The 576716-nt window shown below is 45.8% G+C and overlaps 1 protein-coding gene across 1 annotated transcript; it reads left to right on the top strand.

Moving 5' to 3' along the window:
* Positions 1 to 129970: 129970 nt before the first annotated feature.
* KIAA1614 (KIAA1614 ortholog) lies at positions 129971 to 506996 on the top strand. The gene is made up of 10 exons (XM_078643502.1): positions 129971 to 130344; positions 280902 to 283975; positions 387428 to 387491; positions 396549 to 396713; positions 415319 to 417672; positions 419120 to 419282; positions 448959 to 449238; positions 481405 to 481529; positions 482751 to 482935; positions 506071 to 506996. Exons 1-10 carry the CDS (start codon positions 130268 to 130270, stop codon positions 506262 to 506264), a joined length of 6681 nt encoding a protein of 2226 aa, XP_078499628.1. The 5' UTR covers positions 129971 to 130267; the 3' UTR covers positions 506265 to 506996.
* Positions 506997 to 576716: the final 69720 nt, after the last annotated feature.

Genomic DNA, 576716 nt, shown 5'->3' with positions numbered 1-576716 from the left:
GAATGTGTGGAATGTGGAGTGTGTGTGGAATGTGGTGTGTGGAATGTGGTGTGTGGAATGTGGTGTGTGGAATGTGGTGTGGAATGTGTGTGCAATGTGTGTGGAATGTGGTGTGTAGAATGTGTGTGGAATGTGTGTGGAATGTGTGTGGAATGTGGTGTGTGGTATGTGTGTGGAATTTGGAATGTGTGGAATGTGGAGTGTGTGTGTGGAATGTGGAGTGTGTGTGTGTGTGTGTGGAATGTGGAATGTGTGTGGAATGTGGTGTGTGGAATGTGGTGTGTGGAATGTGGTGTGTGGAATGTGTGGAATGTGTGTGGAATGTGTAAGGAATGTGTGTGGAATGTGTGTGGAATGTGTGTAGAATGTGTGTGGAATGTGCGTGGAATGTGAGTGGAATGTGCGTGGAATGTGTGTGGAATGTGGTGCATGGAATGTGGTGTGTGGAATGTGGTGTGTGGAATGTGGGATGTGAGTGGGATGTGTGTGGGATGTGGCGTGTGTGGAATGTGGTATGTGGAATGTGTGTGGAATGTGGTGTGTGGAATGTGTGTGGAATGTGGTGTGTGGAATATGTGTGGAATGTGTGTGGAATGTGGTGTGTGTGGAATGTGGTGTGTGGAATGTGGTGTGTGGAATGTGGTGTGTGGAATGTGGTGTGTGTGGAATGTGGTGTGTGGAATGTGGTGTGTGGAATGTGGTGTGTGGAATGTGTGTGGAATGTGGTGTGTGGAATGTGTGTGGAATATGTGTGGAATGTGCTGTGTGTGGAGTGTGGTGTGTGGAATGTGTGTGGAATGTTGTGTGTGGAATGTGCGAAATAAGGTGTGTGTGGAATGTGGTGTGTGTGGAATGTGGTGTGTGGAATGTGTGTGGAATGTGGTGTGTGGAATGTGTGTGGAATGTGGTGTGCGGAATGTGGTGTGCGGAATGGGGTGTGTGGAATGGGGTGTTTGGAATGGGGTGTGTAGAATGTGTGTGGAATGTGTGTGGAATGTGGTATGTGGAATGGGGTGTGTGGAATGTGTGTGGAATTTGGAATGTGTGGAATGTGGAGTGTGTGTGTGAAATGTGGAGTGTGTGTGTGTGTGGAATGTTGAATGTGTGTGGAATGTGGTGTGTGGAATGTGTGTGCAATGTGGTGTGTGGAATGTGGTATGGAATGTGCATGGAATGGGGTGTGTGGAATGGGGGGTGTGGAATGGGGTGTGTGGAATGGGGTGTGTGGAATGTGTGTGGAATGTGGTGTGTGGAATGTGTGTGGAATGTGCGTGGAATGTGCATGGAATGTGCGTGGAATGTGCGTGGAATATGTGTGGAATGTGCGTGGAATGTGCGTGAAATGTGTGTGGAATGTATAAGGAATGTGTGTGGAATGTGTGTGGAATGTGCATGGAATGTACATGCAATGTGTGTGGAATGTGCGTGGAATGTGTATGGAATGTGCGTGGAATGTGCGTGGAATGTGTATGGAATGTGTGTGGAATGTGGAATGTGGAATGTGGAGTGTGTGTGGAATGTGGAATGTGTGTGGAATGTGGTGTGTGGAATGTGGTGTGGAATGTGTGTGGAATGGGGTGTGTGGAATGGGGTGTTTGGAATGGGGTGTGTAGAATGTGTGTGGAATGTGTATGGAATGTGTGTGGAATGTGGTGTGTGGAATGGGGTGTGTGGAATGTGTGTGGAATTTGAAATGTGTGGAATGTGGAGTGTGTGTGTGGAATGTGGAGTGTGTGTGTGTATGTGTGGAATGTGTGTGGAATGTGGTGTGGAATGTATGTGGAATGTGGTGTGTGGAATGTGGTGTGGAATGTGTGTGGAATGGGGTGTGTGGAATGTGTGTGGAATGTGGTGTGTGGAATGTGGTGTGTGGAATGTGTGTGGAGTGTGGTATGTGGAATGTGTGTGGAATGTGTGTGGAATGTGCTTGGAATGTGCATGGAATGTGCTTGAAATGTGTGTGGAATGTGCATGGAATATGAGTGGAATGTGCATGGAATGTGCGTGAAATGTGTGTGGAATGTGTAAGGAATGTGTGTGGAATTTGTGTGGAATGTGCGTGGAATGTGCGTGGAATGTGTGTGGAATGAGCGTGGAATGTGCGTGGAATGTGTGTGGAATGTGGTGTGTGTGGAATGCAGTGTGTGGAATGTGTGTGGGATGTGTGTGGGATGTGTGTGGAATGTGGTGTGTGTGGAATGTGGTGTGTGGAATGTGGTGTGTGGAATGTGTGTGGAATGTGGTGTGGAATGTGGTGTGTGTGTGGAATGTTTGTGGAATGTGGTGTGTGGAATGTGTGTAGAATGTGGTGTGTGGAGTTTGGTATGTGCATGGAATGTGCATGGAATGTGCGTGGAATGTGTGTGGAATGTGCGTGGAATGTGCATGGAATGTGCGTGAAATGTGTGTGGAATGTGTGTGGTGTAGAATGTGGTGTGTGGAGAGTGGTATGTGCATGGAATGTGCGTGGAATGTGCATGGAATGTGCGTGAAATGTGTGTGGAATGTGTGTGGAATGTGGTGTGTGGAATGTGTGTGGGATGTGTGTGGGATGTGTGTGGAATGTGGTGTGTGTGGAATGTGGTGTGTGGAATGTGGTGTGTGGAATGTGTATGGAATGTGTGTGGAATGTGGTGTGTGTGGAATGTGGTGTGTGGAATGTGGTGTGTGGAATGTGGTGTGTGTGTGGAATGTTTGTGGAATGTGGTGTGTGGAATGTGTATAGAATGTGGTGTGTGGAGTGTGGTATGTGCATGGAATGTGCATGGAATGTGTGTGGAATGTGCATGGAATGTGCATGGAATGTGCGTGAAATGTGTGTGGAATGTGTGTGGTGTAGAATGTGGTGTGTGGAGTGTGGTATGTGCATGGAATGTGCATGGAATGTGCGTGGAATGTGTGTGGAATGTGCGTGGAATGTGCATGGAATGTGCATGAAATGTGTGTGGAATGTGTGTGGAATGTGTAAGGAATGTGTGTGGAATGTGTGTGGAATGTGTGTGGAATGTGTGTGGAATGTGCGTGGAATGTGTGTAGAATGTGCATGTAATGTGTGTGGAATGTGTGTTTAATGTGCGTGGAATGTGTGTTGAATGTGTGTGGAATGTGGTGTGTGGGATGTGTGTGGGATGTGTGTGGAATGTGGTGTGTGTGGAATGTGGTGTGTGTGGAATGTGGTGTGTGGAATGTGGTGTGTGGAATGTGTGTGGAATGTGTGTGGAATGTGGTGTGTGTGGAATGTGGTGTGTGGAATGTGGTGTGTGTGGAATGTTTGTGGAATGTGGTGTGTGGAATGTGTGTAGAATGTGGTGTGTGGAGTGTGGTATGTGCATGGAATGTGCATGGAATGTGCGTGGAATGTGTGTGGAATGTGCGTGGAATGTGCATGGAATGTGCGTGAAATGTGTGTGGAATGTGTGTGGTGTAGAATGTGGTGTGTGGAGTGTGGTATGTGCATGGAATGTGCGTGGAATGTGTGTGGAATGTGCGTGGAATGTGCATGGAATGTGCGTGAAATGTGTCTGGAATGTGTGTGGAATGTGTGTGGAATGTGGTGTGTGGAATGTGTGTGGGATGTGTGTGGGATGTGTGTGGGATGTGTGTGGAATGTGGTGTGTGTGGAATGTGGTGTGTGGAATGTGGTGTGTGGAATGTGGTGTGTGGAATGTGTGTGGAATGTGGTGTGTGTGGAATGTGGTGTGTGGAATGTGGTATGTGGAATGTGGTGTGTGTGTGGAATGTTTGTGGAATGTGGTGTGTGGAATGTGTATAGAATGTGGTGTGTGGAGTGTGGTATGTGCATGGAATGTGCATGGAATGTGCGTGGAATGTGTGTGGAATGTGCGTGGAATGTGCATGGAATGTGCGTGAAATGTGTGTGGAATGTGTGTGGTGTAGAATGTGGTGTGTGGAGTGTGGTATGTGCATGGAATGTGCATGGAATGTGTGTGGAATGTGTGTGGAATGTGTGTGGAATGTGCATGGAATGTGCGTGAAATGTGTGTGGAATGTGTAAGGAATGTGTGTGGAATGTGTGTGGAATGTGTGTGGAATGTGTGTGGAATGTGCGTGGAATGTGTGTAGAATGTGCATGTAATGTGTGTGGAATGTGCGTTTAATGTGCGTGGAATGTGTGTGGAATGTGGTGTGTGGAATGTGTGTGGGATGTGTGTGGAATGTGGTGTGTGTGGAATGTGGTGTTTGTGGAATGTGGTGTGTGGAATGTGTGTGAAATGTGTGTGGAATGTGTGTGGAATGTGGTGTGTGGAATGTGTGTGGAATGTGTGTGGAATGTGGTGTGTGTGGAATGTGGTGTGTGGAATGTGGTGTGTGGAATGTGGTGTGTGTGTGTGGAATGTTTGTGGAATGTGGTGTGTGTAATGTGTGTAGAATGTGGTGTGTGGAATGTGGTGGGTGGAATGTGGTGTGGAATGTGGTGTGTGGAATGTGTGTAGAATGTGGTGTGTGGAATGTGTGTGGAATGTGGTGTGTGGAATGTGTGTGGAATGTGTGTGGAATGTGGTGTGTGTGGAATGTTTGTGGAATGTGGTATGTGTAATGTGTGTAGAATGTGGTGTGTGGAATGTGGTGGGTGGAATGTGGTGTGGAATGTGGTGTGTGGAATGTGTGTGGAATGTGGTGGGTGGAATGTGGTGTGGAATGTGGTGTGTGGAATGTGTGTGGAATGTGGTGTGTGGAATGTGTGTGGAATGTGGTGTGTGGAATGTGTGTGGAATGTGTGTGGAATGTGGTGTGTGTGGAATGTTTGTGGAATGTGGTATGTGTAATGTGTGTAGAATGTGGTGTGTGGAATGTGGTGTGTGGAATGTGGTGTGGAATGTGGTGTGTGGAATGTGTGTGGAATGTGGTGTGTGGAATGTGTGTGGAATGTGGTGTGTGGAATGTGTGTGGAATGTGTGTGGAATGTGTGGAATGTGGTGTGTGGAATGTGTGTGGAATGTTGTGTGTGGAATGTGGTGTGTGGAATGTGGTATGTGTGGTGTGTGTGGAATGTGTGTAGAATGTGGTGTGTGGAATGTGTGTGGAGTGTGGTGTGTGGAATGGGCTGTGTGGAATGGGGTGTGTGGAATGGGGTATGTGGAATGGGTGTGGAATGTGGAATGTGTGGAATGTGGAGTGTGTGTGGAATGTGGAGTGTGTGTGTGTGTGTGGAATGTGTGTGGAATGTGGTGTGTGGAATGTGGTGTGTGGAATGTGGTGTGGAATGTGTGTGGAATGTGTGTGGAATGTGATGTGTGGAATGGGGTGTTTGGAATGGGGTGTGTGGAATGTGTGTGGAATGTGTGTGGAATGTGGTGTGTGGAATGGGGTGTGTGGAATGTGTGTGGAATTTAGAATGTGTGGAATGTGGAGTGTGTGTGTGGAATGTGGAGTGTGTGGAATGTGGAATGTGTATGGAATGTGGTGTGTGGAATGTGTGTGGAATGTGGTGTGTTGAATGTGGTGTGGAATGTGTGTGGAATGGGGTGTGTGGAATGGGGTGTGTGGAATGTATGTGGAATGTGTGTGGAATGTGGTGTGTGGAATGTGGTGTGTGGAATGTGGTGTGTGGAATGTGTGTTGAATGTGTGTGGAATGTGCGTGGAATGTGCGTGGAATGTGTGTGGAATGTGCATGGAATGTGTATGGAATGTGCGTGAAATGTGTGTGGAATGTGGTGTGTGGAATGTGTGTGGAATGTGTGTGGAATGTGTGTGGAATGTGGTGTTTGTGTGTGGAATGTGGTGTGTGGAATGTGGTGTGTGTGTGTGGAATGTGTGTGGAATGTGGTGTGTGGAATGTGTGTAGAATGTGGTGTGTGGAATGTGGAATGTGTGTGGAATGTGGTGTGTGGAATGTGGTGTGTGGAATGTGGTGTGGAATGTGGTGTGTGGAATGTGTGTGGAATGTGGTGTGTGTGGAATGTGGTGTGTGGAATGTGTGTGGAATGTGGTGTGTGGAATGTGGAATGTGTGTGGAATGTGGTGTGTGGAATGTGGTGTGTGGAATGTGGTGTGTGGAATGTGTGTGGAATGTGGTGTGTGTGGAATGTGGTGTGTGGAATGTGGTGTGTGGAATGTGGTGTGTGGTGTGTGGAATGTGGTGTGTGGAATGTGGTGTATGTGGTGTGTGTGGAATGTGTGTGGAATGTTGTGTGTGGAATGTGTGTGGAATGTGGTGTGTGGAATGTGTGTGGAATGTGTGTGGAATGTGGTGTGTGGATTGTGGTGTGTGGAATGTGTGTGGAATGTGTGTGGAATGTGTGTGGAATGTGGTGTGTGGAATGTGTGTGGAATGTGGTGTGTGGTGTGTAGAATGTGTGTGGAATGTGGAATGTGGTGTGTGTGGTGTGTGGTGTGTGTGGAATGTGGTGTGTGGAATGTGGTGTGTGTGGAATGTGTGTGGAATGTGGTGTGTGGAATGTGTGTAGAATGTGGTGTGTGGAATGTGTGTGGATTGTGGAATGTGTGTGGAATGTGTGTGGAATGTGGTGTGTGGAATGTGTGTGGAATGTGGTGTGTGGAATGTGGTGTGTGGAATGTGGTGTGTGGAATGTGGTGTGTGGAATGTGATATGTGGAATGTGGAGTGTGTGTGTGTGGAATGTGTTTGGAATGTGTGTGGAATGTGGTGTGTGGAATGTGTGTGGAATGTGGTGTGAGTGGAATGTGTGTGGAATGTGGTGTGTGGAATGTGGTGTGTGTGTGGAATGTGTGTGGAATGTTGTGTGTGGAATGTTGTGTGTGGAATGTGGTGTGTGGAATGTGTGTGGAATGTGTGTGGAATGTGGTGTGTGGAATGTGTGTGTGGAATGTGTATGTGGAATGTGTGTGGAATGTGTGTGGAATGTGGTGTGTGGAATGTGTGTGGAATGTGGTGTGTGGAATGTGTGTGGAATGTGGTGTGTGGAATGTGGAATGTGGTGTGTGTGGTGTGTGTGGAATGTGGTGTGTGGAATGTGGTGTGTGTGGAATGTGTATGGAATGTGGTGTGTGGAATGTGTGTAGAATGTGGTGTGTGGAATGTGTGTGGAATGTGTGTGGAATGTGGTGTGTGGAATGTGTGTGGAATTTGTGTGGAATGTGTTGTGTTGAATGTGGTGTGTGGAATGTGGAATGTGTTGTGTGGAATGTGGTGTGTGGAATGTGTGTGGAATGTGTGTGGAATGTGGTGTGTGGAATGTGTGTGGAATGTGATATGTGGAATGTGGAGTGTGTGTGTGTGTGTGTGGAATGTGTGTGGAATGTGTGTGTAATGTGGTATGTGGAATGTGCAATGTGGTCTGTGGAATGTGGCATGTGTGTGGAATGTGGAGTGTGGAATATGTGTAGAATGTGCTGTGTGGAATGTGGTGTGTGGAATGTGGTGTGTGGAATGTGGTGTGTGAAATTTGGTGTGTGGAATGTGGTGTGGGGAATGTGGAATGTGGTGTGTGGAATGTGGAATGTGGTGTGTGGAATGTGGAATGTGGTATGTGGAATGTGGGTGGAATGTGGAATGTGTGTGGAATGTGGCATGTGGTGTGTGGAATGTGTGTGGAATGTGGAATGTGGTGTGTGGAATGTGGTGTGTGGAACTTGGTGTGTGGAATGTGGTGTGTGGAATGTGGTGTGAGTGTGGAATGTGGTGTGGGTGTGTGTGTGTAAGTGTGTGTGTGTAAGTGTGTGTGTGTAAGTGTCTGTGTATGTAAGTGTGTGTGTGTGTGTGTGTGTGTGTGTGTGTGTGTGGCTCTGTGTGTGTGTGGCTCTGTGTGTGTGTGGCTCTGTGTGTGTGTATGTGTGTGGCTCTGTGTGTGTGTGTGTGGCTCTGTGTGTGTGTGTGGCTCAGTGTGTGTGTGTGGCTCTGTGTGTGTGTGTGGCTCAGTGTGTGTGTGTGGCTCTGTGTGTGTGTGTGGCTCTGTGTGTGTGTGTGGCTCTGTGTGTGTGTGTGGCTCAGTGTGTGTGCCTCAGTGTGTGTGGCTCTGTGTGTGTGGCTCTGTGTGTATGTGGCTCTGTGTGTGTGTGGCTCTGTGTGTGTGTGTGTGTGGCTCTGTGTGTGTGTGTGGCTCTGTGTGTGTGTGTGGCTCTGTGTGTGTGTGCGTGGCTCTGTGTGTGTGTGTGGCTCTGTGTGTGTGTGGCTCAGTGTATGTGGCTCAGTGTGTGTGTGTGTGGCTCTGTGTGTGTGTGTGGCTCTGTGTGTGTGTGGCTCTGTGTGTGGCTCTGTGTGTGTGTGTGTGTGTGGCTGTGTGTGTGTAGCTCTGTGTGTGTGTGTGTGGCTCTGTGTGTGTGGCTCTGTGTGGCTCTGTGTGTGTGTGTGTGGCTCTGTGTGTGTGTGTGGCTCTGTGTGTGTGTGTGTGTGTGGCTATGTGTGTGTGTGTGTGTGGCTCTGTGTGTGTAGCTCTGTGTGTGTGTGTGGCTCTGTGTGTGTGTGCATGTGTGGCTGGCTCTGTGTGTGTGTGTGTGGCTCTGTGTGTGTGTGTGTGGCTCTGTGTGGGTGTGTGTGTGTGTGTGTGGGTGTGGCTCTCTGTGTGTGGCTCTCTGTGTGTGGCTCTGTGTGTGTGTGTGGCTCTGTGTGTGTGTGTGTGGCCCTGTCTGTGTGTGTGTGTGGCCCTGTCTATGTGTGTGTGTGGCCCTGTCTGTGTGTGTGTGTGTGTGTGTGGCTCTGTGTGTGTGTGTGTGTGTGGCTCTGTGTGTGTAGGTGGGTGCGTGTGGCTCTGTGTGTGTGTGGGTGCGTGTGGCTCTGTGTGTGGCTCTGTGTGTGTGTGTGGGTGCAAATGCAACAGGTCTCGCATTTGCGAGAGATTAAGCTATTGGCATTGTAAATAACAATGCCATTTATTTATATGTTTTAAAAACAAAAATAATGTCATGAGCAATACCAATAGCTCTAACTTTAACAAAGACGAGACCATTGCATTGTAAATGCTTGTTTGCTTCCTTCTACCTCCCTTGTGTTTCATTGCTCAGCGAACTAATACATGTACGCACTGCAGGAATCTGTGTTAGACCCCATAGTCACAGGGTCAAATACGTGCGGGTCCGCTCAGTTCATCAGCCTCCCAATGTCCATAAATCCTCTGTAATTCATCAGACACTGCACTTAACTATCCCCACTGCCAAACATACATATATATCACTGTACTCAAATCCCATGTCTTCCTATAAGCCGATGTATTGAAGAAACGTTTGCTCTCTGTCTCAAGTCAGTACTGCTGCCCTATTCCTCCTCCCAAAGCTACTGCCCCGTTCCTTTCTCGCACATTCTGGCCCATTCCTTCCCCTCAGTCATTCTGTCCTATTCACTCCTCCCGGTACTACTGTCCCATTCCTTCCTCCCAAAGCTCCCAGTCATTCTGCCCTATATCCTCCTCCCAGTACTACATTATCTTCCTTCATCCCAGTCATTTTGCCACATTTCCTCTTCCCAGTACTACTGCCCAAGTCATTCCTCCCAGAGCTGCTTCCCATTTCCTCCTCTCACTCCTTATATCCCATCTTCCCAGTCATTCTCCCCTATTCCCTCCTCCCGGTACTACTGCGCCATTCCTTCCTTCCAGTCATTCTCAGGGCCGGACTGGCCGTAGCGGGCACCGGGCAATCCGCCGGTGCGCCGCACAGGTGGGGGGCCTGTTTGGGGCCCGTGGGGGCCGTTTTTTTTACAGGACTGTTTTTGCAGCATAGCTCAAAATGGGCCCTGTAACAAAATCGGCACAAAACCGGCCCTGGCAAAGAGCTCGGCGGCACCCACAACCCCCAGGGGGAGGAGGAGGGCCGCCCGAGCACTTTGCCAGGGCCGGTTTTGGTTCCCAGTCCGGCCCTGGTCATTCTGCCCTATTCCCGCCTCCTGGTACTACTGCCCCGTTTGTTTCTCCCACATTCTGCCCTATTCCTTCCTCCCAGTGCTAATGTCTCATTCCTTCCTCCCAGTCATTCTGCCCTATTCCCTCCTCCTGGCGCTACTGCCCCATTCCTTCCTCGTAGTCATTCTACCCCATTCCCTCCTCCTGGGGCTACTGCCCCATTCCTTCCTTGAAGTCATTCTGCCCAATTCCCTCCTCTCAATACTGCATCTCATTTCATTCTTCTCTGTACTGCTTTACCATTCCCTCCTCCCAGTACTGCTGCCCCCTTCTCTCCTTCAGTTTTACCTCTATAATCCTTTCTCTTAGCCTTCCTCCCTCATGCCACCCAAGCCTTGGCTGCTCACCAGGGACCTGGCATATTCTATGTGCTCTCTCAATGGGAGAGCGGTGCATGCATAGTCTGTGTAGTGCTCTCTGTTAGTGGGAGAGTGCATGCACAGTGGTGCAATCACTCTGGTCACTGCTCTTAGTGGAGAGTGGTGCATTCAGTCTATGCACTGATCTGTTAGCGGAGAGTGGTGCAGGCACATTGCTCTCTCTTAGTGGGAGAGTCGTACATGCTCAGATTGCACTGTCTGCTGTAAGAGCCATACTCTCTGTTTGTAGTGCATACACAGTCTGTGCACTATTTGCTATGAAAGCTATGCTCTGTTAGTGGGGGTGTAGTACATGCAAAGTCTGTGCACTGTGTGCTGTAGGAGTTCTGCTCTTGGTGTGAGAGCGGGACATGCACAGTCTGTGTACTTCTCTCTTAGTGGGAGAGTTGGGCATCCACAGTCTGTGCACCTCTGGTAGTGGAGAGTGGTGCATTCAGTCTGTGCACTGTCTGCTGAAAAGACCTGTGCTGTCTGTTAGTGGTGCCCGTACAGTCCATACACTGCCTTGTTAGTGGAGTGGTGCATGTACAGTCTGTGCACTGTCTGCTATAAGAGCTGTGCTTAGGTAATGGGTTAGGGGTGCATGCAAAGGCTGTGCACTGCTTTCTGTTAACGAAGAGTGGTGCTCGCGGAGTCTGTGCACTGCTCTGTTAGTGTGAGTGGTGCATGCACAGTCTGTGCACGGGTCTCTGGTAGTGGGAGACTGGTGCATGACCAGTCTGTGCATTGCTCTGTGTTAGTGTGTTCCAGTCGGTGGGCTGGCGGGGGCGCACAGAGTCGCCGCGCCGCGCCCGCTTTGCCTCCTTTGGTGGGGGCTTATTTCGAGACGCCAAGTTTAGCCATCCTCGCGGCCCCTCCCCAACTTCTCGTTTTATTTCCCTCCCCCACCTCCATATTCTTCCTTCCCCATTGGCGAACTCAATGTTAATTTTCCATGCTCGCACTTAAAACAAAAAAAGTTTGTTAAAAAAAAAAATCTTTTCTTTATTAATCCAACTTGTTAATGTTGAAAGACCTTTCGTCTCCAATCTACGGCCTCAAACGGCCAGTCCCGGGGCTTTTGTTTGGAATTTGAAGCACCGCAGCCTCTGTTTGCTCTCTGCTTGGGGCAAGGCTTCAAAGCGGGAATGTAGAGTCTTGGAAGGATAAGCTTGAAGGGGTTCAAGACCCGACTGGCCGTGCAGGCTCGGATGACTGCTTCAGCAGAGATCCTGTGCAATAAATGTGCCAAGATCCGTCACACATGGTCGGGAATCTAGAAATATTTATCTATGTGACCTTTGTACACTTTATATATATCTTTGGTGCACTTGTCACTTCTTACACTATTCACCCGCACTGAGCTTTCACTAGAAAGTGTGTCAATTCATGCTTACTGTGTCCATAATATAGGATTATTCGATTATTAAATTGTATTGTTCATTTATTGATTTGAGGGGTTCATAGTATCTCTTTTTGAGTCTTCCCGAGGTAGTATTGCTCTTGAAATAAATCTGAAGGAGCACATTTCCTGTTGACATATACATTATCTGAGTTCCTAAGGGTGCTGGGTTTGCTCCCTGGTTTGGGTAACTGGGCATAATATCGACTTCAAAATATCGAAAGGACTAAATATCGAGTCAAAAATATTGTTTGTATAGAAATATCGAAAGAAAATATATCGATGTTAAAAATATCGTTATAATTTTCAGTAATGAAATATCGAAGTTAAAAATATCGAATCAAAAATATTGTGTACTGTTAATATCGAATGTAAATAATATCGGAAAAAATATATAGTTTAGCAAATATTTCGAAAAAAATATATAATGTTAATAAAAATTTTTTTTTTAAATAGTTAATATTGTAGAATGTGTCAATTTTTTCTAATATTTTAAATTTAATTATTAATTTAGTTGTGTATTTTATGTTTATTTTTAGGAGCGGGATGTTGGGTCAATAGGGGATAAGGGTGGGGAGTGTTTTAAAATAATAATGTAAAATTGATTAAAAAAAACCAATAAATTTGAACAAAAAAGTAATTTATTTCTAATTTAAAAAATATTTTACAAATATATTTTTTTAAATTTTAGTAGCGGGATGTTGGGTTAATAGGGGATAAGGGTGGGGAGTGTGTTAAAATAATAATGTAAAAATTATAAAATATTTAAAAAATTGAAAATGTAATAATTTATTTCAAATATTTAATAAAATTAAAAAAAAATTATACATTTTTGGAGCGGGATGTTGGGTTACTAGGGGATAAGGGTGGGGAGTGTTTCAAAATAATAATAATAAAAATAAAAAAAATGTTTTTTAAAAATAAAGAAATGACATAAAAAATAAGTTATTAAAAATTTTGAAAATGTTAAGAGTGGGATGTTGGGTTGTTAGGGGATAAGGGTGGGGAGTGTTATTAAATTTGTTTTAAAAATGTATACATTTTTTTTTTTAATTTATGTTATTTTAGGAGCAAGATGTTGGTTTATTAGGGGATAAGTTTTGGGATTGTGTAAAATATTTATAACATTTTTAAAATATTATGTAAAAAAAAAATGTGTATGCAAATTAAAAAAATTAAATTTACATTTATTAAAAATTAAATTAAAAAAAATAATAATTAAGGGGATAATTGTGTTCAATGGTGATTATTGACCTTCAGAAAAATGTTTTTATAGACACATTTTTAATTGTTTTTAAATTTTGAAAAATTTATAAAATTTATTTAAAAAAATGTATTGTGCTAAAAATAAACAATTTTAAAAAATTAATAAGTTAACATTTAAAATAATAAATGTACATTTACAAATTTATTAAAAATATTAATTAATAATATTTATAAAAATTTATTTTTAATTTAAATATAGATTATTTTTATAATATAGAAAATGTATTTGGAAATTTAAATAATTAAATAAAAGTTATAAATACAATAATACAATATATCCATGAGAGGTTTGTTTATTATGCGTTATTAGATATAAATTGAGATGTAAAAAGTTTTTTTTAAAAATACAATTATGGTATTAGGATTAGTAACGTTTATATCATTATGGTTATTCACATTCTCAACATTTATTTTGAGTGGAGTGGGGATAGTAATTTATAATGTGTTTGTGTTCAGCACTTTATTTAATTTTATATTATTGGAGTGTGAATATTACATAAAATAGGGTTAGTGTACAGCAACTTTCCTGATATTTATCATACCGGAGTTTGAATAGTAAATTATATATGGTCAGTGTCCAGCACCTTCCCTGTTTTTCACCTGACTGGAGTTTGAATAGTAAATAGTATATGGTTAGTGTCCAGCACCTTTCCTGCTTTTCACCGGACTGGAGTTGGAATAGTAAATTGTATATGGTTAGTGTCCAGCACCTTCCCTGTTTTTCACTTGACTGGAGTTGGAATAGTAAATTATATATGGTCAGTGTCCAGCACCTTCCCTGTTTTATACCTGAATGGAGTTGGAATAGTAAATTATATATGGTCAGTGTCCAGCATTTTCCCTGTTTTTCACCTGACTGGAGTTGGAATAGTAAATTATATTTGGTCAGTGTCCAGCGCCTTCCCTGTTTTTCAATTTACTTGAGTTGGAATAGTAAAATGTATATGGTTAGTGTCCAGCACCTTCTCTGTATTTTTCCAAACTGGAGTTGGAATAGTTAATTCTATTGGGTCACTGTCCAGCACCTTCCCTGAGTTTCACCTGACTGGAGTTGGAATAGTAAATTGTATATGGTCAGTGTCCACCAACTTCCCTGTTTTTCACCTGACTGGAGTTGGAATAGTAAATTGTATATGGTTAGTGTCCAGCACCTTCCCTGTATTTCTCCAAACAGGAGTTGGAATAGTTAATTATATTGGGTCACTGTCCAGCACCTTCCCTGAGTTTCACCTGACTAGAGTTGGAATAGTAAATTATATTGGGTCACTGTCCAGCACATTCCCTGATTTTCACCCGACTGGAGTTGGAATAGTAAATTATATATGGTGAGCGTCTAGCATCTTCCCTGTTTTTCACCTGACTGGAGTTGGAATAGTAAATTACATTTGGTCAGTGTCCAGCACCTTCCCTGTTTTTAACTGTATTGGAGTTGGAATAGTAAATTGTATATGGTTAGTGTCCAGCACCTTTCCTGTTTTTCACTTGACGGGAGTTGGAATAGTAAATTGTATTGGGTCACTGTCCAGCACCTTCCCTGAGTTTCACCTGACTGGAGTTGGAATAGTAAATTATATATGGTGAGTGTCCAGCACCTTCCCTTTTATCACCTGACTGGAGTTGGAATAGTAAATTGAATTTGGTCAGTGTCCAGCAACTTCCCTGTTTTTAAGTTTACTGGAGTTGGAATAGTAAATAGTATATGGTTAGTGTCCAGCACCTTCCCTGTATTTCACCTGACTGGAGTTGGAATAGTAAATTATATTTGGTCAGTGTCCAGCACCTTCCCTGTTTTTCACCTGACTGGAGTTGGAATAGTAAATTATATTGGGTCACTGTCCAGCACATTCCCTGAGTTTCATGTGACTGGAGTTGGAATAGTAAATTATATTGGGTCACTGTCCACCACCTTCCCTAAGTTTCATTTGAATGGAGTTGGAATACTAAATTATATATGGTGAGTGTCCAGCACCTTCCCTGTTTTTCACCTGACAGGAGTTGGAATAATAAATTAAATGTGGTCAGTGTTCAGCAACTTCTCTGTTTTTCACCTGACTGGAGTTGGAATAGTAAATTATATTTGGTCAGTGTCCAGCACCTTCCCTGTTTTTCACCTGACTGGAGTTGGAATAGTAAATTATATTTGGTCAGTGTCCAGCACCTTCCCTGTTTTTCACTTGACTGGAGTTGGAATAGTAAATTATATTGGGTCACTGTCCAGCACATTCCCTGAGTTTCACCTGACTGGAGTTGGAATAGTAAATTATACATGGTGAGTGTCCAGCATCCTCCCTGTTTTTCACCTGACTGGAGTTGGAATAGTAAATTACATTTGGTCAGTGTCCAGCACCTTCCCTGTTTTTAACTGTATTGGAGTTGGAATAGTAAATTGTATATGGTTAGTGTCCAGCACCTTTCCTGTTTTTCACTTCTCAGGAGTTGGAATAGTAAATTATATTGGGTCACTGTCCAGCACCGTCCCTGAGTGTCACCTGACTGGAGTTGGAATAATAAATTATATTGGGTCACTGTCCGGCACATTCCCTGAGTTTCACCTGACTGGATTTGGAATAGTAAATTGTATATGGTCAGTGTCCACCACCTTCCCTGTTTTTCACCTGATTGGAGTTTGAATATTAAATTATATCGGGTTAGTGTACAGCAGATTACATAACTGTTATTTGAATGGAGTGGGAAGATTAAGTTATATATGTTTTAAAGATTTTTCTCAAAAGTAATGTAAATAACATATGAGGTAGTATTATAATTGTAGAAAAAATATTTGTAATGGAAAAAGGTAGGTATAAATATAAAAATATCATTACAATAATTTAAAATTAAAATTTTATTTTCATAATTAAAATAAGTAGATATTCAGTTTTTGAAACATTTTATTGACAGATTATATTTATAATATGTACAGTATAGTATACAAAATATGTAATGTTTTTTATAAACAGTTAGATACATGGAATGTATTACATTACATTTATTTTTTGTCATAAATGTTTTACATTTCAAAAACATTCTTTTTAACAGTATTTTTCAAACAATATATACAGTCTTGTTTCAGAACTTTTATAAGCTTTGTCAAAATTTATTAACATTTTATTCTTTTGTTGTGAACTTTTTTGATAAATGTCTATTAAATATTTAATTAATGTTAATATTTAATATATTCATTTTATTAATTAAATATTAATAATATTTACATGAGCAAAAAATAATAAACAGGTAGGTATATATTTGCTACATTTATATGCTAAATATATTTTGAAAGTTATTCATACATATTAAATACAATGTTCTTAATAATAATTAATATTTGTAATTAATTATTAAGTATATACTCAGATTTTCTAAATAAAAAAATCTTAATACAATATAAAATAGTAAATAATGTATACAGTTGCATACAATGTTTGGTATGTATTTTTCAATTATTTACATACATACATCCTATTATTAATAATATTAATTAAAATATTAGATTAATTATTATTATTAATTTACAAATGTAAATTAATTATTACATATTTAAAAAAATTACATAAACATATTTTGGAAATGATCACTTGTGTAAATTCGGTTTAGTATTTATTTACAATATATATACATAAATAGGATTAATAATAATAATAATAATAAATAATATTTATTATTTATTAATATTATTAATTTACAAATGTAACATATTTGTATAGTACATTTAAAAATAAAACATAAGTTAAAAAAATATATAAACTCAAGTATTATTTGTTATATGTATTTATTACAATGGTAATATATTAAATTCAGTATTAATAATAATTATTAATACGTTATTATTATTTATTATTCATTTGCAAAGGAGATTAAATGTAAAATTTATTTTATAAGTGTTAGAAAAAAATGTATAACATTTTAAGTGTAGTAGTATATTTTATTTTTAATTAGAACATTGTATTTAATATGTTTAAGTTTCTATTATTGTTGAAATGGGACTACTTTTTTAACCGCGTAAGATTATTTTGCTTCATTCAGGACTGGAGAAGCTCGCGGTTGGATGTTGCGTCGCGTTGCGAAAGGTAAGGTGAATTTTCATATTATATTTTATAGAGTAGTAGTGTTTGAGTGTATTTTGGAGCAGTGTAGTGTTACTATGTGTGTTTAGTTGTGGCTTTGGTATGTTTTAGGTGTTACTTGGCTTTTACGGAAGTGTCGTGGGTTTTTGAGGCTTAGGGGGTCATTATGATGACGGGCGGACTTTGTCCGCCCGTCACCATAGTGGGAAACGGGACCGCCCGCCATAAGGGCGGGGGTCCCGTGGGGGGCATTAGGATGTGCCCGCCACAGTGGCGGGCACATCCTGTAGTTTTAGCATTGTGGCGGGCGGTGCACTCTGCACCGCCCGCCACGATGCTAAAAATGCTTTTTTGCATTTGCATATGCAAAGCGGCAGGCACCGCGCGGTGCCTGCCGCTTTGCATGTGCAAATGTGGGGGGGTACCATAGGTACCCCCCATGTGCCCCCTGACAGTGGTGTGAACCTGGGGGCCCTGCAGGGGGCCCCCGCAGCAATCCCCACCTGCCTTTCCGTGGCGGCATTGCCGCCGCGGAAGCGCAGCTGCAGACAGGCACCCTAATATGGATGGCGGTGTCTGATAGACACCGCCACCATATGGTTCCATTACCGCCCCGGCCACAATGCGACCGGGGCGGAAAAGCGGCGGACGGTGTTTTCGTCCGCCGCGGTCCCCCCCGCCATCCTAATATGGCGGGGGGAATTAGAATGCGGATGTCGGGCGGATTGCCCCCGCCAGGGTGGCGGTGGCCACCGCCACCCTGGCGGGGGCAAATCGCCCGACATCCTAATGGACCCCCTAGTGTTTTTTCAGAGTTTGATCTTAAAATATGTGTCTTTTAATGTTGTATACTAATGTTTATGTATATTTGGAAATGTTTGGGGGCTTTGTGTGGGTGGTTTTGTTTTCGATATTTTTTACAGGTTTCATTTCGGAGAAGGATGCAGTTTTTTTTGGGAGAAGAGATTGCATTACTTTATTAAAGTATTTTTTTATACTCTCTCTCCTTTTCTCGTGGGTTCATGGAGCGATTTTTACTCTTTTTTACTAATTTTCGGGTTTTTAAGGGTATCGATTTGAATTGGGAGAAGAACATGCGTTTTTTTTTTAAAGAAAAGTGTGTGTATGGTATTTTTATGAATACACTTAACACACTTTGCTTTTTCGGGATTTACTGGAGCAATTTTAAAATTGTTATACTAATTTTGTGGATTACATCGATTTGGATGTGGAAAAGATCATGCTTTTTATTTTTTATAAAAGTGTGTGTATGTAACTTAAATTAATAAAGTTACCATACTTTATTTTTTCGGGATTTCCTGGAGCGGTTTTTCTTTTTTTACTTGTTTTCGGGTTTTTGAGGGTTTCACAAATTGGATTTGTAATGGATTACCAGTGGAGTACACAAATTACAAGTGGTTGGATTATGTATTCTTCTGCAACATGAATTGTAAGTTTTTAAATTTTGTAATATTTGGGTGGGAAATGTGATTGTTATTATTATTGTTATATTTTATATTATATTAAATATTGCTTAATTGTCTACAATACTTTTTTTGGTACATAAATATGTTAGACTAATAAGGAATATTTATTATGATATAACATTTTTATGCTACTTATCACAATTTTAGTATATAAATGAGACTATTGTTATTTGTCTGTAGATAATTTATAGTAGGCTTTTAGCTATTAAGGATAGATGGTCTAGGCCTTGTAGAAGGATATAGGGTGACTTGGCTTTGGAGTCGTCTAAACATTTGTTTTTGTTTGTTTAGTTAGTTTTGGTCCTATTTGGGTTACTGATTGTTGTATACGTAGCTCTTGGTAGCTCTGTTCTTTTTGTAAAGCTTCTATTAGTTTTTGGACAGTGGGTTTTCCTCTGCTAGTGGTAGCTTGAAATGCATTGTGCCAATCTTCGACACTGTTGTTAGTTTTAGCTTCTTGATTCAGTGTACTTAAATATACATTCCACCAAGCTATGTGAAATTTAGGTTGGCGTCTGTGTCCCGATCTATGTAGCCTTCCCACCCATGTATCTTCGAAATAGTCTAGGAGTGGTGCTAGTTTTTCCTCATATTTTTTGTAATATGGGCTATCGATTAGGATGTTATAATGTTCTGCTACGTCTGTAACAGGGACATATGATAGGGCAATTATTTTTTTGATTTGGTATGCAAAGGTGCTGTCTGTAGCATATTGTATGCTTAACCCCTTCAGTGCTAATGACAAGGGTAACTCGTCATGGAGTTTCCATTGATTTCAATGGAAAGTCAATGGAAGAGCATCATGTGCCTTAGCAGCCAAGTGGTTAATGTAGATTTTTGGAGATGTCTCCAAATGCTTTGATTAAAATGATAATAGCAACCTTCTATTGCTGTGTGAGGAAAAGTTTTTAATATACTGTTGATCATAGCTAGTTCGAAATCAATAATTATTTTTTGTGGAAAATAATTATTTGTTTCCTGTTTTATTGTGTTTAGGACTTCTGTGTAAGTGTTTTGTTGTTTGTTGGGCAACAAGCAGTAAATAAATGGGATGTTAGAATGATAGTATAATCCATGTATGCTCTAGAGTTGGTAAAATGGTTTAGGACATGTTTTAACACCTTCAACGCTATGGGGATTTTTCTCCTGTGCTGGCACTTCATAAACACCATTATTCATGACGAGCTGGGCTCGTCATCAGCGTAGCAGGAGGCTACTGCATGACGAGCCCAGCTCGTCATGAGCGTGGAAGGGGTTAAAAGTCCCATCCATCATCCAATGTTGGCATTCTTGTAATGCTTTTACATTGTTAGCAGTACCAAACATTATAATTCGGTTGGTAGGGCATTTGTTGTCAAATAGTAAAAATGGTTCCTTATTATGTATAGTTCTGGTGGAATAACAACTTCTTCTAACGTTTTGGGGTTAGGTTGTGTAGTTGTTGTGACTCTTTTTTGTCTAGCAATTGTGCGTTTTAGGGAGTCAATTGAGGGGAGTTGGCCAGAAGCATGTTGAGGAACTTTTAAGAGTTCCTCTTTTAATATTTGGGTTGTTGGTTTGTCAATACCTGTACTTGCTTCTTTTATACTTTCAAGGGCATCCCTGATCTCAATTTCAGTTATATTAGGGGGTGATTGTGTTCCTTGGTAGATAGTACATTAGCTTCTTCTGTTGTAGCCCTACCATAACATTTATTAGAGTAGTATTTACTACATTTCCCAAAAACTTTGCGTCCTGACTGTTTTTCATGGGTATAAACATACCCCATATAACATAGTAAAAGCTTGTTTTTTTGTGACATAACAAACACTGCATCTTCAGTCATATTTCTATTTGTAGTGCTAGGAAAGGTTAGAAAGAAATATATATTAAGTTGAAATACTGCTATACATGTTTTTAATGCATTCATGTTTTAATGATTATACTTACATTTGTTGTTTGTTCTAATTGTAAATGTTGAGAAGGTGTTTTCAAGCTTTTTCTTGTATTTCTTTGTTATTTTTCTGTTGGTAGAAAAATAAAATAATTAGATAATCTATCATTTAATTACTTTTTTTAGCGGTTTCTAGGGGGAAGCTGTCTTGTAGTTAGCATTTTAGGGTTTTTAAATAATGCACAAAATATACTTACGTTATTAATTTGTGTAGTCTTCAGCTTTAATGGAGTAATGCTTTGGATATCTTGCAAATGTCTGTTAAGAAGGCAGAATAAAGATAAAATGTATATTAGAAAATTGAGTTTTATAAATGCAGTTGGTGTGTTACAGAACAGTTACAAATACTTACAATAAGTATTTTGTAGTAAGTAATCAGTTCAAATTTTATAGTTGTGATTTGGAGATGTCTGTAGAAGAAATGTAAAAGGTAAAAATAAAATGTTATTTAAAATGTTTAGAGAGATTGTAACACTTTTAGCCTAGTACATTTGTTTGATGTTAAAATTAGTTTAACTTACTTTAATTATTTCTGTAGGAGTCTTGTCTGGAAAAGTAGTCTGCTCAGGAAACAGTTGGTCAGAGTGTCACCTTCTTCTTTCTTTAGAGTTAGAAGCTGGAAATAACAGTAGCAAAATAATCCTTTTATAGTGTGTATTTGATTAGTTACTGAATTTGATTGGTTTATTTAAGAATGGGGCCTTTTCATTGGTTGGTTTGAATTTTTTTTATTTAATTGCTATGTTTGGTGCTGTGGTAATGCAATTTAATTAATACTTTTGCAGTAAACCAGGTTTGTTTTATTTATTTAAAATGTATGTAATAATATTTAGCACAATTATGTTAAAAGTATACTATTTATTTATACATTCACTGAAATGTTTCTATGATATATGTTACAAAGTGTAATTTATATTGTATGTTTTTAAAAAAATGTTTATTCTTTGTATTATATATATTGTGGACTGTATTATAGATTTAAAATATATAGTTGTATTGCATTTAAAACGTTGTAGGTATTTTTTATTGAGTCGATATTCCTTTATTTTCGATATTAGTGTCATCGATATATTTAATTTTGATATTTTTGTTGTGTACTGTATACATTTTTAATAGACGATATTTGTTTGATCGATAATTTGTTTTTCGATATTAGTGATGTCGATAATTATTTTATTCAATAATTAGTAGTCGATTTTTAGTAGTTTCTTAAGTAAGTATTGGATGTCGATATAATGGTAGTCGATATTTTGTCGCCGATATTTTAGAAACTCGATATTGTGGTCGTCGATATTATGTCAGTGATCCCTGGTTTGGGTTTAGTCCTACTAGGACATAGCAAAAGTAACTTTTGTTACCCTCTACTGCCATGTCCTAGCAATGGATAACCGTATTTCAAACCTTGTTATTCACGCTACATAACAAACAAACATATCATAACCACTAAGTTATCCCTCTTGTACATTTGCCTTCCAAGATTATCAATTGCAAGTATCCAAGGCATACTTTTAACTTGTTGAGTGTTCTATTACTTATGTCACAGGATAAATATCCTGTTGCCTGATAATTTTCTTTTGTTTTTTTGTCAAGCAAGACTCTATATGTAACTTTGTTAAACACATCATTGAGTTTCATATGTTTTAGGCAGTGTTCTTAGGTTATAGTTAGAGGTTTCTTAGATATACATTTTAGGCCACACCCACCCAGACCAACCTTTTTAATACCAACAAAAAATTGTGTATGGGGAAGGGTGTGTGCAAGTCACACAAAGTAACACTTACTCTGGGGCACAACAAAAGCTTTCATTGTGACAGCTATATTGTGGGGAAAAGTTTCCTGCAACTTTTGGGAAGTTGCTGCTATTTGTGAAGAAGGAAAATTAAGGACTAAAGCCCTCTTTCAGACAAACCTAGTAATTTCCAATTGTCCCCAGACCTGCTTTTACATCCAATTTGAGATTGCAAAATGTGCGATCTCTGCCCACGCAAAACTGATTTTGCATCAAATTTCAGTTTACAGAATGTGTGATCTCTGTCCACTCCCAACATTTTTCACTGTGTAGATTAGAATTTTTCATGAAGTTTTCACAGGGAAAAGAGGTCTGAAACAGGAAAACCAGTAGTAATTTGGTGTGAAAGCAGAGTACCCTAGGTTATTACTCATTCGGTTACCACAAAAAGAGAGAGAGGTGTTACACTACTGTATGTCATCCGCACTATAAATGGCACATGCAAATTGATACATTGAGGTTGATTTCTTTAAACGTCCATGTGCTTTGTCTAGGCAATATTATTAATATTGGAAGGAAAAGCCTCACCCACATTGTGTGGCATGATTTCTCATAGCTAATCTATCACGCTCTGATAAGATAATATTGTCAGGGCAGCTTCAAACCAATGGAGTTCAAGATAAGTGATGCTGGATAAATGTAGGGCTTATAGTAATGTTAAAGCTACCTAAATGGAAATACCTTTAATAAGATGGTGCATAAGGAAGGATTAAAATAATGTTGGATAAGGTGTGAGAAATGAATTCGCAATCATCCTAGAACTATCTTTGTGCCAACATGTTTTAGCCCCTAATTTACACCACACGTAGTTTAGGGCATTCACAAGGGCAAATCCCTATTGTATACTACGTCTCGGTACGTTCCTGAGGCAACACCCTACTCAGTAGAGCCTCGTTGTGAAGGCATCTACTAGCCGGGTTTACCCCAATTCCTTTCCCACAACCCATCACCCCCTCAGAGATAGAAGATTGTAGGCATTTGTAAAGAGGATGTTTTCATTCGATAGTGATGCCTTAAGATTAGCTGTTTGCTGGTAGACCTATGCATTATGGGACATGGTCACAGAGATCTTGCCAGCAGTTCCAGTCTACCGAAGGGTTGAGGGCCCATTCAACTAGGGCCAAGGCTGATATCACTGTATTGGTACATGAGGTGCTTTTCCTGGATGTACATCAGTACAATGCGATCATTTTGATCGCGGTACTTTACAACGCGGTTTTCACAACGCAAGTCGTTACAACGACTTGCGTTGGAGGGCGCTGGATTGAGGATTAATTTAATTTTCTGTTCCAACTCCAGCCCACGTAACAGTAGGGAAGGTGTTGGAATAGAAAATCAAACTATTCCTTAAGCAAGAGTGCCATCCAGCACAAGTCGTAGTAATGACTTGCATTGTAATGGCTGCGTCGTAAAGGTCGCTCGGTGTAAACACCAAGTTGTAAAGGATGTTTCCCGCTTTTCCTGGATATTTGTCAGGCTACAGCGTGGCATCAGTACACATTCATGAAACACTATCGCCTTGACAGCCAGGTCCCATGGGAGGAGAATTTTGGCTGATCAATCAATCAATCTGGGGTTTGTAAAGTGTGACTACTCCCCCCTAAGGGTCTCAAAGTGCTGGGGGATGCTGCTGGTCCTTCTGGGTGTGGAGTATCATTCGAAGAGCTAGGTCTTGAGGTCCTTCTTGAACTGGGTCAGCAACGCGGATTGCCTGAGGTGGAGGGGCAGGGTGTTCCAGGTCTTGACGATGATTTCGGAAAAGGAACTTCCTCTTCGGTCATGCAGGACTCTTTGGTTTGTCATTCTACAGACCCACCAGCGAGGAAGGTAATGTTTTGGCATCTGTTCTAAAGGGGGTGAATCTGTGGTTAGAAATATCCATCAGAAGGACACGTTTTTACCTTCAGTAATGCTCATTCTGGTGAATATTTTGTCTAACTGCAGATTCCTCTGTGTCCTTCCGCCTCTCCACTGTGTGGAGTTAACTCAATTCCACCTAAAAGGGTCCCAAAATAGTTTTTCACACTGGCATGAACAATTCTCTTTTGGGCTTTGCGTTTAAGGTTGTGGATGGTGTCCAGAAAGCTTGGGTGGTTCTTATATGTGGCTCCAATCATCACTTTTGGTACAGGGCACAATCAACAGAACCTCACAAGACCACCTACAGGCCTGCATGAGCTATGCCGAAAAATCTTCTGGACCCAGCCTGGTGCTTGGGCATGTTATAAAGGGGAGGAATCTGTGGTTAGATAGAGTATCCACTAAAAAGTGCATTGCAGAAGGTAAGCAGCGTATTCATTTCTGCCAACTATATTGAACTTTCATCTTAACTAGGAAGCCACCCTTTCTAATTTCTTCCACATTCCCTGTTGGTTGGATACTGAGAGACCCGGCATAACATTTGTCATAAATGTGTGCAAGTCCTCTCTGGAAAGTTGAAGCCTTTAGGTTACAAACAGAGAAGTTGTCCTTTAAAGCAGTGCCCACCCAGGTAAGCAGATCTCTGAAGCTTCCCCAGCTGTATTTATATTTCCTTTGTATTGCATAGACTCCCTCCACCCAGCTTCAAATCATGCTCACAAAGGACAGGCCATCATCAGTGGATTTTTACAAAAAATACTCTATAGGGGAATTGTAAGGCAACCAAGTGACTATACCCCTAAACATTTTGAAAAACCACAACTTTAGACATCAACTTCAGAGTTGAACTTTAATTTTCGTAGGACATGCTAAATGCCATTTTTGGTTATACCTTTGAGGTGTATTTATCTAAGCATATGAGACATTTTTAGGTCTGATATGCTTGGACATCTTTTCACATGTCTATAGTAAGGAAGCTGGAACGTGCTAATAAGCACTAGTTACTAAACTCTCCCTGTACCACAAACGCTTCAGTCTAGAGTATGACAGCTTATCTTCAAAATATTAAAATGGTTACTGCCCCCGGTACCTGGTTACTCTTCTCACCTTTTTGGTGTTGCATGGAAGTATATTAACCCATGAACTGTATCATGAAGGTGAGTATTCATGCAGGGTACAGGTGCTCATCTGTTTTTCTGCAATAACATGTTCTCAAACGCATATCTATCCAAACTAGTGCATGGGCAGTAGACCGCACAGCTTGAAAACAGTGATAGATTTGTTGCTTTCAATATTTTGTCAAATTTTATGGCTTATTTTTTAGCCTAAAAACGTCTGTGGTGGTGAACTGCTGGAAATCACCACGCCCATTTAGTTTCGGTACCAGTTCTGCCTATTTAGCGGATGTTTGCCTTCCTCTGTAGCTTGTTTTTATGTAAGGCTTTTCAGAAAAACATCTGTGAGCTCCCCTGTCCTTTTGAAAGGGTTGCAGCCCTTAGTGTCACTAGTGTGACACTAGGAGGAGACCCAGATGATGAAGCATGTCACCATTGGTGGGTGATGGGAATCCGTCCTTTTTAGAAGGACTTTTAAAGAATGTTTTCTTTTTCTTTTATAGCCTGTTAGAGTTAGAGAGGTTAGTGATCACGCTTTTTCAGGTCTCTTGTATTTCAATTTGATTGCTTAGACCCGTGGGTAGAAGTGTTGTGTATCAGTCTTTCATGGGGGAGTATATCCAGGCCAGGTCTTTAAATATTCCCCTAGACCCTGCTTAAATTGAAGTGTTTGTTGTTCACTTACCTTACTAGCCTTAGCTCCCCTTTCTATTGGGACTGATAGGCTGTACCAACCTGAGACCATTCAGAGGTTCTAACAGCCACCTTCGTTGAGGCTTGTATTTTCCTATGGAATTGACTCTCAGGACTTCCATGCTTGTCTCAGGGTTACTGGGGCTTCGCCAACCATAGTTCTGCCTGCTGAAAATTCTTACAAACTGATGGCTTCCTGCAAGAGCTGTAAGGCTACCCTTCTCTTGGTCACTTACCCTCGTTCCTGCCCGACCACGTGGCTCTGCGGGTCAGTTGGGACGACAGCCCCCACACCGAGTGTGGTGACCAGCTTGCTTACTACTTCTTTAAATGCCCACACTATATTTCCCGGTGACACTCCTGCCCCTTTCCATCCAGCCTATAGGCAAAATTGGCTCCTAAGCATGCATGCCAGGTGGAGAGTGGTGAGCCTTCCATATAGCAGGCCACTTACTCCTTTTCTCAGGGTGGGAGAAAGGGTGATCTGAAGACAGCTTGTCATGTCTGGTATCTGGTTTTTGAAGTGCCACTGCTTTGAGGTTTTTGCTTCAGCCTGTCCCCAGCATCTTCCTCAAGAGGAGGTACTCATATGATTGTGCTGCTTGCTCGCTATTGATGAGACGCTGGCACAAATATAGGGGTCTATTATGATTGCGGTTTTTCCGCATCCTCCGGGCCGGCGGAAGCCACCGCCGGCCCGGAGGATGCGGAAAAACTGCAGCGGACCCACCAAAGACCCACCGCCACATTAGGATGGCTGGTGGGTCCTGGTTTACGTCCGCAGACTTTCCGCCGCGGATGGCTTACAACCGCGGCGGAAAAGCTCTAATATGGTGGCGGTGTCTCTCAGACACCGTCCGCCATATTAGGAAGGGCTTTAAAAAATGCTTTTCCGCGGCGGGTTTTCCGCCGTGGAAAAGCATGTGTAACTTCACTGCGGGGGCCCGTTGCGGGTCCCTAGGTGAAAGGGGGGTGGGGGGTGCACATGGGGGGTACCTATGGTACCCCCCTGCATTTGTATGCAGAAATCGGCAGGCACCGCAGGGTGCCTGCCGCTTTCTGCATACAAATGCAATGTGTGCATTTTTACCATTGCGGCGGATGCAGCTTGAAGCCGCACCCGCCGCAATGGTAAAAATAGAGGATGTGACCGCCAGGGTGGCGGTCACATCCTAATTGCACAGGAGGGAACTCCGCAGGCAATGCGGAGGTTCCCTCCTGCTCTATGGTGGCGGACGGACTCAGGTCCGTCCGCCATCATAATCGGCCCCTAAGTGTGGGGCAAGTCTCAAGAAAAAAAATGCAGCCATCTTGCTTCTCAACCAGCCTCACTGTAGTAGCCTCTATGTCCCCATCCCTTGTACGTTTGAGCTGGTGTCTGCAGTGCTGGTGAATTATGTAATAGACTGTTGACTAACTCCAGATGCCTGTGTGAAGCCCATGCCCTCTAACTTCAATATTCACCTACTTATGACTACTTTATTTAAGGAAAAGATACATGTGATTTTTGCATATTAGAACATTTTGCTGATTGATATGTGAACAGAAGGATCAGGTTACTATAAGAGGCAGTTGACCAAGACAGTTAAAGTTAGTCAGGCACAGACCAGAGATCGAGATATTGCTCTTATAAGACTTACTCCCCTTAGCGCCTATGCACCTTAATGGAAGATCAGTAGTAGTGACCGATGCGCAGCAGTCTATATGTTGAAAGAGTGGGCCGTGGTCTTGGTGTGTTACCCAATGATGTTTGACTGGTGGTCTTGCGGAGGGGGTGATCCTCAAGTTTGCAAATTAGTTAGTGGTCAGCCAGCTTTGTGGGGCGACTACCCACTTGCAAATCTGACTGGTAGTAACCTGCAGTAATCCAACGCCTGAGGATAGCATGTGACAAAATGTGTTGTTCTTGCATCCAAAGTACCAGACCCCAGTTGGCTACATGAAGATTTTTACAGAACCCTTGTCACACTTGGTTCCTACATTGATGAAGCTGTTTCCACTGATGGTAGACAAAGAGCTTGCAGTGTCTATGTTAGATGCTGGCATTGTAATTCTTCTCAAGAAGTGTAGGAATCCCAAACTGTGTTTCTCATATGACCTATTTCTTTACTGAGCGTGGACAACAACATTTACTTGAAAATAATGATGAACAAAACTTCTATTCCTGCCTTATCTCATAAAGTAGGACTATTCTGGATTCATTAAGAACAGACAGTCTTTTGAGAACTTTACAAGAACAGCTCGCCTTCATGAGAAGGCTTTCAAGGAGAAGAAACAGATCGTTCTGTTTGGCACTTTACATCAAAAGGCTTTCACATGGTGAGCTGGTCATTTGTAGGGAATGTGATGGAGAAGTGTTACAAGGTGATGTTTGCATTTAAAAGTTCATGGCAACACACACGAATCCAAGAGCTAAGCTATTTGTCAATGGAGCAGTCTCGAAAGACTTCTTCATACAAAGAGACATGAGACAAAGTTACACAATATAATGGCTATCAAACCCTCAGCTGCAGTGATAAGGCAGGTAAACCAAAGCAAAGGAAAAGCATTTTGAGGCTGGGAACATAAAATCTCATTGTTTGTAGATGACATGCTTATTTATTTAACACGTAACAACATTCATCCCATCAATCATTTTTTAGACTGTTAAAGGATTTTGTAGAAGCTTTGGGGTATAAAATTTTTCCTGTAGGCTTAAATAGAAGTAATAGGTACTCACTCAAAATTGAGATGCCCTTCAGAATAGCTGATCGTTCCTTGAGGGTTCACATAGTATTATAAATTCACAAATTACTACCAATATACCCCCACTAGTTAAAAATGACTTACAAAGATGGAGCCAAACTTTCCTGTTTAACTGGAATAGTGGAAATTAAAATGTAGATGGTACCTAAAGTCTTGTATATTTTAGAGGATATAGCTATTAGGATTATTAAGATTAAAGGCTAGGTATGGGGGTTTTAGTGAAATCAGGAAGAATGGCGCTCGGACTAATGCGCTTGTTGTCTTCTACGGACCTGTGTCGATACGGTGCTGCCAGTTCGGGGGGATTTACCCGATAACCCCCAGAATTGTGTGAATCACAGAATCCACACTGGAAAGTGAGCACAGTTCTGGCCACACCTGGTGGGGATATCACAATGTTACTACAAGTCTTATGAGTTATATAAATGCAGTGGTCGACACCAGCGTAAGTTTGAAAAGTTTTTTTATCACAAAGCAATAACTGTGTTGAACCAAATAACCAGCCGACACGTGTTTCGTCACTAGGAGTAGTCCTGTGACTCTTCAGGGCTGTTTCATGTTTGGACTAGAGCTGGCCCCAAAAAACCGGTGCGCGTTGAAATCGAAATGATGGAGAGGTAGGCACTAGAGGCGCGCCTCCTTGAGTTTGGAATACGAATGGTCGGTTTATGGCCGCAGCCTAAAGTAGTACCGTACGTATGTAGGATCAAGAAGAATGGCGGGGCGGGTGCGCCGGGGCGGCAGATGGACAAGTAATGCATAATGGTTGCAGAAAAAGTCGATCCAGTGTCTGGCAGAGAGGCGAGGTCGAAACGCCGGGTTACCAAGACGGCTCCAGTGTATTTCAGCCCCGTCCTCTATTGATCACAGTCGTACCCGCCTCTCAATAGGCATTTACCTCGTGGATCGTTACGTCATTTCACGCTCCTGGGCTCTACACTGTCCACCGCCACCCTGTGTTTAGACCTGGTGTCGACCACTGTATTTATATAACGCATAAGACTTGTAGTAACATTGTGATATCCCCACCACGTGTGCCCAGGACTGTGCTAGCTATCAGGATTGACTGCTCCACATTTTACTCACTCAAAATGTAATTTTAGAACTTTGTCAACCAGCGCAAACGGCAAGAATATATCTGAAACTGTTGACAGCACTGAGGCACAAAGGAAGATTAGGGTTTATCAACATAAAGATCTATTAGGGCATCCTAACTCTGGATTGTTGGGGAGTGGTCATTTAGATATTCATTAAGAGACTTGCCAAACGTGGACCAAGTGTTCGCTGGAAGAATAGTGTGGGACATTATTTGTGTTCCAAAAAAAGCTAGAACTCCATGGCTGTATTGCAGGCATTTGATGTCTCTGTCACCATAGCCCTCGCCAAGACATTGATATCATTTACGTTGCCACCGACCCCCATGTATTAGTAGAGAAACTTCATATTTGCAGGCAAAGCAGGTGATTTTAGGGGCTGTGGAAGAAGAGGGATGCAGGGTCTTGGCAAATTTGTTTGCAAGGAGTTAAAGTCCAGTCGTTCTGTTTTGTAGTCCCTATAAATCTATGTAGGATCTGCGCGTTTAGACAATATACATTGTAGGATTGGTGTCCAGACTGATTCTAGACACCCCTACCCAGTATATTAGCCTGAATACCAGCTAATTCACAGTGCCACTAACCCCTCTTACCAAGGAGAGAATAGTTCTTGGCAACTATCGAACATGACAACCCCGATCCTTCAGGATCGTGGAAACACTGTGATACTTTTCACTCAGTGACTCGTGCTCACTTCGTCTCAGAGAGATACACAGAATAAACGGTGGGGTAGTTTTTCAATAAGCATTTATAGAACCAGCGTCATTCTAGTGTAAAATAAGTGTGCTGAAACAACCACTAGACAGTAACAGATATAAATGATTATAAGCACTAACAGAGTAAAAGGATGGTAGATTTCTACCATAGTGCTAAAACAATGAATACAGGCAATTATATAAAATACATGACAGTAATAAATGCGTATTCCTACGATGCAACCCTAACTAGATGTACCTAAGCGTACCTAGCTTGTATAAGGGTGTAAAGCCAAGAAACACTCTAGAATAAAGTCAACCCAATTACCTGAATTGAGAGACTGTGGGACCCCGTCTTGGTCTCGAGATGGACCCCCCACAAGGGATGTCAGACCACTGCGAGCTCGAGTGTCTGCATGCAGGAGCCTCAGTGTCTCGTGTCAGTGTGTCGGCAGGGAAGTCCTTTTCTCCTCTGACTACCTCAGCAAGATATGGTGTTTATATACCCAAAGTGGTATCCTCAGGGGTTCTACCTTGGTGTGTCATTTCGGACCTAGGATGACGGAAGGAATGACCCCTGTACATAGTTATTATGCAGGAGATTGTAGTCTTACTGAGTTTCCAAGAATCCTCATGCATAATGGATGAGGCTAGTTTTCAGGGAAAAACCTACGTCCTGTAAGCAGTATTGTAACTGGGTAAAAGGTCAGTCCCAAGAACCGTTATGTACTGTAACAGTAGGGGAGGATAGTTGAAAGGTTAAGTCAGTACATGAGCCTGTATTGGGGTACCTTTATGGAACATAACAGTTTGAGTACTGCAAACACCTGTTCACAGTAGGGTAATGTTGGAACTTGCACTTTCTGGTTGGCTGAGGCAGTACCCCAGGCAGGCAAAACCTACCACTCCCATCAGAGGCGGGTGATTACACACACACTGTGTAATCTGCGCTCACCCTTGGGTAGCTTGGCACTGAGCACTCAGGCTTACCACAGAGGCAAAGTGTAAAGCATTGGCACACCACTCACTCATGATAAACACATTGAGTGCCACAAAAGAAATTTCACACATAATGTATGTAAATAATGTTTGTATTCAACACACATGATAATCAACACAGCGTGAACATCCTGTATTTCTGGGCATAAAGCCCATTCGGAATTATTACTAGCAGTATTAGGCCCATCCGTGTACAAATGGCATCACTAATCTGCACACTTGGGAAAGATCCGAATCTACATCCACCCAGCACCCTTATGGGGTACAACACGTTGTCCAACCCAGGCCAACCTTTTTTTTTTTTTTATTGAAGCTTGATAGACACAAAACATATAATGGCAACATAGTAATCATGGCAAAAAAAAGAAACATTTCTGAAGCAAATATGGAAAGGAGCTTATATAAAATCAAATATAAATATACGTAAAGAAACATAGCTAGAGGGCGCATTAAATCCAGATATGACCATAAACAAATAGCAAGACCCAGATGGCCTCTATTCACTAAGCCACTTCACCACTGGAGCCCAGATCTTCTGGCCCCATTCCCGCCTCTTTCGTCCCCATCTCCACCAAACTGCTGACTCCAGATTGTAAAGAGCCATGATCCTCACCCTTCAGTTAATAAAGGTTGGCGCATGTGGGCTGATCCATTCTGATGTAATACAGAGGCGGACTAAAGACATTGCAATAAGCAGGAGGGCAAATGCATGTCGGGATCTCCCTGGCGGACCATTGTTTTCAAACCCACAACTATCTCTGGTGAAAGAATAACTGATATCATAAGCCTGGAATTAATGAACTGCTCTACTTCCAAAAGAAAGGACCCCAATTTAGGACAATCAAAAAACATATGTATGTCATTTGCGGCTAAGAGTCCAAATCTCGGGCATGAGTGTCCCCCCACTGCCCCCCCCCCATTTAGAAATCTTGGCCGGGGTATAATATAAATCAAATAAGGCCATACAGCATTGAGAGTGTAAGCTTCCAGAAATTAAAACCTTACTGGAGAGTTCAAGTGCCTGAGTAATATCCAAACCTGGCACCCCTGGCTTAGCCTCCAATTTAACATTCTAGAGCGGGATATCGTCCGGGAGGCCAGATAATAGTTGTTGATAGACGGCACCAATTTTAGACCTCCTTAAAACTAATTCAAACAAAATAATCCTATCAAATATAGTGGTTGTTTGGGCCTTCGTTCTATCAACAAAATTTTGAATCTGCAAATATTTGAAAAAGTCATGTATATTAAGATTAAACTTATCCTTTAAAAAAGAAAAAGGGGCCATATTCCCATCCAGAGCCAAGTCCCCTAGAGCTGCGAGGCCAAGGGACGCCCATCTAAAAGTGGTCTGATCTTGAAAAATTAAGGGTAGGAGTCTAGCAGCTGTGAAGGTTGTATAGAAATTGATATTTGGAATAGACCATTTACGTCAGATCTTGCTCCAAACAGAAAACATTGTCCCGATGACCTTGAACCTGGTCTTCTTATTGTAGCTGGGCTCAAGAATTCACAACAAAATCCCCTTGGCTTCCTCTCCTAGTCCTATTTCATAAATTGAGGGTCTACAAGACAGTGGAACCACCCCCCTATCCCCAAACAGTGGCATGCCAAAATGTTGGATCAGTGAAGCCCAGAAATAAAGCAGCAGATTGGGTACTGACCAGCCACCTCGATCTCTCGGAAGGCACATCCACTTTTCTGCCCTGCGAGGGCGATAATATCCCCAGGGAAATCTGTTACAGGTCCTCTCTGCCCTAGCCATACTAGATTGGGAAAACTCGACGGGAATAGTTCTGAAGAGGTATAAAAACTTTGGTAGAGCCAGCATCTTTAAAACGTTGCACCTACCATACAGAGAGAGGTGTAAATTCTTCAATCTTACCAAAGTAAAGTTAACTGATTCAATCACTGGTACGATGTTCAAATCTGAATGTCACTTACTAGAGCAGTAATTTTAACACCTAGGTATGTTGCAGATTGGAACACAGGAGCTTGAGACGGGTCCATAGCGGAAGATTAAATAACTTGGGTCTGTAGGGTCTGTAGAGCTGGGAAGGCCGATGCAACATCATTGGTCAGTACAACGATGTCGTCCTCATAGGCTAGGGCTTTATAATCTGTAGAATTTACCCTTAACGGCACGATATCTAATGAGTGTTCTATTTTGTTTCAAAAGGGATCAATATATAGGGCAAATAGCAGAGGCGAGCAGGGACACCCCTGCCGAGTACCCCTGCTAATACTGAATGGATTTGATACTAGCCCAGATATAGATAAGGTAGCTACTGGAGCATTATACAGTGATTGAATCGCACAGATAAATTCAGAGCTAAAACCCTTCCATCGAAGAACTGCCCATAAAAATCCACAAGCGACCCTGTCGAACGCCTTCTCGGCGTCCAACAGGATCAGACCGATGGGAGAGCGAGTGACCTGTGCCCAGTAATGCAATAACTCGGCGGATATGATCGGCCGTCTCCCTACCTGGGATGAACCCGTGCTGGCGCAATGATACCAAAGGAGTGATGACCAAAGCTAATCTAGTGGATAGGATTTAAGCATAAATTTTGCTCTCGGTATTTATAAGGTATATGGGACGGTATGAGGAAGGGTCAAGCTTCTGCTTATTTTTTTTCTTAAAAAGAATGATATTAGTCTGGCTCCAGGAGTCCAGGATAAAGCAGTGCTGCGCATCTCTAAGAACCAACAGAAAATCCTGCTGAACCTCTGCACAAAACAATTTATAAAATTCCAGAGGAATTGCGTCTGGACCGGCAGCCTTTCCATTAGCTAAAGAGTTAATCGCAAGCTCTGCCTCTTCCCACTCTATGGGAGCAGAAATAATTTTATTCTGTTGGGATGTAAGATGGAGGGTATTAATATCCCGAAAAAAGGTCCCTGCTTCCGCCTCTATATCTAAGCCAACATTGTCCTCAGTGTATAATGCATGATAAAACTTGCGAAAAACTCCCATAACCCCCTCTGGTGTATCCTGAACCCGACCTAAATGATCCGGTATCTTGGTAATGCGATTAACCAAATTCCTCTGCTGGAGCCGTTTGGTCAGAACCCTGCCGGATCTTTCACCCAGCTCAAACATCTCAGTATGAAACTGCAAAAATTTGGCAGCGAGGTCCTGACCAAAGAACTCCAGCACACTTGCCTTAGTCTTGGCAACCAATGCCTGGCTTTCAGCTATATCTGGTCCATCCTTAATAGCATCTATTAACTGGACTTCTGCGACTCTGAACTCTTCCATGCGACTAGCGATTTGTTCTCGAATCATCTTGTGCCGAAAAGCAGAAAAGCTCTTTGTCTCTCCGCGAACAGCAGCCTTAAGTGTGTCCCAAACCGTGGTGCCAGAAGCTCTCCCACTATTAATATTTAAAAATTCAGATATCCAAATCCTCATATGATTTAAATAGGACTGCTCCATTAAAAGCTTCCTTTCAAATGTCCAAATCCTTGGAGCGCCAAGGATTTGGGCAAACGGGCATTCAACATTCAGAGGATTATGGTCTGATAAAATTCTTGGAGGGGCTGAGATGGAGGAATACTCAGCTAACTGATCCGTCATAAAAAAATAATCCAGCCGGACCATTTTGTTATGGGGGGCGAGTAGTATGTGAAGCCATCTTGATTCTTGTTATGGTAAGACCAAAGGTCAATCAAGCAATGCTCTTGAATCAGGGCTTGAAGTGCACTAAAAACCCTGGGCTTCTTACCCCCATATCTTAGATCACACAATATATTAAAGTCCGCGGGCAGATTAATATTCATGTCACCACACAGGCAAATCGGATGAGGGTATGATGCCAACTCTACATTCAAGTGATGGAAAACTTCGGGGTCATCTAAGTTTGAGCCATACGCTGTGCATACTGTTAAGGGTCTGCCATTAATGATAAGCTCCGTAATAACCCACCTCCCGAAATTATCTTGGCAGGCTTTTCTGCATACACCAATCCCCCTTCTCATTGCAACCCCTCTAATCTTAGATGTCTGACGGGAGCACCCAACTAAATCAAACCCTGGAATTCTGAGATGGTCCCGGTCATTCCAAGGGACATGAGTCTCTTGCAGACAGAGTATGTCGATTTGCAGAGCCGGGACAATTTTTGAGAGCAATGCCCTTTTTTGCCATCATTGAGCCCACAAATATTCCAAGAAGCTAAGCGGATCTTACCCTGTGCCATCTACTTCGCATATAGAATCAAACCTGCCAGGTACATACAAAATAAATTTAAGCTAGCCTTAAGCATGCCATATTAATGCAAATATCTACAGAAATGCCACGATTGTAGTATACATTCAAGCATTTTTTTAATTTAAGAACTAACCCCCCACCCCCCTGCCCCTCACCCCCGTTCCCAAGCCACCCTCCCTGATCCCACACACCTGAGGCCCCCCAACCCACCAGCCCCTGCGTGAGGCAACAGGACCAAGGTCCTTGTGATGGAGGAGCTGAATTGAACACAAAATCCCCCGATCTCCTCACCAGACTACTAATAACTATAAGGGGTACAGTGCTGGGGGGAGAAGAGGAGAAGAAAAAGAAGAAGAACCACAAAAAAGGGAAAACAACATTCATACTCCTCTCTACCCAAGAACAGCGCCCACCTGCACATTACATACTAAGGATCCTGAAAGAAAAAGGACAGAGCAATAAAGCAATATTACCCTCCTAAAGTGAGTTCAATAAGGCTTGAGCCTGGATATCAGAGACAAAGAATCTGGTTTGGCCCCGATAGATAATTTTCAGTTTAGACGAAAGCGCAAGAAAGCTTGAGCACCCCTAGACTGAAACGGTGCTATTAGCTGGAGGAGCTGCCACCTCCGCTCAACTGTAGCCGGACACGGATCAGGTCTAACGAAAAATTCACACCCCTTGCCCCCCGCTTCCCATCAGGCCAGGCCAGGTCATGTTATGTTATGTTATGTTAATTAATTTGTAGAGCGCGTCTGTTACCCGGAGGTGTCCTGGCGCTATCTGTTGTCCCTAGGGAGAAGAGATTCTAGAATAACCAGGTCTTAAGCATTTTTCTAAAGGGGAGTAAATCGGTGCAGCACCTCAAATGTGCGGGGAGCTGGTTCCAAAGTTTTGCTGCACCCGCCACAAATCTCTTACCACCCCAACGGGCCTTTTTCACTGGTGGTACTCTTACTAATTTTTGCGCTGATGAGCGCAAGGATCTAGATGGTGAGTACCATTGCAGTTGGTCCTGAAGATAGAGAGGGCCCTGCTTCTGAAGAGATCTGAAAACAAGGCACAAAGATTTAAACTGTATCCGTTGTCTTACCGGTAACCAGTGAAGTTTGCGAATTTCACTAGAGATGGGGGAGAATTTAGGTATGCCGGAAATTAGCCTGGCAGCTGTGTTCTGCAACAACTGTAACCTCTACAACAGCCTCTCTTGGATGTTTAAATAGAGGCTGTTGCAGTAATCAAGTTTTGACATAACAAGTGCCGTGACCACTGTCTGCCGACTCTCCTTGGGCAAGAAAGGGAGAATTTTCTTAGTGGTTCTAATAGTGAACATCGTAGAAGAAACCACCGCGTATATTTGTTTCCTCATGTCCAATCTGTCATCCAGGTAAACTCCCAGGTTCTTCACCTGTGTAGAGGGAACGGGTAGAGGACCCAGGGAGTTTGGCCAGCATTTTGGGGTCCAAATACTGATGTCATTACCAATGTCATATATCTTCTCCCTGGCCAAAAAATTATTTAAACAAGTGAGAATGGCACGAGGCTCGTCCTCTATTTGGCCTGTCCATTTCTTTTGCTTAAAAGAAAAGCAGTGAGCCCGCTGAATTTCAGTTTGCCAGTCCCATTGCTTGACCTCGGGGAATGCTTCACTAAACAGTTCGACCACAAACTGCCTCATGTCCGACCCTTTAATCCCTTCCTGGACTCCCAAAATTCTTAGATTATTCCTCCAAGCTCTGTTTTCAAGGTCCATGAGCTTCCAAACAATATCTTCTCTTTGGTTCTTTATAAGGTCTGTAATTCCTTTCTGGGTGGCCATGTCGTCTTCAAGAGTAGAAATCCTTGCTTCCGCTTCCCCGATTCTAGAGGCAATATCGGAGCATGTCTTTGCTCTTCTGCAGATAGAATTTTGTACCCTGCGACATGCACCCTGAGTGCGAGCGCTTTCTTGCCGAGTCTCTTCGCGGTGGGCCATAATGGTCTGATAGATAACCGCCAATGTCATCTCGCCAGGTTGTGAATGGGGAAAACTGGCTCCAATCACGTTCCCTACCTCAGTGGTATCACCCTCCATATCAGGCTGCGTGGAGTAGGAATAATCCAAGGCTAATGATCCTGCATCAGGACAGGATGTTGGGGCCCCCCTGTTCTCTGGCTACTCTGCGAACTGTACTAGGCCCAGAAAGTGAGCTTAGTACTTCGCTAGTTCGCCAGTCCCCCAGCTCACTGTCATCATCTGTCCAATCCTTGTCCTCCCCAAAATCTTCCTCAGATGAGCCTGTCTGATAAGATAGAGAATAGAATTTATCACCGCCTTCAGGGTCCCCATTTAAGCTTGAGCCTGCCGCATGCGGAGTTGATTGGAAGCTAGGGTTGGCACCCCAGGCCAACCCTACCAAATATATTTCAATACCACACAGTTATAGGGAGCATTCTGGGTCACAACAATATAAGAAATATATGTACATACAACAAATCATTATAAAAATTAGCAGCACTGCTGGTAAAACCAATGTCAAACATAATGATATTCTGGCAAGGAATCAATGTATTAGGCAAACCGCTATCCAGTGACTTGAATCGTGGGCTGTTTCCCACTGTCATTCCCACACACACTCACTCACTCCGCACCACTACGCAGTGCAACGGATATCAGACAAGTCTCTACGGAAGCGCTCGCACACATACACACTCAGCACCATAATGCTGAGCAGGTCAGTTGGTTATGCACTGCAGACCCCGTGGCCCCAAGCCCCCCTCTGCCCGCCAACTATCCTATACCCACAGATTGGGGACGCCCCGTCCTTCCCCCAGACATTAGGCCGCACGCTGATGAAGTCACTCTTAGTCAGGGTCCCTGGAAGTAGATGGAGGTAGGCGACAAGGGTAATTTGGAGGCAGCCACTCGAGAAGTTCACCCACAGGATGTGGAGCAGAGATGGGCCGAGGGCAATAGACTGTTACATCACATGGGTCTCCAAGGGCCTTCCGGCACCAGCCCGGTTCTGTGAAGCACAGGGGGGTCACGTAGTCTCTTGACCTGCTTTTGATCGTTCTCAAAAGTGTTCCTTCAGCTCAGTTATTCACTCTCACCACCCAGGCCCGAGCCGGACAATACCACCTTGCAATAGGGTGTCCTCATGTAAGTATGGGTGAGGAGAGAGCTGATGGTCCGCTACACTGAGGGCCAATGTAGGAAGCTGGCTCTGTATATACTATGCCAAAGTGCAGTATATTGTGCACATAGTCCAGTGGATCACCAGAGGTATAGCAGCGGCTAAAGTGGATAATACCTCACTCTCTTTTGTGGTAGTGTGGTTGAGCAGTCAAGTTATCAGAGGGTAGTGTTAAGCTTTTGTTGTGCACACTCAGGCAAGAAAAGATGTCACACACTCAAAGACTGAATCCAGAACAATTGTTTGTATAAAAAGTTATTTTAATTCTAGAACCAAGATTTACTTAGTAGCCGGTAAGTTGCAGAGTTCATGTTGCCAATGTTAGTCAATAGGACTAGGGGGCACCTCGGTTGGGGACTGCTCACGGGCAGGCCACTCGGTCTTGGGAGTCAAGCTCCTGGGGTTAAAGGTAAGGGCAAAGGGGGTCCCGACTTGAGGATGAAGATGAAGAGTTGATGGACACCAGGACACTGTTGGTCAGACACCTCAGAACTTAGGAGGTGCAGGGGTGTCCTTTTGTGTCGGGTTCTTCTCACCGGTTCTGGTCACAGTCGGACGGTCCCTTCAGGATGAAGCTGCTGCATTGGGGAGAAGGTCAGTGAGGTCGTCCTACGCTAGAACAAGGTCAGGATTGCCGGGAGGCCCTCGCTGGTGGATTCGGGCCACTAGAAACCGGGCCCTTGGGCGTCAGGTGCAGAGTGGTGAATCTGGAGTACTGGCTTGAGTATGTGATGGACAAATCCGATGTCCATGGAAGATCAGTGTTCTTTAGGAAGGCAGGGCTGGTCCCCAGGGTTCTTTGAGGCTGCTGGCTGCAGGACACGTCTGTTACAGCTTGCAGGGGTTTCAGAGCAGAGGCAGGCCGGTAAGCCTGTGGCCAAAGCAGTTGTCGTCAATGTGCTCTTCTGCAGCACAGCTCTATGGTCCTTCTTCTTCTTGTTATGTCGAATCTGAAGAGGCAAGGTTCAGGGGTGCCCCAAAATACTCCATTTAGGAGCTTTACAGGGATGTGCAGGTTGGGACCAATGTGTCCCTTGCCTGGGGTGTCTTTGCCCCCTGGTATGCCACCCTCCAGTGGGGGGAGGGGCATCGGCCTCTTCCTGATTGGAGGGGTCCCCCAATCTCTAAGATGGTGGGGACTGAGAGCTGGCCTTCACTTTGCCTCCCTCAACTGAGGGGTGGAGTTGGCAAAGGTGGGCACATCTCTTTCCTGGCTAGGTTTTCCCACCGGTGCTTGTGCCCAAACTGGGGATCAGAGCCGGTGGGAGCCAGTTGCTGATAGCAGCAAAAGGCTGGGGGCAGCTAATGAAGGCGGCAGTCCTTTGAAGCTCCCTCTTCCATGACTCTGCCCATCCTGGAGTAGGATGCATGACACCTCTGTCCAGGATGCGCTTGTTTCCAAACCCCGAGAGTGGAGTCTCTCTACCCAGGAGTCCAGAAACCTGTCTGGTGGTGGCAGATGGCTAGGAGCCAGTCAGGAACCACACCAGGGTTGGGGAGTTTTTCAGGGGGCATCTCTAAGATGCCCTCTGATAGCATATTTCATTAAATCCCACACTGACATCAGTGTAGGCTTACTGTGCTGTGAGGTTCAATACCAAACTTCCCAGACTTCCTTAAAGCTAAGTGGAGTTCGGTTTGACATACTCCCAGCCCATACACTCAAAATGGCTTCACTGCAATTACAATGTCTGTGAATGGCACGGACACTGTAGGGGCATATTGCTCCTGCAGCTATGCCCTCACCTAGGTATGGTGCACCCTGCCTTTAGGGCTGTAAGGCCTTCTATAGGGGTAAATTACCCATGCCACAGGCAGTGTTGGTGGGCATGGCACACAGGGATGAGTGCCATGTCAACTCTTCAGTTTGGTCTGCCCCAAAACGGGCAGCCTGCAATTGCAGTGTGGGGGTGTTTTAGTTAGGGGGTCCCTGAGGGTGGCACAATACATGCTGCAGCTCTCAGATGCCTTCTCTTGTCACAAGGCCCTTGGTACTAGAGGTACACATTAATCAGAGTCGCACCCAGGCAATCCGTGTACAATGTCTGGTGCTCGATGATATGGGTCGCACCAGACCATTCCGGTCATGCACAACGAAGAGTTGCAAAATCTGTACCTACTTGGAAATGAGGCACAAGGTCCCGTGCACGTTGATTTTGGCCATACCAGACAGCTCAGGTCACACACACAATGAAGAGCTGCAAATTCCGTATCTCCCTGGAAATGAGGCACAACGTCTGGCACTCACTGATATTAGTCGCACCAGACAGCTCCGGTCACACACACACAGGCGCAAGTTTAGCAGTTCCTCACAAGGTAGAATGAGGCATTACTACAATTAAGCCACCCAAATAAGGGGGGGGAGGCCTTAATCGTCTCCCTTTGTACCACAGATATCGCCCCTAAATATTCATTCCTGCAGTGGAATGCAGATCTTTATCTTTAGATGGTCCATGATCTGGCTCCTGAGGCCAAGTGTCAAATCCTCCTTCCCCAATCTGCCAGCCGGCATGCGAATGGCAGAGGTCTATCGTTCCAGTTGCATACACAGTGTTTTATAGCTGTCACTGGGGAATGCCCAGATGTACTCCCCCCAACCTCCAGTGTGGACTGAAGCCAAGGGCCAAAGCAAACAAAGAGTTTAGACCATTGAAATGCCCACTTTCTAGTAGTGGCATTTCTGCGCAAATTACGACAAAGCAACCTATACCACTGGCAAGGGCTGAAAATCCATTGATAGGAAACATCACAAGTCTGCTCCACTGCAATCCTCTATTGCAGTCTGAAGTGATTGTAATCATTTCCCCATTTTAGCCTATGGGAAGAGCAAACTTCACAAGAAGTGAAAACACTCATGGGTATTCCCTACTACCTGGGCAGGGGACACACATGTGTACCTGCCCTGCCTTTCACCTACCACTTGCTTCACTCCTTAAGACGTACCCTCGGGGTACACCGGTGTAAGTGAAAGGTCCTCTCAGGATGACTAGTGACTTAAACAGGTCAGTCTGAGGCGAGAGAGGAAAAGTTCTACTTTGTTGTGCCCACCTGCCCAGGATGCTCCCCCTAAACCTTCCTCCATTTAAAATCTCAATCAATGATCAAAAGGTCCACCCCATCATCTAACTAATATGCCCATCCCCTCACATCCAGCTTGGCTGGAAAGACTAAGGCCGGCTTCCTCGTGCATCTTCCCTGTTTATGTGGCCCTGTTTCCCCTCACCAACCCTAATCGTCCACTACACCTACTGAACTGATAGGTCCCAGAAGTTAACTATAAAGATCCTTCCATTCAGGGCTCCACATTATTACGTCTAAGTCCATGGGGTTCTCAGCGGGTACTTGCCCCCTGGATTTGAGGTGGGCATCCGGACTGTGGGTCGCAATGCACAGGTTCAAATATTTGGGCATGTTTATGTCCCCTAATGTGACAGTAGCGTGAATGCCCAATTCGGAGTAGGTGCTGGCTCGCCTGAAGGAGGACATTAAGATCGGGTCCTTTCTCCCCTTGTCTTTGTTGGGACGGTCTGCCATTATCAAGATGGTGTCCTTACCTAGATTCCTCTATCAGTTACAGAACTTCCCATATGACATTCCACAGCAATGGTTCCATAAGCTGAATTTCATCCTTACTGTTTTTCTATGGGAGTGTAGGACCCCTCGTATTGCCCTCAGAAAATGCTTTCAGTCTACTTATTGTGGGGGTATAGCTACCACAGATATCAAATCATACTACCTTGCAGCCCACCTCCTGATAATAAAAAACTAGTGGTATGACCTTCAAGATGACCCTACCTATGCATTAGATAAATTGGCGATGGGGGACACTCCTCCTGTTTCAGACGTATACGGTGGGGGTGGTAGCAATGGTCTCCCCCTGGCCATGAGGGTGGTGCTGAATTGGTGGTGCTCTTCTCTCCAATGATTAAAAGGGTGAGACAGGCTGAGGGAGGAGATGCTGCTTCGGCGGGGACGTATACTTTAACAGGTGAGCGGCTAGAGGGCTTCTGGAAATGGGATGTCATTGGCATATCTAGCCTGGGGGATGTTATGCACGGTACAGTTCTCAGGTTTTTCCAGTCCATGCAGGTGGAGTACTAGCTTCACCTCAGCCAGGTTCATTGTTATCTTCAACTCCGCCACACACTGATCCCCTACATTACCACCATATCTGATCTTTCCTAGTTCAATCCATTTGAGGAGAAATTTCTCATGGGTGACCTGGGTGACCACAAAGTTGCTAAAATCTAGCAGACGCTAATTTCCAACCACCCTGATGCATTATGTGCCCTCCACTTGGCCTGGAAATCGAATGTGGGATGTTGGATTGGACGGAAGTCCTGTGGACACCTCACCAGGCTGCCATTGCACCGAGCTCATGCTGATTCAGCTCAAATATGTCCACAGGGTCAACTTTACGTGCCATAGACTTTGGTGGATGGGGGTGATCGCCTCCCCGTCCTGTCTTGAAGGTTGTACGGGGAGGGCACATTTCGTCATACTGTCCCGAGTTGGATAGATTCTGGCATTGGGTGACGGCGTGCCTGTGCCGGGTTTTGTCATGGCAGATTCCGATGGACCCGAGACTCACCCTCCTCTATTTCACGGATGATTTAGGTGGAGATAGGTATAAATTATCCTTGTTGTATTTAGAACTGACGGTAGCAAAACGGGATATAGCAAGGAAGTAGAAGGCCGTGGCCCCCATGTCGTAGGCGGTGTGGAAGAGATGGATGGACCACTGTATGGGTTCGGAAATGGCCGTGTATAAAGCGAGGGATTGCCCTCAGAAACATGCCAAGATCTGGAAGGGATGGGCTGGTTATCAGGGCATAGAGCTAGATCCAGTTCTTCCCATACACCACCTAATTGATGATGAGGTTCAGGAATCTCTGGGAGGAGGACGGTCTGGGCGGGTGTGTGATGACCAGTCTACTATTTTGACTTCATTTGTGTTGTAATGATAGTATGTGGGTGGGTGGTGGAGTGGGTTACAAAGGGCAGGAAGATATGTACCTTTCTTTGCTTTATGTAAAAAAAAAAAATAATTTTGCTGTTGTATGTAGGCCTTACAGGCCGTGTTAAATATTTAAATCTCAAAATAAATAACATTTGTCTAAAAAAAGATCCTTCCCAAGGTACGCATCTCTATCGCCTCATTGAGAATTCTGGTAAGTTTCCGGTAGTTGACGCAAATGGTTAGTGATAAAGTATCACAACCCTACCGATAGCAAAGCTATCTGTCTTCACTCCTATTCAATTTTAAAAGAACTTAACTTTACTCTTTACTCATTTTCTTCATGAAATTTATGTATTTATTCAGTAGATTTCATCTAATCTTTTAGATCTCTATTCATTTCAAATCATATCATAAATCTTGACATTTGATTGTGAATTTTCAACTTTACATTTGATTCTGTGAATTATATTATCATTCAAACAGGTATCATTAACATTTTACGACGATTGTTGCTGAAGTTGACCCGATGCATTTCGGGACAGACGTCCCTTCTTCAGGGGCCTCTGTGGAAAAAATGTTTAGACATGCATAAATAACATATCATGCTAATTGACATTTTCACAATTTAAGCTGCTTTAGCCACTTTTAAGTTTTGAGTACACCACCTTAGTTGTAACTTGCTTCAAATTATATACAATTTAGTGACCTGAGGTCTATCAAATTCATTATGCACATTGCATATATGTTTTCTTTTCTTTCAATATCATTCAAACGTACACATAGTTGTATGCGTGCAATGGTGTCTTATGTCGAACACACTGCCATTTCTTAACGCTTATCTGAATGGGATGCTATGGAGCGACACCTACTTTACTAGGTTTGCTAGAGAGAGCTGCACATGTCCAACATTACCCATGTGCTTAATAATTGATTTACAATGCCTGTTGGCCAGTGTTTATTATCGTAAAACACTTACATGTGGAAATAATTTGCTTCCTTTGTTGTAAGCAGTCAAAACTTTTTGGGATTTTCTGCGATACTGCGAACAGAAGGAAAAAGCTATTAGAGCTTAACTGAACCGAGAAAACGTAGTGTCTAACTGGAGCACAACCGGTAAACATGCAGTGCTGCTTTTTTAGCAAAATACCTTCTGATCATGCAGATAAATCGTAGTCTCAATGGGGTCTGTAACTTCCGCGTGACTAACGACTCTCGCCGTGAGCCGTGGAAACGGTTCAAATAAATGCTCTGTGAACGAAAAAAGAGGCTATTGAAGCCCAACTAACGTGGAAATCCGTTGTGCCTAAACCGGGAAAAGTGAACACGCAGTGCTCAATATCAACCGTACCTTGTAAACCTGAAGCTTGAACGTTTTCTGAAACGAAAAATATGATATAACAGCGGATTACAAAGGGTAATCCCTGTACGCAGTTCAATAAAGTTACATGATCGTGTTTTCACTCTAGCGCTCACCTTAGATGAATCTATGACCTCAGCGTATCATGCCGTGACTGAGTTTTCCGGGTTTCTCCAAAGCAGAAGCCTGTGTTCCCGCGAGTTTTGAGCAGATTACCCGGAGGTAGCCTGCGTGTGGAGAATCCACGTGATTGATTGTCTCGTATGTTGGCCATATTGAAATGGCAATATTTCTAGTTCATAACGCCTAATTGAAATTAACTTTATTAAAATTGCCCTCAAAGGTGAGCGTGAACTCTATCCTAATTGGATTCCTAAACCCCTAAGACTTCTTACATAACGTGAAGAGTTAAGATGCATGAACACTCTGTGTGTGCTGAATAGGACTAACTACGATGTTATACCTATTGCTTATAAAAGTGTCTTAAATCAACCTGGAAGGGCGTCTAAACCACAATTAATGAACTCCATCGCATATGGAGTTAAAAGAACATGAATAAACACTATACATCAGTGATCTAATCTGTGAATGAACTTATTGATCAAAATTCATGACATTTTTAACCTTGTATAAACTGTGTGATAGCAATATATTCTACAGTGATTCTTAATTCACAGACACAAGCATAGTGACAATCATGGACTGCATCTTTTGAATGGTGTTATACCCGATAAACCTGATGTGACATAGATCATATTATTGACTCCAACCATTATAATGGTGCATAGAAAAATCCTGACAATATTTGCTGCTGTTAAAAATGCTTTCTGTTCTGCAATTACAGTATCGAGCTTTATTTGGTTATTCATAGAAAACATCCCAGGTCTAATTTATCATTTAAGCCCAATGGTTCCATTGTTTGAAATTTTTTAATCATCAAAACCTCCCTTTGGGATAAGATTTTACGACTGTTTGTCCCTTCTCTTGATTCAATTTTTTCGATGGCCATGAAGCGTACTTGGGAAATGTTATGTTTATGTGTAATCCAATGTGCAGCCAGATTGGATTTAGTGTTTCGATTCCGAATCATGCTCTTATGTTCCCCTATCCTTATTTTCAGCTTCCTTTCTGTTTTCCCTATGTACATGAGTCCACCGGGACATTTTATGCAGTAAATTACAAAGTTCGAATTGCAGTCAGCTGTGAATCTCAACAAGAGTTTATCTCCACTTCTAGGATGGGTAACAAAGTCTTGTTGCATTACATTGTTACAATGAGTGCAGTTATTACACTTTCTCATTCCTTTGTGCTTGACATTGTGCTTGGCAGTTTTTTGTTTGAGATATTCTTGTAAGTTCTTGCTCCTAGTGTAGGCAAAAATAGGTTTGGATTGAAAAATGTTGTTGAAGTCTTCGTCATTTTCCAATGGTTCCCATCTTTTTAAGATTATTTTCCTGATGTTGATGGCTTTAGTGGAAAATTTAGATACAAATACATTGTGTGTGGTAGCAGTAGATTTCATTTTATTACACCTGTGGACTCATGTTCATAGGGAAAGCAGAAAGGAAGCTGAAAATAAGGATAGGGGAACATAAGAGCATGATTCGGAATCGAAACACTAAATCCAATCTGGCTGCACATTGGATTACACATAAACATAACATTTCCCAAGTACGCTTCATGGCCATCGAAGACATTGAATCAAGAGAAGGGACAAACAGTGGTAAAATCTTATCCCAAAGGGAGGTTTTGAGGATTAAAAAATTTCAAACAATGGAACCATTGGGCTTAAATGATAAATTAGACATGGGATGTTTTCTAAGAATAACCAAATAAAGCTCGATACTGTAATTGCAGAACAGAGAGCATTATTAACTGCAGCAAATATTGTCAGGATTTATGTATGCACCATTATAATGGTTGGAGTCAATAATATGATCTATGACACATCAGGTTTATCGGGTATAACACCATTCAAAATATGCAGTCCATGATGTACATGATTGTCACTATGCTTGTGTCTGTGAATTAAGAATCATGGTATAATGTATTGCTATCACACAGTTTATACAAGGTTAAATATGTCATGAATTTTGATCAATAAGTTCATTCACAGATTAGATCATTGATGTATAGTGTTTATTCATGTTCTTTTAACTCCATATGCGATGGAGTTCATTAATTGTGGTTTAGACGCCTTTCCAGGTTGATTTAAGACACTTTTATAAGCAATAGGTATAACATCGTGGTTAGTCCTATTCAGCACACACAGAGTGTTCATGCATCTTAACTCTTCACGTTATGTAAGAAGTCTTAGGGGTTTAGGAATCCAATTAGGATAGAGTTCACGCTCACCTTTGAGGGCAATTTTAATAAAGTTAATTTCAATTCGGCGTTATGAACTAGAAATATTGCCATTTCAATATGGCCGACATACGATACAATCAATCACGTGGATTCTCCACACGCAGGCTACCTCCGGGTAATCTGCTCAAAACTCGCGGGAACACAGCTCTTGCTTTGCAGAAACCCGGAAAAGAGATACATCTAAGGTGAGCGCTAGAGTGAAAACACGATCATGTAACTTTATTGAACTGCGTACAGGGTTTACCCTTTGTAATCCGCTGTTATATCATATTTTTCGTTTCAGAAAACGTTCAAGCTTCAGTTTACAAGGTACGGTTGATATTGAGCACTGCATGTTCACTTTTCCCGGTTTAGGCACAACGGATTTCCACGTTAGTTGGGCTTCAATAGCCTCTTTTTTCGTTTACAGAGCATTTATTTGAACAGTTTCCACGGCTCGCGGCGAGAGTCGTTAGTCACGCGGAAGTTACACACCCCATTGAGACAACGATTTATCTGCATGATCAGAAGGTATTTTGCTAAAAAAGCAGCACTGCATGTTTACCGGTTGTGGTCCAGTTAGACACTACGTTTTCTCGGTTCAGTTAAGCTCTAATAGCTTTTTCCTTCTGTTCGCAGTATCGCAGAAAATCCCAAAAAGTTTTGACTGCTTACAACAAAGGAAGCAAATTATTTCCACATGTAAGTGTTTTACGATAATAAACACTGGCCAACAGGCATTGTAAATCAATTATTAAGCACATGGGTAATGTTGGACATGTGCAGCTCTCTCTAGCAAACCTAGTAAAGTAGGTGTCGCTCCATAGCATCCCATTCAGATAAGCGTTAAGAAATGGCAGTGTGTTCGACATAAGACACCATTGCACGCATACAACTATGTGTACGTTTGAATGATATTGAAAGGAAAGAAAACATATATGCAATGCGCATAATGAATTTGATAGACCTCAGGTCACTAAATTGTATATAATTTGAAGCAAGTTACAACTAAGGTGGTGTACTCAAAACTTAAAAGTGGCTAATGCAACTTAAATTGTGAAAATGTCAATTAGCATGATATGTTATTTATGCATGTCTAAACATTTTTTTCACAGAGGCCCCTGAAGAAGGGACGTCTGTCCCGAAATGCATCGGGTCAACTTCAGTAACAATCGCCGTAAAATGTTAATGATACCTGTTTGAATGATAATATAATTCACAGAATCAAATGTAAAGTTGAAAATTCACAATGAAATGTCAAGATTTATGATATGATTTGAATTGAATAGAGATCTAAAAGATTAGATGAAATCTACTGAATAAATACATAATTTTAATGAAGAAAATTAGTAAAGAGTAAAGTTAAGTTCTTTTAAAATTGAATAGGAGTGAAGACAGATAGCTGTGCTATCGGTAGGGTTGTGATACTTTATCACTAACCATTTGCGTCAATGACCATTATACCTAGGGACAGGCAGCCCTATGATACCGACCAGCACGCCAAAGGAGGAAAACTTGGATCTAATCCACGTATAGAGAATCAAAAACGAGTATAAGAGAGGAGTGCCAGTGGCCACACTTTGTTGTTTTCACAAGTTTCCGGTAGTTGCCTGCTAACCAGGATTTAGGAAGCTGTATCTCCCACTTGGACACATCACTCTTACCTGAGTTGGCCCTAAAGAACCTATGTACCTAATTAGCCTACAAAGATGTGTCTCCCTGAAGTACCTAAATTATTTGGTGGTATGTAAAGCTGCGGATTGCCATGGATTTTGCCTATGCCTTACCTAGGTGGAGCCCATGGATTCTTAGTTATCATTGGTTTTAGAAAGCTGCTTGATCTAGTGAGTAGCACCTACACCACACTTAAGTGGAGTCTATACAGGCCATATGTCAGAATACAAAGGAAAGAAATATCCTGCAGAAATATTGCACCTAGGCAGACCCCATAATATTGAAACTATATGATGAGTTTAGAAAGCCATGTCATCCAAAAGTTCATACGTTAGCTGGTGGTTTGTGGAAGCTGCATCTTCCAGTGAATTACAGCTAGGCTACCCCTGTGTGCACCTATTAGAATTGTAATTATCTGGTGATTCTGATGAGCTGGATAGTCCAAAGGGTTGAGACCAAGTCATTCTTGGGTGGACTCTATAGAATCATGTTATCCTATGGTTTTGAAATGCTGCGTCTTTCAGTGTGTTATATCCTTGCGGCTTCTTAGTAGACTCTATCAAATCTAATTGATTGATGGCTCTTGAGAAGCACCATCTTCTTAATTTCCTAATGGTTTGGAAAGTGGCACCTTCTGTTGGATTGCACATACTCCTTGATGGATTCCATAACTCTTAATTACATTGATGTATTGGGGAACAGCTACCTAACTGGTAGATTGCGATAGCTCCATTTCCTATAGGTTCTTAAATTTGTAGTGACCTCTTGGGTAGCATTCTCCCTGCTCCTAGGTGGACGCACAGAAGCAAAATCAGGCATGGTTGTGGGAAGTTCCATCTTGCTCCCTGGTGCACCCACAAGGCTAATAAATCAACACATAAAATATTTGGCTGTGACAATCACATCTGGAATAGTGCTCCAGCAGGTGACCCAGCCCAACAGTCCCGAATGCCTGATGAACACTCTGCATAGAATCGCAAAGTTCCCACAGGCGCACTTGTTTCCCAGAGAGATACTTTCTCCACCACCACTCACTTCCCTTTGTTCCTGCTCTTCTCATTTTCTTTCCCTGTTTTTTCATTGCCTCTCTCCACTAGCCAACTTTTGCCAGCCACCCTTCCTGTGTAATCTTTCCATCTCTTCCATAACCATGCCTTCTCAAATCATGCATCCCCTGCTCGCCTCTCCCTTTTAATCTTTCCCTCTCCACCTTACCAAACCCACTTCTTCTCCCTCCGCTTCATAGTTATATTCCGTTTATCAGCCTTGTGCATAACAGCCATCTCCTCCTTTAGAGCTCTCCAATCCCTCATCAACCCACTCTTCCACCCCAGTAACATATAATCCATCCCTCCAACGTTCATCTAAATACACAGGGTCATGCCTGGCTCACCCTATAATCATTATTCTTTTTTCAATCCCCACTTCTTTCCTCCCCTCTCTCTTTCTTGGGGATTTCCTAACATCGCTAGTCACGTCTCCCTTTTAAGGAGCTCGATTCCAATTTCTCGTCTGCTCCCCCTAACCACATCAGGTCCCTACATCACCTCTTGGAGTCTAAATACAGGGCTTGCAACTTTGCCCCCTTTCTCACATGTGAATCTTCTTCCGCTCTCCTACCCAGATCCTTCTTTCCAGAAACAAGCAAGAAAAGACTGGAGTAAAACTAGCTGTTATGAAGAATTACATAAAGGTCTCCCTTTTCCAAGAATCTGCCACTCCTGGATGAAAATCTCTTCTTGACCTCTGCTCACCCTCCTCAATCTTCATATGCTCTTCTATATTCAGGCCTGAACTGAAGGTTCACAGACATCTTTCTAGATGTCATTGTTTACTTCACTATAACAACAACAATGCCAAACTTTGGGAGAACTCAACGCCTGGTTTGACCAACCAAACCTCACCTCAACAAAATCTTCTATTGAACATTAAGGTTGTCAACTTCTCCAATGTAGTCACCAGACTAACACAACCAGCTAGCCACCAGCTGGGTGCAAACGTCTTCCCCCAAAACACATCATAGTAACATGAAATCTACCCATCATCTGGAATGACCACCATCGCCTGTCTTTCAGTCTCCTCCAGTACCGATACTACAACAAAGGCCAACAAGACCACCTACAGACAATAAAACAAACTGCATGCCCTCATGCTCTACTCCCGCCTATTCACCCTCTTGCTACCAAGTCACATTACTGATTGTCCAAAATCTTCAACCGACTGATACCCCTCAAGACCTCATCAGACCCTAACCACCACCCAAATATCCAGTATCTAAAGAAAGATATAGAAACATTGAAGACAGAAAAGAAAACCTTTGAACTTCAAATGATTAACTAAACCTGCAATATCACACAGCAATCTACAAATTGTTGATCAAGAAAGCAAAGTTACTTTCATATTAATATTTATTTACTATTATGATTTATTAAGCTCAGCATTGACCTACTCTTCTGCCTCTGATCTCCACCTTTGGTGATCTGAAGACTTACTTTTGGATAAATATGCCTAATTCTGACGCAGCCCACTGTTTGTCTCTAAAACCTATTTGGTCCAGGAGAGATTGTCATTTATTGAGCCATCCTAAACTGGATATCCTTTTTCTTCTCCAAGTGATCAAGCATCATCTCACTTCCTCTGTACACTACGGCTCCTCGCTGCACTGAATCAGGTATGCTTCAAGTTTCCATCATTTCATTGCTGCTCTTTTGTGCCTACCTCAGTCCACTACTGGACCTCATTACGTCATTCAATTTAACTTGATTCAACTGGGCTGATGGTAACCATATCATCCTCAAGCTGGAGAGCCTGACAGATCTGGAATACTGCCTCCGAGATACTGACTAATGGATGATTATGAGTGAGATCCTCACTTGAAGGAAAGGGAACTACTACTAGTGTACAACCTTCAGGCCCCAGAAAGTCACATCTCCTGTGGTGATGTCAACTAGAGTAAGACTGCTTGGAGTGTTCATGAACTCCAGCTTATCACTCGCCACATCTGTGACACTAATTATGAAAACCATCTCCTTCAATATACAACGATTCCAATGCATCTTCCATCATTTAGGTTTCCTGCAGAAGATCCAGTCCACCATCACCATAGTCCTGTCACATCTTGACCATGCAAACTTTCTTACCAGAGAATAACCACTGTGCCTATTGAAAATGCTAGAGCCACACTACTATTACACCTACTCATGTGTGGCCATACAGCTCCATCCCTCAGGCACGTCACTAGAGAGTCATGGCATGAAGTCCCTGCCACAACTATTCATTGCCTACAGGCCATCTATGTCACGTCGCCGTTCGTCATTCAGATAAAGCATCAAAGATACAAGCAAAATAGAGGCCTGCTCTCCAGGCTACCTCCCAACAGACCATCTTGCCCCTCAATAAATGGAACCTTCTTCTCAGCCCACAGAGCAAACTCTGGAATTCTCTCCCACAAGACAAGTATAAGACACATGCCAGAATTCATGACAGCCTAGCTCTTCCCTGGCAGATGACCCTAGACCGTACCCACCACTAGAATCAGAATCAACAATGTACCAGTGTATGGCAGGTGCCAATGTATTCAAAGCTACCTCAAGATAACACCCCTCTGGTCATCATACATGCACCAACATGTCCCTCTCATAGGCCACATAATAAACCCACACTCTTTCAACCACACACAACAATGCTTATGTATAAGTTAAAGAAACTGTGTATCTCAATCCTCTTCGCTCCAAGCATGCATAACTAGACATGAGATCATAAGATCACCCTTTTGGTTATCTCACACAACATTGAATACTTTCAACATAAGACACACTGTAAATACACACTTTTCCAACCAAGCACGACCTATCGAGTAGTGTACTACCTGTCCACTGAAATGTACTTCGGGTTTTGTCAGGGCCATGAAGTTGTCTACACAAGTTACTATGGTACAGTGCAATATAATGTAAAATGTGGTGGAATCAGGCTGGGCATATTAAAAGTAATGGCAAAGTTTGTGGACATTGAATGTAGTGACTGGCATATGGGCATAAAGGTAATGGCAGCAGTTTTGGTATATTAAAGTCAATGCCAGGAATATGGGTAAATTAAAGATACCAACGGGAGTCTTGGTACATTAAAGGTAATGGCAACACTCTGGGAAATATTAAATGGATGATGGAACTCTGTATGTATTAAATCTCATGGCAGCAGTTAGCGCATGCCAACCAACCAGTCACAGACTGTATCCAAAATGTAAAGGGTAGCAGCTTGTGCTTATTACATTTTAATACACAGAGGTTGAAGTGAATCTGTGATAACAAGAGCTGAATTTCACTACTTCTCTTTTAATGTTAAATAGCTACATTACTTCTAAAAAACATTTTTACAGTTCTGGTCATTTTCATTGTGACGTAGAAGCATACATTTTTCTATCTTACAAGTGTACTTACTGGTATCTGGAGCAAATGTTTCAATTGTTTTCTCTTTCTGTGAGGGGATTTGAAACAAATGGTGATCATGTATCCAAAATGCAATTTGGCTGAGCGTGGAGCTGCAAAGTAGCATAAGTTATGTTATGCTATTTTATGCTTTATTGATTTGTATCGCCCACTAATCACCTGAGAGGGTATCCAGGTGCATTGGGCAGGTATGTAGGTTTGTGGTAATAATAATGCAAAAAAGGGGGGAACCTTCAGTGGACAATATTTAGTGGGGTCCAGTGTACTAGTCCAACAATCTGATAGCAACACAGGGTACAAAGTTCCCCAAGGGAAACGAAAGAGTAATGAAGAGTGTGTTAAGGAGTGGAAGGTGTTTGCGCAGGGAACTGGGGGGTTCCCTTATTGGAACTAGAAAGCCTCACACACCCAGCAAGCTAGATGTCATGCTTCATCACTGGCCTTCTGCCCCTCGTCAGACTGGCGCTGCAATGTCTGACGGGCACCTTATAGGTGCTCTTTGTCGGGGTTCTTCTGTTCCAGCCAGTTGGTGAGTGCGTGTGAGAGGTTCAAAATTCGTGTAGTCGTGCGGGAGTGGTGAATTTAAAACAAGGTGAAACAATCCACAATGACCTTTATTGATGTGGCTGGTTCCCTTAGTTAAAAAGGTGGGAGGGGAGGTAGAGAGACAGGGAGGATAATGACTAGCTATCTCGACCCTCAAGTCAGGTCGACATGTTTCTTGCCTATCGGGCAATTCTTCAGGACCTATAGTGACAGTACTACACAGTGAACAATTATGAGAAAGAAAAAGGAAAAGAAAAATTACAACCTCACTAGGTCGGTAATAGGTAGGCTTATGGTCCTACTCTGGTGTGGTGACCCTAGAGGGATGAAAGTAAAACATGTTCAGGGTAATGTTTACAGATGGCCAGGGTCAACAGATTCCACGGAAAAACACACGCATATCATTACATAATTACAATTGATCAAAGCCGCCACAAAGATAGTGGAAGCGGTCAACAATGGTTACAACCCAAAGTGTCAGACCCTAATAGTAGCCCAAAACTGATTACAATACAATGTTGCACCAGTACGGAAAAGATGGGGGGCAACCCAATTAAAATAACAAAGACATAGCCAAAGTGAATACAATGAGTGGGCTCTTACCCTAGGAAACCCCTATTGGGCCCCGCAGACTGTTCCTGTGGGACCTGCACGGTCTGGTTAGGTACCTAGAGAGAGGAGTAAAATATAGAAGGTACCATGTGCATGAGGGTGTAAAGCGCTAAAGAGGTATTGCGTTTGAGTCAAGACAAGCCGGGTGGACAGAGTCAAAAATCAATGTCCCAACCCATAGAGGATGTTGCCAGGGAAAAGTGGCTGAACCATGTGTCAAGATTCATTTAGAGCAGCGAAAAATACAGTGAAATGGCCCGGATGAAACTGTCACAAGCAGCGTTATTGCAAAAGACCAAGTCGTCCCCCACTCTGCAGAACACCAATAGGGTTGCGTGGTTATGGGCAAAGGCTGTAGTCCAAAGCCGCGCCACTGGACCGCCCATACAAAGCAACCACATATGACTGTTTCTCCGCTAAACCTGTGATTATGACAAGGCTCAGATATTTCCGGCGAGCGATCTTTGAAGGGGTTTAGAGAAATTAATAAGAGACATGATTATCCCGCGTCTGGCTTGCGGGCAAACCATTAGGCCGAGGGTCCACATAAACACAGACATCAATGCTTACCTTGGCGGCGTGCGGTCATCGCCTCTCACACCTACCCCCACAACACACGCAGAATTTGGTGTATGAAACAGCTGGTCCCGGGTGTGCGTAACCCCAGCATTATATGCGTCGCGCGCTCAATCCACCGAAAGGACGTCGTTAGTGGGCGTGGTTGGTGACGTCAACCCGAGCGCATGCGTCTCGGCAGTACAGAAGTGTGCAATGTGAACACTCAACGGGGAGAAGGAAACTAATGCGCTTAGTGGCGGCCATATTGGAATAGCACTTCTGTAACTTGCCACAGGGAATGAGGTCACTCGAATCAGTGACGTTCGGGAATTGTTTCCATGGCTCATGTTTATGTGTAATCAGGCCGGTGAGACCGATGTGGACCCGGGAGCAACCAACATCAGTCAAATGGTAACAGAGGCAACAAAGGTACCCACAGTATAAACATAGTATAAAGTTCGTTTAAAAGGGTGTCAGGGTACCCATGAGACTATAATGTTGAAGGGAGTGGAGCAACGTATGGGAAGGTCGTATACATTATCCTCATTTGATATAGAGTAGGGTCTAGTTAGTATGCACACAACAGCTCTATCTGGATAGGGAGGACCAATGGACAGCATCATTAAGACCAACAATGTCCAGATTTAGACGGTGCGCCCAACGCTGTTCGATCCTGAACAGAGCTTGTTTTGTAATGGCCGGGTGGGATTCTAGTACTAGCCATTTAATGCTGTCTGGTTGGTGGGCATGTGTGGTATAATGCTCATACAGTCTCGTGTGGGTTTTGGAACACCGGATGTTACTTTTGTGTTCCATTATCCTGAGTTTCACCTGTCTCATCGTCATCCCCACATAGTATGTGCCGCAGGGGCAGGTGAGTAGGTAGAGGCACTTGCTAATATTACAGTTGGTGTGTTTGCGGAGGTGCCATGTGAAGGTGTCAGTCAGCCTCACCTCTTTGCACTGTATAGTCTGCGGGCACACGGCGCAGCCGCCGCATTGGTAGTGACCAACCACTGGTGGAAGCCTCCACAGTGTACTTTGGCTGCTAGTATTTTGTTTCTTCGGCCGTGTGTGTATCAGTGTATCTTTAAGGTTAGAGGTCCTCCTGAACGCAAAACGGGGCTTTGGGATGTTAAGGTCCCCCGTGTTCAGTATGTTCCAGTGTTTGTTTAAGGTTTTTTTAATGAAAGCTGAGTTTTTAGTAAAACAGGTGACACAGGTAATGATGTCCTCGGGTTCCTTAGCGTGTGTTTCTAATAAGGCCTCTCTAGGGTTATTCAAGGCCCTTTTGTTGGAATTTTTGATTAACCTGGCTGGATAGCCTTTGTCTAGTAGTTTTTGTTGGAGTTGGCTTGCCTCCTGTTTATAGTCTGACGCTGAATTTTGAACCTCTCACACGCACTCACCAACTGGCTGGAACAGAAGAACCCCGACAAAGAGCACCTATAAGGTGCCCGTCAGACATTGCAGCGCCAGTCTGATGAGGGGCAGAAGGCCAGTGATGAAACATGAGATCCAGCTTGCTGGGTGTGCGAGGCTTTCTAGTTCCAGTTCCCTGCGCAAACACCTTCCACTCCTTAACACACTCTTTATTACTCTTTCGTTTCCCTTGGGGAACTTTGTACCATGTAGGTTTGTGGTACCTAAGGTGCTTTTACGAATAGCCAGGTCTTCAGCTTCTTGCGGAACCCAAGAAGCGAGGTGAGGTTCTGATGTGATGAGGAACATCGCTCTTCGTCTATGCTGCGATGTAGGAGAATGAGCGACCTGCAGTTTTGTTTTTGCAGATGTGGGCGATGTGTGTGAGTGAAATTGAGGCAAAGTTTAGGTGTCTAGTGGGTTGATGAAAGTGTATGCTGCTTTTCAGGTCTTCGGGTCCTATGTTGTTTAGGGCTTTATATGTTTACCTAAGAAGTTTGTATTGACTCCTTTTGTGAATTGGAAGCCAGCGATGTTTCCTGAGGTGCGGTGTGATGTGGGTGTGACATGGGAGGTCAAGTATGAATCTTGCGGCGGTGTTCTGGATGGTCTGGAGTCTGTATAGGAGTTGCTTGGATATTCTGGCATAGAGAGTTTTGCCATAATCCAACCTGCTGGTGATAAGTGCTTGTGTGACAGTCCGTCTGGTGTTGTGAGGCAACCATTTGAAGTTTTTTGGCAGCATGCATAGGATGTGGAAGCAAGAGGTGCACATGGCGTTGACTTGAGCTGTCATGTTGGGCTTGTTGTCTAGGATGATCCCTAGATTCCTTGGGTGGTCTCTGGGTGTTGGTCCTAGCTCTGGTGGCCACCAGGTGGAGTCCCCTGGGGAGGTCTTGTTGTTAAAGACCAGTACTTCCATCTTGTCAGAGTTGAGCTGCAGGCAGTTGGTTCACATCCATTTTGATTGTGCTACCATGGTCATTCAGTTGGTCAAGATGATTCTGCTGGTGGTTGTTTTGTCCGTCAGGGCGAGGATGAGTTGAGTGTCATCGGCATAGAAGGTGACCAAGATGTCTCGAATTATATTGACGAGCGGTGTCATTTATATGTTGAAAAGGGTGGGGCTAAGGATTGAGCCCTGTGAGACTCTGCATATCAATTTCTTGGTCTTTGATGTGCAGGGTGGCAGCCCGACCCTTTGGGTTCTTCCTGTGAGGTAGGAACAGATCCATTTGAAAGCGGAGCTTTGTATGCCAAACTCATGGAGTATTCGGATGAGGGTGTTATGGGTGTTGAAGGCTGCATAGTGCTCAAGCAGGATGAGGGCTGCTGTTTCTCCTCCGTCCAGAATGATTCAAATGTTATCAGTGGCCATGATGAGTGCTGTTTTGGTGCTGTAGATCTTTCTGAATTCTGATTGAGTGTTGAATAGAAGATGGTGAAGTTCGAGGTGGGTTGTGAATTGATTGTTGATGTCCTTCTCAATCACTTTGGCTGGTTAGGGAAGCAGTGAGATGGGTCTGAAGTTGCTCAGTTGATTTGAGTCAGCTGTGGGCTTCTTGAGGAGGGCGTTGATTTCTGCAAGTTTCCAATCAGCTGGTAAAGTGTTGGACATGATGGAAGTGTTGATGCTGTGGGTCAGGGTGGTACTGATTTGTGATGTTCCCACGTTGTAGATGTGGTGAGGGCATGGGTCCATTGGGTCCCCTTAGTGGATGGTCCGCATGATTGCTGCTGTGCCCTTTCTGGTGAGGGTTGTCTAATCAAGCAGGTGTACATCTTCGTTGGCAGTGGGCAGGTTAGCAAGGAGGTTCTCTAGGGTTGGGTTGGTGTGATAAGTTGAAGTAGATGTTGCAATTTTGCGGTGGAAGACGTTGGATAGTTTGTTGCAGAGTTGTTGGAAGGCAGCGATGTTGGTGACAGTGGCTTAGGGCGAAGTGAAATTCTTAACGATCGAGAAGATCTCCTTGCAGCTGCTGAAGCTTCCTTCAATGCGGTCCACTAATGCTGGGAGTTCTATTGGAGTATTTCTTCAGATAAATCTGAAAGCCATTTTTCATTGAATGTTCTTAAGAATTTACTGTTAATTACTAGATATTAAAATGTAGTTAAGCAGAGGACATAGGGAACCATTATTGTAAGTATTTTTGGAATTATTTACAGGTGTATCCAAATATCAAAGTGATGCCAATAAAAGACCATACAATAGTGCGCCGGCATAATGGTCAGTGCAAGCAAACAAAATGGCAATACATATCTGAAAGAACATATATAGAGCGCTGAGCTCCATTTTTTACAAATACATTTTTTGATAAGCAAAACCAATGTTTTGCTTTGCTGGTGTAAAGTCGGTTTGGCACATCTTCACTTGATGTGTCGCCGATGTTTCAATCCTGATGGTCAATGTATCCAAGGACCATCATCAGGACATAGGAATTCAAAAGAACAGGCCTCTGGCTAGTCTTTTTAAACTGGGTAAGGCATTTTACTTTAGGATAGACTATGTCTTTTGTCAGTATCTGGAGCCAATTCAGAAGCTGAGGCGGAGGGAGAAGTCAGTCTACTCTGTTTGAGGTCATCATGCTTCACGGTGACCGCTGGACCCCTGAAACCAGCCGCCCCTTTATCCTCTTGGTCAACTTCATCTCATTGATCTGCACAAACCCTGCTGATTTCGCTGACTTGGTTAGTTGTCTGACCCTCCCAGTCTACCACCCACTTCTGGTTTCCACTTTCATCTTCGCGCCTCCAGTTTCCCTGATCCTGCCAGTGATACACCTCCCACTTTTTTGTTACACTTCTACAGCTATTTATACAACAGATGGTATATTAATTGACGGCGAGCAGGAAACGAATAATACATTTTATGGCAACTGAGTTGCACATTAAATCTGTCTGTAAATATAAAACCAGGCCGCCTCAGGTTCTTACTATTGAATCTGATGATTAACAGCCTGTGAATATAAATTCTAAGTAGTATGTGCATAATATCCCCTATACGAAGCAATCTCCATATTTAATCTGATGGGCAGCAGTCTTTGATTAATTGAGTTGCTTATTAGCAGTCTGTGAATATTATTAATGATGAGCAGCAGCATACATTCTTAATCTGATGGCAGCAGTCTGTGTGTGATTAATCTGATGGCAGCAGCCTGTGCGTGCTCAATGTGATGGCAGCAGTCTGTGTGAGTTTAATCTGATGGCAACAACCTGAGTGCGCTTAATCTGATGGCAGCAGCCTGTGTGAGTTTAATCTGATGGCAGCAACTTTGGTGCGCTTAATCTGATGGCAGCAGCCTGTGTGCGCCTAATCTGAAGGCAGCAGCCTGTGTGCGCTTAATCTGATGGCAACAGCCTGTGTGCGCATAATCTGATGGCAGCAGCGTGTGTGCACTTCATCTGATGGCAGAAGCCTTTGTGTGCTCAATCTGATGGCAGCAGCCTGTGTGCGCATAATCTGATGGCAGCAGCCCGTGTGCACTTAATCTGATGGCAGAAGCTTTTGCGTGCTCAATCTGATGGCAGCAGCCCGTGTGCGCTTAATCTGATATAGCAGCAGCTTGTGTGCGCTTAATATGATGGCAGCAGCCTCTGTGTGCTCAATTTGATAACAGCAGCTTGTGTGTGCTTACTCTAATGGCTGCAGCCTGTGTGTGCTTTGTCTGATGGCAGCAGTCTGTGTGCACTTAATCTGATGGCAGCAACCTGTGTGCGCTTAATCTGATGGCAGCAGCCTGTGTGCGCTTAATCTGATGGCAGCAGCCTGTGTGAGCTTAATCTGATGGCAGCAACCCTGGGGCGCTTAATCTGATGGCAGCGGCCTCCTTGTGTCTAATCTGATGGCAGCAGCCTGTGTGCGCATAATCTGATGACAGCAGCCTGTGTGCACTCAATCTGATGGCAGCAGCCTGTGTGTGCTCAATCTGATGGCAGCAGCTTGGATGTGCTTAATCTGATGGCAGCAGTCCATGTGCGCTTAATCTGATGGCAGCAACCTGTGTGCGCTTAATCTGATGGCAGCAGCCTGCTTGCCCTTAATCTGATGGCAGCAGCCTGTGTGTTTAATCTGATGTCAGAAGCCTGCGCGTGCGTAATCTGTCAGCAGCCTGCATGCGCTTAATCTGATGGCAGCAGCCTGCGTGTGTTTAATCTGATAGCAGCAGGCTGTATGCGCTTAATCTGATGGCAGCAGCCTGTTTGTGCTTAATCTGTTGGCAGCAGTTTGTATGCACATAATCCGATGGCAGCAGCCTGTCTGTACTTAATCTGATGGCAGCAGCCTGTGTGCACTCAATCTGATGGCAGCAGCCTGTGTGCTTTTAATCTGATGACAGCAGCCTGTGTGCTCTTAATCTGATGGCAGGAGCCTGTGTGCGCTTAATCTGATGGCAGCAGCCTTCGTATGATTAATCTGATGGCAGCAGCCTGGTCATGCTTAATCTGATGGCAGTAGCTTGTGTATGCTTAATCTGATGGCAGTAGTTTGCGTGTGCTTAATCTGATGTCAGCAGCCTGTGTGCACTTAATATGATGGCAGCAGCCTGCGTATACTTAATCTGATGGCAGCAATCTGTGTGCGTTTAATCTGATGGCAGCAGCCTGTGTGTGCCTAATCTGATGGCAGGAGACTTTGATTATTAAAGTACATTGAACAAAGTCCTTAAATATTAAAACTGACGGACAACAGACTGCATATTTACTTTGATGGGCAGCAGCCTGTGAATGTGAATCTGATCAGCATTTGCATATTTCATGTGTAGCAGTGTGCATGTTTATTCTGATAGACCCTCCGTATGCGAATGATCCAGCGCCCTATAGAAAATATGTCATAGCTACACTACCCAACTCTACAATACTTACCATTAATCATAAATCACTCACAAGGCCCATAAACTAACAAAGACATATTTGAGCAACTGAATCATATGACTTAATTAATAAATCCTATTCACAACTATATATATATACAATTATATACAACTGCAATATACTGACTTTACCATAGTTTTATAATTCTTCATTTAATTAAGCCACACAGGCGATAAGATCAGCTGATGGTAACCAAGTTCTCTAAATAACAAGGCCAGCTTGTATTTTCAAAAACGTATTTATTAACTATTTATTCAAAGAAAAGTGCATTTTATTAGAGTTTTTTTTATTTTAAGCAGCATGATTTGAGGAATTGCAAATTATTCAAACAGTCATCAAGCAGAATTAAATAGCAATTATAAAGAAGAATAAACAGTTTTCCATCACCTAAACCCTATTTCCCTGTCTAAAACTCACTTTACCTAAAATAAATTGTAAAGTCTTTTAATTCTCTTAATTCTTACGTGCTCCAAAGAAGTCCATCAGCACGACACGCCCATCTGGATTTGGAAAGCGAGAAGCGCCCTCCTTCCAAAGAGGTCAGTTTTTATACCTTTCCTAACTAACTAATCTAAGTAAAAGTATACTTTTCTCATTTGAGCAAAACGCTGATTGGCTGTCAAGCGACAGACCACATTGAATCATCACATTTTCGAAGCCCAGTTCCGACTCTTTCTTAGAGTCTATTGTCCCTTATTCTCGTGTCACGTAGCTTCCTTCAGTTTGCAACAATTGCCATGACTTCCTTAGCTTGTCAGTCTCTCTGCCGGTTCCTGACCTAGGTCAAGCCGACCAAGGCACAAAAAGTTCACTTATTTAATCAAGTTTGTATTTTTCTTTCTTTTTAAACACAGCAGAAACTTTCCACACTGGGCTCTTGCTTTCACTCAGCAGGATTTTGCCAACTGCATAATAAGTTGAACTAGGCCTCAAGCCTCTTTCTTTGCAACTAGTATGTAAACAAACACAAAAGAATAATTAATGCAAGAATTAAAAGTCATTCTGTCACCCACCCACCTTTGCTAATTTATTAACCCATTAATCTATGTTATCTAGCAGAAGCAAATAAAGCAACAAAACAGACTTGTGCAATGTTTAAAACGAAAGACAAAACATGAGCACACAAAATATAAGCACATGCCATTATTTAAACAGCCGCATTTAATTCTGACATCACAATTTGAAAAAAATTAATTTATTATTTCTCACATGCAAGCACTTTGCACATAATGCACATGAATGAGCACACATATTAGTTTCCCACGTGTGTTGATCTGCAAGTTTATTCTAGGTTGGTTAGTATTTTTCACTGCATACATTATTAATATTATTATTGATTATGGAAGTTTAACTTTGCGAGCTGAAATAAATATATTTCTACATCTCGCTCCATCAACTCCCTCATCTGGTGATTTTAAAATCAACAAACCATACCCAAAATTTAACAAAATTTTATCCCATAGATGAACATGTTTGGTTTTCACTGCGTTAGTATTTCTAAAGATTTGTCTCATCAGTTTGTCTGCAATTCTCATATTGAGTTCTACGAAACTCTTCCATTTCTATCTCTTTCTCTTGTTCTTTTCTGATCTTGTATATTCTCTTCTTTTCCCTCAGGTATTTCTTTCTCTTGTGTAACATGCAACTAATCTTCAACAACAATATTACAAAAACTATAACTAATAAAGGTGTCAGTATTTTGCCAAGAATTGAACCACCAATCTCTTGAAACCAGGTTTTGATTGCTTGAAATCTTTTGGACAGACGTTCTGAAAAATCATCCTCTTCTAAGGGAACAATATATGAATGCAACTCAGTGATATTTTTGATATACATCTCAATACCCTGACTCTCATCAGGGATATAAGTACAGCAGTGCTGGACATGTAAAATGCCACAGACTCCTCCTTCTTTTGCTAGCAGAATGTCTAAAGCAAGACGATTCTGCATTACCATAGACCGAATAGCAATGACTTCAGTATCCACTAATTGGAAACCACTAGCCGTGTCTGTTGACAATCTGTCAACAATTGTAGACAATTTTCTGATTCTACCTGCATTCAGGGTTATACCTACTAGAGGCATCACTGCTTCAAAGATGTCTCCCAAAATTTCTGAGAAACTTTCTCTTTTGTATCTGTTCAAATGTTTGCTGATTTCAAATTAACCTTCTGCATTTCTGTCAACATGAAATATTTTTGGAAAAACGAATCCTACAAAACATGTCCCATACCAGTGGTCAGGGAGGTTGTAGTAAGCTTTATCTCCACAAACAAAATAAATCCCAGGAAAGATAGGATCTTTGCCACCTTTGAATCCCCAAACCCCATGATTTGATAAGTGTCCTCACAATGACTTGCGCCCACAAAATAGTTGTTGAATAAAGTATTATCTCTCCTAATGCAAAATTTACCACTAATTGGTTTATCAATATGAATAGCAGCATTTTCAAAAGATTTGCCATTTAGTTTTTCGTCTTCTTTCTGCCAAAACTTGGATTTGGTCTGTTTAAGCATCTCATTCCTTTTATAAATCGCTCTTCTCTCCTCAACTAAATTTAGGAAAGACTTTTCCTCATTTCTCAATTTACATGTCAAATTATTTCTAAAAGCATACTCATAGGTAAGTTCATTCGTCACGATAAAGAATTTCCTCATCTGTTTGGCTTGCTTGTGTTTATTCAAGCTTTTCTCAATTTTTAGGTTTGCAAAAATCTCATCATAGTTAGAATAGTAATATTCTAAACGACCAGTTTGATAAAAACAGACTAGCTATCACACTGCAGGTTATGCCATAAGTAAGAGGAAACATATTATAGGTAACTCCCTCTGAAACAGAAGCAGGCAATTTCACACAAATGTAGCAGTCTTTCACCTCCATCACCTTTACATATTCAGCCAAAAGTCTTGAAAAAGTATTGCTAGAAAAATCACCAATAGATCTATCCTGATGAATCCCAGGATTATGATCAATAACTCTGTTAGTTTTGCCTATTGCACTATGTTTGTCTTGTTTAACAGGAGCTTTGCTTGTCATATTGACTTTGTACAATTCTTTATTTATTCCAAAAGGGAAAATGACAGCTAAAACTAACCATAACAAAATTATTAAGACCACACAAATTAAAGACATCTTACAGCATCTCTTAAGGATGGAGCATCTTGAACTATTATTCACAAAAACGTATGGCATTTTCACTAAATTTGTTAAGAAAACAAAACAAAATTTAAAATTGTCTAATTTTTTCTAAAGTTCTAACACCCCCCTTTTTAAATTCTTTTTTTTTTAATTTAAAACCCTTAATCTTTTAACAGTTTTTCTTCGACCTTGCGTCACAATTGTTTTCCAGCTAACACAATTTCTTCGACCTTGTGTCACCTAACACAATTTCTTCAGCCTTATGCCGAGAACGGAAACCCTAAATTTAAACAGAAAATATTTCAATCATTATCACTATTGTCATCTACTTCTTCCTGACTGCTACTATTAATCTCCACTACAGGTGGAATAATAATATAAGTCCATTCAGGTGACTTATATTTCTGGTTAGGTTTCACAATTCTCTTTGCCCTTCTATTAATGACCTCTATTTTCTTTCCTGGTTCAGTTTTCTTTTCAGGATCTTTTTGACTTGATATCTCGTTGATCTGTTCCTTTGATCTATGTACCAATTTGAATTTCAGGCCTTCATTTTCTTCTGGCCAATTATCACCTTTTCTTGGTAATTTCTTCTTTGGCTCAGTCACATTACACTCTGTTCTCCAAGCTCTTTTTCTAAATTTTCTTATTTGAGAATCGTCATCACTCTCATCAGTTTCCCTGTCAGAAATTTGAATTCTAGATTCAAGTACTTCTTTACTCGGCAGCTTCACTCCGTTAGGAACATCATCCTTATAGCTGGTACTTGGTAATTCGTCTTCTTCTTCTTCTTCGATTACTTCAATTTCCCAGTTTCAGAATTTTTGTTCCTGCTTTCAGAGCTACTTTTCTGCTTTTCAATACTCTCCTGAACTTGATTCACAACTTGATTAGACTCTTCTTCTGCTTCTTTTTCTAACAGATCTTTATCATTTTCTGAGTCTAAAGTCACAATCTCCAAATCTTTTTCATTCAAGACTTGTTTTTCATTCAAACTTTCCAGATGTCGACCTTCTTGTCGATCTTCAGGTTCTGGACTTCTTTCAGGTTCTTCTTCAGAATCTGCATCAGCAGTAGTGTCATTCTCTTCATCAGAATTTTCAGGTGTAGGTACACGAAAGGTGTGACTTGCATGTATCCACCGCTTTAAACCTTTGCACTTCACTGCATTTGTTGTGACAAGAATAACCTGTCTTGCTTTTTGCCACCTGGGTACTAGACAATTTCTTCTTCGATGTACTTTTGTCCTGACCCAGTCACCTGGTAACAGATCATGTGCTTGTTCTTTTTCTCTTGTTTGCACTTCCGTTCCCACCTGATTAGACACAGAAGTCACGACATCAGACAATTTCCTGCAATACTCCAAAATGACGCTATCATTAATAGTCATCAATTTTCCTACAGGAATAAAAGCCTGTCTCATGACTCTGCCCATGACAATGTCATGTGGACTTAAACCTGTCTTTTTATCAGGTGTACTTCTCAGAATCATCACTACAAGTGAAAGGGCATCTGTCCACTTCATACCTGTAGCTAGACACATTTTTCCAATTCTGTTCTTGATAGTACCATTTACTTGCTCAACAACACCTGAAGCTTCTGGTCTAAATGCACAATGGAGCTTTTGTTCTATGTTCAAAGCTTCACAAATCAATTTTAACAATCTGTTTTCAAAATGTCTTCCGCAATCACTTTCCACAGTCACCGGGAAACCGTACCTTGGTATAATCTCCCTTAAAAGCAATTTTGCAACAGTGATTGAATCATTGTGATGTGTGGGAAATGCTTCAACCCATCTCGAAAACAGACAGATTATTACAAGAACATATCGCAATTTATTGTGAGGTGGCATTTCAATGAAATCCATTTGTAGCCTGGTAAAAGGACCACCCTCCCGTCCTATAGTTCCCATGCTCACAACTGTTTTTCTATTGGGGTTCATTTGTTGGCAAACTGAACACCGTTGACAGAGAGACTCTGCAATAATTCTGAACTTTGGATTAAACCAAGTCTCTCGGAAAAGTCTGATCATAGAATCTCTTCCAATATGTGCCTGACCATGATACATCCTAGCCATGTCAGCAATCATGCTATTTGGTAAAACTGTTCTGGCATCTTTGTAAGTCCAAACTCCATCCTCATCTTGCTGCCTACATTCTGCTTTCAACCATGTATTTTTCTCCTCATCACTTGCTTCATCCTGTAAATCTTTAATTCCCTGCCATGTTTCAACTACTGAAGTTAGCATAAGTGAATTCAAAATATGTTCATCATTCTTTTCCCGATTAATTGCAAAATTGTTTCTCGCGCAGTATTTTGCCATCTCATCTGCATAGGCATTTCCTTTTGTAATGAAATCCTCACCTTTCTTGTGTGCTGAACATTTTACGACAGCAATCGTTTCTGGTAATTGAATGCCATCAATTAATCTTTTAATCAAATTTGCATTTCTGATAGGAGTACCTGCAGAAGTTAAATAACCTCTCTGGGACCAAAGCTGTCCATAATCATGCACAACTCCGTATCCATACTGGCTGTCAGTTATCACGGTGGTTCTCAAATTTTTTTGCAATTTCACGAATCAAAGCAATCAATTCCGCTACTTGAGCTGAACGAACTCCTTCGAGACATGATGCTTCAATCACCGTAGCAACTGTACAGACAGAATATGCTGCTCTCAGAAAACCCTCTTCTGTTCTTAGACAAGAACCATCAACAAAGTAGACATAGTCGGATATAGGCAAAGGAACATCCTTAATGTCCTGCCTAAGCTTTGTGCAGTATTCCAAAACATCTAAACACTCATGATCGATGTCATTTTCATTTTTGATTTCAGTTTCTGTACCATCAGGCAATAATGTAGAAAGATTTAAATTTACACACCTTGCTATTGAAACATTATCTGATCCCAGAATAATCTTTTCATATTTGGTAAGTCTGTTACTTGTTAGGTGCTGCGTTTTACTTCTGGTAAGCAGAATTTCAACTGAATGAGGTACATAAACTTTTACAGGAAATCTCATGATGATTCCCTCACTTTGTTCAAGACTCACACTTGTTGCAGCTACTGCTTTTAAGCAGCCTGGTAATGCTTTTGCAACAGGATCAAGTACTGCTGAGAAATATGCAATCGGCTTTCTCAGTTTTCCATGTCTCTGAATTAACACAGACAATGCACATCCTTCTCTTTCACTGCAATACAGTTCAAAATTCTTGTCATAATCTGGCATGCCTAAAGCAGGTGCTTCACATAAGCTTCTTTTTAGCTTCTCAAAAGCTTCCATTTCAATTTCTGTAAGAACAATTGGATCTTTTATATCTGATTTTGTCAGTCTCTGCAGTGGTTTCGCAATTACCGAAAATCCACTAATCCATTGACGATAATAGCCAACCATCCCTAGAAACATTCTGACCTGTCTCTGTGTTTTTGAAGGTTGCATTCCCTGAATCATTTTGATTCTCCCAATTGTTACTTGTCTGATTCCTTTTGCAATTCTATGATCAACATATTTTACCTCTTGTTTGCAAAACTGTAATTTTGCAGGCGACACTTTATGTCCCTTATCTGCCAAATGATTCAAAAGAGTGATCGTATCTGTGACACAATTATCTCGTGTTTTTGCTGCAACCAGTAAATCATCAACATACTGGACCAATGTCGATTTTCCTGGCAAATTTAAATTCTCCAAAGATTTCTTTAATAACTGATTAAAGATTGAAGGACTCTCTGTATACCCTTGGGGAATACGACACCATGCTGGTGTGCGACCTTGGAATCTGAACGCAAAGATTTGCTGGCTGTCTGGATGCAATGGAACAGTAAAGAACGCATTGCAAAGGTCAATGACAGTGTACCATTCTGCATCATGCTGGATTTGGTAAAGAATTACTGCTGGATTTGGAACAACCGGACAACATGGAACAACTATCTGGTTAACTCTTCTCAGATCTTGAACTATTCTGTAAGTTCCGTTTGGCTTTTTGATCCCCATGATTGATGAATTACAAGGACTACTTTCAATTTCTTTTAGAACACCTTGCTTTATAAATTTTTCAATTACAGGAATGACACCTTCAATAGTTTCTGCTTTCATTTTGTACTGAGGAATGTTTGGGAATTCAATTCCTTGTTTCACCGTAATTTTAACAGGATCAACATGTCTCATCAAGCCCATCTCACTTCCTGTCAAATCCCAAATTTCAGTTTTGACTGTCTTTTTCAACTCTTCTGGGAGATTATCTTTTTCAAATACAGGAAACAATTTACTTTCCTCTGCTTCAACCATCAATTTTGTTAATTTGTAAAGCCCATCTTCCTCAAACGTTTGTAGCTCAATACCCTCCAATGAACAATATATTTTACAGTTCATCTTACAAAGGATGTCTCTTCCTAGCAAGTTTACAGGACTACTGTTGCAAACTAAAAACCTGTGTTTGTCTTTAAATTTGTCAATTTCTACCTTCACAGGCTCTGTCAAATCTGTTTTAATTTGCTGATTAGCTACGCCAACTACTTGGATGGTGTCACCAGAGAGAGGCAGGTTTTCAATTTCCACTGATCTAACAGTGGAACGGGTAGCACCAGTGCCCACAAGAAAAGTGATTTCTACATCATTCACTTTACCATTAACAAATGGACCAGACTGGTCAACCTCAAGAGTGGCTCCAAGTACACACTCTTCCTCCTCTCTCAGGCACCGTCATAAGTAATCCTCTGAATCACTTCCTCCATTATCTGTCATCAAAAACTGTCCAGAAACATTTGACACATTCACTCTTTTTGGTCTGATTACCTGATCACCTCCGCTGAATCCTGTTTCCGAATTATACCTTTGACCACCTCCACAGTTAGGAAGAGGAGGCTGTGGAATTTGACTCTGCTGATTTGCTAACTGTCGCTGTTGCTGTTGCTGCAGATTCAACTCATTTAATTGTCGCTGTAGCTGTTGCTGCAGATTTACATCATTCTGCATCTGTGAATTTAATGATGCATTTTTAAAATTTCTGGGCGGATTTTTACACTCACGCTTCCAGTGTCCAATTTTGCCACAATTAAAACAAGGCAATTTCTGTTTCAGCTCTTCATTATTAACATTGAATTTTGGCTTATTATAATTCCCTTTAAACTTTCCTTGACCCTGATTCTGCTTAAAATTTACATTTTTATTCTCTAAATTAGCAATCTGCTGTTCAGCTACCTTCACCTGTGCCCACATTGCCTTTTCCTTTAATTTCTTCTGTCTGGCTTCAATTTCATCACTGCAATATTTTGCTTTTCTCAATATGTCATGAACTGAGTTAGATTGCCAACCAACAATATTATTTCTAATCATCTCACCAATTTCAGGTCTAAGACCATAAACGAATCTGTAAATAAAGTGGCTCATGTCTTTTTCATTTAATTTTTCATAGCCACTGTACTGTTTGAAAACCAACAGTAATCTTTCATAAAATGAATGAACAGATTCTTTTGGCTCCTGATTTGTTCTGTCAATTTTAACCCAATCAACTTCCTTTGGGGGAATCTTTTCTTTTAACCAGTAAATTACTTTGTCATATAATCCCATGACTTCAGATGATGGAGCACCTGTCGCTACATCACGTGCTGGTTCAGATTTTGGCCAACTTACAGCAATGTTTCATTCTGTCCAAAGATCTGATGGGACAACCATGTCAAAGAATCCATCAAGATCAATCCACAGAACTTTTGACACTTTAATGAATCTTTCCACCTGTCGATACCATTCCACGGGCTTTTCTCTCAGCCGAGGGAAATCATTTGTAAACAACAAAATGTCTTGTCTAGACCAGGGAACATGAACATAACCACCACCTGCTATTTCTCTCATTGGGTACTGATTAGCCATCTTTTCTCTTTTTTCTTCTTCCTTCTTGTTGGTCCACTTCTCTCTCCATTTACTCAAATCACCCAATTTTTTAATGTACACAATCAAATCTTTTATATGCATAATTCTTCCCATTGTATTGAAGTTATCAATATCTTTTTCAGTGAATTCCAATCTGTAATGTTTTCCCAAATTCTTTTGCCTACTCAAATCAATTTCTAATTCAGCAGCTAATTTTTCTAATTGATCATATTTTTTTTTCGTTTTCCACTGTACACTTTTACAAATGAACAAAAGTTCATCATCTTGATAATGCTTCAAACTGTCAGGACCAATTGTACCAATAATCAATTCCTGCAAATCTGCTTTTAGTCTAGCAACATCAAGCTTTGAGGATAAATCTGATTTATCAACACTCTTTTCTGGAGATTCAATGTCTGATTCTGTACCCATTGGTGTTCTGCATGATGAATTTGGATTAAAAGTTAAATCAGGCATCTTTGTTTTTTCTCAATGTATTTCAGATAATTCTGAGTAAAATTTTTCAGCCACCTTTTGAATTTCTGCATCTAATGGAATTGTTAAACCTGGCTGTTTAATTTCACCTTGATCAAAGACAGGCTGAACAGGACCAATAGTTACTGGAACTGTTAATGCTTCCATGCCTTTAGTTAACTGTCGAATTAATTCTTCTTTTGATCGTAAATATTCTGAAGTATTTGGAGCTTCCTGATCTATGCCAGCACCCATTAAACTTCTGGATGGAATCTCATTTCTTGAAACTGGAGTTTCAGGAAATATTCGACTTTCACCAAATACAATGGAATTATTTCTCGTCTCTAATCTTACAGGAGTTTTAAAAGAATCCGAATTATTCGGATATAATTTAGGTGTTTCTTCATTTAATGGAGGTGCACTTGGTGTGGTTCCTGTAGAAACCACCGGGGTAGACCATGAACAAGCTGGTTTTAAGGGAGTCTGTTTTTTGTTTGTCATGTATATTTCTTCTAAAACTGGATCTTCTAAATCACTTGCTTCAATATTATTTTTCTTTTGAGTATTCTTTTGACCTGGTATTTCAGTAATCATTTCTCTCACTGGGTACAGACCATCACACATATCTGCCTGTCTCCATCGACGCATTCTATCCTCATGAGTTTCTCGTTTAAAATTTGATGATTTTGGAGGTCTTTTTATACCACTGCTTTCTCGTTGTAATTCAAACATCTCATCCTCCCATTCAACTAAAGCTTCAAATTGAGTAGGTCTAGGTCTCGGCACAAGAGTCATCATCTTTTCTCTCAAATTTTTTAAAATTCTCATATTAAATGAGCCATCTTCCGGCCAAGCTAAAACACTGTCATTTTTAGTATAGTCCATCCATACATCAAACCAAAGGCAAGTATGATAACCATATTCACCTTCCATATAGGCTGCAGGTATTTTATACTTATGAAGTAACTTTCCACCTCGCGTTTCTATTTTCTTATCAGGTGAAAGTATTTTTTTTCAATTTCTGAAGCAATGTAAGCTTATTCTCCTCTTTTTTGTAATAATAACTAATGTTTTAATCAATTTCATTTAATTGGAATGATCGTAAATGTTCCCTGATTGTTCCGCTAACTTAGCCAATCCATGCGCGAAACACACCAACAAGCCAATCAGGTTGAGCTACGTCACCACCCTGCTCAACCAATAGAATTGTTGCTTTTCAGAAGAACCAATCAGTTAACAACTCCTAAGAATCACGTGAGCCAATCAGATTGTTAGCTGTGACGTATGTTAACCAATCACAGCGCGAACCTGTGACGTACACAGCCGCTGCAGTTTCTCGCGTCTCACTCTTAGCGCTCACCCCTCCTTCACAAAAACTTTTCACAGCGCCATTTTAAGAAAACTTTTTCGATGAATTTCAATTAATAACAACAGAAAGAACAAACCATTTGTCTGTTTCGCTAAATAAAGTGACAGTTTTTACAAACATACAAGTATTCTTTTGCGTGGAATAGACGACGCTATTCTCACAGAATATTCGATCGTTGATAAAGTATGACTACTCTACCCTTCAATCAGGTATTAATGAACTCGTTTCCCTCTGAATGCACATAAAGTAGCAATTCAAAGTTTGACTCGAACGAAATTACAAAATCATTCACACACTTTCAAACGGAAAGTTTCCCTAACCACACATACATGAAAACTTGGCAGGACTTTAACCAGCCATAGAAATCCACATTTGCCAGTAAGTCTAGATGACGCTATCTTACCCTTCACTCAAGTTTGGATAAATTCTATTACTCTCTTGACAGTGAGTTTTAAAGCAGGCTCTTAGTCCCTATACTCGAAAGCTACGATTTCATAGACAATCCTCACTATACAATTTACCTAGCACACCTAAAATCCCTAAACTTGTGTTGTACGCCCACAACACTAGTGATATTAATACCACTAATTTTGAAACAGAACAAATGCACTGTGTAACTTCACTTCTCTTTACACTATTCAAAATGCCGCGGCAAGCTAGGAATTTTTCACACTGCTGGAAAAATCCTTTCGACAACATGTAACAGTTTGGACAAACTTAACATATGTTAAACTTTAATCCTATGTAATTACCATGTAGCATAACGGTTACCATAGCAACCATCCTCTGCTACCAGGGAAATTGACCCAGCGCCCTATAGAAAATATGTCATAGCTACACTACCCAACTCTACAATACTTACCATTAATCAAAAATCACTCACAAGGCCCATAAACTAACAAAGACATATTTGAGCAACTGAATCATATGACTTAATTAATAAATCCTATTCACAACTATATATATATATACAATTATATACAACTGCAATATACTGACTTTACCATAGTTTTATAATTCTTCATTTAATTAAGCCACACAGGCGATAAGATCAGCTGATGGTAACCAAGTTCTCTAAATAACAAGGCCAGCTTGTATTTTCAAAAACGTATTTATTAACTATTTATTCAAAGAAAAGTGCATTTTATTAGAGTTTTTTTTATTTTAAGCAGCATGATTTGAGGAATTGCAAATTAGTCAAACAGTCATCAAGTAGAATCAAATAGCAATTATAAAGAAGAATAAACAGTTTTCCATCACCTAAACCCTATTTCCCTGTCTAAAACTCACTTTACCTAAAATAAATTGTAAAGTCTTTTAATTCTCTTAATTCTTACGTGCTCCAAAGAAGTCCATCAGCACGACACGCCCATCTGGATTTGGAAAGCGAGAAACGCCCTCCTTCCAAAGAGGTCAGTTTTTATACCTTTCCTAACTAACTAATCTAAGTAAAGGTATACTTTTCTCATTTGAGCAAAACGCTGATTGGCTGTCAAGCGACAGACCACATTGAATCATCACATTTTCGAAGCCCCGTTCCGACTCTTTCTTAGAGTCTATTGTCCCTTATTCTCGTGTCACGTAGCTTCCTTCAGTTTGCAACAATTGCCATGACTTCCTTAGCTTGTCAGTCTCTCTGCCGGTTCCTGACCTTGGTCAAGCCGACCAAGGCACAAAAAGTTCACTTATTTAATCAAGTTTGTATTTTTCTTCCTTTTTAAACACAGCAGAAACTTTCCACACTGGGCTCTTACTTTCACTGAGCAGGATTTTGCCAACTGCATAATAAGTTGAACTAGGCCTCAAGCCTCTTTCTTTGCAACTAGTATATAAACAAACACAAAATAATAATTAATGCAAGAATTAGAAGTCATTCTGTTACCCACCCACCTTTGCTAATTTATTAACCCATTATTCTATGTTATCTAGCAGAAGCAAATAAAGCAATAAAACAGACTTGTGCAACGTTTAAAACGAAAGACAAAACATGAGCACACAAAATATAAGCACATGCCATTATTTAAACAGCCAAATTTAATTCTGACATCACAATTTGACAAAATGAATGTATTATTTCTCACATGCAAGCACTTTGCACATAATGCACATGAATTGGCACACATATTAGTTTCCCACGTGTGTTGATCTGCAAGTTTATTCTAGGTTGGTTAGTATTTTTCCCTGCATACATTATTAATATTATTATTGATTATGGAAGTTTAACTTTGCGAGCTGAAATAAATGTATTTCTAAATCTCGCTCCATCACGAACATTGAATCTGAGCAGAAGACCACAATATCACTCAGATGCATCAGCCTTTGAAAATGCAGTCTGAAGGGTAGAAGCCTATGGATTGATACATTTGATTGGCAGCATCGTGTGAATATGAATAATGATGGACGGCAGCCTGTGACCATCAAGACTGATGGGCTCAGCCTGACAATATTAATAATCATGGGCACTGATTAGATCTCCCGAGGCTCTGCCGGGAGCTACAACGCTGCTGAGGCGCGGCGCAACTTTGCTTTTAGAAACCACGAGACTCTTTTAAATTTACCTTGCCTTCATCTTGCGGGGGCTGCGCTCTGGACGTCGCGCGCCCCCTGACGCCTCCTGACTCCCCTGCCTGCCGCCGCCAGAGCGCCCCAACTCTGCTCGTTCCCTCACCCTCTGACGGGCAGGTCACGAGGGCGGGGACGGGCGTGCCCACCATCTCGGGCTGCTCTGTGGTTGGCGGGGCTGCTCCTCTGTCCCTCCCCCCCTGGCAATCTACTTCAGCTGGGCGAGTTCAGGCCCTGACACTGATTAGATCTCCCGAGGCTCTGCCGGGAGCTACAACGCTGCTGAGGCGCGGCGCAACTTTGCTTTTAGAAACCACAAGACTCTTTTAAATTTACCTTGCCTTCATCTTGCAGGGGCTGCGCTCTGGACATCGCGCACCCCCTGACGCCTCCTGACTCCCCTGCCTGCCGCCGCCAGAGCGCCCCACGCTGCTCGTTCCCTCACCCTCTGACGGGCAGGTCACGAGGGCGGGGACGGGCGTGCCCACCATCTCGGGCTGCTCTGTGGTTGGCGGGGCTGCTCCTCTGTCCCTCCCCCCCTGGCAATTTACTTCAGCTGGGCGAGTTCAGGCCCTGACACTGATTAGATCTCCCGAGGCTCTGCCGGGAGCTACAACGCTGCTGAGGCGCGGCGCAACTTTGCTTTTAGAAACCACGAGACTCTTTTAAATTTACCTTGCCTTCATCTTGCAGGGGCTGCGCTCTGGACATCGCGCACCCCCTGACGCCTCCTGACTCCCCTGCCTGCCGCCGCCAGAGCGCCCCACACTGCTCGTTCCCTCACCCTCTGACGGGCAGGTCACAAGGGCGGGGACGGGCGTGCCCACCATCTCGGGCTGCTCTGTGGTTGGCGGGGCTGCTCCTCTGTCCCTCCCCCCTGGCAATCTACTTCAGCTGGGCGAGTTCAGGCCCTGACACTGATTAGATCTCCCGAGGCTCTGCCGGGAGCTACAACGCTGCTGAGGCGCGGAGCAACTTTGCTTTTAGAAACCACGAGACTCTTTTAAATTTACCTTGCCTTCATCTTGCAGGGGCTGCGCTCTGGACATCGCGCACCCCCTGACGCCTCCTGACTCCCCTGCCTGCCGCCGCCAGAGCGCCCCACGCTGCTCGTTCCCTCACCCTCTGACGGGCAGGTCACAAGGGCGGGGACGGGCGTGCCCACCATCTCGGGCTGCTCTGTGGTTGGCGGGGCTGCTCCTCTGTCCCTCCACCCCCTGCCACGCCCCCTCTTAGACCCCCTCCCATGTGTCCCTATATTACAACTTCTCCTCATAGACGGCGCAGCGGGCGGGCGCAGCGAGCGCGACGAAGGCGCGCCGAAGTTGCGCCTAAGTTAAGCCCGTCTGCGCCCGTCCGCGGCCGACCGGGGCTAGGGGCGCATTACTCTGCCCGCTTATCACCTATACCCCGGTCCAACTACGCCGCCTCCAGGGACCCTGGCCCATCGCAGCCTCCATTTGTTCTCACATTTCCTCCCTTGGTCTATCCCATGCTGTTCCCCCGCACATCCCCCTTCCTATAGCTGGCCCTTCTCTCTCACCCACATGCACCACTCACCCTACAACCTTCAAACCTTTAACAGCTTTTTACCTTAACACTCGGTCCGCTGTCGCCCATACGCACGAACTTTCGGTCCTGCTGGATCTTCATACCCCAGATCTTCTTTTTTAACGGAGACCTGGTTCGCCGATGACTCCCTCCCCGCCCTACTGGCCACCTTACCGGCTACTTACTACGCCCTCCGGGCAGACCGCCCTTCTGGCAGAGCTGTGGGCGGCGTGGCGGTCATCGCACGCACGGATCTCCCTTTTCAAACTGTGTCCTTGCCTGACATTGCAACCACTGAATACCTGGTTATCCGCACCACCGCCACCTCTCCCCCTCTGACCTGTTTTCTTACCTACCGCCCTCCTCAATCTCCCTTACAGTTTCTTTCTGATTTCTTGGAAGTCTTGGCTACCATTACAGTCAATAATTCCTCTATTTTACTCCTTGGCGACTTCAACTTCTGGCCTTCTGACCCAGCTGAATGCTCGTCCTCAAAGGAATTTTCTGAAACCCTTCAATCCCTTAATTTCACTTCCTTTGTTCACTCCCCCACCCACATCAAAGGTCACATGCTTGACCAGATCTGGTCCCTGAATTGTCCCGTGGAATCTCTTTCTATTTCACCTTGCACATGGTCCGATCACCACTTGATCTCATTTTCTCTGCCCATTCACCCCCCAGCCAAGCCCCCTCGCCCCAAAAACATCTGGGTCCGAGCATGGGGCCGAGCCAACCTGGAAGAACTTTCTTCCCTTCTTACCACCTCCCTCCCTTCCCTGCAGGGCCTTTCCACCCTTTCCCAGGTCGAGGCTATAGATCAGTGGCTCTCCGCTGGTAGTGATTCTGCTGCCCCGCTCAAACGCATTACCTCCAAGCGCGATAAGGATGCCAATCGGTGGTTCAATGCAGAGCTTAAGGCCACCAAACTTACAGTACGCCGCGCGGAGCGGGCTTGGAGGAGAAGTTATTGCCCCATTTTACGACTGGAGTATACCAACATCCTTACCCAGTATAAAAAAGACATCTTGGAGGCCAAAACCACCTACTTCTCCTCTAAAATCCTTGCCGCAGCAAACCAGTCTAAGGAGATATTTATGATTGTTCATAATCTGGCGCTCTCGGACAGAACAACCCTTAAGCCCGCCCCGTCCGAAGAACTCTGCCAATCCCTCAATAACTACTTTATTCACAAAATTGTTACCATCAAAGCCAACATCCCGCCCCCTTCTCCCTCCTTTGTTGATCCTCAACGTCCCCCTCCCAAGGGAAAACTCACTACTTTCCCTCTCATATCTAAGGAAGCTTTTACTTCCATAGTACCCTTGGTCAAATCTGGCTCTCCACTTGACCCCTGTCCTGCTCACATCCTTCGTCATATTTTTGTTACTTGCCCAGATCCCCCCCTTCATCTCCTCAACAGCTCCCTGGCCCAAGGTGTAGTACCCAACCCCTTGAAGTCTGCGGTTATTGTGCCAATTCTTAAAAAACCTGGGGCAGACCCCTCTGTCCCTGCCAATTTCCGCCCCATCTCCCTTTTGCCATTTTTGGCAAAGGTGCTCGAGTGCCATGTCACGTGCGCTCTGAGCTCCTTTGTGGAGATGCACGGAGCTCTTGCTCCCCGCCAGGCCGGTTTTCGCCCCGCACACTCTACGGAGTCCGTTGTCATCTCGGTCTTGGACAACCTCAGGGAGGGTATGGATACCAACCAGTGCCAGGCCCTTGTGCTCCTCGACCTCTCAGCCGCCTTTGACACGGTGGATCATACCATCTTACTTTCCCGTGTCGAGGCGGCGGGGATCGGGGGCACTGCTCTGGTCTGGTTATCCTCCTTCCTGAGTGACCGCACCCAGGCCGTTCGCTTTGGTGACTTTACAGCGGACATCCGGAAAGTTCAGTGCGGGGTTCCCCAGGGTTCCTCCCTTTCCCCCCTCCTGTTTAATCTTTATGTTGCCCCTCTTATTTTTTCTCTTCAACAAATGGAGGTCGCCGTATTTAATTATGCGGATGACCTCCAGCTTGTTTTCAACCTGTCCTCTTCCCCCTCTTCTGTTCTTAACTTCCAAACTATCATGCTTCACATCCGGGACTGGATGAACCACAATCACCTGAAACTCAACCCCGATAAGACCGAGCTGGTGTTGACGGGTGGTTCATCCAGCCCCTGGTCTTCTCTTTTCTGGCCCCCTGTACTGGGCCTCTCTCCTGTACCCACCACCTCTGTTAAAACCCTTGGCATAAAACTTAACTCTCAACTGACCCTTCACTCCCAGGTCAGTTCCGTGGTATCTTCTTCTTTCCTATCATTGCGCACTATTCGCAGGGTGTCCCGTTTCTTTACCTTCTCTGCTCTCAAACTTATCATCTTGGCCATGGTGGTATCCCGCCTGGATTACGGCAACGCCCTATATGCAGGTATTCCTGCATATAGTCTACGGCGTTTGCAGCAGATACAAAACCAGGCGGCCCGCCTGGTCTTCAATCTTCCGAAATTTCACCATTCCTCCCCCCTCTTGAAATCTCTACACTGGCTCCCTGTGCGAGCTCGGGTTCAATTCAAGCTCGCCTCCATCACTTTCTTGGCTCGACTAGGCTTGGCACCCGCATTCATCTCTTCTGAGATCACCCCCTATGTTCCCACCAGGGAACTACGCTCTTCCTCTCGGTCCCTCCTTACCATCCCTCGCTATCGGAGAAAGAAGTGGGGAGGCTCGAAATTTGCTACCCTTGCCCCGATCCTGTGGAATTCCCTCCCCCTTGAACTCCGTTCCTTCACTCTGTACTCGCAATTTCGTAAACACCTCAAGGCTCACCTGTTCACTAAGGCCTTTGACTAAATTCCCAATAGCTTCCCTTGTCTCTTAGCCCCGGATCTTATCAGTTGTATCGCCAAGAAACCGCAGGTGTATGTGCGCTTTACAAGTAATTTTAAACTCAAACTCAAACTCAAACTCATTAACCCATTATTCTATGTTATCTAGCAGAAGCAAATAAAGCAACAAAACAGACTTGTGCAACGTTTAAAACGAAAGACAAAACATGAGCACACAAAATATAAGCACATGCCATTATTTAAACAGCCGAATTTAATTCTGACATCACAATTTGACAAAATTAATTTATTATTTCTCACATGCAAGCACTTTGCACATAATGCACATGAATGAGCACACATATTAGTTTCCCACGTGTGTTGATCTGCAAGTTTATTCTAGGTTGGTTAGTATTTTTCCCTGCATACATTATTAATATTATTATTGATTATGGAAGATTAACTTTGCGAGCTGAAATAAATATATTTCTAAATCTCGCTCCATCACGAACATTGAATCTGAGCAGAAGACCACAATATCACTCAGATGCATCAGCCTTTGAAAATGCAGTCTGAAGGGTAGAAGCCTATGGATTGATACATTTGATTGGCAGCATCGTGTGAATATGAATAATGATGGACGGCAGCCTGTGACCATCAAGACTGATGGGCTCAGCCTGACAATATTAATAATCATGGGCATCAGCCTATGAGTAATAAATAATAATAATAATAATACTGACGGGCCTCGGCCTGTGAATAATAGTACTGGTTGGCCTCAGCCAGTGCATATTAATAGTGATTGTCATCAACCTGTGCATAGCAAGTGTGACGGACCTCAGCCTGTGAATATTAATACGAAATGGTCTACAACTGTTATATTAAGTGATAATTTACAAGATTGTTAAGAACTCCGATACGCACAGAAGATTAAATGAGTTCGTTATTTAGGTAAACCAACACTTGCTCCTACAGGAGTCGGAGTATACACACTCCAGTCAGTTCGGCGATCAGCTGTCAACTGTCATTCTGACAGTTCCAGCTGGTGACCTCACTGCTGGTATGGTGTCCGCGCAGGGACATTGTAACGCAGAACAGTAATGGTGTCCTGATAGGGACACTAGCATTACAATCATAACACATCTCCCCTCTTTAGGGAGAAGGAGGAAAACAGAAGCGAGGAACGGTAAAATTATATGGTTAACTATTCACAAAAGTAGTCTTTTAGTTTTGCAGGTGGTCCCAACAACCTTCCTGCCCTGCTTCTGTTGACGGTTGTACTGCCTCACGCACAGGTATGGGAGGTAACATGCATCTGATTCTCCCTGCTCTGGCCTGATCGGACGCAATGTTCTCAGGCATGGTGATGGTTTGTGAGTTGTTGCCTTCCGTCATATTGGAAGGTGCAGGCCATTCGTAGTCAGATTCGTTGTCTGAGGAGTAGTGTTGTGCCATTTTGCTTCTGGGTACTTCAGGAGGGTCTCTAGTTGACTCCCTGGGTGGAGTGTCTCTTGTGCTATTGATGGGAAGTCTGAAGGCTGAGAGGGCAGAGAAGTGCCAAACCTTTCCGTCGCATAAGCGTGCAGAATTGCAGTACACTTCGCGTACAGTTAGGGGGTTGGTGTATCTCTCTTGACTCTTCCCTATGTAGCCACTCTTCCTTACCTTAACAACATCTCCAACCTTGAGTTCCACGTGTTTGCATCCATTTTTGTTATCATAGATTGTTTTACTCCTTAACTGGGCCTGCATGATCCTTTCTTTGACTAACTGTGATGACCAGTGCCCTCTCCTTGCTGCCTTAACCCAGCCCACATTGTCTTTTGAGAGTGGAGTTCTCCCTCGCATAAGTTCAAATGGACGGTGTCCAGTAGTTTTGCATGGTGTTATCCTATATGCCCACACCGTCTTGAGTATCTCCTTTTTCCAGTTTAACTGGTTGGAATTAGCTAGTTTGATTATTCCTTTAAGGACTCTGTTGAACCTTTCCACCGCCCCATTGCCTGCGGGATGATATATTGATGTTGTTTTATGTTCGATGCTATGCTTTAATAAGTAATCTTTACACATCTCTGATGCTAACTTCACACCATTGTCACTTACTATCTGTTTGGGAAGACCTTCCCGTGCAAAGGTGTCTTCCAGGAATTGGACTACATTCTGTGTGTCTGACCTCTTTACAATTTTTATTTCTGGCCATTTGGTGTAGTGATCCATAATGACCATTACATAATAATGTTCTTGATCATCGGGTACAGGCCCTATTATGTCAATTCCTATCCTTTCCCATGGCATGGATGGGCATTGAATAGGGTGTAATGGTGGCCTGAAAGTCACCTATGTTTTGTCAGAGTCCATTCACAGTTTACAGTCTCTTACCGTTCTCTTCACATCAAGGTTTACTCCTGGTCACCAATACATGTTTTTGACCCTGCTTTTGGTTTTTGCTATGCCTAGGTGTCCTTCATGGCATATTTTAAGTAATTTTTCTCTGATGACCGTCGGTGGTACAAACCTTCCACTTCTCACTAAGAAACCTTCTTCTAGTGATAAATCATTTTTCACTTCCCAGTAGTGCTTTAGCGGTTCAGTCAGCTTGTTTTTGCTAGACCCACCCTCAGTCATCATTTGCATTACTTGACAAATGTTCTTGTCCCTACTTTGCTCTAAAAGCCACTCTTCTTTTGTAATTCCACCGGAATTCGCCAATAAACTCTGTATACAAGATTCATCAATTTCATTTACTACGGCGTTGTTTTTTGACTCTATTGGCATTCTGCTTAAAAAGTCCGCCACTACATTTTTCACACCTGGGACATATTGTACGTTATACATGTAATCAAAAAGGCGCATCGAAAGTCTAGCAAATCGGGGTGATGCCGTATACAACCCTTTTGTCGTGAGAACTTTCGTCAAGGGTTTGTGGTCTGTGCATAGATTTACCCTCCTGCCCCAGACATATTGCCTGAAGTGTTCTAGGGTCCAAACACAAGCTAGCGCTTCGCGCTCTATTACTGAAAACTTTTCTTCCGCTGATGTCAATGATCGTGAGGCAAATGCAAGCGTGTACTCTACTCCCTTGGTGTCCTTCTGAGTGAGTACAGCACCCAAGCCTTTATTGCTTGCGTCTGTTGTCACGAGGTTTTGCAGAGAGGGGTCGAACCCTTGGAGGGGTAGTGTCGTGCACATGTCTCTTTTGAGATCTTGAAAAGTTCTTCCACATTCTAATGTCCATTCAAATTTGTTTTTGAGTTTAAGTTGCTGCCTCAAAGCGTACGTTTTGAGTGAGAAGTTCCTGATAAACTTAGAGTAGTACTCCACCATCCCAAGAAAGGATCTCAGTTCATCCTTGTTGGCAGGTACAGGTGAATCGTTTATGGCCTGAATAAGCTCATTCTTTGGGCTGATTCCTTCACCGGTTATTTGATGACCAAGATAGTTGACCGATGTGCTTGCAAACTTGCATTTGGAATGTTCAGCTGTTAAGCCCTTTTCATTCAAAATCTTCAAAACTTGTTCCACTCGGTTGTCGTGCTCTTCCTTAGTTTTTCCCATCACAAGGATATCATCCTGGAAGAGTAATATTCCTGTGACCCCTTCAAAGATATTGTTCATGAGCCTTTGAAACATTGCGGCCGCAGAGGCCAACCCGAATGGCACCCGAGTAAATCAAAAGCACCCAAATGGTGTCACAAACGTTGTTAGTGACTTGCTGTCACGATGTAGCTGTACCTGGTGGTATGCTGATTTTAGGTTGATAGTTGAGAACCACTTGATGCCTTTAGTGGTAGACAGCATCTCATTAATTTTCGGGAGTGGATATTGTTCCACTATGATGTTCTGGTTTAAATCACGAAGGTCTACGCAGAGCCTCAACTTGCCATTGGGGCGTTTCGCGACGACCAGTGGTGCGACCCAGTCAGATGCCTCTACTTTTTCTATTATTCCTTCGTTTATGAGTTTGTCAAGTTGGATCCTCACTTCTTCCCTTATGGCAAATGGTATGTTTCTTGCCTTGTGTACTGTTGGTGTTGATATTGGTTTTAATTTTATTCTGTGCTGATATCCTTTCAAGACTCCCACAGCTCCACTAAACACCTTTGGGAATTTTTTTTGAGTACGTGATTGGTGTAGTCGCTGTTATCAGACAATCCTAATGCAGGTTCACTTCTGCTTGGATCTAGGATGATACCCAGACTTCCTTGGTCCATCCATCCTAGAACAGATGGTCCTACCTTTGAACCATAAAGCTTGCCCGCAGCTTCTCTTCCTTTGTATATAAAGTTCAGTTTTCTGTAGCCACACACATCAATGGGCTCACCCGTGAAAGATTTAATTTCTATGTCAGGTTTTTCAAACCTCTCACCAATGTTTGGTTTGAATTTGTCCTTCCAGACTCTTTCGTTAACTATAGTATATGGTGATCCCAAATCTGCCACTATGTTTATTTCCACGCCTCCAATTGTCATGCAACACATGGGCTTTTTGGTCTTTGTTTTGTTTTTTTCCTTAATGTCATTGTTTAGATCATCATCGATGTTCAATATGAACATGTTGATGTCTTCATCAGAACCGTCCTGAAACTCATCTTCTTCGTTCTCTATTACTTTTACTCGTTGTGGTCTTCTTTTATTGAATGCTTTGTTGAAATGTCCTTTTACGCCACAGAATGTGCATTTTACTACACGTGCGGGGCATTTAGGGTCATTCGCCATGTGCGCCGTGCTTAGACATCTATAACAGTGACCCCAATTCCGTGTCTCAGTTTTCTTGTGCACAGGTCTGGTGTTCTTTCTGTTCCAACTCTGTTTGATGTAATTCTTTTGGTCAGACACTTTGCTTACTTGTTCTCCTTCTATTTTATCTTTGTTTTCCGTTAGAACTGCTTTTGCACATCGTCCTGTGAGTTCAGCCTTTCTTGCGATATCGATTATGTTTTGCAGTGGGTATTCACCCTTGGACCACAAATTATCCTGAATATTTGCATTTGAACCTTGCATCACTATCTGATCTCTTATGAATTTGTCGTGAAGTGCACCAAAACGACAATTTATTGCTAGATTTTTTAGTGCCGACACGTAATCATCAATTGACTCCTCCTTCCCTTGCTTCCTATGGAAGAACTTATACCTATCTACACCAACGCAAACCGTTGGTTTGTAGTACGTATTTAGATCATCAATGGTGTTAGTGAAGACATCACCTTCATTTTCTGCTCTGATCTTTTTATTTATTGAATTATACACCTTTATACCTCCTGCTCCTAAGCAGTGCATGAGCATTTTATATTTCTTCTCTGCCTTGACCTCCTCATCTTCTTCTAATGTGGAGAAATAATTTAGGAAATATCCCCTCCATTCTTCCCACTTTAGAGCAGGTTCACCACCAGCCCGTTGGAATGTTTCTGGGGGAGAGAGATTCCAGATACGCCATTTTTCTTATTTAAAATGTATTTTGTTATAGGTATGTTCCAGTGAAATTCTTATGCTCTTTTATTTTTTTGGGATATGTAGTTGATTGTATTATTACCCTGCTTGTAGAACTTTCCTTTAAATTTGCGTTGTATTTTTCACTTGTTATATGCTTCACCTTATTTATCTATACAGTCAAGTAAGATTATTTTTCTAAATTTTGTTTATTTTCACATTGCCTGCTTAAACTTTCATTTATATTGTGCCTTACTGGTTTTTTTTCTGTTGTATTCCACTGCGCGCTTCTCCCCAGGGTGTAACTGACGTGTTTTCCAATGTTTCTGGGCTTGCGCTCGGTGCGCGTTTGTTTAGTTCAATTTTCCAACATGGCCTCCACGTTGCGGGCACGTAAACTAGACTGCAGTTCTGGTTTTTATTCACTCCCAAAATGGCCGCTGACGTCGAAGTCGTGTCTGCGTGATGACGCGAGTGACAGCTGAAGTTCTTCACAGCTGGTGCCGTTGACAGTTGAAACTGACGGTTTGTTGTGTCAGTTCGTTTCGGTCAGTTTATATGGGTTCCTTTTAAGAAAAATAATTGTTTCTCTCTTATTTTAAAGTCCTTTACCTTGTTTAATCTTTTTTTGCGCAGAGTGGCACGTAGTTTTCCCTCTCAGGTTCCTACGTCGTTTGTATTCACTATTCGCTTTGCTTTTATCTTGCCGCTTTTCCACTTTCACATCGGCACGGCAACATTCCTCAAGTTTTTTTCTGCTTCATTATTTTCTGCTTTGAAGGTTTACGTTTTTCTTCTTAGATTGCTTCCAAGATGTTTATTTTCCGCCGTCTTTAATATTTCTTCAGACTTTTTTTCCTTACTTTGCAGTTTTCAACATGTAGTTGTTGGAATGTTTGAGTCTTAAATTACTCACGGATATTTCGTCCGACAGCTGGAGTCTATTACATTTTTTCCTTATAATTTCGTGGGTTCTGTGTTGGTTCTCGTTGCCACTTTTGTTAAGAACTCTGATACGCACAGAAGATTAAATGAGTTCTTTATTTAAGTAAGCCAACACTTGCTCCTACCAGAGTCGGAGCGTACACACTCCAGTCAGTTCGGCGATCAGCTGTCAACTGTCATTCTGACAATTCCAGCTGGTGACCTCACTGCTGGTATGTTGTCCGCGCAGGGACACTGCAACGCAGAACAGTAACGGTGTCCTGATAAGGACACTAGCATTACAATCATAACAAAGATCACTGCAGATGTTATGTCAAACAGTATCGGTGATGGGATGAGCATGAATAATATTGTCCTGGGAGCTCGTGCAGATGGAGTTACCCCCTAGGGCCAAGGATGTGGTGATAGTTTTTCGGGGCCCTGAGGCAAAATGGCCAGTTTCTTTTTTTAATACAAAACAACCTCTAAAGTGACGTTGTGTTTGTGATTTGATAAGAGAGGCCTGTTGTGTTCAAGCAGACATACTCCATAATGTAAGTGGCCTGTGGCCACTAACTGGTTTAGCTATTAAAATGTATTCTTTAAAAAAATATTTTACAGTGCTGGTCTGACACCTTGGACGAACTTTGGAGTGCTTGGGGGATATATAAAAGATTAGGGTGCTAGAGCAGTGGTTCTTAACCTTTTGACTTCTGTGGACTCCCACTTAATCATTACTCGAAGCAGGGACCCCGACCTAAGTATTTTCAATGATTTGAACCATAAAACAATGCACACAAAATGTAGCAACAAGCATTCACCAAACAAATGCACAGATGATGAAATATAGTATTTAATTCACAAACACATATAGGAAAAAATCTAATTTCTAATTTTAATGGGAAGGTTAGAGCTTTCCTAAATTCAGTTGAGCTCACTCATCATCCATATTATATTCTGTTCGATGCACATGCACTGCTCCCATGAATCAATCTGAGGATACTAACACACAATTTCGAATATGTGCTAATTTACAGAAAACGCTTTAACATTTTTGCTTTTCAATTTTGCTTCTTTGTTTACATACACTTTACTATTCTGTTATTATTTCATTTTCTAAGCAGCCGCTGAGCTCCAGGGGTGCCCGGTAATTAGAGTAAAAACCACTGTGCTAGAGAAAATCTCTGGGCGAGCTATTTGAACACCTTACGGCTGGCTTGATTAAAAACTATGGTTGATACAGTCCTTTCTGAAACATGTCCAATGTAAACAAGCATTTGCAATGCAATAGGTCTCGCATTAGGAAAGTTTGATCTATTGGTATTGTAAATGACAAATATTTTAATTATGTGTTGGTTTTTAAGATAGTGAAATTAATAGCTTTGTCATTTACAATGCCAATAGTTTTAACTTTCGCAAACGTGACACCTATAGCATTTGTAATGCAATATTTGTTGTATTTACATGACTTAAATGTATTAATATTACAAATAACAACGGCTTTTATTTTTTTTTAATAATTAATACTTAAATAGAAGTTATTGTAACTTATGGCAATAGCTTCAACTTTTGTAAATAACTTTTCTGAAGATTATGTTTAGTGTATTTTATTGTGACGAAAATCCAAGAACAGAAGTGAAGTATTAACATCTTTTTGTGAATTTGTAATAAAGCTTGAAACATTGAGAGAACATATTTGAACAAGTTGTTGTTGAATGGTTGCACAGAGTGATGCTGTGGCGTTCAGTGGTGCTGAGTGATGCTGTGGCCTTCAGTGGTGTTGAGGCGTTTAGTGGTGATGAGTGATGCTGTTGCGTTGAGTGATGCGGTGCATTGAGTGATGCTGTGGCGTTGAGTAATGCTGTGACGTTGAGTGATGCAGTGACGTTGAGTGATGCTGTGACGTTGAGTGATGCTGTGACGTTGAATGATGCTGTGACGTTGAGTGATGCTGTGGCGTTGAGGGATGCTGTGGCATTGAGTGGTGCTGTGGCATTGAGTGGGGCTGTGGCATTGAGTGGTGCTGTGGTGTTGAGGGGTGCTGTGGTGTTGAGGGGTGCTGTGGCATTCAGTGGTGCTGAGTGATGCTGTGGCCTTCATTGGTGCTAAGGCGTTTAGTGGTGCTGAGTGATGCTGTGGTGTTGAGTGTTGTTGTTGTGTTGAGTGGTGCTGTGGTGTTTAGTGGTGCTGTGGTGTTGAGTGGTGCTGTGGCATTGAGTGGTGCTGTGGCGTTAAGTGGTGCTGTGGCATTGAGTGGTGCTGATTGATGCTGTGGCATTGAGTGATGCTGTGGCATTGAATAATGCTATGGCGTAGAGTAATGCTGTGGCGTTGAGTGATGCTGCGGCATTGAGGGATGCTGTGCGCTGAGTGGTGCAGTGGCATTGAGTGGTGCTGTGGCATTGAGTGGCGCTGTGGCGTTGAGGGGTGCTGTGGCATTCAGTGGTGCTGAGTGATTCTGTGGCGCTGAGTGATGCTGTGGCGTTGAGTGATGCTGCGGCATTGAGTGGTGCTGTGGCATTGAGTGGTGCTGTGGCGTTGAGTGGTGCTGTGGCATTGAGTGGTGCTGTGGCGTTGAGTGGTGCTGTGCCGTTGAGTGGTGCTGTGGCGTTGAGTGGGGCTTGAGAGTTATTTCAGTCACGGCGGGAGGTGGGAGGGGAAGTAGGAGAGGGGGGAGTGAAAGCGCTAGCGGCAAATGGTGACCTGCACAAGTCGGAGGGTGGAGGGTGGAGTTGGAGTTGGAGTTGGAGTGTGGAGTTAAAGGGTGGAGTTGGAGGGTGGCGTTGGAGTTGGAGGGTGGAGTTGGAGTTGGAGGGTGGAGTTGGAGTTGGAGGGTGGAGTTGGAGGGTGGAGTCAGAGGGTGGAGTCAGAGGGTGGAGTTGGAGTTGGACGGTGGAGTTGGACGGTGGAGTTAGAGGGTAGAGTTGGAGGGTGGAGTTGGAAGGTGGAGTTGGAGGGTGGAGTTGGAGGGAGGAGTTGGGGCGTGGAGTTGGAGGGTGGATTTGGAGGGTGGATTTGGAGGGTGGATTTGGAGGGTGAAGTTGGAGGGTGGAGTTGGAGGGTGGAGTTGGAGGGTGGAGTAGGAGTTGGAGGGTGGAGTTGGAGTTGGAGTTGGAGGGTGGAGTTGGAGTTGGAGGTTGGAGTTGGAGGGTGGAGTTGGAGGGTGGAGTTGGAGGGTGGAGGGTGGAGTTGGAGGGTAGAGTTGGAGGGTGGAGTTGGAGTTGGATGGTGGAGTTGGAGTTGGAGGGTGGAGTTGGAGTTGGAGGGTGAAGTTGGAGTTGGAGGCTGGAGTTGGAGGGTGGATTTGGAGTTGGAGGGCAGATGGATAGATGGATAGATAGATAGATAGATAGATAGATAGATAGATAGATAGATAGATAGATAGATAGATAGATAGATAGATAGATAGATAGATAGATAGATAGATAGACAGACAGATAGATACCGGAACAAAATATGGTGGTGAGAGCTTCAGGACAAGAATTAGTCTGGAGACGGGATAGAGAAAGTGAAATGTACAGCAGATAGAGAGGGGCCAACAAGCAATACTAGCGGGGAAAAATGTCAGAGGGTGGAGAGGGACAGGAGAAAAGGCACAGTGTGGCAGAGCTAAAAATACCAGAGAGGACAAAACCATAACAGTAAATAAAGAAGAAGAACAGCAAAATACATATTCGAAGGTTTCGATAGACATTGAGGACGACGAAAGAGAGCAGGAGAAAGAGATATACAGAGAGAGCGAATAAGGGAGCACAAGGACGTTGGGGCAGGAAAGATAGAAATAGAGGTAGAGAGAGAGAGAGAGCGCTAAAAACAGAGGAAATATAAAAAACAAATAGGCGAAGGAGAAATAAAACAAAAGGGAGTAAGACAATGATTATAGGGGAGAGAACGGGGAATACCTGGTTTGGGAAAGGGGGAGTAACAGAGTGAGATGGGCTGCAGCAACGTAGGAATGACAGCCAGGGAGAGTAGCTGCGCAGGATGAGACCACGGGGTAGAGTGTGCAAGAAACAAGGGGGGGACATATGTGTACCCCGCAAGACCTGTGTGCATGGTGTACGCGTGGCAGACGCACCCTTGACGAAGGAAGGACCCGGCGGGCTTGATGCACCTCTCCAGGCGGGGGCGGCCGTGGGTACATCGAGTTTCACCGGGTGGGGAAGGGGGTGGAAACTGCAGGTCATTGGGAGAAGGCAGTGATTAGCGTGGCCTCCTGTTAATAAAGCACAACAAAGAGATGGGCGGAGGGGGCGTGTCCGCTGAGGCTGGCGGGAGAGCGCTGCCAGCTCCCACGAGGATGTCTCTGCGCTGCCAGCTCCTGGAGTGGGCAGCACTCTCAGAAGCGGGGCGGGGTCGTGTGCTTTCACGGGGAGAACGCATTGACAAACACATATATACGGTATTTACTTGGATAGTTACGTAGAGTGTCCGTGCTTGTTCTGCCTTTTGATGGGTGAAGGAACTGGTGATCAGTACTGGTGCCTGTAAGGGAAACAAGCAGTGACAACGCCAATATTAGGTCTGACCTTGGCAAGCTCCTGTGAGACCTACTAAAAGTGATATACTGTGTCATTGAAAGAATAGCCGTCCTTCTGAGAAATGCTAGCACTGTCCCATAGCAGGCCTGCTGAGACGAGCAGGACTATTCTGCTCGCAGTAGAAGTATAGTAGCCAAGTGTTAGTACTGCCCTAATTAAAGTGTAACAACTCCGGTGAGATGTCACAGTATTTCAAGGTGAAGGTATAGAAATCCTTCTGCAAAGTGCCAGCGCTCTCTTGTTAAATAAATTCTCAGTAACCTCAACAACAAGCATTAGCGGCAGCATTAGCGGATGCAAAACGAAAATCGGCCGCAAAATTAAAACAAGTCGGATGGGGGTGAGGGGGCGGGGGATTGGGTGTGAGTGAGGCCAAGCGCGCGCCTGGGCTTGAAACGGACTAACTGACTAATGGACATGACGCTCGCTAAACATGAAAGCAGAGTCGCCGACTAGCCGAGCATATGGGCATTGCTGTGGGGGGTGGGTGGGCGGGGGAGCAGCAGCCTTCGATGTATGTATGGTGGTGTGAGAGACAAATGGCCAAGCGCGCGCCTGGCGAAGCGTCACGGTTCATTAGACAACATGCATTGGGAGGAATCCGGCTTGGAATCCTCTTGGTCAAAGAGTTGTTTTCAACCCAATAGGTTCAGAGCAATCAAATTGCTCGACCTAAAAATGGTTAGATGTCTCTGTGCATCCCGGATGTTCATACGATGTTCTTGAATGAAGGGGTCGTTCGCTGTGAAGACAGTGAAGGGACATCTAACGATACAGGAGGACCGGGCTGGCAGGTCACCAGTAGCTAGAGCCCAGCCATACTGCGGTGTCTTACCTTTATCCACCTTTACTCTGTCACTGCACCAAAAGACTCTGTCAAAATCTTTTTGGGATACAATGAGGAACTTATACAAGGCCCTGTGTTGAACCTTGAGAAAGCTAAATGATAACGACATGGTGGGCACAGCAGGGGCGGGTCCTCCTCAATGGCAGAGGAGCGTTGCCCCTCTGGTTCAGAGACAGCAGCTGATAAATAAAACAATATTTTGTCATTGTTTTATTTTTCACCTGCTGGCTCAGCCTGCGTGTGTAGGGAGAGGGGGCCGGGCTATGGGAGGGGGAACGAGGACTGGTTGGTGCACTTTAAAGTGTGCATGTGTGTTTGGCCGGCCGTCTTAGGCTGGCCAAACACACATGCACACTTAGGTTTGTCCAACCCAGCTGTATTGAACAGCCGGGTTGGGGAAACAGCACAGACTCCCTGTGCCTGAGCGGAGAATCAAACCAGCCCGCTCAGGCTTGTCCCCAACCTGTGTATCCTTCATTATTTCGGTGGGCTCCCGACTCACCGGAATACTGAAGGATACACAGTTCATTGTACCGACTCAGGAGTACTCGCATCATTGTTGCGTGACTCACAGCACCTTTCATATATTTCCAAATTGGATTGGTTGCCGCTATTCGTGTAATTAGGTTACTGCGCCTCTCCATACCAGTACTCTCAATTGGGAATTGCCCCAATCCCACCCTACCTCCATTCCTATTCGCCAAGACACTCGAGTGATCTAATGTACCTCCGTGCGACCGCAGTAATCCCTTCCTGGCATTATCGCAATTGTCTCATTGCTTGCCCCCTGCTTTTACGCTTGGCTAAAATTCCCTCGGGCATGTAATTTTTACGTCCTGATGATGATCCCAATATTGTTTCTACTGAATCAAAACGTGGTTGACCTTATATGCACCGTTTATTCAATTGAATTATTTACTGATGTGTAACAATGTTTCTACATATTGTTTGCTTTTTGCATTTCTTTATACAAGTTACAAGCATTTTTTGTCCTGTCTGAGCCTTTTTCTGATTTTGTGAATTTCTGTTCATTTGTGCTTTGTTATATATGTTGCGTTGGACGCAGGGTTGTGTCCCACTTTATTCTTGTGTTTTATGTGATTTAATACATTATTAAATTTTCTGTCCGGCTTGACAGCTTTAATATAGCACTGATTTCAGGCCTATATTCATTGTTTTCTGTGTGAATCTCCCCTGTCAGGGACTATTTTGTAATTGTAACGTACTAATACCCAAGGTCCCTGAACATTACAATTGGGTTCCCTTGTTATTTAAACACAACTAGGTAGTAGTGGGCTGAAGTAAAAAAGGTGTAGGTAATAAAGGTGGAGACATGCTTTTGACTTTTGACATCGATCCCCAGGATTAGGGGAAAGGGGAATAGAACTGGTTAGAAGAAGATTGCAGCAGGAATGATTTTGGGAGCATTGGACCATGGAAACATGATGAACTTCCTTTTGTGGGATTAGGGAATAAGTAGCATGTAACCAGTCAGCAACACATGACAGAGCCGCAATCAGCCACTCGCGCTTGTAGTGTGAAGACTGTACTATCAGAAGATCTTGGTGGGATGGTTTGATGCTTGAAGTAAGTAAGCAAGGTGATCATGGCTCTTAAAAAGGTAGTGCACAGCGAGAAGGGGTGGGTGTGGAACTGGAGGAGTGTGTGACACAATACAAGGATTGATCAATCCACAGAGCCAAAAGAGTACAACACCAGTGATAACCAAGTATGACGTAATTACAAAGATCAACAGTATCAAAGGCATCCAAGAGATCATGGATCGTAAGGATGGAGAAGAAGTGGTTGTGGTTGGCAGAAGCTATGAAGGTGGAGTCGCAAGGTCTGTATCACTGCAGTGCACTAAGTGGATCACCGATTATTAGTGATTTTTAGGTTGAGCTTAGGCAGCGCATGCGCAGCTCTGCGAGCCATGATGTATTGAAGTATGTACTTGAAGCCCCGCCCACTCTCTGCCCATATTTGTCATTGGCTTGTGTCATTGTCCTTCCTGAATGCTAGCTTCTGATTCGTTATTAGGCTTGTTAGTCCCTCCTCAGTACCACCTTGTTTTCATTTGTAACCTTTCATGAGGACTGGATCTTTTACTTATGCTGTTACACGGTGCGTCTTCTTTAGTCTGTAAGCACTAATTTCTTCAATGACTTTCTCTTACTGCAAGGGGATCTCTTGTGCGCAGTTGTGACCACCGGCTTGTTTATTTAACTTGTAGCAAATGGGGAGCTCTTCTGGGGTCATGGGAGACAGAAGGGGGAAACTCAGCAAAGCCTTCAAGCACTTGGAATGCAATAGGTCTCGCATTTGCGAGAGTTCAAGTTATTGGCATTGTAAATGACAATGTCTTTTATTTATGTTTTAAATACCAAAACATAAATAAAAGGCATTGTCATTGACAATGCCATTAGCTCAAACTCTCGTAAATGGGAGACCTATTGCATTGCAGATGCTTGTTGATGGTGAGTTACACAGTGATTCTTTTGAAGACCAGTCGGTCAAAAGTTGTAAAACATAAGGCGGAGGAGAAACACTGGTGGTAGTTTGAGGGTATGGAATGGTCAGCAGTTGGCCTTTCTTTAGTACTGGGTGACAACAGCGGTGTTGAATCAGGGTAGAGTGGCGTGTGGAAGCAGTTGGAAGTGTGAAGGCAGGTGGAGGGGCAGTGTGTGGAGAGAGGAGGGGCATGGCCTGATCTGGTTATTTCCAAAGCCATTTGCGGTAAATGGAGACTAGAACAGATGTGCACATAGACAGCTTGATTACATGACTCCTGAAAGGCAGGCTGACAATCTGCAAAGGGTTAGCTGTTTGGACGTGTGCACATTTAGCTTTGGTGGAGGTAATGTTATTTGGCCTCTTCTTGCCTACCATTGCCTCTCTTTACCTACCCTTGCCTATACTTGCCTGCTCGTGCCTGTCTTTACCTACCCCTGCCTCTCTTTACCTACCCCTGCCTCTCTTTACCTACCCCTGCCTCTCTTTACCTACCCCTGCCTCTCTTTACCTACCCCTGCCTCTCTTTACCTACCCCTGCTTCTCTTTACCTAAGCTTGCCTATACTTGCCTGTCCGTGCCTCTCTTTACATACCCTTGACTCTCTGTAACCACCCTTTCCTCTCCTTGTCTACTCTTGCCTCCGAATAACTACCCTGCTCATACCTCCCTTTACCTACACCTGCCTTTACTTGCCTACTAAAGCCTCTCTTTACCTACCCCTGCCTCTCTTTACCTACCCCTGCCTCTCTTTACCTACCCCTGCTTCTCTTTACCTTAGCCTGCCTATACTTGCCTGTCCGTGCCTCTCTTTACATACCCCTGCCTCTCTTTACCTACCCCTGCCTCTTTACCTAGCCCTGCCTCTCTTTACCTTCTCTTGTCTTTACTTGCCTGCTCATGCCTCTCTTGACTTACCCTTGACTCTCTGTAACCACCCTTTCCTCTCCTTGTCTACTCTTGCCTCCGAATAACTACCCTCATACCTCCCTTTACCTACCCCTGCCTTTACTTGCCTACTCAAGCCTCTCTTTACTTACCCCTGCCTCTCTCTATCTACCTTTGCCTCTCATTGCCTGCTTATGCCATTCTATTCGTATCCTTGCCTGCCCTTTCCTCTCCTTGCTTACCATTAACTACCCTTGACTCTCCTTGCCTGCTCATACCTCCCTTTACCCACCCCTGCCTTTACTTGCCTACTCATGCATGTCCTTACATAACCCTTCCTCTCTTAATCTACTCCTCTCTCTGTTTACCTCCCTTTGCCTCTTCTTGCCTCGCCTTGCATCACAATGCCTATCTTATACATCCCTTCCTCTCTCTACCTACCTTTACCTCCCTTGCCTGCTCTTGCCTCTCTTTAGCCAGTCTTGCTTCTCCCTGCCTACTCTTGCCCCTATTTACCTACTCTTGCTGCCCTCTCCTGCTTTTCTTCTCCAGGCTCACTCCTGCCTCTCCTTGCGTGCCCGGGCCACTTCTTGCCCCTCCTTTACCAGCCATGCCTACTCTTGCCTCCGGCACCTACTCATGCCTTTTCGTGACTGCTCTCACATCTCCGTGCCTACTCTTGCCTCTGCTGCCTACTCTTGCCTGCTCTTCTTGTCTTTTCTTGACTGCTCTCACATCTCCATTCCCACTCTTGCCTCTGCTGCCTACTCTTGCCTGCTCTTCTTGTCATTTCTTGACTGCTCTCACATCTCCATGCCTACTCTTGCCTCTACCTCCTACTCTTGCCTCTCCTTACCTACCTTTCCTACTGCTGGACACCTTACCGTGCACTTTGATAAGACCCTGCAGCCACAGCCAGGCTCTGCAGTCAGCCGTCTTTGCTTTCCCTGTGCAGCCTCGCCCAGGCTCTGCCATGGGCCTCGCAGCGCTACTCTAGTCAGCGAGGCTGTTCGTTAGTGTCTGGATCACACACAGCTTTGGATTCGCCTCTCCCTGAAACACTTCAACGCGTCCACAGCGCGGCGCGCTGCCTGTGGGATCAGTGTCACTGGCCGCTAAATCCCTTCACCTCTTGGCGGTGACAGACAGAATCGAAGCCAAAGTGCTTGTTCGGCACTTGCACACAGCGCCGGTGGAGCCCGGGCGGCTGTCTTTTTTTTGGTGCCCGCCCAATGACCATCTTCTCTCCCTCACTACCAACCCCCAGCAGTGCCCCTCCTCTCCCCATAACCCCTCTCTGACATGCATTTCATATTTTTTTATAGCGCTACTCATAGTTTACTCACACTCCGTTCTGTGATCTGCATGGTTCTCGTTCTTTACAGCAGGCATATTAACCCTCTGTGCCACTTTATAATGCGTAAAATCTTCCGCTAGAAAAAGCTCCATCCTTCTCCAGCAGGAACATTAATCACCAGAGTTACCTGGACAATTTTATTGTTGCCCAAAAACGATTCCACACACAAGGGATTCTGCAACGGGTGCTTTTCAGCTCATGAGTTATGTTTAAATACAGCGCCCCTCCCGGTCAGCGCCCGGTTCGGATGCACCAGTTGAATCGCCCTAACGCTGGCCCTGGTTGCACAGCAGCACCTCTCGTCCGCCTCACTTCCCTTCAGTGCTTTAAATGGGAAAAAATAAGTGCAGGTACTCATTAAAATGCGCAAGAGGTGTAGTGAGTGGGCGGGGCTAGGGGCGGGGCTAAGGGCAGGACATGATACTTAACGACTTCTATAATAGTTGCATCACACAGCAAAACACATGATAAATGTGTTTATATAAACAAAGCAGGTTAACTCATTACACAAAATGAAAGAGAAATGCAATAATATGTTAACATTCCCTTTTTTTTGCAATAGTTACACCTTCTTAATGCCATACTGTCAATTGCTGTTGTTTAGCACAATACTATATATTTTTGAGCAAGTGAGTAGGAAGAAACTGAAAATATCCCCACTTCGAACCAAAGCTCTTATGGCACCAAGCAAATCATCATGACCCTCCCCAGAACATATCTCTTGTCTCTTCCATCCATCTATCCATTCATCCTTTCATCCAACCATTTACCTGCTGATGTTCACCATTTACATTCTGTTGTCTATTCAGTTTTTCATCCATCATTCAGTTGATTTTCACCATTCCGTCTGTCCACCTTTCATATCCAAACCTATCCATCCTTCCCTAAACCTATCCATTAATCTTTTCACTCATCCATCTCTTTATCCACCTTTTCACTCATCCATCAATCCTTTCGCTCATCTATCCATCAACCCTTTCACTCCTTAATACCATCCGCCCTTTCATTCCATCCACCCTTTCAACCAATCCCTCCTTTCACTCATCCATTATCCCCCCTTTCATCCATCCTCTCTACCTTTCATTCATCCATCCAGGGCACGAGTCGGGGTACCACGCGGGTGGACGGTATCCCCCCACTTATTTTCCAGGGTTTTCCAGGGTGGACGCCGTCCACCCTGCTCAATCAAAACGCCGTCCCGATCCAGACTTTCCTTCGTCCCCGGCCTCGCCTGCTGCCTGCCCGCCTCAGCCGGATATGTACGAAAACAGACTCTCCCAATATTGCACCTCACTGCCAGCTTTATTAGCCCATCATCCCCTAATGCTGTGGTTCCCAAAGTGTGCGCCGCGGCACCCCGGTGCGCCGTGATGAGAAGCCAGGGGTGCCGCGGCGCCGAGCAGGATGTGGGGGAGCTTGAAAGAAATGCCACCTTCTGTTGCATCGCACATGCTTCAAAACATTGGCACAGAGCGCCCTCTCTCCACCTGCCCGCCCCCATTCCTGCAATCACAGGCTGCTAGAAGCGCAAGAGCAGCCCCACCCCGCCCATTGTCACTTTGTATGGGGCTGATTGCCACATACAGAATGTCAATGGGCCAGTTTGGGGTGTTACAGCATGTGGTGAGCCGCTTCCTGCGGGTAGCGCCGCCGGCAACATTAACAGCTGGTCAAGGGCATTCCCAAAAATCTCACCAGAAGTATGCTGCTTGCCACAGGGTCAGGAGTCTCTCTCTCTCTTCTTTTGGCATATGTTGAAAGCTAACACGATGTGCAACATTTGAAAATGAACGGAGGGTGTAATGTGTTTCAAATAAAAGTTCGATTATTTTAAGACTGTTTTTTCACACATTTTTGTCTAAAATAAAAAAAAAATCTGAGCAGTGAAGGCTCTTGCAGGGCTGTTAATCGGTGAGTCGAGTTCCCAAGAGGTATGTTAGTCCCTTCTCTCCAGCCTGCTTGCTCAAATCAGAGGCGAACACCCCGCAACTGGCTGTGCATAAAAGGCAAGAACCACCCGCTTAATTACTGGAAAGGTGAGGAAGCATGCACCACTCCACTGTAACTTTTGGGATTCATAGCCCTTGCACAAGAACCCACAGACACCCCGGAAATGTTTCTTTTGTGACTGCTTTTTTAAACATGTTTGTGCACTTCGGTATATTCAACACAATATTCACCATAATATGATGCAATCGTTTTTCAGTGAACAAGTGTAAAAGTGTTGGGTACCCTAATCTCATGCTGCTGTATCAGCCTTCCATCTTCACTAGATCGATAACATTATGATAATTAATTTGTCTAACAATACATATCAGGTATGACACCTGACAAATGTACATTTCTTATTGTCTTACAGGCTGGATGGGTGAAAGGGTAAATGGTTGGATGGATGAGTGAATGGATGGGTGGGTGGAAGAGTGGATGGATGAGTGAAAGGATGCTTGGGTGAAATGGTACACGGTTGGATGGATGAGTGAGTGAATGGATGGATGAAGGGATGGATGACTGAAAGGATGGATGGAAAGATAGACGATGGATAGGTTTTCAAATAGTTGAAAAGGTGTGGATATGGATGGGCACACAGTTGGAAGGACAGAATGAATGGTGAAAGACTGCATGATGGATAAAAGAATTAATAGATGACAATGTACATTTGGAATGGTGGATATCAGGGGTTTGATGGAAGGATGAATGGTTAGATCATTGGACAAGAGAGCTCTTCTGGGGATGGTTGTGATCAGTGGCGTCACAAGGGGGGTGCGGGAGGTGCGGGCCGCACCGGGTGTCACCAGCAGAGGGCTGACACCAAAATGAACTCCTCGCTATTTATTTACTGTTCATGTAACACCGTCCGTATTGTCCCATGCTGTTTATAGTGCAGGGAAATGGACGGATGCCAGAATCTTCCTTTTCCCAGTTCTGCGAGCGCAGCGGCTTTGTCAGGAGGGGCTTGAGTATAAAATGAGCTCCGCCCTTGACCTTCTGCTCGCTATTCTTTTTGCTCGGAGATGCGATCTTGGTCGTGTTCATGTTCCGAGTGCATGTGGGCGTTTGGGGAACACCACATTCAGTGAACACAAAGTCAAGATTGGCCCAATCTCTAATGGTAAGAACTTTCAGAGTTTCGTAAAAAGTCACATTTGCAGTTAATTTTTGGAACCTTTTGAATCATCCGTGTATATATGTTGCGAGGCTTGTCCTGCATTACTGCAGATGTTAATATGAGAAGCACTGAAAAGACCATTTGATTTCTTTGGACAGCGCTATGATGGGCCAAACGCAGGTAGGTCACAGAGTGTGCAGGAGGAACGAAAAAAGGCCTCACCCTGTTTGCCACGCCTGCCCTAGACAATGGATGTTCAGTTGAATCATACAAAAGTATTAAAAAAAGGCTCCGATACTCAGCACATCGAAGCGGGGTAGGAGCGGGGTAGGCGCAAATTTGCGTGCACAAATTCAAAGCGCATTTCATGAGTTTATTTCAGTCACTTTGAGAAGAGCCAAAAACTGTGGGAGAAACCATGGGGGGGGAGAAGGCGACGAGGAAAGGGTTAAAAGAGCAGCAGGCAGGGGAGGGAGGTGCAGGCGGAGGGGGTGGATGGTGCAAGCAGAGAAGGAGATGATGCAGGCTGAGAGGGAGACGGTGCAGCCAGAGGGAGAGATGGTGCAAGGGGATGAGATGGTGCAGGCAGGGGATGAGATGGTGCAGGCAGGGGATGAGATGGTGCAGGTAGGGGGGAGATGGTGCAGGCAGAGGGGAGATGGTGCAGGCAGAGGGGAGATGGTGCAGACAGAGGGAGAGATGGTGCAGACAGAGTGGAAATGGTGCAGGCAGAGTGGAAATGGTGCAGGCAGAGTGCAAATGGTGCAGGCAGAGGGAGAGATGGTGCAGGCAGAGGGAGAGATGGTGCAGGCATGGGATGAGATGGTGCAGGCAGGGGGTGAGACGGAACAGGCAGAGGGGAGACGGAACAGGCAGAGGGCAGATGTTGCAGGCAGAGGGGAGATGGTGCAGGCAGAGGGGAGATGGTGCAGGCAGAGGGGAGATGGTGTGGACAGAGGGAGAGATGGTGCAGACAGAGGGAGAGATGGTGCAGGCAGGGGATGAGATGGTGCAGGCGTAGGGGAGACGGAGCAGGCAGAGGGCAGATGTTGCAGGCAGAGGGGAGATGGTGCAGGCAGAGGGAGAGATGGTGCAGACAGAGGGAGAGATGGTGCAGCCAGAGGGAGAGCTGGTGCAGGCAGAGTGGAAATGGTGCAGGTAGAGTGGAAATGGTGCAGGCAGAGGGAGAGCTGGTGCAGGCAGAGGGAGAGCTGGTGCAGGCAGAGGGAGAGCTGGTGCATGCAGAGGGAGAGCTGGTGCAGGCGGAGTGGGAGGGGGAGATGGTGCAGGCAGAGGGAGAGATTGTGCAGGCAGAGGGAGAGATGGTGCAGGCAGAGGTAGAGATGGTGCAGGCGGAGGGAGAGATGGTGCAGGCGGAGGGAGAGATGGTGCAGGCGGAGGGAGAGATGGGAGCCATCCTATTCAACAGATCTCCCTGCCTTGCATTTGTCCTGCTCACACCTGTCATGATGTCACTTCCTGTCGTGATGTCACTTCCTGTCGTGATGTCACTTCCTGTCGTGATGTCACTTCCTGTCGTGATGTCACTTCCTGTGACCACGCCTAACTTGGAGAGTCCCCCCACTTCTTTTTTTAGGACTTGTGCCCTGCATCCATCCAATATTTAACTTACCCACCCATCATCGGCCCTTATATCCAATCATCCACCCTCTTTCACCCATCCATTCACTCATCCATCCATCCATTCATCTGCACATCCACCCTGGCTCACTCATCCACCCATCCACTCACTCACTCACCAACCCTCCCTACTGTTATTTATGAACCTTTGTCGCCGAGCAGACATGTACACACAAAGGGCCACCCATTTTCTTTAAAATAACTCCTGAGAGTTTCTTGATTCTTTCTCTCTCACTTTTTTTGCTTTAAAAAACAGGCTTACAAATGCAGGCAAACAGACAAACATAAGCAGACACACAAAAGATTTCGGTATGTTAAAAGACATGTTATATATACTCTTCAATATGGCTTTTTTAATTGCCACTGCCAGGGGATTGCCAAAACTGCTAGTTTAGACAAAACGTAGTGCATATTAAGCCCAGACTCTAGTGTGCCCATTTGCAAGGCCCCCTGCCGTGCTGGAGCCCCATAATAATTTTCGTAACAAACATTTTAAATGTCAGCAGCAGGAGAATATTAAATTATCTCTTTACAGCTGTCAGAACGATCGACCGAGGAGCTGCTGGCCTGGCACAGAGTGGACCTCTAGCCTGTCTCTTCTTCAGGGAGTCAGACAGCGAGCCCTGGTGCAGTGTCTGCCTGTGCCCTCTGCTCCCACCATGAGACTCACAATGGCGTGATGAGTCTGGGGCAGAGGTCAGGAGGAGGTGTGCAGGTGCTGAACCCGGACCCTCTGCAGGTTGCAAGTATCCTAGTGTTAGAGTACTCTTCTGCTGATATGGTAAATGCTCTGTGCTGCGTAAAATCCAGAACACAAACACATAACCAAACATGGTTGGAAACTAGTGTAAGCCTTTTGTAACCGTTTCCATTCCAAACCAAAGCCATACAGTGTCCTCCAGGAGACCTTTAGCTTTGCTAATTAACTTATTCACCACATTTACATTTCTTTAGGAAGGAGGCAGTCTTTCGCTGCCAGCTCTTCCTCACACAGTATAAATATAGTGCGAGGAGCACAACGTGCAAGTCGCCATCCACCACCACAACAGGCACCAGCGGGCTCTCAGGAAAGAAAAGCAGTTGTGGTGTTTTAACCAGGGCGTAGCCTTTATTTTGCACATTAAATTCCAACTCCATGCATCAGGGGAATTTCATGGGTGCACTGGGGCCGGCTGGCTGGCAGGAAAGGCAACATCCTGCCACAGCCTGGGCATATAAGAAACAGACCTTGAGGCATTTGGCGTTAGGAAGGTGGGCGCCTCAGTGCAGAAAACAGTTAGATTAGCGCTCCAGGGGCCTCTTCGATCGCATAGACAATGCGATCGAAGAGGCCCCTGGAGCGTCAATCTAACTGTAGGGTTAATGCCCAGACAGGGCATTAACACTCACATCAAGAGAAAGGACGTGTGAAATCCCGCCGCCGTTTAAACTGCACTGACTTTCTTTCACTACCTGAAGTGCTGCGCTTTGAAAAGCACACGCGCGCACACTAGCAGGTAAAATGATTCTCCACCCATCTCTGTCAAGCACAGCATGACGGCGAGCATCGGACATTATTTAAAAGAGCCCTGCTGAATAGCTCAGCTGGGGCTCTGATGGGCGGGAGGGGGCTGCAGAAGCGGCGACTCGGCTGCCAGTGACATGTCCCACTCCGGCCCACAAGCACAGCCACGAGCAGACCTTTTCATGAGTACCGGTACTCTCCTCGGGCAGTAGAGAAGTGCCGGTACTCAAAGTGATACATTTAGGAAGTGCCGGTACTCAGTACCGGTGAGTACCGGCCCATTTAAAGCACTGCTTCCCTTCCTGTTGATGAAACTGTACATGCCCTAAAAAGTGAGGCAGGTCCCTGCTCACTCTTCCACTCAGGACCCTTTCCATGCTTTAGACTCCAGCTGGAAGCACATGTACTCTAAGCGCTGTAGGGGTTATTGAGAGCAGGGTGGGCTGGTCGCCTTACGGATGGGGCTGATGGCCCTGCTGCAGAATGTCCACCATATCTAAAGGTTTCCCCCGTCTGTGGGATTTATTTGCTGCTTTGGTGAAAAAAAGTAGCAGCTGAACTGCCATGCCAAAGCCATATGGGCACCGGCCTAAACTTTCTTCATTTTCTGATGGCAGACCTCCAGGATTTGCAGAATCTCTTTTTAGATGTTTGCATTATTTACCTCGTATACTCTCTCGGGCCACTATGATCATGAGGTTACTTCTGCCTTTGAGCACAGCCTAAACCTCTTGCTAGTACCCTAAATATGCTGTGGCCATTGCTTGATTGATTTGGGTATAGGTAGAGCACAGCTATCACTCTGAAAGGAGCATCCTGGCACTGAGCGGCAATGAGCAGAGGGTAAAAGATAGACACAAGATGTATCTCAGTTTATGCAAGTGAAGAACAGAATGCGTCGGTGGACCCACAGATCCAAGTTTTAAGGGATTTCCTAACTTTACTTTCTGATTCTGATAGCCAAAACTGTGTAGCCATGAGGTTCCATGCTCTAGTTCCCAGGACAGCCAGGGATTTTCCTCCTTTGGTTTTATACTTAAAGGTAGGGGGGTTTTAGTACATTTGCTGAGGAAGATCTAAGTGTCTTCGCAGTGATATACAGGGTGAACCTGGCCGCTAAGTATGTGGGTCCTGAGTCTCTAAAAGCTCTAAAAGTGATTAACAGGAGCTGTTTATGCTTTATGCTTCTTGTCCTTGAGCTGATCAGCACTTCTCGCTAAATCGGTGGTCTGGGGGCAGCTTTTCAGGGGATAGACAGTCTGAGTGATTCTAGTGCTTATCAAAATAACCTAATATAGTATTATTTCGCATGAAAATGATTTTTCTTTCTACAGTTTTCCATTCTCAGACTGCACGCTATCTAAAAAAATCCTCCTTTGTATTCCAACGAAAATTGAACGTGACCTAAAACTTCCAATTGGTGCTTCCCGTTTTTAGGTGGAACCTTCTGAAAGCTTTCCTTGGAATGCATTTTGATCATGGCTTACCATTGGCTTTGTGGTTTGTAACTCACAGTTGCTTGCTTTCTATTTGCTGGCTTGATTTGTTTTAAGCTGTCCAGCTTGAGTTCGCCCCTCCCAGTCAAATGTCAGGCTTTGTCTTATGAGGGAGCTTGGTGTTTACATTTCTCTCTCTGACTTCAAAGTGAAGGAATTTAAGTGACTCTATTGCTGTAAAGTGATGAGCTTTTTCTAGTGCACAACAAAAATTAAATATCTGTAAATAAACAGTGCTGATGCAAATGTAATGGTCAATTGAAAATGTGTTATCTGTAATGACAGTGCGCTACCGCACCATGCATACTCCACACCACACCATTCACTCTACAATACTCTACTCAACTCTGTACTGCATTACAGCCCTCCACTCTAAGCCACACCACTCCATTCTTTGACACTCCACTCTAGAACACGCCACTCCACTCTACGACGCTGCACTTATCTCCACTCCCCTCCACTCTAAGACATTCTATGACTAGCCACTCCACTCTGTGCTATGACATGTCACTCCACTCTATGCCACTCCATACCACTCTACTCCACGACACATCCCTTTACTTATGCCCCTCCACTATTTGTCCTTTACCCCACTCCCAGCTACCCCACTCCACTCTAATCCATCCCAATCTGCCCCACTCCACCCCAACCTATCCAAATCTATCCCACTCCACCCCAAGTTACCTCACTCCACTCCAATCTACCCCACTCCAATCTACCCCAATCTGCCCCACTCCACCCCAATCTATCCCAATCTACCCCACTCCACCCCAAGTTACCTCACTCCACTCCAATCTACCCCACTTGAATCTACACCACTCTAAGCAATCTACAATCTCCACTGCGATCTACCCCATTCTACCCTACTCCACTCTAATCTACCCTATAAACCTAACTCCACCCTAATCTACCTCACTCCAGTCCAAACTACCCCACTCCATTCTACCCCATTTCACTCCAATGTGCCCCACTCCACTCCAGTCTACCCCAATCTGCCCCAATCCACACTGATCTACCCCAATCCACTCCAATCTTCTCCAAGCTACATCACTCCACTCAATATACCCCACTCCTCTCTATCCCAATCTGCCCCACTCCACCCCAATCTACCTCCCTCCACTCTAATATACCCCAATCTACTCCAGTCCATGCCAATCTACTCCATTCCACTCCACTTCAATCTACCCCATTCCATTCCACTTCAATCTACCCATTCCACTTCATACCACGCTACCTCACTCCACTAATCTACCCAACTCCACTCCAATCTACCCCACTGCACCTCAGTGCACCCCACCACAATCTACCCAAGTCCACCCCAATCTACACAACTCCACTCCAATTTAATGTATCCTTCTCCGCTCTACCCACTCCTCTCCAATCTAATCCACTCCACTGCGCCGCATTCCAGTCCACTCCAATATACCCCACACTCCAATCTCCCCCACTCCAATCTCCCCCTTCCAATCTACTCCAATTGACTCCACTTCATTTCAACAGCACCCCATCAACCGCTCTCCACTCCACTGTACTCCAAGTCACCCCACTTGACTCCACTCTACTCCAATCTACCCCAATCTACTCCAATCTACCCCAATGTACCCCGCTCCACTTCAATCTAACCCATTCTACCCCACTCCACCCCAATCTACCACACTCCAATCTACCCTACTCCCACTCCCACCACACCCCAATCCACTCACTGTCACTAGAATGTGCCCCACTCCACTCCAATCTGGCCCACTCCACTCCAAATGACCCCAGTCTACCTGACTCCCCTCCAGTCTACCCCACTTCAATCTATCCCACTCCAAACTACCCCACTCCAAACTACCCCGCTCCAGTCTACCTCAATCTACCCCTCATCAATCTACCACAATCCACCCCACTACACATCAACCTACATCACTCCAATCTAACTCACTCTACGCATCTGCAATCCATAACAATACACCCCACTCCCCTCTACCCAAATCTACCCTGTTCCACTCCACCCCATTCCAATCCAGCCAATCTACCCTACTCCATTCCAATCTACCCCAATCTACCCCACTTCAATCTAACCCACTCCACCCCAATCTACCTCAGTCCACCACAAACCCCCCCAGTTCACCCCAATCCATCCCACCTTCCTCCACCCAACCCAAATCTACCCCACTCCAATTTACCCCACTCAGCTCCACTCCATTCTATCCAATTCTACCACTCTCCACTCCACTCTACCCTACTACACTCTAGCACAATCTACCCCACTCCAATCTACCTCACTCCAATCTACCCCACTTCACTACAGTGTGGAAATAAAATTGACAATTGTGCCCCATCATTTCCCTGTTTCTGCCTGACAGCCATTTCTCATTCAGACAAGCACCCATTTTGTGTGTGACATGCTCTCAGCAACTTGTCTGAAAACTGTCCTTCACATCCCCATTGAATCTTGCACAACCCCCTGCTCCTTGTGGTCGAGCCAATTCCAAGAAGCCTGCCTGTGTGCCTTCCCCCAGTTGTGCCAGAGACTCAGCCACATCCTGTCCATTGTTGGTAACTCAGCCTGTCACACCAACTGCCCTGTGACCACCCCCAACTGAAAGAGGAAGCACAAGGTTGTACACTGTGAACACACACATTTCTGTGGTTCTGCCAATTCTGGGAACCAGCAGCAGATAGTTCCTGTTCTTAACTGTAAGACACCCTGCACCTGGCATCTTAGTTCATTGACCACCCCTTCCTGTGTTTCAGCCAATTCCCAGAACCAGCAGATAGTTCCTGTTTTAAGAAATAGTTACTGCAAGCCAGAGAGCAGATGGTCTCTGTTTTACACAAGATAGTTCCTCTTTTTGACATGAAGCACGAGCACAAACCCCAAATGAGGAAGCCTCCCCCTTCCAACTGTCAGACTATTTCACATCGCAAGTCCCCTCACGAAGCCTAAGACACGCCCCCATTTCTTCACAATCTGCTCCTCTTGCTGATCTTTGTTCCTCTATCTGCCATGACCTGTTTGTTCCTCTATTTTGCCTCATGACCAAGACTGTATAAATGACCTGCTGTTGAAAATAAACACCCCCACTTCAAGAGAGGGACTTGAGAGATTGCTCCTGTGCCCGCTTGGTGCTGGAAGCGCTCCCCTTAACTCGAGTTATTGGTCTCCTCCTCCTTTATTTGAGCACCACGGACTCCTCGCTTTGCATTGACAAGAAATTATGATTTATTAAGCATAGAAATTCAGAAATGAGGTAATAAGTAAATTTAATTTACCACATTAATTGGCGCCCGGAACAGGGACATTCCCTTTCCCCCACGCGCCGGCGATATTGGACCCGGTACTGTCCCCTCCTGACCGTTGACGGACTTCAAAAGTGCACAACGCGGGGAATTCCAGCTAACTCCCTCGAGGCGAAGAGGGGGACCGACTGCGGCCCAGCATCCACACGAGGCGGTGAGGAAATAGTGGAACGTCCTGAACCAAAGCCCAACCTGCGAAGCAGACGAGTCCGAGGTTCTACAAATCCCACCTTGAAACTGCGCGCCGCGTTTTTCCAGAATCTTCAAGAGGCCTTCCAGTTATTTTTCGGTGAGTACTGCTGAAAAGTATAAAGACGAACCCACAGTTTTTGTGGGGGGGGGGGTAAAGATACGCGTTTTGTTGGTTTCTCACCTATCTTTGGCAAGGACTACTAAAACTAGTATAAAAGACGGACTCACTACCTTGTGGGCATGGTAAAGATACATGTTTTTGTGGGTTTCTCACTTATTTTGTGAGGACTACTAAACTAGTATAAAAGACGGACTCACCTCTTTCGTGGGTACGGTAAAGATATTTGTTCTGTTTGTGTTTTTCTCACTTCTAAAATCTTTGAAAGTCTTGCCATCATGCCTATTTTCTCGAAAATACGTAAGATGGCAACCAAAAGGAGTATTCTTGAGAAGGAAATTCCCCTTCCTCCTCGGGATACTCCAGGACACTTCATGTATGCAAAACATGGTGTTGGTGCAATTATTTATTGTGATTTATGGGTGGATTATACTAAAGACCTAGAACACAGATATAGATGGCCTGAAAATGGTACTTTTGACATGGAATGTATTATAAAATTAGAGGAACAGTTATGGAAGAAAAAGAGAGTCCACCAGTCACAGAGTGACTCAGTAGAGTTATGGAGAAAAGAAGCCCATAGGAGGCAACAGAAGGAATTGCATAAAGTTGAAAAGGGTAAGAGAATGTCAGAGCAGGCCAAGAAAGAACAGTTACAAGAAATAGTGAAAGAAGTAGTTAGTGAAAGGAATAAAAGGGAACAATCAGCCATTTTTACTGGTTTTTATCCTGTATTGCCATCTGCACATGAAAACATTAACATTGCATCAGCACAGCCTACAGCCCCACTACCAGATGATACTTTAACCAATTTCCTCTTAGATACTCCACCTCCATATGAGGGTCCAGTAATTCAACACCCTCTGCCTCCGCCACCCCTTTTACAACATAACGCACCACCTCTCATTCCAGAAGGGGGTGCCGTAGGTCCAGACCCAGGTAAAACAATTCCCGACTGCCCCTATGACCCGACTCTGAGCAACACAGGGGAGGCGGGCCGAATAAGTAAAATACTTCATGACTCCTGGGAAGAAATAAGACATCTACCAGCAATTGACACATTTCTTCAAGCGGCCTCTGAGTTTCTTCGTACTGGAGAGAACTCACGAGCCATTAACGCTATGACTACAAGAAGATCACAGCCTGTAAAAATGCACATGTATAGGTTCCTCCTTTGCTGTTTCATAAAACACATACAAGCAGAGGAAAGAAATGTACCAGTTTCACTTTTTGAATTATTAGATTCCGCATCCGACCACACCAGTCTAGAACTTATAAATGATGCACTAGACAGGTTCACCCGTAATGTGACCCGTATTCTGCAAAACTTGCAAACAAATGGAGAGAATAAGAAACTTGAGGAGGAAATTACTGAACCTACTGAAAAAGTCCTACCCGTTCGTTCTTCCGCCCTTAATTCACGAACACCCCCGCCTTCATTCCTCCAAGGTCACCCTGAACGGTCATCTCCAGATGAGTTATTTGAAAATACATCCAATGCATTAGACTACTGGTTAGACCAGGAACCTCCGCTTACACCGGAGGAGGAGGAAATAGCCAGAACTGCGACCCTATGGGTCTCTCAATATAAGATATATGACAATGATCTCATAGCCCAGCTTTTTCTAGCATTACCACGCTCACATCAAAGATTAGCAAGTCTCTACATGGTACAACATCTCATCACACTCAATGACACTCATTTTAAACAAGATCCAAGACTCGAAGATTTTCTGTCTGACTGCGCTGATAACATGTTCCTCCACAATAGTTCAGTTTTTCTCAACACATTTATAGATTTTAGACAGAAATACCAGAAAAAGACTGAATATAAATCTTTCAATAATACGTGTGGATCAACTAATAGACTTCCTCAAACACGCCAGTTCCCCATGAGAGAGGTCCACCCCAGAGCTGACACAAATGGAGCGCTACAACGCGTCTTCATTTATGTACCCTTGATAAAACTTGAGTTACTAAGGATGAAAGAGATGGTTCCCTCCCACTCAAAGGATCCTGCTGGATTCTTTAAGGAATTAGGAGATGTATTAATGATGGGAACATATACTCTTTCTGATATCACAGCAATTCTGAAATTATTGTTGCCATCAGGTATATATGACAAACTAAGAGAAAAAGATTGGGAAGTAGCAGGCGAACACATTAGATGGACTGAACTTCAGAATGATGAAAATACTAGAGTAGCAGGTCAAGGTATAGGAGACAGACTAAAAGCACTTCCTGGCACTATTTTAAAGGTGCTACCACAGTTACTAACAGTGAAAAAGGAGGACTGGGATACCATTTCCTCCTGCAAACAGAAACATGGTGAAGACATAGGAGATTATTACACCAGACTTGAAAAATGTTTTGCGGTAAATAGCGGCCTTACGCCGACAAGTGAAGCTTACCCGCATCTGTTTGTTTCCAAATTAGTAGATAACGCCTTGCCAGCCATTAAGGAAAGAGTACTAAAAGTAGAAAGTACCTGGCAAGCACATACACCTCCACAGGTGTTACAAATGCTACAATATCACCAGAATCGCATTAGGGATGAAGAAGAAAATGATAAGAAACGCATGAAAGACACAAAGATGAAAGCATTAGTAGCCCAAACTGCACCCCAGCGTCAACAGACACCAAGTAGCCAGACAAATATAAAAAGCACTTGTAATTATTGCAAGAAGATGGGACACTTCGTTAAAGATTGCCCAGTCTTAAAGCACAATTTGGCTACTGGTAAGACCCAGCCACGCCCATATCAGCCAAAACAGAATGGTTCCCTAGACAGTTCAACACCTTCAGTTCCACTGACAACACAAATGGCCCAAATGAATATTATAGACAGCGCCTACACTGAATATTACCCAGATTTCTCATGATGTTGCCCAGAGAGAGAAGATGACAAACTGCCCCTAATCCCCATTCCAGTAGATCAGACAGGTCCATTTATAGAGGTCCGACTTCTTGGGGAGGATAGGAAATTTCTACTAGACACTGGGGCCAGTAAAACAACAATAAGCCATCAAGAGGTCCCAGAGGCTCCTCTCTCAGGTTCAAAAAGTATTTCTCTGGGTTTCTCGGGACAACCTGTGACAAACGCCACGTCAAAACCACTGCCCTTGCAGGTTGGTCCCCTCACGACAACTACAGATCTTATATTGACAAAATCATGTCCAGAAAACTTGCTTGGTATAAAAACATTGAAAGAATTAGGAGCTGTCATTGTTTGCTCACCTACAGATGTCAGACTATTTCTGCGAGATTTCAAGGGCCACTACACAAGTAGAGAATTAGATGAGCGTTTGAAAGATTTGCCACACACCCTGTGGGCCACTGATTCCACCACAGTAGGATGTATGGAAATAACACCTCACAAGGTTACACTGAAAGAGGGAGCCCAACTACCACGCATAAGGCAATACAAAATTCCACCTCAGGCTGAACAAGCATTAATGTTGATTATTCAGGACCTAGTACAGTCAGGTGTGATTAAGGAAACAACTTCTAACATTTGCAATTCCCCTGTTTTACCAGTCCATAAAAAAGTGGAACCAGGAACACCACCTGTCTACAGACTAGTGGTGGATTTGAGAGAGCTAAATAAATGTGTCATTCCACAACACCCTGTGGTTCCAGACATCTCCACCCTACTCACAGCCATAGATGCGGAAGCAACGCATTTTTCAGTCATTGACTTGAAAAACGCATTCTTTAGCATACCTTTTCACCCAGACAGTCAATACCTTTTTGGCTTCTCCTTACAAGGACGAAGTTTCCAATTCACAAGAGCTCCTCAAGGTTTCACAGAGAGTCCAAGCGTATATAGCCAAGCATTAAAAAGACAACTAGATACTGTTCAAATGCCCACCGATACAGCCATACTACAATATGTTGATGATATCCTCATTACGGCCAGATCTGACGCAGCATGTGCTGAAGCATCACTACTAGTACTAGAATTCCGAGATGCAAATGGCCATAAAGTTTCCCCTGGTAAGCTCCAATTTTGTTTACAGCAAGTGGCATACTTAGGGCACTTGCTGTTAAAGGAGGGTAGGCAGCTTACACAGGAACGCATCCAGCTCATACTACAAATACCACAACCAACAACACAGAAACAAGTTCGAGCCTTTGTTGGTCTCACCTCATATTGTAGACAGTGGATCCCACAATTTGCACTCATTTCCAAACCGTTAGTGCAGCTGACAACACTCGAAGCTGGCGCTACTCCACAATTACCCTGGACAGATGAACACACGCAAGCCTTTCAGTCTCTTAAAAAAGCTATGTGTCAAGCCCCAGTGCTGGCAACACCTAATTACACCAAAGATTTTACATTATTTGTAACAGAAAACTCAGGTACAGCACTATCAGTTCTGACCCAACTTCAAGCAGACAAACATAAACCATGTGGTTATTTTTCAAGCACATTAGATCCAGTAGCACAAGCATTGCCTACATGTCTAAAATCAGTATCAGCTACTGCACAAGCTATTAGACAAAGCGATTCTCTTGTATTGGGACATAATCTGATAGTTCAGGTCCCACACGCTGTAGAACTTCTGTTAAACAGAACACAAACACAGCATCTGACAATAGCCAGACTCACCAGATATGAGATGACACTTTTTCAGCCACACATTGAGATTAGACGCTGCAACATTTTAAACCCAGCAACACTGTTGCCACTGACCTCTCCTACTGAAGAAATTCACGATTGTATTGACATAATTGATTTGGTGACCAAACCAAGACCAGATTTACAAGATACTCCCCTTGCTAAGGCAGAAATGACACTCTTTGTTGATGGTTCATGTATGAGACTCCCCACAGGAGAATTAGCAGCAGCCTATGCCGTCACAAATGGTACAGACACTTTAGAAGCACACAAGATAGAGATACTGTCGGCACAGGCAGCAGAACTCATAGCCCTAACACGAGCATGTCACTTAGCAAAAGGAAAGTCAGTTAACATCTACACTGATTTACAATATGCCTTTGGAGTTGTACACAACTTCGGTACATTGTGGAGAGAGAGAGGATTTCTCACATCACATGGGTCCAGAATACAGCATGCTACACTCATCACTGCCCTCTTAGAGGCCAGTCAGTTACCAGAGAAAATCGCAGTGCTGAAATGTAAAGCGCACACAAAAGGAACAGATGAAATATCAAAAGGAAATGATTCTGCAGACAGTGCAGCCAAGTTAGCAGCAAACACAGAATTAAGTATACCACACCACCAATATACAATACGAGACCCCTTTTCTGACATCCAGGATGTCCAAAGTCACGCCACACCACAGGAACTGCTAGAATGGAAGGAAAAAGGAGGGGTCCTTACAGATCAAGGCTGGATGACACCTGAAAGAGCAGTATGGTTTCTACCGGATGCCATGGTACAGGTTATGGTAAACACCATACATGGACCAGCGCATCTGGGAGAAAAAGCAATGTTAGACAGCATACAGAATATATGGCACAACAAACATTTGAGAACTGCAGCCAAACAAAAAGTTAAAACGTGCATGATTTGTAATCAGTTCAACCCAGGAAAAGGCACAAAGGTGGAACAGGGAGGATTCCAACCCCCTGACCATCCATTTGAAGTTCTCCAGATGGACTATATCCAGATGGAGAGATGTAGAGGTCACAAGTATGTACTAGTTGTAGTGTGTGCTCTGACCAGATGGACAGAAGCCTATCCCGTCCCAGATTACACTGCAACGACAACTGCTAAACAATTAGTTAGAGAGTTTTTCTCGAGGTATGGGTTACCCCTTGTCATCTACTCAGATAACGGCCAACCTTTTTCCTCTGAACTCATGAAGCAAGTGTCTCTTCTGTTAGGGTACACTTGGAAGTTTCACTGTGTAAGACATCCTCAGGCAGCAGGTCTAGTAGAAAGACACAGCCAAACTTTGAAGACAAAATTGGCCAAGATATGCACTGACAAAGGTGTGGACTGGATGGTAGCCTTACCGGTTGCCCTCTTCTACATGCGTATGGTAGCCCATTCCAGAACTGGCTTATCTCCATATGAAGTGGTCTTTGGCAGACCACCAAATATGTGGGGTACGCCAAGGCCTAAAAGAATAACTGATGTTGACAGTACTATGCTGACTGACTACCTGGCTTCCTTGATGTCTGCACTCCAATCTTGTAGTTCTCAGGTTGCCGCCACCTTCCCTGACAAAACCAACCCGGAAGAACACGCCATCCGACCCGGGGACTGGGTCCTCGTGAGGAACTTCGACCGGACCAGCCCCCTCCAGCCCAGGTGGAAGAAGCCAAGACTCGTACTACTAACAACACGGACAGCAGTGAAGGTCGAGGGCAGGAAGGGCTGGCTCCACGCAAGCCACTGCCGGAAACATTTTGGACAAAAAGACACTGTTGCTGATGGCCCTGCCAATCCCACTGACATTGTGACTGAACAATCTTTATTGCCTTTGGAACTAACCCCACAACAGGATTACAAATCAAAGTTAAGGTCTGCCATTCGGACTCTGGCTAATTAAGTCCATTGGGCGTCGGTCCAGTGGTGAAGCGGTTGGAGCATGGGAATGGATTTTAACACCTTGACTATGTGGGAGAAAGAAAAAATGAACTCTAGAAAAAGACATAATCGTCCTATTATATGTTTGACAGTATTATTTTTCCTCATGGCAGTTATGACGTGTCTTGGTTGGATTCTCCACACTGTTTTCCTCCAACACAACACACCGCTCATACACCCAACAGCACTCAGGAACACACCTATCACGACCTACCCCCTCATGAACAAGCCCATAGACTAGCCTTGCGAAACAATACCTTCATACAGATGCTACACCACACTCAGCAGGTCAGTAATAGCACCAATTGTTGGATATGTGGCCGCATCCCACCTCATCAGAAAAAGGGAGGGATGCCTCTTTTTCCTTTCCCATTCTCTTATAATGGAACTTGTGAAGCCTGGTCCGCCCTAATAACAGCTGACGATACTACCCCACCTCCTGCCCTGACGGAAATAATTCATGCAAGAATGGGTGGCCTTGGGGGGATTTAAACAAGGTACTCAATACTGCCTGTTACCCTAATAAGGAGGGAGATCCTCAGGCGACAGGTACAGTCCTAGAAAGTGAAGAATACAAGCAAGGGAACATGACCATGTCCTACAAGATGTTAAATACCAAACCTAAAAAGAATGCTGGTCCCCCTTCCATCTCGGTCTCACCAGTAAAAGGACACCTGTGCATCCAGAAAAATGGCTCTGTTCCATTAGGACACAGTGACTGTCATACCACTATACGTTTTGAAGACAGAGGAAAGTCCTCATTTCTAGCATCTCGCCATACTTATTTCGTCTGTGGCCAAACGGCCTATGTGCAGCTGCCCTTGAACTGGGGGGAACTTGCTATATAGCATTCCTGTTACCCCCTGTCTTTGTGGCCCCATCCACTTACCACCGAGACCTCCTAGTGCCCCATGTCAGATCGTCCTGTGCAGGTATAATATTCTTGATAATAACTGGATGCTGCCTTTGCATCCAATGTGGTCCTGCCCTGTGCGGTCTATGCGCTGCAAACTGCATTCCTAAACCACTTGTCCAGCAGAGAGAAAGGGAAAGAATTATGCTACAAGAATGTATAGATGATCTCATGCAAATTGAGATATAATGTAGGTACACTCGGGGGCAAGGAGAGAATGTGGAAATAAAATTGACAATTGTGCCCCATTATTTCCCTGTTTCTGCCTGACAGCCATTTCTCATTCAGACAAGCACCCATTTTGTGTGTGACATGCTCTCAGCAACTTGTCTGAAAACTGTCCTTCACATCCCCATTGAATCTTGCACAACCCCCTGCTCCTTGTGGTCGAGCCAATTCCAAGAAGCCTGCCTGTGTGCCTTCCCCCAGTTGCGCCAGAGACTCAGCCACATCCTGTCCATTGTTGGTAACTCAGCCTGTCACACCAACTGCCCTGTGACCACCCCCAACTGAAAGAGGAAGCACAAGGTTGTACACTGTGAACACACACATTTCTGTGGTTCTGCCAATTCTTGGAACCAGCAGCAGATAGTTCCTGTTCTTAACTGTAAGACACCCTGCACCTGGCATCTTAGTTCATTGACCACCCCTTCCTGTGTTTCAGCCAATTCCCAGAGCCAGCAGATAGTTCCTGTTTTAAGAATTAGTTACTGCAAGCCAGAGAGCAGATGGTCTCTGTTTTACACAAGATAGTTCCTCTTTTTGACATGAAGCACGAGCACAAACCCCAAATGAGGAAGCCTCCCCCTTCCAACTGTCAGACTATTTCACATCGCAAGTCCCCTCACGAAGCCTAAGACACGCCCCCATTTCTTCACAATCTGCTCCTCTTGCTGATCTTTGTTCCTCTATCTGCCATGACCTGTTTGTTCCTCTATTTTGCCTCATGACCAAGACTGTATAAATGTCCTGCTGTTGAAAATAAACACCCCCACTTCAAGAGAGGGACTTGAGAGATTGCTCCTGTGCCCGCTTGGTGCTGAAGCGCTCCCCTTAACTCGAGTTATTGGTCTCCTCCTCCTTCATTTGAGCACCACGGACTCCTCGCTTTGCATTGACAAGAAATTATGATTTATTAAGCATAGAAATTCAGAAATGAGGTAATAAGTAAATTTAATTTACCACAACAGTCTACCCCAATTCACTCCACTCTACTCCAATCTACACCATTCCACTTAAGTCTACCCCACTCCACTCCAATCTACCCCAATCTGCCTCACTCCACCCCAATGTACCCCACACCACTCCAATCTTCCCGGCCCACTCCAATCTACCTCACTCCAATCTACCCCACTGTACTTCACTCCAATCTACCCCACTCTACTCTACTACAATCTATCAAATCTATTCCACTCTTCCCAAATATACCTCACTATAATCTTCCCCACTCTACCCCAATGTAGTCAACTCTACTCTACCCTAATCTACCCCTTTTCACTCTACTCCAATCTATCCCACTCCAATTTACATCAATCTATCCCATTCCAATCTACTCCACTCTACCCCCTCCATCCCACTCCGTTTAAGTAATGTTGCACAGCTGCCACACAGGTGTACATCATGGCTAAAACACATTCTCAGAGCCAATAGCTCTCGTATAGGTGAGATTTATTAGCTTTGCCAATGCTTGTTTTCAAATGAACCTCTTCTTTCAATCCATCCTTTGCACACCTCCTGTCTGTCACATGCATGTTTGCCTTAATCCCTATTACTGTATCACTGCAAAGGGCCCACATATAATTAAAAAAAAAGACAACCTCTCCTTTGAAATTCATACCATCAACTTGACAATAGTTAATCTCCTGCAGCACATCTACTAATACCATCAACCATCTGCATGGCCTCCCACTATAGATCACAACTGACACCTATTATTTTATTATACCTATACAGCATGGAGTAAATGCAATAAAAGTTTTCCCTAAGAGCACAAGACTAATCCCAATAACCAACAATAACCACTGAAAAAACACTAACCTTGGATTCCGGAGTAACCTGCTGCCTGGTATAAATCACTTCAATGCCTTCTTAGGGATAGTGAGTGGTATATAAAAGCAATTCTAATACAGTACAATATGTAATCATCCTACCCGACACGTATACCATAACACACAGCGGTTGGGCAATCGATTGTAGTTCATACAGGCTGTATAATAATTCTCTACCACTGCTTGACACACTTACACTCATATAAGACAAAACTGCCATGGGTTTGTCCATCGCCCAGTACTGACCAGTCCAAAGCTATAAACCACCTATCACCATCTGTACAGATATGGTATAACTACAAGGTCTGCCATATACCACTGGCCAACAGAGGACTTTAAATGGGTCCACCACTGCAGGACGCAACAAGCTACATGGGATCACCGATTCTTGACATCTCACAATGACAGCCAGATATGGCAAGATATTAACAAAGCCCATGGCAAATCTCTCAACCACTTTGCCACCAACCTATGTTCGATCAAGACCATAAACTTTAAACAAAATATCTCGGAATGGACAACCCAGTTCAGTAACCAGCCAAGTGGATTAAGATCATGTGCAATATCATAAAGGAATCTGCTGAATTCTCAAATCTGCCAGCTTACTAAAAACAATAAGCGGCATACCGGCTCTCTCATTTCTTCATCCATTACACTACTAAACTGTGTGTTCCATAACAATATAACCGCACCTAGGTGGTCCTTTCAGATGACATAGAAGCACTTCCCACATTTGTTCAACACAAAGACAAAACCCTTCCAACCACCCACTCTACATGATGTAGCATGCTGCCCATGTAGACAACGCTTCAGTGTCCCACATAGGGGTAGTAAGCACAATGTAAATGTTGCAATACAATACAATGCGCCATTGAGTTCGAGTTGTCTAGCAGCTTGTAATGGTATGGCCATGCCCACCAGGAGAAATGCTATAGACATGGCGTCAAAAAATAGGGTGTCCCTTTGCAGGCCATTTTCACTGGTGCTTAGACAAGCAAGAGGCTTTTTCTGATAAGAAGTCAACAGCAGCTCCACTACAGGGAAAATCACTATTCCTCCACAATCAAATGGGCAGGCAATGCGTGAGGTGAGTGGACAGGACAGGGGGCAACCAGGTTGCATTGGTAGTAACTTCTTGGAGCTGTGTCTCCCAGAAGTTTAGTCTATTTTATGTCAATGAAATAGAATTAGTGCATTCTTCAGTATCCAAAGTTCCAAACCCAAAGCTACATTTCAGTTAGCTGTGCGTGGCAAACCAGAAGAGTCTGACAATGGCCCGCCATTGAAAGTTTTTGATTTCCAGGATGATCTTGTTCAGCCTGGCCGAACAGACGCGTTTCGACTTGACGCCTTCTTCAATGTCGGTGTGGCTTTGTCAATAAAGAACTTAAATAAACGTAATCATCAACATAGAAAAAGGAGGCACTTCATTCTATTAGTAAACATAGAAAAAAGGTCATTTTTCAAATTGCAGAAGGGATTTTGCTGTCAGTCATACCATGGTATCTTTTTAATAGATTACAATATACAATATATACATAAAGGGTTGTCAATCTGATTTCTTTCCATGATGCTTCCGTTCTCCTATCTCCTTAATGGGATCATATATATTTCAATATCAAATAATTAAACGGAACAAAAAAATGTCTCTCATGCGTTAATTCACATAATATAATATAAATGTATTTCCCCCTGAATGGGCAAATGCTTCTTAACTCATAATTCATTATTTTTCTGAATATTAGCACATGTTCCATACAAATTCATATCATGGTGTACAATCCTGCCTTGAATAGGCAACCCCTTGGAATTCATTGTTTTTAAGATACAAAGAATGAAAAATAATTGATAGATTTTACACATAGTAGTGATTCATTTTCTTTCTTTGCAACTATTTACACTGTGTCACACTGCTACGGAATGTGTACCCACAACTTCTCTTCATTATTAAGACCCCTAGAAGTTTTTGTCTGTAGTTCAATGTTATATTTCGATTCTAATGCTCTTAACTTTTTCTATTTACCGCCTCCCCTTTCTTCTCTGGGTATCTGGTCTAAGCAAAAGAATTTCAGGAGCTTTGGATTGCTTTTATGTTTATCCTGAAAGTGGCGCGCCACCGGGTATGTTGGGTCATGATTTTTGATCGCCCGCATATGCTCTAGTATTCTTTTTTTAGTGGTGTGAATTGTACTCCCAATATATTGCATTCTGCACGGGCAGGTAAGGCAATAAATGGTATGTTCGGAGTTATAATTCAGTAGTTTGTTGATTCTACATTTTGTCCTTCTGCCTGGAAAATCAAATTCTTTGATTTTCTGGCTATTTTTACACGCCTCACATCTCAGACACTGATTAAACTCAGTGACCATATCTCTCATCCTTTGCCCCTTAATGAAGTGGCTCCTGACGAAAAAGGTCTTTTAATGCAGGACATCTTCTATACATGATGAGTGGTGCTTTAGGGATATGTGGACCCACAATGTTGTCTGCTTTTAGTATTCTCCAGTTCTTACGGAAGATATGCTCGACCTCGAAAGGACTGGTGGTAAATTCAGTGATCATTCTCATCGATCCCTTGTCATCTTGTACTTCCCCTGTGCTATCTTTCTTCTCTTTCTTATCCACTAGGAGATCTTGTCTATGTAGGCAATCTGATTTTCTCACTGCTTCTCTTAGTATCCCCTCGGTATATCCTCTTTCTTTAAATCTATGAAGTGCTGGATCCCTTGATTTCAAAAATTCATTTTTGGAGGAGCAATTTGGTTTGATCTTCAATATCTCCCAATAGGGAACAATGCTGATCACGCTTCGAGGGTGAAAACTACCTGAGCGTTTTTTTTTTTTTGATGATGAGTTTTATATAACGCTGGCTAGTTCCGGAGGTATCGGAGCGCTTTACATGAGGTTCCACAATGTTACAAAATTTCATAAGTTACAAGTTACAACAGTTACTAGTAAAACATTTGAGGGCATAGAAGACAAGATAAATGGAGCGTAGACAGGTAAGGGGGTAGGGTAAAGGGGCAGGAGGGAGATACGACGGAGAGATGAAGGAAAGTCTGCCCAAAATCTGGCTGGGTAGGTGACGGCCGGGGGAGAAGATCACAGCCCAACTCCTCTATAGCTATCAGGTAGCTACAACGGGTATTAGCCAAATAGCTAGGTCTCAACTGAAAAACATTCAAAGAGTATAGAAGACAAGATAGATGGAGCGTAGAAGAGTAAGGGGGTAGGGTAAGGGGTCGGTTGGAGGGACGACGGAGAGACGAAGGAAAGTCCGTCCAAAGTCCGGCTGGGTAGGTGACGGCCGAGGGGAAAGCCCACAACCCATCTCTTCTTTAGCTAACAGGTAGCTCCACCGGGCTTTGGCCAAATAGCTAGGTCTCTACGGTCAGAGGTAATTTCACATATTCTATGTCCTGATGGGTATGCTGGGTGGGGATAGGTTTGAGTTCTGGTCGATGTCCGGCGTTTGTCCCAGAGTAGTAGCAAAACGTGGTAGCGACCACTGTGGCAGCCATCTTGGTGTTATAAGGCCATAACTCTGAATTGAGAGTGCTAAGAATAGAGTCATTGCCACAATTTTGGGGACAGGCACTGCTCTCATAAAGAGTGCTGTGGGAAGAAATCAGACACTCAAACAGCAGTGTCTTGTAGTTGAGTGAGCCATGCGCTGGGATCCACATATGATGTGGGTTGTGTGTCTTCCGCAGGGCGGGTGCCATGTTATGTGTCAGCTGTGCGGGGCCTCCGGATGCAGTTGTTCCCATTTCTTCTGGTTGTCTCTCTTGGCTCATAGCTGTGCTTCTACATCAGATTGAAGCAAACACAAGGAGATGATGGACGGAGTGCTGAACATTGCAAACACTCACCCCCAGTCACAGATCTGGGTTGAATCCATCATCGTTCTTTAGTTCACTTTGCCACCCTAGTTCAGACATCGCTATATGCAAATCAGTCTTGACCCTGTGCCTCATGGGAACAGTCCAGACCGAACTGCCAAGCCATGTAGTCCCTGGACCGGAAACAAGCATCCTGGGACCGGTTTCTGGCTAACAGCCATCATCAGCCAGGCTAGCTTGAAGCCAGTGGCAAAGTGAACAAGGGACCCATGTCTGGGCATACCCTGCCAACTTAGGGCGAACAAAGCAAACACAGGGAGATGATGGATGGAGTGCTGAACGTTGCAAACACTCACCCCCAGTCACAGATCTGGGTTGAATCCATCATCGTTCTTTAGCTCACTTTGCCACCCCAGTTCAGACACAGCTATATGCAAATCAGTCTTGACCCTGTGCCTCATGGGAACAGTCCAGACCAAACTGCCAAGCCATGTCTACCTGGACCGTAAACAAGCATCCTGAGACCGGTTTCTGGCATCAGATTGTGCAGGTGTAAGTGGAGTCTTAAAGTCACACACAGGGTCAGGCAGCTCCCTCCTGGCCCTCCAAAACCTCTGTTGTGCCCCTGTTTCCAGTAGGGACCCTTCGAGCAGTCAGGCTCCTTGATGTGGCAACTAAAGAGGTAACTCTTCTAGCCTGCTGCGGTAGGGGAATATCGTAGTGCCATGGAGGGGGGGGGGATCGGGGAGAGCAGCCGCTTTCTCCCGGGCTTGAGGCAGTCAAATTACTCACGCAAGATTTTCTGCGATGCCCGCTGTCATCTGGGCTCGGTCGCTCGTTCCGCCGGTATGTTCAGGCGATTTGCGCTCTCCACTCCACCGGGGCTGGCACCAACAACTCTGGTACCGCATCCCAGAGGAGGCCGCCATTTTGCTGCAGCCGATGAGCAGTCCATGATATCCGCATGGGCTCCGGCAACGCCTCATCTTGCAGCTACTTTGCCATATGGGGGCTCCCTTGCCCTCAGGGCCCCCTTTTCGGGTTTCAGAGTCTTCTGGGGCCTTGTCTATATTAGGCTCGAGGAGCAGGCGCTGCCATTTTGAGGTCAGGCAGGCCGTCTCTCCCCCGAAGTCTCACTCAGCTGTTTCTTCGCCGGTGTTGTCCTGTCATATCCTGCTTCTCGATTCTGCTATGCAGGGGGTCTTCCGACCCTGTTTTCTCCCGGGTAGATGTCTGATTCCGCCATTATTGTGAGGGAAATTATATTGTCTGGAGCAGGAGTTCCGACACAACGTATCTCGCTGGCCATACTCCCGCCCCCAATGGAACAATGCTATTCCCTGCCATAGGTTTACGATAGAGTTTGGTTTGCAGACTGTAGTCTTCAGTATAGACAAGCAGATCTAGATATGCCACTTGTGTGTAACTGATACACTCAGTGAATTTCAAATTAAGGTCATTGTCGTTTAAGACTGAGATGTAACTGATTGCCTCTTCATATGTCCCGTTCCAAAATATGAAAAGGTCATCGATATAACAAGACCATAACGTTATCTTATCCAGCCATTTCTCATTTGCGCCAGACCATTCCACGTCCCTCTCCCACCAGCCCATGAATACATTTGCGTAACTGGGGGCGAAGCACGTGCCCATGGCCGTCCCCTGTTGTTGGTGGCAGAGTTCCCCTGAAAACAGAAAAATATTATTTTTCAGGCAGAAAGATTTCAACTCCATCAACATCTCATTATGTTCACGATATTTCAAATTTCTTTTGTCAAGTAAAAATTGCATTGCTGACAGTCCTTGATCATGCGAAATGCTAATATAAAGGCTTGTTATATCGAGAGTTATTAATAGCATGTCTGTCTCCCATTGGATATTTGTTACACTGTGCAAGAAATCTTTTGTGTCGTTAACATCAGAACTAAGATCTTTCACAATGGGATTTAAAAAGCAGTCAATATAAATCGATGCATTTTCGAGAAGGCTATTTTTTGAGGACACAATTGGCCTTCCAGGAGGATCAATCAGATCCTTGTGAATTTTTGGAAGGTGATAGAAAGTCGGTAATTCTGGAAATTCGCAAATGTATGAATCTGAAATCCTGTTCTCCCAAGATACCTTTCGTCTTCCATTTGGTCAGAATCTCATCGAAATCTCGTATGCTTTTTTCATAGACGGATCTCGTGACCACCTTGTAACAGTCTTCCATCGACAGTTGTCTCATAGCCTCTTTTTCATACTGGCTTTTGTCCATCAAGACCACTTTCCACCTTTATCCGATGGTTTCAATATTATGCTGTCATCTTTTTTTTAACTCATTACTGCTTTCCACTGAGTCTTAGTTAGATTTCCTTTGGTAAGATTAGGACCTTCAGCTTGTAGCCATTTTAATTCTTCTATCACCACTTGATGAAAAGTGTCCATTGCATCGTGGGCAGTCTATGGGATAAAACGTGATTTGGTTTTCAATTTACTTATTGCCCCTGTTCGCGAGACTCCCATTTCCTCCAGAATTATAGTTATATTTTCATATTCCAATGTCAAATTTCTATATTGGTATCTGCTTCCAATTCTCTCAGTGTCATTAGTGTTCCTAGGTCTGCCCCTATTAGTGGATTCAAGTTCTCTTCACCATCAGATGCTCCAACTTCCACTTTTTTGAGGTGCAATGAATCTGTAGAGATCTATCCTTATGTTGGCATAATCAAATTGCACGGTTGGACAGAAAGTCAGACCCAGTTCTAATATTTTAGTCTCATCCACTGTTAACTGTCTGCTCAACAAATTAACCATTGTTTGTCTTTTTACTGTTTCCATATCCCCCACGCTTGCTTCGTGTGACTCGCTGGTTCGGGTGGGTAGTTTTTTCCTTTCCTTCCCCTTCTTGTCTTTTGTTTTTTCTTTCAGGGGATGGGTCCGTGGTACCGGTCACTGTCTTGCTTGTCTGAGAAGCTGATATTCCTGAATAAAGTAGGTGTTGCTACTTTTTCTTTCAATCTTGCTGTCAATTCGCTCTCAGACAATTCTACTTCTGACTCTGAGGTGTCTCTGGAGGATACTTCACCGGTTTTTCCAATATTTAATTGTCTTCTTGGACCATTAAATTTCTCAGCAAATGTCAGGATGCGCCCATACTCGTTGTCCATATATATATGACGAAGGCAAGTGCTGAAACGCGTCTGTTTCATTCTTTTTTGTGCAATAAACCAAACTAGGTTTAACCTACTGCGAGTGCTGGTTTGTCAATTTATTTTGACTGTGGAGCGAGAATATATATATATATACTTAAAAAACAAATGTTACAGGGTCGTTATAGTTAGGGAATAGAATTTAAAAACCTTGGAAATTCACTGGAAAAAAACAAAGGTTACCGGGATGTTAATGTTAGGCTCAGATTTCACTCGGACAAAACCAGTGACATTCAGCAGTTATAATTGCCTGAGTTAATTATAACGTATGCCCCCACAATCCACTGCTTATGACCTCATATATTACATCACTCATGACATGGTCAGTGACATCACTGATGACATCTCAAATGACATCACTGATGACATCATCCACAAAGCAACTCAAGCACCCACTTTCACCCCATACAACCTCTCATTCTCCCACTCACCCAACCACTCACATACCCATTCACAGACCCATACCAGTACTCATATACCCACTCACTCTCCACAGAGGCACTCACACACCCACCCACCCACCCACTCACTCACTCACTCGTGAAATCTGAGCCTAACTATAACATCCCTGTAACCATTGATTTTTCTGTGAATTTCTGATGTTTTTCAAATTCTATTTTCTAACTGTAACGTCCCTCTAAACTTTGTTGTTTTAAGTGAATTTCTTTGTTTTTTTAACTAGTAGTTGCGTTTCCAGAGTTGTGGAGAAAAGGGCTAGGGCCTTCGACCACATCTCAGAAATCCTGTAATGTCGGACTTACTGGAGGTAACAGAAAGGCTTCTGGGCTGCCAAGAACTCTCAGCATCAAAGCGGACTTCATCCTCCAACAAGCAGTGTGCCAGGAGGCACGTTTACAGAGTGATGGAGAAAGGGGGCATGGCCTCCGAAGACCTCTCAGCAATTCCGCTGTGTGGGACTTACTGGAGGTAACAGGATGGCTTGTCGCCCCCCCCCATGGACCCTCTGGAGCCAAGGGGATTTCATCCCACAACCAGTACTGCACTAGGAGGTGCGTTTGCAGAGTGGTAGAGAAAGGGGGCATGGCCTCTAAAGTCCTCTCAGCAATCATGCTCTGTGGGACTTAATGGAGGTTCCAGGAGTGCTTGTTGGTACCCAGGGACCCTCAGCATCCAAGGGGACTTCATCCCCCCAACCAGCAGGGCGACAGGAGGTGCTTTTGCAGAGTGGTGGAGAAAGGGGGAATGGCTTCGAAGACCTTTCAGCAATGGTAACAGCGAAAACAGCCAAGACTGTTCCCATTAGAGCAGGGGCAAGTCTGATTTGCATATAGCTGGGTCCAAACTGAAGTTGCTTGGTGTACAAAATAACAATGGATTGGGATGCTGCCCTGAGTGATTACCAGTGCCTGAGATTATTTCAAGAATTCTATCAACCTAAGTTTTGTAAACTTATTGTGCCGCAAAAAAAATACGGGTATGCTCAGACGTGGGTCCCATGCACACTGTGTCACTGGAACCATGTTGTACCTGGCTGATGAGCCCATAACTAAGGCCAAAACCGGTCCTGTGTTCATTGTGTTCTGGTTCAGGGAGGACCTCGGCCTGGACTGTTTCTATTGGAGCAGGGGCAAGACTGATTTGCATATCACTGGGTCCAAACTGAGGTGGCCTGTTGTGTAAAATAACGATGGATTAGGATGTGGCCCGAGTGATTACCAGTGGCTAATATTAATTCAAGCTTTCCATCCACCATTGTTTTGTACACTTATTGTGTCACCCTAAGTGGGTCTGGTAATCCCAGACGTGGGTCCAGTTCATACTGTGCAACTGGAACCATGCAGTCCCTAGCTGATGAGCTGATAATTAAGGCGAAACCAGTCCTGAGTTGAATGTATTCTGGTTTAGGGAGGAAGTACCTTGGCAGTTTGGGCTGGACTATTCCGACTACAGCAGAGTCAAGATTGATTTGCATAAAGCTAGGTCCAAGCTGAGGTGCCATGGCATGCTAAATAACGATGGATTGGGATGCGGCCAGAGTAATTACTGGTGTCTGAGATTAAGTCAGTATGCCATCCCCCACTGTATTGTATTCTTATTGACTCAGGACTTTGCCAAGGCTTTTCCATTCCTTACTATATCAGATGTAATGCAGTGTCATTACCCTTATAAAAAAGATCTGGAAATTCACCTCTTTAAACTATATTTCTTTAACTATCGGAAGTCAAAGGCTACCAATCTTTTTTCAACCTTCACATTTTTGCATTATATCCATCTCCAATATTGTTTCATGTAAATGCTCATACATTCTACATTAACCTTGACAAGTTACCTGTAAAGCACTCCGCTACCGTGTGGCCAAGAGGGACAGCGATCAATGACAGCCCAAGGAGACTTCTCTGACAAATTGAATGTTTAGTTTTTAAAAAGCAATAAACCACATCAAACTGACCATCAGTGTGGACTTGAAAAATACCAATAATTGCCTGTGCCCAGCAAGGCAGGGGCTATTATTGGACAGGTCGCATTGCAGCACTGTGTCTCAACAGCATCTGCAAATCGACAAGAAAAATCTTTGTTCTTTGTCAGATGTATCAATCCAGCCCAGGCCAGCGCAAAGGGGTCATCCATAAGCGACTGCCGCAGACTTACCTCATCAGTATTCATGAGGTAGAGTGCATTCTGTAAATACTTGTCAGCCTCAGCAAAGGCAAGGTTGGAGGCCTGCAAGTGACAGCAAGCCTCCAACTCTGCAGTCTCTAATATGGCTCCTCTTCCCTCGGCGGACACAGTTCACAATTTCAAACAAACTTTGGCAAAGCCAGTAGGTCTGGCCTTGGCATGCCGGTGCGTTGGTTACTGGATTTTTTATTACAAACCGATGCCACAAAAATAAAAATAAAATATGCATCTACATAAACATGGCTGCCATAAGCTTGCAGTTTAAGTTTTAGGCTGCTGCTTTACTAGTGATATTTTTTTAACAATTGTAATTGCATTGATATAGCACTTACTACCCCTGATGAGGTGTTGAATCGCTTTTTTGGCTAGTAGCACGCTACTCCGGAACCCAAAAAGGATTAGTGGTGAATTAGTATAGGGCAATATTAAATTAATTTGAGTGGTGGACAAGTTAGTGTTATTTGGATTGAGCAGGGTAGGGGAGGGATAGAAGAGGGAATGGTTTGCATTTATATAGTGGTTGCTACCCCTGATGAGGTATTGAAGCGCTACTCCGGAACCCAAACAGGATTAGTGGGGAGCAAGGAATTATTCACCACCTAGACAAGCTCCCAAAACGCAGGAAGCTAAAATGTCACTTCATAACTACATTTTAAAAATTGAAAATAAATCTCTGTTTAACTGGGCACCTGAAGAGTAGGCAAAATAGCTGATATTTAAAGTTATTATAAATTATAAATTTTAATAAAGCGCGTTTGAAACATCTTCGTCACTGAAGAGAAAGTAACTATATTTAGGTAGCACATGTAAACAGGCGTTATGCAATCCCTCAAAGGAAAGACAACCAATGGGTAAAGTGGCCTTACCCATTGCCCCATGCTGTGGCGGGCAGAAGTAAAATCCAAATGGCAATTTGACAGACCAACGAACGTATGAAGCCTGCTGCATATTGTATCTGTTTATTTTTAGAAAAATCATTATCTGGCTAGACCACTAAAGATGTGTCAAAGGCTAGGCATAAAAAGTGGCACATTGCAAAAGGGCATCAGGTGGGACATGCACCGACACCTAATAATAATAATACTTGGATTTGTATAGCGCAGCAAATCACCAGTGAGGGTCTCTAGGCGCTGTCCCTAGGCACAGAGAGATTAAGCGATTTTCCCAGAATCACAGGATGTTGAGCCGTCGCCGAGACTGGATCCTGGATCCCCAGCTTCGAAGTCTGCAGCTCAGGCCATTAAGCCACACCCTCTCTTGGGCAGCCCTGCACACTGTGAACATGAGCTCTACAGACATTATGAGTGGCAAAGACTTTGCAATTCGCAAGGCCTATTTCATAAATCATTTACAAAGTCAGTGTAACTCTACTGCACTTTGTTTATATTGTGCTGTGGCAGCCTCTTTTGAGCAGCAGGCCTGTCGAGTTTTTCACACTCTCAAAGCCAGCCACTTTGTATGCTTAAAAAGATTCATGCATCGGGCCTAGTCACAGGCGCGCAACAGCCATTGGACTCAAAGGGCTTCAGCCTCCCCTCATCGTGTGTGGCAGCCCGGGATGAGACAGCTTCCCGGGCACACACACAGCCGCACCCGAGCACTTCACAGGTCTTAAAAGGACCATTTGAATATTATGAGGCCTTGCTGTTGTGTCACCCCTTCTAAGAGCCCCTGCAGCTCCACTCTGACTATTGAGTAAAGATTCAGCCCCCCCCACGAAATGTTTTCTTAGCCCCCCGAAATTTGGCTCTAGTTGCGCCTCTAGGCCTAGAACATATCCGGCCACCTAACCTGGATCCACACCCTTGAAGACATCTCAAAGCCATAGATCGGTGGGCTCTTCTCCTTCCCTTGCTGTCAGCCCTCCAATTGGTTGCCCGAGCTCTCTCCCCACAGAGGCACACCGAGGATTCCACCGACAGCAGCCCAGGCTCCCAAGTCCATGGCTGATGTGCTGCTCCAGTTTAGATTTTTCTTTTAAATCTGGGCTTTGTAGTCTTGCTTATTTCATTATTAAACAGGACTACTACAAGTCCCAGAATCCAAAGAAAAAATTCTGACCTCGATCAGCACACCACGAATGGACCTGGGAAACTTGGCAGTAATGCACTCACCAACAGTGATGGGGGCACAGTCACCCAACTACCACCTGCACCCCACAGACTCCCAGCGAGGACTGCCACCTACATGGCAAGTAAAACAATATTGCTGAAGCATCAAAAGCCAGTGTGTTCCCCTTTGAATTAGAACGTAAAAACAGCAAATACACGAAGAAATTACTTCAGATGCATATTACAGCTGTCTAAACTATTCCCAAACAGAGTTAGAACTGCCATGTTACAAATGGCTAGAGGGGATTTTGGACAAAAATATATTGAAGACCCAGGCCTTAGTTCCCTCCAGGGTCTCATTGCATAACAAATGGCTGATATGTTTCAGTGACAAACATCAAGCATATTCTGTTAGTTGTTCTTGCGTGCGGTGAGTGACTGGAGTGTCAGTGTTTGTTATGTTGACTCTGCCGTTTCCGGCGGGATGCATTCTACACCGCCGGCCCCTTTAAGAGAGGCCCATCTCTCATGCACGCACAAGACTGGCCGCGTCAGCAGCACCTCGATTTAATAAAGCCGTCCGGCTGCGGGCTGGGGCAGTGCGGTACTCCTCGCTAGGAGCCACCGCAGCCTCTGCTTGTTATTTCCGATTTGATCACGCTGAGTGCGCTGGCCGACAGCTCGCGCCTCGAGGCGCTATAGGCTGACGCGTGTGTGCCTCGCTGGAGTGGGGGCAGAGGGCTTGGGGCAGTGTCATCACATTCGGAGAAGGACAGTGGGCTACAAACAGTGTGGTTGGGTACTCGGACAGAGGACTGGAGACATTTGTGTGGGGCTATGGGTTGTGAACAGTGATCCTGTTATGTGGGCAGAGATCTGGGATTTTTTTGCAGGTGGCACTAGGGGAGGAGAGCAGGGGGTGGAGGTAGGGACCAGTGGGAATGGATGGAGGCTGTCTGCCGGTCACTGGGTAGAGAGCTCAGGACAGTGCCAGGCGTAGGAACGGACAGTGGAGTGTGGAGCAAAGGCTGGGGACAGTGTGACTATTTATGTATTTATTTGAAAGGTTGTATATAGCGCTGGCTGGACCCGTGGGTATCAGAGCGCCTTACTAGGGCAGAGGGCACATAGTTACATAGTGTGTGCCGTGGGAAAAGGGGCAGAGCCAGGGGGTGAGGCAGTGGAGTGGTGGTCACAATCTGGGGCGGTGTGACTTGGTGAGAGGGCAGAGTGCTGCAGACTCTGTCCCATGGGGAACAGGACAGAACACTGGTTAGTCTCCACTGGGGAGAGTCAGGGGGCTGGAATTTGGGACAGTGGCTGGGGACACTGCCCTTGCTGGATGGAGGGACAGGGGGCTCGGGACAGTATCCCTTGGGGGCTCGGGACCGGGGACAAAGTAGCTGAGTGGGGTGCTAGAGACGGCGTCTGGAGGAGGGGGTCCGAAAGACAGGGTGGGAGGGGGTAGAGACAGGGGGCAGTGTCGCCAGGGAGGGGTAGGAAGGTCTAGCTGGTCACGAGGGGGTGGGCAGCAAAGGCATTGAGACAGAGTGAGCGTGGGTGGGGCAGGGAGCAGGGCGAGTCACCGGGGAGTGGAGGCTGGCCACAGTGTCACGGGGAGGGCAGAGGGATGGAAAGAGTGCCAGCAGGGGAGAGGGCGTGAGACGGTCACTGGGGGAGGGGGCACAGGGCTGGCCGCTGTCTCTGGCGGGAGTCAGTGTCACCGCTGGGGGTGACTGGCGAGGGGGGAGGAGATTGCAGTTTTTCATAATCCCGGCGGTGTGTCTTTGATCGAGGATTATGGAAGCAATCTGAAATATTAAAAGCCTCATTCTAAGCCCGCGGCGGGACAGCAGATGCGGCGGACGGGCTGAGCGGGCCAGACCCAGTGCGCCGGGGACATGGCCGCGTGCTGCCTGGGAGCGGGGCGGTGCTGCTTCACGCCCCCCCAGCCGGATGCAGCGCCGCCGCCACCGAGGTAAGAGATGTCAGCATGTTCATCCGTAGAGGTCACGGCGCCGCCTGCTCTGGTGACCGAGTGCCCCTCTCTGGGTGATGGGCATCGGCCAGGGTGCCCATGATGTAAAGCTCCAGAGGGGGTATTCGTACGATGCCAGGCTCCCTCTGGCTGGCATCAGCGTGGGACCCGTGCAGGGAGCGCCTCTGCCTGGCCACCAACGAGAGAAACTTTCTGCCTGCCTATAGGTGTAGACTTGGCAGAAAACTCCTGCCTTGGTACCGAGGTTGCACTACCCATGGATGGATGCCAGGGATGGACTCGCCCAGCCCTGGCACTAGTGACACAGGGTCCTGTCTTGTGTCAGGGAGGGGTGGTTCTTGTCTGGGCATCTGTGAGGGATGGTTTCTGCCTGAGTGCCAAAGATACATTTCGTCTCTCTAGGCGCTAGCGTCGCAGTACTCCTGCTGGGTACCAGGGCTGGGGTGCCAGGGAGAAAAGCCTGCTTCCTAGGTACAGGTAACGGAAGGCCGGTGTGTGCTTCTATGTAGCGACAGAAGGCTTCTAGGAGAAAACTAGTGAATATAGATCGTTGACGTCTAACAATAACGGTTATAATTATCACTTGTTCTATAGCGCTGCGTTGCTGTTTCCACGTGAAGCAAATAGCAGGTGGTTACTGTCACCACATATAATGGTACTTAATGTATCGACTTTAGCAAGATGAAAGGCAGAGATTCCAACTCGAGACCAGCAGATGTCACCAGTGTGGGGAATAGTCATGGAAGGCCACTGTTTAATACTGTTCTGTACGGGTAAAAGTTCAGGCCGAAACGTTGGTATGGGAGGTTGTGACACTGCATCTTGCCACTCATATTAACGTGTCCAAAGTAGTGTGGTTTGCATTACATTTTTAAATCAGACTTTGTGTGTGCGCGTATATATTGTATTGTATTGTAATTGCATTTGTATAGCGCTTACTACCCCTGACGAGGCGTCGAAGCGCTTTTTCGGCGAGTAGCACGCTACTCCGGGACCAATAGACGATTAGTGTTGAATTTGTATAGTGAAACATGCAAGTTCATTTTAAGTGGATGATATGTTAGACAGTTATTTGGATTGGGAAGGCTGGCATAAGGATAGAAGAGGAAAAAAGGTTCGTATTTATATAGCGCTTCTTACACCTGATGAAGTGTTGAAGCGCTTTTCTGGCGAGTAGCAGTATATATTCTGATTGATATACAATGTATATATATATCTCTGTAGCTGGCCCCCGCACCTTCATCTGTTGCCCAATGCAAAATACACTTTTAGAGGAGCCCTGATTACCAATGACATTCTTCCGGTAAATACCTCTAAAACTAAGAAACAGTTTTTTTTTAAATAAAATGTAAACCCTTTGCATGACTCTCTTACATGTATTATTCGTCATCAAATGGCTCGAAATGTATGATGAAGTAACACATCCGGTTTAGCCTTTATCACACATTCCTGCAACAACACGTGGAGTTATTTCCATATGTATTGGATGTATATGGTGTGTTATAACCTGTATTAAGGCGAGGTGCTCTGACGTCCCCACGGGGCCTTGTTCTCGCGTATATCACACTTTAGAATAAAAGGTGCCCTTTGAAGGATTTCGGACAGGGGCGGTCTGGTCAGTACCAAACCTTGAAACTCGGACTGCCGCGCCTCTCTCTCTTTCTAGTCGCCTGTTCGGAGAATGAGGCGCTGAGAGGAGCGTTGGGTCTTGCATCACATCACGTGGGACCTGTAACCGTGACCTCTTCAACTCTTTAGGACCTGGATCCCCCAGCATGCTCCCCGCTCTCCCTCCTGATAACTTGTCAACCCACATTAAAATCATCGACAGAGATTTTCGTGGGTGTAAAAAAGGCCATGTTTAATATTTGACATTTCATAAACATGACAAGGCATTTCAAATTCATCATTTACAGTTATCAACATAATTTTATTTTTGACTTTCCAGATCTTCTTCAGCAAGATTCTAATCCTCCAGCACTAAGGGGCCTTCCAGCTCGCATCTTCCATGCAGAGCATCCACGCAAGGTGCAACCCACCTGTGCACATGAGGAGTGGGCCCCCAACCTCTGATCCTTGTCCGCCCCCTCCAGGGGCCCACCCTCAGACCACCAGGCTGACCAGGGACCCAGGAGGCTCGTAACCTGTCGCCCTAGCCTCCCCAGCCGGGGCCATATTTTACAGCGGAGAGCTTACCGTCTCCCCCCTCAGTGCTGGCCTAGGGAGAAAGCAAGGCGTCCTCCCGTCCATTCCGTCGGTCAATTTTACTGTTCCAAGGTCTTTCTACCGCAACACGCCCCTCCAACCTACTGAGCTGCAGGGACGGGTGGGTGGGAGTTAAAACATTTTAAATGAGGGACGAGGGAGACGCTTCTGGGAGCCTACAACCGGACTGAGCAGCAGAGGACGAAGAGACTGGGGTTCCAGCCCTAGGAACCTAAATAGGACCCCAGTCCCTGCCCAACCGGAAGTACGTCGTCTCTTGCTGCCCCGGAAGGACTAAGCGGCCGGACGCCCCTTAGGGCTGGCCGGTCGCCCAGAGACTAGGTGAGGTAAGGGGCAGGGGCCGGGGGGCCAGGTCCTAAGTGCGCACTTCACGCGGCTCACGCTTGGCAAAGTCAGAGTGCCCATGCCACACAGCGTGGCTCTTGACAGGTTCTCTGGCCAAGCCTCGGCAGCTGTGAGGTTCACAACTTGTTACAGAGCCAGCAGCCACGTTTTTAGCTATTTCTTGAACCTTACACGATGCTGATCGTGTCCTAGCTCTTCAAAATGGGGTAAGGATCAAGGAGGCTTTTTCTAGTACCCCGTTCTTAGTGGATGTCAGTTCATCATAGAGCCTGGGTAACCAAAGTGACCTTAAAGGACCATACAGAAAAAGGCATGACATCACCTTTGACCTGATGACGGATATGTTACCTGGCTAAGTGGCTATGCTATGGTGATATAAAAGGAAGTGTTGACAGCAAAAACGTGTCTGGTCTGGACGATGTAGTTTCCAACAAGTCAATGACGTTGAAGCGTCCCGCACAGCTGGATGAAGGGCGCCTTTTGTAACACTAAGCAAAATACACTGGGCACCCTCTTTTCTTCCTGGACCTCAGGGGCTTCTGGGAGGTGTAGTCCCCAACAAGGCAATGAAGTACGAGCATCCCACGCAGCAGGACGAAAGGGCGCCTTTGGTAGCACCAAACACACACCGTGGCCACCTCCGCCTAGCCCTGGGCCCCAGGGACTTCTGGGAGATGTAGTCCCCAACATGGAAATTAAGTTCAAGTATCGTACACAGCGGGATGAAGGGACGCCTTGTATAGCACCAAATAAAAACCATTGGCCACCTCTTCCTCTCCTGGGAGATGTAGCCTCAAAAATGAAGTTGAAGTGTCTTTCTTGATGTATCAAATGGACTAAGAAGGTAAAGACAGTCTTTCAGTTGCCCTAGGAGAAAGTAGCTTGTAGTGCATTTTAGAGCACCTTGTCTCAAATATATTAAACCTTTGTGTGGTAGCACACTGTCATTTACAAGCAGCACATTTTCCATTGAAATGGCTGCTAAATTTGCACAAGCATGCAGTATTACTGATAAAACGATATCGGCACAAACATATAATAGGTGGAAATCGGGCTTCAGCAAATATTTAAAATTTGCACATCACCAAAAAAAAGTCTCGATTTGTTTTGATCGTATTAAAATCTCGGTTTTCATCAAAATTCAGAATTACTAAAATAATGCGCCACATGTGTGCTTTCCTAATTGCTGATTGGGTTTGAGATACCTGTACAATTCATTTACTGGTATTTAAATGTTGTACGTTAGAATAAAATTTACATCCTACAGCAGTTCTTATCACATGCTTAGTACTTCAGCAGATTTTCACATAGTTCACTGTACTAAATGATCTCACTTTACAGTCAGACAAAGAAAAGAAAACACTAATTTCCATATTATAAGAATAAGCAGCAATTTGTCAGAAGACGTAGTCTGACATTTGACTCTGTCTTTGAAAGCATAGTAAATGTGACAAGCTAAAAACAAGATTTAAAGGCATCTTTTTTGATCATTCACCCTATTTACTCCAGCTTGATTATCTTCAGGGTGCTACAGCACCCCGCACACCTACTTCCAGTGCCTATGTGCACATTGCACCCTTAGATGAAGCCAGTCTTTCCTAGGCACAATACTACCAGTTTACTGCACTGGAAGGTAGAGATCTTTTATTTCAGCTAGACAGCACATGCACTGTTTTGAGAGGGATGGGGGCATATGCAGAAGGAAATTTGGCAGTGCTGCACTGCAACATTTTCAAAACACAGGGATGTACCATATTTACAACAATACGGTGCAATCCTGTGTTTCCCTAGCACTGGTCCTAAAATTTGCTGCATAGCACAAACGCAGGCACCCACGTACCAGAGTTCAAGGGTGACGGCATTGCAGGGAATGATGGATTATGTGCAGGAAGGTGACCCTTCCTACACATAAACAATCAATAATGGCAATTTGCTTTTTAGGTCTATCCTAGCTATCGCGTGAGCGATCCTCTGCGAGATATTTAGTAAGGGGCTTTTAAAAGTGCTCCCAAAGGCTGCAGGCGGATCTTGTCACCGTCACAGGCAGATGGGATGTAAACCGAAGGAGAATACATTGTGTGTCTGTGTGTGTAGTCTAGGAGTACACGAGCCCACAAACGCACAGGATTGTTTTGGTTTTTTGTAACCCTTACATTGTACCGAGTTAGCTCAACATCATCGTTAAGGAGTGGCACTTTTTGGATTTACTAGGACCAGGAGACGTACAGGGTAGGGGTGGGATTGTTGGGGAGGGAGGGAGGGACCGGGGCTTGGTCCATTCTATTCTCAATGGGATTAGGCTTGTTAATAACATGCTGTAATGTATAATGACGTTTACGCAAATGATACCGTAACATAGCATATCAAAACAAGAATGTGGGATATTAAGCTTTCCTGTTTTTCCTTTAGATATAGTACTTGCCTTGATGTTACTACTAATGACTGACATGTTTTGTTGGGGAGAAAAAGTAAAAATGACTGTACTATGTATTAAGTGAAAGTGACATGCTGTATGGAATATTGTGCAGTCGACAATAAAGATTTTTTAAAAAAAGGCTGCAGGCGGATCGAGTACAGTGCATGTGCGCCGGGCGCGCGCACCATTTGTCAGCCTGCGTGATCACTTTCGCGGCCGCTTTGATGTTCTCAGTGAGCTGCGCGGCCACTGAGAACATCAAAGCAGCCGCGAAAGTGATCACACACACCATGTATTTATTTATAAAGTTTTCTTCTGGCCACTTTCCTCTATCTCACAAACACACCCTTCCCCTCTGGCGCCCCTCTTAACTTCCCTACGTCATTCTATAACGCTCGTACATCTCTTTAAACATCCACCTATCACAGCTACACCAACATGCCCCCTAAACCGCACTCAGTCTCTCTCTCTCTTGAAACACACTTACCGATCCCCCTTATAAGTGCATGTCAAGTCTTGTTACATTAGCTAGAAAATTACAATTAATATGTTTTCCCCTAATGCAAACAGAAGTCCCTATTTTACTGCACTAACACAGCAGCAAAGTAATTAGTATTTATTTGCCCTCCGTGCAGAGCCCATGCTCATGCTCATACTTGCCCGCTGTGCTACAAAGATGCTTTTGCCTGCAACAAGAAGCCCTGCAGTGATCTTTCATGCATGGCTGTGAAATGCAGCGCTGCTGGCAGAGGCGGTGAGGAGCCATGAGAAACTTGCAGAAGAGCGTGGCTTCTTTCCAACAAACAGAGCTTTAGCTGTAACTTTGGTGGCTGCGCCTTTTATCATGCTTTGCTTAACTTTTATTCTTGTCTGTAATTATGGCGGCTGCGCCTTTCATCATGCTTTGCTTAACTTTTATTCTTGTGTCACGCTACTTGTTTTACGTGTGCTTCATTCCCTCCCACCTCACTAAACTTACGGCCATTTGTTCCACCCCATCCCTGGCCTCTCACCCGCCCGTCACTTCTCGCCCTTGTCTACTTGCATTTCACTTTTAAGTGTGTACGTATATCTTAAGTATGGGTTTTGTGCACACTTGTCTCAAATCACACAAAAACCGTGCAGTGATTTACCACCTATTTTCTACATGCAATTTTATTTTCTCTAATGTTAGCGTGCGTGCCTTTGCTTTTTACCATGTATGTGTGCATACGAATGCGTCTCTGTGCGCATCCACAAGCTTTACTTCCCACAACACACACGTGAAATGTGTCTGCGTTTAGTAGGAGCTGCACTATGTATGCACGTGCCTGTGCATTGCGACAATAATGTGAACAGCTTGTTTGATTGGCACTACCTTGCTGGTGAATGCACAGCACTATCCCGTGTTATGCATGTGCACATCACTGACGTTTTGACAGCACAGAGGCGTGTGCACTAATCTGTGGGTGTTGTATAGGGCACCTAATTTGTGTTTGCACCTCTCTGCTAAGTATGTGCCTCATGCAGGACTGCACACTAAAAACTGGCTATGTGAAAGCTTATCTGTAATGGAACCCAATGTTTATTTTATTATTTTTAAAACTGTGTTACCGAGCGAGGTGCCCGCTTCAGGGACACTGCGCTTTGGTTTGTTATTTTTGTGTGTACATTAGTCCAGCTTCGACCCAGGATTGTAATGTCATATTCCAATCCGGAGTCATACAAGGAGCAAATTCGGGCCGCAACTAGCGCTCAGGCACGCCGTGTGTGTTTAATGAGGGACAGACACAGGTGCAGGTTAACTGGCTTCCTCGGCCATGCGTGAACTTCCGTCACATCCGGTCGGATGTCTCTTTCTTAACCTCTACCGTGACGGAACCACTCCGTCACGAGGCACGGAAGCGCTATGCTGGTGACGGAGTTGTTCCGTCACGGCGTGGCCGCCCACGCTGAAGGAATTCCGCGCCTGCGCGAGCGTTCTATTGAGCGGGCGGGCCATGACAGAACCACTCCGTCACAAGCACAGCATGCCCGTGACGGAGTGGTTCCGTCACGAGCATGGCGGCGCCGCGCAGACCCCCCTCCCCCCCGGGGTTAACTTACTCACATGGGCCTTGCGGACCACCCTCCATACTGCTCATGGAGGGGGCGAGCATGTCCACTAAACTTCCCCGGGTATGGGAAACCAAGAGATCAATACAAGTCACCCCTGTTGCGTCACAGAGGCGACATTCTATGGATCAATGGGGCTGAAGGAGCTGTTCTACGCATTCGACTGTTGGAAGGGGGCTGCTGCAGGTTCACCGGCACTGTGCACGAGAAGGCGCCTCTGGTCAGGTAAGGGCCTCTTATAAGTGAGGCTGAAGGACCTTGGCTTACTTGCATCCCTCACATGCACTCACTCCTTTGGTCCGGCACTCCATACCCTGATACACAATCGCTCCTTCACACACTCAACTTCTGCTCACAAAGCCCTCAATGCTTCTTTACTTTGGTTTCATATTTCACACACAGGCCTTGCTCCTCACTGGGTGGTTGTTGCCGGTCACTGTTGTGTGTGGTGGTCTTTCTGCACTGTGTGATTTGGTGTGCCGTGGTGCAAGTTGGATGTTTAGCCCTGAGTTTCTTTGTGCCCTTTAATCCTGTTTGGCTCTTCTTATTCTCAGTGTTCTTTCATGACAGGATTATGGTGCCCACTTGAAAATGCTAACCTGCACCCCAAAATGTCTAAGTACATTAAAACGTATTAGAAACTACATTCTAGATGTGTTGTATATCAAAACAAGCATTTGTAATGTAACAGGTCTCGCATTTGAACTATTGGCATTATAAATACCAATGCCTTTTATTTATGTCATTTTAAAAACCTGCAAGTGGTGTGTAAACACGCATTTTGTACTTACAGTCGTTGCTTACGAGAAGCAACTCTGGCAGTAACTACGCCTCTTTTACTGCCAGCCGTGCTTTTCGTAAGCAAGTACTATAAATAAGAAATGCACGAGTTTATGCGCTGCTTGCAGCTTTCAAAACACATAAATAAAAGGCATTTTCATTTACGATGCCAATAGCTCAAACTCTCGCAAATGCGAGACCTATTGCATTGCAAATGCTTGTTCTCTGTGGCCTGCAAAACATTCCTGTGGTGCAATGCCCTTGTAAATATGCCTCATGTTGTTTTCAATCTGTGGTCTTCAGCCTGCCCATAGACTTACCATTTGCTTGTTTCATCGTCATTCTCATATCCTTTGTCTCCATTTGTCCATTGCATGAATGCGTCATGCCTCTTCTTGTGTTTAGACTTCCCCCAGAGCATGGAACAAGTAATTGTGTCCATCCACTGCTCCCGTTTTAGGAGCTACTTTTTAGGTCTTGCCCTGCGACGCATCGCGAAGCGATGTCGCAGCGAGACCTATAGCTGTCAGCTCAGCTTACAACGAGGCAAGAGGAGACAAGAGATGTGCACGCGCCGCCTGCCGTAATCGGATCAGGTCACGCGCGCGTTCACCATCTCCTGTCTCCTTTAGCCTCCAACACGCACAATGATTCAGAAAAGGGGGTGGTGATGAACAGCCCTGATCTTTGGACTGGGTAAGAGTGGTCTGCTTAATTCAGACACTCTGTTCATCACCACCCCATTTTCTGAATCATCCAACACACACAGGCACACCTCCCCCTGCTTTCGCACACGCACACGCACGCGCACACAGACACACACACAGAGACACACACACACAAGCGCACCTACACGCATGCACACACACGAGCGCACACATACAGAGACACACACCACACCTCCCCCCCGCCGCCGCCCCCACACATACACGAGTGCATACACGCACACATACAGAGCGGCCCACCCCCGCCGCCCCCCCGCACACACACAAGCACACACACACAGAGACACCCCCCTCCGCACAACTAACCCCACTCACCGCATCGGCGCCACTCCGGACTCTGCAGCCTCCCGCGTCACCACTGCTCCTCTCTGGGCCAGCCACTCCGTGGGCACGGGCTTCAGAAGACGGAAGTCCCGCCCCACAACAGGTTTCGGTTTCGCGCACAGCTTTCTTCAATGCTTGTTCTTGCAGGAAAGGATGTCGGTCCAGAACTTTGGAGCAAAGCCATAAAAAGAGCGGACCAACGCGGACTACTTTTCCAGCGAAGATTTTCCAGGCACAGGACTGCTGCTGAGCGCTCGTCCTAGTCCTCCAGAGAGATCGGATTTCACTGCTAGTAAATGTTTGCCTTGTTTCATTGTGTGGTTAAGCACTCCACACAAGTGCTTGCGATTTTACAAGCTCTGTCTCCTCCCATCCTGGCTTTATTTCGAAATATGCATAGAATTTTAAACTGCACTAACTGCAAACCAGCGCAAACTCGACCCGAGGTATCGGAGCACTTTATATGAGCACCAGTTGCATTACAGATGGAAGCATACATTTTTTGGCACGGAGAGAATACGTGATTTGCCCAGAATCCGGCCGAGACTCAAACCTGGTTTCCCAGCTCTAAAGTTGGCTGATCTAGCCATTTGTTTGGTTTGACCCTTTTTGCCGGGCCATTCCAGACCTTTTTGCCTTCCTCCTGTATTTTTTCTAACCTGTTGGTGGTGGTTTTTTGACTCTGGGCACCTTATCACTGTTGATCAGTGCTGACGTGCACGTTCTCTCTTGTAAACTCGGTAAGATTGTTCTACACCTGTGAGCAAAAGAACAATGGATTAAACCCAGATCCTTGTGACTTGGGGTGAATGTTTGCATTGCCCAGCATTCCGTCCATCAATTGTTTCTTTTGATATGTTGCCCTAAGTTGGAAGGGTATGCCCTGACGTGGGTACCGTGCTCACTACACCACTGGATTCAAGCTAGCCTGGCTGATGAAGGGTGATGCCCTAAAATCGGTCCCAGGATGCTTGTTTTTGGTCCAGGGAGGACCTGGTTTGACAGTTCGGACTGGACTGTTCCCACAAGGAATAGGTTCAGGACTGATTTGCGTATGGCTGGCTCCAAACTGGGGTGGTGTGGTGAGCAAAAGAACAATGGACTAAACCCAGATCCTTGTGACTGGGGGTGAATGTTTGCATTTCCCAACATTCCGCCCATCAATTGTTTCTTTTGCATATATTACCCTAAGTGGGAAGGGTATGCCCTGACGTGGGTCCCATGCTCACCACACCACTGCATTCAAGCTAGCCTGGCTGATGAAGGGTGATGCCCTGAAACCGGTCCCAGAATGCTTGTGTTCGGTCCAGGGAGGACCTGGCTTGGCAGTTCGGGCTGGACTGTTCCCACAAGGAACAGGGTCAAGACTGATTTGCATATGGCTGGGTCCAAAATGGGGTGGTGTGGTGAGCAAAAGAATGGTGGATTAAACCCAGATTCCTGTGACTGGGGGTGAATGTTTGCATTGCCCAGCATTCCGTCCATCAATTGGGGTTCTGTACCTGAACCTTCGCATCAGAAGAAAAGGTTTGCTTGGATGGCCTGTCCTTTCCTTGACTAAGGGAATGGATTGGGATGGCCAGAAATATCCCTGTCCATCTACCATGAGGTTGTCAAGCATTGATTGACTAGTCCGTTGCATTTGTTTCCTCTGGCAAGATAACTTGTGGCCACTGAGACTATAATCTCAAACTACCTCCTGTCACTTGCTGCACTGGCAGGCAGTGAGTTTTACAAAAAAAAAATATATATATTTCCTGATAGCCATGACCTACAGAACCTATGCACCTCAGAACTGTACATTGATATCCATTCCCTACATACTCTATGCACTTTATAACTGTAGAGTGATAGCCATGACAAGATGGTACTCACCTATCCATTCTTCCAGGGTGTTGAATGAACACTTTTTGGAAAGGGAGATATATCTCCAGGACCTCTTCCTTAAACACACACCTGCACAGCACTGAGGTGAGTCTCACTGTGAACTTCTATCTGGACGGATCAGGGATCTATTTCCCTTCTAGTGACCAGCTCTTCTTCATATATGGTTGAAAGAATACAGCAAAGGACACTTTCAAAATCACCTTTGTCAGATGGATTTTCTCCAACATGTATTACTCTTTTTTTTAAATACATTTTTTTATTTAGAAACATATGGCATTGCACAATTATTCAGTTAGTAAAGTAATATAGCACACTAACACACATCATTAACAGTTGTCGTCACTGTTGGTATGAAGACAGTACATGCACCGGATACTCTCCATTCATATCACTATACATGCAGAGGTCATCAGTCTGATTACAATTCTGGGTCAACAGACACGAACATTTATCACTCTTGATGCTGCCTCACAATATGCAGAATATGTCCAAAAGGGCCTACACACCCAAAAAGGCAGTGTAGGTCCAGAGCGCCCTGTTCATGCTCAATGTTTGTGATATTTACTAACCATATAAATGACCTGTACTTAGAATATTCGTATAACTGTTCAGCTAACAAAGATACCCTGCTAATCTAAGATATATCAGACCTATGTTCAACATCCCTGTTTGACGTTCTGGGTCTCCAGTGCAATATCACCTCCTACCTTTGCTCTGTTATCTTTTTGTAGAGTCTGCCCTCGGGTTGAAGAGAGAGACGTGCTACAGGTTTAAGAAAATAATGATCTTTGAGGAGCCTCCTTTTCACCAAATGCATAGGCCACTTCCAATCGTTAGGAGCCTCTTGCCAGTAGGTGACACCTTTACTTTAAGTTGGATATAAGAGAGAGTTAATGGACGTGTTGAAACTAAGGGGCATATTTGCAAGAAAATGTCAGAGCGCGAAGCTGTGTCACATTTGGCAGCGCTGCGCTCCGATATTTTCAAAATGCAAGGATGTGCTGTATTCAGAAGAATAAGACGAATCCCTGTATTTCCTCTAGCGCTGATGCAAAAAAAGCTGCCTAGCGCCATCGTAGGCACTCTGCCGCCATGTTGCAAGGGGTGTGCAGTCATAATATCGAGTTTTTTATTTCGACTGGACAGAATATCGAGTAAAAAATATAGAATGAACATAATATCGACTAGACATAATATAGACAACAAAAATATCAACTAGAAAACATTAATATCGAATACAATGGACATAATATCGAATCAAAAATATAGAATGTACATAATATCGACTAGACATAATGTACACAACAAAAATATCGAATTTAAGGTAAGTTAATATTATTTTTTATTTTTTGTGTAATATAATTCTGTAGCGGGTTGTGGGTTTATAGGGGAATAGGGTGGGAAGTAATGTAATTATAATTAATTAAATATGTTAATTTATTTATTGATATTTATTTAGAATTAATTGATAATTAATTATTAATTGGTAATTAATTAAAATATAATTGGCAATTAATTATAATTGATTAATTGATAAATATGTTAATTTTATTAAATTATTTTCTGTAGCGGGTTGTGGGTTTATAGGGGAATAGGGTGGGAAGTAATATAATTATAATTAATTAAATATGTTAATTTATTTATTGTTAATTATTTTGATTTAATTTTTAATTAAATAATAATTGGTAATTAATTAACATATAATTGGTAAATAATTTTAATTGATAAATATGTTAATTTCATTAAATTATTTTCTGTAGCGGGTTGTGGGTTTATAGGGGAATAGGGTGGTAAGTAATTTAATTATAATTAATTAAATATGTCATTTAATTTATTGGTATTTAGAATTAATTGTTAATTAATTTTTAATAGGACATTAATTAAAATATAATTGGTAATTAAAATTAATTGATGAATTTTTAAATTGTAAATTAATTTATTGTTAATAGGTAATTAATTAGTATTAGTAGGTAATTTTTATAATTAAATAATTTTAATTTGTATTTATAAATAATTATTTAATATATTGTATACAATTGTAAAATATTTTAATTATTTTGTAATTGGTATTACTATTTATGTTATTTATATTTATATATGAAGTATTTACGTTCCCTACTATTGCACTCACTGGAGTTGGAATAGTAATTTTTACCCCTACACTATCCAACACTTTCCCTACTGTTGCACTCTCTGGAGTTGGAATAGTAATTTTAACCCCTACGCTATCCAACTCTTTCCCTACTGTTGCACTCTCTGGAGTGGGAATAGTAATTTTTACCCCTACGCTATCCAACGCTTTCCCTACTATTGCACTCTCTGGAGTGGGAATAGTAATTTTTACCCCTACGCTATCCAACGCTTTCCCTACTGTTGCACTCGCTGGAGTGGGAATAGTAATTTTTACCCCTACGCTATCCAACTCTTTCCCTACTGTTGCACTCTCTGGAGTGGGAATAGTAACTTTAACCTCTACGCTATCCAACTCTTTCCCTACTGTTGCACTCTCTGGAGTGGGAATAGTAACTTTAACCTCTACGCTATCCAACACTTTCCCTACTGTTGCACTCTCTGGAGTGGGAATAGTAATTTTTACCCCTACGCTATCCAACGCTTTGAATACTCTTGCACTCTCTGGAGATGGAATAGTAATTTTAACCCTTACGCTATCCAACGGTTTCCCTACTGCTGCACTCTCTGGAGTGAGAATAGTAATTTTTACCCCTACGCTATCCTACGCTTTCCCTACTCTTGCACTCTCTGGAGTGGGAATAGTAATTTTTACCCCTACGCTATCCAACGTTTTCCCTACTGTTGCACTCGCTGGAGTGGGAATAGTAACTTTAACCCCTACGCTATCCAACGCTTTCCCTACTGTTGCACTCTCTGGAGTGGGAATAGTAATTTTTACCTCTACGCTATCCAACTCTTTCCCTACTGTTGCACTCTCTGGAGTGGGAATAGTAACTTTAACCCCTACGCTATCCAACGCTTTCCCTACTGTTGCACTCTCTGGAGTGGGAATAGTAATTTTTACCCCTACGCTATCCAACTCTTTCCCTACTGTTGCACTCTCTGGAGTTGGAATAGTAATTTTAACCCCTACGCTACCCAACGCTTTCCCTACTGTTGCACTCTCTGGAGTGGGAATAGTAATTTTTACCTCTACGCTATCCTACGCTTTCCCTACTGTTGCACTCTCTGGAGTGGGAATAGTAATTTTTACCCCTACGCTATCCAACGTTTTCCCTACTGTTGCACTCTCTGACGTGGGAATAATAATTTTTACCCCTACGCTATCCAACGCTTTCCATACTGTTGCACTCTCTGGAGTGGGAATAGTTATTTTTACCCCTATGCTATCCAATGCTTTCCCTACTGTTGCACTCGCTGGAGTGTGAATAGTAATTGTTACCCCTACGCTATCCAACGCTTTCCCTACTGTTACACTCTCTGGAGTGGAAATAGTAATTTTTACCCCTACGCTATCCAACGCTTTCCCTACTGTTTCACTCTCTGGAGTGGGAATAGTAAATTTTACCCCTACGCTATCCAACGCTTTCCCTTCTGTTGCACTCACTCGAATCGTTACAGTAAATGTAAACATCTTGCTATCCTACGGCAAAAATATTGTATATGTTTCGTTAATAATATGTATATATATATATATATATATGTATTAAAAATAAATTGTTTTTTTAAAAGTTATATTAATTATTTTTTAATTTTACGTTTATTTAAGTATTTTAAATAAGTTAAAAATAATTTTATTTATTATTATATTACTTTTAAATTACTTTTAAGACATTTAAAAAATTCGATATTTTGACAGTCTATATTTTTTACACTCGATATTTTGGAGTCGATATTTTTGTACTTACCTGTTTGAAGATAGGAAGTCGATATTTTGTAGTCGATATTTTGACCTCGATATTTTGTCATCTCGATATTGTGACTGTCGATATTCTGTCAGTGATCCGTTGCAAGGGTGCCTGGGCTGCAAGGATCATTGTTTATGGTGTCTATTCCTGCACATAAACAATCAATAATGGCGATTTACACCTTCTATGTGTCCTGCAGAAGGCAGCATACATGGAAAGAGCAAAAAACAAGGAGAAATTATTAATTTCTCCTCTTTGTGCCATTCTAACGCCTGGTATTCCATGGCATTTGTTTTTGGCGCTGCCTCAGCCTAATAAATCTAGGGCAGGGTCAAAAAGCAATGGGTGTTGCAGTGGTATGCCCACAGCAACACTCATTGCACTCACCTTTGCCGCAGAGGACTGCAGCGGAAAGGGGCATATTTACAAGGTAGTATTAAATCATGCAAAGTGGCTTAGCGCCACCTTGTAAATATGGAAAATGGCGCTGTGCAACAGAGCGTCAAAAAAAGTGATGCTCCGGTGGCTGTGAAGGCTTGTAAATATGCCCCTAAATCACAATGCCTTTCTATTGAGCTTCTAATTTTCCCTTCTTCCTAATGCTTTTCTCTGCCTCCATTCTCTCTTCTACTATATACCTTTCCTGTCTCTCCTGTCTTTCCCACCTTTCTTTCTCTGACAGTCTCAGCTTGAGGTCCTTCTTTAAATCGGCCAGCCCCTTCTCCGCCGTCAGGTTCTGCTTGGACTCGTCAGCCACTTAATGCCTCACCGATGCAGTGTTGAACCTGATGAGGCCCCCTGCAGCAAGCCCACTCCAAATCTTGAAAATATTTAGCCTTTGTTTATCAATTGTGAGCTGACAACTGGGGAAATTTGTTTCATTCATTTCTTCCTCCATGGGGCACGTTTAAATTGGCTTTGGCCACTTTTAAGTGGACTTTAAGTACTCTCCTATATCTGATTTAGATATTGTTTGTGAAGTGGAGCAGGGGGAGAGACAATTCAAGGCATGGGCAAAGTTAGCAATTACCCAGGGACCCCACATTCCAAGAGGCCCACTGGGAAAGTGAACTTCTCTATTTGTCCTCTCTGTCTACCTCTACCCCTAACTCTGTCTCTCTACCCTGTGTCATCTCAAGGATTTTTGGGTCCCGGTTAAAACACATTTCAACAGTTTTTCTGTGACCCTGTTAAAGTTTAAAACATGATTTAGCATTGTTTGGCATCAGTCAGGCTTGAGTTAGCAGGAATTGGCTAATACAATTCAAAAACGTTCCCATATAGGGGTCACAAAACTAAGTATTGCCTTGGTCCCCCAAATCCTTAAGATGATACTGACAGGAGAAACCCACACACAGATGTCTTCGATCAACCAGCCCACCTTGATCATTAGTCCTTTCACTCCTGTCAGCCATCTTGGAATCAAATTCATGCAATGCAGAGTGACCCCTGCTGTATTTCGACTCAGTAATTTAATACAAATGTATACGTATGCAATCTAATCGGGACCAAATCTCTCACAAGTGGGGTAGGCACAACCACATGTGCCGCTCAGTAGCATAGCAAGGATACCATGTGCCCTGGTGCAAGCAAGGGAAATGGACATTATGATTACTCTGGGGTGGTAAAATACAGCAATTACCAGGGTTCAATGAGCCCCGGTTCCACTGCAGGTCCCGCACCAATGGTTGCCACGCCCTTGCAGCTATCTCCTACTCTTCAATACCTAAGTCCCCAGCTGTACACCTACAGCAACACAGAATGAAAAGCCTCCACCATCAAGGCACAACACAAAAACACTTCCCACAGCGTGCTGCTCTTCTGCAAATGCTCTTCAGCACCAAGTCAGGGGTATGAAGTGCAATAATACAATAATAGCATCTGCACCCTGTTTATCTGCCTGCTGCGTCTTTGCGTTTTACTCTTTTCCTCTGTTTTTCCCTCACGCTCCATCTTTCTTGTTTATATCCCTCCAAGGTTTCTATTGTTTAGTCTCCTTTTTCCTTTCTTCTTCTACTGACAGTGCCGACTCCCCATCCTCACTCTTCTCTTGCCCGGCTCCCATCTACTCCCACCTGCCAGGCTGCCTGTACAACCAGCTCTCACTCAGAGCGCTTGTCAGGAGTGGAATGATGAAGTGAGTGGCCATTTCATGGCCCTGGCACAACCACCTGCTCTGATAGTCCATGGGTCTGGCAGGAACAAGGCAGTACTCAGAAACCGGTCCTTCATACCTCTTAAACGACCCGTATGTAGTGCCCTGACGTATACTCATGTTTTTATTAGGCAAGGTGAAAAGTTCTATAACGTCGGCAGAATTTCGTTAGTTCCTGGCTGTTGATGTTGCTTTTTACACGAATGCCACAAAATTATGCCACATTCATAATTAGGGCTCCCGGTTTTATGGTATTTTTTGTGTTGTCATTTCCGTCTGTATTTAGCCACATTTATTTTTTGTCAACTTTATTTGTATTTACCCATATTTATTATGGGTTTTGTGAAAAAAGTAAAGCTCACACTGGTATATTTCCACATTTATTTTACCAATAACTATGCAGTCATGCTTGAATGCCTGCCAGGCTACAGTGATATGAGCACCTGCAGAGGATAAATCAATAGACTTCTATGAAAATATGCACATTTCAGTTTCGGCCTTCTGCATATCTACTGCTGTTTGAAAAAAAACATCTTTACTACAATTGCTTTATTTTAACACCCTGAACTATCAATCCACATTGTTATTGGCCTGGCAGTCATGGCAAAGTGTATTTAGAATCAGTCAAAAAGCTCCCAATTTCCGTTTTTATCCACATTTAAAAATAAATACAGACAAGAAAATAAATGGTTTTCTGTCTGTATTTATTTGTAAAAATCTGTAAAAACGGAAAACAGGGAGCCTTATTCATAATCGAGGGGTTGCTGGGGTAAAACATTCTGTTGCGGAAGAATTTGAACAAAACGGTCGGATAGAACATGAGTGTCTAAAGTCTGCAGCACTTGCGTTTTTTGTGCCATCATGTTAGTACCAAGTGTGTCCAAACCTGATGAGAAGATGCTCTTAACACTAATAAAATAGCTCAGAATATCAGATTTGGATTTCGAGTAATTTTATGGATATTAAAAGCAAATGAAACGAACTTCGTACACCCCTAGCTTTATTATTATTATTATTATTATTTTTTTTAAAGAGAACACTTAATTACTGAATATTCATCTAGCAAGGCCAATGCTTTTCAACAAAAATGTGAAGTTGAACTTGCGCAACATAGACTGGTTGAGAACTAAGGTTATTTATTTATTTATTTATTTATTTCATTTATAAAGCGCTCTATCACCTAACGGCATCCTGGCGCTGAGAAGCACAGAGGGGTACATAGCAAGAAAAAAAGACAGGAAAGGCACTGGCAGCTGGTACAGAACGGCAACAGTTACACCCTGGGAAAGAGCCAGGTTTTTAACCTTCTTCTAAAAGGTAGGAGTTGGCTGATCTGTCTTAGTTCCAGAGGGAGTCCGTTCCAAAGTCTGGCCGCAGCAACCGTAAAAGTTCTGCCGCCAGTTCTAACTTTCCTAAAGCTGGCCACCTTAACCAATCTGGCTGAGGCGAAACGGAGGTCCCTAACTGGGGCGTACCACACAAATTTCCTCTGTAGCACAGCCGGGCCCATCCCATGCAGAGCTTTAAACACGAGACAAAGGGACTTGAACTTTACTCTCTGTCCCACCGGAAGCCAGTGTAGCTCTGCAAGGGCCCTAGAGGATGAGGATCATCTCGGCCAGCCCAAAGCAAGCTTAGCTGCGACAGACTGGAATCTCAAAAGTCTGTCTAGCAGGGCCTTGGGGGATTCAAGCAAAAGGGCGTTACAGTAGTCCAGTCTACTCAAGACTGAACTCTGTACGACTAGTGCCCGTGCTTGAGAAGGTAGTAAGGGGAGAATTTTGCATAGAGACCTATTGATCACCACGCAACTTCCCACCATTTTGGTGACTTGGGCCTCCATAGTCAGTTTGTTATTAAACATGATGCCTAAATTACGAACCTTCTCCACTGGTCTCACTGCAGTTGACATATCACTAGGCCAGAAATTGCTTGGCAGCGCTGAAGGAATCCTGTCCACAGGACAGAAGAGGATCTCCGTCTTACCGGCATTAAATTGTAGTGAATTGTCTTTCAACCATTGAGCCGTGTCACGCAAGCAGCAATGAAACTCCTCAATAGATACAGAATGTTCACCCTCCAGAGAGAAAATGAGCTGCGTGTCGTCGGCATAGTTAGTAATGTTAATACCATGCTCTGTGACAACCGCAATCAAGGGTTTCATATAAATATTGAAGAGTATCGGGTTGATAGGCGAGCCCTGAGGTACCCCATGAGAGATGTTAATCTGTTCGGAACGATATGGAGGAAGGGACACCGTCTGAGTTCGACCCATAAGAAAGGAATGAACCAATTGCAGGGCACAGCCCTTCACTCCCACCTTCTCCAGCCTGCTCATCAGAGTTCCATGGTTAACCGTGTCGAACGCGACAGACAGGTCAAGCAGGATAAGAACCGCTGCCTGATTCCTGCCTGCACGCGACCGAAGTTCGTCCAACACGGCCACCAGGGCCGACTCTGTGCCATGGGCAGGACGAAAGCCGAATTGCACCTCATCTAGCAGTTTATGCTGCTACAGGTAGTTAGAGAGGGTTGCACTGACCACTTTCTCCGTGATCTTAGCCGGAAAGGGTAGGAGAGAAATCGGCCTGTAGTTGTTGGGGCATTCTGGGTCCAGGGTGGCCTTTGTCAGCAAAGGAGTTACCAAAGCTTGTTTCCACTGCAGCGGAACTACCCCGCTATTAATAGACTGATTACAAATACGCCTAAGCGTGGGAAACAGCTCTGTCTCAAAGGTCTTCCAAATGTTATGAGGAACGGGGTCAAGAGGAGAACCGGATGAAATGCCCTTGGCTATTTTACAAAATTCCTCCATAGACAGCGGTCCAAACCTGGTTAGATCATTTTCGCTTTTACTGTCTAGATGGTCAGCCACAGTGTTCTCTGCCTCGTTTTCCATATAACTTCTACCCACCAAGTCAGAGGTGCCCGACATCAAAAGATCGTTCTTCTCCCCTAACTCGTCGATAATAGCTTTGATAATAAAGTTATATTATATATCTAGCAGGGCTTTAAGTGGGCCGGGTCCCAGTTCTTAAAAGAAGGTGCTGAGATGGGTCCCTAGCAGGCTCTCCATTTTTGCCCTCACCCTCAGAGTGAAAAAAAAAATCTCAAGTCAGCAGCAGTACCACTGCTGAAAGCCTTTGTTGTAACTTCAAAGGGACTCGTTTTAGTTCTTTCACCGTCTCATCATTTCAGAACTGAAGCATTTTTAATATTTTATACAACAAAGCCATGGGTGTTGCGTATTTATTTAATACCACTACCAACCACTGACAAAGCCAAAAGTCCTGCTTGTTGTAGTTATAATGTTACATGTTGTATCATATGTCTGGATGCAATGACAGAAACAGCAAAATACCAGGCAGCCGGCATGCTATGCTAAGCACAGATTTTTAGCTTTAATGTTTTCAAGCCACGCCCTTAATAATATCGGCCACGCCCCTTTGAGATCCCCCCGCTCCCAGTTTTTTCATCCCACTTAAACCCCTAATTTCCAGTATTTCTGAAGTGCTTATTTGCCACTGGTATGGCCTCTGAGGTCTTGTTGTGCGGGTCGTCTTAGAGTTCATGGCCGCACTTGTTCTTCTTGGCTTTAAAAATGTGTGTTTCCGGTGAAACAGAGAGTGCGTGGCATGGTTAACATATGCCACCTGAACGTGTATAACACACTGTCAGGTGTACATTCATTATGTAGAACATCTTCTCATAAGTAGATGCTTTTTTGCTAGGTAACAACACACCTACAGGAGTGAGGTATATAAATGCTCACAATTACCCTGATGTTGTCTGGGCTGTGAGGTATCTCTCTGACTTGAAACCTATCGCATCGAAAGCATCTCTAGCATAGCAACAAAAAAAATTCACACAGACAAAAACATGTATTATTAGCTCTGTGTTTTCAAACATCATCCCAGAAGGCAACAAGCATTGCCAATACATTTGGCCTTCGCAAGTAGGTGTGAGGTTAATTTTTAGGTATCGCCTAGGCAGTGCTTGCGCTGTCTCTTCGGGAAATGTTGTATTCAGGATATGGGCATAAAGTTCCGCCCACTTTCTGCTTGGCTCCTGTCCCAGTCCATTGTAAATGATGGCTTTTCATTGATCAATAGCCTTAGTAGTCCCTCCTCAGTACCGCCTTGTCTCTTCTTGTAACCACCATGAGGACACTCCCTGTAGCATGTGTTGTTACTCCCTAGGTTTTAATTACAGCCTCAGAGCACTATTTTCTTAAAGGGCTTTAGGCAGGACTCACCCTTGGTCCTAGGCAAGCCTGGCATTTGTAACTTTACTCACTAGCACATCTCGCATTTATATGAGACCTTCTATAAAGTTCCCTTCGTCAGCTCCACACAGAGTACAACCTAATCGGGAATTAATATAATAATTATTTTGTCACATTTCAAAGGTACTAATTGTATATTTGGACATAGCTATTTGAATGTACTCGTGGTACTGTCTTGCATGCAATACATTATGGGTAGGGTGGATTTACCATATCTTCTGCGGGGTGTAGTACCATATGTGACCAAAAGAGGTCCCACGGGTCCTCTTTTGGCCACATATGACTGCATCTTGCAACATGGCCAGGTAAAAAACATTGGCATTTATAATGCCAAAAACTCCAACTTTGCCGGGAACAGTACTATATGTGGCCAAAAGAGGTCCCATGCCAATAACTCCAACTCCAACAAACGCGAGACCGATTGCATTTCCAATGCAATAGGTCTCAAATCTGTTAAAGTTAGAGCTGTTAGCGTTGAAAATGACAATGTTTTCTACTTTTACATACCATTGGCAATAGTTCTATGCAAATATAACAACTCCACTGCAAATAAAAAAACAAAAGTAAAAAGCACTCATTGATGACTAAAAATCAAATAGAATAAAGAATGGGAAAAAAGCATTGCCAAAAGAAAGTTTGAAACCCCCGCCGCCCCCACACCCTTAGTGCAGAAGTGCACTTCTTTTACATTGAGGTGCACATGAGATTGGGCAAAATGTTATTACTCGCAGTGGGCTGACACAGTGTTGCATGCCGTTTGCTGTGGTTGGTGGAAGCTAAATTTCAATGATAGATGAGCAGACCATGTATTGCAATGGCTGACCCAAAGCCCCTATTGTATCTAAAGTGATATGTATTTTTTATTTATGATTTTTTATTACAAAAGGCTGGAGAAACATTGCTGCAAATCAGGGTTTATGGCTACTAGAGGTAATTGATTATAACGTGGCTTGCCATAATTAGTCTAACCAAGGGAAATCTATCAGCAGTTAGTTGCAGCATGGGCACAGATAGTTAGAACCTAAGAAGGATGTCAAAGCATATGTGTGCGAGAGTGAGAAATCATACAAGTACAGCAAAACAGTCATCAAGATACTGTGGTCCCAACAAGACACCACTGTCTCAGCTACCTAATACACATACCTCACATACCAATCCACGCAACACCCCCATTGATAAAGATCTCTGGATACACATACTATACAACACCCAAACATATAAAGAAATGTACAGCATCCACACTACTGAGGATCCTACTCAAACTAAAAACAAATTCCGGTCTGTCACAATCCCAAACAAGCATTGGCATAGCCAATAGGTCTCGCTTTTGGGACCTTATAAGTATTTAGTTATGCAGCTCAATACCCTTGGTGTAACATTAACTGTTGCATGGTTAAACACTTATAAGGTTCCACTCTCCACGAAAAGGACAGCAACCTACAGCATGTCAAAATCCTATTGTGGAAGGGGCTGATCCAGCAATTAAAAGTAGGAAGGATATGGGCTAACTCCAGAGCAGCTCTGACTCTGTAGCCATTCAGCTCGCTTCCAGATACACAGGGCATTCACTGTACGAACATCATCACCCCATGCAATGATGATAAACAGTCAGAAAGGTGGTTTGCCGCTGTGCCAACACCCTTCAGATTGCGGTTTCCCAAAAATTAAGGTCATGCAAACAGGCATAGAGCACAGGCCCAAATGTAGCCAACAGCTCACATAAAGATGTTTAATAGTAGCAGTTACCATAGATGCAAGTAGGCTGTGTAGACTCACTGCGCATATGCTGACTGTGCAATCTTTGTAAGCAGTGAAATGGAATTCAGACGTTTACTGAAACACGCAGTGCAAATTAGTGAATGTAGCTTTTTCCTCGTTCTAGGACAAGAGTGCCGGTCACAGAGAAGTGCCTTGCACTACAGCAGCCAGGGGACAAACCGGATGCTGCCCTATGGGATAGTTGGCGTCCTTCTGAGTACCACAGAGCTCAGAACCACAGTGCTTATTCCTGTAATAATATCCTGAACATAAAGATCAGTGTAACAAAGAAAGAAAAAAAAGTTGTTATTGAGACAACTGAGCAATCATCAAGTCAACAAAGTAAACAGCACAGTAAAAATAGAGAAAAGTAAAGTCAAGAGATCAGACTACCTCCCATTGCATAATCATCATTGAACCCTTTACAGGACGCTTTGGGCCCCATGGGTGCCATTCCACAACACGACACAAGAACTGTCAGAGTTTTCCAAAGGCCATCGAAGTCCAAGTTGACTGACTGTACGCCACCTGTTAGGAAATCAGGTAAACTGTACTCCTCATCAGCTATATGCGCTTTGATAGCAGAAACAGGAGCAAAACATGGATATCATGTTTGCCAAGACTACATGGGGTTCATCTTGAGCTTGTGCTGTGATTGATAAAGAATAACCTCTGCTATCACCAAAAGCCACCCTTTCCTTTCCTGACTCTTGTAATGAACTACGGGAGCTTAACCGAATGGAGGGCGTCAGTCCAATGGGGGTGGAGGATGGCTCTGGTACTCAGTATCTGAAGGCACATTTGATGTTTCCCTACAAACAAAGTAAACTTCAGTCACGGAGGGCAGTCATATGGCATCATTAAAAGACAACTGCACCAAAACATGCTTGTGAAGAAGGGTACATTACTCCACCCAGGACGGCACCACTACAAATACTACAAAACAAGAGTTAAAATGTAGAATGACAAATAACTATAGGATACAATCAAGTCACCCCTGAGGTGCAGGACTCCATTTCAGAGAAGGCAACTATTCAGAATAAATTATGTCAACTGTATAGATAATTGCGATCGATGAAAACAACGCAATTCAATGCCACACAAATCAATCTTCAACCTACTGCCCTAAACCAAATGTAATCTAATCCACAAAAGTTCCTTCTTAGTGGGGGCACCTGAGAAACAACCCACCGATGAAACAGTTGTGGTGGGGGGTGGGAGCCAACAGCAAAAGAAATTAGGTACCCCCTCGACACATGCAAAAAAAAGCATGGAGAAAAGCATTTAACAAAAGGACAACCCAGAGTATCATACGAATGCTATAGGTCTTGCATTTGTTTAAGCTATGGGCATTGTCATTTACAATGCCAGTAGCTCAAACTTTCCAGACGCAAAGGCAACATGAGCAGCGCTCAGAGGTAGGAGCAGACTACAAACACACTCAAAGTGAACGAGAGGGTACGGTGAAGCACGAAACCTCGTAAGACCACTGAATGTTAAAGACATAAAATAGTACGCCAAACAAACAGTTTCTAAAGCCAAAAGTAAGGCAACATGTAAAGGGACCAGCTGCCAGGAAAGTTAAAACACACCCACAGGCGGAAAAAGAGAAGCGTTTCACCTACAAATTGAAAGCATTTTTTAATAGCACACAAAACAAATTGAAAGCAGTGGGTGCGGTCTAACCCCACAGCAAAAAATGCGTACTAGCAATACTACTCGCACCAGTAAGAGTTATTTGCTGTAAAGTATATTACATCATATACAGCATACAGAAGGATTACATCGTGCCTCGCAGCGCATGCACGCTGCCTCTAAGCTCAACCTAAAAATGGTATGTAGATAAAAGGAAAAAAAACTTCCATGCAGACGCAAAAATGGAAATGCAGAGCAAAAGAGCTAGACCAGCTGGGAAACTGACGTGCTAAAAAAGAGAAAAGTGTCAAACAGAGAGGAAAAGCAGAGCAGGGACTGCAGTTCAAAACTATACTGTTCCTCTTTCTCGATATTTTATGATTGTATAGTAATGAAGAGATCTCAAGAATAGTTTATTCCTTAGCGTTCTCAAGTAAATTCCAAACCCAACGTAAGAAGGTTATCACATAGCACGTATGGAAAAAAAAACATTCCTCCAATCAGTGCACAATGTGTGCCAGAGACGCTGTGAAGTAAATAAATGCAGTATTGCGGACCATGCAATGCCTTTCAGCATGCATAAAAAGTAACTTATGAATTAATCGGCAAGCATGGGAAGTACTAAGTATGATAAAAAAAGACTTACAACGAACACAATAATCAATTGTAATATTTTCTTTCTTACTGAAAGCGGCTTGTGCACATCCCAAACAAGACACGCCACCGCGAGACGCGCTCTGTGGTGGGAAAGAGGCGGGCGCTTGGGAGAGCAAGCGAGAGAAAAGTCAGATGGCGCATTCATGAAAAGTAACTTATGAATTCATCGGCAAGCATGGGTTAACTAATAAGTATGATAAAAAAGAAGCCTTACTACGATCACAATAATCGATTGTAATATTTTCTTTCTCACTGAAAGGGGCTTGTGCACATCTCAAACAAGGCGCGTGGCAGCGAGACGCGCTCTGTGGTGGGGAGGGGTGGAGCGAGGCGCTTGGGAGATAAGCGAGAGGAAAGCCAGATGGCGCCTGATCGCGTGCTGTAAGGGTGCCCGCGAGCGATGCGAGGAAAGCAAGATGGTGCGCGCGTACCCACACAAAAAGCTGTGGTCGGCTTTTTGAAACGCACTAACTAAAAGTCTCGCCAGAGCAGCGTATGCACTGGCTCAGGCGAGACCTAAAAACCGGGGCTAGAGGGCAACCAAACTAAACAGGTCTACGATGACGTACCAAATGCAATAGATCACTATATAAATCTCTGCTGACATAATATATTGTATAGTCACAATGGGGTAACCCTGTGTCCCTCAGAACCTGGGTATCAGTGTAAAAGCTACAATGGGTTCTGTCGGGTAGTGACAATTGCTTAGAATTTCAAGCAATTCATCAAAAAACATACATTTTAGTTTATAGTCAAAAATGCTTTTAGTGATTAGGTTGGAACACAAAAGACTGACAATTATGCATTGCGTCAAACTTCTATACTTGGAGCATTATTATGCATTTTATGAAAAGGCTGTCAATAATTCAATTGAAGGAAAAAGTGACATTAAATATAATGAGAGAACGACGGTGCTCTGTGACATGAGTGAAGTGAGTGTCATATATACATCGGTGAAACAATTATATGTACAAATTATACAAAGGAAGAAGGAGCTTAAAAAATAGTCAGTATGGGAGAGGATCAGTGTCTCTGGTAGAATTACTTGGTAATTAAAAACCAGATGACCCGAATAAATTGAACCAAACATAAAGTCGACGTTTCGACCCAGGTGTTAGCTTTATTTAAGAATGTGTCATGGCGTGTCTTCTTCAGGACAAGGATGTAAGGGGAAGGCAGCACATTCGAAAGGGAATCCTCCTAATGATGCCTTATCACTGGTAATCTGAAGAAATCAGGAAGACTCCAAAGGGGATTCTCAAATGATTGAAAAGATTAGGCGTGTTGATCCATGTGCCATAAATGTATTCTACCCTGGTCAAGAGGCTACTGTGGAAATCAGTGCGCCCAGCGGGGGAATACAATTTGTTGTCCTCTGTTCCCGATATTTAGTCCGGGTTCGGGCTGGAGTCGAAGTGCTCCTGTGTCGAATCCAGCAGACTATTGTCCTTTAAAATTAAGGATGTGAGCTCTCATAACAGTATTGCTTCTGTTATGAACAATGATAGCCTGCAGGTTTCTAGAGAAGTGAATATTGTAGAGAACTTTCATACATTACATCAAGCACTCTATATCGAAGAAAGCACCGGAATTGGGATGGACAACGATAACTACTGAAGGATATCCAGCTTGATGGCTTGGCCACAGAGGGATCTTTATTGTTGGATTCTTCATGATGCAATCCAGAACTCGGCATGTCCTTAGAAAGCTTTCAGTGTTTTAAAGTTAGTAGTTGTAGTTCTTTCTCGGTGTAGGGATAGCACAATCTTGAAATGGAACCAACATTGCCACATTTCTCAAAAAAGGAAAGCTGGGTAACGAATGTGGTCCCATCAGACTATTTCGTTAATTAACACTGGTGCTAAGATAGAAGCTGCAATACTGGTAACACATTTAGAAGGATCATATTTAAAATTGTTTTACCTTGGCAGCATGTACTTGTTCCCAACAGACGCAACCACACATATAAACATGATTTTTGATACTCGTTGATGTCACAACTTTCATTCAAAGAAGGCTCAATATGATCCTATTGGATGCAGAGAAAGCTTTTGGTAGGGTCTCCTGGGGGTGCCTCTGGTCTGCTGTTGCTTGTTTTCATTTTAACACACAATTCCTAGGGCCTATGCAAGCACTTTATGTGGCTACTACTTCCTGTACGGCCATAATGGTAACCATATAAACAGGTGTACTCAACTCCCCTTCTCCAGATGATGTGGTGACATAGACAATACGGCCATATATGCAGAGGATCTTGGTTCCCCTATTCCCGTTATTGAAAGAGATGCTGGCTTTTTCAGTGCTATCGCTGGATATCATTTTAATACCCCTACAGTGAAGATCATCAGTAACAAGGATGTAGTGATTGGTGATCACAGGTAGCGGAGGATGTTGTCAGTCATGGGGTGCGCATGATGCATGTTAGGAGTATTGTCAGCGTCAGTTATGAGTTGTTGCTAAAGCAGTGCATTACATGATGAGAAACTGGAACTGCTTTCCTATCAGCCACCTGGGGTGAAGTAACATCATAAAAGTGATAATATTTCCTGGGTTTTTATATATTTATTTCAGTCCCATTGCAGGTCCCGTATGTGATTTTTGGAGATTAGATTCCGATACTAGCATCTTTTCCTGGGTTACAGGGAATGGCAAAAGGACACCCATTTTTTTTACATTACCCATGGCAGGAGAACGCAGGATCTCCCAATCTGTGTTTTTGAGCAGCATTGGGCATAATACTGGTTACTCTAATTATGGCTAAGACACCTGGTGTTTTCAGTATTTGGTAAGATTTATAGAACCGAGATATTTTACATTTTACAAGAGGGTAGAGTATAAGACACTGGGGTCTATTTATAGTTTATGGCAAGCATGGCATCACTTTTGCAAAATTGCTAAATATACTTCATGCACACAGTTATGTGCAAGAACTCCCAAATGAAAGGTGTGAACAAAGTATAATTAGACATTTTTGAGATTGTGGCAGCATTAATACACCTCTCAAATTGGGCAAGTCTGCCATTTTATGTGCATTTTTACAAACTCTGTTTGATTATCCAAATCCCAAGGCTGACTTTTTAAGAATCTTTAAATCTGAGATTTTTTTGGATGAAAAGCCAATTTACATCTTGCAGTGGTCTCGTTAAATTAATTGCTTTAGGTCAAGCAAAGGAATTCAACAATTAATGCATTTTATAGTTGTTTCTCTATAGTACAAAGAGAAGATTTAGCCTACTAGTCACAGCTTTAGTTATTGAAAAAGAAATGTGAAGTCTCTGAAACAGTTCTAATTGACAATCTCACCATAGGGCACAGCGCACTCAAGACAAGTGTGCCAATCTTAAAATGGAATATTTGGGGATCGCTAACATGTTATATCATAAATGTTCTATCTTATTGGAATAATTCCTAATCCTTAAAATGCAGAAAGGTGATTTGACTCACATGTTTATGGAGCAAGAGCGTAGGGATAAAAATAAAACATCCCACTCTTTGAATCATGTCCCAAATGGCTGAGTGAGTAGATGAGGCAAACTAACCTAGCAACTGTTCAGGCGATTGCTCAGAAATTTGTAAACTAACTTCCTTCCTTCCTTCCTCTTTCATCTAGTGGCAGGCGGAACTCCGCGGAGTTATATAAAAACTCCTCGAGATTCTGTGGTGTTCCGGGAGTGGGTGCAATTCGGCATGTTCTGCAGCTCACGCTGAATTTTAGGACCGGATGCTTGTTCCGTGCTGTAAAATCATCACAAAAAGCACCAGACGGCTCTGCTTCTTTCTGCCGATTGAGTAGGTTTTCTACTCGAGTGACAACTTTCTCAATGTGAACGTTCATGAACTGCAGTGACCACCCGCTTTGAGAAATTTTGGCAAGAGGCATTCTAGTGCCCGAAAATCTTGCTAGGGGATGCAAATTCTTGCTCACGCTCGCCAACGTAATGTTGGCGAGCCGCACGAGAGAAAAATCTCTGCCATGTGGCAGTTGATGAAGCTTTGCCGGAACGGGACATAACTCCGCGAACTCCACAGATGGAGCAGAATTTTTCATCCACCCCTGCTTTCATCTATCCTCTCTCCATCCTACTCGCCATCCATGCTTTTCTCCGTTCACCCATCATCTCTCCATCCTCCCCTCTTCCACTGTAAGAGATCCTATTTATGAGCATCATGAACACCAGAATCTGTGATCAAAGTCAAAGGAGCCATAAACAAAAATGTAAATGTTTCATGTTACACAGAACTGCCAGTGATTTTCCCCAGCTCCCACTGATGCTGCTAAATTAGGCGGCACATGTCGCCCCTGCTGCGGAGCTACAGACTTTGCACAAAGGGTCCTAAAAGATGTAGACTCAAGCCATTACTTTTGCACTGACGATGTATTTCCCTAGATATTGGTTGGATATTTCTTTTCTGGTATTTGTCACGACAGGACTCTGCACTGGCTGCCCTCGTGGGGCAGCACATGCTGCACCCTTTGAAGATAAGGTCACAGGCAGGAAAGAAAAATGTCAGCACATTCTTGGTCATTTCATAGTTTCTCCATGTAGGAAAGTACCCTTTTTGGATGGTCACCCCCCCGCCCCCTACATTTTGCTCCAATGCTGATGTTTATGACTCTGATACACTGGAACCTGCTGCCCTGGCGGCAGTGCCCCTGATCTCTCCCTAAAATGTTTATGTGTAAATTGCCACCCCCAATCGACAAGGATTTTACCTCACTTATTAGTCCCTAGTATGTGGTACCAATGGTACCCAGGGCATGGGTAGTAAAGGGGTCCACAGGGCTTGCAGCACTGTTTGTGCCATCCAGAATGACCCAAATAAACTACTGACAGCAGGCCTACCAGTGTAACCTGCTCGCTTTCCCCACACAATGTGAGGCAGAGCCCTTACACTGCCTTCAATATATGTCAGTCGCCTCTAAGGAAGGCCCCATAAAGATCATTTATTAAAGATGTGGACATGTAAGTGCAAGCTTATATGTTCCTTTAGTGTCCTTTTCCGTTAAAGTACACTATAAGTGATAGGAGGTCCATAGGATAACACAGTCTTGCACCCAGGCAGACCTGGGATTGCTAGCTTCATTATGCTACTGCCTAAACCTGTTGAATTTGGTATCAAACAATGTGCTTTCTCGCCCCTGCCATGAATTTGGAGTCAAGAACGAGCTGGTATTCACCCAGGTGGCTACCTTAGAGGTTGCCTACTTGGTTGCCCCAGTTCCTCCGTGCTCTGGCTGGCAAGCCTGCATTTACTGCCGCCAAGACAGGGTTATGACCTTGTGCCAGGCAGTGTGATCACTCCTAGGAGTCAGGAACAAATGCTTGGGCAGGAAGAGGTCACACCTCCCTCTTCCCAAGCAGGCTAGTGAAGTGGCACAGCAAGGTGATGAGCTTCAAAGGCTATACTGCCTCTGATATGCAGTAGGGCTGACTCCCAGTGGAGGAAACAGCCCTCCCTCCTCCCCAGGCACATTTGCACCTGGGCAGACAGGAAATTAGATAGTTGTGGCCTTGCAGAGAAACTCAAGGGAACAGATAGAGGCGTGAGACTCGGTTGTATTGCTTTCAACACCAGTTTCTTTCTTATAGTGCTTCTATAATAAGGGAGAGCAAATTCCGCTTCTTTCTTCTCAGGGGAACTGCAAAGTTTCCGCCTGTCTGGACTTCTTTGTCTCCACTCCAGTGTGGCGGGTGCAGGAATGGCCAAAAAAGAAAGGAGATAGGTGCTCTACTATATACAGTACAGGGGAAAGGGAGTGGGGAAACACACGGTGCTCAATGGAAGGACTCTCGGGTGTCGAAAGTGCTCAGGGGAGAGAGTGTTGGGAACGAGAGACGGATGATTTAAGGTGGGTCTGGCCCCTTCCTTCCTGCCCACGCCCCGATGCGAGCCTGTACCTGACTAAGCCACACTTCCCTTGAAGTGTGGCTCGGAGATTCGCCTTGTCGTTGGCCTCCTGGCTTTGAAGCTCTCTCTGTAATCCGCTTTTGCTCTTCTCCTCGGTTTTCTCCTCGAACCGCCTCATTCATCGCCTTCTCTCTCGATACTCCGTCGCCTCCAGGTGTAGAACACACCGGTTCCTCGTTGGTTTCTTCTTTTCCGTCTTCCTGGCGATTCACGTCATCAGAGGGGGCGGAGACTGGCCCGAAGTCAGCCCAGTTAAAAAAACAGTGTTCGCTTTCCTCAGTGGGTCCGAACACAGTCGAGTTCTCTTTGATCCACGCCCCACCTTGCTGCACAGAGAGAGAGGAGAGATCTATATTCAGGCTCTCCTCGGAGTCCGACTGCTTCACCCCGTCACACACCACCCCCCCTGGATTCTCCCGATTGGGGAGAGGGAAGCGGGATAGGAAGTCTGCACTAGCATTGTCGGTCCCTTTACGATGACATACTGTAAATGAGAATGGTTGTAGGGAAAAGAACCACCTCATTACTCTAGGATTCTGTGAAGCATCGCGGCTCATCCACTGGAGGGGAGCAGGGTCCGTGTAGAGAGTGAATGGGTAACCCTCGAGGTAATACCTAAGTTCATCTAGAGCCCACTTAATAGCGAGACACTCTTTTTCTATTGTGGGATACTTTACTTCCCTGGTAAACAGTTTTCTGCTGACATGTAGTATGGGGTGCTCTATACCATCAGTGGACTCTTGTGACAACACCGCTCCCACCCCATAGTCGGAGGCATCTGTGTGGACGATAAAAGGTTTGGAGAAATCGGGGGAGGACAGCACGGGACTGGTGGTGATGACTCTTTTCAGTTTATTGAAAGCGTTCCACATCTCTAAGGTGGGGCTTTTGTAGGAAAGGGGTTTGAAGTTCTGTTTCAAAGTTTCTGTGAGAGGGGCTGCTATCTCGGAAAATGCTGGTATAAATCGTCGATAGTATCCAATCAGCCCAAGAAAAGCCCTCATCTCTTTCTTGCTAGTCGGAAACGGGGTGTCTGCGATTGCCCTCACTTTTTCTATTTGGGGTTCGATCATTCCATGTCCGAGGACATAGCCTGGATATTTTACTTTTTGGAATCCCATCCGGGACTTTTTTGAATTTACATGTAAACCTGCTTTTTGTAGGTCGGCTAGAATAATTTGTATATGTTGCAGGTGTTCCTCCCACGACGAGCTGAATATAATGATGTCGTCCAGGTAAGCAGAACTAAAGCCAGATGGTCTCTCAATATCTCATTCATAAGGCGTTGGAACGTAGCAGGAGCTCCATGAAGTCCGAAGGGAAGAACTGTAAACTCATAAAGCCCATCTGGGGTTGAAAAGGCAGTTTTCTTCCGGTCCTCTTCTCTTTTTTTATTTTTTTAAATACTTTATTTGTCATTTTCACCAGCATCGCACAAAAACCATCAGCAGTGTAAAGAGCACACACCATTGTATACTGAAGTACACAAAGTCCGTCACTCCATAGCACAGCAGTAAATATTAAAAAAGGGAGGGGGTAGCCATTGCAGTGGTTCACAGATACAAAATAGCCGCAAGCTCAATAACATCCCCATATATCACATGCATTTGGTACATTATTAACATTGTAAAGAGTTCGGTAATACCGTGGGTTAACCCACCCCTTCTGGGTACAGTTGGTTGTCCAATTGTGCTTGACGTTCCGCCGTAAGTTTGGCAATATAAGTGCGGTATGGTCCCATATGTCAAAGGGTCGAGATGGAGTGGGAATGGTGGAAGAGTATTCGACACAGTTAACATTGCTTCCGGTCCTCTTCTCTTAGTGGTACTTGCCAATATCCTTTGGTCAAGTCCAAGGTGCTTATGTACTGGGCTTCTCCTAGCTTCTCTATTAATTTGTCAACCCGAAGGATTGGGTAGGCGTCGAAAGAGGAAACGGAGTTCAGGGCGCGAAAATCCATACAAAACCGGGTACTGCCGTCCGGCTTCGGCACCATCAAGATTGGCGAGGACCATTCACTCCAGGAGGGTCTGATAACTCCCAAGCGTAACATTTCTCTGACTTCTTTCTGCACTGCTGTCCTTTTTGCTGCTGGAATCCTGTAGGGCCGTTGTTTAACTATGGAACCAGGTTTTGTTTCAATCCGGTGTTCTATCATATTAGTCTTTCCTGGTAAATCCGAAAAGATAGGTGAAAACGGTTCCAACACCTCGTGCAAGCCTTCTTGTTGTGTTTTTCGGAGGTCTTCATTAATCACCAGGTCGTTTATTGTTGAGGACAAAGAGGACATCGTGGGTAAAGCGAGGTTGACGTCTTTTGGGGGTGGGCCTATCCATTTTTTAAGTAGGTTGATGTGATAGCTTTGTGTCTTTCTAGCCGATACCTGCACCGTATAGCTGGTCTTTCCCACAGTATCAACTACTTTATAGGGTCCCATCCATTCAGACTGGAATCTTTTTGTGAAGGAGGGTAATAAAACAAGAGTCCAGTCCCCTATCTCTAGACGTCTCCATTTCTTCCCCTTATCATAGTACGTCTTTTGTTTGGACTGGCTCTTCTCCAGATTGGAATATGCCAATGCTCTGATCTTGCCCAAGTTGTTCTTAAGGGTACGACTGTAGTCCAGTATGCTTCGATCTTCCCCCTGTTTTTCCGCCTCCCACGCTTCTCTGGTCATCTCTAGTAACGATCTTAGTTGGCGTCCATACAACATTTCAAAGGAGGAACACCCCATACTGCTTTGTCTCTGTCCTCTTATCACGTATAACACTAATGGGAGGACCAGGTCCCAATCTTGTCCGTTTACTGAAAGCATTTTCTTGAGCGTACCTTTAAGAGTCCCGTTATAGCGTTCCACCAGTCCGTCTGTCTGGGGGTGGTACACTGACGTCTTGATTTGCCAGAGATCTAATATTTTGCAAACTTCTCGCATCAAGCGGGACACAAATGGGGTGCCTTGATCCGTAAGGATCTCCTTTGGGAAGCCCACTCAGGAAAAGAGTTCGATGAACTTCTCTGCTATCTCCTTGGAGGAAGGGGACTTTAGAGGAAAAGCTTCGGGAAAACGGGTGGCATAATCCACTATAACCAGTGCATACAGGTTTCCCCTTCTGCTCTTCGGTAGGGGTCCAATCAAATCCATCCCCACCCTTTCAAACGGAGTCCCGATTATGGGGAGAGGTTGTAGAGGCACAGCTGTCGGTTTATAGGAGCTTTTCTTCTGACATACTTCACATGCCTGACAATGCACTTTTATGTCTTGGTAAATCCCTGGCCAATAGAAATACAGTAACATGTTTTGTGTGGTTTTTTCACTCCCTACGTGTCCTGCTAGTAGATGGGTATGTGAGTAGAACATTATCTGTTCTTTGAAAGAGGACGGGACCAACAGCTGTAGAGGGTCCACTGGTTTTCCTTGGCGATACAGGAGTCTTTCCTTAATCAGGAAGCGTGGATAAGTGGGTTCTGTTCTGTCTTGTGAATAATGGGCCTGTTCTCAAGCGTTAAACAACGTGGCATCGTTTGCTTGGGCGAACTTGAAGCTCCTATCTGAGGCCCATGTGTGTGCTGACACAAACGCAGGGACACTAGTCCTGACTTGGGCAGTAGGGAGTTTGAGGGACCTAGTGAACAGGTCAAGGAACTGGGGGTTGTCTGTCCCTATACTGATTTCTTCAGAGAGTGTCTCTAAAACCCCTACTCTGACCTCCTGGGTCTTCCCGTCTGTTAATTCAAGGGGTATTTTTGCTAGCGGGTATGCCTTATATCGCCATGAACACACTTAATGTATACTAAGGTTTCTGGTATCACTTGACTGGATTGCACAAAATCCCCTTGTATTACAGACTGTTTACAGCCAGAGTCTAGTAAGGCCTTGATAGGCTTCCCATTCACCCGTACACTTACATGATACGCTCCTCCTAGCTCAGCACATTAGAGAACCGTCTTTGGGAGATATCCTACTTCCATAGGCTCTTCAGGGTTTTTCTTTTTAGGACAAAGCCGAGGGATGTGTCCCCAGGCCCCACACTCAAAGCATTGAGGTCCCCTAAAACTGGGTATTTCAGGTTTAGGAGGGCGGAGCAAAAATGTCTCTAGATGAGGTCTTGGCTTCTTCTCCAATTTAGCAGGTGGTTTATTGGGTTTTTCTGGCTCCCACAGGAATAACCGTGGTTGTGCCCTTGCGAAGGTGGACGCCATCTCGATCGCTTGAGCAGTTGTAAGGTTGGAATGTTGTCGCAACCATTTCTGGGTTGCATAAGGAAGTGATTCCAGGTATTGTTCTAAGTATATTGTATCCATTATTTCTTCTTTTGAACTGACAGCAGGAGTTAGCCATTTATGAGCGGCAGCCTTTAACCGGAAGAATAATGTTTTAGCGTTTCTCTTTCTAGTCCCTTGCTCACTTTGCCACTGGATTCAAGCAAGCCAGGCTGAAGACGGCTGGAATGCCAGAAACCGGTCCTCAGAAGCTTGTTTCCGGTCCAGGGAAGGCATGGCTTGGCAGTTCGGGCTGGACTGTTCCCATGAGGCACAGGGTCAGACTGATTTGCATATAGCCATGTCTGAACTGGGGTGAAGGAGTGGGCTAAAGAACGGTGATGGATCAAACCCAGATCTTTTGACTGGGTGTGAGTGTTTGATTAGTTCAGATGCTCCGTCCATCACCACCCCCTTTTGTACCGCTTTGGCCGCCATAAGTGTGGCAGGGTATGCTCAGACGCGAGTCCCTTGCTCACTTTGCCACTGGATTCAAGCAAGCCGGGCTGAAGACGGCTGGAATGCCAGAAACTGGTCCTCGGAAGTTTGTTTCCAGTCCAGGGAAGGCATGGCTTGGCAGTTCGGGCTGGACTGTTCCCATGAGGCACAGGGTCAGACTGATTTGCATATAGCCATGTCTGAACTGGGGTGGCAGAGTGGGCTAAAGAACGGTGATGGATCAAACCCAGATCTTTTGACTGGGTGTGAGTGTTTGATTGGTTCAGATGCTCCATCCATCACCACCCCCTTTTGTACCCCTAATAGCCTTATAGCTCCCCGTAGTTGGGCTATACCAGCATTAAAATCCAGCCCCCTTGTCTTCGGCTCAGGCCTTTAACTCTAGAGCGGGCCTGTCATGGCCAGTATAGCCTGTTACAGCAGGTTATATGGCTATAATAAAATTATCTCTTTTAGAATTATAGAATGAATTATACATTCATGTACCATATAGGATGATGAAACTCACCTACCTAGCATAGTATGGTTCATCAGTGGGTTACAAAACAGAACTGTAAGAGCATTACTGTTCACTAGTGGTACACTCTCCTAGTTATGGGTTCCCTAGTTTTGGTAAGGTTATGTCACTTATTTCAACATTTATGTTTCCCTTTGTTAAACTCTCAGACCTTTATTAAAATTAGGTGTGAATGAGCTAAACATGTTTTACTGGTGTCTGCCTGCCACAAGATCAAAAATAGAGGGTAGAGCAACAGACTGTGCTTCTCTGTTCTCTAAACATGATTTGGCACTCAATGATTGCCCATTTGGAGATAGGAACTTACTCAGGACTACAGGCGCCTTGCATCAAATATTGTGGAATAGTCTCTGTTCATTGGGCATGCCATAAGCAGTGGAGACACTTTCATTCAGCCGTGGAAACACCCCTTCCTCATAGAAGAGAAACACCTTGGGCAGAAATTGTACAGGCTTTTCTCCTGCAGAGGACAATATAGGTAGGGCTGCAGCAATGCAAGTTTTCCCCCATCACAGGACACATACAATTAAGGGAGCAGCAGTGCAAGTTTTGCTTCCTCACTGAATTGGCACAGGATGGCAGTAGCAAAGCAGGTTTTCTACTCTGGCAGAACATAGCATGTGTAATCTTCAATTCCCCACAGATCAGATTCAGCAGCACAGACTAGTACAAGCTTTCATCACTTACATAACATGTAAGGCATGAGTGACCTGTATGTAGCCACCTTTGGATCGAGTGCTTAACTCACTGAGGGAAATCTCTAGGTGGAAGAGTGACTGAATTGTGAGTTCTTATACACCCTTGGCATTTTGATGATATTCCACGGCCACATCCTGAAAGTCCAAAGTTTTCCAAATATTGAGAGGTAACCAATAAATCGTGGGTGGTTGTTATTTGGAGAAACACAGCTGTAGCCTACGTAACTATGCTCTAAAAAAGCATACAGGTGACAACCTCTTCAAAATAGTTTTGACTGAGCACACCAGGTGCTTTGTGGTCCAAGCCTCGATGCTGCACCTCTTAAAATCTTGAGGGCCACCACCTGGACTCCGCATCAGGGAAATAATAGATTAACCAATATCCCCCAAGTTTCTGCAGAGGTGAGACAGTTTTCATGACAGGCATGAACTTGTATCTGTGATTTTTCAAACAAAGCATGGGAACCTCAGTATCACATAGAATATCATTTGCTTCTTTGGTAGTCTGTGGTTTTATTGTGGCCTTGCAAGGTGTATTTGTTATTTTATTGAACATCCTAATCAGTTATGATCAGTGGGGGCCAGCATGGCTAGCGGGTGGCGGGGCAGGTGTGGATGCGTGGGGAGGTGTGCGAGGGGAGGAACGGTGAGCAAGGTAAAAAAACAAAACACACGTACCTTGCTGCACTGGGTCCCGCGTCTCTGCTCCTGTAGGACTCAATGCACAGGAAGCACAGCCATGCTCCCCTGACCAATCAGAATGCTGGAATGCAGCGTTGTGTTTGGTCTGAGCGTCTTGGTTACACGCTCAGCCAGGGAACAGGGGCCTGGGCATGTTCTCCACGCAGGCTGTCATGCATCCTGCATGGAGAACAAGGAAAGTGTGCATGATTGTTTTGGGCGGCCCAATAGGGCAGGCCAAAAGGTCATGTGCACTTAGGAATGGGAAAACGTCTCCTCCTCTGCCCTGCTCCAAGAGCAGAGCAGCCCCGCTCACCCGCAAAGCAGCAGGAAACATAAAATGATAATAACTTTGAGTTATCATTTTATGTTTCCTTTTTTCATTTTATTATTTTTTTTATTATTTATGCATTTTTATATAGCGCGGACTTTACCCGAAGGTGTCAGAGCGCTTCACAATAGGAACAGAACTGATACATGAGAACATTACAAGTGAGCAAAATACAAAGGCAAACGTTATATTAAATGAAGCAAAATTACAATTGTGCGCCAACAAAGTATAAGAGGTAGTAAACGGTGCATTACAAAAGTGACAATCGTGAGTCAACAAAATACAAGAGGTATTTACTTTGTTCTGCTTAAAAGCAATGGGGTGTCGCTCCTCATCCGCCAGAGCGGAGGAACCGCCTCTATTAATTCAACCGTTGATGTCTTTCTGCTTCCAGTTTTTAATACCAAACTTGTCACTGTCGAAACTTGTCATATTTTGGACGAACTGGAAATCGGCATGGGACACTAGATCATATCAGCAACGTTACACTAAAAGGAAAGGTTGACGGTCCTCTGCTGCCCTCTTGTGGCACTTTAGGGGAAGTGACGCACCAATTCAGTGCTGCTACAGTTTTTCGAGTAAAGGGGAGACGATAGGAGGCGCCTTTTTGTCTGCAGGTGACTTATGGGTGCAAAAGATTACAGGTATGCTGTGATATTTTACAGCAGATGCCCTGTCGTCAGCTTTGTTCCGACATAAGAGCAAGGGTGATAGGAAACCTTAGTTAGCTCTCGAGTAACTCGAACTCACCTTGCATTTCTCCTCGCAGGTAGCAGTAGTGGATAGTGTTAAAGCACATAAGAAAACTGCAGAAGCAAATGCACTTTCCAGTAACAATACATTTTTCAGTAATTAACGCTGTGCAAAAACATTTGAGTTCCAGGTCGAGGGACTCTCAAACAGGTTCTACTCGTACACCAGACCTGGCAGACAGAATCAGAAATGTACTCCTATATTTATAATCTTGCAATTGGAGTCAAAGTCCGAAAGGGATAAGACCTAAAAAGAAACTAAAGCAACAACACCCAAATCGTATAATACAGGAAAGAAAGAAGGAAACGCGTAGACACACACGAAATATACAATACCTAAATTAAATTATACAAACATCTGAAAAGGTGTAAGAACCTAACGTAAATAATACTTAAATCACATAAAAGAGAAAGTGAAATGCCGAAAGTGTCTAAGGAGCAACTACATAGCTTAGTACAGATATGAACAGGTCAAAAGGGGTTACACAAAAAATAAAGAAAACCTAAAGAAATTCACCTACATCATATAACATGTAAAGGAAACAGCCAAAATAGGAATACACCTAAAACATATAACTCAGAAATAAATAAAATGTTAATTGCATAACACAAAAAGAGGAGACACCTAAAACAGAGAAAACGTTCAATAACATGTAAATCACATACTACGTACAGAAAGTAATCAAAACGAGTGATATCCTAAACCCATATCAGATAAATCACATAATGCAGAAAGGAAAAGGGCAAAAAGGGGGTAAAAACTTAAACGTAAAACGAATAAATCAATGAATGACTTCTCAATAATATAGTACAGAAAGGAATCGGGCGAAAGTAATATCAAGTAAAGCCCATAAAGTTATAATCAAAACATTAAATCAAATATCACAGAAAGAGAGAAAATGAAAAGTCATAAGGCCAAAAATAAATAACACCTCAAATGCATAACAATGAAAAAACATAAAAAACAGTCAATAACAGAAAGAAAATGCCTGGAAAAAATACATGTTAAGAAATACAGATAGAAACAAAAACGATATTTGGTTGAGTACTGTAAGAGTTGCCATAGGGGCTGTCCGAGACGAGAACTGAGAAGGAAAACTATGAATGGTTTAAATTTAAGAGTTCATTTTTTAAGTGATTTAAACGTGTTTCCTTATTTTTCGTTGTGGGACATTTCTAAAAAAAAAAATGTATTCTTCAGGTATGCTACGTCCCTTAGTCTTGGATACATTTTTCAGGTGTTTTTGCTTTTACATTCATTGGATATTTTCATTTTTTAGCTGGTTTAACATAGATTCTGTATGAAATTTCCATTCCCAAGGTGCCACTCTGAGTCCATCTTCTCTGCCTCTCATTTTCTCTCTCAAATAGTAATTCTTCCCCTGTTGATTGCTGTATTCAGGCACTAGACTAGTGAAAAATGTTTCCCAGATAGTGTTAGTACCCCAAAGGATGGATGTATTCGGATTTGGATATGGTGTTGAGGTGTGCCTTTTCTCTGTTTTTCTGCTTTCTTCCCCTTTCCTTCTTCTCATCTCTCTTCATCTGTTCTTCTCCTGTATCTAATGTTTTCCTTGTCTGTGGTCTTCTTCTCTCTCCTCCTGTCGTTTTTCTGTCTCCTTTTCATGTTTCTTCCTTTCCTTCTCTGCACTCTTCCATCTCATCCCTCCTCTGTTCTCTTCTCTTCTCTGGTTTGTTGCCTCTTTTTACATCCGCTATCCTACTTTGCCCCCTTTCCACATCCCTCCTCCCTTTTCCCCACTCGATTTTCTTCCTTTCTCATCTTTGCTTTCTCTTATTTTCTTACCCCCTGGTATTCTTTTTCCTCTCTCTCTACTTTATTCTCCTCTCTCTTCTCTTTCAACCCCTTTCCTCTCGCCTTTATTCTCCTTCATTCTTTCTTCTCTCTCTTTCTGTTCCTCGTCTCTCTCTCCCTTTCTCACTATGCAAATTTCTTCTCTGTTCCCCTTTTGTGTAATCGTTCCCCTCTTCCTTTCTCTTCTCCACTGTCATTTCTCTTCTTTCCCCTGTTCTCTGTTTTCCTTCTTTCTTTTTGCATTGTACCGTTGCACTTTTCTTTCTCCTCTGTGTCATTGTTCTTTTAACTATCATCTTTTCTATTTCTCACTACTATTGTTTCTTTCCATTCTCACCTCTTTCCCGTATTCCCCTTTCAGCCTGCCATCCACTTCTCTACATTCGGTTATTTCTGTCTTCCTGTTCAATTTCATTCTCTTTTCCATCCTCAGTCATCATTTATTACCGACTAACTCTTTTATTTCAGTTTACTTCCCTTTTCCGCTTTCTACACCAACTCATTTCCCCACTCTCTCTTTACCCATTTTTTTCTCTCAGCTTTCTTTCAACTTTCCTTTTCACCTTTCTTTCCTTTTTGTCTTCTCACTTGCCTACTTTCTTCCCGTTTCCCTGTAGAATTCACCTTTCTTTCTTTCTTTCTTTGCCTTACTCTCTTAACTCTTATTTTGTACTTTTTCACTCCCTCTTGTATTTTTCTCTTGTTGCTTTCTGCCCACTTTCTCCCCACTTTCTCCCCATTTCTCTCTTCTGGGCCACATCGTTTTCCTCTTTTCTCCCCCTTCTCTTTTTGTCACAATCTTTTCTCCTTTTGGTATGCAACCATACATTTCCTCACATTCTTTTTTCACTTTGTGACCTTCTCACCCCCGTTCTCTTCTTTTCATTCCCTCTCTTCCCTCTATTTTCTTACTATTTACTCTCCTTTTATTGATTCCTTTCTACCCCTTCCTCACTTTCTGCTCCTCTTTTTCAATCTCTCCCATTCTCGTTTTATTTCTCTTTTTCTTTCTCTTGCTCTTTTTCTAGCCGACCCTCCTTTCTTCCCTCTCTTTTCCCTTTCTCTCTTTCTTCTTTCTCCCGACTCTCCTTTCTTTCGTCCTTTTCTTCCTTTCATTTACTTTCCCTTTCTCCTCTGCTTCTTAATCCCCAGCTCTGTCCCACACCGCATGGAATTCCAGGAGTGCGGCAGGAATGGGTGGAACGGGATCTCGTTACTCACAGGAATCCGGCGAAGAATGCGCAGACTGTGCTGGGCAGGAGGGGGTGTGCTGCCGCAGGAAGCATGTGTTGTGGGGATCCTGAGCCTAGAGAAGGATTTCTAGGTCCATGGTGGAGCGGGCCAGCTCGATGCCTCCAAGTGCCTTTCCTTAACTACACTGGCGGTTCAAGTTGAAGGAAATGTGCTGTGTTTACCTAGTTACTGATCGGAGGATCTGGAGCCTTGGGGCCTTATTTATGAAGGGGGTTGTGTCGCTTTTGCACCACGCAACCTGAGGCATGCGCGATGCGAACCCTCAAATGCAATTTATCAAGCCGTGCAGGTCCACTTTGAGTGGTCCTGAGTGGTTCCCACGCAACTCCCATGGAATCTGACGCGTTCCCAGATTTAGCATTGCTGATAGACATGGGAATGTCCCAAAATGTTACACCTTCCCGGGTGAGGCATAACGAGGAGAATTATCTACATTTCTACTCATTATTTACTTCCTCTTCTATGTGTGCTGAATTCTGTAGCATACATAGGTAGAGGATTATGCCTCAGGGGGATTGTTTTTGTGCAGGAAGGTGCCCCTCCCTACACAAAAACAATCCTGCATACCACGCAGACACCCATGTACCATGGTGCAAGGGTGCCTGCTTTGGCACTAGGTAACCCATTGTGTCCCAGTGCTGGGGAAAGGACAGGAAGGTACCGTAATGTAATAAATACAGTGTATTCCTGCCCTTACCCTGTAATGCAGTGCAGCAGGGTGATTTACTGGGCGCATTACTTTTTCATAATTATGCCCCATGTTGTCTAATCTCACATCAAGCTGTTGACCTACAGAGTTGCATGATTGATTTATATCATCATGCCTGAAATTGTGAAATGCAGTGATATATTATATTGTAGCATTTATAAAGTGCTCACTCCTTTTAAATGTGGTACAAAAGCGATTTGTAGCCTTCCTAAAGCACTTGCCCCCCCCTCCCCTTAAGTGGGGGACTCATGCGCTTACCCACACGAGTAGAATGCTACATTGTGCATGGTGTGTGGTTGATTATTTTAAGCCTAAGACCCTCATTTTCAGTGGGCTAATCATTTACAATATGTGTGGTAACTCCTCCTTCTGCACAGTTTGGAATTATGAGTTTTGTATTTTTTAAAAGGCACCTGGCACATACTGGGTGCATAAATACACACATATCAGTGTTAAATTACAGCAGCTCAAACCTGATGGAATTTAAAGAGCGCATATCAGGTAATTACCTGAAAATAAGATTTTGGTGCAATAAGCACCAAAATCCATTTCCTATGTCCCATTTTTTATTTATTTTATTTATTTATTTCGTGTTTTCTATAGCGCGAACATGACCCTGTGAGGGGTATCAGAGCGCTTTACAGAGGTGTTTCAACATTAGAACCATTAAGAACCATAAGTTGCAGAATACAAACTCTTTACAACAGTACACTTCAGGGAAGAGTATAACAAATATATCGGAAGCGCATTAAATCACACCACCATGTGTTACAGATATACCCTCTCAGTGTGAGAAGTGAGATGCTGGCGTATGACTGGAAGCAAACATGGAGAGATTATATCCATAGATACTGCTGCCAGGACTCATTGTAGAAATATTTCCGTATAGAACAATTTTGCTTCTTTTTTGAATGCTGCGATGGATGGAATTCTTCTAATGCAAGGGGGGAGAGCGTTCCAAATTCGAGGTGCTGCCTCAGAGAATGCTCGGTCATACGTTTTTTTCTTACAAAAACGAGCAGGTTTCAGAAGAAGATTGTCTTTGCTCCTGGTGTCTCGGTTTCCTCCTGACAGCGTGATTTTCTGTGCAAGGTAAACTGGAGTTTTATGGTGCAATGCATTGAGGTTCATATTGGGCTATAGTTATTGCACTCGATACATTTCAAACACCTCTGTGTAATATTTTATCGATGCGATAATGATTTCAGTGAAATAAACACCAAAATCCATTTTCTATGTCCCATTTTTGTGGGCAAACTCATATTGGGCTATATTTATTGCAATCACTACATTTCGAACACCTCTGTGTCATATTTTATCGATGCAATAATGATTGCATCTGTTTCCATGTCGTGCATGAGGTGCTCGTAACTTGTGTTGGGGCAGCTGCATTAGTGGTGTGATGACTTAGGGTCAAGAGTTGATTTGTTTTTTACTGGCAACTGTAATTACCTGTGCAAGTCCCATTATTATCTTTATCATTTCTTTATGTTCTGAGTATGAATGTATATGCTGACTGTAGCAGAAGGATGCCCGCTCTGAGATCCTATGGATCTCCTAGGGAAACTGTGGCACAGAGAGGAAGGCGGAGAGATGGTGGTCTGCCAGGATAGACTGGATCACAGACATCCTTTATGTGATTGTTGTTGTAGGTTCTCAACTATGAGGTGTCAGAGAAATGTCATAATATATATCTATTTTGGACCTGAGATTGAGAAGTATATGAGATTCTTCCGGTGGCGGCTATGTCTGGCAGATTTCCTGGGTCTGGTGGCTCAGTGGACTAATGCATCCACTGAAGAAGCCTGTGTTCGACCTCATGGTCACAGGTTCAAATCCCGGCGGGCCTTTCATCCATCAGAGGTCGATAAAATGAGTACCCTTTTTTTTTTTTTTTTTTTTTTTTGAGTTCAACACTGCTTTATTGCATCATTTGAAAAGAAGTACACAGCTTTGCGTGCCCACAACCCGGAGGCCGGCAGCATGGCGCACCCATCATAACACAGCCTTGTAACCGGCATCCCGGAGGCCCGGTGGCAGATTATACACCTTCGGTATTGTGGAGCACTTGAAGGAAGAGCAGCAGCAGAACAGTGTTATCGAGATTTACATGTAGTATCTTAACATCGAACAGAACTCCCCAACTTAAAACTCAAGAGGCAATTCATTCTTCTTTGGAAAAGTAAAAGGTGTCTGGTCGGCAAGGCAGCTTAGGTAGGGATAGTCATGCAAGTCGCCGTATTCACAGCCCCGTTTAACCACTAGGGAACCCGCACGTTCACTGACCTCTACATGTGTGGTGCTGTGCATTGTGGCGAGGTAAGGATAAGGTATGTGTATGCGGCAGGTGCGATGGACAGTAGTTAGGTCCATCCAGGTGAGGGAAACAGCAATCTCCGAATGGAGGGACCCCAACAGCAAGCATCGTAAGGAAGAAAGGGTGTAAGGATACTAGCCCTGCGCTTCTGGAACAATATGTCGTGATGGGTGCAGGACACATCTATATGTGGGGATGGGATCAGAACTAATTGCCCTCGTCAGGCTCGTAAGGTAGACCCTTGGAGAGCATCCGGGTCGCCCTCCGACGTGTGCGCATCATCTGTGTGTGCTAGCAGATAGGACACTAGCGGGCCCCATATGTCCCTGGGTCGGCTGGAGATGGGTAACAATTCAGCAAACGTAGTATGTTGGTCCTGACAATAGGTCAAGTCCTCTAACCAGTTCTTGAATTTAGGCGCCCTGCCCCGACCCCATCGACAAGCCACACGTCTCTTAGCCAAGAGGAGCGCAGTGTCTACAAATCTCCGGGAAGAGCTAGGAATCAGTTGAGTGTATCCAAGGAGCGTCACCAAGGGGTCAACGGGCACAGTTGCGTTCGTCATTTCCGCAAGAGCAGCCGTCACCTGTTGCCAATATTGTGCCACTTGGGGGCATTCCCATGCCAAGTGTAAAAAATCAGCATGTTCTGCTCGGCATCGCAGACATCGATCGTCATCTGTTAAGCCAAATCTATGTTTTCGCACCGGTGTATAGTATAGTCGCTGTAGGTATTTGTAATGTATAATTTTCAATCTGCTACTGGCAGATATACGGGAGGTGAGCGCACAACAATAAAGCCATTGGTCATCAGTGATGTCTATTGCAAGTTCAGAGGCCCAGCGTGTCCGAGCATTGGATTCCAGCCTCAGGGCCGTGGTCCTGATTTGACGGTAAAGGCCAGAGACCAGGTGAGTCCCGTCCTGTGAGCACAACAGGAAATGCAGTGGAGGTAGAGTTTCCGGTTCATCGGGGAAGTTAGGAAGAACGTCCCTCATTCCCGCACGTAAACGGATGTAGTAGAAAAGCTCTAGAGGGGTATAGTTGTGCGCCGCAAAGAAAAGTTCCGCCGATTTGAACTTGCCATTGGAGAACAAATCGCCCCAGTTCGAGACATGAACCTTCGCACAGAGGTTGCGGAATCCCTGTTCCCTCAGTAAGGTGAGGTTAGGGTGATAGGCAAGTGGCAGCCTCGGTGAATATGGCAGGAGGCAGGCCAATCTCTTGGCGATACGGCGCCATGCATCCATAGTGCATGATACCGAGGTATTTGGAGTGGTGATGGATGCCTCCGGACAGTGGAGCAGACCATTCAGCGGTAGGGGATGTACAATCCAGTCCTCCACCGCTATATGGGGCATGAATGGCGTGGGAGCCATCCAGTGGTAGGCGAATTGCGCCTGTGCGCATAGATAGTACTCCTCGAAGTCGGGGACATCAAAACCGCCTTTGTCATAGGGGAGGGTGAGCGTAGACCACTTGAGCCTCGGGTTCTTGCCGCCCCAAAATAGTCTGCGTAGCTCCACTTTCAGGGTCCGAAAGAAAAAAGCGCCTGGGAAGTAAGGAATGTTAAGAAAGAAATAAAGAAATTTGGGGAGGATAACCATTTTGATGAGGGATGCTCTCCCAGCCATGGAAAGCGGCAGGGTGAGCCATCTGTCCACAGATGCAGTCAGTTTGGTAATTGCAACCCCATAATTGGATCGTAGAGTCTCCTCTCTATCACGGGAGACGCGAACCCCCAGGTATCGGAGATCCGCCCGGCACCACTCCAACGGATAGTCAAGGGGGAATTCATCCATCGCATCCGTTAAGGGAAAAATTTGCGATTTAGACCAATTAATATGCACTCCCGACTGTCCACCAAACACAAGAAACTCCCTGAGTAAGGGATTGAGGTGTGTCTCGGGGTGTTTAACATATAATGTGATATTGTCCGCATAAAGGGATACGTCTATTTGCCTCTGTAGGCACTGAATCGCCCCGTCGCGGTGTAGCTGACGTATGCGACAGGCGAGAGGCTCCACAGCTATAGCGAACAATAAGGGTGAGAGTGGACAGCCCTGAAGCGTGCCTCTAGTAATATCAATTGGTTGTGAGAGTCGAGAGTTGACCAAGACTCGCGCCGTAGGTCGAGTGTAAAGTAGACGGACCCATGATATATATAGGGGCGGGAATCCCATAGCAGTCAGAACGGCAAATAAGTATGGCCATTCAACGGAATCGAAAGCTTTGGTAGCATCTAGAAAGACGGCCGCGATCGGTACGTCTGGATGAACAGTGCGGAGGAGAGAAAAGAGGGTACGGAGGTTATGCGAAGTGGAACGGCCTGCGACAAATCCCGATTGGTCGGGTAGTACAATGCGAGTCATCAGTAGTGATAGTCTGGTAGCCAGAACCTTAGCCAGTATTTTAACATCGCAGTTGAGGAGAGAAAGTGGTCGGTAAGAATTGCAGGATGTCGGAGCCTTGTCAGGCTTCAGGAGAGACGTGATTACCACCTCTCGCATGGAGCATGGAAGGACGCCATCGCTAAAGGATTCTAAATAAACCTCGCGAAGGACAGGCGCCATTATATCGATGTAAGCCTTGTAAAACTCGGCGGGGATGCCATCGAGGCCCGGTGCTTTACCATTCTGGAGGGACATGATGGCATCTCGGATCTCGTCGAGTTCGAAAGGTGCCCCCAGGAATGCCCTATCCCCTTCACTGAGCCAACACAACGCGACGTCTGCTAAATAGTCAGAATAGGAAGTGTCCAACCCTGCGTTGGTAGTGTAAAGCGAGCGGTAGTGTGTTGTGAATGCACTGAGAACCTCGTCCGCGTTTCTGATTACATCGCCGTTGGTGTCCGCAAGTTCGAAGATGGCATTGCGATCTCGTGGAGTTCGCGTAAGTGTGGCAAGGGCCCTCCCAGGCCGATCTCCCTCACAATATCTACGGGCTATCCAATGTTTCCCACGGAACTTAGATTCCCTGGCAGCCTCCTCTTCATACTTCGACAATGTTTCCCTGAAAGATGCATATAAGTCGGGACTAGTGTCTTCTACCATGCGGACCTCTAGAGCTTTCAGCTCCTGTTCAAGTTTGGTAAGAGTACGGAGGATGTCGCGCAAAACCCCATAGCTTTTGGAGATGCAATAACCCCTGACGGTTACTTTAAAGGCTTCCCAAATGTGTTCCACCGAGTCTACCGAGTCCTTATTTCTGGGGAAAAAGGTGGCTATCTCCTCCCCCAGCTCAGTACGAAACAGAGTGTCCAGCAGTATGTTGGGGCATAATCTCCAATGGGGCCTCTGGCCACTCCACCCAGGGGTGTGAAATCTAAGCAGAATGGGACTGTGATCAGAGTATGTCCTCGGCAGATGTTCCACCCCTTCTAACTCAGTGGCTAACCCCTTGGTGATCAGGAAATAGTCCAGTCGTGCCCACGTTCCCGTGTATGAGGTAAAGTGTGTGCCCTCCCACGCGCTCTGGGTTTATAGGAGCAAACCCCATCTGCCCTGTCCAATGGAGGTAACAATGCCAGGTTGAAATCACCACCCCAAATAATATGACGCGAGCCTACAGCTAGTATCTTGCCCCACAGTGTGGTGAAAAAAGCAGGTGTGTCTACATTCGGTGCGTACCCCACCACAAACGTGTATGTGTCCCGGCCAATTCTGCCCCACAGTAAGGCATATCGCCCCTCCTCATCAACTAGCTCCCCATATCTCTGAAACGGTACAGTGCGGGCTATTAGGATAGCAACCCCCCTCGCATAATTAGAGTATGAGGAAAAAATGCGGTCCCCAGCCCATCTGCTTGCAAAGGTGATCCTATCTCGTGGCGGCAGATGGGTTTCCTGCAGTATGGCAACCTGAACATGATGTATATCAAGGTAGGCAATGACATTACGAAATTTTTGAGCATTATTCAAGCCCCGAATATTCCATGATAGACATGTTAATTTTGCATTTGCATTTAGAGTAGCCATAAACAAATCAGCAAAACAAGCAGCAACGTCAACCCGGGCAGCGAGTCCAAGCCTGACCCATCCCATCCACACAGGTGCACGCACCAGTGTATATTCTGCAAATATAGTCCAAGCGATAACTGCCTCTTCATCCAACATCCCAACCCCCCTCCCACTCTGGCATCCCAATCACGCCAGTAGCCATTGTTCCCCTCCCAACAGCCCTCCTCTCGCCTACCTGCTAACACCCCGAGCAATAACTGCAACAGTATTGGTAGACTTTGCCTCGTCATAGAACAACCCCCCCCCCTCCCACCCCAGCATCCCAATCATGCCAGAAGCCATTGCACCCCACCCAGCATCCCTCCCCCCTCCCCCTCCTTCCCAACTCCCGTAACAACAACAAAAACATCAGCAGTCTTAAGGGGAATGCCCTGTAGGGGTATAACATAGAGTTTGCACAGCCCCTTCTCGGTCCATAGCTCCAGTTCTGTACCGCCCTCGATGGAGACTATGGCCAAGAGAGTGGACCTCGGGTTACTTTACCACAGGAGAGTTGAGTCCGCGCAGGTCCATGACGTGCAGTCAGCCCAGCGTCCGCGCACCAAGTGGCAGTGAGAATTCAAACAATGCAGGAGATGCGTTCTTTGCAGTTGGTGTTAGCAGTCAGTGACCGCTCGGTGCAGGAGAAAGGCGTCCGTCCTCTCGTTCCTCCGCGGCATCGCGATCTTCCCTGCGCGCTCTTCGGGGTGATTTCAAAAAATCCTCAGCTTTCTGTGGATTGGTGAAAAAACGTTGCGTGCTTTGGTGTGTTATCCGCAGTTTCGCCGGGTAGAGGAGTGCATAATCGATTTGGGCGTCCCGCAATTTCTTCTTCACCGGGAGAAATTTACGCCTTTCCTCCTGCACCAGTGGCGTGAAATCCGGGTAAATGGAGAAAGTGACGCCATTGTATTGTAAAGTCCGTTGGGTTCGGGCTGCCCTCAGCGCAGTGTCACGGTCTCGATAGTTCAATAGTTTTGCAATGATCGGCCTTGGTGGCAGCCCGGGCTTGGGTACAGGCGCTAAGGAGCGGTGTGCTCTCTCTACGATGAATTGGGGAGAGAAGGCGTTCTCTCCGATCGAGCCTTTGAGCAGTTTCTCGATATACAGCTCCATCCTACCCGTATCCGTGGACTCTGGCACATTGACGACGCGTATGTTGTTCCGGCGGCTGCGTGCTTCCAAGTCCTCGTTTTTAGCCGCTATTACCCTGAGCAGGTTGTCCATTCTAGCTAGTTGCGTTGTATGAGTCGAGGTGGCGTCTGAGTTGTCAGAAATGCGTTGCTCCGCAGCCGTCAGCCTCTCCTCATGGCGGTCTACCTTATGAACTAGGGCGTCCAATCGAGCAGTGACGCCGTCAACCTTCTCGACAACAGTGGCAAACCCCTGCCGCATCTCTTGAAACAGGCTGTGCATGTCAATGTCCTTAGCAGGGGACCCGATGGCCTTCGGGGCCACGGCACTAGGCCCAGGATCCGTCGGTATCGATTTCGCGCCTTTTTTGGCGCCATCAAAACTGAGCTTCGTTTGGCGATTTTCGGGCCGCACCATGGTGGCAGCGGGTCGCAGCACCAGCGTACCGCGTGTCGTGACAGCACTCTAGGTCCAGAAGTCCAGCAAGCGGGGGCAAAGGCGATGCGTATATGAAGGCTGCACAGGTGAGGCGCAATGTAGCTGTCTTCAGGCAGAGGGGCTCCGCGGCAAGTCTGCAGTTGTCTAGCGGGAGAGGTGCGGGCGCTCAGCCCCGTTCGTGCTCCCCCCAGGTGCTTCGGCGATGAAAGGTGGCAATGCGCAGCCAGCAGTGGCGCTTCAGCGGCCCTCCTTGGGGATGGTAGGGCGTAGGGGCAGCCCCGCAATCCAGCAGCAAGCCGGAGGATCTCGAGTACCGGGCCCAAGAGGGGGGCAAAGTGCAGCACAATTTAGGCCCTCTCGGAGATGCCGACCCCCCAGCACACCCGCAGGGGAAACTCAAGAGCTGGCAGCCTGGGGGACACCACTACGTTCTCAATAGTCCTCAGTATGTCCTTAATGGTAAAAGGTAGAGGGTTACTCAGCACCAGATACAGGACTCAGGTGTCCCAGAGGCATAGCCAGCCGCGCAGAGCGAGCTCTCTCACAGCGGGGGTCCACAGCGCCGCGTTCGCCCTCCGGCCCGGGTGCCTCTCACTGCAGTCTCTCGCCGTCGGGTCTCCCTGGGCGCGCAGGAGGTCGGCCCTCGACTCAGCGCGCCTCCGGGCCCTGGGGCCGGCACACTTGACGTGTGGGTCAACCGTAGCAGGGGGGGACCCAATTACTGCAGGGTACAGCGGCCTCTCACCTCCGTCTCAGGCAGCCGTGCACCGGCCGTTGCACCTCCGGGCGGCCATCCAAGCTTGCGGCCCACCCCCTCGTGGCGATCCCCGGCGTCTCGTACGCCACCGCAGCCGGCCTTCCTCGTCCGCCGTGTCCAGAGCAATCTCCGGCGGGTAGAAAAACGATGATATCTCCGGCTCCAGACTGCGCATCGACTCCAGATTTGGTTCGAGTGCACCTCTCAGGTACCCGCAGCAGATGAAATGAAAATGTCGTGCGTGGGTAGCCTGTGGTAGAGGATCAATGAAGGATAAGCGTCCGAGGAGCGGGAGCTGCTTGTCTAAGCAGCCATTCCGCTTGTGCGCCCTCTAGCGCCCCCTAAAATGAGTACCCTTGAATTGGGTAACGATAAACATCTGTTATTCAGCGCCAAGATGCCTCCAGGTGAATGTGCACTCTACAAATACGCATGTAATGTTATTTCTTAGATATTACATGGCTGTTCAAGCGAATTGCGTGATTGTTTATAGCAGATTGGTTAATTCTGTCCAACTCCTATGGGTGATGGCACCATTGCGTGATGGCTGAAAGGAGGCCTAGGTGCTTTTTGTGCTGGTGGTTTGGGTTGCATGTTTCTGCCATCACAGCATTGGCACCTGACCACTGGCGATGGAGCGTATGCTGGTGATAGGTAGTCGTTGCAGGCTGCCTGCTAGGACTAGTAGTCTGAATGATCTCACCAACAGCCTGGTTTCCACTTCTTGTCTGAATTTCAGGTGCTCTTGTACCAGGGTGACCAGACGTCCCGGATTTGCCCAGACAGTATCCGTTTTTCATCAGCTGTCCCGTCAGATTTCGGTAATTTTGGCTCATGTCCCGTTTTTTTGAGGGGGTCAACTGAAAACATTGAGAGGCACTTTTTGGGGTGTTATAAAGCTGTGCTAGTGAGCAGCTGTTATATGTAAGCACTTTAATGAATATGTATGATGTTGGTTACAGAAATTACATTTTATTTATTTTCCTAATGCCTTTTTTGTGATCTTATGTTGATGAGAATTGTCATTCTGCGACATTCTGTTGATGAAAAATTGTAGTCCTTCTTCTATTTTCCCAAAATGTCCCAGTTTTTGGTTCTCAAGATCTGGTCACCCTATATTGTACACTTCATATTTTGCTCGGTAAGGCGTTCTAGAGTTATGATGCTTGGACCAACAATGAAGAACTTCTTGTGGATTTTTTTTTTTGATAAGGTTGTGCGATGATCCACGGTGCTAATCTCAATCATAGAATCCTGTTTGTGAGTATTGTCCAAACTTCAACTTTAAATATAATGGTCCTTTTCATTGGGAGGCTCATTGGACTATGGCGCGCGCCTTGAACATTGATCACCTCACTACAGGTAGCCAGTGAAGGGCTTCTTAGAGTGGTGTCCTGCGCCTTAGTCTATAGAAATGAAAATATATAAACTTAGCAGTGAACAGTTCCGTCTCACTTTTAAACTCGACAACGGACCAGCATGAGTGCGGGAAATGAGATTCCCTGAAACCTTGGGGAAAGTACTCGCAGATTCCAAAAGTGCTAGAAGGACTTACAAATGGTAGACAGGGACTTACAAATGGTAGATGGGGACGGATGTATGACGGTACGACGCGTACCGTCACAACGCGTGCTTTTACAACGTGTCTTTTACAACGCAAGTCGTAACCACGACTTGCGTTGGGGGCGCGGATAGTAAATAATATAATTTACTATTCCAACACCAGTCCCCGTGGATACTAGGGAAGGTGTTGGAATAGTAAATTTACTGTTCTTTATCCTCTAGCGCCCTCCAGCGCAAGTCGTGGTTATGACTTGCGTTGTAATGGACGCGTTCTAAAAGTACTGCGGTGTAAAATCCGCGTCGAAAAGGATGTTCCCCATGGGGACTTACAAATGGTATACGAGGACTTACAAATGGTAGACGGGGACTTACAAATGGTAGACGAGGACTTACAAATGGTAGACGGGGACTTACAAATGGTATACGAGGACTTACAAATGGTAGACGGGGACTTACAAATCGTAGACGAGGATTTACAAATGGTATACGAGGACTTACAAATGGTATACGAGGACTTACAAATGGTAGACGGGGACTTACAAATCGTAGACGAGGATTTACAAATGGTATACGAGGACTTACAAATGGTATACGAGGACTTACAAATGGTATACGAGGACTTACAAATGGTAGACGGGGACTTACAAATGGTAGACGAGGACTTACAAATGGTAGATGGGGACTTACAGGTGGTAGACCTGTGCCTAAAAAATGCTGGCCACATGTTATAACTGCCAAATGGGTAGCTATGTACTGTCCCTAGGGCCTGCTGCCGCCTCACCGCTCCATCACATCCTCGTTTCTGTGAACAAATAATGTGCTTGGTAAAGCGCCTAGCTCCTTCTTGGGGCTAATGCAGCAATATATCAAAAACCTCCCATGTATTTGTCCTAGTTTTGTCAGTTTCAAGAAAGAGTGGAGTCTGGTACTAATCTGCAAAGACTATTCCATCATTTTATTTTTGTCGGCGTGGACATAATTCTAAGGTGCCTGCCAAAGTGGGGGTCTTTCTTTGGAGACTAAAACGAATTCCCCCATGCCCCCCTCACGGGGAATTTTCGCCCACTCCAGAGCCTGGGGGCATTTTGCAGTATAATCATGTCTGGCACTGACGTGATTGACAAGGTGGTACCGGACAGGAAACAAACCAGCGGAAGTGGCGTCAGAGGGGCCACCATATATATAGCAACCCCGCTAACGCCATTTACTACTCATGATAGTTGTGCACAGTTGATATCAAGTGCCTTTAAACGGTAACATTCTTCTGTTGGTATTTTGAATTGCCACTTAGCATATTAAATCATAACACAGTATGCAAGGTACAATTTAAAACCTATGACGTAGCACCTGAATGTTACTGTTAAAAGATGCACACAGGCTGACAAATGCAATTTTAAAATTAACCTAACAATAAGCAAATGGACTATACCATTTAATGACTGGAACACGATTTCTAGATTATGGAAAAATGAAAGTAATAAAGGCCTAAATAATAATTTGAAAACATGCCACAGCGAGAATTTCCTGAAGTTTCAGAGTTTGCAGAGGAATCGGAGGTGGGTGGGAGGGAGGCTCAGGAGTAACTCCATCTGGGCAGCGTTTTTCTCTGCGCTGGGCACTTGGCCAGGCGGTTTTTAGAATTGTTATGTTTAGGTAGAGTTAATTTGGGATGGAGTCGAGGAGGGAGACGGTAGGCTGGCTTCAGTCTGTGGGCCTGTTAGGGAGATTGGAGGATTCGCTCTGAGGTGAGGAGAGGGAGAGCGAGTGTGATGGGTGAGGGGACACCTGGGCAGGGTGGAGGGCGACAGGTCCCCGAGGAGGAGCTGTGAGATGAAAAGTGGACAGGGGAGGGGGGTTCAAAAGACAGGGTTAAAGAGGCCTCAGGATGTCATAGAAAAAGAAGATCATGGTATGGCGTGGTGGAGGGGCATGTGAGGAGAGAAGCCGTCTGTTAGTTGACAGGATAGTTTTATAAGTTGATGGGACAATGCGAGGCCAATGTGTTCATGTCAGATCTGCACATTAAGAAGCTTTGTCCACGTACACATGTGCTGTAAGCATTGTGTTGTTTCCTCCAAGGAGATGTGTGACTGTGGTTATTGTGTCTCAGTAGATGTGTCTTTGGTTGTTGTGCTGATCCTCTCAGTAATTGTGTCTTTGGTTGTTATGCTGACCCTCTCAGTAGATGTGTCTTTGGTTGTTGTGCTGATCCTCTCAGTAATTGTGTCTTTGGTTGTTATGCTGACCCTCTCAGTAGATGTGTCTTTGGTTGTTGTGCTGATCCTCTCAGTAATTGTGTCTTTGGTTGTTATGCTGACCCTCTCAGTAGATGTGTCTTTGGTTGTTGTGCTGATCCTCTCAGTAATTGTGTCTTTGGTTGTTATGCTGACCCTCTCAGTAGATGTGTCTGGGTTATTGCGTTGAGCCTCCTAGTAGAAATGTGCCTGTGGTTCACTATGTTCGACCTCCAAGACCATGTGTGACTGTGGTGTTGCACTGTCCATCTCAGTAGGCGTGTCTTTAGTTGTTATGTTGTTCCTCTTAGTAGATGTGTCTGTAGTTAAGGTGTTAGGCCTCCTACTATAGATGTGTTGTTTGTTCACTGTGTTTGACCTCCAGTGAAATATGTCACCACAGTTATTGGGATGACCGTCTCAACATAAGTGTCTTTGGTTATTATGGTAGCCCTTTCAGTAGATGTGTCTTGGTTATTATGTTGCTCCTTTTAATAGATGTGTCTGTAGTTATTGTGTTCGGACACCTAGTAGAAATCTGTCTGTGGTTTAGTGTGCTGGGCCTCCAAGGAGAGGTGTGACGGTGGTTATTGTGTTTCTCATCCCTGTAGACATGTCTTACTTTATTGTGTTGCTCCTTCAATGGATGTGACCGTTGTTTTTACGTTGGATCTCCTAGTGGAAATGTGTCAGTGGTTCTGTGTGCTGCGCCTCCAAGGGGATGTGTGATGGTGGCTATTGTGTTTCTCATCCCTGTAGACATGTCTCTCTTTATTGTGTTGCTCCTCCAATGGATGTGCCCGTTGTTTTTATGTTGGGTCTCCTAGTAGAAATGTGTCTGTGGTTCAGCGTGATGGGCCTCCCAAGAGATGTGGGGTGGATGTGTGTCGGTGGTTCTTGTGTTGTTCAACTCTATAGATGACTCTATTATCCGCTCCTCCAATAGATGTGCCTGTAATTTTTACGTTGGATCTCCTAGTGGAAATGTGTCTGTGGTTGAGTGTGCTGCGCCTCGAAGGGGGTGTGTGACGGTGGTTATTGTGTTTGCTCATCTCTGTAGCTGTGTCTTTGGTCATTTAGCTGATCCTCTGAGGGGGTGTGTCTGTGGTTACTGCTCTGGGCCTCCCAGTGGATGTGTGTCTGTGGTTACTGCTCTGGGCCTCCCAGTGGATGTGTGTCTGTGGTCATTGCATTGGGCCTTCGTGTAGATGTCTGTGGGTCATTGGTTGTGCCTCCATGAGGATGTGTCTGTGGTCGATCGCTGGCATAGCTCCCCACTCCCTTGCACTTCTGCCAGCACGCAGGGGGGTACAGTGGGAGGCTGTGATCTTCAGGGGAGGGGCAGGGCCGGTATTGAATGCCCCTCTTCTAACAGAGCCAGCTGTTGTCTGTGGGATTCTCAAGGCCAATGTTTGGGCCCGTGGCCAGTTTTTATGGGCAGCACAGCAGCAGCTGTTAAGAGGCTCCAGGTCAGACATGCCACACAGGACAGCTGCCAGGCCCGAGGGTTCTGCTGCTAGTGGACAAGAAGCCCCCTTTTACAAGATGAGTAGGGCTGCTCTTGCGCTTTACCCTCCGGCTGTACGGTAGTAAACTGTAAACCCTGCTCTCTGTGGAACATGCTGCTAGGTACCAGTTTTTTCCATTTCTCCCACTTTGTCCTCGTCTACATGATTTAACTCCTCCCTGTCCCTTCATCTCTCCCCACTTATTTCTGCCCCTTCCTCCCCATCTCCTCCCATCACTATCTCACTGGCTCTCTCTCTCAATTCCTCTGTTCCCACTTATCGCCACTCACCCTGCCCATTCCCACTCCCCGTTTTCATTTCTCACACCCCATCTCTCCCCCTCCATGTCACCCACTTTCATTGTCCCAATCTATTATTATTCATCTCTCCACGCTCTTTTTAATTTTCTCTCAAGTATCCCTCTCTCTCCATCTTCCACTTTCTTCCTTTACGTTCTTTCTCTCTTCTTCATTACACCTTTCTCGGCATCTCCTCCCTCTCCAGCCTCCTCTCAGTTGTCTCTTCCCCTCTCTATAGCCCTTGCTTCTCTCTTTTGCTTCATTTCTTAGCCTTTCTTTTCCCACCCTGTCTTCGCCTGTCTTCGGTCCCCTGTATCTTCCACACTCTCACTGCACTTCCCATTCAGTTTCTCTCCATTGCATTCTCTCTCTCTCGCTCATCTCTCCCTTTCTCTTGCACTGCTCTCAGTCTATTCTTTCACAGTCCCACCCACAGCCCTTAACAATCTTTCTGACCAATCTTCCAATCTGCTCTATTCTCCCCACCCGCTCTCTCCATCTCAATTCCCCTTCCTTTCTGTCAAATCTCTCTCTTTCATTTCAGTCTTTTCCCCCTTCCCCTTCATCTCTCTAGCTCTACCAAACTGCAAGCTTCACTTTCTGCTTCAACATCTAGGGGTGTAGTTACCATTGGTGCAGCAGGTGCAGCAGCACCAGGGCACAGTGCCCGGGAGGCCTCAAGAGCCCTAATAACTGTTGTACTTTATTACCCTAGCAGCAGTCAAAGGGGCCATTTTCTTTCCTTGTACCAGGGCCCATGGCATCCTTGCTACGCTGTCTCAATCTACCTATTATCTTCCCTATCTGCCCCCATCTTCTTCTTTATCTCACCTCTATCCCTTCCCCCATCTTCTCCCACCTCTCGCCATATTCCCTTACTCCCTTTTATCTCAAGCACTCTCTTTCCAGATCTAAAAACGCCTCATCCTCTTAATAGCTCTGTCTTTTCCTCTATCTTGCTCTGTCTGGCTCTTTCCTCTGTCTTTAATTTGCCCAATTACCCCCTCTCTGTACATGTCAATCCATCTATTGCAGTAACCCCTAACCTGCATCTGCTGTTCCCTCCACTCTGCCCATCTTTCGGTGGCTGTCTCGTTCTCTCTGCAGCACTCTCCCTCCATCTAACTCCTCTGCCCGAGGTTGAAAGTGTTACACGTAAAGATTAAAAACCCAATCGTGTGAATAAAATTGTCCAATTTAATGCATCTTTTGTTTTTGGCTTTTAAAGTGAATGTGGTTTATTAATCTGGTACAATATGAAGTACCGCAAATACACCCCAACCTTTTACAAACCAGCGAAGGAGATTAAAACATGACAACAAATCAACACCTTACACTCACAGCTTAGACTTAACAAGCATTGAAAATGCAATAGGTCTCGCCTTTGATTAAGTTAAAGCCATTTGCTTTGCTAATGGTATTGTATAGCAAAGCAAATGGCTTTAACAATGAAAGGCGAGACCTATTGCATTTTTAAACCCACCTGCTGCCTCACTTCGTCATATCCGCCCCCCTTCATTTACACACAGCACCCTCTTAATTCAATTTTACTTTCGACCTGATTAGTCAATGTCAACCGAGTTTAAATTAAAATATTCATCGAAGGAAAGAGGTCAGTTTCTGCGTTTCCTCTCACTCCTTTCCCAGTGCGGGTGCAATAACTGATGTGTGAGGTCCTAATTGTTGCAAGCCCCAAGGGCTCCCCTATACGTCATGTGTGGGGCATGCATACCAAACATCCATGGTCTGCTCTATAAGACACGTGAGGTCATAATGCTCAAGGTCCCTCTACCCCCCACTTACTGATGGATTTATTTATTTATTGTATTTACTGCCGTTTTATATAGCGCAGACTTTACCCAAAGATGTCAGAGGGGTTAATAGAGCCAAGTAAGTTACATGAGGAGATTTACACACCAACGAGTTCCAAATACAATCAGGATAATAATCATGAAATTAAAAACATGCAAAAATGCAGCGAGGCCTCGTTGTGGCGGCTCCGCGTCACTGTGTGAGGTCATAATGTACAAGGCCCCCCTCTGCCCCCGTATATCACTTTGTGATGTCATAATGCAAGCACAGCTTGTCGCCGCTGTCTGTCACGTTTTATGTCATAATGCACAGGAATATCTACCGCCCTTCTACGTAAAGGGTGTTTCACAATGTGTTGTAATAATTAAGATTTGTTGTGTGACGTCATAATGCACACAAGTCTCCACTGAAGACACAAAGCGTCAATGTGTGATCTTGTCCCTCACACAAGTCAGTCGTCTCCCATGTGAATAACACGTTGCGCTGTGAAAAGTCACCGGGCTCCTATCCCTCACTCACCTACACGTGCTTCATTATGTAAGGTCACCCGTCACGTGGCTCTCTGTCTCCCGGCTGTACAAATCGAGCGGCAGATTTACAAGCCCTTTGTGCCCCTTTTACGCCACCGTTGCGTCACTATTGTGACGCAGTGGGGGCCAAAAGATGCGACATGGTGCTGGGTACTTACAATGTGACACATCTGGGAGATGCGTCACGTTGCAAAGCCCTGCGCTAGAAGGAGGCGTTCCTGCGGGGTGGGGGGTGTTCCGGCGCAGGAACGCCTCCTAAAAGTGGCTGATTGAAATCTACAAGATTTCACTTAGTCACTTTTGGGCCCATGCTGCATCAAAACCCTGTGCCTGCTTGAAGCAGGCATAAGGATTGATGCAGCATTGTGAGAATAGGGCCCCCCAGAGCATTGCTGGAGCTGCGTCGCGCTTGCAACGCAACGCCAGCAATGCGCCACTTTTACGGCACAGATGCGTGACGCATCTGTGCCGTTTTTGCCCATGGTGCGCCGCATTGTAAATGCGGCGCATCAATGGTGGGGAAGGCATGGCACACAATAACTGGCGCATTCCTGCTGATATGCAGGGATGCGCCAGTTATTGTAAATCTGTCCCAAAGTCTTCTGTGCAATGTCTAGGATACTGTGGCTCCTCTGCCCCAAGTACGGTTGACGTGAACTGATGTAGTGTCACAGAGCTAATGTAGCTCCTCTGTTTCTCGCAAGCACGGATAGAAGGTGTGATGGACTCGTCACCTCGTTTATAGCACACTCTGCAAACTAGACCACCTTGTGACGCTTGAGAGAAGTAAAGTGTTTATGTTATGTGTGAAAAGGTGTGCATAGAATTCGCTCAGAGCGGTGTATCTTACTGCGAGTGCCTCCCTCCACGGCCTCCTCGCAGTGCCGACCAGTGCCAGGTGTTTACACCGATCACTTGTGCCAGGACATCAAAGTACCAGGCCCTCATTCTTTCCAACAGTGCCAGCTTGTCACACTACCAGCCCCACCCACTTCCCACCACAGGCAGCTCTCTTATATAAATGTGCAGTGCACTTGGCCAGAAGAGCAGTGCCGAATTTAAATTGCTCTTGAATCACGTTTTCACTGTTTTTAGAGAGGAATACAACTGTGAGTTCAGAATTAAGAGAGCTATTGTTACTCTGAGTCTCCGTTGTGTATCCTATTTTAAATTCACATTTCTCCTCTGTTATCTTGCAGTGCACCATTTATAAAAGAGAGTTTTTCCCTCTTACACTATTCTCCAGGAAAGAACCCTACAAGAGGATACAACTTTTTGGGTTTCGCCTGCCGAAGGCTGCGCTCTGCGCAGCTCTTCAGCGCAGGTGAAATCCTATGTCGTCAATAAGGACTCCTGGAACGTCCCCCGGCTCTCATTGGTTAGCTCCATAAATGGAGGCTAGCCATTGAGTGCCGGATCTGTCCATCAAGGCTGGACCAGATTCGGGGGCGTTCCGGAGATTTTTTCCCAGGGCGGAGTTACGTTTTTTCCCGTTCCCTCCCCTTTCACTGAAAGTGAATTCAGATGCGCTGTCCATTCCCGCCCCCTCCGTGTGCCTTTCCGCCCCCCTTGCTGTCCTGTGCACGTTTCCCGCCGTCCGTGTCCTCTCCCGCCCCCTCCCGCCGTCCGTGTCCTCTCACGCCCCCTCCCGCCGTCCGTGTCCTCTCCCGCCCCCCTCCCGCCGTTCGTGTCCTCTCCCGCCCCCTCCCGCCCCCTCCCGCCGTCCGTGTCCTCTCACTCCCCCAGCGAGTGCCCACCTCGCGATTTCTGCCCGCCTGCCTGCCTAGCGAGGGCCGCCGCGCTGCCCGCGGCGACCCGGAAGTACCTGGCCGGCCGGCCAATCCCTTCGCGGCCGGCCGGAAGTCCCGCACCCGCAGCCCGGGGGAGGGAAAGGGAAGCCTTGGTGTTTGCCGCTTCCCCCTGACTGGGGGAAGCCTTTGCCGGTGTTGCCGGTCTCCCATGCCTGGAGGGAGACCGGAGAGGAGCCTGACGAGGGTGGAGCGGAGGGGGCGCGGGGCACATTGTGGTGCCCGCCCCCACCGCAAATCCGTACCGGCAGCAAGGAGGAGGGCAGCAGCGATCAGGTAAGGATCAGCGGAAGACGTTAGAACCGTGCAGATCTCACCACCCACGGAGCACGGCTCTCCTCGCGGAGGCTCCCTTCCCCCACCGCCTGGGCCTGCCTTTAGTCACGGCGCTTCCTCGAGCACTCCGCTGCCCCTGGCCACGAGCACAGCGTGGAGTTGCTGTTGTGTGTGGGGGGGGGTAGTGATCCTCTTAAAAGTGCACTACCTTTATGCCCCAGCTTTTCAGCAAGTTGCTGGTATTTAATTTTGAAGGGGAAGAGAAGTTTAGCATAACCAGGGTAGGTTCCGATGCCTGTATACCTCGAGTGGGTAAGATTTTGACGGAGAAATTGTCTTGTGACTCCACATGCACCAGTTCCGGAAGACCCTTGATCAATTATAGGATGTTCACTCAATTTGAAGTATCTTGAGTTCCCCTTGGGAGCGAGGCAGGGTCCGGCTTTGTTTCCAGTGAACCCGGGCACTGCTCTGATAACAGGATTACTCATTGCTTTCTTTTCGGGTGTGGGGGGGTGAACGATGCAGTATTTTAAGCCAGGAGTGGCCCCAACCTCCAAGAGGCCCCGAGCTTCAGACCGAGACGCTGTCATGGCGACTTGGATGTAGCTTGTTCCCTTGTGCCTGAAAAATGCGAAAGATAAATAAAAGTGTAGGTTTCGTGATTTTTTTTATTTTAAAGTAACAAACGTTATAGATGGAAATGAAAATTGGGTTCTGTTTTGCCTGAGATGACTCTTGTCGAATACAAACCTACTACAGCCGTGTGCCGCTTCAGCAAGTATCAGTAACACTTTCTAAAAAGTTTGGCTTACAGATTGATCACTTGCAACAGCTCATACAAATGCATGAGCACGCTCAATGCAGCTTCAAGTTTAGTTGCTTGATTCAAGTTAGCAGGACATCAAAACACAAAAACGTGCATGGTCAATGCCTTCTGGCACTTTAAAATCATCTGCTTCCAAGGCTGTGGAATGAAAAAAACAAATATTCATGAAACTCCGCACTTCTAGCCGCACCTTTCCTGCCACCACGTGCGTACATGCTTTTTCACTGTAACTTAAGTCTGGTTTGGGTGTGATTGAAAACTGACTCCTTGCAACACCCTTTCGACAAGAGCAATGTTATGATGAAGGCCAGATTTAATTACATTTTATCAGGCTTGAAGTAGTCGTAATTGCACACTGTTAGGTTTCCACGTCCAGTGCTACCCTGTTTTCCCCTCCTGTGTGGGAAAGGGCACGTTGTAGGTAATGACTTTGATAACTTTTCCTTTAAATCTGAATGTTTTTTGGAGAAAGAGCTGTTGATATTTAATGTCCTAAATGTCAACCTTGTAACTGGCATGACTGGCTTTGCCTAGGTTTGTAGTAGTGTCTGCCAATACCGTTGCAGCTGAATACATACCTGAAGACACAAATCAGCTAATTTAATGTGTGTACCATTAATGGTACACCTAACCCCAAATGCCTTGGAAGCTCTATCCGTTATAGTGTTAGAAAAGTGACACACTGCATTAGAGAGCAAGCGTTTGATTTCTGGAGCAGATCCACTCACTTTATGCTGTGGTTCTAGGCCAATAAGGATCAAACTCTCTGTGTGTGTGTGTATGTGGGGCTCTGTGTGTGTGGGTCTGTGTGTGGGTCTGTGTGTGTGTGGGTGTGTGTGTGGGTCTGTGTGTTTTTGTGTGGCATTTGCCAGAGATTAAACTATTGGCATTGTAAATGACAATGCCATTTATTTATCTGTTTTCAAAACCAACACATAAATACAAATGTTGTCATTTACAATGCCAATAGCTCAAACTTTTCAAAAGGCGAAACCATTGCATTGTAAATGCTTGTTTCTTTTGTCCCCCTCCTGGTTGGAGGTAGGGTGAAGTAAAGTTGTTTGGCATCCCAGATGATGACACTGGGCACGTAATGTGTAATGATGGGACACCAATGATCCTTTACGGATTCTTTCTGTTTCCTTTTAGGTCACCCGAGTGATGGCCTTTCATTCTGCATCTTGACTCTGTCTTCTATATAAACCCTCTCTTTTTGTTTTTGTATTCTAGTTTCTGAGCACTTAAGGCTTGTAGTGTCCACATACTTAGGGACACTTATTTTGTGAATTGACTACGGATTACTTCGTGAAGGATAACACTCACCCATGACTCGGGATCAGCACACCTCTTCTTCATTGAGTACAAGTCGGAAACCAGTGAGCCATTCATGCTCCCCATGTAAGGGGCCTAGAAGTCACAAGGGAGCACCAAAAGGTGGTCAACTATATCAAAATGGCCAGTAAAGGTTAATCAGTAAACGGCAATTTAACTTTCCATTAAGGCCATTCACCGCCTTTGAAACAAATATACTATGGTCATCCTAAGGGACTGTAAAGTAAAATCCCGGGCCATCATACAAACTGAAAAAAGTATTTTTAAAAATTGTAATCTCAAAAAGACAGCAAAAATAAAGACAGTGTATAATCAAGTAGCTAATGTTAATACCGCTAAAAGCATGTCTTCTACGGACGTAGTACACCAACATGTGCTTAAAAGTTCTCACCCAAAATAGACAAAGGGAGTTCACTCTAAATTCATCCAATTAATTGGCATTCTCTAGGCCAGCATATGGCGCGCCTTAGGCTAATGGGATGATTTCACCATCTTTCTCGATTTCTCAGGAAACAAGACCGGGATGCCCGCTCTCCTCCATACTTTTTGTGGTGGCGATTGCGCCTTGGCTGCGCTGCTCAGGCAACACCATGTGCATCGGGGCCTGGCCTTCAACCCCAGAGTGGTGCTGGTCTCTATGCACGCGGATTACATTGCGCTCCTGCGCCGGCTGGCTCCTCGCGGACCAGCAGGCTGGACAGCCCTCCGCCGCCGCTGCCCTCGTAGGCTGAGCCCTGCTCATCGGCCACAGTCATGGACCTCTTCATGGGGGTTCTGGCTGCCGGGCTCTGGGTCAGAGCCGTGGGGGACGGCAGGCCAGAGGTCTCATGCCCACTGGGGTCAGGGTACTTGTTGGTCATGTTGAGGGTCTAGGGGACAGACAGGTCGGAGCACTCAGACATGGCGCGCCGCATGGCCTTGCATTGGTAGGACCCCCGGTTCAAGGTGCATTCGTCCAGCTCGTATCTGAAGCCCTCGTCCTCAAGGTCAGCGGCAGGGGGATGCTGCAGGTCGTCTCAGGCAAGCTCAACGGTGGTGGTTGGGGTCCCTGGCTGGGTGGATTGCAAACTTTGAACATAGTTGGCGTTCACCACTCCTACCATGCAGGAGTCCACAGGTCCCCCCAATATCCCAGAGGCCGGCGTGAGGGCCGGCCCGCTGGACTCATCCGAGGTGGAAGTGGAGTTCCAGACACGGGGTTCAAGGTCCTTGCCCCATTGGACTTGTTGGAGTGGCTCCGTCTCTGACACGGAGACGTTCGGCACTTTCTGGGTCAATTGACCATTAACCTCCAGGCCAACCCTTCCCGCTGCCTTCTGCTGGTCGGTGATGGCCTTGTTCTTGCCCGGCTTCTCGCCTCCCACCTGACCCCCGCTGTACCCACAGACTTTGGGGGTTGGTGCAGATCCTACGGAAGAATGAAAAACATTGGGCATGCCCAGTTGTCCAGGGGCTCAGTTGATGCTTGGAACAGCTTCCCCGAAACTTCGCTTTCTTTCTCATCCTGAGCTATTTTGAGCTCCATGTCCAGCTTGCCTTCGAAGAAGCAGAGCTTACCCTCATCGGTGAAGCCGTTGTTTTTGACGAGACCTTCTTTCAGCTGCCTGCCGGAGTGGACACTTAGACCTATCTCGGGCAGCTTTCCCTCCGCCCTCTGCCATTCAAACTCTGCCTGTCCGAAGTTCTTCGGGCGTCCATGCGGGGGTGTCCTTGCGGGAAGCTCTCGGCCAGCCTGCTCTTGCACAGTGGACTGTACTCGGTGTGTGTGGAGGGCTGCTAGTTGGAGAGCGACATCGCTGAGTGCGGGGCTAATTTTTACTCGAACGATCATATGCGGTTGCAGACGCACTAGTAAATGTTCAGCTGATAATACCATAGGTAACCACTGCACCAGCAAGCCTACACTTCAGACTCGTCCCTACATTTCCCTGCGGACACATTTACATTGGAAGGTGGTTCCAGTTCTAACACAGCCAGTCTTGGGCGCGGATTTGCAAGCGCTAATAATTGCTTTCTGGCGCTGCGCGCCCCCTTGGATGCGGGCAGTGAAATGTGTGTTTGCTGTGTGCCGAAGACGAGCCAGACTCATCCATGCACTATATAAACATTTACCCATGCATGCCATATATCTAAAGGGCAGACAGCGGAACCGGCGCTCCCCATCAGCCACAGAGCTATTAAAGCACGCACATGAAACCAGGAGACCGCGTTACACATATCGATACATTACATGCTGCCCGGGGCACTATGGACCGACCGGTTTTGTTTGAACTTTGGAGCAATATTTTGCAGCTCGAATACAAACAAGTACTGATCAGTCGGAAGGGCAAGTTGGCTGCGCGCTGCTTCGGATTCACTACAGCCGGCGGTATTTTATTTAGCAGTTAAGACTGCTTAGGGTTGTAATGGAAGAAAGAGGCGCGGGATGGCATTGTTTAACAAGTGCTGACACAGGGGTGCATGCTGTCAGCGTCCTCAGTGCCCGTGCTCGCTATGCCCTGGTGGCTTCTAGAACCAGGGCACGCACCACACAGGGGGGAGGGGCATGAGAGAAGACAGCAGTCATGGTTCAGGACAGCAGGCTGCTCTGAGAGGGTGAGGGGTGTACAGAAGCAGAGAGAAGAAAGCAGAGAGAAAAAACAGCAGAGAAAGATGAGAACAAGCGCTTCACCATGACACAGAGTTTTCTCTTTTTGAGCAGTCCCACTGGATGGCCTGGCCAGGTTTGTTATCTTTATGTGTTTCGCCCCATACAGATAACAAAGCTTTTACGCCAGGAGTAGGTCAGGGCAGTCAGTCCAAGTGGGACGGCTCTAAAAGAGAAAAGTGTACGTCAGAGGACGCTCTTTCCCAATGGCCGGCCACCGTTTAGCATGAACGGTGACGCTGGCCAATGGGAAAGAGGGGTCGGGCTTAAAGCCCGCTTGTGAAATCTCTCAATAACGCTAAATCTCCCCAGCGAGACTGTGAATGTACGCAGTCTTACGCTAGGCTTTGACCTACAAACTGACTAATACATAAGAGAGGAAAGAAGGAAGGGAATCCGCACTGCTGGTAATCTCAATCTACAACACACAGTTCCATAAAAAGCCATCACATATTAAATGAAGCTGATCCACTCTCCTATTGCAGCTGTAAAAGAATACCTCCATGGACCCTAGTTTGGATGCATAAGTTCTCTGCTTTTGGAAACGAGTCTGACAATTGACAAATGTATTTGTAACAAGCAACAGTGATCACAGAAAAATCAGCTAGGGTCCCCCAGCATTCCCTGGGGACTGGGAAGTCGAGAGACGATTGTAGTATCCTGCTGGACACGTTCTAGTGTTCAGCCTGGCATCACTAGTCAGGTGACCATGCTAATAAAAGAGGCCGGGCACACATGCCCTGGGCCATAGGGCCCACGACCCTACAACGATGATGAGGAAAAATAAAATAAAAGAAAAAGAAAACCACGTACCTTGCGCTGCCGCATTGCCAAATCGGAAATGCGGCAAGCTAAAGGGTAAGTGGTTTTCTTTTTTTTCTTTTTCCACGTCATTCTTGTAGCATCCTGCTACAATAACCACAGACACTATTAGTTATCAATACTGGAGCTTTATTCTTGTCCATCCAGCCTGTCTCCTGTCCCTACTCTAACTGCCCTCCTCTCACTCCGGCTCCTCCTCTTCCTGTCCTCCCCTGTCTCCACCCACAACCACTAGTCTGCTAACTTCACAACATCTCCCCCTTTTGTAACAAAACAAATGAACACACTGACTTCTTAGTCCATTTCTTCGATAAGTCTTCTGGGTGGACGAGTATCACGATGAGGTCGTGGTGATTTGGTGCTTGGATCAATGTTATTCCGTGTTTCATTGATTAGACCAGTGTTCTCACAACCAACTGACCGTGGTTCTTCCGAACCGGGAGTGTCCATTTCACTCAGTGGGGTTCCAGTGGTGTCTCGTGATAATTTCTTGAAGTGCGAGATGTTTCTCGTGATTCGCCGCTGCTCCGATTCTGCAGTCACCATAGTTCCTTTCCTTTTCGTGATCAATAGCGGTTCATCCTTGAATGGGCAGTCGATCACTGGTATTCAATCCTGTTGTTCCTTCACTTTAAACTGTCCCCATCCTTTACTTGTTATCCTTATCTTATATTTTATCTCTCTTATCTTTGTTCACCCCCAATTATCCTGCTCCTGCTTTCTTCCTGAGCTCGCTACCCGTCCTTCAGATGCTCTCTCCTACGCTACTTCCCAACTCTACCCCCATCTATATTAACTATCAATCCTAAGCCTTCACTATACAATTGTGTTTTTAGTGCGCTCTTTGCCACCCCCCTATTACACCCCCTTCTACCTTGCTCTTATTTGCCTCTTATTTTGTATCTCACTGTTCAGAATGTTGTGATATATATCATTTTTCTATGCATTTCATTGATTAGATGCCTCTTATTTTGTATTTACCCTGTAGTACGCTATTTATGCAGCCTGCACCCTATCTCGTTTGATGTTTACTCTCTTTAGGCATCTCTCTCACTCCTTACCGTATTCACATCTCCCTCACGCTTAATCTTAATCTCTGAATGTTCCTTTTGATGTGTTTTATCATTGCTATGCACTTTGTCTGACTTTCTTGTCCCCCTTTATGATGCTCCCATTATTAGTTTGCCTCACATCTTTCTCATTCTTAATATTAATCCTTGAATGTTCATTTTGATGTGTTCTATTATTGCTGTTTATTTTATATATGTTTTGATATCCTCTGAGGCGGAAGCCGGAGGACTGTGTCCACAAGTGATTTTAAAATTGTATTTCTTTCGTGTGTTTGTTTTTAAAACTATCACGGAGCTCACCTGCACTGAAACGCTGAGTTACTAGCGTTCTCACAGCCATCCTAGCCCTCCCCTGACACAGCGACCCCAGCGCTTTTGCTGGGAAACGCCCACACCGCCAGCGCGGTCAGAACGCAGAAGCCACGCCCACTGCGAGGACTCGCCCCTATCTCCAACTACAAATGTGCCGGCCATACCAGCGCAGCGGACGAGCGCAGCGGGAGCGCCGTTTGCGCGCCGAAGGCGCGCCTAAAGCAAGCCCGTCTGCGCCCGTCTGCGCACGACCGGGCCTAGGGCCACAATCCCTGGCGGATACAGCTGCCCCTAAGGTAAGCTACTCACGTCGGGACCTACTAAGCCTCAGACCCCCCACCTCCCCTTGTGAATACATTCATGACCTAAATGGACCTTTCATCCGCTGTTCCCTCTGCAAGCCAGTCCAGCTCAAACTACCTACAAAACCTCACAAGCCCGCTGCCCTGAAACTGGCATCGTTAAACTGCCGATCGCTCCCTAAACACGCGACGCAGATTAACCACCTCATAGAAGACCAGGAGATTGACATCCTCTTCCTCACGGAAACATGGCTCGCCCCACATTCGGAGTCAGACATGGTGCTAGCTACCCCACCGGGCTTCCTCATTCAGTCCCTACCCCGCCCCTTAGGCCGAGGTGGTGGTGTTGCCATCATTCATCGGGACTACCTTCATTGCAAATCCGGCGATGCGCAGATCCCTGACTCTGAAAGCCTGCAATTTGCAATCAAGCTAGACCCGACCAACTCACTGACAGGAGTCCTTGTTTACCGCCCTCCCGGTCATCCAGGCCCTTTCGCTAGCTCTCTCCTGGACACTGTAGCGACCCAGGCACACTCCTTATCAAATTTCCTGATCATAGGGGATCTAAACATCCATCTGGATGACCCTACCGACCCGGCAGCAGCTGACCTGATCTCCGATCTGGCAGCACTTGACATCCACCTCCTTAATTCTGGAGCCACTCATACTAAGGGTCACCTGCTGGATCCAGTGTTCACTAACACCCCTGCGATGCAAGTGAAGGAGGCCTCTCCCTTACCCTGGACAGACCATTTCTTAGTCTCCTTCCTACTACCAGGATCTTTCAGGACACCTCAAAAACCGCCTACCTACATCAGAGACAGGACCTGGTCCAGACTTCCCACCGAACAATGGGCCAGGAATCTTAAAAACACCATCCCTGTACACGCAGAAGACCCGGTTGTCGCAGACAGTAATTTCAGAGAGTGGATCACCACCTCCCTGGACTCCGTACTCCCACTAAGAACCAGGGAGGATAAAAACGGTAAACCCGGGTCCGCCCCGTGGTACACTTCGGACCTCCGACTACTCCGCAAAAACTGTAAAAGAGCCGAACGGCTCTGGAGGAAAGACTGGCAGCACACCAACAAGGAAGCATACCATAATACAGTCAGACTCTACAAAGATGCCATTAGGCACGCCAAAGCTTCCCATTATGACACGCGGATAACAGAATCCTCCAATTCGGCCAGGGAATCCTTCCTAATTGTTAAGGAGCTGCTTAAAGTACCTAACTCTCCTTCCTCCAGTTCCCCCCCGGTGGACAGAAGTAATGATCTAGCCACCTATTTCGACGACAAAATCGCCCGTATTCTAGCTTCCCTCCCATCTCCTGGTCCCGCCAGCCATTTGGACAATCCTCCACCTCCCAGCCAGACCGAAAATAATCCCCGCCCTCAACTTGCGACATTCAGGCCAGTAACATACGTAGAGGTAGAACGAACCATGACCAAAATGAGAAGCGGATCACCTCTGGATCCGGCTCCCATTAGATTCCTCAAAACCGTGGCCCCTGTCATCGTCCCCACGGTCATGGAGCTTATTAATAGCTCACTTGCCCAGGGATCTGTTCCTGCCAGCTGGAAGAGCGCCGTGGTAAAAGCACTCCTTAAAAAACCCCAGCTCGATCCAGCAGATATGGCAAACTACCGACCAATATCACTCCTTCCGGCAATCAGCAAGGTAGCTGAGAAACTGGTCAACGGACAATTGTCCCAGTTCTTTGAAACAAACAACGTCCTACGGGAATCCCAAACTGGATTTCGCCCGGGTCATGGCACAGATACTGCCCTCCTCGCCGTCATCGAGGAGGCAAGGCGCATACTGGATTCAGGAGGGTCAGTGGCAGTGATCCTCCTGGATCTCAGTGCAGCCTTCGACACAGTTAACCATCGTGTCCTTCTCCACCGACTCGCGGCAGCAGGGATCACCGGGACGGCACTCAGCTGGATAGAATCCTTCCTCACCGGACGCACGTTCCAGGTATGGGACGGCAATTACCACTCATCCACCCTCCCCCTCACAAGCGGGGTCCCTCAGGGATCTTCCCTGAGCCCGACGCTTTTTAATGCATATATGGCCCCTCTTGAAGACGTGGTGACACCATTTGACATAAAAATGGTAAGCTACGCTGATGACACTCAACTGGTCGTCTCCTTATCCCAACTAGTCGACCACCCAGAGAACCTGGCCAACTGTCTCACACAAATCCACAGCTGGATGAGTGATTCATCATTAAAATTAAATGGGTCTAAGACGGAAGTGATGCTCCTGGGAAAACAATGGGCGACCATCCCCCCAACAGTCTGGCCTGACGTGTACGGAGAAATCCCTCCTCCGAAGCGTGAAATCAAAACCCTTGGAGTGTGGCTAGAACCTGAGCTCACCATGAAGACGCAAGCGGCCAAAACTGCGGGGACCTGTTTTGGGCTCATGCGTACTACCCGTAAGATTCTCCCCTTATTACCACCTGCTTCCAGGAAACTCCTTATCCAGGGACTAGTATTGTCCCGTCTGGATTATAGCAACATGGTCTACCTCGGAGCCCCAGAGGCCACATTGACGAGACTGCAGCGGACACAGAACGCTGCGGCACGTCTGCTCATGAACCTTCCCTCGAGAGTGTCAGCAAAACCAGCCCTCAAGGCCCTGCACTGGCTCCCTGTGCACCAAAGGGTGGAATTCAAAGCCATGTGCACGACACACAAACTAATCAACGGATCTGGCCCTGCGATCCTCAGCAGCTTGGTCACCCCCTACAAAGCATCCAGATCCCTCCGTTCGGAGAATGAGCACTTAGCCAACATCCCCAAATCCAAAAGGACACGCACAGGACGACGATTCTCGGTTCAAGCGGCCATGGGATGGAACTCCCTCCCACGCACCCTCAGACTGGAATCCAGTTACCTGGTTTTTCGCAAAAAACTGAAAACGCACCTATTCCCGAAATAAATGTCCCTCCTCCCTTCCCTTCCCTCAATGGATATCAGCCTTTTTACAGCGCGGGGATGCCCTTGGGTCACCAGGCGCTATACAAATCGCTAAATAAATAAATAAATAAATCTTTCTCTGCTGCTCTTGCTTGACAAACACATGGTCTCCTTCATGTAACGAGAGTGACCTTGCTCTTCTCCGTCGATCTGCATATGACTTCATTTTGTCTTTTCGGCGCTTGTCGGTTGCCATCATTTCTTGATGGTCTCGAGCGGGTGAAAATGATGGTCGCAAGGCCCCTTCCCACGTCGGAATACGGTTCCTCATGGGACGTCCCAGCATGAGTGTCGCCGGGCATTGCCCCGTGGTTGCGTGAGGAGTCGTCCGGTAGGCTCGGAGGACTTCATTGAGTGCCACTTGCAAGTCCTTTCCCTCCGCGGTCGCATGTTGAAAAGTCTTTTTAAGTGTGGCCATGAATCTTTCAATTGTTCCATTGGCCTGTGGCCAGAGGGGTGTGATCTTGCGATGGTGGAAATCTAGATGTTTCGCGAATGCTGCAAAGTCTTGTCCATTAAATGGGGGTCCGTTGTCCGTTTTTACTTTTGAGGGAACTCCCCAGGCCGCAAAGACTTCATCAAGTACTTTCAGAGTACTTGCGGCGTTAGTCGATGATACAAAGTATGCAATGGGATATCGAGAATGCTCATCAATGATGGCCAGCACGTATTTGCCCGATGACAGGGGTCCATAGAAATCAATGGCAATCTCTTGCCACACTCCCGGTGGTAGAGGGGTCATGTGCAGTGGTGCTGGAGGATCACTTTTGCTTGTGAGCTGACAGAGGTGACAGTCCTTCAAGGTGGCTTCCACCATTTGGTCGAGATAAGGAAACCACACTCGCACTCTTAATGCACGTTTGGTTGACACAATACCCCGATGCCTTTCATGGGCAAGGGCAACTACTCCTTGTCTCAGTTTAGTGGGAATTACAATTCGCTGGTCTCGCAGTATTATGCCATCAGTGGTGGCGGACAGTTCGCTGCACACATGTTGGAAAGCTTGCATCTCTTGTTTAATGATAGGATCAGTCTCTTCATCCTTAGAATCGTGTCTCCACCTGTTGTGCCGAATCCTGCGCAGGACTTTCTGCAGGACCATATCTTGAGCTGTACTTTCTCGGATGGTGTCCATTGGGATAGCGGGAGGAAGAGCTTGGTCAGTCACAAAGTGTATGTACTCTTCCGCAATGGAGGGATTAGAGACTGACGATGCAAGTGGGTGCCTGGACATGTAGTCAGCCGGGTTTTCTGACTTCCCCGGCTTGTGGATGATAGTAAAGGTGTATTCCTGTAGCCTTAGGCCCCACCTCTCGATTCTTGGGGGCATCTTGGATCGGGGGTTTCCGTAAATGATGACAAGAGCTTGGTGGTCTGTGATTAAAGTAAAATGTTTACCATATATGAAAACATGGAAATGTTCACATGCCCACACTACGGCAAGACTTTCTTTCTCGGGTTGCGAGTACGCCCGCTCCGGGTCAGTCAGGCTACGACTCGCATATGCAATGATTCGACTTGGATCTGAATCGTTGTCATACTGTGCCAGAATGGCTCCAAGCCCGACCGGGCTGGCGTCCACAGTTATCTCCGTCTTTCGTTGTGGGTTAAAATATGACAGGTGGTCTGCAGTTGCCACCGCCTTCTTGATCTCCTTGAATGATTTCTCGCATTGGGGAGTCCATTCAAATGGTTGGCCCTGTTTGGTCAAGATGCGGAGGGGATGGCTGATTGTCGCATAGTCCCGGATGTAACGAGCACAATAACTGGCCATCCCAAGAAATGATCTGAGCTCACTGACGTCCTGGGGACTCTTGGTGTTGTTCAGAGTCCCAATTTTGTCAGGATCAGGTTTCATGCCAGCAGCTGAGAAGATATGACCAAAGAACTTTAATGTGTCTTGGTGAAATTCGCATTTCTCTCTGTTTAGAGTCAGGTTTGCTTCCAGTAGTGCGTGGCAAACACGATTGAGTGCAATGTCATGCTCTCGTAGATCAGAACCATATACTAGGATGTCATCACTATAATTGAGCGTATTGGGAATGTTCTGGATGACCTGTCGAATGGCTTCTTGGAATATTTCGGCTGCTGAAGAAACTCCAAAACTGAGTCTCTTGTATCTGAACAACCCCAGATGGGTTGCGAACGTGGTGATGTATCTTGACTTGGCCGCTAATTCTAGTTGGTGGTATCCTTTGTTGAGGTCCAACTTAGAAAACACCTTCGCCCCGTTGAGAGCTGAGATCATATCGCTCAAGTGTGGTCCCGGATGTCGTTCTCTTTCGATCGCAGTGTTGGGCAGGCGCATGTCCACACAAAGTCTGACTTTGTTGGCCGTGCCCTTTTTGGGGACGATCACTACTGGGGACACCCACGGTGTTGGGCCCTCGGTGCGCTCAATGATGTCAGCGGCCAGCAGGTCCTGGAGTTCTTCTTCCACGGCGGTCTGCAGATGAAACGGTACTCATCGAGGGTGTTGAGCGACGGGTCTGACTTGTTCATTAATATGCAACCGCACTTGACAGTCTTTTAATTAGCCTAGCCCTTGAAATAGTCTTGGAAACTGACGGGTCACATCTTGGTTTCCGCTGACCTTGAAGAGGATTTCCACTAGATGAAGGCGTTCAGCTGTCGGTAGACTCAGCAGACAGTTCGCTTCTGGGCCTTTGATAACGTGGATGACCGCAGAGATGGTTGTGTCCTTATGTTTAAGGGTCGTCGAGAACTTCCCAAGGCAGGGAAGTGGCTTCTTAGCCATCCATGTGAAAACTCTGACTGGTGCAAAGGACAGAGGGGGACGCGGACTCATTCTTTCATATTCGGTGACTGGAATATAGTTCAGGGATGCACCTGAGTCTAGTACAAACTGTGTGTCATGATTGCCAACTTTGATGTCCAGCCGAGGATATGTTTTGAGTTGGTCTGGATCTGCAGCTAAGTTCAGATATTCAATGGTATATGTTGAGTCTCTGGATGACGGCCTGGACTCCTTGGACTGTGATCTCCGGTCCCACCTGGACCGACGTGACTCCCGGCTGGAGTGTGACGACCCAGACGACTGCTCCGTTTGTTCTTGAACCGCTCGTGCATGGTATCTTCGAGTGTTGGACCGGGACATTCTCGAGGTACCTCTTCTTGTCTCGGGCTGAGCTATATTTGTGGCTCCGCTTCGTCTCTCTTTGTGGTATTCCCCACACATTGCTTCAAAATGATTACTTCTACCGCACTTTCGACATCTCTGACCCATGGCAGGGCAATTGTCTGCATGGGGGTAGTCATACCCGCAACGGAAACACTTCCTCACATTCTCAGGTCTTCTCTCTTTCTTCCATGGTTCCCGCCGCTGATACCTTGACTGCTCTTGACGAGATGACGGGCGTGACCTCCATTGTCTGTCTCTCAAGCTCCTTTGATGGTCACTTTTAGCATGTACACGTCGTACTTGTTTGCGGTTTCCTTTATGCCCTGTTTCGATGTCGGCTGCATACTCTTCCGCTTGATCAAAGACTCGTGTCATTTCCTCTATATCGTCTAGGCTGTGTTCTTTCCTTAGTAATCGTCTCCTCAGTTGGTCGGAGTGAAATCCATCAATTATTTGCGACTTTATTGCAGCATCTGTTGAGAAATTATCAAATGCACAGTGCTTGGCTAATCTCCTCAGGCGCATCATGAAGGCGCTCATTGGTTCTTCCTTCCCTTGACGAGCGGAGTGGAATGTATGTCGTTCATAGTCGACGTTCTTTTTGTGAAGAAATCTTTTATTTAATGCGTCTCGCACTTTGTTATAGGTGTCCGCTTCAGTGGCAGGAAGGTCCTTGATTATTTTGACTATCTCTCGCCCTGCCAAATTGCGCAGGGCAATCAACTTCTTTTTGTCCACGATCACTTCTGATCCTTCGATATAATCCTCAAATTCTTCTAACCATTCTTGCCATTTTGGACCCATGGTTCCCCCAGTGGTCACTTTGAGAGGTTCGGGTGCTCGCAGGTGCGACCCCCCTGCAACCTTAGGCTTAACATCAGCCAGTGTCGCGGATTGTCATCAACATCGGACATCTTTGCAGTACTTGTTTGTGTCTTTGTCACACTCACTTGGTCTCACCAATGCTTGTTTCCTTGCCAATGCTTGTTTATTTTCGGGTACCAATGGTTGTTTCTTTGCCAATGCTTGTTTATTTTCGGGTACCAATGCTTATTTCTTTGCCAATGCTTGTTTCTTTGCCAATGCTTGTTTATTTTCGGGTACCAATGCTTGTTTCTTTGCCAATGCTTATTTCTTTCCTCAGAGCCTGACTTCAAGATGGCCGCTATGTAACAGTCAAGGGGTTTGTCTTGAAACGTGCCTGACTTCAAGATGGCCGCCGTCACTGCAGACACACGAGGTTTTTCTCCCCTTTTGCTCACTCGATCACTCGTCCACTCTGGACTCACCGGTTGGCAGTTTTCAGCAACAGCACACTTCAGGATCTTCCTCTCCTCATCTGCTGCTGCGACCAGGTAGGGCCGGGGTGGGCTCCCACCTTGCTTTCAGTTTCCCGCTTTTCTCGGCCGACCGCGTGCCAAAACCCACGCATCAGGCGTGAGGTAGGCACTTCCACCGGCACAGGCTCCGTTTTTTTTGGCGCGCTTGGCCGCACTTGACGGCAGCCTCTCGGGGCAGCGCCCCCTTCCACCAGGGCGCCTCTTCACTCACTGTAGGGCACTGGACAGGGTCGGAGTGAGCTCCCGACTCCTGTTTCTGCACGGCTGCTGGGCGACACCCCCCCGGCGGGACTCGCGCTCAGGGGTTTCTTCGACCGAGCGTTTCAGCGCTCCCAGGTCGGAATTTCGTCGGGGTTCCCCGGCGTCTTCAGGGCCGCGGTCGCTTGCTCTTGACCTTCCTCGTTCGGCCTCAGCTTCTTTCAGCAGCGGAGCTCTTCCCTCGACGCTGCAAGGGACAGGGTGTCTCTATGTTTTCTATGTGATCTTGTGGGCCACAATTAGTGAGATCCCACCCTCGTCGCCAGTTGTAGCATCCTGCTACAATAACCACAGACACTATTAGTTATCAATACTGGAGCTTTATTCTTGTCCATCCAGCCTGTCTCCTGTCCCTACTCTAACTGCCCTCCTCTCACTCCAGCTCCTCCTCTTCCTGTCCTCCCCTGTCTCCACCCACAACCACTAGTCTGCTAACTTCACAACATCGTCTCTCGACAACCCCCCCGCTCTACAGCTCTTACCTGCACTGGCCGCCACTGCAGGGGAGAAGAGCTTTGATTCTCCATACAGTTAGGTGCAAGCATGAGGTTGTATGAAATGGAGTAATTTGGAGCGAGTGGACTTCAAAGGTATCTACACAGGAACGAGATTTCGGCAAACACATGAATTTTGAAAATGTACACTTTAAGTGCGAAGACGCAAACCTTGATTAGCTGTGAAGCAAGAGCTTCCGGTTAACAGTCAAACAAAAAGATGGCTACAACTGGTTGTATATTAAAACACTAGTGTAAGTTTAGTTCGTTTTGACTTTCAATCACAGACGTCATTTAGGGGTCGCCAGGGGTCACAGTTGCGACCCCTGGCATGCCCTTTGTGACCCCTATGTCCTAAAGGCATTGGAAGGAAAAAAGTTAAACAGGGCTCTTATGAACCATGTTTACTTTCGGAAGCTTGCAGTTACCATGGACATCTGACTGTTTAACCAATACATGCGTTCAGGATTAGAACACGGGCTACACTGAAACAAAGGGACATATTTACAAAAATATGTTGGATAGTGGTGGTGCGCCACATTTGCCAACGCTGCGTTCTGACATTTTTTAAATGCAGGGATGCGCTGTATTCACAAGAATATGGCGCACCACTGAGTTTCCCCTAGCGCAGGTGCAAAAAAAGCTGCCTAGGGCCAGCGCAGGCACCCTGCCTACATGTTACAAGGATGACTGCGCTGCAGGGACGATTGTTTATGTGCAGGAAGTGACACCTTCCTGCACATAAACAATCGATAATGGCGATTTGCTCGTTCTATGTGTGCTGCAGAATGCAGCACACATGGAAAGAGCAAAAAAACAAGGAGAAATTAATAATTTAAGGTTTTCTCTGGTGTTAGTTTTTGGCACTGCTCAGCCTTGTAAATCTGGGGCAGTGTTAAAAAGCAATGGGTGTTGCCGTAGATTGCCCACCGCAACACCTATTGCATGCCACTTTGCTGCAGAGAACTGCGGCGGAAAGGGGCATATTTACAAGGTGGTGTTAAGGCATGTTAAGTGGCTTAGTGCCACCTTGTAAATATGGGAAATGGCGCTACTCCACCGGAGCATAAAAAAATGATGCTCCACTGGCGAATGGGGCTTATAAATATGCCCCAAAATGTCAGCAAAAAGGCGTCTCCACTTCTTTGGCTCTCTGTTAGCCTGTGAGGGGGAAAAGGAAAATCAGTGCAGGAGAAGCAAGAGTGAAGAAAGAAGAGAATGAGAGGAGAGAGAGAGAGAGAGAGAGAGAGAGAAAAGTGTAAGTAGAAAGAAGATAGGAAGAAGACACTGAGAGTGGCAATTCAGTGACAGACACAAAAACAGCTGTTTGTATTTTATGTGTGAGAGAGATAATAAGGAGACAGCTGACATGGAGGAGACAAATATAAGAGTGATAGAGCACCACAGGTGTGGGAACGGTTAGGACATGAGCGAAGTGAGAAAGACACAGACTATAACAAAGGATGAGAAACACATAGTAAGAGCGACAGATATCGTTTTAGACAAGTGTGAGAAAAAAAGCGACAAGGAGACGGATGGCTGACAGAAATAGCTGAGAAACAGCAGATAGGTCAGTAAGAAAATTCAGAGAGGGGAGGAGACGTGGGTGAGAGAGGTGATTAAGAGGCAGATTGGTGTGAGAGATAACTCGAATAAAGAAGGGAGAGACTGGTAAAACAGAGGGGCTATAAAGAGACCAATGATAAAGTGGGTAAGAAAGTGGGAAAGTTCTGATAAAGCGACGAAAAAGGAAGAGACAGCGACAGCTGAGAGAGGTGGGGAGGTTATTGGAGAATTAGAGCAGCAATATAGAGACAGATGAGAAACATATGAAGTGGGACATGGGCGGGAGACAGGTGGTAGAGGATATAAAGAGAAAGATGAGAACGGTCATATAATTTCATGTCCTGTGATGTCATCTGAGACAAAGGGCATGTGGTGTGGTGTCACTACCGCTAGCCCTGGCGTTTTGGTGAATTGACGCCATGCTTTCAGTTGGAAAGAATCAAATTTTTCCTACCGACAGATCTCTCAAAATCCATAATCTATTTTCTATGGTGGAGCCTCCGTGAGTCCTCCCCTCTCTTACAATAATTGAATAAAATAATCTTATTCTTTGGTTGCAGGTTTGTTCCTCTACCCATGTTTATCTTGAAGGCGACTACTATCCAAAACTGGGCCACCGTTGAGCAAGTACAAAAAAAAGTGTAGCAAATCTTTCCACCCATTCTGATATTATTGTTTCTCCACCAATTTTTTTGCTGTTTTCCAGTACAGCTGCCATCTCTGCCAAGTGCCTGTTTTTCTTTGTAATAGGCCAAACCTTTATAAATATTAGAGGCTCTGAATAATGGTATGTTTATTTCTTTAGCACGTTTGCTGGGCTTCATTGTGCTGTGTAAAAAGAAATAACTCAATCAATAAAATATCACTCAAAACAGGAAATCAGTGTATAAGCTATACAGAAGGTGCAAGCAGTGGCCGGGAGAATCACTGTTTAAAAAGCCAACATCTAAGCCCTTTTCTAGACCTTCTGAAATTTGTCTCAAGCCACAAGCTAATGTTAACAGTGTTCCAACATTTGATTACTACAAGGGAAAAGTCCATGACACCAAAAGTGACAGATCTGGTTGAGGCAAGTAGGAAGTGAAATGATCAGATGCCAAGAAGTTCTCCCAAGGTCATTCCACTTTTCTGCTCAGAATATAGGAGGGTGGGTATAAACAGCCTTTTCAACCATGCTCATAGCTTTAAACATACCCTGTCCTAAAGGTAGTCTGACAAGCAGGTTGACTGCAACAGTGTTCCAACTCCACTGACAGGAAACCTGAAATGAAGAGGTTGCACAAAGAACTTAAGGAAGTAAGGCGACGATAGGCAGATGAACCAACACCTACCCCATAAATGGGTTGTGCGGCAATTTACAGCGATCCTTAAGAACAGAGTTGAGATTAGTCTCCTCCATGTTAAAAGGTCCTCCTACGAGTTTAGCAATAAGAGAGTCGATTGGCAGGCCAGGTGTATGAGAAAGTTGGGAAAGCATTTAAAGGGATCTAATATTAAGAGGTTACCTGGTTATGGGAGTAATTTAAGAAAATGGGGTAATTCCAGCTGTTACATAAAGTCCTGTATACAGCTGATGAATATGACAAAGGCGAACGGAAGGATTATGTTACACGAGCAAGACATACAAAATTATCCAAAATCCAAATAGAAAGGCTAGAAGCCCCAATAAAGACTGAGGAAGTCGCAAAAAATATGAAATTGATAAATTCTCTTATAACCCCCGGGTCCAAACAGGTAGCCGGGAGGCTTTTAAAAGATATTTACTCCTCAACTGGCCCTTAGTTTAATGAAACTGCATAATCACATAGCAGAGACGGGCGAAATAACTTCAACCATATGTGCAACTAAAATCGCAGGTATTCTCAAACCAGGGAAGGACCCAAAATTCTATACCCCATATAGACAGTAAGTAACTCTCCTCAATATTGATGCAAAACAGTGCTCCACAACATTAGTCACTAAAACAGATCATCTGCTTCCAGAGCCGGTGCACCCCGACCAATCTGGTTTTGTACAAGGCACAAGCTCATTAACACATGAGAAGAGTAATACTTTTAGCTGAAACGGTTAATGGAAAGAACATTCCAGTAAACTGGAGAATGCTCTTGACCGTTGCACTGGTCTTTTCTCAACTAGTATTGGAGGGGATAGGCATAGGGCCAAGATATATTAACATGGTGATGACTACTTATGCAGCACCTCCTGCGTATATTACCCTAATGGGCAACCGTGCAAGACCATTGTCTTCAGAAGCGCAAAACAGGGATGGCCTCTACGCCGCTTTTTGTACCTGGTATGGAACTGTGGATGTGACAATAAAATAAATCAGCATAAAATGTTTGGTGCTGATGAGCACAGGATGAGTTTTTTGGGCGACCATATCCTTATTAGCGTGAGATCCTCGTTGTCCTCCCCATCAATCCTTGAGACAATTCTTCCACCATTCACTTTCGGAGGAGATCCGTAAAGACCTAGGTAAGTAGTCAGCTTTCCTTGTCCCAGTTTAGCAGAATGGAAGATGTGAAAATTAACATCTAAATAGGGTGGCCGGGCCATTGTCAGCTTGAAGGATTATTTGGAACTGCTGTCATGATGGGACGACTGTAGTGCAGGCCAAGATCTAAATCAGACCCTTAATTATTGCACTTTCACCATGAGCTTATTCATCCCCTCTTTTGGTACAAAAGGTGTGATCTTCAGGTTCTACACAACTTTAATGGAAGTGCAGAAATTCTCTGCATGAGAACACATTTCATCTCCCGACTTTGCGATCCCAACCCTGATGTGGCGGAATACCTCTCCCCTCTCCAGATGCCGCAACTTACAGTTGCACAACAGGGTGATCTTGGGGCTTTGCTCGAGCCAGAAGAGCTACGGGAAGCCATATTTAATCTGTCAAACGGTAAATCCCCAGGCCCCGATGGGCTGCCGGCCGAGTTTTACAAGGCTGGCTCAGACATTCTCATCCCGGTACTCCTGAAAATGTACAACACGCTGCAGAAGATTCCGCTCTCCCACCTACGCTAAACGAGGCGAATCTGATCTCCATTCCCAAGCCCGGCAGAGATGCCAAGCGAGTGGGTTCATACCGACCTTTAGCACTCCTAAACACCGACTACAAAATACTGGCCTCTACCCTGGCTCGGAGATTGGCCCCTCTGGTGCCACTCCTGGTACACCACGATCAGAACGGCTTTGTACCGGCGCGCCACACGTCTTACAATATTCGTCGCCTGTTCCGGGTACAGGAATAGGCTGTCCGACACTGGCCACGAGCGGGGTGCCTGGTGCTAGACCTAGAGAAGGCATTCGATTCCGTGGAATGGCCGTATCTAAAGGCGGTAATGGAAAAATACAACGTGGGAGACGGATATGAGACTATGGTCAACCTACTGTACTGCAGACCCACGGTCAGAGTCCGCACCGGGCGATTGATGTCTGACACCATTCATGTGCGGAGAGGCACCAGGCAAGGCTGTCCCCTGTCGCCCTTGCTTTTCTCATTGGCCATGGAACCCCTGGCCACGATCCTCAGAGCCCAAGGTCAGGAATGGGGAGTTCCGATGGCAGATGGGCTACATGTGGTCTCGCTTTATGCTGACGACCTGTTGCTATGTGTCAAAGATCTAACTAATTTCCCGGGTTCACTTATGGATATTTTTCGAACTTTCGAGGATATGTCGGGGTTATGAGTCAATTGATCCAAGTCGGGAGCCTACTCCTTCAGCCCGGATACGCCAGAAACCAACATCCGCATCGGCGGGGAGAGGTTGCAGTGGTACCCCACCACGTTCCGATATTTGGGTATCCATATCTACAGGGCCCCGGCAGACATTCTAGAGGGGAACCTGTTACGGGCGATTGCCTCCATCCGAGCCCAAATTGGCTTTTGGCGAACCCTGCCCCTAAATGTGCCTAGCCGAGTGGCACTGACCAAAATGATAGTCTTGCCAAGACTACTATACTACTTCGCCAACGTCCCGACGTACGTACCCAACAAAGTGTTTCGAGAACTGGAAGTCTTACTTCGCAGCCTTATCTGGAACACGGGTCGGCCCCGAGTAGCGCTGGCTAAATTGTACATGACCACCGAAACGGGGGGTTTGGCGGTTCCCAACATGGAACTATACTACTTAGCAGCGCAGTTGCAATGGGTGTCGGAATGGCTCTGTGGCAAAAACCTGGGAGATACCGCTTCAGACATTACTGTCTGGACCCAAACGCAAATATGCACACTGTTCCACCCTATGACCCGCTCCCCCAGCCCTACACAGTTACACCTGGCGGTGGCACGCAGATGCTTTCTGCGATGCCTACGGCTTACCCGTACCACGAAGCTGTATGCCCCGGTAATCCCTCTCCTGGGCACTCCCGGAACGGCGGGGATACTGTCGGAAGCTCATTTGGTCAGTTGGACACGTGCTGGGATAGAATCCCTAGGCGATCTCTATGCAGATGGCACACTACTTACTTTCGCGGAACTCACCACTAACACAGACCTCCCTGCGGGACAATTTCTATTGCATGCATCCCTTATCCACACGCTGACCACCTCCTGGGGCGACATATCGGAGGAGCTGCCGATGCACTCCTTTATACAGTACCTACATGTCATGGGTAACGGCTCACACATCATACACTGCCTGGCACAGGCCCTACTGATACACACGCAACCTTCCACACTGCCGCTCAGGGAGAAGTGGGCGACCGACACAGGGAGGGATTGGACTGATAAGGAATGGGCAATGATCTTGAAGGGTCTGACTAATATCCCGCGAAACCCCCGCTTCAAACTTATCCAACTCTACATTTTACACCGAGCCTACCTCACGCCTGCCAAGATAAACAAATACTTCTCGGTCACTGACTCAGCATGTCAACGGTGCCTTTTAGTAGAGGCGGATCTTCTGCACATGCTTTGGCACTGCCCTACTATACAGCTGTACTGGGATGAGGTCACAACATTGCTCACGCAATGCACAGACGAACATGTGCTACGGTCGTGGGAAGCCTGTATCTTGGGGCTTTATAAACGCACGAAACTCAACAAAGTGCAAGCGAGGTTCTGGGATATGGGATTAATCACAGCTAAACACTTACTAACTAAGCACTGGAAGGCCAACACCCCCCCCCACACCAAACACTGGCATACATCCTTCATTAATTGGGCACGGGCGGAGGGCACGGTGCTCCTCCGAGAGGAAACTGCAGGGCTCCGGAAATTCCCCATTGCACAGCACTGGGGTAATCTTATTGCGTCCTTCCAAAGAGCCTGTCAGGAACAGGGGATAACCTAAACACATAGGACCCTACACCGCCATGGAGGCGGGGAGCGCTACGGACAGCTGGAGGCGCTGCCACAATGGCCACCGGCGCCTTCGATCCCACCCCCTACATTTACAAGATACCGGACCTACGTACAACCGATCGCTCCTACCCATTTATTGTGTGTGCCCCGTCACAGGTAATGGTTAGACGCGTCCGGCGCGTCAGCTAGCGTCCCCTACCTGACAGACCCCGATCATGTCTCCCGGAGGAAGACCCCTCCAACAACCGCGTACTGAAGCAATTGACCACATGCCCTCATTCGACCCCCCCGTGCTGCCCTCCCTCACCCCGCCCCGGAACCACAGGCCCTTCGTCAAGACTACAACTACCCCTCCATATACCACGCCTATGGACACAATTGATCCCTTACCCCCCCTTCCCTAGTTCCTCTATTCTTGTGTTGGATTTAGTAATGGTTTGTTTAATGGTCACGTTCCCTGACCGAGCCCTTTATGGGCACTGACGACAATCCACCACGCGGTGGCTATGTCATGAAACGACATGCGCCTACAGTTGCGTTACATCCCTGCTGTCATGACATGCCACAACGCAACACATGCACGGGACGTAATTAGTATCTGGGATAATTGCACCGGGACACTGGCGAGACGAGCCCACACGCGGGCCTCCGCTACTGGCAATCATTCACGTGTCACGGACACAGGAGGGTTCAACTCACACTGAGATAACAACCACTTGAGACTCCGCTGTGGTGACCATCGCCTGGCATCGTCGATCATGCATGGCTGACATTTTGCGTTAGTGAGCTATACCACTATACGGTACTCCGCGACATGGTGGCATCACAGGCACAAGAACTTTGATACCTTTCCTCTCAGTCCACACGTTACCTGATAATTGCTGCTGCTGTTAGCTTGTGTAATGGACTTGAATTGCAGTTCCCACAGTGCAGATGCTGGATAGACGATGAGATGTTTAACCCAACAACAAAAAATTACAAAACCAGTAGACCTCATAGTTACAGCACTGTACACTGAACCATGTCTCTGTACCTATCCTACATCACGCCGCCGGACCCCCGGGTTGTCGGCTCATTGGCTGTGTCACACTACCAGTACTACATCCCAGGTGCAATTTGACGCTGACTACGATGGAGCATGGGTTGACCAAACAGGTTCATCCTGGTAAAAGATTTAACTTCTGATTTTAGTCCTTTAAGTCCCAATCAACCACAGGAGTAAACCTCTAAGCCCCACCAGGACCTCAGAGAAGGTATTTAGAGATTCACAGATGTGAGGCGGAGGCTAAACAACAGGGTCCAGTCCAGATCCAATTTATTTATTTATTTGGTGTTTTATATAGCGCGTACATGACCCTGAATAGGGTATCAGAGTGCTTTACATTTACATATCAAGAAACAGTTATGTTACCAAGTCATCAGTAGCTGTACATTGATTTTGAGAAAACCATTAAAGCTTAATATAATATATACACGACCACAAAGAAGTTACTGTTCAATGAGAGGTAGCATGTGTATGATCATGAAGGATCAATGATAATGGAGAGTCTGCTGAGATTATTTGAGATATTTACTCATATAGAAAGATTTGGCTTCATTTTTGAAAGTAGAGATGGACGAAATTATTTTAATGTTAGGGGGGGGAGGTGTTCCAAATTCTTGGGGCTGCACCAGAGAAAGCTTGGTCATAAGTTATTTTTTACGGAAACAGGCCGGTTTAAGTAATAGTTCTCCATGACTCCGGAAGACACGGCATCCTCCTGATAGTGTGATTTTCTGGGGTAGGTACACTGGTGTATTGCAGTGTATCGCTTTGTGAGTGATACATGTCTCTGGTTGGCTGGGTAGTATCAAGAGGAGGACTCTTGTAGCTTGTTGTGTATGTGTAGCTTTAACTTCATTTTTCCTTGCAAAAAGTCGGGAAGTAGGAGTCCCAAGTGTCTTTATAGCTAGGGAAGTACCTCATCAGTTGTTCTTTGCACTTGTGATTTTGGACGTTTCTGTGTACACAGATGTTTTTTAAAACTGCAGATGCAGAGTTTCAAATGGGGATCTATCATAAGGTAATACTCTTTTGATGCTGTGACTGGGGAGATGAAGATGTAAACAGTAAGACTTGCTGGTTAGTTACACTATGCTATTTGTTTCTTTCTGGAATACAAAGCACATTGGGAAGTGTCTTTATTGCCAGTTTAAAACTTCCTGAACCCCACTGTAGTCTGTGAAGTCAGTGGTGTGCACAACCTCTGCACTATCAAGTAAGCATTTGAACTTATTTCTTCTGTTCTTTGATTCTTTCAGGAAAATCCTAATGTTCATTCTATTTAAATGTACCTCCTACCAAATTCTACTTTACCCTTCCAAAAGATATAACTTGTCCTGAATTTCTTTAACGGGTGCTAGGATGACTAGGCCAGCTGCATACAACAGACATTGTATTTCTGTCTGAGCCATTATTTCTCAAACCTTGTGTTTCGACTTCCCCCTGTTTTGCTGTGTCATTAATATAAGTCATTAATGAGGAACATGGGTGGGATGAGAGTGCACCCTTTCTTGACTCTGTGGTTTTCACATCACCTTACAATTGATCAAGGCATACATACACAGATTATATTATGTTACGTTTCCCCAATTTCACCTTGAAGTGATTTAATGTTCAACCATTAGTGTTAGATTGAATCACATGCATTTCAAAAGTCAATAAAACAAGCAACTCTTTCCACAGTGTTTTTAGGTCTTAACTACTAGACAGAACATGCTGTCTGGTGGCAAAAGACCTATTGTGTGCTTACAGTAGTCTACAGCCCGCCCATTGCTTACTATTAGTTGGATTTACTGTCACTCTTGCTTGCTTATTTTATGACTCGCCTGCCCCTTCTTGTGCTGTCCCTCCACTGGATCATAGCTTCTTTACTATCCATTTGATTGGCCAACTTATATCCTTCCATTGCTCACATGTAGGGAACTTTTGTGCTTTTTTATTCAGCACTCCATGGGAGTGCATACGTTTTCTAGCTGCCTCCCTCGTGTGATGCTTCCCCACTGACATACTATGCTGTGTTGCTCCCAATCACCTCTCAGCTTGTCTGTAAAAGTCAGGGCCACTGGAATTATGCGATTGTGTGGCGATTTTTGCATACAGATAGATTTGATGCATTTGCCACATAATCCATCATCTGTGGCATAATCTGCAGATTTTAACAAAAAACTATTTGTTTTTCTAGCTCAAACAGTTCAAAAGTTACTAAAAACTCTGCAACACATGTTGCCACGCAGTGGAAGGCACTTTGCCAACATTCACTGGTTACCTTTCTGTACGTTATTGCTATATTTGGGTGTTAAACTAGTACCTCGGAGGTGGAACTAATGCCTTGACAGTGTTAACAAGTTTAAAAATTACGAAATAATGAAGTAATACCATCACGAAATATGTTTCCTAGTGCCGCATAATTTGCCTTTTCTTGCCGCATAATTTACTCAACCCTGCTGCATAATTTGGGCCTCTTTTGCGGCATAATTTCAGTGGCCCTGGTAAAAGTACAGCAACAGTGATAGTTTTGCTGAAGTATGACTTTAAGGGTTGTTTCTGTTTTATCTCTTGTATTCCATATATTACACAAAAAGCACACGATTTTGCACATAATGGCTTTTATGGTGCTGGGGCAGGCTCATCGGCTGCATCCACTCAGCTGGCATCTGAAGCAGAAGGAGCACTTAGCATGGCACTACTCCTGAAGGCCCATAAATCTGCTCCCTAGGCTACTACTGAGGACTTAACCTTGGTAGTGTTTCCTTTTTCACCCTGACACTTTCTTACCCTTTTAAAATTCTATTCAGATTATCCTGAGTGAAGAGTACTTTTTATTTTATCCATGTTTTTAGGTATCGGCTAGTAACGCGCGAAGCGCGTTCTCGCCAGAGAACTATAGCTGCCGTCTCAGCCGACAATGAGCTGGAATGTGGCTACAAGACCTGGCAGCGCGCGCAGCGTTGTCCCATAGGATAACGTTGGGCGCGTGCGCTTTTGCATTACACAGCATGGCAGACAAAGGCGGATCGTGACGCGCGCCTCGTGGAATGCAGGGGGAGTCTGCAGAGGGGTGCGCGGCGCTGATAAACAGGCTGGCTGCAGTTAGCATAGTGTGCCGCCTGACTTGTATTTTTTTGTTCATTTTGGTAATTGCTTATTCATTTGTGCTTTTCACTTACCCTATCTCCTTTTTATGCGCGTGTTTAATTGAGGCTCATTTAATTAAGGCTCGGCGGGGAAACAGTGCCAGGGACCCTGTAACGTTGCTCAGCCAAGGGTCGCCCTGCATACAAGAGTGTAAGGGAGCCGACACACACCGCTTCTGCAATCCATTGACATGCGCGGCCCGAGGCTTTGGTTCTTTGACACCACGCATGTCACCTTGAAGCCACACCATGTGTGATCTCTGCTTCCTCAATATTGTGGTGTCCGCTACTTGCTTTACTTCCGCATACTGGTTTATGCAGCAGGAACATTGGTTAACCCACTTAGGTATGTATGGAGAAAGGCGCGAGTGAGCGACACGCCTCTTGCCAATGAGTGCGCACCACTGGTCCACACTAGTGATGTTTATTGTCCATATGAGTAACATGACATCATGGTGTAAAAGGTCTTGTTGACAACACTGTTCGAAATGAGTGGCGTCGGCGTCCAGATGAGTGACATCAGCTGAGTAGCTATGATCAAAATGACGGGCTTCCTGAATTCAATGAGTGACATCTGTCCAGAGGAATCTGATATCAGAGGCCTAAATTACGAGATTGCTATTCAGAGAGTTACAGTCCATGTGACAAACTGACGTCATGATACCAGACCAACACAAAGCAAGTAACATTTGAAACGCCGAGGTAGCTGAGTGGGTTTATCTTAGCTTCTCAAAAAGCTGGAACTGTAGCAGGTGTACGTGTATCCAGTCCTGCACGTTCATTTAATGACCCGGTGAATTATGCGAGTTGCAGTCTTATATTACATCAGTGGAAAGGAAAATCCAGGCCTGAGAGCGAAGTGTATGACGCAATGCTGCTAAATATGTTTTCAAAGGCAAATATTGGAAGCAAAAAGGTGGCAGGGCGGTTAGTGAGTTATACACTCGCTGCAGCTGCTGACGTTTGCGCGTGATCTGCCGGTTGCATGCTAAAGTTTAGGCAGGGCCAACAAAACCTTTCATTCTTCTGATGTTGGTTTAATGAATGCCATAAACTTAGCTTGTTTAGATTCTAATAACGAAGAAAAAACACATATAAAATTATATCATTATCTCTATAAACAGTCGTTATCTTGAAGTTTCCAGCAGTCGGGGCATGGTCACGGGCACATACTAATTGGAAGATATTAAGTTGTATTAATTAGTTGGTTGTCAAAGTTCACGAACATAACTTAGCTTAGTTTATCAATCACATTGTGAAATGACAATTTAATTTTCAGCAGGCTCCATGCAGCAGCGCTGCTTTCCACATCGGATTCTTTCAAATAAATTAAAGGGGACGCCTCAATATCAATTACTTAAGGCAGCCGGAAATGTCTGGATGGTTCACTTGGTGGGCGTGTGGCTACTGGGGGTATTTTTTGCCTGCAGCTGGAGTCTGTTGCTGTGTTTGTGAAAGGCTTGCCCTTGCTTGCCTCCTCCTCGCCCACAGCGCGGCTCAGGGGGGGGCTACAAATGACTTACAAAGAGTGCAGCAGCCAGGTAGCCACGGAACCCGCCCTGTAGCCTCGGATACCTCTGTGTCTTCTGGCCATGGGCATCCTGTGCTGGCCACAGCTGCGGAGCCCGGTGGCAGGTAAGAGGGGCGTTTGGGGTCCGGTGGGCGCCAGCTCAAACTGAAATCTCACTATGTCTTAGACATCTGGCTAGTAATTTAGGAATAGGCCAGACATGGGCAAAAATAGCAAATGGAGTATACTTGTTTATTAAAAGTTACAGAAACAATATAAATTGCATTTTCGTTGCTTATCTTGTTTTCCTTTTTTATTCTTTCCACAAAGAAGATGTATGTATTTGTAAAGTCATGGGATTTAGCTCCACATGATGATAAATGAATGACACCCGCTCTTGGTTCTGGTGAGTATTTGCAATGCAATGGGTCTCGCATTTACGCGGGTTTGAGCTATTGGTATTGTAAATGACAATTCCTTATACTTATGTTTTAAAAACCAAAACCAAACCAAAACATAAATAAAAGGCATTGTAATTCACAATGCCAATAGCTCAAACTTGTTTTGTTTATTTATTAGTTTTCACTTTTATATGGCGCAAACTTTACCCGCAGGTATCAGAGTGCTTTAAATCAGCATGCTTATAACAAGCAAGACTAGCACTCTATATGACTGCCAATGTTGCTTAGCATAAGCAACAGCTAACCATTCACAAACAATGTTTATATACCAATTGCAAATTAAAGAAAAAAAATTAATGCAAAGCATTGTCATTTACAATGCTAGTAACTCAAACTTTAATGCTGCGAGACCTATTGCATTGCAAATGCTTGTTGTTATGGTGTGTGTTTTTATAGTGCCTTAACACCCATCTAGGAGCTATGTAGCGAGTGTGTGTGGGCAGCCATGGAGGGCTTACATGAACAGCCAGGTCTTCAGCTTCTTGCGGAAGTCAAGAAGAGAGGATGAGGCTCTAATGTGTTGTGGGCGGCTGTTTCAGGCTTTAGGAGGCAGGTATGAGAAAGCGCTCTGCTTTGTGTATGCGTAGGGTATGTGGTAGCAACAGCCCGGAAGAGCAGAGGTGTCCGGAAGGTTGGTGAAAATTAATGTGGCTATTCAGATGGCAGGGGCCTATGTTGTGAAGCGCTTTGTGAGTGAGGAGTTTGAAGTTTGCAGGCTTATGTATTGGGAGCCAGTGGAGTTCCTGTGTGGTGTGATATGGGCTTGGCGTGGGAGGTTGAGGACTAGTCTTGCTGCTGCGTTTTGGACGGTCTGCAGTCTTCTTGCATGCCGGTTGTTTATCCCTGCATATAGGGTGTATGTTACCAAAGTCTAGTCTGCTGGTGCTGAGGGCTTGAGTGATAATTTTCCTAGTGTTGTTCGATAGCTATTTGAAGATTTCCTTCAGATTACTTAGGGTGTAGAAGCAGAATGAGGCTACTGAGTTGGGATAGGCAGCCATGTCCAGTTTGTTGTCTATGATGATTCTGAGGTTTCTTGCTTGCAAGCTAAGCATGGGGGTGGGTCTGAGGTCTGTGGGCCACCAGGTGGAGTCCCATGGCAAGGTGTTTTTCCTGAAGACCACCACTTCAGACTTGTCTTAGTTGAGTTTGAGCAAGTTCATTTTCATTGAGGTGGCAAGCATGTAGTGAACTTGTGACTGGTGTTGGCAGTGGCCACTGGCATCTACATAGAGGGGGGTGGGCGCGCACACAAAATAAAACAATAAAAGCTCACCTGAACGAGATGTGACGTCCTTTGCTCCGGTCCTCTTCTCACCACCGAAACTGGAAGCAGCAACTCCATTGACCAATCAGGGTGCTGCTCTCATGTAGCATGAGAACAAAAAGCCAGACAGATTTACTTTTAGAACTTTGAATCACACCCAGCCTATCAGTTCTGGGGGATCAACTATTTTATTTTAGTATTTTTATCTATTTTCTAGAAAAACATTCTTTCATTTGATTTTTATAAGTCATCAAAAGAAACAGTCATCAAACAATAAAGAATACATATAAACAAAAAAGTGTGCAATAAATATACAAGTGTTCAAAATGTACACAATCAATACTGTAAATTTTAGAAAAACACCAACAACAATTTAATCAGATGCCTACCAATTGTTTAGAGCTAGGAACCAGTCCTTTGTATTAGGGTACAAGAAGCCAGGCGGACAACACAGTTCATAAGCACTGCCTGCCTGTTTTACTAAGCCAGGGATTAGATAATAAGTTCAAGGGTTGCAGTACTAGGGATGGAAAGTGTGGTAATTTTTTGATGGCCCTAGTAGCACCCTTCTTCTTTATCCCGGGCTTGGGGTCCCCAAGCCCGGGATAAAGAAGAAGGGTGCTACTTGAACTTATTATCTAATGAGTGATAATGTGGTGGTGCTGAGTGATGCTGGGGTAGCGCTGAGTGGTGCTGTGGTGGTGCTGAGTGATGCTGGGTTGGCACTGAGTGATGCTGTGGTGGTGCTGAGTGGTGCTGTGGTGGTGCTGAGTGGTGCTGTGGTGGCACTGAGTGATGCTGGGGTGGCGCTGAGCGATGCTAGGGTGGAACGGAGTGATGCTGGGGTGGCGCAGAGTGATGCTGGGGTGGCGCTGGGTGGTGCTGTGGTGGTGCTGAGTGATAATGTGGGGGTGCTGAGTGATAATGTGGTGGTGCTGAGTGATAATGTGGTGGTGGTGGTGCTGAGTGATAATGTGGTGGTGCTGAGTGATAATGTGGTGGTGCTGAGTGATGCTGGGGTAGCGCTGAGTGATGATGTGGTGATGCAGAGGGCAGAAAGGCACAAAAAACGAGTCTAACAGAGGGCAAAAGGGCAGAAAAACAAGTGAAAAACGAGTCTAACAGAGGGCAGAAGGGCACAAAAAACGAGTCTAACAGAGGGCAGAAAGGCACAAAAACCGAGTCTAACAGAGGGCACAAAGGCACAAAAAACGAGTCTAACAGAGGGCATAAGGGCAGAAAAACAAGGGTATAATGAGTCTAACAGAGGGCAGAAAGGCACTAAAAAACGAGGAGATGTGAAAGAGGATCAAAAATAAAAATAAAAGTAATGGTACAGAACTGGCTGTTCTTTTCGCAGAACGGCAGGTCATACCACTCATAGGGATGGTGGGCACTGCACTGCTTGCACATAGATTGGGTCATCTCTGGCCTCGCCTACTGGGATAGGAAACTGTGGTATACACTCTGAATGTCACTCCACTGAGGAGGAGCTGTAGGGCATCAGGTACTACATATTCAGAGGAAAATCATGGCTATGAAAATAAAGTCACTAGAACTCTGGCTTGAAAAACATGTCACACAAGTACAGCCTCAATCCAGAGAGTGCAGCCTACACAGAACAACAACTATAAACGAGCACTCTTATAACCAGGCACAACCTACATAGTAGTGCGCTTACCCGTCCTCTGAAAGTAGGTTTTGTATTGTCTGTCGTATTTGAAGAGCTATACTTACATAACAATACAAAAGCAGTTGTGGTTTTTAAATATGCAAGCAGGTACTAGGGGTCTGACATACACAGTAGTAAAATAAATACTGCTGGGGCCAAATTGCATGGGTTAGATACACTAGGAAAGGCCGTCATAGAACAACTGGAGGTCCCTGCAGGCATGGAGAGGCCGACAGTAAAAGAGAACACTGGAGGCCAGGCTTTGAACCCGGAAGCGTTGCAACGAGTAAGAGAGATGGGCAATGTAGGGCCCCGTTAAGAACACTGGAGGCCAGGCTTTGAACCCGGAAGTGTTGCAACGAGTAAGAGAGACGGGCAATGTAGGGCCCCGTTACAAGTGCCCTGGAGAAAAGGTGTAATTTATTATAACTAATAGATTCTTACATTCTGAACATATCGGGTTTTACAATCTGCTCTTATTCTGTGTTTCTGGGGGAATGACTGCAGCAAAATATCCAAGTCACCGTAAATATTGTAATATTTTCTCCCTTTCAAATTGCAAGAGGTTTAACTAGCTGAAATGTAGCTATGGGCGAGGAGTTTATTGCACCTGGTAATTACCAGGTGCGGTAAACTCAGCACAACTCAAAATTCTGACCCCCTCGCAATTATAGTCTTTTGTGTTATTTCCTCATGAAAGCACCTACCCCCACCTCTCTCCACCCTACTTTAGCGTGCAGAGAAAGCTTGGAACGATATAGGTCTGGACTGGGTCATCCCCAGCTCCATCAGCACGGTCACTTCCGGGTTGGAAAGATATTCGGGAAGGCTGCTTAAACCTGTAGCCGCTGAGCGTCTCTCTCTTTGTGACTGCGCTCTGAGTTACCATGTGTATCATCTAGTTGTTGGCTTGGCCATGGGACTGCAATACAATATGCCACTGGGGAGGGGGGCAGCTTTACGCTGCCATGGAGGTGCCTTTCGGATTCTCTCTCTGCTGCCCCCTTGGCAAGACAGATAAAGACACACAGTGAAAACGTTGCTGCAAACAAGCAGGCACACGGCCGGTCGATGGAGATGGAGGGTCTGGTACTCCCGCAAACAGAAAATGGGTCTCTCAAGTCAAGTCAAGTCAAGATTTATATAGCGCGCTACATACCCATAGGGTCTCAAGGCGCTTGAGAAAGGGTGGGGAATTACTTGTCGAATATCCAAGTTTTGAGTTGCTTTCTGAATGCTAGGTGGTTCTGAGTAAGGCGAAGGTGGGTGGGGAGTGAGTTCCAGGTTTTAGCTGCCAGGTAGGAGAAGGATCTACCACCCATCGTAGTTTTGTTGATGCGAGGTACAATGGCGAGGGCTTGGTTGGAGGATCGTAGCTGACGGGAGGGAGTGTAGAAGGACAGTCGTGTGTTGAGGCATTCGGGTCCAAGTTCGTAAAGCGCTTTGTGTGCGTGGGTTAGGAGGCGGAAGGTGATCCTCTTATTTACGGGAAGCCAGTGGAGGTTTTTCAGGTGACCAGAGATGTGTTCTTTACGCGGGATGTCTAGTATGAGTCTGGCTGATGCGTTCTGGATGCGTTGGAGTTTTTTCTGGAGTTTTGCGGTGGTACCGGCGTATAGGGTGTTTCCGTAGTCAAGGCGGCTTGTGACCAGTGCGTGGGTGACCGTTTTTCTAGTTTCGGTGGGGATCCAGCGAAATGTTTTTTTGAGCATGCGAAGGATGTTGAAGCAAGATGATGAAACGGCGTTGACTTGTCTGGTCATCGAGAGTGAGGAGTCCAGGATGACGCCCAGGTTCCGTGCGTGATCCGTCGGGATGGGTGCTTTTCCAAGGGCCTCTGGCCACCAAGAGTCATCCCAGGCGGAGGGGGAGGTGCCTAAGATGAGGACTTCTGTTTTGTCTGAGTTCAGTTTCAGACGGCTGTGCTTCATCCACTCGGCTACTTCTTTCATTCCTTCGTGTAAATTGGTTTTGGCGGTGTTAGGGTCTTTGGTGAGTGAAAGGATCAGTTGAGTGTCGTCAGCGTAGGAGATGATATTGAGGTTGTGTTGGTGTGCGATGGTCGCGAGGGGACTCATGTATACGTTGAAGAGGGTGGGGCTGAGTGACGATCCTTGTGGCACGCCGCAGATGACTTCAGAGGCCGCTGACTTGAATGGTGGGAGGCGGACTCTCTGGGTTCTTCCGGTAAGGAACGAGGTGATCCATTCCAGTGCTTTTCCTTGGATTCCGACGTTTCTGAGGCGTTGCAGGAGGGTGCTATGACAGACTGTGTCGAAGGCAGCGGAGAGGTCGAGGAGGATGAGGGCGACTGTGTCTCCATTGTCCAGTAGAGTTCGAATGTCGTCTGTTGCTGCGATAAGTGCGGTCTCGGTGCTGTGTTTGGCTCGGAAGCCAGACTGTGAGGAGTCGAGGGATTTGTTGGCTTCGAGGAAGGTGGCGAGCTGGTTGTTGACAGCTTTCTCGATGACTTTGGCCGGGAATGGAAGAAGCGAGATGGGGCGGTAGTTTTTGAGTTTGGTGGGGTCAGCTGTGGGTTTTTTCAGAAGGGCGCTAAGTTCTGCGTGTTTCCAGCTTTCCGGGAAGGTGGCGGAGTTGAGGGAGCAGTTGATGACATCTCGGAGGTGTGGTGCTATGATGGAGTCTGCTTTGTTGAAGATCTCTTGTTACCAGTGCTGCGGATTGGAATCAACCCGCCCACCGCTTACTGGGTAGTGCTTTCTATCAGCAACGTGCTCAATAGCCAGCACATTGCCCATTGCCTTTCCTGCACATGCTAATTCCAATTGTACATTTTTTTTTGTAAAAGAAGCGAGTGAGTCTGGCGCGAATTTCAGAGCACAAGCATGTGTCGGGGGGGGTCGATGAATGGCGCCCTGTGTTCCGTTCACAAACTCTGCAGGTAGGCAAGAGAAAGGCTGTGAATGTGTACTTGCAGCTTCATTGCAAACCATTTCAGAGGACACAACCACTGAGCTATCAGAACAGCCGGTACACAACTGTAGATGTGTGAATCAGAAACACAATGAAATCAAGGTGAGGAAACAGCTCGCACAGCTACGGAGGCCCGGCTGCCATAAACCTGGCCCCGTCCAAGCATAGAAATGTCGCAATGGGAAATTGTACACTGGTAATGTGGGACAGACAGGAAAATGGGGCCGCCTATGAAAAGAGCGGGTCGGGGTCTGGAAGAGGTGGTGCTAGGCAGCAAGTGGGTTTTCGGGGCCATGAAGATATATGAGTAATCGCTGGCAAACACTGACGGTTCGGGGGGGGGGGTTACGAATAGAAACACTAGGGGGTGGGGTATTTGCAACAGGCCAGCATGGCCCGAGCTGTCCCCAGTGAGAGCAGATTAGGATTCACTGGCCCACGGCATCTCAAGGGCTCCTCTTTGCAAACAGTGGGCTGAGCCCATCAGGGCTCATCCAAACAGCGCACAATGGAGCCGTAATATAATTAAAGGCCTGAAAGCACACGCTAGATGGTAGCAGGGGGGTGGGAGCATTGTTAGCCGTTAAACATCTGGAGCGCAATGACACTCCGCATGGGAGGTGGCGGGGGAGGGGAATGCTTGCGAGGCTCGATCAGCGGTCTGGGAAGAGGAAGAGAAAGTTGTTTTGTGGGGAGTTTTGCTATAGAATGGGGACAGATACGGGAGTGGCGAGCTGTAACAAGGAGGGCAGGACCAGGAAGCAGAGTACTAGTTTGGTGGCCAATGGTAGAGCTGCATGGTTAGGGAAGGGTTTAAAAACAAGCTCTTGGCATTGCTGTGGGGAGGGGGGGAGGAGAAATGCGAGACATGGCCTGGCGGCTGTGAAAAGTGTGAAGCAGGGGGCGGGGGACTGGATGCCTTTGAAGTGAAGCTCTCGGAGGCAGGTGGCTACGGGAGCAAATGGTAAAAAGCGCGTGCATGTGCACATGCACTCGACGTAATCCGCGATGGTTTCAGCGCTTGGATGAGCCTCTATACTCTCGTCCTATTATCGCTTGCGCGATTAATAGGACGAGACCTAAAAACATTGACTCCAATGTAGTTTGGAGATATTATTTTTTCCCTCCAGTATTTTGAAATGCTTATTACTTTTACATTTTCAAACCATACTTTACAGACAGACATTGACAGAGCCAACACCTCCCCACTCACATTATAATGCCGAAACCTATTGGCTTTGCCAATGCTTTTTTTTTTGTTCTTTTACATGTTTATTGATAAGAGTCGTTCATATGAAGATCTGGTTTCTGGTTAAGTGTTTCAGTAGGAAACATATCTCCTTATCTGTGGTGAAATGTTACTGTGAGTTAGCACCCTTGATGTCTTTGGCTCTTAATATTGCTGGAAAGAGTGTTTAAACTGATTACCCTGTGACTGAGGTACATGTCGAAAGGAGCGACAAGCCCATAAGACCATGTGTCTGATGAGTGCCCAAACTGTAGTATGGTGTCGAAAGGTTTTACTACTACTCCCTTAATTTGGTTTGAGCTTTGTTTGACTATGGATTTAATAGTTTTTCTGGACCACTGACATTTTGCTTGATTTTTTTAATGCCCTCTTTTAATTCTCTCACTGTTACTAGAAGAAGAAGAAGACTAATTTGTCTGGGGGGTTCTGTTGGTCTTTAAGGATTTTCTCCAGGAGATTATTCAGTGTTATCAAGGCGATTTATTTGGCCTCCGTGAGACTTTCATTAAGGATATCTTCATACAGAATTTCAAACGAGGGCTGTCCAAGCCTGACAATTCTGGATTGCTAGATCAAGGCTCCTTATACACAAGAAGGCTGGTGACGACCGCACCCAGCATGATATGCCAGACCTCCATCCCAGCACTGGCAATGTGCCTGCTTGCTGACCCCTGCTCCTCGAAGGGACCAGGAGCCACAATGGCACAACCATGACACGTTGTGAATGGCACTGCGGGGAGAGCTTGCAGTGATCCATTGTGACTGCTTCCTCCTCCTCTTGATGTCCATGGTATTCACGAGCAACTGTAAGCAGTCATAATTTGACATCTTACCCTTTGCAAATGGTTCTTACATGCCCATGGAAAGTGCCAACCATTCCATGCTTTGCAACTTTCAAAAACCGTTGCAGAGCACTTGTACTTCTGCTGCTGATCACAAGAGGGAGACATCCCTTTGCTGTCCCTTTTTAGGTCGAGCCTGGGCAGCGTATGCGCTACGAGGCATGCTGTATTGAGGTCGGGGCTTGAAGCTCCGCCCACATTTTTAATTGGCTTGTGTCACTGTCCACTGTAAACTGTAGCTGTTCATTGATCAAAAGGCTTAGTAGTCCTTCCTAACTACCGCCTTGTCTCATTTTGCAACCACCCATGGCGAAACCCCCTGTTACGTGTGTTGTTGCTCTGTAGGTTTTAATTACAGCCTCCAAGCACTATTTTCTCTATTAGCGTTGTCCTGTCTGCTCTTGCAAGCAGGACATGCTCTCTCCTAACACTTTTATAATTTTTATAGCAGGCATTTGCAATGCAATAGGTCTCACATTTGCAAGAGTTTAAGCTATTGGCATTGAAAATGGCAATGCCTTTTATTGAGATGTTTTAAAAACAACACATAAATAAAAGGCATTGTCATTTACAATGCCGATAGCTCAAACTCGCATAAATGAGGGACCTATTGCATTGCAAATGCTTGTTCCTAATATTGATGTACAATATGTGCATTGTGATTCGTAATGGTATTAATACATTTTAAAATATCTGTATGGCATGATGGATTCAGACTTTCATTTACAAAGTGGTTTCTAACTTGTTTTTTAGTTTCCACTGTTGTTCCCAGAAGAATGCTCCTTCTATATTCCTGTCTTCATCACACCTCTCGTTTGCCATCTCATTTTCTATTGCTGCCCACAAAGAATCATACACCAGAAATACACACCACAGAGAATGAATCATTCAAAAAGAATATGAGAGCACAGCATGCCAGGAATGCGTCAGTGCTTCTGTAGTTTAACTATATTGTTTCCTCTGTACACAACACCCCCTTTCCGATATTCATAGCACGCCCCCACTATGCCACCACACAAACACAATTTTTCCTATTTCCTAGTACACACAGTAACGCCCTCAACTTCCCAAGCACACAGCACTCTCCAACCCCCTCCTTTTAGACATTACCCTAGCCTTTCCTGTAATTATAGCACTTGCCCACCGCTGCCCCATACAGACAGAACTCAGGCCACTTTCCTCTATATCCACCCAACTCCTCGCTCCCACATGCACAAGGCACTCCACTGAAATTTACACCCACTGTACTCCCCTGCCACTCCCCACTCATACACCATCTCCAAACCCCTATCAACAACATCCCCTATGCACATAGCACTACCTCACCTCCATAAATATAGCCCCCCTTTCAATATACAAAACTCCTGTATCTCAATCATATAGACAGTACTACCCCACATGTAAAAGACCCTATTGTAAGCAGCAGTCTGCTGCCTCCCAAACATACAAGCAGCATTCTCAAGCCGATGCCCTAGACTGGACACCCTACCTCACCTTCGTTACTACAGTTCTCCAACATCTCTTTAAATGTAAATGTAAATGTAAAATACTTGTAAAGCGCACTGTTACTCTACCCGAGTGTCCTGGCGCTGTGGACCGCTGGGGAACCCGTCCTGGTTTTCCCTGTGAGATTGTCCCTTTCTGGGTATCTCCAGGGTGAAACCAGGCATCCCCGGCGTCTGTGGGGGGCCGTTGTAGAGATGAGGCAAGCTTAATGCCCAGAGTTGCCGAGTGTGTTCCCTGGTTCGAGTAGGCACCGAGGCGAGAATTATTGAGTCCATTGACCCTGGTCCAAGACCCTGCCGCGTCGGGGATTGAACCCTGGTCCCGGGCCGTTCTCTGCTTACAGGTCTGCCGCCTCTAACCAGTGAACACAATACTCCTTGCCTCCTCTCCCACAATAACATCATTTCACAGCCTCTTCCGGTGCATGTAACTCTGCCTCCTTATCCCCATACATAAAATACTCCTGTGCCTCTCCCACATACATCCTCCACTCCTCGTATCCTTACAAACCTCCCCACCTCACCTAAATACATGTATCATTATCCCTGCCCCGTACACAGGTGACACACAAATCAATGTGAAGATGTGTGGCCCAGGAGACCTCTACAACTCAAGTCTTGACAACTGCCTTCCCAACAACTCAAATCTTGACAACTGCCTTCCCACCATACATTTATGGGCAAAAGGGTAATCACCTAGAGGTGAAAACTGCAAAGACAAAGATCACGACAATGACAAAAATACCAATCTACCCCCATGTGGCCCAAAGAACTCAAGACCCTCCAACAACATCAAGAGACGTCAGAAACCATGGACTTCAACCTGTCCTTGATACCACCTGTCAATAAGATCCAAAAAAGCGCCCTTTTCACAATGAAAACACGGCAAACATGTATTTACACACCTTGCATACCAACAAACATTTCTAGCAATTCTTATACTCAATCTCCCAACAGGCTATACCTCGGTGCCCCCAATTTCACAATAATGAAATAAAGCTCACCCAAAATGCTGCTGTGAGACTCCTCCGCCTTCATCCCAGGCAAATGACTTCAGTTCTGCAATCTCTTCATCGGATACCTATTGCTAGAAGAGCAATGTTTAAGGTACTCTGTGTTGTCCACAGAGCATCCGAAGGAAAGTGTCACTATATCTGATATGATCATACGAAACACCTTAAAGGGACCTGCAGACCAGCTCTAAACTGCCAGTTTACTGAAAACGATAAACTGTGTACCTGTCTGTCACTTATTCACCCTTCACACTAAAGAGCTCCACCACATGACAGAACCGCCCCTTGTTGGTCCTCCTGCAGGGTGGTACCCTTCCCCCCTGGGATAACATCACAGACAGCACCATTCCAAAAGCACACCCTGCAGCATGCTGCCCATGAAGGCAAGCGCTTCAGCGCCCGACACAGGGGAAGAAAGCGCTATGAAAAATGTTGCAATACAATACATACAGCAAAGCCTCCCCTCCCGCCCTTCTGTCCCACCTCTCCAAAAACGTACAATAGTCCCCCCTCTCCTCCAAACAAACATACCCCAATTCCCATGCCCCCCAACACGTACAACTCCTCCTCCAATGGCAACTCGCCGCTGCCGCTCTCCACTGTACACCGGTACACGCTCCATCAATGAACCCACAGCCTCTTTGAGGCTTCCCTGATACCCACCCGCCCAGTACCTGCCGTCTAGACGGGACCTTTCCTTTCACCACACCACCCTTCGCTTGCTTTTGCTCTCCCCTTTTCCTTCACACCGAGGCGCCTTCCACTCCCTCACACTGAGAGACTGCGTCTTGCCTCCCCCCACCCCTCCTCACTCCCTCCTCTAAACTCCAGCCCTGTCAGAAGTTTCCCAGACTTTCCCTCCCCTCTCCCTCTTTTCCCCGTCTCCCTCCCCTCCCACAGGAAGTCTCCGGGCCGGGTGTTATTTTTTTCGGAGCTTTGCACCATCTGGCAGGACGGGGTGTCGCCTCCTCTTGTTTGCCCCCCTCGCCCCCACCCTTTTGTCACACGCGGGCTGCAGCGGTCGCCATGGGGACCCGTCGCGCGCCGTGCCCCCTCAGTCGCCGTGCCATGTGCTTACCCTTTTATAGTCAGCTGGGCCCGCGGTGAGTGGATGCGCGTTTTTTTTTACATTTTTTGGTTGGGTGCCCTGGTATGCCGTCCAGTCAGCAGAGCACAGCTGCACCGGAGGAGTGAGGGCAGGCCCCGGCCAGGGAGGAGGCCGAGCGGCGCGAGCGCCCCGGGGCGGGCACGGGACCCCAGCCCGGAAGAGCAGCGCGAGGAGCGCCCCGAGGAGCTTCACCATCGCCCGGCGCAGACATGGGGGTGCGTAGCGCTTTTCACTCTGTTCTTCGAAACAAAAGCCGTGATTTGCCATCGCTTTACCAGACCAGGCTGTGGGTCAGGGCAGAGGCACAGCGAATGACGTTACAGGCACCACTCAGCAGGGCTTGAAATGTTTTTATAGGGCAGTAATGGGACTTCTCAATTGTGCTGCTCTACCTTTAATGAATCGACCCCAACATTCTCAGCAGTGCCCGTGTGCGTTATGTGCATCCGTACTGATCCTTTCAGCATGGCCTTAATAATTTTATTGGACAGTACTGCAACTTTGCAGCATGTAATCATTGGACAGTACTGCAGCTGTGCAGCATGACTGTAATGATTATAATGGACAGTACTCTAACTTTGCAGCATGGCTGTAATCATTGGACAGTACTGCAACTTTGCAGCATGGCTGTATTCATTGGACAGTACTGCAGCTGTGCAGCATGGCTGTAATGATTTTTATGGACAGTACTGCAACTTTGCAGCATGGCCTTCATCATTTTAATGGACAGTACTGCAACTTTGCAGCATGCTGTAACTATTTTGACGGGACAGTACTGCAACTTTGTAGCATGGCGGTAAACATTTAAAATTTGCAGTGCTGCAACTTTGTAGCATGGCTGTAATCACTTTGACGGGACAGTACTGCAACTTTGCTGCATGGCCTTACTAATTTTAATAGACAGTACTGCAACTTTGCAGCATGGCTGTAACCATTTTAATAGCCAGTACTGCATCTTTGCTGCATGGCTGTAATATTGTAATAGCCAGTACTGCATCTTTGCTGCATGGCTGTAATAATTTTGATGGGACAGTACTGCAACTTTTCAGCAAGGCTGAAATAATTTAAATGGGACAGTATTGCAGTTTTGCAGCATGACTAATCATTTTATTGGAACAATACTGCAACTTCTCAGCAGAGCTGCGGCACTGTTAGTTCTTTTCAGTTCTTTACTACTTTACAGTTAATGACACTGTTCAGAGGCGTATGTACTATTAGTGGAGCAATACACTCACTTCCCATAGCGACTGCATTCTATTAATTGGACAAGGGCACCACTTCACTGTGGGTTTGCTGTGTATACGGTATATTTCTATTATTGGCATAAGGACTTTAAAGAAGGATTCAACACTTCGATCACATTCACAGCAGTGCTGTGTATACTTGTAATATTTATAGTCACAAAATTAGCAAATAGTAACTAATATATTAGCTGATACGTTTTAAGGCATGAGCAAAGTGGGCCCTGGCCCGGAGCCCCGTGGGCCCTGGCCCAGAGCCCCGTGGGCCCCAGCCTTTCATGGGGCCCTGATAGAGCCAGTTCTGTTCTGCAGATATTTTTGCCCCATGACCGTAAATAATTTTTAAACAGATTGTTTTAATTACTGTTTTACTTTAATTTATTTTTTATATGGGTGATGTGTGATTGTCTATTACAGACATTTTGCAGAAACATGTTGTGTTTATGTTTCATGCAACATCCATTAAAAAAGTTTCTTTTTAATCAAAACAAGACCTCATATGGAAGATGATGATTGAATTGGAATACTATGCATTCACTAACGGGCCAGTAATGTATATACGATATGATGTTTGTCTACGGGTGAAAATGATGCATAAAGAAAAACAAACTGTCATGTTAATATGTCATGTTGCAAATATTATTACAGCAAGCCTTACACCTAATAAAAATGATTTTTTTTAAAAACAAGACCTCATATATGAGAAATGGGAGGGTGTCATAGAGATTATTTGCAGAAATATTGGTGAGTGGCAGCTATGTTACAATATTGAAAACAAACCACAATTCCTGAATTTTTGATGTAAATACATTTAGAATTTGGACCAGTGTGCCTGTGCAGTGTCAGCGACCTGGCCATAGAGGGCATGAAAGAGCTGAAACTGGATCATAAATTAAAAACTGTTCCAAACATGGGCCCCCAAAATATGTTTTGCCCAGGGTCCCCAAAATCATTAATATGTCCCTGTATATTAGGCGCACTGCTCTTTATATCCCTGTCAAATCGCCACTACACCAATATGGCTGCGGTTCATGTTGCTGTTTTCTTCTTCAGATGTGTAAATGGCCAGAGAAACTTAGTGTCCTTCCACTGAAAAGTATAGTCTGTCCTTCACCCAATTTTTTATCATCAAAAATCTCCAACAATAAGCGTTCTGTAATGTCTCTTTGTTTAATGACGTCTGGTTGGAGGCACGCCCTCTTGTGACATACCTCACTGGATGGACTCATTCAAAAAAGTTGGGTGGGAGGAGGTTACACATAAGTATCTCCAGTACGATATTGTTGTACTAGGACAAAATAGGACTTTCTAACTGCCCTCATGCCCCCTTGAGATCCTATAGAGAGGGTGCTGCATTTAGGCATGAAACTGGGTTCCAAATATATATTCAATAGCATGTTTTATAAAAATAATCCATAGCTTTACATCTGGCTCCTAACTACGTTTTTACATTAGTAAGACTGCTTTATTAATACGACCCTGTCACATTTTTTGGGAGATGCTGTATGACAAATGTTTTCATATGTACCTACAATTTTTTTACTACAAATGTCTATGCGTGGTTACCTGCATTCATGCCAGGCCTGCCCGTAGTTAAAAACCCAAGAAGGAGACAAGTCACCCTTCTTGTCTTACAGACATCAACATGTTTCGGTGCTTCCACTAGCCAAGAGGTCAGACTCACTTTTGTACACAACTACTCATAGCTTTCTTCTTAGTTAGTGGGGTAGATAAGGGACACCATCAGCGTCATCATCACTCGTTGACTGGTATTTATGAGGAAGCCATGTGCTGAAGAATATTTTTCCTTGTTCACTGCGACAATATATACATTTTCATAAATACATGGCTTAATGGAGTGTGGCTTTGAGTGCCACCTTCGCCTGACCATTTGACACATAGAAGTGCAGAAACATATCAATATTTGAAAGACATGAAGGGTGAGTCTTCTCTCCACTGGTTTGTAACTATGAGCAGGTTTCGATTAAATGAAGACATTTAGCGAATTTCTACACACCTTTAAACAATTTTTGTTGATACTCCTATGGACATGAGTTTTAGCAGTCGGTCTTGCTTAACATTCACATACAAGCGAGACTGATTGCCAATGCCTTTTCAAAGTAATCTTCAATGTCTGTCAAGATCGACGTTGTATCTTCCAGATCTCTGCTACGGTTATTCTAGCGTAGAGGGCTCCCAACAAGGAGCTCTGGAGCTACTTGTAGCTCGCCAGCACCCTCAAAGTAATTATCAGAGGTGAAGCCAAGCCAGTCTCAGAGAGTCTGTGCATATTAAAGAAGGCAGCACTGTTCATCTCAAGACCCTAGGAGTGACAGCCAGTCAAACCAATGGCAGAGCCTCATGATAACACTCAAACACACCCTGTGTTTGCTTGTTTGCTTATGGGGTCTATATCCACCCTAAATCCCAAAAAGATGATACGCCCTGCTCTGTTAGTCGCACCACACATGTGGACAATGCACCATCTCAGGAGAGTGCCAGCAGTAACCAGTGCTAACTCACCGAAGTGTGGGATTGCAGGAAGCAGAGTGAACATTTCTTAGTTGGGAGCAGGGTCAACCTAAGAGCTGAGGGAAGTAGGACACGGACCCAGAGCAGAGAAAATTAAGAGTCTCATCTGCATTCATTAATGGGGTTGTCTGTTTGGCATTGGATCCCTCCGTCATAAAGTGTTGTTACGTGAAAGCTACGCCTAATGTCAAGGACTGCCAAACGTGTAGGATGGCCCCCATCATAAGGGTTTTATTTCTGGCACAATCGTATCTGTTCATGAAATAATAGTGCTAATAGCTTAATAAAGATTATCCTTGGCTTTTTTGGTCTGGTTGTGCCATAGTGGCAGCCATTACAGGAATATTTAGAGCATGATTAGCCTACGTTCAGCCAGCCCTGACAGAATGGTGATCGCTTCTTGCATAATTATGGCTATGTCTGATACGCGGTGGGCATCCTGGGTATTATGGCATCTAATAAATAAATAAATAAAGGACCCCTCTATTCCAAGAGTCAGGGCGCTGCTAATGGTTAAACAAGGTAACATTTCTCTTGGAAAGCTTATATTCAATTTTTTACTTCCTCACTGCACACACCATAAAGCACTCAAAAATTCCACTCCACCAGTCTTGAAATGGAAAAGAAAAACCATTAAAAATAATCAGATTTTAATCTTGTATTACAACAATTTGCTCATATATGTATCTAAAAGCACAATGACATAATTCAAAACAATTCAAATAATTATTTCACACGATATTAAAAACATCAAAGAGAGAAATAGTGCAAGACTTGTACATTTGTCATTAACAATGGTCAATTTGAAGGAATCAATCAGAGTATTGACATTATTTCATGATTTACATGCAACACCTTCTCAGCTGATGTTGAGCTGGTGATGCACTGATGCTGAGGTGGTGCTGTACTAATGCTGAGATGGTGCTGTACTGATGCTGAGGTGGTGCTCAGGTGATGCTGAGTGATACGGAGTTGGTGCTGAGTGATGCTCTTGGTACTGAGTGATGCTGTTGTGCTGAGTCATGGTGAGGTGGTGGTGCTGCACTGGTGCTCAGGTGGTGCTGAGCTGGTGATGCGTGATGCTGAGTTAGGGCTATTCTAAGGTGGTGCTAAGCTGATGCTCAAGTGGTGCTGCGTTGGTGCTTAATTGCTGCAGTGGTGGGTCTCTGCTGGGGCTTAGGTGGGTCTGCACTGGTGGTGGTGCACTGATATGGAGGCGGTACTGTGCTGATGCTGAGATAGTGCAATACTGATGTTGAGGTGGTGCTGCGCTGGTGCTGAGGTGGTGCTGCTGATAAGGAGGTGATGCTGTGCTAATTCTGAGATTGTGCCAATGCTGAGGTGTTGATGTGGTGGTGCTCAGGTGATGCTGAGGTGGTGCTGAGTCATGCTGAGGTGGTGCTTAGTCATGCTGAGGTGGTGGTGCTGCGCTGGTGCTCAGGTGGTCTTGCGCTGGTGTTTTGGTGGTGCTGAGTGATGATGATTTGGTGCTGTGCTGAGGTGATAGTGCACTGATGCTGATGTCGTGCTGCGTTGGGGCTGATTTGCTGCTAAGGCGGGGTTGCACTGGTGCTGAGGTGGGGCTACGCTGGTGCTCAGGTGGGGCTGTGCTAGTGGTGGAGCACTGATGCTGAGGTGGTGCTGTGCTGATGCTGAGATGGTGCTGTGCTGATGTTGAGGCGTTGCTACGCTGATGCTGAGTTGGTGCTGCACTGGTGGTGGTGGTGCACTGATGAGGAGGTGTTGCTGTGATGATGCTGAGATGGTACTGTGCTGAGGTGGTGCTCAGGTGATACTGTTCTGATTCTGAGGTGGTGCAGAGTGATGCTGTGGTGGTGGTGCTGCACTGGTGCTAGTCTGGTGCTCAGTTGGTGGTGAGTGATGCTGAGTTGGTGCTGTGCTGAGGTGCTGGTACACTGATTTTGAGGTGGTACTGCGTTAGTGCTGAGATGCTGCTGAGATGGGGCTGCACTGGTGTTAATGTGGTGCTGTGCTGATGCTGGGACACTATCACTATCAGACACTCTGTGCTGATGTTGAGGTGGTGTGCTGATGCTGAGGTGGTCCTGCACTGGTGTTGGGGCACTGATGAGGAGGTGGTGCTGTGCTGAGATGGTGTTATCCTGTTGCTGAGGTGGTGCTGAGTGATGCTGAGGTGGTGCTGATGCTGTGGTGGTGCTGAGTGATGCTGAGTTGGAGCTGTGCTGTGGTCATGCTACGCTGATGCTGGTGTTGCAGTGGGGCTGCGCTGGTGGTGCTGCACTGATGTGGAGATGGTGCTGTGCTGATGTTGAGCTGGTGATGCACTGATGCTGAGTTGGTGCTTCACAGGTGGTGGTGTACTAATGATAATGAGGTGTTTTGCTGATGCTGAGCTGGTGCTGTGGTGGTGCTTTGGTGGTGCTGCAATGATGCTGAGGTGGTGGTACTCATGTGGTGCTGAGTGATACTGAGGTGGTGCTGAGTGATGCTTTAGTGCTGCTCAGGAGGTGCTCTGCAGGCACTTAGGTGGTGCTGAGTTGGTGCTGGGCTTGTACTGAGGTGATGCACTGTTGCTGCGCTAATCCTGAAGTTCTGCTGCATAGGTGCTGAGTTGCTGCTCAAGGGGTGCTACGCTGGTGCTGGGGTTGTGCTGCACTGATGCTGTGGAGGGGCTGCACTGGTGCTAAGTTGGTGCTGCTCTGATGACACCATCCGCCTAATGAACTCAATCCACTCTGGCTCCCCAACCGACCCCTGCCCCCACCACATCTTCAACAAAGCTGACTCCATCATCGCACCCCATCTCTGTGATGTCATCAACTGCTCGTTCAACTCTGCCACCTTCCCAGAAAGCTGGAAACATGCCGAACTCAGCGCCCTCTTGAAAAAACCCACAGCAGACCCCTCTGAACTTAAAAACTACCGACCCATATCCATCCTCCCTTTCCCCGCCAAAGTTATTGAGAAAGCCGTCAACAGCCAGCTCGCCGCCTTCCTTGAATCCAACAACTCCCTCGATCCCTCTCAATCCGGATTTCGAGCCAAACACAGCACCGAAACCGCCCTCATTGCAGCGACAGACGACATCCGAACACTACTGGATAACGGAGAAACAGCAGCCCTCATTCTACTCGACCTCTCCGCCGCTTTCGACACAGTCTGCCACAGCACCCTTATACAACGCCTCAGCAACATCGGCATACAAGGAAAAGCCTTGAGCTGGATCATCTCATTCCTCGCTGGGAGAACTCAAAGAGTCCGACTTCCCCCATTCAACTCAGAGGCCACTGAAGTCATCTGTGGAGTACCACAAGGATCATCACTCAGTCCCACCCTCTTCAACGTTTACATGAGCCCACTCGCATCCATCGCGCGCCAACACAACCTCAACATCATCTCTTACGCCGACGACACCCAGTTAATCCTTTCCCTCACCAAAGACCCTAACACCGCCAAAACCAATCTTCACGAAGGCATGAAAGAAGTAGCCGAATGGATGAAACATAGCCGCCTAAAACTCAACTCAGACAAAACGGAGGTGCTCATTCTAGGATCTTCCCCCTCTGTCTGGGACGACTCTTGGTGGCCTTCCGCCCTGGGCACAGCACCCACACCCACAGACCACGCACGTAACCTTGGCTTCATCCTAGACTCCTCTCTCTCGATGTCCAGACAAGTCAACGCAGTCTCATCCTCCTGCTTCAACGTACTTCGCATTCTCAAAAAGATCTTCCGCTGGATCCCCCTCGAGACAAGAAAGACTGTCACCCACGCACTGGTCACAAGTCGACTGGATTATGGTAACACACTATACGCCGGAATCACAGCAAAATTACAGAAAAAACTCCAACACATCCAAAACGCATCAGCGAGACTCATATTGGACATCCCTCGCCAAGACCACATCACCAGACACCTAAAAGACCTCCACTGGCTTCCCGTCAACAAGAGAATTACGTTCCGTCTTCTCACCCACGCACACAAGGCACTCTACAACCTAGGACCCGAATGCCTCAACACTCGACTGTCCTTCTACACACCCACCCGCCAACTTAGATCGTCAAATCAAGCCCTCGCCGCAGTCCCGCGCATCCGAAAATCCACCATGGGTGGCAGATCCTTCTCCTTCCTAGCTGCCAAGACCTGGAACTCACTCCCCACCCACCTCCGCCTTACTCAACACCACATCTCCTTCAGAAAATAACTTAAAACCTGGCTATTCGACAAATAATGAACCCCTTCCCCAAGCGCCTTGAGACCCTACGGGTGAGTAGTGCGCTATACAAATGCCCGAACTTGAACTTGAACTTATGGTGGTGCACAAATCAAAAGGTGATTCTGTGCTGATGCTGAGTTGGTGCTGTGGTGGTGTTGAGTGAAGCTGAGGAGTTGCTGCGCTAGTGATGTTGTTCTGGTGCTGCACTGATGCTGAGGTAGTGCTGTGCTAGTAGTGAGGTGCTGCTGCGCTGGTAGGTAGTGAGGTGCTGCTGGCTGCACTGGTGCTGATGTGATGCTGAGGTGGTGTTCCGCTGGTTCTGAGGTGATGCTGCAGTGGTGCTTCTGAAGTGGTGCTGAGTGATGCTGACTGGTGCTGCGCTGCTGCTGAGGTGGTGCTGAGGTGGTGTTGCACTGTCTACTTGCAGGATATATTGTTAATTAACCTCACATTACATGCTGCGTTTGGAGAGCACAAGGAGGCATCCCTTGATATTGGTTTTATTTCACCAACGATTGAAACCTAAAAGAAAGCCTAAAAAATTGAAAGTGTGCAACTTAAAGCTGCTCCCATTGTCATAAAATAGAGCAATAACAGCATGTTTACCCCTTTAATCATATCCAAATAATCACGCTGTCAAAAGCTCAATTTAAATAGGTTGACCCCTACTGTCAGCTGTCTTCTTAGACTACACTTCCATTAAGTAAGTATATTATTTGAAGTTTGGACATTTGAGCTAATGAAGTCAAAAAAGTTATAGAGTGAAAAACAACATAGCCTCCGGCTGAAAATGCGCTTGTGAGATGAAAGACATGATTGTCGTGATAAGGACATGATTTGCAGCTCTCGGCTGAGTGCGTTCGGAAAGAAAAAGTACTGCGCTTAAACTAACATATATGGCTGATAGTTAAGCGATCCGTGTAACAAGGCCAGTCTCTTGGGCGTGACCAAAACAGCAAAAGGAGGGACAAATGTAAACTATTCACCAATGAAAACAAAGGAATTTCGAAAGGCTCATGAAGGAACGGAATAAAACAGATGTGTGTGCTGAAAGCCCATACAATAGATACAGTATGTCTAGGTGAGACCTAAAAATGACCAAAATGGTCAAAGATTACCTTTATTATGCTATTGTCATTATTATTATTAATATGCTATGAGCAGACACAGTTGTGGCAGCGATGAAACCCTTATGATGGAGACCAGCATACACATTTGGCAGTCCACTAGATGTAGCTTCCAGGAACCAACAATGTTAATTACGGCGACCCAATGTCAGACATGCACATAAATGAATGCAGATGAGACTCTTAATTTTCTCTGCTCTGGTTCCATTCCCTCTTTTCGTCTGCTCTTAGGTTGATCATGCTCTCAACTAAGACATTTTCACTCTGGCTCCTGCAGTACCATATTTTGGTGGGTCAGCACTGGATACTACTGCCACTGTTCTTTGATTGTGCATTGTTCACATACATCGTGAGACTAACAGAGCAGGGCGTATAACATGGCCAGTCTCTTTGGGACTTTGTCTGATTTAGAGTGGATACAGATGTTATGTGGTGGACCCGCCCGTAAGCCAACATTGTGTTTGTTTGAGTGTTAGCGTGAGGCCCTGCCATTGGTTTGGCTGGCTGTCACTCCTGAGGTCTTGAGATGAGCAGTGCTGCCTTCTTTAGTATCCACAGACTCTCTGAAACTGGCTTGGGTTCACCTCTGAGAGCTACTTTGGGGTGCCAGCGAGCTAACAGTAGCATCCAAGCTACTTGTTGGAGAACCCTGCTCTACCTTATCGAATGCTTTCTCCACATCTAAGGAGAAGGCTCCCTTGTCGTCCCTATCATATTGCACTTGCCACAACATGTGGAATAGCATTCATGGATGAGATGCAGAGGAGCAGTGATTCGGGTGGATTCAAGTCAGTAGAGCTTGCCTCAAGTGGCTGGCTAACTTAAGCGAAAATGAAGACGTTTTATTTTTGTCTGGCTTTAGAATAAGCGAAATTTTAGCATTATTAAAATCTGGGAGGGGTTTTGGTTGGTCGTTATACCTGCAAAGATCTTATGAAGAAGTAATACAAGTGTTCTTCGTAGGATTGTAAGAGGAATCCTAATTCTGGAGCCTTACCCTTGGTAATAGTATTAATTTTCTTTTCTGTGTCTTCCAAAGTAATTTAATCTTCTAACGATTGGACTAGTTCTGGGGACAGTGTCTGCATTTGGGGGGGGGGAGAGAACTGGTCCTCCTGTGTGCTGGAGTTACTATCAGATGAATACAATGACAGATAGAAATCCTAATAGGTCATCGAACTATCTATGGGTAGTGTCACTTGCTCCCTGCACCTGTTTTTTGTTGTTGCCATGATTGTGTGGCGTGCTTCCTGTTGACTCAGAATCGAGAGCTAAAAGGCGGGCGATCTCCTCTCCTTCCACGTACTGGAGCTGATTTAGATGGAAGAGTACTTTATCGGCCTGGGTCATTAGCAAGGTGTTCAGCTCATATCTTGCATTGAGTAGGTGCCCCAACATTGCCCTCGAGTGATATGTCGTATATTTACCAGTTAAGCCAGCTCCCTTCTTTTCGAGTAAGGTCTGCTGATGGGTCCACCTTTTGTTTCTCAGGGCTGTCTCTCATAAGTTCTCCTCTTACGCAGGCTTTTCTTGCAGCCCTTACTATCTGAGGTGAAGTTTACTGTACCCTCGTTTTCCCTCAGGTAGTTGTGCAGAAAGGTCAGCAAGCATTTTCTATCTACTTATAGCTTTTAGTGGGTTATATTCAGCTTCAGTATCCCTGGAGGGGCGGGGTCGAAAACCTAGGTCGATGCGAAGATGTATTGTGTCATGCTGCATGGTGTCAGAGAGGTGAGCGTGAACCTGGTCAATAATGCGAAGGTTGATCAGTAGAAGTCTGTTCCAGTGTGGGTCCACCGTGCATAGGATGTGAAAGTGTCATCTCTCTCAGTTTCATGCTCAATATGCCTGGGGTTCGTTAGAGCAAAGTCCTGTATGAAATCTTTAAGTAGATATCATTCTATAGGGTGGCTGGTGCGTTAGGGTTTGGTGGCCTGATTTATCTAAAAGAGGGTCTTGCACAAAGGTCGAATCCAAGCCTATCAGAACTTTTGCATGGGGAAGGCACTATTAGTCTAGTGATACCTCTAAAGAATGAGTCTTTGTTCCCTGTAGGTGGATAAATAGAACCAAATCTCTACCTGTTGGTGTAAATGCATCTTAATAAAAAACATAATGACCGCTGGCATCTATCCAGGTGACTTGCAAGGGGAGATCTTTGCTAATCAGGGTTCCAACTCCTTTCCAATAAGACTTGGAAAAGGTGCTTCGCCTCTTCCCACCAGGGTCATTTACTGGAATGGTAGATCTTTGAGGCCCTTTCCCTTTTCCCTTTCTGGAGCTGATAAGAGCATTTCTTGTATCAGTGCTCTGCCTGGGGCAAGTATTTTCTAGTACCAGAAGACTTTCTTCTGCTTCACATAGTGCGTCAACCTGTTAACATTCATTGAGGCAGACAATGTGTTTCGATGGGGATGCTTTGGAAGCCTTACTGCTCAGGCAGATTATGGTCCACTAACTAGTTTGTTCCCTGAGGTTGTCAGGAGGAGGAACTGGTGGCAAGACCTGGGCTTATGATAGTGGGTCAGCCACTAATGAAATGGAGTTACGTGTCCTATTGCAGGGTTTGTGAACCAGGTTGCTTGCGGGTGTCTTATAAAGAATATGGCGGGACTCTTGATGCGCACTGGAGTGCCCATTCTAATCTTCATGCCTGTTACATAGACTAGAAAGAGCGTCCTGAAGAGTGGAGTATTACGATAAACCCAACATTTCAGTGATTTTGTGAAAACCGCTTATGTGCTAAGTGCAATTTGTGCACCGTTGCCCCACTACCCCTCCACCCTTCCACCCACTCCTCGCCCCCACCCCTCAATGTTTCCAGCCGAGCAAATACTTTGGTCGGGTTTGTTATGATTCTTTTTATTTTTATTTAGCAGAATCACAGATCAATTACATGTAAAAAAAAACCACTCCACACCAATATTATACAAAATTCGATTTGATATTACTGAGATCATGTAAAAATAGAGGAACCATCACATAGTTTAGGACAATTTAGCTATTAAAAGCAGTAATGCTGAGATGTATTGTAGCAAACAATAAAGTGACCCAGTGCCGATTTAGGTCTTCTCCTCCAAAATTGCTTTGTTCATATGACGATGTAAAAAATTGTAGAGTGCAGCTTTACCAGCAGCCATTAATAAAGTGCCATTGTGCCATGTTAAACCACCACCACCTTTAAAAATACTTCACCCCTTCAACAATTGCCACAAAGTGGATATTATAGTTGTACTACCTAAAATCAATACAAAACGCACCTGCTCAGGCCATCTAGATCCTTCATACTGGATGTACGTCATGACAACGCAGGCTTTTAGACCACGCTGCCATTACGACGCATCCATTACAACGCAAGTCGTTACGACTTGCGCTGTAGGCGCTGGATTTTGGAATAGTATGATTTAGTATTCCAACTCCAGCCTACGCAACAGTAGGGAAGGTGTTGGAATAGTAAATCTACTATTTCTTAGTATCTAGCGCCATCCAGCGCAAGTCGTTGTAACGACTTGTGTTGTGATGGCAGCGGCGTAATGGCAGCGCGGTGTTTAGCCCGCGTTGTCATGGCTGTCTCCCATTCATACCCCTTTTGCAAGCAAAAAAGGAATCCTTACCCCTTAGGGTGCAGCTTTAAACTAATAACAAGAAACCAAATAACACACATTACATATGTATGAGAATTGAGAAACCCCAATATCTGCAGGTATCCCTATGGAGCCACCAGTGGTGCTGCTACTGAGTTGGGGTCTAGCTCTTCTAGTTTATCCATAAACTGCCTTGAGGCATGACATCTTTTTAAAACCTCCCCCACATGTCTCGTATATTTCTCCTCAAATTGTTTCGTTCTAAGCATTTTGTTAAATCACTCTTGGTATACTGGAACCATAGATGATTAACAGAAAAATTAAAAAGGCAATTGATATCAACATCTGTCCCCAACTGCCAGAGCATCGATTCTTACTAACAAACCCAAACAGTGCCACACCAGCCTAGGGGTCTATATTCGCCAGGAGGTTAAGACTAAAAGCAGTGAAGACCTTTTCCTAAAACGATTCCAGCATTTGGCAAACATATGTAGCCAACCTCCTATCCCCTGTTGCTGACAGCCAAAGCAACAATCCTCCACCGCTGAATACATTCTAGGGAGGGTCACAGGAGTGTAATAAGCCATCCAGCGAGATAGGAGGGACATCCTCTTAAAATGTGCTGCCCTAGACCCTTCAGATCTAATAACGAAATAGATTGCAAATCCACCTCCGAAAGAGTGCTTTGTGTGGACAGGCTAATTTTCTCAAAAAAACTTTCCACCTGATGCTTTTCCCCCTGGTCATGTAGCAATCTATACCAAATTCTCATTGCCTTAAGTTTTTACCTTAAAAGTGATCGTATGACGGGGTGGGGATTTAAACTAGATTCCAAGCAGTAATTTAAAAAGAGGGCGATCTGCTTGAACTCCAAAAAGAACAACTTGCACCATTTCGAGCCTGCAATTCTTGCCAAATAATACACTTACCCCTCCAACAAGAAGTAGCCCAATTCTTTAAATCCATTACCAATCCAAAATCTTAACTGACTTTGTGATATTATCAAGCCGGCGTATTTAAACTCCTGACATGTAAGATACTCAAAGCCAACTAAAATATGTTTAGATACATAAAGCGATTGAAGTCAGGTACTAATCTCTTGTATCACCTTGTATCTTGTTTTCTTTGGGTGTTTGGCTGTTTTAACAAAAACCGTCAGCTAGGATTCAACTTCCAGGATCATTTTGTCTATAAAAAAAAAGACTGATCTTCTTGTTCCCGTCTATTGATCTTGCTAGCGCATCTAAAAAAGCTGCTACGTAATATGTCTGTACATGAGGTAATGCCAACCCCTCATGACTATTATCGAATAGGAGTACAGCGTTATACCCTAGAAGCCTTCTTGTTTCACACAAAGTGCCTAATAAGTGCTTCCAACTTCGTAAAATAGCGCTTATTGACTTTTATAGGGACGTTTGAAAAATAGATAGCAGCAGAGGTAGAATAGACATTTTGATAAGAGCTACTCTACCTGCTAATGAAAGGGGAAGAAGTGCCCATCTATCTAGCCATCGCTTGATCTTCTTGAGCATTACTACATAGTTCAATTTAAAGAGCTGGGAATGAAATGAGAGTAGTTATTCAAGTTTTCAAGTTTTTATTTATTTATGTTTTGGCTCTCATAGAGGGCCACATAAAAAGACATACAACACATTCAAGAGCAATTACAAATTCAAACATAATATTCCATAAACATATGTTATACAAGTCCATGCATCATCCATTAACAAAAGTACGACAGAAGGCTGACGCAAGTTAAGTTAAATAGCGTATTAATAAATATCTAAAAATCCTTTAAAAAATTTAAAAATGTAGAAGCAGAACATTTCATTTAAGGGCGAGTATAAAGATTGTAAGAAGATATTTACATTGGATATACCCAAACGGATGCAAATTGGTTTTAGCCATTTGAGGCGCAAAATGCGGAGTACCGGGCAAATCAGCAAAACGTGCATACGGTCCTGTATACTTAAATTACAAAAATTGCACATTTTAGATGTTCCATACCATTTAGATAGTAGTACATTTAATGGTAATAGGTCATGTCGAAGGAGGAACCACAACCTTCTAATGCCATGAGGTATATTCCATAAAACATAGGCTTGGGCTTTCTTGGCAACATATGAGTTAAGAAGAAGATCACAACCCCCTTTTCTTTGTATTTCATTCTTATCTAATTGAAAGCATAGTTCCCAAGATGCCTGTTTTAACAGGATTTTTAGTTGCAATTGAGAGTGCCGGAACAAAGTACTTTCATCTAGTTTCAGAAGAGTCACCGCTTTTCTGAAATTCTTTACAAGTTGTGAAAACTCTTTAAAGTTGCCTAATAATTCGCTTTTAAGTAGGGCTCTCATCGTCCCCGGTTCTGCTCTGGCAAGAGAGGCCACCCAACGTACCAGGGCACATAATCCCTGCACCCAACTGCTCCTTAGCCCAAACTCAAGTCTGCACGCTGCCAAAGAGCAATTGGTATTTAATGAAGCCAAGGATCTTAAGAGTTTCCCTTCAGTTTTATGGCAGAAATCCCAGAGTTTTAACTCAACGAGTTCAATACCATAAAGAAGGGTAGCGGGGATCTTAGCCCTATAAACCTCAAGCATACAAGAAAAATGTCTTTTACCGGTCGCTATATATAGTGAGTTTATGCCTTTACCATGTGCGAGGGCTTTTCGAGAACATTGATCAATATGAGGCCTCTCACTCAGGTTGGCCGCAATAATTTTTCCCAAAAAGGTGTAAGTTTTGACTACCTCCAGCTTTTGACCGCCAATGATCCACCCAAAATTTTCCGAACGGCACATCTTTTTCCCCCCTATGCACATAATTTTACTTTTAGATATATTAATCCTCATAGAGTGGGAAACTGCAAAATCATGGAGTGCTTGCAACCTATTCGCTAAACCTTTAGGTGTTAAATCCAAAACAAGAATGTCATCGGCGTACATCAGGCAGGAAATGGAGGCCCCCCCTATCACTGGGGCAATGCCCTCACAAACGGATATAGCTGCAGGTAGGTCCTGCGTGTATAGGGAAAACAGCAGAGGCGCCAGGAGGCAACCCTGTTTCAGGCCGTTCAAAGAAGGGATACGATCAGAAAGACCCCTTTCTCCCCCCTGCAGCACCCTGCACCAGGTTTCCGTATGTAATGTGCGAACAAGTTCTAACAAGTATGGGGGAACTCCAAGAGTTGATAATTTTCTCCACAGCGTTCTACGATCCACTCTATCGAACGCTGTGGAGAAATCAATGAATGCTGCATACACAACTCCCCCTCTCACTTGCGTATACTTGTCCAATATCACATGAAGGGTGGTCAAATTGTCTAGAGTGCCGTGCTCCCTACGGAATCCCGTTTGTTCGAGTGGTAAAATATTATTCTCATCCACCCAGTCCGAAAGTAGATTTAAAAGACACTTCGCAAAGATCTTACCGACTGAGTCGAGGAGAGCAATCAAACGATAATTGCTAGGGATATCCCTTGCGCCCTTCTTAAAGATAGGGACCAAGATACTACCCCTCCAGGATGCTGGTACCTTCTTCGAATCAAAACAGGATTTGAAGAGAGGATAGAGTATTTTACTCCAGAGGGAGGGCTCCTGCTTCAGGACCGTCATGGGGAGTTCGTCCGGCCCCATTGCACCAGATGAACGCATATTCTTTATAGCCGCAGCTATTGTTTCCTCCGATGGATACTTAATTTCTCCTTCGGAAGATAAATCGGGGAGGCTAGTATCCACTGAAGTACCGTACCCCCCATAAAGATCCCAAATATAGGTAGACCAAACATCTTCGGCAATAGGGATTGGGCAAGGAGTTAATCTATTGCCACATCCCATCCCGATTATAGACCAAAATTTGCGGATATTACCATGCGCTACTGCTTCCCTTAGATTGATCCATACTAGATCTTCCTTTTCCTTTTTTAGTTTCGCTTTTAATCTAAATCTCTTTCTTTTTAACCTCAAAAGTTCTTTTTCCCGTTCCCCAGATATACATAAAAATTGGGCTCGGACTAATTTATTTATTTCTTTATTCAGTGTGCATAAGGCACTAGGCATGTATACCCGCTTCGGGGGACATCTAACCTTTTTTACATCCAAGATGATGTTCCGCATAAAGTTTTCAAAACTAACAATTTCCGAACCATACCAAGCATTCAGGTCTACTATGGTTTTACATAGGATAGTATGCACCCCAGAAATTAAAGATGGATTCCAAAAACATCTACCAGAGGATGCATGGAAGGCTGTATCTTTACTATTAATCGCCCATGATGCCGTACTAGAAGGTTTTAGGGAAATAGTCAGAAGAATTATATTATGATCACTCAATGTCGTTGGGATTATCATCAAATCCAGGATACGCGGAAACATGTTATAGTCCGAGATCGCATAATCAATTATAGAGGGCTTACTGTGAGATTTATGCGTAAATTTTGCAGGTACGTCAGAGGGGAATCTCCCATTTAAGATAAGCCCCTCGACTGCCGAAAGTTCCTCCAAAAGAATCTTCCCTCTTTTACTAGTTATTATTTTGTCAGGGAGAAGGGATTGTGGAACAAAGTGCGCTTCTTCTTTGGCTTTATTTCTAAAAAGGTTCATACTGGAGTTAGATATTTTACAATTTAAATCACCCACAAGTATAACTTCTGAAGAAGGTGATATTTTTTTAGTCTGGCCAATATATTGAAAAACCTGCTTCAACACACCATTAAAACACTCTTCCGGAGGGATATAAACATTAATAATTATAACAGACGCCATCTTTGGGAGGGTGGGGAGATTTGCTATAGTTATGGCTTGGAAAAGGTTACTTGGGTCAGTATACTGAGAGAATTTCCAATTCCATTTATTTGATAACAGGCACGCGATACCCCCCTTAGCATGCCCTTTCTTGGAAGCAACCGCCGGGACCTCCAGCACAAAGTAATCCTTTCTAACATCAATTCTATTAATACACCAAGTTTCTTGAATACAAATCACGTTTGCACCCAACGTGAATAGAAACTCGAATTTCTCTGGACTACTGTGTATCCCGGCAGCGTTCCATGAAATGATTTTCAATTGATTGTTAAAGGTGCTGAAACAATTTGGGGTTATCTGTTGATTTAGATGATAAAGCGTTATGCAGCCAATTCCACCGATTAGAGTCCTCTATTTGTGAGGAATTCTGAATCAGTGGAGGTGGTTTAACCTGGGAAACCAGGCGTTTTCCTTTTGCAACCCAGATCTTTATATCTTTAAATGGTGAAGTAGCCCCAATTTGTCTATCATCCTTTTGGGGCATCCTATGGGAAACGTCTTTATATCCAAAATTCACTATCGGTAAGACATCGATACCTGTGCGTTGGAAACTCTCTGCCTGTTGCAAACCCAGATTTACAATTATTTTAGAATAAAATTTGACCCTTATGCTTGAAACACTATTTCCCCCTAGCAGAGTGACTAACTCAATGTCGCTTGTTTGAATGCGGTGTAACTTATCCATTTCACTAAAGCGTTTGAGTAGCCATGTTCTATTTAGTGGTAAGTCAACCTCAAATAGTGGAAGAAAGTCCAACACATAAGTGTCCACATAAGATGTGGCCTCTTTTCGTTCAAGAGTAGGGAGTGACGGTTCCCCTGTCCCAGCTATACAAGTAAAGGGGGAGGCCAGTGGATTAAGTAGCTCAGATTTAACTGGATTAATAGTCCTTAAGTTCGATTCAAGGGAAGATTTTAGGCCCAAGCCGTCCTTTTGTGTTAAAACCTCCCTAATCATGAGTGGAGAGTTTCCAGAAGACTCTGAGGCACGATGGGGAGGACTGGCTTCCAAAAGCACCCTTGCGGTAGGTGAAATAGATTCAGTGGCTTTATCTTCCTTGTCAGTTAGAATTATAGAGTCTTGAAAAATTATCCGCCTCTGTCTCTTCTTCTTATACTTACGCACCAGTTTCCTTTTGTTTCCTTTATATTTTTTATGTTTTCCATTTTTTTCCCTTCCTTCTTGATTGACCTCGGGAATAGCTTTTTTATTTTCCGAGCAGAAGATTGGAAAGAGTTCTTGTGGTACATGACAGTCAGGGCTAGGCATAATTTCTTCCGCTATCCCCAAATCCGCCTTCATGATACAATTGGGTGCAGCAGTTGCAACCCAACCTTTAGCGATGTTATCGTGTCGGGCAGCTGGCACTGGTTCAGGGACCTTTATCTTGGAGTTTTCTGTACACACCTCGGCTTCCCCCTTATTTAGTTTAGTACCATGTGAGAAAAGGGGGGTATTCCTCATTTCTGGTGCTTTTTGCAATAGATTTTGTAAGATTTGTGTAACAGAGTCCAGAATACAGTCCGAGCTGCCAACAAATTTTCCCAGTAGGAACAATATAGAGGCTAACAGATGTTCAAGTGCAATCAGAGATTCTGATAAAGGTTTATCTCCTGCCCCGACAGTAGGACAACTGCCGGATAAGTTAAGAAATGGGCTCCTGGAAGTACTTAATACATCAGACATACATTGGCTATTCACAGAGGGGGTACTGCTATAGAGTAGCAGTCCGGATGGAGTCGCTCCTCCTAAAGGATTATTAGTTTCCGGAGCAGCCGGGCTAATCGGCTTCACATAGCGGCCACAGAGTTCCAGGTCAATAGAGAGCGGCGGTGAGGCTTGACCATCCATGCTGTTCAAGGGAGACTCCAAGAGTGGAATAGAGTTATTGGCTAGCGAATCATTAAGTGAGAGTGCAGGAAGATTATTATCCTTGCCCTCCTCAAAATGCACAATGCAGGGGGTGTCCATGGATGACACTTGTGGTAGCTCAGAGGACACAAGAAGAGCGTTAGTATCTATAATGTGTATATCGTTCTCTTGGATATCTGGGGCTGTATTGTCTTTTTCCACAGCCATTGAGGATTTTTCCACCGGTTTTTCCCAAAGTTCAAAGAGCTGACATTGGCCCTTTAGCAGCTGGTTATTCACAGACTTATTTCGCAGGGGATTAGATTTTGTTTTAGCACAAGTTCTTCCTCCCACCAATCTCCCAGAGCGGAGTTTTTTTGTCATCTTTTACTGCGAGCTTCCCACACTCCGGCTTTGCAAGATGGTGGTGTTACGATATATTAATACGTAAAAGTTACTAAAACACAATAAAAAGAAGTAAAAATGAATCAGTGCAGTCAGCGTTCAGGTACTCTGGGTGACGGGAAGGTGCAGTCCTCAACAGAGGCACTTACGTCAACTGGACCTAATAGGATAACATATGGAAAAACAATTCAAATAGCGGGGCCCAGCCCAGCCTACCTCGGCCACTGAGGGCCACAGAGGGCCCGCCCTTTGCCCGGGCTTCGCCCGGCGTCCCGCGAGACGGGGGTGACACCAAATGTATGCGCCTCCTGGCGCTCGATTGACGCGTGCAGCGTCGCCGGGAATGCTGGGAAATGTAGTTTTTTTGGCAGTCCCCAACACCGCGCTCCGCTCGGCGGTCAGACCCACAGATGGCACAAGGGTCCGGCGGCGGGAGGCGGGTGGGCACAGGCTCAGCGTCTCAAGTATTCCGGCGATACAAACTTTGGCAGCAGTTCACTTTCAGGCAAGAGTAGTTATTCGTTACGAAGACCCCAAGATATCGAATCAGCTTTTGCAAGCTAGCCTGCTGCTGCAAAAAAAGAGGGAGATCACTAGCTATGGAATTAAAAAGAAGCAATTCAGTTTTGTTCTGATTAATTTTATGCCTCCCAAGCCTTTTAAACTGCCCAAACTCGTCTAACACCCCTTGGATGGTCTTTTTCTCTTGCCTGAGATATAGAATAATATCATCCGCAAACATTTTTAATTTAGGCATCCCTATTAATTCCCTCACTCTCCCGAATCCTAGCTGCCAATGGCTCTATCAAAAAAGTAAGTAGAATTGGGGACAGAGGACACCCCTGAGGCATTCCCCTATTTATATTTACTACCACTGCAAGATTAGAATTCATAAAAGCCTTTGCTTGTGCCCCTTGATACAGATTCTGCATCTTTGAAATGAATAGGGCAGTAAGGCCTAACTTCGCCAAGCCATAAAAAAGGGCATCCCAGTCAACCAGGTTGAATGCTTTCTCTGCATCGACCAGTATTACAGCTGCACAAGTCTGGTTAACAGTAAAGTAGTTGAGTGCATGTATTAGAAACCCGTGTTTACAGACATCAGCCGACCCACTACAAACCCTGCCTGATCATTATGTATTAAAACCTGGACTGCTGGGGTAATGCGACTGGCACATATTTTTATTAGAAGTTTATACTTAGTGTTCAATTAGCTAAATGGTCGGTAGGAATTAACATCCCTTGGATTCATATTCTTCATTGAAAAGCTAACAACCGTGGACTACTTAAAAGACGAGGGAACTTCCTCACTTTCTTTCACAAAATTGAAGAACTCCGTCAAAAAGGGTATAAGTTCACTTGCGAATACTCATCCGAAAATCCATCATTGCCACATGCCTTCCCGCTAGGCATTGTAGTTTGAGCTTCGTACCACTGATATATTTAAGGCCATTCTTTCACTCTGGGAAGTAGCCAACCACAGAAGCCTGCGCATCCTCAGCGCCAAGAAACCGCCTCGTAGTCGTGCGCTTAATAAGTATTTTAACTTCAACTTCAAGCCTGATGGACTGAAAATATTCGGATATATTGACCACCGATATCGTATATTTACTTTCATACAGGACCTTATAATGCAGCAGGAAAACTTGGGACATTCCAGCCTTATCACAGACCAGCTCCCCAGTATCTGTCTTCTGTATCTGACTAACAAAAGCAGTATCATACTTAACCCATGTTGACCATGCAAGAAATGTCCCAATAATCTGGCTTTCCTCATATACCTGCTGTTGAAAGGCCTTCGAGCTATTGATTTCTACCATGATCATGAATACCCTCAACAGGCGTAAGAATTCCAATTCTTATGTTCGCCGATAATACCCTCCTAATAGCAAAAACTCATAGCGGCTTACAGCGTGCGCTAATACTTTTTGAGGAATTTTTCCACTTGCAGGGCCTTGAGATACATGTCTCAAAAATAAAATATATGACATTTAATCCGCAAAGATCCTCAGGAGGACTAATGCTATTGAATAAGCGCCCTCTGGAGAAGGTGAAAAACATTTCACATACCTTGGCGTCACTATCCAGGATAACATGAGATGGGACAAGCATCTGGATATGGCCACATTAAAACATCACCAGCTATCAGGTACTATACTAGCTGAATTTAATGCATCCTTTATTAAACCAGTGATTCTTCCACTGACCATTTATAACATGAAAGTTGTCAGTGCAGTCCTATACGGGGCGGAACTCTAGGGCTTTGACAATTTGTCTAAACTGTCTGTAGCGGAAAATAGTTTCCTCCGAAAAATAGCGAACCTTTCCACAAAGTACTCCGGTTAAGCCCCTACTTCATGAAATAGGAAGGAAGGCACTGGTGGACGGTGCTAGACTACGCCCCCTGTTGTACTGGTGGAGAATAAAAAATTAGCTAGCTATCACGCCAAGAATTTTCAATTCTATTAAGGACACGGAGGCGAGGATTATGCTTTCTCTTTCATTTATTGATACACACAGCAGCCAATTAATTTAGTATTGCATATAAAAAAACTACATTTCCCATTATGCACACAACACATCATAGCCCATAAGAGCCAGTCAATACCGGATATCCTCCTCTTTCTTTGCTTCGAACAGTAAGTCCATAAAATAACTTAAGTCCAACAATAACATTCTCCAACGTGGAATGAAACTTCTTCTCAACAGGAAGCATATTTAGTCCATCTTTCTCTCAGAACCTGGAAGAATGAGAAATAGAGCCTTCAAATTCTGCCTAAACAGACCATAAAGTCATGGGCGGGCGAAAGCAGTACAATACATGTAATATAACCGGGTGGGATAATCCTCGCCTCCGTGTCCTTAATAGAATTGAAAATTATTGGCGCGATAGCTAGCTAATTTTTTATTCTATTACAGGACCGGAGGCTTCGTATTATGCTAGTTTAACGCTGATGAAACACTACAGAGGAAATATCACCCACCGGTTTATAATAAAACTGCTTGAAAGTAGATTCCAAGGACCAATCAGCAGAATGCATAATTTCCTGAACAGTAGATCCTAACATAAAACCCTTAGAGGCCATGGCGCCACGAACAGAGTGCGCCCCAAAAACCTGGGTATCAATACCGGCCTCTTGCATAACATATTTCAACCATCTGGATATAGTAGCCGCAGTAACAGGCCCGTAAGGTTTCTGCAAAGCAATCAATAACTGTGCTATACCTGTAGGCCGAATAGACCTTGTACATTCCTCATAAGCCTTAACACATTGCACTACACAAATCTTAGCATTACTTGAAAAAGCATGGTAATCAACACTTCTAGACATTGTCTTGGTCCTGGCAGTAATATTAAAAGAGACTCCTTCAGGAGTATATACTCTACCTGTAATGTCCAAAGCTTTAACATCCAATGACCCTCTACATGCCGCAAGACATAAAAGCATAGCCAACTAGACCGAAAGTTGCTTCCTTGTCAACACGTCATTTTGGGGCCAAAGATTAAACAGGGAAATAACTAGAGAGACATCCCATAAGGAAGAATACTTAGGTTTGGGCGGATTCGCTACTCTAATACCTTTCAAAAGCTTACATACAAGCGGATGCATACCTACAGGTTTACCTTCAATTTGAGAATGACCCACCGAAATAGCGGAACCGAAAATATTAACGGAACGATATGCCAATCCCTGGGAAGCTTTCAGAGAAAGAAAGTTCACAATGCAGGGTAGTCCTGCCCCCATGGGATCCACGTGTTGTTCCACGCACCAACGAACCCAGCCCTTCCAGACTGAAGTGTATCTCTTTCTGGTGGATGGAGCCCAAGCTTGATTGATAAAGTCTGAAACTTGCTCCGAAAACCCTGGCATTTGCCAACGTTGCCGGAATGTCTCCAGGCCATCAGGGACAGCTTCCCCGACATTACCATCGGGTGCATCTCTCCATGAGGGCCCTGGAGCATAATCGGGGATTCCGGAATCTTCCTGGGGAAGTCGCAGCACACCTCCAGAAGACTCGGGAACCAAGGCTGCGACTTCCAGAGGGGAGTAACTAAGATCACTTCCTCCCTCTGTCGCATTATCTGTGTATACACTCGAGGGATCAATATGAACGGGGAAAGGCATAATTCAGAGACTGGGACCAGTCCTGAGTGAAGGCATCTGTTGCCAGAGCTAACGGATCCGGTCTCCAGCTGAAAAACTGAGACATTTGCCGATTCAACCTGAACGCAAAGAGGTCGATCTGGCATGGCCCCCAGATCGCTTGTAACCAATTAACTACCTGAGGTTAGACTTGCCAGTCGCTGTAGTCCTTGAGATGTCGCGAGTGCCAGCCCGCCACCACATTCGACTGGCCCGGAATATATTCGGCTATGACCGATATCTGGTGACTTAGGCAATAGTGCCAGAAATCCTTCGCTATCTCTACTAACATGGAGGATCTTGTGCCTCCCAGTTTGTTGATGTAGCGAACTGCAGATATGTTGTCCATCCTTAGTAGGATGCAAAACGAGACAATCTTGGGAGACAAAGTCCTGATCGCGAATGAGCCGGCGAGCAGCTCTAGGCAATTGATGTGGAGATCTAGTTCTTGAAGGGACCATCGTCCTCCTGTGGAAATATTTCCGCAGCGCGGCCCGCAGCCCCAACGGCTGGCGTCGGATTCTCTGCCAATTTCTGGAAGGGAGACGAAAATGGCCTGACCGTTCCACGCTTCCACGTGGCCTAGCCACCACTGAAGTTCCTGGCGGACCTCCGATGACAGAGGAACCAGGTCCGTGTATGAGAGACCCTTCTGCAGATGTTGAATCTTTAATCTCTGAAGGGCTCGATAATGAAGGGGGCCCTGGAAGATCGCCTGAATAGATGACGCCAGGAGACCCACAATCCTGGCAATGGCTCTCAGTGAGACGGTCTGTGTGGACAACAGAGAGCGTAGTTCCTTCTGTATGTCGCGCAGTTTGGAACCGGGGAGACTCAACTGAGCCGCGTGAGAATTTATGACAAAACCCAGAAAGTCTATTTTCTGTGATGGACACAGTACGGATTTGGCTTCGTTGACCACAAAACCGAGATCTTGCAGCGTAGCAATAGTCATGCACAGGTGTTGTGCAGCCATCTCTGGCGTCTGCGTAATGATCAGTATATCATCTAAATACACTATCATGCAAATTCCCTGCTCTCTGAGGTAGGCTACCACTGGCTTCAACACTTTGGTGAAACGCCATGGTGCCGAGGAAAGTCCGAAAGGAAGGACCAAATATTCGTACCCCCGGTCTCTCCACTGGAATTGCAGAAATCTCTGATGTGGAGAAAAAACCGGAACAGGTAGGTAGGCGTCCTTCAAATCCAGACGGACCATCCAGTCCCCCTGTTTCAGAAGATCCGCCAATAGATGGATACCCTCCATCTTGAAATGTTTGTAGACCATGTAGTGATTGAAATCTTTCAAATTGAGTACCTACCTGTTACCTCCGCCTTTCTTCTGAACCAGAAAAATATTGCTGCAGAAACCGAGAGGGCTGTCCTCGCAATGTGCTATCGCATGTTTCCGCAGCAATTCTTCGATTTCTGAATCTATAAAAGCGCATTCTGTTTGGGAAAAAGACAGCTGCCTGGGCCGTCTGTTCTGGGAGGGGACCTGAAAGAAATCTAGATGAAAATCCTGAACAGTTTCTAAAATCCAAGCATCCGGTGACAAGTGAGCCCAATTGTGAAAGAAGTATCGAATACCACCCCCAAAAGGGAGTGGGGAAGTGTCTGGAGCACTCACCTGAAGATTCTGAGGCCTGGAAGCCACCACAGTAGGCTCCCCTGTTGAAACGTCTCTTGTTGAAACGTTGCCTGGTAGGGTAGAATCCCAATCGCCTCTGCCTTGGCCAAAGTCGCCTCTCTGGGGGCCTTGGAAAGATTGGCGGCCAAACAAGCGTCCCCGGCCTCGCCCGGTCCTGTTAAAAACACTGGCCTGGGGGCGTGGCCAAGATGGCGGCTTAGCTGGACGTGTTCTCCGGAGGCTCCCCGTCCCCGATCCCTGAATCGTCCCTATAAGCGACCCGATCTCCCCGGTACCACCAGCAAAAGTACCTAAAGGCTCCATGGACACCCCTGGGGCAGCTGGAGACCCCGCGACCGCCCGGAAGACGGTGAAGTGACCGCCGAGGCGGTGGAGTGCGCGGCGGCCGAGCAAAGCGCGGAGGTGCTGCGAGTGAGCTCTCACGAAGAGACGGTGAAAGCAGCCCTCCCACACGTCTACGAGCTCTGACTGCGGCACCGAGGGTCCCGCTGACTGGGGTGCGGGCCCGGAAGGATCGATCTCCGCTGTTCGGCCGCGGAGCCCGGAGCAGCGGTCCGCGGACGGAGGCCCCTACGGAGGCGGCCGGAAGCAGTACGCAAGGTCCCGGCTTGGGCCTGTGCGGCGACGACGAGCCAGCCGAGGGCGGCGTCCCGAGGGCGGACACACGACAGCGAGCTACTGCAGTCAAGTGCTGAGCAACCCCACGGGGGACGTCTATCGAGCTCCCCCGTGCCTGGAGACCGGCGTTAGCTGAGGAAGTCACGAGGGCGGTGGCGCCGCTCTGAAGCCGACGGGGGTGGCTTCTTGGCCAGATTGGGGCGCTGAGCCAGCGGTGCCCCCGTGGATTGCGGGAAAGTTCGGGGGCGGCTATCGAGCCCCCGGGGGAGACCCAAGCGACAGGGGCGGCAGCGGACCTGGGAAAACCTGGAGGGCCCATAGCACACGCCTGCGGGGCGGTAGGCGCTTGAGAGGAGCGGCTATTGGGGGTGCGGGTGGCCTCCTCGGACTGCACTGAGAGGGGCTTCACATCACTACGGGAGTGCCGCACAAGCGACACGAGGCCCTTGACCGGAGTGCGCTTACTATTCCTGGGTCGGATTCGCGCCAAGCACCGCGTCAGGCCTCCCCAACGAGGACAGGATGGCGTCCTCCAACCGCAAGGGGAACCGCACCATACCCGATATGATGTCCAAGGGCCCCACTAAGGGCGACAAAAGCCCTGACAAGCCGGCTTAGGCGCCCCCTGCCAGGGGGAAGGATCACGATGAGAAGGACGCACCGGCGACCAAGGCGTTTATGGAGACCCTCTTCGCCTCCCTTAAAGATGATATCCAAACCCTCAGGCAAGAAATGGCGGGGGACTACAAAGAACTACGCCGAGACGTCGCGACCTTGGGGAAAGAGTGGCCTCCACTGAACTCAAGGGGCAAGCCAGAAGTGAAGAGGTGGAACATCTAAGGCAGGAAATTATCCGCCTCAACGAACAACAGACTGAGCTCCAAGCTCACACAGAGGACCTCGAAAACCGTTCGAGGCGGAACAACATCCGGGTCCGCAATGTACCATCCACGGCAGAAGGGGATGATATGACGGGGTATATACAGGCTCTGTTCCGCACTGCACTCGACGAGGACAAAATCTTTGTCATACGCATTGATAGGGCCCACCGGGTAGGACCAGCTCGTCGAGCGCGTGGCCCCACACCGGACATTTTGGCTTTTCTGCCGGATTTCCCCCTCAAAGAATGCATTCTGAAAGCAGCCCGCCAAAAACAACCCCTTCAATTTAAAGGTCACGAGGTGGAACTTTTTCAAGACCTTTCCGCTATCACCCTGCAGAAGCGACGGTCCTTCAAACTGGTCACCGCTTTCCTGCGCAAGGAGGGAGTACAATACTCATGGGGGCACCCCTTTCGGTTGATCTTTAGGTGGAATGGGGCCCTCCACCAACTGCGATCTCTACAGGACACTTGTGCCCTCCTAGGCCTTCCCCTCGAAGAAGCCCAACAAGTCGAGGAGAAGGAGGCACAGACGTCGGGGCCCTATCTAGGTCCCCTCGAGTGACAAACGACGGCTGGCAGCAAGTGCGCAGAAGACGCCCCGCCAAGATCAACCTCAAGCCGAATCCAGAAACAGTGGCACAGGGGAAGGCGGCTGCGATACATGAAGTTGCCAAAGACACTGGTGCGGACTCCTGAACACCTGGAATGAAGGTCATGTTTAGCTAAGTATGGCGATACGATTTGGGGACGGGGCGGGGGGTCTCGAGCCGTCGAGCCGCCATTGCCACACAACCCGTCCACTTTTCTCTGTTTTGCAGGCCTGGACAGACTTTACACGGGCCTGGATTGATGTTACCTTACAGGGAATTTCTGTTCCACAGTTTGTTTTTGTTAATTCTGTGGGGTGTTCACGGGGAGGGGGGGAGGGGTGTTATGCACACGATTTTACCTCTCGCAGAAGGCTCCTTGGGGGACGGGTGGTGGCCTGCGGGGGTGGGGATGGGGCAGCTGCATCTTGATGCTGTGGTACAGGGAGGGGGGAGTTTTGTCGTTGCGGGTGGAGGGGGGCCGACGCGGGAGGGGTGGACTGAAGGGACTATGCCGGGGGACAGCTTGGACCGGGGATTAGCCTCTATAGCGGGAACACCTGGTTCTGCTTTATCATGCCACTGACTATAGGGACCTGGAACGTCAAAGGCCTTAACTCACCACAGAAACGCCAGAAAGACTGGAAGTACATTCTGGACCATCACTTGGATATAGTAGCCCTGCAGGAAACCCATCTGTTGAGAACTGAGGACCACCGCCTTAAACACAAAAAATACCCACTCATTTATAAGGCATCATCTTCCACTAAGCAGAAGGGAGTAGCCCTCGCCTTTAGCTCCAACGCCCAATTCCAACCCACCGCCACACTCGGCGATAAAGAAGGAAGGTGGCTGATGCTTAAGGGCCATCTGAGGGGCAAGCTATGCACTTTTGTAGTAATTTATGCTCCCAATACGGGGCAAAAAGCTTTCTTGACTTCACTGCTGGGAGGGTGACTGACTTTGCGGAGGGACCACTCTTCCTTCTGGGGGACTTTAACTTGGTCTGGCATCCCACGCTAGATAGCACACACACACGTCGTTCCGACATGGGTACCTTCCCTGAGTCCATCCAGACGCACATGGGGGATATGGGTCTCTTGGACACTTGGCGCGCTTTATACCCCCTCACATGCGATTACTCCTTCTATTCACACGTACACAGGTCGTATTCACGACTAGACTACATCTTTTTGAGTCAGTCCCTGCAGGGCGTCCTCCAAGATGCCAAGATGTTGCCCATCTCTGTCTCTGACCACGGAATGTACACAGTCTGTCTCTCGTGGCTGGGTCAGACTCCTCGGCCGGCCCGATGGTACTTCCCTGAGGCCCTGACGAGAGACAGGGACTCGGTTACACAGCTAAGGGACGCTATCAAGGAATTCTTCTCCCTGAATAGCCCTGAAGAGACATCTGAGTACATTATCTGGGACGCCTTCAAGGCGGTGTTGCGAGGCAAATGCATGGCCCTTAACTCAGCGCTAAACAAACAGAGGGCGAAGAAGAGGGAGGGCTTGGAGGAGGCATTGGAGGCCATGGAACGGACCCATAAACTTGCACCCACTAGGCAAACATTCCGCGCTCTGACGGCACTCAGGGGCAAACTGCGAGCCATATATAATAATAGGGCGGAATTCACCCTGCTCAAGCTGCGCAGCCTCTCCTACACTCAGGGCAACAAGGTCGGGAAACATCTAGCCAGGAAACTGAGGGACAAGAGGGAGAGGGAATACATTGGGGGTATTCAGGACAGGATGGGGCAGATACTACACAGGGATGGAGACAAGGCGGGACTCTTTGGAGCTTTCTATGGCGCGCTGTACACAGCGGACGCCCTTTCCTCGACCCAACAACAGGCCTTCCTCAAGGATCTACCGATTCCTCAGGTCTCCCAGGAATGGAATGCAACCCTAGTTGCGCCTATCACTCTGGAGGAGGTGCAATTAGCCATTAAGTCATTGAAACCCCATAAAGCACCTGGTGTAGACGGGTATACTGCGGTCTTCTATAAGACGTTTTCGGCGGAAATTGGTCACCACCTGGTCCGACTCTTTAATAAGATGGCCTTGGAGGGTGACACTCCTGCCTCAATGGCGGAAGCGGTCATTTCGGTAATACCCAAACCAGGTAAGGACGCCACTTGCTGCTCCTCCTATCGGCCCATCGCTCTCCTGAACATCGACGCGAAGCTATACTCTTCCATTCTGGCCAAGCGCCTGGCTGATCTCATGCCGCTCATTATCCATCCGGACCAGTCTGGCTTCATACAAGGGCGCCAAACGCATGATAATACCCGACGCATCATCCATCTGATCGAAAAAGCCAACAGGTTTAATATCCCTGCGGTCCTGGTCGGCCTGGACGCCGAGAAAGCTTTCGACCGGGTGGATTGGAATTTCCTGTGGACCACGCTGGGAGCCTTTGGCTTTTCCCATACATTTATACGAATGCTTCAGGCCAACTACAGACGTCCAACATCTAGAGTCTCCTTAAACGGCGTACAATCTGCCTCTTTTTACCACTCCAGGGGGACCAGACAGGGCTGCCCCCTGTCCCCTCTGTTGTTTGCCCTTAGCATTGAGCCCCTGGCCATAGCAATCCGGGAACATCGGGGGATTGAGGGTCTCCCATTCACCGGGGAGTCGCATAAGATCTCCCTCTTTGCGGACGATGTCCTCCTCTCCTTAGCTAACCCAGCGGTTTCACTTCCGCTCCTGCAGGAAGTACTTCATTCCTTTAAAAAGCAGCGGGCTTTAAGATTAACCTGACTAAATCCCATATACTTAATCTAACCCTCTCCCGCGCGGACTCCGAGCGGCTCCGATCGGTAACGGCCTTTGCGTGGGCGACCTCTTCCATTACATACCTGGGGGTGCAACTGACGCCTTCCCTGGAGAAATTATATGCAGCTAACTTCCCCCCACTGCTTTCCCGCATCCAGGCGGACCTCACGAGATGGAAGCCGCTCTTTCTCTCCTGGCTGGGGCGCATACACGCCGTGAAGATGACGCTGCTCCCCAAGCTGCTATATCTGTTTCAGGCTCTTCCCATTGAGCTGGGGGAAGACTTCTTCAAACGAGCAAAAACTATGATCCTGCGCTTTGTCTGGCAAGGAGGGCGGGCTCGATTCGCTTTTTCCATGCTTCGGCGCCCACAGAGGGAGGGGGGGGAGGGTCTCCCTGACCTTAAGCTCTACTATAAGGCGGCCCAGCTACGCATCTTGATCGAATGGTCTCAGAAGGAGTCGGAGAAGCACTGGCTCCATATGGATCGCAGCATAGCGGGTCGTACGATTTGGGACCTGATATGGCGTGAGAAAGAGGACAGGCCCCTCAACGCATACCTCAGTACCCCGACTCGCACCACTCTTAAAGTATGGGACACGGTAGCAACGCGAGAAGGATGGACGTCCTTCCCATCACCGTTCACCCCCATCCACTTTTCCTCCCTATTCCCTCCGGCGCTCCTAGAAGGGCCCTTTAACGCATGGAGAGAGGGGGGTTGCCTCGCACTGACACACTTATTTCATAATTTTGACCCTCTCACGTTCGAGAACTGCATGAGAGACTATGGTGTGGGAAGCCAGGAGAGATTCCACCACGCACAGCTGTTACACTGGGCCCTCGATCCACGGGTTAGGGAGGGTGCCACCAGGCCGCTCACAGCATTCGAATCACTTTTCATTAAACATAAATCTATGAAAGGGGCTATTTCGGTCATCTACAAGCTCCTACTATCTACAGACATTGCACCGCGCCCACGATACGTGGCTTGGTGGGAGGGGATGGCCCAGCACGATATTTCTGAGACAGACTGGACTCACCTGTGGTCCGATATCTTCAAATTCAACCGCTCCACTGCTCTCAGACTGGTACCTGTACCCATCCAAGCTTGCTAAAATCTTTCCCGGCACTTCTGATCGCTGCTGGAGGGGATGTGGCCTCTTGGGGGACTTCCAACACATCTGGTGGGACTGCCCCTCCATTCGGCCCTTTTGGGAGGAGATCCTGGCGCAGATCAAGACCATCCTGGGATACCCTGTCCCGGTTTCTATGACGGAGGCTCTACTAGGCATTAGGGACCCCTTGCTGGAACATCAGACCAGGGTCGACAAGAGAATTATGTGGCTCTGCCTGGGGGCTGCTAAACTGGCAATTGCGGCAGCTTGGAAGCAGAAAGTGGCACCGGCGATGTCCTTATGGCACTCTCGCCTGTGGCACCTGTTGAGCCTAGAGCGCATGTCTGATATATCCCGGGAGGACTTTAAGAACTTTGCATTCCGATGGGGACCCCTTGTCTCCTTCCTCTCGAAAGGTCTACCCTCTGCGGTCTGCCCACCCACAGTTCGGGCTATGCATCTGTTCCAACTTTGAGGTAATTTAGGTAGTCAAGATCCTACTATGCTGCAGCAACACCACTGGGGAAGGTGGGGAGGGAGGGATGAGGGAGTTGAGGGAGGGGGGGTTGTTTGAGTGTATTTTGTATTTCTTAATTGACTCTTGGTGTACTACATAGCTTTGAGTCTTGGAGCCTCATGGGGGCCCACCTACTGCTGGCATATACTATCCCTTGTTCGGGGGAGTTCGCTGATGAGATACTAGCAGCACAGTGTCATTTGTGAGGGAACGCTGTCTCGGGCGCTCCCTCGCCGCGTTGGACATTGAAACTGCATTCCGGCCACCTCGAAGCTGAACCCCTCGTACTTATGGCCGCAGCTGGGGCATGTTGGGGATTGTTGGTCTCGTACATCTATACATGCCGGTAGTTGTGAGAGGGGAGCTTTGCATAGTGGATACCCCTGTGAGGGCATGATGGCGGATTGTGCCTTTAGTCTGACTTTTTTGACAAAATTGCAATAAAAATTATTTTGACACAAAAAAAAAAAAACACTGGCCTGAAAGACTCTATTGATTCCCGACTGGGCTTTATCGAGAGTCGTGAAGGTGCCCACGTACTTAGCCACGTCCTTCACAAAACGCTCACTGAATAAGTTGCCGTCCGCCAGAGGGCCAGGTTTCGCCGCTACCAGCTCAGTGAGGTTGGAATCCATCCTCATAAGGAGGGACTTACTGCGCTCCATGGATATTGCGCAATTAGCATTACCCAAGAGGCATATCGCCCCCTGGGTCCAACCTGCCAAAACATGCGGGTCTATCGCAGCACCTTATTCCTGTGCCTCCAAGGCCATCTCCAAGATTTTTGCTAGGGGCCCCACAACGTCCAGGAGCCTGACCTGGCACCCCCGCCAGGCACGATCAATGCTCTTCTTAGGGTCTTTGGCGAACCTTTTTTAGAAAAGTCAATATGCTAGAGTTTATGTCAGGGGTTTCTGTGACCTTATCGGAGATGTCAGGTCTAGGGCACTGTGACCGGAGTCTATTCCTCACCTCCTTGTCGAAACTCTTACGGAGGTTGTCTTGCAGATAAGCGGCAACCTCCGTCGCTGGAAGCCAATCTGAGGATCTCAGATGAACAATGTCAGCCGCGTTGAATGTAAAGGTGGTGGACACAGGTTGTGCAGGCTCCACATTCTTGGATTTCTTAGTCTTCTTCCTAGGAGGAGACTCGTCAGGGGTGTCAGTAGACGTAGTGTCTGTATCGGTATCAGTGTCCGGAGCCTTGGACTTACTGGAGTCGGGAGCAGGCAGAGAGGACAAGGTATAGGAATGAGGCCAGGATTCAGTTTGAGAACCAGAGGATGCCCCGTCCTTCATAGGGACTGCCGGCGAAGTGAAACCATGGCGCTTATCAAATTTTTCTAACTGCTTAGTGATAGGTTTTAAAGCAGTTGCCAGCGCTTGTTGTACAGTTCCCGGAACTGTCTTCTCTAGGGCCTTGATGACGGAATCCTGGACTGAGGCATCCAGGGCCTCAACAATATTATCCTCAATGGAAGGATCACGCAGTCCCTCTTCATAAACAACTTCATCCTCCTCATAGGTAACCCAATCCTCCATGGTGGGGCCAAATTTATAAATGGACCTGCTCATGAGGTAATATATTGAGGGGAGTAAATGGGGGGAGCCACCCTACCGCACAAGCAAATCACCAGGTACCTAGCTCCTCAGCCAAAGCTGTAGTCAAAGTTCTTGTAGCCCTCAGGGCGTAAATGGAGCAAAAGAGCAGAATATATATACACAGGTGTCCTCCCTCCAGGTCCAGCATTTTAGCAGCCTGCCAGGCGTAGGGGTTCTGCTCAGGGAAGAATCCTAGCTGGAATGGCAAGAAAACGACTAAAATTCGGGCAGTAGCGATGTGCGTAGCCCAATCCTACCAAAAGCCAGCCCAATTGGGCTACGCACATCGAAACCTAGCGGATCGCTCCCAGCGCTTCCGGCCAATAAGGGGGGCCTCCGCGCTCTAAAATATGCAAATCGAGCCCGCCGTTGGCGGGACGATACCGATGATTAATTTCACTGAATACGGCCCGCAGCGGCCGTTGTACTGAACGGGCCCGCCGAGCGGGTAAAATATGTAAAGAATCCCGCTGACTGCGGAGATAACAGTGCACTTCCCGACTTAGCGGGAGAGACGCGGGACAGTCTAGACCGTCACACGATGCCCGCGCTAATCAAAATACCTCCGTCCCCGCATGTACGCACCGGCAAGGCGCACGCACACCCCCGATGACAGCGGGGTGTCGCGGCTGATCGAGATTGAAATAGAGGCTCGCTGCAAATCAACAAGGGCAAAAGCACAGCAATAACACATTCGATAACGCGTAACCTAAAACGCACAAGCGGCGTGCAAATGGGCAAATAATATTAGCAGATAATCACATTAGCATATAAGACAAGAGGTAAAACACTTAACTGGCTGCGTGAGCAGCAAAGAAAGAGAAGGATATCCGGTATTAACTGGCTCTTATGGGCTATGACAGGATTTGATGTGTTGTTTGCATCATGGGAAATGTAGTTTTTTGATATGCAATACTAAATTTTATTGGCTGCTGTGTGTAGCAATAAATGAAAGAGAAAGCATAATATGAAGCCTCCGGTCCTGTAATAGAATCTGGACAACCCTGGAACTGGCTCATTATGCTGAAGGCTTCATAGATCTAATATGCTGTGATTGTTTAAAAAAGATTTCTTGGTTACAGCAGGTTAAGATCTCTACTGTTGAATATTGGTCTGGTGGCCCTGTGGGAGAATCCTGAGAACTCCTGGTTCCTGTCTAGAGAGCAAATGAAGGAAATCTACTGGGGATGGATGGATGCCAACATCTTTAGAAATAGTGATCCCTCGACACTGACGGGTCAATTCCTTATGGCTAAACCATTGCAAAAACTTGAGCCTTATTGGGACGCTATTACAAAGCAACAGGATAGGAAGCTCCTTTTCCAACTGAGAGTGGGCACCCTTCCCGTTAAACTGCTTTCTGCAAGGTGGGTGGCATCTATGGATACTCTCTGCCCCAGTTGCAATGAAAGTTCAGAGTCTCTGGCCCACCTGTTATTTGTCTGTCCCGCCCCGCCTATACTGCTCTAAGGCGAATATGGCTGGCCCCTATTTGCCAAACCCTGGGCACCAGTAAATATGATGTGGCTCTGAGATGAATCCGCACAGAAACATGGTTACCACTTCTCATTGCCGTAGCCAAATTTCTAGGTTGGGCATGGATTATAAGATCTAAGGCAATTGTGGCATCATGATTAATGTACATTGTGTATATATCCCGAAATCCTACAAAATCATGTATATAGATGAATTTACATATGATTATGGCGCCCAAATGAATTGTATACTTATATTGACATTCAGAGCTGGGTTTATATGAGTGTTTACTGATTTTACTAGTGGTATTTTTTATAACTTTTTTAAAGGCTTGTTTTTATATACAAGAGATAGTACTTATTTTATCTGTTTTTACTGGTTGTTTTTTGCACTGGATTATGCTTTTATGACAAATTGTCGAATTAAGCTTTCTTGATGATGAATACCCTCAACTCAAGCTTTGCTTTACCCAGATGGCCATCTATGTGGGATTATCTTTCCTGAGACCTTTTCTTCTCCTGAAGAGAAGCATTTGCTGCTCATTTAAGGTCAGCTATAAGCTGTGCTGTAATTTCGATTGCTCCGCCTCATAAGCAATAATTTGCCCCTGAACAGTAGCCTTAAAGGCTTCTCAAATCGAGAACAATAATGCTGTACCACTATTCAGAGTAAAAAAATAGTAAATGAACATTCTCATATCTTTCAGCCATTCTTGGTTAGTAAGAAGGTTCCAATCCAGCTGCCACCTGGGCTGTTCCCCTATGGTTGTATCAAACTCAAGTGTGATCATGGCCAGGAAGTGATCAGAAAATGAGTTCACACAACTATCTTAGCTGACCCATTTAAGCGAATGGGAAATTAAAAAATAATCAATTTGTGAAGTTGAATGAAAGCGAATGAGTTTGCCCAAATATGTTAGCTAACCCATTTAAGCGAATGGGAAATAAAAAAAGATTCAATACAGGAAGCTGACTGAGAAGCAAGTATATTGTGACAAACAAGTATCATTACTACGCCAAGGATCAATTCGTTGGAAATCTTGCTTCAAAGCGTCCACCACATTTTTTCATTTGGGGCTTCAATAGTTTTTTTGTTGTTTTAGAAGTATTCCATTCCAGGTCCTGGATATAGTTAAACTCACCCCTGAAATTATCAGAACAGCTCGAATAGCAATATTGTAAATCTGTCTTAATGAATAAAGTTCATCAAAAACTGGGACATAATAGTTGACCAGGTTTCGAGGATTACCAGTCATACTAGCTTTCAACCTTCCATCTTCCCTGAGGCAGTCTAATCACTTTGGAAACCGCCATTCCAGCCCTCTGCCTAAATAAACTGCCACTCCCCTCACTGCCAGGCCAGCCAAAGCAAAATAAACGTTTGAATAATACTTTGAAATAAACAGTTCCGGAAAGTTGCTTTACAAATAGGTCTCCTGTAAACATAATATTTCTGTATGGAGTGAAAAAGGTCAACCATCTAATCAGTTCCCAGTACCTCTGCTCATTTTTGCTATATGAACTCCCCAACACACGGACATCCCACGTGCCCAGAGCCCCCCTGACTCTTTCAAGAGCGGATATCACCTACAATATCCCTCTAGCCGATCCAACACTCACTGGGTGCTATAGTGTTGCACTCAATTACACCCAGCCCTGCCTCCAGCGCCCTTGTCCAAAGAGAACCCTTGGGCCTTGTTAATTCTCATCCTCCTAACAGAGTGTATTTCTTGCCACCATTTTTATCATCAACATCATTAGCCTACCCCAATCCATCAGGATACACAAATATATATATATATATATATATATATATATATATATATATATATATATATATATATATATATATATATATATATATATATATATAGTTCATATTACTAATCAATTCGAGAACTTATGCAGGAGAACCTGAGCCTCTGTTAAATTCGTGAACATATGAAACTGCCCTTTAATCAAGACCTATAACTTGGATTGTTGTGCAATAGTGCTTCCAGATTGGAAAAGCACCGCTTGGTGAATCAATCCAATCAAATGAGAGCAATAAGTGACTCTTTTAATGTCCTTATATATATACGCTGAGTCTTGGTGTATATTTCAATGCTTATTTAATATTCCTTTTTAGACAAAGCCAGCCAACGCGTTTCGTTCTGAAACAGAACTTCTTCAGGGCAAAGAAACTGTGTCAAGCGCGGTCTAATCCAAAAAGAGGGGGGAAATCCTTTATATCCAACACCCCACAACAGACTCCATGTTAAGAGTGGTATGCACATTCCATAGAGTTGTCCATCATCTAAAGCATTGTATGCATGAACAATTGCTTACTCAATATTAATTCCTTCCATTGTGACAGGAATCTTAGATTACGAATCTGTGATATTTCAAGGTATGGATACAGATATTCAAAATCCAAAAGGACGAATATTTCCACGGTAGTAACCTAGTTTGTTGGTCAAAGTAAACCAACACCGCGATGTTCCACAAGTTCGGAAACCCGCCGCCTCTGCTGTTGTGCAATAGTAGCTTGAACCCCCTGTGCCTTAAACAGATGACTTTTTTTTATTTCAATAACTTTTTTTGGTTTTACAAAAGCAAAACAAATAAAGAGACAGGGCAAAGGTAATAAAACTACAGTGGTACATCAAAGGTTAGATTGGATAAAGGCAGTAGGAACAGATAATGTCCTTGGGCACGAGTTTTACAAATGATACAGTGATGATGTAGGAAAATTTTACAAAATCTTTTCGACTATCGCCTCAAAATACACAACAATTAGGTATTTCTGGTGTTGAAAATTGTTTTTTCTCCATGAGCTTTGCTACTATGCGCGCTTTCACATGATAGTCAGTGAAGTTCACCAAGATAGTACTTGGCACTTTCGAATTTGGGAAAGTTTGTGCTGGGACTCAGTGTGCTTGTGTGATAGTAAAGTCCCCTAAATGTTCCGGCAGGGCATGAGTCTTTATGAAAGAATCTACCCATTGAAGGACTGGAGAGCCCTCACAACTCTCTGGGATCAATCAATCAATCAATCAATCAATCAGAGCATTTATATAGCGCACTACTCACCCGGAGGGTCTCAAGGGACCCAACCTATCTGTAAGTTAGAGAGGTGTGAGTAGTTTTCTATCTCTACAATTTTATAATCTAGTGAAGATTTTTGCTTTCTGTACTGACTGACTTATTTCTGCATTGAGGTGACTTCGGGCCATATGTAGGTAATACATGTTTTGCGATTCTCAAATTGCGATTTTTAGGGAATCGCAATTAGAGAATCGCAAAACGCAATGTATATAGGATTAGCAAAATATTTTGAGAATCCCACCTATTCCTTATTTGCGAATCGCAAATTGAGATTTGCAAATAAGGAATACCTTCCCATTCATTCCTATGGGCTAGAAGGCCTATAGGAATGAATGGGAAGACATTCTCAATTTGCGATTCTCAAATAGAGAATCGCAAATTGAGAATGCAATTTCAAGGTTGCAAGGGTGTTAACAGGACACCCTTTTGCACCCCTGAAATTAACATGTGAGCACATGTGGCACACATACATGCGCTTAGGGCATGTATGTGTGCTACATGGCACTTTGAAAAATGCAAAAGTGCATTTTTCACAGAAATCGCAAATTACCACCAACCTGAAGTTGGTGGTAATTTGCGATTCCTTAAGCATAAATTCGCACAACTTGGGTGCTACCTACATTGCATTTAAGGAATCTCAATTTGGGATTCCTTAAATGCATTCGCAAAATAAGGAATCGCAAATTTTGCGATTCCTTATTGTGCGTGTGGGTGTTTGTGTGCTACATAGCACACTGCCCAAATTGCGATCGCAAACGCAGCATCAGCGATCGCAATTGAGCTACCTACATATGGCCCTTGCAGCCAGATTCATCAACCAAAATTGCAATCGCAATAGCTGCGAATTAGCTATTGCGATCGCAAATAAAAGAAAAGCAATTCATGATCAAAAAAAGTCAAAAATTGCAAAATCGCTAAAAATATTTTGCAAATTCGCAAAATAAATCGCAGAATCTAGGTGGAACCCCTTTAGCGAATCGGAAATAGCGAGAATTCAAGGATTCTGCGAAATATTTTGCGAACTCGCTAAATAATCGCAAATGCAATTCATGAGAACTCGCAAATAGCGAAAAATGAGAAAATTGCTATTTGCGACACGCAATTTAAGGAGAACCAAAACCAGGTGGTAACCATGAAGTCAATAAAAAAAAAAAATTAAACTAGCCACAGGTGCAGGCCTGACCAAACACACTTAAGGAGACACAGTTGGAGCATGAGGACTCTCACTATGCCAGGACTATACATGGTGGTCAGGCGCCGAAGGCTCCAGGCTGCAGCAAGGAACAGACGCAGGATCCATGAGCGAATATTCCGCCTGCGAATCACCCTTCTGGGCCAAACTGAGGAGCAAATCTACTCCAAGTACCGCCTGAATGGGGCAATGATCACTAAGCTGATCCGGGACCTAGACCCCCTGATGCAGCACCCAACAAGGAGGACCAATGCCGTGCCCACACATGTCCAGGTCTTGTGCAGCCTGCACCTCCTGGCCTACGGAATCTTCCAGTGGGTAGTTGCCGTTGCAGGGGGGATCTCCCAGAGCACCATGTCCCGCTGCCTAAGGAGTTTCCTGGAGGCAATGCTGACCTGGCTACACGATCACATCACATTCCCGACCACCCAACAGGAATTGAATCAAACCAAGCTTGCTTTTTACAACATTGCGCAATTCCCACATGTAATCGGATGCATTGACTGTACCCACATCCACATCTGCCCACCTGCACAAACCGAATACATGTACCGGAACCGCAAGTCCTACCACTCCCTGAATATTCAGATGGTGTGCAACGCTAAGACAATCATCACGGACATAGTGGCACAATACCCGGGGAGCACACATGACTCCTTCATATTCCGGCACAGCGGCATGCACACACGACTGGCCAGGGGAGACTTTGGCGAAGGACACCGTCTAGGTAAGTACACATGCCACCAAATATTACATTGTGACCATGTAGCTGCGCATAACAGGCACTCACCCTCTGCTCCTTTCATTTAGGTTTCTACACAACAAGGGAAAACCCAAAAGGAATATCGCTAGGGTCCTTGGGCGGTTGCTTATTACACAAAACAGGGGACCCTAGTCATTTAGGATCGCATGAATGATAGACACACACTAAATATTATGTGTGTCCTTTGTCCAGCCGGACAGAACTTTATTTAGCTAGAATGCCATATAGTGATTCAAATAATCAACATTTATACACAAGTGGGCACAACCTGTGACCCACAGAAGACAAGACAAAACAGAAATAAATTATGTAAGGGCGCACAAGGCGGTCTGTACTAGTAATTCAGTTCTACAGACTTGGGTTCATATTTAGCAAACCATTGTTAAGAACGTTTGTGACTTTTAAAACAAACATATGGTGCTTTAGGGTCGACGACGTTTCGATGCAGAAACAAATGCAAGCATCCTCATCAGGACAGAAAACATTGTATCATGTTTGTCTTGTGTAATTGCTGTTTATAATTGTATTGTTCACATGTATCGTATTTCTCAATGTCACTATCCCTCTATCCCCTCCCAAACCCCACTCTAAGATGGCCGCCATAATCACTTCACGACCACCTAGTCCTACCTTGGTTTTCACCTGCATGCTTCTTAATAGTATGCTCCACCCCCGACCCGTTAGCGATCACCGCCAGAACCCCACCGTACTGCCATCGAGCAAGAGCAAATCAAGTAAGTAACCCCCATCCCCAGCCGCTATTTAAATAGCAACCGAGTAGTAGCGCGTTTTCAAACCGCGTGTTAGACGACCACAGTAACTGACCCGGTCTCTTTCCTCCCAGGATTCTACCCACCGGAGATTGCTTCGGCCGGTAAACGAGGACCACCTCTATCCATTACTTGTAAGTTCTGTTCTACCACCGGGGACTAGTTTTACCACGCTCAAACCCTTAGCCCCCTCAACCCTCGCCTCTTTCTCTCCCTCCAGCCCATTATCACGCGACGCGCAACGCGACGAGGACGGCCATTGTAAGTAACGGCTCACTCAGTTTTTTAAGTTTGGTTTAAAAACTATCCCGCTTTGCAGTACCGCAACTCCCTTGTTTTCACCCTGATAGAATCAAGACACCCTGCGATCTTGCAGAAACGGTGCCCCCGCCCTCGTTGTGCGTATCGCGCCCCTCACGAAGGTATATATTCCGTGACCCTTGTTTTTAAATCACTGCGCCGAATTTTGGTTCACTGCGCCGTCTGAAATTTTAAAACCATCACAGTTTTTACCATGCCACGGGTGCAACTTATAGATGATACGTAAGGACGTGAATAATATTATGTCAACCAGTTTGTCCTAATGATGTCACCTTGTTCATTCACACATGGCACTTACTCGTGAATCTGCACTATAAATATGAGTCACCTCACGATCAATATCACCAGTATTTTTATATAAACCTCAAACTATTTAAATAATACCTAGCAAATTCTAAATGTTAAAACTTGCTATCACTAACGTAATATCTCTATATGTTTTTTCCCCCTCTCTTTTTCCACTACTGCTCTACCACTAATTATTATTTTTTGTCATTATGTAAAAATGTCATAGAGGCTCAGCTATTATGCTTTCAAGACAAACATGATACAATGTTTTCTGTCCTGATGATGATGCTTGCATTTGTTTCTGCATCGAAACGTCGTCGACCCTAAAGCTCCATATGTTTGTTTTATAAGTCACAAACGTTCTTAACAATGGTTTGCTAAATATGAACCCAAGTCTGTAGAACTGAATTACTAGTACAGACCGCCTTGTGCGCCCTTACATAATTTATTTCTGTTTTGTCTTGTCTTCTGTGGGTCACAGGTTGTGCCCACTTGTGTATAAATGTTGATTATTTGAATCACTATATGGCATTCTAGCTAAATAAAGTTCTGTCCGGCTGGACAAAGGACACACATAATATTTAGTGTGTGTCTATCATTCATGCGATCCTAAATGACTAGGGTCCCCTGTTTTGTGTAATTAGCCTTTCATTTAGGTGACAGTGCCTACGGTCTCCGTGAGTACCTCCTCACCCCATACCTCAACCCTGCCACACCGCAGCAACGGCGTTACAATGCTGCACACATCCGCACAAGAAATTGCATTGAGAGGACATTTGGGCTTTTGAAGAGCCGATTCCACATACTTCACAAGACTGGTGGGGCCCTCAAATACCAGCCTGAGGTCTGCTGCCGCATCGTGGCCGTGTGTGCAATACTCCACAACATTGCTACCAAGCGCAGGATACCTGTAGAGATCTCTGGCAGTGAGTCGGAAGGGGACAACCGCCCACTTGCACATGTGCGTCATGCATGCGGGGAGAATCCTGCTGAAGGACACAGGCGCCGCAAACAAATCACAATTAACTGTTTCTAGTGCACCCACTCCCCTCACCCAACACTTCACTCATGCATGACAATAGAAATAATGACATGAGTCTGATTAACTGGTACTGAATAAATATTATTGTTTTATTCACAATAATGTGGCATTTTTCTTACAGTTACATGAGAGCTGTATTGACTCATACATCCCCATGTATGTGAGGAGGGCATGCTTGTTTCATCAGCATGGCCCTGCATGGTACACAATAAATTGTCAGTGGCGCCTCCGGGCGGACGCTCCCAGTCGCCTTTCCACCTCTTCCTCAGCATTTGCCCGTGAAGCAGCAGTGGGCCTGGTGCTGCGGCGGGGTACTGTCACCAGTGGCACCGACAGGCTGCTGTGGCTTGAATTGCCCTCACTTGCGTCATCCCCCCCCACCTGCCTGGCCATGGCCAGTCACCTGCAGACTCTGCACTGCAGTGGTGACTTGCTCCAGTGCCCTAGCGACATCCTGGCAGCATTGCACCATTTGAATTTGCATGGCCAACGAGCAACGTGATAGTTGGGAGGTGGCATTCCCAATAATGGGGTTCAAGCGTGTGTACGCAGACAGGTGGGTCAGCAGCTGGCGGTGGCGGCGCCGGTTGACGTCCCGCTGGGTCAACATGGCCTGGGTGTTTTCCTCGACTGCCGCGGTCATCCTCTCCATTCTGTCAGAGAGCTGTCCCACATTCCGTGCAGTCTTGTGCAGCTGCAAGTGGATGGCCGCAAGGTGACGTGCCTGCTTTTGGTGTACGCGGAGCATACGACGCTCAATTGACAGGCCAGGTACCCCCCCTGCCGGCGCGTGGTGTTGTGTCACGCAGCTCCCTCACCAGTCCGCTGGCTTGTGATCTCACAGTGGCTGTGCGCCTTGTTTGATTCCGTACAGCAGCTGTAGTTGCCAGTGCCACTGGCATGGGTGTCCCACGGGGTGGTTGTGGCAGGCCTGTTGTTGCTGGGGTGGCCCTGTCCACAGGGGCAGGTGATGGTACTACTGCTGGTGCTGGCCCTGATGGTCCTGGTTGAGGGGAAGGATGGACGTCTCTCTCGGTGTCCTTGGGATTGTCGTCTATTTGCAGGGCCTCACTATCAGTGCTGGGTTCTTCAGCGCCACCTGTGATGTAAAGTGGACGTTGATTAATGACATGTATCTTACACATGAAAGTTTGCTACATGCATGCAGGCTAGCATTCCCTGACTGGCTGTAGGATTGACTCTCACTGGACAGGTCTGGCTGTATGGGGCTAAATGGAAATTGTGGTCAGACTACATGTCCCACAATGCAATAGGGCTTCTCTGGTGTGCATGAGCTGCATGACTGGGGTTCCTAATGGGTAGCTCTGGGGTCATGGCCATTGTTAGGGGACAGGGTCGCAGTCGCATGGCACTTACCTTGGGATTCTTGGGTGAGTCGGGAGGAGTCCAGCCGGGTTACTCCCACGCATGCCTCGGGATTAAGGGTGTACTCCACGAGGTCCTCCAGTGGGGTGTTGGGTGGTACGGTGGGCTCTCCTCCTCCAGTTGCAACACGCTCCCCTAGCCTCTCTGCAATCCGTTCCTTGGCACGCCCTCTGAGGTCTTACCACCGTCTTCTATGGAGCGCTGGGTAACTCCAACTGCATTTACTTTGGCGTAGATGCGCATCCAAATGTCCCTTTTCTCCGCCTCAGGCACCCTCCTTGAGTCCTTCCCAAAGAGCCGGTCATGGTCTTTGCTCACTCCCTCAATTAAGAATTCCAGTTCTTGCTCAGAGAATTTGATTTTTCGTTTCCTTCCTGTGGAACTGCTCCCTGCTGCTTGCTGGGACATTTTCTGCTGTGGGGTGTCTCCTGAATTTGAGCTGGAGGTGGTCTGGAGTGGAGCTCTGGCCACTGCTGCTTCCACTTCAGGCTCAGTATGCAGAATGAGGGAGGGAACTGCCTGCTTCCTGGTTGTGATGTCATCACTGTGCTCGAAATGCGACTTCCCGTTTTTGTGATCTCGCAATTAGCGAGATCGCAATTTGCGATTTCGGTAATTGTGAGATCGCAATTTGTTCTCAGAAAAAGGCCGATTCTGCGATTTATTTAGCGATTTGAGAAAAATCGCAAACGGCAATTGCGGCCGTTTGCGATTTGCTTTTTTTGGTCGCATTTGTTGATGAATCCCATTCTGCGAATTCTAAATTGCGATTCGGTATTTCTCGCAATTTATAATTCGCAGAATTTGGGTTTGATGAATCTGGGGGTTGATCTTCTAATTGCGATTCCTGCAGCATTTCTAGGACCTGTGTCATAGATTCTTCCATTTTTTTAAAGTCTCTGATGCAAGGCTGCAATTTCAATTGTCTAAGAGGCCTTGAGATTTCGGATTTCTTTCAAAATTATATTTGATATGTGATCCTTGTTATATCACATTGTGCAGTAACCACTGAATCCTTCTGGTCGTTCTGCTGCGGCATCTCCTTTGACAGAGATGCCACTACTGACTGCAAGTGCTGTTCCGTAATTACCTCTGGAGTAAAAACAGAACTGAGAGGCGGAGACCCCTAACTATCAGCATCCTGCAGGTGAGCTGACTCCAGTCAGCCCTGACTGACCCAGGGGTGTTTCTTTCCGTTTTACAAACAAGGAATAGTCTTTCGTTTTAGCCCGATTCTGGGTGCTTTGATTTGCCCTTGCAGCTGCATATGTCATTGGTGCACCACTCTTTGGCTGTAAGCCCTAACGTTGGGGCGCAGTCTAAAGTTCCAACCAAATCGGCTGTCTTGAGGTGCTTTCCCATATTTATTATAGCGTCCTTCTAATAATGCCTTCAGCCGGCCAAGGATAAACCACCATTATCCCCTGGAGCCCTCAGAAGACAGACACGTTTGGCTTTAAATAGGTTGAGGGCCAAGGCTGATGTTTGCGGAGACCAGTCAGTGACCCTCATCCGGGAGAAATGTCAGCTACCCAATTATAGTAACTAAAACACCCCCGATAAGAAACCTAGTGGTACACCCCTGCGGAGCAGTCCACTAGCATCCGTTTGTTCCGCAGTGATGGAGAGGCGCTGCCGAGAGCTGTTGTTTGGCAGGTAGAGCTCCTCTTGGATAGGTAGCGGTCGGCAGGACTCATCTCACCTCACCGCCAAGCACACTGAATCTGCCTCGTCCTGCTTCCTCACATTTGCCGAATTCCCTTGTGTCAGTGCTGATAATTACAACGATTTTTGCTCATTTGTCACTGAAGTGTTGTGGAGCCAACCACTCCTCACTGTGGCGGCCTCTACCAGGCGATCTCAACCCGGAAGCAGATGCACCATGGCAGGAAAGGGAGGGGCTGACCGTGCGTCAGCCACGGAGCACGTGGGATACGTCCCCGGCCCACACCTGTCGTTACGATTCTTTATCGGTGTATATGGGAATGTAAAACTGAACGAGGCTGATACTATTTTATTCCAGTGGGCTGGAGCCATGGGAACCCTCTGGGGCTAGTGAGAGCATTTTAGCCACTGCTGCTTTTGGTTCCCCAGTCCAGCCTCGTAGGCCAAGCAGTTCCTTTTGACATCTGTTTCACTGGCGGTGCACAGTGTTGAATGCCATTACTACTTGTTGGTAAATTAAAAGGTATCAACTTAAATGGAAACCTATTGTCCTAGTCATACACAGTATGTAACCATGCATTATAATTGTCGCCAGGGCTTTAAGTAGGATGAAAAAACTAGGGTGGTTCTCTCAAAGGGGCGTGGCCAAGGTAAATAAGGGCTTGGCATAAAAACATGTAAACTAAAAATCTGTGCTTAGCATAATGTGCCTCCCAACTTGTATTTTGCTGTTTCTGTTATTGCATCCAGATATATAATACAAGTAACACACCTACAACAAGTCAGGACTATTGGCTTTGTCAATGGTTGTTAGTTGCATTAGATAAATAAGCATCAATTATGGCTTGTATATAATATTGACAAAGCTTCCACTTAAAGCCGTATTGACACTACAACAATGTTGCTGCTTCTGAGTTTCAAACAGAGAAGGGAAATCCAGAGAGAAAAGGCTTCTAAAGGATTTCCCTTACCGTACAAAGCTCACAGGGCATTCACATGGCATGACGTCATGCAGTAACCTCTCCACTAGTGAGAAGTGAGCAGTGTGAGCACGTGCTCATGATGTGCCTGCTGTCACTGCAGTCTGGAAAAAAAACAGACCACCTGTGCCAGGGCACAAAATAGAGCTCAATAGAGACCCGTTTCGAGGCCCCCTTTAAAAAACTGCTAGTGCTCAGCACCAGTGAGACCCTGACCACTTAAAGCCCTGATTGTCGCTATACCTTGTCAGTACCTTCTACCAGCAAGCATATGCTCAGCTGTCAAACATCTTGTGCTGAAAGCCGGAGCACCTCCCATGCATTCACAGATTTTTGAATTCAGTGGGGAAAAACATAGGTATGATATTAAACAAGCATTGGCAAAGTTAATAATTCTCACCTTTTATATTGCTGAGCTGTTGGCTTTGTCAATGATTGTATTATAAAATAAAAAAAACATTTCGAAATACTGGAGTAATGCAAGCACATACCTTATGGTTTCTCAGAACTGTACATTTAATTCAATGTTTTCTGTCTTTATACATAGTATAGTTCGTTTTTCAAGTAATTTTCACTGAGGAAACTCAGAACAGAATGAAAAAAAAGGATAAGGAAGTTTCATAATTTTAAGAGAAATGCTTGCCAAAGCCTAACTTAGTGTACACAAGATTCAGCCAATCAATCCTCTGCAGTAGCCTAGGAAGCAAATTTGTGGGCTCCAGGAGAAGTGTAATGCTACGTTCACCTTCTGACTTAGATGTCAGCTGAGTTCAGAAGATAGCTCTTAACCTACCTCCTTAAAAGCCTTTGTGTGTCAAACATGAACTTTAATACTCAGTGACCCTCATTATGGGTTAAGGTAGAAATTCCTATCCCTATGCAAACAGGTGTTTGCACAGAGATTATAATTACGAGTTGTGTGATAACTATCACCCAGTCACAGTTTTCCCCTAATAAATTCCAGCAGGTCAAATGTGCTGAAATGTTTTAGGGGAAAAGGTCTAGAGAAAAAGGCAAATCATGCATAATTCAGTGTGTTAAAAAACGATTATGCATGTTAGGCTCCATTTTCCTTTTAAAAACTCGGAATAGGAGATATTTACCCCATGTAGTAAATACCTCACCCTATTCCAACAAACCTGTTATGAGATTTTATGTGAAATGCAAGAGATAAAATAAAGCAACCATTACAGTCTGCTCTTCAGCCATACCCTAGCAGAAACATCCCTGCTGCTGTTCTTTTACAGACAAGCTGGGGGAGAAGGGAGGTGGTGGTGAGCAACACAATGGGGGAGGGCGAGTACGAGAGGGGAAGCAGCACAAGAGGGAAATAGCTAGAAAGCATGTGCACTCATTGAGTGATGAATACAAAATGTTGGCCCTTAAATGTGAGCAGTGGAAAGATACAAGTATGCCTTTCAAAATTATTGTTAAGAGGCTATGCTGCACTTCAGGGAAGGACAAACACAAGAAGTGGAACACAAGCATTTGAATAAGACACAAACAAACCAGAGGCCTAAAAATCTTGGATGGGCAGCACAATTTTTCAAAGTCCCATGAACAGACCTCTTATATTTGCTCTACAGGACACAAAGAAATGGCAGTAATCTGCATTTATTACTACATGTGCAATACCTGAAAGGAATGATGTAAACATGTCTGGAATGAGATTGAAGGGGCAAACGTTCCAGGGTAAGTTCTGTGGGGCTTATTTCCAAGAAACGGACGCATCACTGCTTTAAAGCAGTGATGGGATAGTTTCATTGCGCCGGCGAGAGAAACCCTTGCACCGCCATGGATACCATGGCGCAAGGATTGACAGATGCGTCAGAAATTCATATGCATTGCTGGAGTTGTGTCGTAAGCCTGACGCAACTCAAGCAATGCATGGGGAGGACTATTCTTATTGCACTGTGTCACTCCTTACGCCTGCTCCAAGCAGGTGTAAGGTTTTGATGCCGTGGCGTCCTAGAATTGGCCCAGTGAAATCTTGTATGAGGCTTTCTGGGGTGGGACGCCCACCCAGCATATATTATACCTGACGCAGGTATAATGTGGCACAGGGGTTTAAAAGGTGACACATCTGCCTAGATGCGTCGCTTCGTAAATAGGTGCTACCTGGCGCATTGTTTACGCCGTTGTTGTGTTACAAAAAGTACCGCAACGGCGGCTTAAAAGTGTGGCAAGGGGCTTGTATATAAGCCCCTATATTCCTTGCAGTGCTCAGTGACAGATACTGACGTCTGGAGATATTCTCTTTCATGCAGTCTACAGTGTGACATGCCGGGTATATGCTGTATTCCATGCAACGTACAATCACATAGATTGAACAGACATTTCTGGAATTCTGTGTGATGAAAGGATATATATGTTTGCAGATTGTCTTTACTCTGTGCAGACAAATGGGAGAAGAAGCAGTGTTAATGCATTCAGCTTTATTATTTTAGTTGTATTTATCTCACTGGTTTTACTCCAGTCACCTTACTGGTGTATGCATTATATTCTAGTTCCCTGTTTTTAATTCTTTTTTTCCTTCTTCCACACAGGGTGCTAGGAGTTGTGTCTTCTGGGCCCACACCGTCAAGGATGGATGAGCCTTTAAAATGGAAGAGGAAAGCATTTAAGGGTAGACAGACTGGCATAAGAAGCCTTTTCTGGACTGCACGCTGCTCAGAAAGTACAGAAACTGTGAGTCCAGATAAACATTGTTCTCTGGATAATTCATCTGTACAGCATTCCCCCGAAGACAATTCAGGACAGCAACCTTTTGTTCCTCAGAATATCCCAGTGGATCCCACAGGGCAGGGCTCTTCTCCACAACAGGATCTCCCAGGGCTGGAAGGGTGCTCTCCATTGGCAAATGATTGTGCACAGAATGAACAGGAATTCTCCTCTACCCGGGCCACTCATGGTACTGAGCTTGAGCAGGATCCCAGCTCATCACAACAATGCTCGGCAATCCCTCTTGGGCCTGAACATATGGTTCCTAAATGTTTTCCAGTAGACTACCTAGAGCTGGAGCCCTCCCCACAGTGCCCCTCTGCAAGTCTCTTAGAGGGTGAGGAATCCTCACTTAAGCCGTTCCCAGTGCACCCACTGGCACTGGAGCCTGCCTCTGTGCCACATCATCCAGGAGCATTGTCAGAGTGGGAGTCCCCCTCTCCAGGTCTGTTGAACAGTAACCAGCCAGAGAGCCAGTGCCTCTTCAGAACCACTGCAAATAATTCCTGCCCTTCACAGCCCTGTTCCAACATCCACTCAGAATTAGAAACCTGCTCTTCACTATCATGTTCCAATGACCAGCCGGGACAGGAAGACTGCTCTTCAGAGCACCTTCTTCATAAACTGGAGTCCTTTGCCACATGTGAGGCCCCTACACAGAGTCTAAAGATAGAGGCAACATCTCTAATATGCTGTTTTGCAGAGCAGCCAGAGCTGAATCCATCCTCTGCACAATCTCATACGGCAGATCATTCAAGACAGGGGACTTACCCTTCACAAGAGGCTGATCGAGATAGGGCTGAACCACCCTTTGAGAGAGACCTTGCAACCAACCAGCCTGAGCCTGAATCTTCTCCAAGGCTTCTTCCAGGAGGCTGTGTCAAGCCTGATTGTTCTGCAGGGCATAATTCAGGACATCACCCTAGGCCCATCTCTGCTGAAAGACACTGCCCCGGTGACCAATCTAGGTCTAACTCTTCTAAACATCACCATAAAAAAGATCTACCTAGGCCTGAATCGTCTTCTCCCAGGCACCACCCAGCTGAACATCGGAGTCTTAAGCCTTCTCCCAGTAGCCATAGTCCGGCAAAACAGCCGAAGCCAGAGGAATGTCCTCTAAGGTGCCTCCCAGTGGACCAACTCAAAGTTGAATCTTCCCTAAGGGACCAACAGAAAACCCTGCCAAGATCTGACCCTTCTTCTGCAAGGCATCTCAAGGCAGACCGCCCTAAGCGAGACTCATTGCTAAGGCACATTTCTACTGACATACCTAGGCCTGATTCCTCTTCTCAAAGGTCTCACCCTGCTGAGCACCCTAAAGCTGACTCCTTTTCTTCTAGAGTGCACCCTGCTGTTCAGCCTACACCTGAATCCTCTTTCCCAAAAGACACATCTAGGTCTGGCCCTTCTTCTCCAAGGAAGCACTCTGCGGACCGACCTAGGACTAAATCATCTTCTTCAAGGCACCACACAGTAGGCCAACAAAGACTGATGACCAATTCTCCAAAGCACCTTTCTGAAGAAAAGCCTGAGAATTCACCTCCAAGGCATATCCCAGCAGATCAACCTAGGCCTGACTCTACTTCTCCAAGGCACCGCACAGCTGGTAAACCTAGGTCTGAGTCCTTGTCTTCAAGTGGCTGCACAACAGACCAGACTGAGCCTTCATCTCCAAAGCATCCCAAAGCAGGTCACCCTAAGCTCGAGGTTTCTCCACTTAAATCCCACTCTGCACATCGATCAAGGATAGTGTCTACTTCTCCAAGTCATTGCATAGCACCCCATCCCTGTCAAAAAACTAATTCTGCAATGCACTACAGAGCAGACTTTGCTAAGACTAAGGCATATTCGCCTCCACCAAAGGGCCCCCCAGACCGTATTGGAGTGGATGCTTCTCCACGTCCAATGCCAGAAAACCAGCCTCGGCCAGAGTCTTCTCCTGGTCATCACTATACATGCCGTCCTAGTCCTGACACTCCTTGTCACCCACCACAGTTCCCTTTAGATCGATCTAAGTGCCACCCTTCTTCTGCACACCCCATTCCTATAGACAAAACTGAGACAAAAATATCCTCTGCAGACCACCAGCTTGCAGGTGGGGAAAGCTCTGTGCTACTGTCCAAAGTGAAAGCTTTGAAGGAAAACAGGACATTGGGAAAACAGACAGCTATTGCCACAATAGAGCAAACCACCCGCCTGAAACCCAAGCTTCGATGTGGGAAAGTGGTACAAACACCAGCAGGTGATGGGGTATCGGGCGAAGATGCTGTGGTAGAGCCAGAATCACAAATACGCACTTATTTGACAGAATCTCTTCTTCTCCCAACAGAAGATGTTGAGACTCAGGAAGGTGAAGCCTTAACCATGCCTACTGCCAACAATTACACTGGCGCCAATCTCCCAGAATATCCTTCTGAGAACCATTTGAGGCCACAAACAGATCTCTCGGAGAATCAAAGTGCAAAATACTCAAAAAATGCCACAGAGATAACTCTGAATCAAGAGCAACAGGGGTGCTCCTCAACTAAACATGCTTCAGGAAATCCAACTCACTTTGGGCAAATAGCAAACAAAGACAATGACCCACTGCCAATCCCCGAAGAAAGCCAATTTAGGGAAATAAAAGGGAGTCTCAGGAACCAGGCGGATCGAAGAAGTGATCCTTTAGGGAGCATTGGCATAGAGGGAAGACTGTGGAGGGCAGATAGTTGGGACAGCATCGGAAGCAATACCAGCAGTGGTAGTAATGCCAGCATGTTGACTCTGGCAGAAAGGGTTGAGAGGAACAGGATGTTGGTAAAGGAGATGCTAAGCCTCACTGAGCAAAGTGGTCCACTTCAGGAAACAGGCAGAGATCCCCACTCTGGAAGCGAAGGACACAATGCTGCCTCAAGCACAGGTAGGTGCAACATTCTGGATGTATGTCGTTACAACGCATGCTTTTTCCTCGCATGCCTTTACAACGCAGGTATTACAACACAAGTCGGTACAACAACTTGCGTTGGGGGGCGCTGGATAGTGGAATAGTTTAATTTACTATTCCAACTCCAGTACCTGTGGATAGTAGGGAAGGTTTTGGATAGTAAATTAAACTATTCCCTATCCTACAGCGCCCTCCAGCGCAAGTCGTTGTAACGACTTGCGTTGTAATACCTGTGTTGTAAAGGTACCGCGTGGTAAAAGTTTTGTTGTAAAGGATGTTTCCCAACATGCTTATATGTGAAGAGTAACAATGGCATGGCTATGCTGGCACTGCAATCGTTGAGTACAAACAACGGATGATGGGCAGAACCGCACAGCTTTTGTCCAAAATTCCCACAGGAACGTCCGTTGCTGCACCTTGGAGCCTCTTGCATGGACTGCTGACCCCCTACATACCACGCCCCTGATGCTATATAGACCAACCTTCTGCCATTCTCTCAGTGTTTGTTTAGTACTTCTATTTCTGCCACAACCTTAACAGCAGGGAGGGCATGGGTTGTAGACCAAGACAAAAGGAAAATAGGGACGGACAAGCATTGTCAAAGCCAATAGGTCTCAACTTTAAGTGGCCTAGCTGTAGGCTTGCACAATGCTTGTTGGCAAAGGCATGTAAATAACATATGCCAAGACGCTTGTGCACGTATGGCCAGTAATCTAGGAAAATGGGTTTCCTATTACAGATAGCCCATTCCAAAATGGCTGCCATGCATCGTGACACATGCATGTGTCTTGATATATGGGTGCACATGCGTCATAACTCTTGCATATTCATGCACATGATCTCCGACAGCCTTTTAATGTACCATTCTAGCAAGCTGGGTGGCCAAGTTAGAATCTGCTGTGAACTGGGTAACCTTTCCCCGTTGCTAAAACAAAAACAAAAATTCTAAGGACCGATTATGATGCCCTGGTAAATTGGGATTTCTGTGCAAAACACTGAAATTGCAATTACAAATGGTGCAGGTAGTCCTCAAGCAAGAACATTTTCATTGTGCTAATCCTTGTTAGGCCCTTTTGGGAGAGGTTATATATTGTTTTCCAAACTGTAATTCTGAGCATATTTGTCATTTTATAACTATATGCATGATGGTTGCTAGCATATGCACCCTGAAGTAGGCCTGGTTGGTTTTTTTGTCATGACAGTGATAAAGGCTATAGGCCTCATTACAAAAAGGGTCAATTAAGCACTATCCTGCAAGCAATGTCAAGAATGACCTTTTAGTCACAAACGTTTTCTATCGCAAAGCAAAACAGTCATAATATATGCATGCTACATTAAAGATATTATCCTTGAGACAAGATGATCAGGCTGAAGTCTTTTTGTATATGATTTTCAATTTATTACCAACCAGAAGAAACAGCCAATATAAAGGCTATAGGCCTCATCGCTTCACAACGAAAAGTTGTGCCAAATTCCTTGGATGTGATCTGTTTATAATGAAAAGTTCTAACAAAGAAAGTAGGCCTCAGGTATTTATTTTGAAAAGCATATGTTAATGTCAATGGTTATTATAAGGTGGATTTTTATTAGTTTGAATTAAACCTACAAGTAGGCATTTTGTTATGTGGAATCTTGCAATTAGAGAAGTAGGCAAGGGTCTTGGTGTTAGTTCTTGCTTTATGGCCCTAAATAGTGTTAATTATATGGTTTTATATCCTTCAAAATCTTCATAAATCAGTTAATTTGGGAACCTAAAGAGTTTCCTAGGATTAAATAATTTCTTATTGCTCAGTGATTGTCAGAGCCGGACATTGAGCCCAAAGCTGCCCTGGCAATCTTGTCGGACCAACCCCCCAGGGGGGCAAGTGTGAAGCACTGCAGCAGCTTTTGTTATTGGGGGTTGATATTGCAGCACCAAGTTAAAATCACCGGTCCCCAGTAACAAAACCGCCTCCACCACTGGAAAAAGGGCCCCCACCCATACAGCCTACCAGGGAAACGCCTGATGCCCGCCACGGCTAGTCCGGCTCTGGTGATTGTGCTTTATTAGTGTTTTTTTAGACCTAGCTTGACGGCGCAGCTAGATGAGCTTATGTGATCAAAAAAGAGCTTTAGGAGTACTGCGGGGAGGGACTGTGGCTGCTAGATATTGGTTCATCTTATTACTGCAACTGATTTACCAAAATCTGTGTTTAGCTGTGTGCTTCCACTAAAAGAGTTCTTGCTCTCCAAACAGATGTGATCATTCGTTCATTCAACTTCTTGAGCGAGACTCTTCATCAAGTAAAGCTACTGTGTTTGACCTTCCAGGGCTCACACATGCTACTGTGATGAATAGAAAATTGCCCTTTAAGGTCACACAAATGCCACAGGGATGCTATTTAACAACTTCACCTAAATAATTAGATAATCATGGTGTTTGTATTCTTCTCTGGTGCCAAGTATGAAAACATTTGCTCAACACAGCAGGGCTTTGTTGGTTATGATGACAGACCAGTGACCAATACGATAATCTAGATTTGTTTATAATGAAAAGTAACCGTAAAGTCAGTGGGCCGAACTTATTTATTGAGAAACAGTTATGTTAAAGTCAATAGGCATTTAAGGACGGATTGTTATTACTCTGTTAAAATCCTCAGTGAGGTAATGTGTTAGATGGAATCTCAGGGTGTACTGTATTAGGCAAGGGTGTTAGTGCTGGCTGCCCCCTCTGACAAAGCAGGGGGACAGAATGTTTGCACTTGTTAAACCCAAGGCCTAGTATTTTGCTTTGCTAACTCTAATGTTATTTTCATTTCTAATGTTATGACTTTATGGTTGATGATTGCGTCATTGGAAATGACTCCCTGTTGGAAATAAAAACTCAAGCACAAGCAAATAAAGGGTTGTCTGGAAATTGCACTCAGAAGCTATCACACGCTCTGGAATGTGCAATGTCAGATCCCTGGCCAACTACCCCTATGAAATATGGGACATGATGGACTCATATGACCCGGATATGTGTTTCTTTACAGAAACATGGTTAGGCCCTGCTAATCAACCTTCAATCACACTGGCCATTCCCGAGAAGTACAAATGTATACATTTGGACAGAGAAACAAAAGCGGGAGGAGGAACTGCCAATGCCTTTATAAATCACCTGGTGGTGAACTGGATCTTGACAGTCAGCAATGACTGTCTGGAATTAGGGATTTTTAGGGCTATCGCATCAGCATCCGAGTGCTGGTACGGTGCTCTAATCTACCGGCCCCCAGGTCCCAAAGCTAGATTCACAGAACTTTTGATGGAACACCTTGCCTTACACGTACTTGCGGCAAAAACATTTATTCTGTTTGGAGACTTCAACTTTCATGGGGAAAATCTGATAGACCCTGAGGTAAACAAACATTTTTCCTCCCTGGAATTGATGGGAGTAGCTCAAAGGGCAGAGGGCGCTACACATATAGCAGGCCATCAACTCGATCTGGTCTTTTCAAACATAGACCAGCTTAGCTGTAATGTTCCCGACCCTCTCTCCTGGACGGATAACTATCTGATTGAGATTAACATGCAGCAATTAGACCAAAAACTGGCTAACCGTCCTGTTATACTAACTCCTAAACAGAGTAGGAAATGGTATAAGCTTACAGCGGAATCCTGTGATGAGCTTTTCTCCTTGGGTCCAGTCATAAATACTGAAGATGTGGGCTCAAAGCTGGAGGCCTTTAATTCCGCCTTGGAAACAGCATTGGACATCATTATACCAAAAAAGACACGTAGCTCCACGCCAAGGTGGGCTTATGCCCCCTGGTATACGGTGGAATTAAAAAAAAGAAAGAGCCAGCTGCAGGTGTCTGGAAAGAAGGTGGCGCTCAAACAAGACCAATGAAAACAAATCACTTTACAGACAGGCTCTAGCAAAATACCATCTTAATTTAAAAGGGCCAGGCATCAGTTTATTATTACCCATATTGAAAACGCCAGTAATTCCTCAAAATCACTGTTTGGGATAGTGCGGGAATTTGTATCCCCGAAAGTGTGCAGTCAAGACCTGGTGAAATCACAGGAATTATGTAATTCGTTAGCACACTTTTTTTATAACAAAATCTGAAAAATCGATGAGAACTCTCCTCCACCAGCCCCATACAACGTAGTTGTATCTAGCACGCTAGAGAAGCAGAATGGAAATGTAGTGTGCTCACTGAGTAGCTTTACAACAATAACGACTGAGGAGGTCATGAAAGGCTTAGCAATGGGCAAATCAGGGTCACCCTCAGATCTCTGCCCGCCGAAGACGATGGCACTCCTAGCAACTTGTTGTGCCCCAATGATTAGAGACATTTTTAATCTGTCAATCCACATGGGTATTATTCCAGCAATACGGAAGGAGGCATTTGTGCGCCCCCATCTTGAAAAAGCCCAGGCGGACCCTTTAATTCTCGGTAATTACCGGCCTATTTCCTTGCTACTATTGTTGAGCAAAATCTTGAAAGGTATTATTAATCGACAACTTAGTACCTAACCGGAAGATAATCATCTCCTGGATCCGTCACAGTCAGGGTTCAGGCCAGGCTTTAGTACTGAGACTACAATCCTGGCAGTGACTGACTTGCTCAGACTAACTATTGATGCGGGGGGGCTCAGCAATCCTGATCCTCCTAGATCTCTCCGCAGCCTTTGATACCACCTCGCATTCTAGGCGGAGAGATTGGTTGCCTCGGGCATCAAGGGGGTGGCACTTAAGTGGCTTAACCACTTCTTGTCTGAGAGAACCCAAATGGTGATGCTGGGACCTTACACTTCCGAAAAAAGACATCTGGACATGGGCATCCCGCAGGGCTCTTGCTTAAGCCCAACTCTTTTCAATTTGTATATGGCTCCATTGGCAAGGATCGTCGAGCAATTGGGTTTCGAGATCATCTCGTATGCAGATGATACATATTTTTACCATCGGTCCAAACCCAACACTCGACAAAGTCCGTTTTGCCACAGGTATGCTTGCCATCTCGGACTGGATGACAGCGAACTATCTCCAGTTGAACCTGGAGAAAACCGAGATGATGCTTTTGGGAAAAGCTATGGATGTATGGTAAGGAAACTGGTGGCCTACTCAGTTGGGACCTGCTCCATCTCCTAAATGGACAGTAAAAAATTTGGGGCTTAAGCTCAATCGAGTCCTGAACATGAAAGATCATGTTTCAGAAACGACAAGTTCATGTTATTATGCCCTTCGACTCCTGAGGAAAATGTTACCTTATATTCCCGTCCCCATCAGAGAACACTAGTAAAAGCAATGGTAACTAGCCGTCTGGATTACGGGAACGCCCTATTGGCGGAAGTTGGAGAGACACTACTGGCCAAACTCCAAGTAGTGCAAAATACAGCAGCTAGAATGATCTTTATTCAACCAGCGGGCTCACCTTCTGTTCCCCTCTTGAAGGAACTGCATTGGCTGGCAGTAAAGAAAAGGTCTTTCTTTAAGATTTACTGTCTAACGCATAAGGCGTTTAATTAAAGAGGCCCTCTGTACTTACGGAAAAAAATTACAGAAATACTCTCCTTGTAGGAATCTTAGATCTAGTGCTCACGATCTTCTACAGATTCCCCGAATTCGGCTGGTCCGTACGAGAGGTAGAGCCTTTTCATTCCTGGCGCCAAGGTATTGGAACAAACTGCCGCAAGAACTACGAAAAATCACAAGTTATAATGTTTTTAGGCAACAGCTGAAAGCATATCTGTTCTAGTAACTTGGCTGGATTATATTCATATGTCTTCTCCAAAGGTGTACTTCTGCCTGGATAGCGCCGCGATGCCCCAGGGTGATTAAGCGCTCTATAAACTTTAACATAACATAACATAACATAACAAAGCACATGCTCAAACAGTAGGTCTGAATTGGTTAATTGGTTATTGCAACATGCCAATAATAAAGGGCACTTGCCTGATTGGTTCACTGATGAAAGTTTTGTCCTAAGACATACGTTTGATCATATTATAATAAAACATTATGACAAAGGTAGTAGGCTTGGCTTATTTATTGTGAAAAGCATTGTTAGACCTTAATGGTGGATTCCTATCACACTGTGTGACAGGGTGAATGTAGAGAGGGATTTTGTTGTGTGAATTTTCACAGATTACCATAGTAGGTAAGGGTGTTGGTGTCCATCATCCCCTGTGACAGATCCTTGAGACAGAAGATTTTCATTGAGATAATCCTTGTTAGGTCTTTTTGAGAAGGGTATATATTAATTTGCTAACGTAATTTTGGACATATTTGTAAAGTATACATGTATGTTTATATATGTACGAATGATGGATGCTACCATATGCGCCCTTAACCCCTTCCGTGCTCCCGTTGGCCGAGCACTCCCTCCCTGATGCTGCGAACGGCCAGCGGCCGTCGCAGCCCCGCCCACCTTTTAGAACGCCCGCACCGCGGCGGAATTCCCGCCGTGGTTAAGGTGTTAAGTAGATGATGTGTGTTGGTTGTAGAGTCAAGCAAACACAAGATGATTAACGGAGTACTGAAACTTTTCAACCACTCACCCCAAGTCACAGATCTGGGTTTAATCCCTTTTTCCTTTGCTTACTGTGCCACCCCTGTTTGAACCCAGCCATATGCAAATCATTCGACTCTGTTCCTCATGGAAACAGTCCAGTCCAAACTGCTAGGCCAAGTCCTCCCTGGACCGGAAATAAGCATCCTGGGACCAGCTTTGGGGTTTCACCCCTCAACAGCCAGGCGAGCTTGAATCCAGTGGCACAGCGAGCAAGGGACCCACGTCTGGGCATACCCTTGGCTACTTAGAGCGAACATAGCAAACACAAGATGATGAATGACGGAGTGCTGAAACTTTTCAACCACTCACCCCCAGTCACAGATCAGGTTGAAGAGTCAAGATAATGGCAAAGGCTATAGGCCTTATTGTTTCATTTGGAAACGATATGTCAGATTCCTTGGATGTGATCTATTTACCATGAAACGGTATGACAAAGAAAGCAGGCCTGAGGTATTAATTGGGAAAGGCATATGTTATTGTCATAAGATATTTAAGGGTGGGTTTTTAGGTCTCAGCCTGCGATGGCTGCGCTTGCGCAGTCTCGCTGGCGAGACGTAATGAGATAGAGAGAACATCACTAGCGAGGGTTATGCCCCGCCCCTCTTCTCCATTGGCTGGCCTCCTAAACTGTGGCCAGCCATTGGAGAAAAGGTCCTAGTGACGTTCTTCTTTCTCTTTAAGCCCCGTCCTTTTCAGATTGGGTTCCTTGACTTACTGATGAAGTAAAAGGTTTCTTATCTTCTTTATGGGTCCAGATGGCCCCATAAAGAAGATAAGGAACATTTTACCCCTGCAGGAAGTCCGGGCGCCCAGTCTGAAAGGGACGGGGCTCAAAGACAAAAGGCTGTGTGCTGTGTCATGGCGAGCGCTTGTTGGAAAAATCCCGTACTTCTCTGCTGGCTAGGAAGTCATTAAAGTTGTTTGTTATTCTTTTACTCCGCTTGCCTTGTCACCAGAAAATCGCGGTTTTAATGTGAAGCCTCTGCCCTCGTTATATCATATATTCTAAAAAAAAACTTTCCTGCTTCAACAGACAGCTGGTGTTTCAAAAACACCCGCAGTGCAGTGCATTTGAATGGAAAGCATACATGTAAATAGACTCCTAATGAAACCTTGACCAGCTCCATTATCTGTCTGTTTCATCTTATTAACGTCGGACGTCAGAGGCGTCAACATTGCACATTGGCTTCTGATGCTCTGCCCATGCCCAACAAAAATGAATTTGTCAGTCTGCAACGCAACTGGTGCTCATGTAAAGCGCCTTGATACCTTTGGTCGAGTTTGCGCTATATAAAGCACCCAAAAAACCACCAATGCCTTTTGCCCACCAGTGACGGAACAAAAAGACCCTCCTTCCTGGTGCATAGCGCCCACCCCCCCCAAGACATCTCCAAGATTCCACAGGTCGAAAAAAATGTTGGCGCTGCCCCTGTCACCAGAGCTTGGAATTAACCGAGTCTTACACGGAGTCCACCTCATAGCGCTCCGAATAGGCTGCAAAGCCCCATGTTTTAGCGCTATACGAAACTCCTTGAATAAATAAGAATGAAACCTAGAAATGGTGACCCTGATGCAAAACACTGAGCCTCTGCAGACGCATCGTGACTGTAACGCTGCTCAACTTAAATGTGTCTGAAACCTTTCAATTTCTCCATATAGAACAGGACACAACTCGGCCGTACGTGACCCCAGAAAAGCACTTTCAGATGAAGTGGTGTTTTGTTGACTTTTTATGGGTGTTAATTCAGACGTTGAGCTTTGTCAGCTCACCTGCTTGTAAACGGCAGGGCTGACCTGTGGTCAGTGTGCCTGCTGCAGAGAGGGGTTTGTGCCCTGCAGTCCCAGGAAACTGGATAGCAAGCACAGTTTGGCTTTAGAGAACGCACTGCACATTCGAAGCTGGTTTGCACCACATTTTGCACTCAGGACCTCGTGGTGTGTCATGTGTGAATATATATATATATATATATATATATATATATATATATATATATATATATATATATATATATATATATATATATATATATACCTACTGGCGGTCGCCAGTAGGTATATATAGTTAGGATTTTTTCTCTATGGGTTTTTTGAAAATTCTATGTCTAATAACTTTGGCGTTTGTGGACGGAATTGGCTGAAATTTTCAGGAAAATGGCACATTTTGTTTCTGAGCAGCCCTTGAAAATTTGGGGGGGGTTCGTCCGGTGGGGGCCGAGAAAAAAGGGGGGTCCCAAAACGTGTTTTTAACATTGAGTTTTCCATAGGGCGGTTGGCCTCACTTTTAGCCCGAACGGCTGAATGGATTTGCACGAAACTTGGCAAAATTGTAGGGACTGGTAGCCCGATGTGCCTTTTGTAGGTCTCAATATATGTGCTCCAGTGGATTTTGAGAAATTAACGTTTAAAAAAAGATATATATCTGTAACAGCGGACCAGTTAGCGCACTGGTTCGCGGACTTTTCGCGCAACGGAGCTTTGTGAAGCGAAGCTGATTGGTTCTCTGGCGTCTGTCAACATTCCAAAAAGTCCGTAGCGGCCGCCATCTTGTCTCTCGGTAGGATCGAGAGACAAGAGGAGGCCAAAGCGAAGGGGCAAATGACCATAAGGGGGAATAGTAGATCCTCGCTGACCCCCTAGGTTTGATGTGGAGGTTTTAAAAGGGCCCCGCGGGGCAAAAAAAAAAAATTATAATAATAATCTTACGGCTGAATGGATTTGCACGAAACTTGGCAAAATTGTAGGGACTGGTAGCCCGATGTGCCTTTGCTAGGTCTCAATATATGTGCTTCAGTGGATTTTGAGAAATTAACGTTCAAAAAAAGATATATATCTGTAACAGCGGACCGCTTCGCGTACTTTTCGCGTTACGGAGCTTTGCGAAGCGAAGCTGATTGGCTCTCCGGTGTCTGTAAACATTCCAAACAGTCCGTAGCGGCCGCCATCTTGTCTCTCGGTAGGATCGAGAGACAAGAGGAGGCCAAAGCGAAGGGGCAAATGACCATAAGGGGGCATAGTAGATCCTCGCTGATCCCCTAGGTTTGATGTGGAGGTTTTAAAAGGGCCCCGCGGGGCAAAAAAAATAAATAATAATAATAATCGAACGGCTGAATGGATTTGCACGAAACTTGGTAAAATATTAGGGACTGGTAGCCCGATGTGCCTTTGCTAGGTCTCAATATATGTGCTTCAGTGCATTTTGAGAAATTAACGTTCAAAAACAAGATATATATCTGTAACAGCGCTCCGCTTCGCGGAGATAAAATTATATCTGTATTACCTAGCTGTTGCTAACACCAGTTAGCGACGGCTAGTAGGAGATAGCGACCATCTTGGGCCCCACTTTGCATGTGAGTGATATTTATCACTAATGACATGCAAAGTGGGCATGCCAAGATGTTAGCGACTGGAAACAGTCGCTAACATCGCTATCTCCTATTATCAACTTTTGGAAATATTCGAGATAAGCGCGAATATCTCCAAAAAGTAACAGCTGCCCTGAGCAGTTCTTAGCCATGTTATCCTATGGGAGGTGGATAACATGGCTAAGAGGATTAGCTCGGTAATGCATGAATATCGCTGAGTTTTCAGCGATATTAATGCATTGCGGTCGGTTTTTATCGTATTTGCGATAAACTTTGATAATAGCAACGTTTATCTGCGATAATTTCTGACGGTAAAAAAATCTTTGCAATGCATCGTTAGGGATAAATATCGCTTAACTTTGGTAATATGCCCCAACGTCTGTTAACGTTCGATTCGAAGGAAATCAGGAAGTGTTGAAAAACATTGTCTGCGCCATCTTGTCTTTTTTCAAATGCCACACTTTTGTCGTGCACGGCAGCCATTTTAGATGCCTTGACCAGACCCACTCTGTGCACGCTGTCGATCCTTAGCATGGCTCCCCACCCTCGCAAGCATCTCCCCCAGGCAGTGGTCACCCCCGCTCTCTGTCTTATGCATGGGTAATAAACCTCCCCCCATCTGCGCTGCTCTTTCCTGAGAATCACACCCTGTGCCCGCCCGACACCTCCCTTTCGCCCTATTCACTACTGCACCCTCTGACACTCCTTTTCCTCTGTGTCCGATTGTCCAGGCTGGTCCTAGGGTATCAGCTAGCCCTGCAGATGTAGTTTATGGCCACAGCTGTAAAGATTCACCCCTCTTCAAAGGAGTTATAGTAGATCAAGGCCCACACTCGATGAGATCCGTCACAGCAGAAGCGTTGCTATTATCTGAAAACCATCCTGTATTGTGATTGGGGAGGGGACCGAGCGTGAAGCGGAAGATTCCAGGGATGACTCTTTGTACATCAAAGTTTTTACAATTATGTGTCACATTAAAAATATATAGCACTCCGACAAAGTAGTAAGATTATAAAACTTTAATAATTTATAAATATATACAAGAAAACAAAAATAGTAATAACATATAAACATTTTTAGGGAAAAACAACGAAGTAGCGGTCGGCTGTGCGAATAGTCCCAACGCAGCACAACGTCCAGATTTCCGGCGTGGGGCGGGTCATCAGTAGCAAACTGTTGTGCGAATAGTTCCAAGGCAGCAGAACGCGCTGAAATCTACATGACACGAAAGTGATGTCTAGTAAGTTGCCACCCAGCAAATAACGGCGTGGGGCGTCGCGGGGGGTGGGTCTTCAGTAGCAAACTGTTGTGCGAATAGTTCCAAGGCAGCAGAACGATGGCACCAAGGTGATGTCCAGTAAGTTGCCGCACTGGTTTTGGTATCCTACAATGCTGCTCCGAATAACGGCGTGGAGCGCCCCGGGGGAGGCGGCGTGAACGGGCCTCTCCAGGTGGAGGGTCATCTGTTGTAGTGGGGCGCCCCTTTACCGTTTCAGTTGCCATTCCGTCCGTTTTTGGTCCACTGTGTCAAAAGCCGCAATTCAGCTGAGTTGCGCCCACTCTTGCGGTGCAGCGATAGTCGGCTGCCACAGGACTCTCAAAATGGCGGCAGGCTCTTTCCTTTTTGGGCCTGGTCCACTGAAATGGCCCTGGGACACCTTGGAAATCGGACGCTTGTCTGCTAGGTCTTGGACCCCATTCTCGAAAGCGTCCCCTCCGCTTTGAGAATTCATCAAAAGTTTTGGGGGCCCCGACTCCTGCAGGCTTCTGGTGGGGAGCGGCTGCCATGATTGCTCGCGGAATGACCACGACGGAGCTACGAGATGGTGGTGCTCTCATGCTGACGCCAGCTTCAGTCTGAAACATCCAGAAACAAGGTGGGGCTTTCATCGTTTGGAAAAAAAAAAAGTTTTCATCCAATGAAAAGTGTTGTTTTTAGGTCATATGATCAAGCCTTCCATCATTAGGAAACCAAAAGTAAAATGAACCAATGAAAAGTTTTATAAACAAGTCACATGACCTGTTATGCGGCATAGGGTATAAAATGCGGAGAAAATACGTTGGCACGTGAGGCGGCGTCAGTAGCGGACCGATGTGCGAATAGGCCGAAGGCAACACAGCGCGCCAAGATCCGGATGGCACCGAGGTGGTGTCCAGCAAGTTGCAGCACTGGTGTGGCCATCCTACAATGTTGAAAGTCGGCGTGGGGCGCCCCGTTGGCCTGTGAGTTTGCGTCAGTAGCGGACCGATGTGCGAATAGGCCGAAGGCAGCACAACGCGCCAAGATCCGGATGGCACCGAGGTGGTGTCTAGTAAGTTGCCGCACTGGTGTGGCCATCCTACAATGCTGAAAGTCGGCGTGGGGCGCCCTGTTGGCCTGTGAGATGGTGTCAGTAGCGGACTGATGTGCGAATGGGGCCAAAGGCAGCGCAACAATATTTTCTGACGAGAAGACACCACAAGGCGCTGAGATGCCAAGATCCGGATGGCACCGAGGTGATGTCTAAGTTGCGGACTGATGTGCGAATGGGGCCAAAGGTAGCGTAACAATATTTTCTGTATGGAAGATACCACTAGGCGTTGAGATGCCAAGATTCGGATGGCACCGAGGTGATGTCTAGCAAGTTGCTGCACTGGTGTGGTCATCCTACAATGCTGAAACTCGGCGTGGGTCGCCCCATTAGCCTGTGAGATGGCGTCAGTAGCGGACCGATGTGCGAATAGGCCGAAGGCAGCACAACGCGCCAAGATCCGGATGTCACAGTGGTGGTTTCATAGTTGAGAGGCACTTCATCTGCAGTGGGGCGCCGAGATCCGGATGGCACCGAGGTGATGTCTAGCAAGTTGCTGTACTGGTGTGGTCATCCTACAATGCTGAAAGTCGGCGTGGGGCGCCCCATTAGCCTGTGAGATGGCGTCAGTAGCGGACTGATGTGCGAATGGGGCCAAAGGCAGCACAACGCGCCAAGATCCGGATGGCACCGAGGTGGTGTCCAGCAACTTGCCGCACTGGTGTGGCCATCCTACAATGCTGCGCCGAAAGTCGGCGTGGGGCGCCCCGTTGGCCTGTGAGTTCGCGTCAGTCAGTGGGGGCTGTTTGAGGATCTGACTGCATTGGAAAGCAATGTGATGCTGTGCGTCGCCCCCAAGATGGAGGTTCCTCGGCTGCAGTGGGGCGCCCCTTGGTGTTTCACTCGCTATGCAGCTGAGTTGCGTGCGCACTTGTGGCGAATAGGCCGAAGGCAGCACAACGCGCCGAGATCTGGATGGCACCGAGGTGGTGTCCAGCAATTTGCCGCACTGGTGTGGCCATCCTACAATGCTGCGCCGAAAGTCGGCGTGGGGTGCCCCGTTGGCCTGTGAGGTGGCGTCAGTAGCGGACCGATGTGTGAATAGGCCGGAACCAGCACAAGGCGCCAAGATCCGGATGGCACCGAGGTGGTGTCATAGTTGAGAGTTCTGAGCAGCGCTTGTAACACTGTCTGAAGCTTATTTGCACCTGCTGCAGCTTCACTATTGCCCTGGTGTGGCCTAAGATCGCCCATGACATAGGCGGCCACCTCCCGGGGTCCGGCGGAACTTTTTTCCTTTTCCTTTCTGCATCTTGTCCCAAATTCGTTTGACCTGAAGACACGACCAGGTCCCTGAATGTGTGCAGGGGGACGCTATTGATTGAATCAAAATGGCGGCTTCACACAAAGCTGACTCAAGCGTTTTCTGGTGGTTTCATAGTTGAGAGGCACTTCATCTGCAGTGGGGCGCCGAGATCCGGATGGCACCGAGGTGATGTCTAGCAAGTTGCTGCACTGGTGTGGTCATCCTACAATGCTGAAACTCGGCGTGGGTCGCCCCATTAGCCTGTGAGATAGCTGTTCTTTGGATTTGGGCCTGGTCCACTAAAATGGCCCTGGGACACCTAAGAACTCGAACGCTCGATTTTTTTTTCCTTTCCTGTACATGCAAAAAAAGGTAAATGCCCGGTATGTTACACGCTTCATCTGCCACGATGAACTCTCCAGAGGAACCGAAAAAATATATAGTTGTGGTAACTATACCATGCATCGTCATATGGAGAGGTGGTACCAATTAATTATAGTGCTGCATAAAAGAGAGATTTGGAGGAGAACCCCTGACCTGCTAGTACATTCATCAAAGAAGTGGCACTGAGAGCTTCAGAGGCAAGGGAAACGGTCCCAAATATTTAGAAGAACTTTGGAAAGATTAAAATGACATGTTTAGATTGTGGTAAATTAATTTCATGTGGGCAGATGAGTGTTACTCTAATAAATACAGCATATGAACATCATCATAGTCGATGGTTGGTAGAGACATTTTGACTATATCCTGGACCTGCCCGTCCTCGCCCAAAATGGCGCCGGAATAAATGGGACTCGTAACTCCTTGTTGTGTACTGGTTGCAGAACCTTGAAATCACGAGATACGTATGCAGTTTTGAAGCACATGGCGGGCGGGGACGAGAATTGATTGAATATTTCGACATCCCTATTGATATTAAGTTCTGATGTGTTATTGATTACTGTACTGTTGAAAGTTCGAATTAACGTCACCCATGGTACTTGCCCGCAAATGTATATCTAGATAATTTTATTGTAACTGGCCCTGTCGTATTTTAATTATAAAATGTACGTCCACCGATTCCGTAACTGTTAGACACCTTAGTTCTTGCAACCTAATGGCCCGCCCGTTACGTTCCTCTACAGTGTAAATGTCTACTCATCACATACGATTACAGTTTGCTCCGTGGCCGGCCCACGTGGTTATAGGCTCGTATTTGTATAATGAAATTTTCACAATAAAGGTTTTTAAAAGAAAACATGGTAGTAGTATATACATTGGTAAAGTTTGTAATAATAGTCACTGTTTTAGAATCATTAAAAGGCAAGTGAAATAAAGCAGACCAATTACATGAAGGGTAAAAGGTATAATACGAAGGAACGCAGTAAAGATAAATGGTCAAGGGCTGTTGTGTTTTCTATTCCTGCAACATAAAGTGATCGATAAGAATCTCATATTCAGGCGTATCGGCGACTAAGACAGCAGGTCGACCCTCTTTTGCTCAACGGCTCCATCATGGGACGAAGAAACGCTCTTTTTCTCGAAAAAAGAATATATTTTACTTGCAGGACAGTTGTAAAATTTCCGGGAAAGTACATTAGCCTGGAACATTATAACATATATTTAAGAAAAAATAATGTTCGGAAGTAATGAAAAGCGTAATTTTTAGGTCATATGAGCAAGCCTTTCATCATTACAATAAGAAAAGTAAAATGAACCAATGAAAAGTTTTATTAACAAGTCACATGACTTGTTATGCTTACGTTACGCGCTGCGCGCCCCGGATGCGCTAACGCGGCGCGTCATATGACGCATTACGCGACAACGCAGGTCCAGAATATAGTCAAAATGTCTCCACCAACCAGCGGTCGGAACACAACCCCTTTCAGCAGGCTAAATAGTTCTGTTAAATGAGAACAGAAGGGACAGGCAACAAGAACCATCAGTGAAAGAGGGGAGGGCTAGTTCTTCTCTACCGGGTTACATTGGGGCGCTACCGGAACTGATCGAATTGGTAGTCTACAGTGTTTCTGGATGTTTCAGACTGAAGCTGGGGTTAGCATGAGAGCAGCATCATTTCGTAGCTCCGTCGTGGCCATTCCGCAACCAATCATGGCAGCCGCTCTTTATCGTTATTTTGGGCGGGGTGGGTGGCGGAGCCGAGCTGTTTTGCAGCCATCATTGTGTGGAGTTCAGTTCATCTCACTAGTTTTGTATTTGTCATGAGGGGTTGTTCCTAATGTTTCTATTTTAGCGAGGTCAAAAAGAGATCCCATTAGTGGCCTACTGATTTTGCTCGATTCCTTTTCTTTTTTTTTACACGATTTTTCGTTATCTGCAAAGACTAAACAGAGTATTGCGACTCTGTGTTTGTTTGTAAATAGAGAATGAACCAAAGAGAACTAATTCTAAAACAGTAAATACTTGGATAACAATCAATCAAATGGAGAGAGAAGCAGGCACGACGGATTACAACGGGGGCAAAGGCCTGCGTTAACTACCTTTCACTATCTGCAAAGAGAGAGTACTCCTAATAGAAATGAGGGGGGGGGGCACCATTCAAAGCAGATCAGTGTGCATAAACACGAAAATGTTTTCACTTACCACGTACTTGACATTCGACAGCTTATGATATTTGCTATTAAAAAACCATTGAAATTCACTGAAAAAACCATAGGTTATAGACCATATATAGTTAGGAATTAGCATTTACAAAACCTTGAAAATTCACTGAAAAAACCATAGGTTATAGACCATATATAGTTAGGAATTAGCATTTAAAAAACCTTATTTTACTCACACAAAACCATTGAAATTCCATATATAGTTAGTTGCACTAACTATATATCGCGCACCTGCAATCCACTGCTGATCATGTCACATATTACATCATTCATGACATGGTCAGTGACATCACTGATGACATCACTGATGACATCTCAAATGACATCACTGATGACATCACTGATGACAACATCCAGTGACTGTATGTTTCTGTAAAGTTAAAATATATCTTACATATTGAAGAATGAGTGGATGTATAAGTGTCTGGATGAAGGATTTAGTAGGTGCGTGACTGACTGTATGAGTGAGTGATTAAATGTGTCTCACTGAATGCATGGGTTAGTGACTAAACTGTCTTAATTTGTGCATCATTATGTCTGTTGTTCTGTAAACTGCTGCATGTGTTGATCATTAGCTATACGAGAGGCTATATGTGTTATTAATTGCTTGCCCAAGTATTTCTATGGGAGATTGAGTTTGTGTGGGGGTGGCTGGAAGGTGTGTGACTCTATGCATAGATGTGTGAACAGTTTATTCACTAGGTGTATGAGTTCAAGAGTGCATGTGGAAACAGCTACATGGGCAGTTGACTGTGTGCATGAGTGTATTGATGAGTGAATGGATATCTCAATGCTACATGTCATAGTAAGTACATATGTAAAACACAGTACATGTGAGAGTTGGCATATATAAATAACTGTGCATGAGAGCCACCGAATGAGTGAGTGGTTGTATCGATCATTGTGAACTTGTATCAGGGATTGTATAAGAGAGTAAATATGTGTTAGTATATGTTTCAATAAGTAAGGTGTGTTTAACTGTATAGTTGAAGAAATGGAGATGAGATTGTTTCTTTGCATGACTGACTGGGTGTGTGAGTAACTCCATGGATGAGTGGAAGTGTGTGTGTCTGTATACACTGAGTGTATCTAAGGTTATATTAGAGTCTGAAGAGGTTTATCGTATTAGCACAAGAATGATGTCAAATGAGATGTCATCAGTGATGTCATCAGTGATGTCATTTGAGATGTCATCAGTGATGTCATCAGTGATGTCACTGACCATGTCATGAATGATGTAATATGTGACATGATCAGCAGTGGATTGCAGGTGCGCGATATATAGTTAGTGCAACTAACTATATATGGAATTTCAATGGTTTTGTGTGAGTAAAATAAGGTTTTTTAAATGCTAATTCCTAACTATATATGGTCTATAACCTATGGTTTTTTCAGTGAATTTTCAAGGTTTTGTAAATGCTAATTCCTAACTATATATGGTCTATAACCTATGGTTTTTTCAGTGAATATATATATATATATATATATATATATATATATATATATATATATATATATATATATATATATATATATATATATATATTGTTCAGTGCCTGAAACTGGGTATTTACCCGGGTTAGCTAGCTGCCTGAAGCACCAGACATACCCATGGGGCTCATTGTCGAGAAATCACTGGTCTGCGCCTTTCCACTGTATTTGAATGGAAAGCATACATGTAAATAGACTCCTAATGAAACCTTGACCAGCTCCATTATCGGTCTGTTTCATCTTATTAACGTCGGACGTCAGAGGCGTCAACATTGCACATTGGCCTCTGATTCTCTGGACAGGTAATCCAAGCGGCAGGCAACAATCGTTGCCCGAATTGTTCTACTTTACCTCTTTGGCAAAGTTATCGAAGTAAACAAAACTGTTTAGCATCATGTACGGCTCAGGAAATTAAACGTGAATCTGCTTTAGAGAGACGCTTGCTTTCTCTTTCGTTCTCGATGCAGCCGCCGTTTTCGCCTATATTAAACAGCTCGGGGTTGAGGGTGGACTCTTTCGGTGATAGGCCTGATAGCTGCCTTGTGGGAAGGTTTAAGCTCAAGACAGTAGGCCAGAGTTGGTTATGGTGACAAGTCAATCATAACAACTGTAGGTGTGATTGGTTCACTAGAAAAAGCTGTCTCAGATGGTCCGGGTCTGGTCTGTTTATTATGAGTTATGAGATACGCATATGCCTGATTCATTTACTATGTTTTGGACACATATGTAAAAGCCAATCAGCATTTAAGGGTGGATCGTTACTGCACCATTTAAAAGTCTACAGTTGTGAATTTTGTAAAATGGAAATCTCACAGATCACCTAGGCAGAGTAGGATTTTGGTGTTGCTTATGCCCTTTGGCAAACCCTAGAAGTAGAAGATCTGCACTGTAATAGACCATGCTAGAACCTCTTCGGAAGGCCTGACAGACTTAGCTGTCTGTCAGGATCATGTAATAAAACAAAAGTTTTAAATAATACATATATCCATATATATATATAAGTATACATTCTTTGGGTCAGCTCTCGTATGCCATTGGTCTTTCTGAGTGTCATTTACAGTCTATTTCCATCTATGACAGTGTATTGCATGGGGTAATGTTTCAGTTCACATCAGTCATTAGCTCTCTTGCTCTTTGAATTATGGCAATTTCTGATCACGTGCATATCTTACCTAAAAATGAGTGTTCTTCAGTGTCAGGGCTGGTTGGCCAATTCTTTAGTTTTCAATGTATTCCTTTTATAGTTCCTGTTGGACCTGGCCCTTTTGGCAGGTTCACCCCTAAACTTTTTGCTTTTTCCTAGCCTGTTTCTGGAACCTGGTGTTGGTGATTTTAGGCCTTTGCGCATTTTTTCACTGTGGTACAGTGTAAAGTGCGTGAGCTCTCTGTGTATGTGTGGTGAGTGACCTGCCCTCCCATAGGAATGAATGGGGAATATGTATGCCCATGGTGTTCCTGATGTGTGGGGAGTGCAAGGTCGAGTTTGATATGTGCGAACTCGTGAGATTGAATGCTGCGAAATGGTGTATGCGGCATGATTGTGTCTAGTCTAGAAGTGCCACTTTGAGAAGTTGGCATATTTGTGTAATTTGTGCCTGGCGTGTGATTGGCTGGTGAGCCTGGCCCAGGAGTGCCTGGGCCTGCTTGTGGATTGACTGTCTGGTTTGGGTGACAGGGGCTGCAGAGCCCCCAGGAGGTTTTTTGAGTCAGCCCGTGGATGAAAGGCAGCATCTGCTGCCAAGGAAGTGGGTGGAGATAGCACCTGAGTGTGAATGAGGCTGTGCCTGCCTGCCACAATGCTGGCTCCACCTCCCCGCTGGGCGACTGTCACCTCTGTCCCTGATACTGACAGGACTTCCCTATAACCAGTTCTAGCTGGTTCTCACACTGCCTGCACAAAGACTTCAAAGACTTTTCTGTGTATAAGAAGGGGCTGTGTCCCCTTCCAAAAAGTTCTTGTTTTTGGACTTGAATCTGCCAGGGGCGTGCTGCTGCTTGGGCTCAGGGGAATCCCTGGGCCCTGCCCAGCCCCTGGACACCTGATGGACTTTCCTGGACTCCTGGGGGACCCCTTGCCCTGCTTGGGCTGATGGGGGGGTCTTGGCTTTGCCCCCCCTGGGAATCCCTGGGACCTTTGCAGCATGGTGAGGCTGCATTTTCCTGTGGAGAGCGCTTGATTTGTGTTTCCAGCGCCTGGAAGCGCTGTGCTTCCCCCTGAGCGCCTGGGAGCGCTCTACCGGTTTTCTAGCGCTTTGGAGCGCTTTGCTTTGCCCAAGCGCTCAGTAGCGCTTTTGTTTTTGTGTTTGATTGAGGCCGGTGCCCACCCGGCGTTTGCCCCGGATTGAGGAGCCCATCGAGTGCCCACCTCGACTTATTGTTGATTCTTGGTTAAGGACGCCGGTGCCCACCCGGCATTTGCTCCCAATTCACCGCCGCTGCCCGGGGCTTGAAATGGCCAAGAAACCGAAGGAGCGGAGCCCTGATTGGCCGGAAGTGTCGAGCCCCCTCAGCAACGCCGCGCTGGGATTGGTTCCCGGGCCGTCGCGTCATCGGGAAAGCCGCGCTGTGAGTGGCTGCAGTCCCGGTGTCCCTGGGGGCTCGCCTGCGGAGCTGGGCAACGATTGAAGGCGGCACGAAGGAAGAAGGCTGATGGTGCTGACGGGGCTCCCGTGAGGAGGAGGGAGCCCTGGGAGGAGAGGAGGAAGCGTGGCCTGATGCTGGGGCTCCCGTGGGCGGAGGGAGCCCCGGCGAGAGAGAGGAGTCCGGCGCGAGGCTCCCCGAATGGAGGGAGAGCCCCGAGTGAGGAGAGCCGCCGATCGTCTGACTGACCGGTGAGTGGGGCAGGAGAAAGGGAGGGGCGCCGGGACACATTGTCGGTGTCCGCCCCTACCCCCCCAGTAGCGCGAGCTCGCGCTCCTTGTCAGTGTGAAGCCACGAGGGCTTCAAGGGCGGCCCCGGTTGGCAGTGGGTCGCCCCAACGTGTGTAGAGCCATGAGAGGCTCAGGGCCCACATCGTTATTTAGAGCCCAGTGAGGCTCTTGAGGGCAGTGGTATTTACGAGCCCAGCGAGGCTCGAGGGGCCATGGTTTGCAGAGCCTGAGGGCTCCATGGGCCATAATTGTTTTTAAGAGTCTGTGAGGCTCTTGGGGGACACAAGTGTTATGCCAGAGCCTGTGTGGCTCCAACGCGTGTAGAGTGTTTCCAGAGCCTGTGTGGCTCCAGCAGTGGGCGCAGTTTGCGCCAAAGGGTCAGTGAGGGCCCTGCCACAGTTTTGCTGATGATTCCCAGCTGCCCAGCAATTAGTGGGCAGCTGCACCGTTTAGGTCTTGGGATTTCACAGGTGCCCAGCAAGTAGTGGGCACCTGCACCGTTTAGGTCCCTGACATTGAGACTCAGGGCGTCCTAGCCCCAACAAGGCCAGTTGGCCTAGGGACTGCCACAGGTGGTGGCTTATGTAGGTTTTGCGCAATTGTGTGGTTTTTCCTTGCACCTCTGAATGTTTTAGGCATCATGTGTCTTTGCGCTATTTGAGTTGTGTTTTTCTTTCCCTGCGCTGCACCTCTGAATGTTTTAGGCGTCATGTGTCTCCTAGCGCTGCACCTCTGAATGTGTTTGTGATGCATCATGTGCCTTGTTCTTAACACCGCTGAATGTGTAGGTTTATGCATCATGTGTTTCCCTTTACTACTCCTCTGAATGTATATTTATGCATCATGGGTAATGTGTTCTTGTTTATACCCCTAAATGCTGTGTGATACTTAGGTGGTTGTTCTTTTTAGTACAGGTGGTCCTAGTAAGGTCCTGGTCCCCTGCGTGACATTCTCCTAAGGTGGTTAGGGTTGCGTAGGTGGTACTTACCTGTTCCCAGTAGTTACTGGATGTGATTTATAATTGTTATTTTGTTTTATATCTTTTATTCTAAGGTCTAAAAGTGCTATTTCTAAAAGTGTTGATTCTGACAGTGGCCCATGTGGCCCTGTCCTGTAAATAATCCCTAATGAATGTTGCCCGTGCCAGTTGACACAATGTACATGTGTGATTTCTATCTGATGTGTTTTGACAATACAAAAGTTATTTTAATATAACCTTGTGTGGAGTTCCTTTTGTGGTGTGCCTAGGATGTTGTTGCTGTTGTGTGCTGGCGCAAATGCTTTACACATTGCCTCAGAGTTTAGCCGTACTGCTCGTGCCACGCTACCAAGGGGGTGAGCAGGGGTTATCTTGGCGTGTGACTCCATTGCCCTGACTAGAATGGTGGTTTCTGCCTGGCTTTGGCGTCAGCCTTAGCCTACCAGAAATAGCCAGTTCTAACAGTTCCCATTTCATTTATTTAATTTTCCTCTTTATCTATCAGTTTTTCTTAAGAAGATATATATATATATTTTGTTCAGTGCCTGAAATTGGGTATTTACCCGGGTTAGCTAGCTGCCTGAATCACCAGACATACCCATGGGGCTCATTGTCGAGAAATCACTGGTCTGCGCCTTTACACTGTATTTGAATGGAAAGCATACATGTAAATAGACTCCTAATGAAACCTTGACCAGCTCCATTATCGGTCTGTTTCATCTTATTAACGTCGGACGTCAGAGGCATCAACATTGCACATTGGCCTCTGATTCTCTGGAGAGGTAATCCAAGTGGCAGGCAACAATCGTTGCCCGAATTGTTCTACTTTACCTCTTTGGCAAAGTTATCGAAGTAAACAAAACTGTTTAGCATCATGTATGGCTCTGGAAATGAAACGTGAATCTGCTTTAGAGAGACGCTTGCTTTCTCTTTCGTTCTCGGTGCAGCCGCCGTTTTCGCCTATATTAAACAGCCCGGGGTTGGGGGTGGACTCTTTCGGTGATAGGCCTGATAGCTGCCTTGTGGGAAGGTTTAAGCTCAAGACAGTAGGCCAGAATTGGTTATGGTGACAAGTCAATCATAACAACTGTAGGTGTGATTGGTTCACTAGAAAAAGCTGTTTCAGATGCTCCGGGTCTGGTCTGTTTATTATGAGTTATGAGATACGCATATGCCTGATTCATTTACTATGTTATGTACACATATGTAAAAGCCAATCAGCTTTTAAGGGTGGATTGTTACTGCACCATTTAAAAGTCTACATTGTGAATTTTATAAAATGGAAATCTCACAGATCACCTAGGCAGAGTAGGATTTTGGTGTTGGTTATGCCCTTTGGCAAACCCTAGAAGTAGAAGATCTGAACTGTAATAGACCATGCTAGAACCTCTTCGGATGGCCTGACAGACTTAGCTGTCTGTCAGGATCATGTAATAAAACAAAAGTTTTAAATAATACATATATCCATATATATAAGTATACATTCTTTGGGTCAGCTCTCGTATGCCATTGGTCTTTCTGAGTGTCATTTACAGTCTATTTCCATCTATGACAGTGTATTGCATGGGGTAATGTTTCAGTTCACATCAGTCATTAGCTCTCTTGCTCTTTGAATTATGGCATTTTCTGATCACGTGCATATCTTACCTAAAAATGAGTGTTGTTCAGTGTCAGAGCTGGTTGGCCAGTTTTCAATGTATTCCTTTTATAGTTCCCATTTAATTTATTTAATTTTCCTCTTTATCTATCAGTTTTTCTTAAGAAGATACTACAGCTCCCCAGGCATTTTTGTTTCAAGTCTGTTTTTATTTTGAAGCAAATCCCTTGACAGGGGCACATAGACACAGCGGTAAGCCTACAACCTCCAATCGAGGCCGGCCGCGTAAAGAAGGGGGCCAATGCAGTCGTAGATCCTACATAGGAAAGCAAATGAACACAGCGCCGTGCCTACAACCCCTGAGGGGCCGGCCGCATGGCTTAGGATCAGCTGCTAGTACTGTTCAGTGCGTAGAAAGCCCAGGCACCAAGTCAGTGGGCATACATTTACAGGCATCTAGTCCAACACGTATGAACGACCCAACAGGGGCCTTAAAGTACTTAAGAGATCTAAAGAGAGAGGGAGGAGAGAGAAAGGTAAAGAAAAGAGAGCAGGGAACAAAAAGTAGGAAGTAGAAAGGGCGGCGTGCAGGCAGGGCGTGTAGGCTGTTCAGTGGGGTAGTAGGGGACTCAGCCAGCCAGGGTCAACTTCAAAAGCTCTCGCGTCCTGTAGGAGGCCTACGGGAGCAGTCTAGTGGGGTCTGCGGGAGTGACAGCGTCATCAAAGAGGTGCAGGGTCCGGAGTCTAGTGGGCATGTGTCTCGCATGTTCTATTGAGCAAAGGTAGTGCACCAAGGGCTTCCAGACTGCCCCATAACGGTTGCCGCGCAGCTGTATTCGCGCTGTGAGGAGCTCCATAGCTAAAACGTGCCAGAGCCGCACAAACCAGGAGGCTATGGGGGGGCGCCTCGGTCTTTTTCCAGTATAAGGCTATAAGTTGCTTGGCCGCTCCCAGCATTTGGAGCGTCAGAACCCAGTCGCTACGGGTGAGGGCCTTGAGATCGAGGGGCCTAACACCTAGCAGGATCGTGCATATGGCTTCAGGCAGGGGGAACCCCAGCACCCCCCTAATGTGACTGAGGACCTCCTTCCAAAAGACAGTCAGGAGCGGGCATGCCCACCATATGTGTATAAAATCTCCTGTTGCAGTTCGACATCTCCAGCACAGTGGGGAAACATTGGGGAACATCTTATGGAGCCGCAAAGGGGTGTAGTACCACTGAGTTAAAAGCTTGTAGGCATTTTCCCTCTGCGGAATACTCCGATATACCTTGGGAATATCCCTCCATACTGCGTCCCATTGCGAAGGCTCAATATCCGCGTCTAGCGCTAGCTGCCATTGGCGCTGGTACGGGTGGGTGGGTACAAGCGGCGGATGTTGCAAGATGTGATAAATCTGGGTGACCAACCGTTTTAACCCCCCAAGGGAGCACGCCAGTTTTTCGAAAGGAGTGAAGGCTCGCGTGGCTGCTTGGTACATGTCCCCAGCCGATACCCAGTGTCGCAATTGAGCATATTGCAGCTGCGCCGTTGACTGTAAGTGGAACTCCTCCCGGCAATGGTCAAATGATTTAAGCGTGCCCCCTTCAAAGAGATCACAGATTACCCTGCAATCTCCTTGCACCCAGTTCTCAAAGGCCCGAGATTGATGGGCCGGCGGGAAGTGCGGGTTCGCCGCTATGGGGGTGTGTGGGGACGGAAACGTAGTAAGCCCCCTGGACACTGCAATGGCGTCCCAAATGTCCAACACCGTTTTCATGGGCACCGCCATGTACGCACTCTTAGAGCGAGCCGCCCGATGGAGCCACGGGAGATCCCAAACGGTACGTCCCGCCACCGACCTGTCCATATGTAGCCAACCTTTTTCACTCTCTCGTACCCCCCACTCTATCACAAAACGGAGGTGTGCCGCCCAATAATAGTGTACTAGGTTGGGACAGGCCAACCCTCCCCTGTCTCGCGGAGCCATAAGGATCTTTTGCGAAAAGCGTGATCGCTTACCGCCCCACACAAAGGACGTGAGATCGCGTTGCAGGCTTCGTATGCAATGAAGTGGGATTGGGGTGGGAAGGCATTGGAACACGTAGAGGATTTTGGGGAGAATCGAAATTTTAACAGCGTTGAGTCGACCTAGCCACGACAACATCAGTGGCTTCCACCGCCGTAGGTCCTCCAGAACCTCTTTTCGACAATTTCGCCAGTTCACAGCTGTCCAGGTATCTAGGGAGGAGGTCAAGGTGACGACCAGGTATCGAATGTGGCGCTCAGCCCACTGATAGGGTACGGCCCTCTTCAAAGAGGGAATTTCCTCCGCCGGGATGGTAAGATTGAGAACCCAGGACTTATCATGGTTCATCTTGAGGCCTGATGCTCTCTCGTACAGGCAAAGCACCCTATGGACGGCCGGTAAGGATTCCCATGGCTGCGAAAGGGTAAGAATCAGATCATCCGCAAACAACGCCACCTTATTGTCCCGACCACCATGAGTTATGCCATGGATGTCCGGCTCGCGCCGTATCAGCTCTACGAGGGGTTCCACTGCGAGGGCGAATAAAAGGGGCGAAAGGGGGCACCCCTGCCTGGTACCCCTATGCATCGGTAGCGGAGGCGTTAAACTGCCGTTGATCCGAATTCTAGCCTGGGGCCTTATGTATGGGGCCATAATGAGGTACTGGGTTTTTAGGAACCGGTACCGAACCGGTAACCCAGCGGTGCCAGGGGATCAACACACCAAAGACCTCGGGTTCTCCTGAGTCAGACCCACAGAAACTTCAGAGTCTTCCAGGTGAAGTCAAAGATTCGTTTATTGGCTGCAACCAAGGTGACAGGGTCCTAGAAGTACGATACAAGTATATTCAGGAGACTGCACACTTTCACAAAGTTAGGCTTCTCTTCTTATACACAATATTTACCCTTTGGCGAAACATTCCTTGGGTGCGTGGTATTTCATTTATGGGTACTGATTACAAAAAGAAAGCAGAGTCATGATGACATGTACATATTTCACGTCGTGCTGCCCATAACAAATCATCCGGCAAGGCCCAACATTTCATCAGATATCGCTGGACCCCTAATAAAAATGGTCACCTCCCCACCATAAAATAAGAGAGAAAAAGGAGTGAACAAAGATGTGAGCGAGATATGGCAGGTGTGCGTGCTGAAATGGCTTTATGGCCGGTTGGGCCTAGATATTATCTTGCTTGGCCACTGGGAGGGAACTGACCTAACGAGCTCGGCCTGGGGCAATGGTTCTAACTTGTACTGGGGTCAGGAAGAAGTCGATTAAGGAGTATGTGTCCTTGTGGAATCAAATTCGACTGGATTAAGGCCTATGTAGAGGGCAACATGCAACTAAGGGTTCAGAAGGTAAATGACGATTTCGAGGTGAAATTGTCACTCGAATATGCCGAAAATACATGTACTTGATGTACTCGTCATTTCCGGTCTTTTGATACCGAATTCGTCCTATTTCGACGAAGTTTTTTATTCTCGAGTCCGGTACTATTACGGATCCATATTTTTCAGAACCACAGACCCTCCTTTTGCCCTTACATAGGCAATTAATCTATCCTCATGTTAATCTGAGTCCAGATCTATATTCCTAAAGTCATTGAGATGTTGCTGCAACATCATTCTAGTGCTGAGTTCGTGTCTTGACACAGGCTTCCTTACACATGATGTAGCACAGAGGCCACATATTGCAGGAGCACACTGTATACATAGACAGAACAGGAAAAGAATGGCTAAGACCATCCCAATGACCATCAGAATTTTCTATCCCCAGGCAGATATCAGCCCCCAGAACCATCCCATTAATGACCAATCTCCTTTGTCCACATGGATAGATTCGGAAATCTTATGTAGTTTGGAGATGGCCCTGTACACTGTTGGAGCATTATCTGGAATAAAAATGCAACAACTGGACTGGATCAATTTGCATACTCCACCCCGGTCCGCAAGTATTACATCCAAAGCGACCCGGTTCTGAAGGGTCATCAGTCGATCCGACTGGAGCTCAGCAGTCAGGTTACTAAGGGCACCGGCAGTTTCAATCACGGTGGATTCAACTACCCTTGTCAATTGCCTTATGTTTCTGCTGTTAACCATGGCTCCCCAGAACGGCAGAATACCCATTGCAAAGTCACCAAATTCTTGACCCGCAGTGTCTTCTTTACTCAAAACACCTCTAACTACCCTTGTCCGATGGTAATCCGCCGCTGCTGTGTAGGTGGGGGGTAACAGGAATGAAACAAAACATGAGCCCGAGAAGTCAGGGGGCAACCATGTATAGGCTCTATCGTGGCAGATGAAATAAGTACCCTTTGCGGCTAAGAAGGCAGGGGAAGTCTGAGATCCAAAAACATACGTTTCTGTGCAGACACTCTTCCCTAGCTGAGCTCTGGTATTCTTACCAATACCTTGCAGACACAGGTGACCTTGATGGGGTACGATCCAGATAGGGGACGATCTCTTGGCTTGCTGTTTCTCACTCAATGTAGCGCCATATCCGGTCACATTCCAACCTACATATGCAAGTATCTCATCATCTGGGGTATCTTCGTAAGAAGTCACTTCCTTGATCATGTCAACTATACCCTTCACTAGGGCGCTAGTCTTGAGGTTGTCTTTTACAGAACGTAGGGGTTGGATTTCTCGTGCATATATGAACATTGTCCTATATGCCCATACTGACCCATTGCGACTAAATGGCAGGACCAAATAGGGGATACCTCTGTCCGTGGTGTGGGGCATGAGACCACACACCCAACAGTTGGTTGTGTTCATTACAAGTTGGTGTTGGTGTAATAGCTGAACGAAGGAGTTATTAATGAACTCTAATCTCCTATTTGATTCGTGGTCAGGCAAAGAGTGGAAAGAATGAGAGGAAACAGTAGGGGGAGGTATGGGCGATGTAGTAGGCGTGAATGTCATATGAGAAGAGAATAAAACATAGCTTATCAAAAACACCATTACGCTAAATAGCATAAAAATACACATTATTATAAACATTTTCTTTCTCATTGCTTTCAAAAGTCTCTGCTTAAAGTTCATTTGTTTGGCAGCTCTCTCCACATCAGGAAACTCCATCCTCTCTAAGGTGCTGCCCGCGGCGGTAGGTTGTTTCTGCTAAAGGATGCTTCCGTCAGTCTAGGGTGGCTCCCTTCGACCAACTGGAACCAGCAACCTATTGTTGTCAGCTGCACCCAAAAGTCTTTAATCAACCGCGACCCTAGCAGCTGAACCCGGATGGCGGTTCGAAAAAAACAAAAATAAGCAAGTTACCTAGATGGGAGAATCTGCATTTTTCAAAATAGCATTTTGGAAGGAAAAACTTATTATTTTATTAGTCCACAGGTTTTTCTCTCGGATCAAAAAAATAAATCACTTTTACTTTAGTCTGTTTTTCTCGGTCGGAAATTATAGCGTCTTTTTCCGGGTGCTGTCTGGTCCGGAAATAGTAGCTCAGGTTCCACAGAGTTCAATTGTTCTGATGGCGGCGTAGTTTCTTGAAAAATGTCCTTACTGTCACAATCACGTTTAACTTCTTTGACACGTTCATCAGTTGTACGCTTTGAGTCAGTGCCTCCTGTCCGGACCCATTGGTCATGTGGCAGAGGGAAAGGTATTCTCTTACAGTGGATCCCGTGGACCCAATTGGCCTTTCCCTCCACTTTAACAGTCGACCTTGTAGACAGGAGGACGAGGTGCGGTCCGGTCCATCTGGGCTGGTCGTTTCTTGTCCTCTGGAAATTCTTGACCAGAACCCAGGAGCCAGGGTCAATGGAGTGACCCGGTGTCTCGGAAACCGGAGGCAAGGTGTTGTGGACCTGTTGATATAAAACACGCAATTTAGCCGTCAATTCATACAGATAGTCGAGCAAAATGGGGTGTTGCAGCTCGCTAAACTTCGTGGGCCTAGGCACTCCCCATATGTTGGCTGGCCGACCAAAGATTATTTCATAGGGGCTGAGTTTCATTCGCGAATGCACAGTCATTCTGGTGGATAGGAGTGCTAAGGGTAGAGCGTCGGGCCATTTAAGACCCGTGCTCGCCTGGATTTTGGCCAATTTAAGTTTAAGCGTGCCATTGTAACATTCCACTAATCCAGCTGATTGGGGGTGATTTGCAGCGTGGAACTTCTGACTAATGCCTAGCCCTTCACACACTCGTTTCATCACACAACCCACAAATTCACTTCCGTTGTCCGACCAGACCATTCTAGGCATTCCGAATCTGGGGAAGAACTCTTTCACAAGGGCTTTCGCTGTGGACAAGGCAGTATTGTCCCTTAGGGGATAGGCTTCTACCCACCTTGAGAAGGCGCAAACAACCACGAGCACATATTTTAAGTTGTTGCACCTCTCCATGTGTATGAAATCTAGCTGCAAAACCTCGAACGGATACGTAGGAGGTGCGAAATGACCAGCTGGAGTTGGGGTTCCCCTACCAGGATTGTGTTTCAGACATACCATGCAATTCTTGACAACATTCTCTGCACACTTGGGAATCCCTGAATTCTTCCACACTGGGGCCAACAACTCGCAAATCCCTTTCGCGCTGATATGGGCCATCCCATGAGCCATTGTAACCACTGCAGGCACATATGCATCGGGTAACATCCATCTTTGTTGCTCTGTAGATTCAATCCAACAACCATTTGCATCCATTCTCCCTGTACTTTCTTTCCACATGCTTTTTTTTTTTTTTTTTTTTTTTTTTTTAAAAACCTTTATTTGAGTAAGCAAGAAAGTACAAGGAAGGGCCTACAACCACACGGGCCGGCCGCTAAAAAGGAGTAGACACATAACAAATATGCCCGCAGAGGTAACAGTCAATCAACAATGCAATACTCCACATTATATACAGGACAAAAACAGGTTTTATGTATATAAAAGAACAAACACACAAAAAAGGCGAAAGTGTATCACTGAAGGTCAGCCCAAGGGACGCAATCTTTCCACATGCTTAACTCTTTCTCCGTGGCCTCAGCTTGGATGGACTTCACACTTTCTATTGTGTCTTCACATATTCCAACATCACCAGTCCATCTTTCTGGGCTCGCAACATACATTCGGCTCATCACATTCTTTGCCGTTTCTTTAGCAGTTTCATCAGCAAATGCATTTCCACGACCAACATCATCGATCACTTTCTTGTGTGCACTACATTTTACAACTGCTACTTTCAGGGGCAACGTCAGTGATTCAAGAAGCTCATTCACCAACTGACCATGCTGAATTTTAGCTCCATGCGAAGTCAGGAACCCACGCTCTCTCCATAATCGACCAAAACTATGAGCCACTCCAAAAGCATACTGACTGTCGGTATAGACAGTCACTTTCATTCCTTTCGATAACACACATGCTCTTGTTAACGCCACGAGTTCGGCGGCTTGAGCCGAACCATGTGGTATTCGCGCAGTTTCAACGATTGTGTGCAGAGTTGTGACAGCATATGCTGTAGTCACGTTACCATTTGGGAGTTTAAAGCATGACCCATCCACCCATAATGTATGTATGTATGTATGTATGTATAGGCATTTATATAGCGCACTACTTACCCGTAGGGTCCCAAGGCGCTTCGACCGCTGCGAAACCCTTCCTGGCTTCCCTGAGAGATGGTCCCTTAATGGGTATCTCCAGGGTGAGACCAGGCATCCCCGGCGGTCTGGTGTGGCCGTTAGTGAAGATGAGGCAAGCTAATGCCCAGAGTTGCCGAGTGTGATCGCTGATCAGAGTGGGCACCGAGGCGAGAGAATTATCGAGTCCGCTGACCCTGGTCCAGAAACCTGCCGCGCCGGGAATCGAACCCTGGTCCCGGGCCGTCCTCTGCTCTCGGGTCTGCCGCCTCTAACCAGTGAGCCACACTACTTCACTGTACCATCACATTCAGCGAGAGGAGTATCGAATAGATCAACTCTCCCTTTGGTTTCCTCCTCCGTTCTGAGGAAACAATCGTGCTGTTCTGAAACATCCGATTCCTCAGCAATTGGTAACAATGTGGCTATGTTCAGAGTACTGCATCTTTTGATGTGCACATGGCTTGCTAGTAGCGTCAATTCATAACTGGACAGTCGAGCACTAGTTAAGTGCTGTGTCTTAGTCCTATTTAACAATGTGTCTACTGCATGCGGAACCATCACGATTAGTGTATTATTCATTACTAGACCTTCAGACTGTCGAATAGAAACAGCTGCTGCTGCTGTGGCCCTTAGACAACTTGGCAATACTCGTGCTACCGGATCCAAAGTTGACGAAAAATAGGCGCATGGCCGTTGTCTATCTCCGTATAACTGAGTCAGCACAGACAATGCACAGCCCTCCTTCTCGTGGACATATAATGTGAAAGGCTTACTGTAGTTGGGGTTACCTAACACAGGGGCCGAACATAATGCTGTGCGTAATTCGAGAAAACTTTTCTGACAGTCATCGGACCAAGGAATGGGATTGGATGTATTTGTACACGTTAATGCCACCAAGGGTTTGGCTAATAACGAAAAATTTGGAATCCACTGTCTACAGTACGATGTAATGCCCAAGAAAGCGCGTACTTCTCTCTGCGTTCTTGGCACATTTAATTTCGCTATTGCCTGAATTCTTTCTGGGGTCAGTTTCCTTCCCTCCTTCGATAAGAGATGACCTAAGTAGGTCACTTCTTGTCGGCAATATTGGAGCTTGGAAAGTGACACCTTGTGATGTAGATCACATAGATGACGCAGTAGTGCCAATGTGGCCATTTTACATATTTTCTCAGTATCCGCGGCTATGAGCAAATCGTCCACGTACTGTACGAGAGTGGCACCTTTGGGCAGAACCATTGCGTCAAGCTGACTTTTCAGAGCTTGACTGTATATTGAGGGGCTCTCACAGTAGCCTTGAGGAGCGCGTTTAAAGCGGAAACTGCGACCACTTAAACTAAAGGAAAAAATATCCCTGCTTTCCTCAGCAATCGGGATACTGAAGAAAGCATTCTTCAGGTCAATCACCGAAAACCAGGATGCGGATGCTGGAATCATAGTCAATAATGTTGTAATGTCGGGGACAACTGGGAATTGTGGCACCACTATCTTATTTACTTCCCTAAGATCAATCACAAATCTATACACAGGTGGCTGAGAAGGGTCAGTTCGTTTTAAAACAGGCAGAACAGGACTATTGCAAACATTGCCTCGTGTTTCTTCAATTACGTCTTTCTCAATTAACTCGTAAACAATCGCTAGCAAAGCTTTTTCGCCCTCATTGGATATTCTGTATTGGGGAATTCGTGGCATTTTGACATTCGGCTTCAATGTTACAACATATGGTGGAATTTCTAAAAGACCTACATCATTTGGACCAGTAGCCCAAAGAATATCCGGAAGAAGTACCAATTCTGTTGGAAGCGTATTTCTCGACAAATACATGGGAGAAACCACTTTCTTTCCCAAAGTCAGTTGTACTCCTGAGGGAGAACAGTACAAAGTCGCATACAATCTTTTTAGCAAATCTAATCCTAGCAAATTTTCACCACAACCTGTTGTCAAAATAAGGGGTGCTTCGAATTCACAAGGACCAACAGAAAGAGATAAAGGGTCAGAAATCGGATTTCTAACCGGGGCGCCAGAAAAACCTACGGAAACGTTCATTTCGCCAGACAAAGGTGCGCCAGGGAGTTTGGAGTGCATAATAGAACTCTTTGTAGCACCAGTATCCAACAGAAAAGGTTCTGACACACCCGATGTAATCACCTCAACGTAAGGTCCACTCTGATCTACTGGAACTGAAACAACTCCCTCTCTTCGTCTAAGGCTGTCCTAGCAATCGTTATTCTCCCACTGCTCATTTTCTGTGTAATACTCATCGACGTAGTATTGAGCTGTCCTGTCAGATACGTTATTTTGCTGGTCAAACCTGTTCATAGAGTTTTGTGGTGGAAGGGGACGTGCGTCCTGAGGGGTGTTTCCACGCCCTCTACCTCTAGGCGCTTGCTGACTACCACGACCTCTTACACCAGAAAATTTGTTTGTTCGTTGTGGCAGGGCAGGACAGTCATATTTGTAATGACCTTCTTGTTTGCAGTATAAACACTGATTGGGACCTACGCGGTTTTGATTGTAATCGAATCTCTGCAAGTTTCTCTGAGGCTGCTGAAAAGTGTTCCGGTAGTGATTCGGACCATTATTATTTTTATTACCACCACCACGTGGAGGATAGGCTTGCTGTAGCAAAATCTTCGTTTTGAGTTCTCTAGTTTTCTTCTCTACTTTATCTTTCTCATCCTTGTCTCTATTCTCGTAGTACTGTGCGGTAGCTAATATCTGGGCTGAAGATGAGACTGCCCAAGAGCTTTCTGAATCTTTCAATTTTCTACACAAGTCTGGAAGCAGATTGTGCACAAATTTATCGACAAACAATCTCTGGCCACCTTCTGTGGTCATATCTTGACCGCTGTGGTCAATGAATGTTTCTTCAAATCTGGTGAAGAAATCTGACACAGTTTCTTCTTTCTTTTGCTTGCATGCAGATAACTTATCCCAATTTACACGTATCGCAGGCATTATTGTCTTCATGTAATCTACTATCCTACCAGGTAGTTCCGCTATCAGGGGCTCAGGCTTGGCACCACCAACTTGTCGTGCGTCTGCAACAGTAATATTAGCCCACGTGTCACCTAATTCCTGGTCATGATCTTCATGACGAATTTTTCCCCATAAAGGCTGTGGAACGACGTTCCCGAATAACATATCGATATCGGCTAAATTCATAATACATGATCCAGCAGTTTGCGACAATTCTTTATAGTAGCCTGCAGGATTTTTACGCGGGTCTGGTAGTGTTTGTTTGAGTGCTAAAACTTCTGCTCGCTTCCATGGAACATGTACCCATACTCGGTGAAAGTGGGGCAGGACAGGTGGGACAGCTGTCGCGTCACCCTCTCTCCATTGTGGGGGAACTTCTCTCATAGGGTATTGTCGTGCCTTTTTCCTACTAGATGCACTAGATTCTGATGGTGACCCAGAACTACTTCCCTTACTTCGATGTGATAATAGCATTTCAATTGCTTCTTCTACATCGGGACCTACAATCATACCCAGACTAAACTTAAACCTTATACGACACATCTCTTGTGGGAGGCAATCCTGATCATTGTCTTCTAAATCCTCGCAAAGAAAAACACACATCTGTTCGAACACATATCTCTGTGTCGCTGTTTCCCATTGATGGAAAACTTCCATGACAGACTGTAAATCATATTTTGCAGTGTCCAAGACCCATTTCCGAGCTAAACTATTCAGGGAATCTCTCTCCTGATAATCGGGCAGTTGACTTCGCAACTGTCTTCTTCCTATGTTAGGGGTCGTAGCAGGCGACCCGAAAAGTGGTAAAAGAAGATTAGTAACAGTACTGGCCATTTTCTGCCGAAAGGAAGGTGAAACGGAAGAACAAACAGATGAAAGAACGGGGTGAGGTAAAGCGGGTGCAGAGATGGCAGAAGAGGTATGAGGAATAATAGATGTGGTACTAGGCAAAATCATAGAAGGGGCATTTGTAGAAAGTACAGTAGGCAAGATCGTAGAAAACACAGGGGCAACAGAAGTGGTCGGTGGGCCTGGAGGAGGCTGCACCGAAGAAGTAGGAGCCAGCTGAAGAACAGCTGGTGGGTGCTGTGGAAGAGCCAGAGGCGCAGCTTGTGCAACTAAAGGTTGCGGGGGTGCTGTAGCATTCTGCGCATATGGCGGTGGTGAAGTTAACAATTGCGACATTAATTGGTCTTTTTCACGCTCTTTTGCTGTCCCTTGCTGAAGAGACGGCAAAACTGGATAGCACTTATCTATTGCCATTTTACGTTGCCTGTGCAATTGTTCATTTATCTGCTCTTCCTCATTATCTTTAAACTGTACGGCAGCTTGCATTACTGAAAGTCCCTCTTCTCTCTTATTTTTCTTAGCTAATTTAATTTCTTTTTGTTTGGCTTCTTTGCGCCATATGCGGAAAGAGTCAAACATCGCCGGCCGGGCTTTCTTTTTGAAGAGTTTAACTTCAAGGTTGTCTAAGATTTCAGAATCAAAGCTACCATATTGGGGCCATTTCAAAACACCGTCTTTCCTAGTGTATTTAATCCATACCTCGTTGTAAACGATGGGGCCTACCCCATGTTTAGCGTACAGCTCGTAAGTCGGAGTTCCAACTGGAGGAACCGGACATGAGTCCTCCAATCGGGAGTCCCTATTATTACTACCAAGACAAAACAAATTTCCGAGTCTAAGACTAGGCATCCTTCTTCTCTAGTCTAGTTCCAAAACTTCAAAGGAGTTATCGATTACGATATTGCTCGTGAAAACACGAGTCCTTCGGTTATGGTGCTTGCAAGAACCAATAAAAACCTTTATGTATCTCTAAGATATCACAAAGTAAGTCCAACTAAGGACTAGGAGACGCTCCACTTATACTTAACTGAAAATTATCGATGGCTTCACCAGAAGACTCGTCTCAGCGTTTCGCTCTACCGAAAATTTCAAGGGTCCAACATCAGGGCGATAGCCAGGGCAGCAGTCCTTGTAGCCGTCGAGAAGCGGGGAACCTCGCAGTAAAGACCTTCGGACCACGTCGACATGCAGGGGTCGATGAGGTGGTGGGCCCTCCTCCGGAATTTTCACACGAAGCTCCTCACGATCTTCAGGCTGATTGGTACCACTGGAATCGCCCCAACGCTGGGCGCCAAATGAGGTACTGGGTTTTTAGGAACCGGTACCGAACCGGTAACCCAGCGGTGCCAGGGGATCAACACACCAAAGACCTCGGGTTCTCCTGAGTCAGACCCACAGAAACTTCAGAGTCTTCCAGGTGAAGTCAAAGATTCGTTTATTGGCTGCAACCAAGGTGACAGGGTCCTAGAAGTACGATACAAGTATATTCAGGAGACTGCACACTTTCACAAAGTTAGGCTTCTCTTCTTATACACAATATTTACCCTTTGGCGAAACATTCCTTGGGTGCGTGGTATTTCATTTATGGTTACTGATTACAAAAAGAAAGCAGAGTCATGATGACATGTACATATTTCACGTCGTGCTGCCCATAACAAATCATCCGGCAAGGCCCAACATTTCATCAGATATCGCTGGACCCCTAATAAAAATGGTCACCTCCCCACCATAAAATAAGAGAGAAAAAGGAGTGAACAAAGATGTGAGCGAGATATGGCAGGTGTGCGTGCTGAAATGGCTTTATGGCCGGTTGGGCCTAGATATTATCTTGCTTGGCCACTGGGAGGGAACTGACCTAACGAGCTTGGCCTGGGGCAATGGTTCTAACTTGTACTGGGGTCAGGAAGAAGTCGATTAAGGAGTATGTGTCCTTGTGGAATCAAATTCGACTGGATTAAGGCCTATGTAGAGGGCAACATGCAACTAAGGGTTCAGAAGGTAAATGACGATTTCGAGGTGAAATTGTCACTCGAATATGCCGAAAATACATGTACTTGATGTACTCGTCATTTCCGGTCTTTTGATACCGAATTCGTCCTATTTCGACGAAGTTTTTTATTCTCGAGTCCGGTACTATTACGGATCCATATTTTTCAGAACCACAATAACCCTCGTGATCATCTTCGGGCCCAATCCAAATTTGTGGAGTACTGCCCTAAGGAAGGTCCAGTCCACCCGGTCAAACGCCTTCTCCGCGTCTAGGGAAAGAAGGCAAGCCGGGGTTTTCCAGTGGTGCACCTTCCCCACGAGGTGCGCGAGTTTACGTAGATTGTCTGCTCCCTGTCAGTCTCGAATAAACCCGGCCTGATCAGGGTCCACGAGCCTCGGCATATGCGGATCTAAGCGTTTGGCGAGGAGCATGGTATATAATTTAAGATCCGTATTCAATAAGGCGATAGGGCGGTAAGACGCACATAGCGCGGGGTCTTTCCCGGGTTTCGGTATCAACGCTATCTCCGCCATGCCCATGTCAGGGGAAGGTCCCATGTCGTCAGTAAAAGAGTTGAACAGTCTAAGGAGATAGGGTCGAAGCTGGGCCTGAAATGTGCGATAGAAAGATAGGGGCAGGCCATCCGGGCCTGGCGTTTTCCCCAGAGGGAGGTCCTTGATTGCCTCTGCTATCTCTTCGTCGGTAATGGATTCTTCCAGCTCCGCCGCGTTCCCCGGGGACAGTGTCGCCCCCTCATAATCGTCCAGGGCAGCCGCGATCGCGTCCGCCGAGTGGGCTCTCTCCTATATAAAGAGGCATAGTAGTCCACAAATGCGGCTTGCTTAGCCGTCTCTGAGACCTGTCTCGACCCATCCGGCAGTTGAACACTAGCTATGTGGGCCTTAGTAGCACGCGCCCGCAGCCTCCCCGCCAGCAGTCGTCCTACCTTGTCACCACCCTCAAAGTACTTTTGTTTCAGGGCCAACAGAGAGCTTTCCGCCTTATTGGTACGTAAAAGCCGAAGCTGTCCCCTGAGATTGGCTAGTCTCCTCCTAGTCACCAATATCGAGCGTACCCGATCCTGCACCTCAGCCTTCTTAATGTCCACTGCCAGATCAGCTTCTAGTTTGCAGGCAGCACGTCTCCGTGCAATCGCCAGAGAGGTGATGTGCCCCGGATCGTGGCCTTAAAGGCGTCACATACCACCGGGAAGGACATCTCCGGGGTATCATTAGAGGCAAAATAGGAGTCAATGGCCTCACGGATGCTATCTACGTCCTCAGCATCCCGAAGGATGCTCGGCGGAAAAAAACCAACGAGCCTCACGAGTAGGGCGCGCAGCCGGATCTTGGAGGAGCATCTCTACATGGGCATGATCCGACAGTGATATATCTGAGATGGAAGCTTCCAATGTATCCCGTAGCAACTCCAGAGACACAAAGAGGAAATGTATACGGGAGTAGGACCTGTGGGCGTGCGAATATAATGAGTAGTCTCCCAGGTCCGGGCTGTGGTAGCGCCACACTTCTATTAACCCTAAATCAGCAATCTGCCTGCGCAGCGTAGAGGACATCGCCCCAGTATCATTGAAAGCGGCCTCGCTACGATCCATGTTCGGGTCCCAAACTAAATTAAAATCCCCTCCTAGTATCATGTGTGAGTCACCACATAGAATCTGTTCCCGTAGGAGTGTCTGGAGATATCGGTCCTGCAACTGATTGGGTGCGTACAGATTACACAGGGTGAGTCGGCGCCGCCCCACGTGTACTGTAACCTTAAGAAAGCGCCCATCTCCACTCTTATAGGGCCTGGTATCTCCCCGCCTGAAGCCAGCTCTGCACAATATGGCTACCCCCGCAGTTTTAGTGTCCGCAGCCACCCAGAACTGAATAGGGTACTTGGGATGCGCCATGCGGTGTGTGTCTCCCTGTAGTAGGTGGGTTTCCTGAAGGAATATAATGTCAGGCTGTTGTTGAAGGAGATAGCGCCAAACCTGCTTGCGCTTATTAGGGGAGTTCAGACCCTTGACGTTGAGTGGCAAGACCTTCAGGGTACTAGGAACAGTCACAGCCATAGCGTGCAGCACTTAGAATCCGCCCACGCTCCCCACTCCCACCAACGCCAGGAGAGATGCACAGGGGGACCCTCTTCCCAACCGTCCCATCCAAAATTCAGCAGCCTCCCCATCTCCAAGACGCCACCCACTGAGTCAGGAGAAAGAGAAAGAGGAAAGGCCCGAAGAGGGAGAAGCAAGAAGGAAGAATAGAAGGAGAGAAAAGAGAACAGGAGAACAATAGGCGGCCAAACAGGTCTCGTAGCCACCAAGGACAACAAAGGCCAACAGGGCCATATCGGACTGCCCCAGTCACCAGGCATCCTCTATCCAAGGGTTTGGACACACTCAGGAATGTCACTCCCTATGAAGCAGTATGGGGGAGAAGAACCCTCAAAAAAGAAAGATGAAAAGAAAAGAAAAACAGGGGACGGAAGGTCCAGTGTCCCTGCTGCCCTGATAGGAGTTGGGGTATATTATAATGACACAAGCTGAGCCACATGACATCCTGCAGCATGGGGCCACCCAGGTTGGCCCCTGGAAGGTGACCAGGACATTCCTCTTCACTCCTCAGGACACCCCTCAGGATCAAAGGGGGCTGAGAGCCCTCATCTGGCGCGTACAATACTGCAACTGTGTACGCGGCGAGGGACGATGATCCACAGAAGGCAAGGGCATCAGAGGCACGTCTTGTGGTAGTGATGCATACTGTATGTCGAGGTGACGTAGGAACAAACAGCTCAGCCAGCAGGCAAGGAAGGTGTCGCATTCAGGTGAGGTGGAAGCACCATTAATCGTTGTCAAAATTGAGGGGTAAAGACGACAGCAACAGCAATGAGTAAAGGATGGTAAGTCGTAGCGGGCACAGAGCAGACACCCAGCAAGGACAACAGAGTCACGTCTTGCAGCAGTGGTGCATACCGGAGGCGAAATGGTTCAAGAACAAACAGCTCATTCATCAGGAAGAGAAAGTGCCTCACTCAAGCGGGACGGTAGCACCACTGATCGGTGACAAAATCGGGGGGCCAAGGGCGACAGCAACAGCGACGAGCCATGAAGACAGCACACTAAGATGGGCGTTAGATCACGGGGTAGACGGGTGCGACCCCGTCCCTTCGCGGTCACCCTCAAGAGAACGGATATGCGCTATGATGTCTTGTTTAGCTTGCGAGGAAGATCTCTCGTCCACCGGAGGGGAGCGGCGCCGGCGCGGGACCATGGTCCTGTCCGGGCGGGCCGGGATCCTTTCCTGGTGTCTTGGTCGGGAAGGGCTAGCTGCCGGCGACTCCGACATTTTAAGCAGCTGTGCCGCCTTCGATAGGACCGGGTGACCCTGCGCTTGCCCTCCCATTGGAAGATGAGGGCGAAGGGGTGGCCCCACTGATAGGAAATGTTAAGGGTTCGCAGCCTCTCCGTCACTGGCCGAAAGGCCCTCCGTCTGCGCAGGGTGTTGGGGGCTAGGTCCTGGAAAATTTTAATCTTATGGCCGTCGTAAGTGAGGTCCGGCCTATCTCTCGCCGCCTTCAGAATGGCCTCCTTCTCAGTGAAGTAGTGCACTCTTGTCAGAATGTCCGGGAGTAGGCCCATTCGTCCCGGGGGGGCCAGAGACCCGGTGGGCACGGTCCAGAGTCGGGGGAGAGGCCTCTTCATCCCCCCAGACCTCGTGGAGGAGCTGTGCCACATAGGTCATGATGTCTTTCCCCTCTGCCTCAAGTGGAACGCCCCGAATACGCAAGTTATTCCGGCGACTTCTGTTTTCAAGGTCCTCCTGCTTGACCTGTAGCTCGATGTTCTGCTCCTCTAGCGCCGCCACCCTCTGCCAAAGCTGCTCCTGGTCGCCCGTGCGCTCGTCGACAATTTTCTCAAGTCCATCAACCCTATCACCCAGTTCAGTGACCTCCTTGCGCAGCTCTTTAACACAGGCGTGCACCTCCGAACGTAGGGAACCGATCTCTGTCTTGAGCTCAGCCATGAAGGAGGACATAAAGTCCTGGGTCACCGGCGGTGAATCCGTAACAGTCTGGGAGGAACTCTCAGTTGGCGCTGTCTCTCCTGCTTTACCCCACATGGCCACCACAGAGGTGGTCTTGGAGGTCGCCGCCGGGTCCGTTTTGCCCCCCTTGGAGCGCGTCATTGCCAGGTCCTCAATCAAGGTCTAACAGCGTATCCGGCCGAGGTCCGTCAGAGCACTCCGCGCAGCACGGGCCGGGTGTGACACAATACGTCCAGATAAGCAGTGGATAGGGGGGGGCGCTGCCCCGGTTCGTGCCTCCCCGGGGTCCCTCACCTCACCCGCGAGACCCTGAGAGCGTAGCTCCAATGTGACAAGCAATAGCGTTGTATAGGCCCCCCAACCTTCTAGGCCCCACCAGACATTCCCAAGTGCCAGCAACACGAGCAACAGGGGCAAGAGGTCTCCGGCCCACCCCGGATCGGCACCCAATGAGCGCTCCGGGGGCCCACAGTTGGAACACAGTCACTAAAGAGAGCACGGGCACTCAGGGTGTGTGTCAGGCTGCTTTGTAGGGGGGCAGAAGGGCAAGGGGCAGAGAGCTAGGAGGCAACAGCATGCGCAGGCCGTGGCCCCAAACCACCAGTCAAAGTGCTATGGACAACACTGCCGCAATGTTCACGCCCCCCCCCCTCAGGGAGCACCCAGCAGCAAGCCTCCACCCGCAACTCGCTGCGCCCCTGACTCCTTAGCTGTCTCTGTCTCTGTCTCTCAGGGCCTCAGCACTCCCACTGCTGCACAGAAGGTCCCCAGATCACCAAGTGAAGCACCGTGGCCGACATTGGAGGCATCTTCCAATCCACCGCAGCTGGGAGCAGGGCAGGCCCCACCTCCACCGCCCAGGGCCCGGGTCCTCGCCGCGTCTCTCCCCCGGAGGTCCACAGCAGTCCACCTCCCCTCGCCGCTCACCTCAGTGCCAGCCTACAGATCTCCTAGCAAGCCCAGCCGCCTTTGCACTCTCGCCTCACCTCGATGCCGGATGGGGCAGGGAGCAGTCCGATCGCCTCAGGCGCCTCCGCTCCAAGAAGGGGCGCGAAATGACGGGCGCAGTCACCCGCCGGGGCTTCAGAGCGCGGGATAGTCCGCTTCACCTTGCCGTCTCCGCCCCCGCAAGCAGGTCACCAGCGGTAAGGCCAGGGGCCCCCAGGAGCCCCGCAGGGGTCCTCCAACGATCTCTGGGGGCCGCAGCACCAGGCCCAGGGGCTCGAAATGGCGGGCTAGGCCACCCGCCGGGTCTCCTGAGCGCGGGACAGCTCACCTCTCCTCACTGTCGCTGCCCCCGCAGGCAGGTCCTCAGCGCAGCGGCCAGGGGTCTCCAAGAGCCCTGCAAGAGCCCCCAGCGATCTCCGGGGGCCTCAACACCAGGCCCGCTCCCCTGACGAGCTCCAAAGCTCCGGCCCTGCGCGCCTCTCCAGGTGTCCCCGGGGGACTCCGAGGCCCGGAACCTCCACCAGTCGTGCTGCACCAGTCCACAGGGGGTCCGCTCCCGACCCCAGCCGCTCAGTCACACTCGCCCCAAGAGAGGTTCCTCACGACCGCTGCTCGGCTCTACCGCAGCACTTGTCACAAGACCGGCACTGCGTCCCAGGCTCCAGAGAAGGACGCAAGATGGCGGCCGCCAACCTGCGCCGCCGGCCCCGGAAGAAAGGGCAGCTCTCAGGCCCCCAGGTCACCACCTCCGCATCATTATCCGGTCAAGCCCCGCAGGGCCCGCCAGGCAGTTCAGGATCGCAACCGCACCACTCAGCGGGGAGAGCCGCGCTCTCACGCCGGGTCCGCACCGGCGAGGGGTGTAAAATGGCGGTCACTGAAGTTCAGCAGGGATGCCAGGGTGCACAAGCGCGGTCCAGCCCGCCAGACAGCTGCGTCCAGGTAAGCCTCCAAAGGTCCGCTCTCACCACCACCCGGGCCGCCGATCGCCAGGCCCGCAGGGGATGTCTAGCCCGGTGTAGGGCGCGGGAGGCCAGCCTCAGTTCGGCGTGTCAAAATGGCGGGCGCAGTCAATGTCAAGGACGCCGTCAGACATCAGTGGTCCTCAGCCGCTCCTCGCGCCGTTTTCGATGATCCGCTGGAACCCCCACCGTCCAGGGATCACCACCACCAAGGGCCGGGACGCCGTTCAGCCCCAGAACTCCGCCAATGCAACGCTATAACAGGCAGCGGGGCACCGGAGCTCCGTAGTGGCACTTCCTAGCACATCGCCGCTTTAGCCACGCCCCCCCCCCCCAGGCATTTTTAATGGACCGTTTGCTTGCCGCTCATTTCATTTTTAGTATGACACTTCCTCTAAACCAGGTGACGAATATGGAACGGTAGATCTAAACATTGGGGCGATGCTGGAACTATAAAACTACAATAAACTATGTACAATCCCATTGCATGATGGACACAAGCTACCATATACTGAGTTTTCTTATTCCAAGTGTATGCCCGCTGTGTTTAATTTTCTTTTTTCTGTTTTTATTATTTTATTGTGCATATGTTGTTGATCTTTTGTGTGTTTTATTGTGGTTGTGTCTGAGGGTGAATGCAAGAATAAGTCAGTGGATAGTTGAAAGGATACATACGTGCCAGAGTGTATGTATAATGATTTATTGAGACCCTTATTCGATCAATGACGCAAAAGGCCCGTTCATTCATAAGCCAGCCCTATTAACATTGCCAATGCTTATTACTGAATTAAATCTAATTATTTCAATAAATATTAGTAGATTGTATCTAGTGTGTCAAATGTCACTGCACTTGGTCTGCGCAGCCATAACCTAAACACAATGGTGAATACAGGTAGATGTGGATAAACAATTTTTGTTTCCCAAATATTTCTTATTTTTTTAAGAGTACTTACTGGACCCTACTGGACATAGGAAGTGTGGATGAATAGTACATTAGAATGGCAAAAGAAAAGAAACAAATGTGCAAACAAACAACGTGAGCGGCCTGGTGGACTTAGCAACTGCCAGTCTTTCATAAAAACATAACTAAATTGAACAAGCATTGGCATAGCCAATAGGTCTTGCCTTTGGGGCGTTATAAGTGTTTAGACATCGCTATTGGCTTTGTTAACGTTTTTAATATGTATTGTAGAGCATTGTGAATGTTGTGCAGCATGTTGAAAATGTATACGTTATAATAAAAAAAGTGTTATAACTATTACTGTCACCTTATATCTAACCAAAAAAAACATTATATACAACTGAAGTATTGTACTAAAAACCAAAATTAATACAAAAAATTTGTTCTAGTTTATTTGTTTATGCAATGCTGTCAATTTCTCCTTGCCTGTTGTAATTCATTGTTGTTATAGTTTTTATTGTCAGGTGTGGGATATAAACAATGGGAGGGTGGATGTTATGAAATAGTATTTTAATTAGATAGGAGTAGTGGAGAGTTGTTTGTGGAGAATTAATAGATGTCACATTTTTATGCCAAACTGAAGTGGTGTGGAGTGATGCTGAGGTGGTTGTGAGTAGTGGCGGAGGTGATGCTCAGGTGATCCGGAATGATATTGAGGTGATGCTGAAGTGGTGGTGCGCTGGTTCCGAGGTGATGCTTATGTGATGCTGAGTGATACATAGGTGGTACTGAGTGATGCTGAGATGGTGCTGAGTGATGTTGTGGTGATGAGTTATGCTGATGTTGTGTAGCTGAACTGGTGCTTATGAACTGTCCCCGTGTGCAGGCCTCCCACGAAAAACTCTTTATTTAACAATATTCCCCAAAACAAAACATCTTTTAATGCTCCGCGTCCTTTATTGTGTATAGTAGGCACCTTGTTGGATGTTTGGAGGGTTTTGGCATATCAATATAATCAGTGTACCTGAAAAATAAAATAACGGTGGCAGCGTGGGCCTGTTAAGGATATTAGCGTTCCTGCAGATTAACATAGCCTAAACACTTACATCTGTTGCACCAATTCCTGGGGATGAGACAGTGGGGGGGAGAGAGGGGAAGAGTGAAGGGGGCAGTTGAGGAGCCAGTAAAGGAAGATAAATTGCAGCGATAAGAAACAATACACAGACTGTTTACTGTAGAGCCGTCTGTTTTGGAAGTGTGGGAGGGGTGGTGGGTCTGCCTCCTGTTACAGAGGTGGTACTGGTGTGCTTCCTGTCTGGGAAGCACAGGGGCACATATGTTGCTGCTGATGATTTAAAAACGAACGAATAGTGTAATAAAGGGCAATAATGTCAATGCCAAAGTTGCTAGGAATAATAAAAGTTAATAATATTATCATACTATCACAGCAGCTTGTGGCGGAGGAGTTTGTCCCTCAGCCAGGGCGGAGAGGAAGCGCCTTGTAAGGAAAGCTGCAAGGTCCAGCGCCTTGGTGCTTCTGTCAGGGCGCTTTATAATTCAGTTTATGGCGGTGGGGTTTGTCCATCGGTGGACGGGACGCGCCTTGTTATAAAAGCTGCGAGGCCAGTGAGTTCACAAATGCTGACATGGGAAACCTGGGCATCTGTGTGTGAAATGTGATTATTAAACAGAAAACAAGAGAACCACGTGGGTGTGATGGAGGGGGCACGTGCAGTGGGGTGAAGGAAACACGCACCACAGCTTTGCAATGTGCAGTGGGGTGAAAGGAAGGATGCACCACAGCTGTGCAATGTGCAATAAGGTGAAAGGAAGCACGCACCACAGCTGTGCACTGAGGTGAAAGGAGGCACACACCACGGATTGGTGTCACTACAACGCATGCTTTTACCACGCATGCCTTTACAACGCGGTTTTTACCATGCAGTCCATTACAACGCATAATGCTTTTAGGCGCTGGATAGTGAATTATTTAATTTACTATTCCAACTCCAGTCCCCGTGGATAGCAGGGAAGGTGTTGGATAGTATATTAAATACATTCCCTATCCTAGAGCGCCCCCCAGCGCATTGCGTTGTAATGGTTTGCGTGGTAAAAGTTGCGATGTAATGGTAGTGCGTTGTAAAAAATTCGTTGTAACCGTGCTACACCCACACCACATATCTGCACTGTGCAGTGTTGTGAAAGGAAGCAGGCGCCACTACTGTGCAGTGGGGTGAAAGGAAGCACTCGCCACGGTGATGAAAAAACGTGAATGGTAAAAGGTGCGATCCATTTTTAAGCTGTGTACTGTGCAATGGGGGGAAAGGAAGCACGCACCACAGCTGTGCACTGTACAGAGATGTCAAAGGTAGCACGCACCACAGCTGCGCAGAAGTGTGAAAGGCAGAACGCACCACTGTGCTGAAAAAACGTGAATGTTAAAAGGTACGGTCAGTTTTTAAGCTGTGTATTGTGCACTGGGGCAAAGGAAGCACGCACCACAGCTGTGCACTGTGTGGAGATGTGAAAGGAGGCACGCACCACAGCTGCGCAGAGGTGTGAAAGGAAGCACGCACCACGGTGCTGAAAATATGTGAATGTTAAAAGGTGTGGTCAATTTTTAAGCTGTGAACTGTGCAATGGGGGTAAAGGAAGCACGCACCACAGCTGTACATTGTGCAAAGATGTGAAAAGTAGCATGCACCACAGCTAAGCAGAGGCATTATTTAGCAGCCGGTGCCAGCAAGCACGCACAAAAAGCAAGTGCTAATAATTAAGTGCCCATGTGCGCACTGGCAGACACCGGCTCAAATTAAGCCCCCAGCAAGGGCCTGCGTTACGCCCCTGGATCGAGCAAGCACCAAAAGCAATGTGGGGAAAGGAAACACGCTCCACAGCTGTGTACAATGCAGAGATGTCAAAGGTAGCACGCACCACAGCTGAAATGAAAATGAAATTAAATGAAATGAGACAGGTCTTATAATGCGCAACTAAGCCCGGAGGCATCAAGGCGCCTAAAGAAAAAGATCAAAATAACCAGATAGCAAGCACTACGGATACGCCTTGGCGAATAGCCACGTTTTAAGGGCCTTCCGAAAGCTCTGGACTGATGGCTGGGTTTTAATTCCAAGCGGCAGGCTATTCCACAGTTTGGGGGCTACTGTTGAAAACGCCCTCCCACCCCATTTGGTTTTGCGAACACGGGGAGTCACCAACAGGCTCATGGCTGAGGATCGGAGAACTCTCTCCGGAGCGTATGGGTGCAGCAGCTTCGGTACGCCCTCGGCCCCCTTACCAGTAAGCGCCCCATAAGTCATACAGAGAGTCTTAAAGGCAATCCTAGACTCAATAGGGAGCCAGTGTAAGGTTTTCCTGGCCGCCGTGGCGGAAGATAGTCTAGGAGCATCCAGAGGTGTGAAAGGAAGCGCGCACCACAGTGATGAAAAAAAACGCTAGTGTTAAAAGGTGCGGTCAATTTTTAAGATGGTACTGAAAAAGAGGCGACTACAGAGGCCAATTTAAAAGTACAGCAAATGTCTTGACAATAACATACTAATACAAAGATAACGGTGCAGGAAGAAAGTGTTGACATGGATGAAATTCGAGTGCTGGAAAAAGAAGCGTGCACTCTTGTGGCGGTGGGGTCTGTCCCTTGGCCGGGGTGGAGGGGACGCACCTTGTTAGTATCTTATTGTCATGAATGCGAGTGCTGGAAAAGAAGCACACACTCTTGTGGCGGTGGGGTCTGTGCCTTGGCTAAACTCTGGGGGAGTAAACATTTTCAGAAAAGGTGGGACATGCACCCGCCTTTGGCCAATTGCGTGCTTTCATTTTTGAAAGCCACACTTAAAGGCCAAAAGCATGTGTGGAAAATAGAACACCATACGCACTAGTTTGCAGAAAGTCTGAAGTGATTCCAATAGGCCTTCTCCTAGAGTAGTGCATGCGCGCTGCGCTAGGCTCGACCTAAAAAACCGAGGTGGAGCTGGGAGCAAAGGGGATGGTGAAAACAAAATGAGGGAATTAGAGTAACAAGCATTTGCAAAGTCAATAGGTATTGCCTTTGGGACCTCTTGACTTTGCCAATTAATTTTTGTGGTTTTGTAGCCACAAGAGAGAGCAACATGGAGCAGGTTGGAAAAAGAAGCACACAAGCAAGAACACTGGAAATCATATGAACTGCTGGAGTAAAAAGAAATGAGAGAGAGCTGCGCGGGTGAGAGAAGAAGGTGGCTGAGAGAGCAACATGGAGCTGGAGGGGGAGAGAGAAGCACACAAAGGACACAGCTGGAAAACAGATGCACTCTTTTGGAGAGCTAAGCCAAAAAGAAAGCGAGCATTGGAAGGACATAAGTAAGGAGGCTATGCTCCAGGGGAGACCCAGATACAAGATGGAGAAAACAAGCCGTCAAATAAGATGCAAGCAAATGAGTGTGACAATAATGCCAACCAGTGGTAAGCAATGGTTGGGCTTTAAGCCCAATGTATGACCTTGGTAAGCTGACAATAGGTATTTTGCAACAAAAGAGCTTGCGCTGTCTGGAAGGCTGCACCTAAAAAATAGGCCTCGATGAAATTTTAGCTACGCCGGCGTAACTCGTTTATTTCGCATTACACTTGTTATTCAAAATTCCTGAATTTCATGCATTACGCATGCTTGTGGTAAAATATTAACACAAACATGCTAATCATGGTAAAAAATGTCCTCAAACGCACATGAACAACATGATACTAGTTTGCATTTCATGCTAAAAGATAGCACTAAATGACAGATTTGCATTACACATAATTACACATAATTTTGATGACATTTTGTGTCATATCCATAAGCAAACCACAGAAATTTTGCACATCCCTACTAAAAAAGAGAACATGGAAACACATTCTCTCCAATAGTGCTTACAAGAAAAAATAGTTCTCTGAGGCATGAAGTGGAAGGTCCAACTCAGCCGCAGTCCGTGCAGGTAACAGCAGTGGGGTGGTGAGGCCGGGTAAGGGGGGATTTCGAGGGACGATGCAGAGGGAAAATTAAATAAAGAATTAATTTTCCCTCTGCGTCGTCCCTCGAAATCCCCCTTAAACCGCCCCACCGCTGTTACCTGCATGGACCGCGGCTAATCCAACTCATCCAGTCAGAAAGCTTGAGACCAAAATGTTCCCCTGCAGAACAAACACAAGAATAGGGTGGAAAGAGATTGAATCAGGAGCAGGAATTTGGGATACACAACAAAGCAATCCAGTCATGAGAAAGGTGCTGAGACAAGGCCGACTCTAAGTATATCTATCATATTTGAAACAACCAGTCTTGCCAACCACCTGAAACCAGAATTTTCAATGCAATAGGTCTCGCATTTGCGAGTGCTATTGGCATTGTAAATGACAATGCCATTTATTTATGTGTTTTTAAAAGCTACACATATATAAAAGGCATTATTATTTCTAATGCCTCTAGCTCTATCTCCTGCAAATGCGAGACCACTTTAATGGTGGCCACGCCCCTTTCTTAAGACACTGCTCCCCGTATTCAGGTTATAGTGGGCAGCGTCTAAGGAAAGGAGTGCAACCAACATTAAAGTGAAAGCGTGTATGGGGTGCTTTCACCCAAATGAATTTTTTTTTTTAAATTAATTAAGAAAGCTTCTATAGCGCGCCTGCTAAAGTGAAAGTGGCTCGTGCTGTTAATTAAATAAATAAATAAGTGCAGCCGTTAAAGTGAAAGAGGACTGCACCGTATATATAAAAGCGTGTGGCGTGCTACGATGTCGTGGGTGGGATAGTGGAAGATGATTAAAGAAAATAGTGCTCACCAAGTACATCAGTACATCAGTGATCTGTATACATCAGTGATCTGTATACTATATAATGTGTAAAGGTGACCCTTCTGCAATTGTTGTTTGTTTTATTGTAATTATTTGATACAGACAACTACAAGCTGCCTGAGCCTTTCTCCCTGTTTGTTTGCTATGTGAGTTCATGGATACAGGCTTTTTTTCTTCCACTGTAATTAATTCACATGTTTGTTTTATTTCATTTATTTGCATATTAAACTGCCCTTATCCGGCTGGATAACAGCTAAAATATAGTATATATTGGGGCTATATTGATTTCATCCTAATTCCTTACTAACTCAGGGACTACTGTCTCTTAAAATAAACCACCAAGTACATAAAGCAGACCGTGTAACAACATAAGTAGACAAGGCTGTACCAAGGAGGGACTACTAAGCCTATTCACAAATGAAAAGCAACGATTTTGCAAGGACAGTAACAGGAGCCAGTCGAAAAGGTGGGAAATGGGTGGAGCTTCTATGCCATACCTAAATACAAGCTTGCCTCGCAGAGCAGCGCATGCGCTGCCCAGGCTCGACCTAAAAAAGGTATGGGCAGAAAAACAGTATGGCAGAGGAGGATGAAAGAAAAAAAAACTGCCCGTGTATGGGGTGAAGTGTGGTGGTAAGGCCATGGTAGTTGGGCAGTAGGAGATTGTAGTGCAGTGCTGGAGTGGAAGTGAAGTGAAGTGCTGCTTGTGATAGTGTACTGCTGGGTGTATGTAATGTGATTCGTAGAAGGAGGTGCAGGCATTGTAGTCACGTTTTTGGTATGGTAACACAGCGGAGAGTTGTGGTGCTGGGCTGTAAGATGGTGGTACTGAGGGGTTGTGTGGTTGTGTGATGCTGTGATTTCGCAAAGAGGTGATATCAATGGTCGTGGTTGGTAAGATAGTGTGCTCTTTTATGTGGTAGTGACGTAATGTTAGCATACATGCATTCAAGGCTTCTTACACCAGTCAGTAAATAAAACCTGACCTCAAAATATGTCCCTTTCAGGCCTTATGTTGGTGTCCCTAGCGTCACAGAAAACAACAGTGGTCGATTTATGAACAATGACTGTAAAAACCGTCATGTCAGGTCTGTAGTTCCTGTGTACATTTAACGTTTTACTTAATCTTACATTCACAGAGTGTTTATTCTAAGCTGTTGTGTTTCTGTAGTCATTTTGTCGTGTAGCATATTCAGTTGCGGCCAGCATGACTCGCGGGTCGGAGGGGAGGGTCACGGGGAGTAAGTCTTAAATTTTTTTTTAAAACTTACCTTTGCCAGCCCGGTCCTGCGTCGCGCAGTCTCTGCTCCGAGACCTCGCTGGGAGCAGTCAGCCTCCCTCCCCTCTCCTAAGCCAATCACTACGCTGCAATGGCAGCGTTGTGATTGGCTGGGACACTGACCACACAGGCGTCTATGGGGAGGCCATTTTCTCCATGTAGGGTGCATGCAGAAAAGGGCAGAGTGCGTATGACTAGTTAGTCGGCCCCGGGGCAAGTGGGCAAGCCACTCCTCCCCTGCCCTGGAGTAGGACCAACCCACCTAAACCCTTCTGCTTTCTTGCAGTGCGAGAAGCAGAAAAATAAAGTGGCATTTATAATAACATTTTATGTTTCTGCTTCTAGCACTGCAAGAAAGCATTGGGGCCACGCTCCTCCGCCCACATGGAAGAACCGCCCATGAGCATATTACTCCTCTGTAGTGAGCAGAGTGAACTGAGACTCCTCTAGGTGTCCGTTTGAGTTTACGTTGTGGGTGGGTGTTTATAACAGGCCACAATAGAGAGCTCTGGAGATGAAGCTAAAAGTAGCGCCAGTGTCTTCCGCTACTGGTCAGTGGGCTATAAAGAATATATGCTCAGCCAATTCTTGGCCTCACTGCAGAGCGCTTTGAGTAATGGTCCGGGTGCCATTTGTAACTGTGATTGGATGCAAAAGTGTGTGAAGGTGGTACACAGCAGTCAAACTACTGACAGGGCGAAAGTAAAAGAGAACGCAGTGCTTACAGGTGAGTGTTTGTGTTGTGTGTGGGGGGGTGAAGTGAGGAGGTGACAGGAATTATGTGCAGGAGAGAAAGAAACAAGGGTGGGTTGCTGAAGAGGAAAGTGATGAGGTGTGAAATAGGCATATGGAGGATTTCAAGAAAATGGGTGAAAAGTGCATGTTTAACAGCGTGGGAGACTGCAGAGGAAAGTTGTGTGAAGGGAAGTACGGAAGTGATTAAGACTTCTGAAGACCACTACCACTTCCAAAGACCTTAATAACCTTGAATTCACTGTCTCTTATTTTCAGAATTGAAACATTTTCAATTGTAATTATTCACAACAAAGTCAATAAATCCATAAGTCTTTATTCCGTTTTGTCAAACCATAAAAGATGACATTACATCAATATATTATGCACAACAATGATCAAAACATGAAAAATGTACGAAGAATAAAATATAACATTCATTCATAAAATCCAATGAAGAACAGAAATACAATTATAATCTAGTCCGTCCTAAAAATATATTATCATTCAAAATACTCTTTTGTCCCTGCTTCATAACCTAAACACACCTCATTGATTGCATTACACAGCCGACCTACATCGTCTAAAGAGATGATTCTTGAGCAGCGGTCTCAAACAGCACAACCTAGGACCCTGGTAAAATAATCTTAGGAACAAAAGATGATGAAGGGCGCCCAGTGTGGAACAAACATCACAGGGACAGGAAGGGAGATATCTAGACCACTCCCCCATCTTGGCACAAGCAACCAGATAATGGATAGTATTTAAGTGTAAACTTGTTAGCAGAAACCTATGTTCAAGGTTCATCCCTGCTTCAAAAACAAGCTTTTGCAATGCAATAGGTCTCGCATTATTAAAGTTTGAGCTATAGGCATTGCTAATAATAATGCAACACCAATAGCTCAAACATTCAGTAATGGAATGGAATAGCTGAAGAGATCGGCCACATGCAACTGGCCAAAGGAGGGTTTTATTTTAGTCCACCACTACAGGTCCCAACTAGTTACATACTATGACCACTTCTTGAGATCTCACAATGACAATCATATGTGGGATGATATTAACTAAGTCCATCCCAGCTGATCTCTCCACCATTTCTCTCTTTATCCTATGCCTGCTCAAGGACGTTAACTTCAAACAAAATATCTCAGAATTGACAACCCAATGCAGTAACCAGCTAAGTGAAAAATAAAGATAAATGTCATTAAGGGTCATGTGGAGCTGCTCAAACTGTTAGTTTTCTGAAAACAATGAACTGTGCACCATTACACTTGAGTCTAAAACTAACGTTAATAAACTATTGTGTAACGATTTCCAAAAGGCATGCTTCACTGTCCCCCGTTGTGTTTCTATGGTACGCTTACGCTTACGGCAAGAGCTCAATGTTTGAAGACAACTAAACACCAAACTAATTTAAAAAAAATCTAAACTAATGCTGAGACCATAGCTCATGTATTACTGGTTTTATAAACAGCTGGTAAAATACTTCGATGAGGAGTATCGTATGCCAGAGGATACAATATTAGCATTTCTGTTTTCGAAACACGAGCTTACCCCAATGTGCAGGCCATACCGTGTATAGAAATCCAAGACCGGGCGACGAATGGAAGGCTGACTACTGGAGCTACACAATTCCACCAGGCAGCCTAAAAAGGCACCAAAGTTCACGTCAAACATCAAATGCCGCATGAAGTACAAGCGGGTAAACAGAAGTCCCCCAGGAGAAAAAATAGAGAGGAACATTTTTACAAATTTATTTCTCAAATATTGATGCTGGTTTATTTACTAAATAGGGCGTTGGGTATAAAAAGTATGACATTTAATAAAGTAAACTTTTAAGAAAAGCTAAAAAAAAACACAATCCTGGCTGCTTCAGGCGTGTTTGCGCGGTTTGTTTCAGGTTGCCCAATTCCGGCGCCACCACACCTACTGGCACGGGACCAAGTGTGTGTATTCCAACACCCGCCAGCAATGAGCCGCCACAATAGTCTGTTCTTCTTATGACCTATGCCCAACTGTTCACGACATACCGTATATTTGATATCATCGGGCCTGCGGAAGATGACTCTTGCCGATAATCAAAGCACAGAGAGGCAGTGTTATACACTTGTGGACGCCATGGAGACAGCTTTCACCTTCCATTTAATGACACTCACCCTCGAGAGACGTCTTCTATGCAGTGTTTCTCCACATGCCTTGTGGCGTTGACATAAACAAACTTACAGCTAATCCAGAAAAACATTCAAATATCTGCTTTTTAAAATTCATTAGTCGATAAGACCTGGCATAACAAGTAAGATAAAATCCAGTCAGTCCCCCATTACAGTGGTCTGTCACACTCACTCCTAGTGTGTTCTGCGATCTGGCTAGCTTGTTCTGTGTAAGGTGACCGAGTATAGTAATAATGGTGTCCTCTGCGACAGCATATTACACTTAGCAATAAATGGTGGGTGCCGTCACTTGCAAATGGCTTCCCTTTTCTTGAAGCGTCACTTTTCGCCGCACCTCAGGAATTCGGATAACAGTTACTCTCGTCTCTGGCAACAATATACATTCAGCCAGGACCTCTACTCAAAAGACTCGCCTAAAGCAGTGTGACCATGTGACTTGAAGAAAGGTTCACAACCTCTCTTTCCTTCTTTCATTTAGTTGCTTCCGTATAAAATGAATCCAAAAAAGAACAATCCCACGAGTGGTGCGCGCGCGCCACAGTGAGACATGTGGTTTCAATGATCGTGCCCGTGTCTGGGCACGATAATTGAAACCACATGACGTCCGGTGCACGTAATAGACACCAATAGGCCATGGGCGGAGCAATGTGCCCGCCTTTGGCCAATAGCGTGCTTTCTTTATTAAAAAGACGCACGCATAAGCCAATAGCATGGGGGAAAACAAAAAGCACATGCACAAGCGTGTGCGATTCCTAGGGTCGTTTTAAAACCCCCTACAAAATGTCTGTCGCTGTGCGAGCAGTGCTGCGCACTGCGACGCTAGGCACGAGACCTAAAAATGCATACCCTCAGAGATTAACATCAGTGTATGGGCAGTGTTAGTAACTTTAGACATTTCACTCAGCACCCTATTTTCCATTTATCTGATATAGTGCTAATAATAATTGGCAAAGCAAATAGGGTGGCTTGTTTTAGGTGTGTGTCTGTTATTGTGACATATTACTGGGTGAAGTTTAGAAAACTCACAGAGAGGTACCAAAATACTGGCTGGTGGCATAATGTGGGAAGCATCAGATTTTATATTATAAGCCTCACCCTTACTTACACTGGCTACGCCTCTTAGAACATTTCCTAGTTACGCTTTTCAAGACATACTGCTATTAGAGACCCCCACCACCACCACTGAGAATTACTAAGTGGGGAAATAGAAGTACCTGCACTGTATCAGGAAACAGACAAAAACACCACCCCTCAGGGAAGAAAAACAACTTACTGTTAGTCATAATTCATCAGTCTCTAGTTTATTTTGGGATTCAGATTACTTGAAGTCAATGCCCAGATTCAATTCCTTTCAGAATAATCCAGGAGCTACACTAGAAATTAATGGACCATTCAGTGTTTTTATAACTATATTGCTTCATTGCAACAGCTTTTGGATTGATCCTAACGGAAAATGTGAACTTTGTGGCAATCATAGTTTGCCATTATCGTTCCCTAGTTTATCCTTCAGTACAGTCTTTTCACCTCCTACCGATATTCACATATGCAACCTTCTGGGGGGTACATTTCACAGATCCCCAAGTGCATTGGTTCAAATGTTGTGATAGGTAGTGAGTAATACAAATCTTGCAAGCCACCCCAGTTTAGTACATAACAACTGGTCCTATAGGCCTTTGAATGCTATAAAGGCACACTATTGATTCGTCTATAAAGGGCTCCATGGGAAGCCCACTGTGTGTAGCCTAATGCCACCAGTGTGAGGGGGCAGATGATGAGGCCTTTGACCTTTCTAGGTCGAGCCTGGGCAGCTCATGCGTTGCTCTGCAAGGCATGCTGTATCAGATAGGGGCTTGAAGCTCCGCCCACATTTTTCATTGGCTTGTTTCATTGTCCACTGCAAACTGTGTCTGCTCATTGGTCAATAAGCTTAATAGTCCCTCCTTAGTACCCCCTTATCTCATTTTGTAACCTCCCATGGCGACACCCCCTGTTACGTGTGTTGTTACTCAGTAGGCATTAATTACAGCCTCCAAGCACTATTTTCTCAAATAGCTTTGACCTGCCTGCTGTTGGCAGGCAGGACACACTCTCTTTTAATGCTTTTTGAACCAAAGTTATCGCACGGGTGCCGAACGTAATTGGCAATGCATTAGTTCTCGCATTTGCGAGAGTTTAAGCTATTGGCATTGTAAATGACAATGCCTTTTATCTATTTTAAAAACAACACATAAATAAAAGGCATTGTCATTTACAATGGAAGAAGCTCAAACTCTCGTAAATGCGAGACCTATTGTAATGCGAATGCTTGTTTGGGAAGAAACCAAGCAGTTGTTTTTTTGGGATCATGCCTCAGGTGGGAGATCCTTGTTTTTTTCTTACTAATTGTGCCAGGTATTTGTGATTAAGATCATCTTACTTTTCATTCTAAGCGCGGCCACCAAAATAATAAGTGATTGCTTCAACTACGTTTGTATCTGTTCACTTAAAAAATAGATTGCCTTCTCCAAGGTGCATAAATGTATGCCTCAAAAATACAGGTTTTATTGCATAAGTACTTAATCCCTTTTATGAAGGACAGTCAGTCAGTTGGTGTTCGGGTATTTCAGTAAACCGAGACAGCATCTTCCCCGATATGGAATTCAGAGCGAATTTCCTGAAAGAATGCAACTTAAGACTGGTTATTTTATTTTTCGGAAATTTCCCAAGGGGGGCGGGAAAGGTCACACAACTATCACATTGAAGATGAACTGTCAATCTGTAAAAGATAGGGCCAGCTTGATTTGATGCAGTCAAAAGACAACATACTAGGATACTAACTGATTTTATTTCAAGAACAAACTTCACTCAGTGGATACTGAAGTTAAATGGATTCACGTAAAAAACCCACAATGTGCACAATAAAGATATTCTTAATTCCTGTGCTCTTTTTATGAGAAGACTTAGGGTCTCATTTAGAAGGGGGAAATAAAGGTGCTTATACTAAAAAAAGTGTGGAAGTCCCATTTGCCTTGTACCTCCTAGTAGGAGGTTGTGTACTTCTGACGGACCTGGTTGGAGAGCCCTAATTGGGTTTGTTGTCATGCATTGTTGCCACCACAGATGGTGGCAGACTGGCCACCCAACTTATGGCAATAGTTTCTCCCCAATTTTTAGCAGTGTCAACACCAAGAAAGATCGCTGACGTGTGCAGACACCTAGGTACGTATGCATGTATGTATATACAATTTCTATATTGCAAATGTAGCCAAAAGGCAGTGGAGCATTGTACATGGTCAACGACAAGCATAAAGCCAGTGAGTAAGAGCAGCGGAAGCTGGATTGTCCATGATTAATGCAATGTGGTGTAGTTATCCTTAAAGAGGGGAGTCTTCAACTATTTTCTAAATTGGAGCAGCGTTGGGCTGTCCTGATGGATACAGGAAGGTTGTTTTAGATGCTGGGCGCATAGATGGAAAAGGCCTCCTATCTTGATTTCCCTTTTTACATTTCTTAGGCTCTCATTACTAGTTGACCGTTCTTTCCGATCCCTGTGCAAACTACTGTTTTTGAAGTTTTGCTGTAGTTACATATGCCTTGCAATTTCTTCCAAATACATTTTCACCTGCTAGATTTTACCAGGGAAAAATGCCTGGTAAATACCGGTACATGTGGATTTTGGTACACAAAGCAACAAATTCTGCATGTAATGCCCCAATTTAACAAGCACAACTTGTAGGAAGTGTCGCACCTTTTAAATACTGATCCACGTGGTATTACATTTTAAAAAGTACGATCACCCTCACAGCTTGGCCACTCATAATGAGTGCCTTCGACTGCAGTCTGATGGTGTCCTGGGGGCGGGTGCGCCAAGATCACCAGAGATGGTGCTCTTGTCAGCAGGATAAGCCGGGGTGATGGTCGTGATAGCTTTGTAAATGATGCAGCTTGCGTTTAAGATGGTGCAGGCCAGCAAGGAGAGCCAACTGAGTTCAATCAGGATGGGGCGGATGTAAACATATTTCCTCATGCTCTGGATGATGGTGAGTATGGTGAGGTTGCTGTCTCAGAGCCTTTCTCCCAAAATGACTCCAACCATTGCCACGGAACACACCCTCAGGGGGAAAACACCCATTATCCTAGCAGCATCGCTACAATACAGGGCAGGACTTCCTCAGCCAGTGAGACAGAGGTGTTTCCTTTTTTTTTTTTTTTTGTTATATTTTTATTATTCATCATCAGAAAAGACAAAGTATAAACAATTAATTACTTTGACATATATATCTAATACAACAGATATAGTTCAATTAAAGCTTAGTCACTTGAAGTAACAACCGAGATGCGAAACATAATTTGAGTACAGTTTCCAAAAAAGAAGAGTTAGAAAATCTGAGCAATTTTAACACCGCCAATTATAATCCTATCAAAAATGAGCATGAGTCTATCCCCTTTTAATACCCGTCTAATTTAAGTTTCCATTTTTCAACTGGGGCCCATATCCGTTTCCCAAGCTATTTTGCATTTACGCCTTTTTTTTCATATAAAGCTTTCTCTAGAGTATAGATAGCTAACAATTTAGATAGCCATTGTTGAAACGAAGGAGGATTAGAGTCTTTCCATAACGTTGCAATACAAAGCCGGCTCAGCGTCATTGCAATAAACAAAAATTCTTGATGGGGTACGTCCTGCCCCTCCTTTGCCACTCCCAGGACCATAATCTCATTAGTTAATTTAATAGAAATCTCCAATTCCTCTTTAAAGAATTCTTCCATAGCGTGTTTAAAGGGATCTAGTTTAGGACAAGACGCAAACATGTGTATCGTGTCTGCCTCCATACTCTGACATCTTGGGCAGAAGATCCCACTCGTTCCCCCCCCAGCGGGCTATTCTATGCGGTGTATAATATAGTTCATATAAAGTCTTGTAGTATTGTGCCTGCAGATTTGCAACCTTTAAGGTAGAGTTTCTTAACCTAAGCGATTTTTCACCCTCATTCCCGACTAGATTTAATTTAGTTCTCCATTTATCAAATACCTTTCCTCTATCATCCTCGTTATACAGGCATAATGCACCATAAAGTTGAGAGATTGAACATCCCTCCTCATCTCGAACAAGTTCCATCAAGTCTACCCTAGTAAACTTACAGTTACCTGCTTGTTTTCTCTGCAGGACTGATCTTATCTGTAAGTATTTAAAGAAATCTCTCCGATCCAAATTGTATAGCTGTTGCGCCCTTTCAAATGTTATTAACCCTAATTGATCTATAATGTCTCCAATTGTTCCGACCCCGAGATTATCCCACCTTCTCATCACTTGATCATGAAATGCATCTGGCAGAAGTTTATTCATATATAAAGGGGTATAGAAGTTCATTCTCCCTAATTTAATTTTCTTCCGGATAATGACCGCACCCAACACCTTGAACTTTGTTCTTTTATAGTAGTTTAGCTCCTTAAAGGTAAGAAGTCCCTTATTAGAATCCAAAACCAACAGGTCATATATATCCGGAATACCAGCATTACCCCTCCATATGTCTTTCATATTCCCACCGAGGAGTCCTTTACAATACTGAAGAACTGATGCAAAATAATATGTCTTAAAGTCAGGTACTGCAAGGCCCCCCCGTTCTTTAGATAAGGCCAGCATCTTTATGGATCTTCGGGTTCTGCCCTTGGCCCATATAAAGCGATTACAAATCCCCTCTATTTCCTTAAACCACTTATTAGTAAATAATAAAGGAATCGTACAGAATAAATATAAAATCTTGGGCAGAAACTGCATCTTTATAACATTACAGCGGCCTATAACTGTTAAATGTAAATTGTCCATTCTATCTAAGTCTAGTTTTGCCTTTTTGATTATTGGGGTCAAATTTTCCTCTACAACCTTAGATAAATCGGATGTTATACTAACGCCCAAATAGACCGCGGACTCTATAACTCTCTCATCATGAATAGTAACAAATTGATTTACGACTATTTGTGTTTTCCCTTGGTTTAATTTATACCCTGACAAAAGGCCATATTTTTTCGCCTCATTCTCGATTTCCCCAATTGCTATTATTGGTGTTGGTGATGTGATTGCTAAATCATCTGCGTATCCCAATATTTTGGTCTCATATCCATTCAATACAATTGGGCCGATATTTTTATTTTTTTCTATATATCTAATAAATGAGTCAATATAGCAAGCAAAGAGTAGAGGGGAGCAGGGGCATCCTTGCCTAGTCCTACGTTCGATTTTTATTGCCTCGCTCAGTTCTCCCCCCACTTTCAGTCTGATGTTCGGATTTTTATATAGGGCCTTTAATGCTCCTATGCAAATTTTTCCAAAATTACATTTGTTCATTGTTGCCCACAGAAAACCCCACGAGACCCTATCGAAAGCCTTTTCAGCATCCAACAATATTAAAGACATAGGGTCTCGTGAGGCATTCGTACCATCCAGCAGCGCAAACACCCTTCTAATATGATCGGCAGTACCCATCCCCGGTATGAACGCGTGCTGCCAGGGTGAGACTATCTTCCCGATTACCAAACTCAGTCTATTTGCCAAAATTTTAGAATAGGCTTTAGTATCACTATTCATTAAGCTGATTGGTCTATATGACCCTGGATCTGTAGAGCTTTTATTCTTTTTTAGAAACACCAACATTGAGGCTTCTCCCCAAGACTCCGGAGGGGCGGCACCATTTTGTATAAGAACCATAAGTTTATAAATGTCTGCTTCTAAAGTCAAAAAGAACTTCTTATAAAACTCTAGCGGTATTGAATCAGGTCCAACTGCTTTCCCTGACGGGAGATCATTAAAAGCTCTTTGTACTTCTTCTAAAGTAAAGTTAATCTCCAGGGAGTTGTTATCCTCCTTTGTTAGCTTATCTAGTGAGGCAGACTCTAAATATTCCTCAATTTCCGCTGTATCTGCTTCCCCGTTATCCTGACTATATAATTTCTTATAAAAATTCTAGAATACATAGCAAATTTCCTTTGGTGTTTTAACTATTGCCCCTGCCTCCGTAGTCATTTCTGTTATCTGCCACTGAGTAGCCGCCTGTCGAGTTCTCATCGCTAGGATTCGTCCTACCTGTTCGCTATATTCATGTTGCTCTTCCCTCCTCGCTAGGTATTTACCAGCTGATTTTACGGCATATACTTCACCCACTGCTGCTTTAGCCATAGCTAGTTTTTGTGTTACTTTTGTCACATCCTCTTTCTCTCTTATATTTCTTATCAGTTCTACCTCTAATTTTGCTACTAGACTTATCTTCTTCCCAAGATCTTCTTTTTCCTGCTTGCTCCGTCTAAGAGAGTAGCTTAGCGTTTCCCCCCTAATACCTGCCTTCATAGCGTCCCATACTATTTGGGGCGACGCTGTGCCTCTATTGTTTTCCAGGAATTCTTTTAACCATATTTCCATATGAGTTACATAATTTGTATCCTGTAACAGAGCTCTCTCGAACGTCCAACTAATTATACTTTTCTGTGAATATGGTATAAAGATCTCCATGGAAAGCGGATTATGATCTGACATCAATCTGGGCATTTTTTTAACTTTCACTATCGGTATCAACGAGGGGGAGATCAAGAAATAATCTAACCGAGCTAGAGTTTTATGGGGGGCAGAATAGTATGTACTACCTCCCCCTCCGTTTATATGTTCCCAAATATCGATCAGCCCATTGTCCTGCATGAGCTGTATCAGCGCTCTGTGGTTTTTTGTCTTTTTACCAGTAAATCTTGCAGGATCGTCTTTCCACAGCCCGTTAAGGCCATTTATATTTAAGTCGCCACAAAGTATAATGGGGAGAGGCCAGTTGGGTAATTGAGAATTTATATGACTTAGGGTTTCCGGGTCATCATCTGTTGGTGCATAAATAGAACATAAAGTAAAATTAAAGCTTTGAATTTGGCATTCCGTTAGGACCCACCGCCCGTGTCTATCTACCTGTTGCTTTTTTAATGTAATCCTATTTCCCCGTGCTAATATTGCAACCCCACGTGTTCTAGTGCCCTGAGTCGTGCAGGTCAATATTTTATACCCCAATTGTTCCAATAGAGTTTTCTGCGAAATCTCTATATGCGTCTCCTGGACACAAATGAAGTCAGCTTGCAGTGTTCTAAAATATTCTTTCAAATCCCTTCTTTTTCTTGCATCGTTTAGTCCACACACATTAATTGTGACTATGCATATCATTTTTTTTTCTTCTTTTTTCCTTTATCCCCCTCTATTCTAATTCCTTTCCTTTTCTGGTGATGATTTTTTTCCCCCATATTTCCTCTCCCGAAGATCCACCCACCCCACCCTCCCCTTGCCCCCCCTTGAGGCATCCTGGGTCCTGCCGGATCCAGGTGTGGGCGCCCGTTGATCAGTATGCCTCAGTGCACCCCCCCCCCAGCCCTGCCTCATTGTAATATTTCCTTACAGAAAAAAGTCTTTGAGATCAAGGTTTTTTTTTGTCCCCCCCCCCTTCCCTTCCTTTTCTTCCCAGAGGTGTTTCCTATTCAATTAACTGGATACAGTACTCTGAACTATGAATTCAATAATCTATGGACCATGCTTTTAATATTCTATGAACTATGTATATAATGTTCTATGAACTATGTATAGAATATTCTTTGAACTATGTATAGACTACTAATATTTTTTGAACTCTGAGTGCAATACATTATTTAAAGTGTAAGTATAATATTCTATGAACCATGACTATAGCGCAGTATGAACTATGAGAATAATACTCCATCAGCGACGAAGAGAATACAGTAATCTCTTACCTGTAATAAAATGTCACTTGGCTCTCAGAAGGTAATCTGAAAATCCCTAGCACAAGATTTTACACTTTCCTGAAGCACATTCCAATGACAGAGCATATGTAGGTTTTTTGTCTGTATTGAGGGTGTCTCGGTTAGCCTATTCATGTTAAATCTTAACCGTCCCTAATCACTCCGAACTCACTGTGTCCACATTATCTCTTGGTTTGCCTCCACATTCCTGCCAATTCCCTCAAAGAGCCTAAATTAACTTTATGTTCCCTGTATTCCATGTAAGATCCTTACCTTCCGGGAAGGTTTCTCAGGCGCTATGTCCTCATCTGAAATATATGTTTTTGATATCCTGTATGATTGCCCTGTGATCTTTTGGAAAATACAGGGGCAAAGTTACTGTATATATGAGGCATTGTCTGTGGAAGACCGCTAGATACTCAGTCACATTTGATGTGTGTTCTTTGTACAGTTCAAACATAACAATGGTGTACAAGCTCTAAAATATTAATTCTCAGTCTGATCAGCTGCTTACCTATCTTTCACTGAAATGTTTATTGACTTGGCCAAATGAATCTTAAAGATTATGATATTTTGTTTAAGGGTGAATACTACGGGACTTTGGCTTGGGTTTTGCTTTTGCCCATTCGTATGCTAAACTAATGAAGTTTTTTAAATCAAAGTTATGCATGGAGCTCCGCACTGAGCACAGTTATAACCATGTCCAACCCTGGATCAGATGCATGGATGATATGTTTATTCTATGGAGTGGACGTGTAGATAACTGTTGCAGATATGTTGATGTTTAGAACCATTAGGCTAAAAGCCCCAGCTCGATCAGTGCTTGAAAAATGCCCCATCCAGAGCCTCCTGTCTCTGGAATGGTAGGGACCCCTGTTGGTGGTGGTGGGCTCTACAGCTGCTCGCAGCATGTGTAAAAGTAGGAAAAATACTTATGCAAAGTTTAATGACATTTTAAATGATATATTGACAGTATCAATTTTAACAGTGAATCATTACTTTTATTAGGGAATGTTATTGAAAGGATGTATGTCAGTGCAACGCGATCTAAAAGATCGCGATACTTGACAACGCGGGCATTACAATGCAAGTCGTTAGAACGACTTGCGTTGGAGCGCGCGGATTTTGGAATATTATAATTGTATATTCCAACACCAGTCCACGTAACAGTAGGGAAGGTGTTGGAATATAAAATTACAACATTCCTTGCCCAACAGCGCCATCCAGCGCAAGTCGTAGTAACGACTTTCGTTGTAATGGCACCGTTGTAAAGGCACTGCGGTGTAAACACCGCGTTGTAAATGTTGTTTACCTATTGAAATGCTTTATTGACAAAGGCAAAGTTAACAGTGAATCATTACATGCATAAATGAAGGTCACTATAATACTTTATTACAACGGGAAAGTTAAAAGTGAATCCATAGATGCCTTAATAAATGTAATTGTACGTTGGTACCATCTTTGGTGTTTTTAATGCTGTTACATTGGTTTATTATGATATATTACTGCTTAAAATAATGTGGTGGCACCCTGACAAAGTTAGCAAACCTACCTTCTGACAACTACACCCGAGTATATGGTGGCTTGTGTATGTGGGGCGGGGATTGTAGTTTTAGGGTTCATAGCTCGATAGGTGTTTAATTCTTAGGAGAGTGTCACCATATGTATTTCCCTCTGCCTTCATGTATATATTTGTGAATTAATATGCTGTATTGAACACAGTGTTAGTGGCATAAATTACTTTTCCTATTTATGAGTAAATGCACTGACTAGGCAATGATTTATTAGGTTTGTTTGTCGCGTCCCTGCGGACTGGAGTACTGGCCCACACACCTCCCCTGAGTATGCCTTCTACCCTGAGTAAGCCTTGGACTACTGTGCCTCGCTATCCTCAGATAGTCAAGTGTAGCAACGGGGTACTTGCTTAATAGTGGATGAAAGATTTCAGAATTATTACACGTGAAACCCACAAACCCACATCCTTCCTAACTAATAACCCACTTTCTTACATTGGTGTTCAGCTCTGGGATCCAGAACTCGTGTTGAGCCGTTGCCACTCAGTTTTAAAAGTCAAAATTTTAAATGCTGTACACATTTGACAGTACAACTAATTTTTAATTCACATAGGTCTTTTATTGGCTCTTTTTTTTTTATTTCGGCTCGGGTGCAGAGCAGTGAAGTGAATATGTATAATGAGCTATATCATTTGGTAATGAAGGAGAACAGGAAGAGGAATTGTTCTTTGGAATTACACTAGCATGTAGTGGATTCCAAGCTGACTGCCCCCTAGAAACTTGGGAGGGCAGCCAATATGTGGGTATGCACTAGGGTGTCCAAGAAATACCAGAGGGATGATCCCAAGAAACAATGTGAGGCCCTGAGCAGCAAAAGGAGGAGAGCAACAAAGCTCAAAAGGCGAACTCCTGAGGCCCCCAAAATTCTGACAAGTCAAAAGAGTCTCAAACCACTTCTTGGAAGCGGGAAAGTGGGAAACCAAGAGGAAAGAGGCCAGTGTGAAGGACAGGTGTTTTGAATGGCTGCAATCTGAGCACCAAAGGGGTGATTCCTAATGCCCCCGAGAAGAAGATATTCACAAGTGAGGTACTCTGCAGGAGGAGTCAATGTAGCCCCGGAGAAACAGGGACACTATGGCATTATTTGGAAGGTGGACCTAGAAGGTAAGCTGGTGATCCCTGAGGGTGGTAGGAGTCACTTCCAGAGGGGCAAGGTGAATGGGGTTCCTGGCACTTGTGCCAGCCAGACCATGATGGTAGAAAGGCTGGTTTCTACAGATCATTATCTACAAGGAGAGGTTTGTAGGGTAATGAATGCCAATTGGGTGGGGCGGTAGTCTCCTCACCCTGTGCCCATGGACTCCTTAGAGTGGAGGGGGTAGTTGCCATGAAAAAGGTAGTGCTATGTCTCGTTTGGTAGCAACTTACCACAGGCAAGTAGAGAATCACCCTCATTGGCCCACCACAGATCTCTGAGGATAGTTTACTAAGGTTATGGTTCAGAGACTTAAAATGTGAATAATGGGTAGGAGGCAGATCCAATCCACAGTGGAAGGACCAGGGTCTCTCTGCTCTGATATGAGAGGATCCAAAGACTGACACTGTTGAGACTACGAGTATTTCATCAAAATGAGGGAAGAGGAATAGGTGTCCTATCTGTTCCCCATAACTAGGTAAGTTTCATCAAAAAGGATAGGACACTTGTAACCACTTACTCCAAGAGATATATTGAAATATGATGAAAAACCCTCATAAACGTTGTGTTTTACGAGAAGCGGTATATGTTGTTCTCCGCCCCACACAAACGTTATGGCAACAGTCATTGGGTTTTTGCATTCAGTATCTTGCCAGCCTCACCCGAGGCGATCTCTGGTTTTATCGTGGCAGTGTCCAGAGAAAGTTTGAGTGACCCCACTGAAGCTGAAAAAGTGAGTAAAATAGTTTCCAGGCGATACTGTATTTTATTCAAATCGCTGGTCCACTAATTAAAATGTAAGGGTATGCTCTGGGGATAATTAGGAATCCTTAGCATAGGTCATTAGGACAAAAAAAAACGTCAACATGTTTCTGCTCTCTTGGCCCGTGGGTCTAAGAGCATTCGTCAGGACAACAATAAACACACACAGTTAAAAGTATATTGTCACTATTTTGTGACAATAGTGGGTCTATACAACATAATAGTCTTACCCATGTAGGTTCTGAATAGTCACCTAGAGGATTAGAAAGGAAAAAGGGGGGGTGACAGGTGGCATTTTAACAGTTTTCTGTTAAAAAACGTGGTCATTAAGAACATGCATTGTGTTTTTTCAAAAGTTATACGCTCATGTTAGAGACATATGCAAGTTTTAGGAAACAAAACAACATAAATGACATCATGGCGAGTTAAATCAAGGAGTGGTGTATCAGCGGTACGTAGTGCACAAAAAGCTAAATCATTTGTGACATTGTATAACTATTTTTAAATCATACCTCTATTTAGGGTGTACACAGAATGAACCTGGATAGGGAAAACGGAAGTATTATGAAAATACTACTCGTACCGAGTGTTTGGTGCTCAATTACCTCATGTGAGGTCTTACCTTTAGGTAATTGTTACCAGGTCCCGTCAGGAGGTACGGACTTTAAGTCCCAGGCTATAAAGATACCAAGAGGGGGGTAATTGTGAGGTTGCTGTCTGCCGGTGGCATTGGGGCAGCGAGCGGTAGGGGAAACACTCACCCGCGTTGGAAGCGTGTTCCGCGTCTTGTGCTGGCTCTGCCTCCTGGACGCTGGGAGCACGCTTCCGATGGCGTTTTCTTCGTTATCGGCCATTACGCTAGAAAGAGGACTGCTTTGCAAATGATCGAGTGACCTGATTAAACTCAAAATTAAGCGGTTTAACTTTCTTCAAGTGCAATAATTTTCATTTTAGCGTTAATAGGGGAAAGTGTTTGTAATTACCATAACGCTAGATGGGAAGCACAAAATTTCAAAAAAATTTTGAAAAAATGTGCAACTAATGTAAAGAAACGTTATCTCGTGTTGGACTTGCACTTAGATGTTGTATTTCAACGTGCAAAGTGGTGCCATGAGATTTCATCATTTAAACCATACTGATTCGTTTTCAGACGGTCAACCCAACGTTGTTCCTTTTCATACAGTACCTTTTCAACATTGGGTGTCCCTTCTGGTGTTTTTTCGATGACAGTCCATCTCAAGTCCTCAATGCTGTGATTTTGCTCAACGAAATGGGAACAGAGTTTAGTGGTGTTCTTTTTTAGGCGAATATTACTTTTATGTTCCCCTATTCGTAATTTCACCTTCCTGCAGGTCATCCCGATGTATTTCTTTTCACATGGACAGGTGACAATATAGATCACATGGGATGAATTGCAGTTGCTATGTTGTCTCTGTGTCCAATTCAATGTGGGGGAAAGTTGTAATGTTTTTGAGCTGGTGGTTGATTTGCAGGCCAAACATGAACTACATGGGTAATGTCCTATTACAGGGACCATGTGGGCATTCCTAATTGGTTTGGTTAGGATGGCTTGTCTGGGGCGAGTATGGACCAACATATCACGTAAGTTCTTGGTTCGTTTATTGGCAAAGCGTGGTTTTGGCCAGTTGTATTGTCCTGTATTTACAATGTGCCAGTTCTTCTGAATGAGTTTGTTTACTTGGTATGATGCTGGACCAAACGTAGTCACACAGGTCATGAGGTCCGCATTTTCTCTTTTTTCAAATGTAGTCAGTAGATTTTCTCTCGGTTGGTTCAGGGCTCTTTTTTGGCACTTTTTTATGGTTGATGTTTTATACTCCCTTTGTTGTAATCTGATGCTGAGATCCTTTGACTGGACAAGATAGTCAGTTTTTTGGCTACAATTTCTTTTGAGACGTAAAAACTGGCTGTATGGTAAATTGTCCCTTAATGGTTGGGGATGGTAACTTTTATAAGACAATAAACTGTTCTTGGCCGTTGGTTTTCTGAATGTTTTTGTCTCAATTTTGTTATCCTTTGAGTATATAGTCAGATCTAAAAAGTCAAGGCGAATATTTTAAAACTTACTTTGCACACTCGTGCTCTTGCCCTCATTCATCCCTTGGCAGGTGATTAAAACACTGCCCGGGACCCGACTTTGGCCGCCATTTTGGGTGAGGAGCCTGGAGTGGAGCAGACGCGAGCGGACTAGCGCTCGGCCCCTCCCGCCCTCAGCCCTTTAAAATGGTCCCCCTCCCTAGGAAGCGCAGCGGACGAGCGCAGCGGGCGCGACGTAGGCGCGCCGGAGTTGCGCCTGAGTTAAGCCCGTCTGCGCCCGTCCGCGACCTGTTGGGACCTGGGGCCACTCCCCTTGCTCCTGGCATCATTTACCCTAGACATACTTACTCTCGCTGTACTCTGCTTGGCTTACGTCCGTCGCCTGGCAAGTACTGCTCTCGCATGTGTTGTCAGGATGCACCTCTATCCTGTCCTGCTTGCGCCTTGGCTATCACGTCCCACCTATCTGAGCTGCGCATTCCCTCACTCCCTTTCTGGGCCGATTCCCCCTTCCCTGTGAAAGCTCATTTGCCGAATCCCTCTCCTGTGTTTAGTTTTATCAGTTTAAATTGTCGCTCTTTACCTAAGCACAAAAGGGACATATTTGACCTTCTCACTTCATATAGTCCGTCGGCCCTGTTTCTTACCGAAACTTGGCTAAAGGACTGCTCTGGTCCAGACATCGCTACTGCCCTCCCTGATAATTACGCCTTCGTGGGTCGTAACAGACCTCTTAAAGATGGAGGAGGCATTGCTATTATTTTTAAAAGGACCTACTCTTGCAAGTGGGATGATCTTGTCATCCCTAACTGCGAAGCTGGCAGTTTTAAACTCCTATTATCACCTAATTTTACTTTGTCCGGTGCCCTTTTATATCGCCCACCTGGCGCTGCCGGCGCTTGGGCTGCCGCTCTTCCGGAATACATTTCTCCCCTTGTGCTGGAATCCAACAATTTTTTGTTATTAGGTGATCTAAATATACATTTTAATGACACCCTATGCCCTACCAGCACCCATCTCACACAGGACCTGGCCGCCCTCAATCTAAATCTCCTAAACTCTGGTCCTACGCATAAAGGCGGTAACTTACTTGATCCAATTTTTGCTAATTTAGATAATGTTACCTGCCTACCCCCAAAACCGATTATTTGGTCGGATCACTTCATTGTAGAGTTTCACATCAAGACAACGGCTGCACCTGGCCCCCCTGGCAGCCCACCTTCCCTTGGAACAAGAAGGAATTGGCATAAACTGAATTTGGAGCAACTTAATTTTTCCTTAAAAGAAACTCTGCCCCTTTCGGCTAATATCACCATGGATGACGTGGGCAAGATCAGTACCTGGCTTACTTCTGCCATTGAGTCCTGCCTTCCAGCACGTAAATGTACACAAAAGTTCCTGCACCCTCCAGCCCCTTGGTTCAATGAAGAACTCAAAGTGGAAAAGTCACGCTGCAAAAGACTGGAGCGCATTTGGAGATCCAACTACCTGTTGGCAGATAAAGAGAACTATAAACTTGCATTACATAAATACCACACTCTATGTAACACTGCCCGGGCTAATCATGTTAACGACACGATACTGAAAGCCCAGAATCGTCCTAAAGCCCTCTTTAAGGCAGTTCAGGAACTATCGGGTATGTCATGTGCCCCCAAAGCCCCCTGCCTAAATAGCAATCAATGCAATTCCCTGGCAGAGTTCTTTACATCTAAAATTGATAACATCTACGCAGGCTTTGGCGTTTCTCCTTCCGTCTCAATTAGGCCACCATTCCAGCCACAGGACCAACTCTTCTCACAGGATGATCCTGAACGACTCTCTTCTCCTCGACTAGATAAATGGGAATGTATCTCCATGCCCGTCTTCCAGAAATTGTTGGCAGAGATTAAATCCGGCTCTCCATTGGATCCCATGCCTCCCCAGATTCTTTGTACTCTGGACACTGCCCCTTTGGATTGCATCTTGGCTTTTCTGAATGCATCCCTCACTGAGGCAGTGGTTCCTAATATCTGGAAGCATGCGATGGTGGTTCCATTGCTGAAAAAAGCCAATGCGGATGTCAGCAATCCTGCCAACTTCCGGCCCATTTCCTTGCTCCCCTGCCTCTCAAAGGTGTTGGAGAAACATATCAACCGTCATCTCACCACCTACATTGAATCAGCAAACGTCCTCCACCCTTCCCAGTCTGGTTTCCGTGCAGGCTTCTCTACGGAGTCCACCCTTTTGGGAGTCTCGGAGACAGTTAGGTGCCAGGTAGACAAAGGGGAGACAGTGGCACTCATCCTTTTGGATTTGAGTGCCGCTTTCGACACCGTCTCCCATAGCATCCTTTTGTCTGCCCTGAAGTCTGTGGGTATCTGCGGCCCCGCCCTTGCCTGGATTTCTGACTTTCTTTCTCATCGCACTTTCCAGGTTTTTTCCCCTTCTTCTGTGTCCACTGTTCACAACTCTCCATATGGTGTTCCCCAAGGTTCTATTCTTAGTCCTTTATTCTTTAACCTTTATGTTAGACCTCTTGCTTTTCTTGCGGAACAGGCGGGACTTTCTATTTTTTCTTATGCTGATGATACCCAGATTATTTTTTCTCTCTCCTCTAATCAACACTCCCCTTCCTCTTCTCTCTGTGCTGGACTCACTGATATCGCCAACTGGATGCTGACTAACAAGCTTAAGCTGAACGGCGATAAAACAGAGCTTCTCCTGTTTGGGCCGGATTCCGCTCTCTGGGGCCCGCAACATTGGCCTCAGCAAATGGGACCTTTACCGGTCCCAGTAACGTCAGCACGCAATCTGGGGGTCCTCTTTGATAATCAGTTATCCATGAGACAACATGTGGTCAAGGTCTCGGCCACCTGTACCACCATCATCAGGTGGCTGAGGAAGATCACATGGATGCTGCCTCCAGATACCCAGAAGTCAGTGGTCCAGGCCCTAGTGACATCGCGGCTGGACTACGGCAACGTACTTCTTCTGGGTGCCTGTAAGGAGGTTACCAGGAAGCTCCAAGTAGTTCAGAACATGGCTGCCCGTCTACTCTGTAATCTCCCGAGAACAACCTCAGTCTCTTCTTCCCTGCGCAGCCTTCACTGGTTGCGCATAGAATCTAGGACCAAATTTAAAGCACTTTGCTTTATGCACCGCATCAAAGCTGGAAAAGCCCCCCACTATCTCTCCACCTTAGTCCAGCTATATTGTCCCTCTCGCACCCTTAGGTCTTCCACTCATTGCAGATTCTCTGTTCCCCGCTTTAAGCGTGCCAGAGTCGGCGGACGTTCGTTCTCCCACCTGGCACCTGCGCTCTGGAACTCACTTCCTATCCCTCTGCGGTCTGAAACATCTTACATCAAATTCCGCAAAGGTGTGAAAACCTGGTTATTTTCTCTGTAACCGATTCCTTATCTTCCGTTGTCCTCTCTTACTTCTGTTCGTTTAGCGCCGGGAAACCTACGGGTAGCTGAGCGCTCTACAAAATCAGATATAATAATAATAATGCTTTCTTATCAGCTATATATGTAAATCGAAGCCAAGGATCGCGTGTGTTCAGCCACTCCACAAATAGTTTCAGGTCGTGGTTATTGTGCCAGATCAAAAGAACGTCATCGATATAACGTTTCCAGTAGAGTATACTGGAAACGTAAGGGTTGGTTTGTGTCAGTACGTGATTAGTTTCAAAGTTGCTCACGTAGAGTCCTGCCACCGAGGGGGCAAAAGCACTCCCCATTGAAGTCCCGTGACTCTGTAAGAACAGCTGTTCTTCAAATTCAAAGTAGTTCTCGGTGAGTGCCATCCGGCAACACTCTAGGACAAAGTGTCTAGGTGTCCTAAAATCCCAAGTTTCCATGAAGAGAACCTCCTCTAACATTTCCAGTGTCTCTTTTTGGGGCAGACTAGTGTAAAGGGATTCAATATCTAATCCCACTAGAAGCATCGTAGTGGGGTCAAAAGGTTGGTCTTTAAGTTGATTTAACAAATCTCTAGTATCTTGTAAATACGTAGGAGTTTTTTTGACCAGAGGCTGGAGGAATTGGTCTGCAAATTTGGAGAGGGGTTCTAGTACTGATCCTATGCCGCTAACTATCGGGCGGCCTGGTGGTGGTGTTCTGTTTTTGTGTGTTTTGGGAAGCGAGTAAAAGTATGGAGTTTTTGGATTGTCTGTCAGTAAGAAATCCGCTTCTTTCTTGCTTACCCAGCCATTTGTTTCGGCTTCATACACCATCATAGCGATAGTCGTTTTCAATCTAGGTGTAGGATCCGTGTCAATTCTAGTATAGAATTTATCATCCGCCAGTAGTTCAAGGCATTGGGTTCTGTAGCCTTCTTTTCCAAGAATAACTACTCCTCCACCCTTATCTGCGGGTTTGATCACAATGTTTGTGTTTGACTGTAGTTCTTCCAAAGCTTCTCTTTCCAACCTGGTTAGGTTTTGAAAGGGTCTTTTAACATTGTTAGCCATATTATCAATGCCTGTAAACAGGGCCTTTTCGAAGGTCAATATCTCTACTGGTACCGTGTTGTTCGGTGGAGTGAAATTCGACTTTTTTCGGAGGGTAGTGTCTCCGAGATTAGTAGAAGGTGTAGAATCAGAAAAATGTGCTTTAAGTTTGAGTGTGCGACAGAATTCTGATAGTTCACATTTGAGTTTAAAGAGGTCGAGGTTAGGAGTAGGGACATAACCGAGCCCTTTGTTAAGGACCTTTTCTTGTTCCTTTGTTAGAGTGACTGAACTCAAGTTCACTATTAATGGCTCGTTTTGCTGGTTCCTGGTTTGGATGATGTCATGCTCCTGGTTTGGACATTCGGCTGTTGGTCTTGCCATGACACAGTTCTTCTTCTTCCTCTTTGGTTCTGGCCCCTCAATAAAAAAGGATCCTGATTTTGATTATTGATCCCCTGTGGTGGTATGCCCATAAAGTTCTGCATTTGCTGTGACCCTTGGTTATCCGGGTCCATCCATCCGGTATACGGTTGCATAAAGGGTTGGAAGAATGGCATGGGTGGGCCCATGAAGTGTTGTCTTGGCCATCTATTGCCTCTTCTCTGTGGTCGAGAACGGAAGTGTCCTCTGCCTCGTCTGTGGTTCGAATCTTCAGATCCTGTGTCTGAGCCTGCAGAAGAGTCCCAACCATCGGAATCGTTATCTGTTTTTGAATCCATTGATTTGTAATCAGTTTTAGTGTAGGGATGCATTTTTTCGTGACTGAACTTTTTTATGTCTTTGCTTAATTTTTTTAGTTTATTTTGCATCAGGAAATCTTCGTTCTCCGAAATTTCTTTGTTTAAATCCTCTAGTCTTTTTTTGTAGACTGCTGGTTGTATGCCTTTTTTCAGTTTGGCTTCACAGGCTTGAATTTCTGTTAATAGGGCTTCTGATAATCTCTTTGCAGTTTTCACTATTAACACCAAATAGTCAAGGGTGCATTTCCAAGAGATTGCGGACCAGTCGCGTCTGAAAGCCAAATCATGGAGAAAAATTCGTGGTGCATTGGCAATCCAAAGACCTCGAGGCGCTATTTTTGCACGTAAGTATTCTGTCATGATTATTCCGTGGATGGCGACCCTTATTTGTTCTTGCTTTTTTGTTGTAAGAGTGTCCCAATCATCAGTCTGAGCTAGTACTTGAACAAAGTCTGTGTTTTGAATTAAGGATTGTGCTGCTAGAATCTCGCTGATGTCGCTCCCCGTAAAACTCAAGCCACTCATATCTTCCATGTTGACTTTCCAGAAGGATGTCTTGATTTTCTTGACGGAAAAGTCAGAGACTATTTTCCCGCAGCTGTACGCTGCTTAATATGAGTATTTCATCAAAATGAGGGAAGAGGAATAGGTGTCCTCTCTGTTCCCCATAACTAGGTAAGTTTCATCAGAAAGGATAGGACACTTGTAACCACTTACTCCAAGAGATATATTGAAATATGATGAAAAACCCTCATAAACGTTGTGTTTTACGAGAAGCGGTATATGTTGTTCTCCGCCCCACACAAACGTTATGGCAACAGTCATTGGGTTTTTGCATTCAGTATCTTGCCAGCCTCACCCGAGGCGATCTCTGGTTTTATCGTGGCAGTGTCCAGAGAAAGTTTGAGTGACCCCACTGAAGCTGAAAAAGTGAGTAAAATAGTTTCCAGGCGATACTGTATTTTATTCAAATCGCTGGTCCACTAATTAAAATGTAAGGGTATGCTCTGGGGATAATTAGGAATCCTTAGCATAGGTCATTAGGACAAAAAAAAACGTCAACATGTTTCTGCTCTCTTGGCCCGTGGGTCTAAGAGCATTCGTCAGGACAACAATAAACACACACAGTTAAAAGTATATTGTCACTATTTTGTGACAATAGTGGGTCTATACAACATAATAGTCTTACCCATGTAGGTTCTGAATAGTCACCTAGAGGATTAGAAAGGAAAAAGGGGGGGTGACAGGTGGCATTTTAACAGTTTTCTGTTAAAAAACGTGGTCATTAAGAACATGCATTGTGTTTTTTCAAAAGTTATACGCTCATGTTAGAGACATATGCAAGTTTTAGGAAACAAAACAACATAAATGACATCATGGCGAGTTAAATCAAGGAGTGGTGTATCAGCGGTACGTAGTGCACAAAAAGCTAAATCATTTGTGACATTGTATAACTATTTTTAAATCATACCTCTATTTAGGGTGTACACAGAATGAACCTGGATAGGGAAAACGGAAGTATTATGAAAATACTACTCGTACCGAGTGTTTGGTGCTCAATTACCTCATGTGGTATCATCAACCTCACAATTACCCCCCTCTTGGTATCTTTATAGCCTGGGACTTAAAGTCCGTACCTCCTGACGGGACCTGGTAACAATTACCTAAAGGTAAGACCTCACATGAGGTAATTGAGCACCAAACACTCGGTACGAGTAGTATTTTCATAATACTTCCGTTTTCCCTATCCAGGTTCATTCTGTGTACACCCTAAATAGAGGTATGATTTAAAAATAGTTATACAATGTCACAAATGATTTAGCTTTTTGTGCACTACGTACCGCTGATACACCACTCCTTGATTTAACTCGCCATGATGTCATTTATGTTGTTTTGTTTCCTAAAACTTGCATATGTCTCTAACATGAGCGTATAACTTTTGAAAAAACACAATGCATGTTCTTAATGACCACGTTTTTTAACAGAAAACTGTTAAAATGCCACCTGTCACCCCCCCTTTTTCCTTTCTAATCCTCTAGGTGACTATTCAGAACCTACATGGGTAAGACTATTATGTTGTATAGACCCACTATTGTCACAAAATAGTGACAATATACTTTTAACTGTGTGTGTTTATTGTTGTCCTGACGAATGCTCTTAGACCCACGGGCCAAGAGAGCAGAAACATGTTGACGTTTTTTTTTGTCCTAATGACCTATGCTAAGGATTCCTAATTATCCCCAGAGCATACCCTTACATTTTAATTAGTGGACCAGCGATTTGAATAAAATACAGTATCGCCTGGAAACTATTTTACTCACTTTTTCAGCTTCAGTGGGGTCACTCAAACTTTCTCTGGACACTGCCACGATAAAACCAGAGATCGCCTCGGGTGAGGCTGGCAAGATACTGAATGCAAAAACCCAATGACTGTTGCCATAACGTTTGTGTGGGGCGGAGAACAACATATACCGCTTCTCGTAAAACACAACGTTTATGAGGGTTTTTCATCATATTTCAATATATCTCTTGGAGTAAGTGGTTACAAGTGTCCTATCCTTTTTGATGAAACTTACTGTTGAGACTACTTCTGTCCTGGAGGTGCTGCCTGTGCTGTCACAGAGACAGGAGATCTGGACAAACAGATCCCTGCCTGACAGAGAGGGTTTATGCTACTGTTGAGGAGGGTGTGTCTACCTTAGATGCCTTAGGCTACCAGGCAAGTGTATAGCCTAAGGTGTCACCCTTGAGGTGGTAGAAGAGTTAAATGGCGGAGAAGGGTGTCTTTTGCATGAGGGTGCAGCCCCCCCACTCTGAGAAAACTCAGAAGCCTGAGAGACTTCAGGATCAAGTGGGTGACTCCTTGCTAATCGACCGTTTGGAAGCAAGGCCATTCCAAGGCACTGGATTGGAGCATCCACCTGTCAGGGGATGGCCAATGGCCTTGTTCCAGACACTGCCATTTGTCCATGGCCTCTGTTGGTTGTGTGCCTTTCAGACAGAGCTAGCCAAAATTTGAGACAGAAGTCTATCTTGGTGGCATGATGGGCCACATCACCTTGTTGGCTGTGGTGGTACTTTTCACCTCTTGGCGTGTATCTGTGGGTAGGCTAGGGATGGTTCTCTCCCTGATTTACAGACAAGAATGGTTCCCCATGGGTAAAGTTAGTGGTTGGAGCTGAGCTTCATAGAGTGGCAGTACTGTCAAAGTCAGACAAAGAGGGAAGGTCCATAACCATTGAGATAGTCCCTTTCCCTACAGGTAGTGGACTTGACAGTATGATGGGAGGTTGGAACCCACCACACCTATGCAGATGGCTTTTCCAGATCTCTTATGCTTAGACAGACTTCTCTAAAGGTGCCCCTTACCTTTTAGCTGGGGGCTGGAGAAGGCATTTGAGATTTTTTTTTTTTAAATGTGACCATTCCAAATTGTTGCTGACTGGTACTGCTGTTTTTCTTTTAATGCTGCACACTGGAATACTGCTGTTCAGCCTCCAGTGTGCATGCTCTGACCCTAAACCATGGTAACATTTGCTAACCCCCATATGACATATTAACTTTCCAGTAAACCATTGTATATGGTGCAGAAGAATCCACTAATGACATGGAAAGTTAAGTGTCCCCTTAGCCAACTGTTGCCTGCTTGGTACCAGCCGGGTGTGTGCATGGGGGGATGCTTGTTGAGGAGTAGGTGACTGCTCATTCCCTAGCCAGCCATGGCTGGGACACTAGCCATCTCCATGGGCAGAAGGATGTAGCAGGGTTGGATTTTACTCAGAATAGTGCATTGTGGGTTAGTCAGTAGTAAGGCAACCATGATGTGCTGTAAAATTGGGAATTCTTTTCTTAATGTTTCGTGAGTGACCAGAAGTGACCCCACCTGCTGACTAGTGAATCTTACATATGCAGTATTTCACCCACAGCTTTTCAGAACACATCTAAGCATTTGGATGAATAGAAGTTGACTGGATCCGTTATCTGTGGCTTTTGTGGAGATCTGAATGGCTGGACCCGCTCCCACTAGTACCGTGAACTCCCAAAGGTCAGTTGCCTGACCTCCTGTGTGGCTAAAGGGACACAGCTAGCTGCAATAGGCCTTTTTAGGTCGAGCCTAGTGCAGCGCGCATGCGCTGCCCTATGGGAGACTTCATGTAATCACTCTATACTTTTGTATGTAGGTCTGACTCCCCCCACGCATTTGGATGGCTGTTGGCTGTGTCAATTTAAAATGGGAGGCTGCAAATGGCTAAAGACGGGTGCATGTCCCACTTCTTTGGCAAATGTTCACTCCCACGGTGTTTTGCTTGCGGGAGTGAGCAGCGGCACGCAGGGTGGCAGCTGCATTCCTTACATTCCTTGCAGCGCGCGCGCACCACTCACGGGCTTGTTTAGGACTTGTGCCCTGCTTGCTACCAATGCAGGCAAGTGCTTCAGCGCCCCCACAGAAGGGCGGTAAGCGTTAAATAAATATTACAATACGATACAAATAAGTCGCGTAGTTTTGGTCATCATTTTTTTAATAAATTGGACCTAATTTATTGTGAATGACCTATTATTCTGCAGAATAAACGTACTTTACTACTATTACTGCCAATGCAAGTGTAGCAGAGCGCGGCATGTAGCAGTTCTGTTTAGCCTTCGGTATAGACTTCTCAAGAGCTAGGACATAAACGCAGAAAGTAGCATATCAGAATGAAGTTTTGCCTGGTGGCCACGCTGCCATGTCCGTGTCGCCGACTGTTGAAGCTAAGGATTAGATTTGTCCTTCTGTTCTCTTATGGGATGGCATGCCTTTTCAGAAGGGCGTGGTCACCCGAGCAGTTTGCGGGATATAAAGGCGGGGCCAAAGAGCACGCGCGTTGTCATAAGTTTTAGTTCTGGCTGCAGTAAGGTCACGCCGGAGCTGGAGGAACACAGCTATTGCCGAACAATACAGTTAATGTGAAATGTGGCATTCAAATGCGATTTATTTTTTTCCCCACGCGGGAGTTTTAAAGTGATTGCAACTGATGAATTTTAAGAAAACCTATAAAGTAATCCCAAAAGCATTCCCTTAAGAACTCTTTCAGCCGACAGTGTACATTTATTGGCTGTTGCCTACTTGTAGGCGTTGTTTAGCTCCATAGGTGAAACAAATGGTTTTGTGGAGTCAAATTAACTTTAACTGCTTCAGCACTTTTGAGAAGGTGCCTGTGATGTGTGTGTTTTTCTCACGATATTTTTTTCAGGCAGGCATTCTGAATGTGACGATTCTAAAACTTGGATCCGAACAGCTGTTTAAGTATTATGTGCTTTCTTGTTCGTATGCGTTGATTTTCTTTCAGAAATGCCGGAAGAGGTCCAAATCATGTGGTGGCATTCTAGTCAGCCACCTGAAAACACTTTCTTTTATGGGGAGTTGATGCTTCCTGCTTGTACGGTTAGGGAAAGTGCGATACCAAAATGAAGCTTTGTTTAACCGAAACTACCCCACACGCAAGTTCTCCATAACAAGCTGCACCCGCTCCCTTCACTGCTTCTGTGCTGGTTTAAAAGAACCGGCATGGCTCGGTTGCCGTTTTGCGTATAACCTGCAATACTTTTGGATTCTGTGTTGAGTTCGATAACTGGGAGTTTGAAATCCAAAGACGGTCTCAAAGTAGTTTGAATTCTGGGTCAATTAAACGGGACTGATATTTGGGTGTTTAAAGAAATACAGTTTCATTAAACGCCATGCCCACCGATTTCAGGCCTAATCTGGTTTCTAATTTGGCTTTTTTTTTAAATCCAAATCATCAATGTTCATGTGGTGCATAGCGTTGCATCCACACAAAAGGGCTGCCGGAGAGCTGTGTAGAGTATACACTACTGAATATTTTTGATAGATAAGCGTATCTGCTGGAGAACTATGTACAAAATACAGTATGGTATACGAGTGTGTGATCATAACAAACAGGAAGTGGCTAAATATGTTTTGTATTGTATCGAGCATGGAAATAAAAAGGGTGGTGTATGGCTTTAATACAGGGTACAGGGGAACGTTCCATGATGCGAGTCGCACTGGAGTCCCTGTGTGACCATGATATTGGTAAACTTTAGTCTGTATGAAACAGGGCACAAGTCCTATAAAAAGAAGTGGGGGGCTGACCAAGTAAGACAATATGCAAATGATCCATGACGTCATGCCGTTTTTAGGGCTCGGGAGGGAGCTCCGAGATCCTATTGTAAAAGAAAAAAAAGTTTCTTTAGGGCTCGGGAAAGACACATTCCTTAGTGCGCGAGTTTTTTTTTATTATCTGAATGGTGATTGGTCCTCGCGGTGATGTATTTTTAGTAGTCGTGATGCGATTGGGCAGATGTAATTGTCGGGCGCCATTTTGGGCATTTTCTCTGCGGTTACGTGCTCGGCAGTGCATTAATTTTAATTAGGAGCTGTCAGGGTGGCCGTGTAATGCATTCCAGATGGTGTGCGCGCGTTCACCATAGAGCAGTGCGTTTGTCGGGCGCGCGTCCTCCTCACGTGCACACAGGCATAGCGAATCAGTGTCTCATTTTATAAGGGTATCCTCGATCTTAGAAAATGTTCGTTTTTGGATGCACCTATGAAATGCGTATGCTGTACCACTTAAAAATGTTCTGACCAGTGACCCTGTGAGGCAACCTGTTTCTGACACCACGGTTTCCAGCTACGCCATGGTGACAGGGGTTGTACCGGGCTGGCTGTGATCGGTTGACAGGTGCGTGACAGTCAGAGCTCTGGCAGCATGTACGGCAAAGGCAAGAGTCCCAGCAGCGGCGTGCCGTCCGACAGCCAGGCCCGCGAAAAGTGAGTGCAGAATGGGAGGGCGGCTTTCTGCGTGCTGGCATTGTTAATACTGTGTCCAGGGGATGCGGGGAATGTGTGGCTAGGAGACCAGTAGCACACTGAGCTTCACCTCCGCACCTTACTGCAACCCCGTCCGCGTACTGCCACTGTCCCAACATTTACCCTGCTGCTCCGCTTCAGCCTGCCCCTGCTTCAACATTTGAACCAAAAACCTTGACCCTGTATCAGCCTTGTCACTACTCCATTACTGTTCTGACCAACCTCCTGAGTCCTGTCAGTGCGCCAGCTCTGAGCCTGACCCTGCTTGAACCCTGGCCATTTCATGACCCTGCTCCGCCTCCAGCCATAACCATTAACCAGCCCAGTTCCGCCCAACCCACTGAGACCTGATACCTGCTTCAGGTAGGCTTTTCTCTCCTGACACACTGCCCCCACCGACATATATCAATAATCCTGCTTATTTTTCGCGCCATGTGTTCTAACTCGTGACTTGAACCTGTAGCTGTAAACGGTATCCCTGACCCAACAGCTTCCGGTCTCTTGTACCACTGCTTGTGCTAGTTTGATACTAATGCCATGTTGATTCTGGTGGTATCCTTGCCGTTCAGCCTGGTCCCTGCTGCTTTTCTCTCACTGCTCTCACGCATCCTGTCCAGGCAGACACATGCTCTTTCTTACTTTAGGGACCTATTCACTCTACTCTGACCCTGCTGACCCGAAGTGTGAGATCTGTGGCACCTACAGACACACTTCCTTCTGTCAGCTCTGCTGCTACTCATCCCGGATGCTGCAGGCACTGTGCACAGGTACAGTCCAGTACTGAAATCTAAAGTTGCCCAATATTTCGGTAATATGTTATTTGTGTCAGTATGTTCTGTCCCTTGTCCTTTTGTAACATTTATTTTTGGTAAAAATGTGTTGTCATTGTAACAAGAATCTGCACTGAAGACACTAAGGGTTAATTCAAGCAATGAACAGGAGGTACATACAGTTTCCAGGTGCGTGAGAGATTACTTCATTCAGTTAAGGTTTAGGCTTTTATTTTACATTCTCTCAGTTGTTGCCCTCTTTATTCCATTACAAAATCTGAATTACAAGTCCCAGAATGCAAAGCGAGAAAAATATGTACTGAATTTGATACTTAGCCATGGACCAGAAAAACTTGAGCTGTCTGTTGCATTCCACCACATTTGCTCAGTAATACTTACTATGTTACCATGTTTTTTTTTCTGGCATACAAATGGGTTATATTTTTTCATTGCTATTTGTTTGAGCAGCTTTCTTAAAAATAGCTGGTCTTGTTAACAATAATGAACGAACTATCGGTACTAAATAGCAGTTGATAGATGTGTCAGTAATTGTTGTTTACTCTGTGTGTGCTCTTGACTGGAACTGGGAAGATGTGACTATGGAGGCTTTTTGAGTCCTTGGGCATGGCACTTCCTTTGAATCTACAAAAACTTCCCCTTCAGTGTACTGACCTTGACAAATGTGTACTTTATAATGATGTGAGTAGTTTTCATATGTGTTATACATTATTAAGTGGGTTACTTTTTAGGGCTCGGGGCGGAGCTCCGAGATCCTATTGTAAAAGAAAAAAAAAAAGTTTCTTTAGGGCTCGGGAAAGACACATTCCTTAGTGCGCGAGTTTTTTTTTATTATCTGAATGGTGATTGGTCCTCGCGGTGATGTATTTTTAGTAGTCGTGATGTGCAGAGTGAGTGTGCAGAGTAGTGAGTAGTGAGTGCAGAGTAGTGAGTGCAGAGTAGTGAGTAGTGAGTGCAGAGTAGTGAGTAGAGTAGTGAGTAGTGAGTGCAGAGTAGTGAGTAGAGTAGTGAGTAGTGAGTAGTGAGTAGAGTAGTGAGTAGTGAGTAGAGTAGTGAGTAGAAAGTAGTGAGTAGAGTAGTGAGTAGTGAATAGAGTGGTGAGTGGAGAGTAGTGAGTGGTGAGTAGTGAGCAGAGTAGTGAGTAGTGAGCAGAGTAGTGAGTAGAGTAATGAGTAGAGTAGTGAGTAGAGTAGTGAGTAGAGTAGTGAGTAGAATAGTGAGTAGTGAATAGAGTAGTGAGTAGTAAGTGCAGAGTAGTGAGTAGAGTAGTGAGTAGTGAGTAGAGTAGTGAGTAGAGTAGTGAGGTGAGTAGAGTGGAGTAGTGAGTAAAGTAGTGAGTGCAGAGTAGTGAGTAGAGAAGTGAGTAGAGTAGTGAGTAGTGAGTAGAGTAGTGAGTAGTGAGTAGAGTAGTGAGTAGAGTAGTGAGTAGAGTAGTGAGTAGGGTAGTGAGTGGAGAGTAGTGAGTAGTGAGTAGAGTAGTGAGTAGTGAGCAGAGTAGTGAGTAGTGAGTGCAGAGTAGTGAGTAGTGAGTAGAGTAGTGAGTAGAGTAGTGAGTAGTGAGTAGAGTAGTGAGTAGAGTAGTGAGTAGTGAGTAGAGTAGTGAGTAGTGAGTAGTGAGTGCAGAGTAGTGAGTAGAGTAGTGAGTAGAGTAGTGAGTAGAGTAGTGAGTAGTGAGTGCAGAGTAGTGAGTAGAGTAGTGAGTAGAGTAGAGTAGTCAGTAGGACATCACAGGCAGCAGCTGTGCAATCTTCTCCCACTCACAAGAACGACATCACAGGCAGCAGCAGTGCAAGCTTCTTACACTCACAAGGAGACCACAGGCAGCCGAGGTGCAAGCTTCTCACACTCACAAGAAGGACATCACAGGCAGTAACGGTGCAATATTCTCACACTCACAAGGAGATCACTGGCAGTACACACCACATGAACACACTCCATAACACATAGCAACAATACATTGGCATTTACAATGGCATTAGCTCAAACTCAAATAAATCCGAGCCCGGTTGCATTTCTAATGCTTGTTCTTTGTGGCACTTTTGTGATCTGTTTTTTTCCCGCTCTCCAATTCGTCATTTTCTTTTTTAAGTGGTTTGTCTTTTCAGCGGAGCTTTCATCAAAAGATGTGGTGGCTTCCAAGACCTCAGATTATATTTTATATATTATTTTTATCAGATGCACTACTACAAAACATTTTCCTTTTGTACAGTTTATTTTAAATGAAAAAAATATTTTTCCTTGTGTTTGTTGACCGGGAGATAGTTCAGAAGGTTCAGCGTTCGTTGTGGAGAACTAATGCTACGTGCATTTTGCACATTGACTTTAAAGCTCGCCCTGCTTTATTTTTCAGTCCTGAGGCTTACTGAATACATACAACTCTGTAGGAGGTGCACTAACACACGGTAAGCAGGCAAGCCTGTGCCCATTGACCAACATGAAGTGGGAGTGCCCGCAATGTGTGACGTATACACTACCACCTCCTACACAATAAAACAGACTCTTAACTGAAGACATTGTAGAGCCCAGGATAATGTGCTGCATGGCTAAACACTTAAAAAATCCCAAAGGCGAGACCTAATGGCTATGCCAATGCTTGTTCTTGAAGTGACCATCTGACCAGTAGCAACTGCACCTGGATTAGATCCTGCTGATGAACTCTACTGGAGTGAGTCCTGGCCCCTAAGTGCAGTCCCTCATGCTCTAGGAACCTTAGCCGGTACCAAGAGACACTGCTTCAGAAAATCTGAAAAGGTTGGAGGTGGAAAATTTTGTAGACTTCCAAGACCTCCAGAGCTTCAGCAGGATCTCGCAGCAAAAGTGTCCTATTTCAAAACGAATTTGTCAGATACTGCTTACAGGCTTGCCCCTTGGAGGATTTTTAACTCCAAAAAACAGACTTAGGGGCCGCATTTGAGTTTGGCAGAGAGGTTTTCGTGACTTCTCCACCAAACTGAAGGTTTGCCCACTTCATTTACAGATGGGCGGACTTTCATTATGTCGAAGGTGGAGACTACTCCATCTCTGACATAACACACCGAAAGCCCAGCAGAGTAAGGGCCATTGGAGGTCTGTCCCTGTGTCTCCCCACCTGATTTAGAGCTGGTGAATACATGGATAGTTTACACTGTCTGTCAACCTCAGGTAAAACCAGTAAGAGTTAGTGAAAATTGCAAAATTCCTCCCTCGTCATGCGAGAAAACTCCCAAGGCAAGGGTGGCGTTGTTTCTTTTAATTTCCAAAACAAAATCCCACTTTTGGTTTTTGTTTTGGAAAATAAAAAAAAAATTTAAGTTTGTTGTGCGGCTCCATAATGTTGACGGAGCCATCCGTCCTACTTTCAATGCATTGGCAGGAACCACTGTGACGGCAGTTCCTCCCAATGCTAGAGATGCACGTTGGGCCAGCAGATATCTCAGAATTGGGTAGGGGGGAACTCTGTCAGTGGGAGTTACTTTAGAACCCAAGGTTACAGGTAAATAGGTAGTAGATTAGTAATATCTGTTTGCTTTTCCATGTAGGATTAGTTGAGTTGTTTGTGCTCTTGTGATCTCATGTACTTACTGTAGTGTTTTGAACAGAGATAGAATAATTGAAGTGGATCAGTAAAAGGAAGCTGTGAGATGTTATTGGAAGGGGCGGATATGTGTTGCTGCTATGGCGCTCTGGACACCAAGAAAGGAGTTCTGCCTCTAGGGAGTGGGCAGAATAGTGCTTCCTGGGATAGCCAAATGACACACTTCCCAGAAAGTGGTCATCAGGAGGACGTTGGGAAGCCCATTGGCTACCAACCGCATCCAAAATCAGGGCATTTTCTGAACATAAATAGGCCACCCCTGGCACCAGATCTCGACTGGACTGGAAGAAGTGCCGAGGAAGAACTGTCCTGCTGCACTTTGAAACCAACAAAGAGAGGCTGCACCGTTGTTGACTGCACCTGGTGCATCTGATGGCTAGAAAAGGAGAGGGACTGTGTCTGCTGTGTCCTGTTCAAGGAGAAGTTATCTCCAGAGCCCAGCCAAAGCCACTCCATGTGCCAGCTGCCTGGTCTCCTGTTCGCAGCACAAGGCCACATCAGCTGAAGAAGCCTGCTGTGGCAGATTGGCAGCCCAAAGTCTACTACTCACCACCAAGCTGCTGCACAGCACCAGGCACTAGGATCCAGTGCAAACAATTGTGTCCAAGTTCACTGAACCCAAGAGTGTCATCAGAGTGCAGCTGGAACCTCCAGAGGGGGAGTTATCGACCCAGGAAGGAATTGCCCTTGACCTTGATACTGGGCGACTGGTAGTTCAGGGGCAACTGGACGCCTGCCGGCACCGAGAAGATTTTAAAGGATGTTGACTCTGTGACCAGGCCACCGTACCCCCTTCGTGGACCGAGGAGTAGTTGCAGCAAGACCCCCGTCTAAACATTGCATCCACAGCATCCTTTGCACATCTTTTGCATCAGGACCACTACCATAGGAAAGCCCTGCAAAGGATAAAAGTGCCTGGAACTAACTGAGGACTGCTCCACATTCTGAGGTAACTGTTTCTGAGAACCTTTCACCCTACTGGCTCTGACAGGCTCCCTACTGGATTTGGTCGCCTAAAGTGACTCCAAGTAATCGCATTACAACTAGCCCAAATATTTTTTTTTAAAGTTTGTCAAATTGATTGATTTTGCCATTACTTGTCTGCAATTGAGTGAAATGCTTTGATTAACTATACCTTGTTAGTTCTAAATCTCTGGAACCCTCGCGGGATCTTTTACCTTGTGGTGTCTTAAAAATATATGAAAATACAGTCTATTTTTATAAATTGCCACCAGATTTCTGTGATGCCTTGTTGGTTTCTTCACTTGTTTTGGTGCTGCTTAAATGCTTTACACGTGTCCTTTTGTGAAAGTTTGCTGCTCAGAGCTACAGCTACCCTGGGTTGAGCTGAAGGTTTGCCAAATAAGGTCCATGGGGAGAGGGTGTGGCCTAATGGCTAGTGCTGTCGACCTCAAAGCTGGGGAACCGGGTCAGAGTCTCGCAGAGACGCTCTACATCCTATGATGCTGGGCAAATCACGTAATTTCCCCACGCCTACCAAAATGAATGTGTCTGTCTGAAACGCAACTTGTTCTCATGTAAAGCTCTCTGATACCTTCGGGTCGAGTTCACGCTATATAAAACTACGCCCCCAAAAAAGTGGTTGGTATGTGTATTACAGGGTGAGGTCGCACAACCACACCATATAATACACTCCTTTCCTCACATATATAGTTTTTTTCATTGAAAAAACAAAGGTTAAAATCAAGTTATACATAAGTAAGGTAGTAAGATTATTACATGTTAAAAAATAACTTAGAAACTCACTGAAAAAACAAAGGTTAAAATGAAGTTTGTCTCTAATAATAAAAAATGTCTTACAACCAAAAAAACACAAATTCATGAGTTATACGTAAATTACCCAAGTATAATTTGCGCTTCCATAGTGATGTATTATGTGAGGTCATAAGCAGTGCATCATGCTGACTGTGTGCTAAAAATAATGGTGTCTCCTGCATCACTAATTACCCCCACCCCCATAAATAGTGGGTCTGATTATCATTTGTTGTGCTGGAAAAATCATTTTTGACTGTGGACACATCCCAATAGTGTAAATGTGTAGGTAGTAGTTTATTGCTTTGTTAGACCTTGTTGGATGCAGAGACCAATTGCCAATACGCCTCCAGGCAAGTAGAATCTACCACAAGGAATTTGTTTCTTAAGATACTGCTAGTTCGTGGTTACTTACACAAGGCAGGTTTCTGTTGCACAAAAGGAGGAAGGAAGAGGGTAAACGCAGACAGGCTAAATCCGTAATGGGGCCTGTGCTGCTGTATTTGCGTGCTTGCCCAATCTATTTTGGATTTTGTAACTTGTGGTTTCTGTGACCATTGACATATGGCTCCCTTGCTGGTAGGGATATCTGTGTATTTTACTATTAGAATTGTCCTACAGCTCCACCTAACATGAAGGAGTTACCCTAAAGAGCTGTATTGGAAGTAAAATACCATGATGTCAAAGAAAGAAAACACCCGCTTACCAGTCTGTGCTGCTTTGTTTGAGCACTGCCACATTCCGTTTTTTTTATGGTTTAAATCTTTTTATTTTAAAGCGAGATCAAGCATAACAAAAGCCGCCACCTACATCCATCGGCCGGTGGGGAACTTTTATTAGAACTGATAGATAAAAAGAATAGAAAGAAAGAAGAAAGTAGGAAAGAAGAGAGAAGGTAGCGGAGGCTATCCCTAAAGCGAGTGTAATGTGAGCTTGTCGAGTAGTCAGTAAGTGAACGAGGTGGAAGGTGCACTGCCATGCTCATATCCGTGGGTGATTGGAGCCAGTGAGGCGGAGCACTCTGAGGTACTTAGGGCATGTGAGTTCCGTAAATTCATTAGACAAGAATTCTATGGTAGACCCCCATGTTTTCTCGAACTTGGGGAGGGAGTGTGTAAGGCCTGCAGTTATCTTTGCCACACCCAGAAGTTCCCACAACTTATATAGCCAATCCAGGTGAGATGGAACCTCTGTCTTGCCCCATTTAGCCAGCACTACCTGATTGGCTGCCCCCAATGCCAACGCTATCGCTCTGCCTCTACCAGATTTCATTGGATATATCAAAGCATTCGGGAGTCCTAGAAGTGTGAACGTGGGGAGTTTTGGTAGGTCTGTTTGATATATTGTGTCAATGTCCCGGAAAATGTCCACCCAAAAATCCTGTATTCTCGGGCAAGCCCATAAGATGTGGGTGAGTGTTCCAGATTGACCACAATTACTCCGGCAAAGCCCTGTACCCCCCCAGTTTCCACTTAAGTAGCCGTTCAGGGGTGTAGTACCAATACTGTGCGATCTTTAAGAACAACTCTTTACCTGCTAATGCCCTGGCTCTGTGTACAATATCACTCCATTCCTTGGGGGCGAACTCGTGTTCCAGTTCAGCCTCTCATCTACGCTGCGTGGGTGATTTGCCGATCTGTCTGGGATGTTTAAAAATGCGTAGATGTCCGACAGCAATCGTTTGGCCGATGTCCTAGTGATGTACCATTTCTCTAATTTTGTGAGCTTGCGACTGGCGTGTGCGCTTATATGCGGTTGGGTGACCCAATAACGAAGGGACAGATACTGCCAGTATGCTTGTTTAGGGATGCCGTAGCACTCTGTAAGGCTGGAGAACTCCATTACCCCATGCACATCATCCAAATCCCCAATACGTTTACAGTTGGCTTATTGCCAAGGGAGAAAGCTTTTACCAGTGTAAGCCGGCGGGAAATCGGGTTTGCCGATAAATGGAGTCAGAGGTGAGATCGGGGTGGATATGCCATGTGGAACCTGTACTCTGTCCCAGACTGCCACATGTAGACTCTGCATGGGCAGTGCTTTCAGGGGAGCCACGGGACCTTCCAGATGTGCATGCCCTCAATCGAACGGTCCGAGATTTACCAATGGGAGTGGCTTACAAGTGGAGCATCTACAAAGGGGAGAGGAGTTGGCATAACGGCTAGGGAGGTCGACCTCGAATCTGGGGAACTAGGTTCGAGTCAATGCAATGACGCTGAACAGCCTGTGCTTCTGGCAAATCACTTAATCTCCTGTGCCTAACCAAAATGAATGTGTTCTCATGTAATGCAACTGGTGCTATGTAAAGCGCTCTGATACCCGATTCGGGTCAAGTTAGGGCTATATAAAACTCTGTAAAAAAACAAAAATGAAGCACCACTGCTTTTCTGACTCTAGCTTGTACCATTCAAGCATGTAGCGGAGCTGGGCAGCCGGGAAGTACCATTCGAGGCATGGGACTCCGAATCCCCCGTCCCCTTGTTTAAGGTATGTCAGCTGATGGGCCATTCTCGGTCTCGTACCCCCCCTAGATAAAAGTGCAGAGGAGATGTTGCATTTGTGTAGCATATTAGGAGGGTTACTAAGCGGGAATGTCTGCATAATATACAGTATCCGTGGGAGCATGGTCATTTTGACGGCAGCCAATTTGCCAAGCCAGGATAGGGAATACCTCTTCCAGTTCGTGAGCTCCAGTTGAATCACGGCTAGTAGGGTAGTTGACTTGCTCCGATTTGGAGACTGTAGGGAACATCTGCAAGCCCAGATAATGGATGCCTTCCGTAGCCCATCTGAAAGGGAATCTCGACGACGGCGCCAGCTGATCAGCCTGCGGGAGGGTCAGGCTCAGTGCCTGTGTTTTATGGAGATTGAACTTAAATCTTGAGGCCAGGCTAAACAGCTCCAGCTTCTCCATCAGGGCGACCAGCGAGAGCTCCGGTTGGGTTAGGAACAGAACCACGTCATCGGCATATAATGAGATTTTGTGGACTCTGTCTCCCATTTTGATCTCGGAGATCCCCGGGTGTTGTCGGACTCTTTCTGCGAAATGTTCCATATCTAATGCAAAAAGGAGGGGTGACAGCGGACACCCCTGCCTCGTTCCCCTCCGAATGCTGAACGGTCGTGAAGTGACCCCATTCACTCTAATCCGTACTTGGGGGTCTGCATATATGCATTCCACCCACTGTAAGAAGTGGTCACCGGCCCCAAATTTGCATAGCGTCTGTTATAAATAGGGCCAGTGCACTCGGTCGAAAGCCTTTTCGGCGTCGACCGAGAGGAGGAGCGTAGGCGTCTGTGTATATTGGGCCTTGTCCAGTAAATGGCACATTCAACGGGTCCCATTGCTGCAGTTGCATTCTGGAATAAAACCCGACTGGTCAGGGTCTTATCAGCCCCCTGCATGTGGGGCGCCAATCTGTGCGCTAAGATGCTTGTCAAAATCTTAAGGTCGACATTGAGCAATGAGATGGGGCAGTAGGAGGCACACTCCATGGGGTCTTTCCCGGGTTTCGGGATGACGACCACTTCCGCCATAGTCATAGTCGTAGTCAGCCTGCCCATGCCACTAAAGGAGTTAAAAAGTCTGGCCAGCACTGGGGCCACGTCTCGGGTGAAAGCCTTATAAAAATTGGTCGAGAACCCATCCTCCCCTGGAGCCTTCCCTGAGGGGAGGCCGGTGATGGCCTTCAAAACTTCATTGATGCCAATGTCCGCATCGAGGCTTGTCCCCTCTGCAGCCGGGAGGGAAGCTACCAGATCATCCTGTATATATATTGCCTGGCGACGTCAGCTTCTAGATCCTCTGCACCGTAGAGCTCGGTGTAGAAGGATTCAAACCGGCCTGCTATGTCAGCGTCAGAGCTGACATAGGTCCCTTAATTGCCCGATCCTGCGAATGGCTCTCTGTGCTCGCAGCAAGGTCGCCAGGAGTTTCCCCGCTTTGTTGCCGGCGGCGTAGTACCACTGTTTGGACCGTAAGAGTGAGTGCTCCACTCTGTCACAATGGAAGGCCTTTAGCTTCTTCCTAGTGGCATTGAGCTGTCTTCTGACTTGGACGGTCCCTGTCCTACGGTGCATCCCCTCTAACTCCTGGACCTGGGCTTCCAGCTTCCCCCACTTCTCCTGTCTGTCTTTATTGACTCCCGCATCTATCGCTATGCACGGTCCTCGAAAGACGGCTTTGAGCGCAACCCAGAGGATGGCAAGCGAGGTATCCCGGTCCTTGTGAATCTCAATGTACTAAGTGATTGTTTCCCGAATGGCCTTGAGAGGCACCTCATACCCCAGTAAATTATGATTAAGTCTCCACTGCTTGCGGCCTTGAGGCCCCCCTCAAACAGCCAGCTCCAGCCGAATTGGAGAGTGATCCAACAGGGTTGCAATCCATATTGAAGCATCAGTAGCATCCCTGGTTACCCTGTGGGATGCCAAAAACCAGTCAATGGTGAGCCGCTGAAAAGCACGTGTATTCCCTAGCTGTCGAGTTAAACTGCCTCCACACGTCTGTCAAGCCTAAATCCGTCAGTCTCTGCCTCATGGAGTCTGAGAGCGCCCCAAAATGGCCCTGTCACTGGGCGGAACGGTTTCGCTGCTCGTCTTGTGTGATGTTGAAATCTCCCTCCAAGACCAAGTCCTCGTCTGGGGAGGCCAGAATAGCGTCTAATGTATCACCGAGGAACTGCTCCTGCCGCTCATTTGGGCCGTATAGGGATGCAATAGTGTATGTGTGGGGGCCTAGGACTACCCTAATGGCTGGCACCCTGCCTGGGACCTCCACCTGGGTGCCGCCCACCTGACCCCAAAAGTGAGTGGCAAGTAAGAGGGTTACCCCTGCCTTCTTATCCCCAGAGGAGGAGAAGAATTGCCTGTCGAACCACCCGGAGTGGAGTCACTTCCAGTCGGCTCGCAATAGGTGAGCACTGCCCGTCTTTTCACCGGGGAGTTGAGGCCTCTAACATTAAGCTCAGAATGGTTACTTGAACTGTTGACATTGGTTCGGGAATAGAGCTTCAGACTAACAGTGGGCGTCCTCCGCCTAAAACACTGCTCCCAGGCCCCCAGCCCCGTCCCACCGCTCCCAAGATCCCGCCCTGGTTCGTGCCTACCCATCCCGCACCCTGCTTCGTACTCTGTTGCTTACCTTCTGGCTAAAAGGATAGGAAAGACAAGAGGGAAAGAAAAGGAAGAAAGAAAGGTAAAGCAAGAACTCAAGGATCGCCAAATAATCAGCAGTATTCGCACAATCGTTGCTTGGGTCCATGTGTCTGATGGTCCGACATCTCGTCAGCGATGTGGAGTCCCCCTCGCCGGAGCCGGTTGCCATCGCCCCTGGTCCGGACGCATGCCTGCGATCTTGGAAGAAGAGCGCAGTGCATGGATTCTACTCTTCAGCTTCTGGAGTGTCCACAGACCCTTCTCTGTGTTGGAGCTGTCGCAGCAGCTCCTCCTTCTCCTTCTGGCTTTCTGTAGCAGTGGGTCTTGAGGATTTGGAGGATCTCGCCCTTCTGTTCCTGGTTTGACCTCCTGTCTTCAGCTTTCCGAGCACAGCAACGTCGCCCTCAGTAGCCCCCGGATCATCATCGTTAGCCAAATCCATGCCCAGCACTTCCTGTGCGTCTTTAAGGGAGCGGACTGAGTGAGTCTCCCGGTCCCAGATGAAGGACAAATGGAAGGGGTGACCCCAACAATATCGAATTGCTTTGTCCCGTAGAAATGCAGTGGCTGGCCTCAGGGGTTTGCGTCTCTGGAGGGTGAGTGGAGACAAGTCCTGATAGATTTCGATCTGGAGGCCTTTGTAGGCTATGGACGCTTTGTCTCTGGTGGCCGCCATTATGATCTCCTTATGCTGGAAGGCATATGAGGATATCCTGGGGTTGTCCCGGGTCATGGGCCGGTCTCCCGGCACGATGGGTGCGATCCAGCACAATTTCTTTCTCCGCTAACAGTGGCGCCACATGTTTGAAGAGCCGGATCACCCAGTCCTCCAGCTCACCCCCATGACCGAGGAGTGGAACCCCCTTAATGCGGATATTGAATCTTCGGGAGTCGTTTTTGAGGTCTTCTAGTCAGAGAGACAGCTTCTCATTGCGGTCTTTGAGCTCCAGTAGCTCCCTGGTTTTTTCAGTGATCTTCTCCTCCCGGTGATCACCATTCTCTTCCAGTAAGTCCACTCGTTCTCCAATGTCCGACAGCTCCTCTCTGACCTGTTTCATATCCGCAGCAACCTCCTTTCTCAGGCCTGCAAAGTCATCACAGAGGGTCCCAAACAGTTGCTCCAGGAAGCCACGGGTGATGAGCTTGTCCGCCTGGCCACCCCCAGGAGCCATGTCTGCGTCTGGGCCCGGAGGGCCTTGCTTGTCAGTCCTTTTGGACCCAGGCTTCTGTAGGAGATCCTTAATCGTTGGATTCTTCTTCCCTCAGTGGCGGTCATCTTCAGGGGTCTCACCGTACCCGCCTGACATGCGACTCTCTCTGGTCAACCCCCTGCTGCTCTTGTATCTCACGCTTCTGCGGCCTAGTATGTATAATCCCCGCTCTGTCTCATGAGTCGTTTTCCTCACGTCGCCGCCCACGTGGTGGTCTCAGTGAATTGCTGGGAGCTGCAGGCTCCGTCTTCCACAACCCGGCCTTCGGGGAAATCTGGGAGTGCTCCAGGTGTGTCCTGCTCAAAGACAGGTCTGCTTCCCAGAGCTATGTGGTAACACTCCTTTCCCGCTAGTTCTCTGCCGTGTTGGGCGTCTCCTGGCAGGGATCCCCCTCTCTCGTGCCCACCACTGGCCTCACACTGTCGGGTACCTGTTTATACGCTGGGGCCGTCCCCCAGAGGTTTTTCAGGGTGTCACCGAGCTTCTCCACTGTAAATTAGCCCGTGTATTTGACACGCAGCCCAACAGGAGTGAACTGCTTACTTCGCCTTGGATCGGACTTTTAACTCGGTCAGAGCCTAGTCTCCGGCGACAAAGTGCAGCCACGTCAGGCTTTTTGCCTCCCCAGGAGACCTCGCTGCTTCTAGTCTCTAGGGGCCGCACTTGCCCAGGCCTCTGAATGCCTTCAGTATCGCCCGCCGAATAAATGGCCTGCCACGCACTCAGAGGCTCTCAATGCCGGGCCGGCCACCACGATCCGCACCCTCCAAGGCGGCGCTCCAGACATTCAACTCGCCATGTGCCGCTCGCTTCACCAGGGGTGTGTCTTCAAACCCGAGAGCCCCACACTCGAGCCCTGCACGTCCTCACTCGGGCATGGCAACGCAAGCTGGGCCCCTGTAGACGCGCAGCCGGTGCAGTTTGGCAGCGTGAATCTTTCTGGATTCACTATGCTGTGCATTATTCCGCAGTCTTGTGGTTGGGTCCGGATTCGTAGTCTTTTCTTTGTATTTTTTTTTTTTCGTAGCCCAGGTGGGCGTCGGCGTCACACCTCCTTGGGTGCATTTCCGGTGACGTCGGCATGCTTCCTGCGGAAGCTCCCACTCTTGGGCGCCATCTTCAGATTCTTTTTTTCCGCGGTCGGGTCTGGATCGTTCCCGTTTGGGCTACAGACATTTGTGGAGAAACAAGAAGAAAACGACAGAAATTGCAAAGAAAAGGCATCTGAAGATTCCAGGAGGCTTCATCGACGAGGAGTCAGCAATGGAGAAGGAGAATTCATCGAGATCTTCGACGAACGTCGACGAACACGCGACCAGGGAGGCCCTGAGCGCTCGATGATGGACAACACGCCGTTCAAGTTCTGCCGTAACTGCCACCACAAGTACGCGCAGAAGGACCAGCACCCGGTATGCAACCTTTGCCTACCGGTAAATCACGAAAGCGAGGACTGCAACGCCTGCTCCGCCTTCACCCCGAAGACCCTTCGTGTGAGAGAGAGACAGAGGGTAGCGCACGCCACCCTGCAGGGGAAGGCCCCGACTCCGTCCCTCTACGATCTGGGGATGTCTTCCGAGGAAGAGGACAACGCTGCCGCCGAAGACGACAGCTACACGGTCGTAGAGACCGATTACACGAAGACTTGTGATAAGGTAGGAGACTCTCCGGCCCCCAAGAACCCGAGAGACTCTGAGTCTCGAAAAAACGAGGGCAAGGCCCCGAAAGCGCCGACGCCAAAACACCTGGCGTCCGCGAGTACCCACAGGCCCAGCGGATCCTCTTAGAAGGAGTCCCCGGCACCGAGAATTGCTGAGCAGCAGAAGTCGTCAAAAATCGTCCCCAAAAAGGATCGATCGACGCCGAGGGAGAAGGACCCTAAACTACCGACGCCGACCAGAGGCCCAAAATCCGGATCGACGTCGACGTCGAAAACTTCAGCACCGAAAAGCACGGCGCCGAGCCAACCGCCGAAAAGAGCGGCCGAACAATCCGACGCAGAACACGCGGCCGAGATGGAAAACATCTTGCAGCGGAAGAAAGATTTCGACGCAAAGATGAAAACCTTCACGATCCCACACAAGACCAAACCACCAGTGGTGGAGGTGGTCGAGGAAGAAGACGAGGTCGCCGAGGAACAAGACCCTGACGTCGAGGTGGTCGACGACCAGGAAGAGGACGAGAATCCCTACGATAGTTACAACTATGGGGATGAAGAGTACAGCAGGACGGACGCAGAGTCGCCCCCCTCTGACTTACAGGAGGTGGATTACCTAGATGTCGACACAACAGCCCGGAGGAGGCGGTCGACACATATCCCTCGAGGCCCTCGCCGCCAGACGACATCGGGGCCTACAACTCGGTGATAAGGTCTGCCGCAGCGGCATTCAAACTCAAGCTTGACGAAGAGAAGCAGAAAGCAGACTTCCTTCTAGAGACATTGCTCCCCACACAAACAAGGAGCCAATACCTGCCAATGCTCGACAGCGTCTTGGTTCAAGGGAAGGAAGCATTCAGGGAGCCCGCAACATGCAAGGCAGTAACTCCCAGAACAGAGAAGAAATACAAACATTCCTCAAAAGACCCACCCTACATTCAGGGGACGGTCTCTGCAGACTCCATTATCACGGCCACAGCAAGGAAGAGGGCTAACGTACCCACTACTTCTGGACCACCACCGGATAAGGAGAGCAAGAGGATGGATCTGGTGGGCAGAAGGATCGAACGGAACGCCGCGACCCACTGGCGCATGGCTAATTCCAACGCCCTGATAAACAGGCACATGTACCAGATCATGGAGGAGCTGGGGCAGTTGGTGAAGGACTTGCCCCAGGATACCAGACAGAAGGCCGAAAAGCTGGTTGAAGAAGGGAAGAACGCGGCAAATTCTTGCCTTAGGACGGCCCTGGATGGAGCAGACACCTCCAGCAGGCTCATGATGATGGGTGTCACTGAAAGAAGACACGCCTGGCTCAGGATTTCAGGTTTCAAACCAGAGGTGCAACACAGCATCCTGAACACACCGTTCAACGGCGACACGCTTTTCGGGACAACAGTTGATGAGAAGCTCAGTCAACTAAAAAAGGATAACGAAACAGCAAGGTCCATGGGAGCATTGCAGTTCAGAGGCAACAAAAGAGGTACTCCGTCACGGAGGCCTGGCGGGAGAGGTGGAAACCAGCCAGGTACATCACACCAGGCTTTCCAAAAAACGCACCAGGCAGACTCGCAGGCTCAGCAGGAGCAGCAGAAGCAGTCCTGGCAATACCAACAAAGAGGCCAGTCCTTTCGAGGGAGAGGAAATGGACGTGGACAGAATAGAAGAGGGGGACAGCAGCCCGCCTCTAAGTGACTTAAAAAAACTCCGTGTGCCCACCCACAGAAAAGATCCCAGGGGGTAGCACGTACAGAGGGGTCAAGACAAGCTACACATCTACGACCACATAACACCAGTGGGAGGAAGATTAAGATTTTACCTCCAAGAATGGAGAGAAATCACATCAGACAAATGGATCCTCAACATCATCCAATTCGGATACTGCATAGAGTTGGAGGGGAGGCCAACAAGCAGAAAACCAAAAAGAAAACCACTAGCAGGCAAGCAGCTACAGTGTCTTCAGGAAGAAGCAAAGGAACTCCTGCGGAAGCAGGCCATAGAACGGGTACCCTTCAAGGAAAGAAACAAAGGAATATACTCAACGTACTTCCTGGTACCAAAAGTAGACGAGACAATGAGACCCATTCTGGACCTAAGGTTCCTGAACAAATTCATAAGAACGCAAAAATTCAAAATGACCTCCCTGCAAGAGGTGCTCCCGCAATTGCAGATCAGCGACTTCATGGTCACGATAGACCTCAAGGACGCCTACCTGCACATCCCAATGAACAGAAAGCACAAGCATATGCTCAGGTTCACCATCGGAGAAAGCCACTACCAGCTCACGACACTAGCCTTCGGGCTAAAATCAGCACCAAGGGTCTTCACAAAGTGCCTCGCAGCAGTCGCAGCGCACCTACGAAGGCAGGGAATACACGTATACCTCTACCTGGACGACTGGCTGGTGAAAGCAAACTCATACCAGAAATGCAAGCAGCACGCACACACAGTGACGAGCACGCTCATAAGCCTGGGGTTCTCCATCCATTGGAAGAAATCATCAATGGAGCCGGAACAAGTGAAGATCTTCCTGGGAGCACAGATCAATACCTTACAGGGCAAGGTGCTCCCCAGCGAGAAGAGGGCGAGGGCGCTGGTGAAGGAAACTCGCCTCTACCGGAAGGGACAAGCTCGGACAGTGAGGACTGCGAGCAAGATCATGGGGATGATGGCATCATGCATCCACCTGGTACCGAATGTACGTCTCCACATGAGACCCATTCAAGAATGACTACAGGAGCAATGGTCACAAGCTACAGGCAGTTGGGAGGATCTAGTGGTTGTAACACACGCAGTGCAGAAGGAGATGAGATGGTGGACCATGGAGAACATAACAAGGGGAAAGCCTCTAACGCCCCCAACGCCAACAGTGACCATCACCACAGACGCATCCCTGAAGGGATGGGGCGCTCACATGGAGGAGCTCAAGGTGAGGGGACTGTGGACGCCAGCAGATGCGACAAAGCACATCAATTACCTAGAATTGAAGACAATCTTCCTTGCACTGAAAGCTTTCCAAACAAGACTGTACAAGCACAAAGTGTTGCTACAAACAGACAACACCACCGCGATGTTCTACATCAACAAGCAGGGGGGCACACAGTCAACCCCGCTTTCAACGCTGGCGCAGGAGATATGGAAATGGGCCATCCCTCTCAAGATAGACCTGCTAGCCATACACCTACCAGGTAAGGACAACATACAAGCAGATTGGCTAAGCAGACAGACATCGGCATCCCACGAGTGGGAGCTCAATGCTCAAGAGACGAGGTGGCTGTTCGACAGATGGGGAACACCATCAGTGGACTTGTTTGCCACACGCCGGAATGCAAAATGCCAAAACTTCGCATCCAGACAGCCCGAGGAGGGGTCACTGGGGAATGCCCTATGGATAGATTGGTCCGGGACATTTGCTTACGCCTTTCCCCCGATACCACTGATGCACAGAGTGCTGAGCAAGTGCAGAGCGAGCAACATGACCCTGAAACTGGTCGCGCCACAGTGGGCCAGACAGACATGGTTCTCGCAGATCATGGAGATGACACAGTGTGCACCCCACAGATTCGGCAGGAGGAAAGACCTACTCTCCATGCAGAACGGAGAGGTGCTACACCCAGAGCCAGAGAGCCTGAGCCTAGTAGCGTGGCTCCTGAGGACATAGAGTTCGCACATTTGAGACTGCCAGAAAGCACCCTGAGGGTCCTTCGGGAGGCACGGAGGCCCAGCACTTGGAAGTGCTACGTTGCGAAATGGAAAGGATTCACAACGTGGTGCAGGAAAGAAAGACTTCACAATAAAATGAAGAAGGACTCCACAGTGCTAAAGTACCTGACACACTTGCTGGAGAAGAACCTTAGCTCATCCTCGTTGAGAGTTCACTTGGCAGCGATAGTCGCCTACACAAGGGGAGAGACGTGCAGGAGTTTCTTCACATCACAGGTGGTGAAGAGATTCCTGGAAGGAGCGAAAAGGATCGCACCACCCAAGCGGGTGCCGCCACCTGCATGGAACTTGAACATAGTCCTAACGGAACTCATGAAAGAGCCCTTTGAACCACTTCACAAGGCCTCCCTAAAGATGCTAACTATGAAAACAGCTTTCCTGGTTGCATTAACGTCCTTACGCAGAGTAAGCGAGCTTCAGGCGCTAACGCTACAAGAACCCTACATACAAATACACAATGATAGGGTTGTGATGAGGACTGACCCACACTTCATGCCGAAGGTGGTATCCAAATTCCACATGAACCAGTCTATCCAGATACCGATTTTTTTTCTAAAAACCAACAACTAGCGCAGAGCGGGCTCTGCACACCCTGGACGCCAGAAGGGCAGTCATGCACCACATTGAGAGGACGAAGGGACACAGGAAAACAAAACAGTTCTTCGTGTCATTCGCCAACAGTTTCATGGGAAAGGCAGTAACCAAAAAGACTATTGCACGATGGATCGCACAGACAATTAAACTCTGCCACAAACATGCAGGACAAGAGCTAGCAGAGGGGACACGTGCCCACTCCACTAGGAAAAAGGGTGCTACAATAGCTTTCCTGGCTAACACACCCATAGAGGACATATGCCTGGCGGCAACATGGGCTTCGGTGCACACGTTCACGAAGCACTACTGTGTGGATATACAGATGAACAAGGAAGCACAAGTCGGACAAAAGGTGCTCCAGCACATATTCAATAACCAACGCTCATCTTCCACCCAGCCGCCACAGAGATGAGAAACCGCTACAAAATCTATGCACAGCATAGTGAATCCAGAAAGATTCACGCTGCAAAACGAATAGTTTTCTTACCTGTCGGTGTAGTTTTGCAGCTTGAAGATCTTTCTGGATTCACTAGCGAACCCACCCACCTCCGCCAGAAAGATGAGGCTGGAGAGAGAAGAGGTGGTTAAAAAAGAAAGGACTTTAAGAGTACAAAGCGGTAAAATATCACCTAAATAGAACATTTCCGTTACTTCGGAAACGAAAGAAACACGGAAAAAAAGAACCCGAAGATGGCGCCCAAGAGTGGGAGCTGCCGCAGGAAGCATGCCGACGCCACCGGAAATGCACCCAAGGAGGTGTGACGCCGACGCCCACCTGGGCTACGAAAACAAAAACAAAAATACAAAGAAAAGACTACGAATCCGGACCCAACCACAAGACCGCGGAATAATGCACAGCATAGTGAATCCAGAAAGATCTTCAAGCTGCAAAACTACACCGACAGGTAAGAAAACTATTCGATTCAGACCGCTACACCAGGCCCAGCTGCCATTTTGAAGAGGTACAGCTCCTTCGCCAGGCCCGTTAGCCACCCAGAGCGTATGCAGGCCCCAGAACGCTTCTGATCGGGATGGCGGGAACGGCTAGACACCGATTTGTACCGCAAGCGCCGTCCACGGTTGGAGGGACCGCCCATAGGCCACCGCCACCTCCCAAGCAGCACGGGACTCGCCCGCAATCCGCACTGGCCTCTCTAAAGGTAATGCAATGCGCAGCTGCGCCGGCACCGGCCGAGGAGCACTCCGATGTAGGCTGGCCACGTCAAAGTGCATCGTCACCAAGGAGACTCCCAGCAGTGGCACCGCCCAGGGCAGCCCAGCGCCCTCGCTCAGCACGAACAGCACCCTGCGTCCCGGCCGCGGTTCGCTGCACTGCGCCCGTTTGGCTTCGGGGAGCGTTTCTGCAAGATCCTCGGGGGATCTCACTGTATGCAGGCGCTCTTCTGCTTAGTAAGCGTACTGGATATAGGCAAAAGCGGGTCCAGATAGCTTGTGGATGCTTTTTCCCCTGGCAACGGCGAACGGAGCTCCGTAGAAGCGCTGCTACTCCGCCGCCATCTTGGCCACACCCCCCGGTTTTTTAAAACTTGTTCTTGACAGGGCAGTGTTCGCTCCCTCGCTTTAAAAGATATTTGGGTATTTTTCCATTTGAATTGTTACACTAAAACGTTGGTTACAAGCTCTCCTCTCTTTGTCATAAATCTTTTCAGTCCTTCCATAACAATAAAGATGAGATCCCATCACTCAGCTACAGCATTCAAACTGAAGCACAGAGGCCGAACTGAAAAGCTGCTGGTCGCGAGCCAAGTACATAGGGCCAAGCCACGACTTGGGACATCTTCCTGCACAAAAACAATCCCCAGAGGTATCTACAGCACACATAGAAAGAGGAAAAAACTAGGAGAAATAAACATATTTCTCCTTGCTACACCTCACCTAGCAAGGCATAGCATTTTGACGCATTCCCTGGTTTACTAGTCTTAGTAAATCTGGGATTGTGCTAAAAACCACTGGTGGATGTGTGGGAACACCCACGCTCAACTCTTGGAATGCCTTCCTTATGCAAAGCAACGCAAAGCAGCAACTTGTCCTGCCTCACGTAGCTTCAGATTTACTATGCCATGCAATGTGGCTTTGCATGGCATAATAAATCTGACTTAAGACAAGGGCAACACAAGCCCTTTATAAATCTGGGCTTCAGTTTATTTCTATTGTGCCATTATTGGAAAGGTTCACATTCATTGTTATCATCTTGATTCATGGCTTTAAAATTAACGTCTAACCTGAAACGAACAGGGATGAATGATTTGATTGAGCAAAAAAGGGAGCTTGTGTTCATACAGAGACACTGTTATACCATCATGAATACGTCGAATCCATAGCCAGTGTTACTAATAATTGGGAGAAGACAGCACTCTGTTTTTCTGCCCCAAAGTGAAATGAGAATAGAAACCACAGACATACGCATGGATATCATGAGCCAAGTTGGGCAGAGAGAAATCTGTAAACACACAAGAACACTGGCTGTAGTGTCCAAATAAGAGTAGGCCATTCAACCCTATCAAATGCCTTGTCATATTGTGTGGGTGGCATGGTAGGTACACATTCCAACCAACATTCATTGCTATCTTGAAGTCTTTTTGAGGGGCACGCTAAGACAGTGGCGGGTACTTGCTTTGGTCTCTTATGCAGCATGAAACCCATTTTGGCATTACTTGACGCACCCACCCAACAGATGATTGTCCAGTCCACCGTGCTGTCCTGGCTAGATTACTATAAGGGGTTACTACTTGGCGTTAATAAAGATGTGACCAAAAGACTTCAACAGGCACAGAATGTGGCCGTCTGCACGCTCTTTCCACTACCTAAGTATTGCCATGCCTCAGACCTTCTTCGCCGGCTCCACTGGATGGCAGTAGAGCAGAGAGTCTACTTTAAGACTCTGTGTACGAGACAAAAGATGCTGTATGGCCAGGGTCCGGAAATTCTGAGTGAGCTGTGCTCGCTGTTTGTCCCGGCTCGAGCCTTGCGCTCCGCAGACCTGCATTTGGCCTGTGTCCTGGGGGGGGGGGGGGGCAGGACTAGAGCAGAGGGGCACTCGTTCAGGGCACGGGCTCCTGCCCTTTGGAATTCTATTCCTCTTGCTGCCCGCAGCACGCAAGACCATTGGGCTTTCTGGAAAATGATCAAGACGTAGCTTTTCTCCAACCTTTAGCTTCCTCACCTGTCTGCTTTCTGTTAGATTTAGCGCTGGGACACCCTGTTGCTGGGGCAGCCATGCGCTGTACAAGTGCATATAACATAATATAAAAAATTTGAATTGGAATCTTGCAAAATGAGAATTAAGTGCCTCGGTACCCCTACAGCCCTTCCAGGAACCTTAAACCAAGTTTTAACTTTGTTGGTAGCATTCCACATGCTGCCTGTAACTGCTTCTGAATGCCTTGCCAACCCTACAGTGCGAATTTGATGTTACTATTTGAAGTATCTGCGTGTCTGTGTGTATATGAGAGAGTGAGCGCATTTGTGTGTGCTTGTGCATGTCTGTGCATGTGATGGTGTTTGCGTGTGCATGTATTTGGGTGATTTTGTATTAGAGCATGGGATTTTATGTGTGCTTGTGTTCTTGGATGTTTCTGTCTATGTGCTTGTCTGTGTGCGTCAGTGCGCATATGAGAGTGTGTGCTCACATTGGTGTGTGCTTGTGCATGTCTGGGCGTGTGATGGTGTGTGCAAGCTGGATTTGTTATTTTCTGGCAGCCGCTGTCCTGGATATTGACTTTAACTGCCTGATGCCTAACCTTAGGATGGCCACCAGTGTACCAGTGTACAGTACAGTCCCCTGCCTGACCCCAAGATGGCTTCCATAGTGGTCCCCTACACGTTGTTTTACTTCCCTGGGACAACAATTGGACATTGACCAGACCTTGCACCTAACCCCTAACCTGCCTACACATCAGGACTTGGAACCTGCGGTACTTACCCCAGACTGTGGAGACCTAGCGATTTGGCTGATGCCAGGTGGAGCTACCATATAGCTAAAGAGGAGATGGGTTGTGGACTCCCCCTCCCTGCCATCACCTACCCAGCCGGACCTTGGGCAGATTTTCCCCTCGTCTCTACGTCCTATCTTCCTCCTACCCCTTTACCCGATCCCCTTAACCTTCCTGCTCCATTCACCTTGTCCCCTATGTTCTTTAAATGCTTTTCTTGATACTTATGTAACTTTTAACTGATATAATTTGCAACATTATTTTCCCTTAAAGCGCTCTGATTCCATCGGGTCTAGCCAGCGCTATATAATAACTCATTAATTACATTTGTTCCCATTTAGTACTCTTTCTCCCTTTGTCTACCTCCCTAGCTCCTAGCTACTATCCACTCTCCCATGAATCTCTCACGTTGCCTGCTAGTCTGCCTAGCCCCCTGTCCTTTGTGCCCTTTGACTAAGCACTCCTTCTCCCCTTGTTGAGGAAAGATCCCATATTTATACTCTGGAGTCTCAGCGAACCCGCTGAGAGAGTCCACTGCGCCAATAGAGCCACTCCCAGCTGAGGTATGGTATGGCACCCCTTGCCAAAGCACTCCCTCTCCCCTTTTTGGGGATGGATCCAGTATGTAGGCCTTGGAGTCTCAGAGACCCCTCTGAGAGAGTCCACTGCGTAAAGGGAGCCTCCCGCAACAGAGATAGGGAAGTGTAACCACTCCCCTGGGATTACAGCTTACTGGACTTTGGAAGTTGCTTTGACTCGTCTACCGGTTTGTGTCCCCGTCGCCCTTCCCCTCCTCTTTCCAAGTGATGTCCTTCACCCTCCCCTCCTCTTTTCCGCCTTCATTACCTGTCTACTTCCCCAGCTCCTTCCCCCCTCCCCTGAATCTTTTCCCTTGCCTGCTTTTCCCCTTACATATTTGTGCTTATTGTTTATCTTGACCTTACAAGTAACTATGTTGCCATGCTCTAATAACTGTGTAACCTTTGTAACTATGTAACCTGTAACTATGATCTGATGCTCATGTAAAGCGCTCTGATACCTCCGGGTCTAGCCAGCGGTATATAAAACCTATAAAATAAATAAAAATAAATAAATAAATATGATGGCCATTATGCAGGTCCCTGGTATCATTTACTCCTTGAGGTACGTTAAAATTATTTGCATCATGTCACATATCGCCCGTATCGGTAAAAAAAGGTTATTAGAGAAAGGTTACCAGTTCCATTTACTGAGTTATCAATGGGTTTGAAATGGGTGAGTTTTTCTAAATATCAAAATGCTGCTAGTGTGTTTCAGGTGACAATCTGAAAGGTTTCTCATGAAACCCAAATTGCCTCCTCCACTTCATGGCAATCGGTCTCAACATGCTGTTTGTCTGATGTGCTTTCCTTCTGGTTTCTAGGGCCACTGATGAATGACGTGCACTGGGATTCTGGGATTTCACTACCAGACTCTGAAGGATGCAGGTATGAGTTTTGAATGTAGTGGGGATAACAGTGCATGTCTTATGTTAGCTACATATGTGTTTTCTAGGCTGTCCGGTTTTCTACAGTTGGTTGCCCTCCTTTTCATCCATATGTCACGTCATTACACGGTTGTCTACCTCTTTATCCTTATGAACTGGACATGTTTGTATCTGCAGGAAGGTTCAATGCGTTCAAGAATACAGCCACTTACAATTTTTGGTAGGGCCTGTGTTCGGTCTTGTCCCTCTGGAACCTTTCAGCTAAACCTACCCTTCAACTATTCACACTTATACCCTATGAGGACCCTTAAAAAAACAACAGAAAATGTAAAACGATTGGGAGGGTAGATTAGGCATTGTGGAGCAGTCAGGGCTAAGACTCGCAGTACGAAATCACCATGATTTCCTCAGTACGCCCATATCCCTTTAATAACAGTTTGTTGGAACCATGCTTTAGATGCCCGTTTGGTATATGCCGTCCGGACTCAGTCACATCCTCTTAACAATCAACAGCTCGCTCTTTCCATGGCCCCCGCACCTTTATTCCAGTGTCCATGTATTCAAGTCAAAATGTTTCCTTGTCTTGGCGTGCTCTTGCCCTGTAGGCGGTGTTCCAGTCTCTTTTCCTTGTTTTTCACTATTTCATTATCTGTGTCTTTCTGTCCCAGTGTCGGTATCTGCCCTTCTTATAGTCCATGTTTTCCTACACCAGTTTCTCTGTGTGCCTGTTTCTCCTGTCCTAGTTTCTACCATTCCCTGTGTTGCTGTACCCCTGTGTTTTTATGTATTAGTGTCTACTTGTCTTTGGTTTACTCTCGTTTCCCATGTTTCCCTTTCACATTGTGTGTATAACTGGCCTGTTGCCTTCATGTCTACTGTCTCTGCAACCAGCCTTATTTGTATCCCTCCGTGTGGCTGTGTTTCGTTATGATATGGACTAAATGTTAACATGTAACTGTCCCCTTGCCCCTGAATTCTTGTCCATGTGTATGCATGTACCAGTGTAGTGTCTTGCAGCCCCTGTGTCATCTTCTCTGTCTATGTCCACTTGTCTAAGTTTCAGGATCTCTTTGCGTCTACAGTATTATATGCTGCAGAAAGCAATGCAACTTGCAGCAGGGATGTGGAATTCCTATAGCATGACGCCCAGTACATATTGTTTGGGGCCAAGGGCAACAAGTTTATATGTGGATTTTGTCCTTGGGGCAAGTAGGCCCAGCCCCTGCAGCACAAACCCTTTGGATGCCAGTGTGCAGTACCACATTATGGATCAGGGAAGGGCACTGTCTGCAGTTAAGGTCATATTTTTGTCAAATGTGAATGCTGCTCGAACTTGTATTTATGATGCATTAATTGAAAGCCTTTATTATTACTGTGAGCGCTCTACGTAAATGTTGTTAGCTCTGACTGCACTACTGACAATGGTTCCAGGATAAAAATGTGTACACACATTTTCAAAGTTTAGCAATATGAGGCTATATCTAATCCCAGAATGCTCTCTGATCTGAATTTGCAGAAGCTTGAAAGCAAGATTGATGATTCTTTGCTTTTAAAATAAAATGTTGACAAAAAATTAAAGCAGGAAAAAAAACATTTAGCTAAACTACTGTAAAATTTCAGGTACCATTTCTTTGCAGCATCATTTAGTAACATGTGTTGGTGCATGCTAGTATTTCGCAAAAATATTCATAATGGTAAATCGGTGTAACGAGTTTAAATAAGATTATGCGAAACAAAAATAAACAAGCATTGGCAAAATCAGTGGGTCTAAAATTGGTGGTAAGCTTTTTAGTTTTGTCAATGTGTGACTTGTTTTGGCATGGTTTTTGTACAATCTTATTGGTGTGGGAGCCGCCGGGCCCTCGCCATTATAACAAACACTGGCAAAAGCAAAAAAAGTTTTTGGTCTCAAAAAGCACACATTGCCACACTAGTTACTGGCACTGAACAAAACTACTTTGTGTGCCGATATGCTCTTTGCTAAAGGTCGGAATGCTGTCACTCACAGTGAAGCCAGCAGATACAGAGAGAGAGACAGAATTTTAATAAACGTAAAAGGTCATGGCCAGACTAAATTAAGGGCCTAATTATAAAGAAAGTCTCAAAAGTGCACCCTTGGTATATGTCCTTGCATTATGTGCAGCTATACGGCTTTTGTAAATTCCCAAGAATGTACAAAAGTAGGACAAAAAATAGTACTCCTAGAAAATATTTGTGAACTGCATTTTAGCATGAGCAGATATGCATGTGTAGATTTGCTCAAGCAAGTGTTTGCAAATTCACTTTCCATCCAACCACTTTTTCCCAAGTCTGGAAGAAGGATTATGTCTGGCTTGGTCAGGGGTACATTTCCAACATGTGTCAGTATGGGAAAAGATTAGAGAAGAGTTGTTGAAAACCCTTAAAAACTGCAAATGAGTAGGTTTGCACAGACTCAAAAGGGCATTCTAACCCTGGAACTATTGCTTACCACTACCTTCAGCCCCAGTAGGTAGATCTGTGGAAACGTGGCAACACAAGGGCATTGCAAGTATGCAAACACTATTATGGTATGAACCCTGGCATAATCCGAGAAACTATATCAGATCTCTTATAAAATGAGAATGCTGACATAATTTATCGCCGCACTACATGGTACCAAAGGGACATGTGGATTTTGTTACAGGACAAGTAGATTTATGAAGCAACCTGCCCCATGGACAAGTAGATATTTTAATAAATTCCACATCCCTGATTGCATATTAAATTGGAATCTAATAATGTAAGTGGTGCTCGGGCGCCAGTGGTAAAGGATAATACAGAGTGATCACTGACTGCCCCAGAGCCATTGTCTGCCCCAGACCCTCAATAAGAGCCTTAGAGCATCACATGGACAAAAGCCCTTTCCTTTATGCACATCATTAAAGATTCCAATCTGGTAGCAAACTGGGGTCACTCCTTCCCCACATCAATAAATGTATCCTTGCAATCCTGCATCACGTTTAAGAGAAAAGAATAAACCTAGATTTCTCACACCATTCATTTTGTAATGTCTGTACACAATATTATTTTTATGGTTTGGCTTGATAGTGCAACTGTAGCGAGACAATTATGTGAGCATCATCAGAAAGGGCTCCCACATGTTGGAAACCAGTAGTACATGTTTTGATTGGGCATAAGTTGTCAGCATCCTAAAAAAGAGTGCTTGCACGCCACACAGCTGTGATCATTCTATTTATTTATCCAGCTTGAACTTTCAGGGTCACACACCTAACAGTGAAATGGTATTAAAGTGTCGTCAATAACTTTATACTTTAAGCTGTTTTTTTTCTCTGGCAGCAGCACAGTCTGGGGAAGGCAGTCATTAACCTATATGGATTTTTAGGTCTGGCTTGACAATGCAACTGTCACCTGACCTTTTAGCCTTTGCTTCCACACAAATTCATATTTATTCCCATGCTATTTACTTGTAATGCATCGCATTACCAACCAACATTCCTTTAAAGCCAGACCTACTGGCGTTGCCAGTGCTTGGTTTTCTTTTATTGAGATTTTAAACAGTGACTTTGACACAGATATAAAAATATGCACTAATATCACCATAGAAAACAATACATTATACAGCTGAGCAAGAGTCCTACTTCAAAACTCCACAGTGATATGTTGTTTGCTAACTGCTTGATTCAACAAAAGGTAGTCTGCTTTCTCCACTAACAGCCCTGCCAAGTATCACGCATCAGGGGTTAGACTAATGCATTTTAGTGCATCTGCATCATCGCACTAAAATGCATTAGTCATGCTTTTATTTGTCTCATTGACTAGACAGTCTAAACAAACAATAAAGCACAGCTGGCTGTGTTCAAGTCACCGCGCACCGCCTTGACCAAGCCGTAGTCCAGCCTCTGAGAGTGTAGCTAGACCACGTGGTCTCTGCTCTCAGAAACATCATGTGGAAAGTGAAACAAAAACAAACAAACAGCCAGACTGCAGCACACGTGGATCCAGTGACGCCTTGCCTTGTCTTCCAGCGAGAATCTGCACCATATCCGTGACTGTGGATTAATGCCGCCAATCATGCCCTGGCCAGCAGAGAACTGGCTAATCATCTTGTTGTTTTCTTAGGGCCAGATCTGCACCTGGGCAGCCAGGCTTCTCTGCCTGCATTCTCGAGTCCTGTAGTCAGGTAATGCCCTTTCTCCTCAGCCTTCCAGGTGCCTTATGCCAGGGACATTGCTGACAGGGTCACGCCTGCCGGCCACCAGGATAATAAGCCCACTTCTCACACTGTTTACGTGTTTGCTGTGGGGCACACTGTGGGCCTCATTTTCAATCTTTTGACATAGGGCAGTGCCGCAAGCCTTCCTACGTCAAGAGGGCAGGAATGTGCCATATCTATCAGATACAGCACATTCCTGTCCTTTCCTCTAGCGCTGGAGCACAACCTGCTATGTGCCAATGCAAGCACCCTTGTGCCATGGTGCAAGAGTGTCTGTGTTTTAGGGAAGATTGGTTTTATGCAGGAAGTGACATCTTCCTGCACAAAAATAAAAAATGGAGGTGATTTCCTCTTTCTATGTGTGCTGCAGAGTGCAGCGCACATAGAAAAGGGGAAAAACGAGGAGACATAATGTTATTTCTCCTTGTTGCACCTCTGCTGCACCACCCCTGGGGAGGCGTGGGCTTTTGACGCATTCCCAGGTTTACCAAATCTTGTAAATCTGGGAATGTGTCAAAAGCCATGGGTGTTGCCGTAACGCCCATGGCACGCCTCTCTATCGCAGAGTGAGTCAACGCAGCGACTTGCGCTGCGTTGCCTCAGTCCATATCTACAAGGCCATGAAAACCACACAGGCCCACGGTGCAGGGCCCGAGTAAACGAGGCCCTGTGTATTTTTCCAGCTTGAAGCCGCTGGCCGGTTGGCTCCTCAGCTCCGCAAGGGAGCAACAGACTCCGGACTCCCGCAGGAGAACAAAAGAATAACTTGGGGCAGGAGAAGAAGCTGCTCACTGAGAGCGGGGAGCAGCACTTTATGGAAGTACTATCAACTTCCACCTGCTAAGCAGATGATGACAGAGGGATGCAGCAGACACATTTGGAAGGATTCTCAGGTTCATGGTAGTGAGTTAGGGTGAGCAGGCGTCCCCGTTTTGCCAGGACGGTCCCTGTTTTTAGCCTGCTGTCCCAGCAAATTTCAAGAAATTTACCTCATGTCCCCGTTTTTGGAGAGGGTCGACTGAAAACGGTGGGAGGTGTTTTTTTATGTTTTACAAAGCAGGGACAGTTAGCAGTTATTTCAAGAAAGCAATTTAATTAACAGGCAGGCTACTGGGCTTAAAAATTGCTTTTTTATGTATATACTTACTGCCTGGTCTGTAATCCTCTGCTGGGGAGGCTCTCATCGCTTGAAGTAAAATTGTAGTCCTTCTTCTATTTTTGTGAAATGTCCTGGTTTTTGGCTTTAAAATTCTGGTCACCCTATAGTGAGTGCGATGAGCTGTTAAAAGGAATCACCCAGATTCGATTCTTTAATGTTATTTAAATACATAAAGGAGCCTCAGCACTTTGGGATCTGATGAACGACAACTTTAGAAATCTGAACCAGCCCAATGTTGGAGCTGGTATTCTAATCAAGGTGCTGCAATACATGGACCATTCCGGGTTTTGGTCCATACACGTTTTCTTCCTAACTACTCTCGATAAAATGCCATTCCTCTAATGTGTCACACGGATAGACATATTGTCACTCATAAGTTCGGTGTAAACAAGAAAATGTCCCTCATCAGTATGCTGAAAACTTGGCAGCTAGGTAACAAACGTATGACAAAATCAAATTGTATCGCCACAAAATACGATGCATCTGAGCCCATTAAAAGCTCTTTTAAAAAACATACCTTTAAGTCTGTTTTTTAAGGAAAAGACAAGCATAGTACGTGATTGACAAGCCGAGTATGACTGAACTATGTTGGACATGAGGGGTGCCACGTGTCTGTCAGAGTTGATGACAGACACATGAGACTTTCTTCTCTTCGATGTGTAGGTTTCTGTTATTTGACATTTCATGACCAGACTTGGATTTTAGCGCGTTTTTCTGGGGAAAGGGCAGGAACCAGCACACAGGGGGGACTGTGTCTCAGGAGGGGGGCCCTGTTAGCTCCCGCCACGCCCCGTACTCTTTTTAAGCCTTTCAGGAAATATTTATTAGCCCTTCCCGCAGTGGCTTTAATGAAAACGCCCTTTGTGCTCCCGAGTGGGTAATAAGCCACCCTTCTGTTGTAGACCATTCCTCAGTTTCCCCATGGATCCCTCCCCCCGCCGAGAGTGGACGGGCCGAGACGACATGGTGGCAGGAGCTGGGACAGAGAGGAGGAAGCCATGCAAAAGGAAAGCGATAGAAATAAAAGAATATGTAGACAAGCATTGGCAAAGCCAACAGGTCTGGGCTGGCTTGAATGTGCCAACGCCTGTAAACACAGGAGTTCATAAATAATATGTACATTCGCTTCATGCATCAAAGCTTTTGTCGCATTACACCCTGTTGGCTTTGCCAATGCTGGGGAAAAACTGTAGCAAGAAGGGTTTTTTTTCTGTTTAGGATGCATACAATGGAGGAAGAATTAAATATAAAAAACTGCGTGACGATCGAGTGTACATTTCAGATGTGAAATAGTCCTTCATGCATTCCAATGGATGCACTCAATGCAAAACAGAATGGTACATCAAATAGCCAATAGCAGGAGGTAAGAGAGTGTTAGTCCTCTGGCTGGAGCCAAACACCACTTTATGTATATTTTACTGAATTTATAACAAAAGGAAGAAATAAAGGAGTAGACAGAAATTAAAATATTCCCCATATTGCACCAAACCAGTAATGTCCCTGAGGAAGCCAAGCAAGTGAGCCCAACTTTCTCTTGAAAAGTTTCCTTCACTATTTTAACCGTCCATGTATGGATCCACCCAGTCAAATTTCCACCCACACATCCAACGTCCATCCATCCACTCTCTCATTTCCATATTCCAACCTTTTCACTATTCCTTTCATCCATTGACCAGTGCATCCATCTGTTCACATGTCTACCTTCCACCCTTTCCACTTTGCATTGGTTGATTTTTTCACCCTTCTATCAGCCATCGTTTAATCCATCCATCCTTTTACTATTCACCAGCCCATTACCACTCTGTCCATCCCTGTCAATGCATCCATCCATCAAGCCTGTCATTTATGTATGCATCCATCATTTTATCCATCCATCTTTTCTTTCGCCCATCCTTTCAGCCTTCTATCCATTCGCTCATTGGTCCTTTTGCCTTCAATTCCTTCTTTCCTTTCTCCCATCCTTCCTTTTACCATTCCTTTTATGTTTCCCTCACCCCTCCCTCCTTTATTTATACCTTCCTTCCATCTCTACTTTTTCCTCTTTCACATTGTCTCTATCCATCTTCTTTCTCCCATGCTTATTTTTATTAGCTTTTTCTTGCTTGTTCTTACTAAGATGGGAGCTTATGGTGCCACTGTAAAGAGGGTGAGAAGAGAAAATAAAAAGTGTGCTGAACATGGCGAGAGGAGAGGAGGAGGGTTGGAGTAGGAAAGAGCAGGTTGATTTAGAGTAAGTGGGCAGATGAGGTAGCAGCGGATGAGAGAGAGAGTGCAAAAGTCTGCTGTAGCATAATCCCTCACCTTTCAGGACTGGCAGGTAGATCTCATGGAAACAATAGCTTTTAAGATGTTTATTCAAAATCCACCTCTTAAAGCAGCTATCCCAGGTGGCTCTAATGATAGGCATCCCTAGACATGGGTGTTGCTTAGCGAAACGCGTGACTTTAGATATAAAACCACTCTCTTGGCCGCAAGCTATCCAGATCAAAAAACATGGCATGCACTTTTCTTTCCATTTCGTAAAAGTCCTTTTGCATATCTAATTCAAATCACTGTTAACACTAAATGTGTTTGGAAATAGAAGGAATTAGAATGTATAACTATTGCATAAAGAATGCAACATATGTATCCATTAACATTGCTCCCTAGAGCATTTGAAACACTTCCAAATATAAAAATGTAAAAAACCTAATAATACCAGATAACAAAGACTTGTATACCAAAAGTCTAACAGGGATGATATACAATGAACTGCAGCAGTGGAGAAGTTGTACCTTATAGTTTTGTTTCATGATTAATTGTGTGGTCTGAGCTGGGAAAGGAAGAGGGGTCAGTGCAGATGAAGGGGTAAGGGAATCACACGAATGACCATCTACATAGAAAAGAGAGAATGAGAGAGCGAAGGGAACTATGGAAACAGAAAAAATAGAGGGGGCAGGAAAGAAGCAAAGAATGCTTTGTAAAAAGCACAGGGAAACTGAGACAAGGGGAAACGGAAACAAGAGAAAACAGATACATCTCAGTGAAGTGAAACTAGGGAAATATATAAGTGATTCCAAAGAGAGAGATGAGCGAGTAACAGGACGTTCCATTGAAAAGAGATGAGAGAAAGAGAAAAGAGAGTTCATGGAAAGAGAAAGGAGGGCAGGGTAAGCCCAAAGAAATAGAAAGAAACAGGTGAGTCATGAGAAAAGAGATCATGAAACAAGAGAGCATAGTTTAGGGGAAAGAGAGAGAACGAGGGCATAAAATAAGAGTCCCTGAAACTAGAGAACGTTGAACAGTGCAAAAGAGAACGATAGAGTCAGACGTATAGGGAAGAGGAAACAACACTCGAGAGAGATCCAGAGAAACGGAGAAGAGAAAATATGTGAGACAAGAAAAAGACAATTGATTAAAAAAATACAGAAGAATACAGAACCGCCTGGGTAAAAATGAGAAGGGGGGAATACGAGAGAGGGTCACTGATTAGCGAGCAAATAACAAGTGTGTGTGAAAAAGGAAGCTTGGTTGAGCCATGGCCTTGGTGTTAATTGTTTTCCTCGTGTATGCCTCGTCTTTGCTCTTCCCCGCAGACTGCCGCCTGGTCCGTGCACGGCGTCCGGTCCCCCTGCTGCGTCACGCGGCAGACAGACAGACACCTGTCGTCATGGCCAAAGCCCCTGTAATCCGCGTGTTTATCTCTTCCCTCCCCCTCCCGGCAGGTCGTCTGAGCCTCCGCCGGAGCTGGCCCTGAGCGCCCGCCATGAACAGGCCAAGCAGCTGCTGCAGAGAGCGCGCATGAAGGCCCGGACCAGCCCGCTGCGTGCCAGCCACCACCTGCTGCCACCCCCGCCGGCCGGGGCCGCCGCCCACGGGACAGCTGCATGGTAAGAGCGCACTCGAACGAGGGGGCGGACGGGGAACCTAGAACCCACCCGGAACCTTTCATCATGGCAGCTCCAACTCACTGCACAAAGCAGGGCCTACGGGCGTCACCCCGACCCTCGAGGGGCAGAGCGAGGTGGGGGGCGCAGGCAGGACTCTTAAGAGAGATGAAAAAATGGGGGGTCTCCAAAGGGGGTGTGGCCTATGTAATAAAGGGCCTGGCTTGAATATGTAAACAACATTACTGAGGCCTGTGGACGGGGTAGTGGTCTTACGTCTCTCAATGACTCCTGTTACGTTCATTCTTTGTTAGACATGTTCGACCCTTTTCTCGCCACATTGCTTCCATATGCATATTTGACACCTTAACTCTTTCCTCTTCCGCAACCACTTTTCCCTCTCACCTGAATGCACTGCCTTGCATCCCCATCACTTCATCACATACAATGCACGCATTCACCTGTAAGCACTGCATTTTCTTTTACTTTCACCTTGTCAATATTTTGACAACTGTGTACCTCCTTCGCATACATCTGCACAAACACCTGGAATTAGTGACCGTTGCTCTGTGAGAGGCCAATGATCGGATGACCGTGTATTCTAAACTCCTTTTTGATCCACGGACAGGCACTGTGAGAAACTCGTACTGCATTCAGACCAAACACCAGAGCTCTCAAGATGGCCCCTTGTTAACACCTGAAGACGACTCGGTTCCAAAAATGCATTATACAAGAGCAATATGTTACACGAAAAAGTACAGAAACACAATGTTCTGGAAATAGTTTACATAATCTTGCATCCCCAAAGAGTGTTAAACATGTGAAATATAAACGGGAACTAAATTGTACACATAGATTGCAGTGAATGTTAAAAAAACGTTATTGCTCAGAAATGGATTAGTGTTATTTGCCTGTTAAGTTAAGGACATGAATATAGGGTCTAATAGGGGCCCTTTTCAATGTCCATTTTAAATAACTTCCTGGTCTGAGACCTGAAATAACCGGCCCACTTAAAGCCTTTGGAGCAGGGGTAGGACTCTGTCTGGACCATGCCGCAGAAACATTTTGAAAAGATGGGACCAAACATTGCATTTTCACGGTACTGATTAACCGCATCGTTGCGGCGCATTTTCCCCTGCTGCGCTGAGTTTTTTAAAAACCCATTATTCATGACGAGCTGGGCTCGTCATGAGCGTGCTGGGAGGCTACCTCATGACGAGCCCAGCTCGTCATGAGCGTCGAAGGGGTTATAGTAGTACAGGCACATTGTGGCAGGCCATCAGGGAGACCCCCACCTCCTCTTCAGTTCTGGCTTACCAAATAGGCAAATTAGGCACCGGCCTATGGGCCCCACGGGTCAAAATATTATGGATTTGATCTTGAAAGAAAATTACAATCAAGCTTTCTTAAATTGTTACCAAAAGATAGAAAAATATGAATCAGCCCAAAGAAACGAAAACTTTACACTAAAGACTCTATAGAGAAAATGCTGTATTGATGTAATGTACCCATTAACAACTTAAAGTACATAAAACAGAGCCATCAGATTCACATAACAGTTTGTCTTTTAAAAGCTCATCTTCTGGAAACTGTCAGTTAGTAAAAAAAATCCGGTACAAACTACGTGTGTGTACTGTCAGTTGTGAGTGTTGGTTAGTAAAATTAACAAGCATTGGAAATGCACTAGGTCTCGCATTAGAAAAGTTGGAGCTATTGGTTTTGTAAATGACAATTTTTTTTATGTGTTGGCCTTGAAAATAGCAAAATTAATAGCTTTGTCATTTACAATGCCAATACTTTTAACTTTTTCAAATGTGACACCTATAGCATTTGTAATGCAACATGTTTTGTATGTACGTGACTTACATGTATTCATATAACAAATACAAATGGCTTTTAATTTTTTTAAATAATTAATACTTAAATAAAAGTTCTTGTAATTTATAATAGCAATAGCTTAAATTATTGTAAATAACGTTTGTGAAGAATATGTTCAGTGTATTTTATTGTGACGAAAATGCAAGAACAGAGGTCAAATATTAATTGATTTTACAAATAACAATGGCTTTTAATTTTTTTCGAATAATTAATACTTAAATGAAAGTTATTGTAATTTATAAAGGCACTAGCTTAAAGTAAATCCACAAAAAACAAGCATTGGGGTTTATTAGTCAAACAAAGATGCAAGCACAGTGTGAGGGGGCAACGCAGGGGGCAGGATTACAAACGCCACGGGAGAGGGGAGCAATTGTAGTGCGGCGGAAGCATCAAAGGGCTGGGAATGCGTGGGTGGAAGGGGCACAACACGGTGACATGGAGCAAGCTGGCACTGCGCGCGTTCAAGCTTGCAGCCAGGGAAAACGGGGGTAGCAGTTTGAAAAGCCCTGTACAAAATGTCGATTGCTGTGGGGAGGGGGGAGGAGAAATGCGACACGGACTCTAAAGCAAGCAAGCAAAGAAGGAAAATGGGGCGTGCGTTCCCCGGCTTGGAAGCAAAAACAGCAATAATTGGGGTGAAAGGAAACCCTCAGAATTCGCTGCATCCGCACTTTGCTGACTACGCCAGTACGCCCCTTACACCTCATGAAATCCTTTTTATATCGGCCCGACGACATAAATACTTGAATGGCATGTAAAAGATGGGCCACTTAAGATATCTAACCACGTAAAAAAAACTTAAATCTGCTATGCCTCCTAAATGTGTTCCACAGAGCTCCCGCGTCGCCGACTCCCGTGCGCCCCATTCTGCTAATATTTCTGCGTCAGACACAACACGCGGTTCTTCCTGAAAGGGTGCCACCGCTCTGAAACAACAAGGAATGAAACAGGGTCCTGGTCTGCTGTTTGAAATGTACAATGAAGCAATTATCTAGGTTCAATACGTCCCCAAGACTACGTTCCCGAGGCACTATGGAGAGCATATCTTGCTACGTCAGTCTGCAAGACAGGTACAATACCGTGAAAGAATATATTTTGTACTTTAAAACAGGTTAGAAGGCCGTGACGGATGGAGTGGTATTGGTATAGTACGTAACTCAACAAATCATGAACTTAAGGCCAAGGAAGATAAGTAGTAAATTAATGTTGATAAAATGTATTTGTACTCGGTGGTAGATAAAGGGTTAAAACTTGAAGGAAGGTGTGAGGGTTTGAAGCGGAAAATAAAGTCGGTGAAGGCTTAGAGAAGAATAAGGATCGGGGTTTATGGATGTTAGTAAATAAGGCGAGTGCAAAAAAGCTCAACATGCACGGGTCAAGATCAAAATCACAAAGGAAAAAAAAAAGGTGAGCGCGGTGAGGTAGAAAAGTGGGAGTGTGAAACTGCATGTACTGACAGGAACAGAACATGCGAAGTTGATGTTTCTTAACATTAAAGAATGCGCTGGAGCAAGAGAGAAAACACAGAACTGCGAAATGCATGCACTCGCACACAGAGCTTTTACAAAGAGATGGAAAATGGGCAGACACTTGTGGAAGGATAAAGGAAACCAGTAAGAGGCATCGTAAACCGACTGTGCTTTAAATGAGCGGCAAACAGGAGATGGGCGAGCTAAAACAAATAAAATAAAACGAGACACGGCCTGCCGGCCGTGAAAGTGAAAGGCCGGCCGGCCGTGAATAATTAGGGGAGGAGCAGCCAGGAGAGAGCAGGAGCGGAGGCGCCAAGCTGGGGAACAGATGGCTGGCGCTTTGATACTGTGCACGCGCATTTTAGGTCAATGCGCTTGCGCATTGACCTAAAAGCGCACGGGCACAGCATCAAATCGCCAGTCTAGTTAAAGTCTGTTTAAGCCCCTATAGTCTCGCTCCGCTCAATGCGCATGCGCATTGACAGGCGAGACCTAAAAATGCATTAAGAGATCATTTGTGAGGGGGTCCCCATAACTTTAGACTGCCTAGGGGCATCCACAGGGTTTAATATGGCACTGCTACTTTGTGCCCTAGTGGAAAAGCTGAATTCACCCGCAGGTGTGTGCCCTCTTGCTTCAAAGCAACTGGGAATACCTTTGCAAATTACAGAGGATGGGCATTCTACTTGCAAATCATGTGACTTTTAACATGGATCATTGGTACATCTAGAGTGAGGGGCCCACTCTACCCTTATTCTAATTTGTCTTATTTAGTTTGACTCCACAGGTTTTTAAAACACAAGGACCTTTACTTCGCCACGTACCAAAAGCAGCAACTGGTCTGTATTTCTTGGCAACCACAAGAAGAAAGAAATGTGCAAAACAGTGTTTAACTGCTCTTAAGTTAGCGTGCTGCTCATGGCACTCAAGAGAGAGATTTATACACTGCTCTGCTGTCCTTGTTTAAGAGCACCACATACTATGCACTGTACTTCTGACACAGGGCACAATCCTCTACCTATTTCTAAACAGACCACACACTGGGCCCAAGTCACAGAAGTACATTTACATATGTAGATTTACTCATGTGTAAATATACTCCTTCACCTAGGAGTAACTGTACACTTTTTTTTGCTATTCTTCGTTTCCAAATGTAAAGTTATTCCTAAGTATAACTTGGATGTCTCCATCCCGGAATTTCCAAGTGTAAAGTTACTACCCTGAACTTTTAACTCGTAGGAGGGGGACTCTGCAATTGGGTCAGAGATCTCCGTCTAGTAAAATATCAGGACATTTAATAAGGTTTAATAAACTTTAAAAACAAATATTAAGTATATACATATATTTGTTCATAAAATATTAATGTGAAATACTTGTATTTATTTTCAATCTAAAACGAATGCTATAAAAAGTACAGCACATGTGTGTTAAATAATTACATTTTTAAAACTTAGTTTAACAATAATATCCCTACAGAATAAGTTCGAAAATCCCAACTACATCAAAACATTTTTTTTATTTAAAAGGTGGGATTATAATTATTTTTAGCTGCAAAAAATTAGTTTACAAATATTTTATATTTTATTATAACTTTAATATTAAAGTACCTGTATTATTACATTTTATAATATAATTGTTGAATAATTAAATTAATATATATATATAATTTTAAAGTAAACAAAATATGTATTTTTTTAAAGTTATAGTTGAAATTGCTTTCTATATTTAAACATTTCCTGTGAGCTGTTATTTTAAGTCCCTGCCATCCTTATGTTGTATGGGAGTGTGCTGCAGTACCTGTACGTAGTCATGTTTGGAGATGACTTTACTAAAAGGCTGGGATGGAGTGCATTTACAACTTTTGGTACGTTCTTGGCTGTAGTAACTTTGTAAATGCAGTCTGTAAATAGCAAGGTGCTTAATGTTGTGTTTGTGTGTGTTTTGTATCTGCATGTCCTCCCCCTAAAACTCTCCTTTACTTTCCCAAGTGTCAGTATTCCCAATTCCAATCACATCCCCATCCCTCTTGAATTTACTACAGAAACATAGGTCTACGTGTGCGGATCTCTGCATAGAATGTATAAGTAAGGCGGCAAACTGTACTTAGGTTTGTGAATTGCATTTTATAGCATGTGAGTGGTGCTACTCTGTTGCTAATAAAAAGAACAGAAAGTGTAGTTTACGAATAGGCCTCCAGTAATTAAATGAATGTTCAACAATAATGTTGTAATGTGCTTCAGACAGGGAAATACAGCACACTACTTAATTCCCGGCAGAACCCAACAGGCTGCACTATTGCCACACTGTAGTCTTTGGGGAGCCACACAACCTGTCAAGAGACCAGAGCAGAGATCTCTCACATGACGCGAGGTAGCACAGATAAATCACTAACCTCAGAAGTGGACAGGGACATACAAACAAGACTGAATAACGCACATTGATTTACTTAAAGCAATGAAATATCCACCAAATAATTACACTTCATCACATTTTAAAAGGCACAGACAATCTAGAACAAATGCATTCCTGACTCATCACTGCATATTTCTTTGACTGTAAGCACTGGTACTCTCCAGGCAATTTATACTCGAAGGTCTCTCTGTGGCCCTTTCACTCCTTCACCACCACCACTAATAGGCCCTTCAGAGATAAGGCAACGCACCTGTATCCTGCCACCTGGGCTCCTTGAACTAGTACCCTCTCACTTAAGCCAATTCCCCTTCACTGCGTGCTGCACAAGACAAACTAATAAACGAAAGCCTCACTGACTAGCAAACTTTCAACAACTACCATCTTGTGCTAAAGTTTTCACACTTGTAGGTACCACCATTTCTCATGAACTACAAAGGCACCAAGCCCATCCCTCTGGCAATAGATTCATCTTAACACAATAGCTACATGTTCCACAGCCACATAGACAGCTGATAAACGTTTTGGCTCTTAAATTCTTACACACTGTACTCATCCCTGCCTGTGGTTAACATCTAAGTACATGGCAACCCTCTGTCATACTATTTTTTCCCTTCTTAAAATATAAAGAGCACAGTGCCATAGACCAACTTAAGACATTATGCCGCTCTTGTGTCACAACTACATCACACTCATTTTACACCCCACACCAGCTATCACTTGCTTATGCTTGTCCATTCTCTCCATAGGTGGAACTAAACAGATCTCAATCTGTTAAAGTAACCATGAAACAACCCTAAACATTCCTCAAGATGCCTGCACCCTCGCAGTATCGGATTGCAAAAAGGATCCCCTGCTACAGATCAGGTTCCTAGGACAGGGCACAACTTTACTTAGAAGCATAATCCCTGGCAACCTGTCTTTTCAAAAAAAGCAATCCACTCTCTCATCTACATATCACTATACAGCTCAGAAGGTTATGTTTTTATTACCATTTTATTCACATTTTCAATGTCATATATTCAGTTTCAAAATTCTTTATCAAGATATTCACATTGATATCATAACTCCAGGTTGTCTATCTTGGATATTTCTCAGTGCAGGTTTACTGAAAAGCACACACATTCAGTCTCTAAATACACTTAATTCTCTAAACATCCATACTTCATAACTAATACTTCCACAAAGCTTTTCATACATCCATATACTCACTCTATCTTTATCGTCATTGGGCTTGAGTGTGTTTCTTATTACATTTTTCATTTTAACAGTCTTGAATTCAATCAGTCAATCAATCAGGATTTGTAGAGCAGGGCTGCTTCACTGGTGAGGGTCTTGAGGCGCTGTGGGATCATGCCCGGTGAAAAGAAATTTAAAAAAAGATAAAAGAACTGATTATCAAGTACTGTAGTCACATATATTCAGGAGATCCATTGTCTCGTCAAGATTAATAAATATAGTAACAAAGATTAATATTAAGTTTGAAAGAAACTTTATTGAAAAGAAAGATTGCCTCAAATAAAAATACAAAATCAGTAATACGGAATGCAAGCAATCAATACAAAAAGGGGCAGAATAATACAATATAGAAAGGGGAAAGAGGAGAGGAGGAAAAGAAGAAGAAAGGAGAAAGAGAAAAAGAAAGAAAGGGAAGGGAAAAGATGGGGGAAAGAAAAAGTAAAGAACAAGTCATATGTGAAAAGCATCAGAGGCATAAAATATTAGAAGCAGGAAACATGGGAGGCTTCTACATAAATCGCTGTAAAATAAGAAGAAGGCAATCTGTTCGTAAAAAGGAAAAAGGCATAATAAGCATATCAAGGGGGTTTAGGAACTTCTTCATGGGAGGAGTATGTAAAGGGCGAGATTGAGCAGATATATCTAAAAAAGTAGTAACTGGTAACCACAGTAAATCACGTTTGATAGCAAGTTGAATGGGGTATACATGAGATCTGTCTAGTCTGTGATTGTAGCAAACAGCATACCACCAAGCCTGAAAAGAGACATTTGAAGTATTTTTCCAGGACTTAGTAATTTGTTGAAAGGCCACCGCTAGGAGAAGATCGATAATGGAGGTAGTGGAAAAGGAAATTTGGGAAGACCAAATGTCAGAGAGGCTACCCAGAAAAATAAGGGTGAGTGAGAATGGTGAGTGAGAATGGAAATTGTGTGGAGAAAATAGAATTAATTTGTTGCCATAGCTTGGTCCAAAAAACTTGAATGAGGGGACAAGTGAAGAGCATATGTTTAAGGTCGGCATGGGCATTGGGACAGGACCAACATGTAGAAGGAATAGAAGGGTTAATAGCATCCAGTTTAGAGGGAGTGACTAAAAGTCGGTTATAGATAAAAGTAATGTCTGGGTGGTATTAGCTGCTCTAGACGATTTCCTTAGTTTATTCCAAATGTTATGCCATACTGGGATAGAAAAAGAGGTGCCAAGATCATTTTCCCAATCTTGTTTTGGATTTGTCACCTAGAAGAGGAACATCCTGTAAGTGCTTATAAATTTGGGAAGCTGAAGGAGAGGACAGGAGAAAGGGAATCGTAAGCGAGGAAGGTGTAGGAGGAGCGGGGGAAGCGGCAAAAGAGGCATACCAAGACTGAACGGCAGCACGTAATAGGTTATATTTGAGGAGGAAGGAAGAAGGGAGAGAAAAGCAAGATTGGATAGATGAAAAGGGAAGACAAAGACCGTCTTGAAAAAGTTGATGGACCCAAAAAAGACCGAAAGAATACCAATCTTTCCAGAAAAATGTTTTATTTTTGATTTTGATAAGAGGGCTGTACCAAATGGAGGATTGCAGAAAGCAGGCTCTGTCATCAAGACCATTAACAAAGAGAGGAATAAAAAGTTTCCTGGAGTTTTTAAGAATAGGGAGGGACAACTTGGGAGGAATATGTGATAAAGAAATACATTCTTTAAAGGAAAAAGGATGGAAAAAGGAGGATTCAAGTGCAAACCACAATGGAAGAGAAGAGACATCTTCGATGGGATCCAGTAATAAAGGAGATGAGTGAGAGAGGAAAAAAGAAGAGTGATACAAAGAGAAATCTGGAAAATTAACACCACCTAAGAATTTAGGACATTTGAGTTTGGCAAAAGACAACCTCGCCTTTTTGTGCTGCCACAGGAATTTGGAAAGGATAGAATAAATGGATTTAAAACAAGACTTTGGAATATTAACAGGAAGATTTGAAAGGAAAAATAAAATTATCAGAACCAACATCATTTTAATGGAGTCTAACCTACCCCACCAGGATAAGAACAAAGGGTGCCATCTAGTAGTGGAGTCAGTTAAAGTTGTGAGCAGAGTCTCAATGTTTAAGGCAACCGTATCTTTAATAGAAGGAGTGAACCAGAGGCCCAAGTATTTTATTTTAGAAGGACTCCAAAGAAAGGAAGAGAGTAAAAAATCAGCATGAAAACAGAACTTATTAAGGGGAAGGATTTCACACTTATCAACGTTGAGTTTATAACCAGAAACAGTGGCACAGGAAGAGACCTCAGACAAGAAAGCCGGAATAGAAGTAAGAGGGTGAGAAATAAATAAAAGAATGTCGTCCGCGTAAGCAGAAAGCTTTAAGTGATTATCTCCATACGGAAAACCGGAAATATCAGGATTTAATCTAATCCGAGATAAAAATGGTTCCAAAGCTAAAATAAATAGAAGAGGAGAAAGGGGACAACCTTGACGGACACCTCTAAAAAGAGGGAAAGAAGAAGAGACAAGACCATTAGCAAAAATAAAAGACCTAGGAAAAGAATATAACAAAGAAATATAAGAAATTAATTTAGAGCCAAAACCAAACCAGGATAAAGTAGAAAGCATAAAAGACCAGTTGACCCTATCGAAAGCTTTCTCAGCATCTAAAGCGATAGCAGCCAAGGAGTGAGAGAAAGTAGGGGACTTTCTGAGAACATTAAAGAAAAGATGAGTATTATCTGAAAGATGGCGGCCTTTGATGAAACCACATTGCTCTCTGCCAATGAGTTGGGGAAGAATTTTATCGAGACGTAATGCTAAAATTTTTGCAAAGATCTTATAATCCAAATTAATCAAAGAGATGGGCCTATAATTTTTACATAAGGTGTGGTCCTTATTATCCTTGGGGAGAAGACAAATTAGGCCTTCCTGAAAAGAACCTTCCGATTTCTGAGAAGTAATAAAAAAGGAAAATAATCGGTGAAGTTTAGGGACAAGAAAAGAGGAAAAATGGGAATAAAATTAAATCGAGAAAGCATCTGGGCCTGGGGCCTTGCCTTTCTTAAGAACACAAATGGCCTCCAAAATGTCTGTGGGAAGAATGTCTTTATCTAGAGATGAAAAGTCAACATCCGATACTGGGGAGGGAGGGATGGAGGAGAGGTAAGTATCGATGTCCGAGGAGGAGGGAGGAGATTCTGGGGTATAGAGAGTCTGGTAAAAATGAGTGAATTCTTCCAAAATATCTTCATCTTTGTGGAGACTGACATTGGAAGAAGAAACAATCAAATCAATTTCCGTCCGCTCTTTTCTGACTTTAAGGTAATTAGCAAGAACATTTCCAGCTTTATTTTGTGAGGAGTAGAACTTAGCACTAGATTTAAGTAAGATCAAATTGGCAGAGTCGGTAGATAATTTATTAAAGGAAAGTTTGGCATTAATAAGCTGAGTAAGGATAGAAGGGGATTTGGAAGAAAAATAAGAATGTTCAAGATGTTTGATTTGAGACGTCAAAGTAGATAAGGATTGACGTGCAAGACGGCGTTTTTTGGCAACATAGGAAATAATCAAATCCCTAGAGGCAGCTTTGAAAGTGTCCCAGATTAATTGAGCAGAAGGGTGAGGAGATTCATTTTCTGTAAAAAAAAAGCGTGGGGCAAAGTCAAGGAAGGCAGATGTAAATTGTGTGTCTAGAAGAAGGGAATTATTAAATCTCCAGCGACAAGTACCTTTAACAGCAGGGAGTAAATCAAGACCTAAGGAAACAGGGGCATGGTCAGAGATAAGAATAGAACCGATGTCTGAGTGAGTGATGTGTTGTGTCAAGGCTTTGGAAATAAAGAGATAGTCAATTCGGGATTGGGAGGAGTGTCCGGGAGAGAAAAAGGTGTATTCTCGTTAAGTAGGGTGGCAAAGTCTCCAGGAATCGACAAGGGAACGTTGTGATATAGGGCCCGATGTAGGTTGGTCGGTAACGGCCGAAAATCGGTATTTTCGGCCGTTACCGACCGGTATTTGAGCTTTGGTATGTAGGGACACATATTTTACAGAATCGGTAAATTTACCGATCGGTAAATTTACCGATTCTGTAAAATACCGAATCGGTATTTCTACCGATTAGGTAAATTTGGTATGTAGGTGGGACTCGTCTGAGTCCCACAAGCCTTACCGATTCGGTATTTTAGCATCAAATTCAATTTGATGTTAAAATACCGATTCAGGTGTGCATGCACATGTGTGCATGCACACCTGTGCCATATGACAGGCAGACCTGCCCTTAGGGCAGGTATGCCTGCCACATGGCCCCCGAACCTTTTTTGGGGGTGCTAGAGGGTGTCAAAGTGACACCCCCTGCACCCTTGTCAAAATCTGTATTTACCGATTCGGTAAATACCGACCGGTAATGCCCCATTCATTCCTATGGGCTTCAAAGCCCATAGGAATGAATGGAGCATTACCGGTCGGTATTTACCGAATCGGTAAATACAGATATTTACCGATTCGGTAAATGGAACATCTGGATGTTCCTACATACCCCCCCTTCTTATTTACCGATTTTTAATTACCGAATCGGTAAAATTCGGTAATTAAAAATCGGTAAATAAGTCCCACCTACATCGGGCCCATGGTGTTTTTAAACTGGGAATGGGCCTGGGATGGGGAAAAACGGGTTGTGGACTTTCTATCTAGAAAAGGATCCATAATCATGTTGCAATCCCCACCGAGAATAAAATAATCATCAGAGTGCTGCATGGAGGAGGAAAGTATTTGAGGCCAAAATAACTTGTCGTGTATAGTGGGGGCATAAACATTGAAAATAGTTAGAGGAATCTTGTTGACCAATAATGAAACAATTACCCATCTTCCTTCAGTATCCGCATCCTGAGCAATAAGTTGAATAGAAAGACGTTTATGACACAGAACTGCAACCCCATTACACTTACCCGAACCAGGGGAGGCAAAGACATGGCCTACCCAATTACGATGTAACTTAGAAACCTCAATTTCCTTAATATGAATTTCTTGAAGTAAAACTATATCTGCTTTCAAATGAGCCAAATGGGAAAGAACACATTGTCTCTTAATAGGAGACCCCAAACCTCTAACATTCCATGAAACTACATTAATTGACATCTAAAATGTTTAGAAAATAGCAAAGAGCATGAGAACAATGCAACAATAACATGAATAGTGGCAAAAATGTAACAAAAACAAGTAGAAACAATACACCAAAATAGGAATAAATGAAGAGAGAAAAAGAGGGAGAGGAGTGGAGGTAGAAGCAGAAGAAAAAGGTAGGAGATAACTGCGAAATAGGAAAGTGAAGAGCAAAAAATGAAAAAAAAAAGGCGGGAAGAGAAAGAAGAAAGAGAAGAAAAAGAGAAAGCGAGGAAGAAAAGCAGGGAGAGAAGAGAACGCAGCTGAGGAAGACAGAAATAGAGTAGTACTCAATAAAATGTAATGTAACCAAAGACATACCACAAGAAAACGAAAAGAACAGGGGTGGTGGAGCCACATGAGGGAAATGGAACGCCGAACAGGAAACTCCAAAAACAGGACCGTGAGGAGAAGAACAACTCTCAGGAGGGAACAAAGAAGGTACGAAATGTTGAGGGACCACAAAACCGCTACCTACGAAGGAAATGGGGAAAAAGAAGAAGTCAGAAAATACAACGTACTAAAAACGCATTAGACACGTATTAAACATCAAATAACATAAACGCCACAAAAATGGTGGGACGAGCTACCACATAATATGAGCAAAGAAATAAAAACAAGAACGAAACACAACAGATTCATCAAGGAAGAAGCAATGGTCCATTAAGGTGGAGGAACGTCCATAGAATTGCCACTGCAACTGTCCAAGAATCGCTGGAGTAAAGCAGGGTCTTCATACGTGGTCGTCTTGTTATTGTAAGTCACTTTGAAGAGGCATGGGTGGAAGAGACCATAGCGGGCATTCAAACTACGCAGAGCAGGCCTCATCTCTAAGAATCTTTTTCGACGATCTGCCATTGCCTTGGCGTAGTTGTGGGCAAAAAAGAGGTTAGAACCATTCCAGTTAAGTTTACCACGTTGTTTAGCTGCATGAAGGACTTTGAGCAGTTCAGTGTACTCCAAAAAATAGAGGATAACACCTCTAGGCTTTGAGGAAGACGAAGCGGAGTGAGAGGGTGGACCAAGATGGTGAGCACATTGAATATTCAGTAGTGGAGTGTCAGGGAGACCCAGAAGAGGTGGTAGGAAAGATTGAAAAAAGGATATCGGATTTGAGCCTTCAAGATTTTCTGCCAGGCCGTAGATACGCAAATTATTGCGTCTATTTCGATTCTCCAATTGCTCAATCTGCTATTTAATATAAGATATCTCTTTAGACATGAGGGAGACTTGATTTGTGAGACCCTGAACTAAGTCCACACGACCTTCCAATTCTCCAATTCTCTGCTCAGTGAGCGACCAGGAAGATTCCAGATTTTGCAAGCGGGTATTAGTTTCTTCCATGTGAGGCTTAAGAGCCCGAATCTCCTCAAGAATGAGCTCCATATAAATTGTGGAAGACGAGTTAGTAGGAGATGGCGGGTTCGCTTTCACTCGTTTGCCAGAAGGGGCTGCTGATGTCGAGGGCACTTTAGCAGTTTGTTTGGAGCTGGAGCGGGAACTAGAAGCTGAAGGAGAGGGTTTAGATGTATTGGAGTCAGTAACATCCCCGTCCATAGGTTCTTGTAAAACACTGAACGGATTGAAGTCATCTAAGCCAGCTTGTTTAGACTGAGGGGAGTTACCACGATTGCTTCGAGACGACGCCATGAAGAGACGTAAAAACGGAAGTCCTTCAGGGAAATTGTGAGGAGTCTCGAAAGAATGAAGTGATAAAGGAGAAATGGAAAGTCAGTCAGCAGAGAGCAATATAAATAAATAAAGTTGAGAGACCAGCGAGTTGAGGAAGGTCACAAATAAACAGCAATTGAGAATGGAGTGAACATTACAAAAAAGGCAGGTGGTCCTGAGACGAATACTCATGTCGCAGAGACAGAGCGATAAGCAGCGGGAACGCCGAAAAACAAAATGGCGGCCGCGAGTTTACGCTGAGGAGCAGCAGCAAAGCGAAGAAAAAACAGTCACAAGGCTCACCATGAGTGCTGTTTTTCGCTGCATTAGAAGCAGCCCTGGTTCCGACGCACAAAAAGGAACAAATTCAGGTCCCGACTAAAGAAATAAGTCCTGGGGCCGATCCAAACCCTCACGTCGCGGCGGAGCTCCCAAGAACCGCGGCCATCTCCAAAGGCATCGAAGCCACGCCCCCAACAAAGATTAATATTAACATATAGAAAATATCTTTGGTGAATAAGGATCTATCAATATTACATAGATAAACAAAATCAAGATTATCATTTATCAAGAAAAGGTCCCCAAATATAATCAAAGTTTTGTAAATTATCGTTCAACTTATAGATCTTTTTTTCAAACTTAGCCACATCAAACATGTCTTCCAGCCAGGAGTGAAACGTCGGGGTGACATCTGTCTTCCTGCAGCGTAATATATTGATTTTTAGGGAGGCTTCCTGGTTCAGCAACAGGGCAGGTCCTGCACCCGAATATCCACAACGTACACCCCCATGCGTAGAGATTGAGCAGCACCAATTCAGTGGATCTGATTTATGCACTGAAGTAGTGGATATTATTCTTGTGGTTAAGCATCCTTCTACCAAGTCTGTTCACGCCAGTCGTTGGTTGAACTTTGTGTGTTGGTGCAGAGATCAACAAGTTGACAATCTGGAAGTCAAACTGTCAGATGTTTTTGCTATTTGTTCTATCTCTGGCCCAACAGGGCTTTGCAATGGCCACTGTTAAAGGTTATTTCTCAGTACTTTTGACGTTTTTTACGTTTGTCTGATCAATCTTTGCTAGTCAAGTCAGCAGTTGTTTTTTGAAGGGTCTCACATATATGGTTACCTCGGTACCCTTCATTATGCTTCAGTGGAGCCCTAATTTTCCCCTGACATTCTTAATAGGTCACCCGTCGAGCCGCTATACAGCTATTCTCGGAGATTATTAATCACCAGGGGCTGTACTACGTAAGGTGCCCCGGGGCGCAACGGGTGTTTGTGCTCGCTTTGCGCGCCTCTGGGGCACTTTGGTGTTATAGTAGGGGGTGCAGAGGCTTGTGCGTCCCCTTCTATAATACCGATAGCGCTGGTGCCCTTAAAGCGCCAGCCTTACCTGCGGAGGGGTTTCCCTCATTTGCATAGGGTCGTGCCCTATGCAAATGCGGGAGTTCCTTTGACTCTGCACCCGTGCCACATTACAGACGCGGGCGCAGAGTCAAAGAAGTCCTCAGGAGGCGCATTTACAATGCGCCATTTAAAAGGTGGTGCACTTTTAGTGCACCCCATGAGAGCAGCCCTCTGCAGGGGGTGTAGGGGGTCCAATGGACCCCCCAGACATCCCTTTGCAGGCGGGTGCAGTCACTGACTGCACCTGCCTACAAGGGGATCTCTAAACCCCTCTGAAAGTGAAGGTGGGTGCTGCCTGCACTGTGAAAACACAGAGCGGCTGCTCCATGTGTTTTAACATGAATGCGCTGCCCCCAGGGCAGCACATTCACCACAATGGGGCGCATTGGCATTGTTTGCGCCTGGCTCACCTTTTCAAAGGTGCGCCGGGAGCAAAAAATGCCAATCCGTAATACGGTCCCAGGACAGCATTTCTCATGCAGTTACCTCTGTGGGCTTTGTTGATGAGCTGCTTGTGCTGTCAGTGCAACCTTCATACACCACCTTTTTCCTGGGTAAATTGGTGCAGCAAATTTGCGCTACCTTTCTGTCATCCTTTTATGATGCACATCCCATCAATCTCCCTCCATTTTCCCAATCCCTCTAAGGAAGAGGAGTTACTTAACCAACTGGATCCTAGAAGAGCTTTTAGGTCGTACATTCAGTTCATGAAAGAGCACTGTGTGGATGACCAGCTTTTTATTGCCTTTGCCAGTGGCAGTCAGAGAAAGGTGGTCCAAAAATAAGCCTTGTCCAGATGGATTGACCTGTGCAAAAAGACATGCTATTCCTTGACCATAAAGGAGCCTGCAGTTCGCCTTCATACCCATTCCTCCAGAGGAAAGCCCCCAACAGATTAGTAGTAGTTTTCATCATAATCCAGGTTAGATGACCCCAAGATAATTCCTCTATCTTCTTTAATGTATAGGAGGTATGGCTTAGTGGCAGTGGGGTAATGTTTCATGGTCACCAGAGATTTACCAAAAATGCGCCTGTTGCATGTGTGGGATGTATAATAATTCGCACTCCTCACTATTTAACTGTTGCCTTGTGCACTTACAAATGTCACGCCACCCTTTCCCTTCAAATATTTTATTTGAAGTAGTCCTTTCACATCATCACAATCTTCTTGCTCACATAGACCCCAAGACATTGAAGTTAGCATATTGGTTCTGTAAGTCGTAAAGTATAGGTAGTTGAATCAATCTCGGCAAAGGCCAGAAAGCGGACAACAAACACATATTACACAAACAACTTGAACAATTTTGCTCATTAGCAGTCACTAAACGTATACTGCAATATTTATGATGCTTGACTGACCTGAGTTGTCAACCTCTGTCTCCATTAGGGTGACATTCGTGAGACATATACAAAATCAGGAGTACGCTTACATTTTTAGAAGTGCTGTCAAGAAAGCTTTACTAGCTCTAACTAGGGTTGCAGCACCAAATTGGATGCTTAAACATAGTGTTCAGTGCGTATGAAAGGTATTTATTTATTCTATTCATTTTCTTCATAGAGTGCACCCGGACGTCATCAATATAAAGTTGTTTGTGTTGAAATAGTTTAAAAACAGAACAGGGATTACATCAAGATCTTGGGGGTGGGGGGCCGGGGGGGGGGGTTAGGTTGCCAAATTACCATTCTATGCATCTATCTGTGAGCATAGTAAGCAGATACAAGAGTCCATGGGAAGTTAGAGAAGTTTCATTAGAAGGGAATCCTGCTGATTCCTGGCAGCTGGAATGAAGTGGGATCAATTTTTGATCAAAAGGGACAAGAATGGTTCATTATCCAACAATTGTAAACTGGTGTAGGAGCATGCATCATTTCTTCTTTGTGTGTAAATTCATTTTTGGAGTTAGTATGATTATTTCCTGAATAGGTGAGCCTTCATTTGTTTCATGAAAATGACGAGTGGGGTAGGAGTTCTGAAATTAGGGGTCAGAGAGCTCCAGCCAAAGAGGTCGCATATGAAAAGGACTCGTCTTGCGCTGTTGTGATTGCGAATTTGGGAGATTCGAGTAGGATGTTTTGTGACTACGATCCATTTAGCTGTTGATGATGGTAAGAAGAGCTGCAAGCCACTATTGTGCTTGAATCTGCGACCCAGAGGCTTCTAATGACTGTTTCCTTCTTAATTGATGCCACAGTGGGTACTTTTCAGATACTTTTCAATAGATGGTCCTTTTCTGGAGGTACATAAGGATAGGGTAGTTCTGTCAAAGCATCCACAGTCTTTGCATACGGTATTTCTCAATGTCATTTTAACTAATATATTAACGGGACAACGTTCTGTAAAGACTCACCGCTGGCATATTAACTGTCAGTGCAAATAAGTACTGTAATGACAGATCCAAACAGTTTAGGAAAAGCAAACAATAATATTTGGCCTTTTTAATGGCATTTCCTTAAAGCATGAGTGCAAAGTGGGTATGTGGTACGTGGCCATTGCTATAAGCAAGCAAAAAAACATTTGACGTTCATGCTTTAACATATTTGGAGGATTTCTGTAGGCTGCTAAATTAAGTTATTCCCACATTTTCACACAACACTATTTTAGGGGTATTGAATCTATATAAGAACTATTTGTGTGACATAGAATATTCACAGATGGGTGTGATATCCCTCCAACCTCATATGTTTATATTTTAGACACTGCTGATAAATCTGTAACGGATTTATGTTGCTAAAGGAAAATATTCCTTATGTCTAAGAGCTGATTTTATGTTTTCTAGTCTGATAAAGGTTCACATGCAACCAAATCTACTTCCCTTTGAGGTCATAGGGCAGCACACTGGATTACACACATCACTTAGCACAGCAACAGACAGGTATCCAGCAAAAAGCACAACAGTCTGAAGATGGTGTTGATGTGAGTACCAATGGCCGCTTCTGAACGATGGCAGGGTGAGATATTCAAGACAAGTCCAAGGTCATCACCCACTGTTAACGTTTGAGAAACACAATAGGCAGTTTCAGACCCAGCCACTTGATGGAGGGATTTTAGTTCTGGACCTAAATAAATTCTAAGCTGCAAAACTACTGTTAAACGTAAGCAGTGTTTTTCTTCAATGGTTTGTAACCTTTCACATGTTTGAATAAGGTAGCAAAAGAAGCAATCATGTGAAGCTATGATAGATTCCAGATAAACTACCTGAACTATGGTTTATGTGGATTCCTTCCTGTTTTTGTAACACAGACCCAGCCTTTACTAGATTTCACTAATTGAATATGAGCTACAGAACAACTGAACCTGGTAAAGCCCTAAGTTCGCTTTGGTATGTCCTTGTCTGATTCCCAAAATTGTACATTTATCGTGCTTCTTTGTACAACTGTCCTTTCACCTGCCTTCTTTTCTCTATTAGGGACCACAGCCTTGACCAGAATAAACAGCAAAGTTGCACACTTACAGCTGGAGCTGCACCCCCTAGTCGCAGCTTCTGCACACTTACCGATGGAGCTGCACACCCTAGTCGCAGCTGCTGCACACTTACAGATGGAGCTGCACACCCTAGCGGTAGCCTGAGTGACTCTTCCAGTGGCGACTCCAGCTCCAGTCAGCATCGGCGGCGTCATCGGGGACCCTCACCCTCCCGCGTTCGCTTCGAGGATGAGTCTGCACGGGATGCTGAGGCCCGTTACCAGGAGAGGCTGCAGCAGCGTCAAAAGCGGGTCCTAGACTCTGTCATCCTCTCTCTTGGACAAAGCCCATTGGTGTCAAAGCCAGACCTTTCAGATTATATCAAGGGTGAAGGACTCCATAGAGGAGACAGACTAAGTAAGGCCTGCAAGCGTCAGAATTGTGTGCAGGCCATGGGACACAGAGGGTGTGTGGTAGTGCAAAAGACGTCATCTGATGCTTCCCCCATCACAGTAACTGCCACAGCGAAGTGCACATCTTGTGGCTCTTCCATCGACAACTCAGTCAATACGTCATCCAGCTCAGGGCTCACCTTAACAGGAAACAAACCCATAGAGAACTGTGCAAAAGAGGAACACTTGGTCTCCAGCACTAATGTGGGGGAACACAAGCCACTCCACCTGGAACCTGCAGCACAACCCTCAAGTTCTTGTGGAGCTCCACTCTGGATACTCCCATCCCGGCAGCGAATACACACCGAGAGGATCCGCGAAACTTACATTGGAGAAGCCTCTTACATTGATGATGCAGACTCTGCCCTGGACACTACTGACACATCTGACAGTGGCCGTACGGATAGTGAAGAGGCTGGTGCAATCAGAAGCCGGCCCATGAGACGGTGGGGCAGGGTGGATGGCCCTACTAATAGGTGTGCATTACTTAGTAGCCCACTTGTTGCCTTAGAGGTAGACAAACAGCCATCTAAGGTTTGTGGTGCCAACAGAGGTCGAGATGGAGAACCTGCTGCAAGCGGTGAGAAGGCAATTGCAGCGGATGTAAAAATTGTTAATAAAGAAAGAACTGGCACCCTCAGTGAGCCTTGTTTAGCAACAAAGTGGGTTGTGGGTATAGTGGGTAGGCGGGAGGTTGAACCCGCTGAGAATGTTTCTTCTCAAGTTCCCACTTCAAGTGACCAAGAACACCAAAGGCTTGAAGAGGGGATCATTTGTACTATGATCTCAGGTGAAGAACCAGCATTATTACCATCAAAGTCCACTGCTGACTCCTGGGACACAAAAGAGCTGATGGAGAACTGCATGCTACCTGGCAAGGTCCACAGCGCCCGAATGAGAACAGTATCTCAGAATATACAGAATCCGTTGAGTCCATATTGCAAAACGAAGGCCCACATACCAGTTCCCCCGACAGGGAAAGTCCCTTCTTCTGTGTCCTCCCGAAAGGCTGTACCTGGAGGCAGCTACAAACTAGAAAACCACAAAAGTGGGCCAACAGACCCTGGCCTGAAGGAATCTGAATTCCCTCTAACTCCGCAGTGTCTCTCTGAGCCGATTTCGAAAGGGAAAAATAGGCGAACAGCCACCAATTTGTTAACGTTAGAAGCGCAGATGAGCTGCCTTCATCCTGCTATGAACAAGATTGAGACTGTGGAGTATGTACATGATGTCTCTACATCGCTGTCTAAAAGGGAAAGTAGCATGCCTAACCCCTGCATTTCTGATTGTCTCAATACTATGCAGAATGTTTCTGGTAATGCATTAGAAGAACAAAAACACAAGCACTTCTCTGCCTCTAAATGTGGAGGGCCACGATTAATTCAACCTGATGTTAAATCACTGAATGAGGAGCAAAAGCATAGACAAACCACTCTGGCATCTGTACGTGAGAGGTCGTCATACCTTCAGCCCAACTGTATTCCAGTATTAAAGGGACAAAGGACTCTGCACCGAATATCTGGAGAAGAAGGTGGTGACCAAAAGAACAATCAACCAGATTATGGGCCAGCAAATCATAAGAAAAATGTTCTGCAGTCTGCATCTACGTCTGAAGGGCAGAGACATGTGAGCAGGAACCCCAGATCCACAAAATCTCAAAAGACCAAGCTTGGAGCCCTTTCCACCAACAACTGCAACAACACTAGGATTGAGCACTACCAGCAGAATGAACCTCAGAAACGGCACAGCAGCCTGGAGCACCAGGTGGTTCAGAGAAATTCAATCACAGAAGCCAAGGTGGGCATAACCAGTGATACCATCTCAGGACAGTACCAGCGAGAGGAGATGGTGCAAGAGAAAGACAACTGGACAGTCAGCATGCCAGTAGAACTCGGTGTTGAAGGAGGTAAGTAATATGATGCTGTGTTTTGTTTTGCAGAGACTTATTCATAAAATGCTGAATACTTTCTATACAGGCTTTCAACATTTACCAGCTGCACATATAAGTTCTCCTAGAGCACATTGTAGCAAGTGACAACACATGCTTATGTATTGTGCAGTTACATGTGACGAGTGACCTGTGTGTTATTGGAACATTATTGCATGATTGGGCACTACATCTATTAGCCTGATGGCTTTGCTTAGGTTGGAGAGGAGGACACAGTGAGGCTCTGGCCCTTGTATTCATTAGACATACCCTCAAATGTTATGTCTCCTAGGGATTGGCCTTAAACCTGCTACTTAAGAACAGTTAACACCAGCTCCTTGTTTACATCTCCTAAGCCTTCAGGCCCAGAACTGCCTTCACAGCACAATAAGCTACCTGGAAAAATAAATTAAAACTATTTGTTCTGCCTAGAGGTTTGTCTTCCAAATTTGGTCTCCACTATGATACATGGTGACATTGGGACCTTTTCCATAATCAAGGTTCCCATCCATAACAATGCCACAGTGGCCCAGAGCAGCTCTGAAAACCCTAGCACTGTCGGTGTACCATTTCAACATATTGATAGCAGGAGCTATTGATCAAAGTTTGCCCTCGTTCCTTAAAGGCCCATCTGCTCTAAATGCCCTGCACTGATGAAACCTATTCGGTGAAGTGGACAGTAGGCAACCCTGGGCAACAAGCTTGCAACATTTACAGAAATTAACACTACTGCCGCCAGTGGAATTTGATCTGCCTCAAGCTCAGTGTACCTACTTTTGATGTTTTAAATATACTCACTTTCTTTGGTTTTTCATTCTTTAAGATATTATAGTTCTGAAATCAAGCCTTCCCTTTCGCCTCAAGCTGCTGATTGACGAGTTTGCTGCTGGTACTAACCACATGCACCCTGAAGAGTACACTGTGACATTTAAGTGTTCGGATTATAAACTCTCTCCCAGTTAATGGAGGCTGTTCACATCTACTATCATGTCACATCTACCTGGGAGGTACTCGAATCCAAACCCTAGGAGACAAAAGTTTGATCTATTACAGTGCATTTCACTAGATCTTTAGGGAACAAGTAAGGTCTGTGGTTGGCCCACCACTTCAGGAGCTCCAATGATACCTTTTCAATGGCTATTAACCTTCCAGAGGCTGATTTTAACTTGAAATCCCCTATACAGCTATATAAGTGCACAGATCTGTTTGAAAACCGTGGCAAGTATTCCACATATGCCAGGAAATGTCTACAATCCCTAAAATGGAAGAAATTCAGAATGGGATGCAATTTTTGGATGATTGCATCTTTTGAAGTTCTCACAAGCTCTTTTCTTCTATATCCTCCCTGAAATCATTGTTCATAGAGTTGGCTGGAAAATGAGTGGGACCCTTTTAAAGTGTGTTCATTTAGGGTTTTTCTTTACAGGGCTTCGTCCTTCCAATGCAGGCACTCTCAACTCTACCAGCATTACTCTCTCGCTGATGACAGGCTCCACAGAATCCAACCACCCTGTGGAATTGATCAGTCCGAGGAGGCCTGAGGATGGAACAGAACAGACTGAAGTAGCTACAGAATGGAACTCTCAATTGTGAGTCTTAACACTTAAGATGTGAGATGCATATTTCTTTATCATGTAGCAGTTCCGTATATGTAAAAGAACAGTTGTGAACCCACTTTGTTTGCCATTTAAAAAAGTATCTTTAGTGCTGTAGAACATCTGACCTACAATTCCACTGCCCAAAAAAAGGAAAGCGTACGAAACATGTATATCCCATTACGCTGCATGCTGTATACAAGTACATTATGCGGATTCATTGATGAGTTGCTGATCTGGTAATAGGCCTGAAAAAAGTGTCTTCTCTTGTCCTTTTCTAAATTGCCCGTAAGAGGGCTTCCTGTATGAAAAGAATTGTTTCCTTGTGGACACACTAGGCTCACTTTAAAGCCCTATTTAGACTGGTCTAGTAATAGAATAGCACTAGGCTATCATACTTGTAGTGGTTCATGAGCCAAAGCAGGACTTGTTGAAGCACGCGTTTCAAATTAAATCAGGGTGATCTTGAGACACCACGTAACTTAAAGCTCCTTGAAGACAAAACATTTCTCAGTCTATTTAACAGACACTGCCACTAGGTCAGATGAAACAAGCAGATACATTTTTCATTGCATAAGCTTACATTTAATTTAAAGCAATCTAATTGTAAATGGTTACTTATGAGCTGCAGTGGGAAACCCACCATTAATTACATTTATCATTCGATTCAAGGTGCACCTTGTACTTTTGAGTGTCTAAAGTTTGCCTCTGGCTTTAAAAAGGCCGGGTGGGGGTGCAGAGAATTTTGCTGAGATACTGTTTCTTGCTAGGAGCCCTGTATATGACATCTTCTTTTTAATTTCTGTAAGCAAGCACTAGCTCTTGTCTAACACCAGAGCATCTTCAGTGTCCTCTGTCCCCTGAAGAGTCCTAGCATTATTCATTCCTTTGAGCCATGAGGCAAGAATACCCCGTTTCTCCAGGGTTAATCACCACCTCTCCCGGGATTGAGAGGTTTGGGTGTGAGACTGACGTAGAACCCTTCCCTGTTTAGTAGCTTGTCACTGCTCAGCCCTAGTTTCTCATCTCATGCTCCAACTTCACTCTGAAGCAGGACATTAGCTTTTTGTGCTCCTCCTTCTTTTCGTGAACGTGACTCGTTCGCCGTCCCACCCTCGTGTTGCCACAACGCTGTCCAGGCTGCTGGCTCCTCACTGCATGCAGTGGCGGGATCACCCAGTGGTCCATGCTTCTGCCTGCCCTACGGAGATCGCAGTTTTCCAGCTCTCGATGTATGGCTGAGTGGACAACACAAAACATGCTTTTATGCCACATCGGTTCCTGTTGGTGAATATTGAAGGCTTTCCATCTCATAGCCCTAGTAGCAGCCTTGGTATCAGCTACGCGATGCCTGCTGTTTTTCCCACAAAGGGTTAAAGGAATGAGGGCTTTATTAGATTATTGCAGTAAATCAATAAGCTTGGCCGCAGCTGATCCTCGCAAGGGGGGCCATATCCCTAGTCCTGCCTTGCCCTTGGGGAGCCGGGGGGACAGGCGGTGTAGGGTTTTTGCCCTCCTCACCCAATTTTTTGTGGACCAGTTCTTAAATCTCTGCGTATGGTATGCCCGTGATGCCTATCAGGCTCTGTTAAGGACAACGCTAACACTAAATGATAACAAGCATTTGCCAGGCAATAGGTCTCCCATTTACAAAACTCTCGTAAATGCAAGAACTATTGCATTGCAAATGCTTGTTTGTAAAAGCGCATATGCCTTGCTTTCACTTTAATGTTGGCCGCGCCCCTTTCCTTAGACGAGCCGTGTCTAAAGAAAGGGGCAAGCCGCCATTAAAGTGAAAGCGCGGTATGGGGTGGTTTAAAAAAAAAAAGCATTTATTTGTCAAGTTGAAAAATAATTTTTTTTTTTTAAAAGTGCCCCATGCCTTGATTTCACTTTAATTGCGGCCGCACCCATTTCCTTAGACACGGCTCGTCTAAGGAAGGGGGCATGGCCGCCATTAAAGTGAAAATGCGGCATGGGGCAGTTTAAAAAAAAAGTTAATAAATAGTAAAAAAAAACACCCAGCCACGTTCGGTGCTGCAAATAAACCAAAGGTACGGCGGCCACTGTATGAGCGTGGAATGCTGTGCTGTGAAAAATGAAAGCATTGCGGGAGAGCGTGTCAAACCATTTAAGCAAATAGTGCTCAAAAGCTTACCGAGTAAAGGCACATGTAACGGGGTGTCCTCATGGGAGGTTACAAAATGAGACAAGGCGGTACAAAGGAGTGACTACTAGGCTTATTGACCAATGAAAAGCCATAGTTTCCAAAGGACAATGACACAAGCCAATAAAAAATATGGGCAGAGAGTGGGCGGAGCTTCAAGTCCATACCTGAATACAGCATGCCTTGCAGCTCCACTTAAAAAGGGTAGGTAAAGATATACAACAGTAAGTGTTAAAAGTCAAGTCAAAGAGACTTAAGGGTGGAGGCGGAGGTAGCACTGGACCATTCCAGCGAATCACGAGGAGGAGGCTGTTTACCTATCTTGCTCTCTGATTGATGTTTGATGATTAGACTCTTTAACTTCCAGTGTTGTTAATTTTTACTAGTACAGGTCAAAGGCCAAATGTGATTGAATTTTTGTATTGTTTAGAGCTGATAAGTCTTCTGGCAGGTGTAAACTATTTTTTAAGGACTTATAGACCTCAGTAAGCTTTGTGACCCTGTGAGTAATCGGTGCAAGTGGGAAAGCTATGCCTGTACAGAGCAAAGGAGCTTACAACTCTAAAGTGCCGTTGAGGAATACCAAACTCGGGCAAGGGCTAAGGGATTGGCCGATGATATTAATGATCTTAATGAAGGACCAGCGTACACTGCTCGGTTTTAACCTTTCCACCTTTCAGGATCTGGTAGAGGATTTGTCCAACTCCTACCGGCTATGTTGCTGGCTAAGTCGATAAAGGACTTTGTCTAGAAATATTTTAAGAACTCAAGGTTACTTGACTAATTGACCCAATTGATGACACATTTAGTGGTAGAGTCTACACCCATGTTAATATCCATGCATGGAAAGTGTGTGGGGCAGGAATTGGAGAGTCCCGATCTACCGGAAAATATTGTGCTTATGGAGCTTCGCCTCTCTTCTTTGCCATGTTTTACGCAAATACGCCTTTTAAGTTTATGTCACCCCGAGGTAGAGATTGGCCCCAGTAGAGGGAGGACTGAAGGAGTAGTTGAGGGTAGTCAGGGTCCGTTCATTCGTTCTCCAATAATTAAGATCCCTCTAGCATAATGGTGGCGAAGGCTGTTTCCTTGAGTGAAGACAACAATTGGGTGTTGGCATGCTCACTAAATTTGTTTTAAGGTTATATGCCTACAAATGCTTTAATCGCGGTGAATGTATATGTGAACCAGGGGGCGCAAGCTAACTTTAACATTCAGTGGGAAGTGTTTATAAACAATTTGATTACTCTAGGGGGCCTATCTGTATCTTCCTCTATAATAATTGTGGGGTATTTAAATCTTCGGTTAGTTCCCTCATGGGTGGACAATATCCATGGTGAAATCGTGGAAGCTGATAACATATCTGAGGCAGCTTTTCCTCCTTGTACTCAAACAAGTTGGCCTCTCCAGCTAACAAAACTTTTAGCAGAATTAGAATTTGTCTGTTTAAATGGCTGATTTGACAATGATACTCCACCAGCCCAAATGTATGTGTATACCAACCAGAAGTGTACTATGGATTGCATATTTTTACAAGCGTGGAACTTTGGGCTGTGTCAATCATTTAGAGGGGTTGAATTTCCTGCAAGTGATCACTGGGGCTTAAAGGTGGTTTTCTGGTCGGAGCCCACCCAAAGCAAACTGTGATCCCTGGAAACCTCTTTTCCGAAAAGCAAATGACTCGTATCAATGATAGGTATATGGCACATATGTGTGATTATCAAGTTAGTAAAGTATTTCCACGAGAGGGAGAAGAGGGAGTAGATGTGGTACAGTGGTATGATGAGCTCATCAGGGAAGTCGTTAACTGTTTCATCCCGCAAATAGTAACATGTAGTATTGCCTGATGAGCAAACATCCCTGGTTTGATAACCAATGCCAAGCTTTAAAAAGAAGGCTTCAGAAAGTGAGCCACACCACGTTGCACCTGTTGGGCTCGTGGGAGAAAACTGAATAGAACATGGCCAAAATGGAGATTGAGTCATTGCTTAAAGCAAAAGAAATCTGACTGAGGATACAAAAACAGTTCAGTTTGAAAACTTGTCCAGACGGGCTGTAAGGTAGTCCAAGAGCCAATAAGGTGTATGGTTCTGGAAGAGGTTTGGTTCTTTCACCTAACTAGTTTATATAGTTCTCCTGATCATCTAAGCAGAGGCCCCTGTGTTCCCCCAGAAGAAGACCTTATTAAATCTGCTAAGTGTAAATTCATTGACTAAAATAATATCCTCCCTTAAGTTGATGAGAGCAGCCAGTCCAGGTAATTTACCAGCATTTGTAATAACATCTGATGTTAACTGGTGGGCCAACTTTTTTTCTAAAGTGTTTATTTCAATAACTAGTTTAGGACTATTCCCAATTAGCTTGAAATGGGCATTAATCAAACCAATCCATTAGAAAAACGAACCAGCATAAGCCAACAGCTTTCGTTTGATATTTGTAAGTGCTATTCAAGCCAAATTATACTGAAGGCTATTTTACAGCACTTGAAGAAATGGATTGTGTGTAGTAACCTGATTCCGATTGGACAAGGTGTTTTAAACCAGGTAACTTTACGATTGACCATTGTTTTAGGTTATGAGCAATGGGTCAGAAGGCTATGGAAACCACTGATGCCTTATATTGTTGCTTTGTGAATTTTCGTTCGTCTTTTGACTTAGTAAATTGAAAAATCTCATGGTCTTATGGAGTGACATGGGAATCCCAACTACTTTTTGAGTATGCTTCAAAAATTTCACAATAATAACTGGGCGCAGGTGGAATTAGATCACTCAGGATTCTTATGAAGGAAAATCACCTTATCGAATTGGTTGAGACAAGGGTGCTTGTTGGCTCCTATACTTTTTTTCCTTATAGCTTACTGACGTGCCAGAGGTCCTAACGGAAGCCAAGGCATTCCTCCTGAAATGGGGGAAGACACATATCGTGCCTTCTATATGCTGATGACCTTGCAATTGTTGACCTAACGCAGGTGGGGCTCCAAAGAAAGCTTGAGTTGTTCAGTAAATATTGACCCTTGACTTTACCAGGTATATAGATAAAGCGAAAACTGTCAAATTTGTCCAGAAATCCATATTTTACAAGTGGGTCCTTGGGAATAAGCCTGTAGAAGTCGCTACCCCATATAAGTACTTAGGGATGACATTTTGCGAGAAATTAAATTAGGTATTGGATCGTGAAATGAGGGGTGCCAAGACTTTAACTAAGACTGGGGGCTATCCAGTTTTAAAAAGGTTTTGATGGTCCCTCTCTCTCCCCAGTGTTTACCGCATACAGGGCAATGGTGTCCCCTCAGTGTTTGTATAGGGCTGAAGTTTTATGCCTGAGCTCTGAGTCAACGTGGAATACGTGTGAAGGCAAATGTCTAAAGAAATTGCTTGGTCTGCCCAGTGGAGTAATGACCCCTTCCGTAAGAATAGAATCTAGTTTGCAATCCTGGAACTTCCATGCATGGAAATAACCATTATGCTTTTGGGGTAAATTTGGCAGGTCAAGATGATCTAAAAGTTTCAACTTTTTGTGCTATGGAAATTAGAAACAGGGAACTGCATTGGACGCAGAAGTTTAAAGGTATACTGATGAAAATTGTGAGAAAGTTAAATATTAAGAATTATAATGTTGTAGAGCCCCCATCCCTTACTATAGCAAAGTGCCCCTTTTGTATGGTCATCACCACACTTTTTACTCCAATGCTGATAGCTTTGACTCTAAAAGTGCACTGAGACCTCCTAAGCAGGCCCCAGTGCCAGTGCTCTCTCCCAAAAATATGATGAATGTGAATTGGTAATACCAATTGGCAAGGATTTTAGCCCTCTTGTAAGTCCCTGGTAAGTGGTACCAAGGGCATGAGAGTTAAAGGACTCACCATGGCCTGTAGCACTGATTGTGCCACCCGAGTAACTCAAGTAAACAGATGACAGCAGGCCTGCCATTTCAGACTGTAGGAGCAGTGCAAACTGCTCAAGCTTGACTTAGTGCTCACCATGCCTTGCAAGGTCACAGCACTATTTTTAATATATGTCAGTCACCCCAAAGGTAGGCCTCCTGATCCCAGGAGGCAGGGTGCATTATATTTAAGGTGTGGGCATTTTGCAAGCTTATATGTCCCTATAATAGTCTCCTTCCAGTAGGGGCTACTATAAGTGTTCAGAGGGCCATAGGATAACATGGGCTGGCACCCCAAGGTTGACAGCTCCATTATAGTCCCACTGAAATGTGTCATGTTTGGTATCAAACAACTTGTCTCATCAAACCCACCCTTTTTCCAAAGTTAGATTTATTGTGACATGAATCCAGTTGGCTTCCTTAGAGGTGTAAACTCTCTCAGGAGTAAGAAACAAAGGCGTGCCTGGGTGGGAGGTGGCACCTCACTCCCTGACAGGATGGCTAGTGAAGTGGCACATCAATGCAGTCAGCTTCAAAGCTCCCACTGCCTCTGATATGCAATCACGCTACCTCCCAGAGGAGGAAAAAGCCAACCCATTTCCCAGGCACATTTGCAACCCGGGCAGGTGGGAAAATTAGGCAGTCAGGAGACATACACCCCCAAAAGGCTAGCCACACCCCTAGGGTGGTCTACCTGCACTGTACATCCAAAGAAGGGTTCTGTCATTTTTAAAAGTGGCAGAATAGATGCTTCTAGGTAGAAAAGGTACCACTCTCGACATGAAGTGGTCACCTCAGGGGCAGATTAGCCGCTAGGGCTAGTGGCCCATTGCCTACTAGCACCCTGTAGGAAGCTGGCTCTGTATATACTATACCAAATTAAGGTATAGTGTGCACTGGGGTCCAGTGGAACCCCAAAGGTAGGCATAGGTATAAGTTGATAGCACCTTACTCTCTATTTGTGGTAGTGTGGGCGAGCAGTAAGGCTTTATCAGAGGGTAGTGTTAAGCATTTGTTGTACACACTTGGGGCTAGATGTAGGTAATTTCTATTTACCGATTCCTAAATACCGAATTTTACCGATTCGGTATTTAAGAATCGGTAAATAGAATGTAGGTAAACAATTGGTAAATGTTACCGATTCGGTAATGTTTGTTCTCCAGTATTAGGGGTGTCTTTCATAGATTCACATGCTTGAATATTCCCCGTCGTCGAAGTGGGAGTCCCACGGTACATAAAAATAGCAATATTGCTAATATAACATAAATGATAATATCATAGAGTAATAAAAATAGAGATAATACACTGTAAAACCTCTAAAAGGTAACTTCCATAGGAAGACATTACAAGAGAAAAAACTCATTTCTAACATATCAGTGTCATTATGTTGGTCCAAACTGCAGCCAATCAGGCTCAAGCACCCTCTAGAACCTTCTCCTCAGAAGCTCAAGCCCTCAGATTTTCTACCGCACGTCGTGTGAAGGGAGTCTCCCTGAGCTCTGCTCAGTTTTTCTTCAGAGTTTGTCTCTTCAACTTATTTTTTCCAGAATGTCAAGTAAGAAGTCTTTGTTTCGAGCTTGCTCTTCATGTGGGAAACTACGGTTGTTTGAGAAGGACCCCCACCAAAAGTGTATTTACTGCCTGTACCCTGACCACAAGGTGGATGAATGTAAATTCTGTAGAGCTCTTCCTTCTAAGACTCTCAGAGACAGGGAAGGTCGTCTTCTTATATGGTTGAAGCGCCTCCAAGATAAAGAAGATGTTCTGTCAGACGCAGTAAGTCTTCAGTCAGGCTGTTCCACTGTCCCTTCCAAGCGTGGGAGTGTTCAAGACTTGCCTTCTCCTTTTCTTCAGAAAAAGAAAAAGCTGGCTTTGCCTGTGGCACAATCTTCAAGTTCTATGCCTTCTGTGTCAACGCCCACGAGACCTGGCTCTCAGGCGTCTTGTCCAGGCTCTATCAGTATTCTGACAGTCTTGACTCCCAGGTCGTCGACGGGCTCGTCGACGACCGTTCCGTCCACAAGATTGGCTTTGATGTCTTCGTCGACGACCTCTGTGACGACGACGTCTGCTTCCTCGTCGTCGACGACGGTGATGTCGACGTCCTCAGCGTCGACGAGAGCTATTACAATCCCGTCGACGATCCCTATTGTCTCGTCGGCGACGAAGTTGCCGTCGACGAAGAAAACCTCTTCGACGTCGAAGGATCCATCGTCGACGAAGGTCCCGTCGACGTCAGCCTCTCCGTCGACCACCTCGTCGACGTCGACATTGTCGACGAAGAAGGCAACGATGGTTTCGACGACGAGAGCCCCGTCGACGTCGAGTGCTCCGTCGACCAGCTCCACGACGACGGCGTCGTCGTCGAAGAAAGCGACGAAGGTACCGTCGACGACGGTGCCGTCGACGACATTATCGTCGACGAAGATACCGTCGACGAAGACACCGTCGACGAGGCTGCCGTCTCCTCAGATCCCAGCAAAGAAGACTCCGTCGACGCACGTTCCGTCAACGACGATACCGTCGACGACGAATCCCTCAGTGGGCCCTACCTCGTCGACGATGGCGATTTCCTCAGCGGCATGTTCAGGATCCTCGTCAGGATTGGGTTCTTTTGCCACCATGCCTCTGGTACCACTGCCTTCCTTGACCTCTGGCAGGGATTCTTCTCTGCAGTTGCCACCTCCTGATCTCCAATTACCCTCACCTTTGATGGCAACTGATCACGAGACTGGATCTATGGGGGACGATGATGACGATGAAGCTCACAGTCCATCGGAGTTAATCATAAAATGTCAAGACTCCAGTTCTGACCAGGAGGAGGTGGAGGAAGTGGTCCAACCGGATGACCAATTGGTCCAGTTTCCTATGGCATCTTTCCCAGTTTTCTTTGTTTTCAAACCTCCAGCATATGCTGGATGACTACAACCGAAGGTTTCCGCCTACCCCTCAGGGTACTCCAAGCCACGCTCCTGCGGAGGACTCCGGCCCTGCCACCCATCCGCAGTCTTTGGAGCAGCCTGCTTTGCCAGAGCTTCCCCGCCCTCACCCCCCTCTTATTCCGCAACCTGGTGCGCACGGGGTGAATGAGTCGGACAGTGAAGAAGGAGAATTACACCAGGATACTGACGATGAGCAAGATCCAGATATGGTGGATTACGACGACTATCGGATACAGACACCTTCTCCGCAACAGCCAGAGGCAGGTGATTCGCCTTCCATTGATACAGCAAGCTTCCATGTGCTGATGAATAAAGCGGCGGACCGCTTTAAATTGCCAAGAGAACAGCGGCAAGAAGATTGCTTTCTCTACGATTTCAAAAACAAACCATACAAACAAATTCACACCATACCAATCATAGAATTTGTATGGAAAGAAGGGATGAGGATTATGAATTCTCCAAACTCCTTGCCGGCACAAGTCCCTCGCCTGGAAAGGAAGTACAAGGCTCCTGCAGGTTCTCCTGCTTGTTTGCTGTCGCATCCCAAACCAGACTCGGTTGTCACACAGGCGGCACAGCGGCGATCCCGCAATCCGGCGACTCCTCTCACTACTCCACCGGATAGAGAGGGTCGACGTTTGGACGCCATTGGGAAGAAATTTTCCACCATGTCCTCTACGTCTGTACGCGCTGGAAATGCATTGGCCATTCTAGGTCGTTTCGACAGGCAAATGTGGTCTGACATTTCCGCATTCGTTTCACTAATTCCAGAAGCGTCCAGAGCGGAAGCCCAGCAAGTTCTCCAGGATGGCATGAGGGCGTCAGAGGAAATGATTGACTGTGCGATTGATGTGGCGAGTACGGGATTTCGCATCCTCGCCAGTGCTGCGGCTCTCCGCCGCCAGGGCTGGCTTAAATCCACTTCTTTCCGACAAGAAGTCCAGTCGAAGATACTCGACATGCCCTATGACGGTGAATCTCTTTTTGGCGCTCACATTGACGAGGCGCTTGAGTCAATTAAAAAGGACACCGATACAGCAAAATCGCTAGTCTCTTTACAATTTAAGAAGCAGCCCTTTCGTGGCGCCCGTGGAAGAGGTTCGTCTTCCACAACTTTTCGAGGAGGACACACTCAGTACCGCCAATTCAACCAAGGCAATCAACGTTACTCCTCCCAGCAGTCTACTCGCCAAAATCAGTCAAGACCCTATAAAGGAAAACCTACTTATAGGGGTGCCAACAACAAACGCCAGTGACTCTCATGTCACACAAGGAGTTGGAGGGAGAATCTCGCAGTTTTATTCCCAATGGTCTCTGATAACATCGGACCAATGGGTATTGGACATTGTTCGCAAGGGTCATGCCTTGGAGTTCACAGAGATTCCTCCTCATTCTCCGCCATCAGGCCCGCCACCTCCCCATTTGCTAGAATTGCAACATCAAGTTCGTCTTCTCATACTAAAAGGTGCAGTCGAAGTGGTTCCTATATCACAACAAGGGACAGGTTTCTACTCACGTTTTTTCCTCATTGCCAAGAAGACGGGAGAGTGGCGGCCTATACTGGATTTGAGGGCGCTCAATTTCTTTCTAAAACAGCAGTCTTTCCGCATGCTCACATTGTCAGAAGTCTTGCGGCTTCTCTGCACCGGAGATTTTCTGTCCACGATAGATCTGCAAGACGCCTACTTTCATGTGCCGATTCTGCAACAACATCGCCAATTCCTGAGGTTCAAGGTGGGCACTGTCCATTACCAATTCAAGGTGCTGCCTTTCGGCCTGCGTTCAGCGCCTCGTGTTTTCACGAAGGTCCTGGCCCCAGTCATGGCTTATCTACGTCTTCAAGGAGTGCAGATTTTTCCTTATCTGGACGATTGCCTCCTGAAATCTCCGTCTCCTCTTCAGCTGGCTCACGACACAAGTCTCTGCCTGCGGACTTTCGAGTCACTGGGGTTGACCATCAACGTGGACAAGTCACACTTAACACCATCACAAAGGAGGAACTTCCTGGGTGCCATTCTCGACACGGAATTATCAAAAGCCTTCGTTTCCCAAGAACGACAGGTGAAAATAGTACGTCTGGTCACCCTCATCCGTTCAAAACAGTCAGTTTCTGTGCGCATGTTGAAGTCCTTTCTGGGGATGGCGTCGTCCTGCATCGCTCTACTCCCGAATTGCAGGCTCCGCACTCGCCCTATTCAGGAGGAACTAGACCTGCAATGGCGCCAAGTGTCAGGATCCTTCAACGATCTAGTGAGGGTCTCGTCTCGCATGAAAGACAGTCTCCTTTGGTGGAGAGAACCATCCAACCTGAACGAAGGAGTTTCCTTTCTGGCCCTTCCTCCGGATCTAACACTGACCACAGATGCATCCATGGAGGGTTGGGGAGCTCATCTCCTAGACCTTTCAATCAAAGGAAAGTGGACTCCGTCACAACGAACATGGCATATCAACAGATTGGAGCTGCTGGCGATCTTCCTTGCTCTCAGATCTTTTCTGCCAGTAGTGCAAGGAGAGTCCGTGCTGGTTCAAACGGACAACACAACCAGCATGCACTACATGAACAAACAGGGCGGCACAAGATCTCAGCCCTTGTCTCGGCTAGCTCAGAAGATCTGGAACTGGGCTCTTCGCCATCGAATCTCCCTGACGGCGGTCCATCTGCCGGGGGTTTCAAACATACTAGCGGATTCGTTGAGCAGGTCCACATCATCGACCCACGAGTGGGAGCTTCATCAAGAGACTCTGGACATGGTGTTCCGGCGATGGGGTCGTCCCCTGATGGACCTTTTTGCCACTCCACTGAATCGGAAGTGCCCCGCCTTTGCGAGCTGGCATCCTCATCCGGGGTCCAGCGGCAACGCCCTTCTCATGGACTGGAGCGGCCTGTTCGCCTATGCATTTCCTCCCATACCATTGGTGCCGAGGACGTTGTGGAAGATGCGCAGGCAACCCTGCCACTTGATACTGATCGCACCTCGTTGGCCCAGACAGGCTTGGTTCTCAGAACTTCTTCTGTTGTCCCAATGCACGCCCATTCGTCTACATCCACGTCCGGACCTTCTGTCCATGGACGAGGGCCAAGTCTGCCATCCAGACCCGACCACTCTTCAGTTATGGGCATGGAACCTGAATACCTCGAATTCGCGAACTTAGAGATGCCCCAAGAATGCAGAGAGATTCTAGCTTCTGCTAGAGCTTCCTCAACTGTTCAAACGTACAAACTAAAGTGGAAACGGTTTTGCCATTGGTGCGCAGAAGCAAATGTCCATCCACTCACTTCTGCCCCGGAACAGCTGTTGCCTTTCTTTCTAAGCCTTGCTCAGTCTGGCCTCTCTCATGCCACCTTGAGGGTCTTTCTGGCAGCTATTTCACGTTTCAGGCATGATGGCTCAACCTCTCTCTGCTCATCCAGAATTATCAGACAATTCTTTAAAGGTCTCTTCAGGAAGTTTCCTCCTATCAGACGCCCGCCTCCGGCATGGCAACTCAATGTGGTATTGTCACAGCTCATGAAGCCTCCTTTTGAGCCAATCCACAGAGCAGACAACAAATTTCTTACCTGGAAGGTCGTTTTGCTTTTGGCCCTAACATCTTCTCGCCGTGTGAGCGATCTTCATGCTTTCACAATCAAGCCTCCTTATTTGCAATTCAAAACCGATGGAGTATCTCTTCGTACCAATCCCTCTTTTTTGCCAAAAGTGCCTACAGATTTCCATCTGAACGAACCTGTCTTCTTGAAGACTTTCTTCCCGAATCCACAGTCACCGGCAGAACAACGCCTTCATTCCTTAGACATCAGTCGTTGTCTAAAGTTTTACATTTCAAGAACTGCCCCTTTCCGCAAATCAGATCAACTTTTTGTAGCATATGGAAGAATGCGAAGGGGACATTCAGTGACAAAACAAACACTTGCAAGATGGCTCTCAGCAGCCATATCCTACTGTCACCAACAAGCTGGCAAGCCTTTACAGTGTCCTGTGAAGGCACATTCGACGAGAGCGATGGCGTCTTCCACCGCCTTGTTTGCCGGAGTGCCTCTACACCAGATTTGCCGGGCGGCAACGTGGTCGAATAGGCACACCTTTACCAGACATTACTGTTTGGATTCCATCAATGAGGCGGATACCGCAGTGGGGCAAGCAGTGCTTCGCCATCTCTTTAAATAAGGTGAGCCTCTGTTCCCTCCTCCTTTTTCTTCTGTGATTGCTATATGCTTTTAAGCTATGTGTTTACTTCTTGTGAAGATGCTTGCAATCCCAGTGCTAAGGAGTTACTGCTATCTATTCTATTCAAGCATGTGAATCTATGAAAGACACCCCTAATACTGGAGAAGAACTATCGTTACTTACCTGTAAACAGGTGGTTCTCCAGTATTGGTGTCTTTCATAGATTCACATGCGACCCACCCTTCCTCCCCTCAGAGGCTCTCTTCTCCTCATACGCTATTATTACTAGTGCTACGAAAATCTGAGGGCTTGAGCTTCTGAGGAGAAGGTTCTAGAGGGTGCTTGAGCCTGATTGGCTGCAGTTTGGACCAACATAATGACACTGATATGTTACAAATGAGTTTTTTCTCTTGTAATGTCTTCCTATGGAAGTTACCTTTTAGAGGTTTTACAGTGTATTATCTCTATTTTTATTACTCTATGATATTATCATTTATGTTATATTAGCAATATTGCTATTTTTATGTACCGTGGGACTCCCACTTCGACGACGGGGAATATTCAAGCATGTGAATCTATGAAAGACACCAATACTGGAGAACCACCTGTTTACAGGTAAGTAACGATAGTTCTTATTACCGATTCGGTATTTACCGAATCGGTAATAAGGAATACCTTCCCATTCATTCCTATGTACCTGGAGGCCCATAGGAATGAATTGGAAGCCATTCACTATTACCGATTCGGTAAATACCGAATCGGTAATAGGGGGAGCATATTCAAGGGTGTCACTTTGACACCCTGTTGCACCCCTGAATCGTGCATGTGTGCACATGTGGCGCACATACATGCTCTAAGGGCATGTATGTCTGCCACATGGCACTTTAAAAAAAGCACAAAATGGCTTTTTAAAAGGTATTCAGTATTTATCACCAACTTGTAGTTGGTGGTAAATAACGAATCCTTAAACCAACAATGCACTCACTTGAGTGCTCCCTACATAGGAGTTAAGGATTCGGTAATTTACCAATTCCTTAAATTAAGGAATCCGTATTTTACCGATTCCTTAAAATAAGGAATCGTAACTTACCGAATCCTTAAATCCAGCCCCCTAAACCTCAAAGGGCTAAATACCGGTCGGTAACGGGAAATTTGCTGATTTTCGGCCGTTACCGACCGGTATTAGCCCACCTACATCTAGCCCTAAGGCATGAAATGATGTCACACACTCAAAGACTGAACACAGACTAATTTGTTTGTATCAAAAATATTATTTAGTTATTTTATTTCTAGAACCAAGTCCAGCCTGCTACTGGTAAGTGAAATAATAGTTTTGCAAAATCTTATGCAGTGATTTACCGTTGAACGCAGGTTTAAATGCAGTTGGTTGAATTACAGGTATGTCAACTGTTCGAAATTACTCTTTAGTTACTTTACAGATCACTGTGCACTTTTGGATTACTTTTCAAGTTACTTTTGCTAATCAGTGTGATAAGCTTAGGTAGCACACCGAGACACTTCCTAGACAAAAGGTAAGTCATTCACTTTTAGTACATTTGCAGTTTTTCAGTGTTTCATACAAACCAACTCCACACTTAGAAGAATTTTCAAGGAAAAGCAGTCATGCAATCCAATGGAAGTAAATGAAGTTAACGGTTTGTAGCTAAGTACCTATTTGTGGGAGTTGGTATTCTGGTGTTAGAACCAGGGTTCTCCCATGGTCGAGGATGCACTCTCAGAACACCCTCAGCGGCACTAGGGCGGCAGGGGCAGAGTGCTGAGGCCCAGTGTTATCCAATGGGGATAGGGGGGCCTCCGGTTGGTGGCTTCTGACGAGCAGGCCACAAGGTTGTGGGAGCAAAGCTCCTGGTGTTAGGCTCAGGGCAAGGGGGGTTCCGAGTTAGCACCAAGGTCCACCCACAGCAGCACTGGGGCGGCCGGGTGCAGGGTGTTGTTTTGCTGTCGGGTGCCCTGTTGTTTTCAACGGGAGTAGCCGGTTTTGGATTTTGGCTGCAGGCTCGGTCCAGGAAGACTTCCGGGAGAAACCATCAGATAGGCAGGTAAGTTGGAGGGTTCAGGGATGTGAGTGCTCCTCTGGTTCTATCTCACAGGGTGCAGGGCGGCTCGATTCAGGGGTGTCTTTTGAGGTCGGATTTTACCTTACCGGGTAACTCGCAGTTGGGGGGTCTCCATGCAGAGGCTGCAGGCAATGTTGGGGAGTCCTGGAGGGGTCAACCCACAGTGGGCTCGGACTCTGGAGAGCTGGAGGACCTCGCTGGGACCGGTGGGCCATCTACATTCGGGCCGTAGGCGTCAGGTTCAGTGGTGGTTCCAGGCGTCAGTTTTCTTTGTCCACAGCAGGCTCAGACTCTGTCTTAGGATTTCTTTTGAACATAGCTGCTTTGTTGTAGGCAGTCAGTCTTCCCAGGGGTTCTGGAGGTAGCTGGCTGCAGGACAAGGCGACTTTTGGTGCAGGGTCTCTGGAAACCTTAGATGGACTGGTAGGGCTGGAGCCAAGTCAGTTCTTCTTGGAAGTCTCCTCTGCTAGGCATGTTCTTTCGTCCTTCTTCTTAGGTTGCAGGAATCTGTCTTCTTGGTTCAGGGCTATCCCCTAAGTACTGTATTTTGGGGGCGTTTGTGAGGTCTCAAGGTCAGTAGCCAATGGGCTACTGACCTTAGGGGTGACTACACCCTTGGAGTGCTCACCCCATGTGGGGGAGTGGGCACAATCCCTAATCCTGATTGGAGAGTGCCTGCCCTCCGCAAGATGGCGGGCACTGAAGAGTGGGCTTCACCCCGCCTCCCCCACCTGAGGGGTGGGGTTGGCAGAGGTGGGCATACCTTCTGGGCTGTGCTAATTGTTCCCGCCTATCTTCCCGCCGAAAAGGAGGGGAGACAGGAAGGGGGCCTGCTCTTGATAGCAGGAGAGGCTGGGGGGCACGTTACAAAGGCGGCAAGGCCTTTGAAGCTTCCCTGCCACAGATGTCTCTTCCTGACCTGGAGGGGGTGTGAACACCTCTGCCCAGTAAAGGCTTTGTTTCTGGGCTCAGGGCGAAGGCTCCAATCTCAGGGTCCAGAAACCTGTCTCGTGGTGGCAGGCTGGTGTTTACCAGTTAGGAAACCCACCAGAATCTGGTCGTTTTTCAGGGGGCATCTCTAAGATGCCCTCTGAGTGCATTGTATAATAAATCCCACACTGTCATCAGTGTGAGTTGTGGTTTTGTTATGCTAAGAAATTTGATACCAGACTTCCCAGAATTCAGTAAAGCCATTATGGTGCTGTGGAGTTCGTAATACCAAACTCCCAGACCATATACTCTTTATTGCTTTACTGCACTTACAATGTCTAAAAATGGACTTAGACACTGTAGGGGTACAGTGCTCATACAACTGTATCTTTACCAGTGGTATAGTGCACCCAGCTAGAGGGGTGTCTTACCTTTATCATAGGCAGTGGTTTGCCGGCATGCCACACAGGTATGTGTGCCATGTCGACTCTTCACTTTTTATCTGCACCAAAACACGCAGCCTCCAATGGCAGTGTGTGTGTGTTAAGGTACAGGACCTCTCAGGGTGGCACAATGTTCGAGGCATGTAGGCTGCTGAATTCATATCTATAGCATAGATCGCCGCCTAGTGTTGGGTCCGGATGATTGCACGTTGTTGTCCTGGAAGAGTCTTCGAAGTATCACGAGATAGGTGGCTCCTCCCTTGGACTACAGTGCGCATGGGCATCGATCCATCCCCAGATTGTTTTTTTCCGCCATTGGGTTCGGATGCATATTTGATCACTCAAGTTCGGAATCAATAGAAACTTTCTTTTTGGCCCAAAGGCCTTTTCCTATATCGTCGGTATTGTCTTCCGATCGGTGCCCAGTTCTGTTCCAGCTCAGGTCCCGAGTCGAACATCCAGAGGAGTCGCATGACTCTTCAGTGCTCGAGGCCCGGTCGACGCTACAGGCCTTCTTCGACAAACCATCATGGAACGGAGCCCGTTCAAAAGGTGCCCCTTGTGCAACTCGAAGTATCCCCACATCGACGTCCACCCGGTGTGCAACAAGTGCCTGTCGCCGGATCACGATGAAGCCAACTGTATGGCTTGTTCTCGTTTCCGCTCCCAGAAGACGATTCGACTTCGGCGCGTGGCGTGCCAGGAGGCCCAGCAGACGGCACCTGACCCGGTGAACATTTTCGATACCGAGGGAGAAGAGGCAGACGAGCAGGAAGATCGAGAGCCGATTTCCAATCCAGCGGCCGAGATCGATTCCAACTACGACGCAGACGTAGAAATGCTCGATGCAGAAGACATCGTCGACGAGGTAGGAGACGACGATGGGGCCTATGGGGCCACGGAAGATAGCTCAAGCGAGGAGCTATGCCCCGTTCAGACAATATCTACGGCTCAGGTCGAGGGATCGCCACATGGCCTTACCCAAGATCTTGCACCAAGTTCCACGGTCGCGCCTCCGGGCCCGGCTACGGACACTTCTAAGGAGCCGCCATTGGTCAACCGAAAGTGCTAGAGGCGCCGTCGAAACCGAAAGCGCGTGTCGCCTTGGTCGGCTCCACGTCTTCCGACCTGTCGGTGCAGACTAAGCCAAAAAAGGTTGTCAAACCGGTGAAGTCGCTCAAGGGCGTCGAGCCGAAGACTGGGACACCGAAAGCACTAGTCAAGGTCGTCGAGCCGAAGACTTTGGCGCCGAGGGCCGTCAACAAAGACAAGGGACTCGGAGCTACAAAAGTTGTCGATCCTGCGCGTCGGCCGGACAAGGCCGAAAGTACTACGCCCCTCGAGTCCGGACATGGTGGTGGCTCTAAGGCACCTGTTGAGTCGACGCAGCCGTCCGCCTCCTTCACGACGCAGGTGTCGGAATCATTGAAACGCATTAAGGACAAAGCTTCCGCTGTCGATCCGAAGGATGCTTCCACGCCGAAGCCTGCCGCCAAACCGCAAAAGTCGACGGCGCCGATCCAGTTTACGCTGCCGCCAAAAGTGGCGCCGAAAGCGTTAGCGCCAAAGAAGGTTGTCGAGGCGTCCATGAAGGTGTCCGCGGGGCCGAAGCCTACCCCTGCAGTTGTGGGCACAACACATCGGCGACCCCTGCTGGAGGAGCAGTCGGAACAATTCATCGACACCGGTAAACTTTCCATTTACAAACGAAAGATCACACCAGCACAGCCTATGGAGTCCTATACAATTCCTTTAAAGAAGAAGAAGGATTCCACGGATTCACCCGTTCTTGTGGAACTAATACCTCCACGTGGCCAGGACACTGCTCCACTCTCGCCCACTTACTCAGATGTGGAGGCTGGGGAAGGTGACTATGATGAGTACAACTACCCTGCCGACACTGATCCTGAAGATCAACATGACACATGGGCAGATGCTGCGGACCCAGGGGATCCACAAACTGCCCCAGACACTCAAGTGTATAATGTCAAAACATCACCTACTGAGGACTCAGCGGCATTTAATGCGCTTATTGAGAGGGCAGCCAAAAATCATGACGTCCAGCTCCATGCTGACCCTATTGAGGTGGACTTTCTGTTTGACACCTTTTCCACCTCGGAGAAGACCGTAAAAACTCTGCCAATGCTGAAGGGTGTCTTAAAATATGCTGCAGACATTTTTAAAGAACCCACACGTGCCAGGGTTATAAACCTTAGAATTGAAAAAAAGTACAAGCCGGCGCCTGGGGACCCTACCTACATCAAGGGCCAGTTGCCGTTGGACTCTCTAGTTGTTTCTAATGCCCGGAAGAGGGCAAACTCACAAATTACTGGTGATGCTCCTCCCCCTGACAAGGAATCTAAAGTGCTAGAAGCATCAGGGAAGAGGGTGGCGGCTCAAGCGGCCAATATCTGGCGCATTTCAAACACTCAGGCACTCTTGGCCAAATATGACAGGGCACAGTACGATACACTTGAAACCCTGTTACAACACTTGCCAGATGAATATAAGGAGGCAGCATAGATGCTCATTCAAGAAGGGAAACTCATCTCAAATGCTTCTATTAAGTGTGCACTAGACGCAGCAGACACCGCGGCCAGGGCCATTAACACCAGTGTAATGTTACGGCGACAGGCCTGGCTCCGGATCTCCGGGTTCAAGCCGGAGATACAGACCACCATCCTAAACCTGCCTGTAAACCCTGATCACTTATTTGGACCTGAGGTGGACACCACCCTGGAAAAAATAAAAAAGGACACTGAGACTGCAAAGTCCATGGGGGCTCTCCAGTCCCAGCAATTCAGGGGTAGTTCTATTCGTCGCTCAGGCAATAGAGGTGTTTCCAGAGGCCAGCTGTCCCAGCAAACACAGTACAATAAAAGTGGCGCGCAAACCACGTACAACAAACAGAGTAGAGGTGGCTATCGTGGAAACAGCGCAAAAGGTAGAGGTCGTGGAAACAACAGCTCCCGATCCTCCGCCACCAACAAACAGTGACGCCTTGTCACTGCCCCCCGACCATACAACACCAGTCGGGGGGTGGCTCCAGCAGTTCCTGCCGGTCTGGCAATCCATCACCACAGACAGGTGGGTCAGAAAGCTTATCCAGTACGGTTATTGTCTGGAGTTAACATCCACTCCACCCAACATACCCCCAAAACACCGTCCTATGTCCACAGAGCATTTGCGCTTATTGCAGCAGGAGGTACTCGTCATGCTGCAAAAAGGGGCAATCCAGCTCGTGCCGGTGGAGGAAAGAGGCACAGGAGTGTACTCCCTGTACTTCTTGATCCAAAAAAGGACGGGTCCCTCAGACCCATACTGGACCTCAGACCCCTAAACCAGTACATTCTATCAGAACACTTTCACATGCTCACACTGCAGCAGGTTCTTCCGTTGCTCAATCAGGGAGATTTCCTCGCCACATTAGATCTAAAGAATGCATATTTTCACATTCCGCTACATCCGTCACACAGAAAATACCTCAGATTCACTATTCAGGATCAGAATTACCAGTTCAAAGTCCTCCCTTTCGGGGTGACTACAGCGCCCAGGGTGTTCACAAAGTGCCTGGCGACAGTGGCTGCACACCTCAGGAGACAAAACGTTCACGTCTATCCTTATCTGGACGACTGGCTTGTCCAAGCAAAGTCGGCCCGGCAGTGCGCCGCCAACATGTCCCACACCATTCACCTTCTTCACGATCTGGGATTCTCACTCAATTACCCAAAATCACACCTTCAGCCCGCCCATGTACGGGAGTATCTGGGCGCAACAATAAACACTCTGGCAGCCACAGCGCAGCCAAACTCGGTGAGAATCAACAGCATTCAATTGCTGATACATAAATTCAGACCACAACACTCGCTTCCGGCACGAGTGTTCATGCAGTTGATAGGCATGATGGCCTCCTGCATCTTCATAGTCCCGCATGCGAGACTACATATGCGTCCGCTTCAGGAGTGCTTAGCACATCAGTGGACTCAGGCTCACGGACAGGTGAAAGACCTAGTGTTGGTGACCGGTCGTGCATACAACTCTCTGCATTGGTGGACTCCACACAACCTTTGCAAGGGACGACCGTTCCAGGAGCCTGTGCCACAAATCATCCTGACAACGGACGCATCTCTCCAGGGATGGGGAGCTCATGTACTCCACTACACAGTGCAGGGACTATGGACAACGCAGCAACAGAAGATGCACATCAACCTCCTAGAGCTGATGGCAATCTTCATGGCGATGAAGGCATTCAAGGTACATCTGTGCAACAAGATCGTGTTGATCCGGACGGACAACATGACATCAATGTACTACATTCAGAAGCAGGGAGGTACACACTCTCCGCCGTTGTCTCATCTGGCTCAGAGCATGTGGAAGTGGGCCATTCAAAGGAACATCTTCATCATGGCGGAACACCTCCCAGGCAAGGACAATCAGATGGCGGATCTGCTCAGCAGGTACAGCCACCAAATGCACGAGTGGGAGCTACATCCATCAGTACTCCACCCGTACTTCCAGCAGTGGGGTCATCCAGAGATAGACCTGTTCGCCACGAGGGAAAACGCCAAATGCCAAAGCTTTGCCGCCAGGTTCCCACACCCACAGTTGCAGGGCAATGCGATATGGATTAACTGGTCAGGCAGATTTAAGTACGCTTTTCCCCCAGCACCTCTAATACCGCTAGTGGCACACAAGCTGAAGCAACACTCAATGACGCTCATCCTGGTTGCTCCAACATGGGCACGCCAACCATGGTACACCACGTTTCTAGACCTTTCCATGGTACCGCATCAACGGCTGCACCTCACACCCAGACTTTTGACGCTGAGCCATGGCGACATGCAGCACCCAGATCCACAACAGCTCAACCTGGCGATCTGGCTCCTGAGGTCTTAGAGTTTGGCTACCTCAACTTGCCTCCAGACTGCATGGATATCATACGGGAGGCAAGAAAGCCCACCACCAGAGCATGCTATGCAGCAAAATGGAAGCGGTTTGTCATTTATTGCGTAGACCACGACATAGACCCGCTTGACGCGTCCACGCACAACATCATTTGTTATCTGTTACATCTTTACAAATGCAATCTAGCGTATGCTTCCATTCGAATTCATTTATCCGCCATAGCGGCTTATCTCCAAAACAGGCAGCATCTCTCCCTTTTCAGAGTGCCTGCCATTAAAGCCTTTCTAGAGGGACTCAAACGAGTCATTCCTCCCAGGACCCCACCTGCTCCTGAATGGAATCTTAATGTGGTCCTCACCGGACTAATGGGCCACCTTTTGAGCCTCTACATTCATGCGAGATTCAGTTCTTAACATGGAAAGTGGCTTTCCTCATAGCCATTACGTCACTGCGACGTGTTAGTGAGCTCCAGGCACTAACTGTACAAGAGCCATTCATACAAATTCACTCCAACCGGGTGGTGCTGCGCACTAACCCTAAATTTCTTCCAAAGGTGGTTTCACAGTTCCATATTGATCAGACTATTGAACTGCCTGTGTTCTTCCAAAATCCTGAAACAGTGGCAGAAAGAATGCTCCACACTCTTGACGTCAAAAGAGCTTTGATGTATTACATTGATAGGACCAAAGAGTTTAGGAAGACAAAACAACTCTTTGTTGCCCTTTCCGCACAACACAAAGGCAACGACATTTCCAAAGCAGGTATAGCCAGGTGGATCGTTAAGTGTATTCAGATTTGCTACCAAAAGGCTAAGCGCACTTTAACAATCCCCCCAAGAGCCCACTCCACCCGCAAGTTGGGGGCCTCCATGGCTTTCCTTGGAAATAGCCCTTTGGAGGACATTTGTAGAGCAGCCACATGGTCTACCCCACACACATTTACAAAACACTACTGTGTAGATGTGCACTCCAAGCAGCAGGCAGCTGTAGGGCAGGCTGTTCTCAAAACACTTTTTCAGACTGCTGCAGCTGGCAGAGGCGGCCGCCGCTAATGGAGGGACTGCTATGTATTCTATGCTATAGATATGAATTCAGCAGCCCACATGCCTCAAACCGAATATGCTACTTACCAGTATGCATCTGTTCTTGGCATGTAGGGCTGCTGATATTCATATCGCCCGCCCTCCTCCCCGGCGCCTGTAGCGGCTGCAGCACTTACACTTACTCTTAGCATGGTCATCGCTCACACTGTTACACTCCATCTTCGCCACAATGGCTAAAAACAATCTGGGGATGGAGTCGATGCCCATGCGCACTGTAGTCCAGGGGAGAAGTCACCTATCTCGTGATACTTCGAAGACTCTTCCAGGACAACAGCGTGCAATCATCCGGACCCAACACTAGGCGGCGATCTATGCTATAGATATGAATGTCAGCAGCTCTACATGCCAAGAACAGATGCATACTGGTAAGTAGCATATTCGACGTGCTGCAGCTCTTAGAGGCCTTCCCTGGTCACCCATGCCCCGCCCTTGATACCCATGGTACCTTTTACAAGGGACTGACATGTGGCCAGAGAGGTGCCAGTTGGGGGTACAAGGTACAGCTTTGGAAAAGAACACAGGTCCTGGGTACCTGATTGGCAGGGACCCAGGGCATATTAAGGCAAAGTGCATCAGAAATCTGGCAAAAAGGGGGGGTCTTACTGCAACAGAAACCCAACTTCCTCCACACCCACACCACGAATGCCCCTAAATCTAAGATTTATGGGGCCCCCTGGCACAAGAACCTCAAACCTGATCGACTTGCAACCAAGTACAAAGCAGAGACCCGAGTCTGCAACCTCAGGACCCGCACAAAGCCAAGGTGCGATAACCTGCACTTGTTGCAACCACCCTGCAAGACACATGCAGAGACCGGTTCCAAAGGAAAGAGGAATCCCTCTGAAAGTCAAATGCAACACCATGACTCCCTTGAACTAGAGGTACTAATCCCCTGCAGCCCGCAGGTAAAGCACTCGCCTGGAACCAAAGAATCACTGGCCATTTGGCTCGCTGAGGCATCACCCTAAAGTAAATGGTCTAGTGCATTGTGGGAAATACAGTCCTGACTGCCAGCAAGTTTCAGGCAGCTACCGTGTCCCCACAGACTACAGGACGTTGAAGTAAACCCAAAGCTGAGCTTGCTGCTGCCAAAACTTGTTGGTCGCCAGTCTGGCCAGGGAACCAGTGTGAGCTCACAAACAAACTTAAGTACTTTACTTTTAAATGCAATCCAGTTTCCTCTAATCAAAACAGGCTGCATTTAATAAAAAAGTTTACTTTCGCAGTTATCCGGCAGGCCTCCATCTCCATCCAATGCAAAAAGAACAATTGATGGACAGAATGCAGAACAATGTCATACATTCACCCCAGTACAAAGATCTTGGCCTAAATCCATTGTTTGTTTGCTCATCATGCCATTCCAGTTTGGACCCAGCCATATGCAAATCAGTCCTGACCCTGCGCCCAATGGGAACAGTCCAGCCCGAACTGCCAGGCCATCTACATCCAGCCATACAGATTAAGACCGATGATATTTTGAAATTTTGTGACCCGACTTATTAGTACGTAGATTGGCTCTCAAAATTCCTTTGCTTTGGCAAAAAGTTGGTGTGCACTCCTACTCACAAATGGAAATTATGTAATCTGGCCCAAAGATCCATAAACTCCTTCATCCCTTTAGCAAAAACATGAGAAGCTACGGATTACAGGGCCTTAATTTCAAAGCAGCCCAGGCTGGCGCAAAGGTCTCTTTGGCACCAGCAACCAACTCTTAGACCCTTGGCCAGTGTTTATCCTTGGGGGAGGTGGGCAGTGACCCTCCCATTCATACATCAATGGTCATTTTGTTATTGGAAATTTCTGTGGGGAGACATTTTCTCTTGTCCTCAATACTGCGTCCCCAAGTAAATAATATGCCTCTGATAGGAAGGTGTGCTGGAGCATATGTCCTGGCTTGATTCCCAGACTGCCTGTATCATTCACAGATTAAGTGCACTTGTAGAGTCCCCGCAGGTCCTGTCTGTCTTAGGTCAACAGTGTAACACAATTACACCCAGCACATAGTTTCAAGTTCCCAGGTTTCCCTTTTCTTCTTGTCTGGGGCAATCTAATAGGAAATAATTATTAGCTACATATGCAAAAAAAACAATTGTTGCAGTTAATTTTTGATCCCAAAAATCAAGCTGGGCAGTACCCTTTTTCAACCCTGTAACACACCCTTCATCCAGCTCCTGCCAGTATTCGAATCCTCAGTTACTATCCCATAAAAGAAAACAAGATTTATGCTGGGGTTAGACTATTGAAGAACGTTGGTACCTTTCATTTTGTTTTTGTTTTCTAGTTATATCCTCATCCTGAAAGAACCCAGGATAGCCTTTCAGTGGTTATCAAGTTCGTGTCAGCCCATATGTTTGAAATTCATGCCCCTTATTTTGGAACAATGCAATGCTCACAATTCGCTCTTTAATATAGCCTTATAGCCCTCCGTAGCGGGCTATACCGGCTATTAAAGGTCCGCTCCCGCTTTAAAGGCCCGAGCCGAAGGCGAGGGACTTTATCAAGGGAGCGGGACTTTAATAGTTGGTATAGCCCTGCTACAAAGGGCTATAAGGCTATTAGAACATTCTGCTTCTAGAGGGCAGAACGTTCTAACAAATAAAACAAAGACTTCTTGAAGCTCGAGGGAAGTTAAAGCCCCTCGAGCTCCGAGAGGCCATTGTAAAAACATTGGAATGTTGCTCTGCGGGCCTTTACCGGCCCGTAGAAGTAGGGAGCCCTCCATTGTCTTCAATGGAGCTCCCAACATTCCAATGTTCTAATACATCATAACAAATGTATTCCTCAGCAGACAGGCCATGACAGGGACCCTTTTTCCTTTCCATTCTAGGTGAAAGGACATTGAATCTTTAGAGACCCACGAGGGTACACACAACTGTGCAAGAAATTCTCCTAATATTATTTTTGAATTTATACAAGTGATGTCAATAAACACAACAGCGTATAGTTCGCAATCTTTACTGTAAAGAAGATGAAGGACAGTATAAATGAGGGAGAGAGAGTGGGGACCAAAATAATAAACATAAGGACATATTCCCAGTGTTAAGTGACTAAACAATGAGTAATATAGGCATTTATTCATGCAAACAAAGATAAGAAATTGGACGAGAAGTAAATATTCTTATCCAAACAGCCTCCTCTTTCTGCAAAAGGTCTGTAATGACTACATTTCAATCATTTCAATCAGCAGCATGAATTCTACTTTTGGTACCTCTGTACCTTTGTAACTTTTGAAAATGTTTTTGCAACTAAAAGAGCAGCATCAAACATTCTCTTTAACCCCAAACTTTCATAACTGAAGAGTATCAATTTATTAGAATTTGTAATACTTGTTTCCAATGTTCACTCTTTCCAGAATATTGTTCCAAAAGCTTAATGAATGCTAAAACCATATGCTAATATGCTAAAACCCTATAATAATCACAAACTCTTACTTCTAATGGCTCCAGCAGAGCTCACCTTATTTCCCCCGCCGTATGCACATGGCCCCTCATGTGGTAGCTTCAGTTGGCTCACCACACATGCAAGCGTTATCCAACTATGTTGTCGTGAGTAGACCGGCATCGTCATCTAAGTTTTCTCAGTTGTGACAAGTAAGATTCTAGCAACAGGCAAAATTGCTCCAAATATGAGGTCTCTAATACACTGCTATCACCAAACAAAGATACCCTGTGAAAACGTTAGTGAGCTTCCTGTGCAATGCAGTGCTCTTCTCTGTCAACAGTAAGTAAAGGCTGATGTATGATGTTCAGATTGGATAAAAAAAAACTCCTTAATTTTCAGTATGGCAGCCGCTACAGTGGTCAGAGCACTTCCTGGTGGTGGTCGGTCTGAGAGAAGAGAGATCTCTTATGCTGTTGGAGGCATTACACCCTTGAGACTGCTCTGATTCTTCCTTTTAAGGTTTCGCCTGTCGAAAGCTGCGCACTGCGCAGCTTTTCGCGCAGGCGAAATCTTATGTCTAGAGTATGTGTGTGTAGTCCCGCCCCTCTGTTCCATTGGCTAGCTCCATAAATGGAGGCTAGCCATTGGAACAGAGATCTGTCCGTCAATGCCGGAGCAGATTCGTGGGCGTTCCCGAGAATTTTAGGCTTTTGCCCACGTCATGCGGCTGTGGGCGTGTTTTTTTTTGTAAGCTTTGTTTTCGCCATTTCGTAAGTGTCCTTTGCAGGGGTGGGTTGCGCGATGTCCCACTGTCCGTTCCCGCCCCCCTCCCGCTGTTCGTGAGCCCGTTCCCGCCCCCCCCTCCCGCTGTCCGTGTGTAAATAATAGTTGGCGTGTTCTGTCACTAGTCAGCACATGATTGATTTTTGTCTGGTATTTCCTCACCCACCGGAAGTGTAGCGCTCTGAAGCCCTGCTGGGGGACGTCAGCGCTTTATCACATAATAAATAAGCCCTGGTCGTGGAATGTGGATTCAGATGACTTAATGTTTTAGGAGAGTACAGAGGGGTTTCTCGGGCAGCATTGGGCTCAAGTCCCTACCCCTTTCTTTATACCTGCTCACTCATTGAAGAACTTGAGACCCCGCCTTTCTCTCTCTGGGACCGGCCAGTCCCTAGTAAGGCCCCCCTATGACTGCTCAGACAGAGACGGGTTCTGTGCCCCGCCCCCTCCAAGGTCCCGCTGTGCTTCGTAGCCTCACAGGGTGCAACAGATCTCAAAGCTGGCAGGCCTGGATGTCCTAATCCGTGGGTGGGCGTTTGTGATTGTTTTTAAGAAGGCCCGGGCTGCTTTTTCTGCGTAAAAAGTGCCCCATCTTCCTCATCTTCATTCATCCCTCTTGACCTCAGTGTGCATTTTGAATGTTGGTAAAACTCGTATGTATCCCCCGTATATTTTAATCTGGGGAACTGATGAGTAGTTTCCTGGCGATAATAGCAGTATGAGCAAAACCCAGTGTTTTATCGGCTGTATTTGCCAGGATTTCAGAGTTATTTGCATGACATACATGCAGTGTAAGTGGGCAGTGCTTCGCAAGAGGTGGGAAGGCGCTATACAAATAGTTCCGAAATGGTGTCTGTCACTGTTCTGATCTTTGGTGACTGGACTTTCGGGAAGGAAGGTTTAGCTTCCCAGAAACGCGTGAGGAGGGTTTGTGGTCTGCTTGCACACACATAAGTGGGAGGTTCTGCCAATCGCATGGGAAGAAAGGACAAGACGCACTAGATGGAGAGTTCGATTTATGTCCGGAGGTGCTTTGGGGGCTGGTGACATTAAACACCGTCTCTGAGGGGGGGGGGGGGACCATTCAGTCTTGATGGCTCTGCTGTGACTGGGGCAGGGCTTGTTCAAAGGGCAAACAATGCATGCATTGCAGACTGGTCACTCGCCTAGGTAAAGCTGGGAGGGCACTTTGTCCCTTACCACAGTCAATTCTAATGCGTCACTTACTCTCGTCAACAATGGCAGGCAACTGGGCGAAAAGTGAGATTAATGGCGCTTTGTATTTACGTTGGGCAGACACATTTATTGCAGAAGTCTCTCTCTCCTGTGGACTTGCAAGTGCGCCCAACTGTTTACCTGCATCAACTGAGTCCGCGCCCTGCCCTTCCGCCTAGATTATGTACATTTTGCAGCTGTTTTTAGAGGCAAATAAATGCATGACAAACAACGGGATTTTAGTATAAAATATGTGAAAAGCAATTCAAATCAACAGCCAAGCGCTTACTATCGCCGACCCCCACATATAATGATAGCAGGGTGGTTGGTGTGTGTGGGGGGGTACGGGTTTCATTTGTTCACCGGGGTGTACTTACTCGTCCAAAAGTGTTTGGGGGTCAAGGTTGCGTTGCTCGAATCACGAAGGGAAACAAGAAAAATAAAACAGTTATATGGGGATTCTCGGTTGTAGATTTCTCATTAACCACGCAAAGCTGCTCTTGATTTGTTTTAGGCACTGTAAAGAACGTCAGCCCGGATTTGTACAGGATCAACAATTCTTTGTAGTTTCAATGCCCCCTCCCTTCTCAGCCGGGACAAGCCCCTGCCCTCAGAGCACACTGTGTTCACGTTGTTGTGCGGCGTCCAAAGGGGCACTGAACCGCTGGTGACTGGCAGTGCTGGGGTGTATTAAACATACAAACCCTTGGTTACAGGACATAAGGATTATTATAGTGTGAGTGCAGAGTGCGCAGAGTGCAGATTGTGAAGTAGTGAGTGTGCAGAGTGTGAGTGCAGAGTGTGAGTGCAGAGTGCAGAGTGAGTGTGCAGAGTGAGTGTGCAGAGTGAGTGTGTAGAGTGAGTATGCAGAGTAGTGAGTGCAGAGTGCAGAGTGAGTGTGTAGAGTGAGTGTGCAGAGTAGTGAGTGCAGAGTAGTGAGTGCAGAGTAGTGAGTGTGCAGAGTAGTGAGTGCACAGTAGTGAGTGTGCAGCGTGTGAGTGCAGAGTGAATGAGCAGAGTAGTGAGTGCAGAGTAGTGAGTGCACAGTAGAAAGTGCAGAGTAGAGAGTGCAGAGTAGAGAGTGCAGAGTAGAGAGTGTAGAGTAGAGAGTGCAGAGTGGTGAGTGCAGAGTGGTGAGTGCAGAGTGGTGAGTGCAGAGTAGTTAGTGCAGAGTAGAGTGTGCAGAGTAGAGTGTGCAGAGTAGAGAGTGCAGAGTAGAGAGTGCAGAGTGGTGAGTGCAGAGTAGTGAGTGCAGAGTGCAGAGTGACTAGGGAGTGCTAGGGAGTGCATAGTGACTAGGGAGTGCTAGGGAGGGCAGAGTGACTAGGGAGTGCAGAGTGCTAGGGAGTGCTAGGGAGTGCAGAGTGACTAGAGAGTGCACAGTGACTAGAGAGTGCTAGGGAGTGCAGAGTGACTAGGGAGTGCAGAGTGCTAGGGAGTGCAGAGTGACTAGGGAGTGCTAGGGAGTGCAGAGTGACTAGGGAGTGCTATGGAGTGCTAGGGACTGCAGAGTGACTGCAGAGATTAAGCTAATGGCAATGTAAATGACAATGCCATTTATTTATCTGTTTTCAAAACCAACACTTTCCAAAGGCGAAACCATTGCATTGTAAATGCTTGTTTCTGGTTTGTAGTCATTCCAGTCTCTTTAACACTTCCACTCTCTCACATTTCAGAAAAACAGAGGTCAGCATTCCAGGGGAAGGAGAACAAATACAACCAGTGGCCAGGAAAAGAAGTGGCTCAGCTACAAGCCTTAAAAAGTTTTTTTCTGCCATTGGCCAAAAAACACAGCAAAAGTTGGGCCGAGGACGCTCTGCAAGCCTGGAGCACATTGCAACCCCAGACGTGGCCAGTGGAGCTGCTCCTGCGAAATTGAAACCTGCAGCCATGCCAAAGCCAGTAGCAGACAGCACCGCACACGACATGAAGAAGACTCCGTCTCTACAGTCCTTGGTGAGTTTGTGATCAAGGTTAACAAAGACCCAGTAAAACAATGACCATAAAATGTTCATTTCTTAAATAATGATTTGAAAAAATGTATAGTTAATTTTGAACTAGCATAATTTTAGCAATTTAATGAAAACAATTTAAAATATATATTTTGTGTCCATTTTAACTTATATAGGCATGGCAAACACATGAACCAAGTTTCTAAATTGTTTACAATGTGACTGAAACTTACTAAGTCACAACCTGGGAAAGCATAGTTGTTCATTGAATGCAATGTTAATCTCTTGTCCACTATGCTGGGTAGGAGGAAGTTATATGTCATAGTGTAATTTTGGGAACAGTGCCCTTGTGGACATGTAATATTAGGAAGAGTCCATCTGTGAAGGGTGCATTGTCAAGAGGTAGTTCCTGCTGCACAACACAAATTGCTCTGCCTTAGTGTTTTCCCGCTCTGCCATGTATTCATGCCTTGACTCTTCCTCTTTCGAACTCTCAGCCGAAAGTAGATACAAATCATTCCATTAAACTCTCTAATAAGTAAATAGTATAAGAAGTTCTGATCACTGCTTCCCTTACAGGAAACGTCAAATAGACTAGACATCATGGCTCTAGTTTAGAGGAAAGGAGATATTGGCTGTAAGATTCCACATCTGCTGCACCAAAGACCATCGTTGACTCTGCCAGACATGAGGGACTAGTTGTCCTACCTAGGATGACTGGTGCTCCACTGTATCAGGCAGAATTAACTTAATAAAAGACCCACCATGGGAAGTTGCGTACTTGAAGGAAAGGTAAGTATGGTGTCACAAAGATCCAAGGACACAACCCCATATTGATAAGGAGACTATTCTAAGGTTCCTGACATTAAACCACAACTTTGTGAGTAATTATCAGGCAGGCAGGATGAAGGGTAGGCCTAGAGCGATCCTCCGCGTTCAAGAAATTGAAAAAAACACAGGTCGTCTGCTTGGCCTAAAGCACTTGCTGTCCTGGTGAATGGGGTTGGAATATGGAAACATGACAGGGTGAGCCATACTTAGGTACTATTGACCTCATGCTTCACCACTACCAATGGTTACATATAACCAAATTCTCACTATACACTGCCCGCCCTGACTCAGGGTTGGGTATCTATTTTGTTCTTGGTCCTCAAGAAACACCACAGATCCCTCCTGGACCAACAAGGTGTAAAACATGCCGACCTCAAGTTTTATACATCACATTTCAGATAGTCACGCTTCATAACCTTGCGTTGACCAACTACACTTAATTGTTTTTAACCCTACCAAAGGGTCCCTTGAATAAACATATCCCTGAGTACCCTCTAGATAGTTTTAGATCACTTCCACATTTCACCACAATTTTCCACGTTGTCCACACACCTGCACGCCTCATCACAGCCATTAAAGAGCCCACTCACAGGGCCGGTGGGGCATTGCAGTGCCAGCCCCATTATGAGCAAAAACCTGTTGAAAATTGGTGGATTGTGTTCCAAAAAATGCCTCTATCAAAATGGCTCCTCTCTTGGAAGATACAATCACTTTGATGGAAAAACCTCTATCTGTATTTTTTATATCCAGAGTAGGGCAGAAGTTTCTCTAACAAAATGCACTATCGCCATTCAGTACTTCCTCATCAAAGACACCTTCATTAAAAATCTATGAGGAGTGCACTGCCTTTCCTTTTTTATTCAGGTTCATTGCGCTATCATCCAACTAACATAACGCAGGGAAATTTCTCACAATGTCTCCAGTTTGGAATCTGGTGCCCATTAGTTATTGTGCTGTATCTGATAAATAATCATGAAATTCCTTCTGCTATGTGTATCAACTCTCACCTTCATTTCATTGGTGTACTAGCATATTTTCATCAGCACCAATGTTATTTCTTTCAGTGGTGCACAAACATTACATAGTTAATGCTGAAGGCTAGAAACACTCTTGAAGTAATCTCAGTCATTACGTTTTGCCTGCGATGGCTGCGCATGCGCAGTCTCGCTTGCGAGATCTTATGATCTTGAGGAGCTTTCACTAGCGGGCTTTAAGCCCCTCCCCTCTTTCCCATTGGCCGGCGTCACCGCTTATGCTAAACGGTGGCCAGCCATTGGGAAAGAGGTCATGGTGACGTATTCTTTTCTCTTTTTCAGACGGCCCACTTGGATGGGCTCGTCTGATTTACATTGGTCGCAAAAGCTTTGTTATCTTTATGGGGCCATGTGTTTGAAACACGTGGCCCCATAAAGATAAGCTCCGGCGCGACCCTGCGACAGGGAAGGGATGTGGGGTTGGTTTTTGGGGCTTCTCCGCTGCCTTTGACGGCATCCAGAGCACCACAGCAGCGAGTACAGCCGAGAGGAGGGCACTGCGATCACTAGTCCCTGCTGCTGCAGAGTGGAGTCAGTTCTTCACTGCACACCTGGGACAGCGGACATTCTACGAAAGTTGTGTGTCTCGTGTAGACTTTGTTATAGTATAGTTTCTCATCCGTGTGCACAGATCTCTTTTAACCACCAGCCGGGCTTGTGATAGGAAGATATGCAGTGTGCACAGACCTCTTATAGCCACCAGCCTGGCTGGTGATAGCAGGACAGGCGGTGTGCACAGACCCCCATCCTGGCCTGTGATAGGAGGACAGGCTGTGTGCACCGACCTCCAGCCTGGCTTGTGATAGCAGGGCGGGCAGCGTGAGCAGTTTGAGGGACTCACCAGACTTCTGCTCGATTCTTGCACATCTCTGCCAGATATTTGTCCGTGCGAATCTCTCGTCTGTGGACCCAGCAGTGAACAGTCCTGTGCCCTTGAGATGGTCTGTGGTTTCACTGTCGGTTCAACTGGCTCAATTTTCGTTCAGTCCCAGGTCGCCCTCCTGCTCTGTCCCCCTCCAAGCCGCACATGGCATCTTTAGCTCTGCCCCCATTTATGTTTCTATTTCAGCTGAAGGTGAATGGTTCCAACCGTGGTGAAAAGGTGCAAGTGTTTCACCACTCTGTGGCGGACTCCATGAGAGATTCACGCTCTTACCTGGGAATCTAACTTTTCCGTTGACTTCTCCCTCTCCATTCCGCAGCATGTTAGCCCCGAAACACCCAGCTTCAAGAATCTCTCTTCCTGGTGTGCCCTGAAGGTGACAGCTACGTGCTGCACTCTTGATATCAATGTTGGCAAACAGCCTGCACTGTGCGTGTCATGCAGGCTGTGGTTGTCCACAAGTGCACTGTTCTTAGCAACATGGATGAAGAAGGGGCTGTGGTCCTTTGGGCTCGCCTGCCATCACGAGCGCTTGTGCACAAAGAAGACGCCATTTTAAAGTATCATTTTTATACCAGCTCAACGCGGAGTAAGAAAGATGAAAACCTGCGTTGGGTGAATGGGCCACTGGGTAGATGGACAGATGCATGGGGGTGGGTGATCAGAAGGATGAATGGATGGGTGAAGTAAAGGATGAATAGATAAATGGACAGATGCATAGATGGGTGGCCAGGAGGATGAAAGGATGGGTGAAGTAAAGGATTGATGGGCAATTTTTGGTTGGGTGGATGGATGGTTTGTTTGGAATGGATGAGTGAATGACTGTCGGTTCGACAGGCCCTATTTTCTATTACACACTCTACTGCACACACTCTACTACTTACACTCTACTACACACACTCTACTACACACTCTACTACACACTCACTACTACACACTCACTACTCTACTATTCTCTACTACACACTCTCTACTACACACTCTCTACTACTACACAGTCTACTACACACTCTACTGCTCTCTACTATTCTCTACTACACACTCTCTACCACACACTCTCTACTACACTCTCTACTACACACTCACTACTCTCTACTACACACTCTCTACTACACACTCTCTACGACTCTACTACCCACTCTTTACTACTCACTCTACTACTCTCTACTACACACTCTACTATTCTCTACTACTCACTCTATATTACACACTCTATACTACACACTCTACTACACACTCACTACTACACACTCACTACTCTACTATTTTCTACTACACACTCTCTACTACACACTCTCTACTACACACTCTCTACTATACTACTCTCTACTAAACACTCTCTACTACTCTACTCACTACTACACACTCTCTACTACACACTCTCTACTACTCACTCTACTACTCTCTACTATTCTCTACTACACACTCTCTACTACACATTCTCTACTACACACTCACTACTCTCTACTACGCACTCTACTACACACTCTCTACTACACACTCTCTACTACTCTCTACTACACACGTTCTACTACACACTCTTCTACTCTACTACTCATTCTCTACTACACACTCTACTACACACTCTACTACTCACTCTACTATCTACTACACACTCTCTACTACACTACTCACTCTACTACTCTCTACTACACACTCTCTACTACTCACTCTCTACTACTCACTCTACTACTCTCTACTATTCTCTACTACTCACTCTATATTACACACTCTACTACACACTCACTACTCTCTACTACACACTCTCTACTACACACTCTACTACTCACTCTCTACTACTCACTCTACTACTCTCTACTACACACTCTACTCCACTCTCTACTACACACTCACTACTATTCTCTACTACACACTCTAGTACATACTCTACTACTCACTCTCTACTACTCTCTACTACACGCTTTACTACTCACTCTCTACTACCCACTCTACTACACACTCTACTACACACACTCTACTACACACTCTACTGCACACACTCTACTACTTACACTCTACTACACACACTCTACTACACACTCTACTACACACTCACTACTACACACTCACTACTCTCTACTATTCTCTACTACTCACTCTCTACTACTCACTCTCTACTATTCTCTGCTACTCACTCTACTACACACTCTCTAATACTCACTCTCTACCTCTCTCTCTACCTCTCTCTCTACTACTCTCTACCTCTCTACCTCTACCTCTCTACCTCTCTCTACGCGCACACATATGCATATATATATATATGTATATATATATGCATATGCATTTATATATATGTATATGTGTATATATATATATACATACATATATAAATATATATATACATCTGCATATCTATATAAATACATGCATACATATGCATGTTATGTACTTGAAAGTTTGAAAAACACTAATAAAAGCAACGCTTAACTTTAATGAGGGCGAGACCTATTGCATTTTCAATGCTTGTTTTATCAACTAGCTATTTATTGTTTATTTATGATAGCTATAAGCTAATAAAACTATAACATGTGCAAAAATTCTCTTAATTAATTGAGTTTCACAATCTTATGCACATACAAATTTGTTTAGTAACCAGGCTCTAGTACGTGTGAGGATATCATTTGCTAACCTCTTAGGCAAATAACTACCACTACTCCCATATTGCATAGTAGTGAGAAAATAATATAGGTTTTACAGGGTGAATCTTTTCTGGATTTACATGCTGTGCATTATTCTGCCAGCTAGTTGTTGGGTCCGGAAAAGTTTCTATGATGTCTCTTTCTTACTATTTTTTTTTCATGGACGTGCGTCGTCAGCTGTTTTAGTTTAAACCCCTCCTTGTGTGACGTCCCCTTTAGATTCTGCCCTAAGTGCCACCACAAATATTCACAGGAAAGACACAAGTTAACCTATGCCTCCCCTAAGGAGCACGGCCCAAAGGACTGTGCGGCGTTCGCAGAGTTCCTGCCCAAAACCATTACGGCAAAGAAGCAGAGGTGGGCACACCACACAATGTCATCGCCACATAGAAAGCGATAGTCCCTAAAAGACCTGGGCCTGTCAAGTGACAACGAAGTCCAAGACAAAAGACACTGATGGAGGCAAAACCTGCTTTAATCACGACAGAGGATCAAAGGCATGGGAGGGAGATGGTGAAAGCCAGTTCAGCGTCATCTGCGAAAGTCAGCTCAACACCGTCCTTTAAAGACAGGAGCCATGATGATGTTGAAGAGCCACTCTGCGCCAATGCCGAAAATCACCAAAGCAGAGGCCCTGTTACTAAAGCAAAAAAGAACCCCATTTCTATCAATGCCCCAAGCATGTTAGACCAGGGGTGAGAGGCATTTAAGGAGCCAGCTGAGACTAAGGCAATAACCCTCAAGGTAGAGAAGGAGTACTCCTTCTCATCAAGAGAACCACCTTAAATCAGGGGACATGTGCCAGTAGATTCCCAAATCGTGGCAACGGAACGGAAAAGAGACTATACACCCACATCTACTGGATCATCTCCTGACAAGGAGAACAAGAGAATAGACATGGTGGGGAGAAAAATTAAAAGGTCAGCCGCAAAACAGCGGTGGATAGCCAACTCAAACCCCCTACTAAATAGGTATGCTCATCAACCGTGGGATAAAATGGAGGAGCTGATGGAACATCTCCCAGAGGAGTTCAAAAAGAGAGCAAACGCAGTGTTGCAGGAGGGCAAGACAGTTCCCAACACATGCCTGAAATCCACCATGGATGCGGCAGATACAGCTGGTAGAAATCTCTACAAGGCCACAACATTGCACAGGCACGATTGGCTGAGAATCTCAGGATTTAAGCAAGAGTTCCAGTCAGCCATCATCAATATGCCTTTCACAGGAGACCGCCTATTTGGAGAGGCGGTGGGCGAAGGGCTTCAATGCATGAAAAAGGACAATGAGAAGGACAGGGCAATGTAGCGCTTCAATGCAAGGGGAACTTTCGTGGAGGCCTGGCCCAGAAAAAGAAAGCAACCCCAGCCAAGGGAACCCTGCAATCACACATCCCACATAGGCTGCAGCAGCCTACGAAGTGAACCCACCACTGCCTCATAATGTCAGTACTGCTCAAGCCAATCCTTTATCATCTATGAAGAGGATGAGGCGGAACCCTGAAAGAGAGAACCACACCACCAAGTGACTGCCCACAAGAAACCCTCCTACTCAAGTCACCAGTAGGAGGAAGAATCTGAGGATTCTTACAAGAATGGAAGAGAATTACCTCCTACAAGTGGGTACTCAATATAAAACCAAGACTAAAGTAGAGAAAGAGAGACTTAACAACAATGATTACTACACGAAGTGGAAGAGTTGTTAAGCAAAAAGGCTATAGAATTAATTCCCAGGAACAACAACTTTCCTGATACCGAACCAAAGAAAACATTAAGACCAATACTAGACCTGAGGGCATTAAACAATTTCATAAAACGCAAATATCCAAGATCACAGCACTACAGGAGGTGAGGTAATTCCCCTGATAGAGAACTGAGACTACATGGCAACCATAGAATGCATTGATGCCTACCTGGGAATACCAGTAAACAAACCTCAGAGACAATTTCTCAGAATTGTAGTGGACAAGACACACTACTAATTCAAAGTATTACCATTGGGAATAATATCGACACCACAAGTTTTTATAAAATGCATAGCTCCAGTAGCACCTAATGCGTCAGGGAATACACATCTACTCATATTTAGACGACTGGCTGGTGGAAGCCAATACAAGCAGTCAATGCAAAAGAACATCAACAAGGTGATAAAGGCCTAACACGCTAGGAGGCTTATTTACAAGCCCCTTACGCCACCGGTACTTCATTTTTAAAAAGGGGAAAAAGTGACGCAGCGGCGGCGCAAGGGGCTTGTAAATAAGCCCCTATGTTTCTCCAGCAAATACGATAAGTAATTTCAGATCCCGGACAAGAGGAAAACATTCCTGGGGACAATCTTGGATACCCAGACAGCCAAAGTGAGACGAGTGGACAAGAGGATCGAAGCAATCATAGAACAAAGTTGCTGTTACCAGAAGGGGCAACGTCTGACAATGAGAGCAGTGGGGAAAATGATGGGCATGATAGGTTCCTGCATTTCCCTGGTACAACATGCAAGAATACACATAAAACCAATACAAGAATGGGCCCAGCAGCAATGGTCACAGTCAAACTGGAGTTGGGAAGATCTATTGGGTGTTACAAACAAAGTTCAGAAAGAGATTCAATGATGAAACCGCAAAACCCTAACAGTGTGAAAACCATTCAAATCACCAACTCCCTTCATGACCATCACAACAAATGCATCCCACATGGGATGGGGAGCTCACATGGGTAAGCTGAATGTCAGGGGTGTCTCGAACCCCCAAAAGACGGTGCAACACATAAATGTGCTGGAGCTGAAAACTGTTTTTCTAGCACTGAAGGCCTTTCAGAAACATGTGACAGGGAGGATGATCTTAATTCAAATGACAACACAACGACAATGCACTACTTGAACTAAGAAGGTGGGACAAGATCCTACCCCCTATCAACCCTGGAAGATGACATATGCAGATAGGCAATAGCGAACAAGGTATCAATAGGAGCAGTGCACCTACCAAGAAAAGAATGCACAGAAGCGGACAGGCTAAGCAGGAAGGCAAACAACAAAAATGAGTGGGAAATAAAACAAGAAGTGTCAAAACAGATCTGCCAGATCTGTGGGGCTCCACAAGTAGACCTTTTTGTGACACAAAAGATCACAAAATGCCAAAACTTTGCATCCAGGTTCTACCTTCCAGAGTCACTGGGGAATGCCTAGTCAATAAAATGGTCAAGGAAATTTGCCTACGCCTTTCCTCTGACTCCTTTAATACCGAAGGTAATCCAGAAATGCAGACAGGAACAAGTCAACCTGTTCCTGATAGCCCCTCAATGGGCTCGACAGACATAGTTCTCAGACCTCATGGAAATATCTCACGGGCAGTACATCCCACTCCTAGCATATAAAGACCTCTTCACGATACAAGAGGGACAAGTGTGGAACCTGGAACCAAACACCCTCAACCTGGCAGCATGGCTCCTTAAGACTTAGAAAGTGGGCACCTCAAGATGTCAAGAAGGGCGATGGAGATCTTAAATGAAGCAAGGCAGCCAACAACAAGAAAATGTTATGGCAACAAATGGAAGAGATTCAGACTATGGATGCGCATGAGGTAGTGTGCTGTGAATGCTGATCTCTGCCCTGCGCTAGTTGCTGACGCTTATTACGCTTCCCCGGTCCACCGCGGGTCCTAATCCCGTTTGAGTGGAGAGAAGCAGTCACTTCCGGTTGGTCGGCGGCCTAGTGCTCAGCCTGACTCCAACATAAATGACCCTGCGGAGCGCGCAGCGGACGCGCATGAGGTAGTGTGCTGTGAATGCTATTCTAGTTGCTGACGCTTATTACGGTGTTGCATTTGTTTGAAAAAAAGTATTATATATTTTAGTTCTGTACACTGTACTCTGCTGCATGGTTTTAAAAACACCAGGAATCACTCACTTTTGTTACTTTCTGCCTAGCCCCACCTCCGGCTCTCTTCCCCGGTCCACTGTGGGTCCTAATCCTGTTTGAGTGGAGAGAAGCAGTCACTTCCGGTTGGTCAGTGGTCTAGTGCTCAGCCTGACTCCAACAGAAATGACCCTGCAAAGCGGAGCGCGCAGCGGATACACCGGCGGCGTGCCAAAGGCAAGCCCGTCTGCACCTGTCCACACCAGGACGTCGCCAGAAGCAAGAGATTCTGGCCCTTTTACCATAAATCATAGTCCCCCATGCAATTAGGCTATACTAGACAATAATTATTTAATCTTCAGACTAAGGCACCCCTTGTCTGCCAACCAGAGTCCTGGCCATGTATAGAAGGCCCGTTCTGATGCCGCACATGCCGGTTTCAGGCTCCCTCTTTCCTCCCGGGCCGATCCACCATTCTCCCTGGGGACACTTTACAGAGAGGGTGGAAGAACCTGTTATGCAACATTCGCTCCCTGCCCAAACACTCCACGGAGGTATGGGACTATTTTTTTTTTTTTTTACTAAAACCTGGCTTAAACCCCACTCGGTGCCGGCCATCACACTGGGTATTCCAGAAGGATACAAAATGATCAGACTGGATAGGTCTACTAAAATCGGGGGTGGTATTGCTATTGTTTATAAAAACTGAATTAACATCTCGGTCCTAGACCAACATAATGATGCCGCTATGGAAGTGTTAGTCTTCAGGATAGATGCTCCCGCACACGCTAGCTGGAAAGGAGCTCTAATCTATCGCCCCCCGGGGCCCTTAGAAAATCTTTCCCTGCAATTGGTCGAACTACTAGCCCCCCATATGAACACAGGTAATAATTTTCTATTGCTAGGAGATTTCAATGTCCATAGTGAAAAGGAGGACAATTCAGATGCTCAGACACTCTTGGCTGATTTATCTCTATTAGGCCTAATCCAGCACAGACCAGCACAACGAAGGGCCAACACATGTAGCTGGCCACATCTTGGACATTATACTCTAAAACTCTTCTAAAATTAAATGCGAAATTCCCACACAAGTCAACTGGTCAGATCACTCTGTTATTGAATTTTATATTCAGTATCTTGCAGACCCAAAACCCCAGTTTGATGCATCTGAAACTATTGAGGAGTTGTTATCTAAGTACAATTCGGCCGTGGTTAAGGCTATTGACCATATTATACCTATGAAATCATGCATGAGTCGCCCCAATCGCCCTCAAGCAGCTTTGTTACGGATCATCTGCGAACTCAAAAACAACTTTGTAGAAAGTTAGAAAGAGTTTGGCGTGTCTCACATAATGAGATGGTTAGAAATCAATATTACCTTTCCTTGACTAGCTATCACAAAAACGTTAAATCTGCATGCAATATGCATATATCATCGCAGTTAACACAGGCTGGGAATTCCTCAAAAACCCAATATCAAATTCTTCAGTCCTTCATCAATCCGAAGACATGTGAAAGCCTTGAGACCCCCTCCCAACAGCTGTGCGATGATATTTCCCTATATTTCTCTCATGAGATAGAACTTATATATGGTAAAATCATGGCAGCAGGCAATCTGCTGAAAAACCCTATGTCCCTGTATATATCCAAACCGGCCAACCCCTCTTTACTCAGCAATTTCCCTATCATCACTGTGGCGGAGGTTGAAACACTGATGCATCAGACAAAGTCTGGTTCCCCGTCCGATCACATTCCTGCCAGTTATTCCATCCCTGACCAAACAGCTTGCCCCTGTGGTACAATCCCTTATTAATCTCTCCATCACAGAAGGCCGAGTTCCGCAGGAGTGGAAGATCACTCAGGTCAGACCTATCCGTAAGAACTCTAACATTCCCTGGACGGAATTGTCCAACCTCCGCCCCATCTCACTTCTTCCATTCCTGAGCAAGCTAATGGAGAAACATGTTAACACCCATCTCTCTAACTTTGTCAAACTGACTGGATGTTTAGATCATTCCCAGTCTGGTTTCAGGCCCAAATACAGCACCTAATCTGCACTACTCTCAGTCACAGATAACATCAGAATGTCCCTAGATAAAGGCCATTCTGTGATTCTGGTGCTGTTGGACCTATCCGCAGCGTTTGACACAGTTTCTCATAGTGTCTTGCTCAGAAGATTGAAAGAGGTTGGGCTGAGAGAATCAGCTTTATCAGGGATGAGAAGCTTTCTGTCTGGTCGCTCACAGAGTGTTAATCTTGGCTGGTATCGCGCGGCCCCAGTGGAATTGACCAAGGGAGTACCTCAGGGCTCCTGCCTGAGCCCAACATTATTCAACATATATGTTGCTCCCTTGGCCAATCTCCTAAGGACATATGGGTTTATTCCTATATCATATGCCGACGATCCGCAGCTCCTTTTCCCATTTAACAAACTTATGGCTGCGGTCCAGTAGGCCTTCTCTGATGGAATGAGAGCCATATCACAATGGATGGTAAATAATTGTTTACAATGCAACGTGGGAAAACCCGATTTAATGCTCTTTGGAGAGGCCCCTCTCTTATGGATGATTGGTGGCCATCGGATTTGGGTCCCAATCCGGTCCCTAAACATGTAGTTAAAAATGTGGGCATCCAGATCGGGCCCTTAGCCTGAAAGAGCATGTTACTCAGACAGCTGGATCTTGCTTCCATGTAATAGGCCTACTCCGTCGAGTCTTCCTGCTACTTCCTGAATCTACCCGTAAAACTCTGGTTCAGGTCCTGGTGCTAAGCCGCCTGGACTATTGTAATGGTCTGCTGATCTCGGCCAATGACACCTTACTCAGCAGACTACAAGTAGTCCAAAATACAGCTGCACGGCTGGTCCAGAATGCGCCACCCAGGACAACTTCCCATCCCCTGCTTGTAAAGCTCCATTGGCTTCCCATCCGCCAACGGATCAAGTTTAAAAAGTGTGGCATCATTCATAAAGCACTCCAGAACCTGGGCCCTTCCTGTCTTGCGGAAAAATGTATACCCTATGCACCCTTGCGACCTCTCCACTCCAGCAGTAAACATCTTCTGCAAGTTCCCAGTATAAGAAGGGTAAGATTAGGAGGGATGGCTCTCTCCTATCTTGGCCGGCGTCTCTGGAACGAGCTCCCCCTTTCTCTTAGACAGTTCTCAGAACATATAAGATTCAGGAAACTGCTTAAAACCTTTTTGTTCAGTACTTGCTAAGCCTGCCAGGAACCTCTGCCTCTCCTCATAGTCTGCTTAAGCGCAGAGATACCCCTCCGGGGGTCGATTCTAGCGCTATATAAACAAATAAAATAAATAAATAAACAGGCCTGAGAAAAATATAGAATGGACACAAGAGGCCAGAGTCATTAGATACCTGACACATCTACTAGACAAACAACTCTCCTATGCCTCTATCAAAGTCACTTGGCAGCCATTGTAGTACACAAGAGGCACACTGGGTAAAAGTTGCTTCACCACAACAGGGGTGAAGCGCTTCCTAGAAGGAGTGAAGAATGGAACTTGAATGTGGTGCTCACTTAGCTGATGACGTCACCCTTTGAACCAATGCGAAATGCACAACTGAGGTTTCTAACCTTCAAAGCTACCTTCCTCATTGCTGTCACCGTGCTAAAGAGAGTAAGTGAGATACAAGTACTTACCACTCAAGAGCCATACCTACGGATACATAGGGACAAGGTGGTCATGAGAATAAACCCAAGGTGGATAGTACAAACAACACATTTTTGTCACAAGGTAGGGGAAGAAACCCTGACAGATAAGTCAAAGACGCATTCAACGAGGAAAAAAGCAGAGACACTCACCATGTTAGGCAGCAGAGCGTTAGAGGACCTTTGCGCAGCAGATACATGTTCATTGATACATACCGTCACAAAACACTACTGTGTGGACATCCAGATTAACAGAGAAGCAGAAGTGGGACGAAGAGTACTGAAACATTTGTTTTGGGACAAAGAGTACTTAAACATTTGATTGGAAATGCACCCTCCAAAGAACCGAACCTGCCCACATGAAGAAAAATCGCTCTGTAATCCATGCACAGGATGTGAATCCAGATAAGATTCACGCGGTACAACGAAATGGTTACTTACCAGTAGGAGTAGTTTTGCAGCTTGAAAATATTTTCTGGATTCACATGCGACCCACCCTCCTCCTCCAGTAAAGGTGTATTTACAAACTCTACTCGAGAATAATGCCATCCTGAAGAAGAAAAAAGAATCGGAAGATGGTGACTGCGTCGAGGGATTTACGGAGCATATGTCTGACGTCTCTGGATGACATCACCAATGATTCAACCCAGGCAGTTTCTTGAAAATTCTCTCCCTTAGCACACAGACATATCACTCACAAAGACAAATGCTCAAAAAATGTTCAACCTAGCTGCACTATACAGGTGAGAATGCTGAAACAATATGCAAAATAAGCAAAACAATGAGATATAGAGACTCTGTCTCTTCTGCCAAGTATCCACTTTATGTATATTACCTGGAGTCTCCACATCTGAAGAGTTTGAGAGTCTGCCAGCATGTCTCCAAGGAAGTGCCGCTGACCAAACTCTTAATCGGCTACTAGTTGTCAATCTTAAATTGACCTACACATGGCTGCTTTGACACAGGAAGTATCCATCTCCTTACCCACACCACTCATTCAGCAAATATTGTGGCAGATAGGAGAATCTAAAAAGTGCCCCACTCCTCACCCCGCATCAGTAGAAGAGACACCAGCACATTACCTCCTTCTGTGTTTGGCAGGTGATCCATCATTCATCCCCAATGGTTGCACAAGCGAGCTTGTGGTAGAGGTCGAGATTAAAGAGCTGAACCGACCAAGTACTGAAATGATTACAGGGCAGCCAAAGGGCTGACATTGAATGATCAAGGAGTGAATAATGTGCACACATTAAGTCAATAACTACTGCAGTCAGAGGTGTAACTGGGCCATCATTAAGCCAATAGTAGGCAGTCAGTGAAATGACATGAGCATATTAGTGAGCGGAAGCTTGAAGCTGAACAACAAATGAGCCAATACTGAGCAGACAATGGGTTGATTCTGTGGCAGTCAGATGGGATGACACTAGCCAGTATGTGGGCAGTTGGTTGTTATGGAATGTGCCTAATGTGGGCCGTTAATTAGTTTAAAAGACTTAACAATTAATTAATACCCTTTTGTTACGGAGATGGCACTAAAGGAGATTGTTAGAATGTCAATGTGGTGATACTGGAGTAATTAGAGAACCAATGCATGGGAAGTCAAAGCACTGAGTCTGGGGGAAATAAGCGAATTGACAATCAAGAGTAGAATTTGGTGGTATTTCCAGTTTTTTTGCTGATTAGTGTAATGTTTATTCGGATCCATCCACAAACTGCCATTGTGGTTCGGAACGTGAACTTATTAAATTTTAAAAGCTATTAGTGTTCTATTTCTTTGGCATTTTTTGCTTTCCTAAGAATTGTAAGCATGCCAGTCTCAAAACAATACACCAGATAGTGTTCACAATGCAAGGTCAGTTCCACGGTTTTTGTTGACATCCTAGATTCACCTGGGACTCTGCATGCTACCTTAGAGCTAATGGTGCGGACATGCATGACTGTGTGTGAAGACACCTCAGCAGCAATACATGCTAGCAGCCGAGAGCTGCTTAATAAAATCCTACTAAGTTATAGCCGGTAGTGCCACGCTGGGACTCTGAATACCTCCAGAGGCGGTTTTAGCAGCTCTACTTTTGTATGGTGACTTTCCTCGACTCAAGGCCTGTGGAGCCATCAGGCCGTCACAAGTGCAGGCCTTACCACTGACGTTTCCTCTGGTTGCTGTGTAGAGAGGGAGCACAGGCACTGGGACACCGACAAGCAGCCTCCGCTGCTGTCGTGAGGGGAACAGCTGAAAATTACCATCTCTGGCTGTGAGGGGAATGGCCCAACCACAATTCCCAACAGCCCCAGCTCACCCGGAGGCGCGATAAAAGCACAGCAGCCCAGGCCAAGGGCGGGCCCATTAACACCCGGAGGAGGCAGGGCTGGGCCCCATCCCTAACAACAGGCCCCCCACAATCCTTTGTCCATCTCCTGGTACTGTCTTCTGATTTTACTCTCTGCCTCCACGTTCTGTGTGCAGTGTGACTGGTACTTATTATTGTGGCGGAGCGATTTATATCGATGTCTTAATAATGAGCAATCCCGCAGCAATTAAGAGTAAGGGAGCCAAGGGGACTTTGGATGCCTTTATACTGAGGGCAGAATCACTGCTCTGCCACAAAATAGAACTAACCGAGAGGTGGCTATGTCTAGACCCTTCATTTCTTCCAACGCGATCCTCACTAGGGTCACCTAACTTGGCTGGCATTTCTCAAAATCAAACCCTAATTCAAACTTGCTCATCACCCCTGCCCTCGCATTTGATGACTTGATAGCACCACATATGGATACCTCTAACAGGCCCGGTATAGCTTCTAGGACCTGGACTTCTCATCTCCCCACAGAGGGCATAAGGGTTAAGATGAAGGCATCTGTGAACCGCAAGAAGGGTGCAGGCCCACTAAAAGGGGCCTCAGCGTCATCCTCAGTCTAATTCTGTGGTGAGAACCTGTTCCATAGGCACACACTCCATGGTTGCATCTTCATTAACGCAGCCCTGCCTCTTGGAGGATAAAACTGCCACCATTTCCACCATTGCTGCTGGTGTGACCACCTTGGACACTGTCCTTGAACGGATTAAGGAATCCATAGACAAAAAGTATACTCTATTGGACAGTCGTTTAGAGCATCTGGATGGCATATTGACTAATCTGTCTGTATGTTTAGAGTTGTTTTCCACCCCTGTGAACCCCCAGGTGTCGAGGGAGGGTTAGGGCTCTGGCAACGCTTTTGACCATCAAAACTCAGCCCTGGGTCCACTAATGAAATTGTTGGCCATGACATCGGTCATCGAGGACCTGCTGAGCAAAGTACAGGGTGCAGGCTTAAATAACACAGTGCATAATCGCCCACTGAACTCACTAAATGACTGCAGGACAGCCAACCCCCTTTTGGCACATATCTCACAATCAGTCCCAGGGAGAAGTGCTGGCTTTAAGAGCCCTCTTAATTTAAATCATAATAAAGCGGCACTCCAAATAGCACCCAGTGACTCTCATACGATTCCTAATTTGTGCGCTATTTTTAAGGAAAGGGACAGGGCAAGCGGATAGGAGGTGACTTTAAATTTACCACCAGAAGCCACACCGTGCACAATAATATTGTATCTTAGGAGTCCTTACGTAATAAGGCCCTTTACTGGCTATACAGTCAAATGGGCAGGCGTCAACTCATTCGAATTATGTAAGCACCATTTAACTATTTGTAAAGACGACTTCATGGTCTGCCTCGACGAAACTGCTAACAAATCTGACGTTCTTAGCTCCTTATTAAACATATCCCAGTCTATACAAAATAGATTATGGGTAAAATGCAAAAAACGGGGCTGATAAGAGGATGTTTTTATGGCTTTAATGACTCTAAATGTTCAAAAGCTCATGCAGTCCTGTTAACTGCCTTGCATAAGCCCATAAAAGATCGAGGAGCAATAAAAAGGGCTAGATTAGCTTACAAGATGTCCCTTAAGGAACACATCAGCCATAAAGCTAGAATTATGGCAAAATCTAAAACGAGCATCAGATTTGAAAGACATGAAAGGTTTTTGGAAGGCCGTGAATGCCCCCTTTTTTGCTTCAGGTAATTCACCCAGCATTGAAATCACAATAGGGGAGGATAAATGGGTGACTCACTTCTCTGGTCTTTATAACAATCTGGTGGATCCCCAAAACGAAGAGGCCTTAAACATAAACTCCTCAAATCATCTTCCGATTGAAATTGATTTTGATGCCCAGGAGATGATTTTAGCTATAAATGCAAGCGTGGGTGGTAAGGCCCCGGGCCCAGATAGTATACCAGTGGATTTATTTAAATCAAGTCCAGCGCTCTGGGGACCCTTGTTAGCCTTGGTCCTAAAGGCTTGCTTTACCTTGGGATTTACAGCCACCTGGACGGAGTCCATACTCGTCCCTATTTAGAAAGGTAATCGTGACGACCCATCCTATTATAGACCAATATCACTACTGGACTCTTTCGCAAAGGTGGCCGGGCGTGTCGTCCTAAATCGCCTCCAGCTCTGGGTGGAGGAAAAGGGCATATTTTCAGAATTACAGTACGGTTTCTGTCAAGGCGTGGGAACCGTTGAGCAGAGTCTGAATCTGAATCTCCAGCTGGGAAAATATCTACAGGCCAAAAGGGGGAGTCTATTTTTATGTTTTGTTGACTTGAGTTCAGCTTTTGATTGTGTCAACCACCAGAAGCTATGGAGCATTTTAGAGACCATGGGGGTTGATCCATCCATCTTAAATTTTTTAAAACAGTCCTACCTATATGCCAGGGCCTGGGTGCGCTATAGAAGAGGTGGTGAACTCAGCCACAGCTTCCCTGTAAAGAATAAAGAAAGGGGTGAGGTAGGGATGCGTGTTAGCACCCCTCCTGTTTACCCTTTATATTAACAGTCTGGGAGCAAAACTAAGCAGTGACTGTCAGGATCTACCATGTATAAATAGACGACCAATCGGAGCATTGTTATATGCGGACTATGCTGTCCTAGTGGCTTGTACCTCACTTGGCCTACAAAAAGTAATCTGTAGCTTTTCTGCCTATATGTCAAATCTTGACCTCCATGTAAATATAAAGAAAACATTCACAATTAAATGTTGTAATTCCAGTATATGGTGCCGAGATTTCTTCCTGGATAATAGGAAACTCAAATTTACTACTCACTTTCCATACTTGGGCATTGTATTTGAAAGAAGGGGTCTATGGGCTAAAGCTGTAGAATCTAGAAAATTACTATTTTGTAAAGCAACTGGTGCATTGATTCACTTTGCCAGAAAGTTAGGGAGGCGCCCAATCGCTGATTTATTAACAATCTACAAAGCTAAATGTACACCGATTGCTATGTATGGAGCAGGCATCTGGGGTTATGCTAATGTTGAGTGCCTGCAGCTATTAGAAAATAGGTTTTTAAGATATCTACTAGCGATCCCTAACAGCACAGCCGTATTTATATGCCACACTGAGCTGGGTTTGCCCTATCTTTCGGATCTGATTAAACTGCAGCCTATCCTGCTGTGGCATAAGGCTTGGTCCTGTACCTCTACTAGCCTGAACAGGGACTTGATCAGCGATTGCCTGTCCCTTGATGGGGCAGACCGCATTCCCTGATTGACCTACGTTAAAAATTTCCTAGGGGATTTAGGACGCCCGAGTATTTTTCCAACCCTGACAGTTTGAACAATGTCACCAGAAAAAAAATTAAATAATTATGTCTAGATCACTTGGAGTCTATTAATTTAGCTATTAATATTGCCAAACCGTCAGTGAGAGCACACCAACTACTTCTAACTCACTCAGGAATACAACCATACCTATTAAATACCATAAGAGCCTATGATAGGTTGTTACTGACCCGTTTACCCCTTGGTATTTTTCACATCAGGGTCACTTTTCCAAAGCCTAACGATTGGTCTCGCTCCCTATGCTTATGTCCGTGTGACAACTTCTCTGCTCAGTCGACAATTCATGTTATGTTTTTTTTGTAAATTTTATTCTATGCCCAGGACAAAATGGATTTTACCTATTTTAAAGTGGTGTGGCCTGAGACAATGTCGACCTGCCTTTTCAAAGTTGCAATATTTGAATGATGGACCCGTGACTGATCATATTGCCAAATACCTGAAAGGGGTGGGTAGACACCGGACGACAATGGATGGTCCTCCTTTTTCTTAAATTGTCTGAGTCCTTTTTTAACCTACGGTATTTAAATTATCTTGATGTAATGGATGCTTTTTTATTATGCATTGTGCTTTTATGGTTTCTTACTTTTTAAATCGAATAAAGCGTATTCTGATCTGATCTGACATTGTACCTTGTGTAATTTGTGACTCTGGCTGCTCACCACCCTAACTTTGCATTGAATGTCTATGGATCAGTAGATCACCACCATGGTCCCTTTGGTGAAACAAACCTACATTGATCATTCTGAAACATAATCCTGAAAAATGGGGTGGTAGGGACTTCTAGACTGCTGGCCCTAAATTGTGGAACTCAATCTCCCTTTCTCTGCGCACTGTTCATAATCATTTGAGATTTAGGAAACTATCAAAGACCAGTCTATTCCAGGTTGATTCCAGCTAATTGTCCTTTAATGGCCTAGATACACGGTATACAGTGCCCTAGAGACTCTGCAATGAATGAGGGCTGCACTTTATAAGTACTTTTAGATATATAATTACAATAGGAACATCTCAGATGTTATATTGACAATTTCTCACACACAGACAACTACTAGTAGATTGTCGTCGTATATGGCATGCTGTAGACTCAGAGCCACCCACACATCCAGTACTACATGCAGTCTTGCAGATGAGTCCAGGACGTCACTTAGTGACATGGTTATATAAAGCAGTGTGAGCTCTAGGCGCGGTCTCTCTCACCCCTCTCAGCGACACATGGGAGGAGGAATTCCAGCGGCCCTTCCACGACAAAGAATGGGAACGAGCACTGGCGTTCCCAAAAAAGGTGTCCCGAAATTACCGGTTCAAAAACATACAATACCATATCTTTCACCGCGTATATCTAACCCCTGAACGCCTCCAACGCTATTACCCTGACACGTGCTTTACCTGCCCTAGATGTCCGCAACCCAGCGCGTCCTTTATCCATATGTTATGGGGCTGCCCGGCACTCCACGCTTACTGGGCTACGATTTATGCCACCTTACTAGAGGTCACGGGACTCACAGATCTCAACACCTGGGAGACCTGCGTGCTAGGCATAACCAGGCGCCGAAAGCAACAGAAAGTAGAGACGCGATTTGCCGCTCTGGTTATCCTGCTTGCCAAAAGATGCATAGCCATGCACTGGAGAGCCCCAGGAGGGCCGCCAATTGAGGCCTGGAGGAGTGCGTTAAGCAAGTGGGGGGCCGCAGAGGAGGAGCTGCTTTAATCTGAAGAACTGCGGGGAATGCGTAAGCATCACGTCTCCATGCAATGGGCGACGTTACTCCATGCATCCAAACAACATGCTGCAGAAGACCCACATGAGCAGACCATCCCCACCAGCAGCGGGGGTACCCCGAGAGAACGCACAACACACCACCCCTTAAAAGTGGCCCCTGATTGGGGATGGGTCATAACCTGAATTTGACACGTAACTTACATAACACACACAGGCACCCGCGCGCCACACCCTGCACTACATGTATTAAAACTGACACCAGCTTCTTGACCTCCCAGCCCTCACTACAGTGAGTTATTTCCCATGCAGTGAATCCGAGTTCTGGTTACCCATATTGATAAGTTATGTTCCCTACAGTCTTTAGGCACAACTCGAGGTGGTTTATATCACCAATACAACAGGGCAGCACAAAAGGGACAAAACAGCATGCAGATTGTGACTTAACATCGAATGGAATTCAATAACATTCCAGTTCCAGTAACAAAGACATTTAAAAGTGGTCTAACTTACGTCCATTCTTATTGTCATAATATCTGAGGAATGCACAGCATGTAGAACCTGTATTGAACATCTCTCATTAATCTGTTAAGCTGTAAGCACCCTGCATAATAATAAAATGGCAATAAAAAGAGTTCAAAAAATAATCTCAGATGTTATATTCACCATAACATAATCCAAAATTCTCCAGAAACTGATTAATGCTTTTGTAGTTTACTAGTAGATAATCCTAGAACACCATTACAAATTTCACTATTGTAGCTTTAGAAACCCATTTTTATCTACTTAGTTCTACGGTTACATGTGAGATAATTTTCCCTGCTTCTTGCCACGGTCTTATTTTTGCAACATGAATCTTTTTAAGAGACACATGCTGGCCATTTTTCCACCATTTAGTGATTGGGTCTGAAATTGACTGTAGTCTTTTTTTCTCTGTTTGAGTGTGTGCCATTGAGTCATTGACCATTTAGTGCTATATCCCTCCTTGCATGTCAGATGCACACCCTGGAAATCCTTCGATGTAGTCACCATCTTCTGATTCTTTTTTCCGCCATTGAATCTGGAAGTTGAGGAGGAACAAACTGTGCAGAGGAGAATAGTTTATCACTGAAAAATACCAAAGTCCATGTCAACGACAACAGAGTGCACAACAGGCGTTGTTGGAGAGAAAAAAAACTGCTGGCACTGAGAAAACCAAAGAGGTGGGAAGCCAGAAACCAACCAAGACCTGGTGGTCTGAGAATGAAAGGTATCCTTTTTAGATATTGCCTCAAGTGGCACCGCACCAATTAATAGCAGGATAGCCTTGATGCCTGTAATCTCTGTCTCCCAAAAGGCTATCGTTCGGAGGTTTTGCTCAACATGTGCAGAATTCCAACCCAACACCATCAGGATGAGAAAGAAGCAGAGTTGGATGCATTACATCATGATCTCGTCACAAAGAAGACAGGAATCCTTGAAAGATCTGAGGCTGTTCAGTGAAGTGAAGAAAAGGACTTAGTGGAGAACTCCGAGCTGGCCCAACGGAAAGACCCTCGGCATCAAAGATGTAGTCAAAGGGCAGAAGGAGAGGAAAAAATAATGCATGTCGAGGGACGTCAAAATGAAGTGCAAGGTAACATCACATGAGCGCTCAGCAACTAAGCCAAAAAATCTTTAACTTAAAGCATGCAATATCAACATCGACACCGAAAAGTTGGGCGTCGAAAGGCATATGGAATCTGAAAGAGCCCCATGGATCCGAGTCAAGGGATACCACTAAAAGCAGACACTCAGAGGCAGCCTGAACCTCGGAAGAGGATTGGAAACATGTGTGGGACAAGACGCCTTCAGGGAAGAACAGCTCGACTCTTAAGAACAGGAGTAAGCCAACCGATGCCAACTAAAAGAAATTCTGCACATTGAAAAAAAGAGAAGACGCCTCAAGGTTGAAATGGAGGAACTCATGCAAAATGTGAGAGAGTTCAACGACTGAAGAAGTACAAAATCCACCCAAAACCTCAGCAAGGGAAACAATAACTACCACTCACACCAGAACTATGTATTTACATAGTGGAATATGTTTCTGTTTTCATGTGAACTGTGGAGGCTGACTGGGGAAAAAACTGTAGTTGCTCTATGGAGTTGCATTTTCCTTTGTGGCAGTGAAGCTATGATGAACATCTCTGGTGTGGACCATAAGAAGTACCTATGTGTAAAGGTGTTTGTGATCAGGAAATTCGGGCTTACCCCTGCCTAATGCATGACAAAATTCAAGAACACGATGAATCAATGTGTTGTGGAAGGCACAGGTAGGTACCTTATGGGGAGAACATTGACATCCCCTAAAGGCTGCTAGATCTTTTATTGGTGGGACAAAATCAGAAAGAAGCACGTAAGTGTTAGATTCCTTACCTTAGAATTTGCCCAGGCGTCAGACTGGATCCGGAAAGTTTTCGTCAGCAGTACCCCTGCGCGTCGGTAGGCGTCGTCTGCGGCTCTGCGTCCGTCGTCGGCGTCGGGATCGCCAGAATAACGTCGCTGAAGTACTTAGACGCCGTTCTCGCGCTCTGATGTCAGTTCTTCTTTTTTTCCGTGCCAGCAAGCGCAGATCAGCGAAGAGCGTACCCTTATTCATTTTTTGCCTAACTTTTTGGACATTTTTGTCTATCTTTTTCCAGTCGACATCGACTCCTGGTGCCGGTAGGGATGCCCGGGTTCAAGCCATGTGATGCCTGTCACCGACTGATGTCGGTTACCGACCCCCGCCGCCGGTGTCTCTACTGTTTGGGGGCTGACCATGATGACAAGTCATGCCCCGACTGCCGGGCTTTGACGTCGAAGGCTAGGCGGGAGCGTTCCCGTAAGTTCCTCGAGCTTCGGCAGTCGGCTCTGTGCCGCTCGAGGCCCCGGTCGAGGAGGAAGTTGAGGGACCGGTCGCGGAGCCGCAGTCATCATCGATCGTCTGGATCCAAGTACTCTCACTCGGGTAAGTCGAGTCATGGCAAAAAGAAGTCGAAGAGACGTCATCGTTCTTCGACCTACCCTCGCCGGTCCCGCGACTCGGCCGAGGGTTCAGGCGGCGCTGCCCGAGCAGTCGCATCCAGCGCCACACCCTCCGGTCCCTGGGCTCAGTGTGACTCCGGAGCAGACTTCCTCGTGGTCATTAGGACTCTCTTTCGCCGTCGAGACCCGCTGACGTGCCTTCGGGACCCGCGGGTCCGACTGGGGGTCTTAGCCCTGTGTTGCCAGTGGCTTCGGCCGCCGGCGACTTCGGTCCCGGCGTTGCAGGACACCGTGGGATCCAGGCCTGGATCCCGGTCGACGCCAGTTGACCTTACGACTCCTCCGCTGGCGCCGACCCCCTCGGTGCCACCTCCAGTGCCGTCCTTGGACGACGCCGTCCCCGGCTTCAGCCTGGGCTCAGCATCGGAGCGGCACCGCTTGAACCGTCTCCGACTCCGACTGGTGAGCTTTTAACCTATGGCCTGGCTCTGTCATTTTTGCCTGTTTATCAGGACACGGATGAAGGGGAGGACTGGGAGGGGTCTGAGGACCCTCTGGCACAGCAGTGCCAGTTAAGTCAGGACTGGGCAGATGAGCTGAGGGAGGTCAGTGGTCTAGACACTTCGCCTGACACTGTTTTTCTCTCTCCTCCTTCGTGGCTACGGAGGAGGGAGCAACTTATGCTGTGGTGCTGCGCAAGGCGGCCAAGGCCTTGGGCCTTGAGCTTCCTGCAGCGGCCTTGAGGACTAACCTCCTCACCGAGGTGCTTCAAACGCCAGTAAGCTCTGTTGCAGTTTAATGAGGCCCTCACTGACGTTCTGATGGGCACTTAGTCCAAGCCCACCACAGTCCCACCTGTGGATCGGAACGTGGCCCGGCACCACTGTCCAGCTTCGGGTGACCCCTGCTTTCTGTCCATCCACCCCACCCCTGAGAGTCTGGTTATCCAGGCCTCCACGTCCCAAACCGCATTCCCTTCCGCACCCCCGGACCTGGAATCCAAAAGGCTGGAACAGTTTTGCAAGAAACTATTTTCCTCTGTCAGTCTAGGGTTGCGGTCCATTAATACTGTATGTCTTTTGGGCCGTTACACCCACTCTCTGTGGGATATGGTGGTGGACGTGCTGTGTCCGGAGGAGGCCAGGACACGGCTCACCCTGGCTCTTGCTGAGGGGTGGGATGCAGCATGGTACTCCATTTGATGTGGACTTGACACCACGGACTCTCTGGGCAGAGCGATTGCAACGACGGTGGCGGTTCGTCGTCATGCCTGGCTGAGGTCCACCAACTTTTCAGGGGATGTCCAGAGCACACTCACGGACATGCCTTTTGATGGCTGTCGCCTCTTTGGTGACAAGGCAGATATCACGCTGGAGCGCTTTAAGGACTCCAGGGCTACGGCGAAGTCCTTGGGCCTGTCGGCCCAGCACCAGCAGACTTCTGCTTTTCGCTCCTTTCATGTCCATGGAAGGGGCACCCTGCACGTTCGTCCATCCACAGGCCGCAGAACCATCCTCAATGCAGTCGCGGACGTGCATTCCGCCGTGGCGGAGCAGGGGGCCAGAGAGGCGGTCACTCCATATCTGCTCGCACAGCATCTGCCTCAAAGCCTTCCTAGTCCGTGCTTTCAGGCCCATTCCACGCCAGAAGGAGGCAGAGTTCGCCATCACCTGCTCCATTGGCGTACCATCACTTCGCACTGGTGGGTGCTGCAAATCATCCTCAGGGGCTACTCCCTCCCCTTTGATACAACCCCTCCAGCCTTGCCACCGCAGTACCACCACATGTCAGGGGATCACTTGCAACTTCTGCAGGAGGAAGTTATGGCTGTCTTGGCCAAGGGGGCCATCAAACGCGTTCCTGGGCCAGAAGTAGGGCGGGGTTGTTACTCCTACTACTTTCTAGTTCCCAAGAAGGGCAAAGGGGGCCTGCGCCCTATCTTGGACCTCAGGAGCGTCAACGTCTTCCTCCGGAAGGAGAAGTTCAAGATGCTGACATTAGATTAGGTTCTGGCTGCCCTAGACCCTGGAAACTGAATGGTAGCGTTGGATTTGCAGGACGCTTATTTCCATATTCTCGTCCTGCCGGCCCATCGGCGTTACGTGCGGTTCACGGTAGGCCATGAGCATTTACAGTTTACCGTGCTCCCCTTCGGCCTCACCAGTGCCCCTCGGGTGTTCACGAAAGTGATGGCGGTGGTCGCAGCTCATCTGTGCAGATCAGGGGTTCCAGTCATCCCATATCTCGACGACTGGTTGTTGAAGGCGGGCTCGCCCCTAACAGTCGTCTCCCACCTCCAGACTACGGCCGGCCTCCTGCATTCACTGGGGTTTTCCATCAATGTGCCGAGGTCACACCTGAGCCCCTCCCAGAAGCTCCTCTTCATCGGAGCGGTTCTGGACTCGGCACAGTTTCAGGTTTATCCTCCCGAGCGGTGGGTTCGGGATATTCAGGTTCTGATTCTGATCTTTCAGCCTTTATCCCGAGTTTCGGTCAGGTTGACCCTATGGCTTCTGGGACTGATGGCCTCCTGCTGGTACATCCCGCCAGGTGGCGGATGCAGGCTCTGCAGTGGGACCTGAAGTTCCAGTGGGCACAGCATCATGGCAACCTGTCCTACCACGTCCTGATCTCGGAGGGCACTGCGAGACAGTTGCAGTGGCAGCTCACGGACCGCGATTGGGTCAGTGGCAGATCCCTCTCCCTTCCCCAACCGGAGCACCCAGTGGTGACGGATACGTCCCTCCTGGGATGGGGGGGCCACAAGGGAGAGCCGGAGATCAGAGGCCTCTGGTCTCCGCCGGAGTCCCGGCTCCATATCAACCTTCTGGAGCTGTGGGTGATCCGTCTTGCACTGAAGGCATTCCTTCCCTCTGTCCGGGAAGTGTAGTGCAGGTGTTCATGGACAACACCACCGCCATGTGGTATTGCAACAAACAGGGGGGGTGGGGTCATGGACCCTATGCCAGGAGGCTCTGCGCCTCTGGACATGGCCGGAACATCAGGGCATCACCCTGGTGGTTCAACACCTGGCAGGTTCCCTGAACGCCAGGGCGGACAAACTCAGCCGTCGGTGAATGATGGATCACGAGTGGCGTCTGAACTCGTACGTGGCGCAAGGTCTCTTTCAGCAGTGGGGAGAGCCTTGGTTAGATCTATTCGCCACCGAAGAGAACGCGCAATATCATCAGTTCTGCGCATTGGAATTGCCAAGGCTGCACTCGCCCGGCGACTCTTTTCGTCGCGAGTGGAGTTGCGGTCTGTTAAACGCCTTTCCACCTACACCACTTCTGCCCAGAGTGCTGAAGAAGATCAGGAACAACCGGGCCCAAGTCATTCTGTGGCTCCGGATTGGGCACGAAGATACTGGTATCCCGAGCTACTCAGTATGTCAATCGATCCCCCGATTCGACTGCCTCTTCAGGAGGACCTTCTGTCGCAGCAACAGGGGATGGTCCTCCACCCGAACCTGACCAGCCTCCACCTACATGCGTGGATATGAGCGGCAACAGTTGATGCCATTCGACTTGCCTCCTGAAGTCTTTGATGTCATTCTGGCAGCCAGGCATCCCTCCACAAAACCGGTATACGCCTGCAGGTGGAACAAATTTGTGGCATGGTGCACAGCAAAGGCTGTAGAACCCCTCTCTGCCCCTCTTTCAGAGGTTCTCCTCTTTCTTCTTTCCCTGGCCCAGCAGGGCTCTGCTCTGGGCACTATCAAGGGATATCTTTCGGCCGTTTCAGCCTTCTTGAGGCTTCTTGATCGGCCTTCTCTTTTCAAGTCCCCTGTTGTAAATAGATTCTTGAAAGTCATTACTCACATGTTTCCTCCTGTTCCCTTTGTAATGCCTCAGTGGGACTTGAATCTGGTGTTAACCTATCTAATGTGTGCTCCCTTTGAGCTGCTTCATCACTGTCCTTTACGTCTTCTGACTCTAAAGATTGCTTTCCAGGTTGCCATCACCTCTGCCAGAAGAGTGAGTGAGCTCCAGGCTCTTTCTTCTAAGCCATGTGTGAATAAAAAATTCCTAGGCAGTTAGGGTATTGAAAAACAAGTGACTTAAAATGACAGCAAAAGAAGGGATAAGAAAAAACTCTTTGAGTTCATTTTGCCACTGTTCCAGGACACCAACGATAACTATATAATCTCTGTTCAGTGTGTTCCTGTTTTATGATTATTTTTGTGTATTAACTGTATGAATTTTTAATTATTGTATCCTTATCATATAGTCTTTGATGTCAAGTATTCTATATGGTTTTTAATTATGTCCATTAAAACTATGGTTGTTTTTACATGTTTTTTCTTATCCCTTCTTTTGCTGTCATTTTAAGTCACTTGTTTTTCAATACCCTAACTGCCTAGGAATTTTTTATTCACACATTGCTATCCCTGTCCTAGGAGTTAACTCCACACTATTGTTGAGGGGGTCCTTGTTTTTTTCAATCCCTCTTTCTTCTAAGCCTCCTTTCCTCTCTGTCCATCCGGACAAAGTTGTTCTGAGGACTCGCCCTTCTTTTCTGCCCAAGGTGGTTACTGCCTTTCACATCGGTCAGACCATTACCTTATCCAGCTTCTTTCCGCCTCCGCATCCCTCGAAAGAGGAAGAGAGGCTCCACCGTCTGGACCCAAAACATGCGCTCTCTTTTTACCTGAACCACACAAAACAGTTCTGGGTGGACAACCAACTCTTTGTTGGCTACGTGGGCGCTAAGAAGGGACGGGCGGTACACAAGCGGACTATCTCTCAGTGGGTCGTTTTGTGCATCAAGATCTGTTATTCCTTGGCTAAAAAGGAACCTCCTGTGGGGCTGCGCGCCCATTCCACTCGGGCCACGGCGGCTACTACTGCCTTGGGACGGGGAGTCCCTTTGCAGGACATTTGTCAGGCAGCTACGTGGGCCTTGCTGCACACGTCAAGTCCCAAGAGGCAGCTTCTTTGGCAGTTCTGTTCTCCAGGACTTTCTGGTGTAATTTTGGTTCGCAGGCTCACCACTGGGGTAGGTATTGCTGGGGTATCTATTCTAAGGTAAGGAATCTAACACTAACGTGTTTCTTTAAGATGCACAAGTTACTTACCTTCGGTAACGATATATCTGTAAAGGCCATTAGTTAGTGTTAGATTCCTTACCGTCCCACCCATCCTCCCCGTTCTGCGAACCGATATCTAGGGTTAAGGACTTTCCCTGTTAGGGCCCTAGTTTCATGGTACCAGTGTCGCTTTCTTGCATGGCTCTGCGGTCCTGGCGCGGAAAGCTATGTACAGAACTGACGTCAGCGCGCGAGGGCGGCGTCTAAGTACTCCAGCGACGTCATTCCGGCGATCACGACGATGGACGGGAGCCACAGACAATGCCTACCGATGTTCAGGGGTACTGCTGACGAAAACTTTCTGGATCCAGTCTGACGCCTGGGGATATTCTAAGTTAAGGAATCTAACACTAACTAATGTTTCTAACAAATATATCGTTACCAAAGGTAAGTAACTTGTGCTTCTGGAGACTTGTCCAGTGATAATGCATCAGTACCTTACTATCTTGCAGGTTTCTGATCCGAAGCAGTTGGAATCAGTGGCAGATAGTTGGGTGGTGAAGGTGGTGAAAAGGATAGGTCACAAGGGGCAGAGGCAGTCTCTGTTCAATTTTGAGAGTTTATCCTAAGTGAATGCTGTTGAACATAATTTTGTTTGTTTTGCCTACCTACTGCCCATAGGACCATCCTATTATTCCTCATTCTGGTGTGCAACAAGGAGAAAGTGTCCTTGTAGACTGATGTTTACTTAAAGGACTGAGTTCTAGAGTCTTCAGAACCGTTTCTTCCACTCATAAACTTGCAATGTTGCACATTTGAGTATGTAATGATCCCCAACTACAGCACCAAAGGAAATAATGGGATAATACCTTATACCTTAGCTTGTACCTTTTCTAGGTTTTGTAAATAGCAGGTATTGCTATCATGAATTTAATGATATTAAGGGCCCAATTACGAGTACGGTGCCACCATGGAGGGCCTGCCAGCAGTATTCTTACTGTGGCGGGGACCGCGGGCATCCAGGATCCTGGGGCAGTGGCGCAGCGGGCAGGAGCACAAATATGCTGATGGTGTCACTGCTGCACTGCTGAACATATTCTGAGTTGCCTTTCGACCACCCTTTTCATGTAATAAGCCTTCACTTCGTTTTTTTCAAACCAGAATATTGAATTTCCTTATACAGTTCAGTTTCTTTTTTCCCCTGTTTGACCTTTCAGGTGGAAGGAGCTGCTTTTTATTTTTTCTACAACAGAGCTCAGAAAATCCTCTTTTGGTATGAGATTTGTGAGAAACGCCGATTGAGCATTTACACTCCACAATGGGTAAAAATCTGTCTGTGAAACAGCATGTTTCATTGACAATGTCTGTATCTTCGCTAAAATCAGTAAAATGTGTTAAAAAAGATATGAAATATTTTGCTGAAGAGAGTCTTCAGAATGCTGGTAGTTTCTTCCTACAGGGAAGGTTTGATTTCTTCCTCTAAAAGGGAACTTTACATCTATATACATTATAGATTTAGAGTCCAAAAAGGGTACCAGAGGCTCACCAGACCTTCAGACAGGAACCTTTTAAATCTATGACTAACGAGATTCCATTCACATTACCATCCAGTGCAAAGAACAGAGGCACCTTCTTTCTGAACTACAAGAGCATTGACTTAGTTGGCGCCAAGATTTCCTTCATTCTCACTGACCTCACCTTTCTGATGCCAACTGCAACACCGAAGACCTTTTCATTGTCTTAGACACATGCACAGTGAGTGACCAATTCCAGTGGCATATTTACAAGTCCTCAACGTCACCAGAGCATCACATTTTTGGATGCTCCGCTGGCGCAGAGCCATTTCCCATATTTACAAGGTGGGACTAAACCACTTTGCGTACCTTAATGCAACCTTGTAAATAAGCCATTTTCCGCCACAGTCCTCTGCGGCGCAGGGGCATGCAATGGGTGTTGCTGTGGACGGTCCACCGCAACACCATTGCTTTTTGACGGTGCTCTAGATTTACAAGGCTGAGGCAGCGCCATGGAATACCAGGCGTTAGAATGGCGATACGAGGAGGATTTATTCATTTCTCCTCGTTTTTTGCTCTTTCCATGAGTGCTGCATTCTGCAGCACACATAGAAGTTGCATACCGTTATTATGGGTTGTTTATGTGCAGGATGGTGTCCCTTCCTGCACATAAACAATCGTCTCTGCAGTGCAAGCACCCTTGCAACATGGTGGCATGGTGCCTGTGCTGGTGCGAGGCAACATTTTTTGTGACAGCTCTAGAAGAAACACAGGGGTGCACCATATTCTTGTGAATACAACGCATACCTGCGTTTTTAACATGTCGGAGAATGGTGCTGCACTCCGACATTTTATTGCAAATATGCACCCGTGTTTCATTACAGAGGTACTGAGCACTGGTGAATATTTCTGCAATATCCAAATGTGGCGTCACAAGTTAGTCTGGCAACAGAGAGGACTTTCGGTGTTATAAGCATGAACATCTACATCTATAGGGCTCTGCATTACATCCTTAGAATGTAATACCAGGGAAAATTGGCCACAGACAGTTTCTGGTAAAACTTTAGTATTCTCACCATTTTACTTTGGAATGTAGTTAATTCTGTAGTACACATTGCCAGTTCTTGCAGTTACACAGTAACACATGTTGCTAGCTCTCACATAGTACAGCAATGCATATATTTTTTTAAAATATTTTTATTACAACAAAAACAGCTCCATTACAGTGCACAGTTATCAGCATCAGAAGTTCATTGGCGCGCATAACAGTACAATCAAATAGAAACCCTTACACATGACCCATTTCGGCCCATCCCCGTAGATCAAAACCTTATGTGAGATACTCTGCATGCAGAGGCCCCTGTAATTCCTCGTACCAGACCCCCCCCACACACTATAGAACCCTCCCTGTCCCCTGCTAAGTCCCCCTCCCCCCACTCAGCAAGATATCCATCAGCGTCTCAGGTCACAGGCAGTAGGGCCCGAGTCAACAAACCACATATCTTCTCTTTATGACCCATCTGTCAAGTAAGAGGGAAGAAGCCATAGGTACATATGTCTTTACAACGCGGAGCCAGATTGGGTGTCCATCCACTCCCCTCTATATCGCCTCCATGCCGACCATATTTTCTCCCACTTCTTGGGTCACCCCCGACTGCTGTAGACAACTTTCTCCGCCCTGGCATATATTAACCTAATGCATAATGCACATAACCAGTTTTATAACAGCCCAGTTTGTATACACGTTTCTGTTGTGGCCAAATATGTGATCATTACCAGTTTCCATAATGCTCCATGTATAATGCTTACGGTACCCATGTACACAATAGACGATTTAGCACACATTACCCATCTTCCCCACCTATCCATATTCATTTCACCACACTTGCCTGTTACTTCAGCCCCTAGAGTACAGGTGCATCTTTCCTGTAACTTTCCCACCTACCTGAGAAGGAGCCACAATCATCTGCATGCCTCTAAAGAAGGCAAACCACACAATGCCTACTGTTTTCTGTTACATTTTCCAATCCCCCCCCCCTCCATGTCAACTTCAAGTCAGTAGAAGGCACTATCATTGCAAGAGCAGGCCGGGCATAGTTTGGTGTACCACAAGCTTTGAAACTGTGTGAATTGTGTTTTCTGGTGATAGCTATCCCATCTTCCTCAGGGCTGCAGAGGTCGGAGTTACGCCCCTGTCAATTGGTCTGTAAAAGGTTACCGTGTTAGGGCCACTGGAAGCCTCTCATAACTGGTATCTGTAATGTGTAGAAAACTCTGAGCCGAACATTAGTGTCTTTTGCCGATTTTACCATTTTAAGTTTGTGTTATCATGTAACATATCCGTCTTCTTCTTCCCAGGTTGCACCCTTCCGTCAACTCAGAAAGTCTGCCTCTGCACAGAACCTCCACTCCGGATCAGGGAAGACCGATCGATCCAGTTGTTACCTGCTTGGATCTCTTGAAGATCATGGAGCTAGTGATAGGTATGAGGATAAAGAAAGGCCCTGTGTTGAAAGACCCCTCAGGTACCTATGTGTTGGGCAGTGCGAAGCACAGGAAAGGACATAGAGGAAAACCCCACATAGGTTAATGGGACACTTTTAGCTTCTTTGGAGATCAGAGAAAAGAGACGGATTGGGAAAGAGAAACATTAAGATCGAGATAGTGACCCACCCTTTATTTTTTGCATTATCACAGGAATCGAACAAACACCTTAGAGTGAGTCCCGGGGCCTTATGCCAAGTGTCTCTGTAATTACGATGTAGCTGATGCACTCGCTATGAGGCTCTGTGTAACCTGGAGCACAGTATGCCATCCTCTAGCTTTAATTGACCCTAGTTTGGCAAATGACTTGCTGTGTGTCATTCAGCATGGCTCTGTACTATGTATGCCTGGGAGGAACTTTTCTCAGAGTTCTTTCACTCGCTTTTAACCCCCTCTTGCCTTGGAGCACTCAATTGGTCATTTAGAGCTTAATGGACAAGTTGAGCTGCAGCCGACGCCCTATCTTGAATTCCAAGCTTGTTTGGCAGGATTTTTGATAAAAACACTTTAGCTGACATGGTGGGAGCCCTTTAGCCCCCAAAAAAGATCAATGGTGGACCGCCATGCTGTTTTTCAATGAGGAACTCCCTAAGCAATGGTTTTCTTTAAAAAAAAACAATGTCCCATACTTGCTGGGATTTTCTTGTAATCTCTCGTGTGATATCTCAGCATTTTTAATGCATAGAAGAGCCATTTTATTACAGGGGTCCTTTGCACGAAAACAGCTGGGCAGAACAAAACTGTACAGGCTGATCCAAATAGAGATGTCCCAATGATGCGATTCTCTTTGACCAATAGAAGGACAGCTTACTCTGAAGTCACAAACACATCAGTTCCTCCACCTCTGAATGAGGCGTGGAAGCCAGGGGTGGGCAAATGAAGCATGTCAGCTTTTGATAGACAATCCTGATAATACCCAATTTTAAGTGAGGTCAAAAGTCAGACGTCATTGTTAACCAGGACTTAAATTGGATTCCAAAGCTCTGCTGAGAAAGAATTAGCAATAATTTGGTTCTTGGGCATCCTGCTCAGTTGGTGCTGATTTAGGAAGAAGGAGAAGTGGTGGGAGAGTCGGGAGGCTATTCTTTGTGGTGAAATGATTCATGTCATTGGCCGCTTACAGATGTGTGTTAATGATCACTGTTCTTCTTCGGGAACAGGAAAGGTGAACGCCGACCCAGGCGCACTCTGAGTGTGGAAGACATTGGTGCCCCGGACCAGGCGCGTGCAGTCGGACGAATAACTGAAGTCTTCTCAGATGGAACATGCCTCCTAGAGCTAAGGAGACCTGCGAATGGCTCCTTTGGCTTCTGCATCTCCTCAGGGAATGGCCGACCTGACACAGGTATGAGTCTGTGGAGGAACATGCTGTGAGCCTGCCTACATTCTGCTAACATGCCACATTTACAACAAACAGTTCATCTTTACCTGTATCTACAGACAAATGCCATCTTAGGATGTAAGAGTACTGGCCAACAACACATAATATGCGCATACACAGACAAACATTACTTTTGATTGTAAATCCACACGCAACAACGACACATTTTTATGGACATCTACAGGCAAACAGGGCATCTGTACATTCATATAAAGAGTGGAAGAACACCACTGCATAATCCTGTAAACACAAACAGCATATCTGTATACACATTCAACTTCAAATGGCATTTCTGTATGCACATAAGATGGCAAACATGGCTCACCTACATATAAAGGCAAACAGCACCCCTAAACTTACATACAGAGGCAAGCAGTACCTTCACATGCACGGAAACAGGCAGACACAACGCTCCTGCTGTTCGTGCAGTGGCAATACAGCATATCTGGATGTATGTAGAGACTAACATGGGGACATCTTCATGTGCAGTAAAGTGTGTTCATGCTCATAGACAAGCTCCATACATCTGTAACTAAACACACATTCACACACTTAGAGCAACGTTTCTTAACTCACATACACAGTAAAACAAAGACCTTTCTTGTGCATGTAAATTCAGGTAAAGTGCATCTTTGCATGTACATGTACAGGAAAATTAAGTACTTCTGTTATGTATACATCAACACATGCACAGGACATCTGTATGAGCATACACAAGATGGATGGCACTTCTGCATTTATATATGATGGTAACCACCATATCCACGTCTATATATTGAGACAACACACATTTTTCTAGTCTTCCCTACCAGGCAGCACAAGCTGTCAGGTTGCAAAAGAACTTTTTTATACTTCCCTAAAACTCACAGTGGGCTAACGGCCTACCGATTGCTTACCACTGATTAGCTTTATTGTAACTCTTATGTGCTTGGCTCATATTCAATGGCTCGCCTTCCTCTTCTTGTATTTGTCTTTCCTCTGTAGCATAGCTTCTTTACCAGCCTTTTGATTGGCTGACTTGTATTCTTGCACTGCTCACTGTTAGGGAACTATCTCTTTCTTTTCATGTAAACACTCTATGAAAGTGCATGTGCTTTCCAGCTCTCCCCTTCTTGACATTCACCCCTGCCATATACCCATCCTCTGTGCTCGATGTTGCTCTGGCCCTTGCGTGCTTCTTCCCCTGCCCCCTTTGTTGCTCTCTTCCCTGAGTGCTGCATTCCCCCTCCTACTGTCACCTGGCTTTATTTTTATTTTACACCACCCAGTCCCTGATGCTTTCCCCGCTCTCCTTCACCAACTCCCCCATTACCAACGTGGTCGTTTTTAGGTCTCGCCTACGCAGCCCGCATGTGCTGCTTAGGAGGACCTTTAGCCATCGCTCTGCTCTTTTTGGAAGCACATACTAGTGCTTGTGGCGGCACCCACCTTGCGGAAGTGAGCAGGGGCGCACCACATGCACGAGTATGTGCTTCCAAAAAGAGAAACTGCGCATGTGCGTACGCACCACATCCCGGGAAGGTTTTAGACATTCATTGAGAGGTTTGTTGCCCCCTGATGCCCTCTGGTGGTAGTTTCATGAATTACAACTTGCTGTTTTTCTTGTTGTGGCGTGCGAGGGCAAACATTAACTAAAAAAAAATATAACCTGGTCTAGAGTGCTCTCATGAATGCAAAGCGAGACCTCCGTTGCCAAGAAGGACTATTTTAGAAATGCATCTTTCAGCGATGCTCAATCTGTGGGCACTGAGTCGAAGTCTGCTTTAGGAAACAGCAGCTCATGGGGCAGGCGTGCCTGGTTTCCTTTCGAAGAACTTAAGAAGTGCAGCATTAACCAGACAAATCTGAAAATGCTTTTTATTAACCACAAAGGTGCGTGTAATATCCATTGTGTACAGAGCACAAATATAACGGCAGCCCTGGAAACCTCCAGTGTCCCCCACCAGTCTTAAACCGGGTCCTTGGAGCCTACATTCTCATGCATCGTGGGGCACCCATCACAGATGCAACGGATACAAAATTAGTGACAACCATGTTAAGCACAGCGCACATCAATCAGCACCCAGCACTCATACTTCCCTATAAAAACCTGCACCTCTCACATATTCTTGGCACACTCCGACACTCAACAGTACTGTGCACACCCGCATATTTGGCATTCCTGCTGCCATATTCAGAATAACTCCTCTTAATCAGCAAAAAACCCACACACCACCACCTCTTACACTGGGCACAGTCTCCACACCCGGCACAGGTCAGGCATGTTACGACCACAATACTGGCACAATCTTCAAAACAGTATAGACACTGGGCACAAATCCCACCCACATTTAGCAAAATTTAGATCAATAAAAGCACACACTCAAAACAGCGCAATAAGAGTACCATAACCCTCATCATCACATACTCTGAACATTGCATCTCCTTCAAACTTGTACACGGTGCCACTTCGAGAGTAGGGCAACACTAGGCAGAGGCTATGGTGGCACTGTGGAGACTCAGTGTGTTCTTCCCAGCACTTAGGGTGGCCAGTTATCACTCTTCCTAGGGTAGCCTACATCTGTGCAGCAGCCATGTGAGTTTACCCTTCATCCGGGAAAAACCTAGCATGCTCGACACAGCATATGCGTACAAAGCACACTGCTTACTCACCACACTGTCACACCCATCCACTTGACACTCCCACACTTTCTGAAAATACCACACCCACCTTTTATGAGTGTACTTTTCGATATTACTTTTTCAGTCACAAATTCACAGTTTAATTTTCACAGCTTTTGACATTTTCTTTTTCATTTATTTGCAATATTGTTTTCTCTACTTTTTGTTTTTCCCTCTTCATAGTTTGCCTAATATATGGATGAATCTGTGATGTTTGTCCTCTTTTCTCTTAAAGGAAAACCCATCTTTACAACATATACATACCAAACAGTTTTTCTTGTTAGCAAATCTCTTTGGAATCCCAGGAAAGGCTTGTGTAGTCAAGAGATGGGCGCGGTCAGGACCACACACAATCGGAGGTGGAACAAAGGGATCACATGCAGACTACCCCAAGCCGAACTCAACAGTCCGGTGAAGAATCTGTGGTCTGGTTTAGTGAGGACCTCAGATTCTCAACGCAGATAAAACAAGCACTGGCATAGCCACTAGGTCTCGCCTTTGGGACCTTATAAGTATTTAATTATGCAGCACAATATCCTAGGGTGCAACATAAACTGTTGCATGGCTAAACACTTATAATGTCCCAAAGGCGAGACCTATTGGCTATGCCAAATCTTGTTATGTAGCTGTAGCAGATAGCAGATAGCTGTCAGCTCTTTCGCCTTACAAAAAAAACAAGTTTGCGCCACTCCAATGACCTTTTTTTGAAATGTACCGCTCCATCTAAGATCTGTAACTTATAAAATGGCACCGGTGTAATTTATTAGGCACGCACATGCATTTGCTTGCATTATGGCACATTCATACTACATCCGCTCAAAGGTAGGGGGCCCATGATTTCATTGTAGTTAGAGACCGAAGTACACAATTTACTCAATAGAAAAGGTTCTCTACCTGTTTGGCTCTATGAGTGCAAAAATTCACGGATTATAAAAACATAACCAGTGCATGGAGGGCTAATAGTGAAGCCACAACAGGGGGAAGAAGATTATCAAAAAAAGGCTTTTATTTTAATTTAATAATATGATGCATAAACATTATTTCAGTGTAAATATCCTAACACATCCCACAGCACATTCACTCAAATCTCAAGCATACCTTCCCATATACTTGCATTCTCACACGCCTAACAATATCAGACGTTCACTCAAATACAATCAATATGTACATAGATGAAGACCCCCTATTTGAATCCAAGTTTGCATGTGAGGCCTAACAAAGAAATACAGACGTGCCCCAAGAAGAGAAGCACAAATCAAAATAGACAAATCAATAACAATCAATGACACAATAGGGTAATAAACATAGACAAATTTTCATAAATTGTTAAACATTCTTGAAGAACAAATAAGGGGATTTTTTTCTGTCACAAAATATTCCAAAAGTGGAATCCAGCTCCGACGCGCGTTTTGGTGTTGACTCCCAATATGGACGTCACCTTCCTCAGGGCACAAGAATCAGCTAAACAAAAACAGTGGGATGTAAAGAGGAGCGCTTAATGAGTAGATGAGAGGTGCTGGTCGAGATGCACAAACGCTGGGCCATATGTCAGATGCGGTCGTTCAAATGGGCCATTCTAATGTCGGGTCTGCAGTAGACGCCAATGTTGAAGAGTGGAAAGCACAGCAGGGTAGCAGCCGGGTACGTATGGTCACAAGCAGTTTGTGGGGATAAAGACTGCCGAATCGTAGGTTGGAATCGGTGACTCAAATAAAGGGTCACTGGTGAAGTAGTCAACTGTATCCCTCAATAAGAAAAGGGATTCCTAGCGGCAGAATTTCAATCTAAGCAAAAGGCAGCCCACCCCATCGGAGATGGTGCGATAGGAACTAGAAAACGTATAGCCAGCTCCACAATCGAATTGCTGGATATCGTGTCAGGAAAGCGGCATGATGGTCGAACTGATATGAAAGCTCCGCAAGTCCTACATTCATACTACATAACAAGTGCACACTTACGAAATGGGTCAGCCACCAGTTTCGGCTGCATCATCACACATTTGTATTTTTCCTTTTTTTTATTTGGTCAGATTCTGCACAGTGTCGGCATAAAATGCTTTTTGCCAATACTATACATCACTAACACACCAAATAGCATTGCCGAAGCCAAAGGGTTCCCAACGGAGAGGATTTTTAGATTTGCCTGTGCTTGTTGTATATGTGAGTCATTTACTGTGGGTTTCTGGATTCTTATGGTCTGCATTATTGTGCAGTCTAGTAGTTGGATCTGCAATTGTCCTCATCTGCCACTATTCTTTTTTTTCATTCTTGGATGTTGGCCAGTACAGTGGGTATAGTCATCCCCCTATAATGTATGATGTACACACACAATGCCTCAGTGTGGGTTGGGAAGCACAATCCAGTGATCCAGGTCTCAGTTTGTCAAAACTGCACCATAAAGTGCCTCAAAAGGATAAACCCAAGGGCCCTGATTGATCAGTCCTTTGCGTTGTCCGCTGCAAGGACAAGTCAAAGGCTTTGGTAATATTCACAAACCCACACAAGGGGCGATTTCTTCTGCTTTGTGTGGCTTTGTAAAGAAATATAACACAACGCAACTACTTTTGCTGTGTTATGTTATAGGGGCATGAGCGGGAGTAAGCAGGGTACTGAGCAGAATGAGCTTCAAGTACAGAGACTTGAACGAACCAGCAAAGTAGAGGGAAGGCTAGACGATTTCTGTACCCGGATAATCGAGCTTGACCCAGTACAAGTATGTTTTTGGTATTCATATCAAAGGGTGTAGAGAGGTCACAATGGGCGACAGTGGAATAGAGCTGGCAGTAGGGGACAGGCGATGGGAATGTTTAGAAGTCCTTGAGAGCTTCAGTCCGTGAGAGCATTATGTAGAAATTGAATTTCTTATTGTTGATCATTTCTAGATCAGTCTTTGAAAGGTTTAAGAAAATAAAGGGTGAGAGAGCAGTGGAAGTGTTTGAAAGTGATAGCAGAAGGCCTTTTTCTGTATGGGGGTGATACTGATGATTTAGGAGCACAGGTGGCTTGGCCTGTTGTAGAGTTGGCTAGGATAAGGGAGTGTTGTGGTTGGAGGGGGTTTGAATCAGTGGGGAAAACAAAAGACTGGTGATGGGGGCGATTGAAGAGTTCTAATCACTTGAATCTCGGTTTAGAAACCCTTAGTGCTGTCATTTTCAGTGAAAGCAATTACACAACGAGCAGTGTGACTGGTCGAAGAAGCGATCACCGGTACTCAACAACTTGTGAAGCACTGCAGGAAGAAGTGAGTTATCTAGTGGTAGGAAGCCTTAGCAAAATTATTGTTATCACAAATCATAGTGTATCATAAGTTGCTGAAGAACAAGTTACTTACTTGCGGTAATGCCTTATCTGGTAGAGATTAACTAGCCACAGATTCCGTACCTTAGAATACCCTCAGGTGTCAGACTGGATGTGGAAGCTTTTCAAGCAGTACCCCTGCATGCCGGTATGTGGCATCATTCAGGTTGGTGGCATCCTCACCAGTAATGACTTGCGTGGTACCTATATAAGCGTACCCTTGGTGCGCTATTGTCAGTTATTTTTTTTACTTTCCCATGCCAGGAGCGCAGAGCCATGATGAGAACTGACCACTGGTATGGAAAAGACGAAGGCCCTAAAAAGGGTGTCCCTTACACCTTAACCGGTTAGCAGAGCTAGGAGAATGGGAGGGTCTGGAAGGAATCTGCAGCTAGATAGTCTGTATCAGATAAGGCATTCCCAAAGGTAAGTAACTTGTTAATCTGAAAGAGACTTATAGCCACAGATTCCTTACCTTAGAATAGATGTCCAAGTAATACCTCCCCAGAGGTGGGTCTGCAAACCCAATTAGACCAAAAAGTCCTGCAGGACCGAACGGGTGAAGCGCCGTTCATGGCAGACCTGTATGTCCAGGCCGTAATGTTTTGGGAATGTGTGCAGTGATGCCCACATCTCTGGCTGACAGATGTCCAGTAGAGGAACGCCATGCACTAATGCAGTGGTCACAGCCTTGGCTCTGGTAGAGGGAGCTCCCAAGCCCTAAGGGGGTTGTTTCTTTCCCAGTGTGTAGCAGATGTTTATGCACAGGACGATCCATCGCAAGATGGTTTGCTTCAGCACAGCATTCCCTTTTTTGGCTCTGACCTAGCCCATGACGTGATGATAACCCACCCAGAACTCTTTGTGCAATCAGGGTCGACTGATAACGCTCTTTTTGGGTCAAGGTGGTGAAGGTAAACAGACTAATGATCTGGCCAACATGGAAGGGAGTGACAATCTTCAGAAGGAAAGAGGGCATGTGTCTGGAGGGCCAGTTTATCTGGCTGAAAGGAGGTTGAAGAGGTTGCGCAGAGAGGGCCTGCAATTCACTGACTCTTCTGGCCGATGCAATGGCCACTGAAAAGGCAGATTTAATGGCCAGTAACCAAAGAGGAAATTGTGCAAAGGTTTGAATGGCGCATACATCGGGAAGGTGAAAACAAGGTTGAGGTCCCACTGAGGCATGATAAATGGGGTGAGGGTAAACGTGCTCCAGACCTTTAAGGAACCTGGCTACAACAGGGTATTTGAAAAGAAAAGGTTGGTCCAGCAACCATAGGAATACAAAGAAAGCAGAAAGATACTCTTCGACAGTGGCAATAGCAGAGCCCTGCTGGGCCAAAGATAGGGCAAACAAAAGAACCTTGGATAAAGGTGCAGAAAGAGATTAAACGCTGTGGGAGCACACCATGACACAAACTTTTGCAGCCAGAATCTTTTCTGGATTCACATGCTGTGCACTATTTCACCATTTAGTGGTTGGGTCTGACATTCCCCTCTGTGATAGTAGTCCTTCTTCTCTCTCTCCCAGATGGTCACCTCAGCCCAGGAGTGATGCATCTGTCACTACCTTTAGATCTGGTTGGGGAAGGGAGAGTGGTCTGCCACTGACCCAATCGCGGTTGGTTAGCCACCACTGTAGTTCTGTGCAGTCCCTCCAATATCTGAACCATGTCAGAGAGATTTCCTTAATGCTGCTCATACTGGTCCTTCAGGTCCCACTGCAGAGCCTGCATATGCCAGCGGGCATATGTCACCAACAGGATGAAGGGCCATGAGACCCAACAGCCTCAGAGTCAGTCTCAGTGAAAGCCAGGATAGAGGCTGAAACATTGGAATCATAGCTTGAATGTCCTGGACTCGCTATTGGGGGAAGATTGGCTCAAAACTGTAAACTGTCCAGAATAGCTCAGAAGAAAGGGAGCGCCTGATAGGTAGTCAGGTGCAACTTTGGCACGTTGATAGTGAACCCAAGTGAGTGCAGGAGGTTCACCATAGTCTAAATATGGGTGACAACTGCCTTGGGCAAGCCCACGTTCAACAGCCAGTGGGCGAGGTAGGGTAAGTCTGAAATCCTTGACCTCCTCAGATGATCTGTGACCACTGCCATCACCTTGGTGAACACCCAAGGGGTGCTGGTAAGACCGAAAGGTAGCACATCAAACTGAAAGTGCTTGTGACCCATCGTGTAGCACAGATAGCATCCGTGGGCCGGCATGGCGGGGATGTGGAAATATGGGTCCTGCAAGTTCAACGCTACTATCCAGTCTCCCAGGTCTAGGGCAAATAAAACTTGGGCGAGCGTGAGCATTTTGAACCTCTCCTTTTTCAAGAGGTTGAGGAGTCGCGTACCCAGGATAGGACAAATTCCTCTGTTCTTCTTTGGCACCAGAAATTACCAGGAATAACAGCCATAACCCACTTCTAAAGCAGGCCCTGTATCTCTGACTCCGTTGGCCAAGAGAACCAGCACGTTGAAAGAGCAAAGAGAGATGGTCCTCCATCAGCTGATCATAAGTAGGTGACATGACTGGTGTGGGCGTCACAAATGGGAGTGAGTAACCACTTTGGACTATCTGGATTACCCAACGATCTGATGTTACTGGCCTCCAGTAGGGGAGGTGATGGCATATCCTTTCTCCCCACTGGATGCCCATGATGGTCTGATGGCATCCTAAATAGACTTTGAGGCAACAGCTACCCGGAGGGGGTGGTGAACTGATCTAACAGCTGGCTGCCTATTCCACGTGGTCTATGGGACCCGTGCCCTAGGCCACAAAAAGGCTGGGAAGCCTACTGGCCATGGTGGCAGGGAGGGTATGTGTTAGATCTGGGGGTCTCTAGTTGGCAGAGGTGAGTACCTTAGACCAAGTAGGGACCCTTGCTTCTAGTCAGGGTGAAGGAATACCCATAGTAGACAACCTCCGCTCTCCCTCTAGGTAGCTTGGCGCGAGCAGGCAGGCTTATCCCCAAGGCAATGTGTATAATAATTGCACTTAACACAACAATAATCCCCAATCCACCACAAACTGAGACCACACAGGTAAGTATATTTTATAAAAATATAACTTTATCTAGTTGCAGGCAGTAAAAAGCAGTAATACACGATAATCACTTCTTCAGGTAAAGGTTGCACTTAATCTTAATGGTTGCATGTATGTAGGAAGTCTCTTAATAAAAGATAGTCTCAAGTCTCTTGTCTCAGTATTAGAAATAATACCTTGAACTCATCTCACATCAGCTCTATAAAAATGAGCAAAATCAAGCAATGCCAGCGTGTAGTTTAACTGTTAAAATCAGCCCCTTACTCTATTTGGTCCACACTACGCGAGCGCGGCTCACCACTAGCTCTGGGTGCACCGTGCCGGTGAAATCGATCTTGACCTCAGCTCCAGGCGCTCTCAGCGAGCCCCACCGTGATCCTTGCGCCTTCGCGCCGACAAGGTAAGCTTGCCCTTGGTCCCGGCCGGTCCCGGCAGCCCTCCGCCCGCTCTCTGGTCTTCGGGGAGCAGCGGGGAGCTGACGCGGCGCTGACGCGCGGGGACTCAGGCCAGGGACAGGGATCGCTCACCCGGAATCCCTCGGCGGGGTCGGGTCAGTCCTTCTCCGGCTTCGGCGGTGTTCACACGGCCCTACAGAGGTCCCGAGGACGGGGACCAATTCGGTCGCGGCGTTGGGAACGAGCCTTTGGACACACCCGGGAGTCAGCCAATGGCAGTGCGGCTCCCGGGAAGGCTTGCGATGACGCTCCGTCCATCAGCCAACCACAGCACGGCAAGTCGATGACGCTGCAGCACACGGGCCAATCCCGTCGCGGCGTCGGTGAGGGGGCTCGGCTCCTTCAGCCAATGGGAGCGCGGCGGCTCCGATCTTCGCCGCTGCAGCTCCCGTTCACGAGCGGCAACTTCTAGGGATTATCCTGGCCCCGGGCAGCGGCGGTGAACCGTCGGCAAAGGGTGTTTGAGGGCGCAGGTCACGAATAGACCGCCCTCTCGGCCTCTCAACCACTTTGGAGCAGATTTCACGAGGGGAGGCACCACAAACCCCCGACCCTCGCTGGGAATGTGCCGATGAGCACACCGGTCCCTTCCTCCCGCTCCGCAGTCGAGTACCACGCGTTCCAGGTCACAACAGCCCGATCTTGCAGCTGCTTTTGGCAAAGCTTTAGGAACCTTTAACCCTGGGTTCCCAACAGGAGGCCAGCTCTTCTCAGGCCCTTGGAGATTCAAGTTGCAGACACAGCACACAGCAAAGTCTTGGCAGTTTCAAGCAGGCAGTATCACAGCACACAGCAAAGTCCCTTTCTCCTCCTCAGCTTTCAGTTGCAACAGCAGAACAGGTCAGCCCTTAGAGCACACAGCAAGGCAATCTTCCTCTTGTTCTCCAGCAGTCCTTCTTCCAGCAGAGGTTCCTTCTTGATTGTAGAATCTTAGAATCTAATCTCTGTAGTCAGGGCTCCTTCTCTTATACCCCTAAAAGTCTTTGAAGTCCTTTGAAGTCTTTTTGTGCAAGGGGGCCCTGAGCCCGGTCTAAACCAGTTCTGGGTGTTGCTGGAGCGCTGGGTGTTTCTGGTTTCCTTCTCCTGTCAGCATCAGGGTCAGAGGTGACAGTTGGCCGGCAGGAGGGGGAGCCAGCATGGTGGTCAGGCAGGCACAGCCCTTCACTATCAGGCGCTATCTCCTCCCGCCTCCCTGGCAGCAGAGGCTGCCTTTCATCCACGGGTTGACTCCGACCCCCTCCCTCCGGGGGCTCTGCAGCCCCTGTCACCCTCAGACCAGACAGGCAATCCACAAACAGGCCCAGGCACACAGAAAGGTTTAGACAAGAGAACAGCCACTTTCTAAAAGTGCTATTCTCAAACACAGGATTTAAAAACAACCTTCACTAAAAGATGTGTTATTAAATTCTGAGTTCAGGGATAACTTTCACTTATGTCCCATCTTGTTCCTATGAGAAGATAGGCTGGGATCCATTGGGACCCGCCTCCCCCATGTTATTCTATGGAGCAAGATAGCCTTACAGCAGTGAGCGCACAAAATGGCTGCTGCCCACTACCAGGGCATGTGACCTGCACTAGTACATGCTCTACCTGCCCCCTACACTGCACCCTGCCCAGGGGGGTACCCTGAGCCTTCCATAGGGGTGACTGATGTGCACAGACTGGGAAGGGGTAGGCCCAGCCAGTGGAGACACTGGCTAGGGGGACAGGGCAGTCCACTGACTGCACACAGGCCCTGCGCTGGCAGGCCTGAGACACCATTTTAGGGCTACTCATGTGGGTGGCGCAATCTGCGCTGCAGGCCCACTAGTAGCATCCGTCATCACCAGCCCTGGCACACACAGTGCACTTTACTAGGGACTTCATGGTGATACAAATATGCCAATCAGGTATATTCAATCAATATGACAATTTACAGAGGGAGCACTTACACTCTGGTACTGATCAGCAGTGGCAGAGTGTCCAAAACATCTAAATCAGCAAAAACGAAATCCAGCACAGCATCAAAATACATGAGTCAGAGGCAAAAAGATGGGGGGAAAACCACGCCAAAGGTGTCAGGTCTAACACGTGTCCCCTCCAGCTGAAAGTGGGGAGAACTACCCAACCTCTTGGGAGTCCTCATCACTAAGGCGGAAGAATCTGGACAGACCATCAGCATTGGCGTGCTCTGTACCAGGGCGGTGCTCCACCCTAAAGTCCATCCCCTGTAGGGAAATGGACCACCTCAACAGTTTTGGATTCTCACCCCTCATCTGCATTAACCATCTGAGGGGCCTGTGGTCGGTCTGAACACGGAAGTGAGTCCCAAACAGGTAGGGCCTCAGCTTCTTCAGAGCCCAGACCACAGCGAAAGCTTCTCTTTCAATGGCACTCCATTTCTGTTCCCTGGGGATTAGCCTCCGGCTAATGAAAGCCACTGGTTGGTCTCCGCCCTCATCATTGATCTGTGAGAGTACTGCTCCCACGCCTTGCTCTGAAGCGTCAGTTTGCACAATGAACTCACTGGAAAAGTCAGGTGCCTTAAGCACCGGTGCTGTGCACATGGCAGCTTTGAGGGTGTCAAAAGCAGTTTGACAGGCCTCAGTCCAATTCACTTTCCTGGGCTGATTTCTAGATGTCAGCTCTGTCAAAGGGGCCACAATGGTGCCATAACCTTTGACAAACCGTCTGTAATACCCGGTGAGACCTAGAAAGGCTCTCACCTCAGTCTGAGTCTTGGGGGGCTCCCAAGCCAGAATGGTATCAATCTTTGCCTGTAGGGGCGCCACCTGGCCGCTCCCTACCTGGTGTCCCAAGTACACCACAGATCCCTGCCCTATCTGGCATTTACTGGCCTTGATAGTGAGGCCTGCCTTCTGCAGAGCCTTCAACACTTCAGTGAGGTGTTGCAGGTGTTCCTCCCAAGTGGAGCTGAACACAGCAATGTCATCCAGGTAGGCTGCGCTGAATTGCTCCAGCCCCGCCAACACCTGGTTGACCAATCTCTGAAATGTGGCGGGGGCATTTTTCAACCCAAAGGGCATGACACGGAACTGGAAGTGCCCCTCTGGCGTTGAAAATGCTGACCTCTCCTTTGCCCCCTCAGTTAAGGCAATCTGCCAGTACCCTGAAGTCAAATCAAAAGTGCTCAGGTACTGGGCAGCTCCCAACAGATCCACCAGCTCATCAGCTCTGGGGATGGGGTGCGCGTCAGTCTTGGTGACCGCATTGAGCCCACGGTAGTCCATGCAGAACCGAAGTTCTGGGGTGCCACCGGGGGTAGCAGCTTTCTTAGGCACTAAGACCACTGGGCTAGCCCAGGGGCTGCTGGAGGGCTCAATAACCCCTAGTGCCAACATCTTGGAAACTTCTTCCTTGATGCTAGCTGACCTTGTCAGCCACCCTGTAAAACTTCTGTTTCACAGGTAGACTGTTTCCAGTGTCCACATCGTGGACGCACCATTTGGTGACACCTGGGGTCAGGGAGAACAGGGGGGCGAACTGACCCAAGACTTGGCGACAGTCCTTCTGCTGCTCTGGGGTCAGGGTGGGGGAGAGGACCACACCATCCACTGACCCATCTTGCTCCTTGACTGCCAGGAGGTCAGGGAGAGGATCACTATCCTCCTCCCCTCCAGCATCTGTAGCCATGAGCATAGTCACTTCTGACCTCTCAAAGTGGGGTTTGAGGCGGTTCACATGTAGCACTCTCAGGGGCTGCCTGGGAGTCTTCAGGTTAACCAAATAGGTAACCTCGCTCTTGCGCTCCACCACCTCATATGGCCCAGGCCACTTGTCACGGAGCGCAAAAGGCTCCACTGGCGCCATCACCCACACTTTCTGACCAGGGTGGAATTCAACCAGAGAAGTGTTCTGGTCATACCATCTCTTCATTTCCTCCTGGCTAGCCTCCAGGTTCTCTTGAGCGAGCTTCCTGAAGCGCTTGGTCTGGTTGCGAATGGCCAGCACATAGCTGAACACATCCTGAGGGGTTTTCCCACGGGATTTCTCCCACCCCTCCTTCACCAGAGTGAGAGGCCCTCTGACAGGGTGGCCATACAGCAACTCAAAGGGACTGAACCCTAAGGATTTCTGAGGCACCTCCCTGTAGGCAACCAACAGGCATGGTAACAAGACGTCCCATTTCCGCCTCATGGGCTCTTCCAGGCCCATAATCATGCCCTTCAATGTGCGGTTGAATCTTTCAACCAACCCATTTCCTTGAGGGTGGTAAGGAGTGGTGAATTTGTATGTCACCCCACACTCATCCCACAGGGACTTCATATACCTAGAAATTAAGTTTGTCCCCCTGTCTGAGACCACCTCCCTGGGGAACCCCACACGGGAAAAGATCCCCATCAGGGCACGGCCCACCACTGGGGCTGTGACTGTCCTGAGCGGGATGGCTTCCGGGTACCGAGTGGCATGGTCCACCAAGACCAGGATAAACCTGTTGCCTAGGGCTATCTTGGGGTCCAAGGGCCCCACAATGTCAATGCCCACCCGCTCAAAAGGGGTGCTCACCACAAGAAAGGGTTGGAGGGGTGCCACGCACTTCCCTCCGCTCTTGCCACTGGCCTGACAAGTTTGGCAAGATTTACAAAAGGCAGAGACGTGCTTCTTCATCTGGGGCCAGTAGAAATGGGTAACAAGTCTGTGATAGGTCTTGTCTTGCCCCAGATGTCCTGCGAGAGGCACGTCATGAGCCAGACCCAGTAGGAAGTTCCTGAAGCGCTCCGGTACTACCAGCACACGGGCTGCACCGGGCTCAGCGAACTTAGGCTCACTATAAAGTAAGTCATCCTCCCAGTAGATCAAATGCTCCTTGGACCCCAGGCCTGCTGCCTGGTCTGCAGCCTGCTGCTGCACACCAATGAGAGAAGGGCACTCCTTCTGAGCCTGGCAGAATTCCTCCCTGGAGGGACCACCCTCTTGCTGCCACTGGGACAGCTCAGGCAATTCCTCCAGTTCGGCCACCTGCTCCCCTTTAGGTTCCAGGGCATCCCCCTCAGGGTCTGCTTCCTCCTGGACCGTGGGAACGGTGGGGGCTGGTTTCCCGCGCCCTCTACCCCTTCCTCTCTTGGCAGGTTCCTGGGCCATTGTTCCAGGCTCCAATTCTGCTAGACCGCCCTCTCTGGCTGTCATTGCACGGGTGGACACACAGATCCACGCAGGCAAACCCAACATCTCCAAGTGAGTCCGGTGCTCCACCTCTTTCCATGGGGAGCTCTCCAGGTCATTACCTAATAGACAATCTACAGGCAAGGCATCACTTACAACAATTTCCAAAATACCGGAGACTCCTCCCCATTCAAATGAAACATTTGCCAACTTGCAGTAGCGCACTGAACTGTCAGATGCCACCACAGGCCGGAGTACCTTGGGAACAATTTGCTCTTCAGACACCCACCGACACCTGACAGATGTCACGCTGGCCCCTGTGTCTCTCAGAGCCTCTATTTCCTGTCCATTGATGGTCACCTTCTGCCCGTATTTCTTAGTGTTTTGGGGCAGCAAGGTTTCCTGGGCCATCTCTTGGTCTCCTAGAGAGACAAGGGTCATCAAGGCTAACCCCTCCTCCCCACTAGAAATCAAATCCCCTCCCAAAGCTACACTGGCTAACGCCGGAGCGGGAGCACCAGTGGGTGCCGAGTTCTTCTTTGGACATTTGGGGGCAATGTGCCCCACCTCCCTACATGCATAGCAAGTAGGCGGGGACCTGTTGTCCTGCTTGCCCTTATGGGGCCAGGACTTCTTAGGCTTGGGGGGTTGAGACACCTTCTCCTGTGAACCATTTTGGGGCCCTTTAGAAGACTCCTTTTGATTACCTGTGTCCCCCCCACTCTTCTGCTGGGGACCCTGTCCACCTTTGGCTGGGGTACTTACCACCCCCTTGCGGACCCTGGTGCTAGTCCAGCGGTCAGCCTCTTTAGCAAGCTCACTGGGATCAGTTAACTTGCTATCTAAAAGATGCTGGCGCAGCTCTGGAACACATAATCTACTTAAGTGCTCCCAACTAATCAAGTGACCCAACCCCACATAATCAGTAACTTTGCTGCCCTTTATCCAACCTTCCAGTGCACGCGTGTACATACTCACACACTCCACCCAAGTACTTGAATCAAGCTTCTTGAAGTTCCTAAACTTCTGGCGGTACTGTTCTGAAGTGAGCCCATACCTGACGCACAAAGCCTCCTTCATAGCGGGGTAGGATAAAGTACCTGCTGCTTCTAAGGGTGCCAAAACATCCCTCCCAGAGGCCTCAAAATGCTTCCACAATCCTGCCCCCCAATTCTTCTTAGGCACTTCATTCATCGTTAAGGCAAGTTCATACGCTCTGAACCACGCATAAATATCCTCACCCCTCTGATAATTCTGTACCAGATCCTTTGGTATGTATACCTTACCCGCCTGTACTGGTTGTGCGCTGCCACCATTAGAACTGGACTCCTCCTTTTTGGATTTAATGTCCAGCTCCCTCATGCTCAACTCATGAGCCAATTGGAGTTTCTTCTCCTCCAAAGCGAGAGTATTTCTTCTCTCCTGCGCCTCTTTCTCAGTTTCAAGGCGCAGTCTCCTCTCATCTGCTTGTGCTTTGAGCTTAAAAAGCTCAATCTCATGGGCCCTAGCTCTCTGATTCTCCTCCACCTCCTCTGGAGAAATAATCCTACTGGAGTGGTTGCTGCCAGTCCTAGACACTGGCCTCCTCACTGGCAACTCACTGGATACAAAAGCATTCTCCTGTGTGCCTTCCTCTCCAGTAGCAGCTTCTGGATCACCATGTTTGGCCTCCCACCAGGCCCTCAGAGATTTCTGTAGCTCTTCCTTGTTTGCGCTGCCCTTCCATGCGGCATCCAAGCTGTTTGCAGAATTTTCTCAGTTGCTCCTTGTTATAGATGAACAACTCCTGGATTTCAAATTCCACTTCCACTTCTACACTCACGCTTTGCGCTTTCTGAGACATGATGCTTCCTAACCTTTTCAACTAAAAGGTTTCACCAAAAAGAAAAAATCTTGCGCAACCTGTGCTGCTAAACTAGACTAGTGATGTACAAGAAATCACTGTAGGTCAAGTGCAATTATGAGTTCAAAAATCCCACCGCTGCCACCAATGTTAGATCTGGGGGTCTCTAGTTGGCAGAGGTAAGTACCTTAGACCAAGTAGGGACCCTTGCTTCTAGTCAGGGTGAAGGAATACACATAGTAGACAACCTCCGCTCTCCCTCTAGGTAGCTTGGCGCGAGCGGGCAGGCTTATCCCCAAGGCAATGTGTATAATAATTGCACTTAACACAACAATAATCCCCAATCCACCACAAACTGAGACCACACAGGTAAGTATATTTTATAAAAATATAACTTTATCTAGTTGCAGGCAGTAAAAAGCAGTAATACACGATAATCACTTCTTCAGGTAAAGGTTGCACTTAATCTTAATGGTTGCATGTATGTAGGAAGTCTCTTAATAGAAGATAGTCTCAAGTCTCTTGTCTCAGTATTAGAAATAATACCTTGAACTCATCTCACATCAGCTCTATAAAAATGAGCAAAATCAAGCAATGCCAGCGTGTTGTTTAACTGTTAAAATCAGCCCCTCACTCTATTTGGTCCACACTACGCGAGCGCGGCTCACCACTAGCTCTGGGTGCACCGTGCCGGTGAAATCGATCTTGACCTCAGCTCCAGGCGCTCTCAGCGAGCCCCACCGTGATCCTTGCGCCTTCGCGCCGACAAGGTAAGCTTCTCCTTGGTCCCGGCCGGTCCCGGCAGCCCTCCGCCCGCTCTCTGGTCTTCGGGGAGCAGCGGGGAGCTGATGCGGCGCCTCCGCGCGGGGACTCAGGCCAGGGACAGGGATCGCTCACCCGGAATCCCTCGGCGGGGTCGGGTCAGTCCTTCTCCGGCTTCGGCGGCGTTCACACGGGTCCAATCCGGTCGTGGCGTTGGGGACGAGCCTTTGGACACACCCGGGAGTCAGCCAATGGCAGTGCGGCTCCCGGGCAGGCTTGCGATGACGCTCCGTCCACCAGCCAACCACAGCACGGCAAGTCGATGACGCTGCAGCACACGGGCCAATCCCGTCGCGCCGTCGGTGAGGGGGCTCGGCTCCTTCAGCCAATGGGAGCGCGGCGGCTCCGATCTTCGCCGCTGCAGCTCCCGTTCACGAGCGGCAACTTCTAGGGATTATCCTGGCCCCGGGCAGCGGCGGTGAACCGGCGGCAAAGGGTGTTTGAGGGCGCAGGTCACGAATAGACCGCCCTCTCGGCCTCTCAACCACTTTGGAGCAGATTTCACGAGGGGAGGCACCACAAACCCCCAACCCTCGCTGGGAATGTGCCGATGAGCACACCGATCCCTTCCTCCCACTCCGCAGTCGAGTACCACGCGTTCCAGGTCACAACAGCCCGATCTTGCAGCTGCTTTTGGCAAAGCTTTAGGAACCTTTAACCCTGGGTTCCCAACAGGAGGCCAGCTCTTCTCAGGCCCTTGGATATTCAAGTTGCAGACACAGCACACAGCAAAGTCTTGGCAGTTTCAAGCAGGCAGGATCACAGCACACAGCAAAGTCACTTTCTCCTCCTCAGCTTTCAGTTGCAACAGCAGAACAGGTCAGCCCTTAGAGCACACAGCAAGGCAATCTTCCTCTTGTTCTCCAGCAGTCCTTCTTCCAGCAGAGGTTCCTTCTTGATTGTAGAATCTTAGAATCTAATCTCTGTAGTCAGGGGTCCTTCTCTTATACCCCTAAAAGTCTTTGAAGTCCTTTGAAGTCTTTTGAAGTCTTTTTGTGCAAGGGGGCCCTGAGCCCGCTCTAAACCAGTTCTGGGGGTTGCTGGAGCGCTGGGTGTTTCTGGTTTCCTTCTCCTGTCAGCATCAGGGTCAGAGGTGACAGTTGGCCGGCAGGAGGGGGAGCCAGCATGGTGGTCAGGCAGGCACAGCCCTTCACTATCAGGCGCTATCTCCTCCCGCCTCCCTGGCAGCAGAGGCTGCCTTTTATCCACGGGTTGACTCCGACCCCCTCCCTCCGGGGGCTCTGCAGCCCCTGTCACCCTCAGACCAGACAGGCAATCCACAAACAGGCCCAGGCACACAGAAAGGTTTAGACAAGAGAACAGACACTTTCTAAAAGTGCTATTCTCAAACACAGGATTTAAAAACAACCTTCACTAAAAGATGTGTTATTAAATTCTGAGTTCAGGGATATCTTTCACTTATGTCCCATCTTGTTCCTATGAGAAGATAGGCTGGGATCCATTGGGACCCGCCTCCCCCATGTTATTCTATGGAGCAAGATAGCCTTACAGCAGTGAGCGCACAAAATGGCTGCTGCCCACTACCAGGGCATGTGACCTGCACTAGTACATGCTCTACCTGCCCCCTACACTGCACACTGCCCAGGGGGGTACCCTGAGCCTTCCATAGGGGTGACTGATGTGCACAGACAGGGAAGGGGTAGGCCCAGCCAGTGGAGACACTGGCTAGGGGGACAGGGCAGTCCGCTGGCAGGCCTGAGACACCATTTTAGGGCTACTCATGTGGGTGGCGCAATCTGCGCTGCAGGCCCACTAGTAGCATCCGTCATCACCAGCCCTGGCACACACAGTGCACTTTACTAGGGACTTCATGGTGATACAAATATGCCAATCAGGTATATTCAATCAATATGACAATTTACAGAGGGAGCACTTACACTCTGGCACTGATAAGCAGTGGCAGAGTGTCCAAAACATCTAAACCAGCAAAAACGAAATCCAGCACAGCATCAAAAATACATGAGTCAGAGGCAAAAAAATGGGGGAAAAACCACGCCAAAGGTGTCAGGTCTAACAGTATGGGTGCAGATTGGGACCCCTTTGGTGCCCACAAACAGAGCAGAAGGCGGATTGGTGTTGACATAGACCAGCTCAAGGACCTGGCCATAGCCATGCTGTTCTTGAAGCACTCGAGCGATGAATCCGCCTAGTCCCCAAAACAGCTTGAGACTTTAAAGGGCATATCCATGAGTGAAGCCTGGACATCCCTGAAAGCCAGGTGTTCTCTGCCATGAGTGACGCCACAAGGCTACCGACGATGAAATCGCTCTGCCCAGCAAATCGGTTGTGTCAAGTTCATATCGGATAGTGAATTTGCCCGCATCCCTCCCATCGGCAACAGCTTGATAGAGAATGACCCGGGACCATAGGCAGCACTTGCGCAACTGAATCCCATAGTGTAGAGGACTAACGGCCCAATAGGCACATGGTGTTCAGCAACTGCCGTGCAACTGCCATGCTAGGTTGGTGGAAGAGAACATTCTTTTACCAAAGGTGTCCAGCCTTTTGGATACCCTATCTGGTGGAGTAATAGGGAATGCACCAGTGTGGTTATGGAACGAGGAGAATTGGACCACCAATCTCTCTGGGGTGGGGTGCTGGGTAAGACAACTGGGAGCCCCAGGAGCGGGCGATGATGGCGAGCAATTGTCCTATTCACCGGAGGCCAAGCCCCAAGTAGAAAGTTCTTATAGGCTTCATTGAATGGGAATAAGGGTTCTGAGGGGATTACTCCCGGCTGGAGTACCACTGTCAAGACTTTAGTCTTGACTGCCGCTGAGGGTAGGTTAAGGTCCAGGACCTCAGCTATCCTGCAAACCACCATTGCAAACAAGGCTTTCTTCTCCATAGCCACAGTAGGCAGGGAAACATGCCAGTGTCAGATGAGGTATCCAAACCACTGGCCTCACCCAGTTCCTCATACCAGTTGTCCTGTTCATCAACTGGTTTATCTCCATAAGGATCCATAGACCCCCCCCAACTGTCTCCCTCACCAGACCTATCTATCAATTAAGGCGCTGGCTCTGCTCCAGGAGTAATATCTTTGGTTAGCGCTAAACGACGCCCATCGGGCTCCGTGTCAGAGTTGGGAATGCCGATGGAGATGGTGCCGCCTAAGGGCGCAGGCTGCAGCACTGGAGCAGACGCCAAGGAAGTTCTCGGTCTTGCCGGCAGCTCTGCTCCAGATCCAGCATGGGATATATGGGGCCCAACTGGTGCTGAGAGCAAACCCGCTGGCGTAGATCCAGTAGGAGCCCCACCCACACCTGTGGGGCACAAAGAAGCTGTGGGCTTCCCACAGATGATGTGTATGGCCTCATAAAATTATTTTAGTTGGGCGGGAGTTGCTCCAGCTCAGCACGAGGCAGAACCAGAATCAAGCCCCGCTGACTTGCAGGGCCTGGAATGCCGATGCTCCCTCATCTGTAGTGTAGTTCCTATTATCCCAATAGGCTCTGCGCATTGGAATAATACCTTCAATAGTATAGGCCTAGACCAGACGTTAACTACGTCTTCTATTGTCGATATTAGACTTAAAGTTTTGGGTTTGCCAGCTAGCTCAGAGTAAACTAGAAACTTTCTCGAATAGGCAAGGAGGAGTTGAACCTCCCTGGATAGACAAGAAGGGATTTAGTTTCTGACAACCATAGAACATGACAACTTTGCTCTCCCCTAATCAAGAGTGTATCTCTAGAGTCGTGTGAAAACAAAAGACAACTTATTTTACTCAGTCAGTACGTGCATTCTTAGTCGGATGACTTTGACGGATGCTGTGAAGTTGAAGAGTATATGAACTTCTTCGACTTCTTGAGTTTGTGGGACTTCCCCAATGACTTTGAATGCAATGATGAATATCGGGAGGGGCTCCGCGAACTGTCCTGGAACCTCACACATGAACGGAACTGCGAGTGTCACAGAGTCGAACAACGTCGGGCAGCATGGAGCCTGAAGGATCGCACCTTCAGCGCCTTGGGGTGTATGACGCAGGAGTCCTCACATGCCTTGGAGTCGTGTCCCAGCTCCATGCACCACAAACATACCAAGTGATGGTATGTCACTGACATTTGCCTATGAAAGGCCCCACATTGTTGAAAGCAGCCGCTTTCTATGGTGACATCCTCACACCAGGAGAAGAAAAATCTTGAAAAGAGTTGACGTAAAGTCGAAAAAAAACAGTCAACAAATGACTGAGGGGTCGTTCAGACTGGGTCAGAGCTATCTGGCGCGGAAAGGAAAGCACTGACATCAGCACGCCGAAAGGGCCCCTATATAGGTGCCAGACACTTAGTTCCCAGCATGGATGATGCAGACGTGTAGCCAAACTACGCCACCTTCAGGTGCACAGGAACACTGCTCGAAAATCTTCCAGATCCAGTCTGATGCCTGGGGATATTGGAAGGTATGGAATCTGCAGCTAGAAGTCTCAATCAGATTTAGCCTTTTGATCTGATGAAAATAATGCATGGGAAGACAGCGCTATCGGGACAGCATACATTTGGCAGCAAATGTTCACATTGAAATAAAGTTCAGAGTAGTAGTGTGTGTTATGGATGTTACAGATTTTATGGAGGTGGAGTGGAGGTAGAGCTGCAGCAGTTACTATGTCATGAGGCAGTAACCAGAAGGTTGGGGGGAAATCATTTAATGTGGAGAGGCATCTGTAAGGAATTAGGAAAGGACGATGAGGTTGAGAGATTTTGTGCATGCGAATGGGCATGAAGTAATTGTTGTTATTTGTTTTAATATATCTTTATTGCCATTTAAAGCATTGCAAAATTTTCACATACCATTGACCGTCACAATAGCATAAAAACACAGATCAGTTTAGAAAGCAACAGCATTGACGTAATTGTTAATGTCACAGAGAGCAAGGGTCAGGTTCAAGCTCTTGCAACTGAATGTCAGTGTTGAAGTTCATGTTGCCAAAAAGAGAATCTTAAATAAACTTATCAGGTAGACATTAGCAGTTACGTCCTACAATGTTTTGGTTAGAAGGGAGCTAAATACCAAATCTTATGTTTGAATGAGATGACCTTGAAATCTTGGATGAGGAGGTGGTATACACTAGCTACAGCTAGAGGGAATTATCCTGTGTGTGGGCTATGGTCATTAATGTGGAACGGGGTATATCAGTTTTCATCCCAAGTACATGCAGGGCCATATTTACTAACATTTCATGCACTGCAGGGCAGCAAGCAAAGTTAATGTGCTGTGTTTCCTGAAATGGACAGAGGAGAAATGTGCCATACCTACGAAGATATGGCACACTTCTGCTCTCTTATAACGCTGACGCACTGGGTGCTACCTAGTACCAATGCAAGCACCCTTATGTCATGCTACAAGGGGACCTGCATTACGGGCAGGATTGTGGTTGTGCAGGAAGGCAAACCCTCTTCCACAAAAAAATCCAAACAGAAAAAAACAAGGAGAAAAAATGATTTTTCTCCATGTTACACCATCCTCCGGGAGGCGTAACGATTTGATGCAATTCCAGGTTTACAAACCTTTGTAAATCTGGAATTGTGTCAAATTCATTGGTGAATACACAGTAGCACCAATGTTCCACCCATGGAATGCCTATCAGCTCTAAATGTAACGTAATGCAGCGCAAACCGCTGCATTGCTTTCAATTTCTTTACAAAGCCATGCAAGGTGGCGCAAATCACCATTTGCCTGGTTTTGTAAATCTGAATTAAGGAATTGCCCTGCCTTGCATAACCATGTGTCATACAAGGACAACACAACTCCTTGATAAACATGCCCTTGAGTTCTCTTAGGGTGATAGGACATCAATGCTTTTCTGCAGGTTTTTTCTTTATCCTCTGACTTCTCACTCCCTCTCTGTCCTTTCCAGGTGTTTATGTACAAGAGATGGCCGATCCCAGAACCGCCAAACGGTATGCTGGACTGCTAGCTGTTGGTGATGAGATATTGGAGGTCAATGGTGCCAAGGTAGCTGGGGTCAGCCTGGCAGCCCTCCGCGACATGATGGCTCAAGCGGAGAGACTTTCCATCAGACTACTACAGCAGAGGCATCCTGTTCGGTAACATTAACCTCCCGAGTATCACTCGGGACCAAAGAAGCATGACTGTAGGACATGAGAGCTGTGCACGCACCATGCAATACACCAGCTGCATCCCAAAAAAGGCTAGGCGGCGAATCTATGCAGGATACTGTGCTGTTGCACACAACTGCTTCTGTACCAAACCTCGTCAGTGACAAGATAAATAAAACAAATGAGTTCAAACACAGCCACTGTAATGTGCAATAGGAAAAAGATATTCTTTGTGGTCTTGGGCAGCACCCCTTGCAGGCAAGGGGTCCATGTGATATGTCGATAACGGTGAGGCATCTTTCCTACTCATCTGCTTCAGTGAAAGACACTGACATATAAATCGGTTATAGTGACCTTGGGGGTACATCGTAATGTAGCCAATGGGTGGCTAGGCATGACTTCTACCTTGACAGACTACATTCTCATGTACACTACAGATCATGATCTACATGGTTCCATAATAATCCATGAACCGTTGATGCATCCACTCTTATTCTCCTTCAGCTTTGAAACCCCTCACATGGAAAGAGATAGACATTATAAGAGACCAAAAGTAGAGGAACCTGTCAGCATACCTCCGTAACTTTGCATTCTTGGCACCCACCCCACTGTGGAATCAAGGAAGATGTGCTACTTTCACTGCCACCATTTTCACTGTCTGCCCTTGTTTTGCAAGCCACCATGCCATTCTTAAGTTATTAAATGTCATAAAAACAAATTACAACATAACTTGTTTTGTCACTCTGTCTGTGTCTGAGCTTAAAATGCAAATCTGCATGACAATGTGAGAGATGAGAGAGCTGACAGAAGTTGGGTAGAGGTGGAGTTGAAATGTTGAGCATATAGCAATCATTAATGATTTTTGTAAATAACTATAGGACAATGGGATTTTAAAATATCTTTGCCTGCCTAGTACCATGTGTCCTGGTCTCCCACCTTCCCTGCTGCTTGGCATTTGCCCAAAGTCATGGCCAGAAAAAAAAATCAAATTGAAAGCTGTCACTTCTTTGCAACTGTTATCCATGTCGCCAATCATCAGCCGTGAGTTTCAGTCAGCAAGATAAGCATCTCCAGATGCTTCTTCTTTTTTGTGTGTTGCCAACATTTTTAGCTCACGCCCATTCATCAAAGGGCATTTGTGATTATTCCCTTTGTTTTGAATGGATAAAAAGACAGAAAAACAGACAGTGCCTCCCCCTGTTGTACATTTTTTTAAAACAGGCTTCATGCAGCTTATAGGGTGCAAAGCAAAGTTCTCATTCTCTGTGGTTGACATACCTTAGTCCTGTCCGCCCAGGCCCCATATCAGGAAAGAGTAAATGTAGGAAACCCACCTCTGTATATAGTATACCACAATGGGGTACACTGTGCAGAGAGGTCAGAGTGACCCTTATAGGGCTTACATAGGCAAAAGTTGAAAATACTGACGCTCTATTTTGTGGTAGTGTGGGCGAGCAGTTAGGCTTATCAGAGTGTAATGCTAAGCATTTGTTGTACTCACAGAGGCAGTAAATGGAACACACACTCAAGAATGAAGTTCAGACTGATTTATAGAAAAATAGCAAGTCTTTTTATAAACATTTTGAAACAAGAACTGTAGTTACAGGTAAGCATGTTATACGTTTCTGCAATAAGCAAAGCAAGTACAAGGAATATACAGTTGTGCACAATTACGCATAAGTTATCCTATGGAGAAACACATGGAATGCAATAAATCACAGAGCAGTAGGACTTTGGGGTTCAGCTTCTAGAATTCAAATGTTAGGGAGCCCATGTCCAAAGTTCTACTGGCATTTTTTTTAGAGCATCTCAGATTCGGCCAAGAGTAGGGTGCTGAGAGAGTAAGTAGCTGGCGCACTACGTAGAAGGGGGGCCACCTGAAAACAGGCAGTACAGGGGGACTTGTAGGCAAGTCCGAGGGCACTCAAAAGAGTGTAGAGATCGCAAGGGCCTGGGGACCACAAGAGCACAAACGTTTCGGATATTCTCCGGCCGGTGTGGCTGGGTACAGAGCAGACAGATGACCCTAGCTCTTGTGCGCAAAGTGCACCTTGAGGTCAGGGGCAAACACCTCGGTTGGGCTGGTGCAGGGTGACTGGGCCACTCAGCGAGTGGGTCTCAGGGCTACTGGCATCCCTCGGTGGTTGCTTTGTCCTCAGGGAGTTGAAGTCCATCTTGGACTCTTGTAGTCGTTCTTTGGTTGCAGGGCACCCGGTACCCCGGGGTTGGTGCTGCTCGGCTCTGTAAGATCCTGGTGCCTCCAAACTTGGTGCGGAGGCAGGGTTAATTCTTCAGAGCTGCTATACTTTCTTCTGGGCAGTTGCATCATCGGCGAGGCTGGGGAGCTGGAAGTTGAGGGTTCAAACTCTACAGTTTCCATGCCGGCGATACAGGGGAGTAGCTTCTCTACTCCAAGGGAGTTCTTAGGCAATTTGGCAAAGTGCTGGAGGGCCCCTGGGGTTTGTAGAGGCCTCGCAGTGGCAGGACGAGACAGTTTTCCGTGTCTGTCGAGTCTTTGGGCTGCAGGCAGGGTTTTGCGCCAAACTCCAGTCCAAGCTCTCTGTTCTCGGGGTCGGCCGCTTTTCTTTGTTCTTGGTCCTCTTGTGTCTGTTGAATCTGAAATTCAAGGCTCAGGGGTGCCACATAAATACTAAATTTAGGGGCGTTAAAGAGAGTGCCAGGTAGTGGCCAATGGGCTACCTACATTTAGGGTGATTACACCCTCTAAATGCTCACCCTACGTGGGAAGTGGTCATATGTCCTCACAAGGGATAAAGTGCACCCTGCCTTAGGGCTAAGGCCTGCTAGGGGGGTGTCTTACCTATATCCCATACAGTGTTTGGGGGCATGCCGCACAGGAATGTATGCCATGTCGACTCTTGGGTTTTGTCTGCGCCAAGGCACAATACCCTTGGGGGTCCCTCTTCTGTGCCAATCCCCTAGGTACCATAGGTACCATTTACTAGGGACTTGCAAGGGTACTGATGTGGTGCCAATTGGGAATCAAAGGGTACCATTTAGGGAAAAAGCTCTAGCACAGGGGACCTGGTTGGCAAGGACCCTGTGCACTTCCAGTCGAAATCACATCATTTTCTAGGCAAAAAAGTGAGGCCTAACCATGTCCAAAAGAGGCATTTTTCATTAGTAAACAATAACAAAACGACGATGAGTGCACAAATCAGTACCCATATGAGCACTGGCAATCCATTTATCCTGGCCAGAACTAGTAAACACATGTAGATTCTCTTCTATGTTATTACTGTTGTTGCCTATCCTCCAATACTGATTCACGCAGATGTTATCAATATTTATGAATAAAAAGGTGATCAGGAATTCAACATTTCTAATTATTTCACAGAAACCCGACACAGCTATTAGTACAGCAGAAAGAAAATAGACCTCCTGTTCCTCAATTTATGACCGATTGTCTACGTTCCCTTCCTATAATATCTTTGAGACTCCCCCAGGGCCCTCAGTATTCCTAACCAAAGTTCGGGATACCAGACCAGAGAAACTGAGCAGCTGCCAGAACTAAAGGGCTCCTACTCTGAATCTGCTGGCAGTACCATATCATAACACTCAAGAAACGAGTACCTTCCTCAGTGACGGGTGATTGAATGGATTTAAAGCTCATCATGTCTGAACCCTTTTTATTTTGATGTTATGGCAGTAAAACTCAACAAGCCGTGGCATAGCCAATAGGTCTCGCCTTTGGGACCTTATAAGTGTTTAGCCGTGCAACAGTTGATGTTGTTGCACCAAGGAAATTGTGCTGGATAACTAAACACTTATAAGGTCCCAAAGGTGAGACCTATTGGCTATGCCAATGTTTGTTCAAAGTGCACCGAGATGGTGAAGTGCTGTGCAAAGTCGTGCATTAAAAAAACCACTGCATTGGAAAAACATATATTTATCACCTGCCAATTAGCTGACATTTGGACAGCAGTGTCAGGATCAATAAGCCATTGCTTGCCATTTCTGGACTTCTACATAGCCTGCTGTTTTCCTTTGAAACCACGGTACAATAGAGATTTTTGTGTAACTTAATAATTGACTGTTCTAAGCCAAATGTACCTTCTCTCTTATGCAGTGCAAACAGCACCTTAATGTGAACATGCAGGGAGCTGCCATCAAAGTCCACTTGTGATTCCTGCGGCTCTGAACCCTAAGTGTGCTAGACTAATCCTGTATCACAGTTCTGTCTCTACCTGTGAGCAGGTTTCATTGCTCATTAGTTCAAATGCTATAATAAACAAGCTTTCAGTAGGCTTCGCTGCGCTCTGTGTGATGGCACGAGCTCTGTGCAGGAGAACCGAGATTTTGGAACCCTGCTTGGCTCTTAAGGGTTTTCATTACATTTGTGCTGTTTTACAGAGACACGTGAGTCATATCCCAAGGGAATAGCTGCTAGTGTGTTAACTAGGAGAAAGTAGTTCGATTTCTCAATCTGCTCTGTTACATAAATTGTGATATTTCTGCGCAAATGAGGCACGTTGTGGTCAAGCCGATGTTTCAACTGCCTGGGGCCCTCCACAGGGTTTGATCAGGCACTGCTTTTAGCCAGTGGCAAGCCTATTAAATAAAACGTAGATGTTTGTTTATAGTCAAGAAGGTTAAACAACCTTTGCAGAATAATTCCCCCTGAACAAGAAAGCCCTACAGCAGAGGTGAATTCTGTCAGCAAGCCCCTCTACTTCAGAGCATGGTAGCTGTCTGGCAGTTCTCTTAGGTGAAGGTTCTAATAATACTGGTTTGTTTTCTCTGCTCATGTGACAGACTCCTCTGGTCCTGGAATGCCAGCAGTGCTCTTCTCTGGCTCAAAAACACAGTAGTAGGGCACACAGTGATAGGGGCTGTGCATGTCTCCTTTCTCACTGGCATTCACCAGATTAGCTAAGCAATCAATGCTTTAAAGCCTGCTGACAATTGTGTTCCACAGCCTTTGTGTCCCCCGCAAACAATGTAAAGCCTTCGTGCCATGCACTAAGACATGCAGCCATTAATACACCGAGGGAAGCCTCAATTAAAGAAATGCAACATACTTCAGTGAAAGAAATGCAACCAAACAATGGTTAAAAAAGACTTCAGTCTGACATTCTAAGCACACACTCAAATAAATGATTATGTGCAAAAGCACATTACAACATGTCTGACAGCCTCAATTAATGCATGCCAAGCATAAACTATGATTTGCTTCAATCAAAGAAACGTAACCGACCATATGTAAAACGAATACTTGCCAAGCAAACACTCGCTCGTGCCTTGATTAAATAAATGCTTGCCACACACAAAGTTTCATCAATTAAAAAAGGATTGCCAAGTTTACAGTATGACAACTAGTTAACATTAGACAATCAGAGAAATGCATGCCAAACGAACTGTGGGAACCGTCAGTTAAAGAAAAGCGCGCCACAACAGGCCTCATTTGAAGAAATGCATGTAAAACACTAGGACAGGCTGCAATTGAAGCAATATATGCTAAACGTTTCACTGTGTGGCTTTCAATTAAAGAAGTGAATGCAAAAACATACAATGACACGCTCCAATTAACGATGTGCAATTCAAACATGCACGGTGAACGTCGTAAATGAAAGAAGTATACAAGTCGCGGCGCTTTAATAGTGGCAAAGGGTCGACTTTGCATGCTCCTTTAAATGAGGCAATTCCAATGGACAAGGAGGCAGCCTCACTAAGCTGCTACCTATTGAAAGCTTTAAAATCAGGGTGACTCAGCCATTGAGTGCAGGCCATGCAAGAATGACTGGACACTGAAAAGGGACTTGAAAACTTAAAGCAGAATGCATTGAGTATCCATAAAACGCCAATTAAACAGAAAAGCACACAATACAGTCAACCGTCAAATGTTTGAACCAGACAGTACCAGAATACACAAAAGAAAGTTAATATAAAATAACAGCATACATCATCTCTTGTGTTGCCAAATAAAAATACACGATACTGCAATCATTCTTTAAGCAAGTGGGAGGGGTGGGGGGGGTGCACAGAATAGAAGACACGCCCTGGGAATGCTTGCGAACACGTGCGGGAAGCAGCAGCTGTTTTCAAGCACACTCATGCTTGTGGCGCATCCACCTTGCGGGAGCGAGCAGCGGCCCATTAGCATGCGCGCCGCTGCTCGCTCCCGCAAGGTGGATGCCGCCACAAGTATGTGCTTCCAAAAAGAGTAGAGCGACGTCTAAAGGTCCTCCTATGCAGAGCATGCGTGCTGCGTAGGCGAGACCTAAAAACCAAGTTAAGACTAAAGACACCTTGCCTTCAACTGGACCCTTTTCAGACTCACACAAGCACGCTCCTTATAATGAAAAATAAATAAGAAAAAGGTAATAATGTTACTTCTCCTAAGTGGTATTAGAGGTTCTCCAGGCTCAGATGAGGAGATGGAATCTTTGGTTTTGCAGCTTGACTCTTTCCCACCTAATACTGTCAAAATAAAGGCTTTGGACACATTAAACCAGATTCCTCCTGCTAAAACAGCCTCTTCCGGTATGGTTGTAAGATTTACACCTTCCGCTGGGACAAAGCCAGTGTTGGGCACGTAGTCCTCAGCGATGGAGGTGTCCATATCTGTGATGCGAAATTGTAGACACCAAAGGATTTCATTGATATTAGTAATAGTTCTGCATAGTCAGTAGTTGTAAATGCAACAGACTTCTCTATTCGGTTAAAGAAGCAATGGCCTGTGAAAGGAATCTTACCAAAGATCTGAGTGACCCTAAAGCTTTGAATGGCTCAATCGAAAAACATTTGGTTGAGCACTTACATAATGAAATTAAAAATAAAGTGGGAAAAGTGTGGTGATGGGTTTAGTATGAAGGAACCATTTTGACTCCATTGATAGAGCCATGACCGGCTCTAATGTCCATGGCCAACCTCTTAAGAACATTGGAATTCATACCCTATCTAGAGCTGCATTTCTGAGGATGATTCTTTCCATCTAGGTCTGTCATGTTAGGAATAGTTGACAGAGGCAGGAAAAATCAACGAAGTGCTTCAGGGCGTTTATTGGTCTGTTTCACTGAAATAAATTCCTGCTTTAGAGGATTTATTTTTAGTAAAACAAAATGCTGAGTATGCCATAATTTAATGACAGCCTGTCTGGCAGTACATTTTTGAAAAAGTACAAAGAGAATAGAACCCCAGAGGTCAGCTCCAGCACCTATGGCAAACCTCAGCCTAGGGCTGGCACAGCTCATAAAACCGTCCTTTGACCCCATTCATAACTCTTAAAATATTCTTTTTAATTGGCATCACATTTCTACGGAGAGTTAGTAAACTGCAGTCCATCATGATGCAGATACCTGACCTGCAAAAATACATGGACAGAGTGGTAATGAGAACAACCCCACAGTTTCTACCAAAAGTGATATCGCATTTCATGTCAATCAAGCCATACACTTGTGTTCTTCCTACAGCCTTAAATCACAGACAGAGAGGACTGTTGTGTATTATCTACAGAAAACAATCTGGAAAAGGAACTAATTCTTCATTTCCTTCGCCCCAACAAGCAAGGGATTCCTGTCACTAAAGGAACCATGGTTAGATGGATAGTCCAGACAATCCAGACATGCTAAAAGACAGAGGGAATACCACTAGGAGACACATCAAGGGCACATTCCACAAGGAAAAAGGGAGCAACGCTTACTTTTATTGCTAATAAGTCCTTCAATGGCCTCTGCATGGCCGTCACGTGGTCTTTCCTGCACACTTTCACAAAATATTTCCGTGTAGACATTCAAGGTAACAAGGGGACATGAGTGGGATAAAGGGTACTAAAACAATTGTTTGCAAATACACACTCTTTAAACCCAGTCTCCCAATGGAAGAGGATGTATTACAAAATCAATGCAGAGCATGTGATTACAGAAAAGATTTACAAAACAAAATAGTTACTTACCTTCATGAGTAGTTTTGCAGTTTGAAGAATTTTGTAGATTTACATGCAACTTCACCTGAATAAGGTGAATTTGCGAAAGAGGAAGCTATAAAAACAAGGATGTCATCCAAGGGGAAAAAAGAACCTGAAGATGGTAACCATGCCAATGGGCTTCCAGGACGTTCGCCTTGACGCCATACAATGATGGACATTATACCAAATGGTCGATGACGCACTCAACAAGAAGAAAAAATGAAGGGACTAAAAGAGACACTTTCAGACGCAACCACCAGTCTAGATGGCAGAATAATGGGCAACTTCTGAATCCAGCACATAGTTCAAGGTTCAAATCTACTTCTACAGGTAAGTACCCATTTTGCTCTGCGCATCAAGGCAGCAAATTCCACCCCTCTGTTCTTTTTTTCACCACCTTACACTTTCAATATCGTTAATATTTTAAGGTGACCATTGCAGGCTTTCTATTTATTCCTGTGTCTCCTTGTCACGATTTTACTGTCTTTTGCATCCTTCTTTCTCCATTAGCTGCCTTTCTATTGCTCAGGGGTCAAAGTCTTATGTGCAGAGGAGGCAGAGTGAGAGCATTAGAGGCCAGAAGGGATCCAGAGAATGAAGAAGGAGGAAGTGGGTGAAGGTTTGAAATCGAAAAATGCTGCTAGATGACTTCCAATCAGATTTCAGACCTGGATGCAGCAATGATACTGCAATGGTACAGAATAATTACAATGCATTCTTCATCCTTGATGATGGGGATTCCTGCCTTCTCACCTTGCTGGACCTTTCTGAGGCATTTGAAATGGCCAATCATGTTATCCTATGAAAAGTTCTTGAGAGAATGGGCTTTAGACTGATAGTCCTTAGATTAGTCGCCTTTTAACTCAACAACCGCTGCCAATAGATTAAGAACTCCAACTTGTGCTCCAATCCACTGCAAAGCTCAATTTTTTTCTCTGATCTTCTTTCATTTATACATGGAACCCATTCGCTCGCCTATAAAACTCAAGCGTTCACCACCATCTCCAAAGATACTCTCCAATCTATAATGTCTGCACCTCATTTTATTGCATTCCCAAAATGGAGAACATCTGCCCGACAAACCCATCTAATCAGATTACCCTCATAAAAAACCTGAATTTAGCCGCATTTTTTATTCAAGAGGTTGACAGATGTACAAGAAGGAGAAGTGGCATGATGCAATGCAGTTGGGGCGGGATAGTTGGAAGATGTATTGAAGAGTAGGTTTGATCTTAATTTCCGCAGGCAGGGAGTTACAAAGGAGGAAGGCAGTTCCAGAGAATGACTGATGTAAGGCATGTGAGTTTTTGAACAAGGGGATTCCAAGAAAAAGGTTGTCTGCTCCTGAATTTTCTTAAATGTACAGAAATCTTGAAAAGATTGCCAGGTAAAGTGGGGATCTTGAATGAATTGCTTTGTATGCTAAGGAACTCAGCTTAAATATGATCCTAGGGCACAATAGGAAGCCAATGAAGATCAATTAGAAATGGAGAGATATGATCAAATTTCTTTGAAGGGGACACACAACTGGCTCTAAAGTCAAGACAGACTTGAGAGGCATAACGTTGGAATTGAAGACCTCAACCAGAACAGCGTCATTGAAGTCCAGATGAGACAGTATTAGAGCCTAAGCCACAGTTTTCAGGAAGTTAGGCTTAACATCTGTTTTTATCTTTTTTGAGCTTGTAGGTGAAAGTTAGTGGTTTTAGCAATTTTGTTTATGTGAGGTATCATGAACAGGGAAGAGACTAATGCTATTGCAAGGGAAAACATAGTAGTTGAAAGAGCGAGGGAGAATTCAGTAAAATTCATTTTAAATGCTGCAGTAGATTGGGTTTGAATGTTTTTGTACTTGCAGAGAACAGTATGAATTTTATAGACATGGTGCAAGGGTACCGATGTTGGTGCATGGCAGCCTCAAGTGCGCCAGCGCATTGAGAGAGCTAAAGAGCGCCATATCTTATGGCGCTTTTCAGCTCTCCAATTCACGCAACGCAGCAACTTGCCTTGCTGCACTGTGTTGCGTTAATTCTGAGTTAATTCGCTCCCAGATATCCATTTGTGGAGTGGTGTGGCTCACTGGTTAGAGGCGGCAGACCTGTAAGCAGAGAACGGCCCGGGACCAGGGTTCAATTCCAGACGCGGCAGGGTCGTGGACCAGGGTCAAAACGGACTCTATAATTCTCACCTCGGTGCCTACTCTAACCAGGGAACACACTCGGCAACTCTGGGCATTAAGCTTGCCTCATCTCTACAACCGCCCCCCCACAGACGCCGGGGATGCCTGGTTTCACCTTGGAGATACCCAGAAAGGGACCATCTCACAGGGAAAACCAGGACGGGTTCCCCAGCGGTCTTCAGCTCCAGGATACTCCATGGAGTCGCAGTGCGCTTTACAAGTACACCCACATTTGACATCTACAAAACACTGAATATGGTTCTTGATTTTGCTCCTTTGTAATAGTTTGACAGTGTTTCAGAAAGGCAAGCATTAAACACTGCTCAACATGGCGTTGGCCCCCTGCTTGACCCTCAAAAACTTAGCCTAAAGGTCAAAGCCACCCCTTTATAGTCTCCCTCAAGCTCCCCTGCATACCTGGTGTATGCCAGTCTCGAACACTAGAGCTGTCATGTTGGTTTGTGATCAAGGTGCTTGGTGGAAGTGAGAAAAGAATAAAAGCCCTTTGACTCTACTACTCGCGTTATACTCCGTAGTGCGTCTTGGCGCCTAGCCTCCCCCTCCATGCCCAACCAAAACTGCAGAGAAACCAGTCTTGTTGTGCCTCTTCCCTGTCGATGTCTGGTTGTACAATCTCATTGTTTACCAGCAAGCAGAATCCCTCGGATGAGGGCACAAGAATATCTTCCCTTCTCTAATCATGCTTGGGGATACACATTTCCATTATTGCCTCGGTGGAGATCTATAGCATGAGAAGGACAAATGTGTACATAATTTTCATAAAGCTTTAAACAGGATATGAGACAAGCACAGCACAGGAATCACTTCCACAACCCTCTTCTTTCATCGTTCTTTGACAACTAGAAGAAAAGAACGCAACATAGTATGAAGCAACCTAAGGTGCACTGACAGACCAGGGTCCAGAGATGGAGCTGACTGACAGTACAGATAATGACAAGATCACCAAACGTTTAACCGCACCTACCATACAGTTCTCCTATTGTTCATTATGTTGTGAAGAAGTTCTCACAAGATTAGGAATGTGGATAGGAATTAAGGTCGATCTATGTCAAGGTTTTTCTTCACCTTCGTGCCACGCAAGGGGGCGCAGGGGCTGTGCAAAACCTAAGTGAGATTTATCAAGCCACCTTGCGTGACCCTGCATGGCTTGACAAACCTAGAGTGACAGGAGGAAGCGCAAGTCCCTGCCTTGCATTACTCCGTGGCAGGAAGGCGTTTTATGGGTGGAGCGTGGGTGTTCTCATGAATCCACCCATGGATTTGGCACATTCCCAGATTTACCAATAGTGGTAGACCTGGTAATGCGTCGTAATGCTACGCCTCCCCAGGCGAGGCTTAATGAGGAGAAATATCTTTATTTCTCCTTGTTTTTTCCACGTTTCTATGTGTGCTGTTTTTCGGCAGCACACACAGAAAAGAGAAAAATGCCTCAGGATTGTTTTTGTGCAGGGAGGTGTCCCTGTTGGGATGGCGTAGTATTTTAACGTATTCCCTGGTTTACAACTCTTAGTAAATATGGAAACACACCAAAGGTTATGTGGGAATGGGCCATTCTGCTTCTAGAGTTCAAATTTACCAGGCCTTTGCTCCAGGTGTGTTATTTATATTTTCTTCATCTTCCGAACATGTTGGTAGGTCTACTCCGACTACAGAACGTTCTAGTAGCAATAGTAGAGGCTTGCAGCTGTAGTAGAGGCTTGAAGAAGGAGTAAGGCCAATCATACAGAGAGTGGCCCGGGGTAACTTGTTTAGAGGAGCCGTGGCCTGGTCTGAACAACCCAGGTCTGGGGATATCTCGCTAGCGCGCCTCTCCTCTCAGTGATCAGAACTCACAGTGGTTGCGGTCTCAGATGTTTAATTCCCACCTGGCCTGTGAATCCAGAATGGTAACAAAACAGCTCCCTATTCATACACGGGCAAGCTCATCTTTCTCAACGCCACTACGCTCAAGGCTTTGAGTTCAGTTTCACTAAGTCTTTTAACTGCCATTCTAGCTGCATATTGCTGTTCAAGTGGTCACCAGTATCTTCCGAAGTCTGTAATCTAGTGATCCCAGCACTTGCTCAACAATCTGATGTTTTTTTGTGGTTCTGGGGCAGTCAGTGATTACTGGGCAGCAACCCGTCGGGGTGGATAGCCAAGTTAAGGCTAAGTGATGGAGGGAACAGAAATTAAGACTCAATTAGTTTAGAAAGAGAGACAGACTTTATTAACAAGTAAGTACAATGTACCTGTTAAAGCATTGGTATAAAAATAACAGAATTAACAAGTACATTCTGGGAAAAGATATGAGGCCAATGTTTTTATATCTTCTTTGCGCTTGGTGCTAGATTCATGTGAACATTAGTCGTATGCCCAATACTACTGTGTGGCATTCAGATCCACTCTGGCTCTCTTAAGGCGCTCGGGTCTCTGATTCTTAGCAGAGACAAAGCTCCAGTAACAAGCATTTGCAATGCAATAGGTCTCGCAGTTACTTGAGTTTGAGCTATTGGTATTGTAAATGACAAAACCCTTTATGTTTTTAAAATGAAAACAAAAATAAAAGGCATTGTTATTTGCAATGGTAATAGCTCAAACTCTCGGGAATGCGAGACCTATTGCATTGCAAATGCTTGTTTTTACATATTTCTATAGCGTGAACTCAACCCGAAGGTATCGGAGCGCTTTACAGAGCACCGTATTTACATGACAAATTCAGGCGCGGGGAGATTGAGTGATTTGCCCAGAATCACAGGATGTGGACGCGACCCCGAGGCTCGAACCCTGGTCTCCAGCACCAAGGCCGGGCGTTTATGCCGATGGACCACGTCCTCTCAAGTGTGAGCTAGTGCATATGCTGTGCTTGTACGTGAGTGAGAAGTGAGTGGGTGACAGCGCACGAGCCTTTGTATGAGCACGTGTGAATGCGTGATGCTGTTTTCATTAGTATGATCTGTGCCTGTGTAAATGTTGGGGTACATGTGACCGGTGACGTAGAAATACCCCCCACCACGCAGTTGGGGCAGGCTACCGGCATTGTACACGGGCGTCGGCAGGCCCCCGGCTGAGCTGGGAGCCCCCCCATGCATTTTGTAGGCATGACCCCTCAAGTTTACTTACCACTGCTTGTTAAGCCAGCTGTTTAAAAATATTTTAGTCCGGACACAAAATGCAAGCCACATGTATTGACTTTGCCAGTGGTTTTTAAAGTTAGTTTTAACTTTAGTTAGATTGCTATTCGTTCGCCCTTAGCCAACTCTCCCCCAGATGCGACAGAAGTTCCCTTGTAAGTTTTCTAACTGGGCAGCTGAATACGTGTTTCATTGGCAGCAGCTCGGGGAGGGGGGGGGCTCATTTCCGCACTAACCGGATGGGCCTGGGGAATATAGAGCCTAGAACAAATCTTCCAAGAGGGGGGGGGGGGGGGGGGGAGGGGCACGGGAGATAGTGAATGCCGAAAACAGCTATTCTTTGCAGGGCTCCTCATTTCCTCATTAACAGCTGTTATGTTCACTCATCTGTGGAACGCACTTTATCGACTTCGAAAGGATAAATGGCTAAGCAGGCCAAGCCAGCTTTGAATGTGTATTATCTGGTGCTTTCACCCACCACATTTCTTTACTAGCAGAGCCCTTATGGATCGGTGCTTTCAAAAGGGCTTTTTGCAGAGGCCAGAGCAGAATTGAAGTGTTGAAGGCGAGAGCGCTTGGAGCTGAGTAGCATCCATGGTCCCATCTATAGCAGCGGAGGGGTCGGACGGTGGCCTGGTGGTCTCAGCCTGCAGCAAGAGGCAGAATCCGTCCGAGCAATCCCTCGGGCACCCTATTATTCACCATATATGAGGGCAAGAGAGCGAGGTCAGGCTTCCAAACCCCATGCAGAGGAGTGAAATGATAAAATATACTCCCTTCATAGAGAGCGTGCTCCCAAAACACAGCGTCTCAACCAACATACATGTAGACTTATGGCATGCACGTGTCTAAGTATGAGCACGTGTAAATGTAAGCAATGTATGGCGCTCAGTCTGACAGCAAAGCACAGCAAACCGAACACAGCAAGTCTAGAACATTTTGTAATGAACAATTTCCCACCAAAGATTCATTGACTAAAACGCCAACCTCGGATGGGCCTCTCGGAGCTACAACAATCTCTTGGCATTGCTGTGGGGAGGGGAGGGGGGAGAAATGCGAGACACGGCCTGGCGAGAGGAGAAATGCGAGACACGGCCTGGCGGCCGTGAAAAGTGTGAAGCAGGGGGCGGGGGAGAAGCTTTTAGGGGCGGGGAGGCCGAACGCGCTGGGGAAGCAACAGATGGCTTGGCTTTGATGTGGACGCGCGAGGAACCCTGGTCTCCAGCACCAAGGTCGGGCATTTATGCAGATGGACCACGTCCTCTCAAGTGTGAGCTAGTGCATTTGCTGTGCTTGTACGTGAGTAAGAAGTGAGTGGGTGACAGCGCACAAGCCTTTGTATGAGCACGTGTGAATGCATGATGCTGTTTTCATTAGTATGATCTGTGCCTGTGTGAATGTTGGGGTACATGTGACCGGTGATGTAGAAATACCCCCCACCCCGCAGTTGGGGCGGGCTACCGGCATTGTATACGAGCGGCGGCGGGCCCCTGGCTCAGCTGGGAGCCCCCCCATGCATCAGCCCGGCTTGCTTGAATCCAGTGGCAAAGTGAGCAAGGGACTCACGTCTGAGCATACCCTGCCAACTTATGGCGGCCAAAAGCGGTACAAAAGGGGGGTGGTGATGGACGGAGCATCTGAATCAATCAAATACTCACACCCAGTCGAAAGATCTGGGTTTAATCCATCACCGTTCTTTAGCCCACTCTGCCACCCCAGTTCAGACATGGCTATATGCAAATCAGTCTGACCCTGTGCCTCATGGGAACAGTCCAGTCCGAACTACCAAGTGTCTTCCCCGGACCGGAAACAATCATCTTGATGATCAGCTGTCAGACACTGACGAAGCCGCAAGGCGAAACGCGTCTGTCGGGGGGTGAGGGGTCTTCAATAAAACATCAATGGAAGGATACCTGTGTGCTCTCCGTTTTTGGCTGCATGAGGCTGATTGTGTTTGAATATATATATATTTATTATTGGACAAGGAAGCTTTTCTTATGTCGTCCAATTCGGGTTTACATGAACCTGAATGCTCTAAATAGTAGGCTACAGGAAAAAAGTTATCTTGCTGCTACCATAAGAGGATGCGGAACACGGAACCCCTGTCGTGAAAAATAAACAAAAAGGCCATATAACATGGGACGATCATCTGCGGTCATAGACGATGAAGCAGTTATTCCTGCTGCTGAAAGTGTGAGGTGAGATGGTGAGATGACACTGAACCCTAAGAGGGACATCTGAGAACTCTGTAGCCAGAAACTAAGCAGCAGGCACAAAGGCCTGTACTCCTTTAGCACTTTGACCATAACGCTTATCAAATCAAAGCATGAGAAGGAGTATGTCATGTTCCTGGAAGAACAAAATAAGATAAAAACAAACATCAGAATTGTTTATAGCACCTCATATATGCTTACTGAAACATAGAAAATCAACTAAAATCCAAGGTTAAAGTGAAGTTATGGTTACAAAATAAAACCAACAAGCATTAGCCATGCCAATAGGTCTTGCGTTTCCGAGAATTAGAGCTATTGGGCCCAGATGTACGACCATTTTTGCATGCGCAAACGGGTTTGCGAATCCATTTGTGCATGCAAAAATAGCTTGGGCCATGTGCAAAGCCTATTTAGCGAGTCACAATTTATTTGAGACTCGCTAAATAGGTTTTTCAAGTTGCTATTAGGAAGGGGCGTTCTCTTCCTAATAGCGGTCGCAAGCTCATGTAGGAATGATTTGCGACCGCAATTGCCATTGCAAAACACTCGCAAATTACCACCCTCTCCAAAAGGGTGGTAATCCACTCGCAAAAGGGAAGGGGTCCCCAGGGGACCCCTTCCCCTTTGCAAATGCAGGGAAAAAATATTTTTTAAGGGCAGGCAGTGATCCCAGGGACCACTACCTCCTCTTAGAAGATTAAACAAAAACGTTAAATTTTTTTTCTTTTTTAAATGCATCCCGTTTTCCTTTAAGAAAAATGGGCTGCATTCAGAAAAAAACCCTGCTTTACTGAAAAGCAGTCCCAGACATGGTGGTTTGCTGATCCCAGCAGGCCACCATACCTTGGAGGGCTTGCCATTCACAATGGGGTCGCAAATTACGAGAGGCTCATTAATATTCATGATCCTCTCAATTTGCAACCCCATTGGGAATCGCAAACAGTGTGATACACACTGTTGTACATCCAAAATAGTGCCTCACAAATTGCGAGTCGCAAAAACTCGCAAATTGCGAGGCGCTATTTTGGCGTCGTACATCTGGCCCTTGGAGTTGTAAATGACAATGCCTTTTACCCATGTGTTATGGAGTGGAGTGGAATTATGTGGGTTAGATTGGTAGTGTTAGTTGTGGAATTGTGTGGCATGGAATTGTGTGGCGTGGATGTGTGAAGTGGAATTATGTGAGAGGGTGTGCTGTAGGATTATGTGGATAGTAATTATGGCCCACATGCATCAAAGCAAAAACCGGTCACAAACGGGCAGATTCTCAGAATCTGCCCCTTTGCTATCGGTATTTTTGCATTTGGGATGCATCATCCCAAATGCAAAAATCGCAATTTGAGTAATCTCTAGATTGCGATTACTTAATTTGCCATTGCATTTAAGGAATCGCAAATTGAAATTCCTTAAATGCAATGCATTAAAGTAAAAAAACAAGCGATTTCGCTAATAGCGGGTGCAAATTACCATGAAGTTGAACTTCATGGTAATTTGCAAAAATTTTGAAAAATGCACTAAAGTGTATTTCTCAAAGTTCCATTTTACAAACACACATGCCCTTGGGGCATGTGTGTGTGCAAGATGTACTCATATGCAGGTTTCAGGGGTGCAACAGGGTGTCCTTTTGACACCCTGGTACCCTTGAAATTGCATTTTCAATTTGTGATTCTTTAATAGAGAATCGCAAATTGAAAATGTCTTCCCATTCAATCCTATGGGCCTCTAGGCCCATAGGAATGAATGGGGAGGTATTCCTTAATTGCTACTCGCAATTTGCGATTTGCAATTAAGGAATGTTTAGAAATCGCTATTTTTTAAGCGATTTCTACATGAATAGCCTTTTGCTATTCCTTATTAGCGAATCCTTATTTTTCGCTAATAAGGAATCGCAAATGGCATTGTTGATGTATGTGCCAGTAGGTGGTTTTGAGTGTAAGGACATTTTGTGTAGTGTAATTGTGTGTCATGGAGTGTTATTATGTGAAATGGCATGTTGTGTTGTGTAGTGGTATGTTGTGGAGTTAAATTAAGTGGTGTGCTGTTAAATTTTGTGGCATGATGTGGCATTCTGTGGTGTGGATTGTTGGTATGTGGTGTGTTGTGTAAATATGTTGTTGAGTTGAATTATGTGGTTTGTTGCCGAATTATATGGTGCAGCATGGAAATGTGTGGAGTGGAGCTGTGTTGCGTAGAACTGTGTGGTGTTGAGTGAAATTAGGCTGATCGGAATTATGTGGCATGTGGAGTGTATTTATGTGGATTGTTGCTATGTGGCAGTTGCCAGTGTCCTAGAGTAGAGTGGGAGGAGTAGATTATTGTAGATTGTATTTGTTGGAGTAGAGTGTCAGAGTGGAGTAGGGGGAGTAGAGTTGAGTAAAGGGGAGCAGAGTTCAGTTGCAGAAAGTGTCGTAGAGTGCAGTGTCACAGAGTGCAGTGTTGTAGAGTGGTGTGGAGTGGGGTTTAATAGGGTGGAGTGGCAGGGCCAGCTCCTCCGTTAAAGCTGAGGAGCGGTGCCCCACTGAAATGCCCCCAGAGACGAAAAATAAAATGGTAAGAAATTAATTCATTACCATTTTATTTTTCGTCACCCCGTCTCGAATGGCAACAGCAGTAGGGAGGAGGGTGGGCTGCCTTTGCACTTGTTTAAAGTGCGCATGTCTCTTTGGCCGGCCGTCTCGCGAAGACCAGCCAGACATGCACACTTTAAAACTCTCAACCCAGCTGTTTTAAGACAGCTGGATTGAGAGTAAGTACAGGCCTCCAGTGCGCTGTGGAGAGCTGAGGCAGGCCACTCTCTCCAATCATGGCACTACTCTCATGCTGGTTAACAGCATGAGAGCAGGCTTGGACTCGCTTGGGGGCCTGCCTCGATGAGAGAAGACAATTGAGGACATCGTGCTCATTGCAGGAAAGCAAGTGTGTTTAATTTAATGTTTTGTTTTTTTATCCCACCCACACCACCACCCTCGGGACATGGCAGCCTCCATTTTGGAGTGGGTTGGAGTGGATTAAGGTAGTGGGATGGATTGGATAGAGGTGGATTGGATTGAGGCAGATTGGGTTGTATTGTCTTGGAGTGGCTTGGGTGGGTTGGGGTGGATTGAAATGGGGTGAGGTGGATTGAAATGGGGTGAGGTGGATTGAAATGGGGTGAGGTGGATTGAAATGGGGTGAGGTGGATTGGAATGTGGCAGATTGGAGTGTGTACTGAGCTAAAGTTTATTTGGAAGCTTGGAAAAAACAATGTTGAATAAGAAGGTGGTTTTACATGAAACATAGGAAGGGTGACCAAATGAATGTTATTCTTTGGTGAATCAAATGGTTTCTTGAGACTTACTGTTGATAGGGCCTGTGATGTAAACCGAAGGGTTATCAATGTATGTTAAAATGTTATGAAGGTGCTGTCTGTCAGCTCCTGGACGATTCTCTGACTGTATGAGGTGGGGGAGTGAACCCAATAAATCCATAATTAGACTTCTAAAATTTAGTAATCTGAAGAACCTCTTCTTTCCATCACAATTGCTCTAAGGCAGATTTATACAGATGTAATGGGCTTTGCAAAGATCTTCAATAAATTAAAAGTTAATAGATTTTGGTTGTGCAAATTGTGGTCTCCATGTAGATGCATGGGATGTTTTATGAGCAACAAGTGCATCATTGTAAGGATATTTCCAGTGTTGGGAACCTGGCTGGGTTCTGGTTCTTGATATAATATACCAGTGTGTCCATCACTTATAAAAGTGAGACAATATGGAGTTGGGCAGATCAGGTGACAAATAGGAAGGAAGGTCTTTTAGAGTAAAAAATAACAGTAGGCTACTCAGTTGAAAAACACTGGCTCATGCATTAGAAGCCCTTTTTGGGGAGTGGTGCTATATATTTTTGGCTTGTCATACTTAAGGCACAATAGTTTCTTGATTATTTGGTGATACTGCACCACTAGCCATTACCCATGTGAAATACATAACAAGCATACACAGAGACTCATTCAAGCACACAAGCTCAAGCACACACAGACACAAGCAAGCACACACACACACACAGCAGCACACACAGACACACATTCAAGCATACACATACACTCAAACACACACAAGCATAGGCACACACACACTCAAACACACACAAGCATAGGCACACACACACTCAAGCACACGCACACACAGAGACACACTCAAGCACACAAGCTCATGCACACACAGACACACACAAGCACACACAGACACAAGCAAGCACACACGCACACAGACACAAGCAAGCACACGTACACACAGAGACACACCACGCACACAAGGACACGCAAACAGACACACACCCAAGCACACACATACTTACAGTTCACGGTTCACAACTCTGCAGAACTCCTTTTATACACCTCAGTGGGAAAAAAGTGGTGCCGGCACAAAGTGCCCTCATTAAAAGTATGAGCCCACAGAGATTATCACATCTATATTTGGCGGATACTATTGTCCACTGGGAATGCATCACAGTGGGTTACAGCGCTTGCTGCGGAGACACAGCAGGTCTCAGATCCCAATATGTGTAACTACACCAGCTGCTAAGGGTGCCACTGCTTTCTGTAGAGATCTGTGAGTCATCCAGGTCGTGGGTTTGAATGATGAAAGAGTTAATGGACCAGTCACCTCTGAAGCAGCCATTAAGACTCTTTTCTGAGTGCCTGCCTGGGACCACGCTATGAGTTTGCTTTGAGGAGGCCTAAGGCGGGGGATAAAGCAAAGTCACAAACAAGCCAGAGGCAGGCAGCAGCACAGAGCAGCCAGGCTTTCAGAACAGAACGAGGCGGCATTCATTCCAAACGGGGGGTTAAGGTGCATTAAACAGAGTTCCGTAGAATCACACTGAAAGTAACTTATTTGTGAAGGAGGCAAGTCACGATATAGTAAGAATTTATTAAAAAGGAAACAGTAATCTGAGCACCTTTGATTGCTTTTTGATTTATTTGGTAATTCCAAACCCAGGTAGCAGCATTTAGGAACAAAAGCCCTGCTGTCAGCCGCGGCTCCTCTGCTATGGCGGAGTCGCTCCCCCGGCCAGCTGCCTCAAAACGGCAGGAAAGGAAAAATAAAATGATAATAAACATGTTTTATCGTTTTATTTTTCCTTTCCTGCTGAGCCTTTGGGGGCGGGGCCACGGGGAACAACAGGCGCAGGAGTGGTAGCATTATGGTTTGGCAGGCCGTCTCAGGCCGGCCAAACCGCCATGCGCACTGAAGCGGTCTTCAACTCAATGCCAGGTTGAAGAGAGCAGGCACAGGCTCCCAGTCTCCCTGTGAGTGCAAATCCAGAGCCCTCAGGCCAATCCTGACATGACATGCGAGCAGCGTCAGGATTGGCCTCAGCAGAGTCTGGAAGCCCGCGCCTGCGAGAAGAGGAGCAGTAGAGCGCGACATGGCCTGCTGCAGGTTTTATTTTTTATAATTTCGTTTTATTTTGCCCCCCCCACCGCTTCCCACCTTCTTACCCCACTCTTTCACAACACCAGCCGCTACTGCCCACTGCTGTGCCCTCTGTTTCTCTGCCTGTCGCGCCAGGGGCGTAACACAGGCCCCTGCAGCCCCCGCGGCGCGGGGGGCCCTCATCCTCCAGGCGGCCCCGTCAGCACCGCACTTCTGCTGGGGAGCTCTAGATTGAGTCCGCAGGGGGCCCCTTCACTTACCCTGCAGGGGGGCCCCCTCATGGTTCGTTACGCCACTGTGTCGCGCATTTGCCTAATATGCGCAGGAGCTGGCTCTCTGCGCTGGTGGGCGGCATACAGCATGGGTCCAGCATAAAAGGCAATGCCAGGGCTCCTATCTGCAGCCTGGTTTATTCTGTAATCGTTTTTGTTTAGTGTCAAAAAATGTCACTAATGAGCACGCACACACACATACACACACACATACACTTGCAATTTGCACCTTTCAGAACTAACTTCATACACCTCAGAGTCAGAGGGAAGAAGAGCGGAGCTGGCCAAAGTGCCCTCGTTACAAGTATGAGCCCACAGGGATTATTACATCTGTATCTGGCAGACAGTAGTGTCCACTGGTTATGCATCACAGTGGGTTACAGTGCTTGCTGCGGAGACACGGCAGTTCTCAGATCCCAATATGTGTAACTACACCAGCTGCTAAGGGTGCCACTGCTTTCTGTAGAGATCTGTGAGCAGTGGTAGAAGTGGGCGGGATCGGGAGGGCACGGCGTGCCCCTACTTTTAAAAATTCTTTCAGTCCATTCCCCTACTTCTGTCATTCAAAAAATCGTCCCGGGACGGCAAGAATAGTCCAACTTACAAAACGATTATTCTTTCATCTTCCATGGGCTGCTCGCACTTCTCTGTTGAACTCGAGAGGCTGCAGCAGCCCCTCCCTGAGCTCACACAGACCGAGGGCGGCCCATTGTCATTCCGATTGAGGCTGATTAACCCTTTCGAATGACAATGCGCAGCCCTCTGCCTTTAGCATATCATGCTGAGTTGGTGATTACAGAGGAGCTTTCCCTAGACAGAGGACTGTCGGGAACTTGCCACCAACTCTGCGAAACCTGCATGATTATTTTTTGGTTAAGGTGGTAAGATGTCTTTGTAAGAAGTTTGTGAGGAAAACAAACGCATGAAAAATTGTGACTTGTGTTTTTAGGCCTTAATGTCCGTGCCAACTGATCTAGTTTAAACTTGATACTCCTTTGTCCAGCTCCTTGAAGATGTCCATTCCTGCGAATGTCATGAAGCAACCAGGGCCAGAAACTGTAGATCCACAGCCACACCATGGCTTCAGCATACTCTATAGTTTTTTCCGGACAATAATTCGGGGTTTTCCTGCACAGCGGCTAATTTAACATTCCAGGCCTGTTCTGTAATGTGATGTTAGTCTCTTGATGTTTTGTCATGATACTTGCTTATTGACTTGGATGCTTTGTGTACTTTTGCTTATTCAGGGCCTGTCATTTTTAACAGACAGCTTTGAACGCGGCATTTGTGGATATACCCGTATTTTGCAGGACAAAATTGTTTGGGGTGTTGGGGAATGTTCTAGTCTGCAATGAACTGGACATGTATTGCTCTGAACCAGAAAAGGCGACCAAGAGTTCGTTTTTCAGTTTAAGAAATTTTTATTAAATTTTCAAAGGGAATAACAGTACATACGTTATGAATTCATAGAAATCAGAGAAAATAATATGAGTACAGAAGAATTACATAACATATGTAATAAAAACTAACTAATATGATGGGGGGGTATAGAGGAAAGGGAAAGAAAGAAATAGATAAAGAAATAGACAAAAACCAGAAAGAGAAAGGAAAGAGAAGAAAAAAAAAAATGTCCCCCCTATTATTTATTTTATGTCTTGAACCTTTTCTAGAAAGAATTCGATCTAATCCCAAGATTTCTGGATTTACATTAGCCTCTACCGAAACTAAATTATCAGCATATGCGGATGATGTGCTGGTTTATATGTCCAATCCTGAATCCTCTCTGCCTCCTTTTCTGGAAGAGGTCCATTTGTATTCCTCGGTGTCGGGATATAAGCTGAACCTCTCCAAGACTGAGGTCTTGCCACTTAACTCGCTGTGCTTTCAATACATGTTTAGTAACACGGATTTCGCATGGTGCCCGACCAAAATTAAATATCTTGGTATTTGGTTTACACCTTCCCTGAAAGAAACACTTAAGCTTACGTTTGACTCCCTCATACTGAAACTCCAATCCCTTCTTCAAACATGGTCTCCTTTATTTCTCTCATGGTGGGGTCGTTTGGATACAATTAAAATGATGATTTCTCCACATGTTTTATATACTGTCTCTATGCTCCCCTTTAAAAGTCCCCTATCCTATTTTTCCCGGTTAACCTCTATTTGCTCCAAGTTCCTATGGAATAATAAACATCCTCGTATAGCCATGCAAAAACTGATGCGTCCCAAATCAGAAGGTGGTGTCCGCTTTCCCAATTTTCAAAAGTACCATTTGGCCTTCTTGATTCGACAAGCTTTTTCTTTGGCCTATGCGTTTAATGATACCCCGATACCTACTTGGATTATCCTTGAACGCTCTCTGTTGAAGGATTTTTCTTTTCAACATACTGTTTTTATGTCTAATTCCTCTTTTTTGACTAAATTCCCTATTTTAAAGTATTCTCAAACTGTCCTATCTACTTTCTTTTTTTCTCAATTCTCCCCATTGCAATGCTTTTTAGCCTCAGTTGTGTGGTATAACAAATTCCTTCGGTACAAAGGTAAATCGTTTTACTTCAAACATTGGAAGGAAAAGAATATTGTTTTTGTTCATCAGTTTTTTGTTGATGGCTCTCTCCTTCCCTACCCTGATATGCAAACTTTATTTGATTTACCCTCTTCCTCTGTGAATGAATATAACATTATTACACCTGCCATTTTGTCTCACTTAGCTTCCTACTCTCCTCCTGATATTTTTCCTTCCTTTGTCCCTGTCTCCCCTATATATCCTTTATTCTCCTGCCACCAACCTAAGGCTGCTCATGTTTATACAATTTTCACTTCAACTGTTGGTACTCGTCCCAAATCTTCTGTTGAGATTGCGTGGGAATGTGACCTGGAATCTGAATTCCCTGTTTTGTTGTGGGATCGTATCTGGTCCAAACTGTTTAAAACTTCAGTTGCTGCTAGAATCCCTCAATCTTTGTTCTTTATTTATCATAGAGTCGTTCTTACACCTGTTACAGTTCATAAGTTTTCCCAGACTTCTTCTGCAATGTGTTGGTCTTGTTCTACAGAGACTGGAACACTTACTCACTTATTATATGTCTGCCCCCTTGTCCTTTCATTTTGGAAGGAAGTTTGGAAAACCTGTATGCGTATATTTTCTTGTTCTGCTCCTCTATCGTTATTGAACATTTTTCTAGGCTCTTTATCGGATGATATTGATATCATACCTTCTTCTGTCAAATTGTTTGACTTGTTGATCTCTATTGCATTCAAAGTTATTCTAGCGTGTTGGAAAGATAATTCTAAGATTTCTGTTCATACTTGGTGGAATTTTGTATGCGATGAACATAGGATTTCTATTGCTGCCTCCTCTTCTATTCCCCTAAAGATTAAATCAGATCTTCTATGGCTTCCATTCACGTTTTATCTTTCCTCTAATGCTCCTTCTTGACTGGTTTCGATTTACTCACAAGAGTTCGTTTTGACCGAGTATCTCGGAGGTTCCCAGTTTTCTACAGTAAGTTGTGGTGGGTTCTAGCGATTGTGATTTTGCGTGAATGTTCTCTTGAGTGAATGTGCTCTAAAGGCATGAATTTTCGTGGAAACCCCTGCCTGTAAAGACCCGTGCTAAGGGAATCATTTGCGCGCTGACCAAGTTACTTACATACATGAAGGTTGTTTACTTGCTGTCCCGTTAGTAGAGGTGATGGGGCGGGAGAGGTGACCGGGCAGGAGAGGCAACAGGGATGGAGAGGTGACGGGGCTGGAGAGGTGACGGGGCAGGAGAGGTGACGGAGCAGGAGAGGTGACGGGGCAGGAAAAGTGATGGGGCAGGAGAAGTGACGGGGCAGGAGCGGTGATTAGGCATGTGCAGGAGCGGTAACCGGGCAGGAGCGGTGAACAGACAGGAGCAGTGAATGGATAGGGCCAGTGAACGGATAGGGGCAGTGAATGGATAGGGCAGTGAATGGATAGGGGCAGTAAACGGATAGGGGCAGTGAACGGATAGGGCAGTGAATGGATAGGGGCAGTAAACGGATAGGGGCAGTGAACGGATAGGGGCAGTGAACGGATAGGGGCAGTGAACGGATAGGGGCAGTGAACGGATAGGGGCAGTGAACGGATAGGGGCAGTGAACGGATAGGGGCAGTGAACAGATAGGGGCAGTGAACGGATAGGGCAGTAAACGGATAGGGGCAGTGAACGGATAGGGGCAGTGAACGGATAGGGGCAGTGAACGGATAGGGGCAGTGAACGGATAGGGGCAGTGAACGGATAGGGGCAGTGAACGGATAGGGGCAGTGAACGGATAGGGGCAGTGAACGGATAGGGCAGTGAACGGATAGGGGCAGTGAATGGATAGGGGCAGTGAATGGATAGGGGCAGTGAACGGATAGGGGCAGTGAATGGATAGGGCAGTGAATGGATAGGGGCAGTAAACGGATAGGGGCAGTGAACGGATAGGGGCAGTGAACGGATAGGGGCAGTGAACGGATAGGGGCAGTGAACAGATAGGGGCAGTGAACAGATAGGGGCAGTGAACAGATAGGGGCAGTGAACGGATAGGGGCAGTGAACGGATAGGGCAGTGAACGGATAGGGGCAGTGAATGGATAGGGGCAGTGAACGGATAGGGGCAGTGAACGGATAGGGGCAGTGAACGGATAGGGGCAGTGAACGGATAGGGGCAGTGAACGGATAGGGGCAGTGAACAGATAGGGGCAGCAGTGAACGGATAGGGGCAGCAGTGAACGGATAGGGGCAGCAGTGAACGGATAGGGGCAGCAGTGAACGGATAGGGGCTGTGAACGGATAGGGGCAGTGAACGGATAGGGGCAGTGAACGGATAGGGGCAGTGAACGGATAGGGGCAGTGAACGGATAGGGGCAGTGAACGGATAGGGGCAGTGAACGGATAGGGGCAGTGAACAGGTAGGGGCAGCAGTGAACGGATAGGGGCAGCAGTGAACGGATAGGGGCAGCAGTGAACGGATAGGGGCAGCAGTGAACGGATAGGGGCAGGAGAAGTGATGGGACAGGAGAAGTGATGAGGCAGCAGTGGTGATGGGGCAGGAGTGCTAACTGGACAGGAGCGGTGACTGGGCAGGAGCGGAGACCAGGCAGGGGAAATGACAGGGAAGGAGCGGTGACTGGGTAGAAGTGACTTGTACTTATGTTCCTTGCCTATTTATTTAGATACTATTGCATGACATTCACTGATGTGTCTGCAAAGCATACCTGTTGTCCCGAATTTGTGTGCTGAATTTTGACCCCTTGTCCTGAATTTTTACACTCACCATCCTGAATTTGCGCCCAGCCATTGTTTCTGCTTATATTTCGCACGCTTTACATAAACCTGTATTCCCTATGAGTATTTGCTTTTTCCTGAATTAAACCTCAAATAAACATGTTTATCCATTGTTTGAATTAAATAACGTTATAAGCTGTAACAGGTCAGTAAAAAAGGCTAAACGTACTAAAAATTGGTATGTTTTGCGACTTCTAGCCACACCCCTGACTCCGCCCACTGATCCAATCTTCGGTTATTCCCGCCCCCTGATTCTCCACCCACAGTTCCCCTACTTTTTATTCCCCACTTCGACCACTGTCTGTGAGTCATCCAGGTCGAGGGTTTGAATGATGGAAGAGTTAGTGGACCAGTCACCTCTGAAGCAGCAGTTAAGGCTCTTTTCTGAGTGCCTGCCTGGGACCACGCTATGAGTTTGCTTTGAGGAGGTCTAAGGCGGGAGATAAATCAAAGTCACAAACAAGCCAGAGGCAGGCAGCAGCACAGAGCAGCCAGTCTTTACCCACTCATTAACTCACTAATACTTAAGCCTGAGCTGTTGTCAATGCGGGGGAAGAGATGAGGAGCCGGTCTGCCCCGTAGAGAGGTGGGTGCAGTGGCTGGGACAGTATACATCACACAGAAAATTAACCAAATGAAACCCCCAAGCATTACTGCAGGAACCCTCATAATGCCCTCGGTGGCAATGCTGGCCCAAGGTGCGTTATAGACAGGGCTTTAAGTGGGCTGGGTCTCACCGGCGCTGAGCACCGGCAGTTTTTTAAAGGGGACCTCAAGGTTTCTGTCGGGCTCTGTTTTGTGCCCTGGCTCAGGCGATCCGTTTTTTCCAGACTGCAGTGACAGCAGGCGCATCAATGTGCGCATGCTCAGACTGCTCCCTTCTCACTAGTGGAGAAGTTACGGCATGACGTCATGCCAGGTGAGCGTTGTAGGAGAAATGGATATCCTTTAAAGAGAGTTATTTTCTCTCTGAATTTCCCTTCTCTTTTTGAAACTCAGGAGCAGCAACATTGTCATGGTGCCACCAGGGCTTTAACCCCTTGCATGCTGATGACGGCCCCCAGCCGTCATGCACTACGGTGCTCGTGTGCTGATGACGGCTGGGGGCCGTCATGAACCCACCCACTCAATAAAACTGCCGCACCGGCGCAGAATCGCGGCAGCATGCAAGGGGTTAAGTGGAAGCCTTTTCAATATTATAAACAAGCCATAGTTGCTGCTTATTTATCTTATGCAACTATCAACAACTGACAAAGCCAAAATCCTGACTATTTGTAGGTATAATGTTACTTGTTGTATCATATATTTGTATGATGCGGCGAGCGAGGGTAGGTGATCCAGCGAGGTTCCACCCACGAACATGGCACCTATTTTGGAGGCGCCCATGCAACTCCCCGCCCTAGCTGAGACATCTCTATGAATACCGGGAGGCCCTCAGACAGGCACTATAGCAAAGAACCATAGTAGTGCTCCCTGGATGGTAGTTAACATTGAGCAACACCATTTAGTGTAGATATATACACACACTCCCCATTTAACACCACTTTTTCACAATTTAGGTCCTGAAGAATTGCCACTGTATTTTTAACCAACAGGCAAGAAACATGTCGACCATAAGAGTTGAGCATAGGGTCAACTGACCACCTCCCCCAGAGGATATTGCCACTCTAAACTTTTTAATAAGGTGGATTACCAGCCGGAATAAAAATTTATTTGGAATATCCAACCTTTTTTAACGCACTTACAGCACCCCACCATATCTACACCATCTTGACCCACACACCCCCACTTCATCATACGGCAAAGGAACAAAAGATCTCCGATAAAGAGCCCCTTCGCGGGTGCCTGTTGGGCATTGCAGCCCCGGCCCAACGAGGAGCAGGTCCAAATGATGAAGCATGACCCCTAGCTTGCTGGGTGTGTGAGGACCCTAGTTCCGCCAAAGCAGGATCCCCACATCCCTCTTCGACCCAGTGCTGCTAGCAAAAACACTGCCACCACCACTGACTAGTTGGTGATTGGTTTTCATGTCTAGATTCTCTACACATGATTCCTAGAGGAACAGTATCTATCTCATTGTTCGTATAACCTGACAGGGCACGTTTACTGGACCTCTTTAAAAAGCCCTACTGTCCCTCCTTCGTTGACAAAGAAACAACAGAATACAAGTTGGGTGCCTCACTATGCTATGTGCAGATTTTTAGCTTATGTGTTTTTAAGCCATGCTTTTAATTACATCAACCACACCCTTTTGAGAGACCCCCCCGCCCCCCCATTTGTTTCATCCCACTTAAAGCCCTGGTTGTCGAAGTAAAAGATTGGTGTGCCTGGAGACAGAAGTGGCACTCTGCAGCGACGGCGGTGGGCGGGACCTAGCCGGAGCATCGGTGCTCAGAACGATTATTTATTAATGGGGACGGTGTAGGGGGTGGTGTGAAGGGGACAGCACACGGAGAATCGGTGGGTGGGAGGGGAAAGCAGTAACACTGATTGCAAACATCAGCTGTGCACGTACATCAGAACATGAGCTGAGGCAATCTAAAAAAAATAGTGCACAAAACTAACTTAAAAATGACACACTAGCTCTGTTAAAACTAGAAGTGAAAAATGCTAATTAAGAGCAAAGGAAATTGAAGAATAAAATAGTTTCAGTCTTTATCTTGTTTATGGATTTCTCCCTATATTCTTTAATGTTTTGTTATTTTAAGTATAACAGACGAGTGAAGTATGTGATGTTTCCCATCCATATAAAGGAAGAAAGGCACTTTAGAATGGTGATAGCATGTAGTAACACTGTCCAGCGCGCTGCTACTGCTCTGGTGTTATTAAAAGTTCAGTGCAAGTAGGGGCCTGCCCCATGCATCTCTCTATAGGGCATATGCTCTGGAAGCAAAGCTGTTGAGTGCTGCCCAGTGTTTACCTACACACACAATCCAGGCACATCCAACAGGATGTGTGGCGGGTGCTCGCAGAACCACGGTCGGAGGCAAATTGATGCGGAGAACTATTTATTATAATTTTTTACTTTGAAACATTCCTTCTAGGTTAGAACGGTATTGACTGGCAGTCAGGGCCACAGCCCCACCTTCCCTCTTGCTAGCTGTCCGTCTCTGTGCTGCGCGAGGAAACTTCAGCAGAAACAGCGCTTCCGTGGATTGTGCAAGCGCGCAGGGTGGATATCTGTGTGCACTTTGTCTTGCTTTGTTCTTGGCAGGAATTGGCACCTTCAAAACTTTAATACTGGGCAAATATTTGCTGTTTTTGGAATGGAGAAAACTTGTTTACAGTGTTTAAAGTTACTCTTATGTACACGTGTATATTAGGTCAGTTTTTCGGCGGGTTGGCAGCTGACCTTGCCAGCCAGGCTGCATTAGGGATACCAGATTCAAGTTTCCAGGGATGGTAAGTGACACACTTAAAGACTGCATGGCTCTTGGCGATGGATAGCCGTACAAGTGCCAGCCATGAGTTGGAGTCCTGTTACAAAGTCGTGGAAGAATCTTACCAGCACCGCGACCGTCTCTTCGCATCACAAAGGCCTTGCAGCTGTCTCAGGCACGGGCACTGTCCAGCTTTGCCCTGACCACCTCTGATTAAAAGAATTTCTAAAAAAAAATAAAAAACAAGTATAACTCCTTTCAAAAGAAGCTCAAAACGTTCCAAAGTGCTATTAGTGGGAAAACAACATTCATACGTGATTGATCAATGTTCACATTCAAAACTCACTCTTTCACACATACCAGACATACACAAGACAATATTTACAATCTAGAATGTCACACATTAAATATAAACAGCAAAAAACACCAAAGACAAACTTTTTGGTACAATTGAAACTACTTTAGAAAGTCGTGACAGGCTATTTCAAGAAAAGCGGTCTTATGGTGAAAAGAAGCGGTCTACGCGTTTCGAACCCTTAATCAATTGGAGGGTTCTCATCAGGACCTCAAAACTGTAGGAAAGAGAAGGAAACAAGGTATCACTAAATGTGGGTCCCACGAGGGGAGGGGGGAGCTAGTTGCCTGTCCTCAATCTGAACCTCTTACCTTTGGTATGAGTGCACACTAATATGAGACAAGCCGGGCGATGACACTCTAAAAAACAAATAAACAGGTGCATCTAGTCACTTGACCAATATGCAGACTCAACCAATTTGAAATATATCTCTCAACAAAAACTCATCGAGTAACCAGGGCACGGACTTACGTGATTCGTGTTAGTGTCGTATTTCTGAATCTGGAATGGAGAGGGGGGAACTGTCAGTGAATGCAAGCAATATAATTGCCCAAAAGAGTCACAAAGCGAGAGGAAGGTCGAGATAGTGCTTACTTAATGATTCCTCGATGTTCGGCGGATTAGTGGAAAGGAGGGCAGTCTGGAGATAATCGGAGACCTGCGGGACAGGGAAAGCGTGAATGTAAGCCATGTAATTGCCTGAAAGATTCACAAAGCGGAAGGAAGGTCGGAATGGTGCTTACTTGGTAAGACCTCGATGTTCGGCGGAAAAGAGGACGGTCTGGAGTAAATCAGAGACCTGCGGGAAGAGGGAAGCATGTAAGAGGCATTCGTGCGCGAGGGACTGGTAGGAAAGTTAAGTGAACTGGTCACTCAAGCGGCTTACCTCTCGCCTACTAGCGTGTTGTCTCAAAGTAAAATCCGATCTGTGTCAACTTGTGACATGAGTGTCGGGCTGGCGTGCAAAGTACGCCTATGAGCGCGATCGCACTTCCGGGTTCTGGTATCTCTGGGAATTGTAGTTCAGGACCGACCTCTTGTGAACTACATTTGGGAAATGCAACTTAAAGGGCGCTGATGTGTATATGCAAGCTGCAAAGGTCTCGTGTGAATTAATTGAGTCTGTACAATTCAGACATTTCATTTAGGCCTTCCAACACGGTGTTGAATTTCAGAATCAACATTACTTCTCGTTGAAGCAATTTTTTATCCAGATCACCACCTCTCAAATCTTTCTCAACTTTCAATATCACTGTCCATTTTAGTTCTGATTCGCTGTGCTCCATAGTTTGCCAATGATTTACGAGTGGTGCTGTCAGAGTCTTAAGTCTTATTCGTGATTTATGCTGAGTTATGCGTGTTCTGACTTCCTGGTTGGTTTTGCCTATATATAATAGGCCACATGGGCACTTAATCCCATATATGACATTACATGATCTACAATTCGTGAAGGAATTGTGTCTCCAAAAAATGTTTTTATGTTGGAACACCGACCCTTCTTCCGTGGAGGCGCAGCAAATGCATGTACCACATTTCTTGTGTTCCACTACAGGCGGCAGGCCGGCAAAAGTTCTGACTGACATAACTTCTTTTTGTGGCACGGCGGCTCTAACCAAATGGTTGCCAATCGTCCGTTTTTTTCGAAAAGCAAATAATGGCTTAACATTTAGTGAGGTGTGCAGGTTTTTTATTAGATGCTAATTTCTGGCTACCACCTTTTTGAGCAGATTAGAATTCGGACAATACGTTGAAACAAAGACAATCCTGTCTGTTTCCTTTTTGGCTTTTCTTTCGAGTAAGGTTTCGCGTGGTGTCCACCACGCGCGTTTCATCGATCTCTTCAGGACTTTTTTCGGGTAGCCCCGTTCCAAAAGATTCTCCGTCAGTTTGGTAGCATCATTTATAAATTCTTCTTTGTAGTGGCAGTTTCGTCGAATTCGTAAATATTGCCCATAGGGTAAATTTTCTTTCATGCTCCTTGGATGATTACTTTTGAAATGTAGGGATTTGTTGCGATCAGTCTCTTTCTTGTACAGAGTTGTCACAAGTCCTCCTTCAGCAGGATACACCTCAACATCCAGAAAGGGCATCGTGTATTTTGAAAAATTAAGACTGAATTGGATCTCATTTGTCCGATGATTGAGCCATAGATGAAATTCTTTTAGTTGATCTTCCTGTCCTATCCACACAAAAAAGACGTTGTCTATATATCTGCTCCAGTGTTCAATATATTTGAGGTAAGGGTTGTTCTTATAGATAAAAGTTTCCTCATATGTAGCCATGAACAGAACAGCCAGCTCTGGGGCAAATGGACAGCCCATTGCCACTCCGCTTGTTTGATAATAAAAATCACCATCAAAATTAAAATAATTCTTCTTTAGAGCAAAACTGGCTAATTTGAGAATGAACTCAGTTGGTACTCTGTGGGGTCGAGCTCGTGTGTCAAGAAAATATTCAAGAACATGCAGTCCATCCTCTTGGGGTATTTGAGTGTACAAGGACGCAACGTTCATGGAAACTAAAAAGTGACTATGTTCCTCAAATTTTATTTCGCTGATTTTATTTATGAAGTCGGTCGTGTCTTTCAAGAAGGATTTGACGTCTGCCATAAATGGTTTTAAAAATAAATCCACAAACTTCGATGCTGGTTCCATAAGGGATTCACAACCTGAGACGATTGGTCTCCCTGGGGGTTGTGTCTCACTTTTGTGTACTTTTGGCAGTACATAAAAGAGCGGAATACGCAGATTTTTTATTTTCAGGTACAATGGCTCCTCCTTTATCGGCTTGTTTGTAAATGACCGACGTATCATTTCTTAGATCTCTAAGATCTATAGTCTCATTTTTTGTTGTGTTGAATTTGGTCCATTTTTTACTTTTTTAGCTCTTAGAGATCTAAGAAATGATACGTCGGTCATTTACAAACAAGCCGATAAGGGAGGAGCCATTGTCCTTTGGGATAGGTCGCTCTATGTTACTGAAGTCAAACTTCAATTGGACGATAAACATTGCTACAGAAAAATAAACCAAGATCCCATGAATGAATTAAAAAACATCCTGTATGCAATTGTCAATGAAGGGGTGGAGGAAGGTTTTCTGGGTAAAAAAGAGACCGAATACCTGAAAATAAAAAATCCGCGTATTCCGCTCTTTTATGTACTGCCAAAAGTACACAAAAGTGAGACACAACCCCCAGGGAGACCGATCGTCTCAGGTTGTGAATCCCTTAAGGAACCAGCATCGAAGTTTGTGGATTTCTTTTGAAAACCCTTTATGGCAGACGTTAAATCCTTCTTGAAAGACACGACTGACTTCATAAATAAAATCAGCGAAATAAAATTTGAGGAACATAGTCACTTTTTAGTTTCCATGGACGTTGCGTCCTTGTACACTCAAATACCCCAAGAGGATGGACTGCATGTTCTTGAATATTTTCTTGACACACGAGCTCGACCCCACAGAGTACCAACTGAGTTCATTCTCAAATTAGCCAGTTTTGCTCTAAAGAAGAATTATTTTAATTTTGATGGTGATTTTTATTATCAAACAAGCGGAGTGGCAATGGGCTGTCCATTTGCCCCAGAGCTGGCTGTTCTGTTCATGGCTACATATGAGGAAACATTTATCTATAAGAACAACCCTTACCTCAAATATATTGAACACTGGAGCAGATATATAGACAACGTCTTTTTTGTGTGGACAGGACAGGAAGATCAACTAAAAGAATTCAATCTATGGCTCAATCATCGGACAAATGAGATCCAATTCAGTCTTAATTTTTCAAAATACAGGATGCCCTTTCTGGATGTTGAGGTGTATCCTGCTGAAGGAGGACTTGTGACAACTCTGTACAAGAAAGAGACTGATCGCAACAAATCCCTACATTTCAAAAGTAATCAACCAAGGAGCATGAAAGAAAATTTACCCTATGGGCAATATTTACGAATTCGCCGAAACTGCCACTACAAAGAATAATTTATAAATAATGCTACCAAACTGACGGAGAATCTTTTGGAACGGGGCTACCCAAAAAAACTCCTGAAGAGATCGATGAAACGCGCGTGGTGGACACCACGCGAAAGCTTACTCGAAAGAAAAAACAAAAAGGAAACAGACAGGTTTGTCTTTGTTTCAACGTATTGTCCGAATTCTAATTTGCTCAAAAAGGTGGTAGCCAGAAATTGGCATCTAATAAAAAATCTGCACACCTCACTAAATGTTAAGCCATTATTTGCTTTTCGAAAAAACCGGACGATTGGCAACCATTTGGTTAGAGCCGCCATGCCACAAAAAGAAGTTATGTCAGTCAGAACTTTTGCCGGCCTGCCGCCTGTAGTGGAACACAAGAAATGTGGCACATGCATTTGCTGCGCCTCCACGAAAGAAGGGTCGGTGTTCCAACATAAAAACATCTTTTAGAGACACAATTCCTTCACGAATTGTAGATCACGTAATGTCATATATGGGATTAAGTGCCCATGTGGCCTATTATATATAGGCAAAACCAACCAGGAAGTCAGAACACGCATAACTCAGCACAAATCACGAATAAGACTTAAGACTCTGACAGCACCACTCGTAAATCATTAGCAAACTATGGAGCACAGCGAATCAGAACTAAAATGGACAGTGATATTGAAAGTTTAGAAAGATTTGAGAGGTGGTGATCTGGATAAAAAATTGCTTCAACGAGAAGCAATGTTGATTCTGAAATTCAACACCGTGTTGGAAGGCCTAAATGAAATGTCTGAATTGTACAGACTCAATTAATTCACACGAGACCTTTGCAGCTTGCCAATACACATCAGCGCCCTTTAAGTTGCATTTCCCAAATGTAGTTCACAAGAGGTCGGTCCTGAACTACAATTCCCAGAGATACCAGAACCCGGAAGTGCGATCGCGCTCGTAGGCGTACTTTGCACGCCAGCCCTACTCTCATGTCACTAGTTGACACAGATCGGATTTTACTTTGAGACAACACGCTAGTAGACGAGAGGTAAGCTACTTGAGTGACCAGTTCACTTAACTTTCCTACCAGTCCCTCGCGCACGAATGCCTCTTACATGCTTCCCTCTTCCCGCAGGTCTCTGATTTACTCCAGACCGTCCTCTTTTCCGCCGAACATCGAGGTCTTACCAAGTAAGCACCATTCCGACCTTCCTTCCGCTTTGTGAATCTTTCAGGCAATTACATGGCTTACATTCACGCTTTCCCTGTCCCGCAGGTCTCCGATTATCTCCAGACTACCCTCCTTTCCACTAATCCGCTGAACATCGAGGAATCATTAAGTAAGCACTATCTCGACCTTCCTCTCGCTTTGTGACTCTTTTAGGCAATTATATTGCTTGCATTCACTGACAGTTCCACCCTCTCCATTCCAGATTCAGAAATACGACACTAACACGAATCACGTACGTCCGTGCCCTGGTTACTCGATGAGTTTTTGTTGAGAGATATATTTCAAATTGGTTGAGTCTGCATATTGGTCAAGTGACTAGATGCACCTGTTTATTTGTTTTTTAGAGTGTCATCGCCCGGCTTGTCTCATATTAGTGTGCACTCATACCAAAGGTAAGAGGTTCAGATTGAGGACAGGCAGCAAGCTCCCCCCTCCCCTCGTGCGACCCACATTTAGTGATACTTTGTTTCCTTCTCTTTCCTACAGTTTTGAGGTCCTGATGAGAACCCTCCAATTAATTAAGGGTTCGAAACGCGTAGACCGCTTCTTTTCACCATAAGACCGCTATTCTTGAAATAGCCTGCCACGACTTTCTAAAGTAGTTTCAATTGTACCAAAAAGTTTGTCATTGGTGTTTTTTGCTGTTTATATTTAATTTGTAACATTCTAGATTGTAAATATTGTCTTGTGTATGTCTGGTATGTGTGAAAGAGTGAGTTTTGAATGTGACCATTGATCAATCACGTATTAATGTTGTTTTCCCACTAATAGAACTTTTTATGTAAACGTCATTTTTACGAAAATTGTATTTTGTATTTTCCGTGTTATAAATTGTTTTGAATTTCATGGTGAACTTTAAACCAACGAATAATTATAAATTCTCATAAATAATAAAAGTGATTTATTCTGACAAAACTGTCTAAACTCGTGCTTAGTTTAATTCTTAGTACGCAGCAATTCAGGTGTTTCTCTAAATAACAGTAGCAGTATTGGCTCTTTGTTTAGTTGTTTAGTGACATTGAGGCTTGGCCTTACTGTGGGGAGCCCACACCCAGTGTTGTTTTTTCAAATACTGAAGACAGCATGTCTCAAAGGCAGCGCATGCGCACTGCCTAAGATCGTCCTAAAAACCACTGACATTTGTCAGTTAAGGTCAGCTCCACAATCCGTAACTAACGCAACAGCCAGGCAAACAATAACTTGCACACCGAATGCAATGCTTATGACTTCACAATATTTATACCAATAAAGTAACAATACTTAAAAGCCTGTCTGTCTGTTTGTCCTTTATGCATTACTACACCATTCATCCGAACGCCATGAAACTTTGGGAATTGTTGAGTACACTCCCGCGAAGGTTTCTTGCATAACATTTTTTTAAATATCGGCCCCCCAGGGCCCTCATAATCTTTCGAATACCGCGCGGAATTACAAAAATCATCAGTGGCTCAGTGCTCCTGCTATATTAGCAGCTACAAACAACAATGTGAATGCCATCAATTTCAGCATTCAAAACGGAACACCAGGCGAAGCGACAACGTAGAAGTCCATCGATACTGTGATGAATCAAGACGAAGTTGTCAATTACCCAACGGTATTCTTGAATACACTGGATTTACCCGGTATGCCACCGCAAATTTTGACATTGAAAATTGGCGTGCCTATCATTCTTCTCCGAAACATCAATCCACCACGACTTTGCAACGGTACAAGACTTTCGGTGAAAAAGATGATTAACAATGTAATCGAAGCTACAATTTTGAATGAGAAATTCAAGGGGGAAGATGTACTGTTGCCACGTATCCCAATGATCCCAACAGGTATGCCATTTGAATTCAAACGTTTACAGTTTCCGGTGCGACTCGCTTTTGCAATGACCATCAACAAAGCACAAGGACAATCGCTGCAAGTGTGTGGACTCCATTTGGAGAATCCGTGCTTCTCACATGGACAACTGTATGTGGCCAGCTCACGTGTCGGAAAACCTTCTGATTTATTCGTGTACGCACCAGACGGAAAAACAAAAAGTATTGTGTATCCACAAGCACTCGAATAAATAAATATAATTAAAACAACACTTTGAAATGTTTTCCATATTAAAATGAATAAGTTTAAATAAAAATGACACAATGTAAATTGAATGTTATCATAACAAGTTTCCTTGAATTTCTTTTCTTCTGAGATCGCAGCAACGCGCAACGGGTAAGCTAGTCATTACATAAAACATACTCAAACCAAGAAATAATATTCCATTTACAGTTCCCTCATTCATAATTTTAATGAGAATGTGGTATGTAGTCTGACCTTTAAGATTATTTATGGCATTTAGAATTGCATTGGTTACATCAAGGGTGAGGTCATGGGCGTTGCCTTTGATGCTTTATTTAAGGGGACGTGACCCGCAAGGGTTTTCTATTGGAGGTGCTATCACATGGGAGGCCTGCGGATGTTGCATTGTCAACAAGGATTGGCACCAGGGTGAGAGTACAGTAGACACTGCAGTCCAGCTGCGGAGGTCAGTGGCTTAACTATAGCCATTGTCGACTCCTCTCTCCCCTCCAGGATGATGGCTTGCAGTAGAGCTTTAAACTATCCACATAGAGAAATTACATTATTTGTTTGATCTGCTTCCTCAGTCTCATAGAGGGGCAAAAGGTGAAGCTGGGCACATATGAATTTTCCAACCCCATCATGCTGCATGCCACAATCTGAGGTAATGTTTCTGAGGACTTTTACCTACAGACCACAAATCACTAATGCCTCTATTTTAAGAGTGGGGGGAGGGGCCGGCCGAGCACTTTGCCAGGGCCGGTTTTGGTTCCCAGTCCGGCCCTGGTATTGTTTTGCAAATTTAGTGAAATGAAGAATTTCTATCTAAGTTTGAATGTCTACAAATGTTTGCATTTCATAATTGTTTCAACATTAAAATGGCAAATAAGGAAGTATATATATATATATATATATATATATATATATATATATATATTTTAAAGTTTATTATATTACTTCAAAATACAAAAACAAAGAACGATGTTTCAAGATAAACTTTGAAATGTTTAGGTCCGATAGATGTGAGATAAATACAGATACAGAGGCACATGTAGCAATAAGACAGGCGAAACAGACCGAGACAGACGGGAACGATAGGTAAGTGCGATAGACAGAGGCACAGACACCTGGAGACAAACAGATTATAGTCAGAGCTACATAGATGAAGTGATAGGGAGAGAGGGAGAGTCATATAGAGGAAGCTAGAGGCAAACAGATAGATAAACAGAGGCATGACACATGTAGAGAGGAGACAGAAGTAGACAGAGAAACACAGAAAAAATGACAGAAAAAGAAATAGCTCGTGAGCAAGAGATAGATCTATATAGAGAGAAGGACACAGAAATGGATAGAACAGCAGCGAGAGATAGGGTCAGACAGAGAAAGAGAGACAGATATCTAGAGACAAATCCATTGGCGGAGGATAGCGGAGGGGGAGACAGAGAGCTACAGATAGATAATAGCAGAAGGAGATAGAGACAGAACAAGCATGAGGGAGCATGGCGTGGCCCCGTACCCGTGGTGCGTGTGCACGCAGTCTGCTCTTTTTGGAAGCACTGCACTCGTGCTTGTGGCGCGCCCCTGTTCGCTCCCGCAAGCTGGATGCCACCACAAGCACAAGTGTATGCTTCCAAAAAGAGCTGAGCGATGGCTAAAGGTCCTCCTATGCAGCACATGCACGCTGCGTAGGCGAGACCTAAAAAGAAACCAACCAACCTTTTAACAGCATCTATTTTGTAGGCCCTTTAGCGTGGACATAAGACAAGAGGCCCTGCTGCTGGACAGTCTGAGAAAGTGGCCTAAAGTGAGCTTGTTGGAGAATAACTTGCTGGCTCTCTCACAGTGAGGCAGCTACATTTTGTGGAGCCACACCCGTTGATGATCTATACACAGATTTTTTGCTTAATTGTGCTGCTTGCCAGGACTTTTAGGCAAGCATAGGTTATGGCTGGATTCTTCTGAGGGCATTGTTTGACCTGACAGAGCAAGCATTCGTAGTCAGGTAAAGCGTGGACTGACTTTGGTCAAAGTGCACAACAGCTTGAATATCCCTTCATTAACCAGGTAAGAGAGCATGATCTTTTCATTTTGTTTTCCATCTTTAAGACAATGAAATACATTTCTAAGATAATCTTTTTTTATTGAAAGAACAGTAAAAGGTAAAACATCCCTCAGAAAGGGGAACAATTTTAAATGCCTCTGTTCCTACCATTATGTTGCACTCCAAAACTGTTTCACATCTATATTGTAATGGGTATTCCCCATTCCATGGATCATTTTTTTCATGAGATTCTATAAGGACATTAATAAGAAAAAGAGAGAACTAAGAGAAGAAATAAGGAAAGAAGGTACAATTAGGGTAGCAAATAAAAGATCTGTAAGTGTGAAAGAGTGAAAAGAAAAGGAAGAACTCAGGGGAACACAGAAACCCGTAGAAAGAGAAACAAGACACATCTTGTAGCCGCTGACGAATATGTGACAACTGGCTTCTCTAAATGCTCCAAATGATCTCCTCCGTCATTTGAAGATTTAAGATAGTAGTTGCAGAGGTCCACTCAATCAATACTGGTAGTTTACAGCTTTTGACCCTATCTGATCAGAGGAGATTTTTTCCAAGAATAAGCATTCCATACGATCTGAGAGAAGACACATGCTGCCCTGCCCTGCTGTAAGCTCAGACAGGTGTAAGTCTTTCCACACCTCCTGAAGTTTCTCCTTACGCTTCCGAGGCTCCATAGTGAGATGTGGAAAAAGAAAATGGGCTGTTCCTGTACTTGAAGGTTATTTAAAAAATGCTGCCTTTCTCAGGATTGGTTATACAAAATTGGATTGATAGAGTGACTAAGATGGTGTCCCCACTCACCAAAGCTATGTCGTTGAGGGACCAGACCACGACCCGCTGGAAAAGGTTATGCCCCTGAGGAATTCTTTACTGATGGTCCCCACTTCTCCACCACCAAAGGCAGGTAAGCTCACCGTTTCCACACTGGTCCTGGTTAAACCAGCACTTCCTTTCAGCACCGTAGGCTATGAAGCACCACAGGACTCCCTAAATGCCCCTCTTCCCTAATAGTACCCATCTCACTCAGAGGTCTGACAGGCAAACAGGGGCACTCTCTGCACCATGGCCTGCAGTACTGGTAGCTCTGATCCTGAAGGGATGCCTCCACCACCCACAGTAGTTGCCGCTGCTTGCTTCCCAGTCTCACTACTCTCCTCACCCTCAAAGCCAGTGACTGAAGCAGCTCAGGCAGCTGGCCAACCCGTCACAAAGATGGAACCACCCGTGGAACTCCGAAGGAAGTGCACAGTAGTTGTGCTCCTGAGGCACATTTCACTATGCACTACTCGAGTTGTAGGTGCCATTTAGAGATGGTGCTCTACTCAGAAATGTGCCAATGACGGCTTACTGTGGCTGGTTTTGTGGCCACTTCCATCGCCAAAGTGCTGTTGGATAGTCGGTGGGGATCATATTCTGCCAGAGGCACACCCTATATTTGTTGCGCTGGTGTGAGTCATCTTTCTCCCTTACCATAGTGAAGAGCAGCCCAGTTCCACCCTCTGAGGCATGCGTCCATGGGACCTAACAAATGTTCAGTGAGGAACCATCCTGGAGTTGGCAGTGGATAACCGGCATCGTTGGATGCATAGGGGATGGGAGTGGGCAGATGCCTGGTGGGAATGACACCCTTGAGGAAGAGAAACAATATGTTGGGACGCCACCAAAGTTGTAGAAGACCTGTCCTGCAATCGCGAACATTTTGCATTTCATGAGGATGTGTTGCATTCCATGAATGAATACTCAATGAGACAGATGATCAATTTGATCTCTGTGCAACATGTGCCCTTCACATGCAGCAAAGCCTTTCTTTTTTTAACATTGCATTGGCATTATTGACATGATAATACACAGAAGAAGGTTTTAATTCTACTCAAGTCACAGGAGTAGAGTGGCATGTGACTGAAGCGCTTCTGTTTTCCATAGGGGATTTTTGTCAATGGCTGTCATTTGGCAGACCGGGAGTCTCAGGATGTTGGAGTTAGTCAATGTTGTATGTCGACTGATTTCTCCTGCCATTCAACCACTGGGTAGAAGTATCTACTTTCAAAATTACCACTGTTGAAGATGGTACATTACTGCAAGGCCATTTTAGGTCGAGCCTAGCGGCAGCGCACATGCTCTGCGAGACTGCTGTAGTAGAGTATGGGAGAGAAGCTGTGCCCACTCTCCTCCCATATTTTTCATTGGCTTGTGTCATTGTCTTTTGTAAATGCTACCTCCGGATTCGTTAATAGGCTTGTTAGTCCCTCCTTAGTGCAGCCTGGTCTTCGTTTGTACCCTCCCATGGCAACTGGCCCTTTTACTTTGGTTGTTTCATGGAACCTGTTATTTAGTCTGTAAGCACTATTTACTTTATTGAGGTTCTCTTACTTCAGGCCAGACACACGCTGCTTCAGCTGAAACCGCTTGTGTTTTTTAAGCAGCATGGCTAATGTGCTGAAGCTGACAACAGCACATCTGTGTTACATGTCATCTGTACTAAAGCCACCTGGTGGGTTGTTTTCAAAAGCCTGTTTTAATAACAACAACACCACCACCACCAATACCGCCACCATCAATAACAACACCTCCACCAATACTATCACCAACTCCACCAATACCTCCACCAATAACACCACCACCGCCAATACTACCACAACTGCCACCATCAACACCACCAAATACCACTACAACCTCCACCACCACAAATACCACCACTACCAATACCACCATCACCAATACCACTACCACCACCACCGCAAATACCACCACCAATACCACCACCACCAATACCACTTCCAATACCACAACCACCACTAATACCAACACCACCAATACCAATACCAATACCAATACCACCACTGATTTCATCAACACCACTAATACCACCAACACCAATACCACCACCACCAATACCACCAATATCACCTCCAATACCAATACCACCACCACCGATACCAATATCACCACCACCAATACCACCACCACCAACCCCAATACCACAACCTCAGCACCTCTTGCTCACTAGTAATAGCAGGGGCACTTTACGAGACCGGAGCTGCAGCCGAGACCATCCCTCCCTCCCTCCATGACTGCCATAAAACACAGCCCGCCCTGCGCCAGGAGGAGAAGCCAGGACCCTACTATAGCTGGAGTGTTTTTTATTTGGCCAAAGATAATAGTGACATTATGCAATGCCACACTGCTCAATCAAATCACAGAGAAGGCAAGAAACAACCCCCCCTTTCCGCTCTTCCTCCTAAGCCGCGACAGCGTAATCACAGAGCCACATGTGTTGGAGCACTTTGTTAGTGTTCATAGCTCAGATCATGTGTAACTCTCTCTTCACACTTTGTGTCTGTGTAATTTACACCACTATTTATCACTACTTTGTAGACGTCGCAGACTGGTCTCTTCCTCTGATATTTACAATCTAACAAGCGGTTGAGAAGGCCCTTTATTGCAATGTAATAGGTCTCGCATTTGCGAGAGTTTAAGCTATTAGTATTGTAAATGACAATGCCTTTTATCTATGTTTTAAAACCCAAAACATAAATAAAAGGCATTGTCATTTACAATGCCCATAGCTCAACCCAGCGTGAATGCGAGACCTATTGCATTGCAAACGCTTGGACAAGCTTGTTTATTCTTGCCCTCCAGCTTCTTTCCATTTTACCACAATTTTTGGGGGGGTGAAAGTAATTGGGCGTTTTATTAGGTTATGAAAGGGGGGATGATGCGTCATTTAAAAGTGCTGAAGCCCCTCTGTGTTAGGGACCGCAGATGCATGTGGTGTGTTGTCAAATGTTTTATGTAGGTTTATGATTCTACATATGAAATGCATGATTTACTGTAGAAGGCAGCAGATGTGCTAGCCCCACAAGATGCGCTTCAAGTGGCATCAGGCGTGGGTAGGCGCCCCTCCGGGTGAACGAGTACACTCTGTGGTGAATCACCGACTCCCCTCCCTCTCTGTCAGCAGTGGGAGCCGGAAGAGCGCCCAGAGGCCAGCAGAGAGGACGGCGCTTGATGTTGATTCAGAAGCAATCTCACAACACATTAGGTGGCTGAAGTCATGGGGTTGCTTAGCAACCATTCTAATGCTGTGAAGCGCTCGACAATCAGCCATGAGAAGCCAATGTGCTGTACTGCGGTGCTGCTGGCAGGAATACTGCAATGCAGGGAACAAAAGCATGCCGGAGAAAAAATATATTAAAAGCCCTCATCTGCTTTTGACTCGCATGCTCCCTAAACCATACAAGGCCCCCCGAAAGAGCAGCAGAGGTAGTGAACAGAGATCTGCCCTTACTCTGACGACTCCAGAAAAGTCCATTGCAGCCTGCAAACGCCCCCAGAACTTGAAGATGTCAATTCCAGGGTACTTGGAACATACTGAAGCACCCCTTTAAGGGACACATCGAATGTCGAAGCCCTGGGGGAAAGCACGCAGCAGTCTGATGTCTTTTAAAGATGACAGGTCACGTGCCCAGAGAGGATAAGCGGATGGGGCAGTGAACTCTCTAGAACCGAGAGGTGGCTAATGGACGCTAGCAATCAGCAGCCATGGCACTCAGATGGCAAGAGGAAGCAGGACAAGGGGTAGCACTTAAGGGGGCTTGGCTCTCTGGGTAGACGCGGACAGAAACACAAGGTTCAACTGAAGCAAGGAAGAGTGTAGGGAATCTAAGGGCAGTACAACACACGAACTCACAGGGACATCTTAAGGATTTCGAGGGCCCTGGGCCAAACGTATTTTGGGAGCCCCTGTTCGGAACAGTTTTGAATTTATGATCCAATTTCAGCTCTTTCAGGCCCTCTTTGGCCAGGTCACTGACAGTGCAGCAACCATCCAAAGTCTAAATGTGATTGCATCTAATATATAACGATAGTGATGTGTGTTTTCAATATTGTAACAGCAGCAGCTCACTAATATTACTGAAAATAATCTCTCTGACACCCTACCCATGTCTCATAAGTGAGCTCCTGTTTTGATCTAAAAGAAACTTTTGCATGAAACATAAACACAACATTTCTCTACAAAATACCTGTAATAGACTCTCACCCATCACCCCCATTTAAAATAAATGAAAGGAAAACAGTATTTCAAACAATCTGTTTGAGAATTATTCATGGTCGATGGGCAAGACTCTGCAGAACAGAGCTGGTTCTATCAGGGTCACCCTGAAAGGCTGGGGCCCTGGGCCAGGGCCCACTTCGTCCATGCCTTAAAACGCCTCTGCTAACTCAAGCAGCAATGATGTATGAATGTCCAGCGAAGGGCTATGTGCACACAACACTTTTAGGGGCAGATTTATGTTAACTGGCGCATCCCCAGGGATGCGCCAGTTAATATGCACCACAGTGCGCCACAGCTCCGCCACCCATGGTGCGCCGCATTTACAATGCGGCGCACCATGGGGCAAAAACGGCACAGATGCGTGACGCATCTGTGCCGTAAAGGCGGCGCATTGCTGGAGTTGCGTCGCAAGCGCAACGCAGCTCCAGCAAGGCTCGGGGATGCCCTATCTGACCAATGCTGCATCAAGACCTACGCCTGCTACAAGCAGGCGCAGGCTTTTGACGCAGCATTGGCCTGATAGTGACTGAGTGAAATCTTATAGATTTCACTCAGCCACTTTTGCGAGGCGCACCTGCCCCAGAACGCCCACCCTGCGCCGGAACGCCCACAAGCGGCGCAGGGCTTTACAACGTGACGCATCTGCCTAGATGCGTCACGTTGTAAATCGTTCGTAGGGATGCACCACGTTTACGCCGCCTTGCCTGACGCAACAGCGGCGTAAACGTGGCGCAAGGGTCTCATAAATCTGCCCCTGCATATATAACATAAAAATTCTAAACCTATTTTTTCCCTCACAAAGGAACAGGTACATCACGTACACATACATCAGTAAGACCGGTGCACGTGATGTTGAATTAATAAATATTATAGCAATTCACCAATTTAGAAGTGCACTGTCCCATCGTGACCTTAAAATTTGATTTTGGTCATTTACATGAGCTCTCACATCCGGACTGAATATGCGTCGTTGTATGTGTATATGTGACTATATATCTATCTATCCGAAAAAAAAAATATATATATACACATTACACTGGTGGAAAAAGTGGCAGTGCAGTTATAGTTAGGTCTGAATTTCCAGAGAAAAAGCAGGTTTTGTTTTCTTAACAACAAGGGTGCTGTTTCACAAATATGCATAAAAAAGTTCATCAGCCTTGAGTCCTTCATGGAAAGTTGTGTACCTCTAGTCTACGTGAAGTGTGTGTGTGGAGGGGGGTAGAACATAGGTGCCAAAGGTATCATTTTTCATTTTAATTCCCATAGGAACAATTGCTCACAGATATAGCACAAAGAGCTGAACAGGATATTACCAAATTGGAAACAAACTTAGAACTTTACTCAAGTATTGTGCTTTTGTTGGTTTGGTGTACATCCGTTCAATAGTACTGTTAAGTTGACCATAACTTCATTGCTATTGGATGAATTGGCAAGAAATGTAGCAAATGCTTAGCCTGCATAGCTTATTCTTTGTATTATTAGATTTCCGCAGATTCTTCAAAGGGGTTCTTTTAAAAAGGGGGGGGAGGTAAAAAATGTGTTAATTTGCAAATAATTTTGGCATCATTTGATGAATCCACATAACATCTAGCAGATATTTGGCATGTTTAAACTTATATGGGAATGGCAAGATTTGTGGTATCCATCAAGCAGTGGGGTGGGGGGAGGCAAAATCGAAAAGGGTGCAAAAACAATTTCATGTGCTAATAATTTTGGTGCTGTGAATGAAAGAATCCGGAATTGCAGGTTTAAAACAGAGCCTAGAAGGGAGAGAAAGTTGAACGGTAGGACAAATGAACTCTGAAAATTAATTGATTTGCTTAATAAATTTGGTGCAGTTTTACATATCTGTACAGTCCTTGGCAGACACTTAGCAGGTTTAGCTTGCTTATAATATTTTTAGTTTAAAGCATACCCATCAGGAGGACTGGTCAAACAGCAACCGTTCCCATTTAACTCCCACAGGAATCTTTGTTCTCTGCTACAGAAAGAAACTCAGAAGGAAATTAAAACAATCTTGAATGAATGTATAGCTTTACTCAGAGAAGGGCAACTTTTTACTTGAGAGTAAACCTGTTCAGTATTTTTTCAAAAAATGGGCATTACAAGAATGTGTCAGTGGGCTTCAAAGGGTTAAAAAAGATAGCTAGACCATTAGTGTGTGGACTCTCGACAGTTCTCAAACTCAGGTTTACAGACTGTCCACAGTTCCACATCTGAAAATAAACGCCCCTAGTGGAAAAAGAAGCTTTTAACTCCTCTTGTCTATTTCGAGTCCATGGTACCAGAATTTGGTCTGTGAATTAATTAAAATCGTATCCACAAACAAAATACCAGGCCAGGCCCTAAAGCCAATCAGTGTAAGCATGTTTGAAGGCTGTGTGCATCGGTGGTGGGCAGTCTGAAACAGTTGGCAAATTAGTAGCATACTGTTCCATGATACAGCACCGAAGATATTAGCAAATTAAATAATTTTGGACCTCTGCTTTAACTTTGCCCCTTCATTAGATCTGCTTAAAACTGAGATCACTGCACTGGGCTCAACTTGCTAACAGCCTATCAAATATCATCCAGATTTGTTAAGCAGTGTTACAATTATTAGCAAATTAACTATTTGCTTGACTCCCCCTTTTTAGGTCGAGCCTAGCGCAGTGCGCATGTGCTGCTCTAGGAAAACGACCTTTTGGAATCGCTCTGGACTTTTCACACACTTGTGCGTGTGAAAAGGCGGATAGCTTACGGTTAAGAGCAGCGGCAAAGCTCGCAGTGTGCCATCTGTTGTGTCAGATTTCACACGAGCGCGCGCGCACCACTCGCGGAATGCTGCAGCTGCTTTCACTTTTGCCACTCGCGGGACGCTGCAGCTGCTTTCACTTTTGCGGCCACACGCCCGCGCTTGTTTTCGTCTGCTTGCCTTTAGTCCCAAAAACTGGGACATGTATTTAAATTTAAGGAAAGGTCGGGACTCTGGACCAGTCCTTTGTAAAACGGGACTGTACGGGGAAATCCAGGAGGTCTGGTTACTCTAACACTAATGCATTCATCCTCCCACTGGTGCTTGCAAGTAGGCCTGGGCGCATGCTGTCTGTGTCTCTGTATGTCCGTATGTGTGTGATATGGGTCTGTATGTGTTACTTTGTTGTCTGTCCATATGTGATCCTATATGATTTTTTTTTTTTTAAGCCTGTATGATTTTTACCCGTCCATTTGCATTTTTAGGTCTCGCGCCTAGCGTTACACTGCGCAGCAGTGTTCACGCAGCTAGAGTCCTTTTGTCCGGGTTTCAGAAATGGACCCTGGAAATTAACAGGCTTGTGCGTGTGTTTTTCCTATGGTCTTTTCTGAGTGGGCTTGGAGTGCACGTTGTTTTGTAACAGAACACGCAATAGGCCATAGGCAGTCGTTTCTCCACCCATGGCCTATTGGTGTCTGTTACGCCTACCAAAGCCCATATGTTTTCAATTATCGTGCCCAGACACGGGCGCGATAATTGAAAACATATGCCTCGCAGTGGTGCGCGCGCGCACCACTCACAGGCGCTTTTTTTTCTTTTTCAATAGCGATCGCTTTCGCAAAAGCGATTGTAGAGTTTAACTGCTACAAATGTAGCTGTTAAACTCTCAGTGCAAGGCGACTTTAACTCCTTGAACCAGTCAGGAAACTGTTACAGCAGGCAGCTTACACCCAAAGAACCAGGTAGTTTGAACTACGATTGCCAGGCAGATTGGACAAGGAAACGTAAAGTTCAGCAGCCAGCCAGACGGCTTAAACTTGAAGGACCAGGTGCTTCTAACTCCAGCCTTTGGACTTCTTCTATCTTAAGGGTCAGGTCACTGAAACTCAAGTCGCGATGCATTTTTAAATTAGAAGGGGGCACCTGTCACTTCATGACACAGGTGGATGTAACTGCAAACATCAAGAGGAATGTAAACTCCAAGCATCCGGGATGAACATGTGACTTCACCTCCAAGGGCGAGGCTCGGCTACCTTTACAACCCGGGGCTTCCGGAGAGGGCGCCCCGGGACCTCGTGCAGTACACATCAGTGAATAAATGGCAAAGTCACATAGGAGAAGCACGTATGTGTGGAACCCGCCTGTGGTATTGAGGCGCTCTTTTGAAAGTGGCCTTGCGCGAGCTTAGGGCTGGAGATCACCCCTGAGTGAGAATGGCGCCAAGAGCCCCGAGCCAGTTCGTCCCGCGTGCAGGGGTCCCTGGAACATCCCGTGTCGGGCGCCTGCTTGGGTTTGTAGCGCTATTTAGAGGGGCGATGCACGTCTGTCTGACTGAAAGGGAAGACTCTGAGCACCCGAAACATTTCTATTGCCAGAATGTCTTCTATAAACTTGGAGTTAAATAACTGTTCATAAAGCTGACATGAAACTTGACAACGAAGTAGTAGTTGGACTTAGACTGTGCATGCTAAGGACAGGGGCTGAGAGAGGCGCACTCATCACCCCTTCCCTAGCGGACCGAGTCACAATATTTCACAGCCCAGCACCAGCACACCTGCCCCGAGAGTGCACCAGGGGAGCATCTTGCGCATTCAAGGGCAGGTCACTTCATTCAGGTGGCCCGGGCCTTTTAACATATATATGTTGGCAGAGGTGGGGCCCAGGATCAGGAGGGTCACGTCGTTACCGCAGAATCACACAAGTTGGGGAAGTGGAGGTGCCAGGATTTGGAAGCAGGACTCCAAGTTCATAGTCAGCAGTTGCCTTCGGGAAGAATGCGTCCCCCGATGCCATCAACCACAGAAATAGTTATTATCATCCTCGTTAGTATTCACGTAGCGCTTCACACTGTAGTTTACCGTTGTCTAAGCACTGGAAATACCAGGTGTTTGCTGTTATCCTGTTCAGCCCCACACTCTGATCCCCGTCACCAACTCGAGTCCTCATTTCACACCGTAGAGGACGCGGCGTCCCGAGCTCCGCCCGGCGGGGATCAGATTAGCACTGGTAGTGGAAGATATCTTTAAACAGGCTCCTGCGGGCCCTTCCGATTGTTTAGAAATTGCCTCTGGGGCCACTATTGTGTTTGACAATTTCAGAGAATATTGGCCCCGCATAAGAACCAGGACCAAAACTCACATGTTGTGTTGTTACACGTGTGTGTTTGAAGCAGTCATTGTGGCTCAGCTCAAGGGGAGTGTTATGCAGTGCAATACATTTTTGGTGGGAACAGCATTTATCAAAGGTATAACACCGAGCCCCCCCCCGCCTCTTGCACATGGCTTGCCGTGCTCTTTCACGCAGGCTAATTACTTTAGGTATTCAGCTTTGTTTCAGGAACTGGGACATACTTCTTATTATTATATTATTATTGCTTAAGACATAACTTATGTATGACTGTACATATTATCTGCATAGTGTGTTCCTAGCCAAACAAGCATTTGCAATGCAATAGGTCTTGCATTATTAAAGTTTGAGCTATTGGTGTTGCATTATTTAGCAATGCCAACAGCTCAAACTTTAATAATGCGAGACCTATTGCATTGCAAATGCTTGTTACTTACGCCTGTGGATCTGTGTGCAAGAATGCCTCCATGTGTGATGTTGCTTTATGTATTGGTGTATGTATGTTTGTTGTGTGCGCATATGTAGATCAGTAGGTGTGTTACTTTATCTGCAGCTGTGTGTCTGCCCTTCGGGTACGTGCAAGATCATCTTGCCAAGATGCAGCCTGTTGGCTTTACCACCGGGACCAGAGGCCTGAGGGGAACCCTGATTATTGTTGTATTTTAGATCTCAAACAGCAGCCGGGGCCCAGTTCCTTCCTTGCACTAGGGCCCAGGGCTCATTGATTGTGCCACTGCCCTCTACACATCTCCGCTGGGGACAGGACAGGCCGCTGAGGTTATGTTTTTTTTTTTAAAGGTAGGGCCGATGTCGACCAAGAACCCTTCAGTATTTGCCCGGCGTTAGCCGCCTCTCATACCATTCGAGATTACCAAACAAAGAGGCAGGCGCTGGAGACAGAAGGCAGGAAACAGGAATTTATTCCGACGGAGCAGAACATGTCAAATCAGACAACAGGGTATCTTCTCGAGGTGCTCTAACCGCATCTCTGAGGTCTGGCCTCTTATACACAGGTTTATGGCTTTATTACATACACTGCATCCGTAATGTTTCTTTGAAGGACAGAAAAGACATCCTCGGAATCCCCGGTCCAGGCCCGTTCCCACACACATCTACAGTAGAGTTCCCACCCCGATCTCAGCATGTGGTGGTTATCGAGCAGCAGGACATTCCGCTGGGAACGGGGGTGGGTGTGATCAGTCGGATCTTCGGGGTGCGAAAGCATTGATTAATCCCCGCTCCTTTGATGTGAGACGAGGTCCTACTGTAAGGGGGCAATAAACTGCATCTGTTGGGCTAGGTGATGGCCTGGGATCAGGCCGGACAATCGGGCAGGGAGGAAGAGGTTATCAAAAGGGCCTGTTCTTTGAATGAGATGAAAGAGTGAGGGGGTTCAGCACGGGATGTGGCTCGGAGACAGGGTTGCGTTAGAGATGCGCTTATGGCCCAAGCAGGAGAGACCGGGGGCTGTCGGGGCACGGGGGAATGCTTGCGAGGCCGGGGAGTGAGGGGGCAGACGCGCAGGCTATTGGCAGTGGGCAGAGAGGCCACGACACACAAAATGGCTGCCACTTACGTGCATGATGGGGCCTAAAAGGGACAAGATGGCGTGGCCACTGTTTCACGATTCTCACCTTACTTTCAATAGTGGCTGTGGTGAACATGAATGAACGCCGCTTATATATACCTAATTTTAGTCATTTTCCACAGTCCCCAGTTTTTATCATAAGTTAGTTCATTCCTGTTCATGTCATAGGTGAGGATGTACAAGCTGACATTAGTTATACAATTCGCTTTGGAAGCCCATATGCATTACAGACAGATGGAAATAATTCCGCTATCAATGCCGACAGAACCGTGCATAACCATATGTAGTCAATGTGGTGGGCGGGGAGACAGTGCATACAAAATTACATTTAGCTGCGTCATACGTTAGACCTTGGGGGCGGGGACATTACATTAGACGATGTAGGAGATTCGTTCGAATACAAACATGATGTCATACAAAAATGTTCTGGCAGGATAAGGGTTATTATCACTTGAGGTCTGGACTCTATGGGGGTCAAAACTAGACAACATGCTCATGTGCATAACTGGTGTTCTACAATCATTATGATACAGAGTTAACGCTTTCTTAGTTATCCATGTACGGTTGAAAGTGACCGATGTAAGGTTTCGAAAGCTCAATTGGGTGACAATCAATACAAGTGGTTGGGAGAGGAATTCAAATTAATACAAGTGTCAGTCAAGGGGTGGCAATGTTCAAAAAGGGTTCGTCTTTCCAGTGACTTATTACAGCGAGCCATCCCTGGTAGGCTCTCATTGTTCTTCTTCTTTCGTTGGCACTGTTGAGCACCGGCGGTGGAGCTATGCGTCCAGCTCTAATTCAGACTTCGCGTTGCAGGGTGTGGCCATTCTTTGCTCTCGGACCACAGTCCTGGTTGTCCTGTTCCCTAACTAATCTATCATAGGTACCTTAGGCGGGGTACCCGCATTCCATTCTTCTTTCGTGACAAACCCTACTCTATCTTTGTGCTGTGCTTCTTCTTCAAGTCAAGTTCAAAGAAAAACTCCGTATGAAAAAAAAGGCGATGGGGGCGTGCTTTGGGAGGCCGAGGGAAGAGAGGGTGGATTGGGATCAGATCTGAAACGGACCAAGGAGGGCAGAAATTTCAAGCAAGTGGGCCCGTCGATCGGGCACAATGGGCTGGGACTTTCGGCACGAGCTCATCAACGATGCAGGGGCTTCCGGACAGCCATTCTTTCCTTCACTTTCCACGTTGAGAATGGTGCCTTGTCCCGCAACTCTTTGCTCTGCGGCTCCACCTTGGTCGAGGTCATAGATATTCCCCGATCTGCAGCCAGGCTGTGCGTCACATCTGGCCTCTCTCCTCCGACGACTGCACGTTATCTTTAAATGAGTACAAAAAACAAGTCTTAAAGAACTGGCAGGGGAAAATGTTTACACACTTTAATTTCTCTCCCAACCCCAAGTAGTCGGGGAAACGTTTATTGGTCACGGTAGGGTGGATGCTTAGTAACCCTTACATCGGTGTATGCTGTTAACTCATGCATCGTGACTGTGGTGCAGGTCTGCAAGTATCTTTCTATTTTCAAACATCATGTCTGTCTGGTGTCTATTCCTGTCATATTCGCATCGGATTCAAACCGGCTCCTCCAGTAGAGACTTGTGTTTTTCTAAAACTAATCCTGTTGAGCTATATCTTTCTCCAAGGTCTGCTAGTTCATAAAAAGTGTGAAGTGCTTATTATCATGGGCTTACAGCTACCTTTTCGAGGGAAGGACATACGTTAAGCATTTTTTTCTTTCAGCAACGGCTAACTTTTATCAGTTTTTGGACTATTTATCCTTAAAAACAAGGTCATCAGCTACAGTCTTTAAGATTTTCTGGGACGGCTAGTTACAGAACTGGGACCATTCTGGAAAACGGGGACGTTTCGGACATTCTACTTAAGTGCAATGGGCGGTGATAATCCGAATGAATGAGGGTGGAGTTATAGAGCACCAAAAACAAAAGCCACTGACATATAGTTCCCTTTTAAGGGTCAGATTAGGGGACATTAGTCGTCTTACCTGTCCTTTCTTTCTCAGCCAATTAAGTTCCATCATTTTACAGAAAGGAGAGGTAGTAACATGGCAAAATACGATCGTTTTGTTTCTGTCAATTTGTTCAAACACTGCCGTGTCTAAAGCCAATTATACCTGTGCCGGCGAGGCACAGTGTCGTTGTTTGATCAAAAGGGAGCAAGGGAGCCCTCAGAGAGAGAGAGAGCGTCGTGTGCACCGAATAGGCTATTAGTACACGTACAACATAAAGAGAGAGAGAGAGAGAAACGTGTATAATAATAAGTTATTCAGTGCACACACATATAGAACAGTACGGGTCGGTTTCACGTATAAAAACACAAACTGAGAGAAAACATAAATTTGTAGTTTACGTACACACAAATACCGGATAGGGTGCGACAGTACATACATCAAGTGCGAAAACCTAAGACAAAACACAGAGCTATTTTGGGCAAAAGGACTTTTTCATGCGTGTTGCGCATTCTCAGTATTCCGTTCAATTCATTTGGGGGTCGAGCTCTTTATTCTCCTTCCTTCCTAATAGTGGACAATTTTTGTTGGTAACCTCGTTTTTGAAAATACTTACTCCTTCTTAGTTGGTCGGACACTAGTCCAGTCGTGCTTATACTCACGGTGGGGCCTTCCAACATCTAGCAAATGATGATCCAAGCTGAGGTAAAGGAGGGGTGTCAGTCGGACGTGTAATGGTGCAATTCTGATTTTCCTACGAGGATGGAAGAAGAAGGGGTAAATCTAAAACATAACAATATCCCTAATTTCTGGGCTGAGGGCGATTTGGGATGAACCCCAACCCGGGGAACTCTTGACTTCTCTTATTTAGTCAGCACGTAAATTGACTCACTGGTGCGCATTATTTTGGGTGTACATTTGGGATATCGGTTCGGGTCCGAGGTACTACAATAACCCTTCAAGTTTCTGGTGTAGGCCACTCTCCCATTCACTAGCTCCAGAGAGGGAGAGAGTCGTTCCTAGGCAAGGTAAGTGCTATATTCCTTTTCGTCCTTCACATGCAGGTAGCATGTTCGGGCTTATTTTTCTTATTCCATTAACCGCTCGATCAACACCTCCGTCATACAAAAAGCATTCTTTTATCGACCCAGACGTGCACCACACATACACATTCATACCGTACACATCGGGGCCCATGCGCACATTCATACCATACAATTTTCATGCTCTCAGAGATAGTTCCTGCATATAATGTACCATCTCCCAGAGCTGGCCTATTTTCCTCGCGTGGAGCATGGTGCGTTTTAGGTCCTCTCCATACTTAACCTGCAGAAAAAGAAAAGAGGGGGGGGGGGGGCAGTGTTCAAAGCACATCAGCGCGTATAAACATAAAAAATGTTTTTACCTACCACGTACCTGACTTATCTCTGTGGGATGCAGTCCCTTTTATCTCGGCATTGAAGCCCAAAGGAACCGGTAGTGCGGAAAAGATAACCAATGACAGGCTGTTCATTACATAGGTCGCCCGAGGGCGGTAGTACAGACCGCGTGTAGGGAGGGGTCAAAAGCCAGGGGCATTCGATATAAGGTGTGGGGGGGGTGACGGATTCATGTTTTCATTCGAGGGAAAGAAAACTTTTACGGTGGTATAGGGTCGTTCCTGTTCGCAGAGCATGGTATTTTAAAAACAACCCTATCAATCTAAATGACTGTTACGATGCTAGCTCCATATATTTTTCTTTTAAAACCTTGGTTGTAAAAAAATTTCAGTATTCAAGTACGGGCCCCCAACCATACAGGCCGGCCACGGGGCAGACGGGAAACACATGAGGTAAGGAGATATTACACTGTAGTACAGGAGTACGCAACGAGCGAGCCATTTAATTGGAAAAACGAAACGTGACAAACGGTTGTAGGATCAGTGAAGGTTGATTTTATAATAGAAAGTAAAACAGGATCAGTTACAATAAAATCGTTCATACGCATACCATGGGCGAGTATCATGAGTAACATTTACTTCGCAGCTTAAATAATACAATAATTAATAGTAAATAAACCCGACATCAATAGGGTTGTCCGCATGCTCAGTCAGTACACTTCCCCACCCGCCATGTGTACAAAGACCGCATACATCCCCCATAACATCAGGGCTAAGTAACTAGAATCGTCATAAGGAGTTGCAAGTCCCGCCCATACTGGCGCCATTTTGGTCGAGGCCAGGCGGGTCCAGAGTATAGTTCAAGTGCCTCCAATAACTAGTGGCTGGACCAGAATCCCTTTCGGCAGTTCAAAAAAAATTCCATAAACGCCAGCAGAAAGGACAGGCGGCATAAACTGCGACTTAAAGGCGAGGAAGGCAAAATCTTCCCTACCGGGTCACGCTGAGGTCCCACCGGAGCTGATCGATTTGGCAGTCTACAGTGTCTTTTAGTAATTCGGACAAAGGCTGGCGTCATCATGAGAGCACCATCCTCTCGCGGCAACGTCGCGGCCACTCCGAGGAGCGGGACAGCAGGCGTATCCCTCCACCGATGCGCTGAATCAGCCTCTCTCACGGCACCAGATGGGGATAAGGCGGTGGTCACCCGGGGCAGTGGCATATCCATGGGGGATAGTCGAGCAACAGTGGCGGTTGCCCCCACCGGAAGCCCGCGGGAGTCAAGGGCCGACGACTCTCGTAGAATCTCTAAAGCTTGGACAACGTCTTCAAGAGTGTGGCTCATGCCCGAGCAGGCAAGCATTCGAGTTCCGGGGTAGTCCAGAGCCGTTCTAGTGGACCAGGCCTAAATCCAGGGAGCCGGCCGCCATTTTGAGCGTTCCGCAGCAGCAGCCGCTCTTCACCCCGGCCACCGGAGCGGGTCCCCCGGCTATCCAACCGAGTGGAACGCCTAATGGCAGTCCTGGTGCAGCCGTCCGGCAGGTGAAACGCTAATGGTTGTCCTGCTGCAGCTGACCGGCGAGTGAAACGCTAAGGGTCACCCTGCTGCAGCTGACCGGCGAGTGAAACGCTAAGGGTCGCCCTGCTGCAGCTGAGGAACCTCCTCCTGGGGAGGTGGGGGAGGCCCGTTCGCGTCGCCTCCCCCCAGGGCACCCCACGCCATCTCCTGGCGCAGCATTATAGGATGGCTGGATCAGGCAACAAAAGGGGGGAGCCATCAGCAAGGCATCCCCCGCACACAACTTGCTGGACATCACCTCTGGATGGTCCGGGGACAGGTCTTTGTGCGTTGGGTAGCCTCCGGCCTATTTGCACAACGGGCCGCCACCGACGCTACCTCGCCGGCTGACGGCTTTTGTAGACTTTTTTATAGCCCAAAGCCTACTAAAAAGGTAGCTCAAAGTAGCCCAATCAGGAACAGCGTCAAGCAGACGGCAAATGCATTTGGGTTTGTTGTTGCAGCCGTCTGCCATGTAAATAGTTGTTCAAAAAAAGTTTTAAATGGTTGTTCAACAAAAAGTTCCAAATAGTTGTCCAATAAAAAGTTTTAACATGTTACTTTGCTGGAGTGTTGTATATATTTATAATATTTGCATAGGGTTTGTCGTTATTTGGGCGGGGCGGGCGATGGATCCGAGCTGTCTCGCAGCCATCATGGCGTCGAGCTCGGTTCTTCTCACTAGTTTCATATTTCTCATGAGGGGTTGTTCCTAATGTTTCTATTTTAGCGGGGTCAAAAAGATCCCATCAGTGGTCTACTGATTTTGCTCGATTCCTTTTGTTTTCCCTAACGATTTTTATGTTATAGTTTGCTAGCATGATACAGCGGCTAATCCGTATTTTTATATATATGTCCTTTTTATTAGGGGTGTCCTCCGGTGGAGCCGGATTATCTACCTCTAATAAACGGTCCGGGCAGAACCAACTACTGAACAATGGGGAGAAGATAGGCATGACGGGTTACAATGGGGACAAAAGTCTGCACTACCTATCCTTCACTGCTTTGCGAAGACTAGACAGAATATTTCTATTCTACAGTATTCGCAAATAGGGAATACCCAAAGAGAGAACCAATTCCAAACAGTCAATGTTCGGACAAACAATCAATCAATCAAATGAGGGATAAAATAGGCATGACGGATTACAATGGGGGCAAAAGCCTGCGTTACCTATCCTTCACCATCTGCAAAGACTAAACAGAGTATTGCGACTCTGTGCTTGTTTGCAAATAGAGAATGATCCAAAGAGAACCAATTTCAAAACAGTAAATGCTTGGATAACAATCAATCAAATGGAGAGGGAAGCAGGCACGACGGATTACAATGGGGGCAAAGGCCTGCGTTACCTACCCTTCACTATCTGCAAAGGGAGAATACTCCTATCCTTCCCCGTTTGTAGACAGAGAATCTCTCAGAACCAAACAATCAAATGCGTAATACAAGTATTTTCCAATGACAATCAAACAATCAATTCGTAATTCGTCGTGTTACACGACCTAACCCGGACCGCATGGACAGTTTCTCGTCTTCCGCTTCCAGCACCTGATCGTCCTCTATTCTCCGTAATTGCTGTGGCACTCCTGATGGTTCCCAGTCAGGACCGTAGATCACTCGAGAGAGGTCTGCTCGGAACCAGTGAAGTTCGGATGATCGGCTGCCAGACGAGGGTCTATCGGGCAGGTGCACTTCCCGATCGTTGCAGTCGTTCACTCTGTCGTTGGGACCTCTCCCACTGGATCCACGTGTCGCTGATGGGCCCCACGTTTGGGACGCCAATTGTTAAAAGGTAGGGCCGATGTCGACCAAGAACCCTTCAGTATTTGCCCGGCGTTAGCCGCCTCTCATACCATTCGAGATTACCAAACAAAGAGGCAGGCGCTGGAGACAAAAGGCAGGAAACAGGAGTTTATTCCGACGGAGAAGAACACGTCAAATCAGACAACAGGGTATCTTCTCGAGGTGCTCTAACCGCATCTCTGAGGCCTGGCCTCTTATACACAGGTTTATGGCTTTATTACATACACTGCATCCGTAATGTTTCTTTGAAGGACAGAAAAGACATCCTCGGAATCCCCGGTCCAGGCCCGTTCCCACACACATCTACAGTAGAGTTCCCACCCCGATCTCAGCATGTAGTGGTTATCGAGCAGCAGGACATTCCGCTGGGAACGGGGGTGGGTGTGATCAGTCGGATCTTCGGGGTGCGAAAGCATTGATTAATCCCCGCTCCTTTGATGTGAGACGAGGTCCTACTGTAAGGGGGCAATAAACTGCATCTGTTGGGCTAGGTGATGGCCTGGGATCAGGCCGGACAATCGGGCAGGGAGGAAGAGGTTATCAAAAGGGCCTGTTCTTTGAATGAGATGAAAGAGTGAGGGGGTTCAGCACGGGATGTGGCTCGGAGACAGGGTTGCGTTAGAGGTGCGCTTATGGCCCAAGCAGGAGAGACCGGGGGCTGTCGGGGCGCGGGGGAATGCTTGCGAGGCCTGGGAGTGAGGGGGGGAAGACGCGCAGGCTATTGGCAGTGGGCAGAGAGGCCACAACACACAAAATGGCTGCCACTTACGTGCATGATGGGGCCTAAAAGGGACAAGATGGCGTGGCCACTGTTTCACGATTCTCACCTTACTTTCAACAGTGGCTGTGGTGAACATGAATGAACGTCGCTTATATATACCTAATTGTAGTTATTTTCCACATTTTGATGACTGGAAGTGACACAAATCATCCACTGTGGGCATTAGAGCCACCTGGGACTGGACTTAGACCACCATACTCATTTCACATAACACCAGCCGAGGTTGGTGCTTGAACTAAACCACACAAGACGCTGTGCTTACTTTGTCAAATAAATAAATAAAAAGTAAGTGCAGGGGTCAAAAGTTCATTTTAGGAGGTGCTGCTGAATGTCGGGGTTGTCCAGTGCTGGTTCCACCGCATGCCTCTTTCTTTCACTTCCCTGCTCTTCGGTTTCTCATTCTCATTGAGGTGTGCAGCATCACTGCTTGAAATGGAAAAATAGAAGTGCAGGTACTCTTGTTTCTGCGAAGTGCCGGTGCTCTCCAATTCAAGGTATCATGTCACTCTTGAGAAGTGCCGGTACTCTCCAATTCAATGTATCATGTCACTCTTGAGAAGTGCCGGTACTCTCCAATTCAATGTATAATGTCACTCTTGAGAAGTGCAGGTATTCGCCAATTCAAAGTATCACGTCACTCTTGCAAAGTGCCGGTACGCTCCAATTCAAAGTATCACGTCACTCTTGAGAAGTGCAGGTACTCACCCTCTTAAAATAAACAAGCATTGGCATAGCCAATAGGTCTCGCCCTTGGGACCTTATAAGTATTTAGTTATGCAGCACAATATCCGTGGTGCAACAACATCAACTGTTGCATGGCTAATCAATTATAAGGACCCAAAGGCGAGACCTATTGGCTATGCCAATGCTTGTTTAGTCTGTAAGCACTATTTTCTTTAATGAATTTCTCCTGCTGCAGGCACAACATGATTTCCTGCAAAAATCAGCACACCATGCGTGCTTTCACTTTCCATGCAGCCCGGGCAATGGCGGACGCTTCTTTGAATAGGTGTTGCATTTACAAGAGTTTGAGCTATTGGCATTGTAAATGACAATGCCTTTTGTTTATGTGTTAAACCACAAAATAGATAAAAGAAAAGGCATTGTGATTTACAATGCTTATAGCTTAAGCTCTCTTAAATGTGAGACATATTGCATTGCAAACGCTTGTTTAACTCTGCTTCTCCTTGATGGATTTTCATGAAATTCAAACTTTCAAGAGTAAAAATAATTTGAACATAACAGGCTTCCAAATTTTGTATAGATATTGGATAAGGCACCAAAGGTATTATCACATAAATGGTTCTTTTTATCCCCACCCCTTTAAATTGTCTCCCCTGTGATTAAAGTGCTTAAAACTTGACATACTAAGAGAAAAACAAAGATGTAACAAGGTTATTAGTAAATGAAGACTTTTTGGAACCTCGCACCTTTGTAAATTACTCCCCCCCCCACCCTCTGGGGTGATTCAGCACAAATTTGAATAGACTAATAGGGAGATAAATATGCTAAATGCCTGCCAATTTTCATACAAATTTGTCAAACGGTATTTAAGTTCTAAGTTTATAAGTATGCACATATATTTACTGAAAAAGGTTAAAGCAAACTTACGTTTTGTAAATTCATCTTAACATACGTTAAAAAAAAGCCTTCGAAAATTACTGGAAAAAAACACAGTTACAGTGCAATTGTAGTTACAAAACAAAATCTAAAAACACTGAAATTTGCCACTTTTGCGTTCTGGGTACTACTATAACTTGTGCCCCCGTCATACACTGTTTGTGACTTCCTAAATTAGTTTTCGATTTTCTAGATGGATCCCAGGATCCTTAAATCCCAGTGATGCCCTTCTATGTGTATAAGAAACTGCAGAGGTCCCGCACATCCAGCACCAGCAGGGAATCTTGTACGGGTCCATGGCACAACCTCAGAAAAGGTTGCCAAGGAACTACGGACCACGAAAATGCTCTTTAAACAATAAAAGAAGGTCATGCGCTTGGGGTTGGCCATAGACCCTTTGGACAAACCCTACTGCCTTTGGCTGCGCACAGTGGTGGTCATCCGTTAATTGTAGACTGGGTGAAGAACCTGGTCGAATCTGTATCGGGCATCTGCAAGAGAGGCTTGCACAGGCCGTGACCCTAAAAACCTCAGTGCGAAGAGGCTAGGTTGTTAAGCAATCTGCGGCTAGATCATGTCTCTACCAGATAAGGCATTACCGAAGCAACTTTTTCATCTGTTAGAGACATCGAGCCACAGATTCCTTACCTTTGAAAAGATATTCAAGCAATACCATCCTTGAGGATGCACTGCAGACAACTTTAGACTAGGAAGTCCCACAGAACAGAGGAGACAAGAAGGTCATTCCTGCAGACTTGACTGTCCAGGCACTAGTGCGTGGTAAACATGTGCGGGCATGCCCACGTTGCTGCCTGACAAATGTTGAGGATTGGAACTCCACGTTGCAACACCGTGTTAGCACCCTTAGCTCTGGTGGAATGAGCTCTTAAGCCATCAGGAGGCTGCTTGTTCGCCACAGCATAGCACATTTTGATGCAGAGGATGACCCGTTGTGAGAGAGTCCTCTTCTGCACCGCACATTCTTTCTTAGCTCCCACGAAGAGTTCGTCATCCACACCGAACTTAAGTGCGGTCAAGGTAGAACGACTACGCTCTTTTTGGATACAGACAGTGGAGTCGCTCCTCTTCTTTAGAGGGATGCAGAAGAGTGTAGAATGTGGGTAAGGTGACAGATTGCCCCACATGGAAGAGTGTTACCACTTTTGTTAGGAAAGAGGCCCCAGTGTGAAACACCAACGTGACCAGGAATATTGTCAGGTAAGGAGGCTTGGACGACAAAGCCTGTGTTTCGCTCACCCTCCTGGTGGATGTGACTGCCACTAAAAAGGTTTTCTTGACGGTAAGCAGCCAGAGGGGGCAGTTGTGCAGAGTTTCAAATAGAGTGCACATATTAGGAAGGTGAGAACAAAATTACGGTCCCACTGAGACATGATGAAAGGGGAAAGTGGGAACATATGTAAAAGGTCTTTGAGAAATCTATTTACCATGGGAGATTAAGATAAAGAGGGTTGGTATGGCAGCCACAGAAATGCAGACAGGACTGAAAGGTACCCTTTTAGAGTACCCAGAGCAGAGCCCTGCTGGGAAAGTGTTACAATAACAAGTAAAATAGCAGATAGAGAAGCAGAAAGAGGGTCAATTGACTTTTCTGTACAGTATATTACAAACTTGTTCCATTGGCAGGCATACATACTTGGTAGAGGTACGCCTGGCTTCCAAAATAATATTACAGACTTCGGGAGGAAGGTTGAATGCTGCCAACAGCCGCTGCTCAATCCCCACGCAAGATGGTGTAGAGTTGACAGGTTCGGGTGGAGTAGCCTCCCCTGCTGCTGCAACAAAAGATCCTCCTGAAGAGGCAGCCTGACTAGAGGATAGATGCTCATGTTCAGAAGCTCAGGATATCAGACTCCCCATGCCCAGTCTGGGGCCACAAGGATGACTTAGGCTCGGTCAGTCCTGCATTTCTTGAGAACTCTGGGCAGGACTGGTATGGGCAGAAAGATGTATAGGAGACTTAGCTCCACATGAGATGAAGAGGCAGTCGCGGAGATAGGGAAAGATTGACAACCCTGAACTGCGTAGATGAACTGCGACCACTGCCATCACCCTTGGTAAACACCAGAGAAGCGCTGGTAAGGCCAAAGTGGAGCACGTGAACTGAAAATGCTCATGGCCTACCGTAAACAGCAGGTAGCGCCGATGAGCAGGCAGGACTAAAATATGGAAATAGGCTTCCTGTAAGTCCAACAATACCATCAAGTATCCTGTATCCATGGCAGACAGGGCCTGAGCCAATGTGAGTATCTTGAACTTTTCCTTTTTAAGGAAGTTGTTGAGGGCTCATAGATCGATGATAGGAAAAAGACCCTTGTCCTTTTTCAGGACCAGAAAGTAGTGGGAATAACAACTACAGCCTACTTCTGGCGCCGGAACCCTCGCTATGGCTCCCTTGGCCAAGAATGTCAATACATCCTCTTGAAGCAAAATAAGATGATCCTCCGTCATCGTAAGATGGAGGCATGGAGGGAGGGGTAGTCTTGAAGGAAAGGGAGTAGCCTCTTCAGACTATAAGTAGGACCCACCTGTCCAATGCAATATTGAGCCAGCAATGTAGGTGACAACGGACCCTGCCACCAACTGGCCACCCATGATTTTGAAGGGCAAGACTAGGATGGTTTGGAGGCTGAGGCTGCATGGAGGATGGTGGAATGACCCGACCTCAGGCTGCCCAACCCAGTGCATCGCAACGAGCCACACCCTCGGCCACGCTGTGGTTGCTGAACCTGCACAAACTTGTGTTTGGGATAGGGCTGGCGTGGCTAAAAGCCCCTCCGTAGCCACGAAAGGGGCGAAAGGCAGACTGGGGACGAGTGGCCACCGAGAGGACCAAGGACTTTGCCAAAGCCTGTGAGTTCCTAAAGCACCCCAGCAAAATGTCTGCTTTGTCTCCGAAGAGACTGGTACATTCAAAGGGCATTTCCATGAGAGAGGCATGGACATCCCCTGAGAAGCCGGAAGTCATCAACTAGGCGTGGCGTTGAACAGTCACTGTCGATGAAATCGCTCTGCCCTGCGAGTCCGGTGTCTCGAGACCACAACTGATGGTGAACTTTGCTGTGTCCCTCCCATCTGATACTGCTTGGGAGAGGATGGCCAAGGCTTCCTCTGGGACTTGTGGCAGCACTTGCCTAACCATTTCCCACAGGGTGTGGGAATAATAGCCCAATAAGCATGCGGTGTTCACTGACAGCAATGCAAGGCTGGCAGAAGAAAACATTTTCTTACCCCAGCTGTTCAGCCTCTTGGATTCCCTGTCCAGGGGGAGCAGAAGGGAATTCGCCATGCAAGATAGAGGCTTAGTCTACCAAGCTCTCCAGGGTATGGTGGCTAGAGAGGAAGTTTGAGTCGCATGGAGCAGGGCTATGGCGGCAGACAATTGTACTATTCACAGGAGCCCCTGTGCTGGGCTTGGCCCAGGTTCCCAGAAGGACATCTGTAAGAACCTCGTTAAGGGACAGTAAGGGTTCCGAAGTGGAGATACCGGGCTTTAGGACCTCTTTCAAGATATTAGTCTTGACTGCCATTGAAGGGAGCGGGAGATCCAGGACCTCCGCTGGCCTCACCCAATTTCTCATACCAGTCCGTGTCTTGATATGGCTGGTCTTCTAAAGGGTCCGGTGACCCCTCCCAAGCTTCTTCCATACCTAGCTCTTCAGAATAAGGTTGATGAAACCACCTAAGACCTGTAGGTCCTATAAGTGCCAGCACCGGCATCGGTAGGCGCTGAACTGGTTCTGGATTATCAGGTATTAGAATGGGGCTGGTGCTGCCAAGGGGTGGGAGTGCCTGCGGCGTCAGGAGCCTCAGTGTCGTGGCCGGCGCTGGGATAGTGTGGAATGGCATGACCAGCGTCGGTCTGGATCCATTGCAAGATTGATGTGAGTGAGGGGGCTTCGGCACCAGAGCTGCTGGCGCAGAACCCGATGGAGCTCCCTCTGACTCCGGTAGCCAGTAGGGTTAGGCCACCAAAATATGAGGCACATGGCGTCATAAAATTATTTAAGTTGGGTGCGGGTCGCTGAGGCTCCTGGAAAGGCAGCGAAGCGTGGAGCCGATGCAGGCGCAGGGTCAGAAGAACGATGCCTAGAACACCGAGGCTCCTATGTTGCATTGGCTGACGGAAGGGGAGAAGTCGAAGCATGCTTCCTGTGTTTCTTATGCCTCTTACTTGATTGATCCAACTTCTTTGAGTGGAAGGATAGGACTTGGGACTCCTAAAGAGGTGGCCGAACTTCCTCTCAACGGGAGCCTTGAACGGGACCTCCTAGGAGCCGTGCAACGTGGTGCTGAGTGCGGGCAGCAAAAGTAGCTTTAGTGACCGCTCACTTAAAGACTTTCGGAGCCGTGGCCCGGCAGTCAGAGCGCGACTTTGAGTCGTGCCATCCTCCAGGGACAAACTAGGTATGTATCTGCCACCGACATCCGTAACACAGGCCCCCGCAGCGGGGGGGCCTCACGCTCCAGGGGGGCCCCGGGCCCCCCTCACTCCCGGCAGAGGACGACTGCTGCACACGCCATGGAACGGTTACCGCCTCTATTTAAAAGTTAAAACAGGGGCGTAATAACACAGGCCCCTGCAGGGGGCCTCCACGCTCCAGCCCACCCCCCCTCACTCTTGGCAGAGGAAGACGACTGCATCACTGCAAGCAAGCCAGCCAGGCGTATAAACTGTGCCCGCGCACACCACGGATGGTGACTGCACAGTACAGCTCTCTTGTTGTCTTCGTAATTAAAATGGTCCGTGGGCGTGGCGGCGCGCCGCGGTGCCGCGGTCTTCAGAGTGGGGGTGGGGCTGGTGACAAATGCGTGCTCATTGTAAAGTGCGCGTGACTTTAGTAATAGACTTCGAAGAAGGGTGCGACTGCCGTTGTCCCGTTGTTGCCCCTGCCTGGCCCTGCCCTGGCGGCTAGCCTCGCCCAGGCCGGGCCCTAGTGTCGCCCTGTCTTCTGCTGCCCGCAGCCCGCCCCGCTCTCCTTCAGAGCTGCAGGCCAGCCCAGGCCTAAGGAGGTGAGGAGCGATGAGTATGTGTGTCCTGCTGCTTAGGTCGGATTTTCGGAGGATGTAATGATTGAATCCTGCCTGCAATGCTTTCTCAGGGCTGGGCGGCATTGGTGGTATAGGAGAGGCGGGAACCGTTAAGGAAATAATATCCCTTAGCACCAGTGCTTCCAAGCTGAGCACCGGCACTTCTCCTCTTATCAGAGTGAGGGGTTGGGAGAGAGGGAAAGGGAGGGAGGGAAAGGGAGTGACAGAGTGAGGGAGTGCGTGAGGGAAAGGGAGACAGAGCGAGGGAGTGAGAGAGGGAAATGGAGGCAGAGCGAGGGAGTGAGAGAGGGAAAGGGAGACAGAGGGAGGGAGACGGAGGGAGGGAGGGGAACAGAGGGAGGGGGACAGAGTAAGGGAGAGTGAGAAAGGGAGGGAGGGAGAGGGAGGGAGGGAGACAGATAGAAAGAGAGTGAGAGAGGGAGACAGAGAGAGAAAGAGAGACAGAGAGAGAGGTGTGTATGCCGGGTCTGGTGGCTAAGTGGACGAAGGCGTCCGCTGCAGGGACCAGTGAACATCCTCAAGGTCAGTTTTTTTTGGTTGCTCTAGCCCCGCCCCCTCCCCCACTGGCCCCACCCCCACTGGTGCGGCCCTCAGACGCAAACCACAGTGTAAATTTGGCCCCCAAGAGAAAGTTTGTGAGTACCCATGCTCTAGTGTGTGCTTCTCCCTCTGCCCCACTTCTCCCCCACTGTATCGGTCACTGATGTCTGTCTATCCTTGGTCCCTGTGTTTACCCCCCCTGCTGTCTCTCCTATCCCTTTGTTTCTCCTCTCTCCGTGCAGCCACTTCTCTGTGCCTGTCTCTCTTCTGTGCGTGTCTCTCCTCTGTGCCTGTCTCTCCTCAGTTCTTCTGCTCCTCACACTGTTACCTCCTCTTACCCTTCATGTTTCAAGTGCAGCACTCAGCACGCCGCTGGCTTCCTCGTTCCTCTGCCACTGCCAGAGCTTAGCAGAAAGTTGCACAGGAGAGGGTGTCTCAAGAACTTGTATGACATCAGCGTTCTCTCTATTTCTCACACTTCCATCTTCCTGCCTTTCCACCTTTCCCTCCCTCTTCACATCTCCTTTCTTCCTTTTCCCCCTCCTTCTGTTTCTTTATTTTTCCTGTTTATTTCATTCTTTTTTGTTGTTTCCTACTCCTATTTCTTTTGTGTGTGTTTCTTTCTCTTCATTCCCCTTTTTCATTCTTCCTTAGTCTCTATTTCTTCCTATCACATGTATCTTCCTTCCTCCTTTCCTTCTCTTCTTTTGTGTAGCACACTTTTACAACTTCTTTCTTTTTTCCATGTTCTGTGCCGGGGCTCCCTTTGTGTAGCGGCCACACTATATAAGCAGCATTCCACTCATTTGATTAAAGTGAGGTGCACTATGAGTTCAGATTTGAGAGGGAGGTGGCTACTTAGAACAGGCTAGAGTGTGTACAAACGCAGCAGAGCAAAGAGGCTGAAAGATTCAAACCTGGATGTGGTGCCACACAGCTTGGGAGTGGATATTATGTGGTGGGCAGCAAAGTGTATCTAGCATGTGGGCATACATCGAGAGCGTGTGATCAGGTAAATAGGCCACACTTAGTTGTTTGCAGACAAACACCAGGCATTGTGTATGAAAGAGGAGGCGAAACATTGTTTGGGTTGGTCAAAGGGGGTTTGATTGGCAAAGCTGAGGTCCTTGTCCAGTAAGGCAAGAGCATATCATGGAAGGTTGGAATGGAGCTTTTACAGTTGTCTATTTTGCTCATTAATAAGGCATTGATTAGGCCTCTGCAGAGAGGAGGGAAAGCTTTGGGCGATTTCATGTATATTGCCTTGTATCCTGTTGCTGGGCAGTGGTGAGATGAAAGCTTAGAAGCTTCCAGTGCTGAGTTTAACTGCACTCCTTTATTATTTACCAGTTACTTTCATAATATACTCTTCTTTTTCCCAGTCCTAAAAGAGTTGAGGAAGGATTGGCTTCCGACCCTCCTCCAAGGCAGCTACTAGACAGAGCTCTACCCTAAACACTTCCTGAAATTGTAAGCATAACAAAATACATCTATGCCTCTCACAACTTCAAGAGAGGGAGTAGGAATGGGGCAAGGAAACGTATACTCAGGATAATGAAAAGTGCCAGTACGTAATTAGGGCATTACTGCTTTGTTACACTTCTTCCTCTCAGTTATAGGATTTGAGGATACAACAAACAAAAGAGACATAGTTGATCAAACAAAACAATTAATTGATGCTGCAACCCATACATTTACCCTGGAAAATAAATAAAATGTATTAATGTATTCACTGCTTCAAAGACTAAAGGAACCAACATAGCCTCAATATTTAACACATGCAAAGTGTAAAGTAAAGTGGCTGCTCAGTGCACGCTAGACACTGAAATTCTTAGGGCCACTACCCAACAAGTAACCATACACCTTATGGAGCAGCCCAAAATAGGAGAGATAGAAATACGTGACAACTCATTTGAGGTTAAAGTTACATTTCATACTCAATGACTAAAGGTAGCCACTGAAGGTTTATAATATTTTCTTACTGAACCAAAAGTCATAATAAATGATCGGATGAACGAAGTTCAGAACTTCTCTGAAGGTAAATGCATACAGCTGTCAACATCTAGAGAGTGCAGAGGAATCTCCCTAGGTAAAGAAGTGGAAGGATAAAGACGAATAATTTCTTTTGGAATGAAAGCAGGTGAGAGACATAGGACAAGGACCACAGGAAAGAAAAGAAGGAAAAAATGTAGGGCACCAAATTGCTCTATTCTCCTTGCCAAAGGGATGGCCTCCAGAAAAAACACCTTAGCCGAAAGGTTATTAAAAGTGGCCTCTTTTAAGGGCTCTAAAGGGCCATCTGGAAAGCCTTTGCAACTAATGGAAGATCTCGGGGAGGAACCAAAAAATCATATCTTAGGTCTTTGAAAGAAAACACTTTAAAAAAAATATATCACCATTTTGCTCCACTGCAAGGATTTCATCATGATTTATTAAAGAGACAACATCTTCATCATTCCCACCCAGGTGATAACCAGGTTGAGAAAGCTGTTCATTTGGAATAAGACCAGGACCATGCAGATGCAGCTTACATTGGAAATGCAGATCAATGGCAGCATTCAGTATTTTCAATCATCAGTCTCAAAATATTTGTTAACAGGACTAGAGTAGCAGGAGATGTAGAGAAAACAGACCAATGCTATTGCTCTCTCCTGTTATGCCTGTGTCATCTGTGTGAGTGAGACAGGCTTTCTTTCTTGATTCGCATGTTTCTGTTTTGAGAAACGCTTTCTAATGGAAGGGAGAGCGAGTTCATAGCGCACAAAGAGATACTTTTAGCACAAAATATGCTTAGAGAAACTACTAACCATGTAAAACTGAGCTTCTTCTTAAATAAAGAAAGCTCCTATGGAAAGTGTGTGCAAACACTACTGGGATACAGCACAAAACTGGCCCAGAAGCATCAGTTACAACCCTCTGCATCTAGAGATCCACTCCACGAGATCAGCCAATCTAGGCTCCATAACAATTTTCCAAATTTTACACAGACAGGGAAAAAAAGTTTTGTTAAACTCTCCCCACCATGCTGCCTGCAGTGCATTGTGGAGTAAATAAACTGTTTCATGGCATCATCCCAGGCCAAAGAGGAGAAGTGGCATGCAGGAATCCATTGGCTGCTCACCTAACAAGACTTATGCCTCAATCATAAAGAGGATGGAAGCAGAGCAGCCTCCTCTTTAATTCATTCTCTTTGAATAAGTCCTCCAAACCACACTGAACTAAATAATAAGACAAACATCATCTTACCTGTCTACCACAGGAGACAAACAAGCCTGTGTCATGCTACAGCTTTGTTTTATCCCTCCCCTGGAGGCGTGGTGCAAAAATCTTTCAGCTTTCTAGTTAAAGATTTTAGAAGTCAGTCCTTGGAGATTAGCACCCTTCAAATCTTTGGACTGGGAAGAGGAAGTCTTATGGAGTGATAATTCTAAGATTCCTAGCAAAGGGATATGCGTAGAACCAAGTGAACTCAGTGGCGTAACAAAAGCCCTGCAGCCCCTGCGGTACAGGGACCCCGAGCACTGGGGGCCCCCTTCACCACCCTTCAGCATTGGTAGGTCCCTGGCTTGAGTGCTCCAGACTGGGTCCGGAGCCTGGGGGGCCCCCTGCATGTACTTTGCAGGGGGGCCCCCCTAAGTTTTGTTACGCCACTGCAGTGACAAGCACAGCACATTTTGAACCCAGAATCCTTCCTAGACATGATGGAAAACAGTCCACACACCAAAAAAGGGGTCGACAAAACGTCAAAAAAAGTCTGTCAAAAAGTGACAGAGGGTAGCCTGCTTCACGGATCAGCTCTTGACTGGTGCGGAAAGAAATGAACTGAAGTCAGTGTGCCATGGTGGCGCTTATATAGGTGACGCGGACTTCACTACCACGTAGATGAGGTCATGCAGAGCCGGCAGACACCACGTACCGGCGTGCAGAGGTATTGCTCAATGAAAGATCTTCCAGGTCCAGTCTGACCTCTGGGAAATTCAAAGGTAAGGAATCTGTGTCTAGATGTCGCTATCAGATATGGTTTGCATAGAAGTTGTTGAAGCTAAAGATTGTGGTCCTAACCATAACTAGCAACTTTCTGTGTTTTTTTGGTTTTAATTTGTGACCATAACTGGACTTTAATTGGATTTGTTTAGTGATTTTCTGAAGTTATTTCAAATATACGTTAAGGTGTTATAAGGATGCAGGCCGTAACTTCACTTTAAGTTTTGTCTTTTTAAGTGACCAATATTGACAATGAAAAGTACACAAAACACAATACTACTCATTTCCAAATACAATTGAATATATATATATATATATATATATATATATATATATATATATGTATAGTAGGTTGTGCGGAGAGACTGGACTCTCTGCTGAGACCTCTTCCCAGGGCGACTGGCATGTATACTAGGGTGAAGGGAGGCATTGCCCTCTCCTTGGAGACCTCTCCCCAGTGTGACGGGTGTGCATAGTAGGGTGTGTAGAGGGACTGGCCTCTCCACTGACACCTCTACCCAGGGTGATGGCAGTGCTCAGTAGTGTGTGGAGTGACTGAC

This window comes from Lissotriton helveticus, chromosome 1_1, assembly GCF_964261635.1.
Source record: "Lissotriton helveticus chromosome 1_1, aLisHel1.1, whole genome shotgun sequence".
Taxonomy (NCBI): domain Eukaryota; kingdom Metazoa; phylum Chordata; class Amphibia; order Caudata; family Salamandridae; genus Lissotriton; species Lissotriton helveticus.
Note: the sequence above shows the minus strand (reverse complement) of the source record. Positions and strands in the feature narration are given on the sequence as shown.

Excerpts from the sequence above, each read along its gene's own strand:
- KIAA1614 (XM_078643502.1), top strand. The coding sequence starts at position 130,268 with ATGGCCGCGTGCTGCCTGGGAGCGGGGCGGTGCTGCTTCACGCCCCCC. Across the intron at positions 283,976-387,427 it reads CAATGCTGCCTCAAGCACAG|GGCCACTGATGAATGACGTG; the intron begins GTAGGTGCAACA and ends TCTGGTTTCTAG. Across the intron at positions 396,714-415,318 it reads GCCCACGGGACAGCTGCATG|GGACCACAGCCTTGACCAGA; the intron begins GTAAGAGCGCAC and ends TTTCTCTATTAG.